The following is a 576,716-nucleotide window of genomic DNA, read 5'->3' on the forward strand; positions in this document are numbered from 1 at the left end:
AAGATTGACTCCCTAGAAATTTTGGGAACTGTAGTCTCAAAAGAAGCTGGAGGGTATCAGTTTGGTAAAGGAGCTTCTTCATTTCAGACATTCCTCATTTCAGTGCTTTCAATTTGCCTTGAAAACAGATTATTTTTCATGATAGCAATTTATCCAGTGGCTACATCTCATATCTCTCTGCTAAAAGCAGCAACAGCTTTGGGGGAAAAAATCTGCTCAGACCATACACTTGATCCTTTGGTTTCTCAGTGTTTTCTTTGACTACTTTATCATTATGTAGTAAGTTAAACTAACCAGGAACATCTGCAGAGGGCTTCATTGTAAATGTACAAGACACCACTGACAGCTCAGTCTTTGTAATTGGCATGTGTGTATCTTAAATGAGGTGCCACTGACTAAATATTTTTTTTCTGAAAAAAGACTGACATGGAAATGATATTTTGCAGAAAGGACCATATCTGCCACTAACCACTAAATAAGATGAATGCAAGGTACCTTAAGTATGGAATTCCTATGAATTTGGTGGTAGCTCTTTGATTCCCTCTTTCCAATTAGAAATGCACAGAATGTATAAAAACTTGAAACTGATTAAATGTGTGACAGAGAAATTGATATTTCTCCCCTTATGTCTAACCTGCATGCACATCCTTTTCCAGTTTCTTTAAGTGTCAAGTATTTTCATGGATGACATGTATGTAATGGCATCAACGACATGCCTGTAACAACATCACAATGCCAAAATGCTCTCTTAAAGAAAATGTGTAAGGCTCAATCACTATTTTCTTTTGACTTATGATTCAAATACAGCTGTTTATGTTGCTTGTTGCGATAAGTTTATTGTTTTTTATTTAATAAATTTGTTTGCCACCCATCTCACTGCAAGTGACTCTGAGCAGTTTACAATATTAAAGTTGACAGACGTGCTGTACCTAAAGTTTGAAATAATATTATGCCCAAGCCTGTCCCCCAGTTTTTCAAATGTCCTTCTCTTATAAAGGAGGTTTCTATTTATTTTACCCCATTCTGGGATCTTCTAGAATTTCTTCAGAATTTCTTTATGCATGATTTCTGAGCTAACTTTCTTATTAAATGGAAAGTGCCGTTGCTGTTCATTTCTGTTATGTATATCCAATTACCCAGAGGCGCTCCTAGCTAGCTCCTGCATGCCTGTTCTGAACAAGTCTCATAGGAAGAGAGCCCATGCAAAATCTTTTCTTGGTATTAAGTGAAGCATGGAAAACTGGAAGACTGCAGAGATATAGAGACACTTGTGCACTGAAAGGCCCTCACATAGATTTCTCAGCTACTTGGCTTGCGTAAAATAATCTTGTGCACACACATAAGACAAGTTCATCAAATTATTATTTTGCAATGAAACAAAAAAAAAGGCAATTTACTTTCAAACAGACTCGATAAAAATGGATGAAAGAATGTAAAAGAAAAATTAAGAACCCTTTTGATTGTTAACACTTTTCTCCCTTATTTCATTAACTACATTTTGGCTCCAAAGAGTTTCCAAGATAACTTTCAATCAATCAATCAACAGATATAAATTTAAAGTTTAGATGACATTTCAAAGTTATTAGGAATCCTTAAATAAAAATATTTCCCGGTTAACAGATCTAGGCTGAATGATTCTGCAAGGCAGAAGGCAGCAAAGAGGTAGCTTTTTCTGTATTTCTCTTCTGTCATCTAGAGCAGAGTTCCCCAACCTTTTTGAGTTGGCAGTCTGTAGTGGGGAAGGGGGAGGGAGAAAAGAGGGGATGATTTTGTGAGAGGGGCAAGTGCATGTGCACAAGAGTACTTATGATGTTCATGCCGCCCATGATGAGGCTCATGCGAGTGGGGCCGCTGTTCTGCCCCAGCTCCGGATTTCCGAGGATATTGACACACACCAACAGTCCTTATCAAATTTATTAAGTAGCAAGAATAAACAAGACCGGCAAAGGTTGGCAACCAGCCCAGAAAACAAGATTTGATAAACCAAAATACTCTGATAATAAATACGAGTTTCTAGCAAGAAACCTACTAACGGCATGTGATTTAAATAGGCTAAGGGAGTGGCCAATTATCCTCAAGCCTTACTCTCGAGGAGACCTCCTCCTCCTGAGTAGCCGCTCCTGTCTTTTGGCAGCCCTGCATGCTTGAGCATTGAGGAAAGGCTCCTCCACTTCACTCTCTCCACTTGAAGGAGCCTCTGGAGGTTCTGAAGGCCCTGGCTGAGTCTCTGCCTCTGGTACCACATCCTCTTTAGCCTGTCCGACACGAGCACAAGCTGCGCAGGCTACTGGTGTGACACCACACCAGCCTCCTCGTCGTCGGGATCAGCCATGATCCGCGCAGGCCGCTGGTGGGCCACAAAAGCCACGAGTGTCCTGACAAGGCTCACATGAGTGGGGCCATGAGCACCCATGATGACTCATGCGAGTGCAGCTATGCACGCATGCAGAGGAATGCAGCCGGTGGTGATTAGCCCGGTAGTGGGTTGTGGCCCACAGGTTGAGGACCCCTGGGCTAGAGATGATATGTGCATATTTTTGGAATAGATTTAGTTCATAGAAGCTACAGCGGAGAACACAGCATCACGGATGGAAAGTCCATTATAGGACACAAGAGGAAACCTGCACATTGAAATTAAACCAGCCAATTGTTGCTTGGATTTGAATCAATCTAAAATTATAGCAATGGATAAATGCATTGGCCAGTCATATCGGTTGTCACCAGGGATGAAATCCAGCAGGTTCTGACAGGTTCTGGAGAACCGGTAGCGAAAATTGTGAGCAGTTCAGAGAACTGGCAATTACCACCTCTGGCTGGCTCCAGAGTGGGGTGGGAATGGAGATTTTACAATATCCTTCCCCCAGGAGTGGGGAGGGAATGGAGATTTTGCAGTATCCTTCCCCTGCCATGCCCACCAATCCACGCGTACCAATCCACACCACGCCCACCAAACCACGCCCACAGAACCAGTAGTAAAAAAATTTGGATTTCACCACTGGTTGTCAGAATTGTATTCAGCCAATCATGTGCTGTAGGAGTTCAAGGCCCTCTGGAAACTTCCAACCTAAACCTAACAACTCTAAATAAGCAATTTTCTATGTTGGTATTTTGTATTCTATTGGTCCCATTGTATTACTGATCTGCTACTTCTTAAGTTCTGCTAAACCAACTTAATTCAGATAAAGTTCTCAGTAATATATTTCTAGACAGCTACCCTAACTAGTGTAAAAGAGATTGCTGGTTTTAAAAATATATTTTATTTCAGGGCATATTGCCATTTTTCTCAACTACTATTCTCTGACTTCAATCATGTAGGAAATCATTATATTACAAAGCTTCCACATGTTTAAAAAATTGTAGAGTCTGATTTGGAAGTAGTTCTCATAAATGCAGCAGACAGAATGGGAATATTTAAGACTTTAATTGACAGACTTGGAGTAGGAAACAAAAATTAGCTTGCCAGAGATTGAAGTTCTGCGGGAATATATTATGTCCATATACTAGCCAAGAAGAAATTTTTAAAAGAGACCAACTATAAATGCAAAGATAAGTTCAAAACTGCTGTTATTTATCTGAAGTTTATTTCATGTTCCAAAATCAAATTTTTTCACTTAACTCCTTTAACCTTGACCACAGTGCTGGGAAAAGGTTTGGCCTGGGCACCTGCTGTCCCACAAATTCGATGAGATTGCAGGACCTTGTAAGAGGATTCTGAAAACTTTCAAAGTTTAGCATTATCTACTGAACCTCTCATAGTAAAATTATTGAGATTATAGGTAATTTCAGTTTTTGGAGGGACAAGTTCATCATATGATGGTGCTGGGCCTGAAAAGCTTCATATCAATTCAAGAAAAAGAAAGAACCCCATGGCAGAATGAAAATTTGAATTTGCACCCGGCCAGCCTTAATCCATCACTCTGGTCATTATACCAAATTTGCTCTCTGACGCAAAGGTTATTTTCATTGAGTAGCTTCAACTCTAGGGTTGAAGGTTCTTTGGGTGCCATTTTTATATTTTTTTCAGCACTAAGTAGTTACCTTTTTGTTTTCTCAAGCTATCTTGTTTTCTTTTGTGCTCAAACTAATTTTAACTCTACTAAAATAGTGGCGACTGATTTCATTTTTATAGACATTTAAAGGATTTACATTATGTTGTTGAATGCTGTATGGCCTGAAAATCCTGCTGAAGGGTAAGCAAAATGTCTATCAAATCAATTAAAATAACAATATCATCAAACTTATGGCTTTTCATCAAGCATTTCACTTACAAACAAGATGAAATTTTGCTACGTTTGAGCAATTTTAAAAATTGTTTGTTGGGAGGAAAAAAATTTCAAGATTTCTCCAGCCTAAACATTTAATGCCTTCCCAACCCACCACTTGCTTAAACTCAAATTCTACAGACAGGGGGTTGGAATATACATGTTTCTTTTAAAATGCTATGTTCATGAAAATGCATGGGTAGATAAAACTTAGGTATTTTTATTGCTACAGAAAATATCCCAGATTCCAGTCTAACTATATGCATAATTAATTTGGCATACTGTGATTGCAGATGGATGATATTAGAAAACATTCACTCTTTACAAGAATATTTTGCACTAAAAGTTGACATTGGATCTATCATTACCAAGTCAACAGGTTGTAGATGGAATATCTCAAGAAACAAGTAACAAAGGGAAAATCAGTTAAGTTTCCAACCAAATGATGACAGCAAATCTGGAGAAGGGTGTAGTGTTCAAGACACTGGAAGAGAACAGCATACATATGCCAACACCAAAAAAAGATGAGTTAACAGAGTGTGCAAACCATCATTGCTGATTCATGATTGATCACTGAGAAAAATTAAAACCCAACAAGAAGTCAGTCCTTGCTTCATTAATGATAGAAAAGCCATCAGTTGTATTGATAAAGTCAAGCGGTGCAATAGTCTTAGGAAAATGGGTATCCCAGAGTACTTAGTGAGAAATCTATACATTGGGGAGGAAACTATAGTCAGGAAGGAACATTTCCTTGGCTGCCCAAGTCTGACTCCAGGATAGCAAAGGAAGGACACAAAGCTATATATTCCCTTCTATTTATTCAACATATGTATTAAATGAGGGAGACTGAATTGGAAGGAAGAATGTCCAATAACATGCACTGTGCTGATGGCATTATTTTTAAGAGTTGAAGATCTGGAACCTGTAGTAATGGAAATGGAGGAACAAAATGGGGAAAAAATGGGACTAAGCTTAAGATGAAGAAGACCAAATCAATAACACCAGGCATGGTAATCATCCTTAGAAATGACAGTGAAAACAAAGATTAGTAAAGGAACTAGCAGGCAAGAAGTGTACAAAGACAAGAAGTTGGTAAGCTAGGAATGAAATCCTTGACTGATGCTGGACTGATGCTGATGCTGGACATAATAACTTTTGCTATAGAAGCAACAGTTGGACTTCAAAGGAACAAAATCAACTTTTTAAAATGTTAGTATTGGATAAAATTCCTGAGAGTACCATGCATAATGAAGAAAACAAATGGATCATAGAACAAAGCACTTCAACATTCTCACTCAAAGCACAAACGACCATACTCAAACATTTAGGACACGTAAGTCATCAATACTCATTAATTCTATTATTCTAATATGATAAATACAACCATAAACATATTTTCAATTGTTTCTGACCCCTTGGTCTTAAAGCATTAATCACTTTAATTATATCTACCATTCACTGTATGCTATTAATTTCTTACCATGGGATTAATTTTCTTCCAAATGGTTGGTTTTTTTTTTTTTTGCAAGAATCAGCAATTACTTTTTCATCTTGAAAAGTATAAAAGAATTCATATTTCAAAAATTAAGAAAAAATCTCAAACTATTTAAAACAGGCCTTAGGAAATATACTCTGGAAACTTCCATGCAGATAAGAATGACAAATAAGATAACCTAGCAGGCATAGCTGATATCATTACCTTACATTTTCTTTCTGAAATTCAGGAATGAATGCCTCAGATAGATCATACAGTAGCATTCACATGGATTGGCAAATGGAAAGTTTCAGGAAAGAGAATTTCTGAACAGGCCCATAAGGACATAGAACATGATTAGGAAAGATAGCGGAATGGGCAACTGACTGTTCCAAAAAGGATAAATGAAGAAGAGGCCAAGAAATACAGTACAAAAAGATAGACAACACATTGTCGTTTTCTGGTTCACACCAAGAAATGATTGTTCTCCCTCCTTGGGGCTTCCAGGAGAAGATCTATGGTGGACTAGACATCCTAGAAGGAGAAGGGGTGGCATTGCAGTGGAGACTGGATGTCAGTGAAGCCTAATTTGGGAATTCTGATCACGTCCACATATCCTAAAGTTACCAAAGTTGAGACACACTGCTCGGGGGGGACGGGAGGGGAGAGTAAAAACAACATATTTTAAGCTTTGTTGCATAGAAAGAAACAGGTGAGGAGTGGAGGAAGTCAATGGTGGGTTATATCACATAAAGCTCTTTCAATTGTGTTGGATAACAGTGGTGGCCATCATCTTTAATTTTGATCCCTCCTGTGTATGCTTCTACAAAGAAGCCAGGGAAAAGGATATGACATATATAGGGATATACAATGAGTATGGCAGAGGAAATCTGACCAAAGAAAAAACTTTCTCCCTGTATTACAACACCCATGAAGATCATCCATGGAGACTAATTGTGAGGAGTTTAAGGATTGTTCAGAAGTGGTATGTCTTTAAGCAAGACACAGATAAATTTAAACCTCAGATTAAATGTTGTATCTCATTTATGTTACCCATAGAAATAGGTAATGACTTCTCTAGGGAGAGGAGAAATCCTCCAACAAATTCTCCAGACTTTCTTATGGAGAGGTTCCTCTTTTAGCAGAGAGGGATTGTCACCTCTGAAAAAGCTCAGGAGAAGGAAAACCTCTATGATGTCATCACTTGGGCTTTAGTGAGATTATGGGAAGCACAGTCGTGGTCACCTTGTAAGACAGAGGTGGGTTTCAGCAGGTTCTGACCAGTTCTGGAGAACCAGTAGTGGAAATTTTGAGTAGTTTGGAGAACGGGTAGTAAAAATTCTGACTGGCCCCACCTCCATCTATTCTCTGCCTCCCAAGTCCCAGGTGATCAGGAGGAAATGGGGATTTTGCAGTATCCTTCCCCTGCCACGCCCACCAAGCCACGCCCACCAAGCCATGCCATGCCACGCCCACCAAACCAAACCACACCTACAGAACCAGTAGTAAAAAGTTTTGAAACCCAACACTGCAACTATACCTTACTAATCTACCTTTTTTTTCCTCTGAGATTCTCTTTGCTTTTAAAAGGATTCCAAAAAGAAATGATCTTTTATCACAGCAACTGAAATCTGAAATCTGTTGGGAAAAACATATAAAACATTCCTTTCTGGGATTGGCTAAACTGGAGAAATGACTGCTATTTGAGGTGGTGAAGGCTGAAGGTTCAGATGATTTTTAAAAAACGGCAAGATGAATGCACTGAGTGTACAGTTATCTATGGGTATACAAAAATATGCTGATCCAGTGGGATCTTGGATTGACATCCCATTATAGCTAATGACAATGTGGCTGGAATTTTAAAAATTTGCTATTATTATCAAACTCACTGCTATTTTGATGTCCTGGAATGTTTTCATGTTAACTATCTTGTGGGTTTTTTGTAAATGTGGAAAGGCAGGATATATAAATATGGTGCTGAATAAATAAAATTGATTCCATGAATCTGGGTTCATGGTGGGCTGTTCACATGATAAAACAGGCTGAAAACTCCAAATAGGCTGACAAAAATGTAAATCCCCATCAACTGCATATGTACTTTTTAAAAGTGACTTTGCCTCCCATAAGACGGTGAATGAAACAATTGTTGATTGACTAATGATAAGTAAAAAGCTACTTGGTTAGCCAATAATAATACAAAGCAAGAAATAATGTGTAACCTATCACAAGTATTCCCTTTTCACCCACTGATTATTGTATAGGGAGAAGAAAAGGGACAGCTTTAATTAGAAAAGTATTACGTCCTTTTTCTGTCTCCATATCTGGAATAAATTAAAATGTGACCCAAATCAGAGTTAAATAAAAAGTAGAATAATAAAAAAATACATCTATAATGCACAATGGACAAAAGTCATGAAATCTTCTTGGCAGCAGCTGTAATTCAAAATTTATTTAGAAAATGTTTCCATTTCAAATTTTCTTTTAGCTTTCTAAAAAAAAAAATCATTGGGGTTATTTTAAACTTTTTGATCAGCAGTGGTCTTGATTAGACTATTTTTTACATTGTGTTTCATGGTGAAACCAAAATATGTTGTTTGGTGAAGTTTAATGATTATACCAGGGGTCTGCAAGCCGCAGCTCTGGAGCCGCATGTGGCTCTTTCATCCCTCTGCTCCGGCTCCCTGTCGCTCACAATATACATCACAACTGCCAATGTGCGACACCCGCCGACACGCAATTTATTAAGCTTTTCAATCCCCGGTAAGCCAATCATGGATAAATCCAAGAAAAGAAAAGTTTCAGAAGAAAACAGAATCTTCAATTCAACTATATATGCTCAGGAAATAGTCAGGTACGGGAAGAGTTTTGTGGCTCCCGGTGTTTTCCTTTCTGTGGGAAACGGGCCCAAATGGCTCTCCGAGTGTTGCCGACCCCTGGATTATATTGAATAATGAGGCCGAGAAAGACACAGTGTTAAAAGGAAGTGTGGCAAGCCAGAGAAAAATTTACTGCTTGTTTAAATGATAAATGCCTTTGATACACTGAATACTCCTTGACTTACTTTTCCTTTAGCCTGTTTTGTAAGTGGAGCCCCAAATATTAAGAGCAATGGAATGAACTCTAAACAGAGGTCTATGGGCATTATGTTAAGATAGCATCTCTATTTTTAAAGGAAAAATGCAGTATGTTCATTAAAGTTGTTTTTAAAGGAGAATTTTGCATGCCCATTTTCTTTCTGATGTTTTCTGCTTGTTTGTTTGTTTATTATTGTCTTCCATTCAATTCTGTCTGATTCTAAGATACCGTCTGGACAAATCCCTGAAGTTGTCTTGGCAAAGTTTTCTCTTTTTTAAAAAAAAAAAGTTTTTTTTTTTAATCAGGGCAACCTGGTCTACCCAAATATGGGACGGAGCATACTGTCTCTGCTTTTGCCTCTCAGCCCCAATCCAGGAGCCTCCACAGGCAGTCGCTTTCACGACAAACTATTTTTGTGTTAAATTTATGTTTACCAACAAGAAATAAAGGCAGACTAGTATAGATCTATTTGAAGCTATTTAGCTCACATCAGCTGGCCATACCTTCCTGGGATTTGAATCCGGGCTACTTATATATTAAGTAGATGTATTAACCTTTAAGCCGCAGGCTCTCCTCACTTTGTTTGTTTGTTTGTTTGTTTGTTTGTTTGTTTGTTTGTTTGTTTATTTATTTATTATTTATTGGTTCGATTTATATGCCGCCCTTCTCCGGAGACTCAGGGCGGCTTACAATGCGTTAAGCAATAGCCTTCATACTTTTGTATATACCTGCTTAGTAGGGCTTTCGCCGTCCCCCCTAAGCGGTGTTCTTTTTTATACAAAGTCATTTTATTGCCCCCACAAACCGGGTCCTCATTTTACCTACCTCGGAAGGATGGAAGGCTGAGTCAACCTTGAGCCTGGTGAGATTTGAACTTGCAGTAATTGCAGGCAGCTGGTGCTACTTTTTTTTTTTTTTTTAATTTGATTTATATGCCGCCCTTCTCTGGAGACTCAGGGCGGCTTACAATGTGCTCAGCAATAGCCTTCATCCTTTTGTATATTTATACAAAGTCAGCTTATTGCCCCCACAACTGGGTCCTCAATTTACCTACCTTAGAAAGGATGGAAGGCTGAGTCAACCTTGAGCCTTGGCGAGATTCGAACCTGCAGTAATTGCAGGCAGCTGGTCTTAATAACCAGCTTAATAACAGGGTGCCTTAGACCACTGTACTACCAAGGCTCCTACTTAATAGCACTTTAGTCTGCTGCGCCACCAAGGCTCTATTGTTGGCTATATCATGGAAGAGAGAGTGTTTTTTATCAGGGGAACCTGGTTTACCCAAATATGGGATGGAACATATTGCTTCCACTTTCACCTTTCAGCCCCAGTCCAGGAGCCTTTTTTTTTTTCTTTTTTCTTCTTTTTTTTCTTTTTCAGATAGGATTTGCCATTACCTCGTTGTGACTTATCTAACTATCACTGTTGAATAAACATAATAATAATTTAGCTGGGTCTTTGCAACAACAACCAACCCACTTTATACTTTAGTATCAGTGGTGAAATTCAATTTTTTTTACTACCGGTTCTGTGGGCGTGGCTTGGTGGGTGTGGAGGGGAAGGATACTGCAAAATCTCCATTCCCTCCCCACTCCAGGGGAAGGATACTGCAAAATCTCCATTCCTACCCCACTCTGGGGCCAGCCAGAGGTAGCATTTGCGGGTTCTCTAAACTACTCAAAATTTCCACACCGGTTCTCCAGAACCTGTCAGAATCTGCTGAATAGCACCTCTGCTTAATAAGTTGTATAAACCTAGTCAGTGATTTATCCAGTCATCCAGTTAGTTCTGTGGCTGAATGAAGGATTTGAAACAGGACTGAAACTGGCAGAGGAACCACCATTTTTTGGAAATAACCTATAGCAGGAATAGCAGAATAGAGAATAGTATTTGCAGCATTTTAAAAAAATAAATCAGGGTGTTGTTTTTTTTAAAAAAAAAAACCTGAAATCTGGTGAGATAGGAATTTTGGAGGACATCAAAAAAGGAATTCATGGACATGCTGATGTTGACAGTATGCTGTACTCATTTATTGTAAAAAGCTAGAACCACACATTTTTACATGGTAGTTTGCTCTTCCTCAGCCTGTAACTAGAAACAGAGGGAGAGGAATACGAAATCATCTATCTCCAGTCTACAACACAATCCTTTCAACAGTTCCAAGAAGGCTCCACACCAGTGGTGAAATCCTCCGAGGATCGCCACCGGTTCACTGCCCGCACGTGCACGCTGCGTGCCAAATGCATGCTGCACGCGCGCATGTGCAATGCATGCCAAAAGCACGCTATGCACGTGCATGCAAAGCTCACACCAAAAGTACACTGCGCGCGCATGTGCATCACACACCAAATGCGCACATCACACGGAAAAAGAAGACTTCACCAGGTAAGAATTTCCTGCTTTCTAGCAAATATAAACTGTGCGGCACAGCTGACTGTCAGAAATACTGGTTCGGATGAACCAGTAGCTTTTTTTTACTACTGGTTCACCCGAACTGGTAGTTTTTATCACTACCAGTTCACCCGAACCGGGGCGAACCAGTAGCATTTCACCCCTGATCCACACCCATTTGTATTACTCAGGTGACCCTGACCAGCTGCTGCAAGGAGTATAAATCCTTCCATTCCTCACAATCCAATCAGAGCTGAAGAAGTTTCTTGGATGAGAACCGAAATGTCTTCAAAGAAAAACCAGACAGTCCAGTTGCCTCTTGAAAAAGCATCTTTGGGACAACCATGACCTGGATGACTGAGAATCTCTATAGACACATTCAACACAGATTGTGTCATCTCAATCTGGAAACAGTTTTCAAAAGAACTTGATTTTAACCATTTTCCTAAATGATGTCAAGAAGGGTCTTGTTGGGCATCTAGAATTTGAAGTCCCAATAAACTGAAGTCTACCTGCTGATAAATGGTAACATGGTTAGGTTGCAAATATTTTACAGTATTTTTTTAACTCCACTATCAGCCAGGAACTAGAAGGAAGGATTGCATTTCAGAAATTTTGTTGAGTTTAGATAGATCAAGATAAGATCAAGATGCATGCTTTAAAAAAAGACGGCATGGTTTTGATTATGCAGGCAGAGCCATCACCCTGACTTTTATTATCTTTCCTACAGATAGCTCTGATAGCAAATGCTAAATGTATCCAAGAAGACAAAAGGCCTCTCCGCTGCACAAAAACTGCTATGCTCTACCTTTTAGCCTCTTACAAAGCAAGGCAAAAGTCTGCTGAAAAATTATCACATATGCCTTCCCTTTAAAGATTGACTCTGTCTCAAAACAACATATGAATCATATCTTAATAAGCTTTCACTTATCTATTAAATAAGAGGTTGGGATGTTTTCAGTGGTATCATGCTCAAATAATAATAGCGTTTGCCTTCTTCTTTTAAATAGATATAAATTTTCTATTTATATATTCTGGAAAGAGTGCAAGATGCTATGAATAATTCCAGTGCTTTACTATTTCTTGCGTTCAGCCTTGGTTTTTTAATATGAAAGATACCAAAGAAATCTTTAGACTAGGCCAGTGTCTCTCAACCTCAAAAACTTTAAGATGTGTGGACTCCAACTCCCAGAATTCCCCAGCTGTCTAGACAATGGAGCCACATTTTGCTCCGCCAAATTCTTTGATCTGTATAAAGCTCCCAAAGAAAAAGGTTATAGGCCTTGATAGAGGCAGAGCTGTGGTGGATTTCTTTTCTGCAACCTGGAGAAGTTGTTAAACTTTTTTGTGCATCTGACTACGTGATTTCTGACCTCTCAAATTATTCCATTGAAGGGGACTTAGCTGACTGTCATACAATTTAGCCTCAGTTGTACTTCAGATAATATTTTTATAGGGTCACTTTGCCAAAGTATGTCTAGCTTTCCCAAATGACAATATTTTTTAAGCCAAAGGTTTCTCTTTGGGGATGGAAATGTTTCAGCTACTGTACAGTTTAATGGGCAAAATAGTAGAGCTAAGAAAACATCATTTGTAGCCGAAACTGTTATATATATAGTGCATAATTAAGGAGCACAGACTGATTATTGGAAATGTGGCCTAACAGAGGCCCCAACCAGAAAAGCCACAGAAGCAATCACCTCCTGGATTTCTCTAGCCAATATTATTTTTGGAAGATTTCATCTTAACCAGAAATATGAATGCACAACTGAGAAACGCTTCTGAATATGATGGATTTCTGGATATTAAAACATAGCGGCCAGCACCCCAGATTGGGTTGCCTATTTAAAATCAATATAAAAAATACATTACTTTGGCTTCTCTCAGTGCTCCCAGGAAGGAAGGCAATGAATGTAGCGGAAAATGGGCAGGTTGGCAAAATGAAAGCACCTTTCCTCCTGCTTCTCCAGTCTGAATTGCTACATTCAAAGTATCTTTCTCTAGAGAAATGCTTGATAGTGATGCAGTTGGACAAGTTTGTGTTCAGTGCATTGCAGGGGTGAAATCCAGAAGGTTCTGACAGGTTCTGGAAAACCGGTAGCGGAAATTTTGAGTTCAAAGAATCGGCAAATACCGCCTCTGGCTGGCCCCAGAGTGGGGTGGCAATGGAGATTTTGCAATATCCTTCCCCCAGGAGCGGGGAGGGAATGGGGATTTTGCAGTATCCTTCCCCTGGAGTGGGGAGGGAATGGAGATTTTGCAGTATCCTTCCCCTCCACACCCGCTAAGCCATGCCACGCCCACCAAGCCACGCCCACAGAACCAGTAGTAAAAAAATTGGGATTTCACCACTGGTGCATAGGCAAGGATGCTGCTCAAACATCCTTGCCTATGCACCAGTCATGCTGCTCAAACATCCAGTTTGAGCAGCAGAACAGCCCAGCATTGATTCAGGATTGAACCCATCTGTCTCTTAAAACAATTGTTTTACTTGGCTAAAGCATACCAGGACTCAAGTCTTTTCTTGTTATCTATCTGTTGCTCTAAAGTGAAGATGGCTGCTATCTCCAGCCTAAAGCTAATGTTAGCTGTTTGGGGGAATGAGATTGGATGTCTATAGAGATTCTCAGTCATCTATAGTGGCGAATATCTGTAGCTTAGATGTAGGATGAGGATAAAGGTTCATTCTCCAAGCTTGTGGTTGGTTTCTGAATATTTCATTACCAGGCTAGGTAACATCTTCAGCGGAGTTTAGGGGTTCGGTGATCAGTGATTTGCTGCGCATGCATGCGCAGTTTCAAGAAATCTTCACTTCCTGGTTTCTTCGGAGGAGTAATACAGCTGATTCACGTAGCAATTTACTCTATCACGCGAATCAGCTGAGAAGATAAAGGTCAGAAAATAGTGCAGGTGGGCGGGAGGGCCCATCCAAATGTCGGGACGAACAGTTTTTTTCCCAGCTGATTGTCGAAGCTACCAGTTCATCCGAACTGGTCCGAACCAATAGAATCCCACCCCTGCTTGTTAGGACTAATTGAAATCCAAATATTCTGGAGGAAAATATAAGAACTCACTTAAACTCTTATTTATTAGAATGAGCCAAGGAGGAAAGGATGGGTTCCAGTCTCAATGTTAGTATGATTCCAGTGTTCATACAGGAGCAAAGCACTCCTACATACTGCAGGATGTGGCTGTTCTCAGGGGCATGTTTTGAAAATCAAGGGTTCCAAGTGTTCCCCAATGTCTACAGATTTACTGGGCTACAGCAAACAAGATTGATGAACCTATTTTTCTATATTTCCCAGGTTATATGATTAAAAGCTGGCTCATTTTTAGGGGAGACTGCCTAAATTATAACCTAATACTTTTATCACTACAGCATACTGTCACTCTTCCGAGTGATTGATTCCAGAAGACCTATGAGGCAATACCTGTAGATAGCCAATTCTGTGAAGAACTTACACGAGAAGCAGAATGTTAGACTAAAAGTTATTTTGATGACTTCAGCATGTAGACATTATGTTGTTGGAAAACAATGTGCTTATGATGTTGTTGGGAAAACATCTATGTGGATTGAGGTTGCATCTCCTGGAAATTCTTTTGATCCACGCATATTTATAAGATCTTCTGTACAGCTTGTGTACAAGTTCAACATGAGCTGTATCATTCCCCCAAACAGCTAACATTAGCTTTAGGCTGGAGAATTTAAACAAAGAAAAGCTTGTGTGGAGTCAAAGAATTAAACGCTTTCATCCGTAGCTTCAATAGTTGGGAGCATTTAAGGTTGCACTTGAATACAAATATTTGGACATCCAATAACAGATCAATATTCAATAGCAAATGTATACTTAAGTATTTTCAGACAGCAAATATTAGTTTTGATTTCATCAGCTGAAATCAAAGGTATTTAACTTGTCAGTCTAAACTTTTACTTTGCTATAGCTACTATTGATTTTGGCTAGATTGTGTTCACAGATCTAGATCCAAATTATGTTGGTTGCATTTAGTTTTTATTGAAGAAGAAACCTGTCCACTTATTTCAATAAGAAATTAGTGGTCAAGTTAATTCATAATTAATCTGTTCTGCTGATGTCATTGGGACAAGCATTCAATTAATTTGCTGCAACTCATTAATTGTGACTTCATGAGATTATCAATAGGATTGTTCCAGAATTTTCTGGAGGCAAAAAAAAAAAAAAAAAAAAACAACCAAAAGGACAGAAAAAAATCCTGATGTTTTTTAATATTTTCAAGGGGAACACAATTTTTTTCTCAGATCCATTTTTGATCATTCAACGTTTCTGGGCTTGAATTATAGAGTAGGATTTTCAGCAACCTTGAATTTTGAATTTTAATCCAACCCCATAACATTTTTTTTCCTATCTCCCACTAAAACCTCCTTTACGAAGGTTAATAACATACTGTTTGAAAGCTTATAAACTTTTCTTCTTCTTCCTTCTTTTATGATTACTTGGTAGTTGTTCCATAAAATCATTATTATATTGTTCCTTTTGGATTTTCTTTAATAGACCAAGATGGCAACTTTCAAATTTTGGCCAGAAGAATTAACCATCTAATTGAGTTACATATTGTGGATAGTTGTGCAATTATAAATTTGGGGAGGAGAAAATGGTATTTTGATGAAGACAATAAAACTGGAAAATAGTCCCTGTTACAATAAAATATATATTTTCCAAAAAATAAAGGGATAATATACAGACAAAGGTGTGGAGAATTTAGGAGCATGGAAAATGAGCAGACAGCACAGAAAGAAAATCCACAGAGAAGCCACCTCAAAGGCAAGGATGCAGTAGGAGAGAGATCAAAGTGGGAGCTGACTTAGTGATAGATGGGTATTTTGTTGAGAGTCTGAATGATTTCCTCATGTCAGAGCACACAAAAGGAACAAAGATAAGAGGCCTAGTAACTCAGGCTTGTTTTTCTAAGCTTTGGGGAGTGAATTGTTGAAAGGATTTTCCTTCCTCCTATAGTAGATAAGGAGGCAATTAGAACTACTGAAAGCTAACAAAGTACCAGAACCAGGAGATTGAAATACCAAATCATGAGTAGCAGCCAGAGACAAAATATATTGTGCATGAAATAGGTTGAACCATAGAGTGTACATGTGTGTATGTGTGTAGTCAAGGTTAAGCAAAACATTGTTAATAAGGGACATTGCAAGTTTTACATCAAGGGTGGACAAACCTTCAGTAGGAAAAAGGAATGTTTGAGGGCAGAAAAGAAAAAGGCCCGGGGCTGTAAGATAACAGGGTTCCTAGCTTGTTCAGGATGGTTGAGGGTTTTAATCATTTGGGTGTGTTAATATTTCATGAAGGTTGCACATCTATTTTGATTTGTTTTTTGCTGTAAACTAGTAGGAAATTGTGCCCTTGGGTTTTAGTGTTTTGCAGCTGCTGAAATATAGGAGTGAAATTCTTGATGGCCCTGTGATTTGGCAGATCCAGGAGTTGAGATCAAGAAATAATTTTTCTAATTTTTTCCCCCTTGTTAGAACACTGAAAAGAAACTCCCCAGTGCTGCTTCAGGCAGACATAAATAAAGGTGTAGAGCAAGACACTTTCAAATCCACCAATGCAAGACAAAGCCTGAATTGTTTAGTTTTAATCCCATCTTTTATCTAGGATAGACCACAACATGGCTTATAGTAAAAATAGAATCAACACAAAAACCACAGTAAAATGTCATAAAGTAACAAAGAATGATTAAGCTTGCTGCATTGAAATTGTTAGCACTGAAAACATTTCCCCAACAGGCCTGATCTCTCTGTGTCCTGGCCAAGTGGACAGGCTCCAAGAACGAGAGCCACCACTGAAAAGAAGGCAGATTAACTCGGTGGAGAACAAGCTGCATATGTGTAGGTCTGTGTCTATTAGAGTAAGTAATAAAACATAAAAATAAATATTTAAACACAAAATATTTAATCTTCCCTCTTTTTTTCAACTACTCTGTGGGGAATAAAAGTCTATTTTGTTTGGGCACTATTTTTAAAACTGTTTTCATTGGTTTTTAAATAATAATAGTTCTTTGAAAGAAATGGAAGTCATGGGCATTTAAAGCCCGTTACCCGCGTCACCTCCAAAACCATCAGCAGCATTTTCACCCTGCTTATGACACTCTGCCAATGTCTGCACCACTGTCATCCTTAAAACTCTCATGAACCAATCCCCATCCCTCTAGCTAACCAATGGAAGAACATATCAATTACTTGCAGCCAATGTCTTACTCAGTTTTGTAAGAAGGAAAAATACAGAACCAAAAGCTATTGACAGTTCGATTTCAGCAAAGGGAGGAGACCTCTGGCGGTAAGGCAAGTCTTCTTGCCAGGGCAAATGCCTTCTTCCCCCCTTCCTCTGGAGTTCAGACTGCAGAACTATTGTCAGAGACGTCTTTCTCTTTCTGCAGTCGAGACAAAAAAATAATCAGCTCGAGCAGAAAAGAGCTGCAGAAGGCCGGGGGCATTTGCAGGTCAGGGTCAACCATGTCAAGATGCAGCTTGCAACTGGACAATGGAAGCTTCATCTCTTTTTTGTGGGCCTTGTCCACATAAAATACAAAATTGGGAAAATCAAGAGGAATAGGATCAGCACACCATCTTCATATAGAAAGGCCATCAAATAGAAATCCAGATGACACCTGAGTAAATGAAAAAGGGGGAAGGAGGGGAAAATGAAAAAAAAATGTACTATATAAATGTACGTTAAGGATGATATATGTCTAACCAGCAAAATAGAAAAGAAATTGAAAGGAAAATGTGGGTAAATATAAGATCGGATTTGCTCGAATACCATCTTGACAAAATATTGAATTGAAAATGGACACAACAATGGAGAGAGAAGGGAGAGAGGAGTAGAGGGACAGGTAGGAAAGAGAGAGGAGAAGGGAGGAAAAGAGAGAGAGAGAGAGAGAAGAAAGGAAAAAGGAGAGGAAGAAAGAGAGGGAAAATAAGAGTAGGAGAGAGGGTTAGAAAGAGAGGAAGAGGGGAGGAGTGGGGGAAAGGAAGGAAAAGTAGAGGAGGGGAAGGAGAGGAGGAAAGAAGAAAGTTGAAAAGAATAAAAGAAGGGAGGGAAGGGTAAGAGGGGAGAAGAAGAGCAGGGGTGGGTTCTACTTACCTTTACTATCGGTTTGCAATAGGACTGTGTGTGCACATGCGCAGAAGCATTTTGATGATGTCGGGGTTGGTGGGCAGAGCCTCCCATCAGTTTTACTACCTGTTCTATAGAACAGGTGCAAACCAGGGGCAACCCACCACTGAAGGAGAGGAATGGTTGTTGTGGAAGAGGCGAGATATGGAATGGTAGAAGAGCAATTCCGAATGTATTTTAAAGTTTTAGGATGAAGAATGAACCAATATGGAAACCAAAAGATAATATGTGTGATAAGAATGGTTAAAGAGATTTACATTTATATATGTTTTATGAGAACTAAAAATTATATATATATATATATATTTCTTTCTTTTTCGTAGGTTTTATGTGTATTTCTCTCTAGCCAGGTTCCACCTATGTAAACCAAGATATTATGCAGCCCTAGTTCAGTGAAATCACAATTCACTAGTTTCTGGGCTTTTTTTTTTCTTTCTGGCAGCCAGCAGACCCTTTGTTGCCCATTGGGAGACTAAGATAGATCGATTTCGGCCTTATAAGGCCTCATCAGTTAGCCACACCCTCATCTCATGTATCCTCCCTGTAAAGGTACAATATCTGTTTTTCTTTCTTTTTCGTAGGTTTTATGTGTATTTCTCTCTAGCCAGGTTCCACCTACGTAAACCAAGATATTATGCAGCCCTAGTTCAGTGAAATCACAATTCACTAGTTTCTGGGCTTTTTTTTTTTTTTTCTGCTGGCTGCCTGTCCATGTCCTCCTTTAATTGGGTACTAAACCTATCTTAAAAGATGCAAACCTTGGCTGCCTAATTTGGTAAATGAGCACATTCCTTGGCTTTCCCCCTGCTTCCTGCTGCCCTGCCATCATCTGTGCAGATTCTTTTAATTAAAGTATTACTGGGTAACTAGCATAACAAGCAAGCTAATAATTTGAAGAATATTTTCAAGTTTGAATATTTTTTTTCTCTATATAGTTCAGGTAAGGAGAATGGCTTTAGCACAATATTGTTGTCTTGGCCTCCTAATATATTGGTGTTTTGTAATTATTCATCTGAATCTGAAGTTCAAATACTTTGGCCACCAAATGAGAAGAGAAGACTGATGTTGGGAAAGATTGAGGGCAAAAAGAGAAGATGATAGCAGTAGGCATGGGTTTGGGTGAACTCCAGCAGACAGTGGAGGATGGGAGTGACTGGTGTGTTGTGATCCATGGGATCATGGAAAGTTGGGCATAACTTAGTGACTGAACAACAATTAGCCATGGTTTGGTAGGACTTTGCATTCAGATCAGTATGATGATGCTTTGGAATGCAGCATGACGACAGCATTGACCTGCAACTTATCAAAGCAGCAGTGTCTGAATATCATTGAATCTGATGTAAAAAAGGCCTAAAGGAACCGTTTTATAATAATACTACAAGGATAACCTTGAAATTCTAAATTTGCCTGTCAATAAATTGTACATTTCGGTTTTTGACAACTGTGATATCTGGCGTGTTGTGTTCCAAGTGACGATCCATCCCACAAGATCTTCACCTTCTCATTTTCTATAACTTTTTCCACTTTATGTTCCCTTGACTTTTTGGATACAGGAAAGTTGTATTTTTTACATAATGACCAGTGGATTAATTTAGCAAGCAGTTTGTGCAATTTTGCTGCATTCACATATTAAATGTGAAACAGTTTCGATTTTGTTGTTGCAAAGTTGGCAGTTTGGATTGTTGGTGGATTTTTGTATCTTTGCTTTCATGGCATTAGTTTGTAGTGCTTGTTCTTGATTATTATTACTATTATCTCTTTTATTCATTAAACATGAAACTCAGTCAACTGAACATTTAAAAATGTGTCACAAATATGATTGATTGGTACTATTGGTTGATACGGGTTGCTGCCAGCGTCCTAGGTATCAACCAAGTATCTTAAAATATATGATGTTCCAAGTAATTCAGTTTTGCAGTTCCGCTGGTGTTATTGCAGGAAGCTGCAATTTCTTGATGTGTTTTGTAAAATTCTAGGACATGCAAAGTCAGCAGTTTGGATTGTCAGTGGATTTTTGTATCTTTGGGTTTTTTTACATAATTTTTTACATATTTTTATATAATTTACATTATTATTATTATTATTATTATTATTATTATTATTATTATTATTATTATTATTATTTTGTTATCTGTAACAGTACAGGTTTTTTATTGTCCAGTAGATTTAGATTTTTTGAAAAAAAATGGGAAGAAGAAAACTAAACTGGAGCTAGCTACTAGACAGCAAAAACTACAGGTAAAGATATTTTAGATTGCATCAAGCCAGAATATCACTGGAAACAACAGTATGTAGTTAAGGCTGTTTTATTTTCATCATTCCACAAGTTCAAATTCATTAGAAAAATCCATTACGCTAGCTGGATTAATACTATGAAACAAGTTACTAATTCGAATCTAGAAATCTTAAATGAAATTGCAAAACAGAATCAAGAGAGAGATATAGTATATATTTGAAAATCAGATGCAACTGAGCAGATGAAGACAGAAAAATCAGTACTGCTTAAGTTGCAGAGCACTGGGCAAAGAGCACACAGCTCAGCAGAACTCTTGATCTTATCTTTTAATTCATTTCAGTAATAACTCTTGTTTTGTTCTGTTCTCCTTTGGGAAAGTTCTGGCTCATCACATTCTCCAAGGTCAGGTCAAGTCATCTAGAGGTCATCTTAGCCTAGGGGAAAAGGTGGAGGGAATAGGACTTCAAAACAATCCTTAGAAGGTATACACACAGACACAGGTGTGGAAAGTTTCAATAGCTAAGGCTAAAAACAGGCCTATAATCTACCCCTTGCTTGAGGCTGCAAAGCTATAAGGACGTCTTGCCTATTATAAAGGGGGGAGGCAGGGATTCTGAAGAGGAATAAGTTTCTTCTGCTTTAAAAAATGAATTGATTTGTGTAAACATACCGAGGATAACTTCAGACTCACCATTATTAATTTTTTCAAAGTAAAAGCAGCATGCCTGCCTGATTGACGGCAGAGATAACTGGAGGAGGAGGAAGAAAACTTCAAAAGCTAAGTGATTAAAAATGTCACCTCTCCACACAATGCAGTTGCTGTCGCTAATACAACTTTCCATATAAACAGCACTGTCTTATATGCATTAAGTTTAAAAATGGCCTTAGGGTGTAATAAGATGCAATTAGAATTTAACATTTAAAGATTTACATTAGAATTAAATTTAGAACAGCTTTTTACTGTCTGTTTGCTTTATTACAGTACCGAGCTGCTTAGGCAACTTAGAACTTCACTGGCTTCGGTCTGACCTAAGCATAGTACATAAAATCTTCTGGTACAATGTCCTACCAGTCAATGAATACTTCAGCTTCAACCAAAACAATACAAGAGCACGCAATAGATACAAACTCATGGTAAACCGATCCAAACTAGACTGCAGAAAATACGACTTCAGCAACAGAGTTGGAATGTTGGAATGCACTACCTGACTCTGTGGTTTCTTCCCCAAATCCCCAAAACTTTAACCTTAGACTGTCTACTGTAGATTTCACCCCATTCCTAAGAGGTCTGTAAGGGGCATGCATAAATGCACCAGTGTGCCTACCGTCCCTGTCCTAATGTTTTCTTTTATTCATATCCTTTTCATGTATTTATAATTATATTTACACTTGTATCTGTCATAAAATACATGCTTGACTAAATAGATGATAGATAGATAGATGATAGATAGATAGATAGATAGATAGATAGATAGATAGATAGATAGATAGATAAGCAAACAAACAAATAAATAAATAGTAAGGCTCAAATTATCCTACTGAAGTCCCATTATACAAAGACCTAGCTTTCTGGCAAGGACTTGAACACTGGCTAGGGTGGAATGAAAGAGGATGACCAGCAGTAAAGTGGATGGACTCAGTTACACCTGCAGTGGGAGACCTGAAAGATCAGGTTAAAGACAGATTTCAGTGGATATCACTCTGCAAATAATAACAAACAAATCTGAAATAGGAAAACAAATTATGCCAATTACATTTTTTACTTTGCTTGTTTAAGCCAACCATGTGTCTCACGTGCCATGACACAGAGAGCCCACTAATGGTCTGTATAAGGTCATATCCTTATAAAGTCATCGTCTCGTTGCCAGCCTGCTGCTGAGACAGCCTAAAGTTAGTTTCAGGAATGTTTTCCTGGAAGTTGTTTTCCCTCTTATTCTACCACAAGACCTCTCCTATGGACAATGTAGAGCACATTGTGGTGGCTCTATCCGCATTGGCAATCTCATTTTCAATGGGCCCATCAGGTCTGCTGTAGGAAATCCCTCTCCCCTCTGGATGTTGGGCAATGCACCTCATTGTTGTTTTGGTCTGTGGGGAACTGAAACTCCAAATGAATTTTAACAGAAATATCCATCCACAAAAATACAGAGTATTTCTGCCTTGGAATAAGAATACATATGCACCCGCACATGTATTTTCTTGAGAAACATCTCTTTCATTTATACATACCAAAACCACTCTCTCATATTTCAACTCTTCAGTAACACAACAGCTTCATCTGAGTTGCATAAATTTGGATAACCCTGACCCCAAAAATGCAGCTCTTGGTTGCCACATAGGTTGATTATCCTTTGGCAAAAGGAAAAAAAAGAAAAAAGAAAAAACAATTGATTGGAGGGAGCACCCAGAGTATACAAGCTTTGCCCCACACATGTTCTGTAGGATGATTGGTGGTGGCGTTTCTGTGAGTTGGTGAAATTGAAGGTTCAGCTGGAGAAAACCACCAACCCTTGCCCTTACAGTATAGTTGTTGGACAGCAGCACAGCAGAAACTGTTTTGCATGCATTCTAAAGGCATGTTATAATTTTTTCAGTGTATAAAATTATAATGGACAAGAAGCATTCTATAAATAAAAAAAATAGCTAAACATCAGTAGTTAGCATACCTAGATGTGCTAGAATTTTGTCAAGGAGATTGTAAAATGAGAAGATTTGATAACAGAAGGATATTCTTGTCAATGGGTTTCTTAAATACAATTAATAGAAAAGTTTGAAATGGATAAAAATCTTATGGTTTTGGACAAAGGAAGAAACAAAATTATGTACTAAAATGAGCGTGTTATTGCTAAGAAGTTCACACTTTTATTGAAATATGAGACAGAAGAAGAACAAGTGAAAGAATGCATGATAAAATGGACTAAAAATTTTGGCTATAATATACAAGTAGACTAATGGGAAAATATGGGAAATGTGAACAACTTGAAGGGACAATTCATCATGTTTGCTGGACATGTAAAAAAAAAAAAGCCAGAACATTTTGGATAGAAGTCCATGCACTAATTCAGAGGATTTTAAAGGTTAAAGTACAAATGAAACCAGAGACTTTTCTTTTGAGACTAATGGACAGGCAACTAGAAAAAAGTCACAGAACTTTGTTTTTATATATGATAACTGCAGCAACAATGTTATATGCTCAAAAGTGGACTGTCTCGACACTATCTACAACAGAGGAATGGTTGGTGAAGGTGATGGAACTTGCAGAGATGGCAAAATTAACCTCTTTGATTAGAGAAAAAACAATATCTACATTATGGTCAACTGGAAACCCCTTATACACTTTTTGCATGAAACAAAAAAGGCACTGAAGATTTATGGTTTTGTGGCTGGAGACCAGAAATAGTGAACAATAAGGAAGGGGGAGAAGTTATAAATGTAAAATGTGTATAGGACAATGTATAAAGTGTTCAAAATTAATATTATGATTGTTAATTATAGCGTAAATAAGAGAGAAAGGGACAGGAAAGAAAATGAATAATACAAAGGGAATTGGGGGAAAAAGGAAATATTAGAAGATGACCATTACAAAACAGTTGTAAAAAGAGAATATGTGTTTTGTGTTTTGTGTTTGTTATATTGTGTTGTGTTATACTGTAAATAATAATAATAATAATAATAATAATAATAATAATAATAATGAAGATTTATGGTTTTAATGATTAAAAAATGGAGAATAGAAACAGTGAAGGTTTTTAATAATCAGATTTAGAAAGAGTTTTGTAAATATAGTTATATGTGCTGCAAAAGAAATCGGAAGTTTTTTCTTTTTGATTCTTTCTGCACTCCTTCCTTCCTTCCTTCCTTCCTTCCTTCCTTCCTTCCTTCCTTCCTTCCTTCCTCCCTCCCTCCCTCCCTCCCTCCCTCCTTCTTTTCCTTCGTGCTGCACTTTATTCATTTGTGTTAAACTCATGTGTTCTCTAAAACTTTAAAATTATTTTTTTTAAAATATATAACGTATCACCTTTTGGTTTGCAAAAATCAATCCAATGAAATATAGGCAAATATTGGAAAAACAGCTCTTATGTAAACCACGTATGCAACAGTTGATTTGATCTTGCTGTAGCTTCTTCAAACTCACTCTTAATCTGTTGATTGTAATCAGGAAGTCAAGATTTAACTTGTGTGGCCAAATTTGATGGATATACCCTAAGGTTACAGTTCTACAGGTGATTATTTGCTCATGGAACAACTGTCTCCTTGTCTACTGTTGACTGTTAAAATATCACAACAGGATTAAGCAAACACTGGTTACTAAAAGGAAGAATGAAGGAGTATCCCTCTGGGGAAGACGGCTCAAACTTCTAAGAGCAAACTATTTCCCTTTGTTAGATTTTTTTCCTTGAAGCTTCATCTGTTAAATAGCCACATTTAGATTCATTCAGTACTGCTCCATTGAAGTCAGAGAGAGGGACTCTTGTCATAGGTGACTTCTGGCTGATGTCACGGTGAGATCAGACATGGAGAGCGTGTCTCAGCGCTCCCGTGCCAAGTTCTTCCCGTTGGTAGCCTCTGAAAGGAACCAAAGCCACCTTGAACGGGTGGTGAAGCAAAGAGGTATGCCCTGAGAGGTCTTGGAGAGTCGCAGCTCTCCTGCCTGACTCAGAGCTTATTTTCCCTCTCAGCCACAATGAGGAGAAGAGACAGCCTAAGAAGTCCCAGCCACAAAGCTGGGACAGCCGACAACCATCTAAACTTTGAGTTGGAGCGGACTTTGGTGAACAGTGTGGAACTGGGTGAAAGGATTTTTTTTTACGCGAAAGTTATCACCAAAAGAGAAATCTAGAATTTACTCAGACTATCTGTTAAAGTGATGATCAAACACTTTGAGAAAACTATCAGACTGGAAGGAAAGGATTAAAGAGAGAGAATTTTTTTTCTTTAAAAACGCAGGAAATTGGACTGTCAAATTGGGAAGACGTGACATTGGGAATTTAAATCCCAGCAATTTAAAATCCTGGAATTATAGATTTAAAAAATTAACATGCTTCTATAATTGAATTACAATTTAAAGTAATTAAAACCAGATTTCTAGTAACAATATTGAAAATTAACCTGAGCGTGCCGCCTGCTGGTGAAAGGAAAATATACAAGCCTGGAAATACCCATTTACAGAACTGTGAAAATATTTACTGGATTATATAAAGGTAAAGGCAAAAATTCCCCTCGCACATATGTGCTAGTTGTTCCCAACTCTAGGGGACGGTGCTCATCTCTGTTTCAAAGCCGAAGAGCCAGTGCTGTCCGAAGATATCTTCATGTTCATGTGGCCGGCATGACTAAATGCCAAAGGCGCATGGAACGCTGTTACCTTCCACCAAAGGTTGTCCCTATTTTTCTACTTGCATTTTTTTATGTGCTTTTGAACTGCTAGGTTGGCAGAAGCTGGGACAAGTAACAGGAGCTCACCCCATTATGCGGCACTAGGGTTTGAATCACTGAACTGCCGACAAGGTCAGCATCTTAGTCACTCAGCCACCACATCCCTTGGACTATATTCATCTATCCTATGACCACTGGACATTTAAATGTGAGAACTAGGAAGACATTTAATTAAAGTGACCCCTGAGTGTTAAGTTATATGACTGAATCTATAAAGGTGAATTAAAGAAGCTTGGATAACTCCCTGGACTATGTAAATGGAACTGACTGACTACTTATGGAACATAAAGAACTGTGATTAGTGTATACTAAAGGTTTAAACAAATGGTTCTTGGGCTAGTGGCCAAAAGTGGAATTTATTAAAACAAGATAAGATGCAACATAAGGAGTGGAACTTTGAATGAGATGGATTTGATGTTTCAAAGCATAAAGGATATTATACAGAAAGAACATAAGGTGATTATGGAATTAATGGATGGCATAGATAAAAAATTGGGAAATATTATACAAAGGACAATGAGTAATGACCAAGATGCCCAGGAAAGAAAGGAGCTAGCAGAAGGAATAGAGGAAAAACAGAATTGAGGAATCAATGAAAAGAAGATAATGAGGAGTCATCAATAAAATCAATAATGTTTGATGAATCAAACCAGGGGGAAAACATTCTAAGAGACCTGAAAAGAGAACGGGAGGAGCAGGAAGATACTTTGGGAAGAGAGACTGGGATCCGGGCTGATAATTTCAAATCTAGGCAGTGGAAGAGGGTAGGGATGGGAGAAACACTTAGATTGACTAGGTACTCAACATGGTTTGATAATGACTGTAAGGAAAAGAAAAAACAGCTTAGGAAATCACTTAGGAGATACTTAATCAGCCCAAACATGGAACTACAGAAGGAGTATATTACCATAAGGCAGAAATATAAGCAGCTACTGAAAAAAAGGCCTCCTATATCGACAACTTATGGGCTGGTCTAGAACAGGCAGCAAAGCTGGCCTCACCCACACTATTCTGGTTGGAGGTCTCAAAAATTATTAGAGATAGAAAACTAATAAGTGACCAAAACATTAGTGCAGAAAGATGGGAGAAGCATTTGGCCACGCCAGCAGCAGCGGAAAGCTCTGATGAGCTTATATCCTCTCCGAGCTTGATACAGGAATATGAAGCCTTACCGCAGTGGGAAGAAGTGTCAATCATGGAGGTGAGGAGTTTAATCTCCTCCCTGAAGACAAACAAAGCTCCAGGACAGGATGCGCTCCCAGCTTCGTTATTTAAAGATAACATAGCCTGGTGAGCGCCCGTCCTGGCGGGTCTCTTTACTTTTATCAATAGAACAGGGCAAATTCCTGCTAGTTGGCGTTCATCAATAATTATCCCCTTACATAAAAAAGGCTCTAGAGATAACCCAGATAATTTTCAATTAATTAGTCTAATCAATATTTCAGCAAAAATTTATGCTAAGCACTTGCTTCATAAATTAGAGGATTGGATAATGAGAAATAACATTTTAGCTGAAGAGCAATCAGGTTTCAGGAGCGGAAGATCTACTATGGATAATTGTTTTGTGCTGGATCATCTAATAACAAAGTTTAAGTCTTGGAAAAAACCTCTGTATGTGGCATTCATAGATTTGAAGGCAGCCTTTGATACAATTGATAGAAAAATTTTATGGGATAAATTAGAGGCTATGGGAATAGAAAAGAAATTGTTATATTTAATTCGACTGTTATACATGGAAACCCAAGTAAGAGTTCGAGTGAATAGGTCAAGATCGGTAACAAATGCAATCCCATTAAAAAAGGGCGTCAGACAAGGTTGCATTTTAGCCCCAACACTTTTTAACTTATATTTAAATGACCTCCCAAAATGTCTGGAAGATACATCACTCCATGGGCCTAGTATAGGAACAAGACAGGTCAATTGCTTGTTATATGCCGATGATATAATTTTGTTGTCGGCCTCACAGGTGGGGCTACGAAGGTCACTTGGGAGGTTGGCAGCATATTGTATAAAAAATCGCCTGACAATTAATATAGAGAAATAAAAGGTAATGATATTTAGCAGGCAACAAAATATAAGGAGACGGGTTTTAAATGACAGAAGAATAGAACAAGTTCAGTCATTTACCTATTTAGGGCTAGTATTTCAGACAAATGGCAAATGGAATAAGCAGGTAAAAGCCGGAGCTCGGAAGGCCATGGCTCGGATGGCTCAATTAAACAAACTTATTTTAGAGAAAACTCCATCTTCATTAAGCCCAGTGCTAAAGGTCTTCCAGGAAAAAATCGAACCAGTACTTACCTATGGGGCAGAAATATGGGGGTCAGTTAAGCTGCCTGGGCTGGAAACCCCTCAAAATAAGTTCCTGAGGAGAATTTTGGCAGTGTCCCCCGGAACCCCAGCATGTGTAGTAAGGGCAGAAATAGGAGTCCATTCTACTGGCACTAGGGCCTTGTTGAAGACTGTTTATTATTGGTTGAGAATAATCGAGATGGAGGAAGGGAGGTTACCAAAATTAGCGCTAATGGAGCAGATTATCTCAAGTAATAAAAATAACTGGTTATCAAGAGTTCTGAAGCAGGTATCTAGCTCTGGTATCCCTTTAAATTGGCAGCAGTACGACTATAGGCAGATCCGAAATTGGATTGCACAGAGATTTAAGGACATAAGCGCCCAATCAGATATTGCACAGGTGACAGCAGTAAAAGTTTGCCCCTATAAACAGCCAATAAACAAATTTTCAAAATAGAAAAATATTTAGCTGTGCCTTTGTTTCCCATCCTGAGAAGATTCTTTACAAAATTGAGGTTGGACCAACTTGGAACAAATATGCTCTGGGGTAGATATAAGGGTATTCCTGTAAGGGAAAGGGTCTGTCTATGTGGGACGGGGGAAATCGAAACAACATCCCACATAATTTTTGATTGCCCCCTATATTCAGACCTGAGGGAACATCAACTGGGCAGGATCTTTTATACCAGCACCCCTAAGTCTAAAGAGCACTTTTTGCAATATTGTTTGTTAGGTTCCAACTTGCAGTTGGTAAAATGGATTGCTAAATTTGTGGTAAAGTTGATGGGAAGGAGGACAAAGTTGGTGCAGCAAAATGCAGTAGATTGTAAGAATGACCACTTGATCTAACAATGTAATTTTAATAGCAGTTAACACTGATTGGGTAGATGCAGGGGCGACATTATAATATAATTTTAATTATATTTAAATGGTACTTTAAATTATTGTATTTTATCCCGATTTTATTTTAGATCGTACTTTATTCTAATTGTATTTTAATTGCGAGTTATTCCAATCTTACTTAATTTGTTTTACCAAACCTTTGTAATGATTTGTCTTTGTAATTCTGCACTTGATATGGCCCAAAGGGCTAATCAATAAATAAAATTGAATTGACTAGGTAGGATGTAGACACAGATACAGACAGAGATAAAGATTTAAGAGAAGAATATGGGAGGCAAGTTAAAAAAAGAATAAGAATTAAAAGTATTGATGCGGACAAGAGATGATGGTGGCAGGAGGAGAAATTAGAACAGAGATAGAAATGTGTTCAATAAGAGATTGAGGGATTACTTGTACATATATCTTTACATGATGAAACAAAAGTAATAATAAAATAGGAAAAATAGAGATTGAATGATGGTACTATTAAATAAGCTTAAATAACATTGTGATTGGTAAACGCTGAGCAATCAAATAACGAAAAGAACATATTTTAATATAAACATTTGTATTAATATTAGAATCATGTAGATTGGATGAAAGCAAAGAAAACGAATAGAGTTATTTTGTATGTTTAAATAATATCGTGATTGGCATTAGAATAGTATATTGAAACATTGAATAATGAAACAATGAAAGATAGTATTTTAATATAAATAAATTCGAAGAGGGAAATATAGGAAATATGAATAAGAACTAAGTATTAAAAAAGGGGAAATTAGAGATTGAATAATGGCATTATTGAGTATCTTTAACTCATGTTATGATTTGTAGTGGAATAATAAAGTGAAATAATGAGTAATAAAATGATGAAAGAACATTTTAATATAAACAGGTGTATTAATGGTGTAATCATATAGATTGGGCGAATGTAAAAAATATAAATAGAAATTATTTGTATGTTTAAATAATACTGTGATTGGTATTAGGATTGTTTTTTTTTTATTTTATTTTTATAATTTAAATTACTAACATTACAAACAACATATACAATATTTCACCCTGTGCTATACATAAGAAAGGAAGATTTGGTTCTTCGGATATATCCTCATGATCGCCAAAATCCACGTTCTCGGGGTACAGGTACCAAAGCCAATTTTCCCAGCGCATAGTCCACGAATGGTTTCCAAATTTTCCAGAAAATATCTTCTTTATAGTCACCATTTCTAATTTTAATATCACATGTCATTTTATCGTTTAAAGCTAATTTCCACATTTCACAATACCATTCTTTGGTATTAGGATTGTATATTTAAATATTGAACAATGAAATAATGAAGGATAGTATTGTAATACAAAGGGAGCGTCTTTTAATATAAAAGAATAAAGACGGAAATAAGAGAAAGGGAGAATATTAGCATACAAGTTTTTATAAAATAAGTGCAATGATAAGAGGGAGGTTTAGAAACTGAATGGCGGTAGTACTATGTATGTTTAAACAATATGAAATAATGCAAGATTACAATTTGATATAAATATGTATTACTACTAGAAATATATAAGCTGGATGAATGTGATAACTATGATTAACAATATTATTTTATCAGTACTGAAATGTTTGGCACCCGGGTGTCACACTGTTCAAGTATTGATATGTATATGTAATATAAAATAAAAAACTTGAAGGAAAATAAAGTCTCTTGTCATAAAACAATCTCCCCAGCCTGTTTCCTCACTAATTATCCTGAGAATTGTTGTTCGCAACACATCTGGAGGTGCCAGGTTGAGTAAGGCAACATGGGACAGAATCAGGCATTGGCAACAATGCACAAATATGGGCAGCGTCTTATTGCCTTATGAGCAATAATGTTTGTCAATAGTAAATAGATATAATATTAGGTATTATGGAGAGCCTATTTAGTGTTGTAATTAATGACATATAACTAGAAGCCGGGCAATTGTGACTTCAAGTCTTCCCTTTACCAAGAAAGCTAACTGGGTTATTTACTTTTCCCTATGTGCCCAAGAAAGTGGTAGCAAACGAGATCTGAAAATATTGCCAAGAAAATTGCAAGGACTTGTCTATGTTTAGAGTCAATATTCATTTGGAGGTACACACAGACACACACAGACACAAAAGAAGTGTTACATCAAGCAGTACTATGGACCTACTTTGCTCTGGCCTGAGGGTTTTTAGAACATGTCATAGCTGCATATAAACTTTTGGTCTTGTTTGCATGGCATGTTTATGCATAAATAAGTAGTTTATTCAATCAAATGTTCTGGGTTTACACAACACACTCAGCACAGTTTAACTGTGGATGGCTAATTTATGGCTTCACATTTCATACAAACTTAGCCTTTAAGTGTTTTGTCCTTGGTGTTAAGATAAAATTGAACTATGTGCTTTATGCACTTTCTACATGTTTTTCTTTGTACTCAAAACATAACCAATTGATCTATTTGTTTATTTATATTTATTTATTTATTTATATTTATTTATTTATTTATTTATTTATTTCATCAAGCATGTATTAGATAACAGATATAAGTATAAACATTATTATGAATACATGAAATGGATACAAATAAGAGGGAATATTAGGACAGGGACAGTAGGCACGCTGTTGCGCTTATGCACGCCCCTTAAAGACCTCTTAGGAATGGAGTGAGGTCAACAGTAGACAGTCTAAAGTTAAAGTTTTGTCGGTTTGGGGAAGAAACCACAGAATAAGGTAGTACAGTCCAGGCATTAACAACTCTGTTACTGAAGTCATATTTTCTACAATCAAGTTTAGTGCGGTTTACCATAAGTTTGTATCTATTGTGTGCTCATGTATTGTTGTGGTTGAAGCTGAAGTATTCATTGACAGGTAGGACATTGTAGCAGATAATTTTATGTACTACGCTTAGGTCTTAGGAAGACAGCAAGTTCTAAGTTGTCTAAGGCCAAAATTTCAAGTCTGGTGGCATAAGGTATTCTGTTGCGAGCAGAGGAGAGGAGGACTCTTCTCGTGAAATATCTCTGGACTCATTTGATTGTATTAATGTTCAATATGCAGTGCAGGTTCTAGACAGATGAGTTGTATTCAAGAATTGGTTTAGCAAAAGTTTTGTATGCCCTAGTTTGCAGTTCAATATTACCGGAGAAGAAGCTACGCAAGATTAGGTTAACAATTCTTAATGCCTTTTTGGCAATGCTGTTACAGTGAGCTCTGGCACTTAGATCATTTGAGATGAGTACTCCAAGGTCCTTGACAGAGTGAGGGACATCTACGAGGTCGTGTCACCTCAGCTTGTATTTTGTGTTCTAATTTTTTTTGCCAATGTGTAAGACAGAGCATTTATTGGTTGAGATTTGGACTTGCCAATTGTTTGACCATTCTGACACATAGTCAAGGTCTTTTTGTAGGGTAGCAGCATTGTTGGTGATGTTGAATAGTTTTACATCATCAGCGAAGAGAATGCAGTTGCTTATAATATGATCGCAAAGGTCATTTATGTAAAGTATAAAGAGTGTGGGTCCTAAAACGCTACCTTGGGGGACACTGCTGTTAACAGGTGCAGGGTTTGATAAGGTGTTTCCTATTTTGATTACTTTTTGCCTGTTTGATAGGAATGCAGCTATCCACTTATGCAGGGATTCAGAAATGCCATAAGATTTTAGTTTTAGAAGTAGTTTGTCATGTACCACTGAATCAAAGGTTTCACAGAAGTCTATATAAGTTGCATCTATTGCTTTACCCTGGTCGAGTTGTGAAGTCCATAGGTTTTTGCAGTGTAAGAGTTGCAGATTGCAGGACAATTTTTTTCTGAAGCCAAACTGCTTGTTAGAGAGTAGGTTGTTTGTTTCTAAGTAGAGGGTAATGGATTGGTTTATGATTGATTCCATGACTTTGCAGCTGATGCAACATAAGGAGATTGGTCTGTAATTTTCAACTAGGCTAGGGTCACCCTTTCTGAAGATAGGGATGACCATGGCTAATAAGTTAGGCAAGAAGCTGGTTCTGAAAGATATTCGTAGATTATGCTAAAAAGTTCTGCTATGGTGGTTGAGAGCTTTTTTAAGAAGTAGGCACATAATCTATCAGGGCCAATAGATAGAGATGGTTTTAGATTGCGTAGTGCTTTTTCAATGGCATCTTCTGTAAATTTGCCATCATGAAGAAGAAATATCCCCTCAGGTCATAGAACTGGTGAGAGTATTTTAACATCAATAGTCTCAGACAATCACTTAAGCACTTCAGGTCCCATCATCCTGTCCCAGAGTGGCTAATAGCAAGGGAAGCTATAGCCCAAACATGTCCTGGGACCAGGTAACCTATCTCTCTGAGGCATTTTAGTTCTTTTGCTCTGGTATGATCACCTTTTTATACAGTAAATTAGTGCTGTACAGAAAATCTTATATCCTTCCTGCTTATTGTATATATGACTTGGGAGAAGAGCAGCAAGCAGCCATGATTTTCTGTTGAATATAGGAACATACATTAAGATTGCATAAAATGTATCAACTATAGATAATATTTGGGAATAATTATTATCCTGAGTTACCTTTCTTTCCAACACATTTGGGCTTTTTAATCTTTAGCAATTTCCACTTCACTATCATCTTCGCTCAGATGCGCTAATCAGAGCCATGAGATTGTACACATACTTTCAGCCTCTACTATTTTCCTTGGAAATTATCCACACTCGTATCATGTCCAAAAAATGTTTAGATGGCTGTTACATGCCCCTTGATGATGTTCCTCTCTCTTATTAATTAAAGGTTTTCTTTTTCCTTCAGTTTTTTCATGCTAATTTTCTTTTCAGCTGAAGAGCAGAGATTCAAAGATTCACCCTTGCTGTTCTACCAACATGGTCTTTAGTGTTTGCCCATGTCATATTTCCTTTAAAATAAGAAAAAAACTTCAAGTCAAACAGAAAACCGTTGTCAAAAGAGCTCAGGCTGCAGTTACAGTTTCTTTTTGGTGGGTGATAACACATCTTGAAACAGGATATTTATAATTTGTTAAGTTTTCCATTTATCCTCCCAATCCTAAAGTATAATGGCTGTCAGCTAAGAAAACAGTGAAGTAACATGAAGCATCATGGAGAGATAAAGAAATAATTGGAAACAGGAAGGAACGTCATCTTCCAAACATCCTGATACAATTCTACTTTGCCAAACAGCTTCCTGGAATCCAGGAATCCACAGGGGACACTAATTCAAGCACTCTTTGGATTCTGCTGTTTTTCCAAAATTTTCCTGCAAAGCTTACCTTAGATTTCTACACAGATATTCTGCCTGGTATACTGACATTAAAAGAAATGCTGCTGTTGGATGCAGCAGTTAACTTGGACAAAATGGGCCTCTGCCTGGGTGGGAAGGAGATACGGATGTACAAATGACGTTTTCCCTTATTTATTTTGTTTCTGCAATTTACAGCCCACCACCAAGTCTCTTGAGATCTGAAGACAGATAAAGCCCTGATTTTTATCTTTACCATATCAGCCGCTCTGTTAGTTTGAGTTGAGAGACAGGAAAGAGTCAATGGCCTAAAGGCATCTAACGAACTCCATAGTTGGGTGGGAACTTGAAGCCATGTCAACCCAACACACTAGGTTTTTTTTCTGGCTAAACAAACATATATAACAAACTATTCTAAAAATACGAGTTCCAGGTATATTAGTAAAAGAAGAAGCAGACATACTGTGAACTCCGGAACTTAAGATTTTAAAATTTTAAATATATATATATATATATAGTCTCCCAATGGGCAGCAGGGAGCTTGCTGGCTGCTGGGAAAAAAGCCTAGAAACTAGTGGATTGGGATTTCACTGAACTAGGGCTACATAAAAATCTTGGTTTACGTAGGAAGAACCTGGCTAAAGAGAAATGCATACATACATACATACATACATACATACATACATACATACATACATGTTTTCATAGATTTTCACGGGTACAGGTATGCAAGTCTTGGTGTATTCGGGTCTTTTCCCATGTAAAATATATATTAATATTGCAATTTTTATAGTTTTTATTGTAAGCCTCTCTGAGACACAGCCTGTGAGATGGGCAGCTCTATCACAACTGTCAGGGAGAAACTGTCTTCAGATAGGATTTTCTCTCTACATGAAAGTTAGAGAAAGTAAAGGCAGATATTATTATACAAGGAAATTAAAATCATGTTTTAATTCTCTCATAGGTAAGGTAGGTAGATACTTTCCTTTAAGTGTAAGAAGTAAATAACACTTAATTGGGAATGAGACCCAGTTTGTTCCTTAGGGTGTAGAACTAAGCTCCTGTTTGAAAATGGAGCTTCCCAGTTCCATTTTTAGGGCTATAACCTAACTGTGTGTGAAAATTACACCAGGTAATGAAAACCCATTACATATGTTCTGATGTCCATTGGACTGGGATATTTTAAATTCATTTTCTTTCTATTTAGAACCGTTCGTCCCTCCTTCCATGCTTCCAGGAGCCCAACACTGCATAAACCACTTAGATTGAATTTGTTTCAGGAAATAGGGATTGAATCTAAGGTTCCCCTTTGTCACTTTCCTAGAGTCATAAGTCTATCTTTATAGCTGCACCCAGATGGGTTGCTTAGGAATTCTTCCAGTACATTGACAATTCCTTTTTATTAATCCCCATTCCTTAATTGAGGTGACAGTGAAATAGACAGTGAATAAATTTAATAAATAAAAACATAAATGAAATGTTTGTGTAAGTCCTATTCAATCACATCAAAAAACAAATGGCAAAACATTGTATTGCAATAATTTGGAGGGAAACATGCAGAATAAATATTTGGGAAACTGTTTTGATAGGCAACCATAGTTCAGACATTCAGACTGAGCTCATGCTTTGGTTCATACATCAGATGGAAACCTTCTTTGATTCATTTCCCAGAGCCTCAAATGACCTCCCCATCCTTTGGAATGGAAAAATCAACAACAGTTCTTTTCTTTTTAATTTGGGACCTGGGTCAGCTGGTCTTAAGCGGTGCAACAGCACTTTAGACAAGTAGCTGCAGAAATTGTGGAAAATGTGCTCTGCTTTCTGCTCAGTTTCAAGTAAAATTTGAAAGTGCATAATTGATAAGGTAAGCAAAAGTCTGAGAAAGGCTGTGTTCTTTGGCTGATAACTTCACTACTTCTATCTTAGCACAGAGAGGGCCATCTCATCATGCATATGTTTACAGCATTGTACTATGCAATGCATTGCTGCAAAACTGTCCTTCCTTTTTATAAAAATTTCAGAGACTAAATCCTTTCTTTTAGGTACTGTAGGGGATTTTATTTTTTTATTTTTTAAATTTCGCTTCACATCGAAGGTTAGAGGTAGTTTGTTAGGTTACATTTAAAAAGTTGACTAACTGAAATATAAATGTCTCCAATTTTGCAAAGGTATTCGTTAATTTTAAAACAACACATAATTAAAAAATCTGCACAAAATTATGATATATGCATGATTTAAAAATACTACAATGTGTTATTTCATAGGAAATTGCAAAAATTGCTTGATAGGAAGCAAAATTGTATGGTTTAGATATCTAATCAGAAAAAGCATAAAGTAATAAGGCATTTGTAAAAAACTGGTGGTATGAACTGAAACTGAAGGAAAAGAAAGGAAAAAGGAAAAAAGAAGGAAGGGATGGAGGGGATAGAAGAGAGAAGAGAAGAGAAGAGAAGAGAAGAGAAGAGAAGAGAAGAGAAGAGAAGAGAAGAGAAGAGAAGAGAAGAGAAGAGAGCCCTCGGTTGACTCCTTTACACTCACAGACTTTTTCAAAGAAGGAAGAAGAAATTCCAGTATGATGAAAATGAAATTTATTCCAGGATAAACATGTTTGAAAAAATCCCTCTTCAGAGGCATGTTTATAACAGCAATTCTCAATTCCAAGTGACACTGTAGTGATTTTCACTCCTAACAGGAGAAACAATATTTCTAAAATGTCTTGAGCTTGGAATAAATTTAATTGTCAGCATCTGGATTTCCCCTCTTTGTCTGTTAGTGGTTATATCTTATATTTGCGGTTTGTTTTCCAATTATGGAAAAGTTTCAAATATGTATCAAATTGGCTAGAAAGAGGAAAAACACCATTACAAGGATCCAGAATGTTTCTGAAGCTTTGGAATCTGTTGACTTTGGTTTGGAATGCAGTGGACTCTTGTAATAGCATCAGCGGCAGACTCACTCAGTATCTCTGAAGTCAACCCACTTTGGCCTGGATTCCTACTTAGTCTGAGCTGAAGGCAGAACTAATTCTCTGAGAATGTTGCTTTGGTTTTCTGTGCAATATGTATGAATACAGGATGGCAACTCTGGGGGGAAAAATTGTGAGTGTGAAAGAGCTGAAGTCAGGTGTGGATGTGGTACAAATGATTGGGTTAATAAAAAAAAAAGACTGAAAGAAGCATTTGTAAGCGTAATAAACACATGTAACAATATTTCAATCACTATGCAGTGCTAAACAGGGTAAGCAAAACCTCCCCCAGAAATACAGTGATAGAACCCATTTTGTTCCCTTTTTATACATTTCATTCAAGAGAAAGTATATCAATGTTGTAGTTCTGCCAGATTTTCCCACTGAATTTCCAGACGTTAGAAAAGCATTGTACATGACACACATCATTAACTCTGCTAAACCGACCTATCACCCTCAAAATAATACCAAATGGCCAGTTTTGAAATAAATTTCAGGTGAAAGCTGCATGGTGTCTTAACTGTTTTCCTAACTGTTTTCCTAACTAGCAAAAGCAGAGTGAAAAAACAAAAGGCAAGTCTGCTTCTTATGCACATTTTAGAGTTGTTTTTTTTTAATTAAGTGACCTCCTTCTCCTTTCCTCCTTTCCATTCCATGTACTCCTTGTGGAATTCATACTGTCTGAACACAGTTGGAAAAAGGCGCTTGGCTTCATTTGCAGAGTATGAAGACATCAGTAAGATCTATAGTCTATTAGAATGACCTGAATTAGAGCAAGAAAAGTGGTGAAGCTGGTTGAATGACACTGTGTGCATATCAGTTTTATATGTTCAGTTTTAAATGAAGAAAGGGAGAAATGCTTAAAAGAAAATGATGCAGTGTGTTACTATTTTACACTATTAATCTTTGCAGGTCAAGTGGCTTTTCTTCTTGGATTGAAATTGCAGCAATGGCACAGAATTTTTATGCTGACATAGAATCAGAGATGTCTATGATCAGAGATGAGAAGTGATTTTGGAATCCAAAAATATTTCTGTGCAACCTTTGCTTAAACACCCCCCCTCCCCCCAGTGATGGAGTACTTGTAGCTTTAGGAAGCAAGGTTTATGTGATTAATAGTATTATTTGTAACATCCTGTTATTAGAAATAGCATCATTTAAAACAGGCATTTATTCAGCCAACTGTAGCAGTTTTCAGAGTTAAATGAAATCGTTAGAGTGCCAGAATCTGTACTGAAGATATTCCTCTATCTTTGTTGAGGTTCTTCATTTTCCAGAATCCTTGATGATGCTGAGCTTCTCCAAGAACCAAAGGGACCTTTTATACAGATGTTCATCCTTTACATTTGGAGGACTGCAGCATTTATAAACTAAGATTTTCCTCCTCCCCATAAAAATACTTATTGTCCAAATAAAATAAAAATTATTTAACATCCGAATTACAACATTAGACTGGCTAATCAATTCCAGTCTGGTACATTTTATTTCACATTATGTTAAGTTGATTCATTCAAGGACTAAGTTATGCTCTGAATATGTATCGTGCTTCTCCTTGTCAGCAAGTTTAAGCCATGTTTTCATGATGTGGCTTAGTGACTATAAAACCCTTCTAGGGCTCTCTTTCTCTGTTTTCAAATATAATGCTCTGTGCTTTATATCATTAAAAAGTGCTAGCTTTTAAAAGCAAAATATGATACTTGAGGACACATCTCTTGCGTGTTATTTTTCAGGCTGTTAGGTATGTTACATGTGAGAGTTAAAGGGGAAAGCATAGAGAGGTGGAAAAAAGCCTCCAACAATTTGCAATAAGTGAAGGAAGCATGACAGTGTAAGCATTTGAGGCTGATTCTTGTTCAGTAAAACCTGGCTGTGCCCAACTTAACTTACAGTATTTTAAACTAGCAGAAAGATGCTAACATTTGTGCTGATATGACTGAAAAAAATTGAAATTACATCTATTTTTATGCTTCTTCCTGGAGATACTGCTTTCTTCTGATAGATGATTCTTGAAACGTCTTTAGGAAAGTGAAGGAGAAAAATGAAATTGCTTCTAGAAATTTGAGATCTTTAGCAGGGGTGAAATCCAGCAGGTTCTGGCAGGTTCTGGAGAACCGGTAGCAGAAATTTTGAGTAGTTCGGAGAACCGGTATTGCAAATGCCACCTCTGGCTGGCCACAGACTGGGGTGGGAATGCAGATTTTGCAATATCCTTCCCCCAGGAGTGGGGAGGAAATGGGGATTTTGCAGTATCCTTCCCCTGCCACGCCCACCAAGCCACACCCACAGAACCTGTAGTAAGAAAAATTGGATTTCACCACTGATCTCTAGTAGTTTATATGGCAGCTTGAGATTCAAAAGCTGCATTCAAGAAAGCATTTCAAAAACCATGGACACATTTAAATATACTGGAGGAAAACTGCTTTCAGAGAAGACATCAGAAAGATAAATGTATTCCTTTTCACTTTTATAGCATCATTTTACCCTCAATATTTCTCTCTTCACACAAGAGTCCAAATACTAGGCCACCAGAAAGGTTTATTTCTCCAATTGCACAGCACTGTGATTCTTGAAACATACACCATACTGTAGTTCTTTTGTTGTAAGAGGGGGTCATTAAAGCCACACCTAGCCAAAATAAGCCTCAGCTCTATGAACATGCTTTATGCCTGCAATGCAGTTGAAAAAGAGGTAGGACTTCAATCATGCAATCCCATATTACCATCTTGAGTTATCTGACTCTCTCCTGCAGTCATCTCAGCTTCATGACCTTGCTATATTCCTTTACTAGAATTCCTAGCAATATTTTCTTCAAGTGATTGCTTAGATTATTTGGGCAGCCAAGAAATGAGATTGTAGAGGCCTAAACTGACTAGGTTGGTAAGTCTTTGATTTGTTCATCCCATTTCCTTCTAAACTTCTCCACAGCTGCTTGCTTTGATTCATTGGTTAAAATCATCCAAGTTCTCACCCAGAAATAAGATCCAGGGCTAATCCCATAGTTATCTAAGAAGTTAGAGTCAGCAATCCTCTTTCCAGAATGAAGTCTGGGTTGCTATAGATAAGCCTAGAGATAAGCCCAGAAGTAAACACATAATAGTTTTAGTTCATAGGGATAGCAAATAGGTCAGAAAGAAATGTAAGTACTCAAGATATTCTAAAATGCCCATAATGCAAAAGAAGCAGAGATTTTTTATGTTGATTGGATTTCTCAAGATGTTTCTAGAGTAGGCCAAGTTCCCATCTGCCCGAACAAGTAATTGTTAAGGCTAGGTCACACGTAATGCAAACTGGGTATTAAATGGGAGGTGTGTTGTGGCCCCAGCAATTCCCGATCTTTTCATGTTTGGTTGAATGTGAGAACAATTCCCTGTATGATTATGATGGTCATAATAAAAGCAGAGTCCCATTTCTCATTGAAAGTAGAATCTTACATATAGAAGGACACAGAATAGGTCAGGGGGAGCCAAGAATATGTTGGAAGACTGGCCGAGACTACTGGGAGTTGTATTTAGAGCCCCTCAGATTGGGAAATTGACAATAGGGGAAACCTGCTCTAAATCCTCTGTCACATTTCTTTCTTTTTTCTTCTTTGGGGAAAAAAAAAATCTGAGGTATTTTGAAATCTTTGGCTGCAGCCATTAGTCAGTTCCCAAAGCAGTAGCAAAGAATTATAGACAATGCCTTTGTTAAAGCAATGTTTTTCAACCTTAGCAGCTTTAAGATTTGTTAACTTCCAATTCCCAGAATTCCCCACCGTTTTATTAGCTGGGGAATTCTGAGGATTGAAGTCCACATACAATATCTTAAAGTTGGGAAGGATGAAAGACACTGCTTTAAAGGGTTTCAAAGGATTTGGATTCTGTTGGAGTGTTTGCTCATCAGTTGTGCCTCAGCTAATGATGTTGGCGGAAATGATAGATAACCAGGCCCATCCAAAGCTTTCCTAAGGTTATTTGTATATTTGTTTTAGCACTGTATGTACATATAAGGAATTGTTAAGCTTGCGTTGTTTTCCCAATTTGGCCATAACATAAGTCACCTATTACTGACCATGTCCAGCCAAAGAATAAACAAACATTTTACTGCTGATAAACTCTTTTCCTTTAGCTTTTGAGTCTGTGAAGCCAGGAGTTCATTTGGATCATGTATACAAACTGGGTAACTGCATTCCTGACTTTGTTCAGTGCCATGATGCTTGCTATTTTCCAAAACAGCACTGTAAACAGTGACAATTACTGTCCAGACATTTTCAAACATAGCAGGGTATTGGCTCAGAAAGTGATGGAAACCCTGAAATAATATATAAATATTTTGAAATATACTGTAAATCAAATACGTGCACTGCAAAATAGGAGTGGAATATTTAGTCAGCCAAAATACTTTAATTAGGAGACCTTTTCAGTGCTTATTCCCCAGAGAATTAATCAAGCTGTATAACATTTATTACTGAAATGATAAATTATGCTTCAAGTGTTTACAGTAGTTATATAACTTATGTTCACAAATAGCAAATAGTTCACAAATTTCATTTTATAGAACTTGGATTCTAGTCCCCTGATAATTCCTGTTGCTCATCTTTGGACTTGTTCCATTTTGGCTGGATATTTTTAAAATCATGTTGTCCAGAACTGCACATATAACTTTAAAGTACAATAAAGTAGAACTATTAATTCTTTCGATTTGGAAACAATTAACTTATATAATTCATAACTTGCTAAATGTACAAACTTGCCATAGTTTGTACATTTATCATTTATAACAGGGCAAAGTAACCCAAATGTCATTTCTTTTGTTCATCAATTTTGCAGCAAAGTGCAAAATGCTTACAAGCATGATTGAAGGCCTTGGTGGCAGCTGAAGAGGGCACAACTATTTCAAAATTAAAAGCACACTTGCTGAAGGAGATGGTACCTATTGTAAGGACATCATGTTTCAGTTCCAAAATTGTTTCATTTCACTCCCTTGACACAAAAGAGGAAGGAATATAACTTTTTAAAAAGCAACCAACCTTTCTGATGCTTTGAATGTCTTTCCCAACAGAAATGGGAAACAAAATTCTTCTCAATTTCATACACACAAAATCCAGCCAGCTTTCTCCCAAAGATACCAGGAGGAGAAGTCAAGCAAGAATGCTTGCCAGTGAGGAAAGAGAACATCCACAAGCTTGGCAGTGTTTCACTACTGCAAAGGAAAAAGTGTTTTTGTGTTTTTTTTGGCAATTTGGGTTACACCTCAATTCAACTGGAAATGAACGGTCTCAACTGCCAAATTCATCTAACACTATTATATCACAGAGGAGCTGTTTTTCAACAGGTATTGAGTCCTGTGATCACATGAAATCAGCTGATCAGCTGCAGGAGCCTGAGTAGCACAGCAGACTAATGCTACTGTTAAAGATAGTATTTAGCTTCCAGCTGCCTGCAATTACTACGAGTTCAATTCTCACCAGGCTCAAGGCTGACTCAGCCTTCCATCCTTTCTAAGGTAGGTAAAATGAGGAACCAGTTTGTGGGGGCAATAAGCTGACTTTGTATAAAATATACAAAAGTATGAAGGCTATTGCTTAACGCATTGTAAGCCGCCCTGAGTCTCCGGAGAAGGGCGGCATATAAATCAAAAATTTTTAAAAAATTATCTTTATAAGTAGTGAGAAAAATCATGCATTTCTGTTTCTTATCATGTATCCAATTGAGCAGTGGAGTGATAAGACTCTTTAGTTAGCATAATGGTAGATTGCATCAATTTATCAAATGCTTGAATATCAGCTTTATTCATATAGTACAGTAGCTAGTTAACAGGTAAGATACATATCAGATACTGAAGCCAGATACAGCAAGTTCTTATAATCACAAATATTGGCTTTGGGTCAAAAACAACCACCTCAGCTGTTCAGAAACAGCTACTTTCTGTAGGCTAATCATGGCAGAAACATTTCATAGCTCAGTGGTAGAAAACATCAGAAGCACTACTTCCCAAACCCCATCCCATCCATCTATTTAAGGATAACTTCAAATCATAAATCCAGATTAAAGTGGGTTTTAAAGTATTTTATGAATAATCTCATTCTTACGGTTCCTGTTAACGATAAGGCAGTTCTCTTCTTGTTCACCATCCTATTATAGAATTAATACAAACCTTTATCTTTCTAGCTCCCCCCCCCTTGCCATGGTGGCTTAGAATTTCATAAATATCACATCGCATTTTAAGACTCTCTGCTAATAGAGATAGGTTCTTAGAGAAATCTCCAATCTGATTGCTGGATTTAATGGACGTGAATGCATACAAGGATTTCATTCGCTACAGGCCATCTGAATAACGGTTCTTCAAAACACATTTCTTTATAACATGACAGCTGCTTGAAACTGCTGCTCCAGGACACACCAGTTTGCTTTAAAACATTTTCACACCAAGGGCTTTGAGCATTATTGTGTATGAATACAAGTAAGTTCTTTCTACTTCATAAATGGAAAAAAAATATAGCAAAAGTAAAATAATCCAGGCCTTTTAGCTGAAGGCTGTTTTCCCTAACATGGTATTTGCCAAAGAGGCTGTGGCTCCAATTCCCATCAATTTCATTGTCTGTGAATTCTAGTTATAGTTTCAATGAATCTGAAGAGCACCATATTAGGGAAGTTGTGGCTAAAAACAAATAGCTTTGAGACATCGATCATTACAATTAAAATGTTAAAAATAAAAGCAATGCCAGTCTGCGTAGATATATATTTTGCCATTTTCTTTACTTTATAGTCCAGATATATAGCTAGACAGCCATAGAGAAATGCAGACTGGTCCAATTAAGATCTTACTTGAAAGTATCACTTTGATTTGGAATGCTCAATTTTACATATCAGTGTTACAATTATTACTGGTACTAAGGAAGGGCAACAGAAAAATAAAGTAAATGACAAGAGTGTTCCCAATCCCAAGAAAAGTAAAACTGGTAACCAAATGGCACATGTTGATAGGGTAGTTTGAATGATATCGGCATTGTTTAAGCAAAGTAGAGATGACCAAAAATAAAAGCAAGCAAACAAGAACATTGTATCTCTTTTTTAAAAAATTCTACATAAGAATTTAAATATGCTATTCATTGCAAGTCCGAATGTAGGTGTACATTTGGCAAATGTACATATAAAAACAACAGTGGCTGTTTCTCTTGCCTTTTTTCCTGTTTAAAAAATCATTTGTGATTAAAGATTATTTTATATTAGCTTCGGTGTCATAGCCAGCTAAAAATGGGAAACCAAGCTTATTTAAAAAAAAAATTCTGCCCGCTGTATATTGTGCAATTCAGGCCAACTTCACACAGAATAAGTTTAAGGATTTACTATAGAGAAGTTTTAAAAATGTAAATGTACGGTAATTACAGATGATCTTCATGTGTTACATGGTGCTTATTTCTTATTTGTCTTCATCAATGTGTAAGCCATTTTAATTTTTATTTATTTATTTATTGGTTCGATTTATATGCCGCCCTTTCTCCGGAGACTCAGGGCGGCTTACAATGCATTAAGCAATAGCCTTCAAACTTTTGTATATACCTGCTTAGTAGGGCTTTCGGCCCCCTCTAAGCGGTGTTCTTTTTTATACAAAGTCAGTTTATTGCCCCCACAATCCGGGTCATTTTACCTACCTCGAAAGGATGGAAGGCTGAGTCAACCTTGAGCCTGGTGAGATTTGAACTTGCAGTAATTGCAGGCAGCTGGTGCTATTTAACAGCACTTTAGTCTGCTGCGCCACCAAGGCTCTTCCAAGGCTCTTTTATGCGGGGTCCTTGGTGCTCTCTGAGCTTGATTGTTTTCTTGCAGATGTTCCATTACACAAACTAGCTAGCATCATCTGCACCAAGGTTGTTACCTAGTTTGAGTAATGAAATGACTGCAAAAAAACAACCAAGCTCAGAGAGCACCAAGGACCCCTCATTTCAACATCGAGCTATAAACATTTCCTCTATCAATATCACTTATATGTATGCTTCTGGAGAAATCTTGTATAAACGTAATATTGTACATTGCTTATAAATATTGTAGCAAGAAATTCAAACTACTGTGCTTCCGTATGTAATGACAAGATAGAAGAATAAATATTTAATTTAGTGGGAATGTAGATGACCAGGCTAAGCCTGAAGGCAGGGTCAAATGCATCATCAATTTGGAGTCGCTTCACTTCCACAAAAGACCTACGTTTGGAGTGACATTGACTCTTTTCTAGCATCAATTTCCCTTGACCATTTGAGGGTCAGATTCTTGTGTAAAGATGTAATAAACTTGTTATTGAACTTTTGCCATTTTGTACTTATTTTGTAGGTTTTTTGTACTTATTCATTTTTCAAAATTTTGTTGTTTTTATGCTACTTTTATTGTTGTGAGCCATCCAGCAATGTGTGGAGTTGAGTAGCATCCAAACTGAATAAATAAATAATAAAATATAATTCTAGGGTTAGAATTATGAAGAATAAACAGGTTGTATGGTTTTGCAATTTTGTTTTTAAAACTATCAATTTAAATAATTTAAATTATTTTATAAAGCAAATCCTATGCAGGTTTACAGAGACTAATGTCCCAATTGTAGATGACGACCAGGCTGAGCCTGAGAGAAGGGTCAAATGCATCATCAGTCATGAGTTCCTGGGTACCCACAAGTCCAACTCACCTTGAATTCCTTTCTATTCTTAACTCCTGCTATTTTCCCTTGACAGTTAGTAATTCAAGTTAATATCAAGCACCAAGGAAATCAGGAGATCCAGGTAGTTCAAATGAGTAATTCAGATCCTTGTAGGAATCTTAAGCTTATGGACATCCGGTTGACGTCGCAGCGGGAACGGACTGGAAAATAGTGGGCTCTGATGAGCCATTCGAAATCCAGCCGGACAAACTGCTGCTGGGAGGCTTTTGAGCATAGCTGTCTTGTAGGGATGGTGAAGAAAGGAGAGGTGTTTCATGGACCACAAGGAATTGGCAATTTCCTCGCTGAAACAGAAACAGCTCTCCCGAAGCAGCAGCAGCAGCAGCAGCAGCAGCAGCAGCAGCAGCAGCAGCAGTCATCTTATGGTGGCCACCTTGAAGCTGGGGCAACCAAACTGAAGAATTGTACAGTGGCGATTGGACGGAGTGCCAGAACTGGGTTAGATAAATGCCAATTTATACTAAGAAAAATCGAAATTAAAGTTTTAAAAGAATTCCTGAGCTTGGATTAGCGGCTATCTGGCTTTTTTTGGGGGGGGGGAAACATACACGTGGAACAAAGAGAAGGCATGGACTGTAATATAAAGAATCTAAGTCTTGGATTTTTTGAAAATTGGGAAAAACAAAAGTTTTTAAAAAGGAAAGAAAATATTTTCGGAAGAAAACAATAATTTATAAGAGAACTTTGAAAAATCATTGGACATTTTGTTAAACAATTGGATAAATAGCCTACTTTGTAACGGAGTAGAAATGGAGAGTGCCATCTGCTGGAGGAAAGAAAAAGCACTGTAACATTCTATTCAGATAGACAAAACAGAAGAAATAGCAGCTAGAATTTTAGACCTTGGCCTTATAGAAGAAGATAATTTGGACACTGTGAGAAAACTTAAGGAGTGACTATGTTTTACATCTGGGTGATTGTTTTATTTCCCTTTTCTTCTGGAAGATAGTTTTATAATTGGATTTGACTGTTGTTGAATTGGGACAATAATTAATAATTGAGAAGAACATTTTAACTTTAAAGAACAAAGGAATAATTGAAGAAGAAAAGGAGATATAAGAAAATTATACAGATTTAAAATTTTGGCTAAGTGCATAGAGATATAATTGGGGAGGTATTGGTAACCCTTTAAATTGTCATAAAATGGAGTTGCAGATGTATGAAGAGTTACTTTTGATGTTTAAAAGTATGTGTGAATCTTTAATAGGCAAAAAAGAAACGGAAAATTCATTTAAATATATAGAAAAAGAAAATGAAGAGAAGTTGGAAGAGAGAAATTTAAATGAGAAACAAGAAATTAACAATGTTGAAGAGAAAATATTAAAAAATAGAAATCAGATAGGGAGCATTATAGAAATGGTTGGGAATGTAAAAAGAGCAGAGAGGTAAGGGGGAAAATTCCCCCTAAAAAAGAAATAGGCAAAAGGAAAGAAGCAGAAAACCTGGAAGAGACAAGGGAAAGCTTTGGTGAGGGATGTTCAAACAAAACAATAAAAAGAGATAAATGAAAGCCAGAAGATGAAATGTAACATATATAAAAAAATAAGAAAGAGAATAAGAAAGAGAAGTTAGAGCAAGATAAAGGGTCGTGCAAAAAATTATTAGAAAAGGAGATGCTAAAAAGATCAAACTATCAAAAAGATGATGGTTAAAGATGAAGGATGATGGGGTAAAATTGGCAAATATAAATGAGGTAGATTAATAAATGGGAATGGGAAAGTAGACAATATAATAATAATAATAGTATTTTTGATAGTTTTTAAAATTAGAATGGAATTTTAATGGTTATAGTAGTGGTAAGAGAGAAGAATTATAGGATATACTGTGATGTTAGCTAGATGAAAGCATTGAAAATGAAATGATAAAGAAATATGTAAGAATAATACGGTAGAAGTTGAAAAAATATGATATGGTGGAAAATGATTATACGTGAATATATGATAAAGATGACTGAATAGTTTGTCTACACTAAATTTCAATAGATAGAAATGTGAAAATAAGCAATTTGACAATATTATTAATTTTGATATCAATGTAAATGAAAATGAACATTTAAAATGTTAATTGTAAAGGGAATAACAATGCTGAAATTATGAAAGTGACTATTTTTTGCAAAGAAGAAGGAATAGAACATGTTTGTGATAAACCACAGCAGATGGAAAGATGAAAATAAGTAATCTAAGAATATCATTAATTTTGATAACAATGTAAATTAAGATATCTTACTGTTAACGATTGGGTAGAAGGAATTAGAGAGACACTTCCAGAAATGAAGAAAGAATGAAAACAACTGGAGTAATTGTAATTGAGAAGAAGCATAAGGCGTACAGTGATGTTATTTAAATATATAATTGAAAATGGTAAAAAATGATGGAAAGAAAATAATATGGCAGAAGTTGAAATAAGAAGAGATGGAGAAAAATGATAAATTTGTGATAAAGGATACACAAAAGAGATAAATATTGGAAAAAATGGGAAGATTAAGATATATTATAATGATGATTTTGATTATATATAAGATGTATAAGATGTGACCTGGTCAACGCTCTGTTCATAAAATATGTATGATGAAAGGAATTTTAAAAAAATAAAACTTGTCTTTAAAAAAAGGAAGCTTAAGTTTACAATAAATCTTTTTATACATTTGAACTGCCTGGATCTCCTGATTTCCCTGGTGCTTGACACCAATGTTATCAGTGGCATCTTTCATAGGTGTCCACTTATGCGTTCAGATCCTTCCTTAACAAATTTTAAAAATCAAAACTGGTTAGGTTAAAAATGGCACGGGTTGTATTTGTAATCTAATAACTGCAGTGACAGAAATAGAATTGAGGAAGCAACAGGATCAGGCGAGATTTTCAAAACTATGCTTCAGTGTTTTTGCTTTGTGTAATATTCACCAACTAGTAATATGAAGCACAGGCAGTCAACAGAAACTAAATGGAAAAAGAAACATAAAGTGAAACTTATTTTGATAAAAGTGAAAGTTAGAAATTAAAGTATGCTCTTCAACTATTTCATTCTGTATTTAGTGAAAAGTTAACACAACTTTAGAGGTACCGTGTTTCCCCGAAAATAAGACCTTGTCTTATATTTTTTTTGAACCCTGAAATAAACATTTGGCCTTATTGCCATGCACTCAAAAGCTCGATTGGGCTTATTATCAGGGTATTATCTTATTTTGGGGAAAACAGGATAATAATATCTCTACACCAACATTACAGACATCTCGTTTGGGGAAGTAGGGGAATGTTCAATCACCTAATGTTCTCCTCCACAGTACCTTCAGTCTCCAATCCCATAATTCTCCTGACAGTTCAATGACCATTTAGATCAATATTTTTCAACCTTAGCCAGATTACTGTGGAATTCTGGGAGTCAAAGTCCACACATCTTAAAAGATACTGAACTAAGGAATGCTGCTTAAAATTGCTAAATGACTAACCAAACAAACCAATAAACAAAATCTCCTGAAAGCAAGGTGATCACAGTCCAGAAAATGTTGCTAATATGAATTAGCTATAGTCTACATGGGAGGTTTTTTTTTGAAACAATAGTTTGGAAGGAGCAATAGGTGGTAGTTTAGTCTACTGCATTGCATTTCCATATCACACCCAAAGGCAATCCTAGCCAAGACTGAGACAGCATAGAAACATTACTTGATGTATCTTTAACCAAAAAGTAAATATACTTTCAGAAGTGCTTTCAACAATGTAAATATTTGTGCTTGCACAAATTCTTGCACAGGCATGTCAGTAAACAGATTGTTACCATAAGGCTCATTCTTAAAAGCTGCATTTTTTATTTTACTAAATTATCTGTGTTAAAAACAAATCTGTGCCTGGTGTGGAATTTTACTGCATTAAGTGTTACAAGCAGCAGAATGCATGACATGTAAGAACATGTGTTAGACAACATGGAAATAAATTAGCATATAATTTACAAAAGCAAAAACAATTATAACAATGTAACAGTGTACCACATAATACTGAATATAAAATAAGAAGCAAATAATCACAATAAAAGATTTCATTTTCATTCTGAATTGTTAAGGAAAATTTTGTTATCCATAGCATCAATGAACCCTTCTAAAAAAAAAACTTGGATGTATACTTTGACTGAATTGTACTGAGTCTGATAGTTTTAACTGGTGGCATTGCTCAACGGAAAAACCAACAGCACATTGTTTAATATCTGCCCCAGAACTGTTAGTCTTCCCATCTTGGTGCAGTCTATACAAACATCATATTGTCATTATTTATGAATATAATATTTGGTCTATTTCATCATAATTACATAAATGGCTATACTGTAGCAGCCGCAATGTCCCGTGCTGTCAGAACAAATGATTAATTTTTATTCAGAATTTTACTGGGGTGGGGCATTACATATTGGTCCATTCATAATTCAAATACATTCTGTGTTTGTTTGTTTTTCCTTTTAGCAATGCAAGTCAAAATTGCTTCAAGGAAAGAGTTTCTTAAATTCCAACTCATTGCTCTTTTTACGCTTCAAAGTAAACATTGGACTCCCTGGTCATCTAGCACCAATGAAAGAGCAAAATATGCTTGCAAAAGCAGTCTTTGCAAAGGCAATGTCCTAAATGAGGTAAGAATAAATTCCATCATTTCTTGCTAATTGAAAAGTCACATTAAGTAATAAATATATTGATGTCTCAGAGGAACCAGAGGATGTTACACTGTGGTATCTTGCCTGAAAAATATCCTCATGACAGCTATCTCTTCTATTATACCTTTGCATAATCAAGGCATATTAGCACCAATATATTTTCTTAATGAACAAATATACAAAGTAGTACACCCACTAATTATGTTTCTCTCATGCCTACATGTTAACTCCTAAATGTGTATTGTTTTCCTTCCTCAGCATTCATTCCACTAACAGTTGTGTGCATTGCAACTGAGCAGTAAATAGCTCTGGGTAAGGCAAGATGCCAAAAAGGAATTCTGCTCACATGTATGTGGAGATGACTGTCAAGAGGTAGCATCTGACAGGAGTTTGTTTGATATGATCTACAGAAAACCCTACAGAAGGATTGTCAAGATTTCTGCATAGCACAAGTCTCTCTCTCTCTCTCTCTCTTTCCTGTTAATTCACATTAGTTAAGTATCATTCAACACATTTGGTTTATTGCAGTTCGTTAAATATATTGACACATTTAGATACCATAACATGTTAAAAAACTTGTCTCATTAAGAATATTATTTTATAAAAGTGCCATTTAACTTCTAGTATTAATACAAGGTGGTGGTGGTGTTCACATCATCATCTCAATTGCACTACAACAAAGGAGGCAAACTGGTCACAAAAGCACATTCATCAAGGACCTGCTGCAAACTGCAAGTGTTCAAGTACAATATAATAATATAAACAAGTACCCACTTTCCTTATCTCTTTGTTGTGTCACTGACAAAGAAGGGAATAGGAGTGGGGGAAGTATGGCCTTCAGGCTTAGCTCACAATGGATTTTGGAATCTGTTTTATCCAAGGAGCTTGGCTTCACATTTAAGTACATTTCAGAACATTATTAGATTGATATAGTGAATATAAGAGTTATGGTACTCCAACTTAAAATATTTTTATCAGTTATGTACTTTTTGGTTGTTTATTTTGTAACTGTCCAAAAGTGAGAAAACTCTTTTTTTTTCTCTTCTTTGCATTGTCTCATAAAACATTCTTCTATTGTTTTCAGTGAGGAAGGAAATGAACACCCAGAAGAGTTTCAGCATGATTATTAGAAGAGACTATTCTCCGCTATACAGCCAGTTCATCATTGATAATTACACAGTAATTAGTTGCTACAGAGATGCCTTTCTGTAACTGAAGGGAGAAATGGTGAATTTGAGATTTGTTTTAAGCATTCTCTACATAAGTACTGAAATAGTAGTAAATACGTCCTTCACAACTGGAGTATGAATACATTCCCTTTAGTAAAAATCCTGATGTATTTGTAAAATGGCAAGATGGCTATAAAACTGCAGCGCATATTTATTGTTTGATGCAATCAGGTACCTGATGCATTTTTAATAGCTTTATATATGGCTCACTGCAGTCTTCTGAAAATATGGATTATTTTTTAAAGAATTAGATGAAACAAAGGAAAATATGTTTGTTTTACTTTGGATTTATAATTGCTTCTAAAATAATATTCCCAAGCCCACTTCTTTACCATAAGTTGTGGTGCTATATAGTAAGATAAAATAATTATTAATTATAAGCTATGACAGGGTTTTTAAACTTCTTCTTTACTTCTATAGATGACCAAACCATAACAACTACATTTTAACAATATTAAATACAAATGGATTCAGTGTCACTTCTAGGTCCATAACAACAATTATCTTAATGGTCCAAGGAGGTAAACAGGATTTAGTTGAAAGTACACATATGTTCTCTATGTACTGGGTATAGTTTTCCATTTTGGCGTTGCCTCCTTATACTGTGTCCAGCACTTTGGATGAATAAATCCCACTTCACAGAAGTTAAAATAACTTTGCAATTCTGTCAGCTGGAGCTGACCAGTGGTTATATTTTCCACAGGGTGATGAATGTAGACTATCTGACTGGTTGCACTGTGCAGAAATCTTAGATGGACACATTTGCACAATGAAGCAACAAGGCACTTTCAGTTTCTGCGGGTCAATGTCCTTGGCAGGTCTTGCAGCACATCTGTCTGAAGTACGCTCGACTGCAGAATTTGAACTTCAGCACCAGTGGGCAATAAGCCACTTTGTTCACATCTTTGCATTCTATTTGAGGTACACAATGATTATATTGTTACATAAATTTAAAACATGCATAATGAGAAACAAATAGCATTGAATAAAATGCTTCTTATTCTTATTCTGCTAGAGCTTATCATCTACAAAATAATGTTAATATTCAGAAAGGGATTTGGTCAAAAGTTTAGTATTTTCTTGAAACTCCATTCCAAAATGAATATTTCCACATAGCTTAAGGTCACAATCTTTGAATCAGACTGAAACAAAGCCTAAATATATATACAACTGCATTTGCTCAAACTCATCTTTTGTAAACTGGCTCCATTCAGGCCATTTTCTGTTTCCCACCCCTCCACCTACTGATGACATTCAGACTGCAACTCTTGCTTGTGTTTCTTTGTAGCACTTTATATACTCTCATGCTACTAAATAAATAAATCTCTAACTAGATTTAAAGAACAGGTAGTCATCACTAAAGGAGCTTTGGATTCATGCCACCGGACAAAACCTGCCATTCAAAAGAAGAAAACATCCTATTTTCAACTCAGTACATCAAAGCACACCAGAAGTAGCTTGTTGGATCTCAGCCAAAATATATCAAGCCAGTTTTTATAGTTCTCTCATAACAAGACATAGAATGCAGGGCAGGTGCATGAAAATGAATGTGCCAGCATATTTAGAAAGGAGCCAATAAATTAAAACTAGGATATAGCTAAGGGTGGGTAAATGATTTGGATCTGGTTGCAAATATATTCTTTAGTCTTGGTTAAAGCCAACATGGAAAGGTAAAGCTGAGGGAAGACACTGTTCTGGCTAGCAGGTGGGTTGAAATGTCTTCTTCTATTTAATTATAACCAACAGTTATTCTGAAGCAGATGGAAGAAAATTTGTATGAACATATTGTTAGACTGGAAAGAATGTTTCTAACAAAGTCCATACATTAGCTATTTCTATTTCCTTTCTGATCAAAGTGATCTTCAATTAACTTCTATGAAATATTTAAATCTGAAAAACCAATTTTCAGCTACTGAAATATTTTAAAAGACAAAACAACTACAAAAAATTAACTCCTGTACAAAAACAAATAAAAGAACAGCAAGGTTATCATGATTTTATGAATGTCTCTATTAGAAATTTATAATTTTTAAAGTATTAGATATGCTAAACAAAATACACACTGATAATTTCTCCCTTTGAAAAACAAAAGTAATGTTTGTTTATTTAAAGCACTTTCTATGTCTGCCTATCTCAGATAATGATTCTAGGCAGCTCATAAACAAATCATAAAATAAGATTAAAAACAAATGTACCATCTCCCACCCTCTCTTCACAACCCCCATCCTAATCCAGTGCTTGGAGGAACAGCTAGGCCTTCACAGGTCTCTGGAAGGCTAAAGGGGTTAGGGATCCCAGATTGGCTGTTCCAAAAGCTGCGCAGTCAGCAAAAGGGCCTGCCTTGAATGTCCCATCAGATTTTGTTGGTGTCTTTGAGTCAGTAATGATTTATGACAATTGACTGGACTAGTCCCTCTAGTTTTTTTGGCAACATTTTCAGAAGTGGAACCACTGTCTGCTCTCTAGGACTAAGAGACAGTGATTGGCCCAAGGACTAGAACTCATAGTCTTTCAGTTTCTAGTCTGGCCCTTAACCACTAATAATAAAATGCTCTAATTTTCCAGTTAAATATTTAACAAGAGTTACAACGGACGTTAAATGTGATGAGTTGTCACTCTTAGATAACCAGACCTTTTGTTTATGTTCATTTATGAGCTGAACTTGCCAAAGATGAAACTGATAATTTCCTTCTTTCAAACTAGCCTGTTGTTTAGACTTAAATTAAAAGAATCTTTAAAAGAAATTAAGTCAACCACAGCATGGACTCCAATTTGTATCAAAGAAAATTCTTGGGCACCCACGGACACCATGCTAAGTATTCAAGTAATAAAATTCAATCTGAATATTATGATTTATATTAATATTTTAAAATGTTAACATTAGTAAAAGCAACTTTACCTTCTGCATTAGAAACAGGGGTACTGTCACATTTGCTCTCACATTGCTGCATTGATGGAGGCCGAAGAGTATCAGGGCAATCACTGGAACCTTGCCCAGTATATGAGAGACACTGCACAGTTCTCATTTGTTGTCCAAGACCACACTGTGCAGAACACTATGTCAGAAAAAAATGAAAAGGAAGGGGTGGAGGGAACAAATGTCAAAGTCTCAGTAACTAAAAAAAGCAATAAGATCCTGAACTTACTTACAATGCTTGTGGAAACACTATATAGGATAGCGGTAGAAAAGTCTGATTAGAGCTACATTGCACCATGTAAATCAGCCAGTGTACAGGTAGTTCTCAGTTAACAACATAATTGGGACTGTAATTTCTGTTACTAAGAGATGCGATTTTAAAGCCTAGCACCACCAGTTCCAACACTTCCAGTTGCCATCATTAAGAGATTACTTTTGTTAAGCAAGGACATCACAAAGCTGCCATTTGCAACCATCTGCTGGCTTCCCAAGTGATCTGATTGGTAGGAAGCCAATAAAGAAAGTCACAAATGGTGACCACATGACTGTGAGACAATGTGATGTTGTAATCCCAACCTGGATGCCCAGATTGCAATCACGTGACTGTGGAGATGCTGCAATGGCTGGAACTTTGAGGACCAGTCAGTTCTACTAACTGACTTGGTTACTACTACTTGGTTACTAAAAAGTGGTTGTTAAGAGAGGACTACCTGTATTTTGTTTCTATATTAAGTACCTCATTATTCTGTTTCTTCCAGAAGCAGCTTTCAGTTAAAACTTCTTTCTTTCTTTCTTTTTTAAAATAATTGCTAGTTAGCAGCCTCATTAAATGAGATGGAAAATGTGCTGTTTGTTAGTAGATACATCATAGACTATGACGTATCTACTAACAAACAGCACATTTTCCATCTCATTTAGTAGGCCGAAAGCCCTACTAAGTAGGTATATACAAAAGTATAAAGGCTATTGCTTAATGCATTGTAAACCGCCCTGAGTCTCCGGAGAAGGGCGGCATTAAAATTGAACCAATAAATAAATGAATAAATAAATTTAATGAGGCTTCTAACTAGCAGTTAATTTATTTATTTTTGCAAAATGTTCTTCCCATTGCAAACAAAAAAGATCTATCGTACTATGAATTGAGAAGATGGTGTATTATAGAAACAAAGTATTAAGACTGAGGAATGCAGCCATACTTATGATATCAGGTGAAGGTATCTGCAATCAACAATTATATACTTATTTCATGCGGTGACCATTTGGAAGTCTCAAAGAATATCCTTTAAATGTGGCAATGTGAAATAATAAGAGACTTTTATTCTTATATCCATTTCTGAGATCTGTGAAATCACACCCGTTTTTTTTTCACCTAAAGTCATTTGAGGAAACCATTATAGAAGCCGATGAACATATATATCACTGAAAATTTATTCATAAGTGTTGTATGTTAATTATTGTTGCAATAGACTCACATGTCTAGTCCTTGAACTTCAGTACCACTTTAGATATTCAAGAAGCCTGCCTATATTACCTGTCCCCAGTCTCCTGTGACCCATCGTGGTGGAGGACACCTGCCCAAGCTACAGCGCATGCGGACAGGTGGTTTGTTTTCTTCTTGACAATGTGCAACTGGAAATGTTTTTGAAAGATCGCTGCTTTTGCAGAGAACAATACGATGCTTAAAACCAGGTCCACATTTTGGAGTACACTAAAAGCCAAACACACACATGATTTTTAGAATCAAATACTTTAAATTGTGAAAAGCTGAAAACATTAACAACATAGCCCTATTAAAAAGGAAAACCTATAGTACAGGGGTGTCAAACTGACGTCGTCACAGTGTCATCGTGTAAAGTGTAAACTATTGAAAAATATTTTAAAAGTTCTACATCAAATGAAATGGTTAATTCACTTGTAAGGCACAATAACATATCGGTAACTCTACCTTTACCTCTACATTGAAGTATGTTATTTAATAGGTAAAATTAAGTCTTTAAATCTAGATTGACACATACGATTTTCATTGGTTTTATTATTTATAAGAATGTGTTAAATCATACAAGCAAAGCAAAGTGTCTGTTCTATGGACTAAAGAATGGTGGATGACATTGCTTTGTATAAGTTTCAACTTGTTTCATGATAAATTGGGATTTTGGGAAAGGGAACTGGAGAAGTACCAATACTTTTGGTCATATCTGTGTTTAGATAGAGAGTTTAGAATTTTAAGCATTCTTTAAAACCATCACTTTATGTACTAATCATTCTGTCTGCTGATAGAAACTTGGATAGGTTTGAATAAGGATAAAATAAGTGGGGTAGATGGGGGTCTCATTTCCAATTAAATAAGGAAGAAATTACTAGTTGGGAGTAAATTTTTTCTTGCACTTCAGTGCCCTGCCCCTCCTATTTTCCAGAACGCTGCTACTACACTCCAGCATTGGGAAAATCCTCTTATCTGACAGCAACTGAGAGAACTTTTTTTCACTTATCTTCCACTCTGTGCTCTCTCCACGCCCCCTTTTGCACCCGAATCCCCAGTCTTTCTCTCAGTTGCTGACACACTGGGAGGATTTTCTCTGTGCTCTGAGTGTTGCGTTAGGCCTTTGGTTATTTTTGATTAGCCCCCTTTTTATTTTTCTCTTTTTTCGGTTCAGCTTAGATTTATTTCTTCTTTCTGGTGAGTCCCTCAGCTGCTTGTCGGTTTCGTGCCCAGGGAGCTGGGTCGTACCGGCTTTTGCGCTTCAGCGCCGGCTGCTGCCGGATTCTGTCCCTGCGGGGCGGATCCGGTGAAGATTTACTATTGCCAGAGAGGTCGGGGCTAAGGAAAGCTCCCCGACTCTCGTGTGGAACGGCGAGCCGGAACGGTGGTGATTGCAGGAGCGGCTACCGGCTCGCTGTATTTGGAGGTGTGACTCATCCAGCGACCGTCCCGTCAGGCTTCTGCGGGCGGCGCTGTGGTCTGGCGGCGTTGGATTTTCGGCCTCGAAGCTCCGGCCGTAAGTTTTGACTGGGGGGGGGTGTAGCGTGGCTGTCGGGGCTCGCTACCCTCCCGACGCGCCGAAAGCCGCCCCGATCTCCAGCCCTGGTTGGCGTCCGCGTCTGAGCGGCGCCAGGGGGGGGGAAGCGCTCCGCCATCCTACAAAGCTCGGGCGGGCCGCCATTTATCACTACGCCACCAACTTGCGGCCGCCATTTTGAAACATCAGGGCGGCCGCCATTTTGGAATCACCTCGTGGCAGCGCGGACCCTAATTAGGGGGCCGCAGCCTTTACTCTGAGGTTTGGCTGGCTGAGTCTCTGTCCCGGTCTGGGCATTGACTCGAAGGAAGAAAGAAGGGGGGGAGGAGCGTCACCAGTCTATCGCTCACCCCTTTTACAGCCCTTTTGTGCAAGGCTTGTCCTTTCTCCTGGGCAGAAACAGGGGGCCCTTGGAATCAGCGTGGCAGGAGGGCCAGCACTGCTTGTTGGGGCATAGTACATTGCCCAGAGCGGTAGCCAGACTATCAATTCTGCACTCAATCATTCAATTAATTAATCAAACGAGCTGATATTCAAGGCAGCCAGTCATCCAATCAACCAATTAATTATTCAAATAAGCATTTCTCCAATCAGTTAATCAATTAATCAATTAACCAAGCAATCACTCATTGATTCATTATTTATTACTACAACTCTATTTATCAATTAATTTATATTTACTATTCAACTTGGGCATCCTCACCATGGCGGATTGCTCGTTTTCCTCAGACAGTGATCAGGAGGTTAGCCCTGTCAGATCTAAGTCCCGCAAGAAACAATCGGGCAAACGCTCTGCGTCTGGCGGTCACAAGTCCCGCCACTCTAAGACCTCCTCTGCCGCTGAGAAGGATGCTCTCAGACGTCATAAGGCTTTGGAAAAAAGATGTGAGAAGGCCAAGCAGGCGTCAGCTTCTTCGGTCCGTGGTGATGCGGGATCCGCCCACCAGGCTGTTCCTGTTCCTGGCCTTTCGGAGCGGAGAGTGGTCCAATCCGGTTCCTTGGCTTGGCAGAAGGGCGTGTCCCAGTCGATGCCTGATGTTTCCTCAGCGGGTTTGGAGGCCTTTCCGCCCCCTCGGCGCCAGCCTTCGGCCACTTTCACGCCTACAGCAGCGGGACTCCGAGAAGTGGACAATCCTCCGCCTCCGTCTCAGTTCGACTTCCAGACGATGTTGTCAACAGCGTTGGCTTCTATTATGGCGGCCGGAGCGCAGACAGCGGCCCAGACATCGGCGGCGGGGACTTCGGGCCCGTCGGCCTCTTCAAGCTCTCGCAGGGCTCGTTCCCCCTCGTCTCGTGAGTCTGTTTCGTCTGAGGGCTCGGGCCAGGACGAGGAGGGCCCCGATGACCTCGAATTCTCTGAGGATGAAGGTCTGGTCCCTGACACTCCAGCCTTCACGGGCTTGTTTCGTCCCTCACTATTTAAGTCCCTCCTCCACAAGGCTCGTTTGACTACTAATCTGGGTTCGGTGGGAGCACAACCCCCGACTACCCCGTCTGAGACCGGTCCTCATGATGCCCTGTTTAAGCAAGTCAAGCAGGAGAAGGACTTTATTCCGTGCCCTCTACTGTTTGCGGATGTTCTGCAAGCGCCTTGGGCCCAACCGGGGTCGTCCACTGCACCAAGCAATTTAGATAAGAAGCTGTTCTGTGCAGCGCCCGAACTTGAAGCCATGTTGGACATGCCAACTGTGGATGCGCCGGTGGCGTCTCTCACTTCGCATTCGATGGTCTCATCCGATCCGCTGGAAGGGCTCAAATCGGAGGACAGGCGCACCGAATTGGCCTTTCGCAGGTCTCATCAAGCCGTGGCCTGGACTGTTAGAACTGCCACGGCTACTTCATTCTTCAATAGGGCCTCTTTGATCTGGTTGCGCCAACTTCGGGAACGTCTCCCTCCAGAGGATACCCGCTTGCGCCACGATATTAACAAGATTATTGCAGCCACAGAGTATTCGGCGGATGCTTCGTTGAACTCTGTCAAGTTTGCATCGCGGGCGTTGGCGACTTCTGTCACGTCGCGACGCCTTTTCTGGCTACGGCCGTGGAAAGCCGATGTGAAAACCAAGTGGAAGTTGGCAGCGGCCCCGTATAAAGCTCCGAACTTGTTTGGCACGGCATTGGAGCCGATTCTTGTGGAGGACAAAGACAAACGCAAAATTATGCCCTCGTCCTTTCGCAGACAAGACAGGCGTTACACCCCTTACACACAACGTCAGCCATTTCGTTCCTACTCGGGGCAGGGAGGCCCCTCGACTTACCGGCAGTCGTTCCAGGCTCCAGACCGCTTCTCCGACAGACAACGTTTCAGAGAGCGTGGCAGATCACAGTCCTCCTCCAAGCGCCCCTATCGTGGATCCACTTCTAGACCCTTCAGAAGGGGCAAATGACTCACCGACTCCGGGACCAGTGGGAGGTCGTCTCCGGGCCTTTTGTCATCGGTGGGCCCGGTCCACTCCGGACGAGTGGGTGCGTCGTACTATTTCGGAGGGCCTCGCAATCGAGTTCACGGATCGGCCCCCACGACGGTTCGTCCGGTGCCCTGTTTCCCTGTCCACAGACTCTCGCAGCTTGATGGTGGAAGAGATAGCACACCTGCTGGAGATCCGTGCGATAGAACCGGTCCCGTTGGACCAGCAGGGGACCGGCTTCTATTCAATTCTGTTTTTGGTTCCCAAAAGTTCGGGAGGGGTCAGAGGCATTCTCAACCTCAAGGAGTTGAATCGGGCGGTACGTTACCGTCGTTTCAAGATGCACTCTCTTCGGTCCATTCTGGCTTCTATTCGCCAAGGGGACCTGATGCAGTCAGTGGATTTGCGAGAGGCTTACCTGCATGTTCCAGTGCTTCCTTCGCATCGACAGTTTCTGCGATTCGAGTATGCGGGCAGGCATTACCAGTACTGTGCGATGCCGTTCGGTCTTTCCTCGGCTCCCAGGACTTTCACCAAGCTGGTGGCGGTAGTGGCCGCGTCTCTCAGTACAGTTCCGGTGAGGGTGTTATGTTACCTGGACGACATTCTGATCCTGTCCTCGTCCAGGGCACAAGCGGCGCAAGACAGAGACAGGGTGCTCTCGACGTTCCGAGAGCACGGATTCTCCATCAACTTGGACAAGAGCCAGCTCGTCCCCACGACCGCGATCCTACACCTCGGGACCCTGATAGACTCCGAGAAGGGTCAGGTTTTCCTGTCTTCAGAGAGGGCGAAAAACATCAAATCGCTTGTGGGCCAAGTGCTGTCCCGGAGGAGGGCTCCGCTGTTGACGCTGTCACGTTTGTTGGGGAAGATGGTCTCGTGCTTCCGCGTTGTTCCGTGGGCACGCAGACATTCTCGTCCACTGCAATGGCTTCTTCTTCCATTCCAGAGAACAGGCAGTTCCAACTCCACAAGGACGGTGGTCGTGCCTCCACGAGTCAGACTGTCGCTGGGTTGGTGGAAGTCGTCGGCCATCCTGCAAGGTTGCAGTTTCCTGGAACTAGACCGGGTCGTGATCACCACCGATGCCAGTCTCCATGGCTGGGGAGCCCACCTAGGTGCCCAGGTGGGCCAAGGACAATGGTCTCCCGAGGAACGTGCACAGAGCATCAACCTATTAGAACTTCGTGCCATTCGTCTCGCCCTTCGGCATTTCCAGTCGCTGGTTTGGGGTCGCCATGTCCTGATCCTCACGGACAATACATCTGCCAAAGCGCACATAAATCGGGAAGGGGGGACGAAGTCACAGTCGCTGATGCTCGAGTCGACACGTCTGTTCAACTGGGCAGAGAGGAATCTGGAGTCCATCCTCGCGGACCACATTTCCGGGAAAGCCAACACACGAGCGGATTGGCTCAGCAGGGAAGTGATAGACCAGGCCGAATGGCAGCTGCTTCCCAGTCTATTTCAGGAGATTTGTCTTCGCTTCGGACGGCCTCTGGTAGACTTGTTCGCCAGTCCGACCAACGCCCAGCTTTCCCGGTTCATCACTCGTTATCCGACCCCAGCGGCAGAAGACACAAACGCTCTGCGATGTCGTTGGCCGGCGGGTCTACTGTATGCCTTCCCGCCCGTCACACTGATTCAGCAGGTGGTTCGCAAGATGATAGCGGAGAGGGCGGAGATGTTACTGGTGGCTCCACATTGGCCCCGCAGGCCGTGGTTCGCGGATCTGGTGGAGTTTTCGGTGACAGACCCGTGGGTGATTCCGCCACATCGGATCGTGCTGTGTCAGGGGGCCATTCGTCATCCCGAGCCCCAGTGGCTGCAGTTGGCCGTCTGGCATTTGAGCGCGTCCTCTTGAAGAAAGGCCGTTTACCAGATACGGTGATTGGTACGATTCAGTCGGCCCGTCGACCATCCACGACGAGGATTTACGAAGCCACGTGGAGGGCCTTTTGCCGTTGGTGTGCGACTGCTCATGTGGATCCTACGTCTGCAACGGTTCAGGATGTCCTCATCTTTCTACAGGCGGGTTTAGAGCGGGGTTTGTCTCCCGCCACTCTCAGGCGCCAGGTGGCGGCCCTGGCCACGGTGTTGTCCTGTCCACCGTACACTTCCTTGGCTCATCATCCGTGGGTGAAGGGGTTTCTTCATGGAGCTACGAACCTGAGACCGCCTACGGTTCATCGTTATCCCTCTTGGGATTTATCTTTAGTTTTGCGGGCTCTCACTTTGTCTCCGTTTGAGCCGTTGGGTTCCACTTCGCTTAAGTTTCTGTCGTTCAAAGTTGCATTTCTCCTGGCGATCACGTCGGCTAGACGCATTTCTGAGATCGCTGCCTTATCCGTCAGGAAAGACTTGTGCATTTTTCATGCTAACACTGTGGTCCTGAGGATGGATCCTGCTTTTTTGCCCAAAGTTAATTCGTGGTTTCACCGGGCGCAGGAATTAGTGCTGCCGGATTTCTGCCCGTCGCCGAGACATCACCGGGAGGTTCTTTGGCACACTCTGGATGTGCGCAGGGCGTTGAGACGTTACATGCGTAGGACGGCCGAGTTTCGGAAGACGGAAGCCCTATTTGTTTCGTTTCATCCTGCATCCATGGGTCAGAAAGTGTCGTCGACCACGATTGGTCGTTGGATTAAGGCCTGTATTGCTGCCGCTTATGAGAATCAGCGTCGTCCTGTTCCTGGGAACATTCTGCCTCATTCTACGCGGAGTGCGGCTACTTCAGCAGCCTGGGCTACCCAGGCGTCTGTGTTGGACATCTGTAGGGCGGCTACTTGGACTTCTTTGTCGCCTTTCATAAGACATTACCGGATTGATGCCTATGCTTCAGCTGAGGCGTCTTTTGGGAGACGAGTTTTGCAAGCAGTGGTGGCTGGGTCCTCGGAGTTGGATAGTGTTTTGCCCGACCCTGGAAGTTAGGCTTGGGTATGTCCCAATGCTGGAGTGTAGTAGCAGCGTTCTGGAAAATGGACATTGACTTACCTGAATGTCCTTTTTCGGAACGCTGCGTATACACTCCATTTCCCTCCCTTTTCTTTGTTTGTTTGCTTGTGGTGGTTTTGTATTAATAAAGTTTGTTGTAGTTCACCCGTGGTGTCTTCGTTCAAGACTGGGGATTCGGGTGCAAAAGGGGGCGTGGAGAGAGCACAGAGTGGAAGATAAGTGAAAAAAAGTTCTCTCAGTTGCTGTCAGATAAGAGGATTTTCCCAATGCTGGAGTGTATACGCAGCGTTCCGAAAAAGGACATTCAGGTAAGTCAATGTCCATTCTCATAATTCTAACTCAATTATGCAAAATAGACACTGAAAAATAAATTATTAACACAAGTGTAATGTTACCATACTATAAGCTGCTCAAGAAATGTTCAGTTAAGGAATAATGTGGAATTAAATAAATATAAATTAATTCAAATTCATGAAATATACTATTTAATACTGTGCACAGAATCAGCTCTTTTGAATTAATATTGATTAGTATTGAATTTAGAATTTGGATTATCAGATAACAGAATCCAGTTTTTTCACTATGGAGTAACAAACTTCTCAATATATGGTTGAAGTACTAAAGGAATATAGCTGAAAGAGTATTTGCTAGTATGACTCCCCATAAAATGCCAGTTACAAACTACATACAGGAAGTCCTTGACTTACCACCTCAGTCAGGACCAGAAATTCTGCTGATAGGCAAAGCAGTTGCTATCAGTGAGTCATGCCTGATTTTACTACTTTTTTGCCATGGTTGTTAAGCAAATTACTGCAGTTGTTAAGTGAATCACAGGGCCGCTAAGTAAATTTAGATTCCCCCCCCCTTTGTCTTTTCTTATCGCAAGCTAACTGGAAGGTTGCAGATGATGATCACATGACTCCAGGATGCTGTAATATAAATAAATGCTGGTTGCCAAGCGCCCAAATTTTGATTTCATGGGGATGCTGTGACAGGTTAAGTGCAAGGACTGATTGTAAATCACTTTTTCCAATCATATTGTAAATTTGAACAGTTGCTAAATGAATGGTTGTAACTTGAGGACTAGTAGTAGTTCCATTCGAGTTTTACATTAGCATGTCATGCAATCCCAGACCATGCATGATTTACAGAAGACAAATTTGGGAGTGCTGGACTATATCACATTTAGTAAGTTAGAGTAGCAAGTTAGATTCATTGTAATATATCTTGTTACAGTATTGATGTGTGTAAAGTGGTTACTTAGGGAATTTTCAAGATCACTTACTTCTGACCAATCCAAAGGAACCCACTGTGGGGGGCAAGATTGATTGTTACAGGACTCTTTTTCAACTGGGTGATGTGTTAAACAATGAGTACTCTCCAATGTCTCTTCTTCTGAAGGTCCAATCTTCCTGATACATAGAACAGTTCGTGATCTCATTCCTCCATCACAGGTCTTACTGCATTCTGACCAATCGCCTATAAACCATCTATTGACAAAATATTAGAAAAAAGTATTAGTTCAAGAAATGAACTGCTTACCCCTACAACGTGAATGTGTATAACTGAAAGTATAAGAAAATTACATACTGCATAAAAATATATAATAGTTCTGATTCAATAAATCAGAATTTTAGTCTCAATTATATAATGCTGCCAAATGTAACTGAGGAAGAAATTAATATATTTTACATAATATAGCTTCCCAATATTTATTCTAGGGCTGCCTATCCTGCATGAAATTTATTATAACAAGAAAAGATCTATCCTAGATGGTTATTCTGTAGCATAACAATCCTACAAACTATATCCTGCAGCACTCTCATCTGGAATTTAGATAAGGATATTATTGTTCCAGAATGGTTCGCAGAAGTTGCTAGTAAAGAAAATCCATCTAACTGGCTTTCTACAGTATTTGCAACCAAGGAGATAGGCAGGAGGGAACAGTGAATTCTCAAAAGTTATTTTAAAAAGTGCAATTAAATTAGCATTACATTATTTATATTTTATTTATGATTAATAAAATGGCAGGTCACTCATTTGCATTAGCAAGCCACAAAAATAACATAATTTCATTCATTCGTTGAAGTTGAAGTTATATTCAACTGTGGTGGTACAGTGATTAGAATGCAGTATTGCAGACTAACTCTGCCAACTGCCAGCAGTTTGATTGGACCCAGATTGTTGGGCTAATATGCTGACTCTGTAAACCTCTTAGAAAGGGCTGTAAAGCACTATGAAGTAGTATATAAGTCTAAGTACTATTGCTATACATATAATAATTGTTCATTGGATCCTGCTCTTAATTCAATTTTGGACTAATTTCCCTGTGGTTCCATTGCAGTGCTTTCAGTCTGGAGATATAAATAATATGGAATAAAATAAAGCAGTACTTACTCAGGTGGACAAGGCTCAGTGTTGCAGGATCTTTGATTTTCAGGTAATTTACTATCAGGATCACAGTAATTGTTCTGGACTACAGAGCTGTCATCTAGCCTTTTGCATACTATTTCTTGTTTCTGCATACCTTAGGAAGGAGTAGAATGAAATTGGTTTTTATTTTTTTCCCCTTATTTTAAACCAAGCAAATCTGTGACCCTGTAGCTCAGTTAATCATAGACTATAATCTACCCAGGATTCTCTGGCCTTCATGATTTTATTACTTTCTTGAAGGTATAAAAAAGGAAGATTTCAAGTACCTGCTAGACGGTTGTCAGCAGCATTCAGCTCTAGATATGCCCTATCCTGTTTTATCAGTTGAAGTAAACTGCAAATTCAATTGAGGTACAGCTTCTGTACCTTCCTTTCCACTGTTTTTTGTTTGTTTGTTTGTTTTTGGCAATTTAAAGTTGATTTCAGATATCTAATTCTTACTGTTATACATCAAAACACATTAGTCAGTAATTTTATTTTATTTTTTCATTTTAATTGATGTGGTAAATAAAAGCATTAAAAGTAGTAAAAACCATGATTTTCATTAACTGATTAACTGATCTAGATGTCAACAATTACAATGACCTGTCTGGAAGCATACTTCAACACAATGTGTATTTGTACTGTACGTATATTTCTGAGATATCAATTTCTTAATCAATATCACTCTAAGCAGAGATGTTTCCATTTGCAAAAGAAAAAAATAAAATAAAAAAACTAAAACATTTGTTTTAAACCTTGAGTTTCTAAGAATGTCAATTAAATGGTTGGATTAAGAAATATCAAAATCTAACTTAAGTTTAAATGAAAAAGTAGTCTTGCAATACATGAGATCAATTAATAGGGAATGAAACTGGGAGAATCTGAAATAGTTTTTTTGATAAAATATTTATCGGTCTTTGCTCTGCCAAACAATATTGAAACTCTATTATTACAATTTAATTCCTATTTTAACATTTTCCAATATTTTCCAGTATTTTCTTAGTATTATTTCTAATATCTATCTGAAATAATAAGAAATCACATTAACTTCATGAATTTGTTTTGGGATAATTCTTTTGAGTGTCTTAAAAAAACTAAATGCATAGTTTGCAGCAGGTGAATTACACAATGTTAATACTTTAAATATACTTATTTTTCCTAACATTATTTCTTAATATTTCAACAATCACAGCAGGTGGCAGCATCTAGCTGGCCAATATTGAAAAGCTAAGCAAGGTCAAACCTGAATAGAACAGTCATGCTTCATATAGGAGTTCTTTATATAAAACTGATTTGTTCCTAATAATTAATAGGGAAATGATGTCTATATAGCACAAAGCACAAGGATGTCAGACAAAATTAAAGATGGCAGCCACAATTATGGATGTCAGCCACTTAGGAAGAATTGTTGTACTACTTGTCAAGGATGATGCTGGTTCTTTGGATGATAACTATGAATGGGTAAGAGTGTAGCTGTTAAAACTAACATTAATACTTGAGGTACGATGACTGATACCAGTGGCTTAGAGGTACTTCCAAGAATATAATAGTCATTTTAGAAACAGCCAGATCAATAATCGGAGCAATATATCAAGCAGTGAAACAACTCAGAATCTAGATTTCTGCACCAGTACTAAAACAAGTCCAATAACAAGGAGACTAATTTTGGAACCAAAATCTATCATCCATTAGAATGGCCAATAGAATAAAGTACTAGATATTATTATAATGTCTTTAATCCACAGACTTCTGTGAATTTCACCTTCAAAACAGAACCCCAAGTAGACAAGACTCAACCTCAAAGTTTGGACATGTCATTGAGGCTGGATATACAGCTCCAGCTCCCACATGGGGTGTCATCCTGGAAAATATCTTGCATCACAAATTGTTTGATTAGAAGCAATCTTTTCACATCTTATTTATTCCATTTATATTTCATTTTGATTTGTGTGTTAAAATATTTTTCTCAATCTTGGCAATTTTAAAATGTGTGAACTTCACCTCCCCAACCAGCATGTTGCCTTGAGAATTTTGGGAGTTGAAGTCTACACATCTTAAAATTATCAAGAATAAAAAACACTGAAAAAAAGATCATATCTATCAATTTCTTGTTTTGTCTCCACAAGAACACTGTTTTTTGGGGGGACCAATGACTAGTTGCAAACCACTTCTGAAACCATTGCCTCCTTCCCACGGCAGACAAAGTGAATAGCCCAAGGTCATCCAGCTGGCTTTGTGCCTAAAATGGGACTAGAACTCGTGGTCTCCTGATTTTTAGCCTAATACCTTATCTACTACACCAAAGTTACTTTCGTGTAGCATAGGTAAATGTGTAACTATTTTATAATTTAATCTAAAGCCAATGTTTTGTTATATAATTACAATAAAGCCAACAAAGAATAAATTTGAGGAGCAAATTGCTAACAAAATATCTTTAGGTTTGTCAGAAATAGCAAACAGATTAAAGGATTGCTCATATTAATATCAAAGTGGCAGAGTAGTAAAAAGAAAGACAAGCAGATTACAGAGAATCTGAATCAATTACTTTAACATATACTGAAGAAGAAACTGAAAAATTACTCAGTCCCAAACCTAGATAATAACCACATAATAGCTACTGTACTATACTCTTGAATTTAAAACAATCTAGATTTATCAGCTCACACTAAAACCGATCCTCAAGCAATATATATATTGTTTATTATTTAGCATATGGAATATGTCAGGAAAATCTACACATGCTAGACACAATGCAGTCCTGACAGGCTAGATTGCTAGTTCATTTTGTTCAGGGCTTGTGTGCCTATTGCAGGAGGTGGGGGGGGGAGGCGAAGTAGCTTTACACCAGTTAGCTGGCAGTATTCAGGTTGCCGGCTGTTTCAGGCTCCTCTACTGGCCTTTCCTCACCTTGCCTTGTGCTGCATCACATCCAGCTAGGTCCAGCACTGGCTTCCATTTTCTGCACATGGGAATGCAGCTAAGTTTTTCCCACTGAAGTGGTACCAATTTATCTACTCACAATATTGCATGCTTTTGAACTGCTGGGTGGGCAGAAGCTAAGGATCAAGAGATGGAGCTCACTCCGTCTCATGGAGCCAGGCTTGAACCACCATTTCTGCCCAGCAGTTCCAGCGTCATTAAGCCACTGTGTCACCGTGTCCCCTGTATACACTGTGTGTGTCTATCTGTGTCTTTCTGTCTACATACTGGCCAGAACCATGCGCCAAAGCTAATATTAATATACCTAATTTCTACCACTGACTTCAATTACTCTTATTCCCAAGTAATTATACAAAGGTGATGTTCTACCTCAGGGGTGTCAAACTCAAGGCTCGGGGCTGAATCTGGCCCATAGGGTGCTTAGATCTGGTCCACGGGGCTGCCCTGGAAACAGCAAAGGACTGGCCCATGGTGCCTCTGTCAGTGAAAACGGGCTCGGAAGGTCTTCAGTTTCGCTGGCAGAGGGTTGCAGGAGGCCGTAGCAGCCAAAAATGGAGCTCAGGAGCACTCAGTCACCACAGGCATCCCCAACACAAGTGATGTCAAGTTGGCTATGCCCACCCTGGCCATACCCACTCCACTCCCCAAGGTCAAACACAACCCTGATGAGGCCCTCAATGAAATCAAGTTTGACATCCCTGCTCTACCTAATCCAGTGGGTCTTCTAAATCCAGTTCTTTCATGAAAACTGAGATGGAAGCTACAGAAGAAATAATTTAAGTACAAAGGAAATGAGTCAACAGATTTCTTAGTGCTGGTTCAAGCAGAAACATACATCTGTATGGTCACTCCATAGTAAGCATTAATCAGCTTTGTGGCTGTTATTCTGAAATAAGTATATTTAGACTTGTTTTCATTAGTTTCATCTCCTATTTATTTCTTCACTTTCATCAGGGTTATCCTATTACCGTGTTTTCAGGAAATATAAACACTTCCACAGGAAAAAGCAAATAAAACAAAACCTTTATCTTCCTTTTATGTAAATACTTGCCTCAAACAGACTGACAAATAGTTCAATTTTAAGACAGAAAAATAAACAGAAACAAAAAACAGTTGATAGAAAACAATAGCTATTAGCATCTACACAGATAGAGGAGTAAGAACTAGACACCAATCCTTATTGGTTTATTTATTTAAAATAACTTTTCACTTCAGCTTATCAGAAAAGATAATATAATTTATAAATTTAAAAATACAATATCTAGATGAAAATACTTATTAAAAATAAGGAAAAAAGAGAAATCGGGAGATAATTAGTGGTTCTTGGCAGAGAAAACAAGGAGGGAACATTGTTATTGTTACTGGAAGGGACTAAGGGAAATGGCTTCAGGCAACAGACTAATCTCTTCAACTCTTAACATAGCATAGACACAAACACATGGTGGTATAATTGGAAGGACTAAAAGGACAGGTGTTGACCTTTTTCATTCCTCGCTCTCCCAATTCCTCCATGGCAGTTTATTCCCTTAAATATTTATTTTCTCTTGTTTGGTTTAAGAAAAGATGAGAGAGGCAGCTTTTTGAAGTGAAAGTATATTAAAAAGAGATAGTAATCAGGGAAACTGTTAAACCCTAGAGGGAACTTGATTTCTAATTCATATTTCTATTTCCATTAAAAAGGTATTAAGAAGATTACATGCTTAAAAATAAACACAAGTTCTATTATGCCAGGCTTAACAGTTGCTGGTACATAGGCCAAATTAAGACATTTTTTATAAACTTAGTGTAAGAATTGGCTGATAGGATGAATCCTAAAGCCAAATAATGCAGACAACCCATGACTTCAACAGCCACTACTTAGAGACAAACCAGTAGAAGACTAGCACAACGCATCCATGAACACCAACTAGCAGTCAGAAGATATGATGAAAACTCTTTATTTCACAACATACTGAAAGACTTAACCATAGTTTCACTTGGGAAATTGTGACCGCTAGACTAAGCCAAGTCCAAAAATACTTAGGAAATTTCTAGAAGCCTGGTACTCTGACAAATTAGTATTTAATAGACACATATATAAATAATATATATATACTATGTAAAAATGTCTATCAACAAACCAAAAAAGGAACAAAAAGACCAAAACACCTCCCCATCAGCAAACAGCAATCAGCTGAGCATAGATTAACATCAGGCCAACTATCAAGTAAACAATATCCCAATCAAGGAACTGCCAAACGAGCCAACAATAAACAGCCCAACCAAAAAACCTCTAAGACCACCCAAAGGTAAGCCACTAGAATATAAACTGAGAGCAAACTCCACTTTTTACTACCACTGATGATGTTACCTAGTTTGGGTAATGAAATGTCTGCAAGAAAACAATCAATTTCAGAGAACTCCAAGTGCCCATCATTTCAACCCTGAGTTACAAATATTCCCCAAAACTTCCTGGATGAGAAGTGAAAAGTCTTCAAAGAAAACCAGTTGCTTCTTCAAAAAAAGCACCTTTGGGACAACCATGACCTGGATAACTGAGAATCTCCATAGATATTCCCCTTTATTATTACAGACAACCCACTTATGAACCGACTAACTCCAATACATATTGATAGTTAAAACTATACAGTTTTACTTGTAATATAGTATATTAGGATGGGCTTATTTATAATTTTTGGTGAACAAAGAAATCAACATTGTGCCTCTCTCCAAAACTCAAGAAGTAAGAATGTGGGTAGTAATTTTTTGTTAATAATAATGTTTCTGTTAACATAAACAACATATGTTTCCCTTTATTATATTATAAATATTTCAAATATTTCTACTTAGCTAATCTTTCAAGATTGTTAGAAGCTAATTTACCTCCAGCGCAAGTAGCAGAGCACTCTGACCAAGGGAGGTGATTCCATGTGAAGCCAACTTCATTGTCACCACTGCCAGTACGAGAGATGGGAACATTGAATTTATATCTTATCCCCAGATTTTGCTCCTGTAGTAAAATCTGCAGTTGAAAATAACTAGTTTTATCATTAAAACACTTTGGTATATTAATACTGTATATTAACAATTAGTTACTTTCAGTTTGATTTTTGAGAAAAACTTTGAACATTAATGCAGATGTTTCTAAAATTTAAGATAATTTACTTTAGTTGTTTCAAATTTAAATGCTAGAGTGATCCCATCAAATGTGGCATTTATCATAACTTGTAAAGCATGGGTATCCAACCTTTTGGCTTGCCTGGGCTGCATTGAGTGAATAAAAATTGTATTGGGCTGCATATAAAATATAACAAATATATTACTTATTAAAAATCATATAATAATTTTAAACGTTTACAGTCTTGTGGGATCACATTATTAGCTGTCCAGGGCTGCATGTGATCCACAGTCCGTGGGTTGGAAATGACTGTTGTAAAGATGGCAGAAAAAGAAATAACTAGTGTATACGTACATCTTTATTACACAGTACTTAAACTTGACAAGAATAGGGTAGGGTAGGGTAAAGTAGGGTAGGGTAGGGTAGGGTAGGGTAGGGTAGGGTAGGGTAGGGTAGGGTAGAGTAGAGTAGAGTAGAGTAGAGTAGAATAGAATAGAATAGAATAGAATAGAATAGAATAGAATAGAATAGAATAGAATAGAATAGAATAGAATAGAATAGAATAGAATAGAATAGAATAGAATAGAATAGAATAGAGCGTTGGAAAGGAAAGGAAACCATTTCAGATAAATGGTTGTCCAATCTCTTCTTAAAAATTTTCAGTGTTGAAGCATTCACAATGTCTGGAGGCAAGTTGTTCCACTGACTGATTGTTCTAACTATCAGGAAATTTCTTTTTAGTTCTAGGATGGAACATAATAATGTTCCAGCAATGTTTTGAATAATATATACAATCTGAAAATATTTGAGATTAAATGAATAACTATTTATGTTACCATAGAAAGAGACTAAGTTTAAAAAGATAATCAAATCATAATTGATAAAGCATGTAGGTAGTCCTTGGTTATCAATGGTAATTGGAACCAGAATTTATGTTGCTAAGCAATGCAGTCTTTGAGCACAACATCATGTGACTGCATTGCTTAGTGACAGCAACCCTAGGAGTCCTCATTGCTGTTTTTAAGCTAAGATTGGGGGTCATTAAATGAGTTCAGGTAGCTTGCAAGCACGCCAGCGGCAGGTAAGGAATGGTGAGTCAGGAGTGTATTTTGCTGGGTGAGGGATGGTGTGCGAATGGCTAGCATGATGTGACAAGGCCTGAAGTGACTATTGCCAGGCACAGGAAAATGTGCAAAGGCAGGACACAGGGCTGGAGGTGGTTGCTGCTGGGACAAACGACTTACCAAAGTGATTTGCAACTTTCTCTGATAGCTTTCCCCTTGACTTTGTGGGAAATGTGGAAGTGGTGTTACATGACTACAGGATGTTGGAATAGTTGTAAGTGAGAACCAGTTGCCATGTGCCCAGATTGCAATCATGTGACTGTGAGGAATGCTGTGATGGTCAGAACTTTTAGGATCAGTTGTAATTTTCCTTTTCTATCACTGTCATAATTTTGAGCAATAGCTGAACAAACTGTGTTCAATATTTCTTTTATTTATATTTAATATAGTTTATATTTCTAATATATACTCTGGGATTTTTAAATTTTAATTTAAGTGATATGATTATCTTTCTGAAAATGAGATGGCATTCATTTCTGTCAGCTCTGTAGCAAAAGAAAGTGATATATTATGTTGTCCCCCAATTATATCCAAATTGCTTAACAGATTATCAGAGGCTAACTGCAGACTATTGATAGGGGTGAGTTACAATATGGTTAATTTAAAAACAATATAAATACTGAATGTAAATTTAACAGTGCCAGATAAAAATGATTATATTTATATTTTAGAAACCTCAGTTGGTTTAAAAGTAGATTGATACATTGCAAAACAGCATAAGTCTATTATCTAGGAAACACTATTCAAAAGCTAGAGGTACAAAGCAATGATTATAATACAAACAATATTTTCTGAATGAGGTTCTAAGTAACATAGAAAAGAGGTTCATGAGCAATACAGAAGGCTAGATTACCTCTTCGATACACAAACAATAAAATGAAATAGTTTATACTTTACCATGACTATAAGGTTTTCTGAAGTAGGACCCAAAGCTTCCAAAGATTCTGCTTCATCGGCTGGTCTTTTGTAATGGAAAGCTGTCCCAGAAACATCAAATTTTCTAGGCCAATCAATAGTCCACGCTCCATTAATATAATAATCATCGTCCTCAGTTTTCAAAGCTTAAAAAAGTGTAAATGGCATGAAGATAGAAATCATTTAGAATGTATAAGAGCGTTCATTAAATATCAAATGAAGGAAAGTGGAATTATATCATAGGAACCATAACTTCCTAAAACTCACTTTCCTTGTTGGAAAATAGATATACATTATTAAAGATCTCTTAAAAATAGGAAAATCATCTACAATGGAAAGCCAATGGCTTCACTTAAGGGTTCTGATTAAGGAACCAAGAGTGGTATACAAACTATCCTAAATTTAAATTGTTTAAAATTCAAAATAATTCCATTTGAAGGAGTTGCATTTTGCTTTAAGCAGAATGTTTTGATCATTCTGGAAGTGTTTCAAGCTTAATACTAAGTTTTCTGCTATTTATTGCAATATTTTAAAAATTGAATCAAATTTGTAAATTAATCAACATTGTAATTTTGACCTCTAAATATCTTAAGAAAATATGCTTTAATCAGCTAATTAGTTCTAGTTTTTATAAAGCAGAATACTCAAATCATATGGATGAGGAAGGGATGACTGCCTACTACCCATTTCAATGCTTTTTAATGAACAATTGCCTTCAGACGCTGCAAAAGGATTTGACCAATAAATGATTCAAAATATAGGTTTTTAAATCCTTATATTTAATATATATAATAAAATAATTAGTTCAAAGGGAAAATAAAATTATAAAAGTAGTTTACAATCGGCATAAATTGATACATCTAATCGTTTTAAATTCAGAATCAAGTTTACAAATGAGCCTGTACAATGTTAGTTTTAACTTGCTGGAAATATTTCACAATAATAGCAGAATACAATGCATGCTTTCTCAGAAGTGTATGTTTAATGAGATTAACTTTTGGCTAAATATACATGGTAAAATGGTATACATTTATTTTTCAAAAACATCTTACTTGTTTTTAGTTATTATTTTGTGATAATCCAACTACAACTTTAGTTTTCTAATTAGAATGATTTTGTTTGTTTCAGTTTCCATTCTTTCTCCTCAAGAGTGTTACCACGTTACATGATGCTAATTAACAAACTACTATATTACTGTGGCTTGGCAAAAGTACTTTGTGGAGGGTGTTTGTATGTGAGCAGCATTTCAAAAGGAGGGAGGGAAGGGATAGCAAATCTGTTCAGAAAGTTTTCTTTTTTCTTTTCTTGATATCCTTGATATCATTCCAGTAATAAGTTAAGAAGCTTTATCTGCTGTCACATTTATTATTGGATTTGAGCCAAAATGCCTGTACTGAACTTGTTATTTTTCTCTTCAAATAAGAATTAAACATTTATTCTTGGTATTATGATTATGGCTTATGGGAAAATGATGTATAGCACGTTAAATACCATGTTCCCCGAAAATAAGACCCTGTCTTATATTTATTTGAACCCTGAAATAAGTGCTTGGCCTTATTTTCGGGGAAGTCTTATTATTTTGGGGCATGTTGAAGCAAGACGGGGCTCCTCTTGCTCTCTTTCCTGATTTCCAGCTCTGTCTCCCTAACCCTAACCAGAGGAAATTGCTGTGCATGTGTTTAAATATTTTGGGGGAGGGCTTCTTTTCAGGAAGGGCTTATTTTAGCGCATGCGCTCGAAAGCCCAATTGGGCTTATTATCACGGGATGACTTATTTTCAAGGAAACAGGGTACAATGTTAGAGAAATCATAGATATAAGTTTTAGCTTTCTGAATTCCTCAGTAACTTTCACTAACATCAGAAGCCAGGTAGAAGTAATTAAACAGAATTTCCATCTACAGTATACACTTTCTTACTCCTAATAAACCAAACAAGGTGATAGAGCAGTGTTTCTCAACCTGAGGAACTCTAAGATGTGTAGACTTCAACTTCCAAAATTTTCCAGTCAGTATCAAATCTACTTATATGTTTACTATCCAAAATCAATAGAAATAAATTAATTGAAATAATGTTCCAGAAACCTCCGGAAGCAAGAAACTAATACAAAGTTTCTCTAGCTTTATTAGCATTACTAGTTCTGTTTTAAAATACTGACAAAATGCTCCAGAGAAATCATTATGTCATTCCTACAAAGAGGAAACATTTGAAAAGGAAAGAGATTCATAACTAATCCATATCAATGTGGCAAATAGCAATGATTCCAAAGCATATTTGCATATATCATCAGACAAACCCAAAACCATTTGACTAAATACATAAATGACATTTGTATTATGATATTGTAATGCATGTTTCATCATTTAGCCCACTCCCTATTTCTGCTACAATGATGGAAACAAATGCAAGTTAAAGGCCCTGCTGTAGTTTGTTTTTTAATAATGAAAGGCCAGTTAGAAATTTTATAAATAAAACATTGTGTGTGTTTGTTTCTATGTATTTATCTATTTAATGTATGTAGCTTTTGTCTTCAGAACAATAGCTAGAAGTATACAATTTGGATAGAGAACGTGGACATAAGAAGTGAAAGTGGACAAAGAGATGTTCCTTTCCCTTTACTGTGACACTAAACTTGGAAGTTATTTTCCAAGTTTAATACCAGCTTTCAACGTAAATGTTATCAGAGCCACAGCAGGAAGAATGTTAATCCCTGTCTCCCATAATGTGTCTCAATCAGTTTTCATAGTGTTTCTTAAAACAACAACAATAACAACCAAAAAGTCCACCAAACCAGTTTGGTGTAGAGATTTAGGCATCAGGCTAAAAACCAGGACAGGGTAAGTGCTAGACCCACCTTGGACAGCATAGGGTTAGTCACTTTCTCTGAGCTCTATGAAAATGTCAAACTACTTCCTATAAACCCTTGCCAATAATAGGACAAGGACTAGTATAGGCAGTTGCCAGATGACTACAGCGACTTGAAGGATTTAAAAAAAAAAAAAAAGTCAGTGCAGCCAGGCTACACTATTATATGGAATCTATCTGAAAGTTATTTTGAACCCAGCAACATTTATCAAATTTTGTATTAAATCATGAAATCATTAACTTACCAATATAGTTTTTTGACACAGCCACTTCTTTGATTTCAATATGAACAGAACCTTTAGGAATTTGAACCACTTCCATGTAGCCTATAAGGTAATCAGGGCAATTATTTCACTGATAAAAGCAACAGTTCTCACTTTTAATTTGTTTATAACTAATGCAATTAGATAGCAAGAATTCAAGAGATCTTAACGTTACTTCTTGTTGCAATCAAGACACAGAGACCTATAGTTCCATTTAAATGGTGTAAATGTAAGAAACAAAAACAAAACACTTCACATATTTGCTTTCATTTTTATGAGGAGTAGCTATTTCCCTACAATTTTACAATGCATCAGAGAACAATAGATAATGGACCTGGGAATTATATAAGTAAATATATCTAGTAAGTACTCTAGAAAGAGTATATGAGAGTAAAATGGCAGCATCCAGTGGCTATTGCCTGATCAATTTTTAAATAGTTGTCAAATAATAGTAATACAGCTTGTGACAATACCCTAACACTACCAAACAACAATATCTGCTTATCCCAGGTTCTTGAGAAGGACTCAATAAGTGAATAAAAATCCCAAATTCAGTTTAAGCCAGTGGTGAAATGCAGCCAGTTCAGAAGGCTCTGCGCATGCGTGGAGGAGGCACGCGCGCTCACATTTGCGAATCGGTAGCAAAGGTAAGTTCATTTCACCCCTGGTTTAAGCATATGGTTGACTGTACAACCACCACCAGCAACAACAACAACAACAATATAAGCTTTGAGACTTACCACCTCTGAGCAGTGTATCATTGAAAAAACCTTCAATAGATTCACATGTACTCCCATCACCACCACATACCCGACACCTGTCTTCTTTAGCATCAGATCCCAAAATATTGTCACATCCAACATGCTGAAAATGGGTACAGTAAAAATAACTATACAATAAGAGGATTTCTTTTCGGTTCAGTTAAATTGTTAATGTTCAGAGTAATGGTATTCTTAATTTATTAAAATAATTGCTGAAATTCTTCCTTCTTTGTTGAAAGCAATTTTATTCATTCAGCTAGAAGTACCATTCTTTATTTTTCTGCTCTGTTGTCCATATATTAAAATCTAAATGGTTTCTCACAATATTTGGGAAGGTTTTTTAATATCACACTAGTATGGACTAGGTAGGCTAGGTAGGTAGAATTGCCTCTTAAATTTCTAGATGACATGCTATTCAGTTCACAAAAATATCCTTTTTCTAGCCTCTTATTACACATTTTTATAACTTTAGGATTGATAGACTTTGTCACATAATCCCTGAAATATTTTAACATATTGTTTGCAATTATCTTTTACCTAAAATGAACTAAAATTAAATTGCTTACAATCAGGCAAATTATTCCAGTTGCATTTTTATAATCTGTCATAAATTTTTGCTTATTTCCTGATTCTGCTAGTAGGTGACTTTGCAAGATGCTGCCAGCTAATTGGCTTCTCAAAGCTTTTCCATTTTAAAGGACAGAGATCAAATTCAGGGCTTTCCAGTTTCTCAGTTGTCTGAGATGGCTGTTTCCATTTAGGATGCTCTTTGCTTTTCCTCCCAATTGTCTAAATCATGTAAGCAGTTTTATAACGCATTTATAGAGAAACTTGAGATAACTCTGGTTGTAAATCTCATTCACTGCAGTCCATATTTAGCAGAGAACATATATGAGTACAAACAAGCCCATTAAGAGTATTTAGAGACAGATGCTTAAAATATAATGTAACAAGGACATTTATTAAGGAAATTGCATGATCTAATAGAAAGATTGCATCTTTGAGTTTTCTGTTCTCATGGCAAAAGAAAAGAGAAGGGAGGAGAAACTATTTTCCTGTAAAAAGTAAGCTGAAGGGGAAACTTCAGGAGTACAAATCAGCTTTCCAATCAGGGAAAAATAAAGCAGAGAGAAATAAGTAAGAAGCCACTATTCCTATTGGCTCTACAGTTTTCTTTACATCATGAATTCACCACCGGAAGGATGGAACATTTCTATCTCTAGGGCTATTTAAGGGCCTCCCGCCGTGAGAGGGCGGGCTGGATGTCATTCTCCATTGGCTGAAACTGTGAAAGACCCCTCAAACTGTCGTGAGAGGACAGTGTATTTACCGGTGGAGCTGCATGGCTGTGTGTTACATCTGATTTTGGGATTACCAAATGGACCCCTGATTATGATCTCCGCCTCCCTCGCTGTAACCTAAGATGTATACTACCTATGAACTTCTTGCGCTGCGAGATTCCCCCCTCTCGCAGATCTGGCCCTCCACATTATCGAGGGCCTACCTCAAGGACGGGTTTTGGGACCCAGAGAGGTGGCATGTGAAAACCAGGGGGTTGAGGGGTTTTTTATCAAATTTTTTAATTAAATTTTTAAGGGGTCCCAGGGAGGGGGAGGGTCGAATTAGAACTCGGGTTGTGGGCTTGGGGGAAAACCCACAAGGGGGAGGGTTGGGTCTGGCCTCGAAGTGCGGCAGGGAGGGTGGGGGACCTGGGGTCGAGGGGGGTGTTAGAGCTCATCCGGATAGTGTTTCAAACATCAATACTGTGAGTGGGAGGGGTAGATATGGCGGGAGCAGGGGGCCATATCGTGTTAGGGGAGCGCGCACCCGCTGTCTACGAGCGGTGGTGTGCTCCGGCCCCCTAGGCTCCACCCGTTCTCCAGGTTGCATAGACCCTCAGGGCCCAGGCCTTCGGCTGATGCTGTGCAATGCCAGGTCCGTAGTAAACAAAGCCCCCCTCATTTGTGATCTTATTCAGGAGGGGGGTGCGGACCTGGCAGGTATTACGGAGACCTGGTTGGGCCAGGAGGGGGGGTTCCCCTCATTGAAATGTGCCCACCAGGTTTCCACGCATTCCATCAGCCAAGGTCACAGGGGAGGGGCGGGGGGGTAGCGGTTATCATTAAAGATGGCCTGAGACCGAGGGAGGCCACTGTTCCTCAGACGGCCGGCTGTGAATCCCTCCTTGTGAAATGGGGTCACGGGGTTCAGAGGGGTTTGCTGATCACGTACCTGGCTCCCTGCCACGTGGCAGCAGCCCTGCCTGAGCTACTCAACGTCATCGCCGCGGTGGCGGTTGATACCCCTAGGCTTATGGTCATGGGGGATTTCAACCTGCCGTCCGTGGGTGAGGCGTCAGAGGTGGCTCAGGAGTTCATGGCTTCCATGACAGCCATGGACCTGACCCAGTTAATTCATGGCCCTACCCACACGGGGGGAAACATGCTGGATCTGGTTTTTGTCTCTGGACAGTGGTTGAGTGATCTCGAGATAGGGGATATAGTCACCAAGCCCTTGTCATGGTCTGATCACTCTCTCCTTTGTCTCGACCTTCGAACCGCTACACCCCGCCGCAGGGAGGTGGAGCCGGTAAGATGGTTCCGCCCCAGGTGCCTGATGGAACCTGACAGGTTCCAGATGGAGCTTGGGCCATTCCCTGAGGCTCTGGCACACGCCTTGACTGGAGACCTAGTGGCCGCCTGGGATAGGGCGGCCACTGGAGCTCTGGACCGGGTCGTGCCTTTGCGGCCTCTGACCCGGCGCCGATCTCATTTAGCTCCTTGGTTCACTGAGGAGCTGGGGAGTTGAAGCGCTGGAAAAGACGCCTAGAGAGCAGTTGGAGGGCCAGTCTTTCTGAATCTGACCGGACACTGGTAAGATCTCATATTAGGAATTACCTAGTGGCGATAAAAGCAGCGAAATGTAGCTATTTTGCTGCTCTTATTGCGTCATCAGATAATCGCCCGGCCGCCCTGTTTAGGGTGACCCATTCCCTGCTCCACCAGGAAGCGCGGGAGGACCCCTTGGAGGGTAGAGCCAAGGATTTTGTTCAGTATCTGTATGACAAAATCACTCAGATTCGGGAAGATCTGGACTCCGACTGGGTAGTCTCAGGGGGAGGGACGGGGGCAGGTCTTGAGAATGTTATCTGGGATGAGTTTGATCCTGTGACCCCTGAGGACGTGGACAGGATTTTGGGTAGACTGAACGCGACCACTTGTTTATTGGACCCGTGTCCCTCCTGGTTAGTGCTGGCTTCTCGGGAGGTGACACGAGGCTGGTTCCAGGGGATTATAAATGCTTCGTTGGGTGAGGGTGTTTTTCCTGCTGCCTTGAAAGAGGCGGTGGTGAGGCCTCTCCTCAAGAAGCCTTCCCTGGACCCGGCAATGTTGGTAAATTATCGTCCGGTCTCCAACCTTCGTTTTGTGGCGAAGGTTGTTGAGAGTGTGGTTGCGCAACAGCTCCCCCAGCACCTGGATGAAACGACGTATCTGGATCCGTTCCAGTCGGGCTTCAGGCCCGGGTACAGCACGGAAACGGCATTGGTCGCGTTGGTTGATGATCTCTGGAGGGCTCGGGACAGGGGGTGCTCCTCTGTCCTGGTCCTGTTAGATCTCTCAGCGGCTTTTGATACCATCGACCATGGTATCATGCTGCACCGGTTGGAAGAGTTAGGGGTGGGAGGCACTGTGTTGCGGTGGTTCTCCTCCTTTCTCTCTGACCGGTCGCAGTCTGTGTTGACAGGGGGACAGAGGTCAACCCCGAGGCCCCTCATATGTGGGGTGCCGCAAGGGTCGGTCCTCTCGCCTCTCCTGTTCAACATTTATGTGAAGCTGCTGGGCGAGATCATCCGTGGTTTCGGGGTGGAGTACCATCAGTACGCTGACGACACCCAGCTGTACATCTCCACCCCGGATCACCCCAACGATGCCCTTGAAGTGATGTCCCGGTGCCTGGAGGCCGTACGGATCTGGATGGGGAGGAACAGGCTCAGGCTCAACCCATCCAAGACCGAGTGGCTGTGGTTTCCGACGTCCCGATATAGTCAGTTGATGCCATCACTGACTATTGGGGGAGAATCATTGGCCCCCACGGAGAGGGCTCGCAACTTGGGCGTCCTCCTGGATTCACGGCTGTCTTTAGAAGAGCACTTGACGGCCGTGACCGGGAGGATTTTTCATCAGGTTCGCCTGATTCGCCAGTTGCGTCCCTTTCTGGATTGGGACTCGTTACGCACGGTCACTCATGCCCTCGTCACCTCCCACCTGGACTATTGTAATGCTCTCTACATGGGGCTCCCCTTGAGGAGCACCCGGAGGCTCCAACTGGCGCAGAGTGCGGCCGCGCGGGTGGTAATGGGAGCGACATGGCGCTCCCATGTGACACCTCTCCTGCGCGAGCTGCACTGGCTCCCGGTGATCTTCCGGGTGCGCTTCAAGGTTTTGGTTACCACCTTTAAAGCGCTCCATGGCTTAGGACCTGGTTATCTACGGGACCGCCTACTACCACCAATAGCCTCCCACCGGCCAGTACGCTCTCATAGAGAGGGACTCCTCTGGGTGCCGTCAGCCAAACAATGTCGGCTGGCGACCCCTAGCGGGAGAGCCTTCTCTGTGGGGGCACCTACCATCTGGAATGGGCTCCCCCCAGAGATACGGAGGATCCCGGATCTGCGCACCTTCCGCCGCGCTGTGAAGACCTTTTTATTCCATCAGGCGGGCTTGGCCTAATCTCTTCCCTTTTTAAATATGTAAATTTTAATCTGTTTTTAAATTATTGGGGTGTTTTAATTTGTCTGGGCCAAAATGATTTAATTTGATTTTATCTGGTTTTTAAATTTTTTGTATCTAGGTTATTTTATTGTTTGGCTGTTCACTGCCCTGAGTCCTTCGGGAGTAGGGCGGTATACAAATCAAATAAAACAAACATAAAACATATGAGACAAATGAGGTAAAATGTCAGTGCTTCTGAAACTGTAGTTCCAATATATTAATAAAGGCAGTTCCTTGACAGCTGTTTCATTAGAGGATGTTGCAGTATAGAAATGTTTTAAATCACTTTTACTTTTGTGTAATGTTCATGTATTGTACCTTGCATTCTCCATTGATACAAATATCCAGGGAATCGGCATTGCATTGTGTTCCATCTATCACTGCAGGAGCACGTTCAGTATAGAAGTTATAACCTTCTGCTAAACAGTTTAATGCACATGGCTTAACCCCACCTAGACAAATAAAACATTTTAAAAGATCAAATTCCAAAGTTTGAAGTATTATATACAATTTGATATTAATCTTTTTTCCCCAAAAAAATCCTGTCACTGATTTTTTTCAACTGTTTTTCAACAGATTAATGAAGCTGTAGGATCAAGACTGATAAACAGATTTCACTAATTGAACAAGACCTAAATATTTAATAAGTTATTAAACAGTATTAAATATTGTCTTTCTGGTTTAAACTTTTCAGATAGATTACTGGATTCCGATAACAATTCTGTGCTTGGTTTGTTTTACAACTTATCCAGACAATTGCTTTAACATGTTTTTCTCAGTCTGTGATGTGATACAAAAAAAAAATGTACTCTGTCCTGACAGCTTCAGTTACAAGGATGATACCTGACTTTCAGCCAGTGACTGCCTGACTTATGCTGAGCTCTCCAAAAAATTTATTTCACTTAGAAAATTATCTGCATGCATAATTCAGTCCTATGTGAAGTTCAGCAAGAGTGGCCTTTGCCTCTCCAACGCCATCAAATCTAACATTGCACAATCAGATATGACCATCTGCAATAGGACAGTTTAGGGTTATGCAGTACTTCAGAAATAATTTGGAAAAAGAACTTCAAACAACATGGGGGGATGTTAATGGAACATGACACATGCCTTCAACTCTTTAAAGCAACTTCATCTTTTCTGATATCAAATGATTACCCTCTGAAATTGCTATACAATCCAAGGAAAAGGAACAACTATTTTAAAGATCTGCAGACAAATTCTATGCTCTAAAGCCCATAAAGGCCTGGTGCATATATCCATATTTTCAAGGTCCTCTTAGGAGAAATTAATATCCTGCCTTCCCTGGGCAGGACCTACAGCCTGATCATAGCTAAGATTACAAAACTTCACATACCTCCTGTATATGGTTTCCAGTTGTAATATTTTCCTCGAAATGGCATATTATCAAAATCTGCACACTGTTTTTCTCGAAAATCACGGGCTCCAAGAGGACATGGCTAAATAAAAACAAAAATGAAAAAGTGATGAATTTGAAATTTCAATATACACATGAAGTGCATTTTTAATTAAATATGAAACAGTTATCATAGATGCAAACTATAGTATCAGCCTCTTTAAGCAGACTGAATGTCTTGCAAGCAATCACTAAGTTATAAAATCAGTGTTGTAATCAATGTTTCATTTTAAATTAGGTTATGGTTTCACATAATCTTTTTTACAAATTACCCTAAAATATCAAATGAACATATTACTTTAAAAATACGGACAAGTCATTAGGAACTCAGGATCTCTTTGTAAAAACACATGTAAAATGTTATACCTTTCATCCGTTATGCATGTATCCTGCATAAACGAAAGCCACGTAGAATTCAGTGGGTTTACTCAATAGAAATAGTAACAAATCGCATGTTTATTTCATATAAGGAAAGTACTGTATATAGTAAGTATGGACTAATCCATATATGAATATCTATAGAAATTCAGCAAAAGTTTCTACTTGTATGAATAACTTTGTTAATGTGAAATCTACTAAATTGGTTTACCGAGGAGCTGAGGGAGTTGAAGCGCCGGAAAAGACGCCTAGAGAGTAGTTGGAGGGCCAGTCTTCTTGAATCTGACCGGACACTAGTAAGATCCCACATTAGGAATTACTTAGTGGCGATAAAAGCAGCGAAATGTAGTTATTTTGCTGCTCTTATTGCGTCATCAGATAATCGCCCGGCCGCCCTCTTTAGGGTGACCCGCTCCCTGCTCCACCAGGAAGCGCGGGAGGACCCCTTGGAGGGTAGAGCCGAGGATTTTGTTCAGTATCTGTATGACAAAATCACTCAGATTCGGGAAGATTTGGACTCCGACTGGGTAGTCTCAGGGGGAGAGACAGGGGCAGGTCTTGAGAATGTTATCTGGGATGAGTTTGATCCTGTGACCCCTGAGGACGTGGACAGGATTCTGGGTAGACTGAACGCGACCACTTGTTTATTGGACCCGTGTCCTTCCTGGTTAGTACTGGCTTCCCGGGAAGTGACACGAGGCTGGCTCCAGGGGATTATAAACGCTTCGCTGAGTGAGGGTGACTTTCCCGCCGCCTTGAAAGAGGCGGTGGTGAGGCCTCTCCTCAAGAAGCCTTCCCTGGACCCGGCAATGTTGGTAAATTATCGTCCGGTCTCCAATCTTCGCTTTGTTGCGAAGGTTGTTGAGAGTGTGGTCGCGCAACAGCTCCCCCAGCACCTGGATGAAACGACGTATCTGGATCCGTTCCAGTCGGGCTTCAGGCCCGGGTACAGCACGGAAACGGCATTGGTCGCGTTGGTTGATGATCTCTGGAGGGCTCGGGACAGGGGGTGCTCCTCTGTCCTGGTCCTGTTAGATCTCTCAGCGGCTTTTGATACCATCGACCATGGTATCATGCTGCACCGGTTGGAAGAGTTGGGGGTGGGAGGCACTGTGTTGCGGTGGTTCTCCTCCTTTCTCTCTGACCGGTCGCAGTCTGTGTTGACAGGGGGACAGAGGTCGACCCCGAGGCCCCTCATATGTGGGGTGCCGCAAGGGTCGGTCCTCTCGCCTCTCCTGTTCAACATTTATGTGAAGCCGCTGGGCGAGATCATCCGTGGTTTCGGGGTGGAGTACCATCAGTACGCTGACGACACCCAGCTGTACATCTCCACCCCGGATCACCCCAACGATGCCCTTGAAGTGATGTCCCGGTGCCTGGAGGCCGTACGGATCTGGATGGGGAGGAACAGGCTCAGGCTCAACCCATCCAAGACTGAGTGGCTGTGGTTTCCGACGTCCCGATATAGTCAGTTGACGCCATCACTGACTATTGGGGGCGAATCATTGGCCCCCACGGAGAGGGCTCGCAACTTGGGCGTCCTCCTGGACTCACGGCTGTCTTTAGAAGAGCACTTGACGGCCGTGACCGGGAGGATTTTTCATCAGGTTCGCCTGATTCGCCAGTTGCGTCCCTTTCTGGATCGGGACTCTTTACGCACGGTCACTCATGCCCTTGTCACCTCCCGCCTGGACTATTGCAACGCTCTCTACATGGGGCTCCCCTTGAGGAGCACCCGGAGGCTCCAACTGGCGCAGAGTGCGGCCGCGCGGGTGGTAATGGGAGCGACATGGCGTTCCCATGTAACACCTCTCCTGCGCGAGCTGCACTGGCTCCCGGTGGTCTTCCGGGTGCGCTTCAAGGTTTTGGTTACCACCTTTAAAGCGCTCCATGGCTTAGGACCCGGGTACTTGCGGGACCGCCTACTACCACCAATAGCCTCCCACCGGCCGGTACGCTCCCATAGAGAGGGGCTCCTCCGGGTGCCGTCAGCCAAACAATGCCGACTGGCGGCCCCCAGGGGGAGAGCCTTCTCTGTGGGGGCACCTACTATCTGGAACGAGCTCCCCCCAGAGATACGGAGGATCCCGGATCTGCGCACCTTCCGCCGCGCCTTAAAGACCTTACTATTTCACCAGGCCGGCCTGGCCTAATTTTCCCCCTCTTTTATAAAAGATTTTTAAAATTTTAAATATTTTTTAGTATTTATATATTCAATTTTAAATTGGTTTTAAAAGTTTGGGGTTTTAAAATTGTCGGGGCCAAAATTATTTAATTTGATTTTATTCTATTTTTTAAATTTTGTATTGTATGTGTTTTTATTGTTTGGCTGTGCACCGCCCTGAGTCCTTCGGGAGTAGGGCGGTATAGAAATCTAATAAATAAAAAATAAATAAATAAATAAATCTAAACATATCAAGAAAAAAAGCTACATTAAATTTGAGCAGCAATACAAGTTCTTCAAATAATCTGATATTGTGAATTGATTTAGTGATCAATATATGTGATAGAGTATTGATATTATATTGACTTGGCTCCAACAACAAGCTGCTCTGCTCTTCTCAGTTGAAAAACTTTATCAATTTCCCATCTCAGGGTTACATATATGACAGTTGGACCACTTGAGGGAGATAGGAAAACTGTCATTTGCTTATTGATAGCATTTTAGCTCAAATTTCTGTTATGTTTCATAAAGTTTTTTTTTCTTAATTAAACTCTGACGCAGCCCAAAAACTAATTGCTAGGAACTGGAAGAAAGCCCTTAACTGCAACTGAATATTTTTCCATCTGACAGATATCACGTTTTCTGTTTTAATAAATGATTCTGCTTCTCTCAGTTTTAGTAACGTATATGTAATCCATCAAAAGGGCAAATAAAAAAATCTACACAATAGGATTTATTTACATGAAGCACCAAAATGAAAAGAGTGAAAGGAGGGAGAAACAAAATTACTTTGCTTTTGAAGTAAATATGCAATCAACATGATTCTGTTTATGAATAAATAATTAGAATTTTAGGAAGTAATGTTTTTTAAATTACAAAAGTAACAATGAATGCTGATGCAGGGCAAATTTATTTCAAGCAAATCATTTCAGTTTAGTACACACAATAAGCTAAGTATAAGAGTTTGATAATAAGTTAGGTGGCTATATAAATATTTAAAATAAAATAAATAAGCAAATCTCTTGGTCTTCATAATGTCCTTAATAAATCCTGAAAAAACCCTTTTGAATTTTACTAAATTTCAATAATATAATCAATTGATATAGTTTTAATTACTACTAACTTATAATACAATTTAAGTTACTAAAAAAATTAACATTCTGTTCATGTACTAATCCAAAAGATGAATGCACATCAAAAGTAAAAATAAAACATTTTTTAAAAATAATTATTAAAACATTTATTTATTTGTTTGTTTGTTTATTAAATTTATTTGCCCCCTATCTTATTTTGAAGTGACTCAGGATGGCTTACAGTATTAAAAGCTTTAAAATCATAAAAGTTAAATATCTGTAAGGCAATAAAAATAGAAATTACAACCAAAAATATAATTATAGTTAAAAGATGAGAAGAGAGGGAGCAGGGTGCGCAGGGGTGGAGATGGGATTGCCTTCTAATTCACTAACCTCCTCCAGTGTGATGTTCTCCCATTGAGGTCCCAAGCCATCTGTCAAAGCTAGGTCTTCAAGCCCTTATCAGAAGGGTAGAAGCTGATCTCATCTTAAGGGGTAAGATATTCCAAAGAGCAGGAGACATAACAGAGAAGGCCCTTCGCCTGGGCTCTGCCATCCAGAATTCCTTGACTAATGGAGCCCACAGAATGCCTAATCTGTTGGTGTGGATGGGGAGGGCCAGTCTCAGTGGGCTGAGATGATTCTTTACATAACCTGGACCCATGCCATGCAGGGCTTTAAACACCTTGAATTGTACCTGGAAGCAAACTGGCAGCCAGTGCATCTTGTGGAGCAGTGGTGTAACTGCCTGTGCCACTGCACTCTGTACCAGTTGAAACCTCCAAATGCTCTTCAAGGGTAGCCCTATGTTGACTTGCAATAGTCCAGACATGAGATGACCAAGACTTGAATAACTGAGCACAGGGACTCCCAATCAAAGAAAGGCTGCAACTGTGCAAAAACTCTCCTAGCTGCAACTGATAGTACATGATAGGATATGATACGATATGATATCGGAAATATATTTATATACTAAAATATTTTTCTCACAATAATAGGGTATAGAAATATTTATTTAAAATAGACTCAAAATTTTACCATAAAATTATTTGCAGCAACTTATATTCTAAGTTTACCAAAAAAACTCAGTAAAAATATCAATACTTTAAGAATGACTTTAATATCTAATATATATATACAATGAAATGCAAGACACATTTAAGTCTAAGGTTTATTGATACATTTTACAAAATAAATGTAACTTTGAATTTTTATACATATCAAATATATAATATAATTATATAATTTACTATTATTCATGATTTACATCTTTTACTGAGAATAACTATTCTCAATATCTTCTTGTTAGATCCAGTTTTCAGTATTGATATGTACATGTTGAGTTCTATAATGCCATTTATGTTGTATAAACGGAAGTGCTATGACTCTGTGGTTAGAACGGAGGCTTGACAATTGGCAAGATGGAGTTCAAAACCCGGGTGCCAGGTTGAGCTCCCATTATTTGCCCCAGCTCCTGCCCACCTAGCAGTTCAAAAGCACATAAAAATGTGAGTAGATAAATAGGTAGCACTTCGATGGGAACCCACTGGGGGATGAGAGAGGGAGTCCCCATTGGGTCCCCAGGGCAATGGTGATGTCACTGGCTAATATCTCTCAAACCAGAAGTGCTTTGGTGGCTGCTTCTGGGTCCCATCAGCTGCCAAACATCTACTGATTCCAATGCAGCAGATTACCGTTTTTTTGTAAATCACCATATGCTAAATAAATAACAGAATTCTGATCAATATACAGGTACATTTGATTAGATTTCAAGTTAATTTTGATCTACTCACATCAATGTTACAAGAGCGATATCGTTTCCTTTCTCCAAGGCAATATTTTCCTCCACCAGAAGGTCTGGAAGAAATCATTCGAATTTTATGAATATATATATATATAATATTTTTCAAGAACTTCAGACTGGAGCACTATTAATTTAGATGGCAAAAATATTCATAAATGATTTTAAAATTAAAATCTTTTGTTCAATATTTGTTTCTGGGTTTATCATTATTTTAAAAATGTGGAAATACTTATTTTTCTTCTAGTTAGTTAATTATAAACATCTGAATTCAGCACCAGTAAAAGTCTGTAACATTGACAAAGAAATATAATTTATAATGTTTCATTTCAACAAGTTATTTCATTTAGACCCATTTACTTGCTACCCCAGGAAATGTTTAAAATGAATATTTTTTTAAAAAAATATTATTTTCTATTATTAAACAACACTACTATTAAAATAAATAAGAGGTTATGTGTGTGAGCTCAATGCCTTATACAATGATATTGCAGTCTCTGAAGACTTCAGTTGTATATTAAGAAGAAAGATGCATTTTATTTAAAAAGATGATTTGCAAATACATTCTGACTGGGTATGGTACACTGAATATAACTCCTAACTCTTAGGCTATGGGCATTAGTAAGTGGCTTTGAATAGTTCTACACTGTTGCAATGCTTGGGAGACAGAGATAAGAGCCACAGTCAGGACAATGGCCAGATAAGTGGCAGCATAGGCAACAGAAGGCATGTGTCAGAAGAGAGCTGCCCTAGTTTCTTGGACTGTAAAGGTAATGGGGGACACTTGCAAGATTCAGTTAATGTAACCTTGCAACAACGTAGAGCACACTTCTGGCTGTGCTTCTTGTCTAGACTACTGGAAAGGCTGATAGAGAAGGTATGTTTCTTCCTTCCCTGCCAGCTACACACAAAGTCAATGGAGAAACAAGCAGGATGTCAGAATTTTCAGTCAGATGAGGTCTTCCCTTAATGACTCACTTAATGACAGTACTTGGGGCTTGCCAAAACTGCTGTTGCTAAACAATACAATTATGTGATATTGTGATTTAGGACTGAATCACTTAGCGATAGAAATTCTGATCCCAATTAACATCATTAATCAAGGACTACCTGTATTCTAGGACAGTGGCCCCCAACCTTTTTGATACCAGGGACCAGTTTCAGGAGAAAACATTTTTTCCTAATTTTATAACATTTTATTAGATTATAGAATAAAATACAAAAATAGTAGGACACAGTGGGGGAGAGGGGAAAGAAAAGTGAGGAGGGGAGAGGGAAAAGAAAAAAAGGCATTGACTTCCAACTCCCTCTGTTGCAGTAGAATAAAGCATTAACATTGAACCTCAACTTTTTACTTTTCCATAATAGTATAAACTAGCCATTTCTATAATAATGAATCTATCTAATCAGTAAAACCCAAAATCAAAGTTTCAACTGACAAACGCATGTAAGACACACAATATTTGTATATTTATTGTCAATATAAATACCGTATTTTCCGGCGTATAAGACAACGTTTTAACACATGAAAGTCTTCTCAAAAGTCGGGGGTCGTCTTATACGCCGGGTGTCGTTCTCCTGTAACCAGGCAGACCAGCCCGAAAGACTCTGAGGAGCCTTAAATGATTCTGGCGATCCAAGCTCTGACGATCCCAGCTGAGTTGCCTGCTAATCAGGCAACTCAGCTGGGATCGCCAGAGCCATGTAAAAGGAAAAAAGTTTTCCCCCTCCAGCTTGCTTACCTTAGCTGCTAGTCGCAACGCTTGCCTTGTTTCGCTTGCCTGAATCCATTCCATCAGCAAGCCACTCCCTGCCTGCAATCAAGCAGGCAGGGAGTTGTGGACTTCAACTCCCAGAATTCCTCAGCCAGCAAAACAAAGCTGGCTGAGGAATTCTGGGAGTTGAAGTCTACAAGTCTTAAAGTTGCCAAGGTTGGAGACCCCTGTTCTATTGAGTAAGTGTTTTTCCCCTTTGGGAGCTTTAAAAAAAATAGTTAATTGGGTTTGTTTTTTAGTTGTTCTTTTTTAGACCTAGCCATTTAAAGTTTAGGAAGTTTTAAATTTAGCTTTCATATAAAAATAAAATAATATTTGTGCAGCTTTCTGAGATTTAATGTGTTTCTGTAGTGTTTCATTCTAACTACACAAACACACAAAATCTCACAAAGCTGTATGTGGAATTTTGTGTGTGTAAAGTGTGAAAGTTGTTTTTTGGGGCTTTTTGTGGCTGTGTGACGTTCCTGCTTGTTGTAGGGGCCATTTTGGGTCTAGCACAGCTGCTTTTACATTGTGGGTGAGCCAGTTGATGTTTTTTAATTTTTATTTGGTGTGCGTTGGAAGAGGGGTAGTCTTATACGGCAAGTATAGCCCAAACCCTATATTTTAACAGGAAAAGTCGGGGGTCGTCTTATACGCCCAGTCGTCTTATACGCCGGAAAATATGGTAGTCTATCCATATAAAATATTTTTTAAAGTTTCATCCTTTTTAAATTCTCCTTTTCAGCTTTTTGTGCTCTGTAACCTCCTGGTCTGAGTTAAATTGCCAAAGGTCTACTATGTTTCACTTTTTATAATTACCAGTCAAGTGTGGTATGGAGAAACATTGGAATTACTGTAATATTTGTATTATGTAATTATAAATTCTGGGCATAACCAGAATTTCCCAATTATTGCAATTAATGGAATTTAACAACACAGTTTGCAAAATAGTTTCCCTTATTGACATCAATCTAGAAATGACTATAAAAGATGTGAGTAAAAGAAACACGTTATATAAATTAGCTCAGTAAGTAAAATTGTTTCACATAACATTTTGGCTAGTTTTTGAGGAATCACAGAAAATATGGAGACAAAACTTTTTAATGAAATGATAAGAATAAAACAGCAGATGTAAAATTAAGGTTGGAGAATAGCAAAGGGGATGAAGCAGTGGTGAAATCCTACCGGTTTGCACTGGTTCGGGCAAACCGGTAGTGAGAAAAGCTACCGGTTCAGTGAACCGGTAGTAAAAAAAAGCTACTGGTTGGTCCGAACCGGTATTTCCAACGATCATCTGTGCTGCGCAATTTATATTCGCTAGAAAGCAGGAAATCCTGCTTTCTAGCTAATCTAAATAGTGCGGCACAGTTTTTCCCCCCCTCACTGTTCTACTTACCTTGTTAAGTGTCCTTTTCCCATGCGAAGCATACATTTGGCATGCACTGCATATGCGTGCTTGCGCAAAATGCATTTGGTGCACACTGTGCATGCACATGCAGCATGCATTTGGTGTGCACTGTGCATGCACGCCCATGAAGTGTGGGTTTGGCACATAACGCACATGCACGGGCAGCAAACCAGTGGCAACCCGCAGAGGATTTCACTACTGGGATATACTGGATATATACAAGAAACAAAAATGCATGAAGACAGCAGGCTTTGCACACAGTTATGTAAAATTCAATAAATAATTATAAATCCAGTCTGTCTATTGGTGCTGGCCTCATTTAGGCCAGCACCAATTCCCATACTAATAAAAGGTAAGAAAAAGGTTTGTCAAACACTGTATTTATCTTTTTATTCTTTTGAAGTCAATAGAAAGTTTGAAATTAAGTAAGTATTCTGTTTTATCAGAAGGATAACTCTCTAGAAATTGAATAGAATGGGATCAAATTTGGTATGGCAGGAGAAGCTAGGAGTTCAGAAATCAGCCAGAAATCAGCCAGGGGTCTAAAGAAGCCTCTTGGATGAAAAGCAAAATGTTTTCGAAGAAAAAAAACGAAGAAAATCCAATTGCCATTTAGATAATCCAGATTTCTCCAATGCTTTGCAATGGGACAGGCTTTTGCAATGGGACTGGCTTCGGTAATGTTCGGTAATTCGGTAATATTTGAGAGGTCTATATTAAAAAGAATTAATTAACTCTGAGATAAAAAAAAATGGAGGAAGAAATTATGTTAAGTATAACATGTAAACATTTGAAAGTATGTAGTATTTTTCTAAGTAGTTGATATGGGTTTTTGTTTTAAAGGTAGAGTGATATAGCACAGAAGCATTTTGACAAATGACACATGAATCCACATTTAAAATCATTTCCAAATATGTCTTTTTTGCTGGCGATGGCTTACTTTAGCTACTTACGCTGGACTGTCACAGTGCCTTATGGACGATGAGACTCCTCCCCCGCAGGTCCTACTGCATTCTCCCCATATTGACCAGGGACCCCAACCTCCATCTATGCTCTGGGGCCAAGTGCCAAAAGGAACACACTCTCCCTGATAACACCACTGAAAAGATTTCATAAAAAACCAAAGAATTAGCTTTTGACTAATATTCAAGACAGTAATATATATATGACCAACATTAGGCATCAACATTCATTGCACTGCTAACATATATAAGCTTTATTTGATTTAACCCTGTTTAGTTATGGGTGCAGGAAAATGTTATTTGTTTTTATTTTTCACCAAAACCGAATCATAAAGTCCTAACGTACGTAAAAATTTCATAAGCTAGCATTTGTCATTTCATTAACTATCTCTTACTATCTCTTGTTAAAATAAACTGCAACAGATTTAAAATATTATTTAAACATTAAGGATCATTCTAAGAGTGTTTAAACACATCTGTATTAGGGCTGCATTATTTAACAGAACAACAAAGAAAATATTTCAGTTAGGAATTTTTGTAAGCGCTCTTGGCTATCGGTTCTCCATTAAAAAAAAACAAATGCCATACTGAAATAGAAGTGATGGAAGATAAACTTGAAGAACTATTTCATTAACACTTATTTTGGTAACATAAGAAAAATAATGCCAAGGCACTAGAAGCAATCCAAAGCACTAGAAGCAATCCAAATCTTTATACACACTAACTGGCCAAATTTTCACAGTGTAAATGATTATCTGGAGTGAAATATTAAAACAAACATCATCAAAGTTTTAAATCTGATTTTTGTTATTAAATTAAATTATGAGACATTAGGAAATATATTACTTAAACTAAATGATTTATTTATTCACGTATTAAGCAAAATAATAAAGTCCTAATTTAAGACAAAAATCTACCTGTTTTATTTTGCTTAATAAAATTAAAGGAACACATGCAAAAAAATAAACACATTTTTTTCCTATGAAAACAGTGTTTTTTCATTGTGTATCATACATATATGCATAGATAGATCACACAATTCACCTTTTGAATAATTTATAAGCATAAAAAAGAAGAAAACAGTAAAATAAGTGCATTAGACAAGAAAAGGAAATGTAGGTGACTCTAATGCCATTCACTGTATCTTGCCATATATTTTTGCAAACCATTTTTGCCACATATATACATCATGTAATGATATTATACAGTGTATTATAGTGTCATTATAATGAACAAAGAAGAAAGGGAGAAATCCCAAATGCCAGTAAAAAAGTTTTATTTGCCTGATACATTTTGAAAAATGCATTTTCTCCGAAGTACCTATACAAATATCATTAATACAAAAAGGACACTAAAATGATTGGTAGCAAACATAAAATATTTATAAATAGAAAATTCTCATGTATATTTTTAAAAATTCATCTATATCTAAAACAAGCAGATTACAGTATTTGTAAAAATTATGTTAGGTTACAGAAATAATATATTAAAGGTAGAGAATCAGTAAGATTATTCTTACATTCAAGATGCTGATATCATTCAAAAAGCAGATATCCTGGAAACTTTTCATGACCCTGAGCCATCTAGTGCTTTAAAGTGATAATCGAATTGCACTTTCTAGTGCTTGGAGCCAAGAGAGAAGCAAGAATACCAGAGATCATGATAAGGGATTGATGAATTTAGTCTTGATTTTCATATCATATCTCAATTGTTCCAAGATTAAAAAAAAACTAGTTCCAATATGTGGCATCCTATATATGCAGGGCCCAAACCTTTGGGTAATCCTGGCTGTTATGGTAGTCATAAATTCTTGTTCTGCCTCCTCATCTAGGGATGGTAAATTGTAATCTCCAAGTGCCACAACACTTGGGAACTCCAACAAGAGTTCTGCTATGAGGTGCAGAAAACCCAGTAAGGGATACAGCTGTGCAGCAGGCACAATCTCAGCTTATTTTACACATATAAACCCTCAGATCCAGTTATCTGTGAAACCGTCCCACTGCCAGCTGCAGGGTCTTGCACATGCCAATCACTATTCTGCCATCTTTATTGTGGGACTGAGGCTTACAGAATGCCTACTCTTAAAAGAGCACATTTCTCTTTAGTGAGGATTGACATATTTATCTTTTATTATTTTTTATTAGAGTCTGCCCATTCTCTACATTCACAATATCCTTTTGAAATTTGTCTCTTCTATATTATTGGTTACTCTTTTTTATTATTTGTATCTTTCATAATAATTCCTTGTATTTCTTAATATACTAAGCCATTAATGAAAAATATTGAAGAATACTAGAATCTGATCTGCAGCATTCCAATTGATACCTTATTCAGTGTTGATGAGGAAATGTTGAAGAGTATAATTAAAACTAGATGTAGACCCTCTCAAATCAATATAACATTTTCCATATATCTAACGTTTGATAAAATGTCCTCAAATACTTTGTCAATTGGGTTCCTGAAATTAAAATAGGTCTACAGCATTTCCACAACCTACTAAAGATGGAAAAATGAAATAAAGTTAGTATTTCAAAATCTGATCTTAATGCATTCATGTTGACTTTGTATTAATATTAAAAGTTCTCCAACATGGTAACAGATGGGTCACCTTATGTTATGATCCAGAAACTTCTGAGATGTCAGATTACAATGACTGATCAATCATTTCCCCCTTTTTTTCTTCTTTTTTTTCAAATATTGGAACAATACTTGCTTTGCCTTCCTTTCATTGGCTGACAATTGAAAAGTTTTCAGGGTTCATCATTATTTGCAACTATGATTCAATAGTAATCAAAGACTAGTCCAAATCATTAGGCTACAATTTGCTCTGCGGCTGAATAAGCAGAGAATGCTGATTAAAACCACAAGTACAATCTCATATCCAAAGCAAAAGTAAAATTGTCATACTATGGCATGTGCTGAATAATATTTGGCTAACATACTATGGTTGCTTTGGCTGAGAGGGAGCAAGTGTCACAGAAGAGGGAAACAAATTACACATTTAACAATATTTCTGAAGTACGAAATAAGGTATCAAGAAACCGCTAAATAATGCCAGTCCAAATCTTTAGATCAAGTAATATACTCTCCTTTGTAAATAATGCATCAAATCAACCCATTTTAAAAAGATGTACATTTCAATCAAATGAGCACCATAATAATTTAGAAGTACAGGGGGGGAAATCGTCAAATATCTATATATACACACTGCCCATTCTTAATCCTCTGATTAATCCTTAATAGTTGTTTCTTTTCTCCTTATAATTATGTAATGTGAGAACATCCAGTGCTCTTTGATTCCCTGAAGGGTGATAAGGATTAGTGTATACTTAGTTCTACTCTCTAGTCTCAGGACTATCACTAATTGAAGATGAATGTATTTTTTTCCAAATAGATCTTGATTTTGCTAAAGTGAGTTTAAACTGTCTGGTTCACAAGCATGGTCAAATGCTTAGTATCTTTATTAAGCAATTTGAATTTAACTCAAGACAAATAAAGCAAGAATAATCAGAAAGTTGTGGGATTCTGGGATGGAATTAGCTATCTCCAAATGACTCATATTTAAGCAACTGGCTCTAAAGTAAATGGAAATGTGTCATAGGATGTATAGAATAATGAGGTAACTCAGATTGCTCTTTTGTTAGTTGAATTAAGTCAGAAAAATATATACAATGTTAGAACAGAAGATGTATTCATTTCTTATACTATTGCAATTAATCTTTTTTTCTTTAATAAATAAGTTACAACTTATCTGCTTTAATTTTTTTCAACTTTGAGAGAAGTATCTAGTGCTCCAGTCTCTGTCCTGGGTCCCTGTGCTGTACAACATTATCAACAACTTGAATGAAAGAGTTGAGGGAACACTTAAACATTTTGCAGATTACACAAAGTTGGGAGAGTGGCTAACACTTTAGATGAAAGAGAAAAGATTCATACAAGTCCAGACAGACTTAAATGACTATGATGAAATTTAAATCTCCAGGGGAAATGTAAACTTCTGCATTTTTGTAGGAAAAATGTAAGTCACAAGTATAAGATGAGATAAGCCAGGTTTGGCAGTATTTCATATGAAAGGATCTGGGTTTCCTTGTTAATCACAAGTTAAACATGAGCCAGTACTATGATGCAACCAGTAAAAAGACAAGTGATATCTGGGGGGTCATTAATAAGAGAACAGAATTTAGATCATAGGAAATAATTGTTCTACTCTAGTCTACCCTGCACAGACTCCATTTGGAATACTGTGTCCAGTTAAGCCTATCTTCCATCATGATCTGTTAAACAACTCGTTTTATGAAAAGAGGAGTTGAATTTAATCTGACATAATTTGCTCATGACAAATTTATGTTTGCTCTTGTTAACTGTTGCATTCCTATCCAAGTGCTTATAAATATGCTGCTTAATGATCTGTTCGGGGACCTTGCTCAACTTTCCCAAGTTGTTGTCCTTCTCTTTTTTGAAGATAGGATAATATTTGCTTTCCTTCAATCCTCTGGGATTTTGCCAGTTCGCCAGGAATTTTCAAAGATTAGCCTTGGTGATTAACAATAATCTCCATTAGTTTCTTCAGTAACCTATTCATTCAAATTAGCTAAGTAATCTTTTACCTTTTCCTTGTCTATCCTGAGCTGCAGCTCTTCCTTCCATTAGGGGCACAATGATGGCCAGCTAAGGCTTCCTTTCTCTTCTGAGAGAAAACAGATGTAGAATATAAGTTAAGACATTCTGCCTTACTGCCATCACTGTTACTAGTTCACTCTTGCTACTGTATAGACTTTCTCCCTTTTCTTTTATTCCTGACATATCTGAAAAGTGTTTTTTGTTTTTCTGGGCATTTCTCACAAGCTTCAGCTCTTTCCTCATTAGGCTTTTTATCACAATCTACAATTTCTGGCAATTGCTTTGTATCATTTTTCTGGCTATAATGCCTACCTTCATTTCCTATATATATCCTTGTTTCCTTTTATCATTTTAGAAAGTTCTGTGTATATCTCCATTGTTCTCTTTAAATATACTCCATTTTTTCCTTTTAGTACGAATTGTTTGAAGTGCACCATCAATATCTTGTTTTGCTCTTCTGAATCTAAATACATAGCTGCTCCCCTATATATTATGGATAACATGGTCACTTTGTCCCAAGGTTCAAGGCACCCTCACTTTTTCAACCATTTCCTCCCAGTCAATAAGGATTAGGTTATTTCTTCCATCTTCAGAGGAAATTTCAAATGAAATTGTCAACAATATTTTCAAAGTTTTCTCACAGTGTCATTTATTCCCATGTACATCTTTAGAAAGTATGGGTAACTGGAGAATAACATACTACCTGCAGTGTCATACCAGATCTGTGTATTGTAGTCTCAAACTGTCTGAGCAGGGAATAACATGTCACAACATATTTTTCCCAAAGTGGTTCTTGGTTTGTTTGATCCATTGGGGCCCATATATTTTCCATCTTGTTCCATGAAGCCAGAATTTGTGGGACATGCTCAGGTAGTTATGAACTGTCTCGAAGAGCAGTAGCTGAATATCAATAGTTGAATTCCAGTATTATCAAATGCCTTTGGAACTTGCTTCTTTGGGCTATAGTGTACTTCCACCAATCTTCTTTTTTATGCTTTCTGGTATTTTCCTTCTCTGCCTTTCCTGAGGAGTTTAACACCTCCTGTCCAAGAATTTTTCACTTTCCATGCTGTGTTTCAATTAAAAATTAATTAAGACCTTTTACTTTCTCCTCTAGTAAGGACACAAGTTTGTACTTCCAGAATATGTTATCCTGGGATTTCTTCAAGCAGTACATACCTTGAAGAATCATCACTAACCCTCCTTTGCTTTCTGTGTTGATTGGTAATTGGCAATTCCTTGAATAATTCCACATAAAATTCCCCAGTTTGCTAATTCAGGGATCTTCCTCTCTGAGGAACTGGTTTCCTTATATGTCCTCTGAAATGTCTTCAACTAGGTCAGCAGCAAATTATCTCCAGTCATACATAGCCAGCAGCAGCAGTCAGTCAGCCATTGTAAAGAAAAAGGAAGATGCATATATACAAGCCCCTTTTGCCTAGGCAATGGAGCCTAGATATGTCCATCAAGTTCATATTCCTTGCTCAATAGAGTAGTCTCTATTTCTTTGGTTCTTCAATTTTCTTTTTCCCCTTCCCCTCTTTCCTTTGTCTTGAACTCCTACCCAAAACTCTCTTGTTTTTTTTATTGTTCATTGACTCAGTGATTTAAAGAATATTATCTTCTTCAGCATGATAGGAAATAATTATTTTTATTACATAACTAATCTGAAAGAACAATAGCATCTTTGAAACTAGACTCCTTTTAAAAATCTGAAAAGGTATTATAATATTTTAACAAAGTCCTGGGATTGCCCTTGCACACATACATTTCCTAAAGTCTAGGCATGAGAAAATGCTAGCACCTTACTCTCACTCATGTGTTACATGTATTATATAACACCGAAACACCATAAAGTCAGGATTGTCATGCTCAGCTTTTCATTTGAACATCTACCACAACTTAATCATATAACAATAGAAAATATAAATTGCTTGACAAAACCCTCATATGAGAGTGAATAACATTTGTCTCACTGGAGTCTAAGATTATATCATGTATAGGTATTCTGGTTTTTACCTCATCTGAATTGAACATACAAAGCATGCTTTTTAATGAATAGATGTCATTGCACATATTTGTTCCACAAGAGACCAACATAATCTGTATACTGAGAACACTTCCATCTTTGTAGAAGTTTAACATTCTACTCTTTTGAATGAATGGATGTTTACACAAATGCTTCACAGGAAACTGAGTGCTTTAGCTCACTTCTGCAAATATGTGGAGTGCAAATATCAAGTAATAGTTCTGGATTCTCTAAGATTTTCCTCATATTATTTAGAAACAAATATTCCAACCTACCCAAATATGCCAACATTTCCTCTGCTTACTTAGAAAAAATAAGCAACACTCAAGAAAGCTTGAGGCATTTAAAAACATTTAGAGAAAAACTGCAAAATTGTGGGAGTCAAATTTATAACAAGATGTATTACTGTTAAGAAGTACAATCAACTGACAAAATCAGAATGCATTTCATGCCTTACTACTATTAGAGTAGTTGAAATTTGTACATACATAATAACAGAAACACAGTGTTGTTACCAAGGGCTAGCAGTCACTGCATTTCAAAACATCAGTTTGATACCTTCCTCTGCATACGTTTCTATTCATTTTCTTCAATAAATTCAATAGGAATTTGAGGATTTTCAAGGTTCTGTTAGAGAAAAATGTGACGTTTGTGTGTCTGTGTATGTTTTGCTATTTAGTTAAATACCATGGATGTTTTACAAGGGAGAAAAATTGTTCTGGACAATTTCATTTGAATTACTTAATTTTTTCTCACATATTCTAAGAGCATTGTAATAGGATTATGCTTTCAGAACAAAAGCATGGAAAGAAGCCACAGCTGAGAACTTTTAGATAGTATTACCTGTTTAATAAAGATCACATGAGACCACATCAAAAACAAATTAAAGAACTGTTTAAGATATATATAATTATAAGTGAATTAAAATGAATATTCCATTATGTTGATGCTCTGTTTAAGCTTATCATTTCTTACATAACATTTAATAATCCTCTTTGGTCTTCTGAAACTTTCTGGGCCCTGAAGAAAATTAAGAGACATTTAAACTTACCCCCTTTTCAATGCTCCCAGTTTGGCAAAGAGTACCCTCAGCTGCTGGAATACTGTTGGTAACACAGCGATTACTTTTGCTGAGACACCAAAGCTCTCTACACACTTCCTGGGAAAGAAGGCAGAAGCAAGTTGTTCAGAATAACTGAATAATAATGCTCCTTAAAATATACTTGTGTTGAAAGTCCAAGATAGTGTTCTAGATGCATATAAAAAAGAAAAGAAAAACAAATTGAAATGAATTTTAGAATATTTATTAGAATGGAATAACTTACATTAAAAAAAAAGTTATATTTTCTGAATTCTCACATAATAAAATTGTGGAATTATTCCCCATAAGCCTAATTAGTAGTGCTGTACATTTCTTTTTAGCCGTGTGCAGAAAATCCATCACAGAATAATCTCATAGTGTAAATATCTCATTCATTACACACAAATCCCAAAATTGGTTGTGTGAATTGGCCCTGGATCTACAACAGTCTACAAACAAAATATAATATTATGAACATAAATCTTCAAGTGTGTATAGAAATAATTTTTCTTCTAGGGAATTATTTGCATGATTCACCACAGGTCTCTTGTAAGAACAGGAAACTTCCAGGTCTAGAATAATTAATTGCCAATGGGATTGAAAATTGCCTGTCAGACAATAACTTTATTTTTTTTACTATATTAGATGTAGAAACCGCAAACAATTTCTTAGCCAGGCAGAGCCACTTCACCACTTCTCTAAAGGTGAGATGCAAATCAATCTTATTTGACTGAATAGGAATTATTTTTAGCCTCACAAAATGAAGAACATTCTTTCATTTTTCTGGATACAAGTCTTCTTAATTCATCATCCCTAAGTATAGTAGGATATTTGGGAAACCCAGCTCTGCATAAAGGAAGTGAAGTAATCCACGTAACAGTTTTGAAGACAGAAAAGCATTCTGCAAGATACGTATCTGGTCAGAATCATTCTTACTAACCATTTCCTGCAGATTTTCCCAACAAACTTGAAAGTACTTCAGAATCTTGGTGCACTAGTAAATCAGAAAAAAAGCCATTTTCTATTGTGGAGATTCACTGTTTATTATTCCAGTTTCAGCAATAAAGGTTTTGGGTAAAAACTACTGTGACGTCTTTTTAGCATGATGAGTGAAACTGGAATAGCAACTCTTCTATTCACTTCAATCCTAATTTATTCACACAGAATTCAGAGAATCAAAAAGGATCCAGCAGCATACAACAACATCAAGGGTTCCTAAGTAGAGTTACCATGTTACAATTGTTTGCAGCCTCTCTTCAAGATGGCACCTCCTCTTGGATGGTATAAAGTGGTGGTGACAACTTCTGGGATAGTACCATTTAGCTATTGTATAGGAAGACCACCCAGGAGATTGTCTGCTTCTTCTTGCCCAAGGTAATCTCCAGAAAAGATAAATAAAGCAAGATATGATGTGGGGGAGGAGGCTGGTGTGGGAAGTAGCCCTTAGTCTGCAGGGAACCTGCGGGGTTAGGCATAGGTCCAAGGATTCCAGCAGAATGGGAAAAGGGCAAGGTGAGGAGGGCTATTAAAGCATCCCTGTGGTTAGCCATAAGAGCTGGTGGATTGCCAAGTGCCTGGCTTTTGTTCACGTGACCGCAGGGTGCTGTAGTGGCCATAACTTCAAATACAGGTCATAATTCCCTTCAATTGTAAATTAAAGACAACCAAACATATGTTTCAGCTTGCTTAATATCATATTGACTGTTTATTCATGAAATTCAGCATGATGTGCTGGATTTATTTAAAACATTCCACTGAATATTTTAAATGAATCTATTCATTTTATTCAGTGCAAATTCAGTGCAAATAAAAGAGGCAATAATGATTAATGAAAGCATACTTCTTCACCGTATAATTTGTGTCATTAAAAGGAAAATGGGGATATCATTATGTCCTGACTCCCAAGCTAGTACTATCACTGATATCACTTTTTGATAACGTGACTGAGGAGAGATACAATTAGTACTCATAATGGAAATATATATAACTTACCGCATAATATACAATTGCTGATCATTATTACATCAATGTTGTATGGCCTTACGCCTAAGACTATTAATTTGCAGCAAGTGATAAATTAGTGCAGCACTCCCAATTAATTAACAGCACAATCTAATTCAGGCTGAGTTAAATCTTGTATTTCCTACCAATGTACTCAATTCAAAGGGCAACACTGTAGTCAAGGCAAGTGAGGTTCAAAGAATAAAGTAGAAACATGGTCAGTATGAAACAACAGATTAAAGATTCCAGAAGTCAAGTGCAATACAATTTGACGCTCATGAGGCTTTAATGGAAAGCTTTTTTCCTGCACTTAATAGCATTTGAATGACGTCTTAAATGGATATGATCTCAGCTTTTGACCAAGCATAGACAGCATCTTATCAGCCCTAATTACTGAGACTGAAACTTCAAGATCATATATTATTTATGACCTATTCTGTTTACCCTATGAGATTCTCCTTGCAGATAGTGGATTCTTCCTTTCTGTGTTCTTGCCTCCTATCTGTACTCAATTATGTTTTTATAGGGTAAATAGTTCAGTATCACATTCAAAGTCAGAATTTGTGGGAGTTGGGAATGAAGTAATGCTATCTGAATAAGCCTTTCATTGGTGTCAAGATTCGGTCCATTTCTATTAGCATGCTGTTAACAGTGATCATGGAGCAGGTATTTGTTGCATCAGTTTGAAACTTCTCAGTTTTCTATCTCATCTATCCAGCAAAATGAATGAGATTTTAGCCTGCATAGGACAGAATGGAGCTGCATCCTGCTTCATCTGAATCATTTAGGTTTTCCCAAATAGCTTAACTTGCAAGTTGGATAGCACAGACTGAATCTTTTCACTTAAAAGCCTTCAGTTCTCATTTATTACCATCATGCCACTTGCAGTTGCTTGCAGTTGCAAATTGGTCTGTGAACAAATCTATAATTACAAATCAGGAAATTCACTATATTCTATAATAATGTTTCTTGTTTTTTTATGACTGCAAAATCAGAATTCATAATAAATATAGGATATAAAAAGAAATATTTCAGAATTTCTGATGAAAATACTAAAGAATTTCTGTTGAAAAAAGTTGATATTTGGTATCAAAATATTGAGAACTATGGTACATGTTCAACTTACTAGGCAATACCAAGTACAATAAGCAAGACTGGTTAACTTACTATATTAAAATAGTGTTTGCTCATTAAAACATCTATGTAACTTGTAAGATTTTAATTGTCAAATGTTAGCATCCAATCATATTTCTTGCATTGTCTGAAATATATTTGATTAAAAAGTTTAAGATTAATTACATTATATTGTTATATTAAATAAAAGGGGACTTTGTTTAAGGACACAAGAAAAGAGAATTCTTGCTAAGAGATATTTTAGCTTTTAAATCCAAATAAGTAAACAATGCTACAAATAGCCTAAAAATTCAATTTAATTGAAATCAATATTAAATATTACATTTATTCCATTTGATATCTGATTTGAGAAAAACAAAAAGTTTAAAAATGTATATTTACATTTCACAGATAAAAATAAACATTAAAATAGTTATTATTATATGCAACTTTTAATATATGTGTTTTGGGTTTTCTTTAATTGGTAAGAGAAATACAGGATAATCAAGTATCTTATTGTGTGAGATAATAAAGTATTACCTGTTTTTATTTATTTTAGCTATTACAATAATTTTAACAACTAAATTACTGCTCTTACATACATGTAAGATACAATTCTAGATATTGTAACTTCAAGTGATCATTAAGTAACCAGTCATAAATCGAGGACTCTCTGTAGAATAGCAAGCTTGCCTTCATATTTAAGTCATTCAATAGGATTTATTTGCCTGCAAATTATTTATACAATTTGTATTGTAATACATGCTTAGATTAACAATAAATTATTTATTAAATTTGTATCTCAATTATATACTTTCATTCACTAATATACTATCTAGATTTCTTTCAAAGCAAGATTTAAAAGGATACTTTTGTGCTGACTTTGCCACAGATAATATTGCATTGCATTATTAAAGACATAACATTCTTGAATACAGTAGTTCTTTCTCACTTTTCCCCGATATTTTTTTAAATAATGCATCTGCTTGTTAAGTCATATAAACATTCAGTACTAAAACATTTGGAAGCATGAAGATGAATTTAAGGATTACTTCAAACATCCTAACTGATTCACCGTTTCTGTTTTCCCTAGCGCTGTTTTATCTAGCGCTTTTTATGTAATGATAAGTGGAATAACCATGGGAAACAGGGAGAAGAAACACAGCCAAAAGGTCAGATAAAAGGCAACTTAGCCTACAGCAGGAATGCAGGCAGGGTAAGTAAGCATCTCAGAAGTAACCCTCCCAGGTTTCTTAGGCTGTAAAAAGAGGGAGAGAAATGTACTTTCAGACTTGGAAGATTGGTGTCAGTCTTGCAAGGTAGACCAGACAGGAAATACGGCCAGTTGAACGAATTCTATTTTATTGTAAAGTAGAATTTTACATTAACAAAATCTTACAACTGGAGAATGTTCTTTCTGAGCTGTTTGCCCTGCCCTTATTCCTGGTGTGGACTAAATTGCCTTTTATCTCATTGTTCCCTTGGCCAATCTCTTCTCGCCATCTCCCAAAGTCATTCCCATATACCATTACATTTTATACAGTAATAAGTTTTTTAATGTTTTGAATTTGTACTAAGACATCTTGAGCATGCTGGAGATGGAAAAGTAGGACACAAATTAAAATAATAAAATAATAATAAAGAAGTAAAAAGGATCCTGCCTTAAAATGTGGAATTCAAAAATATTACTTTCTATATTTTATATTCTGAGAAAAGCTTTTTTAAAAAAAATATATAAACAAATCTATTAAAAATCATGTATCAGTAAAAAACCTTCCAAATATTCTTTGGAAAATCTCTTCAGAGTGAGTTGGGTTCCATTCCTGTAAGCCTTGTTAGAATTTCAGGTAACAAAACTAATATTTTTCTAGGATTTTTTGTGCCAACAAAAAGGCTATTCCAACACTAATGAAATCAGTTAGTCATCTATAAATACAATAAATTTGTGTTTTACATCATCACTGAGTTGACAACTGTTGATCAGTAGATATTGTAAGAATATTATAGAATAATTAACTGGAAGCAAAATGTAAGTCAGAATTCATTAAATGGTACAAAGAATATATATTCTTTAACATATGAAACCAATATTCACTAGGATATTTTCATTTTATAGCAATATTAACAATTTTATACAAATTTTTGAGGAAAAGGCAAGTTTTAGACATGTTTAAAATAATCATTGTGATTTGTTTGTGCTTATGAAGTTGTATTATTCCTTAAATTTAATACCCTACATTTGATTACATATTATTGTACCAATAACAATGCAATAGGACTTAATTTAATAATGTATTACGGAAATAATCTGAGTAGCCTAAAAAGATGACACCCAGAATGAAAATGATCAAGAAAGCTTACATTTTCAAATTAAAATTCTGATTCACCACTGCCATTCTAAGTAATTTTATTAATTGTTATTTCCAATGTCTAGTAGAAATTCACTCACTGTCTGTACAGTCTGTCTCACTGTAGATTTTAATCCTATTCTCTGAGTAATTTAGTTAAAAATTGTTGTCCCAAAGAAAACAAAATTTGAAACCTAGAAAATCAGCTCAAAATCAGAACCTGCATTTGTAAAAACAAACATATCTCTGAGAAATATGGGCAATTGTAATCAAAACATAAACTGAAGTTGTAGCCTTTCACAAGATCAAGACAAGATAGATCACAACCTGTAACGGTGTATCTTAGGGCTCCATGACTTCAGTTTGGAATTCGGAAGCTTGTATTTGCAGTAAATTAAAGAAAGCTGAACCCATCTAGAGAAAAAAAACAGCAAATCAAATTATCTTTTTGCTTTTATGTTATATATTGTGGAGCCTCTTTCCATTAGTCATGCAGAATTTTACAAGTAGGTATATTAAATAATCTCTAAAGCTCCTGCATAATATAAGTAATATAACAAACCCCTCCATTTATTATTATTTGTATGATGAATAACATGCTGTATTATTTCCCATATGTAAATTTTAGTATAAGATAAAAAGATGTACAAATTGTTTATTCACAATATTAAGAAAATAAGAAGAGAAATAAATGATAAAAACATAATTATCATTGGAAAACTATTGCAGTTTACTTTTAAAATATCTTAAAATATTCCTTCAGTATATGCTAATCTTTAATATGCTGCACCTCTTGATGAGCATTTGTTAAAACAGAGCATTAAAAAAAAATACTTGGATATTATATTTCCAATTCAAAGCTGCAAAAATATCCAGCTAGTATTTTTCCACCCTCGATTGTTTCATGCTATTGTGTTTTATATATATGAGGGTGAATATTAAAGATATATGAACCTCAGTTAGATTCAGATAAGCACCCAAAAATCACAAATCTTAATGCTCCATTTTCATAAATGCTCATTATGAAGCGATGCAGCATGTTATCAATTCATACATGCTGAAGGTTTTATAGTATCTAATTTAAAATTCCAACTATAAAGTAAATCATATTCTCATCTTATTTTCCTATATATTGGGTGCTTATCTGAACCTTAGCAAATCTGTGAATCACTCAGCTTTTCTTTCTAGGCCGTGACTTATTACAACCTTCATCAACTGTCTAGCATCTGAGACTTAGCCTGCATTATAAGCAACCAAACTTGCTACTGTAATCCAAACTGATGTGATCATTACCAAGACTCTTTTTCAGACCCTCAAATATCTATGCAGTGTATTAGTAGACCTGATTGGTCCTTTTAAAGATAGCTAAGACAGAAGCAGTAGTGTAGATTGAAGTTCTTTAGTGCAGTCCTAAAGTTCAGAGACAGGAAATAAAAGATAAATAGGAAAAACTACTAGGTATCATCAAAGGGAAGTCAAGACATAATTTTAATTAATACAATAATTTTAGTAGAAATAGACTTCAAAATGGATCTATAATTGTTTGACTATGTAGAACTCACAACAACTTTCTCAAGGAATTGAAAGCACTATCCTGAAGCAAACAATGCAAAAAATCTAGGCCCGTGATGGTGAACCTATGGCAGGCGTACCCGAAGTGGCACGTGGAGCCATTTTGCCTGGTGTCGCCCGTTCCTCTTCTGGGTTTCTGGTGTGCATGCGCATGCAACAATCAGCTGGTCTTTTTGCATGTAGCAGTGCCAGAAACTGGAAGAGCTGGTCTTCTGTTTTCCTGCGTGAGCATGTGCGCTGGCCAGCTGATTGTTGCATATGCATGCGCGCCAGAAACCTGCAACAGTAGCTGGCTGAAACCGGAAGTTCAGTAGCTGAAACCCAAAGTTCATTTTCAGGTGCGCACATGCACCCTGGGTATCTCCACTTCCTGGTTGTGGCCCAGACACATGTGCGATGCCGAAAAGGTTCACCATCACTGATCTAGGCTCTCCATACCACACAGTGGTGAAATCCAGCCGGATCTATCTCATTCACATGAACCGGTAGCGCCGGTGGTGGGAGGCTCTGCCTACCCACCAGAACGTCATTACATCCCGTTTTTGACCCTCTGCACATGCGCAGAAGAGAAGCATGCGCTCACACTCCCAAACCAGCAGCGAAAGTAAGTGCATTTCACTGTTGATACCACTTATAGGGGAAGAGGCAAAGGAAACTTAAAGAAGGCATGTGACAATTTGTTTAGAAAGTGTGGCCTCAACTTTATTGATTACATCTAAAATGAAATGTTGGTGCAGCATCCAAACATCTGCATTATCAATTTTCCTGTTGATTGGGTAATTGCTACTGGCCAAAGCCAATAATCAGTAGAATAGCAATATAATATAAATTTCTCAAATGCTCATTTGTCATTGATCAGTGGAAAGAATCTGTCTTTTATGTTTCCTATATTGTCTAGAACCATTTGACCCTTAGGCCCTTGCTAGAAATCCCTATTCCAGAGTTACAAGGTCCTCATAATTCTATATCACCACCGAAAATCTGGTCCAATATTTTATTTTATTTTATTTATTTTTATTTTTATTTATTTATTTTGTCAAGCATAAATAAGATAACAGGTAAAAGTATAAACATAATTTGAATGCATGAAAAGAGTAAGTAAAAAGGTATGTTAGGACAGGGACAGTAGGCACGCTGGTGCACCATCCCAGATATCAGCACTGATTTCATCAAAGGAAATAATTTCATCAATTATGTTCCTTTAAAAGGTACCAAGTAGGCTATAGGAAGAACGGAGTTACTAAAAATACTTTGTTTCTTGTTCTATTTATGAAAATGATTCAGTGGTAGATTGGATACAACCCTGTGTTTTATTTTAGAGTACATCCCTGTCTATCTACTAGGGCAAAATTCATAATGTTCTCAGTACATTTAGCCACTGAAACAAGAAATATTGGCCAATGATATCATATCTGAACATCTTCAACTTTAGATGCCCTTTTGCCTGTTGAATTAGAAGTATATAAAGTTGTCATGTTCTAAATTTCTGTGTGATCATTTCTCTTTTTCTAAATATTTGATACATGTAGGACTTTGTAAGAAAATTAAAATCCGGCAACCAGGAATGCTTCTATCTATCAGCTCTAGTATAAAGAAATATGGAAATTCTCTTTGAATAAAAGATGTAGCAGTCATTACAAAAACATCAGTTTACCCATGAAAGGAAAGAGGAAGTCTATTCTATTTATTCTATTCTAAATTCAAGTCTAACCTATCTTGATTCTCTTGGGTATATAAGGAAAGGAGAGGGAAACCCTTGTCAGTTTTTCAATAATCAATTCAATATTAAAGTAAGCTACAGTTCCTGTGAAGCCTGTTTCCTGACTTGGTCTGTCTCATTTTCAGAATAATTTTACTCATGTTAATTATATAGAGAAGAATGCTTTCAGGGCTAGCATGCATCTCTATTAATAATCTTCATAATTTCCCTTGCTTAGGTAGCACTACTGTACTGATTTGGAAATTACAAACACTAACAAAGACATATAAAATACCTGATATTATAGATTGTTACAGGATTAGACTGTATTTCTGATTTCACTACAAATATATATATGTTTATAAAAAATATATCTGGAGCTAAGAATAATATATGGAAGTTCACACACATACAACCTGCCAATCGCCTATGAAAAGTACTATAAAAGAATTGCGAAATAGAAATACCCAAACACTACTGTCAACTTCAGTACTAATTGTAAAGTTTTACAGATAGTCAAAAGTACTATAAGAAGTCGACCATATGCGTAAAGTACTTAGTTCTAAAAATACATTTCACATCTCGACTTTAAGTCTGTAAATCCGAAGCAAGCAAAAACAAACACATTTGTTCTGAGCCGGATAATTCTTAACCCAATCTTTCTACCTTCCATTAATACACTTCAACCTTACCAGGTCTATAATTGGGATTCTGTGCCAACCTGAAAAAAGGATGCTGTTTAACCAACAGCAGCTTGTGCAAAGTCAGAACAAAGTTCATCTCATTTAAAATGCAGCAGAATGCTTGTATGAAATCTGGAGTAATTCTTTCATTTTGTTTTTGAAGTGTGCATGCACAGGCCTAATAAATAAAATGATATAATATAACATAGATGGGCTACAGTTTTTTATTTTTATATTTTACTGCATTAAAGTCATTAATTGCATCCTTGAGATCATATCATTTCAGTCTGTATTTTTAAAGAAATTTATAATCAGTAAATAGTTGTTATAGCAGCAGTGCTGAAAGTACTGGTTGCTTTTCAAATCTCCAAATCCTGTATTACTATAGAGTAATTCAACAAAAAGAAAAAAGAAAGAAATCATGAACATTAACTATATTACAGGTAAATTACCTTAGGTATTAAACTATTTTTCCTGGAAAAAAATCTAACTATGTGGTTGCTAAGAGACAAAAACAAAAGTGATTATGTAATCAATCAACTGTTCTCCATGACAGTTTTCATAGATAAAAGTAAGATCTATACAGCAATTTTACAAGTGAAGAAGTTCTAGTTATTCTCAGAGATTATGCCTAAATAACACAATCCCTGGAAAGTTATATGATACAGTATTTTTTTATTTCTAGATTTCTGAAATAAACTAGGTTCGTGGTTCATTTGACTCAATTCATAATTCTTTTATTTAAGAGTTCATATGCTTGTAGAAATCATTTTGTATAATTAAAATAGAAGCTGAAGCAATAACAATAAGAAAAAAGAAGCAGCAGGTAAATGTTCAGTTTAAATGTTCATCAACAAATTCTAGTACACCAAAAGGGCTTATTTATTTTTAATTGCATCAGATGGATAATAAAGATTTTATCTGGCACAAAAAACAATGAAGCTGAAGCTGGGAATGCCTTCTCAAGGAAGATTCATAGCTGAGAAGATACTGCCAGTATCTGTTATTCATATAAGCAATATTTCAGATGGAGACAATGACATTTAAATGGTGCAATTAATCTGTGGCCTTAATTTGTGGGCAGGAAGTGACTGTTTAGTATATCTAGATACCAAGTCATTTAGATGTCAACATATGCAATTTGTATTGGACATATAAATGAATAAACAGCTACTAAATTCTTTCAAGATGAGCAAGATATGTTATGAGGGAGCTGTTCAGGTGCAAATTCTAGTCATTGTGTTTTGTGCTGAAACTTCCCAATTCATTTTAAAAAATAATGTAATGTCATTTCAAAATAATGAATAATGTCAAAACATGAAGAACTCCAGGAACTGACCACTAGTCTCCATTCTAAATATTGCTTCTACGTTTCAGATAGTTGGACAGAAAACCTTGAATAGGAAGGTAGAAAACATAGCTGAAGAAAAAAGGCATTGGTCCTTGCCACATAAAACTCTGCAAAAAAGAATATAATCTTTTCTATCCAACTATAGGGAAACTATAAATCTCTTGGAAGAAGGTATCAACATGCAAATATCCAATTAAGACAAGTCACCATTCTAATGTGACTTGTTTTTGTACCAACATCAGTTAAGAATTATCTTTTTAATCTCTTATTAGTTTAAAATTAGTGAAGAAGAATTCTTGATATAGATATAGAATTCAGAGTGCAATACTTAACAGTGTCAATCTAGAACCTGGGAAATTTAGTTTAGATCACACACTATGCGTATTACTGGGTAATCTTGTACCAACTATGAATTTTAAAATCTTATCTATCTGACAAAATTGTTGCAAAGATAAAACCAGATAAATGCACTATTTGAGAAGCTAATAAAAAGTCTATTTAAAAAAGATAATATACACATGGCTGATTTTTCAAAGTCAAGCATACCTCATGTTGATACTTCATGTAATAAAGTCAAATGACTACATCTTTCTATTATTAAATATACCTAAAATGGGATAGCTAAGTGAAAAGAGTTTATGAAAGTATGTGGCCATCAAGAGAAGAAAAACAGAAACAGAAACAGAAAGAAGAAACTTAAACAGAAACAATACAGGCTTTTTGTTGAAAAAATCAAAAGCTAACAGTTAAGTCAGCCAACCACAAAAAACTTTTAAATCCATTGCTATATGAATTGCTAAAATTCATCCCAAGAATAATATTGTGCTTATCACCCTAGGGATATTAAAAATGAATTCCTTTTGTACTGTGGTTCTAAAAGAAGTGATTATTGCAAATGATTAGGTAAATTATTATATGTAGTTTTTAGACCTGACAAAACACTATCATTCAAAAAATATTTTATTTAAAAAGGATATAAAATAATATGTAACTTGGCAACAAATCTACAAAATACCATTTCAATACCATTTTCATATGTAATCCCTACTGGTGACAGAATCATTGTAAGTGATGCTTTAGCTTATAAAAACCACTAAATACTATTTCAAGCTGTTCTTAAGTATTAGCAAAATAACTAAAAGTTTATTTTGTATTAATGATTTTTTTATAACCTAACTGTATTTGGATGTTGGTTTTTAATGCATGTGGAAGACACACAGAATTTTTGAATGGCATTTTCAAAATAAATAAAATAAACAATTATTTTATTAAAGAATAAAAGGGATGGAATACATTCACAACCTAACTCAATTATAATAACTGTAATAATGAATTTAATAAACTCATTATTACAGTGGTTAACAATAATAATGGTAATCACACAGTCACTAATAATAATGCCATGACAGAAAGCAAAAAAGTATAATACATAACATAATTAAAACTGTTTACTATACAAAATTGTTTTATATTAAAGAAAGATGTATCCTGAGGTTTATATTTAAACATTGTCATTAAACCTTGTCATTAGCAGCATTTCTACAGGTAACTGAGTGTTCTGAGTTAGCTAAAACTCTAAGATTATCCAACTGATTTTGAGGAAAAATGCTCAGTTCAAACATTTAGGTATAGAATATATACAAACAACTCAAGCAAAAGATGCAGCATAAAAAACTGATGTTCCTTATTTGAAACAATAATACAATCAAATTACTAGTAGAAAACTATGTTAACAGTTATATATTAATAAACTTTTATGTGAGGATGAAATATATATAAGTGACTATTTGGGACAGTTAATATAGTATAAGGATTTAGAGCTCTTACCCCGTATTTACACTGACGTGATGTAGCTCCATATTGGAAGCGACACTGTTCATCAGCATCATACACCTGACCCGGGGCCACCACAGGATAAAGAAAATCACGCTTGGGAGGTTCATTATCAAGGCAAGTACCACGGCCTGAACTGTCCAACATAAAAAAATCCAGGAATACTATTCTTTAGTAAAAAGGTGAAAGATTTATATGATCTGAAGACAAATCAAAGTCCGAACCACATTTACAGCTATGTAAATACATGTGTATTATAGAAAGTAGAAATGCTTTCTTATTATGGATCATTAATTCATAACTTTTCATAACTCATTTTCAAGATATTCATAAAAATGTTATTTTGTGTACCCCTCAAGCATGTCATTGTATGTCAATGATTAGTAGTTCACAGGATGTCTATGGAGATTCTCAGTCATCCAGGTCATAGTTGTCCCAAAGATGCTTTTTCAAGAAGAAAATTGACTTTCTGATTGTTCTTTGAAAACATTTCGCTTCTCATCCAAGAAAGTTCTTCAGCTCTGACTGGATGGTGGGGAGTGAAGGAATTATACTCCTTGCAGACAGCTGGTCATTTGCATTCTTTTAGCGAGTCGTTAAGGTTATCTGGAGGTTTATCTGTGTCATCAGGGTCACTTGAGTGGTGCAAATGTGTGTGGAACCTTCTTGGAACTGTTAAAAGGACTATGTTGTAGATGGGAGATAGATGATGTCCTATCCCTCCCCCTCTGTGGAGAGAGGGCTGTTCAATTTTGACATAAATGGCCTCTTTGATTCCTCTTTCAAACCAGCGTTCCTCTCTGTCCAAAATGTGGACTTTGCTGTCTTCAAAAGAATGGCCTGTGTCTTTTAAATACAGATGGACTGCTGAATCTAATCCTGATGTGTTTGTTCTCCTATGTTGTGCCATGCGCTTAAGAAGTGGTTGTTTTTGTTTCCCCAATGTACAAATCTACACATGTCTCACTGCATTGTACTGCATATACCAGTTTTTGTCTGGATGTTTTATCTTTGGGGTGGACAAGCTTCTGCCTTAAAGTATTCTTGGGTTTGAAGTGTGCATGTACAGTATGTTATGTTGTCTGGAGATCCTCCTGAGCTTTTCCGATATGCCTGCAACGTATGAAATGACCATGTTGCTTCATTTATTGTTCTCTTCATTATCTGTTATGGAGGAGCTCCTGTATAGTCTTTTTTTGAGATTTGATGAAGGCCCATTTGGGATAGCCACACATTCTGAGTGCTTCCTTTATGTGTTTTTGTTCTTTTTCTTTCCCATCTTTGCTGGTAGACAGGCCTTCAGCTCAGTGATGTAGGGTTCTGACGACTCCCATTTTGTGCTTCAGTGGATGATGGGAATCAAAATGTAAGAGTGGGTTTTCTGTAAACTTCAATGTTAAGGCTTCTGTCTTCCTTAATGTTTACCACACAGTCCAGAAAGGCTAGACTATTTTCCTTAACATCTTCCCATGTGAATTTGATATATCTATCCACAGAGTTGATATGTTTGGTGAACGCTTCCAATTCCTGTGTTTTGATCTTGACCCAAATATTGTCCACATACCTATACCAGTGAGTGGGTGCAATTTCCACCATCTAGTCAGAGCTGAAGAAGCTTCTTGGATGAGAAGTGAAACATCTTCAAAGAAAAACCAGAAAGTCCAGTTGCCTCTTGAAAAAGCACCTTTTGGATAGTTCACAGGATTTTTTCTTTGGCTTTAGTGGTCTCTGAGCTTGATTGCTTACATGCAGATGTCTCATTACCCAACTAGGTAACATGAAATGTTAGGTAATGAGATATCTGCAAGCAAATAACCAAGCTTAGAGAACACCAAGGACTTCACAGTTCAATTTATTGTATCTATTAAATATACTCCTCTGTTGGAATATAACATTTCTACAATAATTCTTTCAGGTGACATGTATTTGACTGCAAAGGGTAAAAACGAAAAAGTAGTGATAAACCGGGTTCAGGTACACATATAACATATTACACAACTAACCAGAGATCTGATACAACAATCTACTTTGAGTTACAGAAATTGGAGCCAGGGAATATTTTGTTGGGTAGCAAGACTAAATGAAACCAATGGTATTCCACACCCCAAAGGATTTTCTTTACAGTAACATAAGTTATAGCAAGTAGGGGAAAGTTACATTTTGTTGCTGCTATTATTAAGAATCATAAAAACCTAGTGATCTGTGAAAAAGGATCTAAAAATAGATATAAATTTATCATTTCATTTCTATTAACTACCAGAAGGGCAAAACATACCTAGCCATCTTTAAAAAAAAAAAAGAGTTCCTGGGTGTTCTTTTCTGTTTTTCTCACTAAGATTACCTTCTTTGCTTTTTTTCTGCCTCTAGTTCTCCAATGTTGACTACTGCCCTGCTTACAACTTCATCAATAGTCCCAGTATGTTCTCTTCAGCTCTATTTCATCCTTTCCTGTCTGCTCACCTCCGTCAGCTTTCCCCTCTTTTTGTTCTCTTTTATTATCAATCATAAATGTTTAAGGAAAAAAATATGTTTTCTAAAACCCATGATGTAATTTGGCTTCTTATCCCAAAGTATACAACATCTATTTTATTAATAAATTCAATTCTGTCCCCAAAATCAATGCTTAATTAGAAATAAATTTTACTAAAATTTTCTCCACACGCAACTTTTATCAAACATTACAGAAGACACTACACTTTATCATCATCATATACAAAGTCAAATGTCATTTAATCGTATGAATGAAGTAATCATGTTAAATAAAGAGGCAAAACAAGTCTTTCACAACATGACATATGAAGTTTATATATAGTGAGGGCAGAATAAGAGAACAATGACATCCAAGACCTGAAGGTGGAGTTCTTGCGTTATGATGGGCAGCACTGTCAATATTAACACTTAATATGTTCATCCTAAATGATATTTTGTAGTGATTCCTGTTTTCTACTCCATTCTATTTTCTGATTTTGTACAGTTAAATAGTATGAGCGAATCCGAAAGTGCTGATCATCCACTCTATATACTTTACTGGATTGGGGCTTATGACTACACGTTCTCTAGCATTGTTATTCACACTAGTAAGGTATAAATATGGTGGAAACCCCCCACCAATTTAGTATTGCTTTGAGAGAATACTTACTCTAAAAAACTGGTGATATAATCCCTACTGCAAGTTGACCATGAGAAGGGATTGGTGTTTGCTGTAATGTGAGCTGCCATAAGTTTTGCTGCTTCATGACCTTTGGTCCCACAAGAATTTCCAATTCCATCATGGTTCATACCAAAACTATCAGAAAGAATAAGGAGGGAAGAGAAACTATTTTTTTATATGAGACAGCAAATGTAACAATACAGTATAAAAGTTCATATCAACTGAATACTGAAAAATGTTCTGAGAGAATGAGAAGTAAATAAAGGGATATAAGTAAGTTACATATGAGAGCTATTAGCACAAAATTATTAGCATGTCTATATCAGGGGTGAAATCTAAATATTTTTGCTACCAGTTCTGTGGACGTGGCTTAATTAGTGGGCGGGGCTTGGTGGTAAGGTGACTGGGTGGGCGTGGCCAAGTCAATGTCACTTCTTTGCCCTTTTTTAACCTACAAAACACAACACAACACAACTGGCTCACCCACAATGTAAAAGCAGCTGTGCTAGACTCAAAATGCCCCCGCAACAAGCAGGAACCTCATACAGCCACAAAAAGCCCAAAAAAACAATTTTCACACTTTATACACACACAACACAACTGGCTCACCCACAATGTAAAAGCAGCTGTGCTAGACCCAAAATGGCCCCTGCAACAAGCAGGAACCTCACACAGCCACAAAAAGCCCAAAAAACCAACTTTCACACTTTACACACACAAAATTCCACATACAGCTTTGTGGAGATTTTGTGTGCTTCTGTAGTTAGACTGAAACACTACAGAAACACACTAAATCTCAAAAAGCTGCACAAATATTATTTTATTTTTATTTATTTTAATTTTTATAAAAAAGCAGCTAAATTTAAAACTTTCTAAACTTTAAATGGCTAGGTCTAAAAAGAGAACAACTAAAAAACCCCCAATTAACTATTTTTTTTAAAGCTCCCAAAGGGGAAAAAAACCTACCCAATAGAACAGGGGTCTCTAACCTTGGCAACTTTAAGACTTGTGGACTTCAACTCCCAGAATTCCTCAGCCAGCTGTGCTGGGAGCTGAAGTCCACAAGTCTAGGCAGGAAGGCAGGCAGACAGAAAGAGCTGCTCACCAATGAGCTCGATTGCAGGTAGGGAGATTCAGTTGCTTGCTGATGCATGGATTGCAATCGTCATGCGATCAGCAGCTAAAGTAAACAAGCTGGAGGCTGGGAGAGGGGTGGGATGGGGGGGAGAAAAAAATAAACTTTTTTTCTTTTACATGGCTCTGGCGATCCAAGCTGAGTTGCCTGATTAGCAGGCAACTCAGCTGGGATGTCAGAGCTTGGCTGGTCAGAGCCATTTAAAAGAAAAAAAAGGCTCTTATGATCACGGGGCTCAGCTGGGCATGGGAGGCGGGGGCAGGGATTTTTGCTACCAGTTCTCTGAACTGCCCACCGCCATCGCTACCTACTCGCCTGAGCCGGTCCGAACCGGGAGCATTTCACCCCTGGTCTATATCGTTCGTTTCACTGTACAAATTTCACTATATTTACAGCATAATCCTATCTGATTTAATGCCAGCAAAGATTACCATTTTAGAACCTTCACATAAGGGAAAAACAAATCAAGAAATATAAAGTGATTAAAAGGAGATTTTAAAAAACCCTAGTTAATATTTCAAATTAATTGAAACAATATATATTATTTGAAATTATTCAGAAGTGCCTTTCTATTTTTTAATATAGAAAAATAGTCTCCTCCACTAAAAAAGGTAGCATGAAAATACTCACTGATTCTAACAAAAATGTGAGTATGTATTTTTTTTACTCCTATTTGCTGTATGAAGGGCAATTTTTCTTTTTCAAGATTGCATTCCCAGACATAACAGTCCCAAATGCATATTGGCTTCCAAAACACTTGACTTTAACTTTTTTTGATAAAACCTAAACTGGCAGTGTATTGAATGTCATATGTATTATTTGATCTCTTCTTTTATTTCAGTGGACTGAAGTAAATTGGACTTCAGCAATATAAGTAACTCAAGAATGTCTTCCTTTTACAATTTGTCATCTTGTTCTAATATTTGAGATACTTTAACAGTCATTAATCATCATGTTACAAATATTTCTGCTAGATGTTATTCCACTCTCATAAGTGTTATTAAAAATTGGCTGAATTTAAACTTCATAGAAAACAATGGTTTTGTAACAGAAACCATAGTTAAATCCTTTCCTTCTTCCATGTTTTTTTGCTGAACACTTTGAAACCCCAGAAAGCAAATGGGAGTATGACTTTTCTAGTTCTCCTGTCAGCTTTTACTTCCATTCCCATAGCGTCCTCATAGGCTTTTTGGCAAAACTGTGATTTGAGCTCATTGTGCAGTAGTTCTGCTCTTTGGAATAGATGCCATCAGTATGATGAGGATACCAAATCCAGTGCTCTCTGCCTTCTAATGTCAAGGCAATCAGTACCTTGAATATCAATAATGGGCTGGATAAAGTATAACAAGTCCAATTATGTGGTTAAAGTAAAACTTGATCTGGATGAATGGCCCTCCCCCAGGAAGATGTAGTTTGGAATTGGAAGAGCAGTTTTCCACCAGCTATCACTGAATTTACAGATGGCAGCTGTGGCACAGAGCATATTTCAACTATTATGGCTAGGATGCTGTAAGCCTTCCTCGACTAGTCAGACAGTGACAATTATTCATGTCTTGATCACAGTCTTCTCAAGATACTACACTGTGCTTTATGCACCTTTGATAATGTCTACAAATTGTAATTGGTGAAAAATGAAGCGGAAGACTGCTGACTAATGTAAGACAAGTTCCATTAAGTTCCATCAGGTCCTTCAGCTTCTGCGGTCATTGGAGGAAACGTATTATCTAGACACTTTTCAGTCTGGCTTCAGGCTTGGGTACAGCACGGAAACTGCCTTGGTCACGCTGATGGATGATCTCTGGCGAGCCTGAGATGGGGGTCATTCCTCCATCTTGGTGCTACTTGACCTCTCAGCAGCTTTCGATACCATTGACCATGGTATCCTTCTGGGACGACTAAGGGAGTTGGGAGTGGAAGGCACCGTGTTACGGTGGTTCTCCTCCTATCTCTCTGGTCGGTACAGTCGGTGTTGGTAGGAGGACAGAGGTCGACCCCTAGGCCCCTCGTTTGCGGGGTGCCTCAGGACTCGGTCCTCTCCCCCCTCCTATTTAACATCTACATGAAGCCGCTGGGTGAGATCATCTGACAATACGGGGTGAGGTATCAGCAATACACTGATTATACCCAGCTGAATATCTCTACCCCACGTCAATTCAGTGAGGCGGTGGATATGATGTGCCGGTGCCTAGAGGCCGTGAGGGTCTGGATGGGAGTCAACAGACTCAGACTTAACCCAGACAAGACCGAGTGGCTGTGGGTATTGCCTCCTAAAGACTATGTTGATTGTCCATCCTTGGTTCTGGGGGGGGGGAGAAATTGTCCCCGTCAGAACGGGCTCGCAATTTGACTCACAGCTAAGATTAGAGCAACATCTGTCAGCTGTGGCTAGGGGGACCTTTGCACAGGTTCGCCTGGTGCACCAATTGCGACCCTACTTGGATCAGGAGGCTCTCCTCACAGTCACTCATGCCCTTGTCACCTCATGGTTAGATTATTGCAACATGCTTTACATGGGGCTACCCTTGAAAAGTGTTCGGAGACTATAGTTGGTCCAGAACGCAGCTGCGCGAGCTGTCGTGAGTGCACCTAGGTACACCCACATTACACCAATTCTCCGCGAGCTGCATTGGCTCCCTATTGGTCTCCGGGCACAATTCAAGTGTTGGTTATTACCTTTAAAGCCCTAGATGGCTCAGGGCCAGGTTATCTTCGAGACCGCCTTCTGCCACATAGCTCCCAGCGACCAGTAAGATCCCACAGAGTTGGTCTCTTCCGGGTCCAATCAGCTAAACAATGCCGGCTGGCGGGCCTGTGGGGGAGGGCCTACTCTGTGGCTGCCCCAGCTCTCTGGAAGCAGTTACCTCCTTAGATCTGGACCATCCCCACTCTATTGGCCTTCCAAAAAGCAGTGAAGACCTGGCTTTTCCGGCAGGTCTGGGGCCGTTGATCTCGCTGTTGCGATCTGGCGAGATCCGGCCATGAATGGTGTGAATGGGTTTTAATTGTTTTTAATGTTTTAATTTTTAATGTTTTTATATATGGTCTTTAAATGCATTATAAGCCACCTTTTTTTTTTTTTTTTTTTTAATTTGATTTATATGCCGCCCTTCTCCGGAGACTCAGGGCGGCTTACAATGCGTTAAGCAATAGCCTTCATACTTTTGTATATTTTTATACAAAGTCAGCTTATTGCCCCCACAAACTGGGTCCTCATTTAACCTACCTTAGAAAGGATGGAAGGCTGAGTCAACCTTGAGCCTTGGAGAGATTCGAACCAGCAGTAAATTGCAGGCAGCTGTGTTAATAACAGGGTGCTTTAAACCACTGTAGTACCAAGGCTCTTTGTAGTACCTTGAATCTTGAATCTTCAGAGAAAGGTGGCATACAAGTTGAACAAATTAATTAATTAATTAATTAATTAAAATATCTGCACTGGCTAGCAATTGCTTAATGGGCACAGTTAAAAGGATCGGTGCTAGTCTTATGATTCTAAATGACTTAAAGCCTAATTATCTGTGGTACTGCATCTTCATTTATGAAAATGCTCTGGAATTTAGATTGTCCATTCTGTTAGAAGCTTCATCATCATATATATGAGAAAGGGTCTTATTCTTTGGATCTCTCTAGTAATGAGATATTCTCCCTAAAGAGTTATGTTTGGCTCTTAGATAAGTAATAGAAAGAATGTCTTTCATCAAGCTTCTAATTGTTGGTTATTTTAATTTTAACTCTATTATTTTGTTATTTTTAGAGTGTGTATTGTATAAGTTATCAAGAATGTTGGAACAAACAGAAATATGGGAAAGAAATTCATTAAATAAAGATCCTCCGTGTATCCAAATAAATATTTTTTCCAGGCATAAAATACATATATATCGAAAATATTACAATATGGAAAGGAGAAAAATAGAGACTAATTTATATCTCTGCACTAGATTATCTGATTGGAAATAATTCCAAACAATTGGTCACACTGCTATAACTCCCATCTTTTCCATTTTCCTTCTTTTGGTTTGCTGTTGTTGCTCCCTTAGAATAATATATTAATTCCGACCTTCAACATATCTGAAACTGGAACAAGTATTCCGCTCCATAATGATGCATGGAAACGTGCACAATAAAGATTTCCACTTGAAATCCGTCATTCCCATTCTCTGTTTATCGTTCCATGTACATCTGCATATTTATTGCTTTTTAGCACCAACATATGTTCCTTTATGTCAGAACTGAAAGGATGTAGAATTGGAACTGAACTTTGCTCTTAATACCAGATATCCAAGTTTTGCTTTGCAGTTTCTGAGATGAATTACCAGCATAGAGGAGAAACTATTAAAAAAAATACTATTTTCATTCATTATACTTCCTTATCCCAGTCCTGCATATGTTCTTCTGACATTTTAAGGAATGTTTACACTGTATGTCAAATTACTTGTAATAAATAAAGACCTAAAATAAAATGCATAACAAATCTAGCATATAATTCCTTGAAGCAGTTTGCAACAACTATTGAAATCTGTTTAGTTTCATCATCTAAAAGATGGTAACATATTCCTAAATGTGTTTAGATTTGTAAAAAGAAGAAAAGAAAGACATGCTAGACATTTATTACTTTTATCAAAATAGTGCGGAAACAGAAATGGAGATACACATACATACTAATATATTGAAATCACAGAAAAAAGAACGGAATACGCAAGATGAGTTTCAACTGTGTAATTTCTACATGTATAATTAATTCTACTAAATTCAATGACACTTATTGCTCTCTAAATGTGTATTAGATTGTAACTGTCATTTTGCCCTGAGTATCAAATGTAACAATAGAATAGTAAGCTGCTAAGAATGGTTGTAGTGACTTGTTTTTTATTTGAAGAAACAGTTCATTATGCCAAGATGACTTCCAAAGTGTAAAAAATTAATGCCACAAAATTTGGCTTCAGTTGACTTTTCGTCCTAAAACATTAGCTAAAATTAAACTATCATTGCTGATCTAAACACTGCAAGATTTCTCTTTATTTTATTTTATTTGTAGGTAGCAAGCTGTATGTTTTATGTATGGTAACATACAGATTTCTTAAAAGCCATTGCTTCTTGTTCCTGAATTCTAGGTGTTAGCAAGATGTTGGCATCAAATACTAGCAACTGAGTAAATCTGGCTGTAATTCCCATTTCTGGACTGAATCAAAATGAACCTTGCAACAGAATTCTCAAACTATGGATCATGCCTTCTCAGATTAAGCATCTGGTACAAACCATAATGACAAAGATAATGACAAAATTAACACTTTGCACTTGCATTATTTGCACTTGGTTCCATTTTGGATTAGATAAGTGTATCACATGGGTAAGGTCACTCTGTTACAGGACACATTTTGACATCCCCATCATTAATATGACTATGCTAGCATGAAGTTTCAAATGAATTAAAACATTTAATCAGGTTTGTGCAGATCAAGGGTGAGTATTATCAAAACTTCGTCTAAACTCTGTTCATTTTGACTGCACATGTCTGCAATAAATAGAGGGCATCAAAGTTCAAAAACTCCCATGATATTTAGTTTAAATTTTACAATAAGTGGTCTATTGTTAACTTTAGTTTCATTCATTTTAGGAGATCCTGGTATTGCAAAAGTGAGGACCTACAGTGAAAATAGTTTAAAATAATGTGATTAAATCATGTAAATGATTTGTTAATGTAAATCATGGTTAAAGCAGTTTTCAATGTGTTTCCAATTGAACACTGTGTTATAAGCAGTACTATATAATCTGATTCTGAAATGAAAAGGTAAGCAACAATTTTTGAGTTCAGTCTCAAAACATATATCCTGAACTGTACTGTTGTTACAGCATAGTTGTACAATGGTTGCATAGTATTATTCCATGCTTATATGGTTTACTTTGTGCTATTATAGCGATACACTGTAACAGTGATTTTATGCTAAACTGACGCAACTAGAAGTAATTTCACATCAATAATATATATGTGCTGCAGTAATAGCTCTTTCAAGATCATATGGTTGATGAAATCAAACAACAACAAAAATAATCAGGATACAGGTAAGGCAGCCAATATAAGAGGGCAAATTAAGATAATTAAACTAAATGTATTAAAAGTTTAAAAATATACGCACTTGTGACCAATCTCATGGGCTATGGTAAAAGCAGAGCCAAGGCCAATGTCTTCATTAATACTACAGCTCCTTTCAGGCTCACACATTCCAGCAACAGAGGCCAAGCCTGAACAAACAAAAGGAGACACAAAGGGTCATGCCAACGTGTTTCAGTCTTAAAAGCCTTAGTTATAAATGCCTGGATTATTTTTAATAACCTCCATGCCTAAAAGCAGCAGTTGGCAAAAGGTTAACTTTTTAGTCCTTGCAAAATCACTGGGGGGAACTTCACTTTGCCGGCTAGACATTAATATTTTTTGAACTGCAGTCATTGCTGGAAAATGTCTAGACTAGGGGTTAGATTTATAAATTTTACTTCTGGTAACTTGGGACCACCTAGTAACTTGAGCCAAGAGAGGGAATTCAAGCAAGCATTTTTATTTTAACATTTTTGAGGTTGCAGAAAGCAAAATGTATCCACATTACTTTTCCAAAAAGAATGGCTTTAAGTTTAGTGGGTTCATAAAACATGCAAGTAACATTTTAGCTACCCAAAAATCCCCAAGTGATATATTCTAGAGAAATTTTATGAGAGAAAAATAACCCTCAGTACATCAATTGCAGAGAAAGAAACATTAATTTGTACTCACTATCATGTTTTTCTTTTATTACAGCATGAAATATATGCCTTAAAAAAATCTAAAATGAATGAAAAGCTTCAGACATTTACATATGGAGTACTGTACATTATATACTTTAATGCAGGACTAATCAATTATCACTACTGATAATGGATCTGCTGCAGCCTTACTGATATATTTCTCAGAGTACTATATGCTTATCTGGAAAAAACATTAATGTACACCCCTAAGGATTATATGTATGCTGCAAAAATATTGTTACAGAATACTATAAAAAGAATAATTTTAGAACTCAATTGTGTTCGTAAAGAAAAAAAGAAATAAAAATAACATTGGATACTTCTTTTCTATAGGAATACATCACAAGTATTTCAAGACTTCACTCTGGCTTTATAGAGGCAGAAGGAAGATTATTATAATTCAGGATTCCAACTGGTCTCTGCAGATGTTCTGCACTATCTCTCCTATCTACTTCAACTAGCATGCTCAGTTACGGAAGCTATGGTATATATAAAATACCAGGAAATACTAGTATAACTGGTATAAAACAAGTTAGAAAATATTTTTACCTCAACCATACATATATCCTCTCTGTTAGCCATTTTTAACTCCTTAGTTGTCTTGATTATAATTACAGTATGCAAAAAGCTGTTAACTGGATGCATGTATGGCATTATTATCTGTAGCTGACCTAATTTTATGTGTTTTAAAGAATTTTATATAGAGAGATGATTTCTATTAGCTTCCTGGCAATTCGATAGGAACTAGAAATGAAGATAGTCTGATGTTTAATCTTCAAGTATATGTTTGGTTTACATAGCAGTCACTGGCTCCAGACTAGGGCAAAATAAAATAATCAAAACAAGCTTTGCTAAAGTAGATGGAAATTATTTTTAACCAACTGTAATTTCTGATAGAAAAAGGTTACAATCATGTTTTACTTCCCATAATTTTAAAGATAACAACATAACGATAGCATTCCATTTTCTAAATTCTACCCGTTGTGACAAAAGTATGAATTGATGCCTTTTTCTTCTACAGTACAAATAATATTGTTAACACTTTTAGAATATAATGAATACAATTCACATTTATAGCTGAGGACTGGAATAATTCCTATAATCATGCTAAAAAAAACCCCAACAAACCCAACAAATGATCAGCTTTAAACCTCTTTATTCAGACTATTGTTTTATCTTTCCTCTTAGGTCTATTTTTTTTTCTCTGTTCGGGCTGCTCTGCAAAGTTCTGAACTTTGCCACTTAACTTTAATTCTGTTTCTTCCCTCTTTTTGCTTTATGTACTTTTTTTCTTGGGACTCTGATGGGGTTTTTTTTCTTGAAATATGTAGCTTTTCTTTCCAGAGGGACATCTTTGGCAATTAGGAGTCTGTAATTCCTGTACAATGCCATGGAAAAGCTTCCAACTCTCGGTGGTGATCCTGTGTAATTCCAGGATCATCATTTATGCAGTCTTATCCCAAAGTTTTCTATAGTATAAAAACTCCAGAAACCATAAAATACATGGAATAGGTGTTTTAAAACCCCATTATGTACTTTTTAAATATTACACTAAGGGTTGGGATCTACTAAAGGCTGCTGCAGTATGGAGGAAGTGCTCTAAGTCTACTGATTTAATTTGTTACTCTAAAGGCATGTGGGAGATGTCATCACAGCTGGCAGATATAATTAGAGCAGAAACGCTGTGTGAAAAGTTTCTTGATTCTTGGTTTGAGCAATTGAGTTATATGTAGAAATTAGGCAGGGAAGATGTAGAGTTCAATGCACCAAGGTTCAATATCTTCTAAAGTCAATGCAGTCCTATGCTGCATCAACAGGGGGAAAGTATCAAGATCAAGGGAACTAATAGCACTACTCTGTACTGCACTATTATAGTTGATTTGGAATACTGCATCCAATTCTGGTCATATGAATACCAAAAAGGCCTCAGAAAGTGTGTAGAGAAGAGCAAACTGTCAGGCAAAAGCAAACAAAACCACTCATAAAGAGTATCAACAGTAGCTTATTGCTAGTCAACTAGGTTACAAGAATATCACCAGATTGATTGTGTTCCCTTGGGAATGGCAAGTTAAGGCTTCAAGGATTCTGAGGAGGTCTGTTTCTTACTACTTACCGCAGTATAATTACTCTAAACTTGGCCCCCACTTGATCCATCCTCCCAGTCTAGTTGGAGATTCCAGCAACAAAGGTAAGAGGTCTGAAAGCTAAATCTTTTTTTTTTTTAATTTGATTTATATGCCACCCTTCTCCGGAGACTCAGGGCAGCTTACAATGCATTAAGCAATAGCCTTCATACTTTTGTATATTTATACAAAGTCAGCTTATTGCCCCCACAAACTGGGTCCTCATTTTACCTACCTTAGAAAGGATGGAAGGCTGAGTCAACCTTGAGCCTGGTGAGATTTGAACTTACAGTAATTGCAGACAGCTGGTGTTAATCACAATGCTTTTAGTCTGCTGAGCCACCAGGCCCATGACTTATGACTCATAAATCTTATGAGGAATAGCTAAATAAACTAGGTATGTTTAACTTAATGGAGAGAAGACTGAGGGAGATATGATAGCAATCGGCCAATACTTGAAGGGTTGCATGCATGAGGATATTGAGTCATTCTCCATAGGACCTGAAGGTAAGACAAGAAGCAATGTTGGAAGCTTGTCAGAGGAAGCTCCAATTTGGAAATAAGGAGGAATTTCCTGACAGTAAAAACAATTGAGCAGTGGAAATTTTCTGAAATTTTGGATGCTCCATTGCTGGAGATTTTCAAGAAAATATTGGACAACCATTGGTCCAAGAAGGCATGATGATTCCTGCTTTGAGCAGAGAGTTGGATTAGAAGACCACCAAGTGCTTTTCCAGTCCTATGATTCTATACAAGTACACTGAGGAAGCAGATCTAGTGATCTGCAAAACAGGTCATGTCCTCTGGGCTGCAAAACAAAGAGCTTGAGATACATTTTTGAACTTTTGTATTATCAGGAAGGAGGGATATATCACTTTTAGATGAGAGCCAGTAAACCTTAGTAGTTTGCAAGAAAGAGGAATAAAATAAAGAAGAAGAATGAAGTAGAAATATTTTACACACAAACAAGAGGAAACATTCGTGTCTCTGAAATTAAAGAACAAACATCAGTCCTCTTTTCAGGGGAGAAACAGGACAGGAAGATACTTAGATTCAAATGAATAGGAACGATTTAGCAACAACTCAAGAGGAAGGCATATACTGGTGCAAAACATACAAAACATTTAGACTACCTATTTCATTTCAAGAGCTGTTGGAATTTCAAAAGCATATATTCATGACGTGACAGACAAAATACTGACACACATCAATTCAGTTACATTCTCATCTGCTTTGGATTGAAATTATATCTAATAAAAAAGCATTGGATAAATTTAGGACTGCAAACCAGATGTTATTGTTGTAGTACACTAAAGGCTATCCAGCCAGAAGTTCAGTAATACAGACTTTCTCTTAACATGCTATTGATTTTAAACTCTACTGATAAAGGAATAACCAATTAATTCTTGCCTTGCTTGTATTGTATTGTCCAAGTCAAGATTTTATAAGTGACTTAGATAAAATAATAGACAGATTGCTCATCAAAACTAGATAACATGGCCAATAGAATAGAAAGAATCAAAATTCAGTTAACAATTTTGGATCAAGATAATAGCATGAAATTCAATAGCATGAGAAAATGTGAACCTTATATCAAAAATATTGGATGCAAACATAAAATGAGGCAACTTGGCTAGACAACAGTATTATGTAACTTATTCAGTGTCTTAATGGATTGCAAGGAATTATAAGAAGTCCTTAAAATAACTAAAGAAATCTGCATTAGCAGAAATAATGGGGCATTATAAAATGTAAAGCAAATATAATACAAAACAAGTGAACTGCACAGTGAGAACCGGAATATTCACACATATTCTGTTAAGTATTAGTCAGTAATAACAGTGACCTGTATTATACACTTAGCTAAATCCTGTTAAATTCAATAGGGTTTCTCTATAGATTCGTGTAATATTTCTGCTGGCAAATAAAGTAATAAACATATCTATTTATCTGTATAAGTTTACACTGTACAATATTTTACAAGAAAATACTATAATATAATTATAAATGTGTACATGAACAGCTACTACTTGTGATAACAAAATAGAACATTAAATGAACAAAAGCTGATAAAGCTGATATAGTGAATACTACTGCCAAAAGATACATATATGCATGGTTCTTTAAATCCAATTTTTGAAATATCCGGCTAGTTAATATTAGTAATAGGAACTGATAAAAGATCTTCTACTCTCATCTTTCATATACCAAACTACCTCATATTAGCTAGCATTAACAATATATGCATACATAAAGCTCTGCCCTCTCTCTTATCAGTGCAAAGAAAACAGAACAGTAAAGGTGTGATGCTAAGCAGTTTGTTTATTTAATGTTGTATACATTTTATAATTATCCTTTAAGTCTGTTAATAGATGGTTTAAATAATGGTAAATGATGAAGTAAATAAAGAATTAATCCTGGCTGCTGTGAATGAAGTATAGTTTAATTTACCCCTAGGTTCATCACAGTGGGATTTAATATAGAATTCTTATATCAGGATGAAATAGGAAGACAAGTGCCTCTGGAACACAGCATGAAGTCATCAACAAAATAATATTCCAGTTCCAACTTCAGAGATAAGCAAAGGAACATGTATGTTTTTATGTATCTGGCAGAATATTACCTTCTTTCTGCTGACTTTGGAGATTTGCTACTGCTATCCCACTGTTTTTATTTAAGCCTGCAGACTCCTCTTCATTTTTCTATCCAGTTTCAGTATGGGAATTCCTGCCATTTGCAATCTAGTTGCCCCATGCTCCAAATGACAAGGAGAAGGGATGACAATTTTGTGAATGTGGACGACTCATATCCTAATCATCAAGTACTGTAACTCCTGCACTCAGCTTTCAGGATATTTAATAGAAGATGATAGTAATAATGCAGCTCTCTGAACATAGTGAAATCCTGCAGAGATCGAATTTGTGAACTTCTTTCCATATACCAGAAGGAATTGTTTTTTCAATTTTTCATGTATTTAAGTGGCTCTTAGAAAATTCTGAACAAGATTTTAGGTTTGAATGCAGAGTTCAAATTCAGATCACACCACCTGGCCCATGTATTTTGCCAGGTGCTAGACAGACATGACTTCCCAAGTAAGGAAATGAGGGAGAGGGACAAAAATCTGTCCAGAAACAGATTTTTTTATCCTGCCCACATATACTTGAATATAAACAGAAGTGACATTTCAGGATCATTCAGTCATTCGGATGGCAAATTATAATTTAAAAGCAAAGCAAGGTAAATATACAATGCGTGCAAGTTTTCTGAATACTTTATGAATGCTAGCACATTAGGGAAGCTTTGACACCACAGCAATCATCAGCTGTTCATATTTTCTAAAACATAACAATTTTACAAAGTACATTTTGATTTCTGACTGTCTTTCCTAGGGGTTCATTTTGTATTCTGTGAAATGTATCAGACTAATCTTCATGATGAAGAAAGCATTATAAGCTTCCTTTTCCACATAATGTTGCTTTGATTATTTCTAAACCAGTGTTTCTCAGCCACTGTAGGCTGGGGAATTCTGAAAGCAGATCCCCGCTGATTTTAAAGTTGCTGAAGTTGAGAAATATTGTTCTAGACTTTTAAAGTAATCCAGCTATTGAAAATAACAAATAATAAAATTTAAAAATTCCCTTTTGAAAGTAAAATATATTTTGAAATCTATCTTTATGTAAACAGGTAAATATAGGGAAGCCATCTTATCTATAGAAACATTTAAAGAATAAATACTCATTTAGCTTACACTATGAACCTTACCCAGAGTTCCACAAGGCTTGTTTTTATATGTGCAGATGTCATATCTGTAAAGAATGAAAATAGATATATTTATAATAGATTCCTCTTAGCAGTTCTGTTTTTAAATATTGATCACATTTCTGTAGTGAAACTCCAGTTGTCAGACTACAATCACTGTAATTATGTGCAGCCAGCTGGAGTGTCAGCCCTACAATCTTGTATAAACTACAAGCTGCAGTATGTTCATAGCCTCTGGTCTCAAGCCATAGAGAGACTTTCCAGGAAGAAAAAGGCGTTAAAGTGGACCTTTGTAATTTCTGGCCTTAAAAAACAACATATCATTTTGTTAGGAAGTTATAGCCATATGTCTTAAAAATATTAGTATTTCAACAAGAAAAACAATCATTATTCTAAATCTATTAAACCTGTTCCTTCCTAAATATTTTAGAATACTGAGTGGTAATGTTTTATCTTACTATTTCACATTTTGCTTACTTTTTAATGTATGTATTATCTAAAGCAGAGCCATATTAAATAATACCTTAAAGAGATAACGACTGGTTCCTAATTAGTATGATTCATGGGTAACAGAATATCAGTGAACTCCCTATAGTATCAGCTCACTTCCTTTTACTTTAAAATAAATCATATACATATAATATGGAGATTGTCCGTTATGCTCCAAGTGCAGTGGACAAATATTTTAATACAAAATCATTTTTAACTTTAATAAATAACATATAGAACAAATACTATAAACATTAACTATATATTTAATATCAATTATATTTTATTAATGTAATTCAAATGTTAGCAAACTAATGGTTAAAATTAACAGGGTAGAAGCTTTACAAATGCAAAAATGCTTGATATCATATTTAGTGAAACAGATAATGAACTCAAGTAAATATAAAAGAGGACTGTTGAATTTGTATGGAAATTATAGGAAAAATTAAAAGATTATGATTGGGAAACAGGTATTCCATCTCAGAAATAAAATACTGGGGTTTTTTTTCAGATTCACCCTTTATTGTTATAAAAATTGATATAAATTATATGAAACTGAGCATTAGCTATGATGAAGAACAACACATTAAATAAAATAATATATTGAGCAATATTTTGCAATTGAGATTTTTATATGGGAGCTGAGAATCCAATCCAGCTTCAGCTCATTCTGACCTGCTACATTCAGGCCATTTGCTACATGCTTGTGAACTGTTTCTACTACCTACCAAATAGTAAACATGAATGCACGAACATCCTCAGTTTCAAAGATTCTGACCTTAATTTCATTATTATCAGTATTTCCAGCTTGAAGGCAGATGAAGATATTTTGTTCCACACTTTTAGAGCAATGTTCCACAATTTCAGCAACTTTAATGTGGCATCTGTTCCCAGAATTCCCCAGCCAACATGCTGGCTGGGGAATTCTGATAGTTAAAAGTTCAAACATCTTAAAGTTGAGAAACACAGTTGAGAAACACAGTTTAAAGTATTGCACCATCCTCTTTCTTGATTTTATTTTTAATTTAAAAAATAAACAATAAACCAAAATTTAACACTAAATTTTCCCAGTTTAAACCAGGATGGTCTAATACAGATTACAATTCTAAACAAACTGAGCATTCAGTAATTAAAATGCATAACACTAAAATCAGAAAACAAAAGCATATCCCATATAATTAAAACAGTTATAATAATATATTATAAATCAATATATTAAATGATTATTAAAAGCATTATTACATTAAAAGATTATTAAATAAAAGCATGTTTACCTAGTATCAAAAACCAAAAACCAACATAATTGGTATCAGGCTTCTCCCTTCCTGGAAGGACATTCTCCCCCCACCCCTTCCAAGAAAACCTCCCACTGAAAAGACCCAAGTACAGTCCCATGCTATAAAAGGCTTTATAGACAAATGCCAACTTGAACTGAGACAAGATACAATCAAGAACCAAGGAAGACTTGCTGTTCATAATGTCATGTTCCAGTCAATACTGTCATTTTATACTTTCCAAAGCTTTCTCAAGCGCAGTCACACATATAACTCAAGAAGTAACCATGGCATGCAATATAACAAGATTATATTTATCTAGGTAGGACTATAACTGGTAGATTTGTCAACATAAACTGGTTAAAGGTGCTTAATATTATAGAGGGCACTGATGCTTCTATTGACAAAGATGAATTTAGACTGTTCCAAAGCTGCAAATTTAATTCTTTAGAGGAAACTGTATCAATTTCCAAAAACAAAAGAAAGTTGTCTACACATCGGTAGATGGATCATCCACTAAGAGTACCTCTATCCTGATTAAATAACAGTTTGTTAGCCATCATCAGTCCATTAGTATGACCATGTTCTGATTCAGTATTTCCACTTATGACAAAAAGGAGAAACTGAGATGTTATCATCAGTTTACTGATGATCTTCGGTTCAAATCTCCAAAAGACGTCACTTAGCAGTTTCATATAAACGTTAAACATGGGGACATAAAAGAACGCCATATTGTAAAAATCTTAGACTTGAGCAGAAACTTTCTGTCAACATTTGTCCAGGAATGAATGAGCAGAACCAAACAAAGATGTTCCATCCATCCTTAGCTCAGATAATTTCTCCAAGATGGCATAGTTAATGATATTGAAAGTCAATGAAACCACCAAGAAAATCAACATGATGCATTCCCCCTGATTTTCTTCAGGCAAACATTATCCTGCAGTATGACAAAGGCATTTTTAGTTCCGAAACTAGACATGTAAAGAGAAATATAGAGTCCCCCAACCCAAATGAAGACTCCCATCTTACTAGACTGAATAAGACATGGGGGAGAAGGATGGAATCACTGATAAGCTGGCTACAGTCTATCAAGCACAATGATCCTATCTTCGTTTTAAATTCCTTCAAAGCAGTTAACTAATAAATCAGCAAGAACAGATTCCATTTCTACTATCACCAGATGAAAGTGGATAAGATAGGAGGTAAAGATAAATGATAGCCATCTTGTTGTCCATATATATTCTGTTCTTCCTTCTTTTGAAAGAGGTTACAAATGTACAACTACATGCACTGTGCAATCGATACACATTATAGGTATTATTTATTATGTTGCGTTTTCAAATAACAAATGCAAAAAGCATGTTAGTTTTCTGGATGATTTATATTTCTGTAGAGAAGTATATTTTTCATTTTCCTGCATTGCTCTTGGACCATGCTGAACTAACGTATTGCTTTGCTTGCTACTTTCCAAGCTTCAGTGCTATGATTCTGTGCATATCTATATGTGCATGCAAATCAGGATGCAAAAAGTTAATTGTTTTTTACTTTTTCAGTAAGAATGTAAAACAGTTTAATTGGTTTATATAATGTTCTTTGTAATTGTAAGAACTGTGTGTAATAGTAATTTAGACCAGATTAAAACCCTACTTACTTTTATAGTCTCACAATGAGAAATGAAGGAATCAGGATTTAGTTTTGAATACGTACTACTTCTATAAATGCATAGGTAGCAATGTATTTGTTTGGAGTATATTGTTCAGGAATAATTCACTGGAAACTGTTTGACATATATATAACTATGGATATGGTGGAGTGGATATAGTAAAAATAAAAAATTGGTTAAAATGCCTATTGACACTCTTTCTCACACATTTATGTGATGATATCCTTGCATGCATGTCATTATTTTGGTGTTATCGTGGTTTGCTACAATGTCATGTCTATAGAATCAGTGCATGGTAGTCTTCAAAGTACTATTGGAACAACTTATATTTAGTTCAGGACAAAAAATGTACTTTAATTGATTAGTTAATTCACTCTAAAACTGATAATAGGTCTATTTTAAAGAAATGATTTCAAATGTTAAAAATTAAAAGAATATTTCTATGTTTGAAAAGGAGCCAAGATATGTCTGTGTTAACTTAATTTATTTTGGTAGATGCTTCTTGGTGCCAAAATCATGCCCATTCATCCAATCAAAATACAGAATCTTAATTGTAAGTGCTAAAGCTGCTGGATTTTCAAATAAGTTTCATTTATTATGATTCCTTAGTGCTAAGTCTTGTCATTGCTGCAGAATATATGGAAATTTATAGCAGTACTAGAAAGCTTTAAAATCTTAACAGCCCATGAATTATAGGATATAGTTCATGAGATGTAAGGGTAGTTGTTAAATTGAGATAGAAATATTCTGGGGAGTGGAGATGGATGGACATACAAATGTTTGTTTTTCCTTTCTGTGTGAGACCATAATAAAATACCAAAGCAGCACTGGGAAAAAATCCTTTTAAAAGCATTGCATTTTATATTTGTTATATACAGTGGTATCTTGGTACTCAACTGTTTTGAAATTCATCTAATTTGGTACTCAAAGCATTTTGATACAAACATTTTGTTCTGGTACTCATTGTTTCTTTGGTTCTCAATGCACAAGCCAGAAGTTGTTGGTGTCGACTGCCTTGTGATTCATTACATTATTCCTTATGGGAAAAATTTGTTTGGTACTCATTGTTTTTGGTACACATCACCCCTCCTAAAACCAATTAACGATGAATATCAACCTACCACTGTACCTGTTTCATAAAATATTTGATCAGTTTTGTTGAAGAATTCTTTAATGACATTTAGACACATAAAAATTATAGGTTACATTAAATTGTATAGTATAGTGAAACACCATTTAACTTCGATCCATATTTTAAAAATGACATGGCTTATGATATTAGTTTTGTGAGCAGCTCATTTGATGAGTGTCATTAAATGCAAGATACTTATTTTTTTTCTCCAACAAGAAATTCTTATTAATAAAATCATACAGGACCATCTTTCCCCAGTTGTAACTACCCATTGTGCTAGATAAGGGGTGTCAAAATCAAGGCCTGCAGGTGAATCTGGCCAGTGGGGTGCTTAGATCTGGTCTGCGGGGCTGTCCTGGGAACCATGAAGGACCGACCCGCAGTGCCTCTGCCAGTGAAAATGGAGCTGCTACAGCCTCCTGCAATCCTCTGCCAGTGAAAATGGAGCTTGGGAGGGCCATGTTCTGTTTTCGCTGGCAGAGCGCAGGCACCCCGACACGAGTGATGTCAAGCTGGCAACGCCTACCCCACCCCAGCCATGCCTATCCCAGCCCCCTGAGGTCAAACACAACCCTAATTTGGCCCTCAATGAAATCGAGTTTGACATCCTTGTGCTTGTGTAGCAGAAGAGGCATGCTCTTAATCCCATCCATTACAAAATGCCATTGGTGAGGCTGAGAAAGAGAACATTTTCTGTTGTGGCATTCACCCTCAGGAACATTGTTCCCTGGAGATCGGACAACCCACTATCCTTGTTTGTTTGTTTTTATTCACTGTATGCTTGTTAATTACTATTATCCCAATGACAATTCAGATAATCTGCTTCCTTCTAATCCATAACTTTCCAAGAATCTCTGCTAAGGAGAATGTTAAATGAATATTTAATTCACTTAATATGGTCCTGGGCATAAATTCTTAAAAATTTATGGATTGGAAGGAAGCAGATTATCTGAATTGTCACTATCATTGGAAATAATAGTAGAAATTATTTTGTCTCTCTTTAAATTATGGCAAAAAAACCTGTGGGCAGTAAAGTGTACAATGATTTTATGATTTCACTTGCTATATACTTCCAAGTCCAAGAAGAATACCAAGAGAAAAAGCCCTGTGTTTTGGTCTTGCTTTCTGCTGAAGACCGGGAAAGAAAATACCTATGTTTTACAAGATTAAGCATGGAAATTTTTGTACTCTAATTGCAATACCATCAAAATATGTTCTGTTGAATGTGAATATATTCCATCACTTTGAATTCCTGAACAACATAAATACAATGAATAATGCTTTTTCACAAGAAAAAAGTTAAATGTATAGCTACAGAATCCATATGCTTGAATATAAACATTGAATATGCCTATTTATTTCCTAAATCACAAAACAACACCTTCAGTTTCCCTTCCCTTAAAACCTAGCAGAAAGGAGATAGGAAGCATTTGTTTCCTAAACAACATTAACTTCAATTTATTGTATGCCTCTAATTAATTTAGACTATGGTTTGTTTAAAAAACAGAATCAAATTATGATATATGCTCTTATTAAAACAAAGTTTACAACCACCATTATTTTTTAAAATGTAATGATAAACTATAGTTTTTGTATAACAGGAACCATATGTTTCTAATCTCCACCTTGCAACTCTGCCAGCTGAGTGGAAAAGCATGTCAGTTTAAAGTTTGTGCAATGTTATTCATATAATGTTAAATTTTGAGCCAATGGCCCAGTTTGAATATTCAGTTCTTAAATTAGCAAAGTGACTTTTTAAAAAAATATTATATGGTGTATGTTTGTCTGTGTGTTGTCTTTATATTAAAAAGAAAAGAAGTTCACTTTTTTTTTCTTCCTAGCACTTTTCTGCAACTGCAGGGCCTGTTTTTGATAGGAATTGACACACTAGCTCCGTGATGGCGAACCTATGGCACACGTGCCACAGGTGGCACGCGGAGCCATATTAGTGGGCATGCCAGCTCAGCTCTGGGGCGCATGCCCGCGCCAGCCAGCTGATTTTCAGGCCTTCTGGGCCCACCAGAAGTAGAGAAACAGGCTGTTTCCTGCCTCTGGAGGGCCTGGGGGGGTGGGGAAGGCCCGTTTTTCTTTCTTACCTGGCTCCAGATCCTCTCTGTGTATCTGGGAATGGCGAAAACAGCCTTTCCCACTCTCTTGGAGGCCCTACGGAGGTCCCTACTCCCGGTGGGACAGGAAGTGACATTTTTTCCTGTCCCCAGCCTCCAGAGACTCCTAGAGAGGCTCCTACAGACTCCTAGAGAAGTTCTGGAGGATTTGGAACCAGGTAAGAAAGAAAAACCAGGCCATCATGTGCCAGGAGCGGGGCGGAGGGGGGAGGGGGTTGCACACACATGCGCATGGGCACGTGTGCACGCAACCCTCCCCCGCCCCCCCTCTCCTGGCACGCGATGGCAAAAGGTTAGCCATCACTGCACTAGCTTGTTGCCCAAGCTTAAAGTTATGGGCTGAGAAAGAGAGAGTGACTGGTACAAAGTTACCCAGCTGGCTTTCATGCCTAAGGCAGGACTAGAATTCATAGTGTCCTGGTTTGTAGCCTGATGTCTTAACCACTAGACCAAACTGGTTCTTGAAAGAAGTCCACAAAAATAACTCTTTGTAGTTGTATAGTATAAAAGTTGTATAGTAAACTTTTCAATTAATGGAAATACAAGACAAAATATATACAATAACTTTTCCCAAATGGAATCAAGTGTTGGACTGTAGAAATATTTAAGTAAAGTATTAATTTTACTACATCTCCATTTACTCAGGATTTTTTAAATAATGTAAGGAAATAATTTCTGAAATATTATTTTTCATTGTAAAAATGTAATCTAAAGTCTATTGAATATACAAACAAAAAAAAATGAAGAGAAAGGAAAAGGAGATACACAAACAAATAATGATTATATAAAAATGTTTCTAAGTTAAAAAACCCATATATATTTAAAAAGCATTCCAGCAGTCCCCCTCTCCTCTTTTTCCCAGCCACTAATTGCTATTTGAATATTTTTATACTATGTTTTGGACCAAGTAAATAAGTTCTATTTATTCTGCTTTTCAATATTGGGCCCGATTGATTCTTAGCATATACCTTAATAAATTCTTGTGATTTTCATTTATATTATCTGGAATCATATTTAATAAAAGTATTTGTGGTTTTAAATTGATGCTTATTTTTAGAACTTTCTGAATATTTTCATGTATTTTTTTCAAACACCTTTGAGTCTTTTTGTATAAGCACCACATCTGACGTCTATGGAGATTCTTAGTCATCCAAGTCATGGTTGTCCCAAAGATACTTTGACCTTACACGGTTGTTTTTGGGGAAAATGTGCTCTCATATCATAATATGCACAGTACAAAATACTATGAAGAACTTTACTACATATGAAAGTAGAGACTCTAAAAGGTCTCTAAGGTAGAAAAGAATACTTGAAAACAATCATTAGACCTGTTACATTAGGTCTAAACATTAGACTAAAACTGTCAATTAGCATGGACAAAATAAAACTATTATATAGAAACGAAGCGAAACAATGCCCTCAGAGTGCAGGTTGAAGATTTGTGAAGAAAAGCAAGGTCATGTCAATAACTCACTTGGAAATTTTGCAGGTACTTTGGTTGAAAGAACTAGAAAGAATACAAACACTATTTCCAAAAATGTGATTATTCTTGAACAAAGGCTTTTGTAACAGAAAAAGCTAAACACCATGGAAGCTGAGACAGTTCTTATTAGCTGTGAATAGTAATTCTTAAAATAAGTAGCTCACCCAATTACTATTCTTAAATTACTATTTACTATATTAATTCCCTCAACACTGTCAAACTATTCACGAAGTCTACATTACTATTAATCTTCTCATTGTTCCTATCACCCATCTCCTCCCACTTATGACTAACATTTTTGCTTGTATTCTTACAATTTATATTGATTATTTTCTAGTATGATTTGAATGCTTATTTGTATCCTATGATTATCATTAAGTGTTGTACCTTATGATTCTTGGCAAATGTATCTTTTCTTTTATGTACACTGAGAGCGTATGCACCAAAGACAAATTCCTTGTATCTCCAACCACACTTGGCCAATAAAGAATTCTATTCTGATTAAAATATGTAAGACACATTGATTTTATCATGAATTCCCTTAGTAAAAGAAAATTATTTTAGTGAGGTTCATGAACACACAGAATATATGTGCTAGGACAGTGTTGGCGAACCTTTTCGGCACTGAGTGCTGAAATGGGAGCACACGCAGAGGGGAGTGCTGGAAACTGGAAGAGGAGCTCTCAGGTGCACATATGCAGAAGTGCCGGAAACCAGAAGAGCAGTTCCCTGGCATGCACATACACGCGCCATGAACCTAATCTTCCAGTTTCCAGCACATGCACACCGGTCACCTGGCCTTCCAGTTTCTGGCGTGCATGCTCATGCAAAGACCAGCTAACTGCCGCGCATGTTTGTGCCAGAAACCAGAACCTCAGCTCAGGGAGCTGCTCTTCCAGTTTCTGGCGCTCCTGCATACGCAAAGACCAGCTGGCCAGAACCTGGAAGAGCAACGGGCGACGGCTGGCTAGCCGAAGAGATAGCACGCATGCCATAGGTTCACCATCATGGTGCTAGGACAACCAGAACTGCAAATATCAGATATTTTCCCACTGGTGGCAGCAAAGAGCAACAAAAATTCTAACATTTTGCTGCCATCTGTCAGTCACCTGTATATTTTCAGCCACACTGGATTGTTTTAACAGATGTAAGATAATACAAAAAGAGCCGGATATAAATCCAGAAGCTGATTGAACTATTTCAGGCAAGTAATTTTCTTTTGACCTACCCACAAAGTAACTGTGAGGTCAGCATAGTACAATTCCTATTTACATGTGCCTGAACTCTGTGATAAAAACATGATTAATAAATTAAGAAGTTATCTTGAAGTTCAACAACTAAAGACCAAGGTCTTATTTCCCTCAGCAGACAGCCATAAGCCATGTATACAAAGCAAAAGCTATCTTCCATTGATATACCCCATGATCTAAAACTTGTTTGATAGATATATCTATAAGATGATTCCAAAACTCAAAACTACAAAAAAGATAGAAGAATGCACATCTTTCAGAAGTCCATGAACAGGAACTTATTAGGGTCCTGGTCTTGATTTGTTCTAAAATAAAAAGTCTAAAATACTTTTAAACTATTAAACATACAATTATATTATTTCATTTCATATGCAGTAGGCTTTATGCTTTATCTATTACTGACAGAACTGTATGATTTATTATTGAATATTGTATTACTATGTCAATATAAACAATATTTTCATCTTGATGTGATTACTACAAATACTTATACTTTAGTATTTTTTAAAAGCACAAATAAATGAGAAACAGAAAGGAGAAAAAAATCAGTGAATCATACCTAGTAATAAGGACTGCATTATCATGGTGGGCAATTCCATTTTCTGGAATGGTGTTTCCATCACTTTGGTGAGAGAGAATGGATTTCTGCCACTTACAGAAGCTATCAAGGGACTTGTCTGCATGGTGATTTATCTCCAAGTTTGGCTGCAATACAACATGCATACCAGAAATGTTCCAAACAAGTTACTAGGGTCAGCGGTTAAGACTTCTGAAGTCTAAATATGATCTGTAATTAGAAGCAGTGATTTCTAGGAATAATTTCTTCTTGCCAATTTTTATCTCTGTTAAATCTGCCCTACAGTATGTTTTGTGCATGCATCTTAAAGATTTAATTTCAAACTTCAAATTGATTTTGCCAAAAGTAAGGATTATAGAGTCAGTCCAATATTTATCTTTTCCTCCTACAGCAAATACTGTTATGCAGAGGAAAGTACTATTTAGAAGGTTTTTACAATATCAAAATTCAAGACCAAAAAACAAGTTATGAAAACATTTTAGAACTCCAATCTTCCACTTATGTTATTTTCATGATATTCAATTGAACTAATATTCAATTATTTGAATAATACTTTCCTAATCTTTCCAAATTCAAAATAATAATGCAGATGACTCTTGGTAATGGCAAATGTTTACCATTAAACATTTTTTCCAAACAATATTTAGGCATATTTTATCACATTTAATTTGTATTACTTAAATTTTAGACATCTGAACTTGCTTACCTGATCTTCTGTGAGGACAATTAAACGAGTTACTATAATATTCACAACGTTTCCTAGGCTGGAATCACGGTAAAGTTTGGCAACCTGACCTCCAGAAAAGAAGAAAAGACATAAAGTCAGACAAATAAAAACCTGTTAGTTTTGAAATATGTCTCATGTCTCATTTAGTTTTTATTTTAAAAAACATTTTTTTATTTTATCATAACATGTAGGTAATACAATATATTATTTGGATATAGTGATATTTATTCAGTATAAACTGTAGATTATTAACACTCTAAGAATTAGGTAATTTAAATCTTGAAAAATAAGGGAAAAAGTTTATATTAATATTAACTATGGTACTCCCCCTGAAATGTTACATTCAGTTTTGAGATATATATTTTTCCAGACAGTGTTCCCTTTTACTTTTGCAAGAAAAGATAAATTTGGCTACAATAAATTGTGTTTCAATCACCTCCCATACAGATTAGTATAATGTGCTCTATATCTGACTGCCCTTGAGAAAAGCAACTAATGTAAAATGGCCCTAAATTTCTCACATTTGCTTTGTTTACAATATTACAGTATAGTGATTCTTAACAGACGCTATCTACATATTCTAAACACAAATTTGTCCTTACATGAAAGAATGTATGGAGGATTAGGCTGATGTTGGTTACAGGATTCCCTTCTAAAATTCTTTGCAATATACATCTGAACAATTAAAAGTTACCAACCCAGAAAAAGAAATGTAATACTGAAACAATCAGCTGAAACCGAACTACCACACAATTTGATTTTTAAATAACTACTTTAACAACATGCCTGAAAGTGGTTTTACTTGATAAAAGCCCATGAAGGAGCAGAAGCACTAGCTCAGAGTTTCAAGCAGAATTGGGCAGGTGAAACGATTTATACAGAGGTACAAGAGATAGTTGGCATTTGTGCAATTTATTTAATCCTCCCCAAAAGAAAAGGACTATTGCCCCCAACTACCTAGAGCAGTGGTTCTCAACCTTCCTAATGCCGCGACCCTTTAATACAGTTCCTCATGTTGTGGTGACCCTTTAATACAGTTCCTCATGTTTAGGGTGGGTTCTAAATTTTTTTACTACCAGTTCTGTGGGCGTGGCTTATTTTGTGGGCATGGCTTGGAGGTCATGTGACTGGGTGGGCGTGGCTAGCTGGTCATGTGACTGGGTGGCCATGGCTATGTGTATAGGGACTACTCAGAGGGCTGAAAAAAGTCATTTCTGACAGGTCCTCGCACTTTTGACTGGTCCTCACACTTATGACCATCCTCACATTTATGCCTGTGCAGCATTCTTAACAACCATGTCACTCTTTTTACAACTGCTTCTTTTCACCATGGTGGTAAGATAGAGCAAAAAATGTAAAATGTGAGGATAGTCGTAAATTCGAGATCTGGTCAAAAGTGCGAGGACCAGTCAAAAATAACTTTTTCAGCCCTCTGAGTAGTCCATATGCATAAAAGGATACAGCAATAGAGAGGGATGAAGGAAGGGAAGAGAAATTAGAGTAGGAGGGAGGGTAAGAGAGGGAGGAAGAGAGGAGGAGAAGGAGAAAGGAAGAGGAAGTAGGGAGGAGAAGAAGAGGGGGAGGAAGAGAAAGTAAGAAGGAAAGAAAAGAGAGAGGTGGTAGGTTTGAGGAGAAAGATTGCTGTACAATAAAAAACAAGAAAGGGAAGAAAGCCAACCCCAAACAAATATAAAGATATTAAGATAAAGAATGAATTGTTAAACTTTAAAGAATAAAAGAGAACAAATATGAATAAATAACAATAATTAGAAACACACATACAAACATACAATGTATTTTCTTTTGTAGGAAGTTAGCACCCACCCCTTTCCTGGAAGAGTGAAATATTTTAGGAAATATGAAAAAGGCAGAATATTATATTTCCCTGGGATAAACATGTTTTGAAGCATCTCCCATCTTCCTGCCCCCACCCTTTGTCAATGGGCCATTAAGGCCTGGGCCAGTCTATTCTACATAACAAAGATCTACCTCCTTCAGGCAGAACCATAGTAGGAATTGCCAAAGATCCAATAAAGATAGGATTAGCCCTCTACACAATAGCAGCAGAAACTCACCACATGTGAACTGGAAAGCACATGTGACCATCAGCCAGCAAGGCTAGCTAAGATCCCCACCCCCTGGGAGTCTGACAACCAATCAGGATACTCTTTCGTGGCCCCAAGAAATGCAGAGCCAGAGAGAGCATAAAAACCAGAGGATTTACTGTATCTGCCCTTTTCTGTTCAGGAACTCAAGCCATGTGATCCTGTCCACCATTAAACCATCTTTCCAAGCAGTCTCCATGTTTCCAGTGTCTTTTTCCCCACTTGGAGCAGAACCTAGAAGGAGATTTCTTCCAACACTCTGAACAGAGTATTTGGCCGGTTCACAAATTTAAACAGTGTTTAGTCATTTCAATTAAATTTACAATTTCTATGTTTCCTTTTTGCCATATTTATTCCTCATCTATTTTTGTAAAAAACCAATATTACCCTTCATCCTCATCTCTAATCTTAATCAAATTCAATTTTCCCCTTCTATTCTATATTATACCCCTTCCCATTGTCATCTATTTTTATATCCATCCTCACATTGGTTAATTATGTAATATTACAGTTGTTTAATATAAATTCAACATTTTAATATAAATCAATTAGTTATATAACTACTTTTTTTGTATATTAATCAATATGAATATGAATATTCCAATTATTTCCATGTAATCCAATTTCTTACAAATCAATTAATTATATTTACCAATAATAATAAACCAAATAATTTCCCCCATATATTCCTCCAAACCACAACTTAACCTTTTCTGCTTTCAACACAATAAACAATTAATAGTATCTCAATTATTACAATTCCCTAGTTAAATAGAGTTTTTTTTTCTTTTGTGTTTTAAAATCTTGAACTCTCCTCTTTTTCCTTAAATTTCCCATTGTTTGCACCTACCTTTTTTGGTGAGGAAAAAGAAAATAAATCTGCCTCCCCAGTTTTCCAACATTGCAGGAACAGCAAAGCCAACAGCCTGCTTTACTTTCAGTTTCGTTTTTCAGCATAGCTAGGGGAAAAAAATCCAGCAAGCAGCAGAGCCCTGAGCAAAACAGCTGAGAGCAAATCAGCTGAGAGTCGGAGCTGATCTAATCAAGGGCTAATTAGCCTATGCTGAAGCTCTGCGGGCCAATAAAATTACAAAAAAACACTGAACCATTTGTTAAATTGCTGGCTCGCCCGCTGCTCGCCCACCACTATTTATTGGCAATAAATAGTGGTGCAGAGGAGCGGGCCAAGGGGCAGGGCGGAACCGGCAGAATCCCACCACTGGCTATAGGGCGGCCCTTTGAAGCCCCACGGCAAGAATTTAAACAGTTTTTTTTCCTCTAGCCATCAACTGGGACTCAGGAGGCAGCAATAGATTGGGAGTGGGCAGGGTAAGCGAACGGCGACCAGACGATCCAAAAGAGGCAGAGGGTGAGGGTGAGTGAAGGCGGGGGGGGGTGAGAGAGGGCTTTGGTGACCCCTGTGAAATGGCCGTTCAGCCCCCAAAGGGGTTGCGACCCCCAGGTTGAGAACCGCTGACCTAGAGGGAAGTACCCTGTCCAGATGATACAAACTGACTGGTGATGTGGTCCCATGTAAACAAAAGAAGCATCTAATTGTGTGGAGGCTTTTGCTATTGGAAAAGTAGATGCCAGTGTGGTGGTTATACCCTATTAACTGAACTGGTTATTTGGTATGGGGGGGATGTAGCAGTAAGGTCAACCCTTTATGACTCGGTCGTCCAATTAATAGATACTGCCCTGGGCACAGAACTAAAATATCACTGAGTGCCAGTTTGCTCTAGTAGTTAAAGTGCTGGCCTAGGAACCAGAAGATTATGACTTCTAGTACCACCTTGGGCCATGAAAAACCAGCTGGGTGACTTTGGGTCAGTCACTTTTTCTCAGCCCATCCCATCTCATAGTACTAATATCTTTATATTTTAAATTTAATAACATTACAGCCTGTAATGTTAAAATAAGTTACATGAATATGTAGAGGGATAAAACTTACAATATTCATAACACTCAAAATATAATGTTCAATATCTTTGCGCCCATGGTATCCCACCATCATTTTGTCTGCTACTACCAGCGTCTCCACAAAACGTTCAGTGCTTATTGATCTCTTCAATCGATGATGATTGTCCAAAGTCTGATTAATTGGTAGAAGACTTGGAAAAGCAGCAGTATTGTTCAGACACCAAGGTTTACTGCTTCCTGTGAGTTCTTCTAGGAATCAAAATAATTAGTGACATGACTGACTGCTCTTTTAATATATATTTATATATTATATATCCATGTGTTTTTAAATTATTTTGTTCCAATTTCTTAAACAAACTGATATTTTATTCAGCATAGGAAAAATTTAAAAATTAAACCATAACACAAATTATACAAATTAGAAATTTAAAAATTTAACCTAATTTGGTATAAACCTAATTTGGTATAAAACAGTAAATATAAATGGTGATGGTGGAATGGTTAGAATGTTAATTCTACCCACAGCCAGGAGTTTGATCCTGACTGACTCAAGGTGACTCAGCCTTCCATCCTTCCAAAGTCAGTAAAATGAAGACTCATAATGGGATGAGCTAATCCTATTGAAATGAGATTGCTCCAGAGATACCCTGAACCCATTCCATAAAGGGTTTTAAAGGTAATGACCAACATCTTGAACTGGACCTGGAAACAAACTGGTAACCAGTGCAGCTCACACAACAGAGGTGTTACATGTACCCCATGGACTTCCAGAACTAACAATGCCACTATATTCTGTATCAGTTGTAGTTTTAGAATACTTTTCAAGGGTAGACCCATGTAGAGTATATTTCATTTATCCAACCAAAAGGACTAGGGAATAAGTCATATTTAACAACATGTAAGAACATAAACATATTTTATCAGGTTTTTTTCTTAAGAAGCACATAAAGGAATGAATAAATATATAGAAACAAGATTAGTAAAATTAAATCCTCTCAAAGCCAAGACTTGCAATATGTATATTTAAATGTCATAATAAAAGAATCAAAATCAATTAAAAACTAATAAAATAAATAAAGCCATAGAGAAAATTACAATCTTCATCTTAAACTAGAAAACCTATTTCTGTGGGGATCCTAATCTGGTTCTGATAAAAAAGGCTTTGATTGAGAAACTTGCAAATAGATTTACAGTTTGAACTGATAAGGAATTTCCTATTGATAACTGCATAGAGCTTTCTGTTTGATAATAATTTAGCTGCTTTAACAGAAGCTGAACAGATAGCAGTATTTTGGATTTTTGTTCTGAGAGTCCGTGATATTCTTGAAAAAATAGTAGTACCACAAAACAAACTATAACACAATATATAATTTATTTATTTTATTGAATTTCTATACCGCCCTACTCCCGAAGGACTCAGGGCAGTGAACAGCCATAAAATAAAACACATACATATGCAAAATTTAAAATCGAATAAAATGAATTAAATAAATTTGGCTGAATTGATACCCATAATTTAAAATACCCATATTTTAAAATACAGTAAAAATTTAAAATTTACACTTAAAAGGGAGAAGATTTAGGCGAGGCCAGAAAAATTGTATTTTTCTTTGAATGAAAAATTAAAATAGCTAGGTATTTTTTCATAGTTGGTAATGAAATTATTACTGGAATTCTGACATATTTACCTGAAATATCACAATGGGTATGATCATAGAAGAACTGATGATACAGTGAAGATTTTTTATAAATTACATGTGGATGGCCAACTTCAAAATGAAAATTATCAGACTGTTCACTTGTATTCCTTAGGGGTTCAATAAAATATTCTTCATCGTCTGTAGCAATTATACCATGCTTAAGGAAAAAAGAAAAAATGTATGTAAAAGTTATCTAAAATATATAAAACATTTATTTTAATATATATAATTTAGTCTCCCAATTAAGTTAAACTTTTTAACTTAATTTCAATATGAAAGCAAGCATATAAAATGCTATTAATAAGCACAAAACTATACATGCATAATTAACATTCAATTTGAAGATTCATACATATCTCCCATAGACATATATATTTTCTTATAGAAAGAGTTGCCACCAGTTTAGACATCCAATTTTATATAATACACAGTTTTCAATGTTGTACAGGCATGGCAACAATTTAAATATGAACTGTGAAAACAGCAAAAAAAAAAAAAAAACCTTTCTTGAAATCACAGTCATCCTTAATAATTAGATCCAAAGAAAATATCAACATTCAGATATTATAGATTATTTACTATAATATACCATAAAAGATTAGGTCTCCAAGTTGAATTCAAGTCTAAATGACTTAATGGATACATGCAATGGAAGTGTTTTGCCATTATCTTCTTCCAAGATGTTTTCCAACTTCTCATATTAGCCTATATTTTAGTATTGCCTCATCAAAATAAAAACCAGGCTTCACCATGTTTAGCTTCCAAACTCAGATAATGCCAGTCAGAGACCATCACTATATTAAAATCAATATATTAAAATAGCTACAATTATAATACATTCATAAGATACTGTAAATATTTGAATTACAAAAGTATTCAAAAGTATTAAAAGAAAAATGTATTGTTTTGATCCAATACCATCTAATCAACAACATCAAAATTATTCATGTTATTTACATTACTTATAGAAACTGTTTAAATTCCAACCACCACTGCTGCACAAACCAGCACATCATCAAAACAGATGTACTCCTCAATTTCTACAATAAACTGATAATTAATTTATGTTTAGTTTCGACTGTTACTATTTGAGTGTTATAACACAGGGAAAATGTTCACTGATAAGAACAGAACGTAAAAAGTAACAGGAAAATCATGAGGGCCATGACTTCAGTCCAGGCTTTTTGATGTAGAAACGTAGAAAAGTAAAAAATGTTTTGGCTTGTTCAAGAATATATTTCAATGGTTTTCTGTTTCAATTAAGCCATGGGACTAACAAGTGCAGAAAACATTAAGAATTACTGCACCAAAAAAATTAACCTCCCTGAAAGAAAGACCTATGGATACTATATTAAAGCCCATCAATAGATTAAAATTGTATTTTCTTTCTTTAAAAGCATAAAAACTTTACAAAATAAGATAAGTATTTATATATTTGTCAAAGGAAAATACTGAAAGAACTGAAAATTATGGCTATATAGCAGAGTTTATGCAAACAATCCTAGTTGTTTCTTTTGACAATAATTTATATTTTATGCTGAATAATTTAGTCATCTGAATGTTTAACCAATTTTATCTTTAAAAATATAATAATCTTGTATTCTGCTGTTCATTTTGGCTCTTTTGTTAATTTCTTTTTTACTTGATGTCCGAATCCTATTCTGCAAGCTACCTCAAGTTATGCCATACAAATTGATAAATGAAACAAATAAAAACCAACCCATGTTGCACCTTTAGTGACCGTTTTTCCCAGTCCCATTTGTGGATGCTAAGTGAGGACTATCTGTATAATAAATCATAGGGCAGTCTCTGAGTTGCCTCTTTCTCTCAGCACCACAGCTTTCACCAATTCATGAGAGAGGGAGAAGAAGTCCCCTAAAATGAAAGTTTTCTTATGCCCCTGAGAAGTCCTGTTTATTTAAAGAGAAATTCCTCTTTTTTTTCTCTCCTTAACCTTTTCCAATTCATACAGAGAATGATTAACATTCGTTGAAGGAAAAAGTTACAGCTAAATTAGCACTCTTTAATTGAATATGTTTATGCATTAAGATATGGGGTTTTAAAATAAATTCATCCAATCTACTCACATAGATAGAAAAATAAATCCTATCTAGACAGACCTTTATTTATTCTATTAGGATAATTAATTGAGTACTGACAGCTAAAGCTCGTACAGAACAGCTGCCCTGCTCAGCTAAGCACACTGAGACCTACTCTGGATAAAAATTCATCATGAACTACAGTTTATAGGTTAAGTGTGAAATCATTGTAATAAATCTGTTTTACCTCACAGAAATGTCAGGAAGCAAGTGAGATCATTTATATTGTGCCAAAATCAGGGAAGATAATGAAGTTGAGAAGAAATTAGCCTCCTTTTCTTAAAAGTAAGGAGATGTAGAAAATACAAATATCATACACTAAAATATGGCTGAGAAGATTGTGATGTCTTAAGTCTGTGTTTCTCAACTTTAAAAAAATTATGATGTGTGTGCCTCAACTGCTGGCATTCCTCCAGTCAGCAAGCTTACCGGGGGAATTCTGGGAACAGAAGTCCACACATCTTAAAAACTGTTGAGAAGCATCATTAATTGACTGCATGTTCCAGTAATGTTAATGGGATCCAAGAATGACTATTTAGAGAATGACAGGTATGTCTTAAAACCAGTCCTGCCCCTCAAAATGGCCGCACAGTATGATTGGCCACAAAAAAAGCCACATACATTTTACATTCACCTTTTTTTTAAATAAGGAAAGCTTTCATTCATTCATTCATTCATTCATTCATTCATTCATTCATATTCTGCCTTTATTATTTTTTACAAACAACTCAAGGTGGCAAATAGATCCAATACACCTTCTTCCTCTTTATTTTCCCACAACCCTGTGAGATGGTTGGGCTGAGAGAGAATGACTGACCCAAAGTCACCCAGTCAGTTTTCATGACAAAGGCAGAACTAGAACCCAGAATTTCCTAGTTTCTAGCCTGGAATTTTAATCACTAGACCAAAACATTTCACTATTTAAAAAACATCAGATTATCTATTCCTCTTTTATTTAACTTCTTGAATGCATTGAGCTATAATTCTAGAATTTCCAGTCCTCCTCCTTTTTTTCTCCTCACGTAAAATTATTCAAAATTGATAAATACATAGTGTACCATTTGACTGGTATTTTTGTTATTAAAATAGAAAAACTAATTCTTTATTAGTCTTGCCGGTGTATTGTATATGCCATCCTTATTTCATGGCCTTTAGGAAGGTACAGGCAACCTGTAAAGGTGCACCTTCTTCTTCAGGATAGCAAACTCTAGCCTGGCTAAAGTGGCTAGCATCCACTTTAGTGGAATTGTTGCTTTGAAAAATAATTCAAGAGAAACTTAATAAAGCTGCAGCTATGCTGATCAGTGTTGCAAAAGAATAAGGGTCAATGAAAAATAGAGAGAAACCTAATTCTAATATTTTGAAATCATAATGAGTAATCCTATTTGTAGAAAATTTATGAAAGTTTTAAGAGACCTATATGCAAACCAGCCATGATTGTCTCACATTATAGATGATACTTAGATTTACTACAGTAATAAGCAGTGTGTCATTCTCCAAACATGGTGCTCTTTTACCATTTTCTAACCAAGTGCTTTACAGTTATTTTTAGGTTTGAATTATAGTACAACTGTACAAGTCTATTTCCATATAAGACTCACTCCTGAAATAACACAGAATTGTGACAGCAAATTATCACTTACAAAAAATACAGCTTATCCTTGGATTATCCCTTTGGCTGTGATTTATTACCACTAATACTGAAAAAACAGTTATTTTCCTTCCCAGTTTTCATGTTTGTAGCCAAAGAGTTGTGCCAACAGATTTGCTAGTATTAGGCAATTGCATTGTGCAGTTCATAAGAGAAGCTTATACTACTTTCTCCATAAAAAGATTCTGTCCAATAAAAACATCTGTAAAATTACACAGATGTTGTCAATGTGATATAAGCATTTCAGATGTTTTCATGGAACATCTGCCCACATCAGCAGGAAGCCAGAGTTGATCCATATAGGAAAGACCTACTGAAAACAGTGAGAGTAATGTAATCATGACTATACCACACAAGAAATGTATGAAAATTGTATCTAAATTCTTACTGCAGGCAAACTATTTAGCTACAGTGGTTGTTTTATTTGTACAGCATTTTGAATTGCTGGGGAGTCCTAAGGTAGTCCGTAGACAAATTAAATGAAAGGAATAATAGTATAGAGATTGAAATGTACATACATACATACATACATAATACATCATACATACATACATACATACATACAATCACCACATAAAACTATATGAACTATTTTGAATTTTCAATATTTCTATATAAATATGACCTAAAACATGATCTGTACTCAATACATTCTAAAACTAGATAAAGAGAACCCTGTTAAATAAATAAATTGAAAGCATTAGGTTGGTTCATTTATTTACTTATGAAAGTCTAGTCACTCATTCATTCAATACACATTCATTCGATAGTCATTCATTCCTGACTCTATCTCTTCTTGTTTATAATGGACGCTTCTTCAGTACCCCATTCCCAGTACATTCAACTTACTTTTCTGTCTCCCGTTAATAACCATTCTTTAATACATAGCCATTTTTGTTATTTTTGATAAATATTAATTCATTGCAACCATATACTGCCCACTATTTTTCTACCAGCATTTACAATCTTAACCTCTCTCAAAAGGGAATAGCATGTGGATGTTAAATTTATTCCTAGATACATTGATTCATCTACTTACTCTTGTTTTTTTGGCAAATAAATAATTTGCAAGTTTTCACTCCAAAAACCTATCAAACCTAGTTCCTGGTCTTTGAAACATTAATTTTAATTTCCATGAACTTCATCATACACCCTGTCTAGAAGTTGCTATCAGGTACTCAGCCAACAATGTAGCACCACCTGCATTCAAAAAAATATTTACATTCTGAACCTACAAACGTCTCTTTATCACAAATATTATTTATTTAAATAATTTATTTATTTAAACAACCAATACATCATTAATTTTCTCCCTGTTCAATGTGAGCATTCATTTATTTTCACACATGCTTTACTTCCCTCTTATACAGTTCTTACTACATTCTGCAACCAAACGTTTAAAAAATAATTTATTATTGCATAAGATTAAACAAATAATTTAAAGTAATCACAAAAACTTAAGATACAAAAAGCAAAGCAAAATACGTTTCATCATTTTGCCCACCCGAACCAACAGAGTTTACAGGACTATTGCCCACAACAAAATAATAATCATAAAGTTTCATACAAGTATCAGTGGGGGACAGATAAAATATGGGGGGAGGGGTAACATTAGATAAAATAATCACTTTACTTGCTAATGCTTCACTAAAACTTTAAACTGATACAAATATTCTTAACTTTTTTTTCAGTACCACAATGATGTTAAAATACAGTAGGTGTATGGACACAGAGTCTTTCTTTCTGCAAAATTAAACAATTCAGAATATTGACAAGTACATAATTTGCACTTACCAGACCATTGCAGTTGCTTATTGCTACTTTAGATGTACCATGCTGGCCACGTAAATATCCCGTATAGTGACAGTTGTCTAAAAAATCATGCTTCCATTGAGGTCCATCTTTACCCCAATATTCTACTGTGAAGTGTTTGGAGACCAAATCTGTGTTGAGACTCAAGTTTAAATGAAAGTGCTTGCCATAGGCAGAAAGTTTAAAAAATAATTTAGAAATTGCCAGTTCTTGGTCATAAAACTCAGTACTCCTCTTCTTTCTTCCACTGGGTTTAGTATTTTTCACAGTAAAACTGAGGAAGGCTCCATTATGGTCAACCCTTATTGGGATTGTTAGTTGATAGTGTTCAAGATAAGACAGGAATTCCTCTTTCAAATCACATGGTAAACCAATCCAAGAAACAGGCATAAAAAAGAAAAAAAGAAAAAAGGATATCAAAAGGAATAATACAACATTATTTATATGTTATGATATCCAAACAACTTCAGTTTAAGAATCAACATTTCTTTACAAAAATATTACCCAGTATTAATTTTAAAAAATCTGTTTCTCTATTGTGTATTTGCTGCTAAAATTTGCATATTTTTGTCGTCTATAAAAATAATTTGAATAAAAATAATTTGATAAATAAATAAAGGCTAATCCAATATCAAAAATTCCCACTGATTTCAAATAATTAGAAATATAAATAATGTCCCAGTTTGATGCCTTATTTTAGTCATTAAAATAAAGTATACAATTGCATACAATCCTTGTGTAATTCTCCATGTCACAAAGGATTCCTAAATAAACTGCAGTAGAAGAATTAGATATTTGCAGGTTTTCACATGATCTATACCTCTATTCAGGTTAACTAGGGAGTCAACATACAAACAAGCTTACTTTAATGTCTTATAATGCAGATAGGATCTTTAATGATCCTATTGCTGTAGGATCTGTAAACTAACCACACTTCAATAAGCAAACAAAAAGCAAATGTTTTAAGACTAATATTACTTCAAGTTACTTAGGCAATAATTGAATACTGAGGATTTATTATTACATAACAAACTAAAATATTGACTTTTTTTCCTAACTAAAAGTTTTAAATATTATTTAGATGCCCTGAGAGAAAATAACTAAAATCACAATTCATTTAAATTTTCTCTCACAATTAATATATCAATGTTTTTTTTAAAAGTGATTTGTACATATGAACACTCAGAAGTAAATTGGGACATACAAAATAAAAAGCAGTTTAGGACTGCAACCAAATTAAATATGGGTCAAAAGACATTAACTTAAAACGTTCAATCCCTACCTTGAGAACTATATGAAAGTCTGTTGTCACCGTGATATTCTGATAATACCATAATTAAGCACAAAATCCAAGTCAACGTCTTCCAAAAAATTTCCATAATTTAGAAGATGTAGGCTACCTATGTGCTATAGCTTTAACTCCACTCCAGAACTGCACCATAACCAGAAAATATTATATTTCTTCTGCTACTTCTTGATCCACTTCTTGATAGATATTTTGAAATAACATAGTTTCTTTCCTATATTTGCAGACATTTTCAGTCAAAAAGGAAATATAAAAATTATTCCTTCATATTGCAGTGAGGCGTTAAAATGAATAGTGAACAAATGTCCATTTGTTTACCTGAAAAGCACAAACAACATTGAAAATCATTATCACACACTATCCTAATCACTGCATTATCAAGATTCTTGTTAACTGTAATCGGTCTGCAGCATTCTTTTCAGCTGAATTTTGTTTGTGTTCATTATAATAGTTGAGTTCAATATAAAATTTCAAATTCTTCAAAGTTACAACCAAAAAGACCCTGACCTATTGGGCATTTCCAGAAAATATGTTCCAATCTGTTTATAACTGTGTGCCAACCAATCTGGAGTTGTTAGATTTGTAAAATTTAGTATGATGTCTCCTATATCTTAATAGCAATAGCATTTAGACTTATATACCAGGGACGGGTTTCAAAACCCATCGCTACCGGTTTGCTTGTGGGTGGGCGAAGCCTCCCGTTGCCGCCGCTATCAGTTCACCCAAACTGGGGTGAACAGGTAGCAACCTACCACTGTTATATACCGCTTCACAGTGCTTTTGCAGCCTTCTCTAAGCAGTTTACAAAGTCAGTATATTGCCCCTAACAATCTGGTTCCTCATTTTATCCACCTCTGAAGGATGGAAGGCTGAGTCAACCTTGAGCTTGGTGAGATTCGATCTGCCAAATTGCAGGCAGACAGCAGTCAGCAGAAATATCCTGCAGCTGCATTCTAACCACTATGCCACCACAGCTCTTGATGTTTAGTTCCTGCTGTTTGATGACATTGAAAAGGAATTCTATGTCAACAAAAGTTCCAGTATAGTTATCAACTGTATTTCCTATGGAAGGTGAAAATCAACATAAGATGTTGATTCAATTCTTGTTCTTAGATATTAGACAGCTTTGGGAGAGTCAAAAGAATCTTTCATTACCAAATAGTATTTAAAAGTGTTGGAACTTTCCCTACATGAAAAACTGAAGAGGAAAAATTTGAAAACTTCTACAATGAAGGGCAATTTCACTCAGATTCAGATTCATAATTTATTATCTATATTAACTACATTTTTCCTGTAAGATTACCATCATCTGTTCAGATGTGATTCTGGTCATAAAAAATGAATATCTATTGATACATTTTTAAAACAACCCTTCTTCCTCACAGACGGACTCTGAGCAGTCAGTATACAGATAAAATCAAACCATAAAAACAGTACATAAAATTTAAAATAAGGCAATGATGAGTTAAAAATCAGGGTAAACATTAATTAAAATGTGGGAGCAGGGCTTTTGGGGCACTAGCCAAGGCTGTATGCTCCTGTCTGAGTCTCAAGCAAGGCTGCAAAGACATTTTTCACACCTTTCCAGAAGCTGAGCAAAGACCCTTCTAGCTATGGCTGCTACTGGTTGCCACCATGATAGATGTTTCAAATGTTTACATTTCTCTCTATTCACCTAAGTATTCATATATAGTAAGCTCTCAGCTTAAGAGGTGAATAGGCCTATTAAACCCAAAATGTATTACATGACAAATAGAATTGTACACATATGCAACACCATTTTTCACATGCACAATAGATTTTGTTCTTGGTTCCATTAAACCAAGCTCTGATAAATCCTTCTAATTGCTTTTGGTTTTGTTGTTAAATTTTCTTTTTAAATTCTGTATTAAGTGGTATGGAATTCTGTGTTTCCTTTTCATTTTGGAAAACAAAAACCACGACATTGTTTTAGTTATCCAATGTCACTTTTCCTAATCAACATCTTACAGGGGAAGGGTGAGCATGGTTCCTCGCTGGAGAGGAAAAAGGCCTTTTTAATAGTTCACCTCTACTATAGGATAACCCAATCATTGGGAGTAAGTTAATATAGATTTGGAGAAAGTTCAGCAGAACGTGAGCTGCCTGCAGTTCTTCTACCTACATTCCCTAGACTTTTCAGGGTTCCAGATATACAGTCAGATATATTTTACAATTGACATACAGCTTCAACAAAGATACCAGATTCCTCTCCAGTAACCTTATTCTAGAAAAACATCTATATCCAGAAGAGTCCAGAAGTCTAATGAACAACTTGAAGAAACCATTGGCTTGGCATAGCTTGACTTGGCTTGCCAGGCCAAGGCAGGCCAGAACTCAACAAATCATTCCGGGAAATATTTCACAGAACTGAGTAGGCTTTAAGAAAAAATAGTTATTTTTGCTTGAAGTTAGTATGTCCATGACAAGCGTGTCTTAAATACAAGAAGTATATGGACATGGATAACAAAATGATAGACCTCATTCTACAAATATCATATTTATACCTTTATTCATTAGATTAGGGCTGTCAAACTCCCAGCTCACGGACCAGATGCGTCACGTGCTGGCCACGCCCATGCCCAGTTTAGGAAAAAAGAGGAAAAAAGTCCCGATACATCACATGACGCCACTGTGACAAAGGGAGTTTGATACCTCTGCATTAGATCTATTTGCCAACATTTCTGTAGATGCTTAAGGAAGCATAGTATTTGCTTCCATTAAGTTTTCACTAAAAGCAATTTCGAGGGTTGAGCTACAAATGCAGGATTGCTGATGATCCCCTAGGGATCTTGTATGGGCGAGACTGGACTTGAACTTGGATCTTCTTGGTTACAATCAAGTAAGCTAACCACTGTATTATATCATTTCTCATATTAAAAGTAATGATTGTATTGTGTTCTGATAAATCATCCTACCTTGTCTCCAGCCTTGGTAAATTGTATTTTATATCCTTTACATATATTCCAAAACCAGGATATTCCATATTTCCATTTAGAGTATACTTAAATTTCAAATGGTTTCAGCAATGGAGAGCAGCACTTTCTGATTAAATACTTTTATTTAATGCTGTTATACAAGCATTATTTGCATATTTTATTCACTCAAAATGTATGTTGACATTTAGCAAGAGAAAAAAGCCACTTAGTCTATTTCAAATTATATAGCCACAAATATTATAAAAAATAATACACATTTTATTATTATTATTATTAATTATTCATATTTCTATGCCGCCCACTCTCCAAGGACTCGAGGCGGCTTATATCAAAGACAATATACTAAATAGTATATTGCCCCGAACAATCTGGGTCCTCATGAAATTTGCATATTTGCAATGTCAAGTACATGTTTAACATATTTAAGGAGCTGGCTTCGTTATAAATTGTTGGCCCTTTTATAGCAAAAAAAAAAAAAATGCCGTAAAACAAAAATTGCAAAAAAACAAACCAAAATTGTAATTTTGTTTTGTTTCTTTTAAAATGCTGGTCTCCAAGTATTTTATGCTAATGCACAACAGCTGTCTAAGACTTGAGAATGTGCAGCTACTTGTAGTCAAAACAAAACAAGGAAAATGTTAAATTAATATTTTAACAGAAACTCATGGTTTCAAATCAGACAATGTCAGAAACAATATATTTATCCTGGAGCAGTCTGTCTATGTGTATAGGATGTTTTGAATTATAAACAATTCTCCATCTTTTTAAACTTCTAAGCATGTCTCTTCACAAATCTTTCCTTCCTTCCTTTCTTCCTTCCTTTCCTTCCTCCCTCCCTCCCTCCCTCTTCCCCTCCCTCTCTCTCTGTTCTGCCCAGAGATTATTTTACATATCCTATCTATCAGGGGTGAAATCTACTTACCGTTCCTTACCGGTTTGGAAGTGCATGCGCCCCACGCATCACATGCATGCGCAGACCTTCTGCGCATGCGCAGAAGGTAAAAAACACCCGGGTGGTTGGGCGGAGCTTTGCTCCACCATTGCTACCGGATCGCTGAACCAACTGCGACAATCGCCCGATCCAGTCCAAACTGGGAGCATTTCACCCTGCTATCTATGAGTATGTTTTATGGAGAAATGTGAGACACTCTTTTTAATGAATGTTTTTAAGTTGTGGCAATCCCTACTCTAACAGAACTATTTGGCTCCTTAATATCTTTCTGTCATTGCTTAAAACATTCTTATTCTGGCAAGCATTTTGTTTGCTAACTAAATTTCAACATTGATTTGAGAGGACTTTTTAAATTTTAGTTATATTTTAAACTAAATTTAATTGAGTAGACACTTTTTTAAAAAACACAAAACTGAGGTAAAAAGTAGATAAATGATAAAACATTTTGCATATTACTAGATTTGAAGATATGCTAATTGTATGTGCAACAGATTTTGAAATATAATTAAGAAAAAAAATAATATATTTAATTAATTTCTCCCCTCACAGCATGTTACAGAGAGCACTGTAGAGAAAATGCAAAGTATTAACTTGCTTAATAAATAAATTTATTTTGCAATGTTTGAAATGGCATTCATTTTATTCATTCAAAATTTGTTTTGACTTTTAATAAAACCTTTCTGTGTATTTCAAAATATAAGCTAAGTCCCAAAGATCTTGCCCAGATCAGCAATTCTGAATCCTTTGAGGCAGCTTAGAAAAATATAAAAAGTACATGCAGCCTTGTCTTAGGGATGTTATGTTCCTAATAAATTTCAGCTAAATGTCTTTATTTCTAAAATCTGCTACTCAGTCTGAAGCAGGAGCATTCAAAGCACTATATAACAAAAATCCAGCCAAAAATCCATGAAGGACATAATAAACCATTCTGTTAAAATAATCAATAAAAAAGTTGCTGAAAGCAGTAGACTCTATAGAGTAAAAGATAACACTAATTAGAACAACAGATGGCATCAGCAATGCAGAAAATTAAATTAAATACCCTTGGAGAATAAAAATCTTTGGCACCAAAGAGACAGCAGGAAAAAAAAAAGGCCAGATGTGCCTCACTGGAAAGGATATTCTAAAGTTAACACATTGTTAATGAGAAGGTCTGCTATGAAGTTGCCACTTGCCATTATCTCCTTCTGTGCAAACCTTCTGCGCAGGGCCTCCAAAAATGAGCTTAGGTAAGAATAGATGTGAAAAGGAGTTGCTTACCTACTTTGGTCTCAAGCCAGAATTGAGCTGAAAGCAAACTGAGAGCCAGATAGAAAAAATGGCACACTGTACAGTGGGTAAGCCTCTCTGTGGATAAACATTCCCCAGGTTTTTTTTTAACCAAACTACCATGAAAAATGCACTATCTTGCAGATAAGCCAACTCTCAAACATTTTGTATAGTTTTTCCAATATATTCTAAAGGACTTGTTGCAGGTCCAGATGGGGTGCTGGGGAAAATGGTAAAAACCAATTAACAGGGGTCCTGACAAAGATTTTTAACATCTCCCTGCAATTGGCTAGACTTCCATCGTGCTTGAAAGCAGCCACAATCATCCCAGTTCCGAAGAAAGCAGTCATAAACAGCCTGAATGACTATAGACTCATTGCACTGATGTCTATAGTGATGAAGTGCTTTGAGAAACTGGTCCTACAACACCTCAGTCCTGTCTTCCACCAAATTTCAATCAACATCAGTTTGCTTATAGAATCAACAGGTCAACAGAAGACGCCATCGCCATGGCTCTACATACTGCACTGAGACACCTTGAGAAAACTGGGAATTATGTCAGAATGCTTTTTATAGACTATAACTCGGCCTTTAATACCATCTTACCAGGCATTCTCATTGAAAAGCTTACTGACCTGAATTTCCCTCCCCTCATTTGTGACTGGGTCAAGGACTTCCTGACGGACCATCCACAAACAGTAAGGGTTGGGTCCTTGACATCTTTCACCCTGAAGCTCAGCACAGGTTCTCCTCAGGGCTGCGTGCTCAGCCCCTACCTGTACTTGCTATATACACATGACTTCATATCCTCGAATCCATCCAACTTTATAATAAAGTTTGCAGATGATTCAACGGTGCTGGGGCTTATAACCGGACGGGACAAATCAGCATACAGGGAAGAAGTCCAAAAGGTATCCACATGGTATTCACAAAACAACCTACATTTAAATACTAGCAAGGTAAAAGAGATGGTGCTGGATTTCCGGAAGCACAAAGAGGAACCTGCCCCACTGTATATCAAGGGGGGCTATGTGGAGAGGGTTTCCTTTTTTAAATTCTTAGGAGTGCTTATTAGTCAAGATCTCACTTGGAAAAACAACATGTCCCTAGTGGTTAGTAAAGCTCAATAGAGACTTCATCCGGGTATTTCGCTGCGCACTCAAGACCCTATTGTTCTGCCAGGCTGGGTTAGCAACATAATTTTAAATTGGATGTTTTAAATTTTTGGGGTTTTAAATTAAGCCAAATTTATTTAATATTTTTAAATTATTTTAAATTGATGTTTATTCTGTTTTTAATTAGGCTGTACACCGCCCTGAGTCCTTCGGGAGAAGGGCGGTATAGAAATAAAATTATTATTATTATTATTATTATTATTATTGTTGTTGTTGTTGTTGTTGTTGTTGTTGTTGTTATTATTATTATTATTATTATTATTATTATTATTTCCTTAGAGTCCTGAGGAGAAATTGGGTGGAACAACAGCTGATTACTTCTTTCTATCAGTCCATGATAGAAAGTGTCCTCACATACTGTATAACAGTATGGTATGCTGGTTTAACAGCTGCGGACAGGAAGGCACTACAGAGAGTGATCAACTCGGCACAAGAAACCATTGGTTGTCTCTAATGCCACTGGATGAAACCGCCAGGTCTGGCTGTTTCAGCAGAGTAAGGAAGATACTTAAGGATGATTCACACCCTGGCCAGTGTCTCTTTTCACTTTTACCATCGGGCAGAAGAGATAGAAGTATAGCCAGCCGGACTAACAGGTTTAAAAACAACTTCTACCCATGGACTCCTAAACACAACACAATCACTCCACGTACATATGGAAACATATGACTAGTTTTTTCTTTCCCCAATTACTTGTATAATGTATTGTTCTGTATTTTTTGTTATGGATTGCACCAGTAGAGGTTAAACCAATTTCGTTATATACATGATGTACAATGACAATAAAGGCTATCATCATCATCATCATCATCATCATCATACCCACTCATTGGAAAATATATATAAGCTATAGCTATGCTATTTCCTTATTATTATACTGTATGTAGTAACATATAATGGACAAAGATTAACCAAACAGATTCTTGACCAAATCATTTCTTGCAGATTTTCCAATGCACCATTGTTGCTACTTCATCATGCCTTTGTTTGTAATCAGTCTATGCAATCTTCTTGCAGCTACTATTTAAGTGATCCATTGTTTCTTCAGCTTCTTTGCAAAGATAGCAATTGCTGTTTGTTTCTGTCTTCTCAATTCTGGATTTCTTCTAGAGGTTTGGCATTATGTAGGCAGAATTAGCCCCTCTGTCTCTTTCTTCAGCTTCCCTGCTGTTTTTTTAATATACTGGTCTTGTAATACTTTGCTTTGCTGTGTCTCCTTTCTGTACTTAATATGGTCTTTTTTGTAGGCCACTTTCATCACTCATTCTGCAAACCTTCATAATATATTACTGGAGCTTCGGTGCATCTTCTTCACTGTCCTTCAGATATTCTTCCAATGCCCTTTTTTCCTTTTTTTTTCCTTTGGGAAACAAAACAACCACTTCATAAACACATGGCACAACATAAGAGAACAAACGCATCAGGACTAGATTCAACAGCTCATCTGTATTTAAAAGACACAGGCCACTCTTTTAAAGACAGCAAAGTCCACGTTTTGGACAGAAAGGACTGCTGGTTTGAAAGAGGGGTCAAAGAGGCCATCTATGTCAAAACTGAACAGCCCTCTCTCAACAGAGGGGGAGGGATACAACATCATCTATCTCCAAACTACAATACAGTCTTTTCAACAGTTCCAAGAAGGCTCCATACCCATTTGCACCACTCAGGTGACCCTGATGACACAGATAAACCTCCAGGTGACTTTAACGATCCGCTAAAAGAATGCAAATGACCAGTTATCTATAAGTAATATAAATTCTTCCATTAGCCACCATCCAGTCAGAGCTGAAGAAGTTTCTTGGATGAGAAGCGAAATGTCTTCAAAGAAAAATCAGAAAGTCCAGTTGCCTCTTGAAAAAGCACCTTTGGGACACTCTGCTGATTTATTCATTACTAACTTTCTTCTTGACTTCAGTGTGCTTGATGTTGTTAGTTTGAACAATGCTATTTGAAGTGATTGTCTTCATCCAGGCTCTTGATATTCTGTTGCATAGGGCATCCCAATTCCTTCAGTTTTCACCATCTTTTTCTGTTTATGGTGAGAGTGGCACAATGGTCCAGTCCAAACTCTATGGCAATATCTTAGTTGTACATTCAATTTCGTTTTCGATAGCACTTTTCATATAGTATCAAATCAGCCATGTAAAGGAGATAGGATAGCCTGGTAAATGTTCTTTATGTTCGATAGGCATGGCCTGACTTGTTCAGTATTGTTAATAGACAAATCAATGCAATGACAAACAGTAATGTTGAGAGTAAGACTCCTTGAAAGATTTCTCTCTTGGTGTTAACCTTTCCTGGTCTATCATCATTGACCAACATTCTTCCATTGACCTCTGCACAAAGTTTCTGAAATTCTGATGTTCCTATTGACTCCTGTTATTTTGGATTGGATTACCCAATTATGAGGCAGGGAGTTGAATGCCTTCTTTTAATCAATTCAAGCTTGATCTTCCTTTCCTTACAGTTTTCCAAAATTATCATATCAATGGGGAGCTGATCTTTTGTTCTTTTGCTGTTTGGAAGGTTTCCTTTCTTAGATGGAAAGAGCTGGTTTTCAACTAGATGCTGCTAGACTGCATCAGCTACCATACTATTTAGCAATTTGAAAGTTGTTGGTAAGCATGTAATTGGCCTTAGTTGCCTGGTACTGCTTCTTTTGTTGGATCTTTCATTATCAGGTAGGCTTTACCAGATGTTAATCAATCTTCAATTTTACTTCCTTGCAATATGATGTTAAACTGCTTGGCAATGAGTGGGTGCATTGTTTCTTCTGTCAGATGTTGATTGGGTCACTGCTGCCCCTCCATTGATGGATTCATAGAAATATTTCTAACTTGACTGACATTGGAGATTCTGCCTACAATGTACAATTCGAACTTCTTAGCTGCTGATTTTCTTGGCTATAACTATTATTTGCTGCTTTATTATTTACGGTGCTTCCTTAAACTTCCTTGTTAATAGGTGATATTTCTTGATCAGGTATCCTTTGGCTTTCTTCTTCTTATTCAGAAATTGATTCTTCATTTCCATCACTTTCACAGAATAGACCTAGTTATGGATCAATTGTAATGAAACATATGCTGCACATAACTTGAGCAAGCTGATAATATTTTACATGTCTCTACAATGCTTCCTGTAATATGCAATGAGGAAAATGAGGTATTGCTGTTTTCCTCAATTAAGTTGCCAAGTACATTATATGTATATGTTTCAGAAAAAGACAATGACAACCACTTACATATTGTTGCCATGGAAACTACATTGACAAGTCCTTGAAATCACCAGTACTCAAGCTCAGGTCGAAGAAGACTTTACCTCATTGGCCACTAGTTTATTTAAAGATTTAAAAAGTCTCTTCATTTGAATATTTCCTTTATTTCTTTACTATTAAATAATTCTTGTGTTGAAATAATTTGCTCAGTGCTTTCCCCCCTCTACAGTAGGGTTCTGGTGCACTAAATTCATCATATGTGGTTTAACATTTGAAGCCTCCAGCTGATGTGACCAGTACATTAGAAGTTATATCTCTATATTACCTAAAGATCCTAGTCCAATTATATGTTTAATTAGGTGAAGTGGGAGTTAAACAGGAACATCAAGAAAGGGATAATTGACCCTACCAATTAACTTCCAGAAGGGTGGATTTAATCACAAGCAAATTCCATCATGCAAAGCATTACATTAATTCCACCCAGTCATGAATGTGATGGAAACACCTAAACCCCTAAAACATTAGCCTACTTTGCGTGCCTAGTCTTTCAAGAAAAAGATCAGGATGGAAAAAGTGGCAAAAAATGTCTCACTTGCCATTTTGAATTACAATAATGGTACAGAAGATGCTCACTAGAGGGAAATAAAGTCATATTCTCCACCCAATCTATCACAAAGACTCCTTTTGGCTACACTTTTTAAAAAGTACTTACAACCAGCAGTGAAAACAGGTGGAGCCCAGTCTCTGAAAAATCTCAAACATTCCTACATATTCCTAAAGGTTAAGAAACAAACACAATCTAATAGATATGTAAGCTATGGCTCCCACTACCCAGATTTTCCGATATATCTCTGAAAATGGTGCCAGTGACTGTGAGCCTTGCCTAAGAGCATAGTTCCAGCTTGTGATAGCTACAACCATCATTTGTCAATAGATGATTCATCTAAAAAAATAAGGGGCACTTAGTTACCTTACTATACCCTACCCTTCATAGTTACCCTACACTATACTATTCCCAAAGTACATCAAAAAATAACCATAGAAACACCCTTCCATAGGCCCAAGAGAAGTTGAACTAATTCCTTCCCACCAAATACAACCTCAAACAACCCATTCTGAGAGCAGAGGAAGAGGGATATCCCAGATCCTACAGAATACCAACATTTCAAAGTCAGCCCACTCAGGAGTCCCAAGTAATATGAGTATGTACATTTTTTAATGGAGTGTATATTGTGCCCATCCGGTGACATCACTTTGTCACTTCTGCGTGTCCCCTCCCAGGAAGTGCTCTGATGTCTTATTCCCTCCCCCAGAAATGCTTCTGATTGGTTCATATCCATGGGGGGGAGTTCACTGAAAGCTGCTGAATATTGTCCCAACCCTGGATTTGTCTCTGATTCATGTTAAGTCTTGATTGACAGACTGAGTACATGCTATCCTAGTCCCACCCTCAGAAGCACTTCTGATTGGTACAAAATCCTGATTGACAGATTGAGCACATGGTGGACTAGTACAATCCCCAGAAATAACTCTGATTGGTCACCCGCCAGCAGGAACATTACATAATGCAAAAGAGGACAGTGCTTACACAAACTAGCAAGTAATAAGATAAAATCATTACTAAAATAAGTTAAGTGAGCCAATGGCTTTTTTTGTTTTGTTTTGTTTTTTTGTTTTAACGGTGGGAATTTTGGGCTTGTCCCCTTCTTTTCTATCATCTAACACAGAACTGCCTGCAGCTGTATTTTATCAACTGTAAAAAAAAAAAAAGCCTAATTTGCAAAATGTATTTAAGCATGCATTTTGTCACAATTGTTCTGGGCCACAGTAAAGGCAGGAAAGAAATTAAGAGTGTGGAATCCGGCGAAGACCTCACACAAACTCACAGTAAGTCAGCAAATATATCTACAGCAGAAGAACTTATTATGAGTAAAACGAACTAATCTACAAGGGTGGGCCATTCAGAGCATTCATGTTTCTGACATGAACCTCCAGAGGGCAGTTACCAACGTGTCAAGAAATGCTGTGCATGTATGCATGCTGCGCAGGCATGTTTGATCAGGGTATATTTGAATTTGTCCTACAGTTGTCATTTTGAGCATGTGCCATTAACAATAGCATCTGCAGACGGTTGTGCATTTCAGCAGTTTAAACCTTTGCCTGCATTTGACAATAAAATGGCAGCCTCAGATTTCGATGCTATCCATTAAACCTTGAGGAGACAATGAAGACCTCTTGACAGATTGAACTAAAACCTGTTGTTGAGTTTCTGGTAAAGAAATAGGATACTTGAGACTGATTTTGATTGCCACCTAATTTATTATAATGTTCATGATGTGGAGTATTTGAAAGCAGAGGACATATTCAGTAATACTTACCAGACATCTTGTGAAATGATGAACAGTTCTTCTTTATCACCCATCCAAGGAACAATCTTAGGTAAGTAAATGGTTTTTATATAGTAAGCAGTAAAACAGGCTGGTAGTGATAGCACAGTAATAGGTTAAGTTCTATATTTTGCATTAACGATGATCTTTCTAAAGGGTGTGTGCATGTGGCAGGAAGGAGTGTGTATTTGCACTTTATCTATTGATGATAATGATGATGGTGATGACAATGATGAAGGGTATTTTTCCAGTGTTAAATTTAGACTCTCTGAACTCTGAATCACCAATACAAAGCATGTGCTAAAGAGAAAAGTGTGATTGTCAGCAGTGTCTTGACAGAATAAATATGAAAATATTCTAAGGGAAATTTATTATACACTGATTGTATAATACCAGATAACGCCAACTTTCCCAGCTCCATTGTTAACTTTTTAGAGCTTTCACTCACTTCAAGTGCAATATCCCCAGGCGATAACCTGTGGACAGCACTGTGAGTTTTTTCTACTGAAGCATTTAAAGGCTTACCTTATGAAAATGTTTTAAAGCTGTACTCTGAGAACAATGTTACAAATGATCAAGAGGTTAAACATTTTGTAAAATATATCAAGCTGGGAAGGAGACTTGGAGCATGTAACCATTATCAACGCATGCAAACATGTATGGCTTATCATAAAATAAAGACCAAAAGTTAAGCTCATTGCTTGTTTCACAGTATTTTTATTCATTTTTATAATTTGAACTGGTCACTAAACTTTAGGACACTTGTACATTGGGGCCTCAATAGGTGCATTCAGAACAGAAACAGGAATAATGTCACTTATATCCTTAAGAGCCACAGACTTTCAGCTTTTCTAATTTTTCTTTAAAAGCAGCAATACAGCAATATTTTAACACCAATACAAAACTCAGCAATACTGTTAGAACCTTCATATCGGCCACAGCACTCATAAATTCATTCCAATCTTTAGGGTTTTGTTTCACAGTACGTGCTTGGTGTTGCAAAACCCCTTTTACCAAATCTAAACAGTAAGTGGGACCTCTTGTATACATACCACGGTAATCCCAAGCAGTAATGTCCCAATGCTGTTTCATTTTGTTCAACAAAAGCTCAGCATTTTTCCTATAATGGGTGCTCATTCCATCTAGGATCTCCTGCATTGTTGGATCCTGGGACAGCTGTTGTGATGATAGTTCTCGTAGTCCTGGGATGATCAAGAGTGTTCTGGTGGGCAAATGAAATTCAGAGTATCCTTTTAAGACTCATTTTGTCTGGACAGCCTTAGAAACCTCTGCTGCACCAAACTGTAGAGTTTAAATCTTGATGTCCTCAATCAAATCAGATCTCTGAAGCAGGGGTGAAATCCAGCAGGTTCTGACAGGTTCTGGAGAACCGGTAGTGGAAATTTTGAGCAGTTCGGAGAACCGGCCAATACCACCTCTGGCTGGCCTCAGAGTGGGGTGGAAATGGAGATTTTGCAATATTCTTCACCCAGGAGTGGGAGGGAATGGGGATTTTGCAGTATCCTTCTCCTAGAGTCAGGTGGGAATGGAGATTTTGCAGTATCCTTCCCCGTCACACCCATCAAGCCACGCCCACCAAGCCACAACACACCCAAGCCATGCCCACAGAACCAGTAGTAAAAAAATTTGGATTTTACCACTGCTTTGAAGAATGGATCGCATGTCATTATCCAAATGGCTAGTGCTGGTAGTCTCTACAGATTCTGCCTTGTAACTGCTCCATCTGATGATGTGGCACCAAATACATTTTCTTGTTTACCTGACCAATAGATTAGTCACCAGTGGTATAACAGCTTCTAATAATGGCTCAATAAAATTTCTTGACTGATGAATGATCTGCTTCTTCTTTTTGAGTGAGGCTTTTCCATCACCCAACTTTTTAATAAACTCTTTTTTTCCTCCTTACATTCTGGTATTATGAAAATCTCAGAGGCAGGTTACCTTTTAAAGTGTTCAGTCCTATTTTTTTTTTCTATTGCCCCTTCCAGGTCATTGTTAGTGTTGTATAAAATGGCCTTTCAATGTTTTGGTCCGGCCTTTACCAAGATTTTAAAAATCCCCCAATTTCTGTGTACCCTCTCAGACATCCTGAATGAGCTGACGTACAACTGCTTGAGCTACTGTTTTTACCCCTTCTTTTTCACAGTATACACTGCAGGCCAATCAGGAGGAAAGAAACTGTACTATCCTGGTATATCCCAGATCAACCAAAATATAAACCATGGGATTTGCAAGTGGCATCTTGCAAATACTTCTAAAACATACCAAGTGTTACTGGGATACATCTGCCTTGACAGTGTGACAATTTGCATCTAGTTGCAGAGGCAACAGAATAATACCAAATATTTTGCATTCAGAGCTATTGCTCTCATTTCTTTATGTTGAAAAAGCGGGTTTTGAAATATGACAATAATACTCAAATTTCTGTGACAAACATACAGTATAAAGGCTTTCTCTGTTTGTTGTCCCTGTCTGAGGCCATGAGGTATCTACCACTGCTATATTGATTTGATTCGGTTGAAACAAGTCAGTATCTTCAAAAGGGACTAGAGTCCCTCCATAAACTTAATACTGGGAAATTTATTAAGCAGTTCTTTGTGCAGGGGTTGCCAATATTTATAAACCCATGCAATTAGTTTGAGGCATTTGAGATAATAGTCTCACCGTGTTCTAACATTTGCTTTATATAAAAAAAGATTTACCAGAATTGGACAGACCAATTCTGCATAATACAAGAAAAAGGATGTACAGACGGTGCAGTTTTCCACCATACTTAATAACCATAAGGTAGCATACAGTAATTCTCAAGATTGAGAACGCTTTTATTATAGACCACTTTTAGAGTTTTTCTGAGCACCTAATTCTACTTTGATCTCTTTCTTCTCTTCCTCACCAGATAGAAAATAATCATCAACCGAGACTTTCAAGCTCTCAACTTTATCACAATTGGCACTTTTTACTGTAAGTCTTTTCACTTTTAACGCTGTTGTCCCATTTGACAAAGCATACCCATACATTTTGGGACCAACTACCACAAACTCAATGATGGTGGTGTTTGGTGGAATCTCATTCATCAGCTGTCTTAATCATCTAAGGGGCGTGACACACTCCCTCGCTAAATTTTTAACAGAATCGGTGTCATGGTATAGACACCTTTCCCCCAACCCATCAAACAGTCTGTATAATTCCAACTGCACATAAGCATTGTAAAACTGGAAATGAGTATGTTGATACAAGTTGATTTGGTAGTCTAATGTTTGGCTGTTTTCCATGTGACAATGCTGCTTCTATATCCACAAATTCACACGATGAAACTTCATTATAGGACACAAAAAATATTTGAATAATTCTTCAGAACATCACCACAGATGTAGTCAATTGGTGCTCTGCCCGAAATTAATCCCAGTTTAAAAAGAGTTTAGTAATCTGCCTTTTAGCAGGACTTCAATATGCTCACACTGTAAGCATACACTTTCCTTCTTTTCATAATCATGAATATGCTGTTCTTTATCCTGTTATTTATATATATTTATATTTTATATTTTATTGAATTTGTATACCGCCCTACTCCCGAAGGACTCAGGGCGGTGAACAGCCATAGAATAAAACATATAGATACAAAATTTAAAATAAACTAAAATGAATTAAATAATTTGGCTGAACAAATTTAAAACCCCAATAATTTAAAACCAAATTTAAAATTTCCATTTAAAAAGGGGAAAGACTTAGGTCAGGCCAGCTTGATGAAATAGGAAAGTCTTGAGCGTGCGGCGGAAGGTACGCAGATCCAGGATCCTCCATATCTCCGGGGGGAGCTCGTTCCAGATAGTAGGTGCCCCCACAGAGAAGGCTCTCCCCCTGGGGGCCACCAGTCGACATTGTTTGGCCGACGGCACCCGGAGGAGCCCCTCTCTATGGGAGCGTACTGGTCAGTGGGAGGCTATTGGTGGTAGTAGGCGGTCCTGTAAATAACCAGGTCCTAAGCCATGGAGTGCTCTAAAGGTGATAACCAAAACCTTGAAGCGCACTCGGAAGACCATCAGGAGCCAGTGCAGCTCGTGCAGGAGAGGTATTACATGGGAGCACCACGTCGCTCCCGTCACCACCTGCGCGGCCGCACTCTGCGCCAGTTGGAGCCTCCGACTGCTCCTCAAGGGGAGCCCCATGTAGAGAGCGTTACAATAGTCCAGACGGGAGGTGACGAGGGCATGAGTGACTGTGCGTAAGGAGTCCCGATCTAGAAAGGGACACAACTGGTGAATCAGGCGAACCTGATGAAAAATCCTCCCGGTTATGTCTTTCAGCAATCAGGGTAAAGCACTGGCCTCCTGTTTTTGTCTGAGATACATGTTAATTCACCTTGTATTTCATGTGAGGTAGAGGATTTTGATGTGGATAACCTTGGCGCCATAATTTGTTGATCCACCTGTGAAACTGTCAGCATTGGAAATTCAGCAAACATCTGATCACTTCACCATTCTGAAGGAACACAAACAAATAGTACTTAGGACATAGAATTGTTACAGTACATAGAACTTATTGACTGATGGGTGAAGAAGGAGATTTTCTTTACATCTTTATTATTTAGCTCACATCAATATTCCTAGTGACTTTGTTTTCTAAAAACCTACATGTACGTGAATTACACACTCTACCTTCTAATTCCTTATCCTGCATTCCACGCGATGTGGATGGTCTTGGTCCCACAATTTGATGAGCCCCTTGTGAAATAGTTCACATTGGACATTTAGCAAACAACTGATCACTTCACCGTTCTGAGGGAAAAAAGAACAAGAAACAGTCATTTGTAACAACTGCTACAGTAAAGAGGGTATACTGATTGTTAGATAAAGAAGTAGATATTCCTTATATTTTATTGTTTGGCGGCTAGTTCTCATCAACATTCCTAATAAAATTTCTTAGATTTCTACATGCATGTGAATTAAATACTATACCTTCTAATTCATTGTCCTCCGTCCCTCATGATCGGGAAGGCCGGGAATGGTATATATTGATACCATTATGAATCTTAAGACATTGAACAATTGGCAAACACTTCATCTTCTGAACATTCTGAAGGAAAAATGGAAGCAGACAAGTATCAGTATTGCTATAGAAATAGTGAAGCTTCTAAAATTTATGTGGAAAGGAAAAAGAATACCTTCACAGGCTTTCACATATTGTGATTCTGATACCTCCTCCTAACAAAAACAACAACAAATGTTATACATACCATTTATGCATTTAAGAAATACTACATTTTAAAAATTAGCTACAAAATTACTTACATGAGTAGCACCCATCCTGAAGGGGCCTTGTTTACTGGGAAATGTTGCAGATCATCTGAATAAGAAGCCTTCAACATTATTTTCTGTTTCCATTAGATAAAGTCCCAGGCCCTGTTCTTGATGTAAAATTTGTTGCACCAAAGGCATTGAATTCTTAACATGTATTTTGTTTTTTTCAAAATTAGTCAGACCTTCTTCATCCGTCATATTGTAAATACATTTTAGCAAAAAAAGAAATTACCGTTTTCAAACATGTTTTGTAAATACGTTTTATTTGAAATTCATTGGGGTGCACATGATTATTTTTTTGTAATTAATTTCTATGACATTAATTACATATCATTTCCTTGAGAGACTTAGGAGTCTCGTCATGAATCCTTGTCATTAATGAAAGGGGGGGGATTTCTCCTTCTCGGTACACTGTATGAATGTCTCAACTTCATCCAGCAAGTGTCATTTGAAATATAATTTACTAATTTTGTCTGAAACATTAATGAATATCCGTACAATTTGAGGCATAGAAATTTGAAGACACTTTTTAATAATATCTGTTTCATCAACTCCATCCATTTGGTCTTCATGCTGTAGACATCCCATTAAGCAATGATGCAGTATTTTTACAATATATGCCTTAAGAATATTCATAATTCAGTATTAGAGGAACATTTTTTAAAAGAAGAAATATCATAGATTATACTTATTATTACTGAAAATGCTAAGTTTGATAAATGAATTGGATTCACAATTTGATGTCTGACAGAACTGACAATGACAGGGCATGATCATCATATTATGTTTGCTCTCATTAATATTATATAACTTAGTTCTTTTGCTAAATCCGAGACCCCACTTTTCTGGTTCAGGAATCAAATTTACATCAAACAGATGTAAATTGCCTTAGCATCCTTTTGTTATACTCTTCATTAGATTCTGAGACTGCCATATTATTCTCAAATGTTGATCAGGGTTTAAACTGTTGAAGTTCGTATCTGCCTGCAGACACTACTGTTGATAGCACATGCTCAGAATGGCAACTCTAGTCAACAAGTTTGAACATGCCCTGAGCATGCCTGTCACAAACATGTCTGCACAGAACACACGCATGCACAGCATCACGGCTCTGACATGTCTGTACTTGCCCTGTGGAGGTTCATGTCAGAAATACAAATGCTCTGAATGGCCCACTCTTGTAGCTTACTTACACAGCCTTTTTATTTTATATTTAAGCCACCATCACCACCCATAATAAGCCTTATTATTTTATTTGTAATGAATTCTTTGGCTGCAGATGTATGCTGACCTACTGTAAGTTTGTGTGAGATCTTTGTCAGATTCCCCACTTTCGTTAATTTCTTTTTTGCCTTACTGCTGGACCAGAAGAATTGTGATAAATAACAAGCTTAAACGAATTTTGCAAAATAGGCTTTTCTTCAGCCCCCCCCCCCCAAATGATAAAATACAGTAGCAGGCAGTTCTATGTAAATTGACTAGAAAAGAAGCCCCAAATTTCTATCATTAAAACAAACAAACAAAAAAGGCATTGGCTTGCTTATTTTAGTCATGATTTTATCTGATTACTTCCTAGTTTGTTTAAATGTTGTCTCTCTTTTGGGTTACATAATGTTCCCATTGGCCACCCACCAATCAGAATAATTTCTGAGGGAAGTATTAGGCAACCATGTCCTCAGTCTGTCAATCATGATTTTGCACCAATCAGAAATCCTTCTGGGGTGTGTGAGAGAATAGCCTCCTAGTCAGCAGCTGTTAGTCAGTGCCCCCTCCTCATGGATGTGGAACAATCAGAAAGGTTTCCAGTGGAGGAAATAAGATGTCACAGCACTTTCAGGGGGGATCCAGAAGTGATAGCAAGGTGTGGGTGGAATATAAGCTCTGTTAAAAAATGGTGTGTACTCATACTCCTGCCCCTGCCAGTGTTTCAAACAGAGAGAAAGCAGCAGACTAGAGTCCCCATCCTCAATTCTCACAAAGTAAAATGTTAGGTTGAGGTACATATTTCTCAGAATCAATGTCCACACAAGACTGACTCTTATTTACAATATAAATAGATCAGAGAAAAACATGGCAGAGTTCATACACTCCTTAACTTATCAAACTCCTCACCTGTGAAGAGATGTACGAGACAAACCCAACCTCCACAAAGATGTCATCATGATATAGGTAACAGAGAAAGTTAAAAAAAAAATAAAAGGACTGTCATCACTTCTACCAACAGGGAAACTGAAAATCTTTTTTAAAAATCCAGGAAGGTCACAATAAATAACAAGAGACACAGGTTTATACCAAACCCATGGCCACTCTCTTGAAGAATAAGAAGATACAAACCTAAAGTATAAATCTGATTGAAAAATACTGCCCTGTAAATAGAACAAGTGCCACAGATAGGCTTTTGTTCCATGGGCACCATAGAAACCTACTACTACCCCACCACACCAGCAATAAAGATGCCAACAGCCCCTCTCCAGCTCTAGCATAGTCACATTCTGGAGAACCACAAAGCCCCCAGATATCAATGTACTTCTGCCTAATGATCTGGAAGCCACTACTGCCAGCAGCATACTAAAAGGCTAGGTGAAGCAGCTAAATGCCAGGGATATAATGTTAGCCTTTGAGACCAGAATTTAAACAAAGCTTCCTATGAAAGAGGACTTGACATCTCCAGAGTCCTTCTATTTAACAGCAGTCCACAACTATTAAACACCCACGTAGTGGCCCCAGAGCACCAAAGGTGCGTTCATATCAAAGAGAAAAGGGAATGGAAAATTGCACTGCAAATGTCTCCTAGAACAGCATTTCTCAAAATGTAGTCCACGAAGTCAAACAGATAATCAATTGTAACATTTCACAATTTTAATTTCTAATACAGCACATACTGGAACATATAACCCACCAAAACTCTTTGGGGTCCTCATTTGTTTTTAAGAATGTAAAGGAGTCCTGAGACTCCTTTTTGAGATTCCTGTTTGAGAATCACTAGGGGATGGATTGCATGATTGCAATATGGGGACATGGACAAGGCCTTGCTGCAGGAGCCATTGGATGAGGACTCACCCACTTGGAAGTCAGCAGCTTATGAAAGCAGTTGAAAGTAATCCAGCCCACAATCTATGGCATACAGTACATGTGCTTTGTTGAAGAAGAGACAGTGGGTCTGAAGGACCTAGGAGGGGAGACAAGAGAGTCTGGGAAAATAAAATATGGTGCTATGAGGGGTAAAATTCAGCACTTTCTTACAGGTTCTGGAGAACTGGTAGCAGAAATTTTGAGTAGTTCGGAGAACCGGCAAATACCATCTCTGGCTGGCCCCAGAGTGGGGTGGGAATGGGGATTTTGTAGTATCCTTCCCTTGGAGTGGGGTGGGAATGGAGATCTTGCAGTATCCTTCCCCCACCACGCCCAAGCCACACCCACCAAGCCACACCATGCCCACCAAGCCACGCCCATAGAACCGGTAGTAAAAAAAAATTGGATTTCACCATTGGGTGCTATCCATAATTATAGACCATCTTTCTACAAAGTATGGGGTCTCTGCTGAAGGAAACAAGAAGAAGAGACAAGAGATATTGGCAGAACTGGACTTCAGGGAGGAGTCTTTTTTTGAACCCTGAAGAAGCTGATGTTATCTAAAAAAAATAAATAGATGCAAACACACAAAAATGTCAATAGTTATTGTGTAGAAAGTTGATAGGATCTGTGAAGTCAAAGATCTAGAGGCAACCATAAAACACAAGGATTTGGATCTGGAGGGCAGGGAGATTTAAGAATGTGGAAGGATCGTAAACTGTTCACAGATTAGTCCACATGCCACCCTTTTCATGCCATAATCAACTGATCAGTTTCCAGTGTTGGAAGTCCATATCTTTCACCTCATATCTTCCATTGTCTGTTGACAGTAAAGAGATTAAACTTTTGACATGTGCATGTAGAAACAAGCAGAGGAGTCTATGTGATTCACTGTCTGGCTGAAATTTTCTTTCATAGTCATCTACAAATCATGCTTGGGGATCCACCAAATATAGTTGTTTGCTTCTGGACATTAATATGAATCATTATCTGGTTTTTTCCCAAAAAAATGGCATGATGACCCATAAGGAGAAAAATTAGTTGGCTCAACCTATTACGACCAGTCAAAATTACTTATGGCTAATTTGTACTCAGCAGCCCTCATAAGTCTTAAGTTCAAACTGTATATTGACATTCCAGTTTTAGATGTAAATCTAGTCATTTCCTCAATTTCCATACTCCTCCAAACTAGAAAAAGAGAAAGAGAAAGGCAATGCATTTCCAACACATAAAAGGTTGTTTGAGAAGGAAGTAGATGACATTACTATTCTGGAATTTTTCAGAATTTCAGGGATTTAACCCTTACTAAAAAAATAAAATAAAACCTCTGGTAGAGCATAAAGAGACTTCTGGAAGTTCTTGATCATATAGGAGCCTACAGACTAAAATAGACTCTTGGGTAAGTGCCAATTCTGCCAGACATCTGAAGTGTGTATGCGACTGCAAATTGCCACTGATCCCCAAGGCAGAGGTTTCAACAATTTGGCCAATGTTTATTACCTTAAAAGACTTTTCAGTCTTTTGGGAGTTTACAACTCTATGTGATTCAGCTCAGTTTATATTTCTATAGTTTGTCCTTTACTATTATGGGTCTCTTTAATTCTTCATCTTGGACAATGAATCAGGAACCCAGAAACATGATAATCTAAGAACTCCAAAGTAGTAGTAGTATTAAACAGTTATTCAAGACATTTATGATAGCAATAGGGGATATGGACTCCTATTTCAGTGTAACTCCCATTCCCCTCATCTTACATGAGTAACATTCTCAGCATTGCTTCTACATTATGATGCTGCATCATTACAGCTTGAAAGACAATCCTGCCCTATGGTCACATAACAAACAATAGATCACAGAAGATCTATTAGACACTCACTCTGTGGTGAAATCATGGAAGTCAAAGGAAGCCCAATCATCACTTGTTCTTTGTTTTAAACTTCCAAAACAGATTCTTCTGCTTTTCAGGCACTTTCATTGTCTACTACCGTAGGGTAGTAGTTGTCTACTACTTTTGCAGGGTAGCAAAAATCATCTCTAATAGGAATTGTTACTCCTTACCTATTGCAGCAGTATATAAATAAGGATGTGTTCATTTTATCCTGCCTTTTTTTTCATATACAATTCAAGGCAGCAACACTCCTTTTCCACCCTGTGAAGTGGCTGAGAGAGTATGAATGGCCCAAAATCACCCAGCCGTTTTTTTATGTCTAAACTGGCACTGCAATTCACAGCACTTTAACCACTGTGCCAATTTTTGCCAACTGACTGAATTATACCTGTATTACTGATCTAAAAGTATGTGATTTCTTCAGGTGATTATATATACATTTTGCATCAGGGGAGAAATATCTGGAGTATAGCAGACACTCTAACAGAGAAGGATATATATTTTCTTTTCTTATACAAAACTTTTGTGATCCCTATGTCATTCCCTCAGATTACATTCCTTTCTTCAACATTTCAACATTTTACCTAGGACAGCTCAAACAATTTAATTAATAAATTATATAATTTTATAAATTATTCTGCAAAGATTAGATTTTGATTTACTATTTTATAATTTGTATTCTAGATCTACATTCAAAACAGTGTAAATATGCAGCATGGCATTTGATTAAAATGGAACTACTTGGATTTAACTACATTCAGAAGTAACAATCATCAGTGGTCAACTGGCATTAAGAAGTGCTCTTGAACAAGTTGAAGTTAAAAATGATACTTTTGTCTGAAAACAGTTCTAAATAGACAAATCCTGTAACAAAAAACTGCAAAGCCATTCAAGCTATCTTTGAATCCTTTCTAATGTAGTGTACATTTCAGATATTTCTCCCCTATGTCTAAAGGTTTACACTAGCAGCACTTATTTTCATTTGACTTGATATGTCTACATTTAATTTCCTAAATTAAAATCTGCTACATCAAGTTTGCATTAATTCCATAACAGAGTGAGAATTGTGACTAGCTTTCTCTGGGTTAAGACCAAGGCCATCTTTAACAGCATTATGGGCCTCGGGCAAAACAGTGTACTGGGGCCCCTATGACAACTAGTCACAGGAATAAAAATGTAAATGGTCGATAAAATTAAACATATATTTGCATGTTAGTATTAATTTAAAAATGCAGTAAAATGTAATAAATATGTTGCTGTATTTATATGATACAAGCTGCACTGAAGGGTTAACATACACAGATTAGTATGGGGCCCCTATGCTCGTGGGGCCCATGGGTAAGTGCCCATCAGGCCCATGCATTAAGACAGCCCTGGACCATGATTACTTGACACAAAATATATACCAAATACATCTCATGTGTCACTATAACATAGAGTGCATTCAGAAAATTGTTGAAATTCATTTTCCCCCCTCATTAATCTACACCAGGGGTGTTAAACTTGTGGCCCATGGGCCAGATGCATCACACGCTGGCCATGCCCACCCCTGGTTTAGCAAAGGGGAAAAAGTTGTGATACGTCACATGACTACAATGTGACACCGTGAGTTTGACACCCCTGATCTACACTCAGTACCCCATAATGACAAAATAAAAACAGAATTTTGGAAATGTCTGTAAATTTATTAAAAAGCAAAAACTGAAATATCATATTGGCATAAGTATTCAGACCCTTTGCAACAACACTTGAAATTTAGCTCAGGTGCCTTCCATTTCTCTTGATCGTTGCTGATAAGTTTCTACACCTTGATTGGAGTCCACCTGTGGTAAATTAAATTGATTGGACATGATTTGGAAAGGCACATATCTCTCTATAGAAGGCCTCACAGCTGACAATGCATACTGCATACTAGCAGAGCAGAGCAAAAGCCATGAGGTCAAAGGAACTGTCCGCAGCAGGGGTCTCCAACTTGGCAACTTTAAGCCTGAAGGACTTCAACTCCCAGCAAGCTGGCTGGGGAATTCTGGGAGTTGCCAAGGTTGGAGACCCCTGGTCTTCAGAGCTCAGAGACAGAATTATTGCAAGACAGAGATCTGGCGAAGGCCTGCAATAAAATTTCTGCTGCACTGAAGGTTCCTAAGAGCATTGTGGCCTCCATAATTCTCAAATGAAAGAAGTTTGGCACAACCAGGACTTTTTCAAGAACTGGTCACCCAGTCAAATTGAGCAATTGGGAGAGAAGAGGCTTAGTTTCACTTTGTTATTATGGGGTACTGAGTATAGATTAATGAGGGGAAAAATGAATTTCAATAACTGTAGAATCAGGCTGCAGCATAACAAAATTAACAAAAGTGAAGGGGATCTGAATACTTTCTGAATGCACTGTAGCTGTACATCTAAGGTTATTTTGCATGCCACAGTTTTGACCAAATTAAATTTGTAGGTGTTTGAGTTTAGTTGGATTTCTCAGTTTTTACTCACACATTTTAATGCCATGAGGGACAATTGCATTTTTTCCCCAGTCTGGTTCTCTTTAGAAAAGAAGCCAGTCTATAAACCCTTCTCTGTTACACTATGTTTATTCCAAATTATTCATATCCAAGCTTGGGTTGGAGCATCTTAAAACAGATTATAAAAAACAATTAAATTCCTGATACATATACAAATACAAGACAAGGCATGTCCCATTTGTCATTCTCTGAAGGTATCTGTGAAACTGACTCTAAAAAGCAAAAAAAAAAAAGTTTAATCACCATTTCTACATAGCACCAGCTAAACAATAGAGGGACTATAAAGGAGGTGTTAGATGAAAGCAACCTCCATCCTCACCCATTCAAGTTCTTTGCACTATCATCATGCTGATCAAAGGACTCTCAAGTGCTGCTTCTACTTCAGAGGGCCAACACTTAGTACTAAGGCAAGAAACATAATCTGAAAACAAATTTTATGCTTTGAAACTCATGTGGAACATTCCATGGAATAATGATTTCAGCTGTCCATTGTGCTTTTGGTTTAGCCGTTACACTCTTAAAAAAAAGAGCTGCGTGCACCTGGATTAATGCTACGCCTAATGGAAAAAGCCTCTCTGGAATAGGAGAAACTAAGTGAAGAAAAGAGGCAATAAATAATGCACAGGGGAATTCCACAAAGGTGCAGGTGATTAGCTTAGCAGCCTTTTCCTGACTAGCACAAACCTTCCTTTTTTCTCCTTCAATATGCTACAATTAAAATGCTATAAATATATTAGTGGGGAGGGCGTGATACAATTACACTGACATTCACCTCAGTTTCCTTCTGCAGTGAATAGTTATTTTAGAAAGCTTGCCATGGCAGAGGCTGGGGTAAGGACTGCAGGGCCCTTTTCAGGGAAGCCTTAGCTGGTTGGCTCAGTGCTTATTTTTGAAACGGAGAGGTGCCAGAGTCAAAGCAGCCTACCAGCCATGACATCCACTTGGAAATGGCAGGAGACAGGAATGAGTGGTATCATATTTTCAGTCACTGGTATACAGTAATCTTTTCTTTTACATCTTGTCCCACAGCCAGTGAGATAAATCCAACCACATATGGGTCCACCTATATGCCACTGATGAATTGCTACAGGAGTTAAGGTCTTTTCCCATTTTTTCCCTCTCTTTTTTTCTAAAGGTGTTTCATAGAATAGAATAGAATAGAATTCTTTATTGGCCAAGTGTGATTGGACACACAAGGAATTTGTCTTGGTACATACACTCTCAGTGTACATAAAAGAAAAGATACTTTCATCACGAATCATAAGGTACAGCACTTAATGATAGTCATAGGGTACAAATAAGCAATCAGGAAACAATCAATACCAATATAATTCGTAAGGATACAAGCAACAAAGTTACAAAGTAACAGTCATACAGTCATAAGTGTTTTTCTAAAGATGTTTCATTCTGATGAATGACGGTTCGGAAAGCTTACTAAAGGCTTGGGTATTTTACTTGTTCCAAAGGCACCATGATGAGTTATTTTAAGTTTCTACCTCTCCGTTTCTACCTTCCATACAAGTAATCCTTGACTTATGATCCTAACTGGACTGAAATCTTGGCTGTTGAGTGAAACGGTTGTTAAGTTAATCATTTCATTCCACAAACACAGCCCTGGTTATCCTAGTTGTGGTGGGTAAGCAATAGGACAAAGGAGGCAGGCAGCTCCCCTTCATGCATGGAAGGGAACTCTTGCACTGGGATGGAGAAACAAACAATGTCTTCAGGATCTAAGTTTTCTTTCTGCAGCCCTTCAGAGGAGTTCTTTTCTCCACCATGCATGGAGAGACACTCCTTCAAGGGGCTGCAGAAAACTTTCGGATGGGATCTGCATTTCTTCAGCCCTTTGGAAAAGTTCCTCTTCCCTCTGTGCATTGGGCTGGAGAAACAAAGCATGGATCCAATCTGGAAGATCTGTTTTATTTATCCAGCTCATTGCACAAGCACCCCTCCCTTCTAAAAGGCAAATCCTGCACTGGGCTGGAGAAGCTAAGTGAGAATCAAAAAGATCCCTGCTTCATTGCTGCATCCCAATGAAGGATGTCTGCCCCCCCCCTCATTTTTTGAGGGGAGGGGAAATCCTTTTTCAGATAGCAGCAACTTGCAACCTTCTCTGCCAACTTCCCCACTAATTTTCTGGAAAGGCCAACAGAGAAAACTGCAAATGGCAGTCATATGATAGGGCGCTTGGCAACCAAGTTAACCAAGAGTAAACAGGTTGCCAAACACTCAGATCACAATCATGTGCCTGTGAAGAGAGAAAGATTTTACGATGGTTAGAGGTGCTTTACATATTAAAGCCCCCTTCCAAGGCCATGCTTTGAACTTTGGTCCTTAAAGGACAAGTCATGTTGAGGACGACCAGAAGTAAAAAAAAATATGTAGCTCAGGGTCAACTAGTGGGCAAACAGTACTATATAAAAACAGGGAACTAACCCCACACTTAACTTGCACTGATAAAGTTCCCTAGCTGGGCAATGAAAAGCCTGCAAGCAAGCAACAAAAGCTCCAAGGACACCATGATTAATTTTCAACCAGGCACTGGAGAGTGGAAGGGAGAGGGAAAGCAAGTAGTGGCAACTCTGTGCATGGGCAGTGGCAGTCTCTTATAGGCTTAGGGAACGTCTATCCAGTTAGAGAGCAGGAGGAACCCAAGCGAAGCTCTTCCTGGCCTCCGACAACCCACTCCCGGCTTCTTTGAGCCAACAGGTAAGCAGCAGCAGCAGCGCCGCCCGGGTTCCTCTCCTCCGCCCGGACCGCATCCTTTCTTCGTCCCCGCGGAGCCTTGGCCACCGTTCCGCGGCCGCAGCTCATCAATCGTCGCCGCCGGCCCCGGGGACCGTCTCCAAAGGCAGCGGCTGAGCTGAAGCGAGAGGCTTTCCGCCGACTGCGGCAGGCGCCTCATTCTCCAGCCTCGTCCTTCCTCCGCCCCCCCCCCCGCCCCTTTACCACCTGCAGCCCGGTTACCGCCGGGCATTTAGTCGCGCCAAGTCTGGTTCCGGGCGGGGCGGGGCGGGGCGGGGCGGGGGAGGAGGGAGAACCTGACCGGATGCCGCGCTGCGCGTAAGACCAGAGCAAGAGGGAAGGTCACGGCTCTCGCCAGCCAGTCAGCGCTGGACCCGGGGCCCCTCGCCGCTTCTCCTGGCCAGGGCTTCCCTCGAGCTCCGCCGCGCGGCCTTCAGGTTCGCGCATACCCGGCTGGTGTCTGGCAGCGACGCCCTTGGCTAGAGACGCCTATAATCCTTGGCGGGCGCTCCGGTTCCCTACGGGGAGGACGCGAGAGGCGAAGTCGGCCCATTCCACACACACACACACACACACACCCTCCCAGTCCTCTGCTTTGGCTCGCAGGCGAGTCGCAGAGTCTCCTGGCACTGAGCGGGACTCGGGAGAGCTGCAGACTCTGGACGGGGAGGGCTGGGAGAAGCGGCCAGCCGGGGAGACTGAAGTTGCTAAGGCGATACCCGGGCTGTGGAGGGAGGGAGGGGGGAGCGATATGGGGTCCCAGGTAACCGCTTGTCTGTTCTGGGTTCCGCAGCCGGGAATTTCTTACGCTCAAGAGGACGGGAACTAAACACCGAAAGGCGGACGCGGGGATTCATTCGCTCCGGCTTTCAATTGTCTGTAATTTTGGGAAAAAGCGAAAGGAAAAGGCTGCCCGCCCGCCCGCCTGCCTGCCTATCCACTCGGATTTCGCAAATTTCACGGAATCCGATGGGACTCCCAAATCAGCCGAAGGTGGGGAGGGGGGACTGCAGATCCGAGCAGAAAGCGGTGCCTCCTCTCGCAAGGCAGCTCTGGAGAGCAACTGCCACCTGGGTGGTGGAGGATGGGGGTGGGGAGAGGGCAAAACTGAACCGATTCGTGTAACTTTGCGCCGCCCTCCTTTTCTTCCCCCCCCCCATTTCACTCTCAAAGGGATCAGCTGTCATTTTTACTGCTACAACTCCAGACAAAACTTTTTTAAAAGTCCTCCGCCGCTCCCCCCCCCACGTATATACATAATCCTACGTCGTACAAAAGAACATATCTCCCCCTTCAAGAGAACTAGAAAGAACAAAAGCCTGCCTCCCCGCCTCCCTCCCCCCTCCTCTCCCCCCCCCCCATCGGAGGGAAGAGTCTGGAGCTGTTCTAATGGAGCTGATCCTAAAGTTAACATTCAGCAGCCCATTTCCAGACAGCAGCGCTAAATCTATTTGGATAAAACGCGTGTAGCCCAGACACTTGGCACGAGGCCCATAGGAGTTGCAGAAGAAGCCCAGCTGAAAACAAGCGTCTGGGACTGACTCTCTCTCCGAGCTCACAGCAATGAAAGGAAGCAGCCAATACATGGGATCTGGACGCAGAAATTCGTCCTCCACCCCTACCTTCACTCTCCGGTCACACACCTTCGCCGCCACCTTTTACCACCCTCCCCCAACGATCCCTTTGAGCAGCCCCACCGCGATTCCAGAAGCTCCGTTAAGGGCTGTGTGTCTAGCAAAGCCCTCCGGATCGCCGAGTAAATCAAAGCTCCGCTCTTCCACCTCTCCCATTAGCCCCTTAAGAGTTGGGAGGTCCCTCTCCATTCAGTGGAGCAAGCCGGCTCGAGTGATCCCCATCAACCCAGCCTTGCGTTCCATGCACAAAAAAACACGCACTTGTCTTCCCCATAGCTATAGTAGACACTGGCGGCCCCCTGCCAAGTAACGGGTTTAGATTAGAAGCAACGTCTCGCAGACACCCAGTTTCACATTCGCGGCCAGATGTTTTGCTGGGTTCTCAGTGAAGCGTTTCCGCTCCTTAGGAGCACACTTGTTAAATCCAGCTGCTTTGCCGCAGAAAGTCTTCGCGCCCCTCGTCTCCCCGCCCCCGTTAATCCTCACCGCTCAGAGATCTCTCTGAAATCATTGCAAATCCAGATCGCCTAGCCAGTGTATTTACCGAGCACCCCCACTCCGTATCTATGCGGGAGACAAGAAAATCATAAGGCGAAAAAGCCCGTCAAAGCTTTCCTTACCGTTCTCATCTTCAATTTCTTTGCTACAAAGTGACTTTCAGACAATGGCAATTGGACTGGACGGGTCCCGTATTCCTCTCTGATTTCCCCCTCTTGGCAAAAGCCAGCCAGAGGTAAATTCTAGAGCAGAATAAAATCCTCTAGCTTTTCCTAAACTGAGACAAACCGGACAGACTAAGCAGGAAAGAGGGATGCCATAGGCTTATCCAGCCTGTCTAAGCACCCTGCATTTTTTTTTTGTCTTTTTACAACCAAAAAAGAAAAAAGAAAAAGAAAGAGATGGGGGGGGGGGAGAGAGAGAAAGGAACAGGGGAAAGAGGAAACGGGGAGAGCAGGGTGGGGGGGGGAAGACTTAATCGGGAGTTAAGGTTTGCTTCTTGGCCACCCTTTCGAGGCAGAACTATGATGTGAATACCATTCAAAAGAAGGAGAGAGGGAAGGAAGGAGGGGAAGAGGGAGCAGGAAAGGCTGGAGAGAAAGTTTTTTGTTGAAGTAGCTCGAGATCTCTGCTCACTACCGGCCTTTAGCCAAGTTTAGAGCTGCAGCAGAAGCGGACTATTTTGGCCTGGGAGGGCATGCTGACGTCAGTTTGCAAATGTGCCGCTGGCACAGCTGCGCATGTCGGGCCATTACGTGGAGGAGGAGGGGAAGGCAGAGGTACAATTAAGGGGTAATGGAGTGGGCTAGGACAATGTAAACTTAACTCCTCCCCCCCACCCGCCGACTGTCTGTTTCTTTTGCGCGCGCCATAGCGCTCTTCTCCCTCTCCCCCTCTCTCTCTCCTATGACTCTCCCTCAGGCCGCCTACCTCTGCTAGCTCTCTCGGTCAGACGGGCCGTTTCAAAACTGCTCTGCAGAAACGGGGGGAAAGGCGACTTGTCTCGGGATGAGACGGTGTATCTGGAAAAATCTTCCGCGCTCGGGGAACTTAAATGACCGCTGAAACCAGGCGGCTTCCGCGCACTGCCCTGGACGGGGTACTCAAAACTGAGGGGGGAGGAGGAGGAGGAAGAACAAACAAACGGCCTCGGTGTGAGGTTTCTCAGCCCCGGTACCTTCGGTCTGCAATAAACTTGCCGCGGTGCTATCCCGCGTTACACAAAAGATTTACCCGGCCGCCCCTTCAGGAAAAGAACACAAAGCATTCGATTCCTTTTCTTTGTACTAATCTAGCCTCGTATGCAGGCGAGAGTGTGAACTCATCAGTGGTTACAAGTTTGATGGTTATATACTCCATCCATCCAGATTATTTAAATCCAGATAAGGGTTGCTGAAAGGGAATAGATTTTGTCCTCGTGGCCCGAGATTGAGCCCATCTGGACATTTAGCTGTAGGCTAGAAAGAAAGCAGGATATAGGAGCACCTACCCCTTATCCATAGAGCTAGTCTATTCGCTTCCAAACATGGAGACTATGAATCATTGGAGGTAATATCTTTGTGGCAAACTAAGGCACAAGGGACTTGAATTGCCTAATTTAATCTGTTACGGTCACCCATTGTTTAAAGTCCAAGGTACGACAGCATGTTCACCTTTATGAAGTTTCCACAGTTCTCTTTACACACAGAAGTGCCTATGAGAGGCCATCTGAGCAAGTGTCCACATGACATGAACAGGATGATGATGATGATGATGAACACATGGAATTCCACCATCAAAGAACAAGTTTCCGGAGCCCCCAGGAAGGAGATGTAGGCAGCTGATGGTTCTTGCGTGCTATATCACACCTGTAATATAGTGTGTTTACAGTTTCTGTACACTACATGTTTACTGTAGTGGTTTCCAGAGATGCATTGGGCTCATTCACACCTTTGATTTTAGGTGTATGCAAACTTGTGCACGAAGGAAATCTTGGTGATACTTAATTTCGGTACTATGCTGATAATCCCGCCTTCTCTCATTGTAGGATGGTGGGGCCACATAGTGACATATGAGAAGAACTGACAAAAGCAATCACAAATACTCTTTCACTCCTATCCCACTTCTGTTCACTGAACTAACCCGGACTTGTGAAAGAGATTCTGTTTTTCCCTTCTCTCATCCCACATTATTTCCAGATGGGAAGCAGAAACTAGCTGACTTTGGAACTGGCAGTTGATAGGGTTCTCGGGTTTGGTTTTCTCCCTCCCACCCTTTCCTCAAAAGTTTCTTGTACGGAGGATATTCATGGCCACGCTGCACCGGTCGCAGCCAGGAGGAAAAAGCTCTGCAGATTTGCACAAACCGAGCTGAAATAAAAGCTACGCGTTCCGACTAAAAAATTGCCAAGACACTTTCGCTTTCCTTTAAACTGCTCTTCACACCTAGGAACAGACCGGCGAAAGGGTTGCTTGGAGAGGATCCGAGTGGGAGGGCGAGAAAGAGACATTAAACTCGGGGCTTATTTTCGCCAAAAGGGGAAAGAAGCAGCAAAGCTAAGCGCGATAGAAAAGTGGGTGAATGAGTGAGTGAGCTGGGTCGCACAAACCAAAAACCACCAATCTGAAAGCGTGCGAGGCTCCAGGAGGAACCATAAAGGGCGTTTTCACCCACCACGAGAGATCTCAGCTGGGCATGAGTGGGACAAGCGATTTCTCCCCGCTCCCCCCCCATCCAGTTTGTGTCGCGGGGCCCATTTAATGATTCTGCGCCCGCGGAGGCTCGATCTTCCCGCGGAACCCACCAGCGCTCCTGGGTGCAAATTTAAGATTCAGCTTAGCGGGTTTCGGTTTGTTCCACAGCCCAAGGGACAACCAACACACACACACCCTCCGCCCGCCCCTCTCCCCTCGGGAGAGCCCAGCGAGGCTCAGCTTCGCGCTGGCGGACGCCGAAAGAAACGTGGCCTGTGGCTGCCGCGTCCCAAGGGCATCTAAGCAGGCTGAGTTTTGGAGAAAAGCTTTCCCGATATTTAAAAGTTTCGTCTTTAAAGCGTTTCCGAGACAATGGGCGCGGGGCGGGGGGTGCGGTGTCAAGCCTCTCCGTCTGCTCTTGGGCTCGAAGGGATGAGAAACTCGAACTGTTGGGTCGGTTGCTAAATATGCTATATCAATGCAATTTACCCAGCAGCTTCCAAACCCACCACACACACACACACACACACCCATAAGCGTTAACAACAAAAGGGAGAGAGAAACTGGATGCCTCCTTTTAAAAAGAAAAGAAAGAAACGAGCGAAGCTGAGAAATACTTATTGCCTATTCAAGGAGCGCCATCCTGCGGCCAGCAGCGGTAAAGAGCAACTGGATAACGATTTGAATTCGATAGTTGCCGGAACTGAACTTGGCTACCAGTTTAGTGGAAACTGCGGTTCCGCTTGCCTGTGTTCATTATGAACCGCGACGGCCTGTCTTCTCTGCTTTTCTAGGGGTAGATAAATTATAAATAGAGCTAAATCAGGAATGGGCAAATACTGGCTTCCCTTACTGGTTTGAAACAGCGGTGAAATCTAAAATTTGTTACTACCGGTTCTGTGGGCGTGGCTTGGTGGTGGTGGGGATAATGTGACTGGGTGGGCGTGGCCAATTTTTTTTTTTTACTTTTAAAACCATTTTTTGGTAAAAAAATACTTTCAAAAGGCTGAGTTGCCTGATCGGCAGAGGCTTTTTTTCTTTTAAAAGCCTTTGACGATCCCAGCTGAGCCACAGGATCATCAGAGGCTTTTTTTTTTTTTTTTACTTTTAAAAGCATTTTTTCAGCCAAAGAGGAGGTAGAAAAAAGGCTTCTAAAAGTAAAAAAAAGCCTCTGATGATTGTGTGGCTCTGCTGGGATGGGGGGGGGGTAGGGATTTTTGCTATCGGTTCTCCGAACCACCCGCCTCCATCACTACCAGATCGGGCGATCCGGTTCGAACCGGGAGCATTTCACCCCTGGTTTGAAACCAGCTCTTATCTACTGTATCCAGCGAGGATCCTATGAAGCATTATTTATTTATTGATTGATTGATTGATTGATTGATTGATTGATTGATTGGTTCGATTTATATGCCGCCCTTCTCCGGAGACTCAGGGTGGTTTACAATGCGTTAAGCAATAGCCTTCATACTTTTGTATATACCTGCTTAGTAGGGCTTTCGCCTCCCCCCAAGCGGTGTTCTTTTTTATACAAAGTCAGCTTATTGCCCCCACAAACCAGGTCTTCATTTTACCTACCTCGAAAGGATGGAAGGCTGAGTCAACCTTGAGCCTGGTGAGATTTGAACTTGCAGTAATTGCAGGCAGCTGGTACTACTTAACAGCACTTTAGTCTACTGCGCCACCAAGGCTCTTTGGTGATGGGCTTTGATAGGCTTTGCAATCCAAATATCTGGAAGGCCTCTCTTTCACCTGGATAGATTCCCATTACTTGTAAAATTTGCTGCGGTGTTAAGCCTACTTGGACTTACTGCCAAAAAAATAGAAAATGCACTGACATTTGTTTCGCTTCGCTTCCTGCTTATTTTTCTTGAAAGAACTAATTTGAATAGTCTTCATTCGGTTTATCTGAATGTTACCCCATTCCAAGTAATCCTTCCAAATGAAACATTTTAAAAATTAAAATGAAGTGAAAACATGAAACATTTTTTTCATCAGCTCTAGGAAATACCGATGGTCCTCGACTTACAACAGTTTGTTTAGTGACCGTTCAAAGTTACAACGGCACTGAAAAAAGTGACTTATGACCATTTTTCACACTTACAACCGTTGCAGCATCTCCATGATCAACATTCAGCCCCTTGGTAACTGATTCATAGTTATGAAGGTTGCAGTATCCTGGGATCATGTGACCACCTTCTGTGACCTTCTGACAAGCCAAGTCAATGGGGAAGCCAGATTCACTTAACAACCGGGTTACTAATTTAACAACTGCAGTGATTCACTTAACAACTGCGGCAAGAAAGGTCGTAAAATGGAGCAAAATTCAAATGCCTCGCTTAGCAACATAAATTTCGTGCTCAGTTGTGATCATGGGATCGTTAATCAGATTACTGGAAGATCACAGCAGAATTTTCAACCTTTTTCATTTACAGGGAAGTTTGTTCTGCCAAGAGATAGTGGAAATCTCTCATCAGTTTGCTTATTTATATAAACTATTTATAAATCAGCTTGTGGGACAACTGTCCTCAGAATCTTGCTATCATCAATTTAAATTTTTAAAAAATGACTACAAAAATCTTTCAGTGGTGTACAGTCTGTAGCAACTGTGGTTAAATGTAAAATAAGACCAAGTTGGGACAGGAATCAATCATTTGCAATATCTAAACTACATATCATTAGCAATGTTGGATACCCTGGCTGAGAAATTTTCTTTTACAGTATATGAAGGGCTGCTGATCCAAGCAAAAAAAAAAATCAGGACTAAGCTTTAGCTTTGCAGTTAGAAGCAAAATGTTTCTGCCATCTGCTGAACTCTGCCCCACTCTCCCAATTTTTAAGAGTAAAAAATTGAAATAAAATTGAGAAGGGTCTAATTCAATTCTCTATCAGTGAAGAAAAGTGGTTACCCAATAGGCTTAATGCAACAGTCTCAGTCTATTTTATCTCTGTTTATAAAGCTTTAATGAAGGAGAGTTTACCACTTCTAAATGCTTATACTGCCAAGAAATTCTTCAAATGTTCAGAATCCACTTTCTCTCTCCTCAGAATCTTCTTTTCTCCAGGCTTAACATATCCAGTGCCCAGTGGTGGGATTCAAATTTTTTTACTACTGGTTCTGTGGAGGTGGCATTTTTTGGTGGGCGTGGCATGGCTTGGTGGGCATGGCAAGGTAAGGTTACTGCAAAATCCCCATTTCCTCCCGATCAGCTGGAACTCAGGAGGCAGAGAATAGATGGGGGTGGGGCTGTCAGAGGTGGTATTTACTGGTTCTCCAAATTACTCAAAATTTCTGCTACCGGTTCTCCAGAAGTGGTCAGAATCTGCTGAAACCCACCTCTGCCAGTGCCTCTAACAATTCCTATTAGGTTTTTCCTTCCAGATCCTTACTATATTGGTTGTATTCTTTTGGACATTCTCAGGTAGACATTGTCTTTCCTGAAACAAGGTTTCCATAATTGGATGAAATATTCCAGGCACTTGGTCTTACCTCTATAGAAGAGAGAGGAGATAGTGGAGATTGGGTATGTCAAATGGATAAATCTGTCTGTGCCCTTCTGCCTGCTTTGCACCAGTCTTCATGTTCTGGTTTTTTCCTGCTCTCCTTGGAGGTCCTTGCCTGGTAATGTTTAGTTGCCAGTCTGTCCAGCTCTCAGATATAAAACATATGGAAATAGTGGTAGTCCCAATGATGAGCTCTTCTCCTCAAGCAGAAAAATATCTGAACCAGCATTGGATCTTGAAAAAGGGAATGAAATGGATAAAAAGTCAGGGATTAGGCCATACTATTATTTTCAATTTTCCAGCAATAAGCCCCTTTTCTTAGTAGGGCTAAGGTCAAAAGATCAAAGACAAACACTTAGTGACCTATTGGATATTACTTTATTAAGCTGATGAGTATGTATCAATTGATTATGTATCCTCAAGTCAAGGTTGACTATTAGCAATCACATCAATACATTTTCTCCATGGCAATTGTCCCCATCATGGTAATCAGGTCTTCCAATGGTGCATCCATTGGTACTTAATCCATCACCTTCCTGTTGGTCAATCTCTTCTCTTTCCTTCTACATTTTCCAGCATTAGAGGCTTCTCTGGAGAGCCAGACCTTCTCATAACTTGCCTGAAATATAGTAATCTGAGCCTGGCTATCTATGCTCTGAGTAAGAATTCTGGCTTCATTTGTTCAATGGTTGAATTTCTTGGCTGCCCATGGTATTTACTCTATCTGAGGCTTTCTCCAAAACTAAAATTTAAAAGCATCAGCACCTGTTTCTTAAACACCCAACTTTCACTTCCATGAAGTATCACAGGGGATACCATTGCCTGCATGATTCTGATTTCTGCAGGTATAAACACATCATGCCAAGACTTTCCTGGTTACTCTACCAAGTGCTAGTCTGTGGCATTTTTCTTGGTTGCTACTTCCTTTTACTGTTGATAGTTAATCCTAACTAGGATAGGTTATCCTAGGATAGGATATCCTTTGATATCTTCATTGTCAATTCTAAGGCTGATTATTGTACTTATCTTTATCTTTAATTTTAGTCCCGGGTTTTTTTTTTTCCCCATTGTGCTCCTTGCCTTTTACTACTTGCTTTCTTTGCATTTTTGGCTATCAGATTAGTGCCATCAGTATAGCACAGATTATTGATGGTTTTTATTTTTCATTTTAGAACCTTGTACATCTTCTTCCAACTTTATCAAACTATCAATAGAAAAAATCCCTCTTGAATTCTGACCTGTAATACGGTATTGTCTGAGGTAGGATGAGAGTGGCAGGCAAGGGTGCCCATGGAGTATGATTACAAAAAGTCCAGATCAGGGGTGGGATTCAAAATTGTTTACTACCGGTTCTGTGGGCATGGCTTGGTGGGTGTGGCATGGTGGGCGTGGCAGGCAAAGGATACTGTAAAATCTCCATTCCCTCCCCACTCCAGGGGAAGGTTACTGCAAAAATCCTCATTTCCTCCCAATCAGCTGGGACTCGGGAGGCAGAGAATAAATGAGGGTGGGGCCAGTCAGAGGTGGTATTTACCGGTTCTCCGAACTACTCAAAATTTCCGTTACCGGTTCTCCAGAACTGGTCAGAACCTGCTGAATAACACCTCTGGTCCATATGGCAGCCATGATGGTATGGCTGAAACTCCACCTGATTTTTTTATTTTGTAATGCACGTAAAAAGGACAGAATTTCAATCCTACTTTTACAGCTGTCATCTGGACTTTTCTGTCTGTACTCTGCAGACACCTCAGTGGTAGGGACAGCTTTAGCTGGAAACAGGAGATTTCCTTCCTTTCCTACTGACCTCCCTTAAGTAGACATAAGATCCTATATTTAAAAAGTTAAATGAATCACGTTTTCAACATTCTGGGCACAATGCACTTGGATTCAGCTGTTTCTGTTTCTGTTATAGCCATTAAATGATTTAAATGTGTCAATAGACAAATGATAGAAGCGGGGGAGGGGGAGATCAAATTCTCAACTTTATGAAAAGTTAATGTTGTGGTTCTAACTGACTTGCATAGCATTCAGCTACAAAATATCTGAAAGACAGCTTGAAATATTGCTTTTCAAGATGCCAGACGGGGGTTCGGGTACAGGAGGGAGAATCACATTCCGTTTTCTACATTGTTGGATTTAACTTTCCTTTAGCATTGCTGTAAAGAATTCAGGCCTGACTGAAGCTACAAACATTTCCCTAGCTGAGAATACACATACAGACCTTTCCCCAAAAAATAAACGTTTGTTTTTGTATAAGATAAATTCTTCGCTTTGTGCCAGAACCTATGCTAGCCATAATTAGAGTTGAGATGATTCAAGGTCTCACTTAACATTTCATTGGTGATTATAACAAGGCATATGGAAAACTATGTATGAGTAGAATTGTAGAGAATACTGTTCATTTATCCATAAGCTTGTTTGCTTGTTTTATTTAATGTGCACAGTCTATCATCAATCTTTTTGCCAACAGATGGCACTCAAGAGGCCTAATCAACTGCGAGCATCAAGTATATAAAAGATAATGAGCACAAGATAAATAATTTACATTATTCTTCTCTTGGACAAAGTTCCACAGTCAGCCGAGGTGCAGCCATCAAGGAGGAAGCAATTACACCAACATCCAGGTGTTCTCTCCCCACTTTAGGAATATGCCCTAATAATCTTTTTATAATAAGGTAAAGGTAAAGGTTCCCCCGCACATGCGTGCTAGTCATTTTCGGCTCTAGAGGTGGTGATCATCTCTGTTTCTAAGCCGAAGAGCCAGCACTGTCCAAAGATGTCTCCATGGTCATGTGGCCAGCATGACTCAATGCTGAAGGTGCACGGAGCGCCGTCACCAAAGTGGTCCCTATTTTTCTACTTGCATTTTTTACATGCTTTCGAACTGCTAGATTGGCAGATGCTGGAACAAGTAACGGGAGCTCACCCCATTACGCGGCACTAGGGATTCAAACCACTGAACTGCTGACCTTTTGATCGACAAACTCAGTGTCTTAGCTACTGAGCCACTGTATCCCTGTATCCTTTTTATAATACATGTCCTTAAAATGTTGGTGTTTAACTTTCAGCCCACAGCTGGTCTAGTTTAACATCAACTTTGACATTTCTAGTGTTAAAAGGTATTTTACTTCTCTTGTGGCCATGGCCACAATCAAACACATTTCACTGATTCAGATGGTTAATGACTATGGTGGGGGACAGCCCCTTTAGGCTGTTCAGGTATAGGTCCCCTACACCATCTGCTGGCATAGCACAGCCTTCTGTGGCCATTTTGGCTTGGACTGAATACCTGGCTTTTACAAAGCGCACTTTTCAAACTCACATGGGTCCATTTTAGATAGATAGATAGATAGATAGATAGATAGATAGATAGATAGATAGAAGGTAAATGTTCCCCTTGCACATATGTGCTAGTCGTTCCTGACTCTAGGGGGCAGTACTCATCTCTGTTTCAAAGCCGAAGAGCCAGAGCTGTTCGAAGACATCTCTGTGGTCATGTGGCTAGCATGATTAAATGCCAGAGGTGCATGGAACGCTATTATCTTCAGTGCTTTTGAACTGCTAGGTTGGCAGAAGCTGGGGCAAGTAACGGGAGCTCACCCTATTACGCGGCACTAGGGATTTGAACGACTGAACTGCTGACCTTTTGATCAAGAAGCTCAGCGTCTTGGCCTCTGAACCACCGCGTCCCTTTTAGAGTTACCACATACTGTGAGATAGATAGATAGATAGATAGATAGATAGATAGATAGATAGATAGATAGATAGATAGAACTTGTTTGAGAGTGTTAGGTATGGTTTTAAAAACCAGAACTAGCAATTTCCAGAAAGAATTCTTGCCCCATCCTACACAGGCTATGGTAGATGCACGTTGCTAGCTCTTTCACCAATGAAAGGACATTTTTTCCATTGCTTCTTTCAACAAGGTTTCACATATCTACGGGTTTTACTGTTTTTAATTATGTCAATTGGGGAGACAGTGCTCCATTAGCCGTTCATTAACCCTTTCTTTTCATTTCAATCTGTCCCCCTTCCTCTGACTCTTTTAGCCTAACAGATATGGAAGAGAGAAGTGCATGAGTGGGAGAGAGAACACTCCCAGTTAAAAAGGTGAAAGAGCACCAAGCAGTAAGCCTGATGTACAAGTTGCAGATTTGCATGGGATAAAGCAGGAATGAATAGTTATGCTCTCCTATCTTTCATCAATCCACAAACAATTCCCACTGTCTTGGTCTTGTGCATGGTATTCAGAGTTGCCAGTAGTCAGAGGACCATTATCTTCCTACCTTTTCCATGCCTCAGTGGATGGTATTTTGTATTTATTTATTTTGTATTTATTTATTTATAATTGAGAAGATAGTATGATTAGAAGCAAAGCAGCCCCAAGCAGTTATCTTCCTTTCCAAGCAAAAATAATGAATTGACAGGTGGCTGTCCTTTGACTTCTGGGAAGTGTGATCACTTTCCCAGAAAAATGAGTTGAAGGCAGACTAGACGGTTTCCACTGATAAATGGGTATTATATGACAAGAGCTGCCCATCATGGCAATCATTTGGAGAAAGTTTGCATTAAACACTTTCAAAAGTACACAGTATGTACAGGGGAGATTGATTACTCACTCCCTGGTATTTTGTCTCACTTCATCTCTTAGAGAGTCTCCAATCTGGCATAACCCTGAGTTATGACAAACCAAAGATGAGTTTAGAGGAAGAAAATATGTAACACAAACACTAATTGGATAAAAACTAAGCAGAATTGAAAACATCACATACATACATGCTGGATATCCTTTTTAAAATAGAGAACTATGGCTTCATATTTAGGATACAGGGCATAAATTTCAGAGGTCTGGCTTATTTTTTTCTCTTCTAGACACACCATACCCAAAATATTTTTGAGGATCTCATATTTATCCATTGTATATTCATCTTGTAATGAAAGTAATTCAGTGTTTGAGATATCTATTGCTATCACTTCACTTCTCAACATCCATTTATGGTATGATAGACAGTTAATATAAATTTAATAAATAAATAAATAAAATAATGCTGTACATTTCTAATTTCCCATCACAAGTATTCTATAAATCAATGCAAGTTTTTTTTTCCAGGACAAATTCTGCACTTAAATTGAGTACCTGTGGAATAGTTTTTGGCACCTCTTCTAAGTACTCAAATTGTTAAATATATTTCAGCAAATGACAATTTATTTGGTGATACCCAATCATAACAACAAGAGTTGCTAAAACTTCCATTGATTAGTCAGGGAGCTAGACAAGTAAAGTCTGTTTTCTAGTGGCAGCTGGTGAACATAGTGAGTGGATAAATAACAGTTCTGTCTGAGAAATCCCTATTAATTGGAATTGAGTCAACAGATTTGAGCCCTATTAAATGGAATTGAGTCAACAGATTTGTAGGTTATATAGCTATCAATTGGCTACATTTCCAGCTGGATGATTTCAATAGAATTGATGTTTCTTAGATCCAGTTCCCATGACTTGCTTAATTGTGTCAATTAGTGGTACACTGTGCAATTCCCAAAAGCAGATAACTGACTCAGGGAATTAGTTTTAGCTTTAAATAGAGCTAATGTTATATAGGCTTAAACTAATCCTTTTAGTGAGTTTCATCATGGGTATCACAAATAGAGATTTAACATTCTTAATTTTCTTAAGATCAAGATGAAGTCTTAGGGACACTTCATACTTTTACTGGCACTATGTCTCTAAGGCTGTTTTGGATTTTATCCATCCAATGAGTCCCAAAAGGATGGGGGTAATAAACCACCAGTTGGACAACAGGTAAGCACGCTTCTTGAATATGTCAGTAGAGACGACAGTTATGCCATTGTGGATTTTTTTCTCTTATTCTTTTCATTCCATCTTAAGAAAAGGCAAGAAGTAGCTTCCCAACTCTTCACAGGAGGTAGGAGGGGTATAAAATGGCTGTTGCCATATATGTCTATGGAGATTCTCAATCATTCAGGTTATGGTTGTCCCAAAGGGTTTTTCTTCAAGAGGCAACTGGACTTTCTGGTTTTTCTTTGATGTTTCACTTTTCATCCAAGAAGCTTCTTCAGGTCTGAGCTGTCAGAAGAAACTTCTTGGATGAGAAACAAAATGTCTTCAAAGAAAAACCAGAGTCCAGTTGCCCCTTGGGGAAAAAAAATCATCTTTGGGACTGTTGCCATATAGATTCAGCCATCCTCAGTTTGTGTATCTGCAAGTACACAATTGCGAATCTTTTGACTAGTGGGTTGGTTGGTTGGTTGGTTGGTTGGTTGGTTGGTTGGTTGGTTGATTATGTACCATCAAGTAAGTGTTGACTTTTAACAACATATAGTTTTTCTCCGGGACTGGAAGGTAGAGAGGACACCTAAACTCTTGTTGCGATAATAGTTCTTTTTGTTGACTTCTTGTTGGTTCCAAGTAAATCCAAAAGCGTGAGATAAAAATGCATCACAAGTCACTGTTGATTCCTGGCAACTGCCTATACAAGTCCCCGCAGATTTCAGAAGTGGCTTGCCATTGTCTGTTTCCTAGGGCTGAGTGACTGACTAAAGATCATTCAAATGGCTTTGTACCAAAGAAGAGATTCAAACGTATGATCTTCTGATTTCTAGCATCATGCCTTAACCACTACACCAAACTGGCTCTCAGTCATTAAAGGTAAAGATTCCCCTTGCACATATGCGCTAGTCGTTCCCGACTCTAGGGGGCAGTGCTCATCTCTGTTTCAAAGCCGAAGAGCCAGCGCTGTCCTAAGATGTCTCCATAGTCATGTGGCCAGCATGACTAAATGTCAAAGTTGCACGGAATGCTGTTACCTTCCCACCAAAGGTGGTTCCTATTTTTCTACTTGCATTTTTATGTGCTTTCCAACTGCTAGGTTGGCAGAAGCTGGGACAAGTAATGGGAGCTCACCCCATGACACAGCACTAGGGATTCGAACCACTGAACTGCCGACCTTTCGATCGACAAGCTCAGCATCTAAGCCACTGAGCCACCGCATCAGTCATTAGCTCTACTTAAATTTCTATGGAACGAATGGAAGCTAAAGTTTTACAATGAGGAAACTGTATGTCTCTGTGCATTTTTCTCATCAGGATTTGAAGTCGAACAATATTTGAAGGATATAAATTCCCTACCCAATAGCAATAACAACATTGTGGCCTGTTTCTTCCCAGTTAAATGTGCCATTGCATTTTTCCCCTTTTTATCTGAGGTGCAGAAAAGGACATAATGGTAACTTTAAGATGGATGAACTTCGACTTCCAGAATTTCCTAGCCAGCATTGGGAATTCTGAAAGTTGAAGTCCACCCATCTTAAAGTTGCTAAGGTTGAGAAACACTGCTGAGAAGTATGTCGAGCCAGGAGCCTCTTGCTCATTTGCTGTTGTTTACATATTAGAAGGAAAAATTATTAAAAGAATTATTAATTTGAAATGAAATAGAGGTTTGTTCAAATATAGAATTGTGGGGTTTTACAATATCAGTGCCTGCTTTAATTTTACTTGACAGCAAAAGGAGTCTTGAAATGTTGATGCTTCCCAAAAATAATTTTTAAAACCCTGTAATTTGTCGTAAGAACAAATGTTGGAAGAAAATACTTTACCACAAAAAACTGCTAAGAGATTGTTATGAACTTATATTTAGCCCAAATATTTGAAAACTCCACAAAGTTTGAAATGCCTCTCAAGTCATTTTAGATTAGATTTCAGCTTGCATTAGGTTAATGCAAAAAATATGGATCTCTTTCAAAAGAAATTATTCATAATATCTTAATTATATCTGACCCAAACTACCTCTCTTCAAACAAGATTTTGCAATAAAATGGGAATGATGATTTTGCAGAATTTCAAATTCAACCTTCTAAAGATGCTCCATCACTGGATGTTTTTAAGAAGAGACTGGACAGCCACTTGTCTAGAATGGTAGGGTTTCCTGCTTGAGCAGGGGGTTGAACTGGGAAGACTTGGTCCAACACTTCCAGTTCTATTACTCTGTTCTGTTCTGAGTCATTGTCATTTGGCAGATAGACTCAAAGTGCCTGGGCAGGAAAAAATAATGGCTTAAATCAAACTTCTTTTGGCATTGCCCACCTGATGCTTTCTATACTGAACTATAGTTAGTGGATTCATCAGCTAGCTGGTACTGCATGAATGCAGAACACAGAAAAATCTTCCCTGCATTTTTTTTAAAATAAAAGTAAAATACTTCCATCGTGGAACTGAAAAGTGTTCCATATTCCTACTAAGTGTGGAATGCATTAAATATACATTTGTTGCTACATACTGAATATTATTAAAATATATTATTTTATGAGTTTTTATGGATGAGGGACCAACTTTTTAGATGCATGAAATGGTTAGAATAGAATAACAGAGTTGGAAGTAACCTTGGAGGTCTTCTAGTCCAACCCCATGCTTAGCAGGAAACTCTACACCACTTCAGACAAATGGTTATCCAACATCTTCTTAAAAACGTCCAATGTTGGAGCATTCACAACTTCTGGAGGCAAGTTGTTCCACTGATTAATTGTTCTAACTGTCAGGAAATTTCTCCTTAGTTCTAAGTTGCTTCTCTCCTTGATTAGTTTCCACCTAATGCTTCTTGTCCTGCCCTCAGGTGCTTTGGAGAATAGCTTCACTCCCTCTTCTTTGTGGCAGCCCCTGAGATATTGGAACACTGCTATCATGTCTCCACTAGACATACCCAGTTCCTGCAACCGTTCTTTATATGTTTTAGCCTCCAGTCCCCTAATCATCTTTGTTACTTAAACATAGTAATAGAAGAAAAATAATGGGCAGTTGCTCATTTACAAACTGAGCCCAGAAAATCAGTCAACTCTTGTTATTATTGTTGCAAAATTATTTACAGACCCATCCCTTTTTAAAATCTAATGAGGCTATTCAAAAAATTAAACATAACAATGAACAGATAGTGTTGTTTTGCAATAAACTTCAAAATATAAATCAATAGACCAGGTGTTCAATAAATGTAACCCATAAACTTTATCTGATTAGAATACTAGGGCTGGATGTAATGGAAAGGCTATTTTTGGCTAATCTATTAATTAATCCATCTTTCTTTTTTGAACTCCCATCACATATGCAGTTCTTTTTCAACATTTTTAAAAACAATCATGATTACTTTTTTAAAATCTTCATTTTAAATTAATAATTAATGTGCATATTGGAAAATGTTTTGCTCCTTTGTAATGTAATTTCTAACCCCATTAATACATAAACAAGAAACAAAGAAGAAATTATCATGCTGAACAAAGCTAGTGACAAACAACTTGTTTAATGCTAAACATCATTAGGAAACTACTGACTTGACTGAATGAGCCTTTCCAAAGCTATATGGATGGCATACCATGAAGTGAATCTTTGATCTAAACAATTTTTTAAAAAGTATTTATACCGTAATAGTATGATTCAGGTTAGTTTGTTTAATTTATTCAATTTGCCAAAAATACAAAAAAGAGATAAAGAAAAAGGAAAAGCAAGTTTCCAGATAAAACATAATTTAAAAGCCAGATGTAATAGCTTGGTTGCTACTGTATATTATGATTTTTACTTTGTAAATTACTATAGTAACAATGTTACTATACTAAACCTGATTTATCTCTCTCCATATGGAGATTCCTAGTGTAAATTCCTATGTGGTTACTACCTTTGATGCCATTTGCAATGTTGGTTTCTGTTTATTATACATTACACTGGGGGTCCCCTACCTGTGGCCACCTAGTGGGCAGTGAGGGGATAGCAATCAGGCCGCACAAACAGCCAGCGAGCACGCACACGAATCCTCACATGTACAAGCTGTGGGCGAGTGCATGTGCACATGCTCCATTTGCCTGAGCGGCAGGTGCGTGTCATGCCACTCTCGCAAATGGAGGAGTGTGCATGAGCTCACGCTTGCTGGCCCCTCGTGTGGAACCATCCCCTCTCCCCCCAGTTTGCAATGATGGAAACATTGGGGAACTCTGCATTACACTACGTTATTGATATTGCTTTTCTGTGCTGCCATGAAAAGTAGAATAGAAACTCATTAAATAAATAATAAATTCTGTAGTCACAGAATTTATTACATCTAAAGGCTTATAATATCAAATTTACAAATTGATTTGATTTAAAAAAAAAAACTTATTGGTTCCTTGGTATACTGCTAAATTACCCAAGAGTGTGATTGCCCCCCTGGTTAAGGATGGTGATCCATACTTTCCATCTTTCTCTCTTGATTCAGCTAAACTGTACAATTTTAGCCCAATTTCAAATGTTCTATTTTTTTGAGGAAAGTGATCAAGAAAGTAGCTGTTTGTTTCCAAATATGAATGGTCGTGATTTTCTGGACCTGCTTCAGCTTGATTTCCAGCCAAGAAATAATATAGAAACTGCTTTATCATCTTAGTGACCTGTACTGGCTGCAGGGCAGAGGATGGGTGTGTGTGTGGCAGGGGGGCAGAATGTAATTCTATTGGTTTCCTGAACATCTTATAATGTCTTCAACTTCTGGAGTATCTGGTGGGATTCAATCTTTTAAAGCTGAGGGACTTATAAGGGGGAACCGGGGGATCAAGGAATCAGTTTGTATCCTTGAATGCTGTCCAAGTTTGATGATATGAAGAAATGAGCTGCAATTATACTCAGACAAAGGTGAAAGAAAAACGACTCAGGTATTGAGCTCCAGTAGTGTTAAGGAATATGCGCAGAGTAACCCTTGAGTAGCAAGGTTGTGCACATGAGAAACAGCTGAGAGTGATTGTGACTAAGCACTGTCAATACACAGACACACTGAGTTGTGATATTCTTTTACTTTTAGGAAAAAGTAAAGCAAAGTCCAATAAACAATCCAGGTCATACACAGATAAAGATAGTTAAATTGTCAATCCAGGGATATTCCAAGAACAAAGTCTTCTTACCAGTTGTTGTAGTCATATGCAATAAAAATTCTTTTTGGACCTGCAAACAGGAACAAGTACAGCAGTAAAACAATCAGTAAAACAGTAGAAAACAACAAGTAGCAATGATCAATCAGTGATCATGCAGAGAGAACAGGCAGAGAGGAGCAGAGGTAGCAATAATAATGTAATAAGAAAAACAAGCTGATTCAAGCTTCCTCTTAAGTACATTGGCTACAGAGCTAGCCAATCAAAATACAGTATGATGCAATACAGCATTACAGTCTTAAAGCTATACATTACATGTTGACTGCAGTGCAAACATGCATTGATGGTTTATGTATATTGCCAACCCAACCAGTTAGGCAATAGCCATTCCCTAACAAGTAGTTTTGAAAGACTGTATGTTAACAGAGTTTCTGGTTTAATGGACATCTCTTCTGCCTATTAGTCCATTAAAGGATTTATTGTAATGATATAAATCAAACTTCAGTTTCAAATTGGAATTGAATCATTGGCACACAGCTGTTAAAAAAGCTAGCTGATGTCCCTCTCCCATCCCTGTAGGCTTAGCCAGTATTTCTCAACCTTGGCAACCTTAAGAGGTTTGGGCTTCAACTCTCAGAATTCCCTGGCCAACAATACTGGGCTTTAGTCAATGGGTTTTGTTTTCTCAAGAGCATTCAGTTACATATTCACAAAAGGAACCAGGATGAATAGATTTGCATTCATAACATACACTGAATACATGGTGATAATGAAACAATTTAGCGATACAGATTTCAGAAATTACACAAAAGCCACAACAGAAAGCAGGTAGTGCTGAAGAAATTAGAAGCTAAGGGGAAAAAATAAGTGTCCCATTAAGTATCAATTCATGGGGATTGTTTTTCTGAACGTGAATAATTTTGTGACTTATTTAGAATTTTGGCAGTGACACTGCTGGATGATCTTTTCACCAAATGGCTAGCAGCTTAACTCCTTGCCATCCAGCCAGAATTCCCCTGTGTTCTTTTAGCAAAAGAAAGGATATTATAACATTGGAGAAACATGAGGAACTGATTGAAAAGGAAATGATTTATTATAAATAGTAAAGGTCTCAAGTTGCTGCTCATATATATCAAGAATCTCAAAACAGTCATCTAGATTAATTTGCATTTAAAGTATGTCTGCAAGAAACAGCTTCCAGAACTCTTTAAATGAGTGCTAAATTACAATAGAAATACCACCAAAATTACATTTTTCTTGGCTTGCTGTAATCTTAAAGCTCATTTGGAAGCACCTGCAAATTGTATTCTTTGCCAGAAAGAGAAGGCCGGATTAAATTTCATTTGACATAATATATTTTGTAAAATACAGAATTTGAAAAGTTTTATAAACAAAGGAGTTTCTGGAACTATGGCTGATTATAATTATGGGTAGATCTGCCTGCCGAGGTTCCTTGGAATGTTATTTGTTTAATCTGGAAACAATTTGAACTAAGACAGAATGCTAAAGTTATCTGAGATTAGAAGAGATGCAAGTACAGTGGTTTAAACAATGAATTACTCAGTTGGGTTTCAGTAACAAAACGCAAAGTTATGATCTGATCAATTGCAGAAATAAGAGTTTTACCACTAAAAGGATTCAAATTAATGTATGAAATTGTAGAGATGAAAAAATAAATGGAGTTATGGCACACAGGTAATATTCTTAAAGTAATAATCCTCCTTGCCGTAGTTGATGATTGAAAGATAAGTCTTCCCTGCTCAGTAATCATGCTGAAGTTTTTATCAATTCATTTATCGTTTCATTTACACAAATCAAAAATCTATCTGGTGGCTTCAAATTATGATTCTTTACCTGTGTCAATCACATGCTCTAACTCATGGGTGTCAAACTCGCTGCGTCACATTGCCGTCATCTGATGTTTCATGACATTTTCCCCATTCGCAGAGCTGGGTGGGCGTGTGACACATCTGGCCTGCGGGCTGCCAGTTTGATACCCCTGCACTGGTTTATAAACTCCAATTTAGCAAGGCAATTAGAATCAGTATAAGCAATTAAATTCACAGAAGTGACTATTCACAGAAGTGACATTTTAAAGATTTTAGATGGGATACTAAAATTAGCTCAAAAGGGAGGTCAGTACAGCTTGACCCTGACATCAGATGGATATGTGGTAGCTGCAGGTAGACTTTATAAAAAGGTAGACTTTCTAAAAATCCTTTCTAAAAAGGATTATTTGGGGAAATGCTCATTCATAAAGGTTCAAATCCAATCCACCTGAAGCTGAAATGTGTATTTTGTTCAGAAACCAGTCAACAGCCAAGTTTTGTTATAGTGTTTTATGCATCTGAAGAGTGCTGGGCTTGGCTATTTTAGCTAATGTTTCGGCTACCTTGGGTGACTTGGAGCTGTGATTAACCTCCTAGCAGCTGCTACTGATGGTAATCTGATCAATATCGCATAACAAGCATCATAGGAAAGATGAAGCAGAAAGGCAGAGACGTAACTTGATGGAAAGTAGTTTTAAAAGTTTAATGCATTACGGACTAAAACATCTTGTAATAACCAGAACCCAATAAATTCCAAGACCCCACTTTAATGTTAGAGCTTTCTTGAATTGTGTGGCCTTTATAACATGGGCTGCTTGAAAGAAAAAGGACTCTACAGTATTGAGATACATTACCTATTGAGAACTACCTGGACTGGAATGTGACATTTTATTGCAAGACTTTTAACAAGTATACACAATGCATGAAATATTACTTCAAATATAATATAGAATATAAAGACAATAAAGTAATATTCTATGGAAATGGGGACTATATAATTTGCTGAACTACATATTAATACCTGTAGAAATATCTTTAAGTGATCAAGCCTTAAAACCAGCTGAAAAGCAGCAATGCTCTCATGAGTTACACCTAAAATGACATTATATCCTTGCTTACTCACATATATTAAATACTATATATTGTTTACCTTCTGATTTTCCATCTTAGTTTATACCAATTCCTATTTTGCACTATTGTTGCTGACTGTTTATCAGAAGAGATATGTGCATTGACTACAAAATTAGATTTGGGGATGGCCTAATTCAGAACTTCAAGAATTTCTGCTGAGACGCTTGCTTGTCATGATCTTTTGAGGGCTAAACTAGAAGCATGTGTAGATGAGAGTAAATAAAGGTCAGGCTGGTATCTTTGATTACGGCCACCATCTTGGCTTTTTAAATTCTCTACTGTGAATGGACTACAATATCTGTAAAAGACATATTGTGTATTTTTAAAACATTCTTTTCTCTCAGGCAATTTAGGTCAGTGTTTCTCAACCTTATCAACATTAAGATGTGGACTTCAACTCCCAGAATTCCCTAGCCATCATGGCTGGCTGGGGAATTTGAGAAGTTGAAGTCCATCTAAAAATTGCTGAGGTTGAGAAACACTTCTTTCGATATTAGTATTTGTAGATTGTAAATGACAATCATTTGTTTAATGACTGTTCAAGGTTACAGCAACACCGAAAAAAGTGACTTATGACTGGTTTTCACACTTACACTCACACTTTCCCCATAGTCACATGATCAAAATGTGATCATGGGGCCTTGGCAACCTGCATGTATTTGACAGTTGCACTGTCCAGGAATCATTCAATTAGCATATGTAACCTTCCCGGCCAGCTTTTGACAAGCAAAGTCAATGGGGGATGCCAAATTTGCTTAATGACATAATTGACTTATATGAAGTGATTCACTTAACTACAGCAAATACGTTGTAAATTGGGGCAAAACTCACTTAAAAACTGCCCTGCCTTCCACCAGAAACTTGGGGATCAATTGTGGTCATAACTCAAGGACTACCTGTATTCTATTACATTTTCCATTATAAATGTTTTTTTTAAATACATTACCAATGGGTGAAAAAGTTGGCTAATGATACCAGCATGAAGGCAGATATTTTTCAGATCTGAATTTTAATGTTAATTTTAATGATACCTCATTTTCCTTGCATATATTTTCTTACTGAATCTTGCCTAATGTCATTTAGAAGTCAACAAGTTTTATTCCTCCCATTTCATTTCTTTTGAACATATGCTCAAGTTTGACATCTGATGATAGAATTAATAGGAAAGCTATTCAAACCACTTGTCTAAAATAATCCTTTAATCTGATCTCTTAACAAATCCAATAGTTTTTAGAATACAAGCATAATTTACTAACATTAGTAAAACATAAAAAGGAATGTGACAATCACAAACTTTTAAAAAATGGTTCTGTAGATGCTCCTTTACAAAAATATTGTAGGATTCTGCCTGAAAAACACGAAGTATTTCTATTTAATATTATCTTTTCAGATTAGTTTTTTTAGTTAAGTCTGTTCTGCTGAATAACCTTCATCTTAAAATATCTTGCTATTGGTGAAAATTCTCCAGACGTATCTTGTTTGGATCTTCCGGGTGTCTCAATGCAATCCCGTATCTCAGCAGAAGCTCAAGGTAAGGTGACCAAAATGATTCACTGATTGTTATATATGGATCATGTGGAGTGTTTACCAGTTTATTGATGAGATTCTGGAAAGAGAATGCATTGCAATATGTCAGATTTTAGTCCTCACAATACGATGAGATTGAGATGAAAAATTTCAAAAACCGTAACTGTTATTTGAATGAAATATTTTCCAATTTATGTTGTATAGAATGAAAGCCGTTTTACATTTCTTACTATATTTTGAATGCTTTCAGTCCATCATTTCTTATCAGACTGAATTAATCCCTGATGATTGACCTTATACATAATTTTCAATTCTAAATAGCCAGCTTTAAGACCAAATCACAATTAACCTGGATAATCCATTAATTTTGAGTCTTAGATCTGATTTGCACATCAAACTAACCATAATGTAGCTTGATTCTTCCTAGCTTAGCAAATGGAATGTCAGTAAAGTAAATTAGACTAAGAAAAGGATACTGAGTAGGCCTAAAGCTACTTTATTGGAACAGCTCTACAGATAGTCTTCACTTACAGCAATTGGAGCTGACAACTCTGTTGCTAAGCAATGTGGTCATGAATTGAAACAACACATTTCCAGTCACAGTTAAGTAAATCAGCCAGTTGTTAAGCAGATTTTGATCATGTGATCAAAACTTGCAACTTCCTGTAAGCACCCCCACTGACTTTATTGGAAGCTGTCTATAAAAGTTGCAAATGGTGATCATGTGAATGTAAGACACTGTGACCATTGTAAATATGCACCATTTGCCAACCGCCCAAATCATGACCACACTATCAGGGGGATGATGCAGTGACTGCAACTTGAAGGACCAGCTGTAAATCTCCTATTTCAGTGCTGTAACTTTGAACGGTTGCTGAATGAGCAGTCACTATTGGTAAGCATTTTAGCTTGAAAGAATAGATAACGAATGATAAAAATGTAAAAAGATGTCTCTCTAAATTGGGTCTGAAGTAAAGCTTCAGTTTAGCTACTATGTTTCTGAATTCAATCCCATTTTCAACTGGAACTAAATTTAATAAAATTTACTTCAAATAGACTATATGCAGTAGTACATACAGTACTGTATTATTTATTATTTTCAGTTGAAACACATTTATGCCTGAAAAGCATCAATGAGCAACAAACAAGATGTCTATGAATATACTAGTAAGTATGAAAAACAAGTTGCCTATGACTGTTTGAAATGAAAAGAAATGATAAGGAAGCATGGAATTGAGATTCCATTAGTTTTGGATACAAAAACTCAACATTTTAAGACAGTAATCATTAATTTGGAATTCAGCTATGTTGGACTGTAGTTACCAGTACTGTTAATCAACATAGTCTAACTTTCTTACCTCTAAAATTTCATGTAATGATATGAGCTGCACATCTTCCTCTTCTGATGAATGCTAAATAAAGTAAAAGATGTTTTTATAAGTGAGGTGCATGCTTAGAAAGAAAAACAGCATTACAATTATAGTTATGAATTTATGTTTAGAATGCATTTGTCTACCTTTAGATTTAAAATTGTATTTATCTATACACTACCAGAAGTGAATGGGAATGTGTGCCACATTTTAAAGAATATTGTATGAAGAAAAGATATCCTTTTTCATATGGTCACATAACTTATATTATACAAAATATTTAAAAGATGTGCTTTGCAATACATGGAAGTAGTTAATATAACTAATTGTCCTTAGTTGTCTCTGCATGCATATGTATACATAGCTACTTTGCTTCATTTTCAGGTCTGAAGAGCTGGGATTCAAAGATTCAATACAAAGAGATCCTAGATCACATGCTGTGAAATTTGTATGCTGCTTCTGTATTCTGTTGGCCAATAGAAAGACAGATAAAACCATTGTCCCCATTTAAACATTCATCTATCTCTTTTCTTTCCAACTCCAAATTTGAGTTGTTCTGTTGTCAAAATTTGATGTGGCTTCAGCTACAAAGATTGCACAGGTATAGTCTGGTCCAGATTCACTGGTATTTGAAGATATATCTTACCCAAGGAGGAATCCTTGACAATACCAGCTTTTAGCATACAAGGCAATTTTGAATGTCAGCTTTAAGCTTTTATTAATTATAATTATTTTAAAATGTACTGGTAGTCTTGCCGAAATTAATGGATTGGGAAATAGACTCTGTGCACTGTCATGGCTTTTTCCCCATGAATATTTAATATTTAAGACTTCTATAGTATATGTGGATGTTTTATTTTATACACACACACACACACACACACACACACCATGCCTGTCAAAGAAAATATATGGTACATTTACCTAGTTTTCTATCAGTCAGATAATAGGTTACAAAAGAAAACTATGCTCTTTAAAAAGCAAAAATTGAAAGGTTATCAACCTCTCTCAGAATATTATAGAAATTTGTTTCTACCCTAAGTACCTCTGAAATAGATTCTCAGAGTCTATGCATATCAGACTTAAGCCAGCTAGGTTTGAATAGAAATTTGCTGAGCTCTGTGACAAACCTCTGAATCTACAACACACTTTCCTAATGACAGATGGTGCTAACTTGGCTACCCATTTTGATAGCCTGTAAGACTCACTATTGATATATAACATTAACATAGTAGGAGCTGCACTGGTTACCACTATGTCTAGATGCAATTCAAGCTGCTGGTTATCACCATAAAGTCTATGTGGCTTGAAGCCATATAGTATCTTAGTATCTTTGAGATGGCCTGTTTTGTGTAGAATCTGCAAATCTATTGCATGCATAGTGATTGATGAGGTTCTCTCCCAATTAAGATGTACAACAGAAGGGGGCATTCTCTATAGGAGGTCCCATCTGTTGGAATAGCTTGCATTCAGAAGTGGCACCTTTCCCCCCAATTTTCCATGAGATTGTTAAAATCGCTTTAGGATTTTAGGGAATACTGTAGAATAAAGAGTTAAATTAGGAATGTGGCGCCACCTACTGTACTATTGTATTGTCAAAATATTATATGCGGTACTTCAGATCTATTGGAATTGAAAAGGTATATGACTGTCATAAATAAATAAATCCATAAATATCAAAACCAAGATTTTAATATGAAATGCAAATAAACCTGCCCTTTTCTTTTTTGCAGTTCCACTATTTTCAGGAAGTGGAAAATGTTCATCAAGGAAATCTCCTAATGCATTCAAAATATCTTCCTTATAAGCTTTTATTTTCAGCATTTTAGCTTTCAGTTCCTGAAAGGCTCTAAGATAAAAAAAGATTAAGGTTTATGAGCTTTCTAAATAATTAGCGGTAATAATTTTATAAACGTGCTTATAACAAAACACAGAATTGCTGTATTAGAGAGATAGGTAGCTTAGAAATTTAATAACTAAGTCACAATGCAATTAAATAAAACAATAATTAACAGCATGTCTTTGTATCAACTTTTCTACATTCAAATTAATAGGATGAAAGTCCAAATATCAAAGCAGAATTACACTGTAAAAATAGCCCAACAAATAACTGAGTGCTCAATCATAACTCATGAAGATATGTTAGGATCAAAAATTTTGAGAATAACCCAAGGTTATAAATTAGGGTGCAAATGCTTTGACAAAAGCATAATTCTAGATCCAATTTGGGTTTGAATAACAGAGTCAGGTATTAATGACATGGATGTTAATACTCAATTATCCAAAGAATTTGCTTTATCTTAAATTAAATTGTAATACCTTTTTTCAGAAAAATGTACTACATGATTGCTCATTCTTTCCGCTGTTTGGTTGAGACATTCTATAAGCTGTTCCTGCTCCTCCAACCATTTCTGTTCCCTTTGAAGATAATGTGAGAAGCATAAATAGCTAGTTCAGATTTTTCAGAATTGCAAAACAGTTTCAGCACAATCTATACCTTATAAAATCTTCCTTTAGTTTTTTGTTCTTTGCATTAACTGTTGATAGCACCATTTCAAGTTCGTGGTCTAATTTCTGCAACTAAAAACAAAAGAATTGTATTCTAAATTGAATTCTAAATTGAAAATGGAAGAAATTACATCCATACAGAGAAAGGATGCTTTTTAAAAATGATTTCTGTCCGGTATTCTGGGATACATTATTGACTTTTTAATGTAAATATTCTGATTTAATTCAGGATAAAATATTGTGTAATTTTTATTTTATGAATCCATATAGCCAAATGAAACAGTGAACAATAACATAATGAAATCATAGCCAGCTCTTTCTGATATTTCCTGAATGAGGGACTGAGAGGCAGCAGAACCATCATAATAACTGTAAAAGGTAATGGACCTAATGGGCGTGGAAGGTAGAGATATTGACTGAAGAACAAGTCTGCGGTCTATATTCCATCTACTTCTGGGGCTTCTTTATAAGATGAATGCCATGTCAACTAACCTAGAGGTGCTAATTATTGGACTTTATTCAAGAACAATGGGCTAACTTGGCTTGCTGAGACTAGGTGGGATACAATCTCTTTTAGGTATTTGAACTGACAAATCATGAGCAGCACCAAACTTTACTTTCAGAACAGATATGTTGAGTGGCCAGCAGTTGACCAGCTTGATCGTTGCTACTGGCACTGCCACTGCCTTGCTCAGGTTTCTCTGAGCAAGGCAGCAGTGAGTCACACTCACTCACTCACACTCTCTCTCTCTCACACACACACACAAACATAAACACACATTTCAGTTTTAGCTCAACTTTCAGCTTATCTTGGAGAAGACTCAAAGAAACAGGTCAGTGAGCTTAGAATCTTTATTGTGGATTAACAACTAATTGCCCAGCACAGTGAAAAGATACAGGGATTTAAAATTGTTGTACAAGTAACTCTGCAGACATAATATCGCTGCAATGTTTCTCATATGACATCCTAGTGAGCAACGTAAATAGTTGCTTCAGGTGGGCAGCAAAAATTAGAATTTTATTTCAAATTCAACATCCTGACTTTAATCATAATTACAATTTCTTAACCTGCTGCCTTCCATATGTTGGACTTTATCTACAATCCTATATTAAGATGATCAAAATTTTCTAGATCCATCTTAACACGCTACAATTACTTAATTCTAATTGATATTTTTTACCACATCTCATAATATATAGCATATTTGTTTAAACAAGTGTCCATAGTGGACTGCTTCTTAGCGAAACTTAGCCATAGATTCCTACAATTACTCCTAAAATTATAATTTTACAAAGTTACAGCCATCTCATTAACATACATACCTGTTCTTTTCCTAATTCTACCAGGACATCTGGATTTGTAGTAATTACTGAAAAAGAGAATATGTCAGATTTTTAAAATGTTTTTGAAACTTATTTATGTGTCTGTCTACCTGTCCAACCAACCATGCATCCATCCAGTCATTGTTGACTCCTGAGATTGCCTGTAGTTATTGTGGTTTTCTTAAAAAGATTTTTTTTTTTGGAAGTGGCTTGCCATTGCTTCATAAGCAGGAGAGAGGGTGACTGGCCTAAAGTCACCCAGCTGGCTTTGTGCCTAAAGCAGGCCTAAAACTCTTGATTTCTACTCTGATGTCTTAACAATTCTACCAAAATATTATTACTCTGATTGAATCAATAACTTCTTGTTACATTAGTACCTACTAGTACATACAATAGTTATTCAGTTAAATATGAATTTATGTATTTATATTTATGCAAAAACAGTTGAACAAAACAACAGAATAAATCTATAATATTTATTAATATTGGCCAACATGTGATACAATATGATACAACAGATAAAAGCTATGGCACTAATGTAGTACAATTATTATATATTCTGTAGAAGGTACAAATGTATATTCTATACTTCAGGTTTTATGACTTTGTATTCAATCCAAATTAAAAAAAAACTTACTTTCTGGCTCTCTTTTCTGCCATTGGTTAAATTCAGCTGACAGAGCCTTGAATCGTTTTGTTAACAACGAAAGCTGTCAAACATGGCAAAATTTAAACATTATTTCAATATGTATTTATTTTTATTTATTTATGAAATTTGTAGATCACCCATCTTTTTATCAAACAATTCTGGTTGTATATTTTTATATACAATGCTTGAAATAAAGTTTCAAAACTACCCCACTTGAAATATGAGACCGAGAATCATAATTTCCCCCATAGTATTCATGTTCAGGCAAAATCTATGTTCTCAGAACAAAGTTAAAATATACTTGCATAAACTTTACAGCCCTTCATGTATTGCTAAACTACAATTTCAGCAGCATATTAATATGATGCTTGGAACTTAGCAGAATCAGAATCCTAGAATTAGATTAGATAGTACTCCCTCTTTTTGCTTTTTTCTCATGACAACCACCTTATAAGGTAGGTTGGGCTATAAGAGTCCTAAGTCACACAATATTTTGTGGATGACAATGAACCAAAATTTCCTGCTGGTAATCCAAAACCTTCACTATCATACCATGCTGTCAATGTATTATACTGTGAAGTTCCATTTTAACCAATGAAACAAATTTTGCAAAATTTCCACAGTAATTTACGAATTTGCATCAATGGTAAATTCAATCCCTATTGCCCTACTTTCTGACATTCTTGAGTATCAGAAATCCCATCTCCCCAATTAGCCTTCTGACAATGTTTCATAGCTTAGGAAACATCTGAGACTTTACTCTTACCTTGAGATCTGAAACTGGAAGAGTTTCAACACTTTGAAGAGATAATTTAGTATGGCACTTCAAAGGACAAAAGGATATAAAAAAATTAAATGTAAGCTTATAGTAATAAAGCATATTCTTAATTCCACTTAAAAGGTTTATTAAAGATACAGATCTGTTTGATTGATGATTTATCTCTTATAGAGATTAAACACAAAACATTTTTAGATTAATCGTGTCTAAGTATTTAGTAAATAAATTGATTTATTTTATGTAATGCTTATAGTTTTAAAAATATTCCTAATATTAAAATAACTTTAAGATACAATCCACCTCTATTTATAATTTATCCCATGCCATTATGTTAAAAATAATGTGAGAACTAACACTTTGGTTTTTCGGGAATGTTTCTTTGTATCTTAAAGTTAATGATTTTCTGTAATGATAGTAAAGTTCATCTTTCTGCTTAGGCTGAGTAGGAAACAAGGAAATTAACAGCAAATATTCAGATGCATAGCTTCACTTATCTCATAAATACATGCAATTATTGCCTATTACCTCCTCCACTTGTTTCCATATTTCTTCACATTCTTCTATGAGTTGTTCTTTGGGATTTTCTGAATCTAATAACATGCTAGCTGGTCTTGGCACATCTTCCTTATCTGAAGAAAAGTTCTTGGCAAGTTTCTCAGCCTAGGAATGGTATTATTTGTATTTATTGCTTACATACATACATACATACATACATACATGCACTACCTGACTCTGTGGTTTCATCCCCAAAATTTTAACCTAAGACTATCTACTGTTGACCTCACCCCATTCCTAAGAGGTCTGTAAGGGGCATGCATAAGTGCACCAGCGTGCCTACAAAATCTGTCCTAATGTTCCCTTTATTTGTATTCATTTCATGTATTCAAATCATGTTTATAGTTATATATATTATCTAATATGTGCTTGACTGACTGAGTGACTAAATAAATAAATAAATAGTAACTAAAAGCAGGACATAAAACAGTTTAAGCAAAACCGGTGTACACATCAACAGTTGATACCTAAATATATATTTTACTTTATAACAAGTGTTCTTTTTTTAAAGAAAAAATAAAAAACCCAGGTACAAAAAACGCGCTAAAGAAGATATTACAAAGAAAAATATAACTAATTATAAGCAATACTACTGCAGTCCTTTAGAGCAGGGATTAAGAACCTAGGGGCTGGATCATAAGCTTCCCCGCAGCCTCATCCCAAATGACCAGGGCTGCCAGATGTTGTTTAACAACATCTGGGACACCACACGTTCCCCTAACTCTAACCCCTAACCTTCCCGGACAGACAGCCGTTTCTCATTCTGTTGCAGTCCGTTGTTGAAACGGACGGAGGCGTTCGTGCCGCTTTACCGTTGCTCTACATTGGAGGCGGCGACCCTGAGAGCTGTATGCAACTACCGGTAAATTTCATTTTAATATATGCCGATTAGTGTACGTTTAAAGTGACAAAAGTTATTCTAAGTCTAAGTCTTCTACCCGGAGACGCACCGCCTCCCAACCGACATTACCATAGCGAGAGCTCCGCTCCTTCCTTCTGCCCCTTTTCGCCTCACGGGGAGCTCCGAACACTCGAGGACGTCCTCTGGCGTCCAAATCCGCGCGGGCTGCGTCCCCATTGGCCGCTCGAGAGGTTAGCGGGCGAAGGCGTAAGTACGTCACGACGGGCTGGCTCTTGGATGGGCCTCGGCGACTTACGTCAGATGACGTAAGGCAACATGGCGTCGGCGGAATGTGTTCGCAAGAGAAGGGCTCGAGAAGAGGAGAAGGAGGAAGAAGAAGAGAAGGAGGAGGAGAAGGAAGAAGAGAAGAAGGAGGTGTCTGAAAAGCATGAAGGGTCTGAGGAGGAAGGAGATAAAGACCAAGAGCGTTGGGTTGGGCCCTTACCTGGGGAGGCTGTGCAGGCGAAAAAGAGAAGAGGTAAAGGAGGACCAGGGACCAAGTCACTTGGTGGAGTTGAGTGGCTGTAGAAATGGAATAAATCAATAAAAATAAAAAAGTAATAATGACGCGATACAAATCTTATAAATAAAAATAAAATTAATCCGCAAGATTCAAGAGAAGAGAGAAGTACCTAGAGCCCCGTCAATCCTGACACTGTGATTCCAGACACTTTTTTCTCGGGGAATCCTCCTGCGATTAATGTTCTCTAATGCCAAGTACAGAATTGCAAGGTTGCAATCCCGTTGGGTTTCCTAGTCATTGTCTCTAAATCATAAGTTCCCACTCGGCACAAATAGATTCAGAGCAGTTTTTTCTCAGTCTGGTGACTTTCCGATCTATGGATTTAAATTGATGTCTATTTCCTGGAAGCGGCAAGCCTGTATCTGTACACTTGTATCTATAAACCTTTAGGTTTCACATGATTAAATCCACCTATAGACCCATGCATATTATGGCATTTGTCAGTATTAGTACTGTTATAAAGATTACTATTTACTCTTATTATGGAGAGTTTGGTGTTATTTTTGCCACTGACAACACTGGGTGTATTATTTGGTTTGTTAGTAAATGGACCAACACTTTTGATTGGTTTTAGGATTTGGTTAGATTTTTTGTAGCTTATTGTACATTGAGAACACCCCACCACTCCATGTGATTAGCTTGTTCTCTGAAATTCCACAATGCTATTTATTAGCTCTGCTACATGTCCTATTAAGACTATATTACCCCTACTTACCCTTTCCCTTTTTAAACTGATGTCAGGTTGTTTAATTAACAGAGTGCCCAAACTCATCATTATTTTTCTTATAAAAGTTTGATTGCTTATTTATTAAATTTGTAAAGTCCTCAGACTTCCTAGCAATTTAGGTGCTGTACAATTTTAAAAATAAATTAACAATAATGAAAAAAATACTATGTTTTCTAGACAAAATGAAACTAACACCTCTCAACATACAGTATATTCACCATAGATTCACCATTCAACCCAACCCAAAGCCGGGAGGGGGGGGGGGCAAGTTTTAAGGCTTCATTTAAATAGGTCAGTTGGGGAACATATAAATCTCTGGAAGAATGCTTTTCCAAAGGAATTGTGACAGCAATTAATTTTGTGGGTCCCATTAAGTTGTGAAAAAGAGGCAAGAATGTTAGGTATGCTTGCTATCTTGAATTGACCAAAATACATTTTTAAAAAGGCAAAATAAAAATATAATCATTATCTAATTTCCATTTTTGTTGTCTAATCATTGATAAAATAAGCCCCATGTCATATAGTATTCAGTTCTTTCTCCTTAATTGCTAGTGTTAGTCTATTCATTTCTGCACATTCTAATATTTTCCTGATCACATTCTTATCTGTGGGGATCTCTTCACTTTTCCAATTTTGTGCAAATACAATTCTAGCTGCAGTTAATATATGAATAATTAAATATGCATTCCCCTTACTATATCTTTTGGGTAAAATTCCCAACAAGAATATTTCTGGCTTTAAATCAATATGCTGCTTTATCATTTTTTCCAGCCATGTATGTATTTTTGTCCAATATTTTTTTGCTTTTGAGCATGTCCACCACATATGATAATATGACCCAGTTGTTAAATTTTGCTTTAAATCAAATCTAAGTGAAGCATTTTAATTAAAAATATTTCTTATTTTCTTCATAGTTCTTGAGTTTGAACATGTCTACCTTGATAATCTTCCCAGTGCTTCAATGTATGAGCGTAGTTATATGCACAGAGACGTCATTACTCATGTAGTATGTTCTAAGTAAGTCTAATTTTTTTTTACTAATGTAATGTTAAATTGTATATCTCTTTCAGAAAGTGTTTTTTGCTTAAAAGTTAAGATGTACTATTTAGCTTCAACGTGGTTAGCTGAATCCTTCTTCAAATTCTGTGGAACGGTTTCTGAATCGTGCACTAGAATAATTATTTGGGGTAAATCCATATCATAATCCAGAGTTACAGACTCAGTAGAAGGCTTAATCCAAATTGTGTGACATATTCTGAAAGAATTAATGATCTTAGGCAGTTTGATGTAAAATGGCAAGGCTTCTCTCAAAAATGGTACCTTGCACTCCTTTCCTTTTGTTCTAGATCCTTGCTCAAGTTTTACAGTTTTATCATTCTAAGATCTGAAGTGTGTCTTAAACATCAGTGTGTAAAACTGGGGAAGTACAACACCTTTTAGCGCATTGGGATCTTTAGATCTAGCCTTTATTTCTTTCATATGATTGTATTTGCAGAACAGATTTCATAATAACAGCCAGCCATGATGGACATGTCAAATTCTGGAAGAAGGTAGAAGAAGGAATTGAATTTGTTAAACATTTTCGTAGCCATTTAGGTAAATTATTGTGTATCTGCATAGTATAATTTTTATATTGCCTATTTTTCTTTCTTTGTTCTCTGATCTATTAAATATAAATTTTCAATATTAAATGTTACTATAGAGATACATGTCAGTCTTAACTAATTTTAAGCTTTTTGTTGGAGAGCAGTCTGTCTCTTGAGTTACATTATTCAGCAGAAGCAGGCAAAAATTAATACAACAATTATAGTAAGGGATTGGAAAGATTACATTCTGCAAAATACAGACATCTGAGAATTTTCTTTTGAACGTCTCAGAATCATAAAGAAAGCACTTCTGAAAACTGGCTTTTCAGGACTGTGTTTGAAGCCATGCTGTGATATCAGAAAACTACAGTGGCCCTCAGATCTTCATCTATTGTGATCTTTGGATACTTGCCATAGAGCAATATCCTACAAAGATCTATTCAAAAGTTTAATAGGAAGTGTTCTGAGGTCGTTTTTATACGATTATAGCCATCTTTGAATATTTATCATGCAACTCATTTTTAATCATTTTGTTCAAACATTTTCTCAAACGAAAGTTATTTTTTTTAACCACAATAGGTGTTATCGAAGGCATTGCAACCAGCTCAGAAGGGGCGCTCTTCTGCTCTGTTGGGGATGATAAAGCAATGAAAGTTTTTGATGTGGTGAACTTCGACATGATCAACATGTTGAAACTTGGGTAAATCACTTAATATTTGCAATTATACTGGTTTGATTACCAAGTGTTTTAAAATATTTTTGCCTAAAATATCATTAGAAATTGATGGATGACTAATTAACTCTTTTCGGTGTATCTCAAGTCAGATTGCACAAAATCACAGGCAATATACTATTGCAATGCTCTCTACATGGGGCTCCCCTTGGGGTGCACCCGGAGGCTCCAGCTGGTTCAGAATGCGGCCGCGCGGGGGATTATGGGAGCGATGGGTCGCTCCCATGTGACACCTCTCCTGCACGAGCTGCACTGGCTCCCGGTGGTCTTCCGGGTGCGCTTCAAGGTGTTTAAAGCGCTCCATGGCTTAGGGCCGGGGTATCTACGAGACCGCCTTCTGCCGCAAATAGCCTCCCACCGGCCAGTACGTTCGCACAGAGAGGGCCTCCTCAGGGTGCTGTCCGCCAGACAATGTCGGCTGGCGACCCCCAGGGGGAGAGCCTTCTCTGTGGCGGTATCCGCTCTCTGGAACGACCTCCCCCTAGAGATACACACGATACCAGACCTCCGGACTTTTCGTCGGGCCCTGAAAATTCATTTATTTCACCTAGCCGGGCTGGCTTGATCCCATCCGTTTCAGTTTTAAATTTGAAATTGGTTTTAATTGAGTTGTTTTAAATTGTGGGCCGAAATTATTTAATTACCTTTTAAACTGTTTTTTAAATTTTGTATGCTCTGTTTTATCTTGGCTGTTCACCGCCCTGAGTCCTGCTGGAGAAGGGCAGTATACAAATAAAATCAAATCAAATAAATAAATATATTGTTATTATGGATTTAATTAGACATTTATGGTAGCCAAAGCATTAAAGTAGGTTTAATTATTTGCATTCTTGTGCCAGTGGAAGGGAAAAAGCTATACATAATTGTGCATTTTAGAAAACCATGACCGTCAAAAGCAAAGATGCTTACTTTGGTGAGTGTCTATGGAGATTCTCAGTCCTCCGGGTCATGGTTGTTCCAAAGGTGCTTTTTTCAAGAGACAATTGGACTTTTTGGTTTTTCTTTGAAGACGTTTCGCTTCTTATCCAACAAGTTTCTTCAGCTCTGACTGGATGGTGGGGATTTTACTTTGGTGAGCTTACCAGCACTTCTGAATATATCCAGAGTTGGACTGCTTTAAGGATAAAATGAATAGCAGGATATACATTGAATGGTTTAGTAACTAATAAATATTATTACAAATGAGGCTGTAGTGTATTGTACTTTAGAAATACATTAATTTTTCTGTACGTTTTGATCCTTATAGTTTTTAAAATTTGTTTTGGAATGTTAAAAGGAGTCCTAATATTATTCCATCTCATTCATTCTAGCTACCATCCGGGTCAGTGTGAGTGGGTCTATTGCCCGGGTGATGCTATCTCTTCAGTTGCAGCCTCTGAGAAGAGTACTGGAAAAATATTTATATATGATGGTCGAGGCAATAATCAGCCGCTTCACATTTTTGATAAACTACATACATCCCCTCTTACTCAGATACGGCTGAATTCTGTTTTTAAAATCATAGTATCTTCTGACAAGTCTGGAATGATTGAATATTGGACTGGTCCTTCCCATGAATATAAATTTCCTAAAAACGTGAATTGGGAATATAAAACAGATACCGATTTATATGAGTTTGCAAAATGTAAAGCCTACCTAACCAGTATGAGTTTCTCTTCTGATGGCAAAAAAATGGCTACTATTGGCTCTGATAGAAAAGTCCGGATTTTCAGATTCTTAACAGGAAAGCTTATGCGAGTCTTCGATGAATCTTTGAGTGTAAGTATTTTTTTTTCTTATATTTATTCACTTTCCAATAGTTTTCTTTTAATCCTTTCAGTGATGAGATTATCTGTATTTGATTATAAGAATTCTTTTGTAAGAAATGGATTTTCATTTTCATATTTAGCCTGTAGCAGTTTTGTGTTAACTGGTATGTTAATAAGAAAATGCCACCATTTGGCTCCATTTTCTTTTACATACTTTAGTGTGGATTACTAGATTGAAGTAAAGATTCTAATAACTAATGCTGTTTGTTATATTTAACACTTTGTAACAAACTTTACAGAAAGTTTAAATCATAAAATAATTGAGTTGGATGTAATCTTAGGGGGCATTTAATCCAGGCCATAGTTCAATGCAAAATTCATGCAAAGAATTTCTTTAAAAGATTAATTTATTTTCTAAGGGGTTTCCCCCCTGCTAGGCAGTTTTAATTCTTTGATTAACAAGAATAATACAATTCAGTATGTGAGCTGCTACATAGGAAGATTCAATAAAAAACAAAATAATAGTAATTTCACCGTCAACTCCCTCCAGAAATTATTAAAATAAAATAGTACTGTCACAGTGCTATTACTATGATAGTATTAAACATACTGATGATAGTTCTTAACTAAATGGCCTTCTAAACAACTCAAGCTTTCTTAAAACTCAAGCCTAATGGGGCCATTTGGACTTCAGTTTGAAGGCTGGTTTATAAGTAGGCACCACTACTGAGAAACAAGAGACTCAATATGGACCTCACATAATATGCAATTATGAAAAAACTCACATTAAATAATTATATATTTTTAAAATATAAAATGTATGTATATTATTTCTCATACTGAAATTTTCTGCTTCAAGGGCAGTCTGGGCATGCAGTTAATGGCAATAAATAAATGGATTGACAGTATTGAATTAGCAGTAATATTTCACAATTATGCTTGTTTGATTATATTAATTGTAAGTCATTTTATTGTAGTGTTTATGGAAACAGTACAATATCCTTGATGGTGTTAGGCATTAATAAAATGGATAATATGCTAAAGCTCAGGTAGATTACCTTTTCCTAATGGCTAAATGTCATGTTTTAGATGTTTACTGAGCTACAGCAGATGAGACAGCAACTCCCTGATATGGAATTTGGACGACGTATGGCTGTGGAGAGGGAATTGGAAAAGGTGGATGCTGTAAGGTTAATTAACATCATTTTTGATGAAACTGGACATTTTGTGCTCTATGGGACAATGTTGGGAATTAAAGTCATCAACGTGGAAACAAATCGGTAAGTTGAAATTTTGGTTATTTAATTGCAACTAGCATATTTTGTAATGTTAGGAAATTTTAAGGAGATCTTAAAAGCATTCAACCTCAGCATTCTTATTTTATTTAACAGTTTCAATTTTGTGTTTGATATAAATATTGCCTCACTTAAACACTGCAAACCAGAATTCTGGAGAATGTTGTCTTATCAAACATAAATGTGTACATTTTAAATAATTACTATAGAAAAAATAACTAAAAAAGAACAAAACAGAACAGAAAATTTAAAAAAAGGAAGTGTATCATGTAAAAAAGTTATTCAGCCATTTTAAACATATTATTAAACCTTGACCATTTGGAATAATATCAGTCTTTTCATTACACTGATAAAGAGCTGGTTAATAAACACAAAGTGATCATAGATTATGACTTAAGTTGTTTACAACTCTTATAAATAGAATTGCACTGTCTTTTTAGCATTAAAGAGTATTATTTTGCTGTGTCTCCTGCTTGATAAATCTTTACTTCTTTATATATATGGCTATATATAAGGTACATTTGTGTATTCACATCTTTAAAATGTTTTGATCTTCATGATACCATATTTAAAAATGTGTGGAAATTAAAGCAAAATGAAGTAATATTTAGACAAGCTTATATGATCTCTAAAATAATGCGTTTCACAGCCAACTGTTTTAAACCATCCCTGACTTATTGAATAAACATAAAAGACAATATTTTATTTAATTAGTTTTATCTTACAATAATAAGAAATGTATTATTTAAAATCCTTTGCCACTGATTTTGAAAAGATGGATATTTCAGTTATTTCAAAGTTCTTGTAAATAGCTGATATCTACCTTGGTGATATTGTTTAATTGTTTATAAAATGTATTGTAGATTTAGAAGTATTTAAAACCCATTCTAATGCCATCAATGATTTGGGAGTTTTAGATATGCAAATGCTAATGTTAATTGAATAAAACAGAGTTGCTATTGGGTGGTATTAGGTAATTAAATTCTTCTTGCAGTAATTTCATTGGTTGAAAATTAATAGATATTAATATTTCTATTTGCCCAAGACTTAGAAAAGAGATGACTTTGTAATTTTCAGAGTGGGATTATATGTATGTTTGCCTTATGAATGAAGTCTGAAATTACATTTCCCTCCCAAATTTTCCAGATATGGCTGATAATCCTTAGTGAAGAAAATGCAATAGAACTATTGCTAAAATTAGAACCAAGTCCTTGCCATAATTAAAAGGAGTATATAATAACTTTCTTACTGTGCTTATAAATGCTCTTATTTTTTTGGACACTTGCATTCCATAGAATATTTTGAAGTCAAAATATATGAATTGAAAGTCATTAAAATTAAAATCTTAATTATATCTAATTATATGTTAATTATAATTTAGTTACATAAAAATTGGGGGGGTGGAAGGGTATTATTCTTTTAGATTTTCATGGGAGTGGGAGTGAATTGCACTTCTCATTCTTCCAAAAACAAATCAAACAAAACCTATAGGTGTGTAGGTATGCATCAGTGTTTGGAGGATCCAATATGAGAAGGCTGGAGGGAGGGCACGTAGTGAAGGAAACAGGTTCATGGGGTAAAATGGCTACCACGTCAGACTCTGATTTTCATTTCTGCTATGTATATTCAAAGGACACTGGACACGATGAAATATGTATTTATTTATTTGATAAATTTATATAGCCACTCATCTGACATACATTACTCTGGGCGGTAAACAAATTATTAAAGAATAAGTAGAACAAATAGTAAAGAACATAACAAAAAGTATTAAAATATTAAAAGCAGTAAAACCAGTGAAATCATAAATATAGTATGCAGAAGAGCACAGTCAGTTTTCCCTAACAATATACCATCTTAGAGATTACATACTCACATTACTGGATACCTAGGCAGATGACAAAGCCATGTTTTCAGGCCTTTCTAGAAGGTTATCAAAGTCGGGGCCAATCTGACCTTAGGGGGAATTAGGTTCCAAAAGATGGGTGTCCCTGCAGAAAGGTTCTCCTCCTGGGTCCTGTCAGATGACATTTCTTCATGAATGGGACCCACAACACATCCTTCTTGCCAGACCTGAGTTAAAGCAATATTTTGTGTTATGTTGTTGATTCAAGAGTAAAGATTGCATGATGAATTAGAAATTTAATGGTGATCCTAGATTTTACTTTCTAAATATAGATGTGTGAGAATCCTAGGTAAACAGGAGAATATCAGAGTTATGCAACTGGCTCTGTTCCAGGGAGTGGCAAAGAAACATCGTGCTGCTGTTACTGTTGAGATGAAAGCATCTGACAATCCAGTTCTCCAGAACATCCAAGCAGATCCAACAATAATCTGTACTGCCTTTAAAAAGAACAGATTTTATGTGGTATGTTTTATTTTTTAATTTATTGCTTTATGTATTGCTGTAATTTCTAAGGAAAGCCAGGACTTAATAATAGAAGTATAAGAAATACAATAATATAAGCATTGTTCTATACTCTCAAATCCATGTTAACTCCTGGTGATTGTTTAGACAAGTCCTTGTCATTTTCTTGGCAAGATTTTCAGAAGTAGTTTGTGTTGCTTCCTTCCTCGGGCTGAGAGGGAGCAACTAGTCCAGAGTCATGCTTTATGCCTAATGTGGGACTAAAAGTCACAATCTCCTGATTTCTAGCCTGTTATATTAACCATTACACCAAACTGCCTTTACATATTGATATAGTTACCTGATATGCAACAGATAAACACTGGAGCTTACAAAGAACGTTTATAAGCAAGCAGTTTCTGGGATTCTGCTTCGACCTGTATTGTCTCATCCAAACCCAAACAGCTTCCAAATGAATTAGCATCTCCACCCCACAAAAATAATATGTCTTTTCTTATGTACTTAAAGATATAGTTCCAATTCCAACTTTTGTATATGCATCCATGTTGAATTGTGACTTTCCTGAGGACTAGATACTCTAGGTCAGTGGTCCCCAACCTTTTTATCGCCGCGGCCCGCTGAGCGCGCGCAGGGGTGGGAGCACGGCCCAGGAGCTTTTGCGCACGGCCCAGTGCGCAAAAGCGGCTGGGGGACATGAACGCTGCAGCGCAAAGGCTCCTGGGCCGTGCGCTGCAGCGTTCATGTCCCCCGGCCGCTGCGCGGCCCGGTGCCAGGTACTCCACGGCCCGGCACCGGTCCACGGCCCGGCACCGGTCCACGGCCCGGCACCGGTCCGCGGACCGGGGGTTGGGGACCACTGCTCTAGGTGACATTATACAGAATTAGCTATTTTCATACATAGTTGCACTAGATTCAGAGAGCTTGTCATATCAGTAAAATGTTCCATGTTATTTTAAACCAAAAATAACCATGTTTTATTAAAAGTTAAGATGTACTTAAATCAAAGTTGATTTCTGAAGACTGCATCCATGCACTTTTTTTGATGGTGTTATGGAAACAATTAGCTATTGCTATCTTTGAGGATGCAGTCCTTTTTCAAGTTTATCTGTATATTTTTCTACATTTGAGTTTTCACACAAATTTCTTGCAGATGTAACACCAAATATATTTACCAATTCTTAATGTTATAGAGGGAAAAAAATCAATCCATCAGACATTTAGATCCTAATCATTGTAGAGCTTTACATGCCAAATCCAGAATGTAGAAGTGTACTCAGTAGCAGATTGATTGTACAGCTTTTTTAGAACAAGTGGAATACTATAAATTCATAAGAGTGTTACACTTTTAGATGTATAACAATAGCATTTTATACCAGGAATCTTGCTGCATTGTAACTCCAAGCAAACTGAAATGTGTATAATCGGGAGCTTTGCTTTAACAAAATCTGAAAGATTACAGATTATCTACATACCAGATGATGATGATAGTGGTGGTGATGATGATGTTAATGATGTGCTATCAAGTTGAGAGGAAGGGGGAGAGAGAGGTCTGTCTCTGTTTTGATGCTTCAGCTCCTCCAATAGTGAACTCTACTATAACCAAGTTTGTTCACTTGCTGCCGGTTGTCCTCTTCTCTTTTCTTCTACCTTTCCAAACATTAGAACCTCCTGCAGAGATCTAGGTCTTCCCAAAACTAGGTAGTTTTAGGTGTGTAAACTTTAACATCAAGAATAAAACTGGGATTCATCTGTCTTGTCTATCAGTTTACTAAACGTGAACCAGAAGATACCAAGAGTGCAGATTCTGACAGAGATGTCTTCAATGAGAAACCATCTAAAGAAGAAGTCATGGCAGCCACTCAAGCTGAAGGGCCCAAAAGAGTTTCTGATAGTGCCATTATTCATACAAGCATGGGAGATATCCATGTCAAACTGTTTCCTGTTGAGTATGTATATGAAAACTGTTTTAAATTTATTATCAGACCTTTCACCAACGTAGTGGATATTCCTTTTGTTCCAATCTCACAGTTGCTTTCTGGTGTGGCATATTCATCTGAAAAAAAGATTCTCATTGAAAGCTGAGGAAGGTGTTCATTCTGTTTCTCCCCAAATAGGGCACATCTTCATTTGTACACTCTTTCCCCCTTTGTAAGATAATCAGAATGATACTTCAACTTTAAAAGAACGGGAATTGTCCTTATTTTTGTTCTCATATATTGCAAACTACAGGCAAATCTTATAAACAAAAACGAAGAGGCAATGTTAGCAATATGCACAGTTAAATTGATGGGTCCACAAGTACAAGATGTAATAACAGACAGTGTAATAGAACATGCACACAAATGCATACCTGCCTGGGATGTAGTGGGTTGTCCTTTTTCATTCCCTTAAAGTGGGGTGTCCCTAAGACCTTAACCGCAATTCCTCCTGCACCTCAGCATTTCTGGGGAGAGTTTGTTTGGAAAATGCAGTTACTACAAATCATCTACTTTACTATGTAGAAGATGTGGTGGTGACATCTTTCTCTGCCTTCCTTATTTTGTGCTTCTGTTTGACTGGGGAGTTAAAGTTACAATCCTTTCAGAAGGAGAATGCTGATTCAATAAGAATGTATGTTTTTATTGTGTGGATCAAGGAGATGGAAATAGAAAGGTGAAAGGAAGAATGGAAAAAAATGAATGCAATAATTACTTTCAGTTGCTCTTTTTTCATTTTAGCAAGGGGTTCTCTGCCCAGTTGCTGGGTGTGCGTGGCCTAGTTGGCTCCTGCACCATGGCGGGGGGGGGGCATTTTTGTCCTCCCAGGCTCCAGAGGTTTTCCTCGCGCCTCCGGGAGGACGAAAACAGCCTCCCCAGGCTCTGGAGGCCCTCTGGAATTTCCAGCCTTCCCTAACTTCCAGTAAGCCAGTTTTTTTGGCCTCCGCGCACGCCCTACACTTACCTGCATCCAAAACGGGCCATGTGGGGACTCCGGGGAGGGGAGGGGCGGGCGGGGCCAGCCAGGAGTGGGATTTGCACAGAATCTTAGCTAGAGATTTTCCTGAACCCCTGCAAACCCCCAGCAGCCCACCCCTGTCTTCTTTCATTCAGAAATATGCACCTGATGCATATGCACCTGATACACACACTCCAACACACCCCCACAGAAGAAAGACAGAATGAAATAGAACAATGTATAACAAAGGCACCCAAGTATAACTCATTTTCCATAAAATAAAATTCTAATCCTTATTCCATTGGAAGCTGGAATTGTAACAGCTAATTTATTTGACTTTAAGACAGTCCAGGAAGTCATGCTCTTGATCCCCTTATGAGAGAAGAAGCAAAAGGGAAAAACAAAATAGAGCTGGACAATTTTCTAAAAATCCCCCCTGCAGATGAGTTTTTCCTTTTCTTACTGGCTCTCTAGCATTTGATTTCCTTTCATTCATTACACACAAAGTTAAAGAATGGGGATTTAAACTCTTTAATGTAGGAAAATATTGTATTAATTATGAAGGTGACTCTGATATTGCATTACTTCTGAGTATTAGTGTTTGAGAACACAAGAGTTGGCACTGCATTCCTGTTCTTTTTACAGCCTTTCCACTAGCATTGCATTGCTCATTGTAATAATAAAAAAAATCCTACCTAGATTGGCTCAGTAGCGTCTAAGTCTAAGTGAAAATATTGGGTTGCCACACTTTATGTTAACAGGATAACTCTCTGACTGCAGGTGCCCCAAAACAGTAGAAAACTTCTGTGTACACAGCAGGAATGGTTACTATAATGGACATACCTTTCACCGGATCATAAAGGTAATCGATGGCTATTCATTCCTTTCAGCATTTATAGTATACACTTGGTTCAGTCAAATGGCCAAGTTGAGATGCCTTGATTTACATTAGCAAAGTTGCTGTAGCTTTGATTTACCTAGTAGTTAATTATAGCCCTTTACACGTCATAACGAGTTGTGTATTTCTGAAGTAAATCTGCCAATTTTTTAAGTTTTAGTAAAAAAATCCATTTAAAATGTTTGTACATTGTTTATATGAAGTTGATATGTTGCTTTTACTTTATGGGTGAGTCTAATTCGGGAATTAAGCCATTAGATAAAATAATTTTTAATAAAATAAAAAAATTAATATTTTTTTAATAAAGCTTAAGCTCCATCACTGAAACTGTAACACATGCAGTGAAATATTGAAACAATTTTAAGGTAATCCTAGACTTACAACAGTTCATTTAATGACCATTCAAAGTTACAATGGCACTGAAAAATGTCACTTATGACTGTTTTTCACAGTTACGACCTTTGGAGCATCCCCATGATCATGAGATCAAAATTCAGATGCTTGGCAACTGGTTCATATTTATGACTGCTGTTGTGCTTCAAGATCATATGATCACCTTTTGAGACCTTCTCACCAGAAAAGTCAATGGGGAACCCAGATTCATTTAACAACTGGGTTTCTAACTTATCAGCTGCGATGATTCACTCAACAACTGTGGCAAGAAAAGTCATCAAACTCACTTAACAAATGTCTCACAGAAATGTTGGGCTCAATTGCAGTCATAAGTTGAGGATTCCCTGTATATGTTTGGAATATGTGCACAGGTTTTAATGTCTAGGCAGTCCTTGGTCTATGCCGGGGTCACCAACCTTTCGGATCTCAGGGACCACTAAATTCATAATTTTAAATCTCACGGACCATTAATATGATCTGCCTAATGACCGGCTGGGTGGGCATGGCTAGGTGATCATGTGACTGGATGGGCGTGGCTAATTCAATGTCACTCATGTCAAGGGGCGCCTCGCCAGCCTCTACTCACCCCTCTCCTGCCAGCCACTCCTCGCCTCCCCATCAGGGCTCTTTAGGGCCCCAACAGGAAGCAGTTGTTGGAGCTAGACAGCCACCACGAGAAAGAGTTGGCAAAACAGCTGGCTCAGTTCAAATTGGACTGAGAAGGAGGCTCAGCAGAAGCACCTCACTGAGGACTAGGAGCATAGGCTTTCCAAGCAAGGGGAAGACCTGCGGGAGTGCAAGGCCAAGTATCGGCGCCTGGAGGCTCAGCAGGTTGAGATGGTCAGCCAGGTCCAGGCCATGATGCAGTCCCAATGGAAAAAGGCCCTCCGGCTCTTCGCCACCAGCAGCACTTCCCTCCAGTCTTCGCCCAAAGTCCCGCACCAGGAGGCCGAAGCAGACCCCAAGTTGGAATTTCTGCCCCTCTCTGCCCCACACAAAAAGACCTTGAGGGGGGGGGGACTCTCTGCAGCAACACAAACTTTCATTGCATATATCTGTTCCAGGGGCCGTAGTTTGAGGACCCGATTTAGTGCAATATAAAAAATGTAAATAATTTTTCTACGAACCACCAAAATTTTCTCATGGACCACCAGTTGGTGACCACTGGTCTATGCAGTCCTATGAGCTTGGTTGTTTGCTTGAAGTCATTTCATTACTCAACTGGATAACATCTTCAGTTCAAGTGATGCAGGATTTGCTCTCTGTAAATAGCAGCTTACTTGGTGAGGGGTGGAGGTTTTTTCCCCTTAGTACTTTCTCCTAATTGGGGTGCTGTTTTCTGCTTGATTATTTGTCTAGTATTAGTCCTTGCTTATCTGGGTGCTGGCAGCTTGAGGAGGCTTTCTGGAGTTATTGTTTCCTTAGCTTTTTTTATTGTCTCTTTCAAAAGGTTGTAAATATGGTTTATTTCTATGATGGCAGATTTGATGGACGATTTGTCTGGATGCCAGGCTTCTGGGAATTCCCTAGAATTTTTGGATTTAGATGGCACTAGTAGACTCAGTTTCCCAGTTGAAACTATGGTTAAGCTGACAAATGTGGTTTCACTGCTAGTTGGCGTACATAAATGTGCTCTGCTAGTGTTCTGTTGTCTGTCTTACCTAGTGTTACATTCCTTACACTGTATGTTGTAGATGACTCCTGGGGGGTTTTGTTGTTGTTGTTGGGCTACTGAGTCTTCGGGTTTACTTAAAATGTCTTGGAGAGTTTATGTGCTACAACGTTACTGCATGGTTGTAATAGCTTGTTGTTGTTCCTGAGATGTTTTTGATGTATGGTAGTTATTCTTCCCATAGCTTATGTTGTTGTGCTGCAATAGATTGAGTGGTCAGGAACTTTTTTATTACTACACAGCTCCACTTGTGGGAGGCTAGGGTGTTTTTCAATAGACTTGTATATCTATTTTGCTGTAGTTTCTTCTTCTGATGAGAATATAAAGGAAGTGTAGTGTATTGCTTTCTACTTCCCTTGTGATTTTATTCCTTTAAAGATGTTGTTTCATACGTCTTCTCTAGCTGTGGCTTTTTTATTACGAGAAAAGTGTCATTTGCATACTGGATCCATTCTTTTGGTTGTATATGTGGGAGTGCTGTGGTTTCCAGATGCTGCATTAGTCTCTGGTATACCCCACACTAGCTGGCACTGAGTAGCGAAACATCAGCAAGCAAACAACCAAGCTTAGAGAGCACCAAGGACTTCACAGTTAAGCCATGAGCTTCATATATTCTCTCTCAAAAATATTTGGTATGGTTAGTTTAAAAATACACTTAACAGATGACCTATTGTATTAGAGAATTAAAGAAGTATTCTTGCTATGGGGGAAGCAAAGATTATTTTCCTTCCTTCAGTGTTATATTTCATACATTCATTATCATACATCCAGGATTGCTTAAAACAGTGTTTCTCAGCCTCTGCGAGTTTAAAATATATGGACCTCAACTCCCAGAATTTCCCAGGATGTTAGCTGGGGAGTTATGGGAGTTAAAAATCCACATGTTAAACTTTCAGAGTTTGAGAAACACTGACATACTTTTTACGTGTTTGTATTACGAGATTGTATTTCACAACTTTTCATGAGTTGTGAAATTTATGTGACAGTATGGTAACTCTAGAACATAGTATTTGGAGAGATTTCATAGAGGTTGTATCTCTCACTAACTAGTAATCATGGTACTTCCCCTGAATGCCAACTGCTTAGGTCTCAAAGGAGTGATTTAATACTTCATTCCCGTTTTTTCTGCTTGAGAATTTCTCAGGGAGATCTGATTAATCAGTAGGGTGTTCTGGTTGGTGAAGAATGGGCATTAAATTGAGGCAGGAAGACTGGTGTTACATTATTAAAATGGTAATGTTAACTTAAGACCATATTTTTTGGTCAATGCAGGGTTTTATGATTCAGACTGGGGATCCTACTGGCACTGGCATGGGAGGTGAAAGCATCTGGGGAGGAGAATTTGAAGATGAGTTCCACGCAACTTTACGACATGATAGGCCATATACACTTAGTATGGCCAATGCAGGACCAAACACCAATGGCTCACAATTCTTTGTAACAGTAGTACCAACGGTAAGTAACATGTCAGCTATTTGTCAGCTGTTCAGGTTATATTTTGTGGAATGAAGGGCTGCCACGGGCTGTGTGATGTTGCAAACTGAATAGAAGCAGGATTTTATTTTCTAATTATCTTAACCTTATTTTAAGAGTTAACTTTGTTGCATCTCAAGAATAAATGTCAATAGAAATTCTCAATCATCCAGGTCACAATTGCCCCAAAGGTGCTTTTTCCAAAAGACAACTGGACTTCCTTGGTTTTTTTCTTTGAAAATGTTTTCTCATCCAAAAAGAGTAGTATGAATGAGAAACAATAGAGTAGTTCTTGAATGAGAAACAAAATGTTTTCAAAGAAAAAACCAAAAACGTCCAGTTGCCTTCTGGAAAAAGCAACTTTGGGACATCTCAATAGTAGCAGAACACTCTGCTAGCATTTTTCTGGCTCTTTGAGGATCACAGAAAAGGGGCTTGAGAGCTGTATGTGGCCCTGAGGCCTCATTGCTCACCCTTAATCTAGCTGAAATGAAAACAACTCATGTGAGAGACAAGAAGGATTGAGATAGTTGATCTGAACAGGAATTTTAAGAAAGTTTATTATTCTGTATTTTATCTGCTAAGAGTGATTAATTTAATTTAATTTAATTAATTCAATTTATATGCCGCCCCTCTCCGAAGACTCAGGGCGGCTCACAATACATTTTAAAAAATCATTATAAAAAACATTTAAAAATTAAAAACATTAAAAACTCATTCACACCATTCATGGCTGGATCTCGCCAGATCACAAGAGCAAGATCAATGGCCCCAGGCCTGCCGGAAAAGCCAGGTCTTCACCGCTTTTCGGAAGGCCAATAGGACGGGGATGGTCCAGACCTCAGAAGGTAACTGGTTCCAGAGAGCTGGGGCAGCCACAGAGAAGGCCCTCCCCTGCGGGCCCGACAACCGGCATTGTTTAGCTGACGGGACCCGGAGGAGACCAACGCTGTGGGATCTTACCGGTCACTGGGAGCTATGCAGCAGAAGGCGGTCTCGAAGATAACCTGGCCCTGAGCCATGTAGGGCTTTAAAGGTAATAACCAACACCTTGAATTGTGACTGGAGACCAATAGGGAGCCAGTGCAGCTCGCGGAGAATTGGTGTAATGTGGGTGTACCTAGGTGCACCCATGACAGCTCGCGCGGCTGCGTTCTGGACCAATTGTAATCTCTGAACACTTTTCAAGGGTAGCCCCATGTAGAGTGTGTTGCAATAATCTAACCGTGAGGTGACAAGGGCTTGAGTGACTGTGAGGAGAGCCTCCCGATCCAAGTAGGGTCAATTAAGGTGCAATCCTGACAGTTTTCCTCAGACTATAATAGGAAAAATCTAACCACTCAAACACAGGTTTGCTGTTTACTGGTAAATGAAGGCAACAAGAAATCTAAGCATTTCCCCATAGAATTTAAGATTGAAATTGAATCAAATCCTGAGATGGCCATGGCACTAAGTAGCATTAATTCAATTGTATTTTTTTCACATTTGTTTTGAAATGAAATAATCATACTGAATTGTTATCTATTTTATATTGCCTTAAGAATCATAAGTAGAAATAGAATCCATGTTAATAAAATCAGTCATTTCCCTTAACAGAAGGTAGCATACTTTTTTTCTCTGTACATGATGCCTATATAGTTTGGGATATATCTATATTTGTCTGCGTGCCTGCCTCCTAGAATGCCAGCCAAGAGGCATTTTTATGTTTATGCATGTTCCCTCAATTACAGATTATAGGATCAATTTGTCAATATTGTTACTTTCAATTTTAATGTTTCTCTGTTTATTTTCACATGTCAACTAATTACAACCACATAACAGCCATGGCTGGATAATAAGCACAGCGTATTTGGAAGAGTCACTAAAGGAATGGAAGTTGTTCAGAGAATTTCAAATGTGAAAGTTAATCCAAAAACAGATAAACCCTATGAAGATGTAAGCATTATTAACATCACTGTGAAATAATAGTAATATTAATTTTAAAAAACACCTCAGGGACTTGAGTTATATGTAAATCTTATGTATTTCTGGCATAAAAAGTTCAGAACAGATTTCAGTCATGTCTTCAAAATGCTCTGAAAAATATTTTTAATGTTTTAAATAAAGGTAAAAAAACAACCATATTAAAACAATCATTTTGTTTCTCATATATACATATATATACATATATATATATATATATGTCTTATGTGGATATTAATTGGTTCTAGGCTTTTTTGAATAACTTGGCATGGAAAGCACGTGCTATTCCATTTTCATATTGTTATGTTACTATTACTGGTATGGTTTTGTTTACCAACAACTCACCTTGTGAAATGGTCTTTTTGCAGATGACTTCACAAAAAAGTTAAATTAAAATTAGATATTTCAGATCTGATTAAAAATATTTTAGTAGTATTTGGTGTGTCAAGCAGGATTGTTAGTAAATGCAGATTCATCCAGTTGCCCAAACTAGTTTTATGTGGAAATCTGAGATCAGTATTTAAAAAAACATCTTAAAAAACATCAGTATCTAAAAAAAGTCTTAGCAATAACACTGTGAACTTAATAAATTGGGTAGAGGATTATTTGCATTTTAAATGTAACTCTGCTCAACATTCTATCTTATCAGATATCTCCTTTCTATAATCCATTATTTCATTTTGTGGGATGAAAAGATAGGGCAAACTGAAAAGCTAGCACATTTTTATGATATTTAAATTAGCCCAGTACAATAAATGACTTAATATAAGACCCTTGTTATAAGAAGACATTATGGGAATGTTAGATTTCTTGAGAGTGGTTTCTTTAAGTCTGTATTTTCAAAGCATGTACAAAAGATGAGACCAAAAAGTGGCTCAGCATAAGTGAAGCATAATTTTCTGAAGCAAATATTAGATATAAAACAGGACCTATTCATATGCCACAGTAAACCTAACCAGATTACAGTATTATAGATCAGAATGGGAAGTGAATGGAAAGCATATTGAATTCTTGTTTATATATAAATTATAATGTGGTTCCTATGGTTTTTGACTTAGCGAGAGTATTAGGTAGTGTTCCTTTAAGGATAAATCTGACAAAGCTCTAACTACTGGCCACCAGCTAAGAAGAGAACATGACTGAATCATGCTATTGCCAATTTTGAGTTCAGTTCTGTTAAATTTATTCTAAACAAATTTATTCTAAATTTATTCTAAAGTTTTATACAGAATATCCTGTAAAATCTATTCAGAGGCTCTCCAAACATTGCCAAAATTCCAAGTGAAATTACATTAAATATTGATTATAGGTTCAGTACAGGAAAACTTGGCACATGGGACTAAAGATATGTCTGTATATCAATTTAAGAAAAATAAATTTTGCAATGTAAAAATTCTATAATTTAAAAAGTATCATGACAATTATAACAATTCTTTTATGTTGTACTATTATTCTATATTAATTTCTTCTAGCAACTTCTTACTCTTATTTTTCTTCATTATGTTGATGCTGACTTTTGTTGCTTTCTATTTTTATAATAAAGAATATGGTTTAATTGTGGCTTCAGTATTGGAAAATTAAGTAACATTCCCTTTGAATCAAGGACTTTCTGATTATTTCAGGCACTCATCCATAAATTTTTCTTAGCAATAATATAGAAAAGGTTTGCCATAGTCTTTTTCTGAGATTTTTAAAAATTTCAATTTCAAGTCTATAGGGACATTTATTTAGATAAATGCCACAGTCAGCTTAATATATGATGGGGTTTTAACCTGTTCTAAAAGAATTCACCAAGTATTAGTTCAACCACACAAACAGACAGACTCATATTTCTGACAATAAGCAGCTTCAAAGAAGAAACAGTTTGGGTGAAATAATTTTATTACTATGATTCACTATCACAACTGTTAAATATTTATTTTTATGAGCTATTTTACATGTGTTACAGGTGCAGAAGGTAGATATTTTTATGCAATAACTCCTCTTCCTTTGACCTATTCCTGTTTGTAATTAGAAAATAACTCATGACATAAAGTTACAAGCTACAGTGTAACTGGGTATTGTTGCATATGGTATTATTTTTATATGTGATACCATATGATACCTTTCTTTATCATTGTTGAACACTGCATTTAATCAAAATTCAACTGTATCATTATTTTACAAAGATATCTTTAATCAAATACAGTCCACTCTTAAAACAGTTTATATGAAGCTCTTAAAAATTTCTTTGCAGCTAAAACAATTTTAGAAACTTGCACTCATTAGTACACTAAAGAAAATTAAAGGTCAATGATGTATGAAACAAGTTTTAATTTCTGCTTGAACAAGTTATATACAATACAAACAAGATGCTAAATGTGGTAAAATTGAATTCAGACAACTATAATAGTTATATTCACAGTAACTTTTGTGAGTTTCAATTAAATAATACTTTTATACAAGTACACTATATTTGCAGCAGAGCTCAACTTTGTCAATATTAACCAACAAATATTTCTGCACATTCTCCTAAAATCAACACCTTCAGAGTTTTACATGAAGCAAGCAATAGCATTTAAAGCCACTGATAAAACAATTTACATTCAGCCTTTTGAACTGCTATATATTAAGTGATATCATGCATTCTAATAGCATTAAAATGAAATATAAGCAAGCAATACAGTAGCAGAAGTCTGACTTCACTAAAATATAGTAAAACCTTTCAAATTACTTCACAGACACAGGCTTTGCACCTACAACTTAGCTCTTAAAGACATCTAAACTTGCAGTGTATTTTGACAGGAGTTGAAGCAGGTAAGAAATGTTTGTGACAAACAACCCCTACTTTTATAGTATTTAGGTATCTATAGCCAATTATTTTAATACATTAAAGGTTTCCATTAATGCATAAATGCTACAGAATGCTGAAACATGCCTGTCATCCAAACATATCCCCCAAAGGGAGGGAACCAATAGCAAATATTTTATCTCAAATAGGTAGGTTTTTTTTTTTTTACTTTTAAGACAATTATATGCAGCATTACTTACTACTTCAACACAATATGAAAAAAAACCTTGATGGCTACAGTTTAAAAGATCTTTCATTGACCTTGTTTCAGAAATGATTATGTTTTAAAGATGAACTGATATTTCACTAAGCTGATAAAACTGTGATCCTGAAAGTTATCTAGGATTAAACTCCACTGAACAGCACAACACAAAAAAATATGCTTGTGCTGTATAACAACATGATTCAATCACTTCAGCAATTATATTTTGAAGAGGCAGGCACACTTTGTGCCAATAGTATTAATTGGAAAGTATTAAAAGGGAAGTAGGAGAAAGCAACAGCATAGAGCCAGGTCTGGGTTGTAAATGACTGCCACTTCCATTACTTAAGAGTGTACAGGCTTTGGAATACCATTCAACAAGGATCTTATCATTGGGCATCCAAATACTGGGCTGATCCTTCACTGCAGCCCATGCACTACTGAAGCAAGTAGCAAAGTCTCAAGTCAATCACAGTAGAAAGAAGTAACAATGCCTCCTTTTGCAATCTGAATGAACTTCATGCATGGTAACAGGTTCTGACCTTTTTATGTATTCAATGAGTAGACCAAGAAGGAACTCTTAGTTTTGTCTTCCCTAGGGTTCTGACTGGCAATACTGCTAATTGTTTTCCCCAGTTCTGCCACATACTTCCAATTGTCAACGCAGCTTCTGGACTCCTTGTTCTCAGCAGCTCCATTTTTAATGATATAAACAGGACTTGTATGGATCATCTATTATTAATGATGGAGCATGTTTAGATATTTGCTATCTAAATCCTGCTTTAATTGTCACTGGACTTTTGGTGAATTATTGCTTTGGTAAAAAACATTCTATTAAGGAAATTCTGCTTCTTACGATAGCTATAGCTTCACCCTTTTCAGTCTTAAAACACAGAACTACTGATTGCAGTACTCAATCAGAATTCTGCATCTGAACGTTTACTTATGTATAAACTAAATAGAGCCTCTTCAAGAAAATTAGCAGGAATTACAAATATGCACTCCTAGATTTCTCAGAAAATTATCAAAATTTTCAGTCTAGAACTAGGCTACTCTAGTTACTCTATCAAGCAAACTTTACCTTAAACTTTAGTGCATGTCAAAATGAATGAATTCAAGTATTAACATGAAATTATTAACCATAGTAAAGCATGACCCTTAGAATGTGTATTACTTGCTAAAACATAGTCAAAGAATTAATATTAAATATCAAAATTACCAATTCATAGAATTTTCCCCGTCAATAAGCCAACTAATATCAAGGGGGGAAATGAAAAATTATCTTTATTGATCACAGTAAAAAAAAATTACTGTAATTTGAAAGCAAATCTCAGTTCAAATTAAAGTAGAAACAAATGTGCAGTCTGTGGCACTAGGGAGATAGTGTGCTTCCATAACTATATATATATATATATATATATATATATATATATATATATATATATATATATACACACACACACACATATATATATATACATACATATATATATATATATATATATATATATATATATATATATATATATATATATATATATATATATATATATATATATATGGAAACTAAAGGATCTTCAACTTTCCAAGATTTCCTCATAAATCAGATTTTGAATACTAATAAAATATTACAGAGAAGCTAAACCTGATCTTAAATGGTAGAGGGACATAGTCATGTATCATCAGATAGAATGAACTGTAAAGCCTAACAATCCCCAAATTCTGATAAGGATTAAGATGACAAGGAAATGAGAAGGGATTCTGATACGTAATCTCAACTAAAAAAATGCTAAGATGCTAAGACAAAGGCACATTGACTCTTTAAAGAAAGTCTGATTTCCACATACCAATTTAAGCAAATACCGGTAGTTGTTAATTCTGAAACATTTGTTACATAATTCGAAATAGCATCTGTCATATATCTAACTGGTAACTTTTCTGTAAGGTAGTGCTGTTTTTTACTCCAACAACATCCCAACTGAGATAAGAAAAGTGGAAGACAAACAATCTGTGGATAGGGGCTTGCTTTTCATGAGTTTTTATGACAAATTTAAGAAACAGTAATCTGTCAAAGATGTAAAAACCCAACTCCTACAGAGAATTTTGGTGAAAAATAGTGTGAAGAGAGAAAGAAGCAAGAAAGGCATGTGGCAGAAGCAGTCTACATAAAATGGAAAAGACAAATAAAGCAGTCAAGACACTTTTTATCTAAGCTGATATTTGGATGGGCTGATACATTTCCCACAATTCACAGTGAGAATGTGTAACTTTGACATCTTTGTAAATAATTAAGTGGAGAAATGCTGCTCTTATTATTTTAATATTCAAGAGACTGCCTTCATTTTCTTCTCCATTTTTATTAGAACCCATTTTTTTTTCTGGGCAAAAATTTCCTACCCTTTCTAGAGTTGAACAAATGGTTTGCTGAATCTTCAATTTTTGCTACAACCTGCCCTATTAATTTTTAAACTTCTCATCTCAACTACATTAGTGGAGGTCCTATTTCAGTACTGTTATTTATTTCTGCATTTTTAAGGCTGCTCATAATTTATCGAAAGCATACCAGTAAAGCAATGTATGCGTGAAAAGTTAACCACAATTAAATAGTCTATATGATTTCAACAAGTTAAAAAATCAACAGATCGTGTGCAATTAAAACACACAATATATTTATAAACAGGTCCTGGAATAACTTCAAATCTCAGATATTCTACTTAACGCTTTCTTAACTCTGAATGGATGGAATATTTGTACATTAGAAATTTCTAAATGTATCTAAAAATTAATATGAACGTGTGTGTGTCGTATTAATGCAATTTTAGAGGCAGCCTCAATGTATACTTTGTAAGCCACATTTGCAGAATAACAGTAATAAATAAGTCTCTGATTAGTACAACAGTTTTTCCAAGATACAGACAAAAAAAATCCTATGCTTATAGGAAATTTTACCTAAATATGTGCAAAAATGTGTAATTATTTAATATCAGAGAAGAGTTTCCTCAAAAGCAGCATCCAAATTGATTAAATTAAGAATAAAGGAAATACATAAAAGCAATAGTAAGGCTATAGCACAAGTGGAAAACTGTTGTGAGTATACTAGCATAGATATGGGCTTGAATTTTAAGAGCAAGAGCTATTAACCAGAACCAAGCATTTGTGCAGTCAGTTCCTGCTTCACTTAATATATAGTAAACTATGTTGGTAATATGAAATAATGGTTATACATGCACCCAAATCTGAGAGAGCAAGTGAATGCAGCAAGGCCATCACTGAAAGAAGTGAAATTAAATAGATGCTAAGTCCTGAGAGAAGGATGTTTAATAGGGAAGGCTGAAGATCCTCAGTTCAAATTTCTTTAAAAGAAATTAAGGCACCTTTCCCACAAATACATTATATCACTCTGTTTGGTTACTGTAATTTACACAAGTTATACCTACACTGTGCTTCAGTCTAGCATTCCAACAAAATGTTTTTAAGGAGTAACAGGTTTAGATGAAGTTCATATCTGACCATATCAATTCATATAAATAAACAACTGATCTTTATGCTTACTGGCTCTCTTAAGCCACATCCAGTACACCTGCAGCTACCAGGTGCCTTGAAAGCCAATCCAGTCCTTCGTAAAGTCCCATGCCACTTCGGGCATCACAGCCTTGAATGTACCAGCTACGACCACAGCAAAGTTTGTGGAGATTCAGTAATTCTGTGATTTCTTCTACTGAAAGTGCCCCTGGCACATCCTGTAAAGAGAGCCCCATAGCATTAGTATGCAGACAGATAATAGTTTAAAAGTAAATGTTCTTATTTAAGAATATGGTGGGGGGGGTTTCAGTTTGGACATGTAGCACAATAGGGAGGGGAAATGCATTTAGGACACTGAGGAGAGAAAAGACACATCTCAACTTTTATTAGGGAGAGATCCGTCCAAGCAACTTTCAACTAAGGATCCTGCTTTAATTTCCAACCATTTGCAGAAATAAGTGGAAAAAATAAAGTCAACACAAGAAACCAGACACAGATAAGTATAAAGGGGTAGGCCCAAAACAAACAAACAAAAAAAAAAACACTAGTGTTAGAAAGCAAAATTTATTTTTAGTTCTACTAATTACGGGCTAACATAGGTTCTTATCAGCCTTTAGTGTGGTTTATTGATAATATAACATGTTAACACAAAGACCAGCACTTTGGAGGATTGACTTGGTATTCAGTGAATGGAGATAGACAGAATTTCCTTTTTGTTCTGCCCTACCCAAGCGTTATTTTGCTCTCAATCCATCTTCTGATGGACTGAAGAAAGAGAAAGAAGGAAAACAGAAAGTCATCCTCCTCACAGATGGCATCCCATTTGGCCACTCAGGTAGAGAAGGAATGAAAGTGAAGACCGAGTTTTGAGTGAAAGCTATAGATAAAATAATTGTGGCAGAAAGATTATTATTTTTAATAGAATAATCTAATGCTTATTTTATTTTTATTGATTGATTAATGTGTTCTTAAGGATTGTCATTTAAATTGCAACAGTTTTTGATTTATTCTGTATTTTCTCCTATTTTATACTGCCAAAATGAAAACAATGGAAATGAAGCAGAAAAAAACCCCCAATGGGCTATATTACCTGCTTGTTGGCAAAGATCAGTAACAATGCATCACGCAGCTCCTTCTCTGTTAATAGTTTGGCAAGTTCACTGTGTGCCTCGCTGACTCTGTCTCTATGGCTGCTATCAATGACAAAGACCACGGCTACAGAAAAGAACAATTATGCAATTATATTCGTTATGAATTTGTTTCTTCCTACTAAAATTTTATTTTTTGAGGTCAGGAGGAGGATTAAATTTTAAATTCAATTTGAAAGCTAGGGCTTAGTACAAATTTCCAAACTGGTATCTACTTGAAGCAGACTCATATATTACACAAAAAAAAAATGCAGCCTCCTATGCGGCACCAGAAAACTTTAGAAATAGCTTTCAGGGTTACGCAAAAGTAAACTTTATTAGTTGAAGAACCAGCAAATGGAATGCAGGGAAGTGGTTTTAATGACCTGCTTATCCTATCTAACAAAATTGGCTCCAAATAGGATAGCACTAAGAGGATGAAAAAAATCTGTGAAAATATCTATATTTCTCTATTCCACTGTGTGTGTGGCAATAGTAGAGACAGGAAGTTCTTCTGGATCCAGTTCAGCCATGAGAAGAAACTTAAATTCATGGAGAAGTAACCATGGATCAAACCCAATGTCTCAAGTATTAAAGATGGTCCTAATTTGACAACACTTGTTCAGTGACCAAATTTGCAATGGTGTTGAATATATATCTGTTACATCTGTTCCTCAAAGTCCTCAGAGTTCTGTGGTCACATGATCACAATTTACAACCTTCCCTGCCGGCTTCCTACAAGTAAAGTCAATGGGGAAACAGGCAAGAAGTAAGAAATTATGATCACATGAGATCATCACTTAACAACATAGTATTTGCTTAACAACAGTAACCGGGACTGCTGGAACTGCCACAGCTAAGTAATATGGTCATTTTATGTCATGCTTTACAACAACTACACCACTTAGCGATGGAAGCTACATACCCAGTTACTATTGTTAATCAAGGGCTACTTGTAATTGAAATTGTAATATGGGTAATTGCAGTTTCATCATAGTGACACATGTTCTTCTATGGATTTTTGCATTATGCTGTATAAGACTGTTTATGAAAAGTACTGGAACACTATAATTAGTTCAGAATATTGCAGTTCATCTGTTCATAGGAACTCCACATAAGGAACATATGAAACAGTGGTACTAAATTCCAATTTAATTCTCAAAACAATGCAAAATATTAACAATGACTTTCAAAGCCTTGAATGGTATAAGATCAAGCTATCAAAAAGGACTATCTTCTTCCTCATGAACTACCTCTCTACCAAGATCATCTTTGGAGGCCCTTCTGGTATGTCCCACATGATTAGGGTCTAGAGAAAAATCTTTCAGTGATTGCATGTAGGTTCTCAAATTTCAGTCCAATGAAGGTCTCTCTTATTTCCTCAAAAGTAAGAGAAAACTCTTCCTTCTGAGGAGGGTCTTTAGTAAATCATCTTTCTTAATTTTTTATTGTTGTTGCTGTATTGTCTTTTATGTTTCTGCTTTTCAGAGAAATGCTTTTACTGTTATTTGCTAAAAGTTGCATAGATTTCTGTAAATGATATGTGGGATATAATTAATTAAACAACAATCCCATTATCATTTAGAGACTTTTGTAAATCCCCCAGAAATTATAAGCAAAACAAATATAAACATTATCTACACCTTAAATATTTATACTTTGAAGTTAAATGAATTTCCATGGAAGTTATTTCACATTAACTACCAAAACCTTTGAATGAGAGATACAATTATATTTAAAATAATTAAGTCACAAAGCATTGTATTCTTACCTTGTGTATTGAGGTAATAATGTTTCCATAAAGGCCTCAGTTTGTGTTTGCCACCTACATCCCAAATAGTGAATTTCAGGTTTTTATATTCTACTGTCTCAACATTAAAACCTAAGAGAGTAAAAGAACTTTAATTATACATTCCTAACAAAACATACCCAAGAAAGTCACAATTTTTAAAATCTCCGTTACTTACCTATGGTTGGAATAGGTTGCATGAACTCATCTTGTTTTAGTTTAAATAAAATAGTAGTTTTGCCTGCTCCATCTAATCCAAGGGTCACCACTCTAATCTCCATTTTTGGTCCAATGTGTACTCTGTTGTCCTGCAGTAGAGAAAAAAAGAGGTTTGCTCATTTTAGAGGCTAACATTTAAAGGCATTCTTACATATCAGCCAAATGTCTTAACCCTTTTGTTATAGAAGCCAGGAATTGAGGGTTGAGAAAGTAATTTAAATATCTTGTCAACATCCTCAGGCCTTAACAACTTGATGTTTTTTAAGCAACATTGACCAGTATTTTACAAATCTCTAGTTTTGGAAATACACTGAGATGTGGTGCCCATATTGTGGTAGATAGGAACAATTTTTAAAATAACTACACTAATCATCTTTGTTAAAGACGAAGGAAGCTGAAATACAACTGTGGTAGTGGTGGGGTGAATATGCATATATATATGGGCATATAGTTATGCATGTAAGCATTTGTTAAGTAGGGGATAGAAAGCAACATTCTTAAAACCCACTCGAGTGTGCAATTTTGTATGCACCTATACTAAGGGAGAAGTAACTGGCCATTTATGTGTATGACCCTGACTACAATTGCCTTTTCCTTCAGTGCTGTCCTGAAGAATTCTCCAGCTACTACTACCAAGTCTTCCACCCAAAAGGCTATCTATCCTGAACTTGTAACATATAATGTTACAAAGATGATTTGTAAAAGATGATTAATGTTGAAGACTCCATATTTGATATATTACAACACTGGAAATCAAACTAATGTTTTGCTTTCCTGACAATAGTTTAAATAGATAGGTCAATGCCTATTGAAGTTCATGAATATACCCACTGTCAGGCCTATACAAATGAAAAGCTGTGCAGTCTTTCATTAGCAAACAACGGTTCAACCAAATACAGCTTGAGAACTACTTGGCTTATGGAGGGCGACAGTCAATATGCTCTTTGTTCCATCTGGGATAGAACATAAACAGAAGGAATGAATGGAACTCAACGTTCCAGGTTCCACTTTTAGCTACAGATCATGAACCAAATTAACCTTTTAATTGTAGTTTTCATCTTATCCCAAATAGATAGATTCTTGTATCATACAGCAGACTATTTCAAAGTTGCCTAAGTTGTTAGTGGGAGAAGAATAAGACCCAAACTCATGTTCTGAATCTTTAACCTAGAGATTAAAAGAACTATACCTTTGTAAAAGTAACTGGAATGCTAGCATCAAGTTGAATGTGGTCTGCAAGTTCTGTGAATTGTTGTTGTTGTTTCTGCAATGTTTCTAAAAGCCTTGTAATCTCTTGTTTAGCCAAAACAACTCTACAGTCATCCTAAAAAGGGAAGCTAAATTTAATTGTGTAATAAGCACAGAATCATCTAAATATTAGCGTTCTCAACATATAACAATGGGAAATTGCTCCAAGATGGGTGAATTCACAGTCCTTGCACGGTAGCTATTTTTGGCCCGCAGGCCCTCAAATCATTTTGCCAACATTTGGCAATAGAATGGTTGAATTTCAGTTGCATTCCTATCCCAACCCCACCTAAAATAAGTGGAAAACACATTTTTGCTCATTTTGGTAAGGAGATGATGGTGAAGGAGAATGGAAAAATAATTAGAACAGGAGGTTTACAATACAACTAAAATGATATATTCAATAAAACTGCAAATTAGGATATTGATCAGTAAAAAAACAAAACAAAAAACAACAGGAACAGCAATAAAAATGCAATCCAGTACTAAAGCCAACCTAATAACAACCACAATTACATTTCAAAAGTCCTACAAAAGAATTCTGACTTCACAGACTTACATAAAAATTCCAAGCTAAATGCTGATCAAATCTCTGGTGGGATGGTATTGCACAAGATACCTCCACAGAAAAACATGGCTTCTGGGCCCCTACTAGTCTTACTTCCCACATACTGGTAACTAAGCATCTTAGAGCCAAGGTATATATAACACAAATCAGGTGTCTTGAGAGAGGTGAACATCTGGAAACCAAACCACATAGTTCTTCAAAGGCCACTTTGAATTCTTTCTATAAACCTATCACGGGTCTATGCAGCAGTCACAATTCAAGTATTACATGGCTGCAGTGACTCTCACCGACCTGTGCAGGCTGCTGCACATTGCATTAACTGCAGTTTCTGAATAGTTATTCAAATGTTCCTTAAAAAGAGCACTGCAGTAATCTGTTGTGATCATGAAATGTGAATCACAATCAACAGGTAACCAGATGGCCTTTGGAAGGCGGACTCTCAATTGTTGAAATATTGCCCATCTCTGAACATACAACCCCTCCCCAAACATTTAATTTCATGGCTTAATATAACATGGAACTTATACTACATAGGAGGAGATATCTGTCCTGATTTGCACAACAGATATGCATTATTTGTCAACATCTGAATCAGACTTTTCTTCATGGCCTCTTTATCAAAAAGACTTTCAAGCAACATTAAATTTTTGAAATTGCTTTGCTTATAATATATGTAGTTCTTCCTCCTTTCTTTCCATATATCACCAACGTCATACAACTCACAGCTATGCTTATAAATTTTGAGTTTATAATAATTGTTTAATGCTGTTGTATAAATACATTTTTTTTCTGATGGATTAGATTACTGTAACAAAGCAAGAAAAGATCCGTATGCCACTCCAAAACTGGTTAAGAAAAGCATATTTAAAAAATGGAACTTCAACGCTAGCAGATTTAGATTAAAATTATTTTGCAACAGAAATAAATATTAACTCTTTCATAATACATTAATATAAAAAACTATGAAGTCAGTACATTGTTTATAAATACTTTTGTCTCTTAAAGATCAGAGCAGCACCCTACTAGAAACAAGAAAACAAGTTATATTTTATTCAGTTGAAAGAATACAAGCAAATTGCTCATCAATACTCACAATATTTTTAACTAATTTCTTAAACAGAAAACCAAACCAGTTAATTTTAGTTTACTTCTTTATACATTTTGGACACAATGGTATTTAATTTTTTTAAAAATTTGATTTATATGCTGCCCTTCTCTGGAGACTCAGGGTGGCTTACAATGCGTTATATGTTGAATAATTACATGTTTTAATAATCAAGTTTAATATCCTCCATAAACACTTTTACCCATGGGAATCCACAGAGGCAAATGACATCTGTAATGTGGTCATCACACAAATACCACAACCTGTGTTCCATCCAACATTACTGTAATGTACTGCAGATGCCGATGCTTATACCTCGAAGTCAGGTCTAATATGTTTTCTTAGATATTTATATCACTTTTTAGAAGTGGGGTCTCAAGACATTTTAATAAAAAACAAACCATGAATAAAACTTAAGTTTTAATTTGAATTTGACTTCGACCAGTTGCTTATGACATTTTTGGTTCTTTCGACATTTTTGTTATGCTTTTTGTCTGGAGGATCCTGTCTCCCACTGCTATTTATGAAGTCAAGATTTTCAGTAAAGCCAAGTTATAATTCAGTAACAGACTCTGTAACAGAATGAATGCAATTTGTCCAATATTTATTATTTACAAATTGTACTATATTGGTGTCTGAGAGTTGGCATTTCAAGATAAGATAGATATATCCACACCTGTCCCAATATTGATTTTGGTTATAGTATTGATTTCCTACCTGCTGTAAAGTCTTTTCACAGTGAAGACATGCTGTTGAAACTTGTGACAACAGGATAGTCATATCTTCTTGCTGTTGCCTAAGCCAGATCAATTTTTCACGCACATGTGCATCTACCACACTAAGTGCCATTTCTTCTTGGCGGCAGAGAGTCTCGTGAAGGTCAGAAAAATAGGCTCTGATACATGACCGAGCATTCTCTGCAGTGCCTGGAACCTGAAGTGAGATTACAAAATCAAACAAAAAGGCTGCCGAGGCATTACAATTATACTAAAGCAGTTTTTGTCTTGAATAGTACTTCTCTCTGGTGTAAGCTCAACCATATACATCATCACTTGCTACAGAAGAGTGTTCATTTTTAAATTGTGACATTCCTGCATTATTTGGAGGAAAGAATAAAACACTAAGAGCAGCAGGTTTTTAGTATTACTGTACAAAAAACCCAAAATGCATGACTTTCAGATTTCACAATGTGTTATATCTCCAATGTTAAAAATGCTGAAACATTAGAGCAGAGTGAAATCAGAAAAACCAAAAAAATAGTTTTCTGCCATGCATTTGCACAAAAGGTTTTTTTTTCAAGTTTGTTTAAAGAAATGAATGAAAATACCACTGAATGTGCCTTTGCCCTAGTTTTAAAGGAGTTCTCTGCATCCCAGATGTTTTTTCATTATGTTTTCAAATTCTCCATAATCAATTATCTCCTTAATGCTCTTGACATCTGTTTTATCCTACAGATAAAAGTTCATGTAAGAACTTTATCAACTTTTTGGGTGTCTGCCATAGTTGGTGTTAATTTATTTACTGGGCACAAAAAAGTTCATAAATCATGTAACTACTGTAGCATGTGACATATCAATACTTCCAAAACAAATCTAAAATTAGGAAATGAATTTATAATAAAGATTATGCATAAATTGAAGAAACTACAACATTGCTTACATGTTCTGTGTGGGTCATTCCTATACCATCTTCGAAAAGCTGTTCTCCTCCCTCTATTTGTTGTACAATTCCATCTAGTTTCCGAGAATAATCTGAGATTTCTTCTGTGAATGTTCTTATACAGTGAGCCATATCTAAAATGGAAGCGCGGATCTGATTTGCTTCTGGTTCCAAAATACTGTGCTAAAGGAAAAACAAACAAAGTAAAGAACATCCTTTCCTGAAATTCTCCTGATCTGCATTCCATTTCTCACCCATTATAAAATTGGAAACAGAATGTTGGACATTCTGCTTACAAAAACATAGAATGCAACAGATATGGGAAAACGTATTTTCCAAATTCTTTAACAGCATTAGCTTTAACAGCATCAGAAGTCTGTATCTTTTGTTTAGTGATATTCTGTATTTGAGTGTTTTTGTTCTCCTCTTGTGTTGTAGCTACGTTTTGGGGTATATGGACACACTGTGAAGCACAGGGGAAGTTACATATATTCCACTGTAGATCATGAAGGACGAAGAGAGAGAGGGCTTAGAATGGAACAGGCAGAGACATTTCAAGCTGCCACCCAATTAGCTTTCCTGAACGACTGCGTTGGGAAAACACCTTCTGTAATTTTTTCTACATTTCCCAATTCAATCTTTTGTTGTTTTCTCCTCCCACACCAAATTTGGTCCCATTTTTTTTTTAGTTTTTGGAGTGTGATCCTATCAACAGGATCAACAGACAGAAAGAATCTCAAGGCATTTGTCATAAATTATTTCCAATATCCCATTGGATTGAAGATAATAAAAAGGGAGATGGTAAATTTAAAGAATAAATCTACTTTTCTAAAAGTTTTCTGATTTTGATTTAAGCTTTAAAAAGGATTTTTTATACAGATTGGTTTCTTGTAAAATATTACAGAGTAACAAGATGAGCACTGTATACAAACAGCATTTCCAATAAAATTACAAATACTCGTGCATAGACATCCTACCATATTACTGCAGACAAGCAACTTTAAAGTGATGTTATTGGAATGCATTTACATATTACCCACTCAGTCAGTCATGTATTAAGAGCCATGGTGGCGCAGTGGGTTAGAATGCAGTACTGCAGACTACTTCTGCTGGCTACCAGCAGTTCAGCAGTTATATTCTCATCGGCTCAAGGCTGAGTCAGTCTTCCATCCTTCTGAGGTTGGTAAAATGAGGAACCAGATTGTTGGGGGCAATATGCTGACTCTGAAAACCACTTCGAGAGGGCTGTAAAGCACTGTGAAGCGGTATATAAGTCTAAGTGCTATTGCTATTGCTATTAACACAGATGGAAATCAAAAATGAAACTTACTTTATGACCCTGGTGTTTTCCGTATTCTTTGCAAACACAACACATAAGAGGACTGGCCTGACAACCTTCTTCCAAGCACACAAATTCAATGGCATGCACTTGGTGCTGAGAACACATCGTCTTTTCATGTGGCTTATCAGCAAGGGGCACACGTCTGTGCTTTGCTAGTGTCTTTGTAGAATGTGTAAGGTGGGAACAGTCTGTACACAGGTGAGTAGCACAAACAGTGCAGTACACAGAAGCCAGATGAGTGTCATCTTCATCACATCGGATGATGCACTAAAAATAAAGAAAAGAACAGCAATTTTTTAAAAGAATCTAAATGTTTATATCTTAAGTTTTTTGAGATGAACCCCTACAAATATACTTAAGACAGTCCAGGTCTTAATTTGTTTTTCAAAAACTTGAAAAACAAGTACCAGATTTATTATATGTAGAAAGATGCAGAGAGAAAGAAACTGAAAGACGATTACTAAAAAAAAGTCCTGTCCTTCATTCTCACCAATCTAGCTGTTCTAACGACCAAATAAGAGTAAAGCAGTGGCCCTCAACATTTTGGGCACCAGGGACTGGTCCATGGAGAAAGGTTTTTCCATGGACTGGAAGGGACGTGGTTTTGTGTACTGCCTGCATCCAGCGGATGGGGCTTCACTTGTTTGCACAGCCCGGTTTCTGACATGCCGCAGCCCAGTGCCAGTCCATAGCCCAGGGGTTGGGGACCCCTGGAGTAGAGCACTTGACATTAATTTAAGAAAAATGGGCAGGATTGCCTTGTTTAGAAAATGTGGCTCCAAAGCATTTATCCAATTAAAACAGGGTAAAGAACTTGTGATCATCCAAATTTTGCTCAACTACAATTCTCAGAATTTCTCACCATTGATGGCACTGGATAGGGCTGCTAGAGTAGTAACTAAGGAACATATGGAGAGCCACTTGTTCCACAATCCTATTCAAAGGTACTTTGCTATATTTTGAAATCATTCTTGAAATGAAATTAGAAGCTAAGGTGGCTGATATTAAATGGGTGCAAGATAGTCACATTTTCTGGCAGGTACATTTTGCATTAACTTGTGTTTCTGAGATAGATTCAAGGCAATGCAATCAAGATACATTGCAATAATCCATTTTTAAGGTAATATAGCTAAAGAATAAGTTATTGCAACTATGTTTTCACACTTTTATATAGGGTCTCCACTAGAACATTACCTTTGCCTAATAAAAGGCATTCCTTGTGAACTTTCCAATAGATTGTATTTCAATTTAGCAAAAAATACTCTTTGACCTACAGCCACTTCATCGCATTCTTGATGCACACCAGTCTTGCACCCTCATGCACCTTTCTCAAATTGCACCTCTTATGCACCCTTCCTTGCCCCCTCCCTGACCCAAACCCAAACTTAGTGACAGAAATTCCAATTGCAATTGCCATTGTAAGTCATTGTAAGACAATGGAATTGTAAGGTGGATGATACAGTAGTTATTGTGCACCTTTTAGGATGGGCTACTAATAGAAAAAGAAACGGCAAACAATAATATTTTCATCACATTAGGCAAAGGCCCATTCCCCTTGAGAAGCCAATAACAAAGCAGAAGGAAAGAGAAAAAGAGGATGACAGTCACATGAATGGGTTCAATTATAGTGGAATTGGATGAATTACTGAAAGGCTAGGTTGGGAGGGATCCACCTGGAGAAACTCTATGTGCTCACTAGGACTAACATTGATGTGATTGCACATAATCAATCAATCAACAAAACAATTAAATAAATAAATCAAGGTATCTGAATACACTCCTCTGAATGTGACAATAAAATAAATAAAATGAATTATTATTACCTCTCCAGATAGGCCAATAGTTTCTTCAATTGTTCCACACTGACCACCTAATCCATTCTGCAATCGCTCCAGGAGTTCCAACAAAGCAAAGTTTTTTTTCAATCCCCACACCCCAGAATCACCTATTTGAGGGGAAAAGGCAGAAATCACCATATGTTGTCACTGAAATATGGTCCTGTATTTTTATTTATTTAATCACTTTACATGGTCATCAATCTTGTAAAGCAACTCTAGTTGGCTATCATTAGTTTAAAAACTCAATACAAAAAAAACAAAAAACAAATGGCAACTGAGAACAACACAAACCATCAATAAATGAATTGTTTCAAATACAATTATTTCCCATCAACCAGCATCAGTAATAGTGAAATCAATGCTTCATCACATATTTTCCATCCTGGACCAAAATATACTTTGCATAGTCTTGTAGGCCTAGCATCTTGGATTCTTACTAAAACTTTGATTCATTCTGATCCAAACAATAGGCAAAAATGAAGCTCCTTGGATTTTCATTAATTCAGCTTAGCACATGCAATACAGGTAATCCTCATCTTACAATTGATTTCACAGGTACTTGGGTCAACAGATTGGCCCAAGGTCACCCAGCTGGCTTTTATGGCTAATATATACACCCACATATGCATGAATCTATATAATCTGAATAAAATAGTTGAGTTCAACTTACTCTTCCACTTACTAAACAGCAAAATCTTAAACCATGTATCAAGGTTTAGAAATACCATACCTAGTTCAGTAACTTGTCGATCAAAAGGACATCGAACTGCTCTGCCATGGAGAGGAAGTCGAGTAAGACAGTCATGACAGACAGTATGACCACATAAAAGAAGTCTGGGAACTTTGTCTCCTTGCAATGAAAATACATCTTCACAGACTCCACATTCCAAAACCTATAATTAACAGAAGAGAATTGGACGTAATTAAATGGAAGGGGAAAAAAGTTCAATTCTGAATGATTAAGGCTATGTATGTGGTTTAAACTGATGCAATTAAGAGTGGAAAATGAAGACATCACCAATTTCCTCTTAGTTTAGATGATATAATTCAATCTCAACCTGCAACAATTCTGTACATCAATCAGTCTGGGTGATAGAGTTTACACCTCACGTCCTAGAGCATATCAGATCAGCAGATTTGGTTCAAGTGTTTTTTTCAACCACCTTACACTGAGAATCCATGTCTTTTCGGAGGCAAGTTTACATGGGGCTTAGTCCGAGGTGAGACAGTATACTGTATATATGATTGCAATTACTAGTCTCAGTTCACTTTTCCTTTAACCCAAAAGAACAACCTAAGATACATCTTTTTTAAAAAGAGAGATATAAATATACTGCCTTTTGGAGTGGAATAATATCTAGGTTTTAATGATTGTTATTCTATGAAGAGAAAAACCTCAAACTCAAACCTCAAGTTTTTCTCTCTTCATATATTCATAGTTCTAATGACTTGAGAGGAGGACTATATTTATTACATTTGTGAGGGGAAAGACATTTTCAAGAATTACATGCCAAGAATAATTCCATCTGAAAAGGGCTGATTGTTTTACTGTCTCCATCACTCCATTTTCCTGAAGCGTTTCACTCATTTAAATTGTATCCAATATGTCATCCTGAAAGCACAGGATTCCCACTCCCTGGCGGCAAGAATACTTATTCTTTTTCCTATGAAGAAAATATTTATTTATTTATTTATTTATTTATTTATTTATTTATTTATTTATTTATTTATTTATTTATTTATTTTTTATTGGTTTGATTTATATGCCGCCCTTCTCCAGAGACTCAGGGCGGCTTACAATGCGTTAAGCAATAGCCTTCATACTTTTGTATATACCTGCTTAGTAGGGCTTTCGGTCCCCCCTAAGCGGTGTTCTTTTTTTTTTTATACAAAGTCAGCTTATTGCCCCCACAATTTGGGTCCTCATTTTATCTACCTCGAAAAGATGGAAGGCTGAGTCAACCTTGAGCCTGGTGAGATTTGAACTTGCAGTAATTGCAGGCAGCTGGTGCTATTTAACAGCACTTTAGACTGCTGTGCCACCAAGGCTCTTATGAAGAACCGATGAAGCTTCTTGGATGAGAAGCAACATGTCTTCTTCTTCAAGGAAAAAAAAAACCACATAGTCCAGTTATTTGCCTTTTGAAAAAGCACCTTAAGAGACAACCATGTTGGTTGAGAATCTCCATAAGACATATGAGGAAAATATAAATATAAAAACATCCGTGGGAAATTACTTTAAAGCACTCGTTTTTATCAAGATGGGAGAAAGAAGGTGAATTAATCTGATTTGATGGCATAGACAAGGCGGGGCATCATAATTACACCCCCCCCCTTTTGCTTCAACACCGCCTGCGAGAATCTGCCCAGAGAATTTCCAGTGATTCTCGGGGGATGCTAAAGAGAGGGGGGGGAAAGAGAAGCGCCAGCGGGGTGAAAGGACGGATCCTCTCGGTTTTCCATCGCTCGATCCCTGCAGAAGCCAAAATCAAGGACCCGCCCTCTCAGGTTCACTGTCCTCACCTTCACGACAGGCCCCGCCGGACTTCGGCTGTGCCTGTTCCCGGCATCCATCCCAGCGCCAGACCCGATTTTGTTTACACTTAGTGTTGCCATCTTGGACAAGGAAGGAGAACGCCCGAGAGAAAGTGGACTCCACTAGGGAACCTACAGCGGAGGTCCCCCTGGAGACAGAGGAGGGGTAGGAATGCGCGAAAACGTCACTAAAGAGAGACGGAGGCAGGCCTACTATGGAGACGTAAAAAAAAAAGGCGTTTAATTTGGGCCTATGGGCTTCTTACCACTACGCATGTCTGTTTCTTCTCAGGACGCTACGGAACGCCATAATAAATCGTCAAGCTTCACCGGGAACTACAACTACCAGAATGCATTGTTTTGATAATCCGTGTTGCTGTCGGTAGCAATAAAAAACCAACAACATTCGAGCCTACGGAAGGCGAACGGCGCGACATATCGCAAGGCTCGTTGGGAATTGTAGTTTCGGAAGAAACTACGGTAGTGATCTGTCTTCCGCGAAACGCTATTGACTGAAAATAGCGGGCCTGAAGCAGGCGGATATTTTTTTTTTTAAATAAGAGTGGATAGGGAGTGATGCGGCGACGGCCCACTTGACTGAAGAAGAGAAAGCCCAAGTGGCGTGGCTGAGGCAATGGATGTGACCCAAGCCAAGCAAGAACATCTCTTGGCCTTGAAAGGTACTGCTAGGTTTTTGACTCCTTGCTACTGCTATGCTACTTGCCGCACCTGGTGCTCGTCGTGCTCTGATTTTCATCTGGTTTAGAGGAGAAAGGGCTAAGTTTGGTAGGATAACCGGTGTCCCACAAATGCGGGGTCGGTTTTTCTCTTGCTGGGCGCAAGGGCAGAAAAAGTAACGCCCTTCTTCCCACTTTTGGTGATACCTTATTCCCAGTCTTAATCTTTATTTATTGATTAGCCCTTGGGCCATATCAAAGTGCAGAGCTCCAGAAACAATTATTACAAAAATTTAGTAAAAACAATTTAAAATGAAATTGGAATAGGAATAAAACACGATTTAAATGTGTTCATTTTAAATTTCATTTAAAATGAAATTAGAGTAAAACACAATCTAAAATGAAATCAGAATAGAATACAATAATTTGAGATACAAATTAAATATGATTAAGATTATATTACAATGTCACTCCTGCATCTACCCAATCAGTCTTAAAACTACTATTAGAATTACATTATTAAATCAAATGCTCTTTCCTGCAATCTACCCCATTCTGCTGCACCAACTTTGTCCTTTTTTCCATCAATTTTATAGCAAATTTGGCAATCCATTTCACCAGCTGCAAGTTAGAACCTATCTCTTATTCGGGGCGGACGGTTGAGTGGGGGGGGGGCAGGGATGATTGGGTAAAAATGGGGAGGTGTGTGAGGCGCAATTCATTAACCTTGTTTCTCCCCTCCAATTTGGTCAGTGGGAAGGATCATTCTTCCTATGTGGCTGTGCAAAGGAGGCAGAAGTTGGCTCCTGGTGCTTCTTCTCATTTTAGCCATAACAGGAACAACAAGTCTGATGAGCAATTATACTATGGTTAGTTTATGAAAATAAAGCCAGCAATTTTGTATCTTCTTGGTTGGTTCTCCTGATAAATTATCTTTTTAGGGGTTGTGGATAAGAAACCCCAAATAAAGAACTTCATAACTCTGTTCTATAAAGCAAATGTAGATAGTCCTTAACCTACAACCTTTCATTTAGTGACTGCCCTGGGGAAAAGCGATGTATGACCGTGTTTCACACTTACTACCATTGCAGCATCCCCATGGTCATGTGATCAAAATTTGGTCACTTGGCAACTGGCTCATATTTATGACGGTTGCAATGTCCCGGGTCATGTGATTTTGCAACCTTCTGACAAACGGAGTCAATGGGGAAACCAGATTCACTTTACAGCCATGTTACTAACTGAAAACTGCAAGAAAGGTTGTAAAATTGAGCAAAATTCACTAAACAATTATCTCACTTAGCAATAGAAATTGTAGTCATAAATCAAAAACTATCTATATTAAACAGTTGCTTTCTGCAATACGACTTCACTCTTTCATCAAGCTTTGTACCGGAATAGAATTATATATGTTAACTTATGGATATTTCCCCAGCTTACTATTCTTAAAGAAAACAAAATGCTTTTATTGTTTTGAAATGCATAATTATTTGTTTATGTTAGCATTAAAATAATATATATTATTAATATGTGGTGTTAATATTACTATTATTACAGTAGTAGAACTAAGCTGTATTAATACAAAAATATTTTTATACATAGACATTTTTCTTTAAAATTATTACACCTTGCAGAGTATCCTACTCAGAAGGCAGTTTCCTGATGGGAAAACAGTATAACTTGGGATGACAAAAAGGCTTATGTGGGGCCCATGTATGGAAAAATTAGTTCCTTATTCGTGTATATTCTTTTCATTCACATTTTATATGCATGAAAATAGAAGTTTTCTGCTGCTTTTTTGATGATGAGCATACCTGATACAATGGTAATAGTTTTAGTGAGTTTAAATAATAAGTTTGGGGAGATTATGGGAAAAATTATTTAAATGCCTCTTTTAAATGCCTATTTTCAGTTTATTGAAAATTTAAGGTTTAAGGCTACAATCACTTTTAAAGGATTGTTGCCTCTAAAATCCTTCTATTCAAAAGCTAAGATAATTTATACTGAATCTTTTCAGAAATGTGGAAATATGTTGTATTTTTTTAGTGTGCCTGTACTAATGCTTAAAGCAGCTTGTCTAGCTTGTTTTTAGATGTTCTGGAACTATGACTCCCAGAATTCAAAGCCAGCATTAATAGAAAATCGGGGAATTCTCCCAGGTTGGAGGAGAGTGGCATAGAGAAGATATATATAGGGAAATTGTATGGCATAAAACTTAGTTTCACATTATATGTTTTGATTAACATAATGTATATATCCAGATACTGTATTGTTTTGATCATCCAGGAAATATCTGAACATTGAAAACAAAAGATACTATAGTTCCAACTCATTTGTTTCATATTGGTAACATAGAAACTCTTCTAATTTCAATGACAATAATAGAACTGCGAAGAAGCTGTTAATAAAACTGAGGGTGTCGTATACCATTTGAGGTATTTTCCCAAAAAGTATGTATTTACGGTAAATTAAATTAGTACAGTATTGACTAACAAAATCTCGGTGAATTTGATGGTAAAGTTGTTAGAGTATCTTATTACTTCTACTCTAGGTCCTGTTCTCAGCTGCACAGCACACAGAATAAGATTCTTTTGAGCAATAACATCTTGTTTGTTGAGACACGCCTGCCCAGAAAACTTTTAAAATAAGACATGGATTCCCACTGTACAAGGATGGAAATGGTTCTGCACTACCGAGCTCGGGAAAAGGACCCTGCAGCATTACAAAACATTGCAGAAGAAGCCTTGAAGAAATTTCCTAGGCGGCAGCTGCCAGTCTTCATACCCTGGTTTCCAAACACTTCATGTAAACTGCCTGTTAAACCTAAAAATGCTCCTCCAGTTGTTTCTGTTAGAGAAGTAGAACAAGTGAAACGATCTATTGCTACTTCAGAAACTATTTGCAATGCTTCCTTATGTTATAACAGTGCAGAAAGGCTTAAGGAATTTCAACCCAATATAAAAGCTGAACAGACTTTACACATTGAGCATGAAGAAACTGACTTGATCAATTTGGGAAAGCCATCAGGACACGGCAGAGGCAAGCTAAGGAGAACTTGGAGTGTTTCTCTACCCAGCTCCAAACTTAAAGACAGCATTCTTCCTTTATCTCTAGAATTGCAGAGAACTTTAAAAAAATTAAAGCTGCATGTATTCTATAGAGCGTGGTGGATAATAGAACCATCTATTTGTAACAACCAAGTTTTGGAAGACATTTGGATAAATCTTAATGGCATGATCAAACACAATGAACTTCCATCTTGTAACGCTACAATCCAGAGACATGAAAACCAGATTTTGATTTTTTGTGATATATTATACTGTGAACATGTTGCAAACAGCCTTAGAAAAAAATTAAACATTAAGGGAAAGATGAATCTGCTTGTTCACAAATATGGGATTATACATAGTTTCTAGTTTTTAACTAAAGCAAGGCCATATGCCACTTGGGGTCTGATAAACCAAAATATTTGCTGCTCTATATTTGCCAAACACATTCTTCCACTCACCCCTCTTCTCAACAAAGGACTAAACAGTAGGTAGCATTTACAGATGGTTAGTTGAGTATTAGGCGCAAAGTGATCTATTTCTTCTATTCCCTATGAAGCTAAAATCTAAATCCTGACTGTTTGTGCAGGCAACAAGCAAGGCTGTCTTTTTAAATATAATGCTAAATGAACTACAAATGGAATTTATGGATTTATTAGCTGTGCCTTCTGGCAGGATAAGTCAAGCAGAAGTAATCATGAAGCATGTGCTTGTATAAACCACTTTAATATTACATTTGGTGAATCATACTTTCTTATAAATGATAACAGACAAATACAAGACTGTTTATATTAAATGTTTCTAGTTAGTTCTGTAGGACTAAAAATATCAATATTTTTTTGAGTGCTAGAAATCCTTATTGTAGTCCCTCACATCATTTCTGAATTTACTGTTTAATTAAATGATTTTCTTAATATGATTCAGTCCATATGGTCAAGTGGTAATAAAACATATTTGCAAATGAATTGATTTCTACAAGATGTATTGTACTATAAGTTTTCCAAAGATACACAATTATTTCAGAAGAAGTCATTTGGAAGAATTATTCTGCATGTGAATAATTATGTTTAGAATCTTTGTTACTAGATCATTAAAATATTTGTGTATAAATATTAAATAATAAATACAAAAGCTATTTGTATCAATATTTCTGAGTTTTTAAAAAATTGTAATATATTTGATCCCAGCATTGGATTATTATTACAGTACTGTTAGGATAAGTAAGTATAGGCAATGAAGCTGGCAGTAAATTGAGAGAGGACAGAGTTACATGCTGTGAGGCCTTATTTAAGTTTCCTTGAATGTTCATTTTGAATTCTGCCTCAATTTATTGAACATTAGTATGCTTCCTCTTCCTTGGTCCAAGCATGTGCTGATCTTTTTTTATAAAATGTACAATTTGTTTGAATGAATAATTCATTGCAATTTAAAATACAAACTAACATGATATATAACACAGATTAATAAATAAAATGATTGTAATAGAATAATAAGGCAGTATTTAGGTTTTAAAATGTAAGTCAAAAGTTCACATGACTAATTCACATAAATCCTGCAGAAGTTATAAAAGTGCATTGTGTCTCCGTAGCTTTAAAACAAAATTTTGCAACCTGATAGTACATACTTTTGGAATCTCTGTATGCTAATAGATACTGAATGTGAGTAGTCTCATTAACTTTAATAAAGGCCTTTACCAAGAGTCAGTATAAAAAAATCTCAACATAAAACATGGAAAACTGTCTCAATCTTACCTGAGTTGATTGTTGTAACCTCTAGGGAGCTGAGATCTTAGGATACCTATGTTCTAAACGTGCTGAAAATAGAGAATTAAAGTGAGCTGAAGAAAATGCCCATTGTTGGATTACATGTTGCTTTACTATCATAGGAAATGATAATACATACTCCTGAGTCTGTAGAAGAGAGTCTTGTTTGCAATGCTCTTTTACTTTTGACATATAATTGCCTGATGATACTAATGAGAACAGCCCAGTGAGAGACATGTTAAGCTCTATATGAGCAAAGAAAATAACTAGCAAATTTGGATTTGAATCACTTCAACTTCTAATTTCAGTCTTTCATTAGGGACAAATCTAAAGATCAAATAAAGAGACCCACAATTAGAATAAAAGATAGTTGTTTTCTATGTAGTAAATTGTGTGATGATTCTTGCAACAAATAATATTATACATACAGATACAGATTAACAGAGTTGGAAGGGACCATGTAGATCATCTAGTCTAACCCCCCACCCAAGCAGAACCTACACCATTTTTGATGGATGGCAGTCCAGTCTCTTGGTTGACTGTTCTCACTGTCAGAAAATTTATCCTTATTTCCAGGTTGAATCTCTCAATCAGCTTCCATCCATTATTCCTTATCTAGCCTTCAAGTGCTTTGGAAAATAGCTTGACCCACTCCTCTCTGTGGCAGCCCTTCAAATATTGGAACATTGCTATCATGTCACCCCTGGTCCTTCATTAGACTAGCTATGCCCAGTTCCTGCAACCATTCATTGTATGTTTTAGCCTCCAGTCCCCTAATCATCTTGATTGCTCTTCTCAGCACTCTTTCTAGAGTCTCAACATCTTTTTTATAGTTTGGTGACCAAAACTGGATGCAGTACTAAAGCTTTATAGAATGGTAGTAGTACCTTGCTTGATCTTGACTGTGATTTGCTTAACCATGGCAAAAGAGATCATAAAATCTGGCATGATTCTCTTAACGACTTAGCAACATAAATTCTGGCCCCAGTTGCGGTTATACGTCGAGGACTACCCGTAATGAGTTCTTCCCACTTGGCCATTCATTGTCTTACAATTATGATATAACTGTTATATTATTCATCCCTACAATTAAGAACAGGGCTTAATTATCTTCCTCATAGTTTAGAGCCATTGACAAAAGTGCCAGGAACTGCTGGAAATCCCAAAGGTGCTTTTTCAGGAGGCAACTGGACTTTCTTGTTTCTTTTTGAAGACGTTTCACTTCTCATCCAAGAAGCTTCTTCAGCTCTGACAGGATAGTCAATGGAAGAGCTGAAGAAGCTTCTTGATGAGAAGTGAAACGTCTTCAAAAAGAAACAACAAGAAAGTCCAATTGCCTCCTGAAAAAGCACCTTTGGGACAATCATGACCTGGATGACTGAGCATCTCTACAGACTAAGCTGCTGCAAATTTTCACCCCAATTTAAACTACAGAGGGAAACTTCTGAACCATTAATTTGGATCACTGATTTAGCATTATTGCATTTTAAAAAAACCTTGGCATTTGCATGGTTTGTCTTACGTTTTACTAGTCAATTACATGAATGGTTGTTGCATTTCTATACAGGTAGTCCTCAATTTACAACAGTTCATTTAGTGACGGCACTGAAAAAGATGACTTATGACTGTTTTTCACACTTACAACCATTGCAGCATCCCCCATGGTCATGTGATCAAGATTTGGAAGCTTGATAACTGGTTCATATTTATGTTGGTTGCAGTGCCCTGGGGTCACGTGATTCCGTTGTGACCTTCTGACAAGCAAAGGTCAATGGGGAAGCAAGATTCACTTAACCGGGTTATTAACAACTGAAATGATTCACTTAACAACTGTGGCAAGAAAAGTCATAAAATGGGGCAAAACTCACTTAACAAATTTCTCACTTAGCAACATAAATTTTGGGATCAATTATAGTCATAAATTGAGGACTACCTGTACTTACTTTCTTGTTTTCTTTCTTTGTGAACTTGCTATCAATATTAAGCAAAAACTGAAACCTGTCAAAATGTTATTTTTTCTGTGTTTTGATTTTATATATATATGTAATGCTGCTCCTTGGATGATCTCTGTTAAAAATATGTCAATGTTTTAAGGCATTCTAATTTACAAAGGAATAAAATCTTCCAAATCTCATTGTGATGACAGATATTGAAAGACAAATTAATCAGATGCATATATTGATGCAACCATGAATCACAACTAACTCATAATTCCCCGTGTTAGTTGTCACCAACTTCAATGAAGAAAGTTAAGAAATATTAGACTTTCTTAGGACTTCAATTACACTCCACTTTCTCTATCTACACAGTTGTAATCTGGAAACACAGAAGTAGCAACAGCAATAGAACGTAGATTTATACACCGCTTCATAGTGCTTTATAGCCCTCTCTAAGCGGTTTACAGAGTCAGCCTAATGCCCCCAACAATCTGGGTCCTCATTTTACCAACCTCGGAAGGATGAAAGGCTGAGCCAACCTTGAATTGGTGAGAATTGAGTTGCCGAACTGCTGGCCAACAGCAGTCAGCAGAATTAGCCTGCAATACTGCATTCTAACCACTGTCCCTCCAGGGCTCTAACTGATAGAATGGTATTAACAGTAAAGAAAATTTTGTTCTCTTAATGTTTAAGAAATTATGCTGTCTTTTCTGTTTATGTTAATATATTCATCATTCATTATTACCTGGCTTTGAATACTATTCAGAAAAATGGAATCGTTACAGATAGATTTTTATATGAAAAAACATACAACTTACAGCCACAACAGTCAGAAAACAGCCACATACTATTTTCATATATGCCTTTTTCCCATGCATATTCTTGGATTTTGTTTATACCTTTTCTATTTAGCTCATTTTAGAAATTATTTAGCAAGGTGAGAAATGGACACCGTTCATTAAACAAAATATCTATTTCTCTTCAATTAGCAGAAGTCAATACACAGGCTTACCTAATTTTAGCCCTGCTTTTTAAAATGCCAAGGCAATGACTATTCAGTCTTATATTTTTGAAGATTGGGATTCCTTTACTATTTATATTCTATATTAAATTGATTTTGCTTTTTATGTTCACAGTAATGAGATTGACCAAGCCTACATTATTCACCAATATACCAGTGACTTGTGAAGAAAGAGATCTGCCAGGTAAATAAAGCTTTGTTGAAAAGTAGTTAAAACTGTTATTACATAATTAATTGTTTTTATTTATACACTAGGTTCTTAAATTCTGAAAAAGTAGTTTGGCTTTTACTTTAAAGCCAGTGAGCTTTCTCAGGCTCTGCTGGAATATGTTGTCTTCTTGTCACCACTGCCACTATGGACAAGTTGGGAGTGGATGAGTGGACAGGGCATAATAGGCAAAGCAAGTAATATTCATTCCCCAGAGTAAATTATCCTGCTGTTTTTCATTGCCAACAAAGAAGTATAAATGTCTTTATTAAATAAATTTAACTTGTCAGTTTTGAGTTAGAAATAAAACAAAGATAAAGGATTTTTTGGGGTGGGAGAGAAAGTCCAGTTGCCTTTTGAAAAGCATCTTTAGCACAATCATGACCTGAATAATTGAGATAGCTTTTCAAACTATCAAATATGAAATCACCCTGGTGCTGGCGCTTTTAGTTTAAACATTGACTTCTGTAATTAATACTCTGTGTATGTGTTTAAATATATGTGGAGTCCTTGAGCTGTGTTTGCTTTCATTTCATTAGCCAATTAGATAACATCATCAGTGCTAGTGAGTATGGGGTTTGCCCCCTCTTTATATATGGTAACTTCACCTGCCAATGTTGGGAGGGTTCTCCTTGGTAGTTTCTTGATTTTGATATTTTCTCCTTGATCGTTTGCCTGGTGTTAATTTCTGCTTATCTGGATATTGGCTGTTATCTGCTTGAGAATATGTGTTCTAATCTTTTAATTTCATTCTTAAGGGTTTTTTATTGTCTATTTTGAAAAGTGTGTAATATGCTTTATTTCTATGTGTCTATTGGTGGCTGATTTGTCTGAATGCCAAACTTCCAGGAATTCCCTAGCATTTTTGGATCTAGCTTAACAGCTTCCTGGTTGAAACTGGCTAAGATTGTTCATATGTTGTGAGATTAAGATTCCATTGTGTTTTCTAGCTGCTAGTTGGTATTCATGAATATGCTCTACATTTCTCCCGCTGTCTGTCCTACATGTTGATTGTTTCAGTCCTTACATTATATGTTGTAGATGACTCCTGTTTTTTTCTTCTTAGGCTACTGAGTCTTCTGGTTTACTTAAGGCATCTTGGAGAGTTTATGTGCCACATAAACTGTGCATTTGTAATAGTCTGTTGGTTGTTTCTGAGATTTTTTGATGTATGATAGTGTTATCCTTTTCATAGCCTGTGTGTTTCATAGCTTTAACACATACTCACACTAATGATGTTATCTAGTTGGGCACTGTAACTGATTGCAAGCAAAAACAAAAAACAAAAATGATCAAGCTCAGAGAGCACCAAGGATTCCACAGTTCAATTCTGAGCTACAGATATTCTATTTTATTGGTATAAATATATAAAAGATCTTTAATTAATTTGCATTCTAAATAGAGCTGACCTGACATAATTCTGTATTCTTCAGGAGATCTATTTAATCAATTAATGAAAGATGATCCTTCTACTGTAAAAGGAGCAGAAACATTAATGCTTGGAGAAATGTTGACGTTGCCTCAGAATTTTGGGTAAGAATTTGTACATAGATTTATGTACATTTATTGAGTTAATTATGCTTTCTGACTACAGGTAGTCCTCGACTTGCAATAGCTCATTTAATGACCCTTCGAAGTTACAACGCCACTGAAAAATGTGACTTATGACCATTTTTCATACTTATGACTATTGCAGCATCCCCATGGTCATGTGATTTACATTTGGATGCTTGACAACTGGTTAATATTTATGATGATTGCCGTATCCTAGGTCATGTGATCACCTTTTGTGACCTTCTGATAAGCAAAGTCAATGGGGAATCCATATTCACTTAATAACCATGTTCAGTACTTAACAACTGCAGTGATTCACTTATCAAGTGTGGCAAGAAAGGTAAAATGGGGCAAAATTCACTTAACAAATTTCTCACTTAGCAACATAAATTTTGGGCTCAATTGTGGTCGTAAGCCGAGGACTGCCTGTACATACTTAGTTGCATTTTTGAAAGGAGAAATCTCATAAACTAATTCAAATATTATTTTTCAAACACTATAAAAAGACTACATATGTTACTAACTTTTCAGCACAAGAATATCTGCTTTATTTTTGGTTACTATAGTTGTTATTTATTTATTTATTTATTTATTTATTTATTTATTTATTTATTTATTTATTTATTTATTTATTTATTGGTTCGATTTATAAGCTGCCCTTCTCTGGAGACTCAGGGCGGTTTACAATGTGTTAAGCAATAGCCTTTATACTTATAGTTGTTTTGTACAGTTAATGAAAAAAATTGAATCTTTATGTTCATTTTTAGTAGTGCAGTGAGACTCTTGAGATATTTCAACATTTTAATATTTGGAAGCGTTAGTCAAAGTGCTGTTGGATCAGACCAAAACATCTGGCATCCTGTATCCTGTGGTCAACCAGTTGCAGCTTGGAAGTTCAAAAACTATTTATATCGCATGGTATGATAGATACGATATAAATAGCTTTTTCCTTATATTGTTTCCTAGCAACTGGTGTGCATAGACAAGAATGTGACTAGTGGCTTTATTTTCCATATGTGTTTAATTTTTTTAACATTTGTGCTAATTCTCACACATTCATCCATATCATCTCCTTGTATTAATTCTGCTTTATTTTCAGTTGGTTTTGTCATACAACAAACTGCTATAGCTAAAATCTATATAAGACACAGGTTCATAATTACAGATTTAATCAGTTTCATCAGTGCTAACTGCATTAGCATAGCCTTCCTGCATTTGCTGTTCTTCAAGTTGTTGGGCATTAAGTGTCAGAATCTCTAATCAATGACATTGTTTGGGAACTGTATTATTTTGCAGACCAACATATCTGGAGGTCACTGACCAGGAAGAAGTATTACAGAAACTTTGGAAATCTTTCAGGGGTCGATTATCTAGTGACTGAACGTAAAGATGAATCAGCTAGAGAAAGGGGGAAAATGATTTTTAATTTTACTGTCTTTTCTCCTTTCTGTTTGAACAGAAATATATTCTTAGGAGAAACGTTTTCCAGCTACATTAGCGTTCATAATGACAGTCACCAAGTTGTAAAAGACATTTTGGTAAAGGTATGTTTCATTTTGTATAGTCAGTCTTAATACGTTAAAATTCTTCTATTTGTAATTTGTAAATTTATTTTGTCCACAAATGTGAGAAATTGTAAAGGCATGTTTCTTCTGTTTGTAGGAGAATTTTTAAAGAAAAACTGGAAAATACTTTGTTCTGCACTTTTCTTTCTTTTTAAAAGTGTAATCCGTTGGAAGTTCTATGGTGCAAGTTTTTTGTGTAATAAAACATGACAGGGACTGATTGGCCTCAGTGATGTTTTTGTAACAGATCTTCCCAGTACATTTTGCCCAAGAATTTAATTATGGGTAAACTGATGTGTAAAATGCTAACAGTTCAGTAATCTTAATAATCAAATTCGGTTATTGCTGGAATTCGGATCTACTTTGAATGAGAATTTTCTACTTAGTGAATATCCAGCTTTTGAGTTTATATGTTATTTAGATTTATTATATATTATTTAGATTTATGGCCCACCTTTCTTTCATGAACATAAGGCCACATATTTACCATTCTTTGCACTTATTTTTCGGGCGGAGCGGGACGGAAGGGGCTTCCGCAAGGTCACTTAGGAAATTTCTGTGGCTGAGTGTGAACTTAAGTCTGTTCTCTCTGGTGCCATTCCAGCACCTTAACCCCTATATCTTACCTGTTCCGATTTAACTATGACTGACATATATGTATTAGCCAGAATTAATATGAACTATATAGTAGATATATGTCAGTTTGACTATTTAAGCAGGATGGGCAAACTACAGTTCTGGGATTATCTGTGTCTCATGTGTTCTCCTTTTTTTGCAACCTTCAGAATCTTAATTCTGAATGCTGAAAAATTAACAACATTGCCACCTTCAAAGTGGTAGTAAATGCATGATAACTGTGCTGTAAATTGTAAAATAGGCATTCTGCTCAATTAAAAAAAAGAAAATGCCACCAAACTACTCCGCAAACCCAGCCCTGCCAACAGGCCATGGGCCACCTGCCAGCCATTTGCAGAGGTACAGCTCTTCACCACCAAATGCCCGTTTGTTTTTAGGCCAGGAAAAATCAGGTTTCATAATGTAGACAAATCATACTTATTGGATGACCTTAGTAAAATGCTATTGAATATGTCTTGTTCCATCTGTAAAATGGGAAGATGAGAATTTTCTAATGGAACAGTATTGACTTCTGTTTTTCTCTGAGCCAATCTACAATTGTGATACGACACTATTCATTTCTATGGGTGTCTTCCAAAATTTATTTAATCTTTTATTTAATGTGGTTTTTTTTCTTTTTTTCCTTTGTTCCAATTTCCAAGGCTGACCTACAGACAAGTTCACAACGCTTAAACCTTTCAGCCTCTAGTGCTGCAGTGGCAGAACTGAAGCAGGACTGTTGCATTGACGATGTAATCCACCATGAAGTAAAGGAAATAGGGACACATATGTGAGATATTTATTATTTTCTTATATTCTTAAGCACATACCCATTGTTTATATTTTGTAATAGATAGGCAGACAGGCAGGCAGATATATAACAGATATGCATTGTCCCTATCCCAAATAGTTAAAATCCATTGAACTCTTTGTGTCTTTCAGTTTGGTATGTGCCGTAAGCTATACCACACAGACTGGTGAAAAGATGTACTTCCGAAAGTTCTTCAAGTTCCAGGTATTGAAAATACAACTAGGGCTTTACACTATCAATAGCATCTCTTTATTCCCCAAACTCTCTTTCCCATCTTCTCAACATTGTATCTAATGTTTATAAGATAAATCTGGGAGGGGAGAATGTTCAGAATGTTGCATTTAATATTAGACTTGTCTGCACTACTTTGTATCAGTCCTAAAATAAACTACCAGGAAAAGGGTTTGATGCACATGAGGAGGGGAATCCAGAGGAGTATGCAGAGTTGGAACAAAGATCCATGATTGTGCTGGTGGGATACTAAATAATTTTCATCACTGTGTTATTCACTGTGCAAAGCTCATACACCTGGGCTACTTTTTCAGATTAATTATTACATTTTTAATCACTACTCCAACATAGATGAAGACAGAACAAAATTAGATTACATTTAATAAAAACTAAAGTTAAAATTGCATTATGTTCTCTTCCTCATATCCTAGAGTCAACTCATTTAAGGCTGGAAGATGCTACCGTCCATTGAGACTCAGTAACACCGTGTTTAGGAAATCTCTAGATTGTGTAACTGCCTCTACGGAAATAGTATAATATTTTCTGAAGATGATTGAAAGCTTCTATCCATACTGGTACTTTTTTCAAATAAGCCCAGTTTTCTATGACATGAAAGTTTCAGGGAAAGCTGGGCTTACTTGAAGCAAATCTTATTGAACCAACATGGATAAAAATGCTTGATCTTTGTATAAATCTTCATAACATTTTGGAATTGTAATAGAATTGGGGACAGCTTGAACTTTGTGAGAATGCTGAGAAAGGGAGCACTGACAGAAAAAGGTCCCTGATGAAGCACTTCTTAAGTGTAGGGAGGAATTTTTCCCCTCCCAGTCTTATTGAAAGAGCAGATGTTATTGAGAGAAGACAGCCTTGTGGATTCTGGATCCTGGGGCATGCAGGGCTTTAAAGGACAAAATCAGTACCTTGAATTGCACCAAAAGTCTATTGGTAACTAGTACAATTCTAAAGATGTCACATGGGAATATAATGTAGAACCTGTAGCTGTTTGAGCTAGTTCATTCTGAACTTGCTGTAACTTCCAAATGTTTTGAAGGGTATCCCTTCAAAAGAATTAATTCAAAGAATTAATAGTACTCATAAGATGATCAAGGCATGAATGACTATGAGGAAGGCCATCTGATCCAAGAAAAGTTGCAGTTGGTATACAAGATGTAATTATCTGAATTTTGCTCTTTGACAAGCAGCTATGAGTTCAGGAAAACTTGCAAACTGCATACCAGTTAAGCATGAGACAGCGCAACCCTTTCCAAAATTAAGGAGGAAATTCATTGGTCTCAAATGGCATCCAAACTCACAGCTATTCTGTCTTGCTAGAATTGTGTTTCAAACTGTTGCTCTCCATCCAGACTCTTACAGCCTCCTTAATAACATCTCCTGTTTGACTCAGATATATAGTTGGACTTAGAAAAACAAAAGCCAGTAAATAAATACCAGTGAAGGAATCTAGTAAATTTTCTGTTAGTGTTTATTTATTTTTTTTCTGCAGGTCCTTAAACCACTAGATGTTAAAACTAAATTCTACAATGCTGAGGTAAGTAGAAAATATTGGTTCCTTTAATGTACAATAATATAAGGAAATTTCTCTTAGGAATAGAAACTGTGGTGTCAGGATTTTTCTCCTGCATGAGAGAAACAAAGAAGCCCAGGTGCTTTTTTATGAATGTATCTGTTCATCCAGCATCTGCCTGTACTTAGGCATCTTCTTCCTATCATAAGGATAGTAAGGAAGTTTTGAATATAATTACTTTTATGGACTAAGAGAATACAAAATGATAATATCAGAAAACTAGGAAGAACATCAAACAAAATAATAATAATAATAAAAGAATGGTTTTAAAAGTAATTGAAAGAACAGTTCATTTAAATATACTTAGAGCTTATTTTGTTTAAATCTGTGTCAAATATCCCCAGTCATTTTGGGCCCAAAGAGCACATTTTGAAGTTTGACAGCATATTAAGCCACACTCACAAAATGTGAGGTGTGGTGGCCATGCCCAGTGATAAAGTATCAGGGTTGCTGAGGTTTTTCCTGAGCATCCTCAGAGAAGGAAATACAAAGGGTTTGAATGTTGTGCTTTTGAAACCAGCAATCACTGGACTTGTTTTATTAAGTTTTGCTAACTTTTCTTCTATAAATATATGTATCAGAAATTATTACATTCTTCTAACTTGGTTAAATGATTCAGGTGCTAACTGTGGGTACAGCCTAATACCTAAAAAAAAAAAATACCATACTCATTACTGCCTCAGGTTTTTTTTCCCCCTGCCTTTTTCAGCATTGTATTTTAGCCCCATTTTAAGAATGCTTCTGTGTGTATACAGATCCAGAAACATTCCTATAAATAACAAATTAGCTTATTCACTTTTTTATATCAAAGAATCTAATTTAATTTTAATTGAAAGAATCTAAATAATCAATACAACATGGAACCTGAGGAGCATCAAAGGTGTCTGTGACACAATGGAGCCTCTGGGGACCTTCGTATGAGGTTGCAAGTGTGAAAGATGTGCAAAATGGGAGTGTCAGTCCTGACAATAAGTTTATGTATGTTGGTTTTATAAAATAGTTACCTAGCAGGTGCTGTGACAATGCAATGTCTCTTTGGATGAGGGTGGGGGTGTGCATGGAAGGGTGTATCCCTATTTATAACTGAGCAAAAATTGCTGAGTACATACAATTTACTCCCTCCCTTTTTAATCTACCCATTTATAATTGCTATTCTGATATAATTATATGTTTTGATATGGGGAAAATGTTAAAAGTATTAAGTATTCATGCTCAACACTTCTCCTCAAAAGTGGACCTATATTCAGAATTATTACATAGAGAAAACTGGTCTTAGCAAGCAAGAAATAACATTTCTGTGATGTTTCTCAACTCTTGCCTGTTCCATAGCATTGCTGCCTCTCCTTATAAGGAAAGCTGCACCTGCCAAATTAAAGAGGAAAAAACAAAACTGTGACAGGAGACAAAAAATGGACAGTCTTCTGGCATCAGTCTGTTAATTTGATTTTCATAGGTCTTCTGCACAGTATTTGCAGAATATGGAGTGAGTGAGTGAATGAATGAATGAATGATTAACAACAGCTGCATACAGAAAAGGAAAATATGCCTCATCAATCTAAAGTAAGTTGGGAAATTGAAAGCAGTTTCATGTTTCAATGTATGTAATTGAGTGGAAGGTGCATTTTTTAAAATTACATTTCCTCAACAGTGCTTCCTGCAACTTTGCACTTCATTGTATACTTTAGAGAAGGAAATCATGTCTAAACAGATTTGGTTTCTCTTATGGACACCTTCCATGTTGAAAGACAGTGTACAAGACAAAACCCTAAAAGAAAAGAAACCCAGATACTTCCCATATAGAACCTCTTTTCTGAGCATGTACTAGTTTACCAGTGTGTTCACTGTCTTTACCATTCCACATATTTTTTTCCTTCGTTAAACCATTTGCTGGCACAAGTCTTATTTAAAAGTCAAATGTCTTATTAGTGATCCTTTTCATTTTACTGCAGTGTACATTTTTCTCTTACTAATGCTGTCTTGTTTAAATACACAAAAAAATGCAAAAATAATGCATTTTATTTGAAACGTGGTTATACTCCTCTTTTCTTTAACATTTAACCCTAAATTTTCTAATGTTTTTCTTTTTATTTTCCCATTAGAGTGACCTCAGTTCTGTGGTAATTTTTATTTATTATTTATAAATATGTATGTATGCTTGTCTTCTGTTTGTCTTTCTGCCTGTTACTAACATTTTGTTCTAATATAATGGAAAAGCAATGTTTGCTGTACTGACTCATAAATATTGCCTTTTGCTTTTTTTTGTTCTGGAATTTCAAAAAATGTTGGGTAAAGGTGGGGAGAAAGAAAAAATACCTCTCCAAATGCATTAACTCTTTCCTTGTTATCCATTGCTTTCATTAGTTTCCAGTAACATGCTCTCAAAAAAATATACTTTTTTTTTTTGCTTGAACATAGAGCAACACATGATATTCTCAAGGTACATTACACTACTGCAAGATTATATACATAAGGCTGTTTGTGTTTCATGGGCAAACAACACAATTTTAAATTGGAAATAAATTCACGTTCTCTAGAGAATATAGGCCTTCATACTTTTTAAGTATTATAACACTGGAAAATGTCCAGATTCTACTTGAAAAATTCTGAAGCCAAACAGGAATTTGAATAAAATTTTTGCTGTTTGATAGTAAGAACTACTGGTCTTACATTTTACATAGTCCTCTCTCATGATTAACAAAGCTAGAATAAATTAAGCAAAATGATAATGTATGTAAAATCAAAAAGATTGGGTGGAAAACATTAGCAAGGTTTTTGTGCTGACAAAAATAGAATGTTTGCATTGGGGTGGGGGGTGTCACAAAAGGTTTTCCCCCCATCCCCCAGTTACAAAAGATAAAGATTTGGGACAAATTGAAGCCTAAAAATTGCTATGAAACATATTTTCAGAGCATTGTGTCAAGCAGAAGTGTTTTTAAACAGAAATCTGTCAGCCATTTTACTTCCTCTTGTAATTTTTTGTATCCAGCCAAGAATTGAAATTTCTTTTATGTATATATCTTGCAGTTTGCCTCAGTTTGGATGGCCTGGGGAAAAAAGGTGTGTCTTGTTTTTTTGAGTAGCATGTAGTACATGCAGCCCATCATATAGACTTATATCATATTACATCATGGTTAGGTTTCTGTTATCTACTTTTTTTGTGAAGACACTGGATTGGAGGAGAGAGTCTTAAGATCTGTTGCATTTTTCTTCACATGCTTATGCTGCTTTTCAACTCCTAAACGCATGTGGCAATGTTTACTATAACATTACTGCAGTGTGATTTTATTTCAAATTTTAATAGATGTGGTGGAATCTACAAATTTGCTATGAAACATTTTGCTCCAATAAAGTTATTGCTAAGATTAATCAGTTCTTGCTTCATTGTATTCTGCTTTGCTTTTTCATTATATTACTTGATTTTGCTTTCTTCCCTCAACTGAATTATTGCTATTTTTTTTAATCGATTCTTTTTTAAATCTACTAGAGGGAAATATGGAAACCCCAGAGATTAGCAGTGAATTTATGAGATATTATTGCAGAATAGTAGAATGTTTTAAATATCAGATACTGGAAAATGTGGGAGCAATTAAGCTCAAATGGTTAAGAAGCAAGATAACTGAATTTGTCACTGGTGTTTTGCTTGACAAAGGCTGCATTCAAACAGCTCTCTATCTATGAAGATAGTATCTTCATGACCTCTTGAATGGTCCCCAATTCCTTGAATTCTTTCAGTGAGGTTAGGAAGGGGACAGAATTGACTACATTTTAGTATGGCACCCAAATCTTCATTAATCTTAACCCTGGGTAATGCAAGCAAGTCATAATTAGTGGTATAAAATTAGATTGATTCACATAACTGTAATTAATTTGAAATAACTCAGAAAACACATGGATTGTGTGCTAATCTAAAATGGGAAGAAGAGCTGTGTACAATTTCAAGGTGTACCTGAAAGGAAGGAGCTTGCTGTCCCAAAACCATATGCCCTGCAATTGTTTTGATAAAGTTTAATTGGGATTTAATATTAAAATCCAAACTGAGCCTATTTTTTCTTTTTTGCTGGTATCATGTCAATATCCAGGGATATTTGTTGTTATTCAGTTGCTAAGTGATATCTGACTCTTTGCAACCCCAAGGACCATACCCCACCGGACTCCCTTGTCTTCCACTATCTCCTGGAGTTTGCCTGAATTCATGTTCATCCCAGGATACCATAGACTAGAATTTACTGTGCAGTTTGCTACAATTATTCAACATGCTATTCTAACTATTTTTTTACACATTAAAAGGTAAAGGTAAAGGTTCCCCTCGCACATATGTGCTGGTCGTTCCTGACTTTAGGGGGCGGTGCTCATCTCCGTTTCAAAGCCAAAGAGCCAGCGCTGTCCGAAGACGTCTCCGTGGTCATGTGGCCGGCATGACTAAACGCCAAAGGCGCACGTAACGCTGTTACTTTCCCACCAAAGGTGGTCTCTATTTTTCTACTTGCATTTTTTTACGTGCTTTCGAACTGCTAGGTTGGCAGAAGCTGGGACAAGTAACGGGAGCTCACCCCATTATGCAGCACTAGGGATTCGAACCATTGAACTGCTGACCTTTCAATCGACAAGCTCAGTGTCATAGCCACTGAGCCACCGCGTCCCTTATTTTACACATTGGGGCTGTACAAATCCTTTAAAAGAGATGTTTTACAATGCACAGGAGCGCATATGAACCTCTTTTTTTTGAATCATCAAAGCAATGTGGTCTTTTTTATATGTATGCAGAGACAACCAGAAGCATCCTATGAAGCAGCCATGTGACAAGGGTTACTGCAGATTTCAAAGACCTTTTTTTAAAAAAGGATTTGCCTAGCCATAGAAAACATGTTGTGAAATTTTCCTTGCATATGTTTTGAAGAGCAGGGTGTGCATAATGAGACTTGATCAAGTAGCTATTTTCATCTCTACCATGCTAGCCTCTTTAATCACCAACAGGTTTTGATTTCAGCTTGAAAAAGCTAGCTTTTTTTTTTGCTTTGCAGCACTAAGCTCTTGGAGAGACTGAAAACAAAGAATTATTTTTGCTGCTAAGAGGAATCATGCAGTTCACATGCAAACATCCATGAATCTCTGCATACTGCTGTATAAATTATTATAATTATTTTTAAAACAGTGAACAGTGATTTATAAATATTTCAATCCTGAAGATGAATAGTTCTTGTTTATTTTTAAAGGAGACTCCTGTGTCTCCTTTAACTTCAAGTTTTATTTTGACATATAATTGAAATGATATAATTTATTGATGAACTTCATTAACTCTGTTAATGGACTTAATTAAAGATATTAATATCTGAACTAATTAATATAAGGAGATGTACTAGATTACATTAGTGCTACTCAGGTACTTTTGCATTCTGTCTGTGAAGAAACTGAAGAAACTCAGGCTAATATCCTCTGCACATTTACCTAGGGAGTTAGGTAATTACATCAAGTTGAGTTCACACACATAAAGACTGCATCTGCTGCATGGATTTTACCGTATGGCTTTGTCAGTAAATCTTTGTGAAAGGTGAGAAACAGCTTGGGCTTTTAAAATACATGTATTTTAAATCTCTTATGCTAAATTAGTCGTTTTGGCAGAGCCCACTAGTGTCCAACTATTCAATCATGGAAATAAAAGTAAGATCAGATGCTTATTGTTGGAAGTCTTAGAGCAAGATATAACAGTGAGATAATAAGAAAATTAACCTATGTGACAGGGCTCTTAGGGCTCCCTATAAGAGCTTCAGAAGAAATTCATAGGAATAAAATGTAAGAGTTAATAGTGATTATAGCATTTACGGTAACAGAGCTTCTGGGATAGTTGGTGTACTGTCAGAAACAGTGGCAAAGCTCCCCATTAATAATCCCATATTTTCTTCGTATGCAGTCCGATGTGTCACTGGCATGGCATGTGTACATATGCATTGCAGTCATTTCTCATTTCTTCAGCATACTTTCCTTTTTTTGACAAATTCTGAATTGATATGATTGTAGATTGATATGCAGACCTTATTACCATAAGCCAGAATAATTTAAGAAATTATCCCACATCCATTGTTCAGCACAATTCCAGTTGACTAACTTTTTTGCTTCTATTGCTCTCCTTTGGGATGAAGATTTTTCTCGCATTTAATTACTGTTACTTTGATTTTTCAGGCATGAAACTAACTGCGTATGTGGTTTAATGTTTTTCAAACCTTTAAAGTGCTGGAACTTTTCTCAGTTCAAACTACTCATTATTTTAAGCATTTTTTCTTGATTTTTCAGACTGATGAAGTGTTTTTGGAAGCTCAGATTCAGAATATCACAAGCTCCCCAATGTTTATGGAGAAGGTATCTTTAGAGCCTTCTATTATGTACAATGTAACAGAATTAAATACAGTCAACCATGTGGGGAACAGGTAAGAGACTTGTTTGTAGCCAGTCTTATTTGACTGTATTTACATTCACCTATAGAAAGCAAAAACATCTGTGTCTAATTGGAACTGTTTCAATATATGGGCTCTATGTACTGTGTATGCCTGTATTAAGAGTACTGAGTACTCTGAGTACACTGTATTAAGAGTACTGAAGGCAGTTTAGCATCAAATTGTCTATTTCTCCTTTAGATTTTAGATTTTCTTCCTTTCTCTAGGTTAACCTTCTAAGAATCATAAATGTTATGGTTGCGATTTTTTGGAACCCACTCACAAACATTTGGAGTTGTGAAGAACTTAGATTATAAAAGATATTGATCTACATAAAATGGACTGTTATGTAAAAACCTTAACCGTTTATTTAATTAAACGTTTTGCAGGATGAAGTGTGTCTCTCACTGGTATCAGAAATAAAAATGTGTTTTATATTCCTAAGCATTAAGTTTTTTACCTGTGTAAAATGTGATACAAACTTATTATTAGTGCCATTCTTTGGATTACAGTACCTCATTCAGACATAGAATAAATTTTATGTCTAAATACTCTGCATTTGTTAACATGTGAGGAAAACTAATATTTTAAAGGGTTTTTTAAAATAAATCTTTAAAACTTGGAATTCTTTTTAAAAACTCCTTAATTGCCACCATCTTTTAAATTCAAAGATTGTATTTAATATAAATATGATAAACAGACTTTTAACATTTATTATGTGTTGGTTAGCTATTTATCTTACCTTTCATTCAAGAGCACAAGACAACATGATACAAGGTTCCATCTTCCTATTTTTTTTCTCTCAGTGACACTTTGTGAGATAGGTTGGTGTTAGCTTTTTGCGATAGAACAGATACGAAAAAGGACTAGATGAACTAATTCTACTTTACTGTAAGGCTGTAATGTCAGGTTACCTTAACAGAGACTTGCAAGTCTGAAAAGGGAAGATTCCTTTTGAGACTCATTTGCCACCCTTTCTTATCATTTCCTAGGCAGCATCTCCACTCCCCCTCCCCCGCCCCACTTCTCCCAAGGCACTTCCACATACCTTTACAGTTGGGCTGAGAATGACTGGCCCAAAATCGTTTGGTGAGCCTCCATTGGGCTGGAGAGCCTTTGTTTCCTCATGCCAACCCAAACATTTAACCACTGAAGCATAGGGGCTTCCAATTTAACTTTGCATGATTTTGTTTTCCTTCTCTTTCTGTCAATTTATTTGCCATATTTGTAGACTGATTCCTAAATGAATTATCTAGAAGTCCAAATCTGAAGTATACGCTGAAGTGAATTTTTACTTTCCCTCCAGTGTGTCAACATTTGGTACAAGGACATACTTACAACCAATGGATACACGCCAGTATTTATATTGTCTGAAACCCAAGCAGGAATTTTCAGAAAAAGTTGGTGTTATTAAAGGTGTAACAGTTATTGGAAAGCTCGACATCGTATGGAAGACAAATTTGGGTGAAAGGGGAAGGTTGCAAACCAGCCAACTTCAAAGAATGGCAAGTCCTTTTTTATGATATTCTCTTTAAAGAAAACTAAGCTGCATTTTCTTTGCTGTGAACAGAAGGAAAAAAATGAAGGATCTGTCTGCTGATAATTCACACTGAGCATGATGAATATATGTTGTACATGATAAATTAGTGTCTTAATATTTACCTGGACCTGTATGTTATTTCAGAAAACACCTTTTTAGGTATATCTGAGCATCTTTATCTTCAATAACAATTTTCAGAAGTAGCAAAAAGCAAGTGATATAAGCTTTTTTCATTTGTCATCTGTTGTTAAAGAGTTGGATGAACATATCCCTTATTCTTAATTATTTCATTGTTTTCATTATCACAAGATGGCTCTGTAGGATGATGGCCATTTGCTTAAGTGCCTTTAAAAGGGATTAGACAGATTAATGAAGCATAGAACTATCTGTCTGTAATAGCTTGGATGTCTCAGTGGAGCTTCTGTATATAGAATCAATATCAGATGCTAGGAGGCAGCTAGTAGAAGAAAGTTATCACCTTTTTGCCTTGCTTGCAGGTTTCCCAGAAACCATTAGATAATCTAATATTTCCTAGTCCATTGGAACCATAATTGAAATAGGAATGTTTTACTGCTCTCATGCAAATGGCAGTACAATATTCTTAAAAAGAATTAAAACTTAATGTTATCTTTAAAACATAGTCCATGAGGAATAATAGCAGCTGGAGGATGCCATTAAAACAAACAGAAAATATAAATCTTGTAAATATTATATTAGATGTCTCCCTTTGTAAGAATGTATAGCTTACAACTGGTGACTAATGTACTATGATGATTCTAAGTATTTTTTAAAAAAGAATCTCAGGCAAGTTCCTCCTGCTTATAGCTAGCCAAAGGAAGGTAACAACTCTCAATGACATTTGCAGAGTTAATTTAATTTCTTACACTTTCATCCAAAGTACATTGAGGTTAGACAAAGTGCACAAAGGGATTTTTATTATGCTGTTTTTTTGCTAAGAGTTGAAAATGACTTGATGGCACATAAGAATGATCAATCATGCTTTCCTAAGCTTTTAATACTCCTTAGGCTCCAGGTTACGGTGATGTGAGGCTTTCATTGGAGACAATACCTGACACAGTCGGCCTGGAAGAGCCTTTCAACATCACTTGTAAAATAACAAACTGCAGGTAATGCAATACTTTCCCTTGCTCATTTGGACTTTCAGAATGCAATCCTTATTTTCAGTCAAAGGAAAAGCACTGGAGAGATAGCAATACAATAGCATTTATATACCACTTCACAGTGCTTTACAGCCCTCTCAAAGTGGTTTACAGATTCAGCATTTTGCCTCCAACAATCTGGGTCCTCATTTTACAGACCTCAGAAGGATGGAAGGCTGAGTCAACCTTGAGCCTGGTGAGATTCAAACTGCCAAATTACAGTCAGCCGGCAGTCAGCAGAAGTAGCCTGCAGTACTGCAGTCTAACCACTGCGCCACTGCAGTGTGTATGTCTCACTACATTTTGATCATTATTTTTAGATGCACAGTCCTCACCTAATGACCACAATTGGGACTAGCAAGGCTGTCACTAATCGATTCACTAGTTAATCAGATATCACAGGTCCATGACTTCTGATGTTACTGCCAGCTTCTCCATTGACTGTTAGTCAGAAGCCAGCAGTGAAGTGTACAAATGGCTGTCATGACCACGGGATGCTGTAGAGTTTGTAAATATCTGCTAGCAACAAAGCATCTGAATCTCAATCACATGACCTTACAATGGTCGTAAGTGTGAGGACTGGTCAACGTTACTTTTTCAGTGCCGTTGTAAATTTGAACGGTTGCTAAACCAGGCTGTGGTTAAGCGTGTTTGTACTAAAATATTAATGTTAGTATGACATTCACAAAATATATTCTTAATATTATGATTAAAACTATTGAAGCAATTGGTTCTTAGAAATATTTTTATAAATAGATTGCCAGTAATCCTACCTTCAATCATTCAGATTTAGAATCAGAAGTGATTTATTTCAGCAACAATGTTTGAGGCATATGTATTAATTGGAAGGATAACGTTTTTATTATTGGCTGGGTCCAAAATTAGTTTAATGTGATAACTTAGTTTACAGCATAGCTAGTGTGGTTGTAGCTTATTTAATAAACTATATCAAGTCATTTGCTTAACTGTGGTTCGTTGTTTAATAAGCCACAGTGGCTAGGTGCATATACCACACTAAGCCAAAAATAAGCAAACCACAGTATGATTTAGCATATTTGTAAAGAAGACTGGTATTTTTGCTGAGCTTTCCATTATGAATATGTAGAACTTGGTTTGTACAACTCATTAACTAAGATATGGATGAGATGTTTGTAGTTTAGTATGTTGTCAGAATCTAGCCATGTTTCGTGAACCAAGCTTTCATAGACATAATGTGTATATGTGACATGTATTCTGTTAACAAGACTAGCATTTTGTAGGAGCTAAGATACTTTGTCCCTTGCTTTAATACTTAATATTTAAATCAATTAAAATTTTCTAAAATTCACTCCTGGGTAGCATTTAAACCAAGCTTGGGAATCTCTTAATTCATCTGCATCCTATATTTCTTCTATTTCTTTAATACCATTTACAAACTCATAACCAAAACACTGAATTGTCAATATTTATGACTTCTCAAAATAGTGTGGTCTTTAGATTTAAATTTTCTCTCTCTGCCCCTGTATTTGAAATTCAGCATCACAGAAATGTGTGCATAAGATGAATGAATCATGACGCGTACCATCTAAAATTGCCAAAAAGAAAAACTGGTATAGTGAGAAAAGTGATATGAACTGGATCTTTTAAAAACTGGTATTTGTATTAAATTATACATGTACATTTTATCTAGCAGTGAAAGGACCATGGATCTAGTTTTGGAAATGTGCAATACTAATTCAATTCACTGGTGTGGTGTATCAGGAAGACAGCTGGGCAAACTGCATCCTACTTCATCACTATATTTGACGCTTACGCTGCTATCATCAGTACAGGGACTACAAGTAAGATATTAAAGTGGCTCTGATTTTAGCCTTATTTTATCTTCAATCACTTTAATCACTGTATCTATCCTTTCTTTCCATTTTAGAGTGTCTCTGGTTTAAGATTAACAGATACCTTTTTGAAAAGAACATATGAGTATGATGATATTGCTCAAGTCTGCGTGGTTTCTTCAAAATGAAAAAAAAATATTTTAAAAAAAATTCTTAAGTTTTGTGGACCAACTGTCTGACAACACTCTAATGAATCCAGAATACATCTAACTGTATCCAAGAGGAAAAAATGTTATTTAATAATTCTCCCATAAATGAACGTGACACTTCTGGAATGTTTAAAAATATATGCTAACCAATAATGTATATTTTAATCTATTTGGAAATAAAGACTTAGGCAACTTACACAACTATTTAATTGTGTTACATTTTTGTACAAAACATTTTCTAATATTTGCAGTATGATTTGTAATTCTTGGGGAAATAATTCTCTACATGGGAAGGGGACTAGAAACTTTTTCCCAGTCTTCATTTGGAAAAAACAGTATTCTATAAATGTAGGAACACAGATTTATAACTGTTATTTTAAAATTAAAGGATCAGTGGTTTGAACTATGTTATAGAGAATTATACAACATACTGTATATTGCATGAATCTAACTTTACATAGTTTTAACGCATGTGAACATAGAGTTGGAGAAATAGGTGGTTTGGGAAACAAATTTGATTTGGGAAAGAAACAAACATGTACATTTGAACAAAGTAAATTCTGAATCAGATTAAACATCCATCTAATATGCCATTCTCTTTTCCAACCAAATATCTCTGGGAGTCAAGGGATGCTTGAAATTAATAGATAGTTCTCATTGTTATTTCTTAGGAACCGTATATATGACCTGACACATATGAAGAATTTACACCTGATGCTAACAAAAGGATAACAATGGTTCGCTAAACAAATCACAATCTCTCGGTTCAGATATACCCTAAATTGTAATATATAACTCAAAGGAGTTATGATCCATCTTATTATGGATCAGAGGTATGCATGAATAAAGCTACTGCCTATGAACTAGAAGGCTTTTTGATGAACAGTAATCTATTTGCCCTTTACAACTGATCAGACATTCGGTTGCAAGCTATTTTGTCTGAATTCTTTTTTCATTTTACATTGTTCATCCTTAGTATATGAAACTGGGAGAATCCAGATGATTCTTAAATATAATTGAATTACTATGACTTCTGTAGCTATTGATGAAAGATGCTGGAAACTATAGTACAAAAACAACTGTGAAGGACCACAGATTCTCTAACCCTTACCTAGTTTAATTCAAATGAGTCCATGAATGTTTCCAGTATCTTTAGGCATGGTAAATCCTGGTCCATGTTCCTGTTTTTTTTTTAAATAAAAACTAGATGATGTTGGCAGTCTCAAGATTTCAGATGTCACAGCTGAATCCATTTATACAACTCTCAGACAACACCTTCCAGCCTCCATTTGTCCCTCCATTTGTCAATAAATCACTAGAAAACACTGATAACTGATTTGAATTTAAATGCAACATATGTATGCTGTGATTCAAATTTTGAATTAAAAAGAAATGAATAAAAGTAGTAGAAAAGTGAAAAAGTAGAGGAAAAAGAAAAATAAGGGACTTCTAGTCTTAACAACAGTGATGGAAATATTTATATTTTACCATCTCTAAGGTTGCATTAAAGTTTCCTTCTTCCATAGTTTACCATTTCTAATCAGTTCATTTTTTTTCCAGCAAAAAGTGCATAAGAGGTTTCCAGTCACTAAAAGGAACTGAAGCAAGTTTCAATAAAATATTAATATTATTGCCATCTGCTATAATGTATATTTAGAGGAAACTGGAATCCATTGAAGACTTTCAGAAATGGGTCAGGGTGCTCCATACTATTACTTTAGCAATTAGTCTAAATCAAGGCTCTTGAAAACAGAAGTTTCAGCCATTTCATTTTCAGCCACTATTATTCAACTAATAGTGCACAAAAAAATTAATTCCACTATATAGGCAAATTAGCTTAGCTGTAACAGAACTGTGTCATCTCCAGTAACTTCCTATATATTTCCTTAGATCTCTTTTATTAAAGAATTTGTATGGCTACACCTACAACTAATGATAACCACTTTGTGCTTCTGAAAGTATTTTAACACAGGACACAGAATTTGAGATTACCATGAATTCAAATTGCTACAAGATTCTTTGCTGGACCACATTACTATGATTCTTTTGGAAAAGGCATTATTGTATATTTCCAAGATGGTTGCAACTGATGGAGAGTGCTGGATTCCAATTGGGCAGATTCCTTTTCTTCTCACTCCAGTTATTTTTGATATGGATCATCTCAATCTGTACGTTATATGGTGGATTTGCCTGACTGAAGCAATATGAGTTAATAAGGCATCTTGTCAGTGTGCACAGTGTCACTATTTCAAATAGTGGTTTATCTACAAGGGAATATATACATACATGTACTAGGCAAAGTCAGGCAATCAATCATCAACTACAGCATAGAAGCATACAGAGAGAGAGATGCCTAATAGGGCCTTTCTTATAAAACAGCCTCTTAAAGTGATAACAGTTGAATAACCCTGCTGACTCATTCTCATTGCATCATCATTTCAGTATTACAGCCTTACAGCAGCTGTTCAGCTATTAAATCATTACCTTAACACATCTCCTTGACTACATCTAGTGATTCACTAAACAGGGGAGTTTGATAATTAAATATTCAGATTTGTAGACCAAATAAAGGGTATAAAGATAACATTATTATAGAAATAATAAGAAAATTGAATTATATCAGATTACTAATACTGTTTTCTATAGTGATTTTTATTACTTATCACAATCGTTGGCATTTATGAAAGCTTAACATGAAATGGGATTTTTTTTTTACTCAGAATGGCAATCTTTATTTAGGAAACAAGTTATATTAAACTTAATAAGAAGTCTGTCACTTAATAGCAATGGCTAAATTTCTAAATAGAATATGTAGCTATAAGTGTAAAAACTTTAGAAATACAGTTACCTCTACAAATATCCCTGGTTTAAAATAGCTTGAGACATGAGAATTGACTTTTTCCTGAAATAAAGAATGAAAAGAAAACACCACAGACAATACTGTATGAAAACGGCATATTTATTTTATTAAACTTATTCCAAATAACAGAGGACTGATCCATTATCCGTCCTTGAAAAATTGAGATAAGTAACTAGAGTGGAATGTGAATAATTATTTAAATGTTACTTTCTGAAACATGTATTCATTTGGCAAATACTCCACTGTGAATATGAAAGTGCTAGTGCTGTATTAAGCACCTAACTTTTTGGATTTGAAATACAATGAATCAGGATATACAGGACATTTTAACACATGCTTATAGAACGGGTAGGGCAGCTAAGAAAAACATGGAATCTTCATTTTAGAATTAAAACTAGCAACAGTAAGCACTATAGTAGCAATTTTTAAGTTAGCATTGGAGTAAATTTACCAAATGATTTCAGAACATTACACATAGTATAATTTAGAACAGTTTTTAGAGTTAATTATTAACACTTGTTAATTATTTACAAACTTATTCTAAATTATTATTTGTTAGCAGTTCCTCCCACTTTTAGAGTATACACTTAATGCAATTAGTTTAATTTGTTCTAGTGGCAACAGAACTTGTTAAAATACAGGTGGGAGGAACTTTTGTGGAAAACTCAAGATAGTTCAGTGGCTCCACATCTATTCATAATAAATGTTTAACAAACTGTTGTTTGGAGCAGAAGGTTGTCAATGTTCTTCCACCCACTCAATATTCCAGAATATCTTCCCCGAAGAGTTTTCTAAATATAACATTATACTGTGGCACTGAAAGCTTTCTCCTGAATGAACTGCTCTATTCCTGTAGAAATGATATAAGTAATTCTGTTCCGCATTTTTTAAAAATGGAGGGAGGAAAGAAACAAGGAAAAATAGCGGTGGTGGTGAAATCAGATTCATACTAGAGGGATAAAACTGCGATGAACGCAGTTTTTTATATAGTAGTCAAATGTTTTAAACAATGTACCTAAGTATGCCATTTCAAATTCTTAAATGGATTTGTAACGTACAGTCACCCTTCAAGGGTGCAAGCAGATAGATGACAAATACAGTTGATACCATACGTATAAAATTATATTAATATAGAACATGGTATCATTTCATAAGAAAGGTCTTTAGGTTTTCCATATGCAGATTCTCCCCATTCTATATTCTCTGGAGCTTTCTCTTTAACATTCCTTTATGTACCACTTCTGGACATCCATTCTAACTTCATCCTTCTACTAACCACTGAACACAAGTTATGTGAAGACTCCACTGCTTATTTCCTAAAGATGGAATTCACAATCGTCTTCTCCCGTCCCCATAGTATAGAAGATTTGGATGTTAATCCTTTTTGTAAAACAATACAGAAGAGCAAGCATTTTGCTATATCCTCTTTTCAAACTTAGCAGTTAATCAATAGCAATCACTCAACAAACTGATTTGGCTGCCCTCTTACATTATAAATGCAGCTTAATATCTCTGGTCCACTTTCTATAACCACACCTATCCATCTGTTCACTCATAGCTTTTCTTTCTCTTGCCATATTATCTTATCCTAAAGCAATTCAAACAGGCTGTCTTTTCTTTCAACAATTCCAATAATCAACCATACTTTGTCAAAAGTGAACCCTTTTATGTTTATTGCCAATTAGACATGCATAATTGTATATGTACCCCACAGCCTTGTATTGGAGGGCAAGAAACAACTTTATCGAATATAATTTATACATAACCTTTATACAGGAGTGATAGCCCATCTTCTATTCTTCTGACATGCACCAGCTGTTTTTCAGTGCACAGTATGCTGCAAAATCCATTCTCTCAAAAGAGAATGAAAAATCCACATGCTGTTGCTTATTAATATAAAGATGCTCCCCTGACACAGAGATTGTAATAAGTCAACAGTTCTAATTATAATCCATGTACAAAGGCATCACTAAACATACATGATATGTTCAAATCTGTGTGCAATGATCTGTTTCCAACAGACAATAAGGAATACACACAAAGAATTTTCTATCTCATGTCTGAGAAGAATTACAATGGTGATATTTGCTACAAGCTACAATATGCCTTTTGGAATTAGTGAAACAATATTTTAACTGATGTTTCTTGAATCAAGAATGCTCTTCAGTGCTACCACTGAAGGATCTGCTTCGAACATGGTTTCTCAGTTGCTCTATGAGCTCTGGATTTTGCTGCTGGATCTGCTGGGCAAATTGCTGTCCCCTGTACAAGATGTGTGTTTTTTAAAACAAAGATCAAATAAAGACTGTCATTATCATGTAATACTCAAAGATGAATGAAATATTATTCAAAAAGAAGTTATTGTTTACCCTAAGAGAAAAATACATAAGCATTTGGAAATTCTGTCTAACTTAATGTTAACTTAAGGATGTACAGGTAGTCCTTGACTTATGACACTAATGAAGCCTGCCCATTATGGTCATAAATTGTGATGGCCGTAAAGCAGGTCAACACATGACCAACTTTATTTTACCTTTTTAGCAGCCACCGTTATTATAGTCATGGTAATTAAGTGAATCCACAGTTGTTAAGCAAACCCATTATTTGTTGTAGGGTGTTTTGCTGAAAAGTTGAAATAAATGCTGATTTTTGTCAAAAACATAAATTAGTCACATGACTTTGGGATGCTGAAAATGGCTGTAAATGTGGGCCATTTGGAATGCATCTGAAATGTCATGTGTCTGAAGGAGGGGTCAGCTGCCAGAACCAGACCATAACTACTTTCTGGGGAGGGGGGGGGTCCATCATAACTATAAATGGTTGCTAAGTTACTGTCATTTAAAGAGGATTACTGTGTTAAGAATTATAAAACCGATAAAAACAACAAAGATTAATTTTTATTTGTGTGTTATATGTCAACATACATTATAGTTTGTAAAAAAAATCTACAAGATTTACACTACATTAAGCCATAATGTGTTTTGGTTGGCTTTGGCTTAATTCGTATCTAAACTCAGCCACATTTGATATGTGTGACAGCAAACTAGTCATGGGGCTAAAACAAGAGCAGTATGTGAATTCAGTCTTGGTAAGAATTGCTAAAAAAATTTCAGGAAGTCTAATATGTTTTTACTACAGGTAGTATTTGCAACAATATACTGTATCAAATGAATTATCAAAGCAGTGAACTAATGGAATGGGCATTAGGGACAATAAGGTGAAAAAGTAAAAAGTAAAAACCAAAAAGAGGTTTTCATTCTGGGAGTTAGCACCCACTACAGCAGTGTTTCTCAACCTTGGTAGCTTGAAGAGGGGTGGACTTCAACTCCCAGAATTGAAGGAGTTGAAGTTGTAGTCCACCCATCTTCAAGCTTCCAAGGTTGAGAAACACTGCACTACAGAAATGGCACTGTGCAAGTTGATGAAAAAGAATGGCTTATTTAAGATGATGATGATGATGCAACATATATACAATAAGCACAAGTTAACACCCAAACTAAAGCAGCTCTTTTCAACTTTGGATCCAAGGGCATGAATCCAGCTGGGCCAGTCACTTACTCTCGGCAATTGCAACCACTTCTGAAATATTGCCAAGAAAACTTCAGGGACTTGTCCAGGCAGTTGCCAGGAGACAAGACCAACTCAAAGATATAAACAAAACAAAGTAAAACAAATACCATACTACTTTTATTTACTGTAATTACAAATCCTTCATTAAATTATTTCCAGTATTTTTAGTCATTTTGATAGCCAGAAATATCTATACAACATCTTAAACTTCTTAAAGCTTAACCTTTTCTCAAATGGATTAACTCGGGGGTGTCAAACTCAAGGCCCGTGGGCCGGATCTGGCCCGTGTGGTGCTTAGATCTGGCCCGCGGGACCGGTCTGGGAACAGCAAAGGACCAGCCCGTCCTTTCACTCTGCCAGTGAAAACGGAGCTCAGGAGGATCACGTCCACCCCGGCCCCTGAAGTCAAACACAACCCTGATCTGGCCCTCAAATCGAGTTTGACACCCCTGGATTAATTAAATTGACTAAACTAACTAACTAAACTGAACTAACTAAATGGATTAAACCATATACTCACGCATGAATTAGGCTTGAGAGATCAGTGAGACCGCCAACACCTGCAGCAGGACCACCAATAGCATTTGTCATCATTCCTGACATTCTAAAGGGAACAGATATGACACTGATAGAGAGAAATACAGATTTTCAAATCCATTGTTATTAACTGTCATTTATACTCTTTTTCTTTAAGAGACTACAAGTAAATGTAAAGCCTATTTACACTGAGAATGAGATATATTAATGCAAACAATTTCCACTCACATAAATCCAAATAAGAATAATGTGAGGTTTTTTAAAAGTACAGTTGCCTGTTTACCATGAAAGTTGCTATCACTTGTGATCTCTGCAGAAACCGGGCGGGGGGGGACGACGACGGGGGGGACCAGTTATGATGATCCACCTCAGATGTCTTATGGTAGAAGTGGTTTTCAAGAGGCTTTTAAAGATTTCCCTACAAATCTGGTGAGTAGTTTGGCTCTTTACTTAGTTAATCTCTGGAATAGACAGTGAACAAGACTGTTGTGTAAAATTTCCCTCCCCGCCCTTCCATCACCTCCCTCTGGTTGCTGATCCAAAGGTGCTCATGGTTTAAGGAACAGCTCAAGGAAATTAAATGTAGATTTTACAGATTCTAGATCAGAGGTGTCAAACTCGTAGCCCATGGGCCGGATGCGTCATGCATTGGCCACGGCAGCGCCTGGTATAGCAAAGGGGAAAAAGCCGCGATATATCACACGATGACACCGTGACAACACGAGTTTGACACCCCTGTTCCAGATAGTAAAAAATGAATAAATATGACTGAACACTTGAATGAGCCTAGGTTTGGATCTACACTGTCTGCCTGCCTGCCTATCATCTCTCTCTCTCTCTCTCTCTCTCTCTCTCTCTCTCTCTCTCTCTCTCTCTCTCTCTCTCTCTCTCTCTCTCTCTCTCTCCCTCCCTCCCTCCCTCTCTCTCTCTCTCTCTCTCTCAAATTTAATATGTAATGTAAGCCACCCATTATACCTCTAAGTGGCTTACAATGTTAAAGATTTACTTTGCTGGTTAAGGTGATGAAATAGTTCTGTCTGTGCCCTACTTATGTCTGTGCATCTCACAGTTCTGTTTAGATGGACTGACATGCTGTTAGGGAATGATAGATGGAAAAAAACTTCAGGCTGGGAAGTTTTGGAGATAAAAATCACTTGAATTTGCAAGTTGGACACACATAATTAAAGGCAAAATTCAATGACATAGCTGATGCAATGGCTTCTAAGGCTCTCTAGAACTGTTTTAAACCTGTGGAATCTTTTGGAGCTTTTTCTTCCTGGACTTATATAAGCAGACAAGGAACAAACAGGCAACTGGATTTGAGAGATGGAAAATACTTCTTTAAAGGAAGGGACCAGTCACTTTGAAGAAGTGATTCTTTGACTGAGCAAATATCACTCGGCTTTTAATTGACCCTTTCTACATAAAGGCTGAGAATGTGATGAGGATTTTGCTAGAGTGAGTACTGGATGAAGTGGATTTTAACCTGGGCATGTGATCAAAACATCCTGATCATTACCCAGATAGGTAGAGTGCAGTGTTTCTTGCTCTATTGGACCTCCCAGTAACATTCAAAACTACTGACACATCCCGAACAGCAGATGGAGGTTTAGTCAGGATAATCTTTACTCAACTTTAGTTGATGCGCCAGAGTGACAATTTTTTGAGCAGCAAATTCTGCTCAATAGTCACTGATGCTCCCTTTGGCTACCTCTCAAAACTACTTACAAGCTTTATATTTTGTACTCTATTATGAGTCACCTAGAATCTAAAAGTGGTGGAATAGAAATCAAGTCACATAACACGCATGTACTCATTTTATTAGGATTTGAATTTCAGAAACTCATATGAATTTTCTTTGAACCCATCAAAGAACAGATTCTACTGCCAGATTTTCTTCTTGAGCTCAAAAGCAGACCTATAATCTCTTCTTCATCCTACCCTAACAAATGGAAAAATCATTACTAGAAAGAAAATTGTTCAGTGAAATTTCAGCACTAGGTGTGTTTCCTGAAAGTGATGTGTGCTCACCCTAATCCTCTATGTTATGCTTGCTTTGTCATCTCTATGACAACACAGGTGGCCTGTGTTGATACTTACAGTTGCTGGACTTGAGGATTCTGCATTAAACTTGCTGCCTGAAACAGATGAAATAATTTCAGCCATAAGGAAGCCAATAATTAGGGAGGATAGTTTCGTTAGCCAGTAGTATTGAGTAATGAAAACTTGCATTTTCAAGTCAAACTTTGTTGGGATTTAATTAACCTTAACATCAAATGACTATGGTATCTCAGTACTGGCCTATTATGAGTCTTATATAAGTAATATGTGGTTCTTTTGAAGCTGCTCCAACTGTCAAAAGCTCAGCTATTCGAATCTTTCCAAGTATGGGACCAAACTCCCAGTTTTTAGCAAAATATCAAAAACACTCTTTTTCATCAGACTTTTAGCTGTTCAAGCAATTTTAATTGTCCTGGTGTTAAGAAAATTGTATTGTCTCCATTTATTTTAATTGTATCGGTTTGATTGTTGAGTTTTTGTATTTTGCATTCCAGTTACAGGGTGCTTTGAATAAGGTGAAAGAAAGGATTTAATTTTAATCAATGGCATCATCATCTTAACAATGAATGAAAATATTATGTCAAGAAAAGTAAGGAACAGTTAGCCAATATAAGAAACAGTGGAACCCAGGAACAGCAAAAATATTTTTTAAGTTCACTTACCATGCTAATGAAGGCAGGATTGTTTATCAAACTTGCCATATCAAAACTCAGACCAGTTCCAATCTGAAAATAAATACATGACAGCTGTAAGTAAAGAAGCACTGGATAACTAAAATACTTAAACAATGTATTATTATAAATGGTTTGAAAGCTAACTTACAGGACTGGACATGTCTCTTGATTTCTGTTCAGCTATTTTCAGGTTTGATTTGTAAGAATCATTTTCTGGATCAAGATCCAGTGCCTTTTGGTAACTGTTAATTGCCTCTTGATATTTATTCATTGAAGTCAGAGCCAATCTAATAAGAACAAAGGGAGCCAATATGAGGACAATCTGAATAAATATTTCTATTTTTTAAAATCTATTCTTTAAAAATATAGTTTAAATTGTAGGGAAAAGAATGGGCTCAAATCCATTAAAAGTATGCCTCAAAGTAATAAAATGTTAATATTTCCCTGGCTCTATAGCTTTATTTTAAAACCGCATTCACTGAATATTTATATTTGTTACTTTATTGCTCAGTTTATCTGCAGCAGTGGTTCTCAACCTTCCTAATGCCGCGATCCTTTAATACAGTTCCTCATGTTGTGGTGACTCCCAACCATAAAATTATTCCTAAAACCATTGAAAATATGTGTTTTCCGATGGTCTTAGACGACCCCTATGAAAGGGTCGTTCGACCCCCAAAGGGGTTGCGACCCACAGGTTGAAAAACACTAATCTACAGTGTCTAGTAGTAACTCTCTACTGCAGTTTCATACAAGCTTCCCTCTGCCCCTCATCCCAACTACCTGTATAATTGCTGAGGTGTTTTTGTAGGAGAAGAGTAGGCAGAGCTGCGGGTGGGGGCAGAATAAAGCACATCATCAGTTTAAAGTCCTTGCATTGCCACAAGTGATCCAAGTCTAGCCCTTCCTTGACTTCCTTTGACACTTATGGTGCAAATTTAGTGCTGATCGTTGGTTGACCTGATTGTGTATAGGCTATAGCTATAGGCTGTATATAGTAAATAAATCGTTTATGCTGCAACCTACACTAATAGTTCTGATTCTTTGTACCTCACAGTTTTGTATGCAAAGTCTGCGACTAAGGTCCCTTTAAAAGCATGGACCATATATATACATTTGTAATCATATAATGTAGTATATGTGTAGCTAACAGTATCACACCACGTTTAAGGAGAATTTTATTACAATTTGCATACATTCAGAAAATAGGGAGTGGTATATAATTTCAATTCTGTGTAGTAGGATACCATGAGAATTGGGCTTACCATACGGTTACATCAGGGGTGAAATGCTACCGTTTCGGGCCGGTTCACTAGAACCAAGAGTAAAATATGCTACCGGTTCATCGAACTGGTAGTAAACATCTGCTTTAAAAAGTAAAAAAAAAGTTCCGACAATCAGGCATCGCTCACCTGATCTTTGGAACTTTTTTTTTTTTATTTTACTTTTTAAGCATTTTTTTACTACCAGTTCTACCAGTCCGGTAGTTAAAAATGCTTTAAAAAGTTAAAAGAAAAAAGAAAAAAAAAGCAGCAAATTCAAAAGCCCGCGTTTGGTGCAGATTGCGCATGCGTGCGCAGCATGTATCCAGCATGCACTGCGCATGTGCATGATTGGCACGCACCACACTTGCAGCAAACTGGTGGCAACCAGCAGAGGATTTCACCCCTGGGTTACATGCATATTACACTAACTTCTCACTTAGTAAACTTCTCAAATAGTAAATGGTAAATAGTGTTTCAAAAAGAATGTAAATTTTTTCTGTTTGCAAGATAACTTTTGGTAGCTTATAGATTAGTTGCACAAAACAATGGTCGGGTTCTAGAACCAAAGATAATTTCCTACATGTTGGGATCAAATTTTACTTTTAAGAAGCTCAAATCTTGCTTATCTTGAAATTATTGAGGGTCAACAGAGAGGGTCATGATGAGTCAACTGAAAACAGGCCATTCATTAAAGTACTTACATTTTTTTGAAACCATGTTATATAACCCACCAAATATTATCATGGAGTTTAAAAATACTTATTACCCTATGTCCTTGAAAGTTCTCAATGGGCCTTTAACAAGGAAGGAAAGAAGGAAGAAAAGAAAGAAAGAAAGAAAGAAAGGAAAGAAAGAAAGAAAGAAAGAAAGAAAGAAAGAAAGAAAGAAAGAAAGAAAGAAAGAAAGAAAGAAAGAAAGAAAGAAAGAAAGAAAAATCTTTCACGTAAAGAAAACTTTCTTGATCTGGCTTTTGCTTATTTTTCAGTTACAGGATGGGAGAATAAATTGAAAGTTAAAAAATGATTTAAAAGTCCATTGATGAACATATATAAAATCGTCTGGGACACTGCAGGTTTCATAAACACAAGAGGTAGAACCTCAAAATTAATTGCTTTGGTTTTGAATTGAATTAAAATCATGAAGCATATCAGAATGAAATCATGCAGTAACCCAGACAGCCCTTTCATTTTGGGGGTATTAATTTGAATAGCTTAGTTTAATTAAATTGATTAAATTATTATTATTAGAATAGAATAGAATAGAATAGAATAGAATAGAATAGAATAGAATAGAATAGAATAGAATAGAATAGAATAGAATAGAATAGAATAGAATAGAACAGAACAGAATAGCAGAGTTGGAAGGGATCTTGGAGGTCTTGTAGTCCAACACCCTGCCCAGGCAGGAAACCCTACACCACTTCAGACAAATGGTTATCCAACATCTTCTTATTCAGATGTTATCCAACATATTCAGATTTTGTTTTTGTTGTTAGTTGCGAAGTCGTGTCCAACCCATCGCGACTCCAAGGACAACGTTCCTCCAGACCTTCCTGACCTCTACCATCCTCTGGCGTCCATTTAAGCTCACGCCTATTGCTTCAGTGATTCCATCCAGCCACTTCGTTCTCTATCACCCCTTCTTTTGCCCTCAATCTTTCCCAGCATTAGGCTCTTCTCCAGCGAGTCCTTCCTTCTCATTAGGTGGCCAAAGTATTTGAGTTTCATCTTCAGGATCTGGCCTTCTAAAGAGCAGTCAGGGTTGATCTCCTCTAGGACTGACTTGTTTGTTCGCCTTGCAGTCCAAGGGATTCACAGGAGTCTTCTTCAGCACCATAGTTCAAAGGCCTCAATTTTTTGGCACTCAGCCTTTCTTATGGTCCAACTTTCACAGCCATACATTGCAACTAGGAAAACAATAGCGTTGACTATACACACTTTTGTTGGCGGGGTGATGTCCCTGCTTTTCAGTATGCTGTCTAGATTTGCCATAGCTTTCCTCCCCAGGATCAAGCGTCTTTTAATTTCTTGGCTGCAGTCCCCATCTGAGGTGATCATGGAGCCCAGGAAAACAAAATCTGTCACTACCTCCATTTCTTCCCCATCTAGTTGCCAGGATTATTCAGATTAATGAATTCAAATTAATCTCTTAGCTTCTTGGTAGTAAAGTAAAAAGATATACTAATTTGAGATGTTTGTAAATATTTTAAATATCTAGAGCTTTTCCCTCTTAGAGAAAATAGTTCAGACTACTAGGAGGAGGTTCATATTCCTCCTTTTGTGAGAAAATAGAAAAGGATATGGAGAGGAAGAGAGGAAGAAGAATACTACAGAGATTAGAAAGTGTGGAGAACAAGAGAGAACAAAGGAGAGAAGGGAAAGAAAGAAGGAACAAGAGTGCTAGAGAAAGAAAAATATGGAGGTGGAAATAAATGAATGAGTGTCAAAGAACGAATTAATGGCACTCTTGCTCCATGACTGTTTTTAATCTTTCACAGCACCAGTACATGGTCTAAGGGAATGTAACAAAAAATAGAATAAGTCCCTCTTTGAAGCAGATGGGTGGTCCAGAAATGTGAGATATAACAAGTTAATTTGCTTACCCCATTCTTCCATATGCTTTGCTGTATTTTGGATCTATTGCAATTGCTCTCTCACAGTCTTTTATTGCTTCACTGTGATTGTTCAGTTTACTTTGAGCAGCAGCTCTACGGTGTGAAAAAAGAGTGAAGCTCAAAAAATATAAAAGTCAACAAAATGATCTCCATCTGACCACCAACTATTAATTATGTTGTCTTGCGTTGAAAAAAAAGGCTGTAGATTGTTTTTCCACCCACCAATTACATGTTTTTTTGAGTAAAAAGAATATTGAAGGAAAAAAACCAGCCACGTTTGCATTTTTGTCAAGAAACACATTCTTCATAAAATTAAGAATACCTTTAGAGCAGCATTTCTTATACTTTTTTGCTCTCAGACCCCTTCCCACTTTTAAAAATTATGGAGGATCCCAAAGGTTTTAGGTTCTGACAGGTTCTGGAGAACCACTAGCGGAAATTTTGAGTAGTTTGGAGAACCAGCAAATGCCACCTCTGGCTGGCCCCAAAGTGGGATAGGAATAGAGATTTTGCAATATCCTTCCCCCAGAAGTGGGGAGGGATTGGGGATTTTGCAGTATCCTTCCCCTGCCACACCCACCAAGCCACACCACGCCCACCAAGCCACACCCACAGAACCAGTAGTAAAAAAAATTGGATTTCACCACACACACACACACATATATCATATTAAAAATTAGAACTTATCATTTATAGAATAGTTATTTATTGAATCATGTTAAAATAATATTATACCAATTAAATATTAACATAAATATTTTTCATGAAAAGCCCTACATTCTTAACTAAATAAAATTAATAATGAGAAGAATGATCTTGTTTTAAATTTTTGCAAGTATTTTCAATATCTGGCAAATAATTTTGATTTCTTGGATCTCTGAAGGGTCCTTTGGGACTCCCAGGGCTCCTCAGACCACACTTTAGGAAACACTACTCTAGAGTTTGTTTATTAATATAAATGCCACATGACTTCAGAATGACTCTGGACAATTTACTCCATGGAAACATAAACAAATAAGTAAACAGAGGAAAGTCTGTATCCAGACAAGACAACCTCCATATATTATAAATACACACCTGACAGAAGTTAAAAGCCACCCCACCCCAGGCCTGGGAGAACTACCAGGTTTTTAAAAACTTCTAGAACAACAGCAGAAGGCTATTCCCAGGGGGCAGGTGCTGTGTCAGAGAAGGCACAATTCTTAGGTCCGGACAGATGATATGGTTGAATGCAGTGCTTCTCAAATTCAATAATTTCAACATGTGTAGAATTCTAGAATTCCCCAGACAGCATACTGGCTGCAGAATTCTGGAAGTTGAAGTCTACATATCTTATAATTGCTGAGGTTGAGAAACACTGATTTAAATGGATACAACCTGAAACAACCACCTCTGCCTGATTTTACCAGACAGACAGAAACCATGCAAGAGAGTCAGCTCTTGTTGAGAGTCATATCATGTTGCTAACTGTTCAATTTCTCCTTAACTCAAAAATATCTTTTCCTGGGATATGCATATGCTATGCAAGGACGGGAAAAGAAACAGCTTTTTAAAGAATGCACACATGTCTTCCAAAGTATTTGTTCTGCTTCAGAACTGAAGAGCTGCACATTCCTAAAACTAAACAAAGACTTGCCCATCTAATTCTACTAACGTTTTTTCAAAAGAAGTCCCATTTATCTCCACCCGGCCTTAAATTTCAAATAAAAAGGTAGTTGATAACTGAGCCTAATTAAGGAAGGACAATAAATACAGCAGTGAAATTAACAAACGTCTGGCATAGTATTCTGCAGAACAGTGGCGTATACTGAAAAAAGTATAAATGTAATTCAGAAATAAATATCCGCATGCTTTATATGAACTTTACCTGTTGCAGTAATAGACCGCATTATTTGAATCTAATTCTATAGCCCTGGTGTAACAATCCACAGCAGCTGCACAATTGTCTTCTTTCATGTGATTATTACCTAAAATAAATCATCATAATAAAATGGCCATGAATAATTGAAATGATGGATTGCTGTTTTGAACAATAGCCTTACGGGTGCTATAAAATATACCCCGTAAAAAACAACTCGGTTGCCCTTCATAAATATTGTTTTGGAAGCAAATTATTTTGAGCAATGTTATATAAACTGGGACTATTAAAATTTGTCTCCTGTAATTTCAGTTGACACAAGATGGCACATTCCTTGAAAAACTAGCTGAAATTAGTGATCCATTACAGTTCCAACACCTAGCTAGAGTATCATAACTGAAATCAAAAGATTTGTGTCCAGATGCCATGTCATGAATGACGGCAATTTTGGATATCCTTTAGCTTAAGTTGATAATAATAATTACACATAATTACACAGGACAAAAATAATAGATTTAAGTCACAGAAAAAATAACAGATTTAAGTTATAGTTATAGAACTATAAAGAATACTTTAAAAGTGGAACCAATTACCAATGAACTAAGAAATGGATTGTCTTTGAATGAAGCACTGAGGCAGAAGATGGATAGCCATCTGTCAGAAATGCTTTAATTTATATTACTGCATTGAGCAGGGAGTTGCTAATTGGAGTAGCAACAAAAATAGCTACTGTTTGCATTCTACTAAACCACTTATGAGCTCGCATTCTTTTGTATGGGAGTCACACTGAATGTACAGTATATTATGATCTGAAAGGAAAGAAATGATGTTACTAAAATGAAGCTGACAATGATAGGAGATGCAAATAAAGGCTTGATTCATGAAACAAGAAACTCTAAGGATTTTTACCATGTTTTCCCGAAAATAAGACAGGGTCTTATTTTCTTTTGACCCCCCCCCCAATTCGGAGCCTTCAATGTTGCAATCCTGCAATATGCTGAAGGCTCGGAATGGGGTATTTTTTTTTTGCGAACAGCTTGAAAATGGGGATTTTCCTGCCTTTCACCTTGTTCTGAAGCTCAGCACAGACTGTGAAAGGATAAGAGGCAAAATCCCCCCTCCCCATTTTCAAGCAGTTTGCAAAAACATCCCATTCCGAGCCTTCCGAGCCTTCAATGTGAATATGCAGGTGTGAAGTGACCTCCATGCCTCCCTAAAGGAAGGCATGGAAATCCATACACCTGGGACATCCTTGAAGACCTTGAAGGAGCTGCCGATGTGCAGGAAATGTGCAGGAGATTTTCTGAACATCAGCAGCGGTGTCTCCTCGCAGGGCTTCTTCCAATGTCCCAGGTGTATTTATTTATTGTTTATTATTTATTGGTTAGATTTATATGCCGCCCTTCTCCGGAGACTCAGGGGGACTTACAATGCGTTAAGTAATAGCCTTCATATTTTTGTATATACCTGCTTAGTAGGGCTTTTGGCCCCCCCAAGCGGTGTTCTTTTTTTATACAAAGTCAGCTTATTGCCCCCACTATCCGGGTCCTCATTTTACCTACCTTGAAAGGATGGAAGGCTGAGTCAACCTTCAGCCGGTTGAGATTTGAACTTGCAGTAATTGCAGGCAGCTGGTGCTAATTAACAGCACATTAATCTGCTGTGCCACCAAGGCTCTGGATTTCCATGCCTTCCTTTCCTGTCCTGTGAACGGAATTGCCTGCTGTGACTGTCACTGTTAGTTAAGGAGGGCGAGGAGTGTGGGGTGTGTCGCTTGGCCTCCGGCTTTTTTTACAGCAGCAATTGGCAGCAAAAGTGGACGTGCTTGCTGGAGGCGGGCACCTGAGCAGTACCCGTGAATCAGCTGTTGATTGAATGGCAGCCGGAGTGCTTCAGCTGATCCCATTAAGGGACTGAGACGCCCTGAGATGATGGGGGAAGGGAAGGGCTGTCTTCTGTGCTGGCCACGTCCACCCCTTCACCCCTTCACTAGGGCTTATTTTCAGGGGAGGACGTATATTTACACCCACCCCAAAAATCAGGCTTGGCTTTATTTTCGGGACATGTTGTATTTTTGGGGATAGGTTAATACAACCATAGGCTGCAAAGCAGAAAGTCTTATATTAGTCTATACACTAGACCAAAATTAAGGAAGGCATACTATGCTGATGTGATATGTGATTTAAATGCAATATACCTTTCCAGTCCTAAGTCCAAAGAAGCATTTATACTGATTTGCTGTACATTTTATGTTCTTGTGTTTTTTTAAATTCTTCCACAGCAGCCAGGACACATTATACTTGAAACACACTGTTCATTCCATACAAGATCATCTATTAAACACCAATAGTCTGAACATCTGTAATTCATTCATGAGCTTATCTATCATCATGACCAAAAAATAAACTACATTATCAATTATTAAACTACATTATCAATTATTAAACTACATTATCCCTTTTTTAGTTTTTTAGTTTTTAAATGGTTATTAATTGTTTAGTTTTAATTTGTTAATGGGTTTTAATTCGCACTGTTTTAATTCGGGCCAAAGTATATAATTCTTTTAATTAATTTTAAATTTTGTATTGTTATGTATTTTAGTTTTGGCTGTGCACCGCCCTGAGTCTACTAGGAGAAGGGCGGTATATAAATTGAATGAATGAATGAATGAATGAATGAATGAATCAATCAATCAATCAATCAATCAATCAATCAATCAATCAATAAATAAATAAATAAATAAATAAATGGTGGAAAGGATTCTTTTCTTCAATTCCTTTTCTGTTTCCTACCTTCATCCTTGAGCTGATCAGCTTTTTCAAGGTCCTCTGGCAAAGAATCTGAGAGAGGCAGAATCTCATTCTATGGGTATTTTAAAGAAAGACAAATATTATTTTCTCTAACCCTTTATTTAGGGTCATTTATATCACTGATCTTAAACAAGCCACAAGGGCCCTATTCTGCAATAAATATCAATATCAGGAAGAAATCAATGCTATAAAGTAATTTCCTTTTTAGTGCACAGTATGTCAGAGCAGAGACACTATCCAAAATAGTAATCTGGGAGTACTCAAGTCCGCTCTTTCAATCTTGAGTTCCATTTACTATATTAATTTTGAACACAAGCAGTAGGATAAGCAATGCACCAATTTATGCTGGATTTCACCATATTCAATAGCTCTGAGTATGTCAATTTCTTACTTCGGTATGTAGAAGAAATGGATCTGATTGCCTTCTCTTGAAATATTTCTCATTCTCTCTCTCCCTCTCTCCCTCCCTCCCCCCCCCCTCTCTCTCACACACACACACACATTATTGCATTACTGTTCTAACCAGGGTTTTTCCTACGTAAATCAAGATGTTTATATAGCCATAGTTAAGTGACATCACAAATCAATATTTTCTAGGCTTTATCAGACATATAAGCAGCATTATGCTGTCTGTTGTAAGACTTAAGGGAGACTAAAATAGATCTATTTCGGGCTTATTTGCCTTCACCAGTTAGCCACACCCTCATTTTATGACTCCTCCCTATAACGGTCAAATATTTATTTTGTTCTTTTTTCGTAGGTCTATATGTGCATTACTGTTCTAGCCAGGGTTTTTCCTACGTAAATCAAGATGTAAATCAAGATGATTTGGGATGTCACTTAACTATGGCTATATAAACATCTTGATTTACGTAGGAAAAATCCTGGCTAGAACAGTAATGCACATATAGACCTATGAAAAAAGAATATATATATATATATTCAGATCTGGACGCAGGAAATATGCAAACTAAATGCAACTATATGCATTATATGCAACTAAATGCAACTATAAACTATATGCAAACTAAAGCTAGTTTAAATATTAATCAGCAGTGTGCAACTAAGATGTCTGAAGGTATACAAGGTATTTTGTATGAAAGTATACAAAACTAAATTATAAACATTTATTTACATTTCTACATGAAATGTACATTTCTAATTAAGCTATTCTATCTACAAATGTACAATAGTTCTTGATCTATATGAAATCAAAATCAAATCAGAACTTGCAAAAAAGGGATGGAAATAAAATCTATAAGCTAGTGAAAACCTTTGGGCCAGACTAACAAAAGTATCGTAACTTTTCATAAATAAGGCATCACCTATAAGAAAGGCCATTCTTACAATTCTTTGGTAGCAAACTGGAGCTAGAATTCTCTATAGAAAAGTGTACCCTGTTAAAATGTTTGAATTTCTATATAGATACAATAATACAAAAATTCATTTACGTGTACCTTATGACAGGAATCTGTAAATATTTCTATCAAACGTGAAGGTACTGCAAGACGGGTATCCTCTAAATTAATTTTGAAAACTGTCTCCAAACACTGAATTGCCACTAGAGAGAAATAAATTATTTTTTTAAATAATGTGATTTTATCATCATAAATTTCATACCATAATTGTTATCTGGTCTTAAACCCAAAAACCAATAACCTGGGTTTTTGACTCTGATATTCTGAAGGCAATTTAACTTCCATAATGCACAGCTATCATATATCTCAATACTCTGATGACTGTAAATTGGAATAAGATTGGAATGTAAAATGGATGGAACCCTTGTTAGATATATCTTTTTTCTTTATGTTTCTATGCAGAGCAACCAGATCCCATCTTGTTTTGTTTTGTATTGTGTTTTTGGTTTTTTTAAATTATTATTATTATCTCTTTTATTCATTAAACATGAAACTCAGTCAACTGAACATATTTGTATCACAAATATTATTGACTGGCACTGATGGTTGATACCGGTTGCTGCCAGCATCCTAGGTATTGACCAAGTATCTTCTTATAATGTATGATATTCCAATTAGCAGAGTTTTTTGCAGTTCCGCTGTTGTTACTGCAGGAAGCTGTAATTTCTTGATGTATTTTGTAAAATTCTTGGAGATGGTGCCAAGTGCCCTGATGACAATGGGTATCACTGTTACATGTTTCATCCATAGCCGTGTAGTTTCGATGGCCAGGTTGCGATATTTCGTGATTTTTTCCAGTTCTTTTTCTTTGACTCTGGCGTCTCCTGATACAGTGATATCAATAAACTGTACGCTTCGGCCCTCGACAACTATGATATCTGGCGTGTTGTGGTTCAAATAATCACATCATCATCACCATCATCATCATCATTATTATTATTATATTGTGAGCTATTTAGAGTCAGCTTGGAGCTGGGCAGTACCTAAATTAAGTTCAGAAAGATATGAATCTGCAAGAAATCCAAGAAGAGTGTCGGTCAATAAATCTAGACCAATAATGAGGAAAACAATTAATAAAGCATTGCCCTTGACTTGCCAATATGGTCTTTGTTAATCTTCAGAGTCTCTCAAAATTGTTTGAGATTTATACAATAAATATAGTATAAAGTATTTACAGTATAAATCTCAAACATTTCTCTAAGCAGTTGTGCATGATGATCTGACATGATTGCTAGTTTTTGTGTGCCTTTAAATGGAATTTTATAACATCATGTTCAGTTACTACTGATTTAACAAGTTATCCTAATGAACAATCTCTTTCTTATTGTTTTAGTGTTAATAATACGTTTTATAATTCCATGATATATCTTTCTGAAGCCATACAATATATGATATATTCTGATGATGAAAGTGGATTTCTGCCATCCTTTGTGAATCAAATAATTTTTTTGATTTTTTTTCTTGTAGGTTTGTAGATCATGTTTAAATTGATTTTCTCCAGAAGCTTTCCACTTCAATCCATAATGGTTTCAATATAAAGGAGAAGCAACTTTGTTTCTTTGCCTCAGAAGATGGCAGCCATTGCTGCTGGCAAATGGTCAGGGTACCAAAAAAAATTGGGCTGTGGCCTGTTAGGTCAGAAGATCATCACCATTTGATTGTTCATGAAAGCCTGAATCAATATATGATATATTCTATCTTTAATAAGATTTAAACATGACGTTAAACTTATCCTAGAAATTTGAAACAATTTATGTAGAATTTTGTATGTCTCAAACATGAGGTGTAGCAAAGGGCATTATTTTATTTATTTATACCATTGTTCTAATGGTATAAAGCTTCATTCCACATTTAGTGTTGGATTGATAATGCTGCCTCCACCAATGTATTTCCCTTGCCCCAGTAGTCGGCAAAATCAACTCCCATCTCAACTGACACTCAAGTAACGATGCCAGCCAAATATCCCTTAATGATGAGACAAAAAGACAACAAATACCAAGCCTACTCAGACAGAATCTAAAATTGTGCAAAATACAAATATTTCAGAAATATTTCAATTAGCATAAAATTGGGGACTTCTAGGAAGTCAGTTTTTTTCCTGGTAATGGAGAGATGTAAATGATTTGATCCTAGATAAGCCTCCTTTCTGGGGAAGTGGGGAGATTTACTACAGTGGCTTTACATATGTAAATCCAGATTAGAGCAGCTTTAGTCCAAACTGATTTTGGGATATATTGCAGGAAACTACAATACTTTCAATTACTGCATTGAAGTTATGTTTACAAATAAAAATTAAATTAAAAAGTGAGGTTGCGTAACTTCTAAAAGGTATTCAGTAAATCTCTGTTATGATAATGGCTTAGAATTTTACTCCTCTTAATCACTAATGAGTGAAATGTTTTTACCCATTTGATTTGGAAGAAGTGTTTTATAATACCTTTTTAAATTATTTTTAAAAAACATCAAAGCAGACTTTCCTAATTAAATATTTTCCTTAAAAAGTATCAACATTTTATTGATATAAAATAGAGAAAATCTCAAAAGCTTTCAAAGTACACTCGTTGCTTCAACTAACAATACCTCTAAATGTAATTTCATTTGAATATTCTAAAATTAGATTCAATTATTTAGACTTAACAGTAAACAAAATTTGTTCAGACATAAGCTTCACAATCTTAATCATATGCCTACATTCCCAAATACCTACAGCCTGGCTAGCAAGAATAACTTAACATATGGTAGAAAAAAATATATTTAACAAATCAGCACAATTGTTAGCCTATAGCTAGCAGCATCATGATCATGCTGTCCATATATTCAGCAGGAGTTGAACTTGATAGAAAAAACTCTTTTAATGATTAAAATTGTTTTATAATTAAATGAGCATAATTTAATCAAAATGGATGCAATCCATAAGCTTGCAATCTCTGCTAAGCAGGAGATGGTAGCATCAAGCTGGTCTCAAAAATTAAACAGGGTTCAGAAAGTACTTGTTGCAACATTCTAGGACCACAGACTAGTTACCCCGTGGTAAGATGGGGTGGCCAATAAATTTTATAAATAAATAAATAGTCTGGGAAGTGAAAAAATAGCTCTGAAGAAAATAAAGGTAAAAGATTTCAATATTACCGTCAAGGAAACTGCATGGATGTTTTTATGTAATTATTATAATTCCCTGGGACATGGAAAATCCAAGGTATTAAAGCAACTGATAGATAAATCTTTTATCATCACAAGCTATCCGCATACTGGTGGTTAACTCTGGAACTTACAATCAAGATTGGTTTTAACATACTGCAAGAAATAATGTATCTTTCCCTTTATTAAATAGAAAGCTAACCTTACTAGTTACTAAATAAATCCTACACATGAAATCTACTCTAGGTTTGTGAATTCTTGCCTGCCACAATAATTGTCCATGTGAACTGGGTGCACATTCTGGAATACCAAACTTTCCTCTATGACTATGCACTGAAAGAGAAAACTGACTGTGTTGAACGATCTTTCTGATTCACCCTTTTACTTTTTTAAGAATGACTGAGGTAAATGTCTAAGGGACTCTAAAGTTCTTCAGTTTTAAAATAGGTTTATGAAATACAATAAATAAAGCATTAACACTTAACAGCAATATTTCATTTAAATACCAAGTTGCCCCATCTCTACACACCTTCCAAGCTTTCTTGTTCATCTGATGTGAAAGTATCCATCTGACTCTGTTCTCTCAGGAAATGGATGATAGCATAAACGAGGTGCTTCACTGAAGACATTCTCAAATTTAATGCAGCTTTCCTGAATCATAAAAACAGGACAATTTTCTGTTAATGAATTTAACGTCTATTGCACTGAAGAAATGGACAATGAGGAGTTGTATTCTGAATTAGATTTTTAACTGAGAATCTCTTTCTTGAGGAAAAGCTTTCAGTCAATTTTAAATATCATGGACTCAGTTCTTCAAGAAGGACAAGAACTTTTTAGATATTATTTTACTCTTATTAATCTATTAATAGAATACAAATAATAATTCAAAGAAAAATGTAATGAAAAATATTGCTTAAATCACCAATTTGATTAACCAATTTTATTTCCCGTTTCTCCATCTTCAATAGTTAGAATAAGAAATGGAATCTAAAGCATATAGCAGGGATGGCTAACCTTTTTGCCATCGCGTGCCAAAAGCGGGGGAAGCTGGGGGGTCACGTGCATGTGTGCCCACACCCATAATTATATTTGCCCCCCCCCCCCCGTGTATGTGCTTGTGATACCGCCCTGCCCTCTCCCCCACTTTTGGCATGCGATGGCACAGTGGGCCCAGTTTCCGGCCTCCGGAGGGCCTCCGGGAGGGGGGAGGCCGTTTTTTGCTCTCCCCAGGTTACTAGAGAGGCTCTGGAGCCTGGGGAAAGCAAAAAAATGGGCCTTCCCCACCCACCCAGGCAGGAAACAGCTTGTTTCCCTACTTCTGGTGGGCCAAGAAGGCCCAAAAATCAGCTGGCCGGCACGCACATGCGCGCCAGAGCTGAGTTCGCATGCCCACTGATATGGCTCCGTGTGCCACTTGTGGCACGCATGCCATAGGTTCGCCATAACGGGCATATAGTCTTCTTTCATCCTGGGATTCTGTTTATAAATTAACAAACTGCTGTTTGTTTGAAGTTTCATAACATTCTCTTAATCCACAGCTGAACCTGCCTTTGACATTCCTGCCATCTGTGGGCTGAAGAAGCTAGATCCAATCTGTGCATAAACTGATTTGGCTGAACCTGCCCTCCAGCATGCAATGTTTTCATCTGAAGAAGCAAACACAAATGTATTCAATTCAACTGTATTATGGCCTTTAGACAGCAAATAAAATAGTAAAGGAGCAGTAAATAAACCATAACTATACAACAATCAGTGTGATTTTCCACTATGGATCCCCTGCCAGAATCTGCTAAATAACAAAGCTTTGCAACATTGTGTGTTGCATGAGAAACATTATCAACAAACAACACAGAAGATAGCTTAGTGACCAGGGATTGATCCTAAAATGGGAAAAATAGTTTTGGCTCAATGTTGTATTAAACTTAACAATGTAAAAGAAGATGAGTAATTGATTCTACCTACTTCTTGTGTGCAATATGGGCAGAGATCAGTGGTGGGATTCAAGTAATTTAACAACTGGTTCTCTGCCCTAATGATTTCTTCCAACAACCAGTTTGCCAAACTGCTCAGAAAGTTAACAACCGGTTCTCCCGAAGTGGTGCGAAGTGGCTGAATCCCACCACTGGCAGAGACAATGAACCACAAACTGTTTGCATTGTACTTGCATGCTTTTTAAAAAATAAATAAATAAATTGCCCTTTAAAAATGCTGTAGTAAGTGCATTACAGCCAGGGCCGGATTTAGATGAAAAGAGGCCCTAGGCTATTCCACTTATGAGGCCCTTTCACCAGTGGTGGGATTCAATTTTTTTAACAACAGGTTCTGTGGGCGTGGCTTAGTTGGGGGTGTGGCTTGGCAATCATGTGACTGGGTGGCGTGGCTAGCTAGTCACATGATTGTGTAGGCGTGGGTAGCTCGTTATGTGACCGGGTGGGCGTGGCTATGTGCATAGGGACTACTCAGAGGGGTGAAAAAAGTCATTTCTGACTGGTCCTCGCACTTTTGACTGGTCCTCACACTTATGACCATCCTCACATTTATGCCCGTGCAGCTTTCTTAACAACCATGTCACTCATTTCACAACTGCTTCTCTTCACCATGGTGACAAGATAGGGCAAAAATGTAAAATGTGAGGACAGTCGTAAGTTCGAGGACTGGTCAAAAGTGCGAGGACCAGTCAGAAATAACTTTTTCAGCCCTCTGAATAGTCCATATGCATAAAAGGATACAGCAATAGAGAGGGATGAAGGAAGGGAAGGGAAATTAAAGTAGGAGGGAGGGTAAGAGAGGGAGGAAGAGAGGAGGAGAAGGAGAAAGGAAGAGGAAGTAGGGAGGAGAAGAAGAGGGGGAGGAAGAGAAAGTAAGAAGGAAAGAAAAGAGAGAGGTGGTAGGTTTGAGGAGAAAGATTGCTGTACAATAAAAAAGATGAAAGGGAAGAAAGCCAACCCCAAACAAATATAAAGATATTAAGATAAAGAATCAATTGTTAAACTTTAAAGAATAAAAGAGAACAAATATGAATAAATAACAATAATTAGAAACACACATACAAACATACAATGTATTTTCTTTGAACAGAGTATTTGGCCGGTTCACAAATTTAAACAGTGTTTAGTCATTTCAATTAAATTTACAATTTCTATATTTCCTTTTTGCCATATTTATTCCTCATCTATTTTTGTAAAAAACCAATATTACCCTTCATCCTCATCTTTAATCTTAATCAAATTCAATTTTTCCCTTCTATTCTATATTATACCCATTCCCATTGTCATCTATTTTTATATCCATCCTCACATTGGTTAATTATGTAATATTAGTTGTTTAATATAAATTCAACATTTTAATATAAATCAATTAGTTATATAACTACCTTTTTTGTATATTAATCAATATGAACATGAAGATTCCAATATTCCATGCAATCCAATTTCTTACAAATCCATTAATTATATTTACCAATAATAATAAACCAAATAATTTCCCCCATATATTCCTCCAAACCACAACTTAACCATTTCTGCTTTCAGAAATATACAATTAATAGTATCTCAATTATTACAATTCCCTAGTTAAATAGAGCTTTTTTTCTTTTGTGTTTTAAAATCCTGAACTCTCCTCTTTTTCCCTAAATTTCCCATTGTTTGCACCTACCTTTTTTGGTGAGGAAAAAGAAAAGAATTCTGCCTGCCTAATTTTCCAACTTTGCAGCAACAGCAAAGCAGTTTCACTTTCGTTTCTCAGCATAGCTAGGGGAAAAAAATCAGCACTCCTTGCAAGGAAGCAGAAGAGCCCTGAGCAAAACAGCTGAGACAAATCAGCTGAGAGCCGGGAGGCCAATTAGCCTATGCTGAAGCTCCGTGGGCCAATAAAATTACAAAAAAAACACCGAACCCTTTGTTAAATTGCTGGCTCCCCCGCCCCTCGCTCACCACTATTTATTGGCAATAAATAGTGGTGCGGAGGGGCGGGGCAAGCCAGCAATTTAACAAAGGGTTCGGCTGCATCACTGGCTCTAGGGCGGCCCTTTGAAGACCCCGGCAAGAATTTGAAGTTTTTTTTTCCTCTAGCCATCGGAGGCAGCAATAGATTGGGAGTGGGCGTGGTAAGCGAACGGCCGGCGATCCAACAGAGCAGAGAGTGAGGGTGAGTGAAGGCGTGGAAGCTGCTTTCTCCATCCTGCTCTCTTGCGTCTGGAGCCGGTGGGGAACAGCCAAGCTGTCTCAGGAATTCTGGAAGTTGAAGTCCACAGGTTGTAAAAGAGCCACAATTGCCCACCCCTGGCTATGGTAGGCTGGCGCCGCGCGGGTGGGAGGCGAGAGGCGGGCGAGCCAGCAATTTAACAAAGGGTTCGGCCGAACCCCCTAGAACTCCCAGAATCCCACAACTGTGTAGGCCCCTCTTGATCTTGAGGCCCTAGGCTGAAGCCTAGTTAGCCTATAGGAAAATCCGGCCCTGATTACAGCACTCTTAGTAAAGGTACACTGATAGTTTGGGTAAGCGAGTTAGATGGACAGCCAGCCTCTCTGATTGTTTTTTGTATCAATTAAAAACTGGATAATCTCTTTAAAATTATACTGCAACTCAATTTCAAATAATGATTGGACAATGAATTATTTTGCCTAAGACCAGCCAACAGTACATAAAATGGTCTGAAAAAGACTAGGTGAAATTAGTATCTGCTTAAGAGACTTCTTAAAGTAGATTGAAAGAAATAATTTAAAACACCATAAAGAAGCCCAGTAGACTAATAAATAAATTTAAGCCACTAATTAAATATTCATAAGCTTTTGTTTCTATTCTAATCAACCTTGTTTCTAGCTGGAACCACATCTGAACCACATTTGGGACTACCAAAAATAAACCTGAGAAATCTAGATTGAAGTGATCTCAATAGACTAGAATTAGATTAAAAACTGACAGTTGCCCCAAATAGTTATTGTACTAAACCTTTCTCTGCAAAGTTTAATAGCCCCAGTTAAATATCTATTTCTTTACGAAAAATAATACTGTATTATTAGTTGCATTATTATTATTTAGTTTCCTAGTATGATTTATGTCGATTGCTTATTTAGTATCCTATGACTATCAGTTAAGTGTTGTATCTTATGATTTATGATGAATGTATTTTTATGATGACTATGATCATGATTTATCACTTATAGCAGTGATGGCTAATGTTTTTGCTGTCGCGTGCCAAAAACTGAGGGAGCGCAGGGGATCGCGTGTGTGTGCGCCCACACCCATAATTCAATGCCCCCGAGCACACACCCCCCGTGCATGCGTGCACAACCTCCCTGCATGCACACGCCACCCCCTCCGTGCTCTCCCCGCTTTTGGCATGCAACGGCAAAAAGGATACCGGTGGGCCCAGTAGGCCCATTTTTCGCCCTCCTCAGGCTCCAGAGGCTTTCATGGAGCCTGGGGAGGGCAAAACGGCCTTTTCCATCCCTCCGGAGGAGGCTGGAAATGGCCCGTTTCCTGACTTCTGGTGGGACCGCAAGGCCCGAAAATCAGCTGGCCGGTATGCACATGTGCACTGGAGCTGAGCTAGGGCAATGTTCGCGTGCCCACAGATATGGCTCCGCGTGCCACCTGTAGCACGCGTGCCATAGGTTTGCCATCATGGATTTATAGCTTTTATGTACACTGAGAGCTTATGCACAGAAGACAAATTCCTTGTGTGTCCAATTACACTTGGCCAATAAAGAATTCTATTCTATTCTATTCTATTCTATTCTATTCTATTCTATTCTATTCTATTCTATTCTATTAATACTGTAAAATTGCTGTGGTAGTTCTTTGGGCCAAATCAAAGCCCCTTCTAAACTTTGACTGAAATTAAACCCAAGATATATAAACAATTTAACATGTTCTGTCTGGTAACCATTAATGATTAACTATTTTTTTAAAAATAATAATAATTAACCATCAAGTGCTTTTTAGGGTAATGCTGGACTAAGGCAATGATAGCTCTTTTATGACCAATCCACATTTAGAATGACAGAATTATCTATATAAAGATTGGAGATGTTGCTTTAAAAGTTAGGGTTAGGCAAAATAGCTATAGAGTTTAACTGCTGAGGGAATTAATAAACATATTAAATAAAATGGGAGCTAGAGCGCAACCCTGGTGAACATCCATAAATGTCAAATAGGTTTTTTTTAAAAAAAAAAAAGCTGAACTGATACACCCAAACTAACCTATAGAAAAGGTGTTTATCACTTGAGGTGTTGTCATGTTTGCACCATAGCAAATTACAAGAAATAGCACCACTTTGAAGTCAACAAAAGTAGTAAACTGTTGGCTTAGGTCAGAAGTCTTCAAATTTGGCAGCTTTAAGACTTGTGGACTTCAACTCCCAGAATTCTCCAGCCAGCTATGCTATGCTGGCTGGAGAATTCTGGGAGTTGAAGTTCACAAGTCTTAAAGCTGCCAAGTTTGAAGACCTCTGGCTTAGGTCTAGGTTGTTATGAAATGTGTGGATGAACTTGGGGAATGAAGGGAAGAGATGCTACTTGGGAAACAATCAGACCAGAAAGACAGGATCCCTCAGTGGCTGAACAATCAGAGAAATAAAGTTAGGAAGGACCCATCCTAATGGATCAAGCAGTTAAAAGTGGCAGCAGGAAATTTGTACTTTCAGGCTTGCAAAATTCTGTTAAGGTATTCTTACCAAAAAAGTAGAATTAATTCATCTACTTTAATCATGTTTCATGTCTGATTTACCTGGAGAAATGACAAAGTGCAGCAGACATAGCAGATATCTCACTGATGACACAAATGCTCAGATATGTAACAAATGCCTGATCTTTTGCATGTGGCTAAGCATTGTGAGAACAACTCCAACCCCCTTCTATGATCATAAGTTTATTTGTCAAGCATATATAAGATAACAGGTAAAAGTATAAACATAATTTGAATACATGAAAAGAGTAAGTAAAAAGGAATATTAGGACAGGGATGGTAGGCACGCTGGTCCACTTATGCACACCCCTTACAGACCTCTTAGGAATGGGATGAGGTCAACAGTAGACAGTTTAAGGTTAAAGTTTTGGGGGTTTGGGGAAGAAACTACAGAGTTAGGTAGTGCATTCCAGGCATTGACCACTCTGTTACTGAAGTCATATTTTCTGCAATCGAGTTTGGAATGGTTTACCTTGAGTTTGTATCTATTATTTGCTCGTGTATTGTTGTGGTTGAAGCTGAAGTAGTCGTTGACAGGAAGGACATTGTGACAGATAATTTTATGTACTATGCTTAGGTCAGATTGAAGTCGTCATAGTTCTAAATTGTCTAAGACCAAAATTTGGAGTCTGGTGGCATAAGGTATTTTATTGCAGTTAGAGGAATGGAGGACTCTTCTCGTAAAATACCTCTGGACTCTCTCGATTGTATTTATGTACGATATGCAGTGCGGGTTCCAGACAGATGAGCTGTATTCAAGAATTGGTCCAGGAAATGTTTGTATGCTCTAGTTAGTAGTACAACATTACCAGAGAAGAAGCTATGCAAGATTAGGTTGACAACTCTTAATGCCTTTTTGGCAATGTTGTTACAGTGGGTTTGGGCACTTAGATCTTTAGAAATGAGTACTACAAGGTCCTTGACAGAGTGAAAACTGTTCAGATTGGTAGCAATCATGCCACACAATGGTAATGAATTCCACAGGCAAATTACACACTGTATGAAGAATTGCTTCCTTTTCTCTATTTTAAATTTCCTACCAGCCTCACTGTTTCTCCAATGTTTTGAGGTCCCAATGTTTTAAGAAGAAAAGAAAATTCCTGTTTTACTCATCAGCTTCAGCCTTTACACTAATCTGCATCACTCTTTGATAATATTAAATATTCTTTTAATTAAAAAATTTAATGTTATTTCATAACCTTATTTCTTCATTCTACCATATCCTTTCTTCTTCTCTGTTGGTTTAAAAATATCATGGTTGTCAGTTATCCTTTAAAGAATGCTAATTTCCTGCTTATATTTCACCACTATCTATCAATTTCAATTTCTAATGTAGTACAAAAGTTTGAAGGGTGATTTTTTTTACTTTTACAAGTCAATTAATGGATTAATATATGTCCTGGATTATTTTTTTCTGATTCACTCCTGATCCTAGTTTCTTTTAGAGCACTAAACTTGTCTGTTTGAATTTCTGAGTATACATCATTACACAGGCCAGGGTTGGGCACACTTGGGGCATGCATGATTTGCTTTGCTTTTTTCTAGAATCCTCAAATTCATCAAGCATTATTACCTGTTGTAAAATGCATATACATAAGATGAAAAGTGTCAGATCTCAAAGAATTTAAGCACTAAAAATGTATTTTCAGTACTAGTACTTAACAGTTTTTCTACCCTCAAATCCACTCTTCTTCTAAGCTTTTTTCCTGCCAATCACATAATTTGGAGAACGCAATTATCATAACATTAGCTGTAAGCAATTTACTGCCAATAATTCAGAATTAAATATATCTGGATCCATCTTATGTTGAGGCAGACCTAAGTGGCTCCTTCCAATGAATCATAATAAAACCTGTACACATGAATGGTGCACTGTAACGCAGAACGGCAGAGAAAGGGGTAGTTTGAGTGCTCTGCTGGTTGTACTGTCTTTGTTTTATTTTGCAGTGCAATGGGTAGTGTTTTCTTTGTGCCACCCACTTGTTTCTGAATCTGATTCCTTCTCCTTTCCCAATTTCCTTCCCTTATTCTAAAATATAGAACCAATTCATGATTTCTTTATCTCTGCCACACTTAGAACGCAATTAGATGTCTTAATCTAAAATGGACAGGGTTTCTTTTCAAAAGTTTTTTTTCTCAGAGTTTAGCTACTGGTTCACAATGCAACTTCTCTGCCACATTAATCCAGCTCATCTTTACATTCTAGTCAGGCTTCAGGTTCATTGCTACTGGCAATGGGCAGAGAGGAAAAAAGGAATTAAATCTACAACAGGAAACCTGCCAGTTTCAAACATACAATGTGTGGATAATATCAATCCAGAATAAACTCTTTAACTTTACTTGTGTCACAAATCCTGCCTCTTATTTTTCTCTACCCAGCATGTATACTTGCATATCTCCAGTTCTACCATTGGCAATCATACAAAGTTTTCAGTTCCCTCAAATATCACCATCCTTCCTCTCCCCTCCCTGTCTTTTCTCTTGCTTGTTCCTTGTGCCTGCAATTATCTTCCTGAATACATTGTCTTGTTTCCTTCCAAATCCATTTTCTCTGACATTTTTGGCCCAATAATCTAGGAAATTTAAGGCTGCAATCCTAAAGATGCTTACTTGAAAGTAAACCCTACTAAACTCAACAGATACACTTCTGACTAGAAAAATTACAAAATAAACATAAACATCAAAAAGTTTTTTTTGCTTCTGCTTGGGTTCTCTACTATCTCTAATATTTATATATATTTTATATACACAATGACTTGTTGAACAATAACTCAGTGGCAATTGTTCCATGAATTCAGACACAGAACCAATACAACACATCATATTGCATGAGTCTAGCAAATGTGATTTATGGAATAATCCACAAACCAACCACAACTGACAGTGTCAATCAGAGTGCAGTAATCTTGCTGGAAGAACATTTTATGTAGCTTCTTGACCAAATTCATGTTTGTGTTCCCTCCTTTTAAATTTACACTTCTATAAATTGATTAGAGGTTTGGAAAAGGCATGAAGAAAAACTAGAAATAACTAGGAAATCACACATATGGTGACAGTACCAGGCTAGAAGCCAGGAAACTGAGTTCTAGTCCCGCTTTAGGCATGAAAGCTGGCTGGGTGACTTTCAGCCAGTCAGTCACTCTCAGCCCAATTCACCTGATGGGGTTGTTTTGGTAGGGAAAATAAGGAGGAGGGAGAAGTATTGTATATATTAGCTGCCTTAAGTTATTTATAAAAATGATAAAGGCAAGATATCAATAAATAAAGTTAGTAACTATTTCCATTTGCACATTATACAGAAAGCCATACCAGTAAATACATAGCTAAGAACCATTTAGCATTTTGTTTTGTGATGTCAAATGCTAAGTATTTTGCTGTATGGCATACAATAAAGCACTTACAATAGATATTTGTGCACTAGAAGCTGTACAATCTAAATGTTTAATAACCTTTAAAACTAAAACCATGCCCTTGCTAGCCCTACCTACCAAACCAAAAGCATTTTCTATTACAAAGGGTGAATCAGGCTTCTCCAAATAGGTTTCTGTCTCCTTATTCTTTGTAATTTTGATTGCAAATTCAGAATTGCCTTCAGTGTCATTTAAACTGAATTATGTGGTTTAATTTAAACAATGCATTTAGAAAAACAAAAACAAAAAATTCTGAAGATATCCCAAAGAAGACAAGATGACATCACATATATACTCACAAAAATGACACAAATTATAAACTCACATCATTTCCACAATGAAGTCATGGTGCTATTACTTACTAACCCTTTGTGGGCACCCATGAAATTGTCTTACTTTGCACTTCACTTATAAGCAGCCCAACTTTTCATAAACCTTCATTTTATAATGAAATCTAGAACATTGTGACCTCAATGCAAACTTGTGATTAGTGGCACATGCTGAGTCAGAGCTTCATTTACATCCAACATCTCCTGTACCTATTAGAATTATATAACTTCAATAAAGTATTTTCTCCCAACTTCCAAGGTTCTCCATTTTCTTATAACATTTCCCCCCCCCCACACACACACACATTTTATCCTGAAAAATAAGCTTTACACATTTTGAAAGTATTGCTGCAAAAACTACCAAGGTTTTTGTTTTTGAGAATGGTGAAGCAGTGATTGGAGATTTGCAAGAATGGAAATGCATGTGTTGCCATATAAACATATATTTTTTTTCTTTAACAGGGGCCTGGCTTCCACTGGAGGCGGAAAGCTTGTGGCCACGTAATGCCATTCAAGAAGCATGTTTTGTCCGAATGGTGGTACAACCCATCCGAAGATGCGGTGCGATTCAACCCCGGAGCGATATGCTCGATGGGATTATATAACTGGGCAATCCGATCTTTGAAATGTCACACCTTGGGACCCACACTAAGCAATCAGCAGGCAAGATGGGCATCTTTAACGGTCTGAGCACGTAAAATGAGAGCGATCGTAGTTTTTTATTTATTTATTTTTTTTACGCGGGGAACACCTGCCAGGCAAGCCCTCGAAAAATAAAAGGCTCCGCTCGTCCATCTTTCCCATCCCATCCCTTGAATCCTAAAGACGCCACCAGCCGCGGGCTCCAATCCTTCAGTCCCCCCCCTTAAGGATGCTGGAGAGGGAAAGATAACGGGCGGGTGGGTGCCAGGTGCCTTGCCTTGATCGTGGCCAAGTCACCCGAGGCGCCTCTCGAGGACGCACAAAACAAACCGGGGAGCCAGATGCGGGTCCCACTCAGCGTTTAAAGGTAAAGGCGGCGGAGGCGGCGGCAAGCGCCGCGGCCACGGCTCCTCTTCTGCCGCAGGCAGCGGACAGCAAAGCATCCCTCCCCGCGCCCAGGGAAATTTCTTACCGTGCTGGCAGGAATTGGACGGGTGGTGGTGTGGGGTGTGATGGTAAATGGCTGGCGGTCAGACAGACAGACAGACGGCCGGGCTGCTTGCTTGCTTGCTTCCCTCCGACGACTCCAGGCGCAGCAAACTTCTCCCCGCCGCTGGCTGGTTGGCTGGCTCCCGTGGCGTCCTCCGGAAGGAGGGAGGGAGGGAGGGAGGGAGGAGGGAGGTTGCGGGGGGGAAACGTGAGCCGCGCGCGCGGGAGTCTGTAGAGGGCGCGCGACGCCGAGCTCAGATGGGCGGAAGTGACTCCGGCGCTGTCCCCGAGTCGCCGGCCGAGCTCTGAACGGCACGTGGTGGTGGTGGTGGTGGGTGGGTTGGTGGGAGAGCCGTTGCCTTCGCTTGTGGTGAGGGGAAGGCGGCGGCGGCGAGCGGCGATTGCGAAGGCTCGGGTCGGCCGGTCGGGACGCGGTTTGCCCCGTTCTCCTCCTTCCTCGCTCGATGCTGTCCTTGGGCATCTCTGCGGGCCGAAGCTTGAGCAGGTATTCGGTGCACAAGACACTCTCTCTCTCTCTCTCTCTCTCTCTCTCACACACACACACACACACTCACTCACTCTCTCCCACACACACTCACACACACATACGTTTCACCAGCCCGGCATTGGTTGCCCAGATAAAAGATTCGGGCGGGATCGCACGAGGCGGCCCTCAAACGCCCTGCAGTGTGAGATCGTCCGCCTCTTCCTTTCCATCCCATCCTAAAACGGCATCTTTTGTCAGCAAAAGGAGAGAGGCGTTAAAAAAAAAAAGGCTAGGCCAGATTTATTTTTTTTTCCCCTCAGGCAGCCTTGTATGAAAGCGTTACATTGGTAAAGCCCTTTTGTCGCCTTGTTGCCCAGAAGGTGAACCGTCTTGTCGCCTGTTCAATATCTGGATTTCTTCCTGTGAGTTAATTTGGGAGAGGGGCAATCGTTGGTGAAAAAATCCAATTTTTTTTACTACTGGTTCTGTGGGCGTGGCTTGGTGGGCGTGGTGTGGCTTGGTGGGCGTGGCAGGGAAAGGATACTGCAAAATCCCCATTCCCTACACTCCTGGGGGAAGGATACTGCAAAATCTCCATTCCCACCAGTGGTGGGTTTCAACATTTTTTACTACCGGTTCTGTGGGTGTGGCTTGGTGGACATGGCATGGCTTGGTGGACGTGGCAGGGGAAGGGTACTGTAAAATCCCCATTCCCTCCCCACTCCAGGGGAAAGTTACTGCAAAATCCCCATTTCCTTCCAATCAGCTGGGACTCAGGAGGCAGAGAATAGATGGGGGTGGGGCCAGTCAGAATTTTTACTGGTTTTTACTACCAGTTACTACTCAAAATTTCAGCTACTCGTTCTCCAGAACTGGTCAGAACTTGCTGAAACTCACCTCTGATTCCCAACCCACTCTGAGGTCAGCCAGAGGTGGCATTTGCTGCTTCTCCGAACTGCTCAAAATTTCTGCTACCGGTTCTCCAGGATCTGTCAGAACTTGCTGGATTTCACCCCTGGGGGCAATCCCCAAGCCATAACAATGATCAATGGGGTTAAAACCCACAGCAAGAATTATATCTTGTCTATTTTATTCCTCTTGAATATATTGATTAGTTTAGATATCTGATGGGTGCTGTGTTGTCAGCGGAACTTGGATATTGCTATTGATACACAGAAAAACCGCCTAGATTTTCTAGAAGAAAATGAAAGAATTATGCAGACAATATTCTGCAGCTTTATAACGTTGGATGTGTCATCTCTTGTGACATTAGGCAGTAAAGATTATAACTGAGATATTCAGTTAATTTAAGAAACCCAGTGCTTGCTTCTGTTGAAATATTTTTTTATTAAATATTTTATTAAATCTATGCCTCTCAGATTGACGCATGGCAGTTGGAAGATGGAGTTGCATGGCCTGTAAAGGTGTTAATACAAATTGTTTTTTAAGCTAGAATAGTATATTTTATACTATAGTATACCGTTGGAAGAAATATCCATCTGGTTCAAGTTTGAAACGGGAGAAAGGAACTGGAGAGAAAATGGAGGCTGGAGGCTGATTGGAAAGAGCCTGAATCTGGATGGGGAGAAACAGACTCAGACTCAACCCATCCAAGACCGAGTGGCTGTGGTTTCCGACGTCCCGATATACTCAGTTGATGCCATCATTGACTATTGGGGGCGAGTCGTTGGCCCCCACGGATAGGGCTCACAACTTGGGTGTCCTCCTGGACTCATGGCTGTCTTTAGAAGAGCATTTGACAGCTGTGGCCAGGAGGACTTTTTATCAGGTTCGCATGATTCGTCAGTTGTGTCCCTTTCTGGATCGGGACTCGTTACGTACGGTCACTCATGCCCTCGTCACCTCACCTGGACTACTGTAATGCTCTCTACATTGGGCTCCCCTTGAGGAGCACCCGGAGGCTCTAGCTGGTCCAGAATGCAGCCGCGCGGGTGGTTATGGGAGCGATGTGGCGCTCCCATGTGACTCCCCTCCTGCGCGAGCTGCACTGGCTCCCGGTGGTCTTCCGGGTGCGCTTCAAGGTTTTGGTCACCACCTTTAGAGCGCTCCATGGCTTAGGATCAGGATACTTACGAGACCGCCTTCTGCCACCAGTAGCCTCTCACCGACCAGTACGCTCCCATAGAGAGGGGCTCCTCAGGGTGCCGTCGGCCAAACAGTGTCGACTGGCGGCCCCCAGGGGGAGAGCCTTCTCTGTAGGGGCACCTGCCATCTGGAATGAGCTCCCCCTGGAGATACAGAGGATCCCAGATATACGCACTTTCTGCCGCGCCCTCAAAACATTTTTATTCCAGCAGGCTGGTCTGGCTTGACTCTCCATTTTAATTTGCTTTTAAATTTTATACAAATTGGGTGTTTTTAAATTCGTTTTTGGGCCAAAATTATTTAATGTACTTTTAAATGGTTTTTAACTTTTGTATGATGTATTTTTATCTTGTGGCTGTTCAACGCCCTGAGTCCTTCGGGAGTAGGGCGGTATAAAAATAAAATAAAATAAAATAAAATAAAATAAAATAAAATAAATAAAATAAAATAAAATAAAATAAAATAAAATAAAATAAAATAATAAAATAAAATAAAATAAAATAAAATAAAATAAAATAAAATAAAATAAAATAAAATAATAAAATAAAATAAAATAAAATAAAATAAAATAATAAAATAAAATAAAATAATAAAATAAAATAAAATAAAATAAAATAAAATAAAATAAAATAAAATAAAATAAAATAATAAAATAAAAATAAATAATAAAATAAAATAAAATAAAATAAAATAATAAAAAAATAAAATAAAAAAATAAAATAAAATATAAAATAAAATATAAAATAAAATAAAAAATAAAATAAAATAAAATAAAATAAAATAATAAAATAATAATATAAATAAATTTATTGATGAAGCAGAACCACCAAACACTGTGATTCTGGGTAGCTGACCCCATGGAGATGAGAGGGGGGGGTATTTATATCTTCTCTTGGGCTTTGCACTTGAACTTCCTGAACATGCAAGAACATATATTCCATTGGCTGTTGTCAGACTCCCATGGTGCTATGTACAAATCCTAGGACCATGATGGTGAACCTATGGCACACGTGCCAGAAGTGGCACACAGAGCCATCTCTCTGAGCACACCAGCCTGTTGCTTTTCTGGGTTCGGGCACACACATGCGCACCGGCCAGCTGGTCTTCACGCACGGGAGCACTGGAAAACCAGGTGGCCAGCATGCATGCACACACCGGAAACCAGAAGCTCAGCTTCCCTGCGCATGCATGCCGGGGAGCTGCTCTTCCGGTTTTCTGTGCACGCGCTCTGGGGAGCTGCTCTTCTGGTTTCCTGTGCTTCCCCGCCAGTGTGCTCCCGTTTCAGCACTCAGTGCCAAAAAGGTTTGCCAACACTGCTCTAGGGAGCAAAGGTTGTACGTTGAAGAAGTAGGATCGAAAGATTATTGATGCTTTTGCTACTTAGTGTTGGTGAAGACTCCTAAGAATTCCATGAATCGCCAAAAAAACAAATAAATGGATAATGAACAATTTAATTGCAGCACAAACTACCAGGGTTAAATATTTCAGACATGTTACAAAAAGATCTAGTTCTCTGGAGAAGTCTGTAATGCTGGGAAGGGTGAAAGAAAAGACGAAAAGAGAACTATCAGTAGGAAGTGCATGGACTGAATTATAGCAATGAAGGGTACAATGTGGGGAAATCTACAGTACTAGGCTGTGGACTGATCTTCCTGGAGAAAATCTGTGGTCACAGAATCAACACCAATTTAATGGCACTTGATCAATATTTGTGTACCATTGAATCAGAACAACTCAGTGGTTTATAAATAGATGAGACCAGTGGTGAAATGTAAAATTTGTTACTACCGGTTCTGTGGGCGTGGCTTGGGAAGGGGTAATATGACTGAGTGGGCGTGGCCAACTTTTTTAAAAATTATTTTTAAAACCATTTTTTCTACAACCTCTTCAGCTGAAAAAAAATGCTTTTAAAGCCTCTGACGATCCCAGCTGACTTGCCTGATCGGCAGAGGCTTTTTTTTTCCTTTTAAAAACATCTTTTTGGCCAAAGAGGTTGTAGAAAAAATGCTTTTAAAAGCCTCTGATGATCCCAGCTGAGCCGCGCGATCATCAGAGGCTTTTTTTTTTTACTTTTAAAAGTATTTTTTTGGCCAAAGAGGTTGTAGAAAAATGCTTTTAAAAATTAAAAAAAAGCCTCTGATGATTGCGTGGCTCAGCTGGGCAATGGGGAGGGGCAGGGATTTTTGCTACCCGTTCTCCGAACCACCCGCCTCCATCGCTACCGGATCAGGCGATCCGGTCCAAACCAGGAGCATTTCACCCCTGGATGAGGCCAAAATACAATCAAATTACAAAAGTAAAGCAATAAACAATAATGGTAGACATTAGATTCAATTAACTTAGCAGTGAGTAAACTTCAAAGGTCCAATAGAAAAGTTTGATTTTTATGGCCAATTGGAATGACATAAAGATAGGTGCCAACTGGATCTCTTGAGGGAAGTTATTCCTGCAAAGTATTTTCTGAATGACTCCCATACAGAGATTGACCCAGCTTAGCTTGAAAGCCCAAAATGTATCAATTTTGCCACCTTCACAGATTATGTTGATAAAACTTTAGCATAATTGTACCAAGCTTAGACTCATCTACATTTATATATCTGCTTAATAGCCAGCAGCAAATTGTTGATAGCTGCAAGCCTGACACATAAATGTCTGATGTGAGTATATTATAGGAAAAGGTATATAAAATCAGGAAATCCTTGAGTTTGATCCTTAGTTGACATTTTATTTCTGCAAATTACATAAACAATATGATGCCACTATAAAATGGAATACATACCTGTAATAGAATGTTATGAAAAACCAGGAACATTCTATTTTTGTCCAGTGCATGTTGAACTTGCTTCTGCACTGTGCTATTTAAGCACCTGGCTTCTGGTTTGTAGGACCTGTTTATGAAAACTGTTCAACTTCCCATGGAAAGATGTAGTCTGAGAGGAGATTTGACCTGCTATGAACATTCCATTATTCTCTGGAAAACAGCATTCCCAGAACAATGAATTTTGCACTGCTTAGCGTATGAAAAGTAATATTACCATTGTATCTTAAAAACTATATTACTAATCCATATTTTTGGTTACTGTTGGAAAATAACAGAGATAGAAATAAGTTCTATTATTTCTAACTCTAAATGTATTCACACAGAAACATTTAGCTGTATCTTTTAAAATAAGAAGAGTAATGATATTTAAGCTTAATTGTAGAAGCAGTTCCATTACTTACTATCTAACTGTATTTCTAACTGTATTTGCAGAATTAAAGCCAATAATCATTTATCTAGCTGCATGTACTTATTTACTTCTCATACTTACTTTTGAGCTGATAAATGGATAAAAGCTTTTTATATGAAGTGCATTTACACAATGCATTAAGCTATTGTGGTTTGAAAATAGAGAGGTTTTAGCATCCTTGTTTGAACAAATTCTGCTTACCATGATGTATGCACACAGAGCGTCCTGAGAGTACCTTCAGGTTTTATTTATACTGCTAAATGAAAATCTCAGAAGGATTCTTTGCCTGATTAATGGACACAAGACAGGAAGAAGACTCCTCCTATGTTTTCCTTTGAAGGCTGAGTTCAAGCTATGTCAGCTTGAGGAATTTATGCCAGAGAATTTAGCTTTAAATGGATTTGGTCTGTTATGTTGTTACGTGGGATGTAGTGAAAGGAAAAAATTCATTTGTGTCTTAGGCATGCCTTTCTTTGAAGCATTTCTTTGAAGACAAGAATAAAGCCTAGCAGTATTATGTTTCTCTGATGTTTTCAGAATTCCAACCATGACTGTATTTGTTTGGTGTGGTCTTTTAATGGTTAGCAGATAGGGAAATATTACTTGGCATTCCACCCTTACTGCATACTTTCCTCAGATGATGTTTTCCTGTTTTGCAATTAGAAGAAGAATTTTATAGTCTGGAAAAAGAAAAAAAGAAGTGCCCCCTATGAAATATCTAGGCACTTTTTCTTCATCTCAGATAAGGGCTACTTCAAGGAAAATCTCAAGAGTTTGTAAAGTATTTCTGATAGAAAGACTTAGTATGATGAGACAGAACAAGAAATCAAGAATACAATGAAGAAGAAAAAGACTTTTTAAAAAAATATCAGAATATAGTATTTTTAAAAGCTTTCTGCCTTTATCGAGTATTAAGAGGCTAACCTGCAGCAGGATTTCAGTTGCAGAATTTCATACCTACAAATAATCTGGTTCACATTATAAACTAAGTCATAATGTGACATGTTTGATTTTACCATAAACTTTCATGTTAACCAGCAATTGTGGTTTATTAACTGATTTATAGGCAAGCTATTGTATGAAGCCAGCTGGTGGTTTTAGGGAGGAAACCAATCATGGTTTATCATGCTGTCTTATCAATAGGCTTGTTATTGAATTCAGACCTACTTCATATGATATATTTATCTAAGATCTTTCCCTGGCTTCTGTTATTCTTTTTTACTCCCACCTTAAATACATTATGTTGGATTCCCCTTTTTGATAGGTGACTTCTCATTTTTCTCTCATGCCTGTTTAGCAAATCTGGGAGCCTGATGGATGGGCACATCACAAACAATTTTGTAGTCTTGTCCATTAGGCTGTAATTTGTTTTGTTCAACAAAGTGTGCTTGGTAGAAAGAAAGGAATTTCATAAATGTAGACCATCTGCCCTTGTCAGTTACCATTCTATTCTACAGAAAATGTGCCTGTGGCCACATCCACACAGCTTTATTTTTATGCTCCCACCCCATTGTATAACTGCCAGGAAATCATCTCACTCTAAACCATGTTATCCTACTGCACATTCTTAATGCACATGTGGAACGGATTGTATGCTGCCCTGTTGTCCCTTTTTTAAAAAAATCCTTGAATGATAGGTTAGTTGGACACATGTTCATTCTAACAGCCATTAGATGGCAGCAAAATTTAAGATTTTAAAAAAATTGATTGCCATTTAATGGCTTGTGCAGCCATGATGCAGCAAGTGGAAAAGTACTCTTGGGAGTTTGAGAAATGGGTTTAGTCATGGAGAGTGATATAGAAGCTGTAAACAACCCTAAGGACACATTGTGGGGAAAGGAAGCAAGAAATCAAGACTCTCCTGGGAGCAGCAGCCACTGGGAGAGGAATTCCCAACTACGGCGATACAATTGCAGCAGCAAGTCCTTTCATGTTTGAATGTTCATAATTGACATTAAGCTAGGAACGAGCTAATCAATGTTAATCCTTTGTAATCTGTAGATCTTTTTGATTGTAGAATGTAAAGTAGACCTTTTCATTCACTAGATGGCAGAAAAGAGCTAAAGGTTATTGTAACACTTGGCTGCCACCTAGCGATCCTGATAATTTGCATAGGTGACATGCGGCTACTGGATAAGTGTTGTTAAGGCATTCAGGAAAACAGCAGCCACAAAAGGAAATTTCCTGCTGTCAAGCTGTAAAAGAACAAATTCTTTTTGATGATATGTTCTGTTACATGCATTAAAAATGAATGTAACTTCAAAGCTTTGTGCTATCTAGGTTGACCATTTCACAATTCATTAAAATAAAAAGTGATTGTAGAAGCTAGGATTTTGATTTCCTTTCTACTGAAAAGTAGCTGGGTTTGCAGAGAAAGTGTGGTCCCACAGGAAACCAATTAAATAGTACAGTTTTCATCACAACATTGCTTTCATCATTTTGATAAGAGCAAGAAGCTTCTGTGGATGCCCATGACTTAGCAGGTTGTGTGAACCTGTCTGTTATAGTTTATTCAATAAATAGTAGTTAATAAAAGCATGTGTGAACTCAATTATTCACTCTCTTCCCCACTACTATAGTTTCCCAAAATGATTTCTTTTAGTTTCATCTATAACATTCTTTTGGATATATTGTCCGAATACATATTTTCCTTCAATATAATTTCTTAGCAAATAATACTTATCCATAAAACACTATGATCTTTCATCTCCCCTTAATGGACAGTTACATCTATTGTCTCTGTTTTCATCTTTGGGTTTTGTAATTGAGTATGCTGGAGTATTAATTTTTTGTCTTACTCTTTTATTTTAAATTGCAGAGCTAGAAACTCAAGGATTTTACTCAAAATGACATTAGGAACAGAGATTACATCATTTCTCAAGGTGTCTTCTTACAGTGGAGCTGACCAAAATTTCCTGAAATGGGATCTCTCACCTGAGCAGATTAGAACAAAAACTGAAGAACTTATCAAGAAAGCAAAGCAAGTTTATGACAAAGTTGGCATACTTGATATGGAAGAAATCACTTATGAGAACACCGTACAGACTCTAGCAGATTTAGAAGTGGAATATTCAGGTATGGTATAGTTAGACTGATAACTGGTATCACTCTCAATTGGCTTCATAAGAAGGAAATTAAAATCTGAGATAGAAGAAAAGATTGTGTAATGTAATTTTACAGTAAAAGTACTTATGGCAAAACATTGGTCTAATCACATATAGCACCAAACCATAATTTCTTTGTAAGTTTTTTGGCATTTTTAGAATGCCTTGAAAATTTGCCTAGAAATCTAAAGTCACTCTGTGTCTGTTTATTCTACCTTGCCTCACAAGGTAGTTAAAGTTTTTTTAAAAAAAGGGGAGTTCATTGAGCTGTGATCGGAACTTCTGGATGATGGGGGGAAGGGGATAGATAAAAATGGATATTTATATTTTAGTGTTACAAAAATTATCTACCATATAAACTAATTGGAAATAACTCCCTGCAGGTAAATATTTTTCCCTTTCTCATGCTTCTGAATTAATACGGTGTTCAGTAAAAAAATATACCAAAAATGTTAAAAAAATGATTTAAAATTTTGAAAACTTGTCTTCCAAAAATTGGAAACTATTGTGCTTTAGAAGCTGCTCAACACTAAACTTACCATAAATCTAGGTAACAGGGCCAGTGTGGAAAAACGCTCCGGGTTCTTCAGGGTTTGAGAGCTGGAAGTTGTAGTTCATTAGGCAGAAGGATACTAGTTTCCCATCATTTGTCTACTCTAGTATTACTGAATTTAAATTAGATATCTTAAACGCTAACTACTTTGTATGGTTTTTTTTACTAAAGGCATTTTTTATAAAATAAAGCGTTTTTATTATTGCTGCTGTTCTTGTTCTCATTTATAACTCATTTGTTTATTAACTATGTATTTGTCTTTGTAGCAGCTCGATATCCTACAAAAGTTTCTGGTGTTTATCTAGTACAGGGTATCAAACTCACGTGATGACGGCATCACGTATCGGAACTTTTTTCCCCTTCGCTAAACCGGGCATGGGCATGGCCAGTGCGTGACACACACTGTTTGACAGCCCTGATTTAGTAGATGTCTTAGTAACCATAGTTTAAAAACTTCAAATGATATATTTGTAATGGGAAGATCTCTCCCTTCAAATATTCAAAGTAAATCAGTCTACTGTATTTTCTTTGAAAGTTTTTGTTTCCTTCTTCTGATAGTGGAAAGGAGCATATTGGATTTCCCACAACACGTATCCCCTGATAAAGATGTCCGTGCGGCAAGTACCGAAGCTGATAAAAAGCTTTCACACTTTGATGTTGAGATGAGCATGAGAAAGGATGTGTTCCAAAGGATTGTCCATTTACAGGTAAATTAGAAATAAAGATTACGGGTTATTTGCAGAACTCTTTATAATGAAAAGCATTGCAGTTTGGATAGTCAGTGCTTTCATCATCTTTGTCAATTGCTATCTCTTTGAAAATGACAGAAGAGGCACTACAGTAATATTATTAAATACCTGAAGAAGTTACCAAGTTGAAAAACATAAGAGCCTTGCAGTATTAGGTGAAAAGTACACATAAAACTATAATGGCTGCATAAGTACATTCTTGAAGTTTCATAAAACATGCTGAGAGTTGGGGAACAGTGCTCCTAAATTTGATATTTATAGCACACAGACTATAATTCAGGAACTAAGATGTGTCCATCAAAATTAATTGTTAATGGCTCTGCTTTCCATTAGCTTGTTTAGTTCATTTTTGGTAGCAAAATAAAGGAAGGGTGTGTGGGTGTATGTCATAAATGACTTAGCTAGGGCTAGCATTCCTAAAAAGGCCACTGCAAAAATGGGTAAAATTGTTAACAGAATTGATGAAAGATACACTCAGTCACTACAGCCACGTGTTCATCAGAAGCAGATTCACATTCAAAAACCCTCCAAAGCTATCAGTGTAATTTCTGGAAAATTGTGGACCCTTCTAAAATAGATTGAATTTCTTAATATTATTTTGAGTGAGTTCTTTTAGCCAATATAGGAGACCCACAGAAAGGCTGAGTTGAGGCTTTTTAGCACTGTATTGTGTTTGAGCATGTATCTGATACAAGCCCCCTTTACCCCATTGTTCCTTGTGGGTACAGTTTATTGAAGATAGGCTGAGTTGATTTAACAGCATCCTATAATGGTATGTGGGAATGACTTTGGGAGACAGAAGGAAGAGCTGCAACTGTCATGCAAAAGGCATCTCAGCACATAGAAGCAGAGAGGACATGGGAAGCATTTCAGAAGGGACCCTCCCTAGTTTTTCAGAAAATAAAAAAGAAAGAAGGGGAGGAATACAGGTAGTCTTTGACTTAGAATCACAATTGAGCCCAAAATTTCTGTTGCTAAGCGAGACATTTGTTAAGTGAGTTTTGCCCCATTTTACGATATTTCTTGCCACAGTTGTTAAGTGAATCATTGCTATTGTTAAGTTAGTAACACAGTTGTTAATTGAATCTGGTTTTCCCATTGACTTTGCTTGTCAGAAGGTTGCACAAGGTGATTGCATGAATCTGATACACTGCAACTGTCATATATATGAGTCAGTTGCCAAGCACCTGAATTTTTATCTCATGACCATGGGGATGCCGCAATAGTCATAAGTGTGAAAAATGGTCATCAGTCACTTTTTTCAGTGCTGTTGTAACTTTAAACAGTCACTAAATGAACTGTTGCAAGTCAAGGACTACCTGTATTTTCAGACTCGCAAGGTTCTGTTAAAGTAATCTTGAAATAGAGCTAATATTCATTGTGCTTCTTGTCTGGATTACCTCAAAGGTTTAATATACCTTGACCCTTTCAGGTGGAGTTTGCCAATTTGTCTATCCTTATGCCCACTTTGGAAATTGGCATCGTCATGGTTGCCCCAGCGTTTCTTGTTTCAGAGCTAGTTGCCTTCAGGCTGCCTGCAGGGTTGTTCTAAAGATCCAAGATGAGCAGTGAGCAGGGCAGCTACATAGTATCTGAGCTCCCAAGCAACATTTTAGGTAGGCTATTTGCCCACACTTAACTCTGCCTTTAACTCCAATTCTCACGTGTGGCGAATGAGTCAGCCAGTCTGACTATTATTATTACAGAAGAATCACATCATAAAAGAATTCAAGATGTAGGTAATAGATTAGCCAGCTATGGACACCTGTTTGTGTCTGCTCAAACAGCCGTCTGGAAATACTGACAGGATACAGGAGAAGCGGGGTTTGGCTAGTCAGGCGCTTCTGTATAGCTTTCCCAGCTGGATAGTTCCTTTTTTCCCTGTACAACTTTGGGAAGGCCAAGGAGGCACCATTTGAGCTGGTAGCAGCCACGCTGGTCTTGGTTGTTTCCATGCAGCCTTTTTAAAGTGCAGAGATGTCATTTCAACCTGCAGCCACAACCAATATCATATCATGCTGAGCTCGGCTACTTTTCTACTTTTTACAATAAAATCAGGTAACTTATTGCCCGGATTCAGTTTGATTCCCAATCTGAACCTTTCTGTTGATGCATAGAGATATAGTGTATTTGGTTGGTATAAACCTATAATAGAAAAGTTTGCTTTTCTGCTAATGCAAAAATTTGTTCCTCTTCCCCTGATGGTGCTGGCCAGCCAGTATGCAGCCACATCAGCAACCTTCCTTGTGAATAGAAACTGCTAAGCCCAAGCAGACAGTGAGGGAAAGGGAAAATGCATCTGTCAGTCTGCTTGCTGCCTGTAGAAAAGTATTTTCTTCACAATCAGACCTTTCACTGTTTGCTTCCAACAAAGTCAATTTACTTAAGATTGCATCACCCAGGTCTGGGATTTAAAGAATTGCAGATCTGAAATAGCTGGAGTCACTGCTTTTGTGTTTGCATAGAACTAGAAATTGTAAGATGGAAGACCTTGTATGTGCTTGTCATCATGCCAGATCATTCTGTGGTCAGTTTTAGACTGACAGTTCATATAAATGTCTTCAGTCTTCAGGGGTGGAGGATTGTATAGTTAAATGTCCAGCCTAAATGCCTGGTGGATGTGAATAGTTTAGTAGAAATAGATATTTCGTACACTGTGATAGTGCTCATGCCTGGTTAACTTGTGGAACGTGGATACATTTGCTTCTAAAGAGTACCTTCATAAAGCCACATTATAGTAATCCTACTTGTTCTAGGGAGTTGAATGGAGTAAACCAAATGGATGGATCAGATTATATAGAATGTGGGAGTCATGTCAATGCCCAGTTAAATTATTATTCTATGGCTGAGGAGGGAGTTAGGAACACTTCTCTATCTCCATTGTGTTGCACAGGACAGACTGGCATTGGTCTCCCATAATATGCAACATGCTTAATAGAGAGCGCCAGAACAATTGATGGCATGCTGTCAACAATTTGTATCATTCTTTATGAACATAACTGATTAGATTTGCCTTGATTTAGATTCCGGCATTGGGATGTAACTTCAGCAATCACTTGTCCTATCATTTTGAATCTTTTCCAGCTTGTGCAGTTCAAGAATGTGTGCATATGAATAAATTAGGATCATCCAACAAAGAAATCCATCAACAGTTTTTATTATTACCAGACAGCAATAAGTGATTCTGTAAACCATTTAGAGAACGTTGCAAGAATGTATATAAGACTAAGTGCTATTCAAAGTTATGATGGTGCTGAACAAGAGGTACTTAATGATTGGTCAATGAAGTTGTAACCATTGTAGCAACCCTGCAGTCACATGAATACAATTCAGCCACTTGGCAATCGGCTCACAGTTCGGATAGTTGCAGCGTCCCACAGTCACGTTAGTGTCATTTGTGACCTTCCCTTTGGCTTCTCGCAAGAAAAAACAATGGGAAAGCTGACAGGGAAAGTCACAAGTCTTGGCAAAAATTTATCTTGTTGCATTTTCTGCCAAGGAGCCATACTACAGAGTACAAGATCCCAGCATAGTACCCTCTACCTGCACTCTTAGTGTGCGTCCATCTGCAGCACTCCTTTCCCTGCCCATGGTCCTTGCTGGCACTCTGATGGCCTGTTTGCATTGTAGGCACCTGCCCACAGCCACTCATCCCCCCATGCTCCTTGGCTGGGACCCCAGCTTTTCCCCACTTAATAACCCATGCAGTCCTGGGGTTATGACAGCAACTGGGACTGCCAAGATTGTCATCACTATGTTATGTGGTCATGTAGCATTAAGACCTCATCAGTCAATCTGGTCCCAATTTTTCAACCGGATTATGATTCTGAAACAACTTCAGTTGATGGGTGAATTGTTGATGAAACTGGATAAAGAAAGCGTGTCTCTGCTAATCCTTCTGGATTACAATATTAACATCTGTGGTGTCCTTCTGGACTACTTTGTAGGGGTAATTTGGGCACTAGTATATGGTTCTTTCATTCCTGTTAGGCTATGCCCAGAAAGTGAAGCAGGGAGTTTATAAAGTATATAGTTTATACTGAAACCTCTGCACTGGTGGCCAATACCTAATTGGACATGAGCGCATAGAAGTAGAAGTAGAAGTAGAAGTAGAATAGAATAGAATAGAATAGAATAGAATAGAATAGAATAGAATAGAATAGAATAGAATAGAATAGAATAGAATAGAATAGAATAGAATAACAGAGTTGGAAGGGATCTTGGAGGTCTCCTAGTCCAACCCCCTGCTTAGGCAGGAAACCCTACACCATTTCAGACAAATGGTTATCCAACCTCTTCTTAAAAGCTTCCAGTATTGGAGCATTCACAACTTCTGGAGGTAAGTTGTTCCACTGATTAATTGTTCTAACTGTCAGGGAATTTCTCCTTAGTTCTAAGATGCTTCTCTCTTTGATTAATTTCCACCCATTGCTTCTTGTTCTACCCTCAGGTGCTTTGGAGAATAGCTTACTCCCTCTTCTTTGTGGCTTAATAGCCTAAGGCCCGATTCTTTGCTTATTGTTCTGTGATTTAAATGTGTAAGTGGAAATCAAACTGAGAATAAATCAGGAAACCTTATACAAACCATGCAGTTCCATTTACAGAGGCAGTCCCATTCTTTACAATGTGTAGATTACAGTCTCATTCTTGAGTTCTCTTACATATATGTTTTGGGTCATTATCCACATGACTTGTGACTGAATTTTCTAAGAATGGGCATTGTATTTCACTCCAAAATGTCTTAATGATCTCCTGATTTCTTTGTACCCTAGCAGATTCAAAGAATCCAGTTTCTCAGTAAACAATGGTGTTCTTTTCTTTAATAGCATCACTTTTTTTTCTGTGAACTTATAGCTGCTGTGACTTAGCAAAAAGCTGTAATTTGTTTTCATCTTTCCAGAGGGCATTCTCCTAGAAAATGTGACTTGTCAACATTCATTTTAGCAAACTCCAGACTGACTTGTTGTGTGTCTGCCTTTTAGAAGAGGAGTCTTCCTGGATCTTCTCTCATGGCGGCGTCTTTTAGTGAGACGATGGATGGTGTAACTTGATATTGTTGTATCTTGATCTTTGGAGGTCAGACAGAATTTCTTTTAAACTTTTCTTTCTAAACTGGTTTTTCTACACCATTCAAACTATCCTTCTGTTCGGTCTGGGGTCATTTTTCCACTTGTGACCATGTCTAGGGGGCTTGGCTTCGGTCCTGGGGACTTTAAAGTTTTTGATATTAGCAGCTGTGCTTTAGGAATACGAACCTCTTTGGAAATGGTTTTGTAGTCTTTATCCTTACAATGCTTGGTTATTACCTTTTTCTTTTCCTCTTCAGAAAACCCTCTGCTTTTCTTTCTCTTGTCCATGTTCACTATACTGCTCATGACCCAAAATGCCTGACTATTTTTCTCCATAATCAGTGACTTATGAGATTGAATATCTATGATACTAATTAAAGAAAACAGCCTGCTTGAGAGATCACTAACATCCAATAATGTATTTTATTTTCTAAGGAATAACCATTTTCATTTGTTTTATTACTTACAAGAATATGTGAAGTCATACATCAAAAGTACAGTCTATAGACACTGGAATAAGAATAGTGGATGTCACTACCTTATATCAGTTTCAACCTTATTTAACAGGAAATTAGGATTTTGGAGAGGGGGAGGTAGACAGATACTATATTTCAGCTGCATCTGTACACTGAGGAGATAGTTGTAATTAATAAGTCAACAAGAACCTCACTTTTTTGTTTCAATTTATCTTTAAACTAAACTTGTAAAACTATCTAATGAGCTTCAATAATATAAAACCTTTATTCCATGTTTAACACTTTCCATAGAATCTATTCATCATTGGTTATTTGTCTGACAACTGTTATATGATTTTTTTGTACATAAAAGGACAGCCGATTAAATGGCTTCTTCAAGTCTTGATGACAGCTGAATTACCTTTGTGGCCCATTCCTTTGCTGTTCATTGGAGCATTGTTTTTTCCTTTTATATGAATAAACAATGCTCCATCGGGAAGCCTGTCTCTAAAACGGATGATTTTCAATAGAAGACGCTCAGTTGCCTAGAGGTGTTGCCCTGCAATTTGATTCCGTTTTTGCTGATGAGCAGAAAAGAAGCATCCGGCTTGGCTTGTGCAGCTAATGAATTCAGCCTCTTTGTTGAATGAAGGTTCTGCTCAAAGAAAGCAGTTCATGTGATTCTCTGCCACAATGCATTCCATTTCTGAACTCCCATGTCTCAAAACATTAAAAAAACCTTGACGTTCTAAGGAACAGAAAGTCCTTTTACATATCACCTACCAACATTTCTCTGTATTTTTAGAATGATAACAGTGGATCCATCTGCTCATCACTTTAAGTCTTAATGGATCACACAAAAATTAAAATAAAGATATATTCTATCCAGTATAGAGTTATGTAGTAATAGAATCCAAGAAACAGGCAAGAGTTTATAAACTGGGTATAATTTTGCTTAGCACACATCTTCTGAATCAGTCCTTCCATATTCTGAACTATTCCATCATAGCATATCCAAAAAGCACATTCACTGAGAATTGCAACCTTTGATGCTTTTACATGGTCATAGAATATCTATCAGATGTAAACATTTTCTCAAATGGGGTGAATTTTGAATGTCAAATATACACAAAAAAGCATCATTGTATAAAGAAGAGCATAACAGGACAGAGAAGCAATTCCAAAAAGTGGGTGTATTTGTAAACATTTGTTGAAGGTGGCCTGTTAGTATTCATCTTCAGTAAGCTTTCAGGATTGATAGTTGAAAAGAAATCTCCCTCCTACCTTCAAAGCTGCAGAAAAACAACACTCCTGGTTGGAAATAGTTTTAACTCTTCTTCCCATCAATCAATTTTATTCCCAGATCCATTCTTAGAATGAGAAGAATGCAGTATTTATCTGCTGAGGCAAATAATGTTCTGGTTCTCCAACCAAGACTTCATACATTATGCTGAATAAAAAAAATTAATCCATAGTTTGTTTACTAGCCCATAGAAGAAATGGTTCCTCTTCTTGCTCTAAATTGTCTTAGTCAACAAGGGTATCACAAAATAAACACAATCATGTTAATCTTTCATGATATTTCAGTACTAAGGTACAAACATGAATGAATTTGTTAGAGCTGAGTTTGCCTTTAATGGCTATGAATGTTTGTTACCATTTGCTATTATTAAAATACAAACATTAATTAATATATTCAGATATTGAACATATAATTCCTAGGGACGTGGAAGAAAGGACATGTCCACCAAAGCTAAATGAAAATAGGAGGACAATCTCCTCCCAAAGATGCTGCTAAGTTGATGTGTTGCAGCTGGTCTATATTGAGAGACGTGTAAAAATAGAAGTCTTAATGGAAAATTTTGAATTTAAATGAATGTGGAATGATGGTGGGTACTAGTTTAAAGAAAACTAAGGGTGGGACATTTTTAAAAGCACAAATCTTATGTGTTCTTAGTCAGCCTTACAGCATCCCGAGTTAAAGCGGTTCGACGTTACTCCTTGCCTGACAATAGTTCCTTGTAATATCTATAAATGGCAAATTAATTGAGACAAATCTGATTTTTTCAAAAATGGCTTCGGATCTTAATAATATGCTGTCTTAGATATTAGGCAATGTTTTCTTACTTGCTTTTAATGTTTGTTCAAATTATTTTGGTATTAAGCATATTTCTGAAAGAATATTAATTGATAAATAGGAGTTTTGTACTAGTTAAATTTTTTCACCTGGTACCAATTCCATGCATATTTGTGAGACAGATGGGCAACAATTAAGTTTTTTATACCAATAGGAAATGGCTAGCTGGATTCATTAGTTCACTATTTCAAATAAGAGACATATTCTTTTCCAATCTTGCTTCTGGGACAAATTACTAGGTGATTTAAGGCAAGCTACTGTGTCTTACACTTGGCTTCTCGCTGTGATCTACACATCTAGTCTTCAATATTATGAGGCTGTTAGAATACAACTGGAGCTGTTTAACACTAGCTTTATACCCCAGCTATATTACCTTTTTTTTTTTTTTTTAAAGGGATCTCCTAATCCAATTTAGGAAATATGAGAAATTTGGAAAATAGGAATCTGTTCTGCCAGAACTGTTTTTGGTGCTGAACAGGCATGCATCACTGACTATAAAATTCACAGTGTCAAACTATTCTTCTGATATCAAACAAAATATTTCATGTTCTATATAGAAATACAACTTATGTTTTAATACTGAACTTTGAATATATTAAATGTTATTATTTCTTTACATTTCAGCAAATGTGTAACCCTGAGATTTTAAAACCAGAAGCTAAAAGATACTTAGAGAAGTCAATAAAAATGGGGGAAAGGAATGGGCTTCACCTTCCTGCAGAAGTCCAGAATGTAAGTGTAGCATAATTCAACATTTTTTTAAAAGGGAAAAATCATATTTGTCCAAAAGTATGTGTATATTAATTTTAACTTTAATAAGTCTTACAAATAACACATTGAAATCGTATACAAAGGTGCCCTTGGTTTCCTACTTACTCTAAGATTGCAAATTCTGTAGAATAAAAGTGATAAAAGACTATTTCAAATGATATAATTTTATGGTCTAACTCTTAGTTAGACTCTTCTGTTTTATATTCTTCTGAATTTAATATTTTTAAAATGTATGTATCTCATAAAAGATTTACCTAGAAGTTATGGTAAGAATATTTTGCCAGGTAGCCCTGGATTTTTGCATTTCTTATTGGGTGGGATTATTATATTTCCATATTTGTTTCATATCTTCTTAGTTTATTTGAACAGTGCATAGCCATAATTTCCTTTGAGTATATGTCCGGTATAGCCAACAACAAACATTAACTTAAGACTCAACAATATAGATCTAAAGAATAGTCATACAATATTCATTAAGCTAAAACTAATTAACTAATTAGCAAGATTTATGACTGATTAGGGATTTGAAGTATCCTAATTCTGTAGTGTTAAACACGACACTTTTTTTAATTAGCTAATTGTTCCCTTGCATTATTGACAACTTTCTACTTAGACATATTCAAGGAAACTTAATTCCAATGGATATTGGGTGGTATTAAAGTCTGTTCATCCACTCATGGAACAGCATCCATTAATGACAACTCTTCTTTTGCAAACCTCCTCTCAAAACTGTAATGAAACTGGGGTGGTTGGGTGGGCTTCATAGCAGATTATAGGCATACTAGGAATCTGTAGAAGTGTGAGATTTCTTTCCAGTACTTCTCAGCTCCACCCATATACTGAAGCAGTAATTTTCAAAGAGGCAACGCTGATAGATAAATTGCTTTATTGAAGACAAGAAGAAAAGTAAATATATATCCATAAGATTCTAGAGAATAGGTATCCAGCCTATAGGTGTGCCCTCAGGATACAAATCCTAGCCTTTTCCTTTTGACTCATTTTCCATCATTTGCATTTGTCCCATGTTTGAATAGTCGTTTCTCTAGGCTGAGAGTCATAATTTCCAGCCTTTCCAATTTCTGCCTACGAGATGGTAAAATATGTTGGATGACCAGAAGTTTGTTCCTTGCTTGAGACTGTATGTAACCTGTTATCTTAAATATATGAATGTATGGATAAATTAAGAACTACTTAAATTAAATGTGTTTCTTTTAGTTGAGGGCACACCATAGTGACTTATGTCAAAATGATGTACTAAATGAATACTAGGAATTTATTTTATATAATACTTTAGTAAAGACGTTTATCATATTTCTTTCTTATCCAGCTATGGGGCCATAGTTCAGAAAAGTACTTAAAAGATAGTAGTTTCCTAAAGTCATAAAAGATGTGTATTCTTGTTCCCTTTAAACTGTGTGCCAAAGATGGGAAGAGAATATAAGAATAAATAAAATTGGGCCATGTTCTTGAAAACAAAACAATGGAAGGAGATTGTTCACAAAGCATGTTGGCATAAGGAAAGCATCTCTCTTTGAAATGTTAAGGCATTTGTGTTCTGTAGGACAGGAGTCTCCAACCTTGGCAACTTGGCATGCGCTGGCTGAGGAATTCTGGGAGTTGAAGTCCAGAAGTCGTAAAGTTGCCAAGGTTGGAGACCCCTACTGTAGGAGACTCATGGCAGCTTCTTCATAGACATAGACTGTTCCGTGTTCATGCAGAACATTAGGGACAGCCCACCTTGAGAAGCACTTGTTTCAGTAACGAACTGAAACGACTTCAGTAATGAACAGTGATACCTTTAATGTAATATTTTGCTTTTTATATATGGATTGACATTAAGGAAATCAAGACAATCAAGCAGAAGCTGAGTGAATTATGTATAGATTTTAGCAAAAATCTCAATGAAGATAACACATTTCTGATATTTTCTCAAAATGAACTTCGTGAGTATTTCTATTTGCTATTTATGAGTTATATCTATATTTCAATAGTACCATCATATTGGTAAACAGTAGAATTAGTATTACAATACAGAAAGTTTTCATGCTATATTAAAATTGTTTCATATGTTTATTAACCTTAATCAGTTCAATGTGATTTTCCCTTTTTATAAGGTAACCTTCCACTTTTCCATAACTCTATATAATTTTCTTTTACCGGTCTTGGCTACTTGTTCCTGTGTTCTTGAAAAGGTTCTACCTTGATTTTAAATATTTTATTATTTAACTTCAGAAAATAAATACCTGTTTAAGTTTCTATTGTTATTACAACACATTTAAATAGATAACTACAATTTTGCTTTTTGTTAATAATAGAATAAGCATGATTACTGTAATATGGACAGTTAACTGTTAAAATCGTTGCTTACTCATTGGGAGATACAGGCAGTCAACTTATATTTCAAAGTTCCTTAAATGCCTTTGTCTGTAGAAATCTATTGGCTGCTAAACATTTAAAATGATTTTTGATTATTGTTAAAAGACATGTCTGAAAAAATATATCCTTATATTAATCCTATAGTGAAATATGTTTCTCAGGTAACCTGCCTGATGATTTTATCAGTAGTTTAGAGAAGATTGAAGCTGACAAGTATAAAGTTACCTTAAAATATCCCCACTATTTTCCTGTTATGAAGAAGTGCAGTGTTCCAGATACCAGACGAAAAATGGAAACTTCTTTTAACAGCAGGTGCAGAGAGGTATGAAAAAAGTTTTCCCATTCATAACAGATCAAAATAAAATATAAGGACTGTACTAACAAAGCTATATATGTGAAGGACTATGTTAAATTTAGAAGCATATGCTTTCTAAATTGAATATTCCAGATTTATGTCCTTTATTAATATTCTAAAAAATAATCTATAATATACTTGTGTGATAAATACATCACCATATATAACTACATGTTCAAATAGGAGGAGTCTTAGAAATTATAACATGCAGAAACAAATCAGGATAATACAATTGTTTGCATTAAACTTTATTTAATTAATATTTATTTAATAATTTAATTTGCAGGCAGCCCATCTCAACCACAAGGTGAATTATAAGGTTGTAATTTTGTGGTCTCTGAGAAAACTTTAGGAAACTACTTGGATTGGCCATTCCAAAGTTGGGGAGAAACTCCAATCTCAGGAGAATGAAATTTAAATTACCTTTCCTGATTTCTTACCAGCTTTTGAAGATGTATCTTAATGGTGCTTAAAATTGTTATACTAGAAATAGCAAAAAAGGAAGGAGGAAATAAGAAGAAAGGATCCTTGGATTTGAAACCACTAACCTTCATGTTTCTCTGCTGGGTCAGCTATACCAGTACATTAATCATTGTCCTCTCCTCTACAAAAAATTCTAATCACCCATTATAAACAATTAAAGATAAATGTTTCTTTGCTTGAAAAAAAGATAATGCAAGGAAGTTTTGTGTGCTTTCAATTCTGCTGTGCCAGTCTGTCACAAATACAACATAGAAAATATCAGCAATTCTGTAACTAGAGCTCTCCAAGGCAAACTTTCGGATTATTTTAAGACTGTATCATGTAGATATACAATGAAAAATAAAACAGCAGTGTACAGTAATATAAAAGAGTGAAAGCACAAATCAAATCAAATCTTTATTGTCAATGTACAACATGTGTACAATGAGATTGAAGGAGCCTCCATAATGAGCCATAATAGTGAATGTCAGCTATTCTATAGTCGTAAATATTCTTGGGCATGAAAGATACCAGTATGTCTGTCATTTTTGATATGTTCTGTTGGTAACTGAGTGATTTTATTTCCAGAAGCAGCATTTCATAAACATCACTGCTAATATATTTAATTACATTTGTCATATAAGCAGTCAAGGTATTTTATATTAGCCTTCCCAATCAGATTCGTTCTGGATATTTTGGGACTACCGTAAATTTCTCAGAAGATTTAATGTAACTGAATAAAATTCAAGGAATTAATTACAGACTGAACAATGAGTGAGTAAAATAGATGGATAGGTTTGCTTGGAAAAGATACATTGTTAAAGCAGTTACCTCATAAGAAAATCATGGTATTAGTTGTCATTTTACATTTTTAATGTGGTATGTTCATAATTCTTAAAAATCCAGGACATCATAACATTTCCCAGGACTGAGTAACATAATTAACCTAATATAAATGAGAAGCCAGACTAATTGTTACCCACTTCATACTGAATTTATTTGATTCATTTCCTGTTTAGAAAACGTGCTAAATGCTGTATTGTTTGTATATGCACTTATACCATTTCCAGAGTAATGCACATAAGCAATGATTTGCTTTTTATTAAGCCTTTTTGTTAAATGTTATAAGGCTGAAGTCTTTTTCTAAAGATGCCAGAATTGGAACTGAAACCTTTGGCATACAATCCAGACACTCTTATCAATGTTCTGAGAATCTAAATAGTGCAAATATTCATTATAAATTCTTTATCACAAAATAAGAGGAAACTTTAAACTTTTTAAAAACTTTTTATTTCATATGAGAATTAAGTTTGGTTGCATTCAAAATGTGAAGTTGCCGTTTTCAACTACATTTGTAATATATTTTGAGTTTATGTTTTTAATATTATATTTAATGATTCAAAACAACTTTATTTTCCTAGGAAAATGCTGACATTCTTCGACAGCTTCTTCCTTTGAGGGCAAAACTAGCAGAACTTCTGGGTTATAGCACACATGCAAGTTTTGTTCTTGAAATGAACACTGCAAAAATAACAGACAATGTTATAACATTCTTAGGTCAGTTTTCATTTAACATGTAAAATATTATCAGAGAAATTTAAGTCATAGTAAAATATTTATAGTGAAAATAACATAGAGCTTTTTGCCAGGGACAGAATGAATCTGAAGTATTTTTAATTTTTTTAAAAATAGTAATTTTGTGTTAATTTAGAGATAATAATTTTGATAATAATATTTTATTAAGGAAACAACTTGGTGTGTATGGTGTGCAATACCAGCTAAAGAACTGGCAGCTGTGATTTCACATTTTTGTGTAATTAATAATGAAACTTAAGAGGAGTGATTCAAAATTGAACTCATTATTTTTAGTTTGTTAACTAGAGCAATTGCTAGAACATGAAGTTAATATTCCTGAATTTTACACCTTATAAAACTTTCCAGTTTTATATGATTTAGAGTATGGAATTCCATTCCACCAGTTCTAAAATAGATATTTTGAACATAATAAAATTGTATCAAGATCATATAATTCCAAACTGGTTTGGTCCAATTGATCTGCTATAATATTTGGACCAGAGTGAATTATTTTATACAAAGCTACTCTCACTATTGTTTTCAGTGAAATTGCTTCTTCAATATCATTAATATTCGCTTTTAATTATGGAGGGATCAGTCAAATGTTAAAACATTTACTGCTTTTATCTATCAGTATCACTCATTGGCCCAGTGCTCATAATGCTAAACTGTAATTTAATACATTTGTTCTGGGATTATATGATACACAGACCAAATCAGGAAACAGCAGCACAAACAACTGGAAAATATTTTTCAAACTCTACCTTGTTTTAGCATCCAATAATTAGGTCACGAGAAAGAGAAAAGTATTTTTCTTAGCCTTGAATGTAAACTGAAATGGAATGAAACAAGCACTCAAAAGTAATTTTTTAAAATTTCTGTTTTGCAGACGATCTAAGTAATAAGCTAAAACTTTTGGGTAAAGAAGAGAGAGCATTTATTTTAAATCTGAAGAAAAAGGAATGTGAAGAAATAGGTGTCAAATATGATGGAAAGATTAATGCATGGGATCTACATTATTACATGAATCAGACAGAAGAGCTCAAATATTCTGTAGACCAAGAGAAGCTGAAGGAGTATTTTCCTATTGAAGCAGTCACAGAAGGCTTGCTGAAAATTTACCAGCAGCTATTGGGACTTAAATTTGAACGAGTGGAAGATGCTCATGTTTGGCATGAGAGCATTACTCTTTACACAGTGAAAGACAGCTCAACTGGAGAAATTCTGGGGCAGTTCTATTTAGACCTGTACCCAAGGTAACACATTTTTTCAAAGATTGCATTTGTATCTTTCTTTTTATCCAAGGAACTCTTTCAGTAGACATGATTGAAGTCTTATGATTGTATTCCCAGAGTGGCTCTGTAGGATTAGACTGAAAGAGAGGGACTCTCTTTCAGGTCATCCAGTGAGAATCCGTGAAGATTTGAACCAAGTTTTTTATCAGCCAATATTCCACAACTATGTTTTTCCTCATCTCTCCAATAATATGTTATTGGGTAATAATAGTAGTTTTCTGAGCATCCTAGTTATGGTACATCTCTAAGAATTACATCACACTGTTTCTGTTGATTGTGATAAGTAATGTAAATTTCAAAACAGGTAATCCTTGACTTAGAACCAATCATTTAACAACCATTCAAAATTATCATGGCCTCAGAAAGGGTGCTTTACAGTGTGTAAAGCAATTCCAGCCAGACAGCACACACAGACTCTGGTCACATTACTGCATTTCAGGCATTTGGCAACTGCCTCACACTTACCCTGAGCCGCAGGGTCCCATGTTAACATGTCTGTAGTTTCACTTGCCATGTGATTCAGACCTAGGACCATATAATTCACTTAATGACCACTGTAAAAACACTTTAAAAATCAGATCCAGCTAGCAACAGAGCCCTGCGCAAAACAGCTGAGAGCAAATCAGCTGAAAGTCGGGAGGCCATCTAATCAACTTGTGCTAATTAACCTATGCTGAAGCTGAAAGGGGCTGTTTTTTCTTGCTGTTTGCTTCCAAGAAGGTAACTGCTGCGAGGCACAGGCCAAAGGGTGGGGGCCAGTGGGTGGGCAGGGCTACATCTGGTGTATAAGACGCACCTAAATTTTCACCCCCTTTTGGGGGGGTAAAAAAGTGCATCTTATACTCCGAAAAATATGGTAATCATTTTTTCTCTAAATCAACAAACATGCAGTGAATCTTCTTTCTCTTCCATTCATCTTACGGTTGCACTTCTCCAATTTTGCTTGTCATGTCTCATACCTTTTCAGTCAGAATTCTGCCAAACACTTTCCCAGGGTGGTTGAAGGTAATCCCTCTATAGTTTTTTTCATCACTTTTGTTACCTTTCCTTTTGTATAAGGGAGCACAGATTACAGACTTCAAACACAACCATTCTATAACATTTCTCTGGTTACACTCTCATCACCTGCAGGCTTAACTTTTTTCAAAACTCTCTCAGCAGTTCTTTTCTTTTTTATTGTTTTTTCTTAGATATTATTTTATCTTATATCTTAGATATTTTTTTATGTTATTTTAATCTTACGAAGATTAGGTAGAAAGAAAAGCCAATGCTTCAAGCAATAGAATAACTCTTGTATAATTGCTACGACTTAATATAGCGTACAGTTGAACCATCTTACAAAAGCATCCTTTTTTTCCTCTCTCTTAAAGAGTTGTACTGAATTTTTTTAAAAATAAAACTGTTATCTTTAAGATTTTTAAAAGATACAATGTATTAATCTGACTATTATAATGATAGAACCCCAAAAGCAAGCTCATTATGGAATTTTAGACAAATGTATTGTTCCTGAGGGGGGACGCGGTGGCTCAGTGGCTAAGACACTGAGCATGTTGATTGAAAGGTTGGCAGTTCAGCGGTTCGAATCCCTAGTGCCGTGTAACAGGGTGAGCTCCCGTTAATTGTCCCAGCTTCTGCCAACCTAGCAGTTCGAAAGCATGTAAAAAATGCAAGTAGAAAAATATGGACCATCTTTGGTGGGAAGGTAACAGCATTCCGTACACCTTTGCGTTTAGTCATGCCAGCCGCATGACCATGGAGACGTCTTCGGACAACGCTGGTTCTTCGGCTTTGAAACGGAGATGAGCATCGCCCCCTAGAGTCCAGACGACTAGCACACCTGTGCGAGGAGAACCTTTACCTTTAGCTTATTGTTCCTGACTCTTCCAGGAAAAGGATGAGTCATTCATATAGATATCAGTTAAGAAGTGCCAAATGTTTCACTTTCTTTGTTTTTTCTCTTTTTGATCTACTTTATTTTATTACTCAGAGAAGGAAAATACGGACATGCTGCATGCTTTGGTCTCCAGCCTGGCTGCCTTCTTTCTGACGGCAGCAGAATGATGTCAGTAGCAGCTCTTGTAACTAATTTCACAAAACCAACCTTAGATCGCCCATCACTGCTGCAGCATAATGAAGTGAAAACTTACTTCCATGAGTTTGGACACGTAATGCACCAGATATGCGCTCAGGTAAGTATTCTGCCTTATTCTGAAATTCTTCTACTATGGCTATGGGGCTTCTGTGCTTAAAGGGAACAAGCAGTGAAGGATTGTATGGCAAATTTCTTCAACTGAAATATAATTAAAATAGTTCCTTTAAACCTGTTTTCATAAAAGTCCCTATGAGGCTTGGCAGTGATTTTTGCAAATATACTTCTTGACTTAACACATTGTGGTGAGTTACACCTTATTTAACAGTGTTTACTAAATCCATTATTTGTTCTGTTCTTACAAGCTAAGCTCTAAAAGTTGGTTCTTCAATGATGATGGTTCCTGATGTGCTAAGCCATAAGCATACATTACAGTTTAATTTGTTAACTTGGAGAATTAAACCTGCTTGTGCATTTGCTTGTTGACCCATTCAGAATAATCCCAATTTGTACTCGTAAAGTCCACTCTTGATCCTGATTCATTCATACATTAGAATGTTAAACTGAACCAGCTTGAATGTTATCTGGAAAGTCTGGTATGACCTATGGTAGGGTTGGTAAATTGGCTTACATAGCCAATTTGTGTTGAACAAAATTGTCAGTTCCCAGGAGGTAAATAGTGATTGAACAATTTTATTTCATGCATGTGAGCCACAGTATCAGGTCAAGGACACAACATGTTCATGGATATATTTCATAAGTAGATTGTCATCAGTTTTAAAGGGTTAAACTTGATGTTTTAAACAAAGTAGGTATCACCCATTGTATTGCATATATCCATTTAACCATTTACCCAAATCGCTGAAATAATTGTACCCACCCATTCTGGGAACTGCAAATAGTATGCTGGTGGACTCCATGCTACACATTTTGCAACTGATTACAGAATTTACTTGTCTATTTCATTCATTCATTCATTCATTCCATGTGATTTTAGTTGAGCTAGTTAGAGAGGACCTAGACAATACCAACCCACTGTAGAACAGGTAGCAACAATAGAATGAAGATGCAAATATACAGGCTGTTTTAGGAAATTTGCTGCATTCCTATCTAGGAATTGTCTGAACCATGCCTAAATGTTGAAAAAGAATATTGAATGTTTACTTTTCAAGCTATGCTACAATTTAAAGTTTTATCATTTATATTAGTTCACATATATTTTTTTAATTTATATTGTTGTCATCTTTCATAGACTGATTTTGCTAGGTTTAGTGGAACTAATGTGGAAACAGATTTTGTAGAAGTACCTTCACAAATGTTTGAAAACTGGGTTTGGGAAAAAGAACCAATACAACAAATGTCCAGACATTATAAAGATGGAAGTCGGGTCCCTGATGATCTCCTTGAGAAACTAGTAGCTTCTAGACTAGCCAACACAGGTATTTTTCTTAATTTTTAGTTAATTTGATTTTGATAGTTTCAAGAAAGAATTGTTGTGATCTGAGTCAAGCAAAATAATGAAGAATATATTTTGAAAGATTTATCATAAAATCTAAAATGTAAGAAAAGTATCCCCTCACAAAAGGGAAGAAAGATCGAAGCCCACTTGGAGAAAATACTAGCAAATCTGTATATTGTTTGTTTAATATTATTTAAATGAGATTACTTATGAAGGGAATCTAAGAAATGTATCTTAAATCATCCAAAGATTAAGCCTCCCTCAAACTGAAGTCAATATTTTCATGTTGTTGGTATGTTGGTACGGGCCTGGTGGCTCAGCAGACTGATAGCATTGTGATTAACACCAGCTGTCTGCAATTACTGTAAGTTCGAATCTCACCAGGCTCAAGGTTGACTCAGCCTTCCATCCTTTCTAAGGTAGATAAATTGAGGACCCAGTTTGTGGGGCAATAAGATGACTTTGTATAAATATACAAAAGTATGAAGGCTATTGCTTAACGCTTTGTAAGCCGCCCTGAGTCTCCGGAGAAGGGCGGCATATAAATCAAATTTTTTTAAAAAAAATGTTGGTAACAATATAGAAGTAGTTTACCATTTAGGAATGTCTTATCTTGGTTTTCCTGTTGGTTTTCCATCCAAATACCAATCCAATCCAGGTTAGTTTAGCTTTTTCAAGATCAATCAAGGTTAATTAATTACATGCTGTTATCTGCTTGATTTGCATTTTTACTCATATAGTAAAAGAATTTAATGAGTACTGAATTCAATATTGAATCCCAAAGAAAAATATTTAACTTGGAATCATAGAAAACTTCCTTACATTGAAACAAAGTTATTCAACCTACTTCAGAATGATCAAAGGTAACTGGTAGCACCTCTAGATGATTACAGGGAAGATTCTCTGCTAACCTTGACTTGACATACTAGATACTGAATCCAGACCAGTTTTCATAGTTACAGTTATATAAACAAAGTCTGCTGATATTCCTTTCGATGTTCTTATTTAACTAGGTCTTCTGACTCTTCGTCAGATTGTTTTGAGCAAAGTTGATCAGGCTCTTCATACCCAGTCTTCGGCTGATCCTGCGGAAGAATATGCCAAATTCTGTGAAGAAATTTTGGGTATATCTGCAACCCCTGGTATGGAAATTCAATTTTTTTTATTTACCCCTTGTCAGTATTTTATCAAGAGAAATGTGATTGTGAATAAATATATAATGACATTATTTTTTAAAAGAACACAATGCTTATAAAATAGTTTAGACCAGGGGTGTCAAACTTGCGTCATTATGTGACGTATCATGACTTTTTTTCTCCTTTGCTAAAACAGGGGTAGGTGTGGCCAGCCTGTGACGCAACTGGTCCATGGGCCATGAGTTTGACACCACTGGTTTACCCTGAGAAAATCTCAGATGAAAAAATTTTAAGTTTAAGGCATACTTGGATTCAGTTCAATGAGCTTTAAGCCGAAGAACATAGAGAGAGGATATATTTCTGTTTGGTCCGAGCAGATCCAAATTAATGTGGCTGTCTTTCAGTAAATTAGTACTTGAAGTACATGGCATTCTTGTCAATATCTACATTGATTCTAACCAGTCTGAAACATAATAAGCATTTCAGTAACATAATTAAACATCTTCAGATTGTTCTCTGTGATGTTTTGTTTATTTTACACAAGCTGTTCAGAATTATTATTTGTTTCTTTTAAGGTACAAATATGCCAGCTACCTTTGGTCATTTGGCAAGTGGGTATGATGGCCAATATTATGGATACCTGTGGAGTGAGGTGTTTTCTATGGATATTTTTTACAGTTGCTTTAAATGTGAAGGGATAATGAATCCCAAGGTAAGGAAACTAGTTTTATTCTTTGTTATTCTTTTTCCTCCCCTGTTTCTAAGTATAGGAGGACAACATGATAGTAGAAAGGAATTAACAAAATGTATTTTGTCTCTTTCAAGATTGAATCTGGCTTGTTTAATATAAAATAGCTAAAGACAATCTTGGCATTTTTATTAAAGCCATGCATTTTGCTGCTATGTTTGTTCCAGGGCAAATCATAAAGCTTATATTGAGATATTTTAAGATTTGCTTAAAATTTAATATGCTTTACTATTATTTATTGTTTTAATTGTGTGAGCTTCTCAATCCGGATGAAGTATATTGTTAAATTAACATCAATCGTTCCTGTAAGTAATACTAATAAAATATCTTTATTAGCTTTATTAGTTTCTTTTGAAACCCAATATGTATAAGGCCAGATGGAAAATAACTGAAACAGAATTGAAGATTTAAAAGTTTAAACAGATGAGAAAGAGGAAATGCTGAAGGAAAATAATTGAGGAATAATAGACAGATCTTGAAAGATTTCTTGAAGAGCAGGAAGGACTAGATACTACTAATATATGAGGCAGTAAGTGAATTCTAGTACCACCAGAAAAGTAGAAGGTGTCATGAAGAATTAGATCTATTGTTTGGTTTAGCTAAAAGAGGACTAACAAGGTCATAGTGATGAGTAAAACTATACAACTAATTTGCAAACAGCCTTAGTATCAATGATATATTGGAAAACCAGTAAAAGAGCTTATAATAATCTCACTACTTCATGTCCAGCTGTCTTCATGCAGCTTGAGTATGAATTGAATTTTACCAGTTATAAGGAACTTTATATTTATCACCAGTAGATGCCTCCAGGAATATTCAGGACTGGTATGAAAATTATATGTAAAATGGGTTAGTTTTTGGCAGTGGTTTGCTCTTCAAGCTTGTTTCAATTTAGTTTCTGAACATTTCATTATCAGACTAGATAACATCATCAGCAGGATTTTCTTGTCCTATTCCACTTTAGCTTATATATGATTTTTGTTCCAGTGGCAAACAAGACATATATAAGTTAAAAAAGAATAGGACAAAAAAATCCTGCTGATCATGTTACCCAGTCTGGTAACAAAATGTTCAGAAACTAAAATTAAACAAGCTTGGAGAGCAAACCACTGCCAAAATCTAAAACCAGAGCTACAATTCAGTACTTTCTATTATTTCAAATGGATTAGTCTTCAGAGGAAGGTTGATAACAGCAAAATACCATGTGAAAGCAATTCCCAAGGTTTGGATGACTGGAAGAAAAATTTCAGATATGTATATATAAAGTGGAATGATACTGGCAATGCAATGTATTATTAAGGGAAAAAAAACCCAAACCTATTAGCTTCCCTGTTATGCCCCCCCCCCCTTTCATGAAAGACTATAACTGGGAAGTAAAGGCTGCTGCTGAATCCATAGATTAATATAGTTGACTATAACAAAGCCCATATCTTAGCTATTAATGCTTCAACATAGGTAATCATGTTAATGTGTGGGTTTCTGGGATAGATTCTACCACATGCCCAACCACAAAGACAAGACCCAGTACATGTAATCATAGCATCCCTCCTTCTTCCATATAACATGTTGCGGTTAAAACTTTCAGCTGGCAAAGATGTATAAATATACATTGCCAATCGACGATAACAATCTGCCTTAGTGAAACAGGGACTTGTCTATGAAATTTTATACTGTTAAATCTGTTAGTTTTTTAGGTGCCATAAATAGTTTTGGATTTTTTTATTGGAACAATCCATGGTTATGAAAACATGCCAAGGGAAAACAACCTTCTGAAAGGATTATAGAAACACAAAGCATATTCTCATAATTATGTAATAGAGAACCCTGGGGAAGTAGAGGCAGGGATTGACTGAGTGCCAGGTAAATTTTTGTAATAAATGATCAGGAGAGATTTCTGCACAGTGAGAACTCTGCTAAGAGCAGATTACCATATATAAAACTTGGCCACAAAATGAGACTGTGATAAAAACCTTCATGTGTTCCTCTCAGAGAGCCCAATGTCCATTGACCTTCTTTGTCAGTATAAAATGCTTTTAAAAGATTTTCTTGTCACATGGAAATTTATGAGCATCGGTGACTTCATCATGTCCGTGCTGGTCATGATGAAGTCATGGGGGGGGGAGCTTGTGGCAACACAAATATAATCATGGGAGAGCTACAAACTGTTGCCATGTAGGCAGATTTCCTTTATCTTTACTTTTTTGTGAATTTAGAAAGTTTATATAAACATGAAACATTAACCTACTTGTTTTATTTTTATTGTTTTAGGCTGGAATGAAATACAAAAATCTTATCTTGAAACCTGGAGGCTCATTAGATGGGATGGACATGCTCCAAAACTTTTTAGGTCGTAAGCCAAACCAAAAAGCATTTTTATTGAGTAAAGGATTAGGTACTTAGTAAAACTATGATTTTTTTTGGCAAAAGACATCACCTAGGAGACCATCTTAAAATACTATCATGAAAATTAAAAAAAGACACTTTGTTAGGGAAAGTGTACTTGAGGTTTTAAATGTATTTTATTACCAGTTTTCAAAATTATAATTCTCATTTTCATCTCAAACTTCATACAGAATCATGATACAGTATTTTTTTTACTTGTTAGCAATATTTGTGCATTGTGTTGAATCGAAAGAAAAATATTGTTGCAATTTTACATGGTAGGTGTGTTAAAGCCATAACATTAAGCTTTTTGTACATTTTTAGATTTGAATAACAAACTAATCATTACATTTCAGCCTTGTTAGCAAATTTTATCAAAATATTTTATTCTCTTTCTGAACTCTAATGAACTCTAGCCCAATATCCTGAAGGACTCATCAAATCTTGACATACTTGATTATTTTCCATGGACACAGGGGCTCAAATTCACAGAAACAACTTCCAAAATGTTTCTTTTTTCAATTATGATGTGATCAGAAATATAGAATCCAAGGATATTGCTTTAAAACAAACGTGCTGGGAGGAGAAATAGACGCTTTTCCAGAGTTGAAACTGGCACATAACTTTGGTTTCAATTTCTAAGCCTGGGATAGTTTCCTCCTCACACACTACTATTCCAATGTAAAGAAATTTTGCTGTAATACGTGTTCCTCATGGGAACTGAAGCCAGCCTATTCAATGTTCTTTGTCATTGTGCCAAGAACTCACTGCAGCCAATCACCTGCCTTTCTATACTTTTATTATGGGCCTTTTTACATGGAAGATAAGCTGCAGAATTGTGGAAGAAAGAAGAAAAAACAATGTTATATGTGATTTTCCAAGGTAAAGTTTTTTTCTCAGTGCTGGTCTGATTGTCAGTTGTCCTAGGGGCTTGCAGAGAAAGGTACATGTGTGTGTAAAACTCCTCAGAAGCTAACACATACTAAAGGTTTTAAAGAAGCTGTAGCACGGGGTGTCAAACTCACGTCGTCACGTGATGTATCACAACTTTTTTTCCCCTTCGCTAAACCGGGGTTGACATGGCCAGCACGTGATGCATCCAGGCTGCAAGTTTGACACCTCTGCTGTAGCAGATAGAAGGAGGGAATGTGGAGCAGATGTGCCAGATGATCCATGGCCATGGAGAAGACCCAGGAAGGAGCCTGATGCATCTGAAAGATCTGCAAAAAGAGCCAGCAGAAGGAAAACATAGCTTTGGATTCTAGGCTGTGGCAGAGCAAATTCCATGGAGTCGAGATCCTGGATTACAAGGCAATGGAGTATTGAAGAGATCAGTATAATCACCATGTAAAAAGCTGGCTTGAGAAAGAAGGAAACAGATTGGTTACTGTTAATAATATTATATTTGCCTTGAGATATGGCTTCAGAATTGAAGGATTGTTGAATGTAGCTGTGGTAAAGTAATAAAATGGCTTCAGAGTTGAAGAATTGTTGAATTTAGCTGTGATAAAGTAATAAAATGGTATGTGTGCATAATTAGAAAGTATTAAAAGTTTTCAATCCCTTGCCTACCTTAATTAAGATCCATTTCATGTGATCATGGACATACTTATTGTTTACATCTGGTTGATCACTATGGTGGCAAATACACATTCACCTGATGAATATTAATCCTACAGGTAATCTTTACAATGTCCCAAGATATATTAAAACTTCTAACAAAAACTTGGCAATAATCATTTTTCCTCTCCTACAACATCTTTCCCAAATGTCCTTCTCAACCAGCATGAACAAAGGGTCTAGGTTTCTCTACATATTGTATGGTACATGATGATACTGGTTTTTCCCCTTAAATTTAAATAAGCTTCCACAGGAGGAAAACCTTTCCCTGAAGAGAATGTATTTGGGCTAGAGGAATAGCAGAGAAAAAGATGCTGATAGAAAACTGATGGGGCTAATATTTGGAGAAAATTAGTAGATTTTGCTAAATCAATACAACATGTTTGAATAAAATGTTTTCATTGATATTGATCACAAGAATCACAACAATCCATGCTAATAGAAAAACTGAAACACCCTCTTTTTTTCTTAACCATTAAAAGTAACCATAATAGTTAAATATTTTTAAGAGTTAAAGTGCTAGAGGAGGATTATTTCTCATTACAGCCAAATAAATGTGGACAAATAATGAGCAAGCATTCCTCTTCAGTAGATAGTTTCCCTATCTCTTCCCTTCCTCCCTTAAACATTGTTTTTAAATAATCTAGCTTGAAGAAGGTTTCTAACAATTTTGCTTTTCTAAATAAATGCTATGCTTTCTTTAGGTAATTATTATTCCACAGATTTTTTTCTCTCCATTAGACAAGAAAAAATGACTTTGGCATTGCTTCTCCATTCCATTCCGTAGTCACTTCTATTTTGTTTACCTTACTAGACCTGTGGATTGTAGAATGGGTAGCATCCTTCAACATATCTACAAAAGTTTTGCATGCAAGATTATTTTAACCACCACTTTTAAGGGATGCTTGCCGGATAGAAGCATATAAACATTGAACTGAAAAACGCTGTTTAGTCCAATGTTCTCTTCAATGCAAAAATCCAGTTATATGGGGCTGTCCAGCTTCTGATTAACTATACACAGGCAGAGATTTTTCTTTAATATTATTTTTTATTTTATTCAAAAAATTAAAATACAAAACTAAAAAATAATTGCACAAACAAAAAAAAACCCAAGATGTTAAAATGTGCATTAGAAAGACACAAACACATATACATATATTCTCCCCCCTATACATGTGTATTTGATGTCTCCTAAATATAGAAAAATTATTTATCTGAGTTAAACTTCATTAATGTCATTCTGAATTTTATTTCTGGTGGCACCACCTAAATAGGTTAATTGTATCTGGTTCTGTGCCTTCTGAAATATAGAATGTGTCAGACTTCGATGCTATCTCAAAATAAATGAATTTCCAAACTGCCAATCTTTAAGGAAATCTTTTCTTTAATTGAGCACAGCCACCGGATCATGACTCGATGCGGACAAGACTGACCTTTTGCCCTCCAATCCCTCCCTTTCCGATCCCCAAATCTCTGCTTCTCATTGGCTATCTTCCAAGTCATTCTTCAGACTTCTTGTCTCGTCATTTCCCAGGAATGTCCCCCCCCTCCTCATTTCCACGACAACCCGACTTCAAAGGGATTTAGCAGGCAAAAGTTCAGAGCTTATCTCTCTCTCTCCTCTGCTCTCTATGCCAGCGTTGAAGCGCTGACAGAATGTTTTCTAGAGTTTATTGGACAATTATTAAAACTTTGATTTTAAAAGGCCCATTGACTTCCTACATGGCTGGCTGGGGAATTCTAGGATTTTATGTCCTTGCATCTTAAAGTTGCCACGGTTGAGAAACCCTGTTCTAGAGTTTTATATGGATGCATACATGCCATGCCTTGTATAGTTTCCTGTGGCATTCTGTGAAGAAATGCAAAATTGTGACCGAGTTTCCCTAACATGTATGCCATTATGGACACCACAAGTTTAATTAAAAGGCAAATAAAAATATACCCAAGTAACAGTCATGCTGTGTGTCTTGGAACTTGCTGAGCTGTAGGCAAATACATGCAAAGGTTCTGGGTTCAACATCTGCCATGCCTAGGGAGTGTGAGAAAAATTCCACCTGGAGATCTGGAATCCCGTTGCTTGACTGAAATAGATGGACTTGTGATCCAATTTACCCTAGTTTGTTTTTTCCCAGCAGCCTAACACTTATGATCAGCACTTCTGGAATACTGCAAGGAAACGGATGAAATACTAACACAAAAATTCCTAGCATCAGAACAAAATAAAACATATCACAATTGATCATATTTCCGGCTGTAGTGGTATATTAAAATTATTTACAAATTTTTAAGATTACTTTCAGCAGGATACTTAGATGTGATCAAAGAAGCAACAGTCCCTTTAAAATGTCTTTTTCTGGAAAAATAGCAGGCAAGAAGCTCCACAGGATGTCTTGAGAGGCAGCTTGGGAGAAGGAAATCCAGGCAGAAAGAAAGAACCTTTTGCCAAGCCAAATTAGAATGGAGAACTATTTTGGGAAAAGTGCCAGTGGATAAATCTTAGCCAGGAGTGTAGTTTCATTTTCTAGCCAATTCTCTCCCACTCAGTTGTAGCCTGGTGAAGAGTTCAGACAGGGCACCAAAACAGAAAGAATGAGCCAGGACAACTTGTTATGGCAAGTGAAATTTATAAACCACCAATAAATCAGGTATTTATATAGTTTCTCAGAAGGCAAGCCATACATTCCTATGACAAAGCCAGCCATTCAAACCACAGGCTAAAAATAATGGCTTAGTATTTGCATGTGTATATGACCAATCATTGTTTTGGGTTATTATATGCACAGGCTTTTTTTTTTTTTTTTTTTTGCTATTAATCATTAGTTATAAATTATATATAATCATCACATTCCCCAAAAGAAATTCTGGGCAACATAGAATAAATAAAAGCCAAAATAAAACTGATAAAAATATAAAAAGTCACAGTAATAAATAGCATAAAAACAAAAATTATAACCCTGGGATAAGAGAGGACAAAAATGGCTCCCTCAGCAATGAGGCCATTGCTGTTTTAAATTATTTTTCCTACTGTTCTTATTCCTAGCAGTCTTTCTCAGTCCCATTTTAGATTTCTGATGAATAAGCAATATGACAAAAGAATAGAAAACATGTTTGTCTACAATTCTACATACATAAAGGACACTACCTAATGAGGGAAGAGAACAGAAAAAGAAGATGTTGAAGTATAAATTAAAAGCGAGGAGAAAGATTTGAATGAGAAAAGGAAATACAGAAGAATACTGTTAATACAAAAGAAAAGATGCTGCCAATACTTGCCAAACTTTGTTGATATGCCTTTGTAAAAATCAATAACATATCCTATATTGTGCATTCAGTGTTCAATAAAGTGTTAATTCTTCATAATAGTCTGAATCTATCAGAGACAGGAATAATTTTGGGAGTGGATGGCAGTTAGGTTATAAAACGTATTTGTCTTCAAAATAAACTTGTGGAATGTCTGGCTAAATAAAGCCAGTTCTGTCATAAGTTGTTGTTTTGATTCATTGTATTATTCAGTATCTTAGATTCTGGGGAGGGGCAACTGGGAAGAGATTATATCTGCTTGTTTATGGAACTACTGCAGGTTTGTGGTACTGGGTGAAAAAAGCTTGGAAATTTTGTTTACCTTTGGCACCATTTTTCTCAATCAAGAACCATGGCAACTTGTAAATGTGTGGACTCAAGACCCAGAATTCCCTAGGTAGCTGAGTCTAGAGTCTATTTCAGAGGTAGGGAAGTGATGTCCTCTTAGCATTTGTCACCCATGGCTCTTCTGGTTAGAACTTTCAGCAACATATGGTAGATTTTATATTGTCCAAATGTTCCAGCTTTCTTTGAAGAAAGTTGGAAAAATAACTAATGCTTATTTTAGGCTGACTGTAATGAGACTAACTAAAGATTATCTTCTTTTAGAAAGTTTATTTTTTTTGCTCAGACTTTTTCTCATCATTATCCTACAAATAATTTATTTGCACATTAAGCAACTCAAGTTTGTATTATTATAAGAATATGGCAACAAAGTCCTATTGTCTCTGGAACATCTCCAGTAGGCTAGACAAAATTATCTATTTTACATGTAACTAATTCATTTATTATATGCTATATATTAATATATTTTATGATGTAATGTGTAGCCTTTGGACAATTAAGATTTTAAGTTACTGGTTCTCCATATATTTTTGTTCCTTGTTTTGTGCTTGTTTCCTATAAGATTAATTGGATGGTGACAGTTTTAGCTCATCTCTGGGGAACCTAGTCCTGAGTTCTGTCTCCTTAGACAAAACAAATTGCAAATGAAGCCTTTGGTGTGCAGGTGTTAAAAATAATAGTGATGTTAAAAATACTTGATAGTGTACCATTGTGATAAGTCTCAATCGCAATCCTTATTTTAGAATAAGTCCCATGTTTCAGTACTACTAATCACAGTCCCTTAAAAGGGAGCAGCAGTTGCAAAAGAAACAGAACAGAAAGGGCTTGTACTACAGTTAGATTAATAGGAAAATACAACAATTTCACAATAGATGTTATCCACAGGTGCACTATCTACCTTGATTTGGCCAGTTTCTCCTGCCTGTTGAGTTGATAGGGTTGGCTCTCTCCCACTATGAACTAATCAGTTCTGCTCAGGGGTGCGTTCTACTTATCTTTACTACCAGTTCGCATCGTGCCCACATGCGTGTGCTTGCTTCGCTCGCATGTGCACACACTCTGCTGCGCACACACAGATCACTTCAGATGACGTCCAGGTCAGTGGGCGGAGCCTCCCGCCAGTTTTACTACTGGTTCTTGCGAACTGGTCCAAACCGGGGGCAACCCACCACTGGTTCTGCTGCCCTAGATAAGGGTGGGAAGGATGGGAGGTACATATTGATCTGCCAGCCTAACTCCAGGGTTGGAAGGAGAGATTTAATGTAATTTGTTATGGGAACCCACTTAATAGGATTGAGGGTATCATATGCCCATATCCTCAGATCCATCCAAGAGCTAAAACACTAACCAAGAAGTTGTATAAAAACTGAAATAGTTTAAATCTCATTTTTCTTGGAACATCTGATAAGTTTGCAAATTTAAAGTCAAATCAATTAGACCACGTGTCCAGATCAGCTCCTTCAGAGTCCAGAAATAATGCACATGCACATGCAGTCAAAGATATGTCACCCAATATTTTCTAGTAAGAGATGTTTATACCATGTCTGCCGATTACTGACAGCTACTTTCTTTGTTAACATGTAACCATCAATCCCCTTTCAAGAGGGTCAAAACAATTGATACATGTATTTGGTGTAGTCAGTGCACTAAAAAAAGAAAAAAATGTTTTTGTAAGAACAGAAAGAAACATGCTACCCCTTGGCATATTACAAAACAGTCTGGGTTGTCAATGTTTTTTTAGATTCAGAAAAAAAGACATCATAACATGGTGATCCCCATAACATGGGATTTGTTAGCAGTCAGTTGTTGCAACTTTCTGTGTATCTGTGGGCTTTGGGCAGCTAAATCTCTGAATATTTCTTTGCTTTTCAGAATCATCCTCATTAGAAACCTTTCATTTGTAGTTCAGGGCAATAAGCTACTCCATGCGTAGAGCACAATGTTCTTTGGGCTATGTACTTTGGTTATCTTCAGAAAATGGTTCTCTGATGTGTCTGTTTTCCCTGTAGAACCCATTCTTCTCATTCCACCCTAATCCAAGGAAATACAAGTTTTTCAACATTCCACATTTTTGACAAACGGGATAAGTATGCATCATCTTTTTAGGCCAAGGATCATCTTTGTCTGCGACAGGCTAAATTCCAAAAAGTTAGTAAGATCAATATTTTTTTTTTAATTTAATCAAAACAAATTATTACATGCAACTAATATGAGTAATCCAATCTATGTACAGGTAGTCCTTGACTTACAACAGTGCATTTATTATGCAATTTTTATTAGTTTATAATATAGCATACAAAAAGAATACAACAGTAAATAATAGGGAAGTTCAGGAAGGGAAAAGAGAAATAGATAGTGGGGGAAAGCAAGGGGAAAAAGAAAAAAAAGCACTGACTTCCAACTCCTTTGATGCAGTAGAATAAGGCATTAACATCTAACCTCAACTTTTTATTTTTAAAAGGTAAAGGTAAAGGTTCCCCTCGCATATATGTGTTAGTCGTTCCCGACTCTAGGGGTCTGTGCTCATCTCCGTTTCAAAGCTGAAGAGCCAGTGCTGTCCAAAGACGTCTCCGTGGTCATGTGGCCAGCATGACTCAATGCCAAAGGCGCACGGAACACTGTTACCTTCCCACCAAAGGTGGTCCCTATTTTTCTACTTGCATTTTTTACGTGCTTTAGAACTGCTAGGTTGGCAGAAGCTGGGACAAGTAACGGGAGCTCACCCCGTTACACGGCACTAGGGATTCGAACCTCTGAACTGCCAACCTTTCAATCGACAAGCTCAGCATCTTAGCCACTGAGCCACCACATCCTGTGTTATTTTTACATAATAGTATAAACTAGCCATTTATATAACAACAGTTCATTTCGTGACCATTCAAAGTTACAACAACAGTGAAAAAAGTGATTTATGAGCAGTGGTGGGATTCACTGGTTGTGACAACCAGTTCGCTGCATGCTCACGCATGCATTTATCTTAATATTGTGCAATAGTTCTACTTCCTGTTATCTACTTTTTTTCTTATCTGCAATATTTTGTTACTAGGGGGTCAAAAAGGCCATCAACATCTTATCCAATCACCTAACCCAAAACGAAACCCTAGAAACCAAGTTGGATATATTATGCCATGCTGAAGCTGGTGAAGGATCTTCAGCTATAGGACCTCGGTTTGGGTTGAACCTAGATATTCTGCAAATCAGGGGTAGATTCTACTTACCTTTACTACTGATTCGCAACGGGATCGCACATGCGCGATCCCTTCACTCACACATGCACCTTGCTTCTGCGCATGCGCAGATCACCAATGACAACATCTGGGGTGGTGGGTGGGGCCTTCTATCAGTTTTACTACTGGTTCTTGCGAACCAGTCCAAATCGGGAGCAACCCACCACTGCTGCAAATGCTTTTCCAGTGAACTATTGGCTGTTGTGCCTTTTTCTTCTCAGCATCTAGGATGAATAATGCATTATTTACTCGTATGTCATCTGCCTTTTTCACATTTTGGAAGAAATTATCATTTCTATCCTGGAAAACTCTGGCATTTATTGGTAAAGGATTAATCCTGGATCAAGTATGATAGATACAGGCGAGCTGGTGGAAATATCAGAAAAAAATATTTTGCGTTTAAATGATGAAACTGAAAATGAACTTGTTAATACTGAATTGGTCCAGTGACATTGATACTGTCAATTTAAAGAGACAGATATAAACAAAGTTATGAGTGGTAAGAATTGGCATTAATCTTCAGGTATTAAATGTCTATGTAAATATTACCCTTTGATTACTTCTGCTAGTTATAAGAAAGGTCCAACTTTAGGCAAAAGCAACTGATTTGGTAGAACTTTATGCATATCAATCAGAAATCCTAAAACTTTATTTTTAGATAAAATAGCTTAATGTAAAATGTCTTTTACATGGAATTGACTTATATCTGTGTGTATATAATCATTGTGAAGTCACCTCAAGTGGCATAGTATATATCCGTGATGGTGAACCTATGGCACACGTGCCACTTGTGGCACGCGGAGTCATATCTGTGGGCACGCGAGCGTTGCCCTAGGTCTGCTCCAGCATGCATGCACGCGCCAGCCAGCTGATTTTCGGGGCTTGTGGGCCCACCGGAACTCAGGAAACAGGCTGTTTCTGGCCTCTGGAGGCCTCCAGGGAGGTGGGGAAGGCCATTTTCGCCTTCCCCAGGCTCCAAGAAAGCCTCTGGAGCCTTGGGAGGGCGAAAAATGGGCCTATCGGTCCCACCGGTAACCTTTTTGCCATCATGTGCCAAAAGTGGGGGTAGTGCAGAGGGGTCATGCGCACATGTGCAGGGGGGCGAAGGGGCATTGAATTATGGGTGTGGGCACACTCGTGTGCAAACCCCCTGTGGGCCCCCCCCCGCTTTTGGCACGCAATGGCAAAAAGGTTAGCCATCACTGGTATATATAATTACATGGGATAGTCTTGTTGTCATTTTAACTATACAGTATAAGACACCTATAAACTTATTATTAGGGTGGCCCAGGAATTATATAAAATTAGTTTAAGTATTATTGACATTGTGGGAAATTATTGCAATTTTCTATAGATATAAATTTTCCTGGTTCAGAATGGGACACACACAGTTGTGCCTTACATGGCATTATCACACATGTAATGAACAAGTATTTACTCCAGTATTCTACTTAGAAGGAGGCAATGCTTACATAAGATATTCCCAAAGCCTGGTATTTAAAGGAATACATTATACCTTTCTACATACAGAGAACTTGGAAGAAAGCAACCATAAACTAAAACATATTTTAAATCAAGAAATTTCTAATAACAGTGATATATCAGATTTCAGAATTATATATATGAATATATTATATAATTTTCAAATTTCTGTCACTGCCAATTTCTGGCAGATACCTTTAAAATCTGACCAATAAAACGGTAAGTTTATTAAAAATTAAAGATTAATAACACACAAGAATGTCCTATTTCCATATGATGAGAATGCATTCTCTTGCAAATTTGTAGCCATTGTCCTCATGATAAAAAAAAAAAACCCTGCAGTGTTAAAAGTAAAAGTGAATGCCTTAATTAGGAATAGGCTTCTTGGCAGTAATGTTGCCTGTGCCAAGCCAAGTCAATTAAACAAATTATTAGTTTTTATCTTGCTGCTAAAATTGTTCCTCCTACTACACTTTTAATGTAATTTCTCATTTCATTAAAGGAAATGGGACTGCAGCAAAAATTATTCACGTAGGAACATCTGACAGCTTATTTACATTAAAAGCTATATGATTTTTAGCTAAAGGGATTTTGAGAGATGGAATTTGCAGATATGTGTTTATGTTTGTGTTATAATAAACTATTAAAAAGAGAACTAATAGCAGATAACGAAATGAAAACTAGTGTAGTAATGCAACAGAATAGCCATAGTTCTGAATGTAAGTATCTTTTCAAAGTGGAAAAAAACACAGCCAGGGTGAGAATTAGAAAATAAATTTCCTTAATGTCGGTGTGGGAGCAAAAAAGCATTGTGTGGATCACAGCAAAACATTAACTTAGATGTTTCTGAGTTGAAGAGGACCTCCAAGGGAGATTTTAAAAGGCAGACAATCTTATATAGATATTTGGACTGCTATAGCAACAAAAATCCACATGACTCCATGATAGAGGCAAAAAGGTAGGTACCTCTCATGGAGAGGCTGATATGAGTTTTTATCAGTTGTATAAATTAGGATGCCAAAGACATAATACTTTGTGCTAAAGATGTACTCCTTTAGAAAGAGACTAACAAAGTATAGTTATTTTTTCTTTGGTTTTAAATTAATTTTCCTATACATGAGGTAAATGGCTCCTCTTCCTTCCTGTAATACACTTGAGAAATTAGCAAGATATATTGTTAGAAAATATAAATCTTTTATTGAGTCATTACGTCTTTCAAAGTTTGTAATTTATTATTATTATAATTTATTATTAAAGTAGTATTAAAGTAAAATTACAGTGGAGCCCTGTTTTCTGTCTCCCAGATATTAAAAAAAAAACTTGGCCATTTTAAAAACTGGGGACAGAACTCCTGAGAACGTAGAGGAAATGCTATATAAGTAATATTGCTTCAAGAGGATTTGGAATCTCCAAGAAGTTAGAGTACAGGTAATCTTCACTTAAGTCCATTAGGATCCGCCAAAAAATTTGCCCCACCAAAAGTACTTATGACCTGGTTCCAGAGTTCCAACAGTGCCCCCTCCTTCCATGATCACACAACCCCATTTTGTGTGCTTGGCAACCAGATCACTTTTATGGCCAGTTGCTGCATTCCATGGTCAAATTTGGTGTCTCTATACTTCCATTGCACTCCTATTTAGGTTATCGATGTACTTAATATTTAATAATTACATTCAATACAGGTAGCCCTCAACTTATAACTATTCGCTGTTCAAAGTTATAACAGCTCTGAAAATAGTGACTTACAAATGCGGTCCTTGCATTTACAAGCGTCACAGAAACATGATCAAAATTCAGGTGCTTTGCTGTTGTGATCTGCCAGTGGAGCTGGCAGCAGAGTTGGACAGTGAGGAGGCTGGGGAGGAACATGGGCCAGTCCTGGAGTCTGGGGAAGGCTCGGACGAGGGCTCTGCGTCGGAGACAGAGAAAGGGTCATCCGGGAGGTACGTGTTGCCTCCGGCGCCTCCAGAGTCGGACCTCAGCGAGGCAGAGGAACAGGGGCCTGTTCCCAGTGCACACATGCGCAGAGCTGCCAGAAGGCAATAACTTAAAACAAAAGGGATGACTCGGGAGTAGGGCTTGGAAATGACTGGCTCCTCCCATAAGACTTAAAGAGGAGCAATGGCACATGGTCCTTTGCAGGAAGCAACGTTGTTAAGTCTGTGCAGTTTAAAGTCTGAAGCTCTGTTTGATTCTGGACTCCATGTGGCTTTGCCAATTAGGTCTTTGGCAGCGTGTCAAGGGAGATAAAGGTGGGTGATTATCAGCCTTATCCTGAAGGACTCTTTACAACTATTTGGGACTCATCTGTGAATGAACAGAATTTATAGCTGTTAAAATAAAACAGGTTTTTGGGACTACTCGTGTGTTTTACTGACTCAGGAAGCCTAGGTCAGAACAACTGGGAGGGAATTACAACAGTTGAAGGCTCACATGATTGCCATTGGAGAATTACCTGGCTGACTTCTGACAAGCAATGTCAATTGGGGAAGCCGGATTCACTTAAGAACTATAAGGTTCATTAACAACTGCCGCGATTTGTATAACAACCATTGCAAAAAAAGGTCACAAAATGAATGTGACTCACTTAAAAGTCAACTTGCTTAGCAACAGAAACTCTGGTTCCAATTGTGATTGTAAGTTGAGGACTACCTCTGTATGGTATGCATAATAAACCTGGTAATTAAACTGGGTTTCTCCTAAATAGTTACAATTGGAGGAGAATGTGCAGCAAATCACCTTTGTCATCCTTGCTTGACATAACAGAGAAATGTTGTATCTCAACCTCTTATTTCTTTGACTTGAAACTAAATTTCATCTTCTCATATGTCTGATCTGTCATAAATGTCATCAACTCTTTCTGTTCTAAATATAACTTATGACCAGATGATTTGGTAACTTTCATGTACTCTGGGGAAGGGCAAGAGCTGCGTAACAGAGAGCATGTTGTGAGATATCAGTGACTCATATTATGGCCTTTATAACTAAATGGATACGAGACAACAGAGCTGAGAAAATACTTCTTGGCAATACTGGATTGAATGTACTTGGCTCTGCGCTTCTTAGATCATCAGCATTGAAAAGAAATGTCTTCATTTTTTCACTATTTAGCACACGTGTGGCCCATGATACAGTCACTCTCTGGAGAACTATATGCAGTCTGAGAGCCAAATACTGTTCTTCAAACATCTTTGGATGGATGAAGGAGTGGAGTTCTGGGGAAGGAAAACTTACCTCAGAGCCAAGTCATGTTTTTTGGTACAGCAACAGGAGGAAAAATGTGGCAGCTCTCTTTCTCCTTCTGTACAGCTTCCTTACTGAAGATGGAAAGCAATGGTGGAAATCAAATTTTTTTTACTACCAGTTCTGTGGGTGTGGCTTGATGGGCATGGCATGGCTTGGTGGGCGTGGTTTGGTGGGCAAGGATCAGTGATGGGTTCAAGTAATTTAATAACCGGTTCTCTGCCCTAATAATTTCTCCCAACAACCAGTTTGCCAAACTGCTCAGAAAGTTAAGAACCAGTTCTCCCGAAGTGGTGCGAACTGGCTGAATCCCACCACTGGAAAGGATACTGTAAAATCTCCATTCCCTCCTGATCAGCTGGGAATCGGGAGGCAGAGAATAGATGGGGGAGGGGCCAGTCAGAGGTGGTATTTACCATTTCTCCGGTAAATTTCTGCTACCGGTTCTCCAGAACTGGTCAGAACCTGCTGAATACCACTTCTGGTGGAAAGGTATGATGTCATGAAGAAGCAGAATGCACTAGGGAGACTTTTAGTTATTGGATACATTTATTTAACTCTTCTCTTTTTAATAGATACATTATACATAGGATGTGGATCATATTCGGACTGCTTGAATACAGTGGTGAAATCTAAAATTTGTTACTACTGGTTCTGTGGGTGTGGCTTGGTGGGGGGGTAATGTGACTGGGTGGGCGTGGCCAATTTTATTTTATTTTTTACTTTTAAAACCATTTTTTCTACAACCTCTTCAGCGAAAAATGCTTTCAAAAGGCTCTGACGATCCCAGCTGAGTTGCCTGATCAGCAGAGGCTTTTTTTCTTTTAAATGTCTCTGCTGATCAGGCAACTCAGCTTGGATCGTCAGAGGCAAAAAAAGCCTTTTTTTCTTTTAAATGCCTCTGACGATCCAAGCTGAGTTGCCTGATCGTCAGAGGCTTTTTTTCTTTTAAATGCCTCTGACGATCGAAGCTGAATTGCCTGAGTTGCCTGATCGGCAGAGGCTTTTTAAAAAAGCCTCCGCTTATGATCTGATGAACGCACGGCTCAGCTGGGCATGGGGGGAGGGGGGAAGGGATTTTTGCTACCAGTTCTCCGAACCACCTGCCTCCATTGCTACCGGATCATGCGATCCGGTCCGAACCGGGAGCATTTCACCCCTGCTTGAATATCTCTGTATAACTCTGTATCATTTACAGTTGTAAATAAGAATAAAATGAGAAAAAATGAGGGCACTTTGATATAGTGGTTAAGACACTGGGAGACTGTGAATTCTCGTCCTGCCTTGTGCATAAAGCCAGCTGGTGACCTTGCACTCTCTCTCAGCTCTACTGAGAGAAGGCAACGGCAAACTACTTCCAAAATCTTGGCAAGAAAATCGCAAGGATTAGCCAAGCAGTCAAGTCATCAAGAGTTAACAATGACTCAAAGGTGGCGTGGGGGGGGGGGAGATGCAGCAATTAAAATCTCTGCTGAGCATACACTCCTAACCTCCATAAAGAAAAATCAGTGATACAAATCAGAAAATAAATGCTTTGTTCTGGTTCACTTGGACTTGCATGGAGAGGGAGTGGTGGAAAATATGTTAGCCATATTGGCTCATTTTGCTATCAAAATGTCAGCTGTCCGAGGAAATCAAATACATAGCAGGAACATAGAACACTTCCTTTCACCATGTAAAACAATTGTACAGATATGTGTGTGTGTACATATACATATACATATACATGATATGTATTGTTTCTATTGGTATAGTGTGTCGTATGCTAGGGATTGTTTTGTAGTATTGTTAAATATTGCATGCTGGCCTTATGATCTCAGCTGAATTACGGTTACCCAGAAAGCCACTATTTCTGCTTCTCTTTAATCATAAGTGATAGATCAGATCCAGTCTGACTCAGTAGTCTTGGAAAAAATAAAGGAAAAGCTCTGATGTATTATATTAGACTGGGATAAATAAGAGTGAAGGTCTTTCAGAGGCAAAGATACCACTACACTTGGTACTGCATTCTTTCCCTTCCAACACTGTAAAAATACTGCAAAAATAAGGAGGAAAAAAAATATTATTTTTTCTCTTAAGAATTGCATGTATATTACCAACATTGGCTACCCAATCTAGTTAACTTTGTCTGGCATTAAGTTGACATGCCTGGGTTACAGGTTAGTCATGGTGGATTTTAAACTAAGCTTGTTTTTCCTATGCAGATCCTGACAGCCTCAAGCCACCGGTTAATGCTTTTTATGGCACTTCCAACTTAGCCTGGGTTAGCTATGAATAAGTGTCACTAGTTTGTTTGTTTGTTTACACAATTTAAAGACCACTCAACTCTGAATAACTCTGGGAAATTTATACTTTAAAAATGAGAAACAACGAAGTGAGCAGATTATACATGCCCAAAAAAGAAATCATATAAACAAATGTAAAAACTTGTAAATGCTAAACAACCACTCTATCCCAGACCTGGAAAAATAGCCAAGTTTCCAATGTTTCCTGAACATGGAATAATATAGATGCTTCACTACAAACCAACAAATGAACATTTCTCATGCTCAGCAAGTTTAAGACCTGTGAACTTCAATCCCCAGTTGAAGCTGAAGTTTACACATCTTAAACTTGCTGAGGTTGAAAAACACTGCTACAGATTGTCTCTCCTAGCAATATCAGAAATCAGAGTCTCTAGCCTTCTAGTATTCCACACTGGAGCAACTGTGGGCTTGAGCCCTCCAAGTATGACTACAGACTGAAATAGCCCATTCAGATAGGAGCAGAACCATTATATATTTGTGCCAATTCCCAACCCTGCTGCTTCCCTTGAATTTAGAACTGTAATTCACTCACTGCACGTTAAACTGCATTTATCTTTGATCTTTCTTTCAGCCAAATCACAGTGCTCGCAATCACATTCAAGAAATATACTAAAAATCCTTTCCACAGTACTATTCACAGGCCGGAGAGTTCCCCCATCCTATGCCAGTGTGTTTGATTTCTGTACCATAAGTGAAGAATCTTGCACTGGTCTCTGTTCAATGTTAATTATTTTTTTTATTTTTTTTAAATTGTAATTTTATTATAACACATATATGACATTCACATAACATACAACTTATAAATATCTTATCATTTTTAAGCATCGTTTCATCATGGTCTTCCTTCTGATATTTTATCTTTTTCCCCCATGTCTTCATTTAATTCCTCTTCCCCCCCACCCCCGTTGTCCTTTTTTTCCCCTTCCCCCCGTAGAGATCTATATATTTTACTTATATCTTTAATATTATACATTTCTACATTCTTGTTATATACATTTTTATTTCAATGTTCAATGTTAATTCTTAATTCTTTTATCTGTCACAATTTTGAATTCTCTTGGCTTTCTAAAATATTAGTAATGTCTCTACATTTTGAGTCATTTGTTGATTCGATAAGGATTTTTTCTATCTTTTTATCCAAGCCAATTATAAAAAATATTGAGGAATTTAGGGCCTAGGATAAAACCTGTAGTTTCCTGATTAACTCCTCCTTCCAGTTTGATAAGGATTCTTCAAGTTTGATAAGGAACCATTGATAAGTCCTTTTGAGTACTCTGAACCACTGAACCATCATGCTAAGTAAACCACACATTAACTAGCTTGTAATTAGAATGTTTTAGGGTAAGCTGTCACTGAAACTGAAATATATTGCAAGTATAGGTAGTCCTCAACTTACAACAGTTCACTTAGTGACTGTTCGAAGTTACAACAGCACTGAAAAAAGTGACATGACCATTTTTCACACTTATGACCTTTGCAGCATCCCCATGGTCACGTGATTTACATTCGGATGCTTGACAACTGATTCACATTTACGATGGTTACAGTGTCCTGGGGTCATGTGATCCCTTTTTACAACCATCTGACAAGCAAAGTCAATCGGGAAACCAGATTCACTTAAAAACTAATTTAACACTTAACAAATGTTTCACTTAGCAACATAAATTTTGGACTCAATTGTGGCCATAATTTGAGGATTACCTGTAGTCATCAATTTACAACCAGTTGCTCAGTGACCATTCAAAGTTACAAAGGTCTCCCTGAGGACACTCATAGCCTGTTCTGAAATTTTGATGATAGGTCTGCCTCCCTGGGTCACATCACTGAACTTTCGGCACTTGGCCCACATTTGCGGCCATTTGCAGCATCTCACAGTCACATAAGCATGTTTTATTCTTTATTTGCTGAAAACTGACAATTATTTTTGGGTTTCAACAAAACTGCCCACAGCAAACCATTGCTTTGATTAACTACTGCAGTATTTGTTTAACAACCAGCACAAAAAAGCTTGTAAAAATGGGTCCAATCCAGGGGTGAAATCCAGCAGGTTCTGATAGGTTGTGGAGAACCAGTAGCAGAAATTTTGAGTAGTTCGGAGAACCGGCAAATACCACCTCTGGCTGGCCCCAGAGTGGGGTGGGAATGGAGATTTTGCAGTATCCTTTCCCTGCCACGCCCACCAAGCCACACCACACCCAGCAAGCCACACCCACAGAACCAGTAGTAAAAAGAATTGAATTCCACCACTGGTTCAATCATGTGATAATCTGATTCATGACTGTCACAAATTACAACTCTGATGGGGCAGTTTCCCTTATGGTTGAGGACCAGGATTTCTCAAAGATTTCTAAGACTCCAAGAAGACTTTTTTGGGGGAATGGGGGACAGGGTGAAGAATTGCTTGCTGTTTGGCTGGTTTTATCCAAATCTTTTACTTAACCCACGTTTCAAAGTCTAATCTTCATGTTTTATGTTTCCAATTTCTTTTTTGAAAAAAAAATCAAATTTAGGAGGCAGCTATATAAGGTTGATTAAAAATAAAATAAAATGCAGCAATTATTCAGGGGATTCCGTTTAGGAATAAAAATTCTGAATGACTTGACAGCTGTTCAGAAGAATTCCAGAATAACTAAATCACCCATACTGAAGCAAGAAAAATATGATTTGTTTTATAGGATCACATAACACATTGAGTTTTAAGCCTGGTCTTCATTAGCCGTAATTGAGCATCTGCTTCTTATATTTGGTGACTATAGAAGCCAAATTTCCTGCAAGTGCTGTTTAATAGCATGCAGCAGTTTTTTGCAGAGTAGCAGAAAAAAAAGTAGAAATTATAACCCTTACTGGAGCATGATAGAAGAATCTGATCTTATTGGTATGAAACTGGTTTACATAATGCAAATTCTGCACAGATTGCCTCCAGTTATCTAGAAGGGACAATCAAAATCCAAAACAATACTATGATTGGAGACTAAAATCGTTTGACCTGGTTTTTTTGCATTGCTGGAACACACTTTGTTTCTGGCAATTTCAAAACAATTTTTTCTTATAGTGCCAAACAGTAGAGTATATTATGCAGACTCAGCATATATGATTTTATATTTTAAAAATAATAACTAATATAATAGGGATCTTCACAAACAAATAGAAATATATTTTAAATTTGGCAAAAATGTCACATTGCTCAAACACCACATCGTTAAAAATTATTCGTGTGATATTTAATGGTTTGTTTATTTATCTTGATGCATACATTACTCTCGGTGATGCATAATATTAAAATATAAGTTTGATATTTAAAAAATTGTTTGGGAACTAAATTATCGTACTCTAAAATGAGCAGTATTGTGACTCTCATGCCTCTTGGGGATCATTACTGGAATTTTCCTGTTTGGGTATTCTTGGGGTAGAGAACATCACAAGGGACCTCATAAAATAAGCTATGTAATTATTGGAAAAGGAAATTCCAGGTTTGTATTAGATGCTACTTTAAAACAGAATCAAAATATACCTTGCCAATAGGAATGAGGGTATATTTATTTTTAAAGCAAACCAAAATAGAGCGAACCGTCAACATAAATTCTAGTAAATCCACTTTGAGTCCACTTTTGTTTTATTGTAGTTGGGTAATAACTGCCCTGTAGTACAATTTAGCTCACTATAATTTTATTGAACTAATAATGCTGCAGTGAAATTCACACTGCTATTTAAAAGTGTATGTGCCTGGTTAGGAAAATACTCCTCAAAGTACAGTAATATTCCATTGGGTAACCTGTTTATTTCCCTTTCGAATTGCCCTGGTCAGCTGAATACAGAAGCTTGTTATTTTGCAGCTGCCTTGCAAAACCATCTCAAATGCAAGGGGAAAATATTTTACAGTCAGTCTAAGGCAGGAGTGTCAAACTCGATTTCATGGAGAGTCGCATCAGGGTTGTGTTTGACCTCAGGGGGCTGGGGTGGCCATGGCCAGGGTGTCCGTGGTCAGCTTGACGTCACTTGTGTCGGGGCACCTGTGGTGGCCCGAGTGCTCTGCCAGTGAAAACGGCTCCCAATTTCTGTTTTCAGCTGGGACAGCCTCCTGCAACCCTCTACCAGCAAAAATGGAGCTTGGGAGGGTCACATGCGGCTTGTAGGAGGTTGTTCCAGCCAAAAATGGAGTTTGGAAGGCCGTTTTCACTGGCAGAGGCACCGCAGGCCAGTCCTTCGCTGTTTCCAGGGTGGCCCCACGGACCAGATCTAAGCACCCTGTGGGCTGGATCTGGCCCGCGGGCCTTGAGTTTGACTTTCTGGTCTAAGGATCAGAATATACTTTTGCTTTTTAATTTCTGAAAAGTTGTTTGCCATGGTCTTCTTTCATGTGTATAAAACTTCTCTGTTTAAACTGAAGCTCTGAGACATCCTAACAACCTCCCATTCAAGAACAGTTAAGGCTGGTTGGATGTTAGCCTCTCCTATTAGCCTCTTAGAATATACTCCCTTCTTCATTATGGATGCCGCCTGTTAGGATATGGTTTGAACCTAACAAGTTGTCCAGGCAACATATGTGTTCTGTGACTTTAATATGAATATGTATTGTGTCACTTTAAGGTTTTACTGCTGATTCATTGTAATGCTGAGTCATGCTGTAATTAGATAATCACTAGTAAACGTATTTAAGAGAGGTACTGTAACGTATTCAGTTGATGATAAGCTACCATTGTGTGAGGAGTTGCTATCATTGTGCTATCATCATTGGATGGATATGCTACCATCGTGGTTTGTGAACCAGAGTGAGTTTGTTATTCTAACCAACTACTGTTTGTGTGGTAAGAAGATATTTGTACCATTGGTCTGATTTAACTGGCAAAGACTTGGATTGATTTAAAGACTATGAGATTGTTTTTTCACTATAAAGTAAACTTTTGATAAACCAGTTTGCACATCTCTTATTCATTGCTCTCAGCAACGTTTCTCTGTGTTCTACACTCTGCTGGTTGGTAACACAACAACAATATCCTTAACATCGCCAAATTTTTCTGGATTTCTCTATGTTTCTTTTAGTTGCAAGAAAAAGGTTGGGGGAGAGTTGTTTGAATAGGGAAGCTATATGTCATCCTGATTTTTGTCCTCTACAGTGAGCAAGTTTTTCAAAAAAGGAATGAGCCTCCAAAAAGGTCTGTTGCTATAGTGCATTAGGAGCACGGCACTGTAGCTTAGTGATGCCCTATGGACATTTTCCCTAATAAAGGAAACTCTATAATGCATATTAGGCTGCAGAAAGGTAGGTGAAAAGAGATTTTTATCAGGTGAGGATAGATCTTAGTATCTGTGACAGGAACAAAAACATGAAAGGGCTCACAACAAAAGAGCCGAACCACCAAGAATTCTATAACTAAGTCCTTATTATATTTCCTTCCAATCATCTATCATTGGCTTGTGCGGAAATACGGTTTCCAAGTTGCAGCATGGCCTTCTCATTCTTTCCAGCCTAAAGGAGTGTTAGAAAAAAATTACATAAAGGGACTCTGGACTCTAATTCTCCACCAGCAGGCTTGCTTTAAGCAACCTGAGCAGAACAGGAGCACAACTAGGTCTATGACAATTTGCCGTGGCCAACTCACCATGGCCAACTCGCCACAGTCAACTTGCCACGGGACAATTTGCTGCAGGACAGGAGTTACACTAATATCAAAGAAATGGTGGAATGGAAGTATTAAAGAAAGGATGCAAAAGGAAGGACAGAATGAAACGTGAACGACAAACATTAAAATATTTTTAAAATTTATTTTAAATAATTAAATTTAAATTCTTAAATTGTCCTGCAGTGAGCTGGCTGTGGTGAGTTATCCCTCAGCAAGTTGGCCATGGTGAGTTGGCTGGCAAGTTATCCCATTCTGATCAAAATTAGGGTGTGTGCATCAGGGGTGAAATCCAGCAGGTTCTGACAGGTTCTGCAGAACCGGTAGTGGAAATTTTGAGTCATTCGGAGAACCAGCGAATACCACCTCTGGCTGGCCCCAGAGTGGGGTGGGAATGGAGATTTTGCAATATCCTTCCCCCAAGAGTGGGGAGGGAATGGAGATTTTGCAGTATCCTTCCCCTGCCATGCCCACCAAGACACGCCCACCAAGCCACACCATGCCCACCAAGACATGCCCACAGAACCAGTAGTAAAAAAATTTGGATTTCACCACTGGTGTGCATGCTGAGGGGCATGGGAATAAACTTGCAAAAAAAGTGAAATTTGACATGAGGCCAGTTTCAGCTGGTGCTGCAAAGAAAAAAACAGCAAAATGCTGTGTATTTGTTTATTGAATAGCCCGAAGGCCTTTTCAAACAAAACAGAAAAGAAAAAGAGAAAAAGGCAAAACAGTTACAGAAATAACAATCTAAAAATATATGATATATGACATTAAAATTTTACAATATCAGATTTCAATAGCTAAGTTGCCAAGACTAGATAACCCAAATAAGATAGCTCCTCTCTAACTCAGCTCATCTTTCTTACAATCAATGAAATTCTTTTCGATATAACTGGCTCGTATTGCTGTCATCCTTTTAAGATAGCGAGTGATAGCCCTTACCATGGGAGGAGAGTCAGCCTTCAACAGAAATGCTAATTTATGCCTTATATTCCAGTGGGGAAATTTATTTATAATTGGGGACAGATATTGTTTTCTTACTTCCTCATACAGCCTACATTCGAATATTATATGCGCCATGTCCTCCACGACGTTTACCCCACATATACATGTTCTTTTGTCATACGGGATTTTCCGGTAACGGCCGAATTTAACGTTGGTATCTAAAAGTTCGAATCTAAACTTAACAAATAACTGTCTCTCCACTGATGGCATTTCTAAAAAGAAAAAAATAATACCCCATGCTCCTCTATGGCAGAGGCAGTTGGGCAGCAGCTCCAAATGTTGACTTCTCCATTCTAAGCCATCCTTCGTCTTCTTCTTGGTCTCAAGTCCCAAAACAAAAATATTTGAAGGGTTGGAAAGAATTTCAGGAGCCAGGTTCTGCACGATTTTAACACTTGGTTTATTTTTTTCCAGAATTCTGGAAAGTAAATATGCACAGTAAATGGGGGAGGTATTTTTTCTTTTGAACTCTCCTTCAGCTGAACAGAATGGGATCAGAATTTGGTGCATGAGGAGAAGTTGGCAAAGGAAAGGCCTCATCTGAAAATGGGTTCGCTCTGACCAGGAGTAGTAGAGAAAAACTTTCAAGAGAAAGTTCCAACAGAGCAGCCCTAATGGCTCAAAATGTTCCTGGCTGTGCCATTCCTGGATATGTGATCCAGAGTATACCCAGAGTCAGCGATGAGATTCAAATATTTTAGCATGGGGTTCTCTGCCAGGTTGCTGGGTGGGCGTGGCCATGGTGGACATGGCCTAGTCAGCTTCCTGCACCATGGCAGGGAGGCATTTTTGCCCTCCCCGGGCTCCGGAGACTTTCCTCCAGGAGCGTGAAAACGGCCTCCCCAGGCTCTGGAGGCCCTCTCAAGGCTGGAAATGGGCCCATTTCCAGCCTTCCCAAACTTCTGGTAGGCCCGTTTTTCACCCTCCCCGAGCCTCTACCCACACCCTGCACTTACCTGCATCCAAAACGGGCCACGTGGGGACTCCTGGGAGGGGAGGGAAGTGGTGGGAGGGGCCAGCCAGTAGTGGGATTTGGAGGTTCCTCGAACTGTACAGAATCTTAGCTAGAAGTTCTCCCGAACCCCTGCGAACCCCCAGCAATCCACCCCGGTCCAGAGTATATAACATATACTATATAATCCATCTTTGTCTCCTTTCATATACACAACAGACAAAGAGAAAATGTGAAGAGAGAGCAAAAGGACCCCTACAGATATGACATGTTCTTTTGTTATAGGCAAACATTCAGATGTTTGCTGGGATCATATATTAGTTTTTTTTTTTTGGCTTTGCTTTGCTCTGGTCATACTTGTGATATCAGTATTAGTACTAATCCAACTTGTTTATGCAAGTCTCATTTTCTATTGCTTTAAATCTTTTCAAGTATAAGCAAAACATTTGCTTCTACATCATTTATCCAAAATATTGAAACTTTAAATTCATTATTAGTGATTCTGGATAGCTATCTGTTTTTACTTTATCTAGTATTGTTTTCCTTGCTGTCCAAGGTAGTCTAAATCGTTTCCTTCAGCAGCACATTTAAAAGCATTAACTGTCCTGAAAGCTTAAGGGATGGACTGCATATATCGTTCTGAGAAATTCTACTTTGGTTCTATTCCTGTAAACTCAAAGATTGTACCTTATTCGAGAAAATATAATTGACATAAACTTAATGCCATGTATAAACTCAGAACACAGACTTTCAAAAAAGAAGTTTGATCTCAGCGTAATTTAAAGCACTGTTCATTTCATGCAACAGCCTTGATATATCTTTGCAATCTAAAAGATTCTGGGTGGTGTTAAATAGAGTTGGTCCTTGCTTAACCGTTGTTGCTTAGCGACCATTCAAAGTTACTTTGCAAAGTGCCGATGTCCACATTCCCTCCCCTGCAGCAATGCAGTCACGCGATTGGATTTTGGGTGCTTGGCAGCCAGCTTGTATTTAGGGCTGTTTGCAGAGTACCACGGACCCATTTAATTATCACCATAACTTACAACTATAATTGAGCCCAGAATGATGGTTGTAAGTCAAGGACTACTTGTACCCCTCTGTCTTTTCTCTTCAACAAAGAATGAAAGAATAACAGAAAAACAGAATTGGAAAAGGCTTTGGAGGTCTTCTAGTCCAACCCCCTGCTCAGGTAGGAGACCCTATACCAGAGGTGGGTTTCAGCAGGTTCTGACCAGTTCTGTAGAACTGGTAGCGGAAATTTTGAGTAGTTCGGAGAACCGGTAGTAAAAATTCTGAGTGGCCCCGCTTCCATCTATTCTCTGCCTCTCAACTCCCAGATGATTGGGAGGAAATTGGGATTTTGCAGTATCCTTCTCCTGGATTGTGGAGGGAATGGAGATTTTACCAGGGGTGAAATGTAAAATTTGTTACTACCGGTTCTGTGGGCGTGGCTTGGTGTGGGGGGATAATGTAACTGGGTGGGCATAGCCAACTTTTTTTTTTTTTTAACTTTTCAAAGCATTTTTTCTAATGCTTTGAAAAGCCTCTGCCGATCAGGCAATTCAGCTGGGATCGTCAGAGAGGCTTTTAAAAAATTACCTCTCTGCCGATCAGGCAACTCAGCTGGGATCGTCAGAGACTTTTCAAAGCATTTTTTTTACCATCTCTTCGGCCAAGAGGTTGCAGGAAAAAATGCTTTGAAAAGCCTCTGACAATCCTAGCTGAGCCACATGATCATGAGAGGCTGTTTTTTTTACTTTTAAAAGCATTTTTTCGTCAGAAGAGGTTGTAGAAAAATGCTTTTAAAAGTAAAAAAAAAAAAAAAAGCCTCTGATGATTGTGTGGCTCAGGTGGGCATGGTGGGGGGGGGGCGCAGGGATTTTTGCTACCGGTTCTCCGAACCACCTGCTGCCATCGCTACCCAATCGGGTGATCCGGTCCGAACCGGGAGCATTTCACCCCTGATCCTTCCCCTGGAGTGGGGTGGGAATAGAGATTTTACAGTATCTTTCCCTTGCCACACCCAAGCCACGCCCAACAAGCCATGCCAGGCCCAACAAGCCACAGCCACAGAACCGGTAGTAAAAAATTTTGAAACCCACTACTGCCCTAAACCACTTCAGACAAATGACTGTCCAATCTCATCTTAACCCACAACTTCCAAAGTCAAGCTGTTCCACTGATTAATTGTCTCACTATCAGGAAATTTCTTCTTATTTCTAGGTTGCTTTTCTCCTTGATAAGTTTCCATCTGTTGCTCCTTGTCCTACCTTCAGGTGCTTTGGAGAATAAATTGACTCCTTATTCTTTGTGGCAGCCCTTCAAATATTGGAACAGTGCTATCATGTACTCCTAGTCCTTGATTTCATTAGACTAGACATACCCAGTTCCTGCAACCATTCATATGGTTTTGCCTCTAGCTCCCAAACCATCTTTGTTGCTCTTCTCTGAACTCTATCTAGAGTCCCAACATTTTTTGGGTATTGTGATGACCAAAACTGGGTGCAGTATTCCAGATGTGATCTTTCCAAGGTATTATAAAGCAGTACTTTGCATGATTCTATCCTCTGTTAATGCAGTTTAGGACTGCAGTGGGGTTTTTTTTGGCAGCTGCAGCAAAAGTTCTGAATTAGATTTATAATAGGTAAAATACTGATGGAGTTCTTAATTAAATCATTTCTGTCCAACAAATATAATAGTGTCTTTGTTTGTTCTGATTGCTGTAAAGTCAAAGGGTTACAACTGTGTATGCAGGGTTACCAATCCTTCCTCTGTTGTAAAATTTGTAAGATATCCTTGGGCTATTTACTATGAATCATTCCCTCATTCCACCTTAATTTTTTCCAATGGATTATCATGGATACATAGGAAATGGGGGGGTAAATATTTGCATTTGTTTATGTATCATTGCAAGTATTTACATACAATGGAGTGTGCACCTTTTTTTAAAAATTGAATATTAATGAACCATGAGCTCTACATTACACTTTATAACAGAAATAACAGGAAGTAAATGGCAGGCTTGAGATGACGTCAGTATGACTCAACTAGCTGTTTACTGGAGCTCTGGAACAATCTTTCCCAGCGATTGCATCAGTGATATCATCAATATTCCCAGAAAACTACAAAGAAGACCCTTCACTTAATTCTTGTACTGCTGAAAGAACTGAATTTAGATGTTACATGTAATGCTAGCTCATCACCCTTTTTTGTTCAATTTTTGTTGCCCTGGCTTCTTATTCTAGTTGCATGGTATGAAACGGATCATTTTCTGTATATATATTCACTCCTTCCTTTCTCCCTTCCAAAATTGGTTTTCCAAAAATGGCCTCTATTTCTCGAGTTCCAAGGCTGAGTCCTGCGTGTTTTCAGATGCATCACTCTTAAAAGAATTTGACATTGAGGAGAGCAGCTTAATGGGTTGCACCTTGCCTTTTCTTGCACCATGCCTTATTCTGCCTCCTTAGATTAGCATTGATCTCATCCACTCATGATTTTCAGTGCTGCTGGAGAGCCTGTTTTGAAAGCTCATGATATATATGACAAAACTGTAGATAATGAGCGTGAATAGCTAACGTTACATCTGTAGTGCTACTGAAGACAATAGGCTCTTTGGTGATGCCATCGTATCAGCCTTGAAGGATGAAGAAGGGAATGAGTTCTATGGGAATATTGTAATGCTGGCACCACCCATTTTAACTTTATGCAGGAGTCCTTAGTTATGTCTTGTTTACCAAGTTCCCTAGATTCATAGAGGTTATATAGGGTTGCAAGAATCCTAAAGGAACCCTTAGCCCAAGAAAAGATGGCAGGCCAAAGTCCCAGCAAACTACCTGGATGAGTGGGAATTCGAAGTCCTAGCCCAATACTGTAATTATTCCATCATGTGATGTCTGTTAGGTATTGCAATATGTTATTATCTATTTAAAACATTTCTATCCTGCTCCTCAGTTGAAAAGGCTGCCAGAAGAACAATTAATAAGGAAATGCATAAGTGTGTTGAGGGGAAATGAGTGAAAGGGTGTAAGACAAGCACATGCAGAGGTGGGTTTCAGCAGGTTCTGACCAGTTCTGGAGAACCGGTAGTGGAAATTTTGAGTAGTTCGGAGAACTGGTAGTAAAAATTCTGACTGGGCCCACCCCCATCTATTCTCTGCCTCCCAAGTCTCAGCTGATCGGGAGGAAATGGGGATTTTGCAGTAACCTTCCCCTGCCACGCCCACCAAGCCATGCCATGCTCACCATGCCACGTCACACCCACCAAGCCACACCCACAGAACCGGTAGTAAAAAAATTTGAAACCCACCACTGAGCACATGGATGTAGACTGGATACTGCAAATTTCTTTCCACTAAACATTTAATATAATGATGGGTGTGGTGTTGTATTTCTGTAAGCACTAAAAATAAAATAGTAAATACTTGAATCTGGACATAACCCAAGTGCAAAATAAAAATATGGATCAGCTAAAAATGGGTACAGGATGCCACTGAACATGTTTAGCAGAAAACTTTTGTGATGGGTCCTATAATTAGGTTCACAATACTTTCACACTAAAATTACACTTCTGGTTACCCCGTAATATGCTTTTCAGCAGCAGATAGCCCGTGTTAACTTCTGTAATACAATAAATGGAAAACAGATGTCCTTGATCCGCTTTTGCAGGAAACCTACAGTATAGAGGATTCATTCCATGTGTCCTACTGCCCCCTTCCCATTCCTTGAAGCATACTGCATATTTGACAAAAGAATTCAGAAATTTGATACAATAGCCTCAGTCCCATATAATCCCACACTGCTTTATGGGACTTGGAACAGAGCTCCTGCCTCTTGCCTCCTCCTCTTGTATGCCCCCTTCTAGATGAGCAATGTGATTTGATAAACCACACTTTTCTCAGCTGCCTGAATCAAGAAATTGCTGTTGAGTGCTGAGCTGCATATGAATCAGGCTATCTTACCAGGTCCTTAAGATGCATCTTCCCCTCAAGAACCAAAAGTTTCCACCTAGATACTACTTGGCACATGTCTTTTTATATACACTTTAATTGCTTTTAAAATAATAACAGAAAAAAGGAACAAAACACAGAGATACATACATTATTTAAAGAAACACATAACGTGTTTAAAAAAAATGGAAAAATAGAACAGAAGAAATATAGAGTACAATAAGGTCATTACAACCGTAAACAGTTGCACTTCTATCTAATGCAAATATTTTGCATATATGTAGCAATCATGCTTTTTTAAAGTACTGTATTTTATATAAATGAGTCCCATATTTCATTATGTTTAGCCATACAAAGTCTATATCTATAGGCAATCAGCTCATAGGTAGCAAGCATAACCAAATCTTCAATCCACTGAGTCAATGGGACCATACATTTATTTTTCCAATGTTGCAATATCAATTTTTAGCTACAACAAGGGCATAGAAAATCCACTTACATTGTCTAGTTGTCAAATTCCATGTATTAGAGATGTAATTCAAGAAAATATTATCCTCTTTGAGCTTTGAGCTTTTGTCGCACAGGCACATTTATATTGTCCACTACTTTCTCCCCAAATTTAGCAAGTATAGGAAATTCAGTGGTGGGATTCAAAAATGTTTACTACTGTGGGTGTGGCTTGGTGGGCGTGACAGGGGAAGGATACTGTAAAATCTCCATTCCCTCCCCACTCCAGGGGAAAGTTACTGCAAAATCCCCATTTCCTCCCGATCAGTTGGGACTCGGGAGGCAGAGAATAGATGGGGGTGGGGCCAGTCAGAGGTGGTATTTACCAGTTCTCCAAACTATTCAAAATTTCTGCTACCAGTTCTCCAGAACTGGTCAGAACCTGCTGAATACCACCTCTGAGGATATTGTAAAAACATGTGTTTTAAGGAACCATTGTCTTTATTATATCTTCAACAAAAGATTCTTGACAATCCTTTTCTATATAAACACAATAAAATTCAATAAATTCTAAATATTATTTTTGTTGTTTAAGTTCTAGTTTAAGATCCTACTTGGCATACATGAAAATTAAAGTTCTCTGCTCCAAAAATGCAGCTGTTCTGTTTCTCTTTTGACCCTTGTTTCCTTTTCTTCTTCTCCTCCTCTCCTCCCCCTCTTTCTCTTCCTCCTCTTTTTTTCCTCTCTGCCCTGTGGCTGCTGAGTAAGAGGGAGAGCTTTTTCATGCCAGATGTTGGAACAGATTGCTTCAAAATGGCTTTTGAAAATAATCCAACGCTCCTAATCACCCATTTCTGTCCCTGAACTTCTTGCTGCATCAGCAACTAGCCAAGGTGTAATGTAATATAACCAAATGGACTTCTAAATCGTGGCTTGATTATGAGCCATTATTTTTGCTCATAGAAAAAGTCTACACAATCACAAGATTCAGACCGAAACACTCAAATATACCAAAGTTAGCACAGTGTGAAATATATTTATATTTATCATATATGATGAAACAAGTACATTGTTATATAGGGAACTCTTTCTAGGGATGCTAAAGAGAAATTCCAATATTTTGATGCATTGTAAAGGATTCTTTGATGCATTCAAGGTACATAAGTGAGTTGATTATGGGCTGCTGGCCAAGCATGTAGCATGTCATTTCTCCTGTTCTGCACTCCATTGCTCTGTGCCACTGAGTTGCACTTCAAGTACTGGTCAAACCTTCCCCCTTGACATATCTGCTGACAGCGTATGTGCCAGCTAAGAGTAAGAACATGTGGGGTTTTCATAAACACTAGGCTTAATGGGAAATATATCTTTGAAACAGATGTCTAAACAGAACATCTAAAGAGAACAGAAAGTTAGATTGGTACTTTTCTACCAGAAGGACTAATGCGCCTAACAACAATGCGCCTTCAAGTATTGAATTAAGCACAGATTTTGCTCCTAATTTGAAAACAATATCAAAATGCCTTACATTCGGTTTTCCTTTCAAGATTCTTCTGTTATAATTGGAGACCTCTTTGTAATCTCTTCTCTGAGATAATATGGAAGCACTAGATAATATATGGAGTCTCCGTGGAAACTGTAGTAATGGAAAAGATCTTCTTACATATATTTAGGATGGGTGGCACAATGGTTAGAATGCAGTATTGTAGGCTAACTCTGCCCACAGCCGGGAGTTCAATCCTGATGGCATAGAGGTTGACTCAGCCTTCTGTCTTTCCAAGGTTGGTAAATTGAGGGCCCAGAGTGTTGGGGGCAATATGCTGATTCTGTAAACTGCTTAGAGCAGGGATGTCAAATTTCATTTTCATTGAAGGCTGCATCAGGGTGTGTTTGACCTTGGGGGGGCAGGGGGGCATGGCCAGTTCATTATCATTCATATTGGGGGTGCCTGTGGTGGTCCGAGCATTCTGCCAGCAAAATGGAGCTCGGGAGGGCCGGTCCTCCCAAGCTCTGTTTTTGCTGGCAGAGGGTTGCAGGAGGCCGTTGCAGTTGAAAACGGAGCTCAGGAGGGTTGCACGTGGCCCTTCTGAACTCTGTTTTCGCTGGCAGAGGCACCACAGGCTGGTCCTTTGCTGTTTTTAGGGTGGCCCCACAGGCCAGATCTAAGCATCCTGGATCCAGTCCCCACGCCTTGAGTTTGACACCCCTGATTTAGAGAATGCTGTAAAGCACTGTGAAGCAGTATATACCATATTTTTCGGAGTATAAGATGTACTTTTTTCCATCCTAAAAGAGGCTGAAAATTTGGGTGCATCTTATACTCCGAATGTAACCCTGTGTGGTGCCCAAAATGGCTACCCAGAACAACTGCTGCCTTCTCTTACCCCTTCCGCGCTTTGCCTGCTTTAGTCACTGGAGCTCCCTCCGAGGATCAGCTGTGCGATCTTCCGTGCTTTGCCTGCTTTTCTAATTGCTGCTCCCTCCGACAATCAGCTGTGCTTTAGAAGCACAGCCCCAGCCAGCCCCAACCTCAAAAACAAGAGAGCGAACTAATGTGCTGGGACAAGCCAGATGAATACCTGGCAGGCAAATTCCCGCCCCCCTATTTTCCTTCCCAAAAACTAAGGTGCGCCTTATGCTCTGGTGCGTCTTATACTCCGAAAAATACATTAAGTCTAAGGGCTATTGCTAGTGCTATTTCTACCTTAATTTGGGAAGTAGAATGTAGACATTTCCAGATTGTTTATCTAGTCTGCTTTAGCCACAGAGCAGTTCAAAAAAACTAATTACTTCTCATAATGACTTATCTTTAATCAAATATTAAACAGAAAAAGGCTTATTTTTCTGCCACACATAGTAGTAGAACCAAACCTTTGTTAAGTTTGAATTAAAAAGAACAAAAATGTGAGTAAATTAAAATATTAATAAAATATTAAAACTTTTCAGACTGAATGAGGAAGGAAGAAAATATTATTTTGCAAAAAAAAAAAAGTTGAAAATCAAGTATCAGCTAATTTATTATGACTATTAATAAAGTGATTCCTAGACTATTATAATTCCTTAACTGATGGATCAGCTTAGTTACTTGCAAGTTTGTTTACTGCATGATAAAGTATTTACATTGAGTTATGACCAAAATGGACCTTGCCCATTGGGCCTGTAAGTCATTTTGGTAATAAAACAGATTGATCATATGACCAATTCAATTTTATGAGTAATTTTGTGGCAGTTATTAAGTTACTCCTTATTTACTATGGCACAGTTTTGTCAAAAACCAGTAGTGCTGGTTTTCAGCAAAACAATAGTAAAATGCAGTTATGTGATTGCAGGACATTGCAAACATTCATAAGTGCAGCTGTGTTGCCTAGTGCACGAAGTGAAGTCACAGGACTGCAGGAGGTGGGCAATCATTGAAATTTTGGATCTAGCTGGTAATTGCTCTTTTTCAAGTAGTTTATAATTTTGAACTGTTGTTAAGCAACAGGTCATAAGTCAAGGAATACCTATACACAGTGCTGGGATTCAAGTAATTTAACAACCGGTTCTCTGCCCTAATGATTTCTTCCAACAACCAGTTTGCCAAATTGGTCAGAAAGTTAACAACCAGTTCTGTCAAAGTGGTGCGAACTGGCTGAATCCCACCACTGCCTATACAGTGTCTTATAGGAGAATATTTCAGTGCCTTTTGAGTAACAGAATTTTCAAGTATGAAAAATAGCAACTCTCACTAAATAGGCTAAGCTGGGTCATATGTTTGTTCAGTAGGTTTAATACACCAAACTGACTTAAAGCAGATCCTTTAAAACCCTTCTGGGGAAAGTTTGGGAAACATGAAATCTATCTTAAGGAGGTTGAGATAGCCTGTTCCATGAATGCATTCCCTAGCCTAACATTCCAGAAATAAAATGTCCATATGATCTCTTGGCTGAAATCCATCAGACAGTTGTGCCAAAAATACCTGAAATATAAGCTGATTTAATTCTACCAAGTAGATTGAGTTTAATCCAAACATCCAAACCCAAATGACTATAGATCATGCTGATTGAAAGGAAAATATTTTTACTCCAAAAAGTACCGTACTTCTCTGATTCATGCAGCTTATCCCATGGCTAACAATTACAAAAGAATGTTGGCAAGCAACATTGGAAATAATATAACTGCAGGGCTGTGAAGCGAAGATGCTTTCTCTATGTCTTCTGCAGTAAATTAGAAATTATTTGGCACTGGGTAGAAAAGAGAGATGCCTGTTAAATTTATTATTTTTTTTAATTCAGTTGCCATTATAAGGTTGCAGACCAAGAATGGCAAGGCTTTTGATCACAGCTTCCTTTAGATTTTGTAAAAAAATAAATAAAAAAAAATCTTGACCTAACGAACCTCTGTTTTGTTATTTTATCTGAATTGTGAATGGGACAGGAAAAAAAATCTAAATGGCTTATAAGGATTATAATTTATAAGGCTTTTAACTGAAAATCAGAATTGTTTTCATAATTTTTATTAAGATTTTAATTAGAGCAGTAAAAATGAATGCAAACTAAACTCAGAAAAATAAATAAAAAGAATGTAATGTGCAAAGAAATAAAAGAGAGTAAGTTAAAAAATATATAAATCACTTCAAACAGCAAAAACATATTTGATAACACTACCCTTATAAGGTTTCAGATAATTGATTTGCTACTTAAAACAAACCATTGATGTGTAAATAATTATATTTGAGGATCTGAACTTGCAATTAATTGAAACAGACGACTTCACTTTATTGATTGGTATCATTAATCATAAACAGATGCAAGACCTAATCCTATAAATGCAACCAGAAACTGACACAGCTTTTTAGTATGAACTAAAGCTGATCTTATCTAGTGATGTAAGATAAAGAACAGCATAGTTAAGAATATGTATCCTGATGATTAGTTTCTGCTTGTATATAATAAAATAGGAAGATGGATATAAGCAGTGGCTTACAGAATTGGATCTTTGGGCTGGCTAGTCCAGAAGTCTGTTTTCACAGTGGTCAACTCACTGCACAAGGAAGCCGACTAGTGTCCAGCAGGTGGCTTTCAGAGGTAAGTCACCATCATCAAGGCTAATAGCCATTAAACTCCAAAATGCAGAAAAAAGACAAATTAAAGCTAATATATAACCTAAATGTGCTAATTTAAAAATTATATGTTAAGTTATATAGGAATGTGTAGAATCTCCTATTCTACACATTCCGCCAATTTTGTCTCATTTTTCCCTTTCTTCCTTAATTTTCAAACACCTGGCTGCTCTTCTCTGTTGATTGACAGAGGGAAAAGAGCCATCATCTGTTCATAACCATTATTCAAGCATTCCATGACTGTTCAGCATATGTTTGTTTGTTTTTCTGATGATGGGAAGAGCAGTGGCTCTGCCCCCATCCTCATTAGCATTAGCTGCATCCTTTTAGACTAGATCACTATTAACTTCCTGGAAAAGAAAATAGTATGACTAGGCTTGCATAAATTATTGCAGCCAAGAAGGCATGGAAGGAAAAGCTTCATTTCACCAGAACTCTAAGTTGTTCAGAAGAATTCCAGCCTCAGTTGAATCACATGACTATGAAGGAAAAAAAATGAGACCAAGATAATGTTTGAAGTTGAATGTTTTAAAGAAGAGATTGGACAATCATTTGTCTGAAATGAGGCTTCCTGCCTGAGCAGGGGGTTGAAGATTTCACAGGTCGCTTCCAAATCTGTTGTTCTGAGGTTTTTCTCTCTGGCTTTTATTTTCTTGGATAGTTTGGAGCCTAGAAGTAGATGTACATATCAGTATGACTAGTATACTGATCTCGCCATGCTTTACATCTTAGTGCATTGTGGAGTGCATTGTGGAGACCCAGATAATAGAGATTTATTCAGGAAGAGATGGTTAAATAGCGGTATAGCATGATATGTAAAACCCACCAGAGTGTGCCTCTCCAGTTAAACAAGTGGTAATTTGAGAAGTAGTTTTGTTCAGGGCCAATATGAGATGCTCGCTCTCAAGAATTCTCATCACAAAATTCTTGAGCCAAAAGGCAGGGTAAAGCATATTCAGCATAATCATTAGATTTTTGGGAATATAGTTGTATTCATCCATTTGCTAATTAAAATGCAGTATTGAGCACTGCTAAAGGGCATTTAGAAATTATGAGTAAGATTTTCTTTTCCCCACTGCAATATATTTGCTAAATTGAAGGGTCATGCATATACGGCATTCCTCTTATGAGATATGAAACATTAAAAAGATAAACATATCTCTCAAGAACTCGAGTGACAAAACAAACTCTTTTCTCAGGTAGATTACTTCTTTTCTTAGGTAGAAAAGACAGATATCTTTAGAGCAAGGGTCTCCAACCTTGGCAACTTTACTACTTGTGGACTTCAGCTCCCAGAATTCCTCAGAGCTGAAGTCCACCAGTCGTAAAGTTGCCAAGGTTGGAGACCCCTACTTAAGAGCATAGTAATAAGGAACATCGTAGCTTCGTGTGTGTTTGTGTGCGCACACACGTGTACACATTCTATAAAAGGGAGGTGGGAGAAAAGAGTGACTTGTTTCTTATCCTCTTTGAGCAGACAACCAATTTAATTCTAAACTCCAATATGCCAATGTACAGAGCACTATATGATGCCTACATGTCGTTTGTTTTCTGAAGTCACTGCATTTGCCCTTCAAAAGTGGAGTAATTTGGTTAGGATGGTATGCATAACTGGAACTCTCGGACCCGACTCTCACTCTGAAGAGGAGATGACAGAAGAGAAATAAGAGGGCCTGTTAGCTTAAGGCAAATGCACAGGCAGAGAGTGCCAAAAGCAATGCATAGCCTGCTGGCACACTTTAGCAGAAGCTAATTTAAGGTAAGAAAGCATTAGAAAATGAAAGTCAGATTTCACAGATTATGCAAAAGCAAACCAGTTAAAATATGGTTTAAAATGTGTTGGATGTTTTTTGTTGTTGCTTATTTTCCATAAATACTTTGATTTTATAACATTGAATAATTTGTTTTATTTATAGGAAGTCATTACAAATTTCATTTTATTTATTGCAACGTTTGAAAACCCTGCCAACAATACATTCCCCACAATTAGTGACATACTAAATGCTAGTTTGTGAACTGTGCAGTCTGGAGAGCTATCCTTTTATGATAAGGATTCCTGTGTCTTGTTCCTTGCATCATTCTTTTCATCCTTCTTCGTCTAGTTCTGGAGGTAGAATATGTCCCATCTTATCACATGTAGTCCTTGTCTTAAGATCACAATTGAATGCAAAATTTGCGTTGCTAAACAAGACAGTTGTTAAGTGAGTTATGCCCCATTTTACGACCTTTTTGCTACTCTTTTTAAGGGAATCACTGCAGTTAAATAAATCATGTGTTTGTTAAGCAAATCTGGTTCCCCCCATTGCTTACAGGTTACAGATAGGGATCATATGACTCCAGGACAGTGCAACTGTTATGAATACATGTCAGTTGCTATGAGCCTGAATTTTGATCACATGACCATGGGGCTGGTCTAATGGTCATAAGTGTGAAAAACAATCATGTCACTTTTTTCAATGCCATTGTAACTTCGAAGGACCACTAAACCATTGGTTGTAAGTTGAGGACTAACTGTAGGTGGTGATAGCTAGGTGCTCTTGGCTAATCTCAAAAAGATGGAAGTTGGACTCGCCTAGTTCTTGGATGCTCTAGGGCAGAGGTGTCAAACTCAAGGCTGGGGGCCAGATCCAGCCTTGGGGTGCTTAGATCTGGCCCATGGGGCCACTCTGGAAACAGCAAAGGACCGGCTCACAGTGCCTCTGCCAGTGAAAATGGAGCTCGGGAGGGCTGTGTATGGTTCTCCCGAGCTCCGTTTTCGCTGGCAGAGCTCTCAGGTTCCCCCGACATGAGTGATGTTGAGCTGGTCACACACCCCTGCCCCCCCCAAGGTCAAACATAACCCTGTGGCCCTCAATGAAATTGAGTTTGATACCCCTGCTCTATGGAAACACTAGGAAATTGAAGCCCTTGAGCCTGAGATGTCCCATGGACATTCCTGATGAATGCAAACCTTTTCCATTTGGTTGCAAAGACAACTGAGCAGAGAGGACAACGAAGCCCTAGGACTGAGCTCAACTTGTGGGAAGCTTTACCTTTCATCATATAAAATATGACTAAAAGCCATATATAATTTTTATAATCCATTTATTTACTTCAGGATTTGTTTTGCTTGTAAAATCTCTAAGCCATTTTCACTGATAAATTTGTGTTAACAAAGTTTGCACTAAACACCACCCAAAATGTCTCCACCTTTTTAAAACCACAAAACAGTTTCCCTTTGCTGTCTCCCTCTACACATTTATTTTACACTGTGACAAAAGTCCTAATTCTGTAGAAATTCTTTCTCTAACTCATAAATCTTCAATCCTTTATCCTTTTACCTCTTTTAATACTTTAAAGTGAACAAAAATGGTAACATAAAGCTGTAAGGAAAAAGAACTTCAACAAATATTGAATTCATCCTTCAATAAATAAACATGTACAATTCTATTATTTAAATCAGCTGGGAAATTCTGGGAGTTGAAGTCCATACATCCTAAAGTTGCCAAGGTTAACGAACACTAACCTAAAATTAACAATTAACACAATAGACCATACATATTAAAATTAAAGTATACAATACAGGAAATATGTGCCATTAAGAATTTGTATAATAAAAAAACAACTTCAGAAAAGTTGACCAAACGTTATGACTTTTCTTGGAAAGCAACTACTGTTACTTCACTGTCCTGATTTGTTTTTCTGTAGCAATGGCAGTTAGACTTATATACCACTTCACAGTGCTTTACAGTCCTCTCTAAGCATTTTACAGAGTCAGCATATTGTCCCCAACAATCTGGGTTCTCATTTTACCCACCTCAGAATGATGGAAGGCTGAGTCAACCTTGAGCCTGGTGAGATTCGATCTGCCAAACTGCTGGCAGCTGGTGATCAGCAGAAGTAGCTTGCAGTACTGCACTCTAACCACTGTACCACCGTACCTTTTCCAGACCCCATATTTTTGTATTTCTTTCTGAAATGGGATGATCAGCGCTGTCCTCATATTTTAAACCTGGTCATTTCATATATTTTCTCTCAAATGATTATGATTTGCCAATTTAATTTTAAATACTTGATCTATCAACAACTGTATCTTCTTTTATATTGTTCTGTGTCTTGAATTGTTATAATGGCGTTCCCATGTAACATGGCGTTCCCATGTAACACCCCTCCTGCGCGAGCTGCACTGGCTCCCGGTGGTCTTCCGGGTGCGCTTCAAGGTTCTGGTTACCACCTTTAAAGCGCTCCATGGGTTAGGACCTGGGTACTTGCGGGACCGCCTACTACCACCAATAGCCTCCCACCGGCTGGTACGCTCCCATAGAGAGGGGCTCCTCCGGGTGCCGTCAGCCAAACAATGCCGACTGGTGGCCCCCAGGGGGAGAGCCTTCTCTGTGGGGGCACCTACTATCTGGAACGAGCTCCCCCCAGAGATACGGAGGATCCCGGATCTGCGCACCTTCCGCCGCGCCTTAAAGACCTTACTATTTCACCAGGCCGGCCTGGCCTAATTTTCCCCCTCTTTTATAAAAGATTTTTAAAATTTTAAATATCTTTTAGTATTTTATATATTCAATTTTAAATTGGTTTTAAAAGTTTGGGGTTTTAAATTTGTCGGGGCCAAATTTATTTAATTTGATTTTATTTTATTTTTAAATTTTGTATGTATGTGTTTTTATTGTTTGGCTGTGCACCGCCCTGAGTCCTTCGGGAGTAGGGCGGTATAGAAATCTAATAAAATAAAATAAATAATTTCCATGGTGGAGAAATCTTTTGCACTATAAAGTATCTTGTACACTAACTGCACCTAATCGATTAAGTTATTAGATCGGCCTTGGAGTTAGAAGAAGTGAGATTTCCTTCATAAAATAAGTTATGTTAATTTGGGTATTATGAGTTCTAAACTCAAGTGTGTACATATTACAAAATATGGTTTTGCACCAGCTGTCAGTGCAAGACCAGACCATTCTGTCTGATCCGCTAGAGAACAGCTGCTGACTTAAACTGCTTAGGAAGCTTTTTATTATTAGCTTCAAAAAGCTATTTGAAATTGAAATTATAGGGAGTTCCTCATTCCTGTAACCCCCAAAACACATGGCACAGACTACAAATGCATGTTTACAATATAGTGAGCAAGAAAGGAAAACGTGGACAGGTTGAATTTATTTTTAAAGTAAATGACCCTGTTTTAAACTCATTAAAAAGATTAGTAATTAAATTTAGGATCAGATGTTATGATGGATTACATCTCTTTATAACTCAGATGTTACAATCCACTTAAAAAATAACTGGCTTTGTTTATCGGATCTGGATCAGACATAGCAGAATGCTGTAATATTCTCTGGTTCTGTCTTAGTATCACAGAGCCTAGGTACAAACCGAGATCATGTGTGAGTTGAAGGGGTGGGAGCAGGGGTGGGTTCTAAATTTTTTTATTACCGGCTCTGTGGACGTGGCTTATTTTGTGGGTGTGGCTTGGAGGTCATATGACTAGGTGGGCATGGCTAGCTGCTCAGAGTCATTTCTGGAAGGTCCTTACACTTACGACCAGTCCTCGCACTTACGACCCGACTCATTTGTTTGCTTTTAACACTGATCAGCAGTAGGACGGCCCTTTGAAGCCCCGCGGCAAGAGTTTAAACAGTTTTTTTCCCTCTAGTCATCAGCTGGGACTCAGGAGGCAGCAATAGATTGGGGGTGGGACCAAATAAAAGGTAAGAATAACGTGGGGGGGGGTGGGGGGGTGGGAGAACCGGTTCGGTGACATCATATCATCACCGCTACCAGCTCGGCCGAACCAGACCGAACTGGGAGGAACCCACCACTGTGTGGGAGGTAGGTATATGAATAGTTAAAAATATCCTATAATATGCAGTCCCAGTATGTTCCCCTTCCAGAATAGTTTCCCTTCTGAAGAAGCAGTTAAATCAAACCTCCTTCTTAACCATTATGAGATGTGTATTTTTAAAGTAAAAGAAATCATCTCTAGACTTTTTTTCTCTTAATATCTGTCTCATCTTGGTAACCAATTACAACCAAAAATAACATTTTCCAAGAGGTTTTTTTTGAGCCATCTTATTGAATAGGAATAGAACGAGGTTTTAGAAATACCCGCAACTTGATTATTTTCACTTTAGAATCCAATTTATATATATTTAAAGAATGACTTATTTAATTGGCTATGAACATATTCTCACTTTTCCTGATTATGATAGAACCTTCCAAACTGAAGACAAATATAATTTCAGAATGACTAACATGTAGGAATATTGAGAAATTAACTTTGAATGACAATAATGTATTTAAGACTCTTGGGTCCAATGTTAACGATAGTGCATTTTACTAAAGCTAAGTGGCTGCAGAGGAAGCAAAGTTGGATCTGAGATTTTCGCTCCCAAAGCATATGGGATGGCTGACAATCGCATGTTTCTGACATTACAGGGCTAAAAGTGTTTTGCTGCTGATTTTCATTTGTACTTAGTGTCCAATGAATTTTGCTGCAGTGTCCAACAACAGTTAGCCAGCACTGACGGATTCCAATTGGTTGATAGCACCTTTCATTGCGGCAATGTCCTGCTGAAATCTTTCACCATGTTTGTCGCTGACTGCACCTAGAATTTTGGGAAAAAAGTCCAAGTGTGAATGCAGAAAACAAATCTTCAGTGACATGTTGCATTTCATAGTCCTTTATGCTGTAAGAAGTCTGTCAACCAGCTGAATGTAATTTGGTGCTCTACAGTTGTCAAGAAAATTCTTAAGGACATCCTTGAATGCTTTCCAGGTGATTTTTCCTCTTGTCCCACTAAGAGATCTTTGAATCTCTTGTCATGTGTTGTGAAGCAACAAAAAAGCCTTCCTTAATCTTGACATCAGTTATTCTTGGAAACATCTGTCTCAAATAACAAAACCCTTAGCTGTCTTTGTTTATTGTTTTTACAAAATTTTTCATCGGTCTGAGTTTTATGTGAAGCGGTGGCAAAAATATCTTCCTTGGGTCAACAAGTGGTTCGTATGTCAGGTTTTTCTGTCCTGCTGGAACCAAATTCTTTTGGAGTGTCAACTTCTGTTTAATGTAATATGACTCTCTTGCACGGCTGCCCCATTTGCATATGTAACAACAGTCCGAGCAGCATTCTAAGCAGCAAGCAAACTACTTTTAGATCTCCACAATTATTCCAATTGTACTTGTGTACTGGATGTGTTTCAATAGCAGTTCCATGTTTTTATATGTTTCTTTCATGTGTGCAGCACAGCCAACAGGTACTGAAGGGTGTTTATTGCAAAACCAGAAGATTTCTATACAATTGTATACAATAAGATAAATTACAGATTATTTTCATCATTAGCAGTAACTTTCAAACTATCAAAATAAATCTTGTTGGGTTTTTTTATAATTCAGAAGCAAATAAGCATTATTCCAATATGTACCGGTAAGTTGATTTGCATGAATAATTAGAGTCAAAATTATGCATCCATCGCAATTCTTTTGCAACATTTAATGCAAAAAAGTCCAAAAAAGCTATGGCTAAATATATAGCAAGCTTCTAACATTATATAGTAGAGGTTGTATAATAGCACTCCAATTGCATTCATGATTTTTTTAGTTGCATTCTGCATTCCATAAATAAAGTGAAATATATTTCTAATATAAAACCACAGTTCAGAAATTTAAATTTAAATTTATCTAGCATTATATAAACAATAGTGCTACCAAAGCCATTGATTTGTAACTCTGAAAATGATAATAATTATGCCTATTATTAGCTTATATTATTCACATTAGAAATAAATATTCATTTAAAAGTTCAAAGCAAGAATTAGCAAGTTCAATTCATTAATTACTCAGATTTCACATTCAAGTAACTAATGAAATGAAAAACCACAGATCCCACAACAATGTTTAATTGGCCATATGTCATAGCCCAATAAATGTAAAAACAAAAATGAATTATTAACATGGAACAGAAGGTTGGGACATAAAATCCTAGACTCCCGATTCTTCCCAGATTTCCCTGGTTGATCGTATTTATTTTGTGTATTGTTCAAAATGAATTGAAATTCAAAAGGGCATCTCATAACTTCATCTCCATATTAGGGAAATAAAGCAGTAAAAATGCCCAAAGAGACTTTTTCTAGAATTCCTTTATGTCCCTTTATTTTTCAGACAAAGTATGAAGGCAGTTAAATAATTCCCTGAAGCTAAATACAGTAATTCACCATAATTGTTGGTACAACTACAATAAACAACGATGACTTATCCTGCAGCATTTACAATATATTATGTTTACCTACTGTATTATTCAGTAAACTGATCATTAGGTTGTAATATTAGCAAAAGGATACTATGAAATTATTTCAGTATTAATATTTGTTTCACCCATAACTCACAGAGAAGCAGTTAAGTATACCTATACTGTCTGTTGATATTATTTTATCTAATAGGATTGGGCTTATGCACAAACCTATGCAAAACACAGGCTCCCCCCACCCCCCATTTCAGGAATGGTGGTAGGATTGGTGAATTTGGGAACAGTCAGAGTTTTTTGTACCTTACCTTACCTGGGCACTACAAACATTTTCAAGATCAACATAAGTACCAAATATAGGCTAAATCTAAAACAGGTCTGATGGTTTTAAATCAAATTCTCCCCTCTTATTTTTCATTTGCAGGAGGAAGAGAATAAAATATTTCACTTATTCTATAGAATAAACCACACTTTCAGGGAACTGCAGCCTGTTCTAATCGGAGTTATTTAAAATATTATGAAATGAAATAATGGTTTTGCTATGGCCCATTTGCAGTGATCAGAACTAAAGCTTGGAAGATCCTCTCAACAGTTAAGTGGTTCCCAGAATGGCAGCATCTGGGTTATACTAGAGCTGTTTTGTCTCTTTCACTCCATTAATTGAAAACTCTTCATTCTTTCTCTATCCTACATAATCAAAGGCTTTTAAGAGGAGATCCTATCACTACATTTTTCTCCTTTAATCTGCTTATGTAATTATTCTCTAACTCTTGCTTGTTCTTTCTTGTATTTTTTTTGAGCATGTTGCATTTTTTGAATACTTTGTATATTTATTCCATTCTACTATTCTAAACAGAGTAGCATTCAACAGAAGTTGTTGAATCAATTTCTTTGGCAAAGACATCCTGCAAGACTTTTAATTGTGCCAATAATTGGAGAAAATGGAGTTAACATTCCTCATTTTCAGGGTGGACCATTGCTTTGGTCACTGGTTAGAATAAGGAAGTTTAGAACTGCAGTCTTCCTGGAAAATTACTGTTTTATTCCATTGAAATCCTGACTAAACTACAAATCTGTGTTCAGCATACAATTTCAACATCTGTATAAGTCAGAGAAAAACAACCTGCTATCACAGGGGTCTCCAACCTCGGCAATTTTAAGACTTGTGGACTTCAACTCCCAGAGTTGGGAGTTCTGGGAGTTGAAGTTCTGGGAGTTGAAGTCCACAAGTCTTAAAGTTGCCAAAGTTGGAGACCCCTGTGCTATCAAATATGTCCATTATTAAAACAAGGGACAAAAGGAATCAATCTTCTGGCAGACAATGTCAACACAAGAGAAAGTTCTCCCACTGTTTCTTTTAGCAACATTTATTGAACGAGAAGAGTAGTTAGAGAAATTCTGCTGCTATTTTAGAATCCAATTTATCTCTCAGCTAGTTAGGGCTGAGACTTGTTCAATCTTTCACTAGTGGTCTCAGTGTGAGCTGACAAGGAAGTTGCTGTTTTACCTGCCTTGCTTCCTAACCCATGAAATGACAGTCCACTGAATTTCAAAGCTTGTGAAAAAGAGGCATAAGTGGCGTCAACATGGCCATGCCCGCCCACCCAGTCACATGACCACCAAGCCACATCTACTAAGCCACACCCCCAGAGCTGGTAGGAAAAATTTTTGAATTTCACCCCGGCATAAGATTTTGAACTGGATTGGTTCACTACCAATCAGCTTCACATTTGGGACCACCCAGATCATTTTCTGCCTCTCTTGGTAGGTTAGAAAAAACAGCATGCATGATTCAAAAACTTTATTAGTCCTATTAATCTAAAAGCACAGACATATATACAGTGTATTCATTTCATTTGTGTCCTAAATTCACATTAGATATTGTCTAGATTTGTTGGTAATGTCTGTAAGCTACCTAGTGTCACCTCTGGTGAGATGGGCATACAAATTTAATAAATAAATAAACATTTGTTGATTTATTACTTTTTCCCCCTTTTAAAAGTTGCAAAATCTGATTCAAGATGCTTGGTTTTTTTGTTACATTTTATTCTGATTCAAGATGCTACATTTGTTTGTTACATTTTATTACTCTATTATATTTCTGAATATCTTCTATTATACTGCTTCTCTTTCAAATGTTAACTGCCAAAAACTCTGCAGTAATCCACGGAGTGCATGTCACCAAAGCTTTCTTTATCAAACTTTCACTTTCAACTGGACCAGGAAACATACTAAAAACCAATGCATTGCCTGCTCTTATCCATCAGTATTTGGGCTGTTGCATTTTGTACCAAATGCAGATTCAAAGTAGTTTTCAAGTAGACCCATATGAAGTGCATTACAGTTGTCTAATCTGATGGCAATGAAAGTAACTGGCCTATCTGCTGGGACCAGGGCCGGATTTTCCTATAGGCTAACTAGGCTTCAGCCTAGGGCCTCAAGATCAAGAGGGGCCTACATTCAAATTGTTAGCAAAATTAAAATTACATTTTCACTATAGGTGAAAGGGCCTCATAAGTGGAATAGCCTAGGGCCTCTTTTCATCTAAATCCAGCCCTGGCTGGGACTGGGTGAAGGCTGGCTTGGCCATGGTCTCCATTTGCAAATCAGCAGTAGCTGCATGTCCAGGACAGTTGTGGATTGCTCCTTCAGGAAGAGGTATGATTGGAGCATACCAGAGTGCAAAGTGGTTTCTGTCAATTCAAGTCAGTTTCAACCAGGTTGGATTTGATTTAAATTGAGTCCATTTAAATCATGATTTAAATCATTAGTAAAAAGACTTGATTTAAATCAACTCGATTTAAATCATAATTTGTAAAGAGCAACCGTCATTTCTGCTACTCCTTTGACTTGCTGTTGACTCACCGATAGTCCCAGTGTTGCAGAATATATAGCCTTGTGCTACATAACTAAGCTCCATTTCATGCTGAATAAACTAAATTATTTATGTATCTTAAATAGAAAACTATTTTACGATAGATTTTTACCCCAAAAGTTTATTAAAATAAATTCAATAAAAAATGATTTAAATAAAAAAAAATTGATTTAAATCAAAAAAATCCGATTTTTTTGATTTTTTAAAAAAAATCATTGATTTTTATCCACCCTGGTTTCAACCTGTGTTGTCCCTCGGTAACCTCCACAGAGCCACTACAGACCTCCAGACGACCTTCAATACATCACAGGATAGATAGAAACACACACACAAATTTATATATATAATTGGTATCACCTTAAATAGTGCTGCTCACCATCGGAAGGGCAGAGATATATTGATGCTTTGCCACCCTTTCCACCATGGTATAGGTTCTTGCTGTGCCAGTCAAATTCACTGTTTTTCTTCCTCCAACAGTGATCAAAGTCTCTCTTGTTATTTGATCCTCAATAAACCAAGTGGCAGATAGAGAAAGGCCACTTGAGGGCCTTTCTCTATGTCAGTAGTTTGCCTCTAACTCCAGAGCACAACCATACCCATCACTGTCTAAAGCAGGCCTCCACTATATTCAGCCAACAGACCACATGCAGCTCACCAAGAAGCCTTATGCAGCCTGCCAGCAATTTTTCTTTTTTAATAATGAGTTTAGCACAAGCTTTACTGTTACCATCAGCTCCAGCATTGTTGATGCTCTTCTAGTTGCCAGATTATTGAAAGTACCAGGTATTGCAATGTCCTGCAATTTTACTAATGTGGCCTTTGCCTTCTACATGTTGTGCAGGCCGGGTCTAAAGAAATGTTTTTTTTTTTAAAAAAAAGAATACACTAAATATAATTTTACAAGCAGACCAAATTATACAAAATAGATTTCATGCAATAATATTTATTTATTTATTTATTTATTAATTAAATTTCTATACCGCCCTTCTCCAATAGGACTCAGGGCGGTGCACAGCCAAGATAAAAACAAAGCATACAAAATTTAAGAACAGTATTAAAATAATTAAATATTTTGGCCGAAATTAAGATAACCCAATTTAAAAACAATTTAAAATTTAACTCAGGCCAGCCCAGCTTGTAATAAAGCAATTGTGCTTAATAAATGCTAAAATTGTATTCCATATATTTACTTCAGAATTTAATTTAAATGTTCTCCCCCCCCCCATTACAAAATTTCTGGAGACATGAGATAAAAACGGGTTTGCGTGGGAATTTTACTTCTATGAACCAAAGTTATCTCTTATTTTTCATATTTCTGCCAATTTCGCATGGTACCATGGGACACTGCAAATGGTTGTAAGTGTGCTCTGTAGCTGAGCACCTGAAATTCAATCATGTAAACAAAGGGGACTCAACTGTCATTACCTGTCATTGGATCCGATTCATAAGTCACCTTTTTGGGTCTTTGTAATTTTGAATGTAAGTTGAGAACCACCTGTAGCCCTTCGATACTAAGCTACCTAATTTCTTGTAGAGTTATTTCCTCTTCAATCTGAGCACTGGCCAGGAAAAGCCAGGCCTTCGAAACTTTATGGAAGGCTAGATGGGTGGAGGCCTGCTGAACTGTAGGCGGAAGAGTGTTCCTTTGGACAGGAGCTGCCACAGAAAAGGTATACTTCCTAGCTTCCATCAGATGGCAACATTTAGGGGAACAGACTAGGAGCGTGCCCACCCTATCTGATCTGGTAGGATGAGTAAAAGGTAAAGGTAAAGGTTCCCCTCGCACATATGTGCTAGTTGTTCCTGACTCTAGGGGGTGGTGCTCATCTCTGTTTCAAAGCCGAAGAGCCAGCGCGGTCCAAAGACGTCTCCGTGGTCATGTGGCCAGCATGACTCAATGCCAAAGGCGCACGGAATGCTGTTACCTTCTCACCAAAGATGGTCCCTATTTTTCTACGTGCATTTTTTATGTGCTTTCGAACTGCTAGGTTGGCGGAAGCTGGGACAAGTAACGGGAGCTCACCCTGTTACATGGCACTAGGGATTCGAACCGCTGAACTGCAAATTTTTCTATCGACAACCTCAGCATCTTAGCCACTGAGCCACTGTGTCCTCTGGTAGGATGGGTAGATGTCCTTTAAAAAGGCAGTCCTACAGATAAGGCTGAATTGCAACTGGAAAGAAACTGGAATTCAGTTCAACTCGTACAACTGAGATGTTACATGGGCAAACCTATGTACAGTGCATATTGCTACATTCTGGATAGTTGAACTTTCTAGGTCTGTGATGGCTTTTTGCCGTCGTGTGCCAAAAGCAGGGGGAGCAGGGAGGTGTTGCGTGTGTGCGTGCCCACACCCATAATTCAATGCCCCCCACGCTCCCCTCGCTTTTAGCATGTGACGGCAAAAAGGTTATCAGTGGCCCTGGCAGGCCCGTTTTTCGCCCTCCCCAAGCTCGAGAGTCTTTCTTGGAGCCTGGGGAGGGTGAAAACAGCCTTCCCCACCCACCCTGGAGGCTCATTTCCCGACTTCTGGTGGGCCCAGAAGGCCCAAAAATCAGCTGGCCAGCCATGCATGTGCACTGGAGCTGAGCTAGGGCAACGCTTGCATGCCCACAGATATGGCTCCATGTGCCATCTGTGGCACACGTGGCATAGGTTCGCCATCATGGTTCTAGGTGGTCAAGGGCAGCCTTATGTGGAGCACATCATCGTAATCCAAATGGGAGGTGACCAAAGCTTGACTAACCATGAGCAAGGTGTTCTGGTCAAGGAAAGGGCACAATTGGCATACTAGACAAATCTATGCCAAGCATCCCCATTCCCCCAGCCACAGCTGCCACCGGCTTGTTTTCTAAAGATCTTCAGCTTCCTTCAGTATTGTACATGCACTTTAATCCACTTACATCTCAAGTTTATTTCACATTTCTCCTACCATCTCAAATCACCATGATTGACTTTCTTGCTTCTAATCTGGTTTCCTTCAATATTGTTTCCAGTCTGGAGTTTGCTTGCCTCTAAAGCAGTGTTTCTCAACCTTGGTAGCTTGAAGATGGGTGGGCTTCAACTCCCAGAATCCCCCAGCCAGCAGCGCTGGCTGGGGGATTCTGGGAGTTGAAGTCCACCCATCTTCAAGCTACCAAGGTTGAGAAACACTGCTCTAAAGATTAATAAATGACTGTATATGTTAGTTTGCATGCCACCTTTACTACACTTACAAATAACTCAAGGCTGTGAACGTATCTGGTCCACCATCATCCTCCTATTTCCCCACGACAATAACCCTGTGAGATGGGTTGGGCCGAGAGAATGACTGGCCCAAGGTCACACAGTTGGTTTTCAGGGCAAAGGTGGGACTTGAACTCACGATCTCCTGGTTTCTAGTCTGATGCTATTGTTGATGTTGACTTAATCAATTCATTTCAATGCTGATTGACAATTTAGGCAAAAGCCTTTCTCTCCAGCTCTGAGAGAATTGGCTAGTTAAAACAGGGGTCCCAAACCCCAGTCCATGGACCAGCACTGGTCCGTGGCATGCCAGAAACGGGGCCATGCAAACAAGCAAAGCCCCATCCGCAGGATACAGGCAGCACACGAAACCACAACCCCTCCCCTCCGGTATTTGCCTTTTCTTCCTCTCTTTGCACATTGTTGACTATGGCATGTATGTGTGTGTGTGTGTGTATGCTATACTGGTAGATATGTATGCATTGCAGAAATCCTCCTGACTGGCTCAGAAACCCCTTTACATACCATCTTATTATGGTCTACTAGCATTTTGGCTGAGATCAGATAGATCAGACTTGTCCAACACCTCTGGAGAGCATTTCGGTTGGAAAAGGCTGCTTCAAAACCTTATTTTACGTAACTACCCCAATACTGCATAGAGCCAAGTCGGTGTCACATTAACAATAGGCGATCTTGGCAAAACTGTTCCTGATCCCGTGTTTTCCACCTCTGGGATATGATACCTCTTCCTCATAGCTCCTCAATAGTAACTCAAGGATTTAGTACCCCTCCTTCCTCTTCCTTAACGATATTTGTAAATTAACTCAACCGGCTCCTTCCTTTCCGATGCCAATTCCCGCCGTCCCCCCCCCCCCACGCCGTAATCGCTTTTCGAGGCCCACGACTCTTCCCTCTGCGCCCCCCCCAATCTAATCTCGCCTTCAACCTTTCCTCATATTCCCCTGGGGAAAAAAACACTCCACGCCAAAGCCCGAGATCCTCCTCGGTGGTTGGAACTCTCTACCTCACCACCCCTTTCTCTCCTCCCCCCCCCAACTCCCCCGCCCGCCCGCTCGCTCGCTTTTTTCTTCTTTTCTTTTCCTACACATCCTAACATGATCTTCTTCCCTTCACGGCCGCCCTTTCGAGCAGGGTCATTGGCTGTTGCTAGCGGCTCCTCTCTCCGGATTGGCTAAGTCGCGCTTGCCCCTCGCTTCGCCTTGGTTCTAGACTTGTTGTCTGGCTCCGAGGCTGAAAGTCTGGGGTTGGTGGAGGGGGGGGGAACTGGAGCTGCTCCGGCGGGGGAGTAGGAGGAGAGTATCATTCAGTCACGCTTGGCTGTCTGGGCGGCGCTGCGGTCTCTCTCCCTCTCTCTCTTCCCCGCCCCCCCCCCCCACTCCTCGGCGGTGGTAATCGTAGTAGTAGCAACAGCCCCGTTCCCGCCGCCCTCGTGGGTCGCGAGCGCCCTCCCTCGCTGTTGCTTGCTTGCTCTCCCGCCGCCGCCGCCGCCCTTCTCTCTGGGGACCGCGGCGGAGACGCTGGAGCGAGTCGCCGGCGGGCGCCCACGGAGGGAGCTGCCGAGCGAGAGAGGGGCGGGAAAGGCGAGAGGAAGGAAGGGAAGGAAGTGTGGAGAGGAGGAGCCGGCCGTGCGAAGGAGAGAAAGACCGAGGAGCGAGCGGAGGGGAAGAAAGGAAGGAAGGAAGGAAAGCAGGGAAAGCTCACGGGAGCGCCGCTCTTTTTCTGCCCCCCACCGCGTGCGGCGGCGGCTCTGGCAGGAGCAGCGACGGCGGCGCTAACGGGGAGCTGCGGCAGGCGCTGCTGCTGCTACGGCATCCGGGGCCCGGCCTACGAAGCGGACGCAGAAGAAGCCGGAGGTGGTGGTGGGGGGGTTGAGAGGGATCGGCCTCCCGCTTCGGAAGAAGCAAGCCAGGCTGCTGCGCAGGCACTGCGGCCCCGTTGTTGCTCTTAGCAGCCGCCGCCTCCTCCTCGAGAAGGGCAGGAAGTGACTCTAAAGCCGGGACTGGGCGGTGTGTGCGAAGCACCTGAAACCGCGTATTTGTCAGAGCGGAAAGCGAGGGCGAAGACGCCGAGGGACCCACCGAGACCGCCTTCCCCTCCTCGGAAAAGTGAAACGGCGGGGAGGGAAAGGGGAAAATAAAAAAACAAAGACCTCCCCCACCTCCCTTCCAGCCCCGCTTCTCTGTGGCCTCCTCTCGGTCGTGTCCCGCAGCCCTCGCCGAGGTTGGCCTTTTTCCCCCCTTGGCTTCTCTCTCTCTCTTTTTTTTTTTTGTTAACTCGAGAAAAACTTGATTTGGATTTAAAGCATCGCGGAGTGGCGAAAGGGACCCGCTTGTAGATGGAGGAAACCTGGACGGCCGAAGTGTAAGGTGGGCGGATCGTCATCCAAAAGTCCGAATTTGTACGTGGAGTTTGGGGTTGTTGAATGTCTCGGGGAAAAAAATTGCTTTGCGCGGGAGGCGGGAGGGGGAAAGTACTTTCCACCCCCTCACCCACCCCCCCCCCCGAGATCCTGATCGGCTTCCTCGCATAATTGCTTTTTATAATACAAGTATTGGAGTTCACTCCCCTAATCCTGTGAAAAGTTGCAATAGACCGTATCTGTCTCGCTTACTTGTTCGTGGCCGAACTGGAGTGAAAGAAAGTGGATTTGGTGTTGTGGGAAGGGAGGGGGGGGCGGAGGAATGGGGCTAAAGCCTCTCAAACAGGAATTTCTTTGTTCCACAGTGGAAGGTAGTGTATTGCAATGGGACTGCTTGATTGTGCATTCGTGATTCAGTTGAAACTTATTTCTGAAATGGCAACTTTCCCCCTTCCATCTGTTGATATTATAGTTGAAGTTCTTTTTCTCTTGTAGGTTAGAAAAGTTAAGAGGTGTTGGACAGGGAAGATCGATTTCCTCCTCTGTTTGGTAGTTAAGGAGTAGATTCATGCAGCTGGAAAGGCCTGATGAACTGCTTATGAGAGTTGCAGTTCCTCTTCCAAGGTCTGCAGTTTGAAGATATTCGATAGCGATTTCCAATTCCGATTAAACAACTTCTTTTTCGGGTAAATTAGTCGAAAACTGTTCAAGAGTCTAGCAGAGTTATTAGTTACTACACCAAATCTATAATAGCAACCTAAAAGAAGAAAAAAATGTTCTTTGGACTAGATATTTTAATTTGAGAATAATTAGGTAATCAGGAAACATGAAGGTAGTTTAAAAAGATTTTTAAAAGTTTTTGTAAAACAAAAATCTTTGATTTTTTTTTGGTATGGAATTAAAATATCCCACTTGTAGAATTACTTAATGTTGATTGGGTAAGAATTGAATGTTTTATTTAAAGTGAATTGAGCAAAATTGTAAATTATATAACTGATAACTGAAAGTAAAGTATGTTTTGTCTTGAAAACACATGTTTTTATTTCTATAGTCTACATGGATGGAAAAGTAATTTTTTCCACTCCAGTTAGCTTTGTCAGAGTAAAATATATATGGGTAAGCCCTTTTTACATCTGATAGCATGATCTGAGCAAAGATTACTTTGTCATCCAACAATATTCAATAAAATAGATAGCAATGAAATTTAACTTCCTTATATGGCTTAGTCATGAACTTGAAATAGAGTACAGTACCTGTAGTCCTTTTACAGAAAAGAGTCATTTCAAAAGCAATATTAATTCCTAGCCTTGACTTTAAATGCTGAAGGGGACAAAAATGTCTAACTATAGAAGTTACAGCTGTAAAACTTCACATTTGTATTTTGAACTGTTGGAATCTTTTCCACTCAAAAACCTAGAAAACATTAGCCACCCTTTTGAAAATTTGTGTGTCTTGATGCAGTTTTTGGCTAATTCTGATGTCATAAAAGTTCATTAGTTTAGTGTAAAATGATTTATTGGGATTCTTACTCCTGAAAATCGAGAGTTTATGACAGTAAATTATCTGATCTATTTTCTTTAGTTGGCTTGTGTATTACATTTTTAATTGATCTTTTCAGAACACTGCATTGGTGCTCTATTCCCTTTATTACTGTACAAAACCTTTAGTTTTGGTCAGAAAAATAATATATACAACATATTTTAGAAATCGTAATCAACATTTTACAATTGTAGCCCGTTTGAATAAATACTTTTCTTTATCAAAAAACTTTTGGGTGATTACAAACTGCTCTTCAGTTTATATTTTGCAAGTGTATTGTAATATATTTAATTATTAATGCGCCTACTTTCATAAGACTATGTGCCACTGTATCAGCCTAACTTAGTAAGTAATAAGAGAAACAGGTGAATATAATATTTTGCAGACATTAATAAATCAAATGCAGAGTCTGTTAATTTAGAGACATTCCTTTGTTCCCCTGCAAAAAAACACACCATAGCATGTGTGTAAATAGCGTGAATGGTCACAACAACATAACTGGAAAATACCACATTAGGGAAACTCAGCAGCTTCAGAATATTGAAGAATTGACACTTTTTCTATGGTTCAGTTTAAAGAGGTGGTATTAAGAGCCTGTCTGCAATGCCCCTGGAAATAAGTAAAATAACCTAAACATGTGGATCCAGGCCTTTCATTGGATAATGCCCAGAGGGCCTATGAAGTCTATGTGTTCCTGCGTAAAGTTGTAATGTTTTCCTGGTAATTCATTCCTGTCAAGGCAAGCCTTTCTGCACTTTGCCAGCTGCATCCTTTGAAAGAAAAGTAAATAAATAAATACAAAATTTATTAAGTAGTAGTGAGATTACAATTAAAAATATGAGTCTGATAATAATTCAACCTTTCTTTAAAGAGATATCTGTAGGTCTGTATGTACTGTCAATGTTGGAAGTACTATTGTTTCAGTTGCCCATAAGGCAATGATTACAAGGCACATTCAGTAAATTGGGATTTGAATCTGTTTCTACAGCTGCCACCAAAGTATTTTGGTTCAGGCTTGTCCTATGTTATTTGTGTATTTTTTCAGATACATCCTTTGTAACAGTAACAATGTTATGCTTACAGCAAACCTAGTTGCCATACAAAGTGTGGGTCTTCTCTGAGAATGTTTAATTGAGTCAGTAACCACCGACTTGCAGTTTTGATGAAGTGTTTTTGGAGTTATCATACATTAATTGACTATGATCTTGGGTAATATGCTCCACTTCTGCTTCTGGTTCTATTTTTTTCTCTGAGTGTATTTATGTTAAGTCTTAGAATTTTCTCAGTGTGAAACACAGGTGATCATAAATTTGCATGAAGATAGAAGACATTATTTTAGTTGTATGTTTTGGTGTGTCACTTTGAATGCCAAATACATGTTGAATTTCAGATTGCTCAAACAATGGATTGGAAACAAATTTGTTTTTAGGCAAATAGAAATTGTTGTTTCATTCATGTGAGAGATTTATGTAGCACAGACTTCCATTAGAACAGAAGGGAGGCAGTTTATACTGGTTTCCCTATTACATCAATAGTTCAGTCATACCATCTCCCTTCTAAAATAGAGGGTTTTTTGACAGAAAGAGCTGCAAGGGGAAGGAGAAGGTGCATTCTGTAAGTCATCTGAGTCCTCGAATTACGACCCCAATTGAGGCCAAAGTTTATGTTGTTAAAGTAAAACATTTGTGAAGTGAGTTTGCTCCATTTTATGACTTTTCTTGCCACAGTTGTTAAGTAAATCATTGCATTTGTTAAATTAGTAACATGGTTGTTAAGTGAATCTGGATTCCCCTGTCAGAAGGTCACAAAAGCTGATCACATGACCCTGGGACACTGCAACCGTCATAAATACGCCAAGCATGATCATGTGACCATTGAGATGCTGCAAAGATCAGTGTGAAAAATGGTTATAAGTCACTTTTTTCAGTGCTGTTTTAACACTCGGGTCACTAAATAAACAGTTGTAAATTGAGGAGTATCTGTATAAAACCAATCTGTTAAAATAATCAGGACTAAGTCTTTTAAGTTACAGTGCCATTGAATTTTGCTATATTTATTATTTTTTGCTGCTGGAACTCTTTAATAATGAGGGAGGGAAAGGACAAGTTATGGCCAGAGATAACCTGTGTGGTTTTCAGTTACTTCCTCCTTTAATTTTATTATAAATGTGTAGCAATAGATATTAGGCAATAGCACTTATATACTGCTTCACAGTGCTTAACAGCCCTCTCAGCAGTTTACAGAGTCAGCATATTGCCCTCAACAATCCAGGTCCTCATTTTACCAACCTCGGAAGAAGGGAAGCCTGAGTCAATCTTGAGCTGGTTAGATTAGTTATCATTTCAAGTGTCCAAAAAGGACTTAATTAAAAAATATTGTTTTTAGAAGCTGAGATTTTAAAATCTATTTAATAACCATAAAGAAGAATATTTGGTATCAGGGATACCAAACTGAGATGGTAAAATGAAATTAGTCCATGCCCACGTGCCCTGGCAATTTGTTCTGCTTAAATTCACAGGAAAGGAAAAACACACTCAATAAATGTTTTAATGATAGATAACTTGAGACAAAAGGAGTCTAGATAGAGAATGATATAACTGGACCTAATGAAATCTGGAAAGTCTGTATGAAAGTTTCAACATAATAAATTGGAGGAATGGAGCAAGTAGAAGGAAAGAGGAAGGAGCTACATGGCCTATCACAGATTATAAAATATTCAAGTAATAAAAGAGGAAGTATTAAATATACAGTATTGCTCTGTTAAACAAAATATTCGAAAAGAATCACTTAAATTCATAAATCTAGCTGATATTTATGCATTCATTCCTTTGATATTTAGTGTAATTAAAATTATATAACTCACAAAATCATGTTTTATTCAATAAAAACATGTTTTTGTTTTAACGTTTTGACATATTTTAAAAAGCAAAAGTGAAACTCAATAAAATGCAAATACCATAGAACTTCTTCTTTCAATATATTTTGTAAACTTGGAATGATTTTTCAGAATTTGAGAATGTGGGAGGGAAGAGAATTTGCCGACATATGGTTTTGTTTTTTTAAAAAAATCATATTTGGGGATTTTATTCTGAGTAAATTTATTGGTTTCTTTATTGCTGCAAAATCAGTCTGAAAGAAAAGGCCATTATATGCACTGCTATTTCTCTGGATGAATCTCTTTGTCCTGAAGTTTATTCAAGTTAGCGTGAATGGGACAGCAATGTTAGTGTGCTAATGCCTTTTCTGACTAACACATTTGATTAAAAAGTGTAAACTCACCTGCAATTCATTTTATCAAGTGCACAGAATGGCTATTTTATTACTAAACCATAACCACAGCTAAAACTACGAATATTAGATTTTCTGGACCAATCATTGCTATTGGCTCAGGCTTCCCCCTGCAAAGCAATGTGATGGGCCAGCAGCTTCCAATGTGAGCTGCAGAACGTGTACCAGAAGCACTGCTGGAGAACAAGTCTGTGGGTTTCAGTGCGTTGGAAGCTGCTGGCTCCTTTGAAGCTCTGCAGGAGAAAGGCTGGGACAAAAGCAAGCAGGGAAAAAAAAAACCTGAATAAATTACCCCAAATTGTCTATGGAGATTCTCAGTCATCCAGGTCATAGTTATCCCAAAGGTGTTTTTTCAAAAGGCAAATGAACTTTCTGGTTTTTCTTTGAAGACGTTTCTCTTCTTATCCAAGAAAGTTCTTCAGCTCTGACTGGATGGTGGGGAATGGAAGGATTTATACTCCTTGCAGACAGCTGGTCATTTGCATTCTGGTCATTTGCATCCACCCTAAGAATAAAACACCTAGACACAAAGTGAGTAAAGTGGTATATGCAGTACAATGCAGTGAGCCATATGCATATCGGTATATTGGTGAAACAAAACAACCACTTCATAAACATGTGGCACAACATAGGAGAACAAACCCATCAGGACTAGATTCAGCAGTCCATCTGCATTTAAAAGACAAAGGTCACTATTTTGAAGACAGCAAAGTCCACATTTTGGACAGAAAAGACCACTGGTTTGAAAGAGGCCATCTATGTCAAAATTGAGCAGCCCTCTCTCAAAAGAGGGAGAGAGATACAACATCATCTATCTCCAGTCTACAACACAGTCCTTCAACAGTTCCAAGAAGGCGCCACACCCATTTGCACCACTCAGGTGACCCTGATGACATAGATAAACCTCCAGGTGGCCTTAATTTGGCATGGGTGTCAAATTTGCAGCGTCATGTCATCACATTATGTTTTTCTCCTTTGGGGGCTGGGGTGGGTGTGGCATGCATGTGATGTATCTGGCCCATGGATCGCCAGTTTGATACCCGTCCCTTAATGCTCACTAAAAAGAATGCAAATGACCAGCTGTTTGCAAGGGGTATAAATCCTTCCATTCCCCACCATCCAGTCAGAGCTGAAGAAGCTATTTGGATAAGAAGCAAAAGTCTTCAAAGAAAAACCAGAAAGTCTGGTTGCTTCTTGGAAAAGCACCTTTGGTACCCCAAATTGGATAACAGTGGTTTTACATTGTTACCAATTAACCCATTACCAATCACAACATGGATATTTAAATCAATAAAGTGTTTTACTTTGGGTAAAATGGACTTTCTGGTAAGTGGTTTTGGGTAACGAAGGGAAAGGTTTGGGAAACATTGGCCTAAAGAGGTCAGGTCTCTGCATGCTGGGCTTGTCTTCTATCAGTCGCTGAAGCCTGCTGTCCTAATGACCACAACTAGAACTTTTGGAACTGCTCTGGCTAAGCAGTGTGGACTCCTGATATTTCACCTGATGAACTGCATTGCTTAACAATTGAAATTCCAGTCCCAATTATTATAACTAAGTGAGGACTGCCTATAGACTTGAAGCTGAAATGCTAATAATGGCTTATTTACTGATGTGGGAATAAGGTCTTTGCATCTTTTTTGTTGACATAATCCGGTCTGTTTTAATGGTGAGATTGATAGTTTAACTATATAGCTTTTCAATGTCACTTTGACAATGACAGCTAAAAAGTGTTTTATCAGTTTCAGTTGATATACTTACTATTATATTACAGGCCACATATTTCAGGCTTTATTTCTGGTTAAAGTACAATAGTAAGCAGACTTCATACGTAAGTGTAAGTGCACCTCAACAAAATCTCAATCATACATGAGATTGTTTGCAAACAAGTTCCAAGTAGCAACAGTGTTGCCAGGTCATGATCCAAAGATTGTCAGCCAACCCAGGTTCACAGCAACCGAAATGTTGAGAGGCAGGAGATTCAGGGCTTTAAGAATATGGAAATCTGGTAGAATGATGTACCCAGTTAAGAGTCAGCTAATGCTTACTCTTAAGTAGAGTCTCTGCCAGGTGAGAATCAATCAAAGCTAGGAATGCCATTACCAGGTAGAGAAGTACATAGAGTACTTTTGCTTTTGCTTGGCTCAGATATAGAGCATGGTATGCTTAAGGGTTGGGCAGTCAATCAACATCCTGGTTGTGAGTGGAGCTGCTCTTGATTATTGCTGCTGAGGCCAGCCTCAATAGTTTATTGTCTTCTGAAGTTGAAATCAGGAAGTCTGCTCTGATATATTCAGAGCAGACTTCCTGATTTCAGAGTCTTCCAGTTTGGGTTGGCCATGACAGTTGTGCCTAATTCTTTAGAACATTAATCATGTTTCTGTTGGGAATGCTACAGTACAACATTTGGTTGTACTGTTACAACCATGATTGTAGTCAGGTGGTTGCTAGTGTACTGGTCAAAATGCATCTGTGACAAAATAATTGAAGAGTTTCAGAGGTGGCACTGAACAACTTCAAAAACGTGGTGATGTGAGACTGCAACATCTGCATTGCTGTTGGTGTATAATCATAAATCATGGTTTTCATGGTAACTATTGGAGTGTTCAAATTTATCAAACCATGTATAGGACAACATAACTTCCATTTACATTTTGCCTTTTTTTTTTTAAAAAAAAAATTGATTTATATGCCGCCCTTCTCCGGAGACTCAGGGCGGCTTACAATGCGCTAAGCAATAGCCTTCATCCTTTTGTATATTTATACAAAGTCAGCTTATTGCCCCCACAACTGGGTCCTCAATTTACCTACCTTAGAGAGTATGGAAGGCTGAGTCAACCTTGAGCCTGGCGAGATTCGAACCTGCAGTAATTGCAGGCAGCTGGTCTTAATAACAGGGTGCTTTACACCACTGATTATGATAGTATAGTATTGATGTGGAGTTCATGAAAATATGTGGAGTTTGGTTGTCTTCATCCTAATCAGATCAATTCATGGTTAAATTTAAACTTGTGACATCAGTTTTTCTATTTTTGAGTGTGGAGGACTAGTTAGATGGCCTTTTCTGAAAGATTTAAAGAGCTTAATTCTGCAATGTTGTGAATGATACGTTCTAGAGTTAGAAGCACTGATGCTGTTGAGAACCTGATTGTGCAGTAGAAAAGCGGTATAGTTCCTAAGGCTCTTTCCAACTTCATACACTTTGCATGGTACCCCAGCACTGATGGGAATTTTGGCAGTTAAGTAGACCAACCCATTGCCAGGCGGTGCTAGATTATATTTGACAGAGAATTTGTCAGCAAGGTGGATTGATTATATACTAAGGTAAGAGTCCCAAACTTAAATTGTCATAAGTACAGCATATTCATAAGAGAATCGCAAGCTTGAAAACCTTTTTAAAATTATGTAGAAGTCATAAGAAGTGATGATAATGAAAAGTAGCATGATATGTCATTAAACATAAATCTATTAAGTAAAAAGACATTGACCACGGGGCAGCCAGGTCCTCCTCAACTGCTTTCTTCTTTTCTTCCTTCCTTGGGCAGCCCCAGCCTCCTAACCTACCGTATTTTTCGAAGTATAAGATGCACCTTTTTCTCCCCAAAAAGAGGATGAAAATCTGGGTGCGTCTTATGCTGGGCGAACATAGCCCCGCCCAGCTTCTCAAACAGAGGTTTCAGAAGCTGAAAAAGGCACCAGAAAAGAAGCTTCAGAAAAGAAGCCCCCAAACAGAGCTTTAGAGGCTTTTTTTCTGAAGCTCTGTTTCGGAGGCTTTCAGAGGCAGGGAAAAAAGTTTTTTCTGAAACAGAGTTTCAGAAGTTTCAGAGGCAGAAAAAAAAGCAAAAAAAAAAAAAAAAAAGCAAGGCACAGAGCTTACAACCAAGGAACCTGTTCCTAAAATTCACCTCTGGGGACAGCTGATTGGGGGTATTCCGGGAGGCCGATCCACCTGACAATCAGCTTTTTTCTTATTTTCCTTCCCAAAAACTAAGGTGCGTCTTATACTCCAAAAAATACGGTATCTTTTTTTTTGGCCTGTCCTCTCCTCACTGCTGCCAAAGAACCTGATGCAGCCTTAGAAGCAGTGACTGCCACAGACCAAGACAGCAAGTTCGTGTTCTCAGCAATGTGGAGCTGAGCATGCAATAACTTGGAGCGTAGCTGAGAAGATCCTGTTGTTGCTGGAAAACTTACTGGTCAGGGCAAGATAATAGGTCTTGGATTTTCACTGTTGGAATGTTTCCTCTGGCCCGGCTTGCTCATAATTGTGAACTGAGGTCTGGAGTGCTGCTGGGCAGTTTTGAGCTGTGAGTTTGAGATTCTGTACTAAGGCATCCTTATAATGAGACAATATGGTAACAAAAAGGTCTTTCCTTTCATATATCATCAGATATTTTCCTAGCATAGCTAGAGGATTTATTAATTTCTCCCCAAGGACAGAGGTGCTCAAATCTAATATAACCCAGTGGCAGCATTTAAGTACTTAATGGTAAGTGCTTTGGTGATGCCTTGGGTGCCAGATTTCATATCTGGCCTAATTCTGTGGGTTGGCTTTCTGTTGTTATGGCCTGAGGGCAGGGAGAAGCTGTTTTATTATAAGGCCAATGTTTTGTTGTCTGACCCTGTTCTTCATGACTGATTTATGCTAGCCAGGAAAGATTGACTGAATCGAGTGCAGTGATGAATGCATTGTTGCATAAATTGGTACTGAAGACCCCCCCCAAAAGAGGATGCTACTGAACAATCTGTAACATCTTGAATAAAAGGTAATGGTTCAGTTCCTGGTAATCATGATTTTGTAGAGCTATTTTAGTACTGCCTCAGATAGTGTTGTGGTCTTTATTGGAAAATGAGCAGAAAATGCAATATTGTTCTTATTCTCAGTCTCTGAGCAGCTTCTAGTTAGGTAAAGGTAAAGGTTCCCCTTGCACATACGTGCTAGTCGTTCCCGACTCTAGGGGGCGGTGCTCATTTCTGTTTCAAAGCCGAAGAGCCAGGGCTGTCCGAAGACGTCTCCAATGGTCATATGGCCGGCATGACTAAACGCCAAAGATGCATGGAATGCTGTTATCTTCCCACCAAAGGTGGTCCCTATTTTTCTACTTGCATTTTTTTTACGTGCTTTCAAACTGCTAGGTTGGCAGAAGCTGGAACAAGTAACAGGAGCTCACCCTGTTATGCAGCACTAGGGATTCGAACTGCTGAACTGCTGACTTTTCGATCGACAAGCTCAGCATCTTAGCCACTGAGCCACCGCTTCCCATTTAGCTTCTAGTTACAATTAAATATATACCCTGTTTTCCCCAAAATAAGACATCCCCTGATAATAAGCCCAATCGGGCTTTTGAGCGCATTGCAATAAGGCCAAGCACTTATTTCAGGGTTCAAAAAAATATAAGACAGGGTCTTATTTGGTAATATTAAAGCTAAATATAAATTAACGATGGAGAACAAAGAAGGAGAAGATTCAGTTTATTATAAAGTGTGGACAAAACATTTATTTCATTTGCTCTCTAATAGTAGAGTCAAGAACAAGTGTTAGAAAAATGCATGCATGCTATCCATCCAGGCATAAAGTTCAAATTGAAGGCAATTTTACTTTTTAATTGTTAATACTTTTCACATCTGAAGGATACATCTAAGCACACTTGGTCACATTAAGGTTTGCTATTCATTTGGTTTAAAGTAGATATCTCAAAGTGGAATGACATTTTTCTTACATGTACTCTTAATGTAGGAGAATAGTCAAAAAGTTATTATATTTCTAATTCTGTCTATATTGCATTTAATTTTATACAGAAATATTGAGATGTTTTTCTGCTGAATCAGATTTAAGTAACTTATTTTTAAATCAACTTGTCAATTTTTCAATTTGTGTAATATGAATGTATGGAAATTATATTTTCTTTTTTTCTTTTAAAAATTTTAATAGATATATGGAAGCACAATCCAGAAAAAAGAAAAAGCAGGAAAAAAAAGTAAGCAGATAGAAAAGAGACTTACAAGCTATGTAAAACTGAGTAAAAATGTCAAAGTAACATAAGGTTAGTGCTGTATATAAAAGTGATCAAACCCATTATTAAAATAGGTGATGATTTAATAATTAATAAAGCTAAGCAATATAATAGCAATAGCATTTAGACTTATATACCGCTTCACAGTGTTTTACAGTCCTCACTAAGCGGTTTACAGAGTCAGCATATTGCCCCCAACAATCCGGGTCCTCATTTTACCGACCTTGGAAGGATGGAAGGCTGAGTCAACCTTGAGCCTGGTGAGATTTGAACTACCAAATTGCAGGTAGCTGGCAGTGGCCCAAGTAGCCTGCAGTACTGCATTTTAACCACTGCGCCACCACAGCAGTGGTGGGATTCAATATAATTTAACAACCGGTTCTCTGCCCTAATGATTTTTTCCAACAACCAGTTCACCAAACTGCTCAGAAAGTTAACAACCAGTTCTCCCAAAGTGGTGCAAACTGGCTGAGTCCCACCACTGCACCACCAGACATACCAGACATAAAAATCATGTTAGAATAAAAATTAACGAGTTCTATCTTCTCTAAAATATTCTATCCTTGCTTTAATAAATCAAAAGTGAGTTTGTTAAAGTCTTACTTAACATAACCTATATGTACAATTATAATACATGGATTATTCCAAGCAGAGTGAAAATATGTATCAGGCTTATTTTTCAAATGAGGTTTTTTTTTTTGGCAATGATGAATATTTCTATAACTTTATTCTATTATTCTAAATATTTATTTAGCCATTATTCTAAAACTGATTATGTGTGATTTCTACAAAGTGTCCCGGTAGTTGGTATACTTTTCAAGAATATAAGATTTTGTGATATTTAATAGAAAAATACATAGTCTTTGGACTATAATAAACATTACAATTTTAAGAAATTTATTAGAATGTTTTAATATAGTAAAAATGAACAAACAAAAGATAAAAAGTAAAAAAGAATACAGAAAAGAATTAAAAGGAAAAAATACAAAATTATATCTTCTTTGTATTGAGTAATTGTCATCTTAACCTTTTCTCCATCCATTCCATGGCTTTTTAATTGCCAAATCCCAAAATAATCAATTTGACCTTTTCTTCTTTCAACAAAAAGTCCACATAAGGTTTCCAATTTTCAAAAATATTCTTTGTTGTTTATTCTCTGGTTAATTTCACCATTTTTTAAAGTTCAGTTTATTTTAAAATCCAATCTTGCACTATAGGTATTCCAAATTTTTATATATAATAATGTCATTGCAATTACCATTTACAATATTTTCTAATTCCTTATCCATAAAACCCAATAGGAATAATTATGGTTTTATTTTCCATTTAGGGGTGGGGAATTGTGGTGGGTGGGAGTGTGTTTGGTGATTGTTATGTGTGTTGGACCTGGTCTTTGGGTGTTAAGTGAATTTCATTGTATGGGTATATTGCGTATACACGTATAATGACAATAAAGGTTGTTGTTGTTATTATCATCATCTCTGACATAATTTTATGGATTTGCACCTTTTTAAATTTTTCACAAGTTCAATGCATGACCAAAATTTTCTTTCAACATGTAAGGCAGTTTTAGCTGCTGTCACATTGTTCATTATTTTTGTAAAGGTTCTTTCTTAGTGTAAATTTAATACCAGTTCCCACATTTTCTCCATATATCTATATTTACATTGTTGGGCTGTCATAAATATTACAATTGTCCAGAGTAAATTTCAATCTACTTCCATTTTCTTTTCCCCCCTTTAAATTCTCTTATTCTTTACTGTATGTGTAATAAAGATTAAAATTTGGAGTGAAGCATTGGAACTTACTTTGAAAAGGTGACCTAAGCTTTAGCAGAAGCCTTCTTGCTGGGCCAGAAGAATGTAGAATGACGGTGCCATTTAGCTACTTGCTGGTAAATAAGTGGCAAGTGTAAATTAGCTAGTGATTACCTCTCTAGAGTATGCAAGACAGGTGTAGCAGAGTTGTAGAGGAAAGTCTGGAAACCCTCATGTGTATCAGTGGGTCCATATTTTCCTTTACTTTGTATTGCATTGTTTTTTTTTTCAATCCTTCTCTATAATATATGTGCATTTGGTTTTGGGAAAGCTAAAGAAATAGTCCATTTGCTATTTACTTTGGTACCAGCTATGTGTTTCCTGCTGAATAGTTATGTCCTTTCTGAAGGGTACATGGAAGAATTAATCTTCAATGTTGACATTTATAACATACTGTAGCCAGGTGAAGCCAGACAACAACAACAATGAACAAACAACCCCCTCCTCCCAAAAGAGTTTCTTTAAAATGAAGCAAAACTCTACCATACAGTTACGTGTTATGCAGCAACCAAAATACGTTCCTCTTACAGAGTTCACAGATACCTTAAATTTGTTAGGGCAATGTTGAAGCACCCCACTGGGAAGGATTCATATTGTTATTTAGTACAGTATGAGACACAGTATATGGATTTATTTTCAAGTTGGAAAATATTGGAATTGGAGGAAAAACTGAGCATCCATTTCCATCATAATTGTATTTGTTTGCATATAAATGCATTCATTTTTTTAAAAAAAACATCATTGAAAACTTTGGTATGTTTATGTATAACTCTATGGAAATTCAATTAAAGACTGCTTTAAAACTATTAATAATACTTATGGTACAGTTACTGTGAGAAATATTCCATCTAACAGACTCTTGAAATATTCATTGACTCTTTTCTACAGCTTTATATTGTCATATAAAAGAGTTTAGCTTTTAATAATACTTTTTCTATTATAGCTTTGTTTTCAAATGACAAATGTAAAAAAGATAAAAGCATAAATTGAATTAGTAAATAGTCTGCAGCCCTACAAAGAATCAATAAGCAAATGGGAATGGAAAAGAATAACAGTTGTTGTATTCAAATGGAAAGTATCCAGTATTTGAGTTATACAGTAGAGATGATTTATATTAAGATACAAAATTACATTCCCCCACCCCCCAAATATCAAACAGTGGTCCTGTAGTTACGATGGGTCAAAAATGTCTGCCTTTGTAAAATGTTGCCCTCCCCTGTCATGTTATTGTGATCTTGGTGCTTGACAATCTGTTTTCACTTATTACCAGAGTGCCAAATGCCCACAATTTGCAATCTTTTTTTGCCAGCTTTCCCAGAAAGTCAGTGGGGAAACTGCTTGGGAAACTTGAAAGCTGCTGTTGCTTGCTGAGGGATTTCCCTCCCGTCCATACACAGGGGAAGGGGGCAGCACGGAAAATCCTTTGGCAGGCTGCAGAAATGAAACTCCGATCTTATGAATCCTTGCTTTGTTTCTTCCGCCCAGTGTAGAATTCCCTTCCATACACAGAAGGGAAAGGAACCTCCTCTAAAAGCCTGCAGAAACAGAAGTCAGATCTCAATATTCTGAGCCCTGTTTCTGCAGGCCCTGGAGTTCCCCTTCATGCATGGAAGTGAAAGGAACTCCTGTGGCAGACTGCAGAAATGAAGCTTGGATCCCCAAAATCTGAGTTCTTTTCTGTAGCCCTCCACAGGAGCTCTCATCCGTGCACACAGGGAAGCTGCCTGCTCTCCTTCGTCAGACAGCTCTTTCACTCCATTGGCTTAACAACTGTGGGGTTGCATAATAACCACAGTTGGGAGAGCCAGGATTGCATTTGTTGAGCGAACAACTGCAATCACACCAATGTCTCACTTAACAGCTCTGCTTGTCTTATATTCTGGCTCCAGTTGTGGTTGTAATTCAAGGATTACCTATATTTGATATTTTTTTAAACTGTTAAGTGTATCGGCAATTCCTTTGTGCTATAACAGTAGAGTTTTCATTATGCGATTTAGGTCACTTCAGGTTTTTAGTTATTGAAGCAATAGTAAATATGTCTGTCTGTGAATAGATGTGCACGTTTATATCATTCTATGCTTTTGTATTTACATCATGCTTTGGAGAATATTACAATAGCTTACATTTTGATAAGATTGCAATCTGATTAAAGATATTACATGAATCGGTAGGCTACAATACTTATGCAGTTAGAGTGTTCATTTTTGCAGGGTGTAAGACACGGGTGTCAAACTCGATCGTGTGACGTGATATATCACGACACGTGATGAATTCAATCGTGTCACGTGATGTATTCATTTGCAGAACGGGTGGGCATGGCCTGCATATGACTCATCCGGCATGCAGCCACCAGTTTGACAGGCCTGGTGTAAGAGCTCGTAGAAGTCATATAACTGAAAGTTGGTGGGAATGCAATTTTCTTTCAATTTTGAGCAGGAAACAAACATGAAACAAAAATTCTGTTGTGATTTTTTTAGGCTTATCTAACAAAAATTAGAAATTATACAATGTCCCTTCAGCTAACATTTTTCACTTAAGGAAAAAAAAATACTTTCCTTTAGTAATGGAATTATAGTTCTGTACTTGGCTATTAACATTTTGAAATTGTATTGCCCTTGGCCACTGACAGTTGTACTGCCTACTCACCCTATTTTAAAGTGTTAATTGTTGTGAACGTTTAAGAGCTGTGATAGTTAGCATTTACAAATTAAACAAAATTAGATGTTTCAGTGGTTCTTTAATGACTTATTATGCATTAACACATTAAATGCAGGTTGATACAGATTATAAAATTTAATCCACTGACAATTGATTCTTCATAATTTAAATAATTCTATTGAAGTTAAAGAAATTTTATTCTAAATAACTATACCTAGATTTGAGCTACATTCAGATTTGTAAAACATTGAAGTTAATTCATTCATATTTTTATAGCAATACATCAAAATTGCAACATAAATTTTGAAAATTTCTACAAATTTTAATTTCTAGTTCCATGGATTTAGCGAAGTGCAGTTTAAATGCTTTGAAAATTAATGAGTGCATTTGCTGAAATAAATTTCTAGCTGAATTCTAAAACATAATGTGAAAGTGGGTTCCACGGTTTTATTATTCAAGACAGCATGGGAAACAGGTCTTCTGATCCCATCAACCACCTGCAGTAGTAAGTGTCCCCGTTCCCCAGCCCCAAGCCAACTGGCAAAGGCCAGTTTTAATAGTGTTCCAGAAGATCATAAGGGTGGGAGCAGTTTTCACTTCTGGTGATGGAGTATTCCCTAGGGATGGGGCCACAGCAGAAAAGGCTCTTCTCCTTGATCCTGCCAGCCGAAATTCCTTAGCAGATGGAATATATAGCAGGCATTTTCCATTGGGACAAGTGGGGCAGATACCCTTGATCCATGCTATATAAGGCTTTAAAAGTAACAACCAACACCTTGAATTGCATCCAGAAGCTAACTGATAATCAATGCAGCTTGTGCAATAATGGTGTTATATGTGCAATACTAGGGGCTCCCAGAACTGTGTGCACCACTGCATTATGTACCAGCTGTAGCTTCCGAATACCTGTCAAGGGTATACCCTATGTAGAGTGTATTGCAGTAATCTAGCCAAGAGAAGACTAGGGTATGAGTGACCATGTGCAGGATGTCATGATAAAAGATAAGAGCGCAAAGGCCCTCCTAGCCATGACTACCACTTGTTCTTTGAGCAGGAGTCGCAAGTACAGGAGGGATCCCCATGGTGCACAACAGGTCTGTCCAGACCCATCCAGAATGATGATAACCAGATTCTGAGGTCACTTGCATCCACCATCTTGCCTGGGTTCAAATGAAACCTGTTGTCATCCATCCAGACCCCTATAGCAGGGGTGAAATCTAACAGGTTCTGACAGGTTCTGGAGAACTGGTAGCGGAAATTTTGAGCAGTTCGAAGAACTGGTAGCAGAAATTTTGAGTAGTTCAGAGAACTGGCAAATACCACTTCTGGCTGGCCCCAAAGTGGGGTGGGAATGGGGATTTTGCAGTATCCTTCCCTTGGAGTGGGGTGGGAATGGAGATTTTGCAGTATCCTTCCCCTGGAGTGGGGTGGGAATGGAGATTTTGCAGTATCCTTCCCCTGTCATGCCAACCAAGCCACGCCCACCAAGCCACACCACACCCACCAAGCCAGGCCCACAGAACTGGTAGTAAAAAAATTTGGATTTCACCACTGCCCTATAGCCTCCAGGCATTGAGAAAGGGCAGCCACATCATTGCTTGAATCACCAGGAATGGAGATGAAAAGCTGAGTATCATCAGCATATTGATGATATCTCAGTCCATAGTGTTGGATGATCTTGCATAGAATTTTTAAATTTATGCACATCATTATTTGAAAAGATGTTTTTAATTTTATAAAATCAGTATGTCATTTCCCCCTGATGGGGAAGCTCAATTTTTCTTATTTTCTCAACCATCTGAGTAGGTCAGTGGACTAGGTCAAGAATCTACAAACGGAAGAACATAAGGAACTCCAAAACCACATGGTTGAAAGAAGTTTGAGAGGCAAGATATTAGAACAGTAGCTTTTAACAATAATCATGCTTATATTTTAAATATATTTGCAGCACCTTAGTCAGGTTTAAATTTTTACTTGGCTGCCAAAGCTTATAGGATGGCTTTGGGCAAATGGCAGTCTTTCTTTGAAATTAACCCAAATGGTATAAATCACCTGGGGAAGGATGGCTATAAATATAAAACAAATTTAAGGTCTGCTGCTTGAAACTGGGAGTTCAATAGAATTGTTTTCGGTAATATAAAGTAAGCAAAAAAATAAAATAAAGAAAAAAATAAAACAAAAATATATTTTTTCTCAGTAATAGTCTTTTCAGTCAAGGGAACCACATCCTGTTTTGTGAGCTTGAATATTTTAAAAAGCAAGGCATCGAGTTAACAGTTCTTGGTATTATATTTTCATAATGAAAAGGGTAAGCAGGGTTTTAAAAAAAATTCTTTGGGGGGTGGTTGCATGATGGGTTGGTATTCTTCAGGCTGGTAACAGGGAAAACTGATTTCACCTAGGAATTATTTCTGGCATTATATCTGACAGATTTTATTTAAGAGAAGCTTAAAAGTTTTCTCATTGCTAGTAACTTTTAAATATCTTGGATGGAATATATCTAGCACTCACAGACATCTGTTTAATTATAATACATTGAAAATAGAGATTTTCTAATCTAAAAATTATTTTTAAATTGGAAATCAACTTACATGATTTTTCAATGCATGGCCAGAAGAATGAGATTGATATAGGCAAGATTGGAAAAGTAACTTGATGCTTGCATAAATAGTAAATAGCAGAGTTGTCTACAATGTATAAAGAAATGCTTCCTCTTCTGTCTGAAGATTCCCACATTTAATATTCCTTTAACATTGTTAGGTTGGAAGAAAAACTCTTCATATGGTTCAGGATTTTGTGTTCCATAATTATACTGTCTTTTTTAACTATAATTTCTAATGTCTAGTTTCATAAAGTTGCAGTCACAGCTTCAGTGATTTTGATGACCTTTTTTGGCATCTTTTCCAGTTCTGTAGTTCTGTAAGAGGGAAGGTAATAGGAGAAATTAAACTTGTGGTTAATGTGTTACATGTTTTATTTTCTAAACCTGTAGAATATTTTATTAAAAATGGAATGTTCAATTTAGAATGAAAAAAACTGATTCATTTGTTTAAGCTAGCAACACAATCTTGTTGAAGAATACTTTAATAAGTTACTTTTTCATATTAAAAATTATGACATTTGAATATACAGACCTGATCATTCATAAATGTAAGAGTATAATGGTACAATATTTGTTCACTCTCTTCTCTTTTAACTGCAAAATTGTGCTGTATGTGTTTTCTGATGGGATTTTACTTTGTGGGTGATTTCTCCAAAATTTTTCAGCAGTGCAATAGAATGGGTAAACTGTTCAGTTTTTTTAACCTGAGTTATACTGGGAAGAATATTAGTGTTATGATGGAATGTGTAACAGACCCTGAGAAAATAGAGGGACCATTGCAAAAGAGATAAAGATAGTCCTCAGTTAATGACTGCAGTTGGAATTGATAACTCTGTTGCTAAAATGATATGGCCATAAAACGAAAAATGATGAGATTTGCGACAGAAGTTCTGGTTGAGGTTGCTAAACAAATCACATGTGGTTATTAAGTGTGATGTCACATGACTGTGACCTGTGACTTCTGCCAGCTTTCCCAATGGCTTTACTGATTGGAATCTGGCAATAAATGTCATAAATAGCCATTCAAGGAATGGTCATCTCTTCGTTCAGCAATGTTGGAACGTTGAATGGTCACTAAATTAATGGTTGCAAAGCAAGAATTACCTGTACTTCAGCCTGTTCTGACATGGGCTTCCTTAGAAAGTATAAAGTACAATCTTAGTCCCGCAAAACCTCTTTTATTTATATGACTGTAAATTACTTTCATTTGCAGTCCGCAAGGCTTGATAAATAGTCTTTCAGAGGAAGGTTATCAACACCCACCTATCTCACGTGGAATGCTGCCAGAGAGCTAATTTCCAGATGCAGGGCAAGGCCAAACTTGGCACAGAGTCACAAACAGAATTTTCAAATCTTGAATCGGCCAGATGAACTAATTGCTTCCTGCAAAAGCCATGTCCCGTTCTCTCTTTTTTTATGTCTTATGGGAGGGGCCAATCATCTCCAAGCCTTACTCCCAAATCGACCGTGTTTCCTTAATTGTTCTTATCATCTGGCAGCTCTGCGCATGCGCACACTGGGAACAGGCTCCCGCTGTTCTTCTGCCTCGCTGCTGTCAGACTCCAGAGGCTGCATATAACTGTCAGATGGCCTTGGTCCCCTCTCTGCCTCAGATACAGAGCCCTGGTCCGAGCTTTTCCCCAGCCCTCAGGACTGGGCCAAGTTCCTCCGCGACCTCCTCACTGTTCGACTCTGCTGCCAGCTCTGCTGGCTGCTGGCGGGCCACAACACAGCCCAGGGGAGGGAGAAGCATAAGAAAAGGGATTCAGAGCGACTCTGCTTCCATTACATGAGATAGAAGTTGAGTGGGAGAATTTAACAAGCTTCCAAGGTTCTGCTACATTAACTTAATGGCAATAAAAATCTTTCCAGAAATTTATGTGGCTTTTGTTTTCGGACTAAGCCTGCCTAAAAGAGCCTGACACGTACTACTGCACATTAAAAGTGTGAGAGAAATAAAATCATTTTATTTTGTGTAAGTAGCCCTCAATTTACGACCACAATGGAGCCTGGAATTTTAGCTGTAAGTCATTGCATTTGTAAATCGAGACAACATGTAATTGGATTTATTTTATGACTGTCATAAAGAGAAAAACTAGTTGTTAAATGAATCCATTTTGCTGAATGGGCATTTTTTTTGCCAGAAACTGGCGGAAAATGTTGGAAACTGACAAAAAATGTCATCATGTGACCACGGACACTGCAATTGGTTGGAAAAGCGTGCCAGTTTCCAAATACCTGAAACATAGTCATTTGACCCTGTGTGTGTGTGTGTGTGTGTGTGTGTGTGTCAGCCATCACTCTGAGGAAGGAGCTTTTTCATCATAATTAAAATGATGTTCAACAACCAGTCATAGGTTGAGGACTACCTATATATTGGCCTCATGCAATAAACTGATTTGATTTGATGGAATAATTCAGGGATGTCAGATCAAGGCCCGGGGGCCGGATCTGGCCTACAGGGTGATTAGATTTGGCCATGGGGCTGCCCTGGAAAACAGCAAAGGACTGACCCGCAGTGCCTCTGCCAGCAAAAACTCCATGGGGAGTTGCAGCTCAGGGCTGCAGGATGTTGAGCTGGCCACGCCCATCCCAGCCATGGTCACCCTAGCCTCGCCCACTCTGCCCCCTGAGGTCAAATGCAACCCTGATGTGGCCCTCAATGAAATCGAGTTTGACACCCCTGGAATAATTGAATTCAACAACACTGAAGATGGCATTTAATTTTGTTGTGCTAGATGCAATGACAACAAAGTAAAGTATTCTATTTAGTAGATAGCAGTGTATTAAATGGAACAGTAAATTAAATTTGGAACTGAAGTGCTTAGAAAGAGTATCTATATTGACATGAAAGGAAAATGCTATTCATTTCATAGGCAAAAGGTCTGATCAGCTAGGCACCTTCCACTGTAAAAGTACTATAGAATCCATCTATGCAATAAAATAAATAAAAGTGGGATGCCCTCTACCCAAAGTCTTCTAAGCAATCCAGTGAAGCAGAATAAATTCTTTTAAGTTCTACGTTCAGGAAGCAGATACAATTACAATTATCAGCTAGTGGCCTTTGCCAAGAACATGAAGTTAAAGGCCTGGTTTATGAGAAAAGCTGCCAGATACCACAATGCACTCCTGTCTGCCTGGGCCAAGTGGTGACCCCCCCCAACTTTTAATTACAGGCAGAGCAACAATTCTAATTACACATCTACATAATACACAAAAGAAGAGTTTTATATCCTATGGGGATCATCCTGAGTGGAAGGAGGTTCCATTGGTGAATTTATATTCAAGTGTAAAGCTTCGTTAAAATGATGCTAATTATAAAACAAATGGAATCAACCTTTAAAAAAAAGCAGAAGGGAAGTAGTTATTGGATACTCAGGAAATTAAACTTTGAATGCAACGAGTAAGCAGTGACTTTGGAAGCATTTTAAAAATAATAGTGCAGAAGGATATGAAGGGCCTCAGGATGTATTTTGAAGGAAGATCCCTAAATAACTGTTCTGCAGTTGGTTGCAAGTGAAAAACAAAAACCCTCATTTGTTGCCTACAAGCTTTGAATTTAGGAATTTGGTGTGCAACCTTACATGTGTCTTATTACAGTACAAGTACGTCTGATAGTGGTCAATAACATTTACTTTCTCAGAACTACATTTTTATATGATACTAAATTCATAACATTTTATTTTGAAATTTTAAAAATGATGCTACCAGCAACTTTTGGAAACATTCTGGGTTTTGGTGGTAAGGAATGTTTTAATAGACTATAAGAATGTATTCCATGTAAAATCAGTTATACACATGCTGCTTAAAAGTTTGTGAACTCCTTCAAATTTAAATATTTCTGTATAAAAATTAACCTAAAACCAGTCCCAATTTAACAAATGGGTCAAAAACATCATAATTGTTCATTTATTGAGGAAAATGATCCTAAGCTAAATATTTTTGTGTGGCAAATGAATTTAAGCCTCTAGGATTATCAGTTTATTTGAAGGGGAAATTAAAGTCATGTGTTCAATCACTGGTATGATAATCGGATGTAAATGTAGAAGGTCCTGCCTTATAAAAAAGAACAGAATTTTGGCTATTCATCTTCAAAGTCTCATCTTAAAAACACGGTATGTGGAAGTGTATCATAGCTCAAAGGATATTACTGAGGACCTCCAACAAAAATTATTGATATTTCACAAGTTGGGAAATGTTATGCAAAACTATTTCCAAAAAGTTTGGACTCCATGAATAACTTTCAGGCTGATTGTATAGATTCCACCAATGAAAGGAACTGAAAGCTGCTCTTGCATTTTTATTTATGTATGAAATTTATATGGTCACCTATCTCACAAGAAGTGACTGAGTGGTGTATGGCAATTAAATAAAACATAAGACATAAACAGCTATTAATAAAATGGAAAAAGTTATTATTAAAATACAAACCACTACCCACAGGAGAAAATAAATTAAGTACAATGATGGAGCTATCTTTGAATATCACCCCTCTTCTGGCATTCCAAGCCAAATGACATAAGCAGATTTTAACGGATTTACAGAATATTAACAGGGGCGAGACTTAACCTTACTTTGTGAAGGAAAGTGTTCCAGAAGGTGGGTACCAGCAGAGAAAGCCCACCTAGGACCTGCCAACTAGTAAGTCCCTAGAAGATGGGACTCAAAGCATGCCCTCTCTTCCAGATCTAATGGGACTGGCAGATGTAATTGGATAAAGGTGGCCCCTCAGATAATCTGATCCTATGCAATGATGGGCTGAAAAGGTTAAACCCACTACTTGAAACCTTGGAAGAGGTTATAGAAAAAATGTTTTTAAAAGCCTTTGATGATCCCAGTTGAGCCGCGCGATCATCAGAGGCTTTTTTTAAAAATACTTTTAAAAGCAGTTTTTCAGCAGAAGGGGTTGTAGAAAAAATGCTTTTAAAAATTAAAAAAGAAAGCCTCGGATGAGCGCGCGGCTCAACTGGGCATGGGGAGGGAGGCAGGGATTTTTGCTACCGGTTCTCCGAACCTCCCGCCTCCATCACTACTGGATCGGGCGATCCGGTCCGAACCGGGAGCATTTCACCACTGGTGCAACTGATGCACAAAATAAAGTTGTGCAACGGCATTGGTGAATGTGTTCATGATGCCAACATTGGGAGAACACTAATCAGCAGGAGTTGGGTTGCAAGGAGAAAGCTAGCAATTTCTACAAAGAATATTACTGCCAATCTACGGTTTCCAAAAATCCAAGTGGATAAGCCAGAAGGCTATTGAAATAATGTTTGTGGATAGATGTTACCAATATAAAACTTCTTTCCTTGAATGAAAAGCAATTTGTTTGGCAAAAGGTCAACTCCGCATTCTAGCATAGGAACCTTATCTGAGAAATGTAGTTGCAATATCATGGTTTGGGCCTTGCTATCATGCTGCCTCAGGATAGTTTGTCATAATTGATGGAACTAATGATTCTGAATTGTACCAGAAAATTGTACTATTTAATGAAATACTTGTCTAGAACTGCTGTTTGAAGTTGCAAAGCAGCCCAACCAACTTGGCCTGATTGGGAGGAGGGGGGTGGAATCTTCACTCTATTCTTAAAATTTAATATATCGCTAAGAAAAAAAACAATTTAAATAACCTAGGATTAAATCTTGAACTGAAATAACTGCAAAATGCCTTTAATATTTTTAGGTATATGAAAAAGAATTCAATCTTTGGGAGATACAATAATTAATTGTGCGCAGTATGGCATTCCCTACTGTTCACTTCTTATATTCAATCCAGATGACATAACTGTTCAAAGTTAAAATCTGTCATATGGTTAGTATTCTCATTTTGCATTTTATACATAGATACATATTGTCTTAGGTACAAATATAAATTTTTGTCAAGCAGAATCTATCTATCAAGCAGAATAGCTGGCACTATTACTGTAGTGTTTTATGTTTGGGTTAAGTATTACAAGTAGCCATTGATGTAGGACCACAATTGGGACTGGAATTTTGGTTGTAAGTTGAGACACTATGCAGCCAGGCACATTTTTTTAATGGCAGTTTTATTGCTGTCACAGTTTGGTTAAAGCTTTTACTGTTTCTTCTGTTGCTTGCTATATTTCTATAGACAATTCCAAAAATTCCAGTAGCCTTTAGACTTGATAATGACCAGAGTGCTGCATCAGCTGGTTATCATGATGCAAATCATGAAAGCGTGGCTGTCTCTTGGAACTCAGTTTTGTTTGTATTTGTTACTGCATATAGATTACTTTACTTCCTGAAATTATTCAGGGGCCTTGGAGATACTCAATGTCAAACTGATAGCAATGGAGAAATATAGAATTGAGAGGAATCCCTCTCATTAGCATATAGATGACAATTACGGTAGCTTAAAGTCTAGGAATAATCCTTCCTTGTGGTTGTATATTAAAAGGCATAGGAGATAATCATAATGCATTCTATTTTGGGCTGCCTTGAGTTGGCCCCAAAGAGGGGAGCAGGGCTGCTAATTGGAAAGGGATGTTTTTGAACAGAACTTAGTTCCACTAGTTTCTCGTCAGTTTTTGGAATCGGTGCAAAGCCTTTGTAGTGAGCTGTAACATACTAAGTTATTAGACTTTTTGACAAGCTTTTGGCAAAGTTTCTTCAGCATTTGACTTAGTAGAGATTGAATAAGATGTAGGTTCTCCCCTTAACAGAAAGTGCCTAGCATACTAGGAAGAAGCCCTGAAACAGGTAATAGCAACCAGACATCCAACATGCATTTGTATACTAACCATAGTTCAATTCTGTCTCTTCCGTTGCTTAGCTTGTTTTCTCATTATTGATCTTTGCTTTTTAGCCTTGAAGCTGGACACTGTTGTTTATTGGCATAACTTGACATATCTACCCTGTTTACCTGTTTCACATAAAAGATTTGATTGAGTTGCCTTATGTAGTACAAATCTACCCGAATATGAAGCCATTGTTGGAATACAGCTGCAATATTCTTGAACAAGGGACCTGAACTTCAGTTTGATAGCTCCCTTTCTGTGAAACACCCTCACTTGGTAGCAAATTACTGTATTTTGGGTTCTTTTATAGATTTTCTTCTATTGTACATATCCTAATATCTTTTAAAATTGTTACTGCACTTTGGTGTTTGATCTGTAGCTTATTTTGGTTAATATTTTAAAAAGGAGAAGTATTAGCAAAAAATAAACAGAAGGTTGTAGAATATTGTATAGAGTTATAGTTTTGACCAAAGTTATTGTTTCCCTTTTCACAGAATGTTGGTTTTGAAAGCTCAGGGAAGAAGCAACAGGGAGAAAATCATAATCCAGTGGTAAGCATGACTGCATGGACAACCCATTTAATTATTTAACAAGTAATATTTTAGTTGGGCTTTTTTATTGAAATAAATATAGCAGTTAGGAATAAAAGAACATTTTACTTGATTTACCTATTCAATTTTAAGTGCATAGTTTGAAATTAAAAACTTTCTGTTCTTAAAATGATAAAGCCTTAGTTATACTGTCTCTGTTTCTCTAGTCATTAGATCCTTGGCATCATAAATAAATATACAAAGCAAAGAATGGGGGAAGGGAGAATGGAGAGAAGGCAAGGAATCAAATCTATGAATGCTAGAACTTAATTTTCAGATAATGCTATACATTTCCTTGTCTGCCATTTGTGGAAGATGTTTTGACCAAATTAAAATGTTTACATTGCTTTCCTACACTCTTAACTGGTTATCAGAGGTCCACAGATATTGGCATGACATAATTTTCTATTATGGCTGTATATATATAAGAATTGTTAAAGCAGAGACTCTGGGAGCTGTAATAAATTGCCACTAAATTCTGTTTTAAAACAAAATGACAAGGTAATGAAGCCATAACTGAAACCACCCAATTTAAGGTATATGTATTTGGAATCATAGAATAGAAGCATGGAATCATAGGGCTGATGGATCTTGGAAGTCTTCAAGTTCAACCCACCCCCGCTTCCCCAAATTGAAATGCAGGAGACCTTATTGTATCCTGAATAAATGACTGGCCAATATTTTTTTGAAGACCTCCAGCAATGGAGTACCCAGAAACATCTGCAACAAAACAACCAAGTCAGAAAGCACTAAGGACCCCATGGTTCAACCATAGTTCTCCGTTTTGTGTTCAAGTTAAAAAAGATAGTTACATAGCTGGCTTTCACATCTTTTTGGGAGGATTCATTAGTATAAAGAGGCTAATACTTCTGTTTAGAGATAATTCTATTCAAGAAGATGCATGAAAACATTAAAAACTTTGTATGTGCTTTGAACTAAGTACTTAGTGTCTTTCATTTAAAAAACAACTCATATCTGTAAATATGTGGAAATATTTTATTCAACTTCCTAGGCTTGTTACTATTTTTAGAGTACTTCTTTGTTTTCTCACGCTAGTGCCTGAAAATGACAACAAAACGGAACTTGTTCGTGCGATTGGTCCCATGCCGTTGCTTGCGTGGAGAAGAAGAAACTGTGACTGCACTTGATTACTCGCACTGCAGCCTGGAGCAGGTTCCTAAGGAAATCTTTACTTTTGAAAAGACATTGGAAGAACTCTATTTAGATGCTAATCAAATTGAAGAGCTTCCAAAGGTACGTTGCAGTCTCATATTGCATTTCTTTATGTAAGTGAATAACAGTGAATCCTCACATAAATGCTTTGTGTACAAAAGCAGGTAGAGTAAATTTTCTAGTAGTTTGATAATTTTCGTACATCAGGAAAAAATATTGATAGGTCAACCTTGATTTGTCATATTGACAATGACAAATCAAGGTTGACATATCAATATTTATATAAGGCTCTGTACATATGCATGTCATCTTTGTTGAAATGAACCATAGTTGCTTGCTTATTGATTATTGTTCTAGCATTGTGAGTGGCCGGCAGAACAGATTTTATGGAACAGAAAATAGTTTATAGTATTCTAGGCTATATTACTAAATGACCCCCTTGAACATGGACTGGTTTAGAATTCAAGCAATATGTTTTGCACATTCCTAGGTGATGTATATTAGCACTGTTGCTCTCCAGAGCTTCAGATAACTCCTTCGCAGTGACTTCCTGTAGATGCTAAATAATAAAGGTCAAAATAAAGTGGTTTTATTGAATAGTGTTCTATTTTTCAAACACAACACAGTAGAATAGAGCACAACTTTTGTAATATATTGATCTCAACCCCGCCTTAGGAAGGAACATTTCAGAAAACTTGTTAATGTGAAGAAAGTACAATCATTAAAACATTAAAGCAGATTATATGCTGACAGGCATGCATAGCGTCTCTGAAGACTGTTGTTAATTTTCTACATGATATTTTCACTGCAATGACCAGTAAAGGGAAGTATTTGCATACATGCGCAAACATTCCCAGGAATAGCCTTTTGAGGCAGCCAAGCGGGCCTTCCAACTTTTTTCATGTTTTCACAAAAGGTGCTTCACTCAAAGTGGCAGCTTTTGTGAAGCATTCCTTTTAGGTGCTTTGTGTGGCTCTACTGCTGTAAGTTATTTTGGTTGATAACATTAAAAAGTAAAAGAATTAGATAGTTTACCAAGATGACCATGGTAACCTTGGTCCAATATTCAAGACAAAAATCTGAATAAAACAGATCCATATAATCAGTACCATTCGGATCACAGTGATATTGCAATATCACACGCAAAGAAACATTTTTCACTGGCTGAATCAGCAAAAAGTGTAATGTTGAAAAACAGCTTCTGTTACTCAGACATTCTGTCTGCATCCTCAAGATCCAAAAGCTAAACAAATTAAAAACTATTAGATAAGCACCTGAAACAGATGTTTCACAACGAGCAGCTGATTGCTACACTTTTTCCCTCTGCACCATCCCAGCACTATACTACATAACGATAGTAGATATTAAGTTATTTCAGTGCCCTAAGTATAATGAGGTAGATTTTTGATACTCCTGTCCTTGTCTGATCTTCTTCATCCCAAGTTGCTTTTTTGTTAGGACTCTAGTTGTCAATCTTCCATGTTTCTGGCGATCTAAAATCACAGAATAACACTATTTAAAGACGTACCTTAGGAAGATCAAAATGTTTTTGTCTGCAACAAACCTTCCAAAGATGGCAAATTGTACATAAATTACATTTTGAAATGTGCATTATAATCTGGAATATGTGATTGAATATTTTATATAAATTGACTTTATGATCCTAGCCTTATTTTTATTTAAGTGATTATCACTTCCCAATTTAAGATATAGCACTTTTTCAGATAAAATTTAAGGTTAGTATTTATCTATTTTTCTCTGGAAACGGGGATCTTGTAGACATGAGAAAGCCTACCAACTTTGATTAAGCTGTCCAACTGTATAGTTTTACATGTACACAGTTTCATAGCAGGTTTATACTTTCTCCTTCCAAGTTTCCCTTTTTCAGAAATACAGCTTCTGTGCCATTAATGATGATATCTTTTCCTGATAAGCCACTTGTTGGTCTACAGAATGGGAAAACGGGTTACCATATTCTGTTTTATGGGATTCACAGTATTTCAGTTTATGAAGCCATGGCCATGGACAAGAAACTTGTATCTGCCTGATTGACAACACACTCTGTGATCTCTGGTGATGTGGCCTCATTTGAGCTGGCTGAGGGACTGAGTGGGCGGATGCAGGGAGTGGTAAATGAATCTTTGCATGAGAGAGTAGTGCCATCAGACCGGAAGGAAGGCCATTTGTCTTTCTGTTCCTCAGGAAACATTGCCTGAATTGTCTCAAACTACCTGAGCTGCAATAGTTTTGCATTTCTTTAGAGCAGGGATCCCCAAACTTGGCAGCTTTAAGACAGCTATGCTGGCTGGAGAATTCTGGGAGTTGAAGTTCACAAGTCTTAAAGCTGCCAAGTTTGAAAACCTCTGCTTTAGAGGATACTGCTCATTACTTTTAAATTAAAGCTTATTGAAGACATTTTTATGAAGGTAGAACAATGCGGGTATTAGAAAAGAAACAGAAATTAAGAAAGAAATTAAGAAATAGAAGTAGAAAAGAAAGGATTATAAAGAAGCAGCTTCCAATCTTCTTGACAGTGGTCATAAATGCATTTATATTTTACCGTCTCTCTCTGAGGTTGCATTATAATTTCTTTCTTTCCATAAGCTACCTTTCTAATCCCCAAACCTAAATACAAGTTCATTTTTCTCTTTTTTCAGCAAAAAGTCCACAAGGGGTAGTTGTTTCTCTAATCAAAGAAGTTAATTTTGCTATTATCTTTATAAACCTTTTCTCTATTTTGGATATTGTAGAGTCTTTCCATTTTTGCACATATATTTTTATTCTCTTTGATCTTGGTTCAGCCCTGGTTTTGGGACAGAGTCAGCTGTGGATAGATTTATTTACTTATTTATTTAACTCCATTTAGGTGCTGCCTGACTCCAGATTGACTCTGGGCAGCTCACAATATAATAAGCCATAAAAATGCAATATGAAACAAAATGGGATCCGGTTACTCTACACAAAAACATATACAGAAATACAGCCAGTAAAGGACTCCATTCATTTTAACCCAAGGCCTGGGAAAGCAATCATGTTTTTAAGGCCTTATGGATTGCCATGGCAAAGAAGGCACATTTCTGGAACCCCCATAGATAGTACTGTTTAAAGGAACATGGAGCATGCCAAATCTGCCAGCACATAATGACTAGGCAGAAACATTGGGGGTCTGTCAAATAAGCTGGTTCTTAGATGCATCTAGATGAGATAGGATGGTCTCTTATGGGAACTGAGGTAAAGAGAATTGAGTTTATTTATTCGGTTGGATTTCTCAGCAGCTTTTAGTATTGTTGACAAAAATACTCTCCTGGGCTGCCTCTGTGAGTTGGGAACTGGAGGCACTGTATTACAGTGATTCTCCCTCTACTTGCATGTACAGTTTTGGAGAGTAATACTGGTCGAGTGTGCTTTTACACCCTATGCCTGTGATGGTTAATTCAATGGCACGCGTGCCACAAGTGGCACGTGGAGCCATATCTGTGGGCACACGAGCGTTGCCGTAGCTCAGCTCCAGCATGCATGTGCGCACTGGCCAGCTGATTTTCGGGCCTTCCCGAAAGTCAGGAAATGGGTCGTTTCTGGCCTCCGGAGGGCCTCTGGGGGTGTGTGGAAGGCCATTTTCACCCTCCCCAGGCTCCAAGAAAGCCTCTAGAGCCTGGGGAGGGCAAAAAATGGGCCTACTGGCCCACCGTACCATCGTGTGCCAAAAGCGGGCGTCGCACGCATATGCGCCAGGTGGATTGAATTATGGGAGTGGGCATGCATGTGCGCGACCCCGCCCCCCACGCTCCCCCCACTTTTGGCACTCGACGGCAAAAAGGTTAGCCATCATTGCCCTATGCTATGGGGTGCCTCAAGACACTCTCTCCCCCATATTATGTAAGGTATCTATGAAGCCATTAAGACTCATCAAAATTTGGGGGGAGGGCTAAATATCACCCTTGACTTGACTTCTCTATATCATTAAAATTAGGAGAGGTGGTGCAGATTCTGAACCAGAGCCAGTAATGATCGGGAGAAACGAAGACTCAATCCTAAAAAAGATTGAGACTGGTGGGTGGGTAGTTCCTCCTTTGGGAATTGTGGAGTTGATTTTGTTCCATATGGGGTTGTGTTTTCTTAGAAATAACAGATACATGATATTTGGATGTGCACTGCACTGCCTGCCATTAACTACCAATCTAGCTTTATGATTTTTATCAGGGGTGAAATGTTCCCGGTTCGGACCGGATCGCCCGATCCCTTAGCGATGGAGGCAGGTGGTTTGAAGAACCGTAGCAAAAATCCCTGCCCCCCCCCCACCCAGCTGAGCTGCTCAATCTTCAGAGGCTTTTTTAAAAAAAAGTTTAAAAGCATTTTTTCTACAACCTCTTTGGCCAAAAAAATGCTTTTAAAAGTTAAAAAAAAAGCCTCTGATGATCACGCGGCTCAGCTGGTATCGTCAAATGCTTTTAAAAGCCTCTGATGATCCCAGCTGAGTTGCCTGATCGGCAGAGGGTTTTTTTCTTTTAAAAGCCTCTGACGATCCAAGCTGAGTTGCCTAATCAGAGACTTTTTTTCTTTTAAATGCCTCTGAGTTGCCTGATCAGCAGAGGCTTTTAAAAGAAAAAAAGCCTCTGCCGATCAGGCAACTCAGCTGGGATCGTCAGAGCCTTTTGAAAGCATTTTTTTACAACCTCTTCGCGGAAGGGCCAAAAAAAATGGCCACGCCCACCCAGTCACATTACCCCCCTCCCCCACCAAACCCTGCCCATAGAACCGGTAGTAACAAATTTTAGATTTCACCACTGATTTTTATGCTATTTGAGACTAGTCCTCAAATATAGTGACCTCAGTTGCAACTTGCAACTTGGTTGTTAAACAAAGCAGATACTGAATGAAACTGTGGCTTTGCTTACCATCTTACTTCAATTTTCCTTTGGTTTACAGACTTGTGAAGGTCATAAACACAAGGTTTGGGTGGAAAGTTACTTTTTCATCGCTGTTGTAACTGCAAATAGTTATTCTATGAGACAGTTGCTAAACAAACTAAACCTGTAGGAGATCTGCCAGATTATTAACCTCAGGAAGGACTTGCAACCTTTACTGAGAAATGCTAAATGTCATCTGGTGGCTATTCCCAGTCTGATCTTCTCAGTGAAAGTTCTACACCCTGAAATGCTTTTCCCCTGAAATTTGAGGAAGTATCTACTTACTATACTATTATTTAGGCACCTGTTGAAAACTTGCCTTTTCAAGCCATAGATTCAATACTGTTTTATTAGTTCAGCGTTCCCCAACATGACTGTCATCCAGCTGTATTAACTTCATCTCCCAGATTTCTCGGTAATAGGTCATGCTGGCAGGGAAGTTATGTAACAACAAATTTCAGTTGTTACATAAATCTGGATTGTATGAAGGTTAGGAAACTTGTATTTAGATCAATTGAAGGTTTGTTGCAAACTTTTGATTTTTCAAACTTTTGTCAGACCAGATAGGTTGGGAAAGGGTGAGGGGAAGTGCTGGTGTTTGACCTTGACTATACCAGTATAAATTCTTAACAGACTATTGGGGACAGTCTCCAATTGTGTGATTATTTATAGAATTTATATCGGACTACACCAAAGAATCTCCAAAAGCTGGCTGGTGGTGGGGGAAATCACATGTTTGTCATGCTTCCATTTTTATAAATACAAACTCTAATCTTACCAGCATGAATAGAACTATGTATGCCTCTGTGTTCACTTGATAAAAATAAATACGCCAATCATTAAAAGTTATAATATTAGCAATAAGTGTTAACTTATTGAAGTGTTACAATATTAAATTATGGATTATTATTTTCACAAAGTTGTTCAACATAACGTTTTTATAGATAATTTTGAAAATTCACAAGTATTGCGCCTCATTAACAGTTTTGCTTATTTATTTTTTGTCTCAATAGCAACTTTTTAACTGTCAGTCTCTATACAAGTTGAGTTTGCCGGACAATGATTTAACAACATTGCCTGCATCCATAGCAAATCTCATTAACCTCAGGGAACTGGATGTCAGCAAAAATGGTGAGTTTTTCCTAATATTATCATGAGCACTAAAGAACAAGGTCATAAAAATAGACATTTAGATTTCTGAATCTATGGAAATAACTTGTTGGTTCAAAGGTGATAGTACATGACATATTTTTTATTGAATCAATTGATTTCACCAAAAAACACTTTTCATCTTTCTTTTAGAAAGGAATGTGCTTTGGCACGGCACACCTGAAGTTAAAATAAAGTAACTGTATAATACTCTAAATTGGAGATTGCAGTTGTGGAAGATGTATATATTTTAAATCACAATAACTGGAGAACTCTTATCTGCTCGCACAAGAAACATTTTTGTGTTTGTTACTGCAGAATATACTGTATATGTTATACTGTAACAAACACATTTTCATGTGTTTGTTACGGTATGTTAGTCATTATACCAGCCTGACATTACCATTTTATGGACAAATCCATTTAGTTTTCTTGATATGCCATTGTTGTCTTCAGTGATAACTTTATGACACCTTTATGGTTTCCTGGTGACCTTCCATCCAAGTACCAACCAGGTCTGTCTATGTTTAGCTTTGCAAGTTCAGTAAAAATTGCTTAGATGCTTCCACCTAACTGAACAAAAACAATATCAAATCCAGTTCGGCTCCTGCTGCCTTTATTCAGACATGCAAGAAGAAGGGGAACATGTAGGTGCAGAATGAATTTTGTTTTATAAGTAGTACCCACCTAAGTTGCAAACCCAAATTGACATTAATTATTGCTCAAATAAGTTACATTTGTTTAAAAGAAATATACTGCTGGAATTGTGAGTTGCAACAAATTACCTCAATTTGTGTTATTTTTTGTTTAGAATTTAAGTAACACTGTTTTTCCTTCTTTCCCACTGGCAGTTGGTTAGCATTCCATGTTTACTCTTAATTGGGCATTAAGGTGTTATGTGTTCTCTTTTTGTCTCTAGATACTATTTATTTGATAATTTTCTATGTGTTAACAAATTATAGGGCTTCCCCAAATCTGCTTTTAGTAGGACCTTCCTGAGAACTGAAATTGCTGTAAATATTTGTGATTTTCAGTTTCATTTGAAAATGTAATAACTAGGTATGCTATTTTGATAGTTAGAAAAAATTTAATACTTTCTTTGTGGGATAAACAAATAAAAAAATTTTGTATATACAATTCCAGTATAACCTTTTCTATAAGTCTGAATTCTGAGGGGCATTAAAAAAACATTGATAGCTTGTAAAACATTGATTTAGATTGCTCCTTTATCTAGACCAGGAGTATTAAACTGAAGGCCTGCTGGCTGCATCCGTCTCACAGGGTACTTAAATGTGGCCCGTGGGGCTATCCTGGAAACAGTGAAGGCTGCGGTGTCTCTGTTAGCGAAAATGGAGCTCGGGGGCCCTGCGCACAGCCCCCCAGGCTCTGTTTTCACTGGCAGAGGGGTGCAGGAGGCTGTTGGCTGAAAATGGGGCCCGGGGGGCTGCACACAATTGCCCTGGGCTCTGTTTTCGCTGACAGAGGGCTGCAGGAGGCCATTGTGGTCAAAAATGGAGCTTGGGAGGGCCGTGCGCAGCCCCCCTGGGCTTGTCTTCGCTAGCCAAGGGCTGCAGGAGGCCATTGCGGCTGAAAACGGGGCCCAGGGACCAATTAAAACATGGGTGTTAGGTTTTGTTTCCACATAGGAAAAATCTGAAAGGGTGTAGGATCATTGTTTTTACTAGGGACTTCAATTAATTTCAGATATATTGTTTCAAATGCCTTATTGCTATATTTAGTTTCAACTTTATTATTGTGTACCATCTTAAATATAGAATGGAACAGATGAGTTGCCTTTTTAAAAAAAGATGTCTGCATTGTAACTAAGTGATAAATTCCATATTCAAAGTGTAATGTTTCGAGTTTCATTGTTCCTTGATTATCCCACACTGAGCAAAAGCTTAAGACAGATAGACAGAAAATCTATTTTTTATTCTTTCAAAATTGATACTGACTGAAAGGATGCTCACAAGGAATTCAGTTCGTCATGAAGAGCTTATGTTATTTCCAGAGGCTGACAGAAGGAAATAAATGCTGTTCCACAAAAACTGCTTCTGAGATCTTTGTGCCACTATTTCAAATGCCATTAGGAATTAATTAATACATTTACATTGAACTACAGTAAGCAGTTCAATTTTTCACTACCCTTTTATATTAGCTAATCAAATACAAACTTTGTAGTTTATACTTAACAAATGCTTTTGCAGTTACATTTTATCCAAGAATGCTGTTCCTATTGTAGTTTCAATAAAAATTTGAAATAAAAAATAAGTTCAAAAATTGCTGCTACAGTGTAAATGCACCTTCATAGTAGCAGTCATTATTACTACTCAACTTTCTCTAATTTACAGAAAAGTCATAATTGCACAATTGAAGAGAAGTAGTTGTGCAACACTATATACACACACAAAATAAAGAATTATGAAGAAAAGAAACAAACATGCAGGTTATACATTTATAGGCAAGTATATATCAATAAATAGAAGCCATGATTTATTACAGTCATGCATAGCTAAGCTGTATGAGTAAATTTTGCAGACCACTGCATAATTTGAGCCATATATTTGTGTTTCAAATTATGAAACTTAAGCCTTTTGGCTATAAATAAGGTACGGAAAATCCATTTTATTTGTTTAGATGTCACCTCCCATGTAATATCTTTATAACAAAAACCCGCATTACTAATTTTCTGATACTTTTTAATGTTCTGATTCTACAGGTATACAGGAGTTTCCAGAAAATATCAAGAACTGTAAAGTTTTAGCAATTGTTGAGGCCAGTGTAAATCCTATTTCAAAGTAAGTTCTGTGGTAATAATTTTTTTTTAAAAATTATTTTAAAAATAATGAGTATTACATTGTCTTCAGGTTAAGAATATGATCTTGTCTTTGTTAAATTTATCTCTGTTTAAATTTATCTAGGCTTCCAGATGGATTTTCACAGTTGTTAAACCTAACACAATTATATCTGAATGATGCTTTTCTGGAATTCTTACCAGCCAATTTTGGCAGGTAAGTTGTAAATAAGTTTGAAAAGGCAAGTCACTAGTAGCTATGAAAGAGGATTGAATGTTGAATCTTCCAAATACTTCCAAACAGTAGACCATGTCCTTGTACTAAAATGTTTTAATTCAGAACTATAGTAGATCTCAAGTCTCTCTGTATGTGGCTTTTGTTAACTTTAAGTCAGCATTGGACTCTATTGCAAAACTTCTATAGAGAAAGGAGGATTGGACATTGACTTGAGGGTCTTGCTTGTAATCATATTAAAACTCTATAAGAATATGTTGTGATCCACAAGGTCTAATTTTAGACTTTATCTTGTGTACATAGGGAAGTCAGGCAGTGATGCATTTTAGCACCATGTCTGTTCAATTTGGAAATGAACTCATTAGCAAAAAGAACTCTCAAATCCAAATTTTCATCTGCCTAGAATGGCAGATAAAGGATTTCCACTTGTGCTTTATGCAGCTAATGCAGCCATTATCTCAAGGATCCCAGCTGGCCTTAGCATGCACTCAAAAACCTAGGATGCTATTCAGTAAAAATAACCTTGTACTAAATTTCCAGAAGATCAAAACAATGGTCTCTGTTAGAACATTCACGAACTTTCATTGGATAATAAAAGGGCAGGGCATTCAGTAGGTCAGGGTTTTCAATAATTTAGATATTGCCTTTTGGGGTCAGTTCAATGGTCATGCAGGTTTAAAAAAAGCTGCTCTTCCATCCTAATATTCTTCTGTGCAAAAGGTGGAGGATGTATCCCCTCAACTCTCAAATTATTCACAGCAAAATCCCTGGCTCAACTGCTCTGTGGTTCCTAGCTAAGCCCCTACCTAAATTATTCACAGATGCAAGCTTCACAAATCACGATTATAAAATCAATGTTCCAAACCCCAAAGCTACATATCGAGTGTAATTTTGAGATATAAACTGATCAAAAGAGGATTGAGTTTAGAGCCGTGATAGCGAACCTATGGCACGCGTGCCAGAGATGGCATGCAGCGCCGTCTCTGTGGGCACCAGTGGTGGGCTGCTCCCGGCTTGGTCTGGTTCTATAGAACTGGTAGTACAATTGGCGGGAGGCTCCACCGACCCACCACAATGTCATCATGGGTGATCTGCGCATGCACAGAAGCGTGTGCATGAGCTCCCATTGTGAACTGGTAGTAAAAATAAGTAGAACCCACCCCTGGTGGGCACATGAGCAGTCGCCCCAGTTTAGCTCCGCTGCGCATGCCCACTGCCTCCTGCTGGCCAGCTGGTCTTCGGGCCTCTGCCACGCATGCGTGGGGGTGTGTGGTGTGTGCAGGGGGCATGCATGCGCAGGGGCAGGGCGCATGTGCGGGGTGCGCACGCACATTGTATTTTGGGGGTTCAGGCGCACACATGCGCACATTCACATACTCACATGCACGCACTTTTGGCACTCAGTCCAGAAAAGGTTAGTCATCACTGATTTAGAGCATGGTTAATCATATTCAATTACTGAATTCTATCAGCCAAGGAATGTCAATTGGTGGGGATCAAGAGGAATGACTTTTCTGCTGTAGCGACCGCCCTGTAGAATACCTTCTCTTCTGATGGTCCTGACCCTGCTGGCCTTTTGGAAGGTTTTGCAGACCTACATGGCCAGACCTGGGGTTCAGTGTATATGCAGGGCCCCATTTCCTGGTTATGCTGACACTAATTATACTATCTCATGGCTACTATTTGTATTTATTTATTTTTTAATATTGTGTTTTAATTGTTTTTTGGATTGGTTACCCCCAACCCGAGTTACTGATTTGAGAATACAAAGTAGATGAATGAATGAATGAATGAATGATTACAGTTCTTTTAGACAAACACCTTACAGGATATTAAATAAAAGGAACTCAGAGATTAAGATCAATTTTAAATACTTGTAAGGAAAAAGAAATACCTGCATACTTACTTTGATCAGTAGGAAGAATAGGCTAACATTATAATTGGACAATCCTGTTGCTCAGAAATAGAGATGATTCCATTCAGGAAGACAAAATCAGTAAAGTAATTTTAGGAAAAAACCAGTTGAATTGTATGTTTATTTTTTTAAAATAATTTTAAGTTCTACTTATGTTAGATCTTAGAAACTTATTCTTGTAAATTAAAAAAAATCTAAATATTGGAGAAAACAAGCAGCATGATTTGAAGGGCTGTATTTTAAAACAATTCTTTATTAGGTAAGGTCACAAATTTATGTTTCAATAGTTTAAACTTGCAAATTAAATTAAATCTCTGTTATGTTAATAGTTTTATTTCATACTTCTCAAAAAGTAATTCATTGTATTTCTTTTATAGGTTAACTAAACTCCAGATTTTAGAACTTCGAGAAAACCAGTTAAAAATGTTGCCAAAGTAAGTATACAGTGGTATTTGAATATATTTTGATATGAATTACTTGAAATAGAATGAAAATTAGAATTTTTAAATCAACTGTGAGTAGTTTTGATATAGGACCATTGTCTTGTTTGAGGTTTGTTTCTGTTGGAATTACTATGAATTATTTCTTTTTCATCTATCTATGCAATTATTCATTTTGACAGTAATTCTTCCTTATAGTTAGGAGGACAATTCACATTGTCCTTTTTAAATTTTTTGCAAGCATGTTTAGGACTGTAATATTTATCATTTAGTTGAAAAAACCATAACCATATTTTAATAACTGCAATGCAACAGCAGTCCTCAGTTTACAACAGCAGCTAGGACCAGAATTGCTGTGGCTAGGCATGCAGTTGCAAAGTGTGACATCACATGATCACATTGCTTAGCAATAGCAATTCCAGGAGTACTGGTTACCACTGTGCGTGGTCATGTGATCACAGTTCTCTGCTAGTTTTTCCATTGATTCTGCTTGTGGGAAGTCAGCAGGGAGTATAAGAAATGGTGATCATATGATTGCAGTTTACTGGGATATGGTAATCATGTTCTTGTGACTTCAGACTGTTGCTGAATGAATGATCATAACTTGAGGAGTATCTACAGACAACATTTTTGTTTGTGTTCTCTGAGTTGGTTAGATGTAAATAGCCCCTTTATTTCTCTATGCCTGTTGATGGCTGATTCGTCTGAAGGTCAGATTTCCAGGAATTCTCTGGTGGATTTGGACTTTGCTTAGTTCTGGATGCTCATAGTTTCCCAGTTGATTGTCTATCCATGTGCTGTGAAATTCATCATGTCTTCTGACTGCTAGTTGTTGTTCCTGGATGCACTCTGCCAGTCTTGTTTGTCCTACATAGTGATAGTTATAGTCCTTACATTATATGTTGTATATGTTTTTTCTTCTGGGTCTGCTGGATCTTTTGGTTTACTTAGAATTTTTGTAGGGCATTCGTTGGTTTACACTAGTAGTAATAGTGTACTAGTTGTAATAGTGTGTTTATGTATTTTGATGCAATGTTATGCTTTTTCACAGCTTACATTGGTTGTGCTATATTGGGCTGAGACACCTTTGATAAAGTTGATGGGGTATCCATTTTGTTGGGAAAAGCTGTACAGATAAAGATTTGATTCCTTTTCTGGTGTTCGGGGTTGCTGCAGTTGTTTGTCCTCGTCTAAATAGTGTTCTTACACAATTTCTATTGTGGTAGGTTGGATTGTTACTTGGTAATAATAGAATACTTGCTTGGTGTTGGAGGATTTGGGATAGACTTGTGTTTCTAATTTGCTATTCTAATTCTGCTGATGAGGGTATCCTAGGAACCATGTTGCTTTTTCTTTTTCCCATGTGAATTTTATTCCTTTGAAAATGCTGTTGATAGTTTTGTGTGTCTTCTCTAATTGGTCCTTTTTATTATGACAAAAGTGCCATAATTTTGATTTTTAACTCCTTTTCCATTATATAACAGACTGCCCATTTGTCTTCAATTTAATTTTTATTATTTATCTGTATCCTGCCTTCTTATTTTAGCAAATAACTTTCCATAATTTAGCCTTGAGCAACCATATATATAAATTGATTGTGCCCATTTATTTTATTTACAGAGTTGCTGCGAATTGGAGGGCATATAAATTTTATCAGTAATTATTACAATTAGATTAAAGCACAGGAAATATATATACTAAGATGCTAGTATTTAGAGCAAAATCGTTTAATCTTAGTAATAAGATAATATGACTGCTTACTTCTTATGAGCTCTGATCCTATTTGGTATGTTTTCTATAACTATTAAATATGTAATGCTTATTTAAACAACTTTATCCATTAATAAAAGCATGAGTAGATAAAAATAAGATATAATTGGCATTTCCCTTAAATCTAAGTACTTTTAATCCTTTTCACTTCTGCAGAACCATGAACAGACTGACTCAGTTGGAGAGGTTAGATCTGGGAAGTAATGAATTCACAGAAGTGGTAAGTTGCACTTAAGTAACAGTTTCGCTTAAAAGGTCATATCCTTAAATCTTTTAGACAATGCCAGATAAGAAATTGTCTTTAACTTTTATATTTAAGCTAACTGTATTGATTTATGTCATTTTAAAGCTGACTGCTTTTTTCCAAATTTTATTTGCTATAGGTATGGCATTTTGGTGAAACATTTAAAGTATGCATTGAATTGACAATTCTAGATTTATGTAATTCAATAAACTTAATAGTTGATAAAAATAAAGATTTTGAACATAAAAATAGATTTTGAATAGAGAGTAAAACATCTATGTATAAATACATGAAATGAATCAGCAAAATTCTCAGTATTTTTCTCTTAATGTTGTATTTTCTGTTAAATATTCTATTATAAAAATAATTATAATGTATTTTTTTTAAATTTTTAATTTCTATCAGCCTGAAGTACTTGAACAATTAAGTGGGTTAAAAGAATTTTGGATGGATGATAACAAACTAACACTTGTTCCAGGGGTAATGTATATTTATTATTGTTATATTTTATATTTATATTACAACTACTATCACAATTCAGTAGTATGTTTAATGCCTAAGTGAATAATTGTGTTCAAAAATGCTGGTCACCTTTCTTGAAAGAGATTCATGAAAAAAGTTCTCTTTACATTCAGCAAACACTGAACATCTTCGGGATAAAATTCTGAAAATGACAAGGACTAATTTTTCTGTGTCCCATAGCATATTGCTTTCCTTGAATTCATAGAGAGGGGAAATTGGTTAAAAATTTTAGTAGAATCCCACAATGAAATATCTTTTTCTAGATTTGGATTGTGTAAAACTTTGATTAAAGTATACATCCTAATTTGTAACAAAGCATAAGTATGATCTGAAGAATGATGTCATAGCAAATAAAAATTGCAGTAGAATTAATTTGCATTACCTGTAGAGTAGGTATATTCATGTTTTAATTCACAAGCTTTGTATTTTACCAGTGCCTCTGTATTTTCAGTTTATGGGCAGTTTGAAGCACTTGACCTACTTGGATCTTTCCAAAAACAATATTGAAACTCTTGAAGAAGGTGTTTCAGGATGTGAAAGTTTACAAGACCTGCTATTATCTAGTAATTCACTTCAGCAGCTGCCAGAGTCCATTGGTTTGTATTGTTAGCTATAAATATATCATAAAACCATGACAACATTTTGGCATTCTTTATTTAAACATAAATGTACTTTTGTACCTTGTCTTTTTTTTCTTTTAAAGAACAATTTTATATTGAGGTTAACTTAAAAGTAATTCATCAGTAGAAACAATGACAGTGGTACTAATAAAGGAGAATATTTGTAGCTCGGGGTTGACATGATGGGTCCTTGGTGCTCTCTGAGCTTGCTTGTTTCCTTGCAGAAGTTTCATTACCCAAACTAGCTAATATCAGTGCTCTAGACCACTCTAGACTTGTTCTCTAGACCAGCTCTGATGATGTTACCTAGTTTGAGTAATGAAACATATGCAAGAAAACAAGCAAACTCAGAGAGCACCAAGGACCCCCCCATGATAATGGTTTAACAGAGCCTTGGTGGTGCAACGGACTAAAGTGCTGTTAAGTAGCACTTAGCTGCCAGCTGCCTGCAATTACTGCAAGTTCAAATCTCACTAGGCTCAAGGTTGACTCAGCCTTCCATCCTTTCGAGGTAGGTAAAATGAGGACCCGGATTGTGTGGGCAATAAGCTTACTTTGTATAAAAAAGAACACCGCTTGGGGGGGCCGGAAGCCCTACTAAGCAGGTATATATAAAAGTATGAAGGCTATTGCTTAACACATTGTAAGCCACCTTGAGTCTCCGGAGAAGGGCGGCATATAAATCGAACCAATAAATAAATCCAATATAATGCAGTAGGTAGATTAATATTTCCAAATTGATTTGCGTTAGTTAGCCTGCTGTAAAATACAGTGCCTGCCAGATTTATTAGTCTAGAGTTCTCATCATTCCAGTTCAGCTTTATTTGTGATCATAGAGCTGGCAAAGGGAATACAGAATATAGTGTAGGTCTGTCAATTATTAAGTATTTATGGTTTTAGATATTGCTCTGTACTAACCATAAGGACACTTGCAAATAAATCATTTCTCTTTTCCTCAATTGACAGTATCTATGGATGTCCTTTAATAATAAATAATAATAAATTAAAAGAAATACTTTTAGTTAACAATTTAATTAATAATTAATTAATAATTTAATTAATAATTGCAATTGATCTAGGACTAGAATAATCTTGCTACTCAGGTTTGCATAGGATACAATGAAATAGTTGCATAAAAAATGGAAGATACCTTGAGAGATTGCTATTGCTTGCTTCCTCTACAGTGATGTAGATTATATCATAAGAATACTGTATGACTACAATTTTAATATTTCTTTTATAACAGGTTGTCTAAAGAAATTAACAGTTCTTAAAATTGATGAAAATCAGTTAATGTACTTGCCCGATTCCATAGGAGGGTAGGTATTTCTACATCTTCTTTAACAAAGAACATGTTATATTTCATTTTTAATGGTTCTTTAATGAATAACTTAAATAGAGCCTTTCAAATCTATTAATATACCCATATTTGTATTTGTAACCATCTTGAAGTTTATAATCCTGCATATCCAGTAGATTCAGATTATTTTGGAGGTCTATAGGGATTTGGGATATTGAGCTTTGTCCAAATCAGTAGCAATTGAAGTTTCAATTGGTATTGTTTATATTTTCCATATTTGAATTTATATTCTACTAACAAATAAAATGAGCCAACTCTGATTTTATTTATTGAAATTGGTTTAGGTTAACATCAATTGAAGAACTGGATTGCAGCTTCAATGAAATTGAAACTTTGCCTTCTTCTATTGGGCAGCTCTCTAACATAAGGACTTTTGCTGCAGATCATAATTTTTTAACACAATTGCCACCAGAGGTATGCTTTTATTAATGGATAAAGTTGTTTATAGGCAATATATATATATATATATATATATATATATTAGATTTGTTGAGATATTTTTTAAAAAATAGAATAGTAGAATGTGGCTTTAATTTTTTTTGATATAAATTAGAAACCAATTTTGGAACTCTTGATTCTGGGAAAATTGGTATAAAAATGCTCAAGTACAGAGGGTTCTCATCTGCCAAATGATTCATTGTGGCACAAGTCAGCTCAAAAAGCAGGATATAAATCTAACAAATGAATAAAAACAAGAAATGCTTGGGAGAGAGTAACTACTTTGTCATGAGAAATGGGAGCGCTGGAGGAGGAAATACTTGATAAAAACCTTTTACCACCTGGAGCGTTGTCCTGCATGTGACAGATTTGCAAAATTTGACGTTTGGAAATTAAGGACCCAGTTTTCAGGACCATGAAGTATTCTCGTTAATGGTCTACACCTTTCTTTTAATGATGCATTAAGATTTTTCCATTATTGGAATACACAGTGAATCCAAACTTGCTGTTCCACTAATGGAAAGACTTAGAGATAGAGTATGTTTTCTGATCTCTCTTTCCAGAAACCATGCAGGTTTTTAGAGATAACAATAGGCATCTTGAATTGTACACAGAAGGACACAAGAGATGCCCATACATACTGCTGCATTCTGTACCAGTTTAATCTTCCCAATGATCTTCAAGGATAGTCCCGGGCAGAATGCATTGCAGTACTTGAGTTGTTAGATGATTATAGCATAGATTATAATTGTCTAAAGGGCCTCCCGATTCAGAAAACATCATCTGATTGCATACCAGAAGCAATTGTGCAAAGGCTTTCTTTTCCTTCCAGTACTAAATGCTCTGGTATTTGAACTTAGAGAGTTGACCATAAAGGACACAACTGCTAAAGTATCTTAGTTTGATTTTATTGGCTTATCTTAATTCAGTTAGAATTCAGATAGTATCAACTGGATTTCCAGGTTCTGCAGAAGAGTTGTTCAGGACTGATACAGAGGCTGCAGCTTGCCTTCCTATACATTAGATAGAAAAAATACATGTAATCTCAATGTGAAATTTATTCTCTGCAAAGTAGAAAGTCTAAATACGATCAGAAATATGATCTTTTAGCTGTGTTTTCTTGTCAGTTTTGGTAATTCAAAATTGTCATATTGAAATATACTTTTATATTCGACAGAAAAATAGCAATATGTACATTTATTATTGATAAAATAATCTTCTGCATAATTATGTTTATTTATTTCAGATTGGAAGCTGGAAATATGTAACTGTTTTGTTTCTTCATTCTAATAAATTAGAGGTTCTTCCGGAGGAAATGGGTGATATGCAGAAATTAAAAGTTATAAATTTAAGTGATAATAGGTTTGTAACTTAAATTATTTTGCATGAATATTCTATTATTCACAATGAAGCTCTGGATGGATTTAATCCATTATTTCTCACATAGCGATTGTTATAAGCATAAAATGATGGGGTATTCAAATAGGGAATTAACTGTTTCTTTGGATGAAGGTAGAATGAACATGTAATATATTTTATTTATATAAAGCATACTTTATATAAAATATTTTGATTTATTATTTTATAGTTTCTGTTGGTGGGAAAAGGTATGTCTAGGAAGTGTTAGAAAATGTGACTTAAGAATTTAGATAGGAATGGGCACTGAGGAAAGAACATAGTTGTTTGCAAGAGAAATATGCTTTGATTCCAGACAAGTTTGAAGGTTGCAGGGGCTGCAGTTGTGCAGCCCCTGCAACCTTCAAACTGGTGGGAAGTATTTCACACCAGGAGGACGAAGTGACAAGTTGAAGACATTATGATGGATTCTTCTCTTCTTTTTGCCTCTGTTTTTAATTCATTTATATTATTTAATGTTTCAGAGCAGTGTGCAAATGACTATGACCCCTGTGTTACTTGAGCTCTGCTTCAGAACTTAGTCACAGTCTAGCTGTGTAAAACTGTCTGGAACCACTTAAAGGGCTGAATTTACCACAAAAATAATTTATAAGCCCAATAATAATTAAAAAGAAAAAAATACACCATTAAAATGGATAGGAATGTGGAAAAAATGACAATTTTAGTGCTGTATTTTACTAATAAATAATTATTACTGTCTTTGATTTGCTGATTAGCTAAACAGTCGTCTTGACTTTTATTCACAGATTGAAGTATTTGCCTTATAGCATTTTGCAACTGCAACATTTGACTGCTTTGTGGTTATCAGATAATCAGGTAAATGGTATTTGTTTTTCATAATTTATTATATTTTCCTTTGAAACAGAGTATGCTTTAAAAATAGGACTTGAACTGAAAATACATTTTTAATTACTTCATAATATTGGCTTGTACATTTGATATTTTTATCATGAAGTGTTGTATTGAATATGTTGCTATGATTCTGATAAGAAAAATATTTTATTGTTATTTTGCCCAGAAATGAAAAGAAAGAACTGTCATTGAGACGATTTTAGATACTCAAAAAACACTCAGAGAAATTATAACTCAGTTTCTTAAGAAATATCTTCCCTTCCTTTATAAAAGTGCAGTTGAAAAACATATGCTTGTCTAATTGCTGGAAATTGAGTTCTTTGGTATTTCCATATGAAGAATGAATACCTGAACTGTATCTGTTTCCTTATAGATTGAGCAAATAACATATTTAATATTCTGCTTCATGATTTTTACTTAATTTTTTTTACAGGCATATATGATTTTTGTAAACAAGCTCTCTCTAATGACCCACCTATATAATGTGTGACCCATCTCACATTATATACCCATTGTGGTCTATAATTAAACAAATATTTATTTACTTATCAAATTATACATAGTTGCCCAACTCATAGATTTCTCTGGGCTGCTTACAAAATATGCAGGATTATAGGCTGTGAGTGTAATTTCAGCACATGTTTATCTTATAGTTATATATCTTAGATATTTTTTTGCTATCAACATATGATTTGTGTCCAAACAATTGCCAATCATGGCTTATGTCTTAGTATGAAGTGACAGAGCAAATATAGTAAATTAAGTTTTGGAGCTGTATACAGTCCTTTTATCACTATACCTTCAGAACTGAGATAAGATTCTATGGAGTCAGGCATGTTGAATCATTCAAGTAGATCTTGTTGCTTTTTCCCATGCTAGCAGATTTCTGCCCCTTCGAGATCAGTAGAGGAAAGTTATCTAATAATCCAGAGCAGATTTTGAACTGGTCTCAAAGAACCATATTTAATGTTTTATAGCAAGATATATAAATAATTAGATGAAAAAGAAAATGAATTGTAGTAGTTTACCCTGTATAATCTATATATGCATTCATAAATGTTCCTTTCTTTCCTTCACAGTCTAAGCCTCTCATTCCACTTCAAAAAGAAGTTGATCCAGAAACACAGGAAACTGTTGTTACTAATTATATGTTCCCACAACAACCAAGATCTGAAGATGGTAAGAATTATATTTATTGATTATTATACAAAATGCTACTTGGAGTAAAAAAATGCTTAGATTGGATTTATTTGCCTGACCTTAGAAATTCAAAACACCTGCAAAAGCTTTAAACATGTTTCATTGGAGAAACAAGTATTAACAATATTTAAATTCTGTAGCTCTCACCAATATGGCAGGGTTAATATTGATATGATGACCATTAGGATTTGGAAAGATTTTTAGGTTTTGGCAAATTACAGACTTGTGAGGCAGCATCTAAACAACTGCTGTTTTAGGCACATTACACTAGGGCCTGGTGGCTCAGCAGACTAAAAGCATTGTGATTAACACCAGCTGTCTGCAATTACTGTAAGTTCGAATCTCACCAGGCTCAAGGTTGACTCAGCCTTCCATCCTTTCTAAGGTAGGTAAAATGGGGACCCAGTTTGTGGGGGCAATAAGATGACTTTGTATAAATATACAAAAGTATGAAGGCTTTTGCTTAACGCATTGTAAGCCGCCCTGAGTCTCCGGAGAAGGGCGGCATATAAATCAAATTAAAAAAAAAACACAACTTTACAGCACTTATAAATGAATGTGTTTTGTGTCTATGTTCTGGATATACTCTGAGCATTGAGTAAAGAATAAATTGGAAGTTACGGTTCAGATTAAAATTAGTAGTTGACATTTACTGTCTCCTATAAAAGGAAAAAAAAAAAAAACAAGGTACAAGTTAAACTGCACATAGAAGAAGTCCTCATGAAATGATTGAGAGTTGCCTTCTGGAATACATTAGGAATGGAACCACATTATTTATTTTATAAATTACTTCCTGCTTTATCAAGCCTTTATAATTGGGATGAGGAGATGAATAGATTCATTGTGCATAATTTCTTTAATTGCTGTTTATAAACATAGATAATTGTAGCCCCTACGACAGTCTGAGTGCAATATCTGGTCCAAAATATAAATTAACAAATTTGAAAAAAAACCAAGTGGTTGTTTCTTCAACAGTCTTTAAGTTGTAGAGAATACTGAAATTGTGATACTTAGAGCAATTAGTAAAGGTAGTCCTTAACATACAATGATAATGGAGCCGGCCAATTATGTCATAAGTCACCGCAGTCATAAAGTGGGCCCTCACATGACTGACCTGATTTTATGACCTTTTTCGTGACAGTTGTTAAGCAAACACCATACTTATAAAGTGACTGCTGCAGTTGTTAAATGACCGCCAGGATCGTTAATTAACTTATTGTTTGCTGTCGGGCATCTTTGCTGAAAATCAGAAGTAAATGCCGTTTTTCAGCAAAAACATCATGAATTGGGGTCATATGACCTCAGGATGCTGCAAATAGCCATAAATGTGTCCGAGTGGCCAAGCACCCAAAATGCAGTCACATGACTGGGGATGATGGAAGCAGAACTGGGTTGTAAGAACCTTTTGTGGCGGGGGAGGGTTCTGGTCAGTGGTGGGTTTCAAAAAATTTTTATTACCGGTTCTGTGGGTGTGGCTTGGTGGGCGTGGCATCGCTTGGTGGGTGTGGCTTGGTGGGCATGGCAGGGGAAGGATACTGTAAAATCCCTATTCTCTCCTGATCAGCTGGGACTTGGGAGGCAGAGAATAGATGGGGGTGGGGCCAGTCAGAATTTTTACTACCAGTTCTCCGAACTACTCAATATTTCCACTACCGGTTCTCCAGAACCGGTCAGAACCTGCTGAAACTCACCTCTGGTTCTGGTGTAACTTTGAATGATCACCAAGTAACCGGTCATTAGTTGAGGACTGCCTATATAAAGATTTTATTTTATTTTTTAAAAAAACAAGATTAAGTGATCACCGTGAGTTTTCAGATCTAAATATTTTTCATTTGATTTCAGTAAAAGTTCATCACATCTTGACTCTGTAGCCAGGTAGTAATGGAAATGGAAACTTCATTCATTTCAAATTAGAACTTGTGTTTAGCTGTTTATAATGCATTCAGTCTGTTTGTTAAGGAGGTTTTTAAGAAATGCTGCCTGCTGTTGTGTGAATTACTTTATTTGCTCTAACTTACCTTTATACCTTTTATTCAGTTATGTTCATATCTGATAATGAGAGTTTCAATCCTTCACTGTGGGAGGAGCAAAGGAAGCAGCGTGCTCAGGTGGCTTTTGAATGTGATGAAGATAAAGATGAAAGAGAGGCACCGCCTAGAGTATGTATTTGCTTTATTCTGTTATTCTGCCTTTAGCTTCATCCTTTACAGATGAACCACAAGCTGCTTTGGATGTAATACTTTGCTGAGGTGGATAATCTGTCATGCATAACCTATTTGATCTGATGGGATGGGCAGATAATCTCAGGGAGAGGTGGTCCTACAGATAACCTGCTCTTGTGCCCTGTAGAGCTTTAAAGGTGATAACCAGCACCTTACATTGTATCTGGAAGAAAACGTGGAGCCAGTGCAGCTTGCATATCAGTCATGTAAGAAGAGCATACTGAGGGGTGGTGGCCAACACTTCCGAATGGTCTTCAAAGGCAGCCCCAAGTATAGCACATTACAGTAGTCTAGATGGAAAGTGACCAAGATATAGGTGCTGTTACAGATAGCCCTTATTTAATGATCATTTGAAGTTATGTCAGCCTCAGAAAGCATGTTTTACAGCCTATTAAGTACTTTTGACTGTCATAAAATACCCCATGCATTTTGGTGCTTGGCAACTGGTTCACATTTATGACTGGTTGCAGCACCTGTAGTCACATGTCTGCAATTTCTGGCAGAAAACAGCAAAAAAGTTCCATTGGATATGCTGGATTCCCTTAACAACTGTCAGGGTTCCAAGTAATAGATCCATATCAAGCAAAACTCCAAGGCAGGTAGATTCCTCAAAGAATAGCTTTATTGGAAATACCATATCAGCACAGATCTGGGGAAAACTGATTCTGAAGACTCCCACAGTTTTTACCTAATTGAAAGTAAAATGTCACTTTCTCAAAACAATCAGTCACATGGTCCAATCATGGCACGATCTGGTTGCTGTGTGACATCACTCCGCCTTTCTGCGACAGGGTGTGAGAATGTCCTTGGTTCACAAGAGAAAGTATTTTATTTTGGTTACAGAATCCCAACTATCTCAACTCCCTCCCTATCCCTCAGCTCCAGTGTGGCAACACTGAAGCTGTCAAAAATGGCTTCAGTCAGGTCAGCTTCAGGGTTGACAACAACCACTTGATTTGCTTAATGGCTGGTGACTTAATTTACGACAGTAAAAATGGTTATAAAATAGAGTCAGGTCACATGGTGACCCACTTAACAACTGCCCTGATTTACAGCCAAAATTCTGTAGCCCTTGTAGTAAATTGAGAGTATCTGCACTTACTGTATTGATCAGAATGTGGAACACTCTTTGCTGCAGTTTATAACTGGTTAATTTTAAAATTGATTTATTTTCTATAGGAGGGTAACTTGAAGAGATATCCAACACCTTACCCTGATGAATTGAAGAATATGGTCAAAACTGTTCAAACAATAGTACACAGATTAAAAGATGAAGAAAACACAGAAGAAACTAATAAAGAAGCAAAGCAAGAAAGCCAACAAGTTTCAGTAAAGGATATAGGAGTAAAGGTTAGATTCAGTGTTATGCTTGAAATTGTCTAACTTTTCACTACATGTTCATTAATAATTTTTGAGAGCAGTGAAGATTTGAACTGTTTAATTTTTATTTTAACTATAGTTATTGTGAAGATAATTTAAAAAAAATGGCTCATTCTGTACATTTTACAAGATGTGCATCCAAGATAGAGATATTATGTGTTTCACAATTTTGGTTAGCAGACTGGCCCATTCAATTAACATTACAGCTAATAGATAACAACCAAGATAAAGAATAAAACAACCCTATAAAGAATCAAATTGTTTAAAAATTGAAAAAAACCTTCAGAAACGGCCTCAAAGCGAAAAAACTCAGCACAACTAAGAAAATATAAAGAATGCATGACAACAGCATTTAAAATCTGGTAGCAAAACGGGATTCCAAAGTCTTGGTGCTATCACCAAAAAAGCCCTATGCCTTGTCAGTTACAAGCAGATAAATTGGCCAGGTCAGCTCTTGTCAAGAAAAGATAAGCTGGCAGATTTTCTACAGATAGATATCACACTGACTTGAGCAGGGTCTTGGAGTACTTTCAACTACTAGTCTGGAATGAGAGTAATTGATACATAGGGCTTAGCTACTGCTGAAAAAAAAGAAGGTAATTTATACTTTTGTTAATGTTGATCCTTGAAATATAATCTAAAGCATTGTTAGATTTAATTGAATTTTTGTCCCATTTCACCACTTAGTTAATGCCCTGTTATAAAATAAATTACCATATTTTTCGAAGTATAAAACGCTCCGGACTATAAGGCACACCTACCTTTTTTGGTGAGGAAAACAAGAAAAAAAAATCTGCCTCTGCCTTCCAACAATTTTGCCTTGTTGCAGCAAAGAGCAAACAGGCTGTTTGCTTTCATTTTCATTTTCAGCATAGCTTGATTAGCACAAGAAAAAAAAAATCTGCTCCCAGCAATTTATCTCCTTGCAACAAGCAGCAGACGCCTGCGCAGCAATAGGCAATTACAATCCCTGCAGCCTGAAACAGCTGAGAGTCGGGAGGCCGATCCAACCGACAATCAGCTTGTGCTCATTAGGCTGTGCTGAAGCTGTAATGGGCTGTTCTTGCTGCTTGCTGCTTGCTGCAAGGAGGCAAATTGCTGGGAGGCAGAGGCCAAAGGGTGGGGCCGGTGGGTGGGTGGGGCTACATTCGGTGTATAAGACACACCCAAATTTTCACCCCCTTTTAGGTCTTATACTCCAAAAAATTCGGTACTCTCATTTGCAGAAATATGTTGGGTCAAGACCATATATCTGAAATTCAAGAAACAAATTCAACTGCATAGTAATATGGTTTGATTGGGCAAATAAACATGTTTGCTATAAACATTTTTGGGAGAAGTGCAGAAGGCAATAAAAATGATAATATGTTGTAAAAAAGAAAAAAAAAATCCTGCACAAAACTATATTGTTTTCTCATTTTGTTGCTAAAAGAGCTTTTTTCTTCTTTATTTTAACTATATATTAATAAATAGCACCTTTTTTACATGTATAGTTGAGTTTATAACTGGCTGGTAGGAAAGTGTCAGGACCAGTGTAGGTAGACTTTATATTCGATGAATTTATACTACTTTTCTCTATACTATAATGCATTTTCATTTCGTTTGTTTGGACATGCAGTAAGTCACATTTGTGACCAATTCTGCTAATTTTGTTGAGTGAGGTCCCACACTCCTGTGAGTGAAATCCAGCTGTTTATTATTTTGCAATCCTCATTTTTATTATTGAAATGCAGCAAGATATGTTGCAGTCTCGAGTCAGTAATACTTTACAACTGCTAAATTTAATCTGATATCAAAATCGGAATCTGAGGAAGTGGGGGATATTGATTATTGTCACTTTATAATATCTGCACATTATCTTTAGTGTACTTAAGAGGCCTCATCCAATGGGAATCTCTTTTCTTATTACGTTAAATATTTAGACTTCAGAAATTACTTCAGTGAAAAACAAAATGGAAAACGAGCAGAATGTTATGGGAAACTGTGTGCAGAAACCTAATGAATCAGATGATGATAACAGTACCAGAAACTCGCAGATGAACAATCAAGTTAAAGTCACAGAAAATGTGAAGCCAATTGTTAACCATGAAGATACTCTGGAGGTATTTTATATATTTTTATGTCTTATTCTCTATCATCATGGCATTAAATTTGGATAAAACATAAGTATATAATTTTCAATATTTTTTTTATAAATCTAAAACAATAACTAAACTCCCATGCATACTTCATACATGCACCCTAAAAATAGAATAATCCTATACATGTCTCCCAAAACTATCATGCACTTGAGTAGTTATGCATAGGATTGCTCTGTTAGTTACCAACATCAAACTTTTTACTGAATAAGGTAAAGATTCCCCTTGCACATATGTGCTAGTCGTTCCTGACTCTAGGGGCAGTGCTTATCTCCGTTTCAAAGCCAAAGAGCCAGCGCTGTCCGACCGTGGCCATGTGACCAGCATGACTAAATGCCAAAGGTGCACGCAACGCTGTTACTTTCCCACCAAAGTGGTCCCTATTTTCTACTTACATTTTTTACATGCTTTTGAACTGCTAGGTTGGCAGAAGCTGGGACAAGTAACTGGAGCTCACCTTGTTACGTGGCACTAGGGATTCAAACTGCTGAACTGCCGACCTTTCGATCGACAAGCTCAGCGTCTTAGCCACTGAGCCACCGTGTCCCTCTTTTACTGAATAGTAAATTTAAATGCAAATAATAATTACCCAATTTGTTACCTGGTATTTAGTTATTTGGGTAATTATTATTCACATTTATTTAAATTGTTACCTGGTAACTAATTTCAAAAATATATTTTTATTATTTTTGTGCAACTAAAATATGATTATTGCTGCTATTGCTTTTATTTTATACTGTCCTAGCTTTATAACTTTGTGAGAATTAGTATTAGAAAAATTTCAATCGGCATGATTAAAAGAAGTCAGGTATAATAACTGTTTTATTTATATAGCCTCAAGTTAGATGAGATTTTTGTAATTTACAAATATCCTACATTATTACTACTATTATTACTAGTGTCCAGTATGGAAAATATATTTTTCACTGCATTCCATATTTTACTAGCCTAAATTACAGCACGGAAACGGTACAGGACGGAAACGGCATTGGTCGCGTTGGTTGATGATCTCTGGAGGGTTCGGGACAGGGGTTGTTCCTCTGTCCTAGTCCTATTAGACCTCTCAGCGGCTTTTGATACCATCAACCATGGTATCATGTGATCTGTCCCCGTCCACACACACACACAAACACAGCCAGCCGAGGGTTAAGGAAACACTTTGGAACACACCCAGTTTCTTTATCTCCAACTTGGCAGCGATAGACACACCGTCTGCCAAGTGCCTTTATTTCCACAGAAAAACAGAAAGATAAATACTCAGCTTCCAAATGTCCAACAACAATAAATATTTCTCTCAGCAGTTCCGAACGAGGCTTTAGTGACTATCCAAGGTTAGTTTTGTTCGTCACAAGGATCACTGACCACCACCCTCTATTATATAGTCTCTGGGGTGTGGCCCAGTGACTCAGTTCTAATCCCTAGCACGCCTCCTGAGCTGCTGCAATCGTTTATCACGCCTTCGGAGGCGTGCATCCAGGAATGATGTTTCTCCGTCACTCTGATCCGAGCCACCTGTCTCCCGGCTAATCTCCTCTCCCTCGGCCGGCACCTGAGACAATGTCAGAGGGGAGGGGCCTGGAGAGGGAGGCCTGGCTGACTCCTCTTCCTCATGCTCGGAGCTTTCTTCCTCCGATGGGACAGGCTCAGAGGGCGGGGCCACAACATCATGCTGCACCGGCTAGAGGAGTTAGGGGTGGGGGGCACCGTCCTACGATGGTTTTCCTCCTTTCTCTATGACCGGTCGCAGTCCATGTTGACAGGGGGGCAGAGGTTGACCCCGAGGCCCCTTGTATGTGGGGTGTCACAAGGGTCGGTCCTCTCGCCCCTTCTGTTCAACATTTATGTGAAGCCGCTGGGTGAGATCATCCGTGGTTTCGGGGTGAAGTACCATCAGTACGCTGACGACACTCAGCTATACATCTCCACCCCGGACCACCCCAATGATGCCCTTGAAGTGATGTCCCGGTGCCTGGAGGCCGTGCGGATCTGGATGGGGAGAAACAGACTCAGGCTCAACCCATCCAAGACCGAGTGGCTGTGGTTTCCGACATCCCAATATAGTCAGTTGGTGCCATCACTGACTATTGGGGGTGAGTCATTGGCCCCCATGGAGAGGGTTCGCAACTTGGGTGTCCTCCTGGACTCACGGCTGTCTTTGGAAGAGCACATGACGGCCGTGGCCAGGGGGACTTTTTATCAGGTCCGTCTGATTCGCCAGTTGCGTCCCTTTCTAGATCGGGACTCGTTAAATACGGTCACTCATGCTCTCGTTACTTCCCGCCTGGACTACTGCAATGCTCTCTACATGGGGCTCCCCTTGAGCACCCGGAGGCTCCAGCTGGTCCAGAATGCGGCTGCGCGGGTGGTTATGGGAGCGACGTGGCGCTCCCATGTGACCCCCCCTCCTGCGCGAGCTGCACTGGCTCCCGGTGGTCTTCCGGGTGCGCTTCAAGGTTTTGGTTGCCACCTTTAGAGAGCTCCATGGCATCGGACCGGGGTATTTACGAGACTGCCTTCTGCTACCAATAGCCTCTCACCGACCAGTACGCTCCCATACAGAGGGGCTTCTCAGGATGCTGTCAGCCAAACAGTGTCGACTGGCGGCCCCCAGGGGGAGAGCCTTCTCTGTGGGGGCACCTACCATCTGGAACGAGCTCCCCCCAGAGATATGGAGGATCCCAGACCTGCGCACGTTTCGTCGTGCTCTCAAAACTTTTTTATTTCAGCAGGCTGGCCTGGCCTAACTCTCCTCTTTTAAATTTTTAATTTGTGATTTTATAAATTGGGTGTTTTAATCTGTGTTTCGGCCAAAATATTTAATAATTTTAAGGGATTTTTTAATATTTGTATTATCTGTATTTTATCTTGGCTGTTCACCGGCCTGAGTCCTTCGGGAGTAGGGCGGTATAGAAATTTGATTAATAAATAAATAAATAATAAATTAAAACACCCAGTGAGGTAACATTTTTACAGTCTTTAGTGGCAAGCTCTCTTCTGAAGACCAAACACAGCTATATACCTCTTAAGGAGCAGCTTTTGTGGAAAATCTGTTAAGGCAGGGGTCCCCAACCCCCAGGCCATGGACTGGTACCAGTCCCTGATCTGTTAAGAACCGGACTGCACAGCTGGGGTGAACAAGCAAAACCGAAACCATTTGTGAAAAATTGTCTTCCACGAAACCTGTCCCTGGTGCCAGAAAAGTTGGAGACTGCTGCTTTAAGATCTTTGTGTTGATCTCAAAGGCTGTTTAAATAGATTGTAGTTATGTTGACAAACCTGATGTTCATCTTCTTTTACAGGAATCAGAAGAACTATCTTCTGATGAAGAAATGAAAGTAGCAGAAATGAGACCTCCTCTCATAGAAACTTCCATTAACCAACCAAAAGTAGTAGCACTCGGCAATAGCAAAAAAGGTAGGCATTTATTCAGTGATAATGCATTAAAAAGAGATCTATTTCTCTGAGATGACTAAAGTTACAAATAAGAGTTTTGCTTGAAAAATAGCATAAAAATACATTTTTACTTACACTCCTTCTTCAGTTGTTTATGCCTGCATGGCAGCTATTAGGAAAAAAAAGAGATCCCAGTGCTGTGTAAAGGCAGATCTGTGTGCTTAAATTTGATTTCACCGCTGTTGCCTTAATTCTGCCTATCTTCCATTTCAGTGTTTATTATTTGGGTTTGTTATAGCTTGTTGTCTTCCACATCCTCAATTTTGGATTAAACTAAGCAAGTCAAATCTGCAACTGTTTATTATACCCTGCAGCCTAGTTTGTTTGTTTACTGCTTTTCTGCTTTGTTGCCTATTATTAAGATAATGTATGGCATTTTCTTAATCATTTTTGAGGTGTTAATATAAATAATTAGTACAAATATAGTTAGATTAGGATGAAAAAGTTTTACTATTTTGTGTTTGTAGTCCCTATAATTTTGTTAAAATGTTCTTGAATGCATTTGCTATTTTGTAGGATTTAAACACAGAATTTGTCAAATATTTTTATTGTTAATGGTCAATTGTTTTTATTTAACAAATTGCAGCCTTATGATTTCACAAATTTTTAATATATTTCTGTATACTCAAAACCCCAAGCTGAATATAGGTAGTCCTCAAGTTACAACTACAATTGAGCCCAAAATTTGTGTTGCTAAGTGAGACATTTGCTAAGTGAGTTTTGCCCCATTTTATGACCTTTCTTCCACAGTTGTTAAGTGAATCACAAATGGCTAAGTGAATCTGGCTTCCTCAGTGACTTTGCTTGTCAGAAATCACAGAGGCTGAGCATGTGTCACTGCAACTGTGGTAAATAGGAACCAGTTGCCAAGCATCTGAATTTTGGTCATGCGGCCTTGGGGATGCTGCAATGGTCGTAAATGTGGGAAAAAAAGATCATGTCACTTTTTAGTGCTGTTGTAACTTTGATCAGTCACTAAATGAACTGTTACAAGTCAAGGACTTAACTGTATTTCAATTAAAATTGAGTATTTTTGTATAAAGCCGATTGATCCAGGTAAAATCATGCAAGTTACAAAACAAACATGCTGATTATTATGAAATGAGAACTTTATGGAGCCATTAAATATGACTCACTATGAAATCAGAATATTATGGAACCATTTGTCAGAAAGGAATACCTTTATCCTAATACCAGTATAGAAATGCTGATTCTTCAGCCTATTCAAACTTAAAATCAACTATTTAGGTAGTTAAGCATGTTTAGTAAGGGTGTATGAGTCATTCAGAAATGTTCTTCCAAAAAATAGAAGTGCTTTTCTTAAGCTATTCCCCAAACTCCCAGGGTATTGTGACTTTTCTGCCAGTTTACTGGCACTCTGGTGGACATTCCTTTGAGAGGACATGGTGCTTCAAGCTGCAGGTTTGGAGAAGCCTCGCTGAGTTCCAGGAAGGTGTTCCTCCAGGTGATTCCTGATATTTACTGGCTGTGAAAAGTCTCATTTAACTGCGTACCATAGATATAACTTTGCATGAATTAGTAATATGAATATGCTAAATCAAATTAAATTATTTTCAGATGACAGTAAAGCAGTAGATTCTTCGTCTGATGATCCCACCCATAACAGCAATCAGAATAATAGCAATTGTTCCTCTCCTTCCCGAATGTCGGATTCAGAATCTCTAAACACTGACAGTAGCCAAGAAGCATCATTGTGTTCTCCAGACAAAGAAATTACCATGACTGTCAATACCAAAATCAGGTTTGAGAAATATTACAGTATGTTATAAGGCTATTTGAAATAATGAAAAAAAAATTTTTTAAACATTTTTTCTATCCCCTACAATTTTGTACTATCTGCAAATTTAATAAACATCCTTTCTACTTCATAATTGTCATACTATCTAGTATGTTTAATTAGCTTGCTAATCAGAATATTGTATTCTGGTATTTGTATGGTTTGCTAAAGTCAAGATATACAGTATTAGGGCTACCTCATTCCTTCAATTCATTGATAAAATAACCCAACCAAAGAAATGCAATAAGGTTAATCTGGCAATTTTGTTCTTAACAAATCTGTACCTTGCATTGTTTTCAAGATACTATTAGACCTAACTCTATAAATATCTGAAACATCTTTCTAAATCCTAATGTCAATCAGATTGCATTTCTGGATATTCCTTTACCTGTTTTTGAAGAAAGGGCAACATTTCTTATCCTCCAGCTATCTGGCATTTCACCAGTTCTCCAGGATTGCTCACAGAAGGGTTCAACTAGGCATTAACTGGTTCCGCTATCTTGTTTTGAAGATTTAAATTCATTCAGAATAAAGAGATAATCCTTAACAATGTTTCTGTTTGTTTAAAGTTTTAGACTGCCCCTTCATCATGCAGTTTACAATTTCCAGGTGTATCACAATGTTTGTTTGTTAGAAAAGACTGAAAAGATGTTAATCCCATTATCAGTTTAGATAAATTGTACTGTTCCCCCGGATGGTAGAGGACAGGAAGGCCTAGAGGAACATTGTCCATAGGGTTGCGATCGGTCGGACACAACTTCGCAGTTAACAACTGCTCCCCCTTGTCTTGGTTGACTGATAACTCTTTCATTACTATTATTATTTTTTGCTTAAAAACCTATTCTTCCCTCTGCTTGCCTTGTGGAATCAGGGAAGCTAATATGGTCAAATAAATACTTTTTTTTCTGTGATGTCTCCTTCTTTCAGTATTTTATTTTTTAATTTTTTTAAAATAAAAATATTAAATGAACTATCAGATAATCTAAAATAAACCCTTGAATAATATTTTAAATTGATATTGTAATCAGTTTTTTGATTATACAGTATTTACAATAGTTTACTATATCTTGGTCTGATCACTATATGAAATTAAATGCAAACTTAGGTAAAATCCATTTGAAATCAATGGATCCTGAGTTCCAGTTCATTTGTCTCTACAGATGATTAAATCTGGCTTAATGGTGCTTTCTTAAAATGCATTTATCAAATACGGCCATTTTATGAAATTGCTCTTGTTATATTTATGATTGCTTTATTTTACAGGGAAGATGAAAATTCTAACAGTCTTTTACAAAATGGAGAAGTAAATGCTCTGATAGAAGAAAAAATGAACTCTCTAGATAAAATCACAAATCTATCTGAATTCAGTTTAAATATTGAGGAGAGATTAGCTTTAATAGAGAAAGGTGTTGAACTAAACAATGCTACCGATGAGCCTCACAACGTGCATCAGATCAACAGGAATATCTGCAAATTAGCTGAAGAAGGACTACAATCTAATGTAGTGAATAAAATAAAATCAACAGAGATGTCAATTAAGGACTTGATAAATGAACATATGAAAGAAGAAATTGAACAATTGGAAAACAAATATCCAAATGTATGCCCATTAAATAGTATCAATGGACATTCTGAAGACATGCCACACTCTGCAAGAAAGTCAGAGCTAAAGAGAAGTGCCACCATTGAAACCGATTCTTCTTTAGAAATGTGTCTTTCAAAAAGCACTGAAGACTTGTCTCCACAGAGGAGTGGGCCAGTGGTGAAATCCCATAGCATAACTAATATGGAGACAGGTGCTCTAAAAATCTGTGATATTATAAATGACAGTGGAGCCCAGCATCCCAATCCAGCAATAAAATCAGCAGGTATGGCTGCAGATGGAAAAAATATAGTCCGGAGCAAGTCAGCTACTCTCTTATACGATCAGCCATTACAAGTATTTCCTGGATGTTCATCATCCTCTGATTTAATATCTACAAAAACAGCAATTAAATTTGATTTGAATCATAATCCTGAAGATACCAATACAGTTAGAGGACAAGGACCGAATTCTTCACAACCATTCACTACCCCTCAATATAATATACAATACAGCAGCAGTATTGTACCCAAAGAGTCTTTGTGGCTCCAGAAACAAAATCCTGTAGCCGAACAAAGTTGTTTGTCTTCTCAGCGTTTACCAAGGCTGGATAGTACAGAGAGCTGCACTTCTGCAAAACATTCGGCTAACATGAATTTCTCTAACCATAATAACGTTAGAGCTAGTGCTGCCTATAATATGCATCAAAGGATGGGTGGTAGGCATATGGAAATGTGGGCTGTTTCACCAAATGACAGGCATCCTTCTAGTGCAACCCGAAATACTCTCCAGCGACAGAGTAGCGTGTCTTCTACTGCTTCAGTTAATGTTGATTCTGGATCTTCACGCCGTCCTCTGGTTTCTGAGGGGGATTATTTAACGTATAGGGATTTGCATTCAGCAGGAAGAGTCCCGCCAAAATTGTCAGGGCAACAGAGACCTCTTTCTGCAAGAACACATAGCATTGATGGACCAAATGTACCCCGACCTCAGAGTGCCCGTCCTTCAGCAAACGATATACCAGAGAGAACTATGTCGGTCAGTGACTTCAATTACTCAAGGACTAGTCCGTCTAAAAGAACAAATCCAAGAGTTAATTCTGAATACTCTCTGATGGATCCTACAGGAAAAAATAAAGTTCCTCCTGACTGGAGGGAACAAGTACTACGGCACATAGAGGCCAAAAAGTTAGAAAAGGTAAACAGTTTTACTTTCTCTTCTTGAATTCAGCAGTCTGTTTTTTTTTATTAAACTGGTAAAAGCTTGCCATTTTAAGGGATGTGTGCTTGTGATATTATAATTCAAAATTTCAATAATTGGTTTAGTAATAAACTCATGTTCCATAGAATAGGTAAATTAGCTTTAGGATTAGCCAGTTAGATGTTTTATTATAATACTTAGTATGCTTTATTTGGAAGGAAGAACTCTAAAATCATCAATCATTGCCATAAAGTTAATGTTTATCACATCTAAGCAGATGAAAATCTAACCATCTTCAGCAGCATGTTTGAAACACCGAGATAATATAATATCCTACTAAGGTGACATGGTTATTACTTTGCTGATTATACATTCTTGTGAAAATGAAAAATATCAAATATATACTTACTTCCCTGAGGATAGCAATTTTTCAAACGATTTAATTTTTCTCGGGTACTAGGAAAGTGGCAATATACAGGTAATCCTCAATTTATGACTAGCCATTTACTGGATGTTTGAAGTCACAGTGGATTTCCTCAGGGCTAGTTCTGAAACTAAATTCAAAATTCCTGACAGTAGTTGAAAAAAAATCATAAAATCAGTCACATGGTTACTCACTTAACGACTGGTACAACTTATGGCCATAATTAGGGTTGAATGTCAAGGTCTACCTATATCTAGTTACACAGAAACTTGAAATTTAGGGCAAATTCAATCTAATACATAATATATCTTTGAAAAAGTTCACATAGAAATTTCATCAGGCTGTGGGTTTTTTTGTTCCCAGTCTTGATGTACCCTTACACAGATATTAATTCTGTATTGATCTCTATTGTCCCATTTGTTGCCTTTCCATATTTTTCCAGTCCCCCCCCCTGCCCCCACCCCCCAAAAAATGGGGTTGGTGAAAGTGTGGATCACAAAAACTTGTATTTTCTAGTTTTCTGAAACAACAGTAGAGGATTAGAGGAAAATTGCTGATATGGTAAACTGTTAAATATAAGACTCATTTATGATATTGAAGACTATTAGCGAGCATGCTTACATAAATTCAATCATCTTTTGACTGTCAGATGTCAAGGATTGGGATTATTTGTTTGATGTAAAAATTTTAATTATGAAATAGTTTTTCCTTAGAAGTATTTGGTTCAGGCCTATTTCCCTCAAAAGATAGCCTGTCACTAGCTATCCATTTCTTCCAGCTTTGTACATTAGCAGTTTGACATAGAAACTGTGCAAATAAACAGGAAGTTTTAAATAAGTCAAAACAGAAGGTTTCCTGTCCTGTAAACTATACTCTTGGAATATTTTAATTGAATCTGTTGAACAGAAATTACAAGAGGTTATTGTAAAAACTTCTATCTAAATATAAATGTAAACATTTCCATTATATATTTAAATGTATTAAAAAGTAGCAAAGTTCACAAGCTTTTTGAGGATAAATGTTATGACTTCTAGTAAAGTTAACTTTCTGATTATATAATTACTAAATTTATATACCGCATGACGTTCAGCAATTCTCAGTGGTTTACACTTGTTAAAAACGTTTAAGAACACACACACACACACATGCACGTTCACACACATACCAAGACAGAACAATGATGACAAAGAAAACAAAACCCTAAAAGAAGAGAGCGGCATCACTCATCCTTGCCAAAGACTCAGGCAAGTCAGTGTGTGTATATATGTATGTATTCATTCATGGAAATACATTACGGAATGTAAACGATTATATTATGTGGCTCATATCTATTGATGTTGGTCCATTCTGGTAAGGATCAACATCCGCCTAGTGCGTCTTCAGCATTTATATCTTGGAGTGGAGGAATGGTTTTCTTGAATATTTATTTCTAAGGTTGGATGTTTCAGGTACTATTTTTCTTTAAATGCAGATTTGCAGATTGATCTGAACTTTATATATTACTGCTGGGCATACTGTCAGCCAGATGTTTAGTCTGAATTTTTATCCACCTATCAAGTTCTTCCCAAGGACTTGGGATAGGCAGGTGTGTTGTTTGATGATATTAAAGGTATTGTTGCAAGATACAAGCTGTTCAAAGTAAAACTGCCTTTTTCAGTTGACCGATGGGTATTTTGTCAATGCTGATGATGATCAAGTGGTTCTCCAGAGATTTTGGGATTATATCCAAGGTAGCTATTACTATTGGCACTATCATTGCTTTCTTTTGTCATTCTACTTATGTTTGCAGGTCTTTTTATATTGTGATCTTTCTCCAGTTCTTTTTTGTATTGCAATGTCTACAATCCAGACTTTCTTTGTCTGTTATTGACAATTTTTAAGTCTGGGATGTTATGCGGCAGGTGTTTATGCATTTGAATTTTAAAATCCCAGACCACTTTAGCTTCTTCATTTTCTATGACTTTTTCTGTTTTGTTATCTCACCAATTCTTGCTTGCAGGCAAATGATATCTCTTGCAGATCTTCCAATATACCATCGTTGTTATTTTGTCATGTCATGGTTGGTAAAGGTCTATGGAGATTCTCAGTCTTTGGTTTGTAGTCAATCTGTGCAGTCTTCTTACAGCAGCTAACTAAGTGGTCCATTGTTTCTTCAGCTTCTTTGCAAGAGGCGGCGCTTGCTGTTTATTGCTGTCTTCTCAATTCTGGCTTTATGCATTTGTTTTAATGTCTTGTGCAGCCATAATTAGCTCCTCTGTCTCTTTCTTCAACATGCTCTTAGCTATTGCCCAGACCTTATTGTTATCTGCTTTGCCTGCTATTTATTATGTACTAGCCCTATAATGCCTTGCCATGTCTCTTTTCTAGTCTTCATTTGGTCTTTCTTTCGGCCAGTTTGGTCTCTCCAGTATTCAGTAAGCCTTCCTTGTATGCTAGCTTCAGCACATCTTCACTGCTCTTCAGATATTATCCCAGTGCCCTTTTTCCTTCTTCAGCTGCCTGATGTTCTTGCAACATTCCATACCAACCTATTTTGGTAAGTGGAATCCATCAACATCACTGCACGGATGAAGGTCATGCTTCATTGTCATTATTTTTCTGGTCTTCCTACCCATAGTTTTTAGTTCTGTATGAGTCCAGTCCAGTATTCCAGCTGTGTATCTAATTATTGGAATTGCAAGTGTTAATTGCCTTGATGGTATTTCCTCTACTGAGTTTGGACTTTTTAAGCTTTTCTTCAGTCTTATTCTATATTCACTTCTAACCTTCTTGTTGAAGGTTAGAAGTGCTTCTAACCTTCAATGTGCTAGATATTGTCATCTTGAAGAATGCCCAGATTCTTGAAGGATGATTTGTAGTGATCATCTTCATCCAAACTTTTAATGTTATTTCCAAAAGGAATTTTGATTCCTTCAGTTTTCAGTACTTTCCCGGTATTGATTCTCACTTACTGATGACAACAAGGAGTGCTGGGACTGCAATGTGGTCTCATGATGTCATGCTTTACAACTGCATTGCTTTGCGACAAAAAGTCTGGTCCCAGTTGCTAACATTAACCAAGGACTACTTGTAATGTAACTCAAGGTGACAAACATACCTAATATTCTTGCCTTCTGTTTTTCCCACAGCAATCTTGTGAAGATTGAGTAACTGGCCCAAAGTCATACAATATACGTAAAATATACAAACATATAAATACAGTATGTAAACTGGAACTTTAAAAAAAAACTTGCTTTAATTCCAAGCCATTTCAACCAGTTAATAGTATGTTTGAGGAACATGAGACTGCCTTAGTCTGCCAAAAAAACGTGGTGAATTTTTGATAGAAAGTTTGTTTGCTTTAGATTTAAATGGCAGTAGCAAATTTCTTTTCCTCTATCCCTCCACAGACTTTTGAGAAATGATGGATATTTTCTCTCTCTCTCATGCACAATATCGTGTTTAATTTATGCCTATCTCAGCTTGATTTGCAAAAGTACTTTTTCACTATGTAGTTTATTTTAATTTTCTCCCTCAGCAGTATCTTTATTAGAAGATACTAAGAAGATACTCCTTTATTAAGGAGCCTTGGTAGTACAGTGGTTTAATGCACCCTGTAATTAACACAGCTGCCTGCAATTTCTGCAGGTTCGAATCTTACCAGGCTCAAGGTTGACTCAGCCTTCCATCCTTTCTAAGGTAGGTTAAATGAGGACCCAGTTTGTGGGGGCAATAATCTGACTTTGTATAAATATACAAAAGTATGAAGGCTATTGCTTAATGCATTGTAAGCCGCCCTGAGTCTCCGGAGAAGGGCGGCATATAAATCAAATAAAAAAATAAATAAATAAAAAAAAATAAAAGAGGGAAAGCGAGAAAAAAAAATGCTTGGAATAAAAAAAACACAATATGGGCCACGTTAAGAATGTTCTGAGGGTCTGGAGCAAAATTTGGAATGTCTTAAATGTTATATTGGCTTAAACAATTCCCTGTTGTTTTTTATATTTTTTTTACTTTAAAGCCACAAAAAGTAGGATGGTACTTCAGGCTGAGTGCTGTTGCCTACCCTACAAAAAGATTAACAATAGGATTTTTAAAAAACCTTTTAAAAATTGTCTTAAGAAATAATGGAACTGAATTAAAACAATTAATTGTAATACAATCTAGCACAGACTATTTTGAGCCCAGCAGGAAGCAAGCAAAACAATATATATTACTTCAGTAAAACTCATAAACAACAACCAGTAAAAACAAACAAACAAAGCCAAGACATTTCTTGTGGCTATAGATTTGGGAGAAACTTCTTCCTAATATACCTGAATATATTTAACTGTTTTTGTTTGGGAACTAGGCTGTAATCAATAAGAAGAAGCAGTACATTTACAAACTTTGACATCCTTGAAGCTATTTGATTTAAGTTTCCTAGCGCTATCTTTACAATCTCAAGATGCATTAAAGCATTGTACTTTGTTAGAGGCAGGCTTGGTTTTCTTTCATGCTAGAGCTTAATACCAATTCTTTTCTAGATTGGCTCTTGTTCCATTTGTTCTTGGAGACCACTCTTGAGTAAACCTGGTTTTAAAGGGTGATTAGCAGGCTTCCTTCTATAGGACTTTTTCTGGAGCTGCTTTGTTCATTAAGTTTTGATAATACTGGAAATATTGTTACATAGCACTTGGAGATATTGATCTTCAATTTAAATCTGGTTCCCGGTCTTATAGTTTGTGTGGCCTTTTCACAATGGGTAGATGTCAACCTCTCATGTATTAAGTGCTGAAATTCCATTGGGCTTTCACTGTGTAGTGAATGTGGAAAAGGCAGACTTCCAAGGTCTTACTAAATGGCAAGATTTTTTTAAAAAAATCTGGTCTCGTGGGATGGGCAGATAGGGAGAGGTGGTCCTGGCAAATGAATGAGCGTATACTGTGCTTTGTGTGGTGATTATGTCAGATAGCATGTTCAGTTATATTGTGAAAAATCACATGGCATGTGACCGAGATTTTGTATTCACAGCGGGACGGTTCTTTGTTTGCATGGTTATAACATGATATGCAATCTGTGTGTCTGCACTGACTTTGTGTATAACATGGCTTATGATTTATGCATGCTGCACTAATCTCTGTTATCTGTCCCCTCTTTATTCAGAGCATGCTGTCACGGTCCTTTAATTCCAATTATGCTCCAGTTAGCAACTTTTACTATGGCAGCTCTAGGGATCTGCATGGCAGCCAGGGCAATGTTGCTTTGAGTGTTGCAGACGGAAGAAGTTCTGGTGTTCCAGTTCTTCGTGTGAGTACACTCCTAACAAAATGCTTGTTGAAAGGAAATTGGAAATGACTTTCAATTGAATTTTTGCAATTTGTGAAATCTTTACTATGTTTGATTTTATTCGTTACTGTAATGATTTAAAAAGGTAATGATTTCAGAATAATGCATGAATCCACCTGTCCCTTAATATTACTGCATTTCCTGCTCTGAGCCAAACAGCAGATCATCTTCTGATTTTAAAAATACTCATTGGCATGTTTTAGTCTGTGGGACAGCTTACTGTATGTATGGAATGCGTTTATTTGTTGCATTGGCAGATAACTTAAACGATTTTGATGAAATATAAACATACAAGTTATGGCAGTAATTGAGTCTGGAATTTCCATCATGAAGTGATGCAGTCATAAGGCATGATGTCACATGACCATATTGTTTAGTGATGATCATGCCAGTTGTCATTGTTAACCAAATCCCACCCAGTCATTATGATACACCCTGACTAAAGCCATTCACAGCTTTGTCCCAGTCCAGATTTCAGTAAGATTAGGGGCTGCTTCCAACTACCCGCACCTGCCTATCTCTACCCATCTCTCTGCCCTTTTGGCTATCCTGCATACCACCCTTCAGCTGATCTTCTCTTGTTCTCTTCCTCCCACTATTGGCAAGGTGCACCCACCTAGCCCTTTGAAAGGCAGCTGCCTTCTTCTAAAGCCAATGTGTCTTTGTCAAAATTGCAAGTTTGTAAGCCTTCTTGTGAGCCTTTCAAATTGGACAAGAGCATGAACAGCCTCAGGAAGAAGGCCTAGCCTGGTGAACAGCTGCCTTGCAAAGGTCCAGGCACACCTTGTGAAGTTAGCCAGAGAGAGCAGAGACAGTGGAGCACAGGGTGGCTGGGCTGGCAGAAGCAGTGAAGAGCATGGCAGTTAAAGAGCAGAGATGGGAGAGGATATTGGTGGGGGAGTTGAAGTTATCTATTGTCATAAATACACCCAGATTTTGATCACATGACAACAAGGACACTGCAATAACTGTAACCTATAGGACCAGGCATAACTACCATTTGTTCAGCACCACTATGATTTTAAACATAAATAGATGGCCTCTTGCTTTGAATTTCTTAAATGATTCAACTTTATTCCAAGTTGATCAAGCATTCTGAATTGTGAGAGGGGTTTTTGTTTGGAAAATTTCAAAATATAAATGTTTTTTATGCAAATAAATATATTTCTTTACATATCCATGTTTAGAAGTAGTAACAGAGCTTAATTTATAAATTTATTCACAGATTAAAGTATATATAATAAAGATTTTGGTATCTTTCATTTTTCTTGATAAATGGATATTCTCATCTGCACCACATCTTTACATTTAAGGATTCCTTTAAATCTGCTCTTGGTGGTTGGGAACACTTGGACCAGATCTGCAGCCCATATAACAAAGAAGTTCTGTTACGTGAATAGAAATTGTCTTGTAATATTGGATGTACTGTAGTATGAATAAGGTTGAGCCTACTTTCCTGTCATGCATTCGTCTGATTGATCTAATAAGATTTGTTCATCTTATTGATCAGATATGAATGTGACTATGCTTTCTTCTTTCCATAAGTAGTCTATTTTCAAGTCTGTATTGCTTCTCCATGCACAGCACTTATGGTCTTTTGAGTAAAAAAAATAATAATCCAGTTCTCACTCTAGTCCTCCATCACACTGACTAGGCAAGATTTCTGATTTCTATCAGTATATTTTCTCTTTCTTCCACTTTTGGCACCAGTATAATTTTTACTATGGTGCTATGTAAATGTCCATATTCACTTGCATCATGTCCACTTCTACAGTTTCTTTCATTTTGTCATCATTTTTTTGCTGTCTAATTCATGGGCGAAACTAACTATGAACGTCTGTAATTTAATAAAACCATATTCTTCCTGTGTAGCTCTGGTCTTTAATTTGATTTCCTATATTGCTTCCCTGGCTAAAATACATGTGATAGATTCAAGAGTTCAAGGACTTTCCTTTTATTTTAAACTGAAGCACCAATTGCATCTGTCGTTGAACAGCATGTCCACTTGTCCAAAGTCATGCTATATTTCAGTTCCTAGGAGAAAATAAATAGCAAAGCTGCTATTAAAAGGTATGTTTACAAACCAAATGGCGTAATTGTAAGGCAATATACAGGAACAAACTTGTGAACAGCATGAAAAAAGGTTAACTTGCTTTGGTATATAGCAGAAATGTTTACATCCTTTATTTGTAATTTTCAGCATCCCCAAACAGCTAATCCAGTAGAGGAGGATGTATTCATTTCTGGACAGCAGAATTATTCAACTCCCACACTTGGTCTGAAAGAGGCTGTTCCAGATGCCATTAAAAAAGTTCCTGTGCAGGTAATAAACTGTACGATTCATTAATCATATGACTGTAATGTAGTAATAGTAATTAGTATTGTTTAAATGTTAATTTTACATATATGACCTTTAGGCTCATGTGCTTTACCTTTGTCTCTTCCTCTGCTGTTGCTGCCAGTAGCAGATTGAAAGATTGTTCCTCTTTTTTCAGTTAAGCATTCTTCTTTTCAATAAAATATAAAATTATCACCTTTCTAGGAATGAAGTAGATACTTAATACCCATGAGGACTAACAAATAATAATTGTAATAATAGCTGCCTATCATGGGACCTTGGGAAAGACTTGATAAGTGGATAAAAATGTCAAATCCAGTCTAAACATCTGGCTGATAGTGCGATGAACCATAATAATCATCGTCAAACAAAAACATCTGCCTATCTCAGGTTCTTGCGAAGGACTTGTTAGGTGGATAAGAATGCCAAGTGTAGTCAAAATATTAGGCTGACTCAGAACCATAATAATAATAATATGTCCTTAGGCATTAGCACCTAGTCTTTTATCAGTACTGGGATGTCCATGGTATGCATTAACTCACTGCCTCCCCTTACTTACCTAATCATTAAAGTAATTCAAATTTAAACAATCTTGTGAACTGGTGAAGGATTTCATTATGACTCCAGTGATGTCATAAGAAGTTGAAAAGACAGACTGGCAGTCAAAAGAAGGACTAGAAGCAATGAAAATCCACTGCTTTTGTACTAGCTGGGGAAAGTGACCCATCCATGAAAAGGACAGAGCCAGTGTAGGTTAATGCCAAGGGATTTTTGCAGGAGCTGATCTGAGGAAGAAAGTACAGACTGGACACTGTTTAAAAAAGAAAAGTATATGACCATAGCACTCTTGCTATTCTTCATCTACAATGGAGGCTTAGTGCTATTCCGATACGTATCAATTGATAAGGGAAAAGGGAGAAAGAAATGGGCAGATTTGATATATTCTTTTGGTTTGTGGGCAGCCAGAGCTAATTGAAATCAGAGCAATCGGAGCAAAGTATCTCATTGCAAAGAAAATTAATCACAGCTTATTTTTTATGATAAGTTGGACATGGGTGAAAGCCCTACTGCCAGTATTCCACCAGCTATAGGTAATAACACTAGCATTAAGATAAATATCAGAGCTAGATGATGAGTCCAAGCAGCATTGTAGGAGATATAAACTGATATGGAGGAAATGAAGGAAGTGAGAGCCAGCTAGAGTTCCTGGAAATGCTGGCTAAAAAGAATGAAGTCAAGAGTTGGACAAGTAAAGGTCAAGAAAAAAGTAACAGCATAATTTACATAACAAAAAAATTTACATAACAAAAACTGATGATGAAAAATATTGTCCACCATGTTAAACTGAGTAATATAATCAATGAGGGAACTTTTTATTTAGTTATTTATTTTTTATTGTTAGATTTTTATTGCACCTTTATTATTTAACTCGAGCATGAGGTGGGTTGGGCTGACAGAGACTGATTGGTCTAAAGCAGGGGTGTTAAACTCGAATTCATTGAGAGCCACACCAGGGTTGTGTTTGACCTCAGGAGGCCAGGTGGGCATTCCTGGGTTGGGCGTGGTCAGGTCAACATCACTCGTGTCAGGGGTGCCTATGGCAGCCTGAGCACTCTGCCAGAGAAAACGGGATCCTGAGCTGTGTTTTCAGCCGCAACGGCCTCCTGCAACCTTTCTGCCAGAGAAAACAGAGCTCAGGAGGGCTGCGTGTGACCTTCCCAAGCTCTGTTTTCACTGGCAGAGGCACCATGGGTTGGTCCTTCACTTTTTCCAGAGCGGCCCCCAGGCCAGATCTAATCACCCCGTGGATTCGGATTCGGCTCACGGGTCTTGAGTTTGACACCCCTGGCCTAAAGTCATCCAGCTGGCTTTCATACCTAAGGTGGGACTAGAACTCACACTTTATGTTACAAGATACTGTACGTATAGACTTTTATCTAAATGCAAAGGCTTCATTATGAATGAAGTTTATTCCTCAATGTATTTAGAGAGATATTTGAGACCAATCAGACCAATAATATCAGGTCCAACAAAATCCAGTTGTTTATTTGCTTTTATCCAATGGACAGAATCTTGCCAAACTGTAACTCTCTACCCTAATAGATATATCTGGAGATATTCTAGGGTGTGGTTACCCTGAATCTCTTTCCCCCTTCCCCATCCAGCTCTCTCCTGTAACTTCTGTCATGTAAAAATTAAGTACTTTTGTAATAACTCATTGAATTAAGGTCAGTAAGAATTCAATTTACTGTAATCATTTTTTTAGAAGTAAGTTGATAGAAGGAACCCCATGTATCTAGATAATGTCTAGCATTTATCCATTAACCATGATAGCTGAGGCTGCTTAGAACGCTCAACTTCCACATATATTCTGTCTTATTGAAAGGCCTGAAAACATTTACGAATTTTTGAGCTTGTTGACTTTGTACCAAGATTGTGGCTATATCCCTGGTTTACAGGAATTTGGTTTTATTCTTTTTTTTTTTTTATTGAAAAAGTTTTACAATTATATTTTCTCCCCATTTCCCCCCCCCAACCCTCCCTAACTCCCTAACCCCCCCTAACCCTCCCTAACCCACCCCTCCCCCCCGGACTTCCACAGAATATAATCCAAATCAAAATCCCCTGTTTTATAAAACTTGAACCCCTCCACCCCCAATATATTTTTTCATCTTCACAAAATTCAAATATTTCTATCTTTATATAACACTTTCAATTAAAAGCTATCTGATACTTCCTAGTTTGATATTTGTTCTGCACATAATCTATCCACTTTTTCCACTCCCATTCATAAGTCTCTTGTGAGCGATCTTTTAAATATGCTGAAATCTTCGCCATCTCTGCAAAGCTGGCCATCTTCAAAGTCCATTCCTCGATAGTGGGCATAGCTTCATTTTTCCAGTATTGACCTATCAGTAATCTCGCTGCTGTTATCATATACAATATCAACTTTATTTCACCCAATGTAAAACCCTTAACTATACCCAATAAAAACAATTGTGGAGAAAGTTGAATTTTTTTCTTCAAAACATTCTGCATGACCCACCAAATTTTTATCCAAAAAGCCTTGACTTTCTTACAAGTCCACCACACATGATAATATGTAGCATCTAAGCAGTCACATCTCCAACATTTTGGTTGAACATTAGGGTACATGCACGACAATTTCTTAGGATCTAAATGCCATCTATAAAACATTTGGTTTTACTCTTGTCAAGTCCCTTCACCATCTTTAAACACTTCTGCTTTCTTTGTACTGTTTGTATTAATTTAATGTAGTTTTTGTCAACATTGCTTATTCAACTAGCCCTTCTATTAAAAAGTGCCCTAGGAGTTAATAATTAAGTGATTGTCACTTCATTTTCTCTGGAAATGAAACACATCTGAGAGAGATGAGACCATGAAATACATTAGGAGATTCTCAAATGCTTTATAAGTCATTTTAGAGTTTGATTGTCAGCAAGAACAATTCCAAACAAGTGAATATTGGCTATTTAGAAGTCATAAAGAAATTATTGTGTATTTTTAAAAATACAGTGTTTGTTTTTGTGCATGTGTGTTTGTGTGTATAAATAGAATAGTGAATAAATCAAAATATATTCTTGCTGGTGTAAATATTAACTTAGAGATGTTTCATTTATTCAGATACCTTTGATGAATGGCCAGATGGGTCATCCCTCAAGACCTCAGCCAAACTATAGTCAAATCCATCATGCTGGACCCCAAACACCGGTGGCAAGACATCCTTCCAGAGAGCAATTGATTGATTATCTGATGCTTAAAGTTGCCCATCCCTATAGTCAGCCTCAAGGTCCAAACAGACAATGCCATGAGGTATCAAAACAAGAGGCAAGGGAAAAATTTTATTTTATGGATCAGTTAATCTTAGTCTTCACCACGGTGACACGCAAAATGTAAAATGTGAGGACAGTTGTAAGTGCAAAGACCAGTCAAAAGCGCGAGGACCGGTCAAAAATAATTTTTTCAGCCCTCTGAGTACTCCCTATTCACATAGGGACTACCCAGAGGGCTGAAAAAAGTGATTTCTGACAGGCTCTCGCACTTTTGACCGGTCATCATTTATGCCCGTTGCAGCATTCTTAACAACCGTGTCACTCATTTCACAACTGCGGTGCTTCATGTGACCGGGTGGATGTGCCCAAGTGGTCATGTGACATCGCTTCTTTGCCCTAATGACAGTTTGCTGCAATTGTCGTAAGTGTGAAAAACGGTCGTAAGTCACTTTTCTCAGTGCCATTGTAACTCTTGTAAATCAAGGATTACCTGTACAAAAATACAAAAGCTTCTTTGCTTGCATAAAGCTGCCCTAAATACCAATCATTAGATTAGAAATATCTGCAAACTGGAGTTACAAATCAGGCAGGGTGGCAGAGCACCTTGAGGAATTAAAATAGTTAAAATGCAATAATAACTATCAGTAGCCAACTCTTGCTCATAAAGTGAAACCCTTTAGCAGAGAGGTCATTTAAGCTCTCCAGAATGAAGCAAAAGAGCAAACAGAGTATCTGTTGCTTGTTAAACCAATTACCAGAATAAATAGACACGGGAACTAGTCAGATTTTCTAAGCTGCTTCTTTTCAGGAACAGAGATTAACATTTTTCCTTACAAAGTTGAATAGGGAAAATTATCTCATCACTAAACACAGGATTAAACATCACCAAGCCCAGAATTAAACTTCACCAAAAACCAGTTTTAGACCAAAAGTCAGAAAGGGTAGTTAAACTCACGTTTGAATGTCAATCTTTCTAGCTAGCCAATAAATCTTGCTGAATGTCACTCATCTTGGTTCCTTGTCATTAAAAGCCTCTGCTTCGTTATTCAATTATTTCTTCAACGTGCTGATCATTGCACCCTGGCTGGAAGAACTCCAACAGGGGAGTATTTCCTCCCAACAGCAGTGTAAAAAGCGTAAAACAACCCTTCCCCTTTAAGAAAATCAAGCCCCCCAAAAAACCCTCCAAGAAGCTCTGGAACCGGAATACTGCCAACAATGTAATAAAGGCTAATGGAGAGGCAGTTTCTGTAAACAGGGCAATAAAGATTAGGCTAGGAAACAATTCCTTACAGAATTAACCCTGTAAAGTGGACAAAAACAAAAGGAGATTTCTTCTAACAACCTGTTCTCCTAACTACTTAACAACCGGTTCTACCGAACTGGTGCTAACCAATAGAATCCCACTACTGAATATAAGCAATACTTCTAAAATAAATAAACAAAACATCAACTGTAAAAATAATAATATCCCTAACATATTCAAGATAATTGGGTTGATTATCTTCATTTCCACAGTCTTGAATATGTAAGTAACCTGCTTTTAAATATAATGTTTTATATTTTAGATTCGAGTAAGAATTGAAAAAGATCCAGAACTTGGATTTAGTATATCAGGAGGAGTTGGGGGTAGGGGAAACCCCTTTAGACCAGATGATGATGTGAGTATTAATTAAAAATATGTTCTTTAAATGAACGTTTATCCTTTATCCATTGAGACTCTGTTTAACATTTGAAAAAATTGAAAATACAAATATCACAAACATACTGATAATTTGTACATCAGTGTTGAATATTTTGTTTGCCAATGCTTTTTTCATGCATTCTTTATACAATGTTTATAAATCTTTCATATAAATCCTAAAATTGTATATAATTAAACATCATTTTGTACATATTCCAAATCATGAGTACTTTCTATAAATCTGTTTCGTGTTTTCATTTCCTAACTGGTGAGTTGTAACTCTTCACATACACACCACATCTTGAGTCTGTAGGCATTTACGGGTTGATTGGCTTGTTTCTTTAGCTTATTTGCCATTCAGTTTCTGAAGATAATAGGTGAGATAACAAGTAATAAGGTTAAACTATTGTAATGATCTATTTAATTTTCTTAAAGAATTGTCTAAAAGCTTCAGTTAATATAGAATGTGACAGTTAAGCTGCTAAGCAATGCATACGAGAAATAACACTGCCTTGACATTAAAAAATCTGCACTGTTATTTGCAGGTTTGATTAGAGTATTTCTGCATTGCCGTATTGCCTTTAATACAAATAGAATATTTAATCTTTCTCTTCTGTTCTTCGTTAAATGAAATTCCAAAGAAACAGGAATTCTTAGTGTCCATTTAGCTGTTATGGGTTTAAAGTGGAAATTACTTTTTTTCTCAAGATGCCATCCAATATCTTTACATCTGTATAATGAATATAAAAGATATAAATAATTAATATGTTTAAAATGTGAATTTTAATTTCCTACATCTATCGCAATATCACTTGTGTGCTTATTTTTCATTAACCTTTTATAATACAAACTTTTCAAAATGTCTTCAAATTGTCAGGATTAAAATACTGAAATGTATTTTACATAATCTTTTGATGAAAAAAGCTGTCTTCACCATGAAAATAAGAAAAAAATAAACATAACATAAACATAGTTTGTAATATAAAATAATTTCAACTATACAGTAACACTATAAGTTATAATGTCATGTCATAAAAATTAATTCACTGTAATGTTCAAAGAAAGTTTATATGAGTTTCTTTCAACTGTTGTTATAATCAGAAAATTCTGCTTCAAGAAGATATTTATTTTAAAATAAGCCTTCTTTCACAGTATGGTAAAGCATGCTATTAAAACTAAGGGAGCTTTGTAGGTGGAAGACTACCTATATCTCTCAACTATTTGTTTAGCCACTGTTTGAAAATACAACCATGGTGAACGAAAGAATGGTAGTTCTGATCTGTCAGAGTTGTGGCTGTTCCAGCACCCCCACAATCATGTGACTGTCATTTCCAACCTTACCTGCTAGGTTCCCTAGAAAAACAGTGGGGAACCAAGCAGGAAAGATTGCAAGTCATTGGCGTAAGTCTCCCCTACTCTGTCCATTATTTAGGAAGTAAGCATACTTTAGAGCATACTCTCTAAAATAAACAAATCTAACTGTAGAATCTGCTATATTATTGAAAAGATTTAGCAGCCTAGTGGAACTTATAGATGTCAGCTAACAAAAATATATGCCAAATTGATTCCTGTAGGTTGATAAACCTAGTAGTCCAGCTCCACCCTTTTCAGAATCCATGAGATCAATTACCAATGTAATTAATGATCACCGCTCTGACCAATAAGGCTTTTCATTAGGCTTCAGGAAATCTACTCATTACAACTACCCCCTGGCAGTTGACAAATAGCCAATTCCTTCCCCAATTCTTCCATTTGGAGTGGAAGAATTATATTACTTAAAATTGAGGGGAGGCTTGGGAATGTTTGGAAGTTTTATGATAGCTTCCTGGTCAGGAGCTTTGCCACAGTAGAAATAAAATTTCTATGCAGTAGAAAAGATTTGGAATATTAACATTGCCACTGAAGATATTCTACTTGTGCGGTACTGACTGATATGATCTAATATTGCGATATTAAGCTGGGTTCACTTCAATTCTTTATTTTCATTACTACCTAGTTTTTTTTTTAAATTTAATTTAATTTTTTTATTTGATTTATATGCCACCCTTCTCCGGAGACTCAGGGCAGCTTACAATGCGCTAAGCAATAGCCTTCATTCTTTTGTATATTTATACAAAGTCAGCTTAGTTAACATGTATTTTGTATCAGAAGCAAGTATAAATGTAATATTATTCAGAGATTGGGTTGCAGAATCCCACATATCCACTAACTGCCCTTCTTATACCTTCTCTACACGTTATTGGCTTTAATAACATGCTTGAATTTTAGATTTGAAACATTTTTTGTTCAAAATAATATAGCCAGCCAATAGCTGCTGCTATTAATAACTACCCAGCATAAATACATGTTTATTATATTACTTCTGTTTTTGTTATCCTGAAGGGTATTTTTGTGACTAGAGTACAGCCTGAAGGACCTGCATCCAAATTATTACAGCCAGGAGATAAAATTATTCAGGTAATGTAATTTAAAATATTCATCAATTATTTTCAACAACGTTATGCCTTTGTCTGCAAGATTCTATCAGTTTTCTGAGTTTTTTACCCATTTCCCCCTTCTGTAGATAATTAGGAAAAAAGTCTATTAAGATACTGTCTCTTTTCTCTGCCACATATTGTAAACCACCCTAGAAAAAAATTCTGAAGGCACCATACAAATTATTAAAAATGAATAATTGTATGTAAATCTTTGATTTTAAATAAAAAGTTGGAGGAATTACCATTTTGAGTCTTATTGCAAAATAGTACAGTATTTGGTAAAGTTTCCAGATAAAGTGTTTGAATTAACTATTTAACATTTCAGGATTATAGTCTTAGCTGTAATGATGATAATGATTTTGTTAATTCAGTTCCTAGAGATAGAAGATAGTGGCTGTGACTCAGAGGTGGGTTTCAGCAGGTTCTGACCAGTTCTGGAGAACTGGTAGCGGAAATTTTGAGTAGTTTGGAGAACAGATAAATACCACCTCTGACTGGCCCCGTCCCCATCTATTCTCTGCCTCCCAAGTCCCAGCTGATCGGGAGAAAATGGGGATTTTGCAGTAACCTTCCCCTGGATTGGGATCAGAATGGAGATTTTGCAGTATCCTTCCTCTGCCACACCCACCAAGCCATGCCATGCCCACAGAACTGGTAGTAAAAACATTTGAAACCCACCACTGCTGTGACTGTACATATGAACATGTTTGCTCTTTTGTATTCCTCCTTCATTGACATGTTATTGGAACAACAACAAAGTTTTCTGAAAATTAAAAATTAGAATTTCATTTGAATGGTGTTTTTTAAAAAAGGTTCAAAAACAAACTTTAAAAACTTATTGCTTTTAATTAATGTTTTTGTTTCTTTTCAGGCTAATGGATATAGCTTCATCAGTATTGATCATGGGCAAGCAGTATCTTTGCTAAAGACTTTTCAGAACACAGTGGAACTTACTATTGTTCGAGAGCTTTCTTAAACACTGTGGAGAAAGAGGAAATTCTGTGTAATTTTTGAAGGACTTGTGGAAGACTTAATATTTTGACTATTTTTGTATGCAAAACTTTTAAAACTATGTACAGTAATAAAATAATGAATTTGTGGTTATGGGGAAAAACCACTGTAAAGAATATAAATGAAGCAGTTATGGAAATGCATATGGTAATTAGAGCTAAATTGTTTTAAGACATTGTAGCATTCAAGGATCACTCCTCCCAAGAACAAACCTGTGGTGTATTTAGTACAGATGGTAGGTTTATTTTGTGGATAATTCATATACATTACAGAACTTTGTGTACAAGGAGCCTCCATTTAGCCAGTGGACAGATGGCAGGGCTTTCTGTCCTATAGCAGTTTTGTTGCCTTTAATTTTTCATTTATTTTTAGAATCTTTGCTGAAACCACTTCGGTAGCTATTGGTAAGAAATTTTAAAAGTTGGCTTTGCAATGTGCATATTGTATAGATGAATTGGTAGACTGAAAGTGGACTGATTGGATTAAATTAAAAGGCCAGGTAAAAGTATGAAATTAAAAGAAAGGGAGAAGAATTTAATGGGAGAATGTATATGCACCAATTTAAAAAATACAATAAAACATGAAGGTTTGTTTTTTTTAAAGGCAGAGTGAATAAATATACTTCTGGAAGTTCTACAGGATTGGTTCATATCAAATCCATTGCCTGTCATATTCTTATGTGTAATTTAGTTTTGAGTGTTTTTAATCACATTTTTTAAAAAATAATTATGCTATGGAGTTGTACTGAAAAGGTACTCTCATTACAAAAATTCCTGGTTTTATATAAAAGAATGACTTTCTTCTGCCTTGTATGAAATGCTCCATATTCAAATTATTTATACATTTTTGAAAAGAACCTGAAATGGCCAGTTTTTGCTGTGTTGCCTGTAATGTATGATGATAATGCAGAGACACATTGAATTTTAACATGTGCATGTTCTGAATAGAAAAGCTGTGGTCTTTTCAAGGAGGCTTATGATAATGAATCATATGAAGATTGGGCTGCCCCAGAATAAGCGATTCAGAAAGAACTGTTGATTTTCGTTGGCCTTCAATTGCCTTGTGAGACTAAAAGAAATAATACTATGGAGCTATAACCAAAGCCAGGTTATGGGATGCTGTTGCACAGCAATAGAAGGTTGTTCCCTATTGTAAAGGGACAGGTATTTTGGGCCCACCAACTTGTGTGATCTTCTTCAAAGGGCTGTTCCTACAGGTGACATTAAATGTGAATTCGACACTTCAGAGTCATTAAAGGATTTCTAACTATATTAATGTAAGAGTGATTTATTACAAGCTGCCTTTTGTTTATTATTACTTGCATAAAACATTGGATTATAATTTTGTTTGACAAATGTTTATTATGTTCATGATGGAATAATATTGCCTAATTCACGAGATAATAAGTAATACATAGGTATTATGGACCACAGAAAAGTGCCATAGAAGACAGTAACTGTTTTTAAAAGTGAATGATTAACCCATCGTTGGAAAAATATTCATTTAATTGAAATTTTAATAGAAATCAATAGTTTTAAAAAGAAATTTAGCAAAGTACCAATCTGTTAAAGATTTTGCAAAAGCATACTTGAATGGAAAATTTACGTTGTTAGCTCAGTAGTTTTTGAATACCTAAACCTAAATGATATTGCACTTCACTTACCAACTGAATATTGTAATGCATATAATTCTTAATTTTAACTGAAATCCTTTAACAACTCTTTGTACATTAACTTTAGTTGATTTTATTAAAATTTACATAGGCATTGTTTTTTATATTAGCAGAAATGTGCTGTATTTTGGTAAAATTCACATTTTCTGTTAATCTTTAAAAAAAGCTATATGGTGACAAGCTTCAATGTTGCTATTTTATTTACAATTTATTCAGTGACTCACATTCATATTCATTGCTTTTAACTATTAAATTCAGTTTTTTAATAAAGAGAATATAAATAATCAAAATCATAATAATATGAAAGATAAGTTTCAAAACTGAATATGGATTCTATTTATCTTTGCATACAAGTCATAAGAATGAAATATGTCCCAAAATATTGTATTTTGTATGAAATGAGAAATATTCCTTAAACTAAATTAGAAATTCATTTGACTAATTTTTGTTAAAACCATTGCCAAAATTTTTCATTGTTTAAACTTTAAAGTAACAGTGCAAGAAAAAATGGTGCTTATTGTCTGTTTGCAAGGAAATAAAATTCTGTTTAAAGTTCTTTTGTGGGGAAAAAACATTGTCAGAATATATGTTTGAGGAGAAATTGTTGAAAAAAGAAGCTCATCGAAACAGGAAAACATTTCTTGAAGCCATGGATTTCTAATGTTTCTCATTTTATCAAAATATATCTGGAAATTTGATGGAATAGATACAGAATGGATCATGTTATCAATTCAGGTTTTTTTGTAACAGTTCTTTAAAGAATCAGTTCAAGTGAAATTTTTGGAAAAAGTCCCACATATTTATTGTGTAAATATTTTTTTTACTATTTTTGACGAGTTTAAAAATGTGTACATACTTGAACACATCTGTGAACACAATCATAGCAATAAGGGACACACAGAACCAAGCCTTTATCATTAATTTGCTGTATACTACTTTTTAAAATAACTATTCCCTTGTCAGCCGCTCTGTAATGTTTTTATTGATCAGCATTTATTCAGCATTCCAGTTTTTTTGTATATAATTAAATTGTTTCTGGAGTAACACGAGAAGAATAGATAATAAACTAATGCTCTTTAAAGTTATGTGTACTTTATTGGTTTCAATTTAAATTAAACTTTCTTTTTATAAATGGTTGAAACTTACCCCCTTGGAATTTTTAAAGAATTTTTAAAAAAGTATTTGAATTAAATAGAATGTATGAACAAATCATTTCATACTGATTTGCATTTGATACTGATTGCTATTCCGGAAGGCAGGTAGCTTAAGTAGATAGTTAGGTAGACAAATTGACTCTTAAATGAAATTCACAGCCAATGGCAACAATTTAAGAGAGGATGCTTTTCCAGGTCTCTCAATTATGCTTTGTGGGTTATGCTAATGAGAAGTGTTGCAAGCTAAACAAGCATTTTGAAAATTATGAGAGTATTTAAAATCCAAATTCGTCAAAACTAGTCCCGGGCTTTTTGCTTCCTTAAGATCATTGCCCATTTCACACCCAGAAACCAAAGTGTTTCAAAATCTGAATCTTTTTTTTGGATTCCTTTTTCATCCCTGAACTGTTAGACGGACCCAGAGGGAAATGTCCAAAATTTGAGGGGAGTCTCTCCAATATTTGCCAAGTTTCTTAAGAGACCTGAAAGTGAATGTCCGAAGTGAGTTGAATCTACCCAGAGGAAAGCTTGCTGAGGATCCCGGTACCGAGAGAGCTGCTGGGATCCCATGCCTGGTCCTCAGTGTCGGCCCTCCCCCTTCCTCGCTTTGGAAAAGTCTTTCCCCGTTATTCCGTCCCTGCTCTTTTTCTTAGATTTTCAAAGAGCGGTGAAAAGACGGGATGCAGAATTCAACCGATAAACCATGAATTCATTGTATGCGAGGAAAACGTGTGATTTGTGAGAGGACACTCAATTAGCATGAAAACTCTGGAAACATACCAAGACGTCTTTCCGCCCAACCCTCGTTTAGTCCCCACTCGTATCTGCCATCACATCGAGCGGTTGTAGCTGTGGATCCTCAAACCCTTAACACTTCCAACTATGGCTCTGAAGCTGGCGCCGGAGCCTCAGGTCTAGGAAGCGCTTTTTAAACCTGGTCTAATCTGGGTACAACCCAACAAGGCAAATAATATCCTTTAGTGACGTGAAGGATTGTTTGGTGCCATACATACATGAAAAATCCACCTATAGAAGACGCTTGCACTACTTAAGAATGTTTTTGTCTCATAATTATATAAAACATGTTTTATATAAATATGGGACAAAATCCACCTATAGAAGACGCTCACACTACTTAAGGATGTTTTTCTTTGTCTCATAATTATATAAAACATGTTTTATATAAATATGGGATAAGAAAATATGCTTAAATAGCGCTTGAGTGCAAGGCTCTAAAAATGTGTGACTGTACACGGTCACTGTCGTTTGGTTTACAAAATACCGTGTGTCGTCATACCCTGCAACGCCCCCCCCCCTTTTCCCACGTGCATCAACCCGTGAATTTTGCTTTATGCGGGGTTTTCGGAGAACTTCGTTCTAGCTTGAGGAAAGGTCGGGCTTCGCACTGTGCCTTGGTTTTTGTATTTGGGATACTTTGACCATAGAGCTGTCCTCTCCAAGTTGTCCCTTTTCAGACGTGCTGGACTTCAATTCCAATAGTGGCGAGATCATTTATCACCCCTGGTTAACAATGACAGCCCAAATTAGGGACTCCCCCACCCTCCTCTACAAAACCACCTTTCTAGGAAAGCCATACCCGCAGGGCAAGCGCTGTTAACGCTTCCCACCTCATAGAATACCACGTGAACGGAAACATCGTAACTTATATGCACTCTAGGACAAGACGCCTTTTCTATGGTAACTTCCGTCTCCTCGCTTACGTGCGTTGGCTTGGGTCAGATAGAGAAATTGCCGCCATCATGATGAACAGCGGTGGAATCGGGGTCCCCCTCGGCTTTCCTTTAACTCCTACTTCGGTTATTCAAGTCACTAATTTATCCTCTGCGGTTACTAGTGAGCAGATGCGGACGCTCTTCGGTTTCCTAGGTGACATTGAGGAGTTACGCCTTTACCCTCCGGAGTAAGTGAGGCCCGGGAAGCCATAGAGAATGGCGGGAATGACTGTCTTTTAAGGAAAGGGGTATATATTTAAAAAAAAAAAAAAAACCCTGACCGGATGCTGCGCCCTCCATTTTGCTTGTGGGTGGCTGGTAGTAGCTCCGTTTTGAGGCTTTTGCTTTCTGAGAGGATTGTTGCCCGGAGTGAAGATGGCACCTATTCACGGATTTATTTTTCTCCCTCTTTCGTCTCAGTCCTATCATTCTTTTCCCTTTCGGGCATTGTGAGAAATGCCTCCGACTTTGAGGTTGGCGCTTCTTTGTTAGAAGCCCTGATCCGAGCCCTCAGCCGTTTGTTTCGCTTTGGAAAAGATGCGGCAAGGGCAGCCCTCTAGAATCCCTTCCCAGAGGCTTCTCCCCCTCAGCTCATCCAAATGATTCTGTTGTGCAGTTTATCAGCCTTAGTCTTTCAACCAACCCTGTAGAGCTTCGGTCCTTTGCTTACTTAATTGGAACAAGGTTCAATGAAATTTTCATGGGCTGAACCGCCAATTTCAGTACGGTTAGGATAGGAATTGCAACCTATTTAAGGCATCTTTAGTTTAATATTGTAGATAAATGGAGGTTCTTCCTTGTAACACGGTACGGTCAATCGCAGATACTGTATCACCTTATGTAAAATCTTAAAATCCCGACATGCATGTTTTACAGTCTTTCAATAATGTTCAGGGAAGGTTGAATTGTTATGGTTTCCCAGACACATTTCCAAGGCGTGTTCAAGTACTTGTTATAATCAAGTAGTTAGAATTCTGCACGTGAATGTGCTGTGTGATAAAAGGTATCAAACATGTCACTGATAGGAGACATGATTCTTTTTATTAAGAAGATAAACCTTAAGGTTAAGATGTACCCAAAAGCAAATATTTATGTACTTACTAATACATGCTTTTCACTGATCTGCCGTTGAAAAAGACATGTTCTTAAAAAGCTTCCAGAATATTAGAAGTGAATCTTGACTTAATTCTGATGGACATTCCACAGAAAAGGAAACATAAAAACATAGAAAACTGATGTCAGAAAAAGACCGCTAGTAGTCCATATAGCCTGTCTTTTGAGGGTTTTTTAATTTATTATTTTATTTTTAAAATGTTTGTCAGACAATGGACATGGGTTTATGTTTAAAGTCAGTTACTAATAATTGACCCACTGTTTCTGCTGGAAGCTGGTCCCAAGCTTTCAAACATTGCTTTTGAATTTCCCCCCTATCAGTTTGAGACTATGTCCTTATGTTTTGATTTTTTCTTAGTACTGAAAATACTGCCTTCTAGTACTTCATCCACACCCTTAATATATTTAAAGGTTTCAGACTGTCAGTCATGTTCCCTCCCCTCCATTCCCTGCTGTTCTATAGGTTATACATATTTAGTTCCTCCAATTTTTCTTGAAGCTTTCGCAGAGTCCCTTCTCATCATATCTTTTTGGGATGGGGAGTCTCAGCAAGGACTCTGAAGTCAGAGTTTTGAACTTTATAAAAAGCGATGATAGCTGATAATAAAATAAAGTCTATAGTGCTATTAGGATTTAGAATTTGAAAATTTTGCTTTCTTTCTTCATTGCTGTTTTTCTCCTTTTTTAATTTTGGGGAATAATTTTCTTACTTTGATCCTTGGCCTTGCCATTCCTTCATTATAATTTATTGATAACAGTATATAGTAAAAATATAAATTTATTTTTAAATTCTTGGCGTGTAAAAATATAGAATGCAGAAATAATTGTTTTATTAGAAAAGCCAAAATATACTTTTCATAAATAGCCTTCTCCAGGCTTCCGACAATCTCCCCAACAGATCCTATATGGCACAGAAAAATACTTTCTGTTGGTTATTTTCATGTATCTCATAAGCCATGACTTTGTTAACCTTATTAAATAAACTTTAATTAGCTTGATTTGTGCAGCATGTTCAAATAAAGCACTATGGTTTACAAAACAACAGGATTTGATAGAAAAGATGCTTTAGAAAAAAGAAAAGTTTTAGAATTGCATTCCCTTTTAATATTTCTTTTGATTTAATAGCAGGAAAGGAATGGGACATCTCTGAAAGAGAGAATTATATCATCCCCACTCCGGATTCCTCATCACCAGTAAAATAGGCAGAATCTGCTCTGCCAAAATAGTTTTTTTACTACAAAATGCCAGTGCTGCAATAATGGAATTTTGGGGGTCTGCGTATGGACCCTAGATTGTCCATATGCATTTATCTCTTAAGATAAAACAAACTGTTGGTCACCGACCTTTTATGTTGTTTCTTTTTTGAATTCAAAAGCCTTTTAGTCTCCTTACACCAATCTCTGTTCAGTAAATTCAAACTGCACACAGTCGAAATATTGAATAACTAAATATATTTTTGTTGCTCAATTTTGGATTTCATTTTTATTGCTTTCTGAATATGAATTTGCATATTTCACCGCTTCAGTAATTGACTTAAAGTTATCCATGATCCTTCTACTGTAACCTTCATTATGACAGTTAACAGTTTTGCCATTAAAGACCAAGTTATCATTTTTGAGATCAGGGTATTTTGTCTGATTATATATTACTTAGAATTAACTGATGTTGAATTTTTTCTGTTCTCTTTTCTGTTTACTGAGTGTGAACAGATTAATAATTAATTGAAATATTAATACAAAATAATTTGTAGTCTCTGAAGCATGCTTTATTAAGTATTATTTGCTAATGTGCAGTAATCATAACTAAGCACTCTAATTGATTTGTGCAATTAGCATTATTATTAATAGCTTTTAAAATTTGAATGCCAATGGAAATTTGCAAGACTCGTCATAGATCAGCACTCTAATATTGGAGATGCTACTTATTGGCTACAATATTCTAGTTCAGATTTTGGTCTTCCATGCCTGCAATTAATCCAGTTGTTAAATGTATTAAAATTTTAGCTGTGTTGACTGGCTTTGTAACAGAAATATGAGTATTAATAATATAGTTACAGTTTGATTATCAACATTGTATCACACAATTTGAACCCAAAATAGTTATTAATTTTAAGGCTTTTTAAGCCTTTTAAAATTACAATCTGTGCAGAGGAAAATAATTAGAAACATTCTATATAGACTGAAATACTATATAGCATAATATTTGTAAATGTTATGTCAAAATATTAAAAATGACCCTGCAGGTTTAATATCAAAGAAGCAATGATAATGTAAGAAAGAAATAAGGCATTCAAAGGAAGACATAGAAGTCAGACGTTCTTTGGAAAACTTTTTCAGATGGTTTCTATTAAACCATTTCTTAAATATATTAGCATAATTATAGTTCATATGTCACATAATGCACCATCTTTATTCCAGATTGACTTCAGTTCATAGAAATGTCTATGAATTAGAAATTAGCTAGATAGATTGAACTGTGGTTTTTCAAAATCAGCCTAAATTGTTTAGAAGGTCTTATCTATATAGGCTAATTATAGAAGGGTCATGTGACACTTATTAAAGCATTATTAGAGTCAACTAGTTTATAAAAAGTGGAATATTTATAGTTACTTTTAAACTTAAAAATGGTAGTGAAACAATGTTTTATCAACAAGGCAATGATTATGCTTAGATGTATGTTTTATTATATTATGGAGTAAATAGGAAACTCAGTTGTTGAGTGATATTGTCTGGCAAAAGCTTGACATTCTTAACCACATATGAAGTAGACATATAAGAAATTAAGAATCTGTAGAAGAACTGATATCTTCTATAATTAACTTTCACATGCATCAGCGTAAGATGCATTAAAATGATATTGAAAAATATAAGTCTTAATTTTTATTTTTTGATGTTTATGAGTTCACAATTGCTTTTGAGCACAGCTTGAAAAAAAGATGAAACTGTAACATCTAATTGGTTTTCTTTTTCTTGCAGCAATGCACCGCTCGCTTTTTCTTCCAAAGTATGTTATATTAAGTTTCGGGAGTCTTCAAGTGTTGGTGTGGCCCAGCATCTAACAAACACAGTTTTTATTGACAGAGCTCTGATAGTTGTGCCCTGTGCAGAAGGTTGGTATTTTCAGTATGTTTTTTTTCATTTTTGTGGTCTCCACTCTGTCAGTTTGTTCCATATGTTTTTTTCAGCAAATATGTGGATACTTTCCTTAATGTAGTCTTTTACAAGGATTATGACTTGCTTCTTTCACTAATTCTTTTTGTTCCAATATGTGTTGTTCGCCATTTGCTTACAAAAAGTGAGTTGAACAACACAGACATATTTATATATGAAAATGTCCTAAACATATTTTTAATTAAATGAAGCTGAGTACACGTCTTTGTTACAGCAATAGAAACCATATTTTTTAGTTTTTATTATGAGTTATGAAAATAGAATAATTTTTCCAAGATAATTATCATATCTTTTCCAGTAATAAAATGATACAAAAAATGATATATTATAGAGAGTAGTTACTTAGTGGGGGGTCAACACCACACCAAAATCCCCAAATTGCTTCAGGTAATCTCAAAATTAAACATTTTGAAAATTGAATATTTAAAATGACTGAAATCAAATCTCCGATGAGAAAACACATACAGCGTAAGGTTTTAGCCATTTTAACTTAAGGATATTTTTTATGTCCATGTCATTTTTCAAGGCAAAAGCCTTCCTAAAAAGCTCCTGTATTTACTTCTAATATTATTGGAATTTTAGTTAAGGGGGGTGTTCTATCGGTTTATTTGGACTATGTTAGTATTAGAGTGCATTTATTTTTTATATTAGTGTTGCAAAATATTTATATGATCAGTTATTCCTGTATTAGCTTTTTGGTTTTGTTAGCTCAGTACTTATATCTGAAGGCCACTTTTATAGCTTCAGTAGAGAGGTAAGAAAGTGGAATAGCCATGCAGGTAAGAGAGGATTTAGAAAAACATTATTACTAATAATTCATTCATAGTTCATAGTTGGTAGAAAGGAAGATGTTGGGAACAGCAGTTGAAAACAGTGGTTTCTAGCCGAGACAGAACCATTAAAGCAAAAGTAAGTCAGCCACTTCCAATGGTGTATCCCACCAAATAGTTTTAATTCAGAAGGGAGGTAATATATACCTTAAGTTTAAACTCTGGACCATAGATGCATCTGTAAGGTTGCAGTGGACAATCAACTATTAAGTTTGAAACATGCTGTGCCTTCACTGAGTGCCATTTCACTTGTATGCTCAGTCTTGAATTATTTATATTTTTGTTCAAAATCCCACCTTTTAACTTCTGCCTGAATAATTAGAATTGTACCTATGGATTTCAGCATTGCCATTTTTTTTTGTTTCTAGATTTTCCATCTCAGCCATTGCAGCCTTTATATCCTCAGCCTTTTGTTTTCTATAAATCAGTTAAAAATATAGAATTAACAGCGTCTGGTTCCTTTATGAACTGCTCTTACTGTTAGAAAGTTTCTTCTAACAGTCAAAGTCTGCCTTTCTGAAATTTAAATTATTTTTTGGTTATTTACCTTTTGGAATGAGAGAGAATTTATTTGGCTTCTTGTAACATCAGATATTTAAAGAGTTCTATCGTATTTTCTCTTGGTTGTGTTTTCCCCCCTCAAGTCTAAGCATGTACAATCTCTGCAATATCACTTCATAATATTTAGTTTCTAGTTTCTCATTGCTCTTTTCTGGAACTACAACAACTTCTTTGAATCCTCCTTGAAGTACTATACTATTTTGACCAAAAGAGAAAGAAGTAGAAATAGTATTTGCCATGATTCAGACAGATTTGCCTTTCTATAAGTATTATTTCCAGGTTATATATTTTCCATCCTATGCTTGTACATTTAATGATTGTTTCCTAAGGAAAAGTTTTGTGCTTATTTCTGATTAACTTTATTCTCTTACTTTTAGACCATTTCCCAAATCAGTCAAGATCATTACTTATTTTAGTTCTGACTATGGGTGCATTAACTAGCTCATTGTATTATGTTCTCCACAAATTTTAGAAGCATTTTCTTTTCTTCATCCATTTATAAATGATTAATAAAAATATTGAAGAGTTGAAGACATAGGACTGATCTTTGTGGGATTATGTATGATACCTCTCTGATTTGATGATCAACCATCAATATGCACCCGCTGAGTATGATTTCTGACCCAGCTGTGTCCACTTAATTGTCACCCAGTCCTTACTTAACTATTTTGCTAATAATGCCATGAGTTACTTTTTGAAATGTCTTGTGCACTAAATATACAGCATTCCCAAAATGTGTTCAAGAAGTACTCAGTCAAAAATGACATAAGATTACTTTGACAAGATTTGTCCATGCTAACATTTGGTAAGTAAGTAAGTATATTTTTCCAAATTAATTTCTTTTATCTTCTTCTCCAAAATTTTCCTAAGTATTGATGTCATGCTGACTGGCACATACTTTTCTGAATCTTTTTCCTCTCTTTGAAGATAGGGACATTATTGTCTGTCTTCTAGTCATCTGGCACTTGCTCAGTTCTTGAGAAATTCAGCCAAGACAATTAGTTATTTCATGTAGCATGTAATTCATCTAGCCCTGGAAATTTAAACTCATTCAAAATAAAAAAGATAATTCCCAGCCATGTTTCTGCTATGCCCAAGCTTCAGCCACAGAATTTAAAAGGTTCATTTAGATTACTGAGTACAACTCCAAATTGAAGCATCTCAACCTATTGCTTTTCCTAATTTCTTGACAAAATTCTTTTGTTCATTAAAAAAAAACAACTAAAAGAGGGATTGAGTAGCTCTGTATTTACTTTGTTATCTGTTAACAGTTTGCCATCTTCATTTTTATTTATTGTGAACATATCTAAAGAAATCCTTTCTGTTATTCTTAGCATTATTAGCTTATGCTAAACTTTTGCTTTCCATAAATCATTTGAACAGTTCTACGCAGCCTGTATATTGGCTTCCTTTGCGATTTCAGTTTTTCTCACGTGTTTGTTTATTCCATTTTTCTTTTATAATACCTTTATCCAATTAACATAGATTATTGTTTAGCATTTTAATGAATGACTGTAGAGTGAGAAGCTCCCTTGATAGGCCTATGTGTAATCTGAAAGATTGTTTTTTCTGTCCATATTACATTTATTATTTATTTTAAAATAGCTTCATAGCTCTTTGGGCTGTGGAAGATTATTTGCTAAAATACAAATATCAAAAAAGTATCTGTTGGTGCTGTTACATCTTTACTTGCTTTTCTTAGGCCTTATAATTTTCCTGCTAGGGAATTCGAGACTCCAGGCATGGGTATCACTCTGTCTTCTGGCTGTTTTTCAGAAATGGTTTGCCATTGCCTCCTTCCTAGGGCTGAGAGAAAGCTACTGACCCAAGGTTACCCATCTGGCTTTGTGCCCGAACAGGGACTAGAACTCATGGTTCCCTGGTTTCTAGCCTGATGCTTTAACCATTACACCAAACTATCACTATATATAGAAAGGAATAAGTTAATTATAGTACAGTTATATAGTTCAACTTCAGGAACACAATGAGGAATAGTTCTTTTTTAAGTAACATATTTTTTTCTAGTGCAAAAATGTGGACATATCTGGATAGAGAATATTACAAATGAGTTTCTTTATTTTGTTTTAAAAGCAAAATTGTCTGATAAGAGCAACGACTTAAAAGTATTAGTAAGTTAAGTCATGTAATTTTTGCTAATTCATTTTGCTTGTACTGATGTTTAATATGGTTTATTCAGGAAAGCAAATACATAAAAATATTGCTTTATTGTGTTCATCTATTCCCTTTGTCTACAACAATATATTGGAGCAGCTTCATAAACTAGCATAGTTATCAAAGGTTACATTTGTACATCTTTGAATTTTTTTAGTCTTAATATATTGATTTGTACTTCTGATCTAAATTATAATCTCGCTTGTATTTTTATATTTGATTTCTAATAAGGATACAACAGAGAATATACCAGCTCTCCCTCATGTATTTTCCATGCCTAGAAGAACATATGAAAAGACAATTTCTGTTCTTCTACTTGTCTTTGTGCTAAAAACAGCCCAGAAAGACACAAAGATTTCTCCAACTGAAAAATCTCTCTTTACTAACTTTATTATCTTTCTGTTAGACTAATGCAGAAGATTTAGTGGTGTTCCTTAGCCCTATTCTCTCCTTTTATATTTGGCTCAATAATAAGATGAGTTAACAGAAAGCTAAGTCATTTATATTACAATGGCACTTTGTTAAATTGTAATTCCTCCCTCAGTGAGTTATTATATTTTTAAAAATGCATTCCCTATTATGTGGTATAAAGTCAATATGATACTACATCAAGGATTATGCATATAATCTTATCAGTTTGAATTTTGTCTAAAATTTACCATTTTAACTCTGCATGGGAATAAAAAATTGATACATGTAAAAACAATTGAAGAGAATGCAGCAGTCATTGGCATTTACTCCCTCCTCCAGTGTAAATTCTTTTTTCCAAATCTCAGAATTTATGTGGTGATCTTCCCAACTTTGTACTTCCCAGATATGTTAAATTTCAGTTAATATAATTTTTAGCCAGCTGTTTTGGCTGAGAATTTGAGGAATTCATTGAACACAGTGGAAAGATACTTGGATTGGGAAGGATTATTCTACCAATAAGCCTACCTAAAAGTAAGCTTATTAGAAGCTATTCCAAAGTAAGTATGCAAAGCTATTCCTCTGCAGTCAGTGCTGGGTAAATATATTTTCTTAATTATTTAAATTTTGAGTTTAATTACAAGTGATTCATATGGTTTATTAAAGTAAAATGCTCAGATCAAATCCATAGGCTTATATATACCAAACCTAGTAGTTTCCTTGGATTTTATATGAAAAGTAGAGAGTTACATAGGATGTAGAGCACACATGCTCTGTTGATCTACTCTCTACTGGGAAATCCAAATAGTGTGATACCTAATATTTATGAATTTATTATTGTACAAAATCCAGATACGGGGAGGGAAGAATGTTAAGACCTTTTTAAAATGTTCATCTTGTCTGTCAGGAATTACTCTCAGCGTTGCATGGCAATGGCTTCACTGAATAGTAAAAATGATGTCAAATATATAATTCATACTTCATGATTAACTTTGTGATTTTGGATACAGTGCAACATTACATTGTCAAAATGCGTGGTCCCCTTCTCATTTTATGTGTATTTGAAATTTCTCTCTGACTTCGGTCTAGTTAGAGAGATGACAAGATTGAAATACATCTGATACCACCTTTAATCATCATTCTGAACTTTTATGTCCACATTTTCTGGTAGATGGATTTTGACTATTAATTTGGTTTTGTATGTTTTCTCTGTGTGATATTTGTGCATTATTAGATGACTAGACTGGCCAAGGCAGACCTGTTACACTTGCCTGAATTAGGCATTGTTTGCCATGCCACTAAACCTGCCGCCAAGTGACAACTTCATGGGGGAAAATGAGAACGAAGTCTGGCCTGCAGAAGATGGACGCCTTGTCTCTGTTTTATTATTTTGTTTTGCTTTATTTTTCTTCTTCTTCTTTTAATTTTGTCCCTTTCTTGCTGTAATTCTTTTATTTCTATTTGTGAACTGGTTTTTCAGTTCTGTAAAAATGCTGTTCTGTTATAGGAATTCATGATTCATTTTAAATCTATTCTGTGGAACTTATACTGTGTCAGTAAGAGCTGACATAATTCTAAAGTCAGTTTAGACTTTACATTTAAACTGTAAGTGCAATTTTAAGTTTAGATAATTTGAAATCAGTGGAAATTCTGTATTAATTAGGACTGTTGAGTATCAAATGAAGTGATCAAATTGTTTACATTATCTCCATATAATTCAGCTTCTATATTATGCATTGATTTCTGTGGACTAAGTTTTGAAGTGTTCATTTCTTCTGTAATGTCTTCAGAAACTTTCTTTCCCCATACCCCCACCTTGAACCTCTCTGTTACTTTTCAAAATATGTTTTTGAGCAAATGTTCTCCTTCATGCCTAAGCTTTCTGGAAGTCTGTTGAGATTTCCCATTGAAATTTGAACTGCAGAGCATATAAACATATTGGTAATATGATATCAAGAAGGCTAATGTTATTTCAAGGCTAATCGGATTTCTATTTATTTAATTTTGATATTAAATATCCTAATTTCTGTAACAAATCTAAAAAAAAATTAGGGAATACTCAAAATAACTCTGTGCTGACCAGTGTTTGTTTTGTATATTGTCTTCTCTTCACTGTAGCATTCTGTGAGAAGGTGACAAGCATCACTATTTTTTTTTTTCTTGCGTCTTGGCACATGATTATGACAGTCTATCTCGGATTAACAGACACATAGAATTTGAATATTTTCTACAGAACCTTCCCAAGAACAATAACTTTTGCTACTTTTTTTTTTGCAACAGGGATGAAAGTTCACAAATTATTTTTGGCATCTTTTATCATAGTTTTGCATATCTTTTTTCATTAATAAAAATATTTTACTGTGCTCTGATAATTTTATGAGTAAATAGGGAATTACACAATTAGCAGTAAACCCTACTGGAAATTTTGGTTTATCTAATGAACCAGCAGGATCTATACTAAAGCTACAAATTATTTAGAAATGTAAAGTAAGGGGCTGAAACTTTTGATAGAAGCTTTAAATTGATAGAATTATATTACACAGATTGAAGTAGTTAAAGTTATTAATCAGTTTAAAGTGACATAGTCTAGTTCTGAATAAAAACCTTTTGTGAATGTCTATGCTTTTACATCATTGCTTTTAAGTGTCATTTGAGCCATCACCAGTGCTGAGTGTTGTGCACTTAAGGAGTCCTGTGCATGGGAATGTCTTTTGCCAAAATAACTATTCAAATACATTTTTATAAATTTTTGTTCTTACCTTTTTATGATTACATTGAAAACATGCAGTGATATTTAGTCTGGAATAATTTACTGAAGTAAAACTTTGGTCTTGCACAAGTTCAGTGAGGTACAGTTGGGCCCTTTCTGGATGTAAGTCTATTTTTAGCAGATGTTTTAAAATTATTTTATTTTCTTTAATTTTGAAGATAGATATTAATTTTGTTACTTTTTAAAAGAAGGCTTGTTTTCTAGTAAATAACATGTAGGTATAGGTTAGAAAGTTCAGTATTTACTATAAGTTGTTACCTGTTATATTTGCTTGGTGGCCACCCACTGATCAAAGGTTTCTCAATTAAGTAAGAGAAGTTACTTTATGACTTTTCATTTCTCTGTATGATTTCCCATGCTGCTTTCAGGAATGAGGAAATTTACAGGGGAGAGGAAAATCATTGAAAATTAGTTATTTTCCTTTGACTGTTGGGTGCCTCGATTGGATTAAATGTCTTCCATTAGTAGGAGAAATCCCAATTAGATACGGTCATGGAAGACTGCAGTTTATAAGCATTTATTTTGGAATGTGCACTTGAACTTTCTAGGCCTATGGAACGATAGGAAATTGGGTTTGAAATACTTTCATTTAAATGCAGTCCACTTACTATTTCAGTCAAGATCCTATTATTTTTAAATCCATTCAATCAAGTGGAACTATACTATGGTTTTTATGTAGCTGGTTTAATCTTTCCTCTCAATCAAAGTTTGCAGTGTTTCAACTTTTATATATAAAAAGTTTTAAATAATATCCTTCCAAAACTCAAAAATTGTCAGAATGTTTAATATAGATCTTCAGGTAACTTTTTAACATCAGAAACATCTTGCCCTTTTTGAAGTGGGATAACTTTTTGAGCTTAATATGGAGATCTGTGTTGTTATCTACATTATGTCTGTGGCTTTTTTAATGGAACATTATAGCATTAGTAGATTAGTTGGTGAGGATTTTAAAATAAAAAATACTGTGTTTTTTCTTACTTTAAATACTATTATAATTCTAGATAATTGATGCTTTATGAGGCCAGATTGACTTAAATTCTTGTGCTTGCTCTAATAAGGAACAGTTATTTCAGACAGTGGCTCCTTGGCAGAGTACTTTGTCATCTGCAGTCTTTAATTTCTGGATAGATTAGGAACTAATCCTTTTAGTAGTCCTGCGCTTAAAATATTTACATTTAAATTGTTTGGGCATAACCCACAAATATAGTAGTTAGCTGCTATAAAGCATTTTAAAGAGTAGTATAAATTGGTTATCCTTAAAATACATTTTTAGTAAAGATCAACTCAATCAAATTATTCAAATATGGATAACCATGGTTAGTGTGAAATAATTTTTATTTAATTATTTAAAGTATTTTTATCCTAATTTTCAATCCCTAACATAAAACATTTCTGAGTTAAGAGCTTGAGCAATTTTATTGAGGTAAACCTTGCTATCTGAATATGTATAGCGAGAGACAGAATCTCCTTGTCATCTTGTAAAATCAACAGTGGATCAGCTGCACTGACATTATACAGATATAACAAACATGCCAGTGATCAAGTAAATATTTTTGTAAAGACTAGATTACACTATCCCTCATAATGCTACAGAGCTGTGAGTCTTGTTAGGTCAAAGTACTTAAACTATGAATCGTTATGTTTCTTGCCTTCTTGATTTGTTGTACCAGATTGACAACTGGTGATCAACTGGCAATATTTTTCACAGCCACTTTCAGCAGAAGAAAAGGCCAGTTTTTGCTTAGCACACTCCTGTTTCCTCTTTTTTCTTTTTGACTGATTTGGTTATTTGCCATTTCTGGGGATTAAACTTTAAAAAATGTTCTTCTTTTCTGTATCTGATGTTCTGTGTGCTATTAGTGATGCAGCCAACACGAACGGTTGTCATGTGTAACACACCTTTCGATCACCGTGAAACAACGTCCTGCGAAAGCGTCCATGCTTGATATCGTTTGGTTCATGAACATTAAGTTTCCAGTACAGGTGACCCATAGCTCAAAGTGTTAAATAATTATCTACTCATTGTTCAGTTTTTAAAGTAAAAATCCGGTAATGAGATTGTAGTTTTGCTCACTTACTGTTCCTAGTGGAGTAGGGGAAAGGAAGACGTGTGTTGTTTTGCTTTTTTTTAAAAGGCTGTTGTAGTTTTTTGTTTTCTTTACTATATTTAAGTTGAAGGGAAATAGTAAATAGAAGAATAAAATTTGAAAGGTGACCTTACTTTTGATAACAAAATCATTTTGCTCTTCAGGTAAAATTCCAGATGAAGCCAAAGCCCTCTCTCTCTTGGCTCCTGCTCCAACAATGACAAGTCTGATTCCTGGTGGAGGGTTGCTTCCTATTCCAACGCCTCCTGTGAGTTCAGTAAGTAATGCTAGATGTAATAATGCAGCTGATTCAGTTACGTTTTTAGTAATTGGCCTGTGATAGGGATGGCTTTGACACAATATAATGTGTAATTACAGTATTTTTCGCACTATAAGGTGCACCCCCCCCAAAAAAAGTGGGTGGAAATTTCTCTGCATCTTAGAGCGAATATTGCGGTGGGAAGGAGGGGGGTTGGTGTTCACTGCTGCCGCCTGTCACCGCTGCCGCTGTTTGTCGCTGGCAGTGAAGGTTCCCTGGCGGCGGCAGCTCAGGTCAGTTGACTGGTGGTGGGCGCAACAGAGCAGAGCCCTGACGTGCTGGGGCTTCGATAATGTGCTGAAGCTGACCAGGCTGTTTGCTGTAAGGACGCTAACCAGATGGATGCTGGGAGGCAAAGGCAGATTTTTTTTTCTTGTTTTCTTCCTCTAAAGCTAATATGCGTCTTATGGTCTGGGGCATCTTATAGTGAGAAAAATACTGTAGTTAAAATCCAAAGTAAGATGGGGCATTTACTAGGATAAACCAAAATCCTTAACATAGTAAGATTTAGACTTCATCAGAAGCCTATATTAGCAAAGAGGATCAGAGGAAATAGCAAGAAAAATAATGTTAAAGCTAGAATTTTTACAGATTGGTACAGTCTTGTATAGAAAGCTGCCAGACTTTAAAAGGACTGAAGCAGCTTTGCAGTACTCCAATTATTCAATCTTCGTACATACTTTTCTGCTAAGAATATTGCCTTATTGCCCGGAATTTCAAAGAATTATTGCTTCATGTTTTAAAACTGAAGATAGTGTTTTCAGATAATTTTTAAATCAGTATAAAAATATTTTTGTATTATTCAAAACAGAAGAAAGACCCCATGCTTGTTTCTATATTCTCTACTTACAGATAGGAATTTCCCTTGGTCCACTAGGAGCTATACCAGCAACAGCATTGGATCATAATATTACAGCTATTGGAGACATACCCCAGCCACCCATTATGGGCAATGTGGATCCTTCCAAGATTGATGAAATTAGAAGGACTGTATATGTGGGAAACCTGAATTCCCAGGTAAACATTTCTATTACAGAGGAATATATTAATAAAAAGTATAGCTGCTTATTTTGTGTATAATTGCAGTTGTTTGCTCCATTCTCTCCATCAGAAAATCTAATTACCTTAGTCTTTCATGCAAGCAAAGTCTGGGAAATCTGTTAAGTCAGAAGTCACCGTGACACGAGATCTTTGCATTATGATTCATATGGTCCTTGTTTAATCATGGCTGCCAGAACTGCTGTTGCTAAGGAGCAGCTCTAATAACACACCAATATAATACTCCTTTATGTATTTCTTATTTTAATTTACATGGCTGCCCATCTCAAAATCATAATTTAGTTAACTGTTAAAAAAATACAAAAACAGAAAAAACAAAAAATGGAACATATAAAACAACAGCTGAGTTAAAAAGAGATGCAGATTAACATAACCAAAGCCTGGGCTCAGCTCCATGTCCTCACCCCTAAGTCCAAGGGCAAAACAAGTTTTAAAGGTCTTGGGATAGACTGACAAAGTTGGACAATCTGATCTCTGAGGATAATGATCCAAAGCATGGGCATCTTTGCATTATTATATATATTTGTCCCCCCCCCTTTTTTTCCCCTCCTCCTCCTTCTTTTTTTTCTATTATTGGCCACCCAACTCCAGTAGATTCTTGGCAGCATACCAAACACTAGGAAAAAAACCCAGCTAAAAACATTAAATCAAGTAGACAGTCAAACTAAAATAATCCAATAGACAGCAAAATGAACAAAACGGGGCATTGAAAAAATAATAACATCTCATTTTCACATTGACTAGATGTCTTTATACATCTTAGATAACTTCTATGGTCTCATAAGTGTCATACACCACTGGTACATTATTCTGTAAAAATTGTATCTTAAATTACTTATGAGTAGATTGACTTTGTATGTATAAATACAAAGAAATATGGCATCCTCTTTTACAAACTCCAGTAGGTTATGGTAGGTTAAATAAGCATATATGAGTATATGTGTTTATAGATATATTGCTTAATAGATAATGTATATAGAATAACTATTCTAATGCTATATTTTATTTTTCTTGTATTTTTTCACTTTTTTAAAGCACTTAAAAAGTGATGTTATTTTTTATAATATATGTATTAGATTATACTATATTATATATTGTGTTTTCTTTTGCTTTTTATTTTTTGGTTATTCTAAAAGCAATAAAATTATTTAAAAATCTATTTTAAAGTTTAGTATAGTGTAAATTTAGTTTCTTTATCTCCAGCCTCTCCCATTGATCCATCTGTATGTTGTAACCATTTTATTATGCAATCCTTAACTTGTTTCTTTTCAAATTTAAACAAATTTCAACAAATTTTTACAAACACGTGTCCAATTGTACAAAATTTGTTTTCAAATTCCGTATTTAGTTATTCAATCTCCATTACTGTTTTATCTGTATTAAATCTCTTGATTTCATCTTAAGCATTTATAGAATATATCCTTTACTAATTCTTTCTGTTGCTCCCTCAACACCATTCTAGGTGTTGTACAGTGTAATAACAACATGGAAACAGTATTTAAAATTAAAACTTAAAGTATTTAAATTTAAAACTTAAAGTTGATTAAGATTAAAAATGTTAAAATTATAAAGTTGTAAAATTATAACAATTTCAAAGAGACTTAGATTTTTCCCTTTGCAACGTGTTCACATAACCAGACATATATAAACCCTGTTTCCCCCAAAATAAGACATCCCCTGATAATACGCCCAATCGGGCTTTTGAGCGCATGGCAATAAGGCCAAGTGCTTATTTCAGAGTTCAAAAAAATATAAGACAGGATCTTATTTTTGGGAATATATACAACTAAAATAGGTTACAGTAGGTTAAATAAGCATATATATTCAAATATGAATATATACACATACATACACATACATACATACACACAGACGTATTTTTAAAGGAGATATTTACCCAATAATCATTGTTGTCATTTCCTTTTGGAGTAAACAGACAGAAAATGTCATGCTTATAAGTGAGTTAAATTTAAACAGGATGTTTAAGGTGTTATTATTTAGAAATATGCAAATAAAAGTGTTATTTCTTGCTATTAATATTGGTGTTCAAGATGTAGGAATAGCTTTAATTTTGGTGACAGAAATGAACATTGTAGTTGGCATGATTCCAAATAAGCAGAATGAGAAATGAGTTTATTTTTCCCCCCCTTCAGACTACAACAGCTGATCAGTTGCTTGAGTTTTTCAAGCAAGTTGGAGAAGTGAAGTTTGTGCGGATGGCAGGTGATGAAACCCAGCCAACACGCTTTGCCTTTGTGGAATTTGCTGACCAGAATTCTGTACCTAGAGCTCTTGCCTTTAATGGAGTTGTGTTTGGAGACAGACCATTGAAGTAAGAAAAACACACTTTTATAATAAATTTCTATCAACATTAGCCAGAGTGGAAAGAGTTTGTAAGAGTTGTAGTCCAAACCATCTGGAGAGTATTAGGTTGCCTATTTCTAGCATAATACATACATACATATTCTTCATAGGGACATTTGTATGCATTCCCACAAAATTTGTGCAAGCCCCATGGGTTTACTCAAGCAATATATTGCACACACTTAACAAATAGATCTGCTGTGAGTCTATGGGAAAAATGCAAATGTTTTTATTGGTAACTCATTGACTTTACTCCAAATAAAACAAGTGATACATTTGCTATAATTAGTTAATAAATAACTTTTGGACAGAAGCCATGGATAAGCATTGGGGATTTAGCACAGAAGATTTGGATGGCCTGTAGGAAGTTGCAGTTCATTCTTGGCCTGTACAATTAGAAGTATTTCATAAAATATGAATGGAAAGATGCTTTTATGAAAATCTGAGAGAACGCTCATATATATTATATTTTCATAAAGGCAGCTGGTGAATTGAGACACAATTCTGTACTACATTGATAGGGTCCTGTTCTGTGCTAGAGACCTTGAACAATTCACAGTACTGATTGAGAGTCTTAAAAATTGTAATCTCTCTGAAAAGCACCATATTAAATGCTGTAAAATTTAGGGTTTATTTTAATTTAGAGGTTGAAGGCATATTTTGAAAAATCAGATAAGAGGCAGCTTAATGGCTTCATTTTTGTTTTATCTTACATGTACAAGAATAAGCAACTGGCCACAGACATCATTCCCATGTTCTTTTTTTACATTCAAGAAGTGTTCTCTTAATATCTAATAAAATTTAAAATGCTGTGCTAATTTAATATTTTGCTTGGATTTCATAAAAAAGAAGCTAAATTGTATCTTGATAGTCAAAATGCCTCTGGGCTTCAGATAGATCCATATGCATTCTTAGGAAATTAAGAAGGGGGAGAGAAGAGGAGACTTAGAGCAGTAATGCAACAAAATAATTATATGTGAGAAAGTGATGGAAGAGGTTAAGGAGTTATGGGACTATGATTTGACAGAAGGGGAAGAAGAAAAACATCTGAGTTCAAAGGAGGTATTTTACTAGCATAGGGTGTCAAACACAAGACCCACAGACCGGATTTGGCCCACAATGTGGTCTGATCCGGCCCACAGAGCTGCTCTGGAAAATGTAAGGGTGCCAGCCCATGTTGCTTCAGCCCGGTTTACCTAATGCGAAGATGAAACATGCCAGCAGTTTGGGGAGTGGCGTCAATATGACCACGCCTACCCAGTCCCGTCCCTCCCCCGAGGTCAACCACAGCCCTGATGTAGCCCTCAAGGAAATTGAGTTTGACACCTGTATTTTCAGGTCTCAAATTTTTCTTGGACCATGTTTTTCAAATTAGTTTTCTGTCTCATTAGCCAAGAGGAGGAATAGGCAGGGTAAGTAATTGCTAAAAGTAATTTAAGAGGGGGGTGGCGCAATGGCTCAGCAGTTAAAGATGCTGAGCTTGTCAGCTGGAAATCCGACCGCCTGAGTTTGAGACCTGAACGCTGCGCAACGGAGTGTGCGTTTGTTCTTACACCAACTCCTGCCCACCTAGCAGTTTGAAAACATGCAAAATGTGAGCAAATAAATAGGTACCACTTTGGTGTGAAGGTAACAATGTTCCATATGACTTTGGCATATAGCCATGCTGGCCACATGACCACAGAAAAGGTTTTCAAACAACACTGGGTCCCTCGGCTAAGAAACCGAGATGAGCACCACAGCCTAGAGCTTGACAGGAAAGGAAAGTCTTTATCTTTACCTTTATAGGCTTTTATGTAAAATGTATCTCTGATAGATTTAACTCCCCCTCCTTTAATCATAATGTGCAAAAAAAAAAAAGACTGATTATTACTCAGAGAATAAGATAAAAAAAAACCACTGGTTTTATCTGTGAAATTCATTGTTTTGAAGTCTAGTCCAAACCATCCCTGAGCTAATAAATAACATGAGTCTGTTTTCTACTCGATGGCATAACAAAAAAAAAAAAAAAAAGCTAGACTGAAACATGCATACATGCAGTGAAATAACTCAATACAATCTGTGGTTTAATTTAGAATAAACCACTCCAATAATGCAATAGTGAAGCCACCTGAAATGACACCACAAGCTGCTGCAAAGGAGTTGGAGGAAGTGATGAAGAGAGTACGGGAAGCTCAGTCTTTTATATCAGCTGCTATTGAGCCAGGTAGGCTTCTCCTTGCCCTGCATTTCCACTGGGGTAACTCCTGGCATGTATGTTTGGTGGAGCATTTTTTTCTTCTAGGAAACAGGGAGAGGCTATCCTGGGCAGAATTCATTGGTGGACTCAGTAATTTTGATGAGTGGTTTAGTACTTTATAGTCAAGAATGTGCAGTTAAGGTACCTGATAGCACTGCTTTTTTATGTCAAACTATTGAATAATTTTTAATACTTTTTTAAAAAAAGTACTATTTTTGTTGGCCCTACTCCTCACAGCTTTCCAACAATCTTTCATTTTGTGGTCTCCTTAATTTTTCTTTCAGGTTTTTTATTCTTCTTACTGCCTCACCCGTTTCTCTTCTTTTTTTCTTCTGTTTGGACTTCTTTCTCATTATGGCTTGCAGCTTCATTATTTTGCATTGATATTTTTCGGACTATAAGACTCTTCGGACTATAAGACGCACATTAGCTTTAGAGGAGGAAAACAAGAAAAAAAAATCTGCCTCTGCCTCCCAGCAATTTGCCTCCTTGCAGCAAACATCCTGGTCATCTTCAGCACAGCCTGATTTAGCACAAGCAGCTGATTGGCAGTTGGATTGGCCTCCCGGAATACTGCCAGTCAGCTGTTCCAGGCTGCAGGGATTGCCACTCTCCATCACCGCCGAACAACGGTGCCGATTGGTGGCAATGGGAATGGGCTGAAAACTGGATGCGCTGAGGTGGAAAATGGGATGTGCGGAGGCAACGGTATTCTGGGAGGCCGATCAACCGCCAGTCAGCTGCTCATGCTAAATCAGGCTGTGCTGAAGATGACCAGGCTGTTTGTTGTTTGCTGCAAGGAGGCAAATTGCTGGGAGGCAGAGGCCGAAGAGTTGGGCCGGCGGGTGGGCGGGGTTTTGGCAATATTCGTTCTGTAAGACGCACACACATTTCCACCCACTTTTGGGAGGGGGAAGTGTGTCTTATAGCTCGAAAAATACAGTATAACTTTTCTTGGGAGCATTGGTGTTTTGTTTAAATGCAGATGAGTTGCTCAGTTGCTCTGCTTTTTTACTTTTAGGTATTGGTGTGTAAAGGACACTTCTAAATTTATTGAAGTAGTTGTAATACTCAGAATCATCAGAAAATTATGGTAATTAGGAAAAAGGTCAAAACTAGCAGTATTGGATTGGGAAGACTGCACCTGAACTGCTAAGATAATCCATGCAGTTAAAATTAATTATTTATCACAACATCAGAAGACAACTGACAGGCAAAGTCTAGAGATAACTTGATTTTGTAATGAAAATTACTGAAGCAGTTGGCAGATTATCCAAGAAACAAATGCCAGACCATGAAAATTTCTTAAGTACCTTACAAAGAAAAATAAACTCTGACCTTTAGCATTCTTGTTTTCCTTATTTGAATGATATGTTATTATTTTTAAAAATGAAAGAAAACATCATACAGATTATCTTGGTAGTTTTTCTTGATATGGCTAACATCTAGTCAGTCCATTTTCAATAAACAAATATAAAAAAATCAGTGACCTTAAACACCATAGCCATTTAACTAAGTTTGTAGAATATTAAAGGATATATATTATGAATCAGTCTATCATTTCATTTCATGTTATTGTAAAAACAGAATGAACACATTTTTATTTTCTTGACTCTGGTTCTAGAATTATTGCCTTTCTTATAGGTTGAGTCCATTATGTTCTTAAAGATTTGAGGATTAACTACTTAATTGTAGCAATGCTTTGACAATAAAATTCCAGTGCTATTCATGTTCATTTCTGCATAGCTTTTCAAAATTCTATCAAATTGTGTGTTTTCTGTCTGAAATCAATTTTACCAAACATGTTTTAATCTTGTGCATTGTGGCAGCAACAAATCCCATTCCTTATTTAGCTAGCTGTTTATAATTATCTGGTTTATGTGTACTGCTGCAGGATGGCTGCACTCAACGAATATATGCAATGACTTTCTTGGATGTTTCTGAAGGATTTTTGCAAAGAAGGAAGATGTGCAGAGAGTAGGCCCCTTGCAATATATGTGGTACATTCCACTTGTGCCAGATTGTTAGCTGGGATCTTTAAATATTCTGAGCTTACACTGCAAAGTCGTTTTTTCTCTCAGAGTCTGGAAAGAGCAGTGAAAGAAAAGATGGTCGATCGCGTTCCCATTCACGTTCAGAATCCAGATCTAGTTCAAAATCTCGAAGGAAAAGATCACATTCAAAACGCAGGTAAGTCTTCTACATAAAGCTTCTCTGAGATCTATAGTGAATTTGTCTTCTGTGTCAGCTAAGGCAGGTGTCCCCAGTTCCCTGCCGTGACTCGTTGGGAACTGGGCTGCACAAGTTGCAGGCAAGCGCACAAAGCTTTATTTGTGCATGTGTGGGATTGGGTTGCACACACGAAACCATCCTCTCAATTGCCACCATTTCTGCTGCTGCTGGTCCATGGAGCCAAAAAGGTTTACATTGGCAAGGGTTCCAGGAATTGCTGTGATATAGCTGAACCTGTGTTTTGAGATCCTTTTATCCAGTTTAAGAAGCTATTAAATTATGGCATGAATTTTCAGATCTTTATGCAGCCCTGAGGTGGTACCTAAATCATATTTGCCTGTGAAATTTAATATTTTCACATGCAAAGCAAATATATTAACTTGCTCTTAATTTGTGGCTAAGTTAAGCTTAATGATTGCCAAAAATAAAATTGCTAAGAATCCTGGCTTATGACAATGGGTGATAAGCTTGCAGTCCTCCTTAGACATTATTATAATATTCTGAACTGGGAACTTTGTTCTTATTCAGATTAGAATTCCTTGCTTGTTGCTCGCCAGTGTGCTAAGACTGTACACACACCCACACAAATTGTTTCTAAAAATTCAGTCTGGTTTGAAAGTCAAATCAAAATGCACTGATTTAGTTGACAAATGGGACTTTCAATTTTTGGTTAAGTTAGAAGGGAGGTTCTACCAAGAAAGGCCAAGATGAGATTGAGCCCTTCTTTGTGCATTAATATTTAATTGTAGTGCATTATATAGTATGATAGTGATGATATATGCTACAGGGAAAAAAAAACAGTAAAAGTGTCTCAAGATTGAAAAGTAAAATGGCTGTAGACAACCTGTGAAGTAATAATAAAATATAATGCTCTTTTAAATCCAAGAATTCTTTAGACACAGACTTCACAAACATAATGATACATTATAAGGAAGTTGTGTATGAGTATACCAAAATGCTTCCATTATACTATTGTTAGAAATGACTATGAAAAATATCTGTCTTGATCCATAGCATTCATCCCAAGAAAGTGCCACATATTTAATATTCATATTTATCTCCAGCCATTTTTTTTATATCCAATAATATATACTGAAATTTTAAGACCTTACTAAAAACAAAGTATTAATAGTAAATGTATTTCTGAAACTCGTTCTTTATCTGTGAATCCACATTCTTGCTCTTATGATTGAACTTTCTCCTGTGATGGAATAGGCAGCCTAGGTTCTCTCCAAGCCTACCTATAAGGATTATTGCTAAAATTGGAATAATTTTATTGCATACAAATAAGCTTCGCAGGTTAGTTTCTCTTCCCTTGGGAGTTGGAGACAAAATGGGAAGCATAGGGAAGCACAATGTATAATTAATGCTAAATTCAGATGCTTTGAACTGGCTGTGAATGTAGTTGTACTTTTGGAAGAATTTTTATAGCCCTTTTTGTAAACTGAAAAATTATAAGATTATAATAATTTGTCATCATTATTCATACAATAATTACATTTCAGTTGCCTTTTGCTTTGAAGTTGGCTTTGGAATGTATTGTTTGGCTTTTCACGTTGTTTAGTAATTTATGAATGTTCATTTTTTTAAAAAAAAATGCTCAATAATGCAGGCAACATAGGAAGAGAACCAGTATAATTTATAGCATTTAGCCTTTACAATTACTTGCTACAGGAGTAGATCCCGTGATAGATCACGTTCTAGTCAAAAGGATAGACGGAGATCCAAAAGTCCACCCAAAAAGCGTTCAAAGTCTAAAGAACGCCGAAGATCAAGAAGCAGCTCTCCTTCTTGGTGAGATTCCTATAATTAATGCTATTATATATTTTTGATATTATCCCCAAACACTAAAAGGTTTAGGAGTAATCCTAAAAGTTAAATTTAATAGTATATCTTGCTGTAGAATTATAATTGCATGTTATCCAGCTGTATATTTAACTGTCACCACAAATGGCATGAGGATAGAGCAGTTAGCATAATATCATTTTCGTTTACTGATTTTTCCATCTCTCTGCAAGATGCTATTTTGTAATTTTTCTGCCATTTGTAATTAGTGTATCCTGTTAAAGTTTTGGGAATTGAGTTTACTTGACTTGTGCTCTCTTACAGTGAATGTTAGGTAAGCTAAATTAATAAATATTTTCTTTTCTCAGGGAGAAGAGGAAAGAAAGCAAAGAGAGGATTAGAGAAAAAGAAAAGATTAGAGAGAAAGACGGAGATAAAGAAAAAGAGAAGGATAGAGTTCGAGAAAAGGATAGGGGCAGGGAAAAAGATAGAGGCAGAGAAAAGGAGAGAGGGAGAGAGAGGGAGAAGGAGAAGACCAAGGATAGAGAGAAGGACCGAATGAAAGATAGGGATAAGGAGCGAGAAAAAGACAAAGAGAAGGAGAAGGAAAAAGAGAAGGAGAAAGCAACAGATATGGAAAAAGATAAAAGAGAAGATTTGGACAAAGAAAGGGAAAAGGAGAAAGAAACAGAAGGAGGCAAAGAGAAGGATGACAAAGAACATGTCAGAGAAAAGGAGGAAGAAAAAGAGAAAGGAAAGGAGGGAGAAAAGGACCATGAAAGAGATAAAGAAGGGGAGAAAGCAAAAGTAAAAGACAAAGAAAGAGATCGAGACAGAGACAGAGAAAGAGAAAGAGATGAAAAAAAGAAAAAGGAGAAGAGATCTAAAACACCCCCTAGAAGCTATAGTTCCTCAAGAAGATCACGTAGTTCTAGCAGGTTTGATTTTTTTCAAAGTTCCTCAATTCATTTTTTTTAAAAAAATTGAAATTGTAGTAAATAAATAGTACATTTAGTGTGCATACTAAAACAATGAGACTTATTTGATACCTGTTGCATATTTCTGAAGGAATTAAATTAGGGCCACTTTATGAATTGATTACCATATACTTTCATCTGTTAAATTATGAAGGATTTCAGAGGTAAACCTTTGGTGCTTCTAGACAAGATTTTTCTTGTGCAAAGCTCTTACCTTGTCTTGATATTTACATGAAGTTCATGTATCATGCAATAAACGTCCACACATATAAACGCCTTATATATATTTGGTTATTCTTCAAATGAGTAAAACTAAATATTATCTGCTGCATTGAAAGTGTTTTGTTCTTCAAAACATACCAGATCAGGATTATTATTTTTTATTAACTCGCCTTGTGTTAGGTTTTAATGCATTTTTGTATAAATTATATTTGCAGGGCTATTATGCCAAATTATGGTTTAGCAAGGTGTGAATGAGCACCTGCAGCAGTTTATAGAAGGGTCTCTGTTTTTCTCTGGTACAATGATAAAAACAGCAACTGTTGCTTTTCAATCAAAATGTGATTGAAGATAACTTTATAGATGAGATAACTTTATAGATGAGGTTGACTGCAATTTGGGATCTACATGAGAGAGCAACTTGAGCTTAATTAAATTAGTAATACCCGGTGGATTTCCATTAATTTTTGATTAATGAATCTTACAGAGATCGAAGGAAGAGGAAGAGCCGAAGTCCTTCAAAGTCTCCCAGATCATCCAAAATCACAAAAAGGAAATCATCTCGGTCTCCATCTCCAAGGAGGTAAATGCATAGATTTATCATGCAGAATTTTTGTGCTGTTCAGATTCTTCTGCAGTATGTGCCTCTCATTAACAGCAAGTAGATTAATGCAAAAAAACAACAACAAAAAACCGAACAAAGAAAGAAACAAAATATATGTCTGGCTTTTCTTCTTTGATTAATAATTACCTTCAAGATTTTTTTCTTTTTAGGACATTCTAAATAATTTACCTTAAATTTTGTGTGCGTGTTTGTAGTCTCCAAACTTTGACAGTTTACTTATAATATAAATCTCAAACCATTATTGTTCCTTTGAACAATAGTTCAAAGGAACAATAGTTCTAGTTGTCTGACTAGAAATAGTTCTAGTTGTCTGACTAGAAGTTGAAAAAAACCCTTAGAAAAAAAAGGCAGTGATAAACCAGTTCTTTAAAGACTGCATTTGAACTTGGATCAAGGCAGCCTTTAGCCTAATTGCCGCTATTGGAGCTTGCTGCAGTGCATCCTGTGGCGCAGAGCCATGGTGGTGCAGTGATTAGAGTGCAATACTGCAGGCTACTTCTGCTGACTGCTGATTGCCAGCAGTTTGGCAGTTCAAGTCCCACCAGTTCAAGGTTGACTCAGCCTTCCATCCTTCCAAAGACCCAGATTGTTGGGGGCAATATGCTGACTCTGTAAACCGCTTAGAGAGGGCTGTAAAGCACTGTAAAGTGGTATATAAATCTGTGCTATTGCTATCCTAAAAGGATTATTAAGGTACAAGATTTTTTTAGTTTGATGGATACACTTTATAGTTATTGTTTTTTACTGCTGTTGTAGGCTGTTCGCAGTTGTTTAAAGTGGCCAGCCATACAAATCTTCTAGATAAATAAATAGATAAACTTTTAGATGACTTAAATAATTTTATTCGCGAAGGAACTAAGGTTATTTTTTTAAAATGCTAAATTTGGCGTGTAAAATAGTTTTGTATTGCTAGATATTCTTTGTTGAGTAACATTATTTAATACAAATATTTATTTAGTCTTAACTGGGAGGTTCTTTATGTGCTAATTTTGAGAATAGTTGATTATTACTATTCTCCAGGTATCTTGAGTAAAATCTAAAATTTGCTTGCCCATGTTTTACCGGTGTAAAGTATTTAGAAGAAACTGCTAAAATAAATTTTATGTTTCCTGTCATTAAATATATGACTTTCTTCCAATGTTACTTGAATTCAGTATTGTTTGAGGATGTGTGACTTTGTTAATCGTTAATCGTTCTTTAATGAATTCTGTAAGCATGAAATGAACCATCCTAATTACATCTGTGTGTATAATATTTTTTCCAAAACAGAAGCAAGAAAGACAAAAAGACAGAGAAGGAGAGAGATGTAAGTAATGATCGAAGAAGAGAGAGGGAGAGGTCTACCTCAAAGCAAAAGAGTAGTAAAGACAAAGAAGTCAAAGAGAAATCAGATAAAACCATTATTGTGAAGGTAAGCTTATTTTGATCAAGCCAATACAATCATTGTAGAATGTTTTAGGAAGACTTCAATGTCTGCTGTCTTTCGTTGGTTCTTTGGATACCTCCTAAATTTTATTTAATTACTGAAAAATTATCTTTGAAATACTTCAGTAATTTCAGACAAGAACAAGAAGTCATAAATACCATATTCCTTTTTTAAAAAACAAATAGTTTAATGTGAAAGGACAAAATTTGCAGTGTTGAATTTTATTCTTTTGGGGCCTTCTCAGGAGGAGTCGCTTGGTAGAATGTTGTTTCCAATAGGAAGGAAAGACAACCATTCTTAATTGCAGAAGGTGAAGTTAATCAGTTTAGCATATTTTCTAATACTGTTCTGAAGTTAATAATAAACTAAATAATATATGTATGTTATATACCTTGAGTATTATTTCTACAAGAAGGACCTACATTAAATAGCAATTATCTATTGTAAGGCAAGTTCCCAATCCCCTTTAGTGGCAGCCAGCAACCAGATAGGATTGAGTTAACTCCACTTCTAGAAGTGAAAGCTGCATCCCTTAGCACATAAATGGAAAGATTTCTCAAACTCTTTCTCTTTAGGCTGATAGAAAATTGGTAGATAGAAAGAGGAAACATAATCCTTTATTTCAGTGAGGGTTTTCAGTCACCAAAATTCTCTTGGAAGCCTGTATTGAATTTTAAATATTCCTCTGTATCCTACTGGATTGTTGTCAGGTAACAACAGTTCATGGAAGAAGATTGTGTCCGCCTATTTTCCTGCCCTCCCCTATTGTTGAAAGGCATTTTTTAATGCAAACTATTCTTCATTGAAAATGTCATAATTTCTCTTTGCTGGGCAGAATGCTCTTGAGTCAAATGAGCATGGAAGTAAACTCCCCCACCCCTTTCTCTGCTTAATGTGGAACTCACATTTTGCACAACAAAAGGGTTGTTTTTGGACCAGGAGAAACACTGATCTTTTTTCAGGAGTTGCAGAAGTGGTTTTGCAAGCTTGGCAAAATTAGGGATGAATTTCCCGTAGATGTTAGCAAGGCCTGGAGAGTGCTGCAGTCTTTTCCATTATGAGGGAGTGGGAGTGAAGATACATAATAGAATAGACTGCATCTTTGCTGGATCTATTTGAATGACTTCTGGATATTCTATAACCCAAGTGAGATTGAGTGTGCATTTTTCTAATTTAGTAAAGAGCTTATTGTCTTGCACTTTTTGCAATATATTTCTCACATGAGTTACATGCAAGCAGGGTTCTTCAGAGTAAACCAAGAGGTCATCCAATAGACAATAATGTCTTCAGAAATGGTTCGTGAAGCTAGAGAAAAAACTTCAGAATAAGACTTGAAGCAAGGCTGAAAAAGACATCACTGTGTATTCAAACCTTCCATATCTTGTATCAAAGGCTGATATATTCTTGCCCTTCTTTCATTCTGATAAGGTTGTAACCACTTCTCAAGTCTAGTTTTGTAAAAATGGATGTTTTTAGTAACCGGTTGAAGGGGCTGGGGGTGGGGGGCACCGTTCTGCGGTGGTTCTCCTCCTACCTCTCAGACCGGTCGCAATCTGTGTTGACGGGGGCAGCGGTCGACCCCGAGGCGCCTTGCGTGTGGGGTGCCACAAGGGTCGGTCCTCTCGCCCCTTCTGTTCAACATTTATGTAAAGCCGCTGGGTGAGATCATCCGTGGCTTTGGGGTGGAGTTCCATCAGTACGCTGACGATACTCAGCTGTACATCTCCACCCCAGGCCACCCCAATGATGCCCTTGAAGTGATGTCCCAGTGTCTGGAGGCCGTGCGGGCCTGGATGGGGAGAAACAGGCTCCGACTCAACCCTTCCAAGACCGAGTGGCTGTGGCTTCCGGCGTCCCGATATAGCCAGCTGATGCCATCGCTGGCTATTGGGGGCAAATCACTGGCCCCCACGGAGAGGGCTCGCAACTTAGGCGTCCTCCTGGATCCACAGCTGTCTTTAGAAGAGCACATGACGGCCGTGGCCAGGGGGGATTTTTATCAGGTTCGCCTGATACGCCAGTTGCGCCCCTTTCTGGATCGGGACTCCCTACGCACAGTCACTCAAGCACTCGTCACTTCCCGCCTGGATTACTGCAATGCTCTCTACATGGGGCTCCCCTTGGGGTACACCCGGAGGCTACAGTTAGTCCAGAATGCGGCCGCGCGGGAGATTATGGGAGCGCTCACATATGACACCTCTCCTGCGTGAGCTGCACTGGCTTCCTGTGGTCTTCCGGGTGTGCTTCAAGGTGTTGGTGAACACCTTTAAAGCGCTCCATGGCTTAGGGCCGGGTTATCTGCGAGACCGCCTTCTGCCGCCAATAGCCTCCCACTGACCGGTTTGCTCGCACAGAGAGGGCCTCCTCAGGGTGCCGTCGGCCAGACAGTGTCGGCTGGCGACCCCCAGGGGGAGAGCCTTCTCTGTGGCAGCACCCGCCCTCTGGAATGACCTACCCCCTGAGATACGCACCATATCAGACCTCCAGACTTTTCGTCGGGCCCTGAAAACACACCTATTCCATCTAGCTGGGCTGGCTTGATCCCATCCTCTCAGTTTTAATTGAATTTGGTTTTGATTGGGTTGTTTTTAATATCTTGGGCCGAAATTATTTAATTGTTTTTTAAATTGTTTTTAAATTTTATATGCAATGTTTTATCTTGGCTGTACACCGCCCTGAGTCCCGCAGGAGAAGGGCGGTATAGAAATAAAATAATAATAATAATAATAATAATAATAATAATAATAATAATAATAATAATAACTGGTCTAGTAGATCTGAGATAAATGGGAGTGGATAATGGTGTCTAATTATTACTTTGTTCAGATCCTTGTAATCACGAATTGTGTGCATTTGGGTTCCCTCCTTTCCATTTAGATTTGACTATTGTTCTTTTTTGTCCCATATGGTTTACATGGAGATTATTATTATTATTTTCATTTTTATACACTTTTAAAATTCAAATTTTGGAGTAATGAGAGGGACCGTGCATGCCCTCAAAAATCAATTACCGTATTTTTCGGAGTATAAGATGCTCCGGACTATAAGATGCACCTATCTTTTTTGGAGAGGAAAACAAGATATACGCTAGTGCATGAATATGGGAAATAATATGAAATTTTACCAGTTTGGAACTGTTTTTAAGTTTTTTTCTTTGCATAGATTGGTACTGTAATCAGAATCAGTAAGTTATTCAGCACGCAATCTGTTAGATGTTCCCCTCTTTATTTTCCTTCAGGTAACATTTTAATTAAATTAGTGAAATGCTTTTTAAATTCCAGCTAATTGTTGATTCTAGACAGAAATTTTACAACAAAAGGACACAAAGAAGAAAGTAAGACTCATAAAACACTCACAATAACTCTGCCTCTGTCTCCCAGTAATTTGCCTTACAGCAAACAGCCTGCTTTAGTTTCGTTTTCAGCCTGATTAGCACAAGAAAAAAAAATCTGCCTCCCAGCAATTTGCCTGCTTGCAGGAGGCCCGCGCGGCAATAGGCAATGGCAATCCCTGCAGCCTGAAACAGCTGAGGGTCGGGAGGCCAATCCAATTGACAATCAACTGCTTGTGCTAATTAGGCTGTGCTGAAGCTGAAATGAGCTGTTTGCTGCTTGCTGCAAGGAAGTAAATTGCTGGGAGGCAGAGGCCAAAGGGTGGGGGCCGGTGGGTGGGAGGGGCTACATTCGGACTATAAGACGCACCCAGATTTTTATCTTTTTTGGGGGGAGGGGGGGAAAGTGTGTCTTCAGTCCAAAAAATACTGTAGATAAATTTGTTGTGTATTTTTTATTTATTGCCTTTTAAATATTTTTTCTTTGTTTACAAAGGATAAAGATCTCAGTAAAGAGAATCAAAATTCTGAGATCAATAAAGCAGCAGAGGAAGAGGAGACAATTGCAGCAGAAATTGAACAACAGAATGGGAACTGTCAACCAAATGAAGAAACAATCTCAGTTAAAACTGAAGATGTGTAGAATGTTGAATGGACATTTGACCCATTTTGGAAAAGAAATACAAAACTTTTTGTCTGATCTCCAAAATACATCAAAAGAGGATAAAAAATATTAAGCAATCAACTGGACATACCAAATTCTGCTAGCAGCTATTCCAGCCTTGGTGGTTTGGTCAGTTTGAGGACTGACAAAGAAGCAGGACTGACCAATAGGATATGGTGTGACAAAAGCAAACAGCAATGGTCAAATCTTCCAAAATAAATGTATTTCATTGATGATAAAATACTAGGTGGTTGCAGTCTGTACTATCCTGAAAAGCTACCGAGGGGATGCATTTGGAAGTTGTTAAAATATTTGTAGATTGATAAATTTTGTTTTTCTTATGGTTTTAAAACTAAACTAAACATGTGATATGTTTTGATGATGTGCTTGAAAATGGTGCAGAAATAAACATATTTCCCTTGATGTTGTAAATTACAAGTGATGAAAAGTTTTAACCTAACACAGTTTTACCGTTGTGTTTATGCCCACAAAGGCAAGTGAAGATTCTTCCTATGTTGTTTGTGACTTTCTTTTTATATTTTTAAAAACATACTTTACAACGTAAGTCTAAAATTCTTCTCTTAACTAGTAGTTGATCAATGCATGCTAATGTTCTGATTCTAAAAAGAAGATCCATGTTTATACTAGAGTTCCATTCTTCCAATTATAAGCACATCTATGTAGTAATTCCAAACAACTGACTTTGTCTTGAGTTGTATTACAGGGTGCCTAGTCACTTGCAAATAGAACAGAAACAGAAAGATTAATTTTTACTTTTTAATGGAGATGTAGAGCACAAGCGGATGCTTTAGTGCCTTTGACACAGAGAATAGTGATTTCTAGTAACATAAGAGGTTTTTTTTAAAAATTCTCTGTTTGAGTTCCTCTTTGATGATTCTATCACACCAGTAGGCAAGCATTTGAAAGCATTTTCATATCAACCATTAGTTATTTGAAATAATTTGAAGATCTCTTGATTTCAAGTAAAAAAACAACAACAACCCTACCTAATCTAATTGCTGTTTAGCGACCATAAAAAGGTGGGCATGATCCAGTTAATCCATACATTTTTCTGATCATATACTGAACCAGGGAGTTGAATAGTGCTAAATAAAAGTAATTTACTTCTCAACCGCCTGGAACATAGAAAGCTCCCTTTAAAAGCATGTATCTTAAGGGCTAAATGTAAGAAGTTATCTCTATACTTTCTATCACAAGTAAAGAAATTAAGATTTCTGTTCTGTTCAATAAAGATCTGAAAGAAAAAAGCATATGAGTGCAACTAATTTTGGCCTCATTGCTGCCTTTTAAAATTTAAAGCAAAGGGTTGTACTGTAAAATAAAGAACTATTTGAATACAATGTAATGCAATCATATGGCCTTATAGCACTGAAAAGAGGTATGAAAAGCCAAATAGTCATATAGCTTTCAGTTTGTGTTCTCAATATTTCTGTTTACGGACAGATAGGTGAGTATTTATGATAAAGTGAAAGCTATAAGATAATAGAGCCCTTAGATTGCGACACTGCTTTAGTAGCTCATTGTTGGGTGAGGTGTTTTTGTTTTTTTGTTACAGTCTATAAAGTTTTTTTCTTCAAAAAACCTTTAGTAAATGCTTTACCATGTAAAGTATGGACAGTAATTTTGTGATGTTTATGCCACATGAAGTTGGCTCGCAAACAGCTTATTCCGATAAAGCAATGACAAACCTCATGCTTCTTGAAGGACTGTGAAAGATTGTGTCTTGGAACAGCAGCTGTCATATTTATGATGTGTAAGTAGCATAGAGCAAAGATTGTATACTTGCTATCTTTGGTACCATCACTAATAAATTTTAGTATTTTAGAGGGAAGTAGTTTTGATTTGCTTTTTAAAACTGCCTTGAAATTGATTATCATTTACTACAATAGCTGCATTTCGTTACGTGGATACTTTGGTTTGCCTTGGTACATAGCAAAGTAAAAAAGATGGAACACAGAGGAGATACGTATTAAAAGTTTATAACTTTTTAGTCTAAAGTAATGGCCAGTACTTTATGTTCCTCAAATGTTCCAAGTTTTTTTTTCATATATTGCCAAAGATGGTATCACTTTAATTTACAAGCAGAGGCTGAGATGGTTATAGTTGGCCTAGTGAGTCTTCGATTAGGATCAATTTAAAATTAGTTAATGTAGTAGCTGAATAGATTAAGGTTGTGTGAGTCTACAATAAAATCCCTGTTGAAATTGCATCAGATCATCGAGACACTTTCTTTTTGTTTCTGTGTAGTTCCACAGGAATACATAAACATTTCCTTATGCAAAATATTGCACCAAATTGAAGAATACCGTAGCCAGTGTTTGCATGATTTTTTTCTTCTACAATTTTTCCTGAGGGCTCAGATTCCTCCCGTAGATTTTGAACACTAAAATTGCAATTGTGGGAAGGGTGGTGGTGGCGGTGGTGGAAACAGGAAGATGTAGAGCAAAGACGAGGAAGAGAAAGACTGCACAAGACTACAAAACTGGGAACAATTGTAAAACAAACCCCAAAGTATACAAATTTATTTCAATGTGACAAAAAGGTCTTGTATAGTACAGTATAATGCTGTCAGTTTAAAACACATAAGTTATCAAGTTGAATTTACTTTTTTAAAATTTCCATAAAATTGTTAGCAAGGACACAGCCTATCTTTCTGCCTCATGCATTATAACCACAAATGTGTAGATCAAGGTTGTAGAATAATCTTGTCTTTAATGTCAGATACAGACATGACGGATTTGGAGATAACAAGGATTGTACAATGGGTGGGTATGATGACCTTGTGGCCTGCCATAGCATCTTGAGTTAATGTGGAAAGAGCACAGGTGCCAAAGAAGCTAACTTTGCTAAATGTTGCTGACAAGGTACTGGGAATAGAAGGTAGTTTTAGATCCTTATGGGACTTTGAAACATGTTAGAACAATTAAGCTGGCGATTTACCTTACACTTCCAAGAGTTCTAGCAATATAAATAATTATTCCACACTGCCATCAAAGATAAAGTCATAACACAACGGAGGAGTAGGGGAGTTAAACTCGAAAGCATGAAAAATACTGTACTGGTTTTAATTTCCACTGCCTTACCACACATTCTGCTATCAAGCCACTTCCAAATAGCATGAATTCTTTTGATTGGTAAATATTAACTAATAAGTGACTTTATTCATATCGAGAGAGCTTCAGGAACGAACAATTGGTAAGCTTAGCTAAAAAAGACAGTATGGTTCATTGCAAAAATATTAATACAGGTATTTGATATATTAATTTCTGTTAGCATTTGTTTACCTTCATATAAAGTAATACAGGGATCAAAAGCAATGTGGCCTTTATTTCAGACTACTGTTACGTTAATTGAAATTGTTCAAGCTTTGACAACTTGAATAGCACAATTTGAAAATAGCTTTTTTGCTACATTGCTACAAATAGAACTGCAGTGTGAAAAACATTGGGCATAACGTACATTAGAAAAAAGCATGTGCAAAGAATGGACCAAGATAGTGCCAATGCCTTTAAACTAGGGAGGGATGGCTTCAATATCTCACAACATCCCTCTAGAAATATAGTGCTGAATTGCTTCAAGTAAAAAATCATTAGGCTTAAAAATAATTAAATTCCCATAGTAGAAATTAATATAATTGTATGGTGGAGCTTAAACTCAGATGTATTATAATTAGATCCTTCCCAATGATATATGAAATATAATGAAATAATTTCAATAAGATTGTCTGATTATAATCTATCAAACAATTGCTACTTATGCCAATATGAATTCTAATTACATTTCCTCCATCTAGTGATAAGAGGCTTTTGCTCATATTTTGATATACTTTCTGACGATCGGCTTACTGCCTGAAGCATCATCAGCTTTACCTCACAGGATCTCAAGAACAGCAAGATACCGGTGATTCTTCTTTGCTTCCTGAGGTTTTGGACAACTCCTGTTAGAGATGGACCTTTTTCATAGGCAGATTCTCTGAAAGCTGCTGCATGGCTTTGTGACTGAATTCCATACCAATATAATCAAGGTGAAGGCCTGCCTTTGCCTTCTCACTGGCATTTACTCTGTTATGAGGCTTGGGAAGTGTTACTTCCTTTTCCCGTACAACTGCTTCAGAATACTCCGTGGAAACTCTCCCAGTTGCTGGACTTGTTGGAGGAAATGCTTCCAAATCATCCTTTATCACATAAAGCTTATCAGCTTCGTTCAGTGGTGCTGAAGGAAGCAATGGTTGTAAGCTGGGTCTCAGGAGAGCCTGTATATACAATGAAGTGGAAAAGAAAACAACTTGTCACTGTATTCAAGCAACATATTAAGCCACCGGAATGGGAAGGAAGAAAGGAAGGAAGGAAGGCATTTTGGCAAATTCTTTTACACCTCTCTCCTTTCGCTGGATTTCTATTAACACCCCCTCTAGCAATCGGTTGGTGGCTAACTGTCGCAGAGGGCAGAACATCCAGGATGAACCCTCTTTCTGCAAATGGGTCTGTCGAAGGGTGTGGGACGCAGGGGCCGGTGGCCCATTCCCCAGGGCAAATGACTGGAGGCGTGCCAGTTGAGGAGATAAATTGGGGGAGAATCGCTGGAGGAGAAACGCCCGAGGAAAATGAAGAGTCAGAGACTAAAAGTCCTAGACCCTAAGCCACAAACCGGACAACCTTACCAGTCCGTTTGGGTAATTAGATCCTGTGCAGGCCCAGAACATTGGACTAATTGAGCATAAGAGTTAAATTAACCACGGGTAAGTATTGTGCAAACACAGCCTTAATTTCTTATGCCAATATCAGGGTTAAAGCTATTAATTCCTAAAGTAAAATTAATAAACAAATTGACAAAATTACTTTTACTGTGATTAATTAATCATGGTATGACATTGCAAGGTGACAGACCTAATAAGATCCAGTTGTGCTGGACTGCAGGGCACAACATTCCTAACCAACATATCCATTAGCTATGTTGGTTGGCAATTAGAGAGTAGAGATCAATTTATTCAGAGGTGGCAGATTCATATGATTGACCTATTTAGGAATTGACAACTATTCCTTTGTCCAGTTTAAACTTTTTTTTATAGGAAACCTCTTTCACTGTTATAGTACTAATCATAATCTGTTTCTCTAATATTTTTTAAAATATTCATCTATTTTCTACACAAGGATATTAGATTCTTTGTACAAATTATAGTACGGTAATACTGATGAAAAACTTTTTGTAAACTTTTTGTATTGTCATATTATCTGTTATTACAAGAGCTGTGGTTGCAGTGGGGAGAATGCAATACTGCAGGTTAATTCTGCTGGCTGCCAGAGGTTCGATCCTCATTGGCTCAAAGTTGACTCAGCCGTCCATCCTTCCGAGGTTGGTAAAATGAAGACCCAGATTGTTGGGGGCAATATGCTGACTCTGTAAACTGCTTAGAGAGTACTGTAAAGCACTGTGAAGTGGTATATAAATCTAAGTGCTATTGCTAGCTCTCTCTCTATTGAAGTTTCAGTAGCATTTTCTTTCTTTTTCTTTTCTTAATTTACATGCCAGCCATTTCCTAGTTTATTTGGAAATGTATTGTATATAGAAGATAGTACACAGAATTAAGAAATGCAGATTGAATTAAAGTAGTATGGTATTCTGTTCAGGCAGAGAATTAACTTTGTTAAACCTTGATTATTTAATCTGACTTTACACATATCAATTTGAAAATGTGATGATCTATCAATGGAACTCAACAGAGCTTTCTTAAAAATAGCAAAATAATTCTCTGATCTGTTCAACGTTTAGACCAGGGTGTCAAACTCAATTTCATTTAGGACCACATCAGGGTTGGGTTTGACCTTGGGGGACTGGGGTGGGCATGGCCAGAGTGAGAGTTGGCGTGGCCAGCTCAATGTCACTCTGTTGGGGCACCTGTGGTGGCCCAAGCGCTTTACCAGCAAAAACTGACTTCTGAGCTCCATTTTCAGCTGCAACCTCCTGCAACCTTCTGCCAGCAAAAATGGAGCTCAGGAGGACCACATGCGGCCCTTCCGAGCTCCGTTTTCACTATCAGAGGCACCATGAGCCTGTCCTTCGCTGTTTCCAGAACGGCCCCACAGACCAGATCTAAGCACCCCATAGCTCCCGGGCCTTGAGTTTGACACCCCTGTTCTAGAACTATAAAAGATGAGAGTGCAGACAGCAAAAACCCAACAGTATGTTGGTTCAAATACAACAGTGGAAAGGCATTCTATACATAAACAATTATGCTATTTAATAATGGGGGACAAGTCCATAATATTAAATGCTAAAATGCTTAAAAGAATCATACCACTGGAAAAGTTCTTTCTGCAACTTGCATAGCATGGCTATCTCTCGGATTTGGGACAGGTGGCCAGCAAAATTTTCTTGATCTGAAAGTCCAAATATTGTTGAAAACATGAAAATTGTGTTTAGTTCTTAAAAACCTAATCTTGCAAGTTACATAATGAGTTCAGTGTTAATAAGATATACAGCTGAGCAAGTTTCATAATGAATTCAGTGTTAGCAGGAGATACAGCTGAGCACCTGGCAGAAATGACCTTTTGACCATTTTGACCATTTAGAATGGGCTTATCTGAGAAAAACCAACTAGCAGGTGCAATTTACATGCTGCAAATATCAATTTGTGCAATTTGGTGCAGTTTGTAAAAGTAACTCCTAGCTAAAATTGCATGAAATACACTATTTAAGCATATAGGATCCCCCCCCCCCCGTATAATCCATCATACAGACACAGCAAAAGTTGTGGGAGCTAAGAATTGTCAGGATGTGAGATTTATGTATTAATATGTTTATTACCAAACATTCATTTTTTAAATAATTGTTTGATTCATTCTTTTTTGCGCAGCATTTTCTTACTGGCAAACGCCATCCTATTCAATTGCTCATAATGGTTTTCCTATTTGCTCTGTGCTAGTCAATGTGTTCTGATCATCAAACCCCTGACAATGATTTTCTGTTTTATTAAAACATTTATAATTCAAGGGGTTAAAATAGTTTTACATTTTATTGGTCTACATTCTCTTTTAAACTGCAAGTAGTAAACGAACTATCATTTCTGGTTATGGAAATTCTGCATTCCATGGTTTCTGAGAAACAAGATTGTAATCTGCCAGTAAAGAATTTGATGTAGCTTTGCAAGCTTTCTCATGGGAACACAATAATTGCCTTTGCCCTTATTTTTGCTGGCACGTTGGGTGCAAAAAGAAGAACTCCCAAAATGTATTGAGGTGGCAGAAGCTTAAATGTGCTGAATCAAAAGCTCCCCCCCTCCATTTTTCCTAGCAGGACCTCAATAAGGAAAAAGTATGCTTACTGTTATCCTTACTGCTTTTCTCATCATTCTGAGTGGGAAATTGCAAAGCAAATGCAGAAGAGGAAGAAGAAAAGGGGAGAAATGATTTCACATGATTTTAGAACCAGTTCATTTGCAATGGTTTCTCTCTGCCCTTCTCCTGCCCATTGTATTGCAGTTGCTTCTGTATACTCCTCCTAACTAATCCCTCTGAGTGCTTATTCCCAGATGAGGGTTAACAGAGGGATATAATCAAGATCACGAGAAGTGATACTACCAATTTATAAGGCCTTGGTAAGACCGCACTTGGAATATTGCATCCAATTTTGGTCACCACAATATAAAAATGATGTTGAGACTCTGGAAAGAGTGTAGAAAAGAGCAACAAAGATAACTGCGGGAGGGGTCTGAAAGCTAAAACATATGAAGAATGTTTGCAGGAATTGGGTATGTCTAATATAGTGAAAAGAAGAATAGGGATGACATGATAGTAGTGTTTCAATATTTGAGGGGTTGCCACAAAGAAGAGGTCAACCTATTCTCCAAAGCACCAGAAGGCAAAACACTGGATAGAAACTGAACAAAGAGAGAAACAACTTAGAACTAAGGAGAAACTTCCTGACAGTAAGAACAATAAACCAGTGGAACTGCTTGCCTTCAGAAGTTCTGGGTGCTCCAATACTAGAGATCTTTAAGAAGGGCCTGGACAACCATTTATTATTCTGTTAATAATGTTACTTAATTCTTAACTTTTGTAGAGCTGGACAACAAGGCAATGGTAAGTCCATTGAGGAGGTGAGCAGAACCCTATTTTTCTTTTGTTCATGGCTTTAAAAGTTTTGCACCGCTTTTGGCTTCTGTGGCTTTTGTTTGCTAATTACCACAATTTGAATAAAAACATGCAAAGCAATTAAAATATTTCTAGATCATGAAAATATAATTACCGTTTCAGTACTGAGGAACAAATTGCGATAGTAATAGCTGGAATTATTATGAGGCCAAGACAGAGGCCAACAACCATTCCTTTAAATTCTCCTTGATCTAAGAAGAAATAAGCAACAGAAAAAGTTGAGAAACACCATTCTAGGGAATTAGCCTTTTTGGTAAAAAATGTTCCACTGGTAAGATAACTGTTTTCTCTATCAAGGATCTAATATATGCAGTTATTTATGGCCCAGTAATTGATTAGGAGGGAGAGCTGTGTCCATTGTTGGCACTGAAAAGGTTGGCCATTTCTGCTGGGTCAATGTGGAATACAACCTGGTCCTGTGGATAGTCTTAATTTGACTAGATACACAGCTGGGTAATATTAATGCGAAAGAGTAGAATACACATGAAAAGTAATAATAAGTAAATGCATAATAATAAAATATCAAAATACCATATTTCAGGGTAGTAAAATCCTGAGGCTGGCTTTGAGCTCCTTCTCCCTTTCTAGTGATGCCAGAAATGTGGACTGTATAATGGGTATTTGCCTTAAGATCAGCCAAGCGGTGCTGTTTCATTGAAGAATTGAGAGTAACAGCTGGAAGGGAAGGGAAGGACTAAGATGTTATGAATAATAGTTGCTGTACCTACCCCAGGAGAGGAATAATTCATTATAAGTGTATTTGGGTGATGGATAAGTATCTTCTAAGCCAGTGTTTCTCAATCTTGGCAACTTTAAGATGGGTGGACTTCAACTCCCAGAATTCATTCAACACTGTTCTAAGCTTTCAGTGATGCTTTCCTCAAATGATAAATGGAGAATTCTTCTCTTGAAGTTTGACCAGTGATAGACCCAGTCTCTTCTCTTAATATACTTTACCTGATAACATGGCACCTTTCTTATGTAGTGTAGAAGCTATTGTATTTTGCCTCCACTTACACATAGAATCAAATGATCTTGAACAATTCAAACTTTGCCTAGCAATACAGATGGTCCTTGTTTAATGACTACCCATTTAGCAACCACTCAAATTTGAAGGATGAATGATGGCAATTATGACCAAACCTCATAAATGGTGGTTGTGGTATCCCCACAGTCAAGTAATTAAGATTTGTGACTTTCCAAGCTGTCTTAAAGGGGAAGTTACCGTAAATTAATGGGGAGGCTGCCAAGAAGTTAGAAGTTGTGATCATTGGAGGTTGTCACTTAACTGTGTAGTCTTTGCTTAATTATGACAATCAAAACTGCCAGAAGTACTGTCACTAAGCAGCATGGTGGTCCTATGACTGTTTTGACATGATTGTATCACTTAACAACAGAATTTACCAATTAGTATAATTAATTATAGTAAATTAAATTTACTATAATTATAGTAAAATAACATGATATGAGCAGTCAATATATGTGGATTCTCTTTAAAGAGGACCATCAACAGAACTTCACTCTGCTTTATGTACTATACCATTATTTCTTAGCTGGCTGCAAGATACTGTCAAGATCTCTTTTTAAATTCTAGTTTAGGTATATTTATTACCCTCCCTTTTTTCTCCCCTTTTTACCCTGTCCAACTCTCAGCTGCTTCTCTTTTCTCTTTCGATCTTTCCTCTCTCTGAGTTCTTTTAATTTCACAACCGGTTTCTTTATAAAAGAAAAAGATGAAGGAGAGTTAAAGGGAACCAGCTCTTCTGCATTTAAACTATGATGTCTTACTTTCTGAAAAGACTTCAAATCCCTCCTTTAACATTTAATCATGCTGCTCTGTAGGAGAATATCTTGCAGTATATGGATTCTAAGTATCTTTTTCTCTGGCGTTTGAAGTTAAAAGCATTTTTTCACTTAAATATTTTATTGAAGTGGAGTAAAAGATTCATATTATTTCAGAATAGTAAAGCATTTGCAGCATGTGGGTCATTATGAACAGTGCTCACTGCTGCCTCCAAAATCAAAATGCATAGATGTGATACATGCCTGTTGACTTTCCTTTTCTCTCTCTCTTTTATAGGAAACTTTAAAAATTAGGAGCCTAATATTGTTTGAGTTAAAGAAAATCTATTTCTTGTCATGCAAACATGTTATATATACATATATATATATATATATATATATATATATTTATACCAAATTTATATTTCGCTGATAAAGAAATAAAGAGAGACTAGTATAGATCTATTTCAAGCTATTTAGCTCTCATCAGCTAGTCATTCCCTTACTTGGATTTGAACTTGGGCTGCCTACATGTTAGGCAGTTGTATTAAACTCTGAGCCACAATATACATACATACATACATACATACATACATACATACATACATACATACATACATATATCGCACCACATTTTAAATTTCCTCTACATAGATATATAACATTATATACATTACATACATTTATACATTTATTATTATATAAAATAATAAACACAATTATTTTCTACCGGGGCCTTTGACGACCTTCAGATGTTAATTCAATTATTGCATTCCAACACAGCTGGGGATACTAGCTTGGGAAAAGCTGATAGAATATTTCCTTAGGTCTTCAGATCCTTATATAACTTTTCTATTTTTATCGTGAGAAAATTTAGAGGATGTAGAGAATCTTTACAAGGGATGCCCAATGTATTCAACAGTGCATCCAGCTCCTTGACACATCCACAAATACTTCTTGCAAGTTCCAGCGCCTTGTGCTGATCCTACTTTATAGAGTTATGGGATGGACTAATCCTGTTTAACTAAGCTTTCCCTAACATGACAAGTGAACATTTGGGAATTCTCAGTTTAACTTTTGCTTCTGATCTGACATGAGCAAATGGCCTTAGGCAAGAGTTTACATTACAGGATTGTCCTCAACAGAACTGACAAATAGGCAGGAGTGAAATCTACTTACCTTCCATACCAGTTCGGAAGTGCATGCGCCACGCACGTCACTTGCGCACATGGACCCTCTGTGCATGCACAAACCCTTCTGCGCATGTGCAGAGGGTAAAAAACATGTTACTTCCTGGTTAAAACCAGAAAGTAACAACAACCGAGGGGGGGGATGGGCAGAGCCTTGTGCTGCCATTGCTACCAGTTCTCCAAGCTATCCTCTGCTATCGCTACCGCTTTGGCCAAACCAGTCCGAACCGGTAGAATTTCACCCCTGCAAATAGGCCTTAACGCACTTTGAAGGCTCTGAAGTTTATAAGAATCTGAAGTTATGGAGCAATTTATATATCACCTGCCTTTTGGGTTTTAATTAATCCTCTTCTTCCTCCTTAATTTTAAAAATTTCATTTGGGTGAAGGGAAACTTCAGTAATGCCAAACACAAGGTATACTTTCTTCAATACTTTCCATTTTGAATAACACATTTGTTTACAGAGTGGGTATATAATAAATCTGTTGATTAATTATGTCCATGCAATGAAGTAAATTACCCCAAGAGATGCTGTTTGTGACTTCTGTGTAGTGAATTCTGTATCCCAAAAGGAAACCCAAGCAATCTTTTGTAGGTATCTCAGTCCAATTCACAACAGCTGAACGTTTGGTCACTGCTGAAATTGTTACATTAGTTGGACCTATCCTGGGGACTTAAAAAGAACATCCAAATCAATTTTCCATTTTCCAAAATTATTTTGATCAATTGTATACATTCTGGTGCTGTTAGACTTTGCAAAATACTGATACAAAAGAAAAAATCTTGGTTACAGCTCCTATCTATCACATCAATATACTTCAGGAGTCCCGAATTTATTCTTAAATCAATTGCACTGCAACCCTCACCATCAAGAGTCAGCACACATTGGAAATAATGGACTTGTGGTCTGGCACTTTTGAAGCCTCCTGAGTCATAGAAATGAATTTCAATTACTCATAATGGAATAAAACTTGACATATTCCTTCTAGATAGCCATACCGATTGGGCTAGACTCTGTATTGTTTTTTTTTGTGTGTGTGTGTGAATCAATCTGATTTTCATTCTAGCATTAATTCATAGAAGACACTCATAAAATTAACATCTATTGAGCTTCACAACTGTAACAAAAATATTTATTTGCCCTGCTCCCACCTTCTGAACTTCATAAACTGCTTAAAATACTGTTTTCTCCTGCCCTGAGCTAGAATGTGGGTGATGGCGGTGTAACCCCTTTGGTTTATTATTGCCTGTTTGACTTTTGGGGTTTTGGTTTCTGGTACCTGTCTTTTTTTTTCCTCGTGGTATATTTTGTTTTCTTTAATTTTTAATTTTTAAGCCACCCAATGTTAATATGGAGTTGTCATCCTTGAAATTGGAAGGTTAAATAAAAATAAAGGATTAAATAAAAATACAAAAGGTCTAACTTTAGCATTTCAGTATGTCATTATTGGTGATGTAAAAGAATCATCATCAAATCCTCGTCAGTAGAGGGCAGTGATAGCAAATTAGAAACACAAGTCTATCGTAAAACTACTCAAGTACTCCATTACCAAAGGAACAACCCAATCTCCTACAAGAGTATCTGTGCAAGAATACTATTTAGACAAACACAAACACACTGGAGAAACCCTGAACATCAGAAAAAGGAAACAGATAATCTGTACAGCATCTTCCAATAAAATGGATACCCATGCAACTTCATCAAAAAATGCCTGACCACTCAAGCCAATATAGCACAAGCTGTGAAAAGGATAACACTGTCTATATGTCAAAAACAACTCAGAAACATAAGCAGACTATTACAAGCACATGGCCTCATCGTAGCAATAAAACAACTAAAGCCCTCCCAAGCAGCCTAAGTAAACCAAAACATCCAGCAGTCCCAGAAGAAAAAAACGAGTCATCTACAACACACAATGTAACATATAATGTAAGGACTGTAACAGCCATTACATAGGACAAACTGGAAGAAGACTGGCAGAACGCATCAATGACACACCAACTAGCAGTCAGAAGACATGATGAAAACTCCTTAATTTCATAGCACATGGACAGATTCAAGGGTGGGATTCTACCGGTTCGGACTAGTTCGGGCAAACCGGTAGTTCTGACAATCAGGTGGGCCCACCTGTCCCTGCGCTTTACTGACCTATATCTTCTCAGCTGATTCGCACGGCAGAGCGGATTGTTGCCCCTGTGTTACTCCCCAGCAGTAATGCGGAAGCTAAGTTTTCATAAAACTGCACACACATGCGCAGCACGCGTGAAGTGCATGATCACTGAACTGATTGTTAAACCGGCAGGATCCCAGCACTGGACAGATTTAACCATAATTTCAATTGGGAAACTGTGTCTATCCTAGACCAAGCAAAGTCCCCAAATGCTAGAGAATTGTTGGAATTCTGGCACTGAAACAAATCAACCATCAACATGTCCATAGAGATAAACAACATCTATATACCATTCAAAAGAGACAATCAAAAAGCCAAAAAGTGGAGGGGAGGGGGAGGGGGGGAGACCAAAATTCCTCCTCACCAGCCATCAATATCCAGGTGAACAGAGATTTAACACCAAGATTAGCACTAGACCAACAATCAAGAAGTGAACAATACCACAATCAAGGAACTGTCAACTCAGACAAACAAACAGTAAACAACAGCCTAATGAAGCAACCACCAAGATCACTCCCATAAACACTGACAGAGCAATGCGCTAGTATATAAAATGAAAACAAAGCTCACTCCTTTTAGCATTGATGATGCTACCTAGTTTGGTAATGAAACATCTGCAAGAAAACAACCAAGCTCAGAAAACAACTCTACACATTATCAAAGCTATAAAACTTTGGGGAACAAATTTGGGTTTTCTACCCTCACTGACTTTTATATGACATGAATGTTAACATTAAAAAGGTGTCTTAACTTTTGGTATTCCTCAATCAAAAGTTTGTAAAAGTCAAGTCTGAAAAAAGCTGAAAACTATATACAGACAAGTTTAAAATTGGAAACGATATATTAAAAAAGCTCCACATCCAGGGAAAAATAGATGTCAAAGAAAATAAATCTGCATTGGAGCTTTGAGTAATCCAACGAATAAAATTTGCAAATGCAGAAAGAGGATTATAGAAGGTGTGCAAGGGAACTGCTGTCTTCCTGAATCTGCTGACAGAAGCAATTCTGCTAGGAGGAATGCTGCACTAGATTTCATTCCCTATTTGCATTGCAGTATTTCATGGCAGAAACTGGAAAGCAGATAGAATTTATGTGTATGCTGATGTACTGGATTAGTGCAGAAAAAAAATTAATGTGCTTGATAAAGCAGCCAAAGGAAACTCCCCTCCCCTGAGTCATTCAATTCCTGCAGTTTATTACAATTATTTTCTATTTTAGTATTTATTTAGATTCTTTTATCATACTGACTTATAATATACATGCATGCAACAGCATTAAAGGATGAAGAAAATTGCAAGATTAATAAGCACACCAATAGAAACACTTGAAAAACTACATTATAAATACCTTAAGCCTGGCTCCTCTTATATAATCAAACACTCGAAACTATAACACTATAATTAGGAGATTGGAATGGAATTCATTAAAAGTGACAAACATTCAGCAAAGCGAGAAAGTGCTGTAAAAATACCTCCTTCCACTGCGTAGAAGTTGGCCACTGCCAGTGTCCGTTCATCTTTCATTAAGTCCTTGCTTCGGCGGTCCAATGCATGCAGCATTACTTTATATAACTGATAAGGTTGGAGGTGATCTAGGTAACAGAAATTTCATTACTTGGGAAATATACAATTAAGAAAACAATATGATTTAAGAAAAAAAGAGAACTGCTTATCAGTGAAAGACAGATGAGACACAATAACGTAGATAAATAAATCTGCTAATCTGCATCCGAAGCAAAGACAGTAAAAGTGATAATGTATAAATTCAAATAATAGAAACAGCTCGAAGGAGCTGCTAAGAAGTAGCATTGCTGCACCAAAGGAACTGGGTTCAATTGGGTTAAAGCAGAACAATTGAGAAAAGGAAGGACTGGCAACCCAATACAGAGATTGTGTAGGAGCAGCTGCTGACATGCTGAGTTTGTTGCTAAGACCGGATTCAAGAGATTTGAAGGACCTTGTGGATGTAATTTCAGAGGCCTTTTCTATGATCATGGAAGATGGGCATAGCACCAAGGAATTGGACAACAAAGATTGTTCCTATCTTTAAAAAAAAAAGGGGGAGGAGGGGGGAAGGCCCTGGGTGATTAAAGAGTAAACTAATTTGATACTGTGCAAAATTCTGGAACAAATTACCAAATTAACATAGTTGGAAGGAACCTTGTAGGTCATCTAGTCCAACCCCCCACCCAAGCAGGAGACCCTACACCATTTCTACAAATGGCAGTCCAATCTCTTCTTGAAAGCCTCCAGTGATGAAACTCCCACAACTTCTGAAGGCAATTGGTTGATTGTTCTCACTGTCAGAAAATTTCTCTTTTTTTCAGGTAGAATCTCTCCTTCTTCAGTTTCCATCCATTATTCCTTGTCTGGCCTTCAGGTGCCTTGGAAAATAGCTTGACCCTCTCCTCTCTGTGGCAGCCCCTCAAGTATTTGAACACTGCTATCATGTCTCCCCTGGTCCTTAATTAATAAGCACTCTGTGAGTATTTTAATAATAATGCCTTGCCTGGCAGGAGACTGCATTGATTGATTTAAAATAAGTGATGTCAAATCTGTCTGACCTTCTTTTTTGAGAGTGACCACTTTAGTTAATGTAGAGTGGATGTAGAGTGCTTGACTTCAGCAAAGAATCTACCCAAAGACTCATGAAATTCCAGGAGAGAAAATGATTTTATTATGTTTACAGGATTTTATTCCTTTTTTTTCTCATTAAAAATCTCTCAGTTCTCTTTTTGGATGTCATGCTTTTGGCACTATTGCTATTGCTAAGAATAATGCAGTTTTCTTAATATATTCACTTAGCATTATTTGAAAGTCTCACTGTGCAAGTCTCACTGAAAGTGCACAGAAGTTCCACAAGGGGGATTAAGGTGTTCTGTACTCAATTTCTGCAGTATTTTAAATATTCTGCTTTAAATTTGCATTTGCTGTTAAGGGATTAAGATTATGCTAACTGCCCTGTTTTCTGGTTAGTTGACAAAACTTAATCTACAGTCCAACAAATACCTCAGTCCAGTAAAGTAAAGACCCAGATTTGAAAGCAGGCTTCTTAGGTCACAATAGACATTTGATATCATTTGGTTTAAGCCAGGGGTGAGCTGTTGGGGGTTCGCAGGGGTTCGGGAGAACCTCTAGCTAAGAATCTGTGCAGTTCGGAGAACCCCCAAATCCCACTCCTGGCTGGCCCGCCCCTTCCCTTCCCAGGAGTCTCCATGAGGCCTGTTTTGGATGCAGGTAAGTGCAGGGTCCACGCGGAGGTTCGGGGAGGGCGAAAAATGGGTCTACCAGAAGTTCAGGAAGCTCCAGAGGGCCTCCGGAGCCTGGGGAGGCCACTTTTGCCCTCCTGGAGGCTGAAGGAAAGCCTCTGGAGCCCGGGGAGGGCAAAAACACCCCCCTGCCATGGTGCAGGAGACTGAGTAGGTCACGCCCACCATGGCCACACCCACCCAGCAACTGGCGGGTGGCAAGGCCTCCTTGCTAACATTTTTGAAGCCCACCCTTGGTTTAAGCATATCTAATTCTATGTTAGATTGTGGTTGAAATCTACACTTATACCAGAATGCAGAGCAATTCTAACATTCAGTGACTTTTTTTTGATGCAGTTGGAAGTTCATATTTCCATTTCAGTCATTATTGTTGCTCTTTTTATATGCATTTATAAAACTCTGCAAACCCAAACAGAACTATAAACTCATTTTTAACGTGGTTTCTTAAAATGAAAACAACATTCTACTTTTAACATATTATAAAGATGACATTACCAAGTATTACGTTTGTTTCATTTTGACATAAACTTTTAGATTTCATGTCTTCTATTCCAGTGCCCCAATCAATAGCCAGGCAATCAGGGTTATATTTTAGATTCCAGGTTATAATAGTATAATTTTGCCAATTTGAAATAATGAGATGACCAGGTAAATCTGTAAGAATAAGTAGAAATGTTAATAAGTAAGAGAATATTCTTCAAAGAAAACTCACTCTTAACCTCTCACATGGGAAAAATCTATATTTTTTCCTACAGAATAAGCTGAAAATAAGGATACAAATGGAATAAAATATGCAATATTGTATGCTATGATTTGAGCATCACATGATGTACTAATGCGACAGGATCTAAACTTATTGAATTCTATGTTGTATTATTCCATGAATTTGAAGATAATAAAACAGAAAAACCTGAGGCAAGACAGCATTTTAAAAAAATGATATTCCATAGTTTGTTATCTGAAACTTAAAATGCAAATGGAAAGTTTTTCTTAATGTTCTTTTAAGAAACTATTTTACCTGAATATGTTGATACGAAATCTGGAACCCTGTATGTCATTGAGGATGAGCTTCCGTGTTCATTATAGGCAGTGATTTTAATATCGTATGCTGCCATTGAGAGATTCAGATGCAGGCACGTTTTCTTTATGTTGAGATATGTTATTCCATGGAAGGAGTCAAGAATTCTCTTAATATGTATGAAATATCCAATGGTATGCTTGCTTTCATAAGTCTAGGGCAGATAAATACTAGCACTGAACAATTAAGCACAACAGTAATATTATACATAGAGTTAAATTTGTAAATAATGCAAAAGTAATCCAAATAAATTATGTAATTTAGTTTTCATTGACAAATATAATTAACCATGACTTCATTAGACGTTTTTCCATTATCATTTTTTCTTGGCTATATTTAATTATCTGACTGCCGTATTATTTAATATTTCTATGCCTTTATAGAAGAAGGCGTAATTAACCTTGGTAGAGCCTTGGTAGTACAGTGGTCTAAGGCACCCTGTTATTAAGCTGGTTATTAAGACCAGCTGTCTGCAATTACTGCGGGTTCAAATCTCACCAAGGCTCAAGGTTGACTCAGCTTTCCATCCTTTCTAAGATAGGTAAATTGAGGACCCAGTTGTGGGGGCAATAAGCTGACTTTGTATAAATATACAAAAGGATGAAGGCTATTGCTGAGCACATTGTAAGCCGCCATGAGTCTCTGGAGAGGGGTGGCATATAAGTCAAATTTAAAAAAACAAAACAAAAAAAACCAGTTTCTTGGATAGGAAACAAATGATGTGAATGTGGGTTTCCTCTCATCTTTCAATCTTAAACCTTCTAAAACTTAGTTTTCTAATTCAGATGTCAGGGAAGCTATGGTTACGCAAACCAAGAATGATTGATCTAAGGGACTGATTTTAACATATTTTCTTGAGGGTTTTTAATGAGCAAAGAGAAAACATTCATGTGTATTTTCTTAAGCTATATGGGGTGAGAGGACAAGAAAAGGAATAGAATAGAATAACAGAGTTGGAAGGGACTTTGGAGGTCTTCTAGTCCAACCCCCTGCTTAGGCAGGAAACCCTACACCACTTCACAAATGGTTATCCAACATCTTCTTAAAAACTTCCAGTGTTGGGGCATTTACAACTTCTGGAGGCAAGTTGTTCCACTGATTAATTGTCAGGAAATTTCTCCTTAGTTCTAAGTTGCTTCTCTCCTTGATTTGTTTCTACCCATTGCTTCTTGTCCTACCCTCAGGTACTTTGGAGAATAGCTTGACTCCCTCTTCTTTGTGGCAGCCCCTGAGATATTGGAACACTGCTATCATGTCTCCCCTAGTCCTTCTTTTCATCAAACTAGACATACTCAGTTCCTGCAACCGTTCTTTATATGTTTTAGCCTCCAGTCCCCTAATCATCTTTGTTGCTTTTCTCTGCACTCTTTCTAACGTCTCAACATCTTTTTTACATCGTGGTGACCAAAACTGTATTCCAAGTGTGGCCTTACCAAGGCATTATAAAGTGATATTAACGAGGGGTGGGTTCTACTTACCTTTACTACCAGTTTGCAATGGGATCGCGCACACGCGCTCGCTTCACTCACGTGCACGCCGAGTTTCTGCACATGCCAGAAGCTTCTGTGCATGCTCAGATCGCCTATGACGACATCTGAGGCAGTGGGCGGAGCCTCCCACCAGTTTTACTACCAGTTCTTGTGAACCAGTCCGAACTGGGGGCAACCCACTACTGGTATTAACACTTCACGTGATCTTGATTCTATCCTTCTATTTATGCAGCCTAGAACTGTGTTGGCTTTTTTGGCAGCTGCTGCACACTGCTTGCTCATATTTAAATGGTTGTCCACTAAGACTCCAAGATTCCTCTCACAGTTGCTACTATTGAGGTAATAAATTATTATGAAAATGAAAATATACCTCCCATGTAAGAAAGAAACTTCTTTTTCCTGGTGAGATCTCTTTAGTTATATTTTTCAAAATTGTAGGCTTTTTGGTAAGCTCTGTGAAAAGACAAATAGTATGTCAAGTGTCATTTCAGAACGAATGCACAGCAACTCTTTCATAAAATAACAAGTAAAACTTTGAATTTCATCAATACAGTAGTGTTGTCTTATCAATTACACAACATGACACTCACTATATGGAATACTAGTTTCTTCTGTCCAAAGACAAACAGAACAGTGGTTATTCTTGGGTATGCATCTAAGGCGAACCATGTAGGATGCTGCTGGGTTTACACCAGAGATAGTAACATTAAAGGCTTTCATTTCCATGGAGACCTGCAAAGAATTCGAGATAAGAGAATCTTTTATCACAAACACATTGTTTTCTTGGAAATGGTTTGCCATTAGCTTCTTCATACAGGCCTTCTTTGTAAGGATACTGTATGCATTGTTCTGCCTTTATCCTATTTCTTTTAAACATAATGCTCTTTTAATACAGAATGCTTTCATTATTATAACTTCACGTTATTGAGTTTTGTATCTTAACTACGTGCATTTTAAAATTACAAACATTGTTTCGAGGTGCTCTGAGCATAGGAAGCAATACAGAAACAGAGAAAAAACCTAAATAAATTAAACTACCCCCAAATGATCCCATTAAGTTCAATGGACTTATTCTTAGGTAAACAAATATAAAACTGTGTCCTTGCAACATAATCTGGTTCAATTTAATAATAAGGTACTCTGTTATATGAGCTAATTGTTTGTAGAAGTGTCCATTTAGGCTGTAGTCCTTAGTCAGCATCCCAAGACCTTCGAACAGAAAGTAAGATGCAGGCATCCCTTTTGCTATGGATACAAAAATCTCATTCAGCATATTGTTCTGTTGTCAAATTATTGATGTTGTTATTAGCAGCAAAAGTTGGCAGATCTGATTCAGAATGAGAGAAAATAGCTCTTTACTTGGGTTAATCGGGACTTGAAGACTTGGCTTTTCAAACAAATAGGCTGAGACTGATTCCGGGCTTTATTATTTACTACTAATTAATTATTTGGATTAAATTATGATTTTATTGTACTTGTTTCTTAACTTGTGTTCGCCACCCTGAGTCCTTCGGTAGAATGGCGGCATATAAATACATGTAATAAATAAATAAATAAATAATCCCTTCAAGATTACCGTATTTTTCAGAGTATAAGACGCACTGGAGTATAAGACGCACCTTAGTTTTTGGGGAGAAAAATAAGAAAAAAACTGATTGGTGGGTAGATCAGCCTCCTGGACTACTCCCAATCAGCTGTTTCCAGAGGTGAATTTTAGCAACAGGTTCCTTGGTTGTGAGCTCTGTGCCTTGTTTTTTTTTCTGCTTCTGAAATTTCTGAAACTCTGTTTCAGAAAAAACTTTTTTCCTGCCTCCGAAACAGAGCTTCAGAAAAAAAGCCTCTAAAGCTCTGTTTGGGGGTTTCTTTTCTGAAGCTTCATTTCTGATGCTTTTTTCAGTCTCTGAAACCTCAGTTTGAGAAGCTGGGTGGGCCTACATTCAGAGTATAAGACACACCCAGATTTTCGCCCTCTTTTTTTGGGGGGGGGAAATGTGCGTCTTATACTCCGAAAAATACGGTAACTCTTGGTTTTTTTCCTGATGGTTTTTATACTTAATTTTTATTGTTGTTTGCTTCCCAAAGGCATCTGGAGTTGGACAGTGTTGTAAATATGATTTATAAATAAACTCTGGAACTAGTGTACTTCTTTCTTCTCCAGATGCTACCCTCCCATTTTGCCCTGATTGTTAATGCATTAACATATGTACAGTATATCTCCTTCAACTGCTTTCTGGATTGTTCTGTAAGGCTTACTTAATTTGGCTTGGCACCTTTGTGCCAAGTATAATATCTCTTTTAGAAGGATGTGTCTGAATGTCAGAAAAGAAACTTCTGGTCAGTTAAAAAAATGAAAGGATACTAAGGATCTGATATCAAACAGCCTCCTTTGAAATGTGAGGTGTAGAAACTCTTTTAACAAGCTAGAGAAAGAAACAAAGAACTGTAGAATTAAACTTCAATGAACTGGCTTTCACTCCAGTAAAAAGAACACATGGAGGATATCTAGATTTTTTTTTTGACAATGAGAACATTTTCTTCTGTATTATATCTACTGAAAATACACACCGGTATCCAGGATGAGGTTCTTTGCATTGCTTCCTTGTATTGCAATTCATACTCTAGTATATTTTGTGGCGACTCCCATGTTATTATTAGCTTATTGAATAATTGTTGTGTGTTTACATTGAAAGGTGAAGGGCATTTTTCTAGAATATAAGAAATGCAAAAGTCATTGATTTGTACAAGCTCCAAAACACCTTCTCTAGTCAAAGGAAATATTTTTAATAAATAAATAAATAAATAAAATATAAATAATAAATAAAGTTTATTGTCATTGTACGTATATACACAGTATACCCATACAATGAAATTCACATAAAACCCAGAGACCAGACCCAATTCACATGACAATCCCCAGACACACTCCCACCCACCAAAAATTCCCCACCCCTAAAACCACCCAAGCATCCACACAATGCACACTTTTAAAGGTGGGTGGTAAGATATCACTAAGCAGGTGGGAATATCCAACTTGATTTGCTCTAAAAAAAGTAGAGAAGGTCAAAAGTGCTTAGTGACTTTGATGGGCGATCACCAGAAAGTGTGGGCTAGGTTGAAAAGTTTAAAAAAAAAAACCCACCATTCTGGAAGAAGTGAGCAGAAAACCACTTCCATACTGTTCTGAAGAAAACTACATATATATACAGTATCCACGAAATCACCAGGATAAAAGATCAGTTAAAAGGAGGCTTCCTTTTTAATCATGAAGGTCAGGGGTGTCAAACTCTCGGCATCACGTTGTTGTCATGTGACGTATCACAACTTTTGCCCCTTCGCTAAACTGGGGGTGGGCGTGGCCAGCACATGACGCATCTGGCCTGCTGGCTGAGAGTTTGACACCCCTGATAAAGATGATGGAGGAAACAGGAGGCCTTCCCAGTGATGGAAGCAAGTTCATCGTGATGCTTTGCAGCATCGAATTTCAAATTGGCATTAAAATATTTAGTGCATAAACGAGGTAAAAAAACTGTTTTTTTCAAGTGATGGTAATAAGAAAGTGACTGTTTGCCCAACACTTTATATATGTATAAAGTATATATATTTTAAGTGTTTTTCTATCGAGACACCTGGTCTACCCCAGCATGTGGAAGGGAGCATACTGCATCCCTTTCGCCTTTCAGCTCCAATCCAGGAGCCCTCAAGCAGTCGCATTCACGACAAACCATTTTATACCAAATTTATATTTCACTGATAAAGAAATAAAGGGAGACTAGTATAGATCTATTTCAAACTATTTAGCTCTCATCAGCTAGCCATACCCTTACTTGGATTCAAACTTGGGCTGCCTGCATGTTAGGCAGGTGTATTAACCTCTGAGCCATAAATTCTCCTCTATTCATCAGCAATATACAGTACATATTGCTGCTATTTGATATATTTTTATTCTCCTTTTCCAAATAGTGGCATGGTGGGCATTTCCTCCTCTAATTTTCCTTCACAAAAATCCCCTGAAGAAGGCTGGGGGTGACCAATTGCTCTGGAGATTAAGATACCAACTCAGTTTCCATAGCTGATGACAAACATGAATTTTGGGCCTCTGCAATTCTAGTTCAGATCTTTAAGTTCTACCCCTCACTGGCTTATATTTTGATGTGATCAGGTTCTTTCCAGCCAAATGGCATTTCAGTGCCTGGTTAAATATATAACTGAGAAATGACTATTTCAATGATAATTAAAGATTTAAAAATCTTGTAAAAAACAAGTAAACAGTGAGTAAAAGTGCCTAACCTATTTTTCTAGGCACGATTGTAATGTTCTTTGTTGTCACACAGCTTTCATGGGAATAATTAGCTGTTACCCATATAGTCACAGGAAAATGTTTAAGCATGTATCTCCGGGTTCTATTGATAGGAGATGAAACTTTTTCTAACTTCTCACAACAGTTGGGAGCCCTGTAAGTAAAGAGAAAACAAAAAACATGTTTTAATCATATGTTTCTGGCTATAATATCAGATGCACCCAGGCCATTACTGCACATGTTACACCTTCTCCATGTAGATAATTTCAGCAACTTTTCCCTCTCCTCCTAAATCCCATTTCGATGGGCAAATTGCCCAGATATTGAAGTTTCAACTTAGTAGTATTTTGGACTTCAAACATCAGGAGTCCTTGAAGTTTATTTCATTTGTTCATGGAATTGCTTTATCATTTTAAGGTTTTTTTGTTTGTTTATGTAGAATTGCTAGTTGCTTTATTTATTTATTAAATTTATATGTTGCCTATCTCACTGTCTGGGCAGTACAATACAATACATATAATAAATATGTATATAAACAAATAAATAAAATAAATATAAACAGATTAAAATCAACAAGAATTAGATGAAAACCAAGAACATGAGTGATATGGAGGTGGCTCCGGGACCGTTTCCGGCCTTCCCGAACTTCCAGTAGGCCCGTTTTTTGCCCTTCCCAAGCCTCCGCGTGCACCCTGCACTTACCTGCATCCAAAATGGGCTGCGTGGGGCAGAGGTGGGTTCCACTTACCTTCGCTACCGGTTCACAATGGGAGCGCACATGCACAGTGTTTCTGCGCATGCGCGGGGCTTCTGTGCACGTACGGCTCTTCTGCGCATGCGCAGTGTCTGTGATGATGTCCGAACGGGTGCCTTCCGCCGCCATTACTACTTTGCAAGATCCAGACCGAACCGGTAGCAACCCACCACTGGCGTGGGGACTCCTGGGAGGGGAGAGGGGGGCAGGACCAGCCAGGTGTGGGATTTGGGGGTTCTCCAAACTGCACAGAATCTTAGCTAGAGGTTCTCCCGAACCCCTGCGAACCCCCAGCAGCCCACCCCTGGTCTTAACCCTATTTTTCTCAACCAAACTATCTAAAGTCCTTTGCCCTCTGGAATTCAGCCCCACCCTTCTGGGAATCCAGTCTACATTCCACCACAAATTACTTGAAATGACATTGGTATCCTTTGTGCCTAATCTTGTCACCTCACCATATGGGAGAAGCAGTAATGGAGAGAGTTGTCTGCAGGGTTTTAAACGAAAATTAGATAGATTTGTCTGTCTTAGCAAGAAGCACAGGAAAATCAATTTAACGTAATAAGCCAGAAGGACAAACTCTCTAATGAAAAATTGCATTAAAAACCTTCAGCTTTGGCAAAGAACTGAATAAACAACTGAATGTGGCAGCTAAACCGGGCAAGGCTGAAGATTGACTAATTGTTTTAAGGTCCAATATGATTCTGCATGATCCAAATTAGATTTTTCCCAGGGACCTTTGACAAGGGAGAGAGAAACCATTTGCTTTGTTTCGATATAGTCTGTCATTTTTGCCATTTTTAAAAGTTTTTCCTTTTTAAAAATTTGGCTTTGTTGTAATTTCATTTTGGGTGGTTGTTCTAAGCCCAGTCATTGAGAGTTGGACAACGTACAAATTTGATAAATAGATAAATAATAAAGTCATGCAACTACAACTATCCAGATCTTGTAGAACATCGACTCCAGCTTGTCTTTTCTAATGGTCAATTACTTCAAGAAACAACAAACAACAAATGAACTTAAGGATTTATTGTGCACCTATCAAGATTAGATTTAAGTGATTAGAAATACTTAGTTTGAGATTTCCTATATCAGTTCTTTAAGGAGGATCTGAAATGAAAAATGCACCAAGAATAGTTAAAAATACAAAGTACTTAGATTGGAGAACAGAAGATCATATGGAGAGATGATACTTAACTTCAAGTATCCAAAGAATGTGACCCAATAAATAAGATTCTAATTCTGCCATTTTTGATCTAGATAATCAGATCTCTGATTCATCTCTAAAGAGTAGTATTTCCTTTCTCCTATTCATGCTTTTACCTGCATTAATTCAGTGATTCTAGAAGACTATAAATCAGGGGAATGAGTTTCTTTCTCTACCATTTCTCTCGCTGAGCAGAAATAAATTCTGAAAGGGGAAGAAAGTGCTTCTTGTTTTCTCTTTCTTCTTGACTTCAGATCCATAATTTATCATTATCAAGAGTAATTTAAAAGAAAGAGAGCAAAAGGAGTTTTTTGCTTAACAATTAGGCAGTGAAAAAATAATGAAATAATCCTTAACCTGAGAAAGAACCAAATTCATAAATATAGTGTATTTCTATATTAAATTCTTACAGGATTTCATCCACAAAAACCAGAATTTTAAATTGTGAAATTCATTCTCTCACCCTGCATATTTAGAACTATCTGTCTATGCCATTTTCAGTGAGTGACTTGCCATGCTGGCATACTGAACATTTATATGATTTACTCAGATAGATTGTATACATTTGGGGATATTTGGGGCTAAAGGCCTGGTAGTAGGCTGCCGCCCAGGGACTGGGAATCGCTGATCTTAAGCACATTTTAAATAAAATGACAGAGAGATAAGAGTTCAACTTATAATGATAAAGGCATAAGTATACGAAAGCATCAGTATTTCTAGATTTTTTTTTACATTGTATGAATTCGAACGACAATGTGGTTTTTTCAGTATGACTCACTAATTATACCATTAATCAGCAAATAGTTTTATCCAGATTTAACTCTTGAGCTGTATTTTGTTCAATACATTAGAAATAGCCACTTCTATTTTCTAATCCCCCCCTGCCATTTTTTTTACTATCTTACCATTTTAAAAATACTGTATATGCAAACGGATTGGATATGTTAGAAAGTGGTGACCAAAAAAGGTGGACTCCAGAAATTTCCTCATAGTAGTAAGTCATATCATCCTGCCAATCTGTTAAAGAAACAAAGAAAGAAAGCAGTTTCGCTCACTGGGGCTAACTCCAAAGAAAGGAAAGAGATCACAAACTTTATTAGAACCATTCCAGGACTTCTGGTTTTTCTGTATAATAAATTATTACTGTACTTACGTTAGTCTGGCATAAACAAGGCTTAGCTATTGACTTTCCCTTTAATTATAGTTTGGAAAAATGTTATTACGGTTATCCACCATATATGTTCCATACAATATGGCACTTTATTTTTAACCTTTCATAACAGACATAAAATGGGGATATTCTTTTAATCTGGGGGCAGATTTTTTTCGCTAATTTCCCCCCTATTTTACTTATATAATATTAGCAGTTTGCATTAGCTTCTGATTATGAGTACTTATACACAAGGACTTTGTAATACAGCAGGATCAATGTTAGACTGATAGCCAAATAAAACCCAAATAATGAAATTTATCCTGTGAAATCACCATACCAGTTTCAACCTTCCATACGTGCATTATGATATTATGTGCAGGTATGCAAGGGGTGGATTTGGACCACAGTTTTGTGTCATGTTTTGTCATTTGCCCCATGTGGATGTCCATCTAAATCAGATGGTGTTGAATGTTTTTAAGTTGGTTTATATATGACTGTAGTTTGGTGCATTTGAAATCATACCAAAACTACTATTACTCCCACCCTCCTCCTTCTCCCAGTCCTTCCACTTATATACTGACTAACTCCTAGAGACTCTGGATGGTTTACAATGATTTAAAACGATTAAAATTAAAATGCAACACCCTCCCCCCAAAAACAGGGCGTACCAAAAAAACGATGGCAAAGAAAACAAACCCAGATGGGAATAGAATGGAGAAAAGAGGCATCAACTGTCTCCTCCAAAGGATCCTTAAAAATACCAGCAGGGTGGGAGTTGCTTGAGATTTGGGAGAACTTCATTCCAGAGGGCATGTGCTATTACGGAGAAAAGGAGCTTTCAGAATGCCAACAGATGGCACTGTTCAATCGATGGAAACTTGAGCATGCCAATCATGTCATATTGAACCAAGCAGGCAGATGCTATGGGAGACAGGTGATCCCTCAAGAATCCAGGCCAACCAGTGCAGCTTATGAATCAGAGGATCAAGATATGTCCATCATTGACGACATCCCTGCATTCTGGGCCCGGTTCAGGCAGAGACCGTATATATTTATTTATTTTATTTTATCTCGAATTTATATACCACACCTTCTCCCGAGGGACTCAGGATACAGCCAGATAAAAACATACAATACAAACATTAAAAACAATTAAAAGGATATATATTAATTTGGCCCCAATTTAAGATAACAAATTAATTAAGAATTAAAAAATATTAAAAAGAATATGTTAAGCCAGCCCAGCTTGCTGAAAAAAGAAAGTTTTAAGGGCACGGCGGAAGGCACCGAGGTCTTGGATCCTCCTTATCTCAAGAGGCAGCTGATTCCAGAGGATAGGTGCCCCCACAGAGAAGGCCCTCCCCCTGGGGGTTGCCAGCCTACATTGTTATATGCTGATTACAATGATCCTTTCCTCTGGCAAAGAAGGTAAGCGGTACCGGGAAAGTGTACTGATAGGGACAGTATTTAGATGTTTTGAATTCTCCAGTTCTCCAGAATATTCTTTATATGTTTTCTGTGTTTCAGTGCTGGTGGAAATACAAAGACTTCACACTTTTTTATAAAGGTTTGGAAAGTGAAAAAGTTATTGCTGTGGAAGTAACCTGCTCTGTGATTGTATAATTAAAATAGAGATGATGTTAGGTATGGACCCATTGTCTTTTTGACCCTCGAGGTTATAATAATTTTTAAATTTCCGAATAAAACTGCAGAATTTAGCATTATAGCCACTACTTTACAGTATTTTAAAAATAGAAGCAGAGGATGACTTCTGAGAACTGCTTCACATTTTTTTATTAAAAGATGGAGTACATGAATATAGTGTGAGAGGATCAGAGATTTTAATCTTTGTTATTTTCTACTACAAAACCACAAGACTCAAGTTTGTACTTCCTGCAAATTAATTGCCTATTAACCCAGTGTGTTCCAAAATGATCTGCATATAGCTGCTGGTCTTTTTCTATTTTGGTAATAATTAGAGAGACCAAATAGTTTCTTTATGGCTGGCAGGTGAAACAACCACTTCAGATTCTCACTTAAGCAGTGAGAACATTTGACCTCTATTTCTGATAAATTGTGTTCAATATTAGTGTGTTTCTCCCAATTCATTTACCCAGGAGCACTTGTATTTATATCATTCAAATTGGGGAACTGCCATGTTGCATTCCCGTAATGCTCCAGAATAACTTCCATATTGGAGTGTTGTGTGGAATTTAGTAATGTCTGTTATCTAAATAATTTTATTTATTTATTTTATTCAATATTATGGCTGTTCATCTTGACAAAGCAATTCTGGGCAGTGAACAAAGTTTCAAGTTTTAAAAACAGCACTGTAAATAACTTCAGAAAACACACAAAACATAACCAAAACAAGCAAACAAAAGAAGCAGTGAAGAGTAAAAGCAACAACTACTCCCCTGAATTTCATTTACTTTCTGACCCCGGTGCATGGGCAAACAGCCAGATCTTAAAGACTTTCTGAAAGGCAAACAGGGTCAGGGCCATTCTGAATTTGCATGGTGAATTTGCATGACAGAAAAGGCACCCTTCCTGGATCCCCAAAAAAGTGACGTTCTTTAATCAATACACCCCCCCGTCCACCCACCCACCCCACTCCCCCAGGGTGATCTTAAAAGGGTGGATAGAGTCAATTGGAGAGAAGTTTCAAGTTTTTTAGTTGGCAACCTGCACCTGAAGTTGTAATTAAGGAGAAAATGGGAAGCATATGCAGATATTGGCACATGGGACTGGGGCATATGCAGGTACTGGTAAGCAAAGATATTCACCTGGTTGAAATTTGCACAAAGAATAGTCGCAACCGGAAACACCTATGAGAGAACAGGGGAAAAAAAATATGGATATGAAAAATTGATGACATTTTTCTAATCTTTTAATGCTTTCCTTGACTTATTTTCACATTGCTCACTTTCTCACCCTTGACTATGTGCCATTAATTTATTGACTCTTAGCAATCACACAAATAGATCTGCTCCATGATCATTGGTCCTTAACCTAAAGCTTTCTGGCCTTTGAACAGTGCACCCTTGATTTACTGTAATTAAGGACATCCACCTTGCTGTATCCTCTCTTTCTCTTTCCTTTTACCTTTCTCAGCATTAGAGCCCTTTTTAGAGAAACAGATCTTTGCATAGTGTGTCTAAATAGGATAATTTGAATTTTGTGACTTGAATAAGAACTCTGGGTTGATTTGTTCAGGGATACCTTTGTTTGTTGTCCTCTGTATTCCTGGGAACCTCCTCCAACGGCAAATTTCAAAAGCATCAATACTTTCTGTTCTGTTTAATCCACAATTTTTACAGAGTGTTTGAATCCAGGTGCAGACCACATTTAAATAGTAAATACAAAGATTTGCCTTTTCATTTCTTAATTAATTTGGCAAGTATGATTTTGATCAATTTAGATTAAAATGCAGGCAGAGAAAAGGTATCTCTTCATTACACAAATGTTTTTAGTGGCACAAGGGCTTACATACATAGCAGTCTCAGCTCCAGTGCCAGGAGAACAGTGGGAGAAACCTTAGCAAGAAAAAGAAGATCCAAGTGATAGGGTTGGCATTTACCTTTGGTGGGTAAAAAGCATTTAAAGGCAGACTCTGTGGAGAAAATAAAAAGAAATAAGTTGGAAATAACCAGCAGCCACTAGAAGGCACTCATGCCTAATCTTTGGAGAGTATGGGTCAATTAATCACTAAAAGAAAAGCAACATTGGAACATCTAAAGCAGCTTAAATCTGAAGAATGGACAATAACATAACTAGGAGTTATGACTTGCTTAATGAAATTGAGAAATATTCCCAGGAAGACTGAACCCATCATGTCCTACAGAATGAGGGCTCTATCAATTATCCTACCTACCATGTTTAGGTTATTTGGACTGAATTCCTAACACCATATGTCTTCCTTTAGTTATCTCAAAAACATATTATGACTAATATTTTCATGATTTTCTAGTATTTTTATTAATGGAATTGCTATATACATCCTATTGACTAGCGCCTATTGAGAAAAGATAGAATTTAAATAAGTAAAGTAAAATAACTAGTCACATGGATTTATTTTGCTGGAAAAGAGTTGGAAAGATGTTTACAGTATACATTTTCTTACAGCTGCTTCACTAAAAAAAGGTCTTTTATTGAATAACCAACTTTAATCCAAACCTTTTTGTTTTTTAATTATTATTCAACACAGTTAAGTGATAAATCAGTCTAAACTTTCTTAGATCAAAAATATTTTAAATGAATAAAAACTTACCCACTGTGAAGCAAGCAATGGACAAAAAGAGCAAAAGCTTCCTCAATTCACCTTTGGGAGAAAAAGAAACATTAGGCAACTCTTGCTTGTTTCAATATGTTGAATTATTACAACAGTTTTATAATAGGTTGACAAATAATGTGATAATTTTGGCAGACTTTTAGGTTACCTTTCCTAACCTAAGGGCCTTCCCAAGGTGGTGACTTTTGTTCCCAGAATTCCCCACCCAACTTAGCGATTGTTGAAGCTTGGTCCACATATTAGGATAGCGGCCAGATAAAAAACAATAATCCATTCCACATAATGAGTAGAGTGATCTGCAATTTCCTTTCAAATCAATATGATACTTCAAAGAATGCAGCTCTAAATCCACAGCTGTAAATCGCCATCCAGAACTACTATCTAAAACAGGGGTTTCCAACCTTGGCAACTTTAAGACTTGTGGACTTCAACTCCCAGCAAAGCTGGCTGAGGAACTCTGGGAGTTGAAGTCCACAAGTCTTTTTTTTTTTTTTATTGAAAAAGTTTTAAAACAAACACAATTTCCCCACAACCCTCCCACCCAGCCCTCCTCCCCCTCCCCAACTTCCCAGAGCAGAACACAAGGTATTTCTATTAACTTTTAACAATAAACTAAATTGCTTAACCAATCATTAAACTATCACCCCCTAAAAAAAAATTCTTAACCCCCCATAGATAAAATCCTGCTTCTTAGACATAAAACTTCTAATATCACTTATATAGCGCTTATACAGATAAAAGAAATCATTCATAAGCTATTTGATATTTTTTGGTCTGATACTTATTTTGTATATAATCAATCCATCTTCTCCAGTCCTGTATATACCTTTCTTGTGTGTGATCCTTCAAATATGCTGAAATTTTAGCCATTTCAGCTAAATTAGTTACTTTCAACATCCAGTCATCAATAGTAGGCAAAAAGTCCTTCTTCCAATGTTGTGCTATCAACAATCTTGCTGCTGTTATCAAGTTCAAAATCAGTTTAGTCTCTGCAACTGTACAGTCCGTAGTTATACCCAATAAGAACAACTGTGGAGTAAATTTCAGTCTTTTTAAAAAAATATTCTGCATCACCCACCAGATCTTTATCCAAAATGCTTTGATTTTTCTACAAGTCCACCATATATGATAATAAGTTGCATCATCACAGTCACATCTCCAACATTTAGCTTGCACATTAGGATACATACATGATAATTTTTTGGGATCTAAGTGCCATCTATAAAACATTTTATAAAAATTTTCTCTTAAATTTTGTGCTTGTGTAAATTTCACATTTCTAATCCAAATCTTTTCCCAAGTCTCCATCATTACTGGCTCTTGAAAGTTTTGTGCCCATTTAATCATACAATCTTTAACCAATTCCGTCTCAGAGTCTATTTCCAATAAAGCATTATACAACCTTTTAATATGCATTTGTTTTTGATCTCTAATTTGTTTCACCAAATTCTCCTCATTTTGCACGAAGCCAGTTTTTTGATCTTCCTTCCATCTAGCTTGAAGTTGACCGTACTGAAACCATGTATAAATTATACCTTCTTCTCTCAATGTATCTAAAGGTTTCAGATACATTACCCCCCCTTTCCATAATAAGAAGCTCTTTATAGGTAATCACCTCCTGTTTTTGTTCTATACTTATATTTTCTATTGCATGTCTAGGATTTGCCCATACAGGTATCTTATAATTTAACTTATATTGATATTTTTTCCAAACCCTCAACAAAGCATTTCTAAGTATATGAGCCTTAAATACTTTATCCACTTTTTTGTCATATAACAAATAGGCATGCCATCCATATAACAAATCATAACTTTCTAGATTCAAAATTCTCCCCTCAGTTAAGTTAAACCAGTCACTAATTTGTGATAAGACCGCTGCTTCATAATATAATCTTAAATTAGGCATTTTGAGACCCCCTCTTTCACGTGTATCTTGTATAATTTTCATTTTTATTCTGGGTTTTTTCTCAGCCCAAATGAAAGTATTAACACCTTTCTGCCATTCTCTCAGATTTTCATCTTTCTTAAGCACAGGTATCATTTGAAACAAAAATAAAAATCTAGGTAACACATTCATTTTAATTGCTGCAATTCTTCCCAATAAAGACAACAGTATTTTTTTCCAATTCTCCATATCCTTCTGTACCTTCTGCCAAAGAACCTCATAGTTATTTTTATATAATTTTGTATTTGAAGCTGCTATGTACACTCCTAGATATTTAACCTTTTTAACTATTTCAAAATCTTGCTAGTTTATCTCTTTCAAGTATAGACATATTTTTAATTATCATCTTTGTCTTATGTGAATTAACTTTAAATCCTGATACTTTCCCGTATTGATCAATTATATCCAATATATATGGAGCCAACTCTATATGTTGGGGAAGTCCACAAGTCTTAAAGTTGCCAAGGTTGGAGACCCCTGATCTAAAATACCAGTGAGGAAAGCAAAATAAAGCAAGTTCTTCAGTTACAACACCCAAAATCAGATAGGTGATGGACTGTGTTCTGCTTAAAGGTTTACCATCCCACTTGTTCTTTGTACTTGTCTGGTATCCACAAAGTAATATATACAAACAAATTTCTGACACTCATACATACAGTCACTACAGTCTCCACCTCTTTCCTTATTGCTTTGGTTTGTTGATTTGTCAGGTGTTACCATGTAGTCTCCCTCGTTTGCATAATGTTATTATTTAAGTAGACAAATAAGGCTATGGAGAAAATAAATGTAAATTCAAGAGAAGACCTGGACTATTTCATAACCCAGGGAGCTCTCTGCTTAGATTGGTAATCTTATTTACCCGCCTCATCTAAAACTAATGTCTGGCCTTCTCTCCACCACTCTAATGGGCACCAGTCATAGTGAATACAGATATTTGTTTAATGCTCCACTGCCATATTGGAATATTATTTCTTATTAGCTTACTCCAAGGAAGCAGCTGTTATCTTTGAAAGTTAAACAGTGGGTTGAATAATGGGCTGGATGAAAGTTAATAAGATTAAACAGCAGTCAGAAGACAGTCTGTCTCAAGAATTGAGATTTGATTTATATTGGAAATATTGGTTCATTTTTAAAGAAAATTCATTGATCTTATCCTTCGATTTTGAAATGGTAGCAAGAATAAAAGATATACTTATACAAGTAGGTTGCAATTAGTGCAACTTTGAATAATGCAATATTAGATAATGCAAATTGTAAATTGATACCAGGCCACATTTAATGCAATTTAAAGTCAGTTAATGTGAGGGAAGTATATGCACAATTGAGGCCAGCACAGGTGTACTTGAAGTGCTAATCTTTGTGAGTGCAAAATGAAGAAAAGGAAGATTCATCAGAGGAAAACAGTATAAAAAATAAAGAGTTTCATTGTTGCATCAGAGCAAAAATTTGATGTAATTAAATAGTGCTAAAATAGGACATCTGCAAGTACTGTATTAATTTTTATGTTCTTATTTTTGTTTCTGTAACTACGTTGTGACTTTTAAAACCATACATTTAAATTATAAGTACATTCTTTTTATCCTTTACTGTAATGTTTCATTAATATACATATATATGTTCAAAAATTTTCATGACTATAGTAGTAGAACAGGTTGGCTGTTCTGAACCAATCTTACCCGCAGTTATATATATCCTGCTTATGTCATACCTAAACTAAGATCACAGGAAAGATTCAGCTTATGTAAAATATAGAATCATTTACTAACTGATAATAGGAGGATCATCCTTTCCTAAAAGCTCTACATAGACCCCATATTGTTTTCTCAGTTCTGTTCAAGGTAGTGATACCTGACTTCTCTTTAAAATGTTAAGAAGAGTCCATTTGAAAACACTGCCACTTGCAATGATTCTTGGGCTGTTGTATTAATTATAAAATGTATTCCTTGGGAAATTACAATTAATACTTGCTGTCCTTGCTATCTGAAAGGTAACCCAGAGCATATTTTTAGTTGGCCTAATTTATTTATTTATTTATATTTTTTATTTATTTTATTTTGATTTATATGCCGCCCTTCTCCAGAGACTCAGGGCGGCTTACAATGCGTTAAGCAATAGCCTTCATACTTTTGTATATTTTTATACAAAGTCAGCTTATTGCCCCCACAAACCGGGTCCTCATTTTACCTACCTTAGAAAGGATGGAAGGCTGAGTCAACCTTGAGCCTGGTGAGAATTGAACTCGCAGTAATTACAGGCAGCTGGAAGCTAAATACTACCTTTAACAGTAGCATTAGTTTGCTGCGCCACTCAGGCTCCATTATTATTATTATTATTATTATTATTATTATTATTATTATTATTATTATTATTAATTCACTTATGCTTTGATGATTGCTTAATAGCTTTGTATATTCCTTGACAGTCTTCCACAAGGCAACATACAAATACTGTAGATAATTAAATAATTACTAGGTACTAGTTAAAAGCGAGAAATCCACACATTAATCATTTTTAAACAACATAAAGCATAGGATTTGTGCTGGAGAAACAGGTTTAAAGCATTTTCCAGGAGGAAACAATGAGAGCCAGGAGCAATAAGTAGCGAACATCTAAAACCATATGAAGCATAATGACATATTCTGCACTCAAAGCATAATTAAAATAATAATTTAAAACAGTAAAAATTCAAAGTCCTAGAATATACATTAGACAATGCATAGACAATATATATATTGTTTGTTTTTATTTATTCTTACCTTACCTAGGAATTTGAGATCATTCAACTCCATCCTGGAAAAAACAGATCCAAACTTTTATTTCAAATAATACATGAACAAAACACTTTAATCAGTTATCACACATAGTTTATGAGGATAAACTCTTTTGGTTTTGAGTTATCAAATTTTTGATTATTTTCATTTCCCTCTGCTTAGAGCAGTTTTAAATGAAAACAGCATTAAATAATTTTTGCTTAAGGAAAAAATTAACAAAGCCCAATAAGACTAAATGTTTGTTGGCCAAAGCTAAAGAGAGAGGTGAATTCAGATATTAATTACAACTCTCTACAAAGTACCAGGATACAGCTTCTAACCTCCCACAAGAAACTTTTCCCCATCTGCTGTGTCAACTAGATAGATTTTAAACTGCTTTGCAAAAATAGCTTATCGTTTAAGCATTACCATATTATCTAAACCACAAATCAAGTGAACTTTAACTCTATAATTTTCAAACTGCTACCTAAAAAATTCCATGACATGTAATGAAAAGCTTTCCAAAAATTGTATGTTCACTTATTATTACACTATCTAGTTTTAACCATAGAAAGTCAAATGACATATTGCTTGGTACAATTTTGGGTTTGATATGTATTCCTCCAAATATTGGGCATCAATCATAACAATCATCAATTATACAAAGGGAAGACAAAGAATAGAAATAATAAATCAAAGAAATCAGAAGCAGGAGGTAAGGAAATTTGAATATAATTGACTGTATATCTTTCATTCTATCACTGTGTATCTCTCCATTCTTGCAGACAGAATACAGAATAATAGAGTTGGAAGGGATCTTGGAGATCTTCTAGTCCAACCCCCTGTTCAAGCAGGAGACCCTATATCGTTTTGGACAAGTTGGCTGGCCGGTCTCTTTTAAAAAGTCTCCAGTGATGAATCACTCACAAATGACTTAGTTAAATGGGGACATATAACAGAAGAACCCACAATTTCTCCTTAGTTCTTGGTTGCTTCTCTCCTTGATTAGTCTCCATCCATTGTTTCTTTTCTTGGCTTCTGGTATTTTGGAAAATAGGTTGAACACCCCCTCCCCCCATTCTTTGTGACAACCCCTCAAATATTGGGGTACTGCTATCATGTCACCCCTAGTTCTCCTTTTCTCTAGACTAGCCATGCCCAATTGTGCTACCATTCTTCATAATTTTTAGTCTTCAAGCCCCTAGTCATCTTTATTGCTCCTTTCTGCACTCTTTCCAGAGTATCTTTTTTATAATGTGGTGACCAAAACTGGATCTTGTTCCATATCCATATTTTAATTCATACATTAACTTTGTTCTTTAAACTGCTAACTTCTCTGAGCATCTCACCAATTTAGTTCAGTTGTGACTTTTTTAGTCTTTCTATTCCTTGCAACTGTTCCTTCATATTTGACTCTCATTCAGTAACCCAACCATCTCCATACACTTCTTTCTATCGATCACTCACTTTGATTCTCAGTCCACATTATTTCATTACTCTTTGTTCTTGACGCTCTGTTCCCATTCCTACAGTATTCGACTGGCGTGTATGTTTCTCCTGAAGTATCCAGATAACAAACTTGACAGAAACTTGCAGTGACATTTGTAACAAATCATGACATGACATGAGTGGGATGGCATCCTCATGCAAATACTATGTCTAAGGCAAACATGACCATTGTGCCTCTTGCATGAGGCTATCATTGTGCATATGTTTGTCATTTGTCTACTTATCTCTATAGCTATGCCTGGCATGCATTCATGCATTCATTTCTATTTTTGCTTCTTTTAACAGTTATTCATTACTAACAACACACATATACTATCCACTACCCTTTTTTCAGTATTTGAACATCTTAATTTTATATCTTTCGTAAACATACTGCTAAGGTTTGCAAATTTATTTTTTCTGTTTCGTTTTTTTAAAATTATGCATAATATGCAAGCACTAACTGAATTACTCCTATCGAACACACTATCTTGGTTTTAAATATATTAATTTTCTAATCCATGCTGCAACATACATATTTATTGCAAATGATTTTTGGTTCATAGCCAGTAATATGGAAATGTTTATCACAAAAATTGCATACATGTTAACATCTTAACTAGCCAACCTGTATCATGAGCATTCCTTATACTCATACTCACCTTATACTTTATGTATCCATAAATACATTAATAAAACCAAGGGATACCACACAATCTTGTCTTACTGATAAAAATTGAACTATTCATGTTTTATTTCCATCATATATCACTCTTTTCACATTTCCAAATTTAATTTCTTTATTTGTGCAAACCATCCTATACATTTTATTGTAACATTGTCTAGATAACTAGAAGGCAACTGGCTGGGAGACATTAGCTTAATTCTTTTAAGTCTTGAGGTCTTTTACCTCAAATAGTTAGAAAGTTGGGATCAACTTGTATTTAATAGGAAATAGCAGAACTACTCAAATGGGACTTATTGAGGAATTCAGACAAAATATACACTGGAAAGCATCTGATTGCTTCAATAATAATTTCTATTATCCTTTCTCCATATTAACCTGGAAACATTATTTCTATTTTGGAAACAACTGAGAAGAAAGTGTGGCTTGGAAGGAGCGAGCATGGATGTGAGTCCTGTCAAATCAAGCTGATTTCCTCTGAACCAATCTCCTTTTTTGATAGAGTGAACAGTTTAGTTGACCTTGGGGCTGGACTTTAGCAAAGCATTAGACAAAATCATCTATCTTGTCTTAATGGAAAGAGTGGCAAGTTATGTACTGGACTATGTCACAATTAGATGGTTACATATAGTTGAGCTACTATACACAGTGAGTTTATGCCAATAGCTTCATGTTGTGATGTAAGACTGTCATGGATAAATGCCTTATTCTTAAATGAAAGAGACATATGTTCATAGAGTACTAAGGGTTAATTTATTCTTCCTTCCCTAATGTATTCCTCTGTAACCACTCCTACCTTCTAACCCCGCCTCAATGATATAAAAGGGGACGCATACTCCTCCTACTTGCTTCTACCTACAATCACTCAGTGAATATAGAATGCCTGCTGTAAATAAACAATACTTTGTTTGAATACTGTAATTCTGAATTCTTTATTGAGTCCGATCCTCGAATTACGGCAACAATCTGGTAGCAGAGGATGGTTGGCTGACTCAATAAGAAACAGACATGCCAAAGAAAGAAAACTTCAGAAACAAAAGAGAAAGACCCAACACCAGGGCACACAACAAAGAAATGGAAACAGATCAAGAAATGATAGATGAATCTACAACTATAATGGGAAGAGAATCTGAAGACTTCACTACAGACAACAAAGAGGTAATCGATGAACCCGACGACCAAGAAGCGAGCGAGACAGAAAACAACACTCTCAGATCAGAAATACTAAGACTGCTGAAAAGCCAAAAAGACGACAAAAATCTCATCGCGAATCTCCAAGACATCATAAAAGATAGCGGAGCAGCGAGAGAAAACCACACCAACGCACCAGAATCTAAAGATCTCAAAATGGTAAGCGAATTACCTATAGATGAGAGTGTAACTAAAAGAAAGACTAACGGTCCCACGCAAAATTTTGAATGGCAGCCATCTTGGTTTCACCAGACCAGCAAAATGGCCAAATCAGAACCAATCAGAAAGCAGAGTTCAAAATGGCTGGCGCAAAAAGCTTTACACAACGTGAAAAATAAAAAAGAAAAATTCTATTCTTCAGAAGAATCTGATACAGACACCGAAGAAGCACCAAATGAACTACAAATCAAAACAGCTATGAAAACACTTTTTGCAACTTTCGGTCCGAATTTAAAAATATCAAAGAAATCGATGAAGACACCAAAGACAGCCGATCAAACAGCGAAGAAAAGACAAGCAGCACAATCCAAAAGCAAAGACGCAGAAGCAAGCAAGCAAACATCTCTGCATCTATCCACTTCAACCCGAACAACAAGAACACCAACGCCTGAACCCAGAGAGCCTTGCAAGTACTCGCCCACACCACAAACGCTTCCGGGAGCCAGAGGCCTCAACCAAGACGACTTCGATGGAGAGAAGCAAGCCCCGATCATCACCCGGACACCTAAAGTCGAACCAGAGAGCGAATCATCAGAGGAAGAACACTATGAGGGAGCTACAGCGACGAGAACCTCTTCCGACAGCTTCAGGAACGAAATGAACAACGCGCATGCACAAACACACCCAGATGAATATAGAGACAATGAAGAACAGAGAGAACAATTCAGACTAATCGCGAGTATACCTACACCATTCTGCAATTACCAGCATCTACAAGACCATGGACAGCCTCCAGTTGTAAGTAATGCAACAAATAACATTGGAAACTTGCCTAATGATTTTCCAAAATTGAGAATAGACGGTATTAATTTACAGGAATGGAGTCAACAACTCCAGGTTGTTTTCTTAAAAGAGAATTTATTATTTTTCATAACTAACCCTCCTAAAAAACCATGGACCCTAAAATTGGACTGCCTACACCATAGAGCATTCTATTTACTAATATCTAGCATATCACCTGCTATCTATCATAGTATTAAGCATAATCTAACTGTCTCAGAAATAATTCATTGTATGTTTAAATTGTTTCATAGTGAAAGTGTGGCAACCACAACGAGAATGTCTAAAAATTTCTTCTCAGCCAGGATAAAACCTGGAATTACTGTAAGTGAACATTTACTATCACTAAACACAACTAGAGCAGAACTTCATTTAAGGGGAGAAATAATATCTGATCAGACAATGAAAAGCGTTATCATTAATTCATTAGACTCATCATGGGATAATTACATATCACATTTGGATACAATTAATTTAGGATATCTATCTATAGAAAGTTTATCAAATAGATTAATAGCTGAAGATAATTTGAGAAGAAGCCGTTACAGTGCATACAAAGAACACAGACAGACCAAAAGGGTAGTATTTCAAGACAGGTATCAAGAATCAATTGAGTGTTATAATTGTGGATCCAAAGAACATTATAGAAGAGATTGTCCAAAACCTCTTAGAGAAAGACAAAAACATGACACTAGAAACAGATACCACAACAGACAATCATCTATTGACAGATACAGACATAGAAACTCACCAAACTTTAGAGAGCATAGAGAGGGCAGAGATAACTCAAGAGATAGAAAGTCTGGATCATTGTATGGATTAGATAAGTACACCATAACCAAAAACCAAGACTCAAAGGATAATGCCTGGCTCATTGATTCCGGGGCAACAAATCACACAACACATGATAAGAAAATATTATCTTCCTTCATAGAAGATAAGTTTGTAATTAAAGTAGCTAATCAAGAGGAAGTCCAAGTCATAGGAAGAGGAAATGTAGATTTACCAGGTCTAGGGAAAATAGAGGGGGTTTTATTAATACCCAAAATACCGCATAACATTCTTAGTGCAATAAAGCTAAGCAGGGACTCTAACATAAATATAATATTCTCAAAGGGAAAAGTAACTCTAGAGAAAAACAAAATAAACTTAGGTAATGTAATTACCAAAGGAGATTTACCATATTTAATCACAGAGGAAAGATGGCTACACAACATTGATTCAAACATGGAAAATGACACTAGCATAGAAAATGAAAATAACAATGACAGTGACAATGAGGAACACGAACCAGAATATAATGATGAAACCATATCTGTCAGCAATACACATACTAACAAAAGACCAATAATTGGAAAACCAATTCATGATGAATGTGCACATATATTACATAGAAAATTAGGACATGCTAGTTATCCTGTAATACAAAAAATGATTGAACATGCTGAAGGTGTTAAAATAAAAGATTGTAAAAAATAACTTGGAATGTTCAGTATGTAAGTCCTCAAAACTCAGAACCAAACCCAGACCCAAAAAAGCAACAAGATCATCAAATCACATTTTTAACCTGGTACATATGGATCTAGTTGGTCCATTAACTCCATCAATTACATACAAAAAACGATACTTTCTTACTATTGTAGACGACTATAGTCGTTATGGCTTTGTCTACACCTTAAAACACAAAGATGAAACATTTCAAAAGTTTAAAGAATTTTATAAACGTGTAGAAACACAACACAACATAAAAATAAAACAGATCATGACAGACAGAGGATCTGAATTCATGTCAAAGGAATTCTCTCAATGGCTAAAAGCCAAAGGGATGTTACATTTCACCTCTAGTCCTTTCTCTGCATTTCAAAATGGAGTAGTGGAATGAAAAAACTCGACACTACAAACCATGATTAGATGTACATTAGAAGATGCTGGTTTAGGCAAGCATTTCTGGTCAGAAGCACTATTATATTCCAATTATACTCTTAACAGACTTTCGTCTAGTGTCATAAGTAAAACACCATATGAATTGATGTATAGTAAAAAACCCAAGATAGCCCACATGCATGTATTTGGAGTTACAGCGGATGTACATATACCGAAACAATTGAGACGTAAGGGAGATAATGTATCTAGGAGACTCAGGTTCATGGGCTATGAAACAGGCACAAAGGGATATAGGTTTATTGACAATAATAACAAATTCATAATTTCTAGGACAGCTGTATTTCACGAACAAGCCAATTGGTCTAAGATACATCTTAATGAGATACTTCCAACAACAAGACCAGATACTAAGACACAAGATAAAACAGAAAGAGAAGGACAAAACTACAGTACACAAATAGGCAATACCAAAACATGAATGGGAAATTGTCCCAAAATCAAAACAGACTCATTAACAAAAAAGGAAGCAAGGTATTTACATGATAATGACAGCAGACCACAAAGAACAATTAGATGTAACAGGAATCAAGTACCAAAAAGATATGCTAAATCCGGGGTTAGGATAGAGGCAGGCTGAGCCTCAGTAGATGTCTCTGGGGGTTGGGGTGGGACCATGGTAGGATTTTGAGGAGATCCCCTTGGAGGCTGATCAGAAGAAGGCCCGAATAGGGCCTCCTGGACCTCAGGCTGAATGGGAGGGTTGGCAATAGTGTCATCAGGGGACAGTTGGGGAATGGGGGTTCCCTGAAGGGCCCTATCCTTAGAGGGGGTGGAAGAAGAGGGAGGGAGGGGTGAAGAAGACCCAGGGGGCTGTTCAGGGTGTGATGGGGCCTCCCTAAGAGAAGCCTCTTTGAGGGTTTTTTTGAATGGAGCGTTCAATCGCTTCATGGAGCCGAAGCGCCTGTTTGGCCTTTGCTGCCTGGCGTTTTGCCTCCTTAGAGGTGTGAGTTCCTTTGGACCTCTTTTGAGGCACTGCAGAGGAGGGCCCTGGTAAAACCTCTTCCTCAGCCCCTCTCTTGGTGGCCTTGGAGGAACGAGAAGCCATCAGGACCTGCAAAATGCCGTAATTTATGGTTGATTATCAATTAAGGCACCAGTAATCGTGGAACAAAATGGCGGCCGCCTGCCTCGTGGAGGCTTATACTGTTCTAAAATGGCGGCCGCCGATAGGGAAGGCTCCGAAGGAGAAGGTCTAGAGTGGAGAGCCAGGCACTGGGCAAGAAATTTTTCTCTCTCCTCTTTGGGTAATACCACTGCGATCCAATCAGATCGAGTCTGTCAATTAAAACTCCTCCTCCTTCTGCTGTCTCCCAGCTTTCAGACTCGATCTGAATCAGGTCTAACGCTCCACTGAGTCTCTCTCTCTATATGCACATAATGCATATAAATAATGATACATCAACACCTAATACATATGAAGATGTATTGAAACTTCCCACAGAAGAAAGAAAGAAATGGGAATTAGCCATGGCCAAAGAAATGGACAGTTTAAGAGAACTCAAAGTATTCACTCCAACGCCAGCTCCTAAAGATAAAACAATTATAGGCACTAGGTGGATATTTAAAATTAAGAATTTAGAAGGGGGTAACACTTTATATAAAGCAAGATTGGTTGCACAGGGGTTTGCCCAAAGATATCCTGAGGATTATACCGACACATATTCTCCCACTGTAAGAACTGAAAGTGTTAAGACAGCTTTAGTAATAGCCTCAGCCCTTAATCTTGAAGTCTTTCAATACGATATACAAACTGCATACCTACATGCAAAACTCGATAAGGAAATATATGTAAGAGCTCCTCATAGTCAAAACACAAATAGAAACGAAACATGGTTACTAAACAAAAGTTTGTATGGATTAAAGCAATCCGGTAAACGTTGGTATGAATGTTTGGTCAACGTACTCAAAACTATGAACTTCAATGCCACAACTGCAGATAATTGTTTCTTTGTTAGAAGGGATGGTGATTCATTAGAATTTGTGTTAATTTACGTGGATGACATTTTGTATATTGGTAAACATAAAGATAAGAGAGATACATTTGTAACAAAATTAGGAGAACATTTCTCATTGAAATCATTGGGGAAAGTAAATAAATATCTTGGAGTACAGATTAGTAAAACTAAAAAAGGATTTAGACTGTCCCAGAAGGACAAAATTATTGAACTATTGAATAGATGCAATATGAATGATGCAAAACCTTGTGATACCCCAATGCAAGCTGACTTTCTAAAGAATATGAATGAATCATCCCCTGAGTTTAATGATAATACACTTTACAGATCAGTTATTGGTTCCCTTTTATATATTGCTAATTGGACCAGGCCCGATATTGCTCTACCTCTCAATTTGTTGTCCAGATATGTCAGTAAGCCTTTAATTTATCATTGGGAAGCTATTAAAAGAGTGTTAAGGTATTTGAAACACAGCTTAGATTTTTGCCTATTGTTAGAGCCCAACAATGTTAAAGAGCCTATTCTCACTTGTTACGCTGATGCTGACTGGGCAGGTGACACTAAAAGCAGGAAGAGTACTTCCGGCTATATATTCTTTCTTAACAATTGTCCAGTCTACTGGTATACTAGGAAACAAGATCTAGTAGCTACATCAACTACTGAGGCAGAGTATATATGCTTGTCAAAAGCTTCTAATAATCTCATATGGTTTAATGATCTATTAACCAATGTTTGGAAAAGTCCTTCACTACCATTTATTATACATGAAGACAACAAAGCTGCCATAGAGATATCCAGAGCAGATGCTGTTGGTCAGAGATCTAGGCATATAGATATCAAATACAAACATGTAAGACAATTATCTCAAAATGGATTTATTAAAGCTATTCACTGTGAAACCACAGAACAAATAGCTGATATATTGACTAAACCTTTACAAACAAAACAACATAAATATTTAATTTCAAAACTGTATGTTTTATATTGTCTTGAATCTGAATCTGAATGTAATTATTACTGTATGTCAAATCGGCATTTAGAGGGGGATTTGTCATGGATAAATGCCTTATTCTTAAATGAAAGAGACATATGTTCATAGAGTACTAAGGGTTAATTTATTCTTCCTTCCCTAATGTATTCCTCTGTAACCACTCCTACCTTCTAACCCCGCCTCAATGATATAAAAGGGGACGCATACTCCTCCTACTTGCTTCTACCTACAATCACTCAGTGAATATAGAATGCCTGCTGTAAATAAACAATACTTTGAATACTGTAATTCTGAATTCTTTATTGAGTCTGATCCTCGAATTACGGCAACAAAGACATTGTTGAGTAGTATATTATAGGGCTTTATTCTAGGCAGTATATTTTTCAATATTGATAGAAGAAAATATTTGTAGTTCAGGGTTGTACTGCGAGGTCCTTGACACTCTTTGAATTTGGTGGTTTTGCAATATATTCATAAATGTATTGGATAACAAGTTAGAATATAAGATTTTTACATTTGCAGATGATAGACACAAAAATTTATTTTGTAAGTCAGCTAGAGTCACTGATGGTGCAGCATGCACATTTGATGAAAGCAAACAAGCAAACAAACAAATAAATGAGATAACAAATACCTTAGAAAACAGCATCACGATTCAGGTGAATCTTGACAAGCTGTAACAACGTACAAGAACATAAGATGAATTTCAAAATACTTTGGCCAGAACAAAGGTGCCGTCTCCTAGCATTGACCAACATATTTCAAGATGACTGGCTTTAGCAAATGCTATGGGATTATCTGCAATGTTGTGGAAGGCTCAAGCCATCCAGCCTAGAGCTCTCTTGGGCAAATGTTCTAGGCTGAATGGCTTGATTAGTATTATGGGTAATCAGGGAGCCACATGATTTGAAGCATGTTGGTCAACACTGGGGACAAAGATTCAGTCTTCTCCCATAACAGTGGATTGCAAAAAGTTCAAGCTGCCACATTTGGTGAAGTCACCTCCAGTAGATCGAATAAATTTGGTGATTCTAAGTTTAGAGACTATGCATTGACTTGTCTATTATAATTGTTTTTTGTCAGACAAAGAAAGAGGGTTTTTACCCCCCATAATCTCATTCAAGATTAAATTAGAATAAGTTTTTAAATCAACAAAGACAGCATGTTGAAAATTCCCATATACTTTTCAGAAAAATGATTTGGATTGATCAACCTCAATCTGAAACATACAGCTTGGCTTTAATTAACTGGCAAAAAGTTTACCAGTTATTGTTATCACATTAATTAACTTCCGAATTTGTATTAGGACAGCTTCAATTCATGATGAAGGAAGTTGAACAATCTAATTAGCCTCAGAAGTTCCGATATTACTGTGTTTAAACCTGGTGGTTTCGAAAAGAGAAATCAATTATCTAATTTCAAGAAAAGTTACATAAGATTATTTAGGAGATTCTTTTCTATTACCAGAAAATGTGGATCATCTTTAGATTTCCTAGAATCTTGAGAAATAGTAGCAAAAAAACTATGCTTCTCAAATATTGGCATGGATATTACAGTCAATTCATCCAATATTATCTTAGGAACAAAATTAATTCTATTTAATATGTAGACAGATTAATTAAAGCAATTTTTTATTTTCACATAGCCTGTATCCTTTTGTAGTTGAACAAAGATTTAGACTGATTTTTAAGTTAACAATATCATTGAGGAAATAGAATTATCTTTTCTATTTTGCTGGTATGAATTAATTCTGTGCTCCTACCTTGCTTCGAGAGCAACTTGTATGTCTCTGGAGAATCTCAATTATCCAGGTCATAGTTGTCTCAAAGTGCTTTTTCAAAAGGCAACTGGACTGTTTGTTTTCCTTGAGGAAGATGTTTCATCTTTCATCAGGAAGCCTCAACTAGCCACATTCTGGATGAAGTCCACATTCTGAATAGAGAGAACTATTGGTTTGAATACGGGATAAAAGAGGCCATTTAGGTTAACATTGAGAAGCCCTCTCTCAAAAGAGGGAGAATGCTAAGACACTACTTATCTCCTATCTACAATGCAGTCCTTTCAACAGTCCCAAGAAAGTTCCATCCCATTTGCACTCTGATACAGGTGACCCTGAGGGCACAGATAAACCCCTAAGTGGCCTCAAGAGCCAAGTGACCAGATGACTGCAAAGAAATATGAACCTAACCCATCCTGTCAGAACTGATACTTCCACTGCCTCCACCATCCTGCCAGAACTGATGAAGCTTCTTGAATGAGAAGCAAAACATCTTCCTGAAGGAAAAAAACCATTCCAGTTGCCTTTTGAAAAAGCATTTTTGAAAGCAACTCATATGTTACTTATGTGGCATAAGAAAACAGCAAATGTATGGATATAATTTACTAATCCTGCAGCAAATTAAATCAAGTTGAATTGAATAAAATTTTTGATAGATGCCCTAGAAATCTATTTACATATGATGTGAAACATGGCAAGAATAGATTCTCTATAGATGTTTAGCCTATAATCCCCATATTCTTGATCACTGCTAAGGTTCATTAAGGTTGTTGAGACTTGTAGATCAAAGCACTAGAATTAACAATTAATAAATGAGGTGCTATTTTCTTCTGACAGAAGCTAGAAAGAGCAGGAGAAAGAAAGACAACATAGTAAATGACTCAAATTTTATGCTACAGCCATGCATCCTCATCTTTTTATATTTTGCAGCTTCATTTAGAAGAAGAGCAACTTGAAGATGCTACCTGCATATTTATATCAGTATAAATGACTGGTGAATTTTAAGCAACATTTAAAAATCTAACTTTATGTTGATTTATTAAGTATAATAACTCTCCCTAATAGTTATTTGCTTTTAATGGAGTATTTTCATTCTATTTTCATTATTATATACTCCTTTAGAATTTCTTTTTTTTAAATACTTTTTTGAATACTTTTAATATATACATAAATATTTAATCATTAAAGCTTTGGATGGGTGATTAGGTGTTAAATTGTAATATTATTGCTAGATCAATGTTACTTTTTAATTGCTACATGTATTTCTACCTTGTTTGCATTGGTACTTTGATATTATTTTTGTTTTGTATAGTATTGGGCATTCTTCTGAAAAGATAAATGTGATGTATCTTAAAAAAATCTGTTTTGAAACTGTTCAACCCATTTTTCCAAAGGTATTTGTTGTAACAACTATGCAAGTAATCTGCTGAGAAGGATATGTTTAAGTTTGTTTAAACTGACTCTGCACAAAGATCTTGCAGTATTAAACAAATCACTTTTGAAAGATGCATAGAGTAGATAAAGCTCTTTGTAAAATCAAGGATATCTACATGGGAATAGTAAAAAAAAAAAAATTCAAGCTATTGGCCACAACTGCACAAAGCTCTGCCATTTTTAATATGTACTCCATATGTACTACAGCACAAATAAAAATGGGATGTGTCTTTAAATCAAGTGGCTGCTATTTTTACTTTTTTGATCCTCTGGATACCATTGGAAAAAGTTTCATGTGAGCATGAAACAAATTACAAAACCAATTGTGTAAACCTAGTCCATGTACTTTTAAGGCACACACACTCACGTACAAACTTCCTATGGAAGACATTCTTTGAACTGAATATTTTATTGCCCAAGAGATCACCCTCTGTTAGGTAATTGATAAGACCTTGCATGGTAAAAGCTTTAATATAAAGCATCCTGTTTCAATATAAAAATGCAAGATATGTATTCTCCTCTACTAAATATGCTTCCTTCATCATGTACTGCCACTCTTACATATGGTCAAGCAGTTGATCTAAAAATCAATATGCTTTTGTGGGCTTTTCCTGGTAAAATTCCTGATAGTATTCATGATCTTCCAATAACATGGACCAGAAGTCAATCAAAATTACATTTATGTCAGCTTTAAAGATACTGGACTTTATCTACTTTTGCTATTACAGGCTAGCACTTGTTAGAAAACTAAAGAACAGGATGTAATCTGACTTGTTCAAGAATATGTCTTGAACTCTGTAGCTCATACTTCTAAAGAATTATGCATAGATATAATCTGTACATGTTTCCTGTTTATCATGGGAAAGGAATCTATCTCTTCAGATGATGCCATAGTGTGTGTGCTGCTTTGGGTTGCTATTCTGCCTCTACAATTGTGGAATCATTGCTGGTGCAAACTCACTTGTACATATTAAATTATCCTAGCCCCTGAAGCATGCAAGCATAGTTATTGTATGCAATCAGCAATTGCCAAGATATTAGATGAATATCTGAACAACTTTCAGAGATGTGACGTTTTTGAAACCATCAAAATCAATGGTACGTTGAAGATTTATTGTTATAGCATATATTCTTGAGGAGTTTCACTTATAGCATAATAGATGAATAATAAATCTGTTAGTCCTTAAGATATCCTGATTTGTCAAACTATATTGATTGAATGAACCAAATTATAATTTACAACCTGAATTTGTACAAGCTAAGCCAAAACCAAACTACATCATGGCTTATGATATCATAAGAATCCCATCTTTTTCTAAATTTTGTAATGATTATATTTAAATTTTGTCACATTCGGTTTACCCTGTTTGGTGACAATGACAATTTATATTAGTCTTATAATAGACAAGACGTAATAGAGTAGAAATAAAGACAAAAATAGGCGTTTTCTATTACAAAATTGAAATATCTTTTAAGTCTCAGTATCTATAGAGATGCAAATCTGAGATTTAGCACTGACATTTCTGACTATCATTTTATCCACTTGAAACAACACACTAGTATGGCTCTTGCAGTGACAAAAGAAAAAAAACTTCAATAAGTTGCAGTTACTCCTTATGCAGAAAGCAATTTCAGAGGTAATAAGCCCTGGGAATTGTGGGACAGGCTGCATAATAGGTTCATTTGCATGCACATTTTCTTCTCAGGTGCTTATTTGCAAGGAGCCACTTCTACCGGGGAAACGGAACAACCACAGTTGATTTATCATCCTTCACTATGCATTAAAAAGTGACTTACTTATAAGGCAGAAGACTATGTGAAAAAGTGAGAAAAATCTAATGGCCTAATTATATGCTACTTGTTTTTAAGAATGACTGTGAGAGGAGATCCATCAATTTCCCATTAATTGGTAAATAACATCAACCACATTGCATTTTGAATAAGACAATGTCTTAGTAGAACAACAGCCCAGATTAGTTATGTGGTTCTCATAGGCGTTGGAAGCCTCCTTATAATTTCATTTATATAGCACCATTGGTAATAGAGACAGCAATGGGAAAGCCTGCTAGAAATATCACACCTGTAAACCAGAAAAGCAGGGAATGGTCAGAAGAGAAAAGAGCCTAGGCAAATATTTGAATTGTACATCTTTTTCTTTTTAGAGCTCCTTGATTTCCCAGATGGCTGAGTAGTGCTGCCTGAGAATTCTGGAAATTTATGTCCAACAATTCTTGGGCCGGGGGGAGGGGGGAGAGGAAAGCCACCAAGTTTAGAAAAGCTAGTACACAGAAATAGCAAGAAGACAACAGATCATGTGGAAAGAAGTATAGACTGGAGAGTTGGGGGAATTAATGTAATTTTATGAATATTATTAAACAGAAGACAGAGAAGTGGAAAATGTTGACTATATATACCGCAGAAGATAGAAAAAGCAACTAGCCGTGGGGAGGATCTGTAAAGATAACATGACTGATAGAAGAAATTCTAGGAAATTATGATTAAAGATGGAAAATGGAGAATGGAGAAAATGGCATAGAATGTTTGTTTGTTTTTTTTTCTTCTGAGTATGAGTCAAGAAATCAAGAAGCAATGGATGGAAACTAATCAAGGAGAGGACCAACTTAGAACTAAGGAAAAATTTCCTCACAGTTAGAACAATTAATCAGTGAAATAAGTTGCCTCCAGAAGTTGTGGGTGCTCCAACACTAGAGGTTTTTAAGAAGAGATTGGACAATAATTTGTCTGAAATGGTGTAGGGTTTCCTGCCTGAGTAAGGGGTTAGACCAGAGAATCTCCAAGCTCCTTACAACTCTGTTATTTTGTTATTCAAGAGAATCAAAAAAGATTCCAGAACCTCAGATGACAGACCAATGTTTTAAAATGCTTTAAACGCAACTGAACAATCTTCACCAACCATTTGTCTGAAATGGTATAGGGTTTCCTGCCTGAACAGGGGGTTGGGCTAGAAGACCTCCAAGGTCCCTTCCAACTCTGTTATTCTGTTATCTAGGAGTCAAATTGGCTTGTTTGTCTTCACTTAGTAGCCCCGATTCTGTTGGTAAATTTGGCAGCAAAATAATTCTTTGGGGTATATAAACTTTTCTTACAAAAGCAAAGGTGGACATAGAGGTGTTAATTCTTAATGAAACAAAGTATGTTTCCTTAAAACTCTCTCAACATTTCCTTTAATTTACTTATTCTGTCTCTGTCTCTCTATAGCTATCTATCATCTATCTATCATCTATCATATCTCTCTCTCTCTCTCTCTCTCTCTCTCTCTCTCTCTCTCTCTCTCTCTCTCTCTCTCTCTCTCTCTCATTCATTCATTCATATTTTTATATTATTGTTTTATTTAATTATTATAAGCCACCAGAATCACTTCCAGTGAGATGGGTAGCTATATAAATTTGATAAATAAATAACAAATACAATAAATTCACAAACTTGAAAAAAATGGAGTGAAAGGTTTCAGTGCTACTTACCTAGTATCACAACTGACCAGTTACATTTTATCAGTCCAAATTATCCCACAGGGTTATGGTGGTGAAGAAAATAGGAGAGTGCTCTATGTATGCTGTTATGTTCAGGGTGAGGATGGAAGCGAAGCCAGAGTGATTTAAGCACAGCTCTTTTTATTTAGTTCATACGAATAACAGCAACAGCCTGATTTACAATTGGGTTGCCATGCCTTTTTATGGTATGGTAGAAATAAGATACATATGTACTTTCATAGACACTGTATAAGAAATGCATTGTTATTGGTATGGGAAAAAGTTAGAGATAAATATTATGTGAAAATATCAATATGGTTATCAACAATGGAAGCCTTAATTCACCCAAATGTTTTTAATTTTGGAAATATTGTTAGATATAAAGATTTGTTAACAGATAAGGCGGAATTGAAAGGGAAACAAGAACTGGAAGAACAGGGAATTGAAATGGATTGGTATATGTATATGCAAATACAAACTAGATATGAAAAAGATGTTAAACTACAGGGTTTTTACTCAGAGAAGACTGAGCTGGATAAGATACTCATGGGAACAGACGATAAATTAATTTTAAAAGGTTATAATTTTTTATTAAATATAGAACTAAAGGAAGAACAAGTAAAAGAAACAATGATAGCCTGGGCAAAAAAATTTGGATATTCAATTGAATTGGATAAATGGCAACAATTATGGGAAAGAAATTGTAAATTAACAATGTCCACTGCATACAAGGAAAATCAATACAAAATGTTTTATAGATAGCATATGCCCCATGAGAAACTGGCAAAAATGTTTAAAGATAAATCAGCTAAATGTTGGAAATGCCACCAGTTACCAGTTCATATTACCACATGTGGTGGACATGCCCTGAAGCAAAAAGCTACTGGAATAAAATTAAGTTATGGGTGGAGGAAATGATACAACAACGTATAGACTTAAAACCAGAACTATTCCTATTGGGTATCTTACCAGAGAAAATTAGTAAAGATAATGTGTATTTGATTATACATGTAATAACAGCAGCAAGGATTGTTTATGTACAAAATTGGAAAGCAGAGAATATACTATTGGAGGGAGAAGTAATTAAAAAAAATTAGATTGTGCAGAAATGAATAGATTAACTATGATGATAAAGGAAAGAGAGGATTTGGAAGTTGTTGATAGGCCTGGGCAAGGTCCAATTTGGCAAAAAAATTTCCTTCACCCATGGAGTAGATGTTGCACCACTGGCACTGGGTATGTGTTTTGTTGCATTGCCTTGTTTAAAGTGCATTTGTAGTCTGTGCAAATGCGGGCTGAGCCATCTGGCTTTACAGGAGTCACAATTGGAGTCTCCCATGTTGCATGGTTGACTGATTCCAAAATTCCTTGGGCTATCAGTTTGTCTAATTGTTCATTTACCCTTGAACGTAATGCGAATAGCACACTGTGTGGCTTCATTCGTATCGTGGCAACCTGAGGGTCAAGGTTGAAGAAGATGGGTGTGCCCTTATGCTTGCCCAGATCTCCTTCAAAGATGTCGGCAAATTCCCGGACCAGGGTCTTGATATCAGGGTTACTGATGGAGTTGATGCCAGTAACACCGAGAGGGGAAAACCAGTCCAGTCCCAAAAGACTTGGTAAGGAGCCATCCACCACAATCAGCTGCAAGGGGACCACAAAGTTCTTTAATGAGATTTGGAAGGTTCCACTTCTGATGACAGGAATGCTGGTAGTCTCAGAGGTGAACGTGGCGATACTTCAGATGGCTTTTAGAGACTCTCGGCACCAGTTTTTTAATTGTGCTCCAGGAAACAATGGCCATGGACAACTCAGTATCCACCTCCATGTGACAAGAGGACCCCTGGATCATGACGGTAACATGGATTTTTTTTGAGCAGGTGAGGCTGGCTTGCCCAATGACTGTATCTGCCCAGCAAGTGACTTTGGAGACGGTGAAACATTCTTCTCCATGATTTTGTTGTCTATGTTGTGCTCTCCTGGGGCCTATTTGGCTTGTAGGCTGGCTGATGTGACATACTCTAGCTAAATGTCCCTTTTTGTTGCACTTTGGCAGATGGCATTCTTAAATTTACACGTTCCTCTCAGATGGTTTCTGCCACAGCCCACACATGTCGTTTGTTTCTTCTCGGTTGCTGTACCTTACCTTTTTGATGATTTGAACTGATAGACATCCTCATCATCCTCAGTTGACTCAGTTGATCCACATCGTCATGGTGCACAGCAACTGTTTTGTGCGATGAGGTTGGACTGGTCTATTTCTGGATTTCAGCTGTTAATTGATTTGACGTTTTGGTGGCTTGCAGTTTGTCGAGCACCATCTGGAGGTTGATGTTTGGTTCTATGAGCAGACGTCACTGTAATATGACGACTCTCTGTGAAGTTTCCAAAAGTTGCCCTAGTTAACTCCCTCCTGCTCATGGCAACTTGAAAGCTTTGTAAGTTGACATGCTCACTCCACAAACCACTCTGTCCAAAAGAATATCATCTAAGTCTCTGAACTCACAATACAATGCTGCTTTCTGAAGGGCTGCATCATACTGGTTGATCGATTCGCCCTCTGCTTGCAAAGGTGGAAAGAGCCTTGGTAGTACAAGGGTTTAAGGCACCCTGTTATTAAGCTGCTTAAGACCAGCTGCCTGCAATTACTGCAGGGTTCGAATCTCGCCAAGGCTCAAGGTTGACTCAGCCTTCCATCCTTTCTAAGGTAGGTGAAATGAGGACCCAGTTTGTGGGGGCAATAAGCTGACTTTGTATAAATATACAAAAGGATGAAGGCTATTGCTGAGCACATTATAAGCCGCCCTGAGTCTCCGGAGAAGGGCGGCATATAAATCAAATTAAAAAAAAAAAAAAAAAGCATGTCGGCAAGCAATTCACGACGGTTTGGGCCCATAGTGAGTCCTCAGCTTGTTCTGCAGTGTGTCCCACAGTACTGTCTGAATGGTCACTGGAGCGAGGAGAACTCTGGCCATTTTGAAAATGTCCAGGCCGCAGTAGTTTAGGAACAATGCCCTCTTCCTGTTATCCGATATTCTGGTAAAATCATTGGCTTCAAGGAAACACTCAAAGCGAAAGATGTATGAGTCCCATGTCTCTGAGGCTCGGTTGTATGGAGTAAATGGCGTTAGTGCAGCCATTCTACTAGACCGATGCGAGCCCAGGCAATTGGGCTGGTCGATGAATGGTGCTGCAGCGAACGGCGAATCATCTCCGGTGCTCAGCTCTTGAGTGGGTTCATGATCAGCTCTTTTCGGCCTCAATTTCCATCCGATCCCACCCTCGTCACCAGTGTTATGTTCGGGGTGAGAATGGAAGCGAAGCCAGAGTGATTTCAGCAAAGCTCTTTCATACGAACAACAGCAACAGCCTGGCTGACAGTGCTCCTTTTATAGGAGGCTGTCAGCTGGTCAACCAATCAGATTAAAGTATTTTCCCATCAATAGTGGACCTGAGTGATAACTTCAACAACTAGCTTCAATTATTCATTTCAATACGTAACATATGCCATGGTGAATGGTGGTAAGTGCCCTGCTTCCCTTGAATAATTTTATTATTTTTAACCATCTGTTTTTGGAGATTTTATACTGTAGGGTTTTTTTTTCCAGATGGGAAGAGTTAGAACTCTGGGTATAAGTCTCTAGCCCTAAAGAAAATGATGAAACTACTAAAGATGGACTATTTATTGGCTACTTGAAGAACAAAGTGAGAAATCAAAAGTATTTAATTAAAAAAAAAGATTTAAAACTTTAGAGGACACCATCTCTCCCTCCGCAATGAATCTCCAACTTTGGAGGAGGAAGTGGCTTAGAAAGTATTATCCAGTGGATTGGAGGGAAATTTGGTGTATCAGCTTTGTTTCCTTACTGTTCAAATGATGAAAGCCATCTTTGAGAGACACGGGGAATTATCTGAGAAAGATTGTACACTGTTTTGTTTGTAATACTCCTGCGGCTCACGACAGTGGCTGCCTGTGAGTTTCTGAGAGGCCACCCTTACAAATACTTCAAACGTCAGCTCTCACTTTTCAGAGTGTACCAGATAAACAAGTTGTTTTGCAGATTGATTTGAGTCTTATCAACAAAAGCCAGGAGCTGGACAGAAGAGGGATAAACAGACCTCCAAGATGTTCACCACAATTCACTGATTCTGCAATCAGAAATAATCCTCCTCATACTTAAACAACAATATCTCCCAGCTGTGAGATGAAATCATTCCTTGCTAAGTTTCAAATAGTTTTCAAGGACAAAACACAAACGCCCCAGTCCTATTACAGGCAGAGTTAAGACTACAATAATCTAGAACAGAGAGTGTTTGACCTTGAAGATAAGCTTAAATTGTCAGCAGACTTAATAGGAAGTAAGGCTATTTTAGAACAGCTGCTCCAGCTGGAAAGAGGGCATGTTATTGGGAAGGTCAATTTCACAAAATAATTCACAAACATAGCAAGGGGGAAGAGAAGGGAAGTCCAGATGCCTGAAGGAAGTCTCTATTGAAACAAGAAGGCATAGAATGAGTAAAAAGACTTTTTATGCTTTACAAAACATTCAAAGCAATTAATATTTTCTTCTACAAGGTTAAGCATAGAAGGCAAGGATGAATTTTTTCTAAGGATGGTAGTTCCAAATCCAACTTTTTCACTCCAGATGTCTACTGGAAACCTGAGGTGGAAAGATTGAATTTTATGTTCTGCAAAGGGCAATCAACAAAGTATATTTTCTACTCTTGTCTAAGAATCTCACTGCAAACACTCTATTCAAGGTGCAAGGAATATTGCCTATTCTGGACATTGGTCCTGGAATCAAGCAGAAGTAGGGAAATTTCACACCCTTTCAGACCAGTGGTGGGTTTCAACATTTTTTACTGCTGGCTCTGTGGGTCTGGCTTGGTGGGTGCGGCATGGCTTGTTGGGCGTGGCTTATTGGGCGTGGCCGGGGAAGGATATTGTAAAATCTCCATTCCCACCCCACTCCAGAGGAAGGTTACTGCAAAATCCCTATTCCCTCCCCAATCCAGGGGAAGGTTACTGCAAAATCCCCATTTCCTCCCGATCAGCTGGGACTTGGGAGGCAGAGAATAGATGGGGGCGGGGTCAGTCAGAATTTTTACTACCGGTTCTCCAAACTACTCAAAATTTCCGCTACCGGTTCTCCAGAACTGGTCAGAACCTACTGAAACCCACCTCTGTTTCAGACCCAAAGAGCCAAGAAGGACACTTCTGAGTAGTTCCTTTAATGTTGTTTGCCAAAAGCAATTGTGTGCAATAACTACAGATAGAATTGCTAGAGAGGATCCATTTTTGCCCTCTTCTTATCTATAAGACATTCCCATTCCCCAAGATCTCTTTGCCTTCTGGGAAGGAGCCCCTCCCTCCTATGATTCTGGACAACATTCCATTACACCCCCTTATAGAACCGACACCTTCAGAACATCTGTAAATCCTCAAAAGCATAGAGTGTGACATTCGATCAAACCTTTATCTCTTGGAGTATTTCATGCTGGGCAGCAAATGCAAAGGACCCATTCCTTTTAAAAGTACCTTTCAAAATTTGATATCCTTTTTTTGGGCAGGAAATTTGGCCTACATTTACCTTGGAGTTTAATGAATTTTTAGTAAGTCTTGTATGGCAACACCTGGTAAGCTAGTGAGGCAATCTAAAAGAGGACTTATTTAGCACAGGTTGGCATTTTAGAATGTCTCCCTGCCATCCCTACAGCCATTGGTAGCAACTTCTTTACTGGGTCTTAAAAAGTTTGAAATTGTCCTCATTAATATATAACACACACACACACACACACACACACACTTGCAGGACTCAGATAAAAACCAGCTAGGAGTGCATTGAAAATAAAAGGTAAATGAACTAAACCTTATCCTATGTCATCAATCATATAGGATGGGATTTTAATGCCAGGCTGGACCCTGATGGCCATTCCTAAAACCAACTATTTTAATGTCATTATGTTGAAGAAATTCTAGAGGAAAACCTGAATGCAAGGGAAGCAAAATATGAAAAGTGCAACCTGGCAGGGGTTTTCTGTCAAACAGATGGCCATGTACCTGCATTTATGTATCCTCAATGACTACACAGTTGGGGACCAACCTGCAAAATATATTTATAATCTCTCAGTTTCGTTCTTGATGAGTCTCCATCTTTCAATATTAACTGTGTTATTTCACAATGAATTAGGCAGAACTGAGAGAAATGACGCCCCAATTTAGGAGATCATGAATACTGTGGTTCAAATCAGATGGCATAAAAGAAGCACTCATGCTTCTAAATGTTGCCATTCATGTTAAATATTCATTCACACCTAACAGCAAAAAATAATGATAACAGAAAGGGTATTTAGGGATTTAAAGGTTTGTTTGCTTGTTTGTTTGTTTTGCTTCTCCAAATCAATCTTGACTCCTGGCAACTGCCTGACCACTCCTTGCAATTTTGGGGGCAAGACTTTCAGAATTGGTTTGCTATTAGGGTTGCCAGGTTTGCTTCCAAAAAATAGCGGACAAGCGGGAGGGGGGGGGAGGTAAGTAGTAAAAAAAAATTTAAAAAATTACAATTAAATTATATATTTTCTTACAAAAAAGAAAGTCTTTCGACCGCTTTAAACAAACTTAACCAACGTGTTGGAACATGGCGCAAAACTTCATGGAATTCTGACTCGCAAAACTTACATACCATTTCATCTTAAAGCTTTTGAATAAAAAAAATGTCCACTATTTTGTGGAAAAAAATAGTGAACATAATGTGAAAAAAGCGGACTGTCCGCTCAAATATGGACACCTGGCAACCCTATTTGCTATTGCCTTCCTCCTACGGCTAGGAGAGGCCCAAGGTCAGTGAGGTGGATTTGTGCCTAAAGCTTTGTGCCTAAGGACCACAATCTCTGGGTTTGTAGCCTGGTGCCTTAACTACTACATCAAACAGATTCTCATTTAGGGGAATAAGATACGCTCATTAGTATTTGGAAGTTCATATTTATCAAAGAAAAGAAAAACAATCATTATAATCTGGGCTATAGGGAGCAACCTTGATTTGATTAAGAGTGGGCCTGGCCATCTTAAAAGGAAATATACTGTGTGCTGCATATATAGTTTATAAACAACAGTCCTCACTCAAAGACCTGGTATCGGGACCTATTAAATTTGAAAATAAAATGTAAATCCCCTCTAAGAAAAAAAGAAAGCCCACCAAGAAACTATTTATTTATTTATTTATTTTATTCAATTTGTATACCGCCCTTCTCCTAGTGGACTCACAGCCAGAACTAAAACACATACCAATACAAAATTTAAATTTTTTAAAAGAATTACATGACTTTGGCCCAAAATTTAAAACATTCAAACTAAAACCCATTGACAATTTAAAAAGCTAAAAAAAAAAAAAGGGGGGGGGGGTTTCACGCCAGCCCTGCTTGATGGAAAAGAAAAGTTTTTAAGGCACAGAGAAAGGCCCGGAGATCCCATATCCTTCGTATCTCTGGGGGCAAATCATTCCAGAGGGCAGGAGCTGCCACAGAGAAGGCCCTCCCCCTGGGGATCGCCAGCTGACATTGCCTGGCTGACGGCACCCTGAGGAGTCCCTCTCTGTGGGAGCGTGCTGGTCGGTGGGACGCTATCGGCGGCAGAAGGCGGTCCCGCAAATACCCAGGTCCTATGCCATGGAGCGCTTTAAAGGTGGTAACCAATACCTTGAAGCGCACCCGGAAGACCACTTGAAGCCAATGCAGCCAACCAACTATGGTTAATGATGACCTAATCCATTAGGGAAAGAAAATCTTTTCTCTCTTTGGAGTTACATATAAAGAGCTGGGTAAATCTCCAGTAAATCTAGCCAATCAGGTTCTGCTTTAAGCACAAGTTAGGACTTCCGCACTCTCATCCATCAGAAGCCATAACCCAAGAGGTTTAGGGAAAATAGCCAATGTGACTGTTGCAATATTTTCAGGATCAGACTCAATAAAAATAATAGGAGTTAGAGCTTTAAATATATTTCTTTTTAATTATGATAGGCATTCTATATTCACTGAATATTCAAGGTAGAAGCAACGAGAATGGTGAGGGTGGCTCCTTATATATACAAGGGGTGGAGCTAGGAATGGGAGTGGTAAGTTATGAATACATTAAAGTCCAAAGAATAAGTTAACCTCTGATGTTCCATATATACATTATTTACACATTGGAGAATAAGGCATTTACATCTGACAAATCCCCCTCTAAATGCCGGTTCGTTACACAACACCAATTACATTCTGATTCAGGACAATATAATACATATAATTTAGAAGTTAAATATTTGTGTTGTTTAGAAGGTAAGGGTTTTGTTAATATGTCAGCTAATTGTTCAGAAGTATCGCAATGTATTGCTTTAATGAATCCGTCTTGAGACAGTTGTCTCACATGCTTAAACTTTATATCAATATGCCTGGACCTTTGTCCAATTGCATCGGATCTGGATATCTCAATGGCCGCTTTATTGTCTTCATGCATAATAAATGGTAAGGTGGGTTTCTTCCAAACATCAGTGATCAGATCATTGAACCATACAAGGTTATTTGCAGCCTTGGACAAACAAACATATTCCGCTTCTGTAGTAGAAGTGGCTACTAGTTCTTGTTTACCAGTATACCAGTAAACTGGACAATCATTCAATAGAAAAACATAACCAGAAGTACTCTTTCTGCATGATGTATCACCAGCCCAATCTGCATCAGCATAACAAGTAATTTTTGGTTCTCTGTCATTATTGGGTTCCAACATTAAACAAAAATCTAATGTACCCTTCAGATATCTTAGAATTCTTTTGACAGCTTCCCAATGATACAAGGTTGGTTTACTAACATATCTTGACAATAGATTGAGAGGTAATGCAATATCTGGCCTAGTCCAATTAGATATATAAAGGAGTGAACCTATAACTGATCTGTAAAATGTGTTGTCTTTAAACTCAGGGGAAGATTCATCAGTGTTTCTAAGAAAATCAGTTTGCATAGGGGTGTCACAGGTTTTAGCATTATTTAAGTTACATTTGTTTAGGAGTTCGATGATTTTATCTTTCTGTGTAAGTTTGAATCCCCTTTTAGTTTTGTTAATTTGCACACCAAGGTATTTATTCACTTTACCCAGAGATTTCAGTGAGAAGTGTTCATTTAACTTATTTACAAAGATTTCCCTGCTCTCTTTATGCTTTCCAATGTATAAAATATCGTCCACGTAAATTAATACAAATTCAATATGATCATTACTTTTTTTTACAAAGAAACAATTATCAGCAGTGGTGGCGTTGAAATCCATGGTCTTGAGTACTTTTACCAAGCAATCGTACCATCTTTTGCCGGATTGCTTTAATCCGTACAGACTCTTATTTAATAACCAAATTTCGTTCTTATTAGTGTATTGACTGTGTGGTGCTCTTACATATATTTCCTTATCTAATTTTGCATGTAAGTATGCGGTCTGTATGTCATATTGGAATACGTCCAGATTGAGTGCAGATGCTACTACAAGGGCTGTTTTGACACTCTCTGTTCTCACTGTGGGTGAATATGTATCAGTATAGTCTTCTGGATATTTTTGTGCATAGCCTTGTGCAACTAGTCTAGCCTTGTATAAGGTATTGCCTCCTTCTAAGTTCTTAATTTTATAAATCCACCTGGTACCTATAATTGTTTTATCCTTAGGTGCGATCGCAGGTGTGAATACATTTAATCCTTGTAAACTTTCCATCTCTTTTTCCATAGCTAGTTCCCATTTTTCTCTTTCTTCATGTGGAAGTTTCAATACTTCTTCATATGTATTAGGTGTTATTTGTTCTTCATTCATATGCATTATGTAATCTTTGTATTTATTTGGTATTTGGTTTCTATTGTTTCTAATAGTTCTTTCAGGCTCGCTATGGTTATCATGCAAATATCTAGCTTCCTTTTTTGTTAATGTGTCTGTCTTTATTTTATGCTGACTATTAGTCCAAGTTTTGGTTTTGTTCTTACTTTTGTTAATATTTTGATTTTCTGTTGTTCCTTCCTCGCAAGATATCGTATCTTTACATTTATTAGGAAATATTTCATTAAGGTGCAATTTTGACCAATTGGCCTGTTCATGGAACACAGCTGTTCTGGATACTATAAATTTGTTATTACTATCAATAAATCTGTACCCTTTGGTTCCAGTTTCGTATCCCATGAATCTTAGTCTCCTGGATACGTTTTCTCCCTTTCTCCTCAATTGTTTAGGTATGTGTACGTCTGCAGTGACTCCAAATATGTGCATGTGTGATAATTTGGGTTTTCTATTGTACATCACCTCATATGGTGTCTTATTCACAATACTGGACCAGGTTCTATTTTGAGTGTAATTCGAATAATGTAATGCCTCTGACCAAAATTGTTTGCCTAAACCAGCATCCTCTAATGTGCACCTAATCATGGTTTGTAGTGTGGAATTTTTCCTCTCTGCAACTCCATTTTGAAATGCAGAAAAAGGATTGGACGTGAAATGTAACATTCCTCTATCCTTTAACCATTGGGAGAATTCTTTAGACATGAACTCACATCCCCTATCTGTCATAATTTGCTTTATTCTGATATTATGTTGTGTTTCTATACGTTTGTAGAATTCCTTAAATTTCTGAAATGTTTCATCCTTGTGCTTTAATGTGTAAACAAAACCATATCGGCTGTAGTCATCCACTATTGTTAGGAAGTAACGTTTTCTATAGGTAATTGAGGGACTTAATGGACCAACTAAGTCCATATGTACCAAATCAAAAATATTGTTAGTTGATCTGTTAGATTTTTTTGGTCTGGGACTGGTTTTTAGTTTGGTGGACTTACATACTGAGCATTCCAAATAATTTTCACAATTTTTTATTTTGACACCTTCTGCGTGTTCAGTCATTTTTTGTACTACAGGAAAGCTTGCATGTCCTAACTTCCTGTGTAAGATGTGAGCACACTCATCATGAATTGGTTTACCTATTTTTGGTTTCTTTTCCTTGTATGTATTTTTGTGATCATGAGTTATTCTACACTCATCATTGTCACTGTTACTGACATTTTCATCATCTGCTTCAATACAATCTTCCATATTTGAATCAATGTTATGTAAACATCTTTCTTTAGTTATCAGATAGGGTAGACCTCCTTTTATCATTACAGTACCTACATTTGTTTTGTTCTTTTCTATAGTTGCTTTCCCCTTTGAGAAAACTATATTGATATCAGATTCTCTGCTTAATTTTATGGCACTTAGTATGTTGTGAGGTATTTCTGGGATTAATAATACCCCCTCTATTTTCCCTAGACCAGGCAAGGTCACATTTCCTTTGCCCAGTACTTGAACCTTTTCTTGATTAGCTACCTTTATCACAAACTTATCTTCTATAAATGAAGATAATGTACTTTTGTTGTTGGTGGTGTGATTTGTTGCACCAGAATCAATAAGCCAATTGTTATTCTCATCCTGCTGTGTTCTGGTGCTGTCTTGTTTGTTTAGCCCATTCAGTGACCCAGATTTCCTCTCTTTTGAATTTTCTCTACCCCCTCTACCTTCTTTGTAATTTGGTGGGCTTCTATATTTGTGTCTATCTGTGGAAGATTGTCTGTAATTATATTTGCTCCTATATTCTGGTCTATGTCTCTCTCTTGAGACTTTGGGGCAGTCTCTTCTACTATGTTCCCTGGATCCACAATTGTAGCATCTAAAGGCCTCATTATGTTTATCTTGAAAGACTACTTTCCTAAAAGGTTTGTGGTCTGTTTGGTTACTGGATCGATTTTTTCTTGAATTGTCTTCTGCTATCAATTTGTTAGATAGACTTTCTATGGATAAATATCCCAAATTAATGGTATCTAAGTGTGACATAAAGCTATCCCATGATGGATCAAGTGAATTGATAATAACACTTTTCATTGTTTGATCTGAAATCACTTCCCCCCTCAATTGTAGCTCAGCTCTTATTTTGTTTAGATTTATCAAATGCTCACTTATAGAAACCCCTGGTTTTACTCTAGAGGAAAAGAAATCCTTAGACATTCTTGTGGTTGTAGCTACGCTATCGCTGTGAAATAGATTAAACATGCATTGAATTATTTCTGATACAGTTAGGTTTGGTTTGATGCTATGATACATTGCAGGAGACACGCTAGATATTATTATGAAAAATGCTCTATGATGTAAACAATCTATTTTTAAAGTCCAAGGTCTTCTTGGAGGGCTAGTTATAAAGAATAGTAAATTTTCTTTCATGAAAATAACCTGAAGCTGTTGATACCACTCTTGTAAATTAATGCCATCAATTCTAAGTTTTGGGAAGTCACTGGGTAAGTTACCTACATTATTCTGTCCATTACTTATAACCTGGGGCAGTCCGTGATCTCTCAAGTGCAGGAAATTACAGAACGGCATTGGGATGCTTGCAATGAGTCTGCGCGGTTCTCTGGCCAGTTCAAGTCCTTCTGGGTCGTCTACGTAGTTTCGCACATGCGCGTTGCTCATTTCTTCTTTGGTGGCGTCGTGGAAGGTTCTCTCCCTTTCAGCCCTCTCGATCCGCTCCTCCTCAGATGAGTCGGTCTCTGGCTCGGTTTTTGGGGTTCTGGTGGTGGTGACGGTTCTTTTCTTCTTTTTGTGTGCGTTGGTATTCGATTTTGTCTGTGGTGTAGGGCGAAATCGGCATGGCTCTCTGGGCTCGGGCGTCGTCGCTTTCGAAGTCAGGATGGGAGCGTGCAGGTCTTGAGTCGCCGGTTTGATTTCTTGCTTCTTCGTAGATGTCTTGGTAATTTTCAGTCTTGGCCCAAAAGCAGCAAAAAGCGTTTTCATTGCTGATTTTACTTGAGATTTTGTTAAATCGTCTTCACTTTCTGATTTTGGATCATCTGAAGAGTTTGAGACTTCTTTCTCACTTTCTTCGTCTGATAGTGTTTTTCGCGCCAGAAATTTTGAACTGAGCGTTTTGATTGGCTCTGCTCCATTCTCTTTTGAAGTTCGTTGAAACCAAGATGGCTGCCATTCAAAATTTCGCGCGGGATCACATCTTTTCTTTTTAACAACTATTTTCTCAGTAGTCATCTCACTTACGGTTTTTTGATCTTTGGGTTTTTCTTTAATGACGTTTTTCTCTCTCGCTGCTCCGCTGTTCTTCAGCATCTCCTGGAGGTCCGCGATGAGACTTTCATCATTCTTTTGGCTTTTTAGTATCTTTAATATCTCTGACCTGAGTTCGTTATTTTCTATTTCGATTTCTTTCTGGTCATTATTTTCACTCATTAGTTCTTCTTCTTCAGTGGTGTATTCTTCGGATTCTCTCGAAATCGCATTGGTGGATTCGTTGATCATCTCTTGATCAGTTTCTATTTCTTTGCTGTAGGCCCTGGTGTTGGGCCTATCTTTCTTGGACATTTTTAATTACTTATTGAGTCAATTAACCATCCTCTGCTACCAGCTTGTTGCAATATTTTCAGGATCAGACTCAATAAAAATAATAGGAGTTAGAGCTTTAAATATATTTCTTTTTAATTATGATAGGCATTCTATATTCACTGAATATTCAAGGTAGAAGCAACGAGAATGGTGAGGGTGGCTCCTTATATATACAAGGGGTGGAGCTAGGAATGGGAGTGGTAAGTTATGAATACATTAAAGTCCAAAGAATAAGTTAACCTCTGATGTTCCATATATACATTATTTACACATTGGAGAATAAGGCATTTACATCTGACAGTGACATAGGGGTCAACTTCTGCACTATTTTCCCACATCAGTTCTCTACCCCTCCTTCAGAATTTGGCATCACTCCTACGGTGGAAGGTGAACATTAATTTCCAGAGCATGATTTAAATGGAGAGAAAAGAGTATGAGAGAAAAATGCTTGCAAATTTAGAAGATCAATCAATTAGAACTTTTCCCCCCTAAAAGGCTTTCCTTGTAGCCATTATAAGAACTGAAAAAGAACGTAATGTTACTTGCATGCAAATTTCTTTAACAGAATATTTCCTTTGATAATTTGAGGCACTAAGCCTTTTAAATCCTGCCAGCTTCATCACCCTGGGATTCCTAAAATAATACATAAAAGAATCAGCTGGTCTTGTATTAAATAATAAGCAGAAAGCAGCCCCACGTGGACTGAGATGTTTTGGGACCTTAATTCATAGAATTCCCAGCCAATGGCTGTTGTGGCTATGAGAATATTTGGAACTGGAGTTCTAATAAATACCTCTAGAAGGCACTTTAGAAAGACAAATTAAGTGAATACTGATACACAGGGCTGTGAAAAAGAATAAAACCAATCCAGAAATACTCTTTGTAGCATCCAGTTTGGTTGGAGGCACACTTCTCCCCACTGTACTTTTTGAGAGCTGAGTGTTCATTCGTGTTTAAGCTATTGTGAAAATTTCCAGGTTACAAAATGCCAAAATGTTACACTTTCAGTACAGGTAGCCTTCAAATTACGACCACAATTGCTACCAGATGATACCCAATAAGTGAGTCATGCCTTATTTTATGACCTTTTTGCCATAGTCATTAAGTAAATCATAGTAGTTGTTAAGTGAAGCACCTGGTCATTAAATGAATCTGGCTTTCCCCATTGATTTTGCTTGTCAGAAGCCAGCTGGGAAGATCAGAAATGGTGATTATGTGACTCCAGGACCAGGAGTGGGTTCTACTACCGGTTCTGTGGACGTGGCTTATGTTGTGGGTGTGGTTTGATTTTCATGTGACAATTCTTTAGGATTTAGCAGAGGTACTGGTCTACCAGGCTTTTAACTGCTTGCAGAGCTGTACTGGTCTACCCATTTATTTTTGTAGGCACTGTTCTACCCATTTATTTTTGCAGGCACCGGTCTACTCATGTATTTTTGCAGGCACTGGTCAACCCATTTCTTTTTGCAGGCACTGGTCTACTCATTTGTTTTTGGAGGCACCGGTCTACCACCAAACTGCCTTTTACCACTGATAAGCTGTAGGGCGGCCCTTTGAAGCCGCGTGGCAAGAATTTAAACAGTTTTTTTCCTTATAGCCCATCAGCTGGGACTCAGGAGGCAGCAATAGATTGGGGGTGGGGCCAAATAAAAGGTAAGAATAACGCGGGGGGTGGGGGGCAGGGTGGGAGAACTGGTTCGGTGACATCATATCGTCACTGCTACCGGCTCCGCGGAACTGGGCCGAACCAGGTGGAACCCACCACTGTCCAGGACCCTGTAAACTTCATAACTTTCTGCTGATTGCAAAGGGCCCAAATTTTGAACATGTGACCACAGAGACACTGTGATGGTCATAAGTGTGAGAAGCGAGGGCTATTCTTAAGTTACTTTTTTCAGGACCATTGTAACCAAATGAATGATTGTAAATTGAGAACTCCCTGTTTTACAGTTAGCAGAGGCTTTTTAATAAAATCAGAACTTGTTTACTTACTTTATTTATTTGGCTATGTATGGTTAGATGTATTTGCAAAACAACAAAATGTAATAATAATAATATTAAAAGGTACAGCTATTCAAAGGGAGAAGTAAGAATAAATACTGCAGCCACACCCTATGCGTAATATTACCTATGGGTTAATATACCCATTAGACAAAAAACATAGTAGTCACTGTATTTTGTTAGCTGCGAGAATTAGGTATTCAGCAGAGTGATGGCATGAGGGAAGAAATTGCCTCTGTGTATCTAGTTGCCTTGGCATACGATGCCCTATAGTGCCAATTCCCCATTGAACTGCTGTCTTCAAAACAGGATTGCTTTCCTAACATAATTCTTATTTCTTTGCAGATAGCTAGATGAATGCACACTTGGACTGAAAATATAAATTATGGGGATTGGGAAGGACTACTTATTTTATTTTGTTTGGAGTGGTGGGGAGATATTTTTTTATGACAAAATTTGAATACCATTTTTAAAGCACCTTTATTGGTCAGTTTGATAAATCTATTTATGGTGTTGCCTTTCAGCATGTTCAGGGTGGCTGAAATAAGATGAACAAACCAGGGGCTCCCTGGTTTGGAGCTTCTGCGCATGCGCAGATCACTGATGATGACATCTGGGGCGGTGGGCGGGGCCTCTCACCAGTTTTACTACCGGTTCTTGTGAACCGGTCCGAACCGGGGGCAACCCACCACTGGAACAAACACTTAACACAAGTTTGTGAGAGATTAGAAAGAGAAAATAGAATGAAAAGCATCGTATATGAAAGTACCTTTGATGTATTTAAGTAACCTTTCCTCAAATTATGCAAGATATTTTTTTATTTTTGTGGTATCTTCTTCATTGTCCATTAGCTGGTGAATTAATGGTCCTTTATTAAAGTTTAATGGCAGCTTTTTCAGGTCACCCCAGTCTTTGAATTCTTAGATCAATGTTTCTCAACCTTGGCAACTTTAAGTTGTGTGGATTTCAACTTCAGAATTTCCCAGCTGGCATTGAACTTCAATTCTGAGAGTTAAAGTTGCCAAAGTTGAGAAACTCTGCCTCAGACAATTCCTCGAGTACACCCAAATCTCATTCTTATAGCCCCCTGACAGGTATTGAGATAAAGGTCTACCAACTTCCAGAAAGGACCATGTTGGCCTGGGATTTTGAAATTCCACCCAATCTCAAGTTGGAGGACTTCGAAATCATGGTTTCCAGATAACAGAACACTGTAGGTTATTTAACTGTTAAGTAGATTTAAATTGTTTGCAATATGATTGAACGTGGAGCTCTTCAAGTCATATCAAATGAAAGGGGGCTGTAATTATAGGCATTCAGTGGGTGGCTCCTCTCCTTGAGAACAGCTTGTCTCCTGGGGAAAGCATGGGTAGTGAAATGTGTGGATGACCTTAGGAACACAGGGAAGAGATGCTGCCTAGAAAATAATTTGACAAGAGAGGCAGAAGCTCCCAGTGATTTAATATTCAGAGAAAAAAAAATTGAGGAAGAGTCCAGCCTAATGGACAGTTGCAAGCAGTTGCAAGAAATGTATACTTTCGTACTAACAAGATTCTGTTAATGTCATCTTATAATAAAGTAGAATTAGTCCATCTAGTCATGTCTTTTTTTCTGGTTTACCTGACAATTGGCCCCCACTCTCATGGTCTTCTGTAAACAGGTGAAAACACTTTGGGCCTTAGGTGCCATATCAAATATTTCAGCTTATTTTTAGCATTTGTTTGGAAAAAGGTGGGTTTTCTATGTTATTACTTTAAGTAATCATAATTCTGACATTTATATTGTATTTTTGCTTTACAAGTTTTGTAAGCTGCCTAGACTCCTTTAGGTTTCAGGTGGCAGAGAAATCACATAAATAAATAAATCCTCAACCCTTAATGAAGGTTTACAAATCACAACTGTTGCACTGACAAAACTCATTATACTCAAACAAACCCACAAAGCCAATACAAAGACACCCTTACAATATGGTGAAGCATAAACTACCAGCTCAGTTTAGCTTTGCCTAGCAAACCTTGTTGTTGTGTTTTAGTGTGATGCACAAAACCAGTCACTAGAAAAAAACAAGTAAAAATGGCAGAGAGGGCAATGATTAATGCTTATTTTATGTATTAGAACTGATTTCTGTTAACAGTTTACTGTCACGCAAAAATAAAAATCAGTTTTTAAAAAGGGACTGCCAGCGCTCACAGAGATTAAATCAAATGCTTACACTAAATAACTGAATATACTGGTCATTTTAATTCAATCTCTCTACAAACTAATTCCCTTCCCTCATCCCCAACACACAAACCCCTCTAGAAAACCCATATATGATGCAAGTCATCCAAAAGGAATGATAGTGATGTGATTTCTTCCAGTTGCTTATTTTCCTCCTCCTCTTCTTTTCTTTCTCAGATACACTTGTAAGTAGCCCTTTTTAAAAATCCTGAAGCAGAATCTTCAAAAAATTACACAGCATGTGGTTGCTAGGTATGATTGGTAGATGAGAAGGAGAGAAGTGAGGTGGGAGAAGCAATGAAATGTAGCAAGAACAGGGAGTAATGCAAAAACCTTCAAGCCTATCTGCTGAATAATCCATTTCTCATAAAAGAATTCATTCTAAAGAGAAATGTGCATGGCCACAGCAAAAAGAAACAGAAAAGGGCAAAGAGCGTTCAAATGTTTTAAAAATTACAGGTGACTTGACTGAGCCCAAAATTCCTGTTGCTAAGTGAGACATTTGTTAAGTTAATTTTGCCCCATTTTACGACCTTGTCACAGATGTTAAGGGAATCACTGCAGCTGCACTTCAGTTAGTAACATAGTTGTTAAGTGAATCTGACTTCCCTGTAGACTTTGCTTGATAGAAGGTCACAAAAGGTGATCGCATGACCCTGAGACCCTGCAACCATCATAAACATGAGTCAGTTGCCAAGTG

The 576,716-nt window shown here is 37.0% G+C and overlaps 11 protein-coding genes and 1 long non-coding RNA gene across 41 annotated transcripts; 6 read left to right on the top strand and 6 right to left on the bottom strand.

Moving 5' to 3' along the window:
* Positions 1-49,873: 49,873 nt before the first annotated feature.
* On the bottom strand, positions 49,874-184,589 carry ADAMTS6 (ADAM metallopeptidase with thrombospondin type 1 motif 6). 6 transcript variants are annotated; one of them, XM_034440985.3, is made up of 29 exons: positions 183,688-184,195; positions 171,079-171,118; positions 170,873-170,990; positions 170,573-170,692; positions 170,277-170,396; positions 153,919-154,260; positions 152,619-152,986; positions 147,063-147,231; positions 145,406-145,620; positions 141,329-141,412; positions 140,605-140,750; positions 130,632-130,675; positions 124,107-124,212; positions 116,829-116,975; positions 113,684-113,825; positions 101,060-101,167; positions 93,351-93,496; positions 89,225-89,288; positions 83,757-83,859; positions 82,718-82,851; positions 77,607-77,730; positions 76,849-76,929; positions 73,723-73,886; positions 71,467-71,605; positions 65,647-65,776; positions 64,535-64,739; positions 56,398-56,574; positions 54,849-55,005; positions 49,874-52,861 (listed from the first exon to the last, which is right to left on the bottom strand). In XM_034440985.3, exons 6-29 carry the CDS (start codon positions 154,013-154,015, stop codon positions 52,752-52,754), a joined length of 3,360 nt encoding a protein of 1,119 aa, XP_034296876.1. In that variant the 5' UTR covers positions 154,016-154,260; positions 170,277-170,396; positions 170,573-170,692; positions 170,873-170,990; positions 171,079-171,118; positions 183,688-184,195; the 3' UTR covers positions 49,874-52,751. The 6 variants fall into 6 exon arrangements, with proteins under 6 accessions (XP_034296876.1, XP_034296871.1, XP_034296875.1 ...); XM_034440980.3 differs by having other exon boundaries at positions 145,406-145,623; XM_034440984.3 differs by lacking the exons at positions 170,277-170,396; positions 170,573-170,692; positions 170,873-170,990; positions 171,079-171,118; positions 183,688-184,195 and adding an exon at positions 184,496-184,589 and having other exon boundaries at positions 145,406-145,623.
* A 15,951-nt stretch (positions 184,590-200,540) lies between these two features.
* LOC148115067 (uncharacterized) lies at positions 200,541-202,558 on the bottom strand. Its single transcript, XR_015732092.1, has 2 exons — positions 202,488-202,558; positions 200,541-200,706 (listed from the first exon to the last, which is right to left on the bottom strand). It is a non-coding gene; the product is annotated as an uncharacterized LOC148115067 (long non-coding RNA).
* Positions 202,559-204,774: 2,216 nt separating this feature from the next.
* CENPK (centromere protein K) lies at positions 204,775-213,396 on the bottom strand. 3 transcript variants are annotated; one of them, XM_034441009.3, is made up of 10 exons: positions 213,274-213,396; positions 212,274-212,408; positions 211,737-211,793; positions 210,959-211,031; positions 210,322-210,368; positions 208,988-209,070; positions 208,810-208,908; positions 208,203-208,339; positions 206,479-206,532; positions 204,775-205,199 (listed from the first exon to the last, which is right to left on the bottom strand). In XM_034441009.3, exons 1-9 carry the CDS (start codon positions 213,379-213,381, stop codon positions 206,489-206,491), a joined length of 783 nt encoding a protein of 260 aa, XP_034296900.2. In that variant the 5' UTR covers positions 213,382-213,396; the 3' UTR covers positions 204,775-205,199; positions 206,479-206,488. The 3 variants fall into 3 exon arrangements, with proteins under 3 accessions (XP_034296900.2, XP_034296899.2, XP_087741855.1); XM_034441008.2 differs by having other exon boundaries at positions 208,207-208,339; positions 213,274-213,394; XM_087885729.1 differs by lacking the exon at positions 212,274-212,408 and having other exon boundaries at positions 208,207-208,339.
* A 26-nt stretch (positions 213,397-213,422) lies between these two features.
* Positions 213,423-233,076, top strand: PPWD1 (peptidylprolyl isomerase domain and WD repeat containing 1). Of its 2 annotated transcripts, XM_034441001.3 has the most exons (11): positions 213,423-213,682; positions 215,369-215,471; positions 215,950-216,050; positions 216,620-216,740; positions 218,084-218,531; positions 219,611-219,801; positions 221,995-222,184; positions 223,949-224,130; positions 225,899-225,980; positions 229,354-229,536; positions 231,376-233,076. In XM_034441001.3, exons 1-11 carry the CDS (start codon positions 213,481-213,483, stop codon positions 231,517-231,519), a joined length of 1,947 nt encoding a protein of 648 aa, XP_034296892.2. In that variant the 5' UTR covers positions 213,423-213,480; the 3' UTR covers positions 231,520-233,076. The 2 variants fall into 2 exon arrangements, with proteins under 2 accessions (XP_034296892.2, XP_087741854.1); XM_087885728.1 differs by lacking the exon at positions 215,950-216,050 and having other exon boundaries at positions 213,459-213,682.
* Positions 233,077-237,851: 4,775 nt separating this feature from the next.
* TRIM23 (tripartite motif containing 23) lies at positions 237,852-251,690 on the bottom strand. The gene is made up of 11 exons (XM_034441002.3): positions 251,489-251,690; positions 249,696-249,858; positions 248,951-249,072; positions 247,116-247,394; positions 245,786-245,968; positions 244,844-245,059; positions 242,395-242,529; positions 241,165-241,294; positions 240,969-241,079; positions 239,161-239,285; positions 237,852-238,288 (listed from the first exon to the last, which is right to left on the bottom strand). Exons 1-11 carry the CDS (start codon positions 251,579-251,581, stop codon positions 238,109-238,111), a joined length of 1,737 nt encoding a protein of 578 aa, XP_034296893.1. The 5' UTR covers positions 251,582-251,690; the 3' UTR covers positions 237,852-238,108.
* A 49-nt stretch (positions 251,691-251,739) lies between these two features.
* TRAPPC13 (trafficking protein particle complex subunit 13) lies at positions 251,740-277,866 on the top strand. 4 transcript variants are annotated; one of them, XM_034441004.2, is made up of 13 exons: positions 251,793-252,180; positions 260,061-260,129; positions 261,587-261,686; positions 263,167-263,251; positions 264,550-264,677; positions 264,830-264,902; positions 266,437-266,481; positions 268,617-268,634; positions 272,806-272,939; positions 274,252-274,450; positions 275,512-275,612; positions 277,315-277,465; positions 277,552-277,866. In XM_034441004.2, exons 1-13 carry the CDS (start codon positions 252,135-252,137, stop codon positions 277,642-277,644), a joined length of 1,242 nt encoding a protein of 413 aa, XP_034296895.1. In that variant the 5' UTR covers positions 251,793-252,134; the 3' UTR covers positions 277,645-277,866. The 4 variants fall into 4 exon arrangements, with proteins under 4 accessions (XP_034296897.1, XP_034296895.1, XP_034296896.1 ...); XM_034441005.2 differs by having other exon boundaries at positions 277,318-277,465; XM_034441006.2 differs by lacking the exon at positions 268,617-268,634 and having other exon boundaries at positions 251,740-252,180.
* On the top strand, positions 252,054-256,371 carry SHLD3 (shieldin complex subunit 3). The gene is made up of 2 exons (XM_034441012.2): positions 252,054-252,180; positions 254,729-256,371. Exon 2 carries the CDS (start codon positions 254,829-254,831, stop codon positions 255,591-255,593), a length of 765 nt encoding a protein of 254 aa, XP_034296903.1. The 5' UTR covers positions 252,054-252,180; positions 254,729-254,828; the 3' UTR covers positions 255,594-256,371.
* A 2,740-nt stretch (positions 277,867-280,606) lies between the features above and the next one.
* On the bottom strand, positions 280,607-312,359 carry SGTB (small glutamine rich tetratricopeptide repeat co-chaperone beta). 2 transcript variants are annotated; one of them, XM_034441011.2, is made up of 11 exons: positions 312,009-312,359; positions 300,997-301,118; positions 297,369-297,472; positions 295,894-295,963; positions 293,111-293,210; positions 291,232-291,336; positions 287,516-287,654; positions 287,356-287,418; positions 286,733-286,770; positions 284,616-284,699; positions 280,607-282,787 (listed from the first exon to the last, which is right to left on the bottom strand). In XM_034441011.2, exons 2-11 carry the CDS (start codon positions 301,094-301,096, stop codon positions 282,676-282,678), a joined length of 915 nt encoding a protein of 304 aa, XP_034296902.1. In that variant the 5' UTR covers positions 301,097-301,118; positions 312,009-312,359; the 3' UTR covers positions 280,607-282,675. The 2 variants fall into 2 exon arrangements, with proteins under 2 accessions (XP_034296902.1, XP_034296901.1); XM_034441010.2 differs by having other exon boundaries at positions 284,616-284,720; positions 312,009-312,252.
* Positions 312,217-346,106, top strand: NLN (neurolysin). Its single transcript, XM_034440999.3, has 13 exons — positions 312,217-312,530; positions 320,667-320,923; positions 322,064-322,212; positions 330,540-330,647; positions 332,527-332,629; positions 333,224-333,384; positions 335,301-335,436; positions 336,344-336,710; positions 338,737-338,938; positions 340,091-340,277; positions 341,311-341,439; positions 342,009-342,145; positions 344,450-346,106. The coding sequence occupies exons 1-13, from the start codon at positions 312,490-312,492 to the stop codon at positions 344,579-344,581; spliced, it is 2,109 nt and encodes a 702-aa protein (XP_034296890.1). The 5' UTR covers positions 312,217-312,489; the 3' UTR covers positions 344,582-346,106.
* A 47,628-nt stretch (positions 346,107-393,734) lies between these two features.
* ERBIN (erbb2 interacting protein) lies at positions 393,735-473,232 on the top strand. Of its 15 annotated transcripts, none has more exons than XM_060690669.2 (28): positions 393,801-394,868; positions 405,618-405,663; positions 420,025-420,081; positions 421,177-421,374; positions 427,214-427,331; positions 430,069-430,147; positions 430,271-430,360; positions 432,671-432,727; positions 434,660-434,723; positions 435,153-435,227; positions 435,721-435,865; positions 437,136-437,208; positions 437,534-437,663; positions 438,934-439,049; positions 439,850-439,919; positions 441,035-441,134; positions 443,193-443,314; positions 444,557-444,727; positions 446,680-446,859; positions 450,195-450,309; positions 451,927-452,110; positions 453,410-454,925; positions 460,477-460,620; positions 462,860-462,982; positions 466,643-466,846; positions 468,360-468,452; positions 470,858-470,932; positions 471,824-473,232. In XM_060690669.2, the coding sequence occupies exons 2-28, from the start codon at positions 405,622-405,624 to the stop codon at positions 471,926-471,928; spliced, it is 4,446 nt and encodes a 1,481-aa protein (XP_060546652.1). In that variant the 5' UTR covers positions 393,801-394,868; positions 405,618-405,621; the 3' UTR covers positions 471,929-473,232. The 15 variants fall into 15 exon arrangements, with proteins under 15 accessions (XP_034296880.1, XP_087741862.1, XP_087741863.1 ...); XM_087885731.1 differs by having other exon boundaries at positions 466,643-466,831; XM_087885732.1 differs by having other exon boundaries at positions 394,027-394,868; positions 405,618-405,729.
* Positions 473,233-476,489: 3,257 nt separating this feature from the next.
* Positions 476,490-508,718, top strand: SREK1 (splicing regulatory glutamic acid and lysine rich protein 1). Of its 4 annotated transcripts, XM_087885742.1 has the most exons (13): positions 476,497-476,710; positions 480,611-480,744; positions 489,407-489,529; positions 489,798-489,910; positions 490,805-490,969; positions 493,165-493,343; positions 495,451-495,581; positions 497,696-497,804; positions 499,521-499,640; positions 500,000-500,569; positions 501,315-501,410; positions 502,722-502,863; positions 506,706-508,718. In XM_087885742.1, exons 4-13 carry the CDS (start codon positions 489,851-489,853, stop codon positions 506,850-506,852), a joined length of 1,719 nt encoding a protein of 572 aa, XP_087741868.1. In that variant the 5' UTR covers positions 476,497-476,710; positions 480,611-480,744; positions 489,407-489,529; positions 489,798-489,850; the 3' UTR covers positions 506,853-508,718. The 4 variants fall into 4 exon arrangements, with proteins under 4 accessions (XP_034296887.1, XP_034296888.1, XP_087741868.1 ...); XM_034440996.3 differs by lacking the exon at positions 489,407-489,529 and having other exon boundaries at positions 476,490-476,710; XM_034440997.3 differs by lacking the exon at positions 489,407-489,529 and having other exon boundaries at positions 476,495-476,710; positions 489,798-489,901.
* Positions 508,719-509,397: 679 nt separating this feature from the next.
* On the bottom strand, positions 509,398-535,627 carry LOC117679110 (interleukin-6 receptor subunit beta-like). The gene is made up of 13 exons (XM_087885122.1): positions 535,548-535,627; positions 530,311-530,474; positions 528,589-528,728; positions 526,614-526,755; positions 526,394-526,476; positions 524,474-524,687; positions 523,951-524,109; positions 521,659-521,778; positions 518,537-518,689; positions 515,576-515,719; positions 515,139-515,235; positions 513,190-513,271; positions 509,398-511,146 (listed from the first exon to the last, which is right to left on the bottom strand). The coding sequence occupies exons 1-13, from the start codon at positions 535,625-535,627 to the stop codon at positions 510,835-510,837; spliced, it is 1,890 nt and encodes a 629-aa protein (XP_087741248.1). The 3' UTR covers positions 509,398-510,834.
* Between the last annotated feature and the right edge of the window lie 41,089 nt (positions 535,628-576,716).

This window comes from Pantherophis guttatus, chromosome 2 (genome assembly GCF_059756535.1).
Source record: "Pantherophis guttatus breed Tessera chromosome 2, ASM5975653v1, whole genome shotgun sequence".
Taxonomy (NCBI): Eukaryota; Metazoa; Chordata; class Lepidosauria; order Squamata; family Colubridae; genus Pantherophis; species Pantherophis guttatus.

What these genes read in the sequence shown, in the direction of transcription:
- PPWD1 (XM_034441001.3), top strand. Translation starts at nt 213,481, where the DNA reads ATGGCGTCGGCGGAATGTGTTCGCAAGAGAAGGGCTCGAGAAGAGGAG. An exon ending in CCTTTCACCGGATCATAAAG is followed by an intron (nt 225,981 to 229,353) that starts GTAATCGATGGC and finishes TGGTCAATGCAG; the next exon opens with GGTTTTATGATTCAGACTGG. An exon ending in TTGTAACAGTAGTACCAACG is followed by an intron (nt 229,537 to 231,375) that starts GTAAGTAACATG and finishes ACCACATAACAG; the next exon opens with CCATGGCTGGATAATAAGCA.
- TRAPPC13 (XM_034441004.2), top strand. Translation starts at nt 252,135, where the DNA reads ATGGATGTGACCCAAGCCAAGCAAGAACATCTCTTGGCCTTGAAAG. An exon ending in AAGGAAATAGGGACACATAT is followed by an intron (nt 264,678 to 264,829) that starts GTGAGATATTTA and finishes TGTGTCTTTCAG; the next exon opens with TTTGGTATGTGCCGTAAGCT. An exon ending in CATCAGTACAGGGACTACAA is followed by an intron (nt 277,466 to 277,551) that starts GTAAGATATTAA and finishes TTTCCATTTTAG; the next exon opens with AGTGTCTCTGGTTTAAGATT.
- SGTB (XM_034441010.2), bottom strand. Translation starts at nt 301,096, where the DNA reads ATGTCTTCAGTGAAGCACCTCGTTTATGCTATCATCCATTTCCTGAGA. An exon ending in TGATCAGCTCAAGGATGAAG is followed by an intron (nt 293,211 to 295,893) that starts GTAGGAAACAGA and finishes GATTTATTTTAG; the next exon opens with GTAATAATCACATGAAAGAA. An exon ending in AAAGCATATGGAAGAATGGG is followed by an intron (nt 287,655 to 291,231) that starts GTAAGCAAATTA and finishes TGTTCTTATTAG; the next exon opens with ATTGGCTCTGACTTCAATGA.
- CENPK (XM_034441008.2), bottom strand. Translation starts at nt 213,381, where the DNA reads ATGGGGACGCAGCCCGCGCGGATTTGGACGCCAGAGGACGTCCTCGAG. An exon ending in GAACTGCAAAAAAGAAAAGG is followed by an intron (nt 206,533 to 208,206) that starts GCAGGTTTATTT and finishes TACTTTATTTAG; the next exon opens with CATTCATCAGAAGAGGAAGA. An exon ending in CATTACATGAAATTTTAGAG is followed by an intron (nt 205,200 to 206,478) that starts GTAAGAAAGTTA and finishes TTCTCTTTCCAG; the next exon opens with AATCTCATCAATAAACTGGT.
- ERBIN (XM_060690669.2), top strand. Translation starts at nt 405,622, where the DNA reads ATGGAAGCACAATCCAGAAAAAAGAAAAAGCAGGAAAAAAAA. An exon ending in GTAATGAATTCACAGAAGTG is followed by an intron (nt 434,724 to 435,152) that starts GTAAGTTGCACT and finishes AATTTCTATCAG; the next exon opens with CCTGAAGTACTTGAACAATT. An exon ending in CAGGAGATAAAATTATTCAG is followed by an intron (nt 470,933 to 471,823) that starts GTAATGTAATTT and finishes GTTTCTTTTCAG; the next exon opens with GCTAATGGATATAGCTTCAT.
- SHLD3 (XM_034441012.2), top strand. Translation starts at nt 254,829, where the DNA reads ATGGATTCCCACTGTACAAGGATGGAAATGGTTCTGCACTACCGAGCT.
- LOC117679110 (XM_087885122.1), bottom strand. Translation starts at nt 535,627, where the DNA reads ATGGAAGTTATTCTGGAGCATTACGGGAATGCAACATGGCAGTTCCCC. An exon ending in ATAAATACAAGTGCTCCTGG is followed by an intron (nt 530,475 to 535,547) that starts GTAAATGAATTG and finishes CTTTACTTACAG; the next exon opens with GGCTCCCAACTGTTGTGAGA. An exon ending in CACAAACAGCATCTCTTGGG is followed by an intron (nt 515,720 to 518,536) that starts GTAATTTACTTC and finishes CTTCCCTTCCAG; the next exon opens with CTGTTACTCTCAATTCTTCA.
- TRIM23 (XM_034441002.3), bottom strand. Translation starts at nt 251,581, where the DNA reads ATGGCAACACTAAGTGTAAACAAAATCGGGTCTGGCGCTGGGATGGAT. An exon ending in CGGCGGGGCCTGTCGTGAAG is followed by an intron (nt 249,859 to 251,488) that starts GTGAGGACAGTG and finishes TGTTAATTATAG; the next exon opens with GTTTTGGAATGTGGAGTCTG. An exon ending in TTATTACCTCAATACACAAG is followed by an intron (nt 239,286 to 240,968) that starts GTAAGAATACAA and finishes TCTTTTCTGTAG; the next exon opens with CCGTGGTCTTTGTCATTGAT.
- ADAMTS6 (XM_034440984.3), bottom strand. Translation starts at nt 154,015, where the DNA reads ATGGAAATTTTTTGGAAGACGTTGACTTGGATTTTGTGCTTAATTATG. An exon ending in TATATCACCAGTTTTTTAGA is followed by an intron (nt 113,826 to 116,828) that starts GTAAGTATTCTC and finishes TATGTTGGACAG; the next exon opens with TTCAGGCCGTGGTACTTGCC. An exon ending in ACTGAGCCTTGTCCACCTGA is followed by an intron (nt 64,740 to 65,646) that starts GTAAGTACTGCT and finishes TTTTGTCAATAG; the next exon opens with ATGGTTTATAGGCGATTGGT.
- NLN (XM_034440999.3), top strand. Translation starts at nt 312,490, where the DNA reads ATGCTGTCCTTGGGCATCTCTGCGGGCCGAAGCTTGAGCAG. An exon ending in ATTTTCTCAAAATGAACTTC is followed by an intron (nt 332,630 to 333,223) that starts GTGAGTATTTCT and finishes TATGTTTCTCAG; the next exon opens with GTAACCTGCCTGATGATTTT. An exon ending in TTCTAGACTAGCCAACACAG is followed by an intron (nt 340,278 to 341,310) that starts GTATTTTTCTTA and finishes TTATTTAACTAG; the next exon opens with GTCTTCTGACTCTTCGTCAG.
- SREK1 (XM_034440996.3), top strand. Translation starts at nt 476,550, where the DNA reads ATGATGAACAGCGGTGGAATCGGGGTCCCCCTCGGCTTTCCTTTAACT. An exon ending in TTACGCCTTTACCCTCCGGA is followed by an intron (nt 476,711 to 480,610) that starts GTAAGTGAGGCC and finishes TTTTTCTTGCAG; the next exon opens with CAATGCACCGCTCGCTTTTT. An exon ending in AGATCACGTAGTTCTAGCAG is followed by an intron (nt 500,570 to 501,314) that starts GTTTGATTTTTT and finishes TGAATCTTACAG; the next exon opens with AGATCGAAGGAAGAGGAAGA.